This window comes from Delphinus delphis, chromosome 3 (genome assembly GCF_949987515.2).
Source record: "Delphinus delphis chromosome 3, mDelDel1.2, whole genome shotgun sequence".
NCBI lineage: Eukaryota > Metazoa > Chordata > Mammalia > Artiodactyla > Delphinidae > Delphinus > Delphinus delphis.
Genome location: NC_082685.1, coordinates 112,098,106 through 112,674,821, shown reverse-complemented (window position 1 = coordinate 112,674,821; position 576,716 = coordinate 112,098,106). Strand labels below are relative to the sequence as shown.

The 576,716-nt window shown below is 40.5% G+C and overlaps 4 protein-coding genes and 2 non-coding genes across 22 annotated transcripts; 2 read left to right on the top strand and 4 right to left on the bottom strand.

Moving 5' to 3' along the window:
- The first annotated feature begins 40,775 nt into the window (after nt 1–40,775).
- On the top strand, nt 40,776–96,670 carry AGGF1 (angiogenic factor with G-patch and FHA domains 1). 3 transcript variants are annotated; one of them, XM_060009280.1, is made up of 15 exons: nt 40,776–41,292; nt 43,812–43,914; nt 44,927–45,129; nt 45,974–46,138; nt 48,417–48,605; nt 62,563–62,893; nt 63,882–63,993; nt 64,813–64,864; nt 77,789–77,890; nt 79,177–79,342; nt 80,464–80,546; nt 83,664–83,791; nt 85,917–86,016; nt 87,265–87,467; nt 96,270–96,670. In XM_060009280.1, exons 1-14 carry the CDS (start codon nt 41,083–41,085, stop codon nt 87,463–87,465), a joined length of 2,145 nt encoding a protein of 714 aa, XP_059865263.1. In that variant the 5' UTR covers nt 40,776–41,082; the 3' UTR covers nt 87,466–87,467; nt 96,270–96,670. The 3 variants fall into 3 exon arrangements, with proteins under 3 accessions (XP_059865263.1, XP_059865262.1, XP_059865261.1); XM_060009279.1 differs by lacking the exon at nt 96,270–96,670 and adding an exon at nt 88,756–90,388; XM_060009278.1 differs by lacking the exon at nt 96,270–96,670 and having other exon boundaries at nt 87,265–90,389.
- A 5,781-nt stretch (nt 96,671–102,451) lies between these two features.
- PDE8B (phosphodiesterase 8B) lies at nt 102,452–482,305 on the top strand. 12 transcript variants are annotated; one of them, XM_060009272.2, is made up of 27 exons: nt 102,452–102,634; nt 111,088–111,154; nt 159,369–159,577; nt 159,692–159,824; nt 163,856–163,928; nt 185,415–185,581; nt 333,915–333,974; nt 347,581–347,771; nt 351,248–351,307; nt 353,371–353,428; nt 362,469–362,557; nt 369,304–369,382; nt 385,258–385,398; nt 386,947–387,035; nt 389,160–389,220; nt 449,727–449,769; nt 453,484–453,561; nt 455,034–455,110; nt 456,573–456,737; nt 459,209–459,254; nt 459,668–459,803; nt 460,706–460,904; nt 465,331–465,548; nt 472,996–473,116; nt 475,094–475,261; nt 477,652–477,781; nt 480,364–480,489. In XM_060009272.2, exons 7-27 carry the CDS (start codon nt 333,948–333,950, stop codon nt 480,471–480,473), a joined length of 2,286 nt encoding a protein of 761 aa, XP_059865255.1. In that variant the 5' UTR covers nt 102,452–102,634; nt 111,088–111,154; nt 159,369–159,577; nt 159,692–159,824; nt 163,856–163,928; nt 185,415–185,581; nt 333,915–333,947; the 3' UTR covers nt 480,474–480,489. The 12 variants fall into 12 exon arrangements, with proteins under 12 accessions (XP_059865255.1, XP_059865251.1, XP_059865256.1 ...); XM_060009268.2 differs by lacking the exons at nt 163,856–163,928; nt 185,415–185,581 and adding an exon at nt 220,789–220,869; XM_060009273.2 differs by lacking the exon at nt 163,856–163,928.
- On the bottom strand, nt 102,628–111,070 carry ZBED3 (zinc finger BED-type containing 3). 3 transcript variants are annotated; one of them, XM_060009284.1, is made up of 3 exons: nt 110,647–111,070; nt 104,065–104,180; nt 102,628–103,371 (listed from the first exon to the last, which is right to left on the bottom strand). In XM_060009284.1, exon 3 carries the CDS (start codon nt 103,355–103,357, stop codon nt 102,716–102,718), a length of 642 nt encoding a protein of 213 aa, XP_059865267.1. In that variant the 5' UTR covers nt 103,358–103,371; nt 104,065–104,180; nt 110,647–111,070; the 3' UTR covers nt 102,628–102,715. The 3 variants fall into 3 exon arrangements, with proteins under 3 accessions (XP_059865267.1, XP_059865266.1, XP_059865268.1); XM_060009283.1 differs by having other exon boundaries at nt 110,714–111,070; XM_060009285.1 differs by lacking the exon at nt 110,647–111,070 and having other exon boundaries at nt 104,065–105,645.
- LOC132423790 (small nucleolar RNA SNORA47) lies at nt 105,936–106,073 on the bottom strand. Its single transcript, XR_009519100.1, has one exon. It is a non-coding gene; the product is annotated as a small nucleolar RNA SNORA47 (small nucleolar RNA).
- On the bottom strand, nt 364,073–364,179 carry LOC132423708 (U6 spliceosomal RNA). Its single transcript, XR_009519032.1, has one exon. It is a non-coding gene; the product is annotated as a U6 spliceosomal RNA (small nuclear RNA).
- Nucleotides 482,306–485,734: 3,429 nt separating the features above from the next.
- WDR41 (WD repeat domain 41) lies at nt 485,735–528,731 on the bottom strand. 2 transcript variants are annotated; one of them, XM_060009281.1, is made up of 13 exons: nt 528,225–528,731; nt 525,718–525,833; nt 514,870–514,918; nt 513,504–513,635; nt 510,502–510,564; nt 505,071–505,182; nt 502,033–502,095; nt 498,349–498,459; nt 493,992–494,176; nt 490,753–490,874; nt 489,841–489,929; nt 488,746–488,879; nt 485,735–485,887 (listed from the first exon to the last, which is right to left on the bottom strand). In XM_060009281.1, exons 1-13 carry the CDS (start codon nt 528,273–528,275, stop codon nt 485,735–485,737), a joined length of 1,380 nt encoding a protein of 459 aa, XP_059865264.1. In that variant the 5' UTR covers nt 528,276–528,731. The 2 variants fall into 2 exon arrangements, with proteins under 2 accessions (XP_059865264.1, XP_059865265.1); XM_060009282.1 differs by lacking the exon at nt 488,746–488,879.
- Nucleotides 528,732–576,716: the final 47,985 nt, after the last annotated feature.

The following is a 576,716-nucleotide window of genomic DNA, read 5'->3' as shown; positions in this document are numbered from 1 at the left end:
AGAACATATTCTATTTTATGGAACTGTCACTTTAGTTTGTGCATCAGAAAATAAACCTTCATTTCTTTTAGATGGCATTCAGAATAATCTCTGATCCTGCGATTTACTTCTTCGTTCACCAGAGGATATTTGCAGCAAAGCGAACCTCAGAGATGGTTGTTTAGGATAATGTTATGACGTTAGAGGTGAAGTAGATAAGAGGCATTTGGAGGGAGTAAATGACAATGTGATAAACTCTTATAAATGATCCCTTCCTCACCTATTTTTTACAGGAATGTCATTAGATGCATTCAGCTATCTTGCTCAATAGACTTTATTGTTTAAACCCAACAGTGAGAACTGTTTCATAGTTGTCTTTACGTCCCTCAGAATTTTGTACCTGATTGCTTTGCATTTGATATGAGTTCCACAAAGTTGTTTAATTGAATCACTCAAGTGTATTGTGACACCCCATGTTTATATCCTCTAGATGAAGACCCCCCAGAAAACCTAAAGCAATAATGATAAACACTATACTGAATCCAGATTCTTTAAACTATCCTCAAATAGATTAAAATGGGGCATTATCAAACTGTAGATTTCACTTCTGCAAAGTCTGCCCTTAGAGTGAACACCATACATAACATCCCAGCACCATTTTTTCCCCTGGAACTTTCCCCATCCCTCCCCTCTTGGTCTAAGTAGAAAGACAATAAATTTGGACATGGTGAATGGGTCATGCACCACAGATCTGGATGTGTTTTATTCTGGAAATAAGTGACAAATGTAAGCAAAGTTTTACCTGAAGAGACCTGAAGAGAAAAAACAATCATTTCTATATACTGAGAACTTGTAGGTATAAGGTGCTGCCCTGAATTCTTTATATATAACGGGCTCTACTATCACTGCCTTCCATTTACAGATAAAGGAAACTGTGACATGGAACTACTGAGTAGCCCTCCCAAGCTAGTGAGTGGCAGGGCTGGGATTGGAACTCAGGCTATCTGACTCCAAAGTCATTACTCTCTGTGCTATGCTGCCTCTTCAAAATGATGGTTAACCTTTCCTTTTCTTATTCAATGAATTAAGACCTCCCGCCCCCCATTAGAACTAATTTGTCCTGCATCCCATTCCCACTTCGCTGGATAAACTTATTAATAAAACCTATCATTAAAGCCCCACCCTAAAGTTATCATGGGAAGCAAAGAGTTTAAGGGATTCCAGTACCAATTAGCTTTCCCAAATAGCATATTTTGTTTAGCTGTGACTCTGGAAGGCCAAAGATTGATGCTAATCACCATGACCTTGGTGGGCCAAGATGTTTCTGAACAAGTGGGATGCTCCGTGGGTGCCCAGGCAGATGGTTTCTCTTTTCTGGATCTCAGTGTCCCTGTCTGTATAACAAGGATTTTGGATTATGTGATGGGCAATGTTCCTTCCAGGCCTACACCACCTACTTCAGCTTATTACTGTTTCCTGGGCATGTGAGTGGGCACCTGACTGCCCAGGGCTCCATGATATTCATCTGCAATTCTGGGCAGCTCTTGAAGCAAGTATGAAGGATAAAAATGCCAGTAAAACAAAACATATATGTAGTGACAAAGCCTGAAACAACTGATGAAAAATAATGCAGAGAAACTTCATGAAACCCAAGCAAATAGATGAATGATGTAAGCATTTGTTGGTCCTCCTTAGTGGGACAAATGAAATGGGTATCAGTATGGTAGGACAAAGCCCATTGTAGCCCTTTGTCAATGACCTTGAGGACTGCTGGCTTCTACTCTTTACCAGGGTATCAATATTTTCTATACAATAAATACCTGTAGAGCATCTAATATGTGTCAGGGACTGTTCTAGACACTGAGGATCATGTATGTCTTAGTTCATTAGGGCTGCTAGAACAAAAATATCACAAACTTATATGTTTATAGCTTATAAATAATAGAAATCTATTTCTCACAGTTCTGGAGGCTGGAAGTCCAAGATCAAAACAGTGGCAGATTCCATGTCTGGTGAGGCCCCACTTCCTGGCTCTTAGATGGCCTTTTTTTCACTATAACCTCACATGGAAGAAGGAGTGAGCTAGGTCTCTGGGGTCTCTTTTCTAAGGGCACTCATCCCGGTCATGAGGACTTTGCCCTTATAAGCTACTTACCCCCCAAAGGCCTCACCTCCTACTACTATCACCTTGGGGGTTAGGATTTCAACATATGAATTGAGGGGTGGAGAACACAAACATTCAGTCCACAGCAGTCTAATAAAAAAAACTAAGATTATTATCCTCATGGAGTTTATGTTAATTTTAGAAGGAGCTACCCTTTGTCCTTTTTGTTCAGATGCTTTTTGTTTTTTCAGTCCTCTTAGGGGTAAAATGTGGGAAGCCACACAGAATGAGGCAACAAAAGTATTACCAAAAAGTGGCCCCAATTCCCTGACCATCTAACGGCACTGGAGAAACCCGAGGTGGGATGCGCCTGAGGTGAGGTCCTGAGACACATGTAACAGGTAAACTTCTGCAATGGTATGGCTCCGCGTTCAACTTGAAAGCCTTTTCCCCCCTACAATGAAGTGGCCTAGAAATATGAATTTTTAAAAAACAATGGTCTAAGATATCTTAAGTCCAAAACACACTCCCCTCAGAAGGTGCAGGCTGAGATTCCTCTTGGTTTTTCTCCTTCTGAAGTGATTGCACATCAGCTGCCTCCCTCCCCACCTGGGCTTCTAAGAGCCGTTACATTCTTGCCCTATCTTCCCCATCATGTCTTTTTTCCTCTCTGCTATTAAATGGAGCTGACTGTACTAGAATGTGCAGAGAATAAATAGGCCTCCAGACTTCCCAACTGCAGAGTGGTGGTCAGCAGTGCAATGAAAAGGAAACACTGAATGACAATTGCTGTCCAGAAACACTGGCTGATTTTAACAGTTGTGGACCCTTCTCCTGCTACAGTGATATTTTTGTGCCTATGTTTGTCAAGGACTACAGTGTAGTCCTTGGACCCTCTCTGGTCACATGCTCCAGACCGGCACTCTGGGGTCTGACTTCTTAAGTGTAGTTGAACTCGGGAGAAAACTGCTGGAGACTTTGATTATTCCAATTGTTCTTTAAATAATTACTGTCCTCCATGTTTCTGAATATGCTGTCTTCCAGCCATCTGGACTGGGTCGCCCCTGCCTCTGAGTTTGTGGCTGAGCTAACTCACTGCAACCACCAACTGGGATGAGTTTGACTCCCTGGGGCTTCATTATCCTCTCCCAGCTGCTTTCCTACACAAGTGTGAGCCCTTTGGGCTTTGCCAGGGAAAGAGCTTCAAAGTGTGGTGCCTACCCAGTTCTAGGATCTAGAAAATATGCATCCAACAACACTTTCCCTTGCCTGTCCCCACACCCTAGGGCAGGGGACGAAGGAGTTTGGGATGGAGGATTGGGCATAAGAAAGTTGTCTTCCTTTTAAAGCAACTGAGTGATACAACCACTCAACCACCTGCAGGATATGACTCAATGCAGGAAATTGTGACACTTGCCTTCCATGCTTCTCTCCTCAGAGCTGTCTGCCGTTATCCAGGGCAATAAGCTGCACCTTATTTTCAAATCCCTCCTTTACCTTTACGTAAATTCATTGTCTCAGTTCTCATTCCTTAGGACTCCGTCTGTGTGACAGCAGTGGGGAGCGGGTCTTAGGTGACCACCTATGAGTTTATCATGGGAGTGGGTGTCAGCAAAACAAACAAAGGATCTGTACTTCCTTATTCTGATTACTGTCAAATTAGGATTCTGAGATGTAGACGACCACGCAGCTGGGGGTCAGAGATGCCAAACGTGTCCCTGAAGAGACTGCTATTTATTAGATAGTCAAAGAATCTTGTTTGAGCTGTAAGGCCAGCGTCGATGTTTGCTTTTGAGAAAAAGAAACATCTGATATATTCAGGGAGTAAGGCGGATTTGTTATCCTAACATCATGCAGCTGGTAATAGGAATCATTGAAGCCAGTATCTCAGTCATCACTGGAAGTAGGTTCTGAGGCTTCTCCATGGAATATTTTGAGTCAGTGAGTCTGAGGTGGGCCTGGGAGTACGCATTTTTCACAAGCTTCCCACCTCCCTTCCCCCGACTCCAGGGAAGTGGAGAAAAATTTTTTTTGTTGTTTGTGTGTTTGTTTGTTTATTGAAGTATAGTTGATTTACAATGTTGTATTAATTTCTGCTGTACAGCAAAGTGATTCAGTTATACATATATATTCTTTTTCATGTTCTTTTCCTTTATGGTTTATTACAGGCTATTGAATATAGTTCCCTGTGCTGTATAGTAGGACCTTGTTGTTTATCCATTCTATATATAATAGTTAGCATCTGCTAATCCCAAACTCCCAGTCCGCTCCTCCCCCAACCCTCTCCCCCTTGGCAACCACAAGTCTGTTCTGTATGTCTGTGAGTCTGTTTCTGTTTCATAGATAAGTTCATTTGTATCATATTTTAGATTCCACATATAAGTGATAGCATATGGTGTTTGTCTTTTTCTTTCTGACTTACTCAGCTTGGTATGATCATCTCTAAGTCCAAGAGAAAATGTTGATTTAAACCAGTGGTTATCAAACTGTAGCCTGCACCAGAATGATCCAAAAGGCTTGTTAGAACACACCTACCCCCAGAGTTTCTGATTTGGGAGGTCCTGGTGCGGCTTGAGAATCTGCACTTCCAACAAGTTCCCAGGTGACGTTGATGCTGCTGGTCCAGGGACCACATTTTGAGAAGCACTGATTTAAACAACCCAGTTTCTCTGTGCGGATCCTTTGCTTTGAAAACCCTTTTACTGCTCTGGTAGGTCGGTAGATCAGTGGGAAGAGGCTCGGGTTGTGGGGTTTGGGTGTGGGTGTTGAACTCTTTGTGGTCCGGGAGGAGAGGAGTTGTACTGTATCCCAAAGATGCACTCTGCAGCAACTTCTGGACTTCATGGCCCTCTCGCCACAGCTCCCTCCCCTGAAGGCTTTGAACCAAGCAAAGCCTGCTGAAGTAGGAGCATAGCTGTTATAGTTTGAGCATTTTCTGCCTATTTCCTTTATTCCACTGACCTCCATGGGGGTCACTCTTTGCCACCTGTTACCAACATCATCATATTTGTGTTGCCTACAGTTGTCAGGTGCTCTCAACGGTATCTGATTTGCAATACAAGAAAAGATGGTTTAATGAAAGAGTTAGCTTTTAATGAGAGTCCTGACTTGCTGAAACCACGATTGTGTAATCCTGCTTGAAATCATAGCAGCGAATACATTTAAAAATTCTAAATATCCCAAAACTCCCATTATATTCAAGAACCTTTTAAACATTGGTTGCCTGAGGGAAGGGGAACTCTGTAGCTAAGGTGGGGAGGAAAGTTTTCACCAAAAATTCTTTCACGGTTTGAATTCTGAACTTGAATGAACTCTTAAAAAGATAAATCTCAAAAAACAACAAAACCAAAAACCCCCTCTAACATTGCACCGTAGCACTGACTGGAATAAACAACAGTAATCCAGCTCCATGTGTTTCTTTAAGTTTTTCGTTTATTTCTTTTTTTCATTTTTTTTTTTTATTTTTTTTTTTGCAGTACGCGGGCCTCTCACTGTGGTGGCCTCTCCTGTCGCGGAGCACAGGCTCCGGACGCGCAGGCTCAGCGGCCGTGGCTCACGGGCCCAGCCGCTCCGTGGCATGTGGGATCTTCCCGAACCGGGGCACGAACCCGTGTCCCCTGCATCGGCAGGCGGACTCTCAACCACTGCGCCACCAGGGAAGCCCCTATTTTTGAATATGGAGTCCATTCACATGGTTCAACATTTAAAAAATACATAAAAACAGATACAGTAAAAAAGTGTCCTCCCAATCTCACCACCCTTTTGACTGAATTCTTATCCTCCATCCTCATGGCTAACCACTTTTATTAGTTTCTAGTAGATTCCTTGTAAAATTGTTTTTTATGGAAATACAAATATGTTTTTGTTTTTCTCCTTTTCACATTTTAATAATATGTCCTCAGGCTCCTTCCATACCAGATTAGAAAACTTCCCATTATTTCTCTAGTCACAGAGCATCCGTATTTACTAGTATTCCATACTTTGTTTAGCCATAATAGTGGGCATTTGGGTTGTTTCCAAACTTTTGTAATTATCTGTTCCTTCTTGCAACATTAAAAAAAATTGTTTTAAGTTGTATCAGTCGTCTAATTCATTTGCTGATGAATGTGAATGAGGTCTTCCCATGCCAGCCACCGTCCTGGGTGTTCCTGGGGAGCCAGGTGAGAGAGGTCCCTGGAATACCCCACCCAACACACTGTACTCATTTATCTCCTTTAGTCCCCACAAACACCTTAGGTGGTAGGTACTTCTTGTGTCTCCATTTCACATGAGAAAACTGAGGCTTAGAAAAGTCAAATAACTTCTCTAAACTTCTCCATGCATCTGGAAGACGGCCAAATTTGTATTTAAATCTTGTTTATCTGACTCCAGAGTCAGATCCTGGGATTTAATTAATTTAATGTTAATTAAACTCTTACAGTACTTTTTTCCATTCGTATCTACACATTGTTTTTCCAGGAGAAAAGAAGCACTGATTCATTATGACTCTAATCTCTAAATGTTACTTAGGTTATAAATGTAACATTCTTCCCACGATCATTCAATTTTCTTAATTTCAAGAATAAGCAATGCGTTAATTCCATGGGGTAGGGACTGACTTACTCCTCTTTGCTTCTGCTTCTTCTCAGCCAGCACCTGGCAGGACAGGCACTTAGTGGGTTAAATGGTCTCTTTCTCTTTGATTACCCAAAAGTATTCATCTTCCTGCTGCCCCACAGTGGGAACTGTTTGTCCAGCACTTGGAGCACCTTAGAGGACAATGTTACGGGTACATCTAACCATTTTTACTTTCAGAGACTTTTTTGGAGAGTGGCAGTGTGATTTTTGCTGTCATTAACATTCTACTCACTCTGAATAGTGGTTGTATTTGGGTGGAGGAACAATGGTAGTGAGGTTTTCTCTGCATACCTGTTTTCCTCAAAAATCTGTATCCTTTTAAATAAAAGTTATTTTGCTAGTTTTTTTAATTTTAAAAGAATTGCATCGATATGGTCAGAACTCAATGAATATTGAAAAGCATAAAATAGGAAAAATTGAAGTTTCCTTTCTACCCACCCATCTAGTCAATCTGTGCCCATCCCCACTGTTGCATTCCATTTCTCAGCCCATTGACAGTTTCTTGGGTATCCTTTCAGAAATGTTTTATGTGTATTCAGAATATATATGAAAAGCTGCAAAAATTCCAGCAATGGAATTTTAACCAATCAATCAGGAATTGCCTAATCAGCACTAGTTAGGTCCTCAGCTTGATAGACCCCTGCTAACCCCTAAGAGAGTACCCGTGCAACAACCAACCTGATTTTTTTGCCTAGTATAACTTCCTTGTTCCTGCTGCCTTCTGCCTGTAAAGGTCTTTCATTTTTATAGCTCCTGGGAGCTCCTTTCTAGCTGTTAGATTGGATACTGCCCAATTCATGAATCATTGAATAAAGCCAATAAGATCTTTAAGATGTACTCAGTTGAATTTTGTTTTTTAACGGTCCTTTAAGAGGATCTATATGAAATTGGCACATGGGATGGATTGAAGTGGAGGAGAAATTCCTCCAAGGAGAGCAGTTAGCACGTTATTGCTGTAAACCCAAGTCAAGGGATAGGATAAATCTATGGGAATGCAAAGAAAGGGATTAGAGAAAAAAAAATGGTGCTTTACATGGAAAAACAGGCTTTGCAGATGTGATTAAGGTTAAGGACTTTGAGATGGGAGGGTATCTTGGGTCATCCAGGTGAGCCCAGTGTAATCAACGAGTCCTTAGAAACAGAGACGTTTTCCTGGCTGTGGAGCGAAGAAGATACAACTATGGCAGAATGGTCAGAGATGCAATCTTGCAATCTTGCAGGCTTTGAAGGTGGAGTAAGGGGGCTACAAGCCAAGGAATGTGGAACGCCTCTAGAAGCTGGAAAAGGCAAGGAAATAGATGACTTGTGGAGCTCTGGAAAGGAACAACCCTGTCGACACCTTTATTTTAGTCCAGTGAGACCCACGTTGGACTTCTAACCTACAGAACTGTAAGACAGTACAACTGTGTTTTTTTAATTGCGATATAATTGACAAACGACATTATATTCGTTTTAGGTGTACAACTTAATGACTCAATATTTGTATATACTGTGAAATGATCACCACAATAAGTCTAGTTAACATCCATCACCAAGTAAGTAGAATGGACAGGTTTATTGTTAGTGATTGAAAAGGACTCAGCGCTGTGGAATAAACCCTAGGTGTGCTGCATTCACAACTCTTACCTGCTCTTTTGTTCATACATCCATTCCATTTAGTTTCATTCCCTGGAACAGGAAAATTCAACCTTTAATAAATTGCTACAATTGCCATCCTACTCAGTATTATGCATATCAGAAAATGATGCCAGTCTTGATGTTTTACCACAAAATATGTATACATTTAGCATTGGCAAAATGATAAAGGGGATTACTGAACCTCTTAACTGAGGAGAGCAGGATGAGCCATAAAGCAAGCATAGGGTGAGACGAGCATGTGGTTACTGGATGTTCTTATAACATTGTTGATACTCTGACACACTCATCTGGCTAATCCCTCTAGCTATTTATTTGTAAAAGAACATTCATTATCACAATCCTTTGGACTCTGACGATTTTGGTAATCATCTATTCCATTTGTATCTTCTTTTTCACCATGCAATTGAGCTCTAGGACAGAGGAAAATTTGCAGCAGAGTCTGAAATTGAGCAGAAAAGTTTTGTCTCCATATGAAGCAATTGGATAAGCAGGGGAAAGAAAGCAGCATGTGTGCCACTAAGTAACAACTAGTCCACTGATGGAATGTCAGTGGTGTGATTTGGTGGCGAGATCTGTGCCTCACGAACAGTCACTGGTCTTTCGTTGTCACTTTCTGCCTCTTTCTCTCAGTCACTTCATCCCAGATGGAATCCCCAGAATGAAACAGTTCATCTTCCTTCTTCCCCAGAGTTGGTGGCCATGCTCTCTTGTCCCTGAATTAGTCTTCCATGCATCTTTGCAGCTCGTTTGCTAGCCATCTCCCCACTGTTTATGATAAGATGGACATTTTGGCTCACGTGATGAGAAATATATTTCATCCATTAAATAACAATACATCCATATATTTCCTGATGAATGCGTAATGTCAGACATCTACAATACAAGAGCTCTTCTGTGATAAATTTACACCTAAAACTGTTGAGGAGTGAGAGCATAAAGTTTGTAGTTGATTTAAGTAGAAGACAGGATTTAGCTCTGCTATTGGAGATCCTCAGCTTGGCCTGGTGTGGTGCCGCGGCCACACTCCAAAGCATCTCCTGACAGAGGAACCGGTCACCTTCTCATTCTGATCCTTTGTTGTTTTTTTTTTGTTATATCTTTATTGGAATATAATTGCTTTACAATGGTGTGTTAGTTTCTGCTTTATAACAAAGTGAGTCAGTTATACATATACATATAACCCCATATCTCTTCCCTCTTGCATCTCCCTCCCTCCCACCCTCCCTATCCCACCCCTCTAGGTGGTCACAAAGCACCGAGCTGATCTCCCTGTGCTATGCGGCTGCTTCCCACTAGCTAGCTACCTTACGTTTGTTAGTGTGTTTATGTCCATGCCTCTCTCTCGCCCTGTCACAGCTCACCCTTCCCCCTCCCCATATCCTCAAGTCCATTCTCTAGTAGGTCTGTGTCTTTATTGCTGTCTTACCCCTAAATTCTTCGTGACATTTTTTTTTTCTTAAATTCCATATATATGTGTTAGCATACGGTATTTGTCTTTCTCTTTCTGACTTACTTCACTCTGTATGACAGACTCTAGGTCTATCCACCTCATTACAAATAGCTCAATTTCGTTTCTTTTTATGGCTGAGTAATATTCCATTGTATATATGTGCCACATCTTCTTTATCCACTCCTCCGATGATGGACACTTAGGTTGTTTCCGTCTCCGGGCTATTTGATCCTCTGTTTTGTGGTCGTCAATGTCTCGCCAGCAGTCGCTGCCTCCTGCCCCTGTTTACCCACAGAACCTTGTTTGTTCTTTTCCTGCACCTTTCATTCTGCCTCTGAGTTAATTTTGGTTGCTTATATGTGTGCTCTACCACTACTAAAATTAAGTCTTTGACAGTAGAGAAGTAGCATACATATTTAAATCTCTCTCAGGTCATAGCAATGATCTGTGTACATAGTAGAAAGATAATAAACACTTGCTGAGTGTTTTTTGAGTGAGTAATGGTGACTGAATTAAGTGATAGTTTTCAGATTCCTAGAGTACCACCTACTTGTTCTTTTCATTTCTTTCTTTAAAGTTTTATTAACTAATATAAGCTAATTAAAAAACCTAGGAACTATACTCAAGTGAAAATAAAAAGGAAAATTACCCATTATCTCTCAACCATGTATAACACCCATACATATGATGCTGTTTATCTATCCAGGCTATTTTCTATACATATGTAAACATATATAGAAATGGGATCCTGCTACATAATTCTTTTTAACTAAAAAACTGAAGAGTGGTATTTTAAACTAAAAATATGTAATCTAAATGCACTTAAATACAATCACTATATCCCTGTATTATCATTTGACAGCTGCAGAGCATTTCATGGTATGGATGTACTTTGTAGTTCTACATTTGTATTACTTCCCAATTTTTGTCTTCACAAAGCCGCTAAAATCTTGTTTCTTGGCTTCCGCTGTCTTGTTAGCTTGGGGCCCACCCATCAAAGAGACCCACAATGTCTTTTTTTTTTTTTTTTTTTTGGCTGTGTTGGGTCTTCGCTGCTGTACGCGGGCTTTCTCTAGTTGCGGCGAGCGGGGGCTACTCTTCTTTGTGGTGTGTGGGCTTCTCACTGCAGTGGCTTCTCTTGTTGCGGAGCACGGGCTCTAGGCACATGGGCTTCAGTAGTTGCGGCACATGGGCTCAGTAGTTGTGGCTCATGGGCTCTAGAGCGCAGGCTCAGTAGTTGTGGCGCATGGGCTTAGTTGTTCCGTGGCACGTGGGATCTTCCCGGATCAGAGAACAAACCTGTGTCCCCTGCATTGGCAGGCAGATTCTTATCCACTGCGCCACCAGGGAAGACTCACAATGTCTTATGTGGTTGCAGCAACCCTTAACTCCATCATGACCTGGGAGTATTTCCTGGTGGCTGGCTGCACAGGACCTTTTTTGTACCCTTAACATAATTGTGTGGGATACAATAAAGAAAACTGTACTTATTAAATCTGCTTCATTCTTTTGCTCTATAGATGAAAATGTATCTGAGAATATATTTAAAACTTTAAAATGACCAAGCACTTCCTATATCATCTGGTATTTGACTAGAATTCATTGTCTATAGCAGTGTCTTCAAACTCCAGGTTAATTGTAAAAAACACTCAACAGTGAACACCAGTAAAGAAACACTGATGAAACTGAAATCAGTCCAAATGAGTAAGACAAAAAATGAAGATAACCTTGTTACATGGGAGTTCTGTAGAATGCTCAAAAATGTTAATGGCTCCATACTAGCTTTTCTTTCCTTCCCCCCACCCCGCTTTGAAAGAGATCATCAGTTAGCCTGTGTAGCATTTTACATAGAAAACCATAAAGCACATTCTCAACACCGTATTTTGAGTCATTGGTTGATGGAATCAAACTCCTCTGGTTTTCCTCACTGCAGGTCCACAGCCAGGCCAGGGTGGAGCTGGTGATGGTTACCATCAATAAGCCCTTACACACATCCCCCTCCCTGTTACAGAAAAACCTGCCCTGTAGAGACAGTTAAGGTCAAGAGTTGAGGATTATGGCAGTCATGTACTTGAAACATGGCTTGCCCCAGGCCTTCTGGATTTTGATATCCAATTATCAAGAGTCAAATAAGATCAGGTCACACTAAACCAAATAAAAGAAACAGCCAAAGGCAAAACGTAATTGAGAACATTTAGGAAATGACACAAAGTATTTAATAAAACTGTAGAGGTCATCGACTCATACTTTATGAATTTAATTCTATAGGCATATAATATATTAAAGAAAAGGACCAGGTCTATGATTACCTTGTGCTTCTGACATTTTACAGACCTTGAGATCAGATATGAGCACTCAATTTGATCCAGTGCTATGTGCTGCCACTGTAATTAAGACCTAACGAAGTGAAAAGGCTTCTAACAAGTGTGTCATAGAAAATGTTGTGATTCACCGACCAAGGATGAATTAGAATACTGGAAATATGTTGCCAATTCCTTTTCCATTAGAGCAGACTGAACTGTATAAAATAAATGCATTATCTGTTATTTATGACTCACATGTAAGATTTCTCTTGGTAAGTGAAGAAAATCTTTATATAACTGTTAATCTAGTATCTGGTGTTTTACAATAGTAAAAAAAAAAGTGTTGATATTTTACAATTTCTTGCTGAAAGAAGCCCATAAAATGGAATGGCATCATTTCATTGTTTCTTGGGGCAGACCCATCCCAATTCCTATACTAACTTATTTTTTTTTAAACATCTTTATTGGAGTATAATTGCTTTACAATGTTGCGTTTGTTTCTGCTGTATAACAAAGTGAATCAGCTATATGTATACATATATCCCCATATCCCCTCCCTCTTGCGTTTCCCTCCCACCCTCCCTATCCCACCCCTCTAGGTGGTCACAAAGCACTGAGCTGATCTCCCTGTGCTATCCAGCTGCTTCCCACTAGCTATCTATTTTACATTTGGTAGTGCATGTATGTCAGTGCTACTCTCTCACTTCATCCCAGTTTACCCTTCCCCCTCCCTGTGTCCTCAGGTCCATTCTCTATGTCTGTGTCTTTATTCCTGTCCTGCCCCTAGGTTCGTTGGAATATTTTTTCTTTTTTTTTTTTAGATTTAATATATATGTATTAGCATACGGTATTTGCTTATCTTTTTCTGACTTACTTCACTCTGTATGAAAGACCCTAGGTCCATCCACCTCATTACAAATAACTCAATTTTGTTTCTTTTTATGGCTGAGTAATATGCCATTGTATATATGTGCCACATCTTCTTTATCCATTCATCTCTCGATGGACAATTAGGTTGCTTCCATGTCCTGGCTATTGTAAACAGTGCTGCAGTGAACATTGTTGTACATGACTCTTTTTGAATTATGGTTTTCTCAGGGTATATGTCCTGTAGTGGAATTTCTGGGTCATATGGTAGTTCTATTTTTAGTTTTTTTAAGGAACCTCCATACAGTTCTCCATAGTGGCTGTATCAATTTACATTCCTACCAACAGTGCAAGAGGGTTCCCTTTTCTCCACACCCTCTCGAGCATTTATTGTTTGTAGATTTTTTGATGATGGCCATTCTGACCCGTGTGAGGTGATACCTCATGGCAGTTTTGATTTGCATTTCTCTAATGATTAGCGATGTTGAGCATCCGTTCATGTGTTTGTTGGCAATCTGTATGTCTTCTTTGGAGAAATGTCTATTTAGGACTTCTGACCATTTTTGGATTGGGTTGTTTGTTTTTTTGATATTGAGCTGCATGAGCTGCTTGTATATTTGGGAGATCAATCCTTTGTCAGTTGCTTTGTTTCCAAATATTTTCTCCCATTCTGAGGGTTGTCTTTTTGTCTTGTTTATGGTTTCCTTTGCTGTGCAAAACCTTTTAAGTTTCATTAGGTCCATTTTTTAATTTTTGTTTTTATTTCCATTTCTCTAGGAGGTGGTTCAAAAAGGATCTTGCTGTGATTTATGTCAAAGAGTGTTCTGCCTATGTTTTCCTCTAAGAGTTTGATACTGTCTGGCCTTACATTTAGGTCTTTAATCCATTTTGAGTTTATTTTTGTGTATGGTGTTGGGAAGTGTTCTAATTTCATTCTTTTACATGTAGTTGTCCAGTTTTCCCAGCACCACTTATTGAACAGGCTGTATTTTCTCTGTTGTATATTTGTGCCTCCTTTATCAAAGATAAGGTGACCATATGTGCGTGGGTTTATCTCTGGGCTTTCTATCCTGTTCCATTGATCTATCTTTCTGTTTTTGTGCCACTACCATACTGTCTTGATTACTCTAGCTTTGTAGTATGGTCTGAAGTCAGGGAGCCTGATTCCTCCAGCTCTGTTTTTCTTTCTCAAGATTGTTTTGGCTATTTGGGGTCCTTTGTGTTTCCATAAAAATTGTGAAATTTTTTGTTCTAATTCTGTGAAAAATACCATTGGTAATTTGATAGGGATTGCATTGAATCTGTAGATTGCTTTGGGTAGTATAGTCATTTACACAATATTGATTCTTCCAATCCAAGAACATGGTATATCTCTTCATCTGCTGGTATCATCTTTAATTTCTTTCATCAGTGTCTTACGGTTTTCTGCATATAGGTCTTTTATCTCCTTAGGTAGGTTTATTCCTAGGTATTTTATTCTTTTTGTTTCAATGGTAAATGAGAGTGTTTCCTTAATTTCTCTTTCAGATTTTTCATCATTAGTGCATAGGAATTCAGGAGATTTCTGTGCATTAATTTTGTATCCTGCTACTCTACCAAATTCATTGATTAGCTCTAGTCATTTTCTGGTAGCATTTTTAGGATTCTCTATGTATAGTATCATGTCATCTGCAAGCAATGACAGTTTTACTTCTTCTTTTCTGATTTGGATTCCTTTTATTTCTTTTTCTTCTCTGATTGCTGTGGCTAAAACTATGTTGAATAATAGTGGTGAGAGTGGGCAACCTTGTCTTGTTTCTGATCTTAGTGGAAATGGTTTCAGTTTTTCACCATTGGGAATGATGTTGGCTGTGGGTTTGGCATATATGGGCTTTATTATGTTGAGGTAAGTTCCCTCTATACCTACTTTCTGGAGGGTTTTTATCATAAATGCGTGTTGAATTTTGTCAAAAGCTTTTTCTGCATCTATTGAGAATATCATATGGTTTTTATCCTTCAGTTTGTTAATATGGTGTATCATGTTAATTGATTTGCATATATTGAGGAATCCTTGCACTCCTGGGATAAACCCTACTTGATCATGGTGTATGATCCTTTTAATGTGCTGTTGGATTCTGTTTGCCAGTATTTTGTTGAGGATTTTTGCCTCTATGTTCATCAGTGATATTGGCCTGTAGTTTTCCTTTTTTGTGACAAATTTGTCTGGTTTTGGTATCAGGGTGATGGTGGTCTTGTTGAATGAGTTTGGGAATATTCCTCCCTCTGCAGTATTTTGGAGGAGTTTGAGAAGGATGGGTGTTAGCTCTTCTCTAAATTTTTGATAGAAATCACCTATGAAGCCATCTGGTCCTGGGCTTTTGTTTGCTGGAAGATTTTTAATCACAGTTTCAATTTCAGTGCTTGTGATTGGTCTGTTTATATTTTCTGTTTCTTCCTGGTTCAGTCTCAGAAGGTTGTGCTTTTCTAAGAATTTGTCCATTTCTTTCAGGTTGTCCATTTTATTGGCATATAGTTGCCTGTAGTAATCGCTCCTAATCCTTTGTATTTCTGCAGTGTCAGTTGTTACTTCTCCTTTTTCATTTCTAATTATGTTGATTTGAGTCTTCTCAAATCAGTGGTTTGAGAAGAGTCTTGATTTGAGTCTTCTCCCTTTTTTTCTTGATGAGTCTGGCTAATGGTTTATCAATTTTGTTTATCTTCTCAAAGAACCAGCTTTTAGTTTTTTTGATCTTGCTATTGTTTCCTTCATTTCTTTTTCACTTATTTCTTTTTTCTTTACAACTTAAAAATATTTATTGATTCATTTATAATAACAGTAATCAACCTATTACGTGTCAGCATAAATCACGTTTTTAACAGAAAATATCTATATTTTCCAAAACAAGAGAAAATATGTGAGAAGAATGGCATTGTTTTACACTAAGTTCTTTTTAAATAAATTTACATCACATTTTTTTATTCAAACAGAAAGTCACAAAATTTATAATCATCCTCATCAGTTCACTCAGCCCCATGTAATTAATTTTTTTTTCATTTTGATCTTTTGTTAGCACTTTTATGAATTCATCAGTTTTCCATTAGAGTTCTGAAAATGCTTATTCATTCAGTTCAGCAGTATAGTCAGTTACTAGAAACCTGTACTTGTCAGAGTCTTTTCCATGAATTCCTTGAAGATGAAACCCTTTTATGGGAACATTTTTGCAAAAGCATCATAGTACACCCAGAACTGTCTGTAAATGACAAAAGGCATAAAAATGACCATGGTTAAAGATTTGATGAAAGTCCATAATAATGCAATTGATAAGGAAATTTAGTTATTTCTGAGATATACATTTTAAAGTAATAACTAGAATTATGACTTATAACATTATACCAGAACATATAAGATTTTTAGGAATTTCATGTAATGTCTGAAACGTTCATATTAACATATTTCCATACAAATAACCCAAAGAAAGTTTAGTTTTATTTTTAATTTTTGAATTTTATTTTTTATACAGCAGATTCTTATTAGTCATCAACTTTATACACATCAGTGTATACATGTCAATCCCAATCACCCAATTCAACACACCACCATCCCCACCCCCTGCAGCTTTCCCCCCTTGGTGTCCATAGGTTTGTTCTCTACATCTGTGTCTCAACTTCTGCCCTGCAAACCGGTTCATCTGTACCGTTTCTCTAGGTTCCACATACATGTGTTAATATACGATATTTGTTTTTCTCTTTCTGACTTACTTCACTCTGTATGACAGTCTCTAGATCCATCCACATCTCAAAAAATGACTCAGTTTCATTCCTTTATATGGCTGAGTAATATTCCATTGTATACATGTACCACAACTTCTTTATCCATTCGTCTGTCAATGGGCATTTAGGTTGCTTCCATGACCTGACTATTGTAAATAATGCTGCAATGAACATTGGGGTGCATGTGTCTTCTGAGATATGGTTTTCTCTGGGTATATGCCCAGCAGTGGGATTGCTGGATCATATGGTAATTCTATTTTTAGTTTTTTAAGGAACGCCCATACTGTTCTCTATAGTGGCTGTATCAATTTACATTCCCACCAACAGTGCAAGAGGGTTCCCTTTTCCCCACACCCTCTCCAGCATTTGTTGTTTGTAGATTTTCTGATGAAGCCCATTCTAACTGGTGTGAGGTGATACCTCATTGTAGTTTTGATTTGTATTTCTCTCATAATTAGTGATGTTGAGCAGCTTTTCATGTGCTTCTTAGCCATCTGTATGTCTTCTTTGGAGAAGTGTCTATTTAGGTCTTCTGCCCATTGTTGGATTGGGTTGTTTGTTTCTTTAATATTGAGCTGCATATATATTTTGGAGATTAATCCTTTGTCTGTTGATTCGTTTGCAAATATTTTCTCCCATTCTGAGGGTTGTCTTTTCGTCTTGTTTATGGTTTCCTTTGCTGTGCCAAAGGTTTGAAGTTTCATTAGGTCCCATTTGTTTATTTTTGTTTTTATTTCCATTACTCTAGGAGGTGGATCAAAAAAGATCTTGCTGTGATTTATGTCAGAGAGTGTTCTTCCTATGTTTTCCTCTAAGAGTTTTATAGTGTCCGGTCTTACATTTAGGTCTCGAATCCATTTTGAGTTTCTTTTTGTGTATGGTGTTAGGGAGTGTTCTAATTTCATTCTTTTACATGTAGCTGTCCAGTTTTCCCAGCACCACTTATTGAATAGACTGTCTTTTCTCCATTGTATATCTTTGCCTCCTTTTTCATAGATTAGTTGACCATAGGTGCATGGGTTTAGCTCTGGACTTTCTATCTTGTTCCATTGACCTATGTTTCTGTTTCTGTGCCAGTACCATATTGTCTTGATTACTGTAGCTTTGTAGTATAGTCTGAAGTCAGGGAGTCTGATTCCTCCAGCTCCGTTTTTTCCCCTCAAGACTACTTTGGCTATTCGGGGTCTTTTGTGTCTCCATACAAATTTTAAGATTTTTTGTTCTAGTTCCGTAAACAATGCCATTGGTAATTTGATAGGGATTGCATTGAATCTGTAGATTGCTTTGGGTAGTAGAGTCATTTTCACAATATTGATTCTTCCAATCCAAGAACATGGTATATTTCTCTCCATCTGTTGGTATCATCTTTAATTTCTTTCATCAGTGTCTTATAGTTTTCTGCATACAGGTCTTTTGTCTCCTAAGGTAGGTTTATTTCTAGGTATTTAATTCTTTTTGTTGCAATGGTAAATGGGAGTGTTTCTTTAATTTCTCGTTCAGATTTTTAATCATTAGTGTACAGGAATGCAAGAGATTTCTTTGCATTAATTTTGTATCCTGCAACTTTACCAAATTCATTGATTAGCTCTAGTAGTTTTTTGGTGGCATCGATAGGATTCTCTATGTATAGTATCATGTCATCAGCAAACAGTGACAGTTTTACTTCTTCTTTTCCAATTTGTATTCCTTTTATTTCTTTTTCTTCTCTGATTGCCGTGGCTGGGACTTCCAAAACTATGTTGAATAATAGTGGTGGGAATGGGCAACCTTGTGTTGTTCGTAATCTTAGAGGAAATGCTTTCAGTTTTTCACCATTAAAATGATGTTTGCTGTGGGTTTGTCGTATATGGCCTTTATTAAGTTGAGGTAGGTTCCCTGTATGCCCACTTTCTGGATAGTTTTTATCATAAATGAGTGTTGAATTTTGTGAAAAGCTTTTTCTGCATCTATTGAGATTATCATATGGTTTTTATTCTTCAGTTTGTCAATATGGTGTATCACATTGATTGATTTGTGTACATTGAAGAATCCTTGCATCCCTGGGATAAATCCCACTCGCTCATGGTGTATGATCCTTTTAATGTGCTGTTGGATTCTGTTTGCCAGTATTTTGTTGAGGACTTTTGCATCTATATTCATCAGTGATATTGGTCTGCAATTTTCTTTTTTTGTAGTATCTTTGTCTGGTTTGGGTATCACAGTGATGGTGGCCTCATAGAATGAGTTTGGGAATGCTTCGTCCTCTGCAATTTTTTGGAAGAGTTTGAGAAGGATGGGTGTTACCTCTTCTCTACTTGCTTGATAGAATCCACCTGTGAAGCCATCTGGTCCTGGGCTTTTGTTTGTTGGAAGATTTTTAATCACAGTTTCAATTTCATTACGTGTGATTAGTCTGTTCATATTTTCTATTTCTTCCTGCTTCAGTCTTCGAAGGTTATACCTTTCTAAGAATTTGTCCATTTCTTCCAGGTTGTCCATTTTGTTGGTATAGAGTTGCTTGTAGTAGTCTCTTAGGATGCTTTGTATTTCTGTGGTGTCTGTTGTAACTTCTCCTTTTTCATTTCTAATTTTATTTGAGTCCTCTCCCTCTTTTTCTTGAAGAGTCTGGCTAATGGTCTATCAATTTTTTTTATCTTCTCAGAGAACCAGCTTTTAGTTTTATTCATCTTTGCTATTGTTTTCTTTGTTTCTATTTCATTTATTTCTGCTCTGATCTTTATGATTTCTTTCCTTCTGGTAACTTTGGGTTTTGTTTGTTCTTCTTTCTCTAGTTCCTTTAGGTGTAAGGTTAGATTCTTCATTTGAGATTTTTTTTTGTTTCTTGAGGTAGGCTGGTATCGCTATAAACTTCCCTCTTAGAACTGCTTTTGCTGCATCCCATAGGTTTTGGATCATCGTGTTTTCATTGTCATTCGTCTCTAGGTAATTTTTGATTTCCTCTATGATTTCTTCAGTGATCTGTTGGTTATTTAGTAACGTATTGTTTAGGCTCCATGTGTTTCTGTTTTTTACGTATTTTCCCCTGTATTTAATTTCTAATCTCATAGCGTTGTGGTCAGAAAAGATGCTTGATATGATTTCAAGTTACTTAAATTTACTGAGGCTTGATTTGAGACCCAAGATGTAATCTATCCTAGAGAATGTTCTGTGCGCACTTGAGAAGAAAGTGTAATCTGCTGTTTTTGGATGGAATGTCCTATAAATATCAATTAAATCTACCTGGTCTATTGTGTCATTTAAAGGTTGTGTTTTCTTCTTTATTTTCATTTTGGATGATCTGTCCATTGGTGTAAGTGAGGTGTTAAATTCCCCCACTATTATCGTGTTGCTGTCAATTTCCTCCTTTATAGCTGTTAGCAGTTGCCTTATGTATTGAGGTGCTCCTCTGTTGGGTGCATATATATTTATATTTGTTATATCTGCTTCTTGCATTGATCCCTTGATCATTATGTAGTGTCCTTCCTTGTCTCTTGTAACATTCTTTATTTTAAAGTCTATTTTATCTGATATGAGTATAGCTACTCCAGCTTTCTTTTGATTTCCATTTGCATGAAATACCTTTTTCCATCCCCTCACTTTCTGTCTGTATGTGTCCTTAGGTCTGTAGTGGGTCTCTTGTAGACAGCATATAGGTGGGTCTTGTTTTTGTATCTATTCAGCAAGCCTGTGTTGTTTGGTTGGGGCATTTAATCCATTGATGTTTAAGGTAATTATCTATATGTATGTTCCTATGACCATTTTCCTATTTGTTTTGGGTTTGTTTTGTAGGTCCTTTTCTTCTCTAGTGTTTCCCACTTAGAGAATTTCCTTTAGCATTTGTTGTAGAGCTGGTTTGGTGGTGCTGAATTCTCTTAGCTTTTGCTTGTCTGGAAAGCTTTTGATTTCTCCATTGAATCTGAATGAGATCCTTTCTGGGTAGAGTAATCTTGATTGTAGGTTCTTCCCTTTCATCACTTTAAGTGCATCATGCCACTCACTTCTGGCTTGTAGATTTTCTGCTGAGAAATCAGCTGTTAACCTTATGGGAGTTCCCTTGTATATTATTTGTCATTTTTCCCTTGATGCTTTCAATAATTTTTCTTTGTCTTTAATTTTTGCCAATTTGATTACTATGTGTCTTGGCGTGTTTCTCCTTGGGTTTATCCTGTATGGGACTTGCTGCACTTCCTGAACTTGGATGGCTATTTCCATTCCCATGTTAGGGAATTTTTCGACTATAATCTCTTCAAATATTTTCTTGGGTCCTTTCTCTCTCTCTTCCCCTTCTGGGACCAGTATAATGTGAATGTTGTTGCGTTTAATGTTGTCCCAGAAGTCTCCTAGGCTGTCTTCATTTCTTTTCATCCTTTTTTCTTTATTCTGTTTTGCAGCAGTGAATTCCACCATCTGTCTTCCAAGTCACTTATCCGTTCTTCTGCCTCAGTTATTCTGCTATTGATTCCTTCTAGTGTATTTTTCATTTTAGTTACTGTATTGTTCATCTCTGTTTGTTTGTTCTTTAATTCTTCTAGGTTTTTGTTAAACATTTCTTGCATCTTCTCGATCTTTGCCTCCATTCTTTTTCCGAGGTCCTGGATCATCTTCACTACCATTATTCTGAATTCTTTTTCTGGAATGTTGCCTATCTCCACTTCATTTTGTTGTTTTTCTGGGGTTTTATCTTGTTCCTTAATCTGGTACATAGCTCTCTGCCTTTTCATCTTGTCTATCTTTCTGTGAATGTGGTTTTAGTTCCACAGGCTGTAGGATTATAGTTCTTCTTGGTTGTGCCCTCTGCTGGATGAGGCTCTTTTAGAGGCTTGTGTAAGTTTCCTGATGGGAAGGACTGGTGGTGGGTAGAGCAGACTGTTGCTCTGGTGGGCAGAGCTCAGTAAAAGTTTAATCCATTGACTGTTGATGGGTGGGGCTGGGTTCGCTCCTTGTTGGTTGTTTGGCATGAGGCAACCCAACACTGGAGCCTACCCGGGCTCTTTGGTGGGGCTAATGACAGACTCTGGGAGGGCTCTCACCAAGGAGTACTTCCCAGAACTTCTGCTTCCAGTGTCCTTGTCCCCACGGTGAGCCACAGCCACCCCCCACCTCTGCAGGAGACCCTCGAACACCAGCAGGTAGGTCTGGCTCAGTCTCCCCCCGGGGTCACTGCTCCTTCCCCTGGGTCCTAATGCACACACTACTTTGTGTGTGCCCTCCAAGAGTGGAGTCTCTTTTTCCCCCAGTCCTGTCGAAGTCCTGCAATCAAATCCCACTAGGGTTGAAAGTCTGATCCTCTATGAATTCCTCCTCCCGTTGCCAGACCCCCAGGTTGGGAAGCCTGACGTGGGGCTCAGAACCTTCACTCCAGTGGGTGGACTTCTGTGGTATAAGTGTTCTCCAGTTTGTTAGTCACCCACCCAGCAGTTATGGGATTTGATTTTACTGTGATTGCACCCCTCCTACCATCTCATTGTCGCTTCTCCTTTGTCTTTGTATGTAGGGTATCTTTTTTGGTGAGTTCCAGTGTCTTCCTATCAATGACTATCCAGCAGGTAGTTGTGATTCTGGTGTTCTCACAAGATGGAGTGAGAGCACGTCCTTCTACTCTGCCATCTTCTTTTTCATTTATTTCTGATTTGATCTTTATGATTTCTTTCTTCTGCTAACTTTGGGTTTTTTTCTTCCTCTTTCTCCAGTTGCTTTAGGCGTAAGCTTAGGTTGTTTATTTGAGATGTTTCTGGTTTCTTGAGGTAGTATTATATTGCTATAAACTTCCCTCCTAGCACTGCTCTTGCTACATCCCATAGGTTTTGGGTCATCGTATTTTCATTGTCATTTGTTTCTAGGTATTTTTAATTTCCTCTTTGATCTCTTCAGTGATCTCTTGGTTATTTAATGTGTATCATTTAGCCTCCATATGTTTGTATTTTTTACAGTTTTTTTCCTGTAATTGATATCTAGTCTCATAGCACTGTTGTTGGAAAAGATACTTGATACAATTTCAATTTTCTTAAATTTACCAGGGCTTGATTTTTGACCCAAGATATGATCCATCCTGGGGAATGTTACATGAGCTCTTGAGAAGAAAGTGTATTGTTGTTTTTGGATGGAATGTCCTATAAATATCAATTAAGTCCATCTTGTCTAATGTATGCTTTAAAGCTTGTGTTTCCTTATTTATTTTCATTTTGGATGATCTGTCCATTGGTGAAAGTGGGGTGTTAAAATCCCCTAGTATGATTGTGTTACTGTCGATTTCCCCTTTTATGGCTGTTAACATTGGCATTATGTATTGAGGTGCTCCTAAGTTGGGTACATAAATATTTACAATTGTTATATCTTCTTTTTAGATTGATCTCTTGATCACTATGTAGTGTCCTTCTTTGTCTCTTGTAGTAGACTTTAAAGTCTATTTTGTCTGATATGAGAATTGCTACTCCAGCTTTATTTTGATTTCCATTTGCATGGAATATCTTTTTCCATCCCCTTACTTTCAGTCTGTATGTGTCCCTAGGTCTGAAGTGGGTCTCTTGTAGACAGCATATATATGGGTCTTGCTTTTGTATCCTTTCAGCCAGTCTGTGTCTTTTGGTTGGAGCATTTAATCCATTTACATTTAAGGTAATTATATGTGTGTTCCTATTACCATTTTCTCAATTGTTTTGGGTTTGTTTTTGTAAGTCTTTTCCTTCTGTTGTGTTTTCTGCCTAGAGAAGTTCCTTTAGCATTTGTTGTAAAGCTGGTTGGGTGGTACTGAATTCTCTTAACTTTTTCTTGTCTGTAAAGGTTTTAATTTCTCCATCAAATCTGAATTAGATCCTTGCTGGGTAGAGTAATCTTGTTTGCAGATTTTCCCCTTTCATCAGTTTAAATATGTCCTGCCACTCCCATCTGGCTTGCAGAGTTTCTTCTGAAAGGTCAGCTGTTAACCTTATTGGGATTCCCTTGTATGTTATTTGTTGCTTTTCCCTTGCTGCTTTTAATATTTTTTCTTTGTATTTAATTTTTGATAGTTTGATTAATATGTGTTTTGCCATGTTTCTCTTTGGGATTATCCTGTATGGGGCTCTCTGTGCTTCCTGGACTTATTTCCTTTCCCATGTTAGGGAAGTTTTGACTATAATCTCTTCAAATATTTTCTCAGATCCTTTCTTTTTGTCTTCTTCTTTTGGGACCCCTATAGTTCGATTGTTCGTGTGCCTAATGTCCCAGAGGTCTCTGAGACTGTCCTCAATTCTTTTCATTCTTTTTTCTTTATTATGCTCTGCGGTAGTTATTTCTACTATTTTATCTTCCAGGTCACTTATCCATTCTACTGCCTCAGTTATTCTGCTATTGATTCCTTCTAGAGAATTTTTAATTTCATTTATTGTGTTGTTCATCATTGTTTGTTTCCTCTTTAGTTCTTCTAGGTCCTTGTTAAACGTTTCTTGTACTTCCTCCATTCTATTTCCAAGATTCTGGATCATCTTTACTATCATTATCTGAATTCTTTTTCAGGTAGACTGACTGTTTCCTCTTCATTTGTTTGTTCTGGTGGGTTTTTACCTTGCTACTTCATCTGCTGCATATTTCTCTGTCTTCTCATTTTGCTTATCTTACTGTGTTTGGGGTCTCCTTTTCACAGGCTGTAGGTTTGTAATTCCCATTGTTTTTGGTGTCTGCCCCAGTGGGTGAGGTTGGTACAGTGGCTTGTGTGGGCTTCCTGGTGGAGGGGAGTGGTGCCTGTGTTCTGGTGGATGAGGCTGGATCTTTTCTTTCTGCTGGGCAGGACTGCATCCCGTGGTGTGTTTTGGGGTATCTGTGAACTTAGTATGATATTAGGCAGCCTCTCTGCTAATGGGTGGGGTTGTGTTCCTGTCTTGCTAGTTGTTTGGCGTGGGGCATCCAGCACTGGAGCTCGCTGGCCTTTGGGTGGAGCTGGGTCTTAGCATTGAGACGGAGATCTCCAGGAGAGCTCTGGCCAATTGATATTACGTGGGGCCGGGAGGTCTCTGGTGGGCCATAGTCCTGAACTCGGCTCTCCCCTCTCAGAGGCTCAGGCCTGACACCAGGCCAGAGCACCAAGACCCTGTCAGCCACCCAGCAGACATCTGCCCTGGAGGATGCCACACAAGCTGCTCACAGGAGGTATCTCACCACAGGCACCGCCCCCCCCCGCCAACAAAACTGCCTTTAAAAGGGTGCTGGGGGAGCTGCTGGGTGCTACTGACTACTGTTTACTGCAGGAGCCAGGCACTGGAAAGGCTGCATGTGCTGCAGGAGGCTGCCTGTGTCTCCTGTACTAACTTCTAAGTGTGCTGCCATTTAACTCTCAAGCACTGCAGCGTAATTGGATTTATTTACATTTTTTCAGACCATATTGGGACCTAGAAAATTCTATGGATAAGAGGAATCACCATTTTTTCTAAAGATTATCTCTGTTGAAGGGAGGTTGATAGTGCATTGGCTGTGGGTCAGAATCACACATTTACTAACTGAATGACCTTAGAAAGGTTAATTAACCTCTCCAAGTCTCTGTTTCCTCATGTATAAAATGGACGTAATAGTAGTATTGGCCTCACAGGACGTGTAACATTTTAATTGAAATAATTGTAGGTTCACAAAAAGTTGCAAGAATAGTACTGTGAGGTCTCTTGTATATATCACCTAGCTTACCCCAGTGTTGACATCTTATTTAAATAGTGCATTATCATAACCAGGAAATTGATTGGCACAATACAATTAACTAGCCATTCTTACTCAAGTTTCACAAGTTTTCACATGCATTCTTTTTGTTGTTGTTGCTAGGGCTTTGTGTATAAATCTATGGTATTTTATCACATGTACAGATTTGTATAATTACCACTATAATCAATATACAAATGTGTGGATTAAATACAATTACACATTTAAAGTGCTTAGCACGAGACGTAGCATATAGAAGGAACTAATTAAATGTTATTATGATTATTAGAGGAAATCAGATGATCTTGCTGATCAATGCTTTCTCATTTGATGAGGTAATTGGGTAGTTGACATAAACGGTATTTTAGAAGCTAGAAGCAAGGCACTTTCCATTAATCATGCTTTAAATTTTTTTCTGTATTTTATAATGCTTTGACATCTTAGGGCCTTGAGGACCTAGGGATGTGGTGCTTTTCCCAGGATTAGCTAATTCCTAGAGATAGCAAACAACTTGCCTGTGAGGTTGTCTTTGAATAAAAGCCATCCACCCATCTGCCTCTTTTCACCAGACTTCTGGTGTAATTTTCCATCCATTCCCCCCACCCCCAACTCCAACACCTATTCCTTGGCTATAAATCCCTCCTTGTTCTTGTATTTGGAGTTGACTCCCATTTCTTGCCCCTACTGCAATAGTCTTGGCAGCTACACCTATAGCAATAGTCCTGAGTAAAGTCTTTCTTACAAGTGTCAGAATAATTTTTTCTTTAACAACCCCCAGGCTCAGACTATTCTAGACAACACTAATGTGCACTTTCCAGAATTAAGGGACCCTTGTCAGGGTCTACTTCATTGCCTGGGGTAAACAAAGAGGGGACCAAATTAAAGGGTATCCAATTTCTCCTAGTTTATCTTTGCTGTTCCTTACATGAAGAAGAGAAAAAAACACATTCTTAGAGGCAGTAATATTGGTACATGGAAAAACTTCATCAAAGAGTTAAAATAATGACCATAATACCCCAGTAATCATTTTCATGTATGCAATAAAGTTAACTTAAATGAGGATTCTAAGATGGGGTCATACTTTTCAGATAGATGACCTGCCCCCAGAGCCCTGTGCTTTTCCAATGGTAGCACTGAGCCTGGGATCCTCCAGGGCAGGGACGGGGTGGTGAGGAGTAGCCCATAGAATCTGGATGATCAGAACCTAAATATTTTGGCTCCTTGGATATACAACACCTACCAGAAGTTAGTTCTTGCTCCTGGAACCTTTTGAAAGTATCAATGCTTGATTGCCACCTTCTGGTCAAAATGTGTCTTATATTATTTCTGCAAGTCATTAGGTTTCAGTAAAAAGGATTTGACAGAAGTTAAGTCCCTGTCAGACCAGCAATCCCACGGTGGCAACCGATATGGACAGAATATCATATAACTGTTGAGAAACTTTCCAAGGATGTGCATGCATATATATGTTTATTTATATCACACACACAAATGAATACTATTCTGAATCTGTAAGGATATAAAGGCAAATAATTATAACTTAAATTTCTACAAGTGTTTTTTTGTTTGTTTGTTTGTTTAAGTTTACAAGGTGCTTTTGCATTTGGTCATTCTATTAACTTGAGAAGCAAGTAGGAATGGAATGATTTTTAAAGCAATCCCATAAGAAGATAGGGAATTATCAATGCGTCCTTAAATTTCCTTGCAAATGTTTGTCTTACTAATCTTTTTAACTTTTCTAGAATGATTCCATGTATACTTTTTTAATGTAATTTTTAAAAAATTAATTAATTAATTTTTGGCTGTGTTGGGTCTTCGTTGCTGCGCATGAGCTTTCTCTAGTTGCGGCAAGCGGGGGGGCTACTCTTTGTTGCGGTGCGCAGGCTTCTCACTGTGGTGGCTCCTCTTGTTGCGGAGCACGGGGTCTAGGCTCGTGAGCTTCAGTAGCTGTGGCACACAGGCTCAGTAGTTGTGGCTTGCAGGCTCTAGAGCGCAGGTTCAGTAGTTGTGGCGCACGGGCTTAGTTGCTCCACGGCATGTGGGATCTTCCTGGACCAGGGCTTGAACCTGTGTTCCCTGCATTGTCAGGTGGATTCTTAACCACTGATACACCAGGGAAGTCCCTCCATGTGTACTTTTTCATTACCAAGCTCATTTTTGCACTTAAAATATAATTCTGTTTTTTAAAGTGACATGAATTTTATGAAAACATCTGTTGGATAGAAAAGAACTTTAATAATCAACTAACAAATGTATATATGTTAATGTCTTATGTGTCACCTTCAATTGACGATGATGCAAACATGTGGAGAACAGATGGCATACGGTTAAGAGCACTGCCTCTAAAAGCAGATGGTCTGAATTTGAATCCTGGCTCTGACTGTTACTGGCTGTTATCTTTAAACAAGTTACTTAATCTCTGGCCTTTGATTTCCTTATCTGTAAAATGGAGGTGATGTCATCCATAATAGTACCTATCCCACAGGACTGTGATGACAATTAAACTAGTTAGTATCTGCACAGTGCTTAAAATAGTGCCTAGTACATAAACGAATTATTTTTGTAAAGCAATTAGAACAGTGTCTGGTACATAGCAAGCACTATGTAAGTATTAACTAAATAAAACAATAATAGAAAATGATTAATATTCACTCCAAATTTACCATGTGCCAGGTTCTAAATTTAGCACTTGGCACACATTATTGTTTTTCATCCTCCTACCATCCTATGTGAAGGATTCTATTATTTAGTTTCCGTTCTACATGGAAACTGAAACACAGAGTGCTTAAGAAACTTGCCGAAAGTCACCCAGCAAGTATGTAGCAGAGCTGAGATTTAGTTAACCTGTTTCCATCTAAACATTGTTATTTTACTACCCCATTTATGTCTCCATTGCATTTAAACCTTTTCACTAATTTATCAAGTTAATTCTGTACTATTTGTCCTCTGGAACCCAAATGAGCTCCTTAAGCACCCAATTTTGTCTTTCTCTTCTAGGTTTTTGGCATATATTCAAATGAGCCTTAATTAGTTCATAACTGTTTTATATCTAGATATAATTAATGCCAAACAGAATACCGTGGCTATGTTTAATAAAATCTGATGATAGTAACAAGATTGTTAGGCTCACAAACATTCTGTCCTTTCTCTTCAGGAGACTGTTTCAACAAATTAATACAATTACTTTGGTGATTAAATATTCATTCATTGTGGTCTCACATTAAATCCTCATGAACTAAAGCAAGGTGAGAAGTAGATATATTTCAATAAAACGATAGGATCGTGGACAGGCCCTTCTTTGAAACAGCAAGAGGGCAAATATGTATTCCTGTCATTCTAATGTTTCCTTCGGTTAATTTTAATTTCCTTTTTTATACTCTTAGATAGTTTTAATTATTACAAGAGAATTGTCAATAACTATTACTCTATCTTGGGGGAAAAAAGGCAGGGAGAGAAGGTGAAGTCTCCTCCAGCATCAAGATGGATTCATTCAAACCCCCACCCCAAGAATAAGTGTAAGATGTTCCCCATACTCACTCCACTGGGGGTCTAGTCCAGACCGCATCAGTCCTCTTCTTCTTCTTTGTGTTCATGAGTTCAATGGTGTCTCGGAGGTGTGGTATGCATTGGGCAGCAAATAGGGGAGAAGGGGTTGTTTGCAAGTCTTCCTAGGCAATCAGTAGGGGAGGTTGCTGGAGGAATGAAGTCCTCATGGACCCCAAAGGAGGACAGTTGTCAGAGTCCCCTAGTGCAAGTAGTAGAGACATTCCCTTGAATGAAAGCAAGGCAAACCACAGATGATGGCTCAGTTCCAAGCAGGTCCCGGGCTCTGAATCAACAGCCCTCACGGAGGACCTATCTCAGATGCATCGGCCCAGCTCTTCCAGGGTAATCCCCTCTCTTTCTCCTTGAGCAACTTCTCCTGGCTCCAACCCAGCCCCCAGCCCCCCGGTTCCTCTTTCCTCCATCCTCTTGTTTCCTTCTGGTCTTAGGAAAAACCTGTCCTCTCGTTAGCTCCTTGCCTTCTCTAAGGACACTTCTTTCTTTCCTTCCCCCAGCTCCAGTCTTGTGCTCCTTTATGATGGACTGATGTGCAGTAGACTCAGAACCCACTCCTTTCCCTTATCCTGGACTGATCTTCAGACTTTTCTAAGAATCTAGGGGAAAAATCATACTGTATTATTATATCACTTATAATTGTGACAACATTTTAACATTAAAAATATTAAAACATAAATTAATAAAAATAAGCAAATATAAACTATTAATTTTATATATTGCTATATAATGATGAGGATATTAAAATGGTCTGAACATTCCTATCTTTTCACACTTTTTATTCAATTTAATTTTTTTTAATGAAGTATAGTTGATTTACAATGCTGTGCCAATCTCGAGCGAACTTGCCTGCTCCAGGGAGAATGCCTGAGCGTGGAAGAATTGGGAGAAAGGTTTTGAGTATGTTTTGGTTCCCTAACAAGGAAAGAGTGTTTATTCTGTCCCAGTTGTCTGTTTTGATTCTCTAGAAGAGAATTTCCTTTGCTATTTTCTTAAATCTAATTAGTGGAACCAAAGACCTTGTTGCAAGACTTCCCTTACTCTACTTTCTTTGACAATCTTTAGTGCTTCTTTTAAATATAACTTCCATTACATTTTAAGACTTGTAGTTCTACAAAGTAATTTGCCTTCAGTGGATGATATGGTTCTATGCTGGCCATCTCATGTTATGAGAAACGTGTTAAACCATGCCTTCTGAAAGTTTTCAAGTCCATTCGCCTTAAGCACATTTAGTTAACCTAAACATCACATAGGAATTTAGAAATGCTAGAATTGCAAGTGATTTCTTGACTACTGCCTGTCTCCCCTACTAGACTGTAAATGACAATGAACTGAATCTATTTTCACTCACCATCGTATGCCCAGAGCCCACCACCGTGCCTGGCACGTAGCTGGTGTTCCATACATTTTGGTCGAGCAAATAGATGTTACCCTATTTTGCCTTTAAAGCCTCTCTTGAAGATTTTAGGCACATTTTAGAAATAAGGATGAAGAAGAATATTGGCAGAACCATATTAAAGACTGGAACAGTTGTGTTGAGGATTATGAAGGATAGGGAGAATAAGAAGAAAGTGAAGAGTTGGGGATTATGAGGTCAAGCTTGGGCTCAGTGGAAAGGGCCAAGTGCAGAGTGCTGTATCCTTGTATGCTGCATCAGCACACAGAGTGGCTGTATGCTGATCACATCTCACGCTGGGAGGCAGTGGCACCATGGAAAAAATCACATATCGCCAATGTTTCAAATAACTTTCTTCAGTTCGTAAACTCTGTAAGTTCCACAGTTCTGCACGACTCCAGCCCTTGGTATATAAATTACTTGCATTTTCTCATGCACTTAATGCTCTTACTGTTCAATTCAGCAAGCATGTACTGAACACTTGCTATCTTGGGGGTGTACTGGTGGTGCTCAGTACACAGGTATTTTGCTTACTACTCACTTTTAATAGATTTTATTATTTTAGAGAGTTTTACGTTCACAGAAAAATCTACTACTCATTTGTAAAAGCCTGAATCAAAGTTACCTACAAATGTAACAAATTCTAATTTCCAAATGAACCCAGGTAGCAAACAAATGCTACACACACACACACACACACACACACACACACACACACACACGCACACACAACCAGTCAGCCTCCTCTTTCCACCATGGATACAACTTTTATACACCACTTCTCGGTTAATATTTACCAAAGTGAAAGGAGAAAAGTCAGAAACTTCAAAACACACCAGGAACGTTTTTCTGTCACACTGGTTGGAAAAGAATCCACAATTTCTTTGCCAAATTCCTAGTAAGTTTTAAGATATTAATTGCTGGATACTTGTCAATTAATTAATCCTTGACTTCTGGAGAAAAGGTTGGAGGGTATAAAACTTTTATCTCTGAGCCAATTGAAATGTTTTAACTGGAAATTTTCCCAGGCCAGTCACAGAGAGGAAAAACAAAAGATGGTCAAGAAAAAAACTACATATCCTCAAATCTTCCATTGCTAACCAAAACAGCACCAAGAATTAATTTCTTAGCTTTAGTGTCATTTTATTATTAATCATTTCTTGAGTTGAAACTCTTACAAAGTATGTCTAGAAACTAGTGTAGTAAGTGTTTTACTCATTAAAAGTTAGGTTATTAAAACTTATTAAGACATCTAGCAAAGTAGACGAACTACTCTACATAAAAATAACTGTCATTTAGAAATTACATTTGGCTCAATGAACTAGAAATCCAACCATGGTGACTTAATCAAAAGGGGTTTATTTTTCTCCCCAAAGAGGAAGTCCAGAGATAGGCAATTCACAGTGTCAGTCGTTAACATCCCAGGATCCTCCTATCCTTCTGGTTTGTTTTCCTTCGAATGTGGTGTTCATTTTCATGATTGCCTCATGGTTACAATATGGCTGCTCCACGTCCAGCATAATACCAACTTTCGGAGTAGGGAGAATAAGAATAAAGAGAAAGGCAAAGGCAAAAGCCTGAATTTGTCCTTGTCTATTGGAAAGCAATGGCTTTCCCAGGAGACTTGCCTCTCCTCTAGACTTCTTACACTTCTTTGGCCATAACTGTGTCACATGGTCACCCAGCTATAAGGAAGGGTAAGAAATACAGACTTTTAGTTAGGTGTATTGATACCCTGAACAAAATTTGGGTTCCCTTGTAAGGAAGAAGGGAGAATGGCTGTTGGATTGACAACCAGCAGTGTCTGCCACAAAAACATTTTTAAAAATTGAAGGCAGAAAGGGTTTGAGTCCCAGGAACTTTGGAGGCAGTGAGAAAATGAATGTATTTAACATTGTGAATAAAAGTTTCTTAAAAGCTCAAGCTCAGGACAAGGATATTACCTATGTTTCCACCAATGGGCAGTTAGACATAGTTCAGCATAAGCTGGCTTGAGTGATGTTTTTAAAGAACTATCTAGTCACCTTCCCACTTACGCTGTAGGATGCCTGAAAGGCACCAACTAGCAATGAACACCCTCAAAAGAATTTAGCAATGATGCATAATTGCAAATTTTTGTATTTGTATCCAATTTTAATGCCAACAACCTAATGATGGTCAGTTGCATTCAAAGTACAATTCAAATAGCCAAGTAATTTTTTACACATCCAAACTTTAACTTGTATCTCTGAAGCTATTGAAGGGTAATCATTTCCTACTACCCAGAAACATCTTGCATCCCTTAATCTCTCCTCTTCCTATTCACCCACACACTTTGTTATATTTTACAAAAGTATCAATCCACAATAGCTTGGAACTTCTTTTAATGGTCCATCACCACTGAGTTTGATAAAGTACTGCCCTAGTCTAAAGGGTTGATTTTTGCATATTAAAGGTCTAGAATGGGTCTAGTGGAGAGAGACTCTCCTTGGAGAGTCAGAATTCTCCACATTAGGCATGTGTGATGGGTGGGGGCAGCATGGGGAAACTTACAATATAGTAATCTTTTTACTTATTACACAATTGTACAATGAAGGTGCAAATTGTAAGTATTTCAGTTGGGGGTGGAGAAGATGGGCTGCCTAGTTTCCTTTGGCTTCCTTCCTTTAATATCACTCCAGGGTTTTAGTGTTACACCCACCCATTCTTTCCTTGGGTCTCCAGGGGGAGGAAACAGTTAATGGGCAATTGACCAGAAGTAATACAGAGCAATAAATCAGAACTACTGAAAAGCTATGGCTCCCTAGATATTCTTGTGTGATATCAAATAGCAGGATCAGACAGGAGAGTGTTAGCTACCAGATTCAACATGAATTATGACAGGTGAGTGTTCATTAAATGTAGAATTGATGATACGCTAAAAGAAATTGGATATAAATCAGGTTTTAGTTCATTGATAGTATTCTTCGGTTGTGGAATACAGGTTTCCCTCACTATCCGAAAGTAGAGCAAGCCTACGTAAACTTTCGTAAGCCAAGACTGCGCAAAGCAAAGAAGCAATTACCGTTAATTTAAATGGAAAAATGTGTGAGTGTTCCCAGACCCAAAAATAACCTACCAAATCATACCAAATAATATATAAAACCTAAAATAACACGAACATAGGGTAAAAGCAGGAGTGATATGATAAATGCATAGGCTGGATAAAGTAGAAATAATGTATGGTACAGTGTAGTTTCGCTTATCAGAACCGGGAAGACAGTAAGCACACTGGAAGGCAGAGAGGTAGCGATGATGGTGTGTCAGGCTGAGGCATGGGAGGCTGGGGAGTTGGGAGGTAGAGGACAGGTAGGACGGAGAGGAAGACAGTCACCTATTAAGATCTCATCACCATCTAAATCCATCAGGGCAGACAAGTCACTAACATCTACACCTTCTGTGTCTGCCTGCCGTGATGTCTGCTCTGGCTGATGTGGAAGACCTGAAATATGACAATGTGCTTGACTGCTCAGCCTCGTGCAATATGCTGTCACAGAATTCTTTGTAGGTACTCAAAACATCCTGCAAAACTGCCCTAAACCTACGTGCCCTTTCAAAATTAAAGTCATGCTTTTCTGCAATCACTGCAGCTCTGCCAGTCAGGGTGAAAGCTCACACAAGTGCTTCATGGTCGGTTCCTGGATGACCCTCTTCACCTGTCAGCTGTGGGTCATGGAATGCCAAAACCTCTTCAACATCATCTTTGCCAACTTCCACAAACACAGTCGCTTTTGCTGTATTTATTGTTGCTGGTTCAAAGTCTTAAAATACTTCACTGCTTCAGGATAGTGTCCTCCAAATGCCATTTCTCATCGAGACGGTTAGCCTATCAAGAGCATCTCCAAGGTTGTTGATTACCAGTTTTATATTGTAGCCTTTCCAAATCTCTCATAAAGATGCTTCAGAGTTGCCCTTTCTGTCAATGGCACTTACAATAAAACACATCACATTTTATTCTTTTTTATTTGCAGTACGCGGGCCTCTCACTGTTGTGGCCTCTCCCATTGTGGAGCACAGGCTCCGGACGCGCAGGCTCAGCGGCCATGGCTCACGGGCCCAGATGCTCCGCGGCACGCGGGACCCTCCTGGTCCTGGGCACAAACCCATGTCCCCTGCATCGGCAGGCGGACTCTCAACCACTGCGCCACCAGGGAAGCTCAACATTTTGTATAGAGTAAGCCTTAATTGTGGCTATCAGGCCTGGGTCACACGGGTTGCAGCAATGACGTTGTATTCAGTGGTAAGAACACAACACAAATGTTACTGCCATACTCGGTAATGCCAGGTGGATAAGCAGCACAATTATTGACAATCAAAAGACACCTATTATCGTGGTTATTTTCTTTACAGTATTTTTCAACAAAAGGACTAACATATTCACTCATGTACTCAGAAAAAATCACTTGGGTATTCCAAACACTTGAATGTGAATGAAACACAACAGGAAGTGTATTCTTATCAATGCCTTTAAGTGCCCTCGGGTTTTCTGAATGGTACCCTAGTAGAGGCCTAAGGACAGCATCACCAGTGGTGTTAATAATAGGCATTAGCATTAACCTGTCCTTCAATGCTTTGTGTCCCTTAGCCTGCTTTTCTTGTATTGAAATTAATGATTTGCTTGGCAACTTTTTCCAATAAACTGCTGTTTCCTTGCAGTTAAACACTTGCTTACACAAATAACCACCTTCTGTAATTATTTCCTTCAGTTCTTCTGGGACCTTTTTAGGCAGCTTCAGTATCAGCTGAAGCACTCTCTCCAGTAAACTTTAAGCTATGAAACTCCCCTCGCCTCAAAAACTGATCAAATCACCCATGGCTACCTTTAAATTCCACTTTTGCAACATTTTCACCACCATCAACCAGTGCTTTCTGTTTCAGCTTATTGAAAAGACTGACTGATTACTCCTTAGGTGTAGGATAACTTAACTGAACGCTGCACTTTGTATACTTTGTACACTTTGCTCCTAGCAGAACCAATAGTGACTTCAGCAGCTTTGAAGAATCTCTCTTTCTGGGTGCAATTAGTACAAGTGGTGGACGCAGTCAAGTTCGATGCATGCACAGTGTCTATTTTCTTCACCACGATCAAAATAATTACATCCAGTTTTATGCTAAGCACAACATCCTACGAGCTCTCTTAGGCTTTTCTGATACCTTAGGACACATCTTTCTAATGGGTGCACAAAATAAATGGAGATAAAGAACAGATGTTCACAGACACGGTTCAAATCTGTGGAGGCTGATGCTGAGATGCTGAGGGTAGTTCTCAGGAAGGAGCTTGGTGGTGCCAAGCTCACTGCTCTGAGTGCTGCAAAACAAATGCTGAACACTATTTTCAGCTTTTGCCTTTTTAAATCAAAGTGGAAATCCTCTCCAGATTTCTTTTGTTAGCAAAAACAGGTATCCGTAGAAGCAAAGTGGTAAAACTCAAACTGTAGAAAAACGGGGGATACCTGTATCCTAATAACTCAGTGCTTGGGCTCCAGCCTGCTGAAACTCACAGGCTCCTGGAATGGCTTTAGATCAGGTTAATATCTGTTATTGCTGCATGCAAAATGTCCCCAGCTCAGTGGCTTCAAACAACCACCATTTATTATTCCTCACAAATCTGGGGTGGTGTGGGGCTGGCTGATCTCTGCTGGGATTGCAAAAGGTCTGCAGTTTTCCTGGGGCCTCTGTCGGGCTTAGCTAGAGTATCTTAGCTGGAACAGATCTGTTCTATGTGTTATTTATCCTCCTTCTGAGACCAGCATATATGCCTAGGTGTGTCCTTCTCATGGCAAGGCCAGGAATCCAAGAAAGCAAGCAGAAATACTAAGGCCTTCTGAGACATGGGCTGGGAACTGGTCCACTGTTCTGGCACATCCCCTCATTCAACCTGCCAAAGCAAGTTACACAGCCAAACCCAGATTCAAAAAAGGAAGGGAGGGCCTCTATAGTGAAGGAAACCACAAAGTCACATGGCAAAGGATGTGACTCCAGGATAGATAAAGAAGTGGGGCCATTAATGTGATTTCCACAGCATCTACTACAAGTGATAATCAAAGGGCTGAAGATTAAATTAGACTTGGGGTTTACTTGAATCACTGCATAGATAAGAACAGCTCTATTATTGATTAGTGATACATATATATAGAGAGAGTTAAACTTTTTCAAACAGAATCATAAAATCAAGGGGAAAGAGAAAGGAAAAGAAAGACAAATTAGAAAACAATGAAAGGGGAAGGAGAAGAGCAAAGATGGCAGTGGCAGTGATGGTAAAAATAGGACTCCAGAGCAGCACCTGAAGCACACATGTACAGTGAAGAGGATGTAATCATGAAACCATAGAAATGATTTTTCTAATCTGAACCATTGTTTTTAAACAGATGTCCCATAAGAATCCAAATTTCTGGCTTTCCTTGAAAAGTCAGAAGCTCTGTAACACTGGGTTCACATTCCCACGTGGGTTCACAGTTCTCCAGAACTGAGTAGTTGCTGCCCTATGCCCTGTGCATTTATTTGCTTTATCTCCTTAGCCCTTGGAGCCATCTGTGTTTGCTTTACACACTACTTCTACAGCCATATCTGTTTCTTAAGCTTCAGACGGGCTTCTAGAATGCTCATTACTTACTGAGCATCTGTACTGGATGTCCTGAAGGAACCTCAAACTCCATATGGTCAACAAAATCAAAACTAAAGCAACCCTCCCCTGTGTAATATACTCTTCTCCAATGGTCCCTACCTTCTTTCTCCAAGCTAGAAAATTATCCATCACTTTGACTTTTCTTTCTCTAAAATACTAGAAAAAAAATTTTCATTCGCAATAAAACACCAGAGTGCCTAGGAAATACCTTAGAAAGAATGCCCAAGACCTTTTACAGAAAAAGTATTAAAACTCTATTAAAGGACAAAAGAGAATGAATAATTTGAACAACAACAACAAAAAGAATGTATGTGGATGGGATATCTTAACAATGTAAAGTTTTATGCTATTTCTTCCCGAATAAATCTATATATTCAATGCAATCTTAATAAAAATTCCTTTGTATTTTTTGAGGATCTCAACAAACTCATTCTAAAATTTACATGGAAAAATAGAGGTTCATGAGTAGGTCAATTTTGAAAAATAAAAGCAGAGTGGGAACTTGCCCTAGCAGATATTAAGATATACTACAAAATCAAAGTGTTGAATGTAGAATAGTTCTGGCTAACAGACAAACATAAGAGAATAGAGAGCTCAGAAATGGACTCAGATATATATGGGAACTTGATAGATGATAAATGTGTGTGGAAAAAATACACCTGAATCCCTCCAGTTAAAGTAGAGAACTATAAGTGAAGGTTAAAATTATAAACTTACAGAAGAAAATATGACTCAGGGGTGGAGAAAGACTTCACGAATAAGATTCAAAAGCCCAAATCATAAAACATATGAAATAAAATGAAGTTGAATAAAGACTGATTTGACTCATAAAAGTTAAGGATTTCTGTCCAATAAAAGACACCATAGATGAATTTAACAGATATATGACAGACTGGGAAAAGATCTCTGCAATATCTAAAACTGTAAAGGATTAATATCTAGATTGTAGAAAGAACTGCAAAAGAACAGGAAAGAAATAGGCAAAAAAATTATGAATAGGCAGTTCACAGAGGGGAAAGTCCAAATAGCCATTTCAATAAATATACGAAATTCTCTGATAATCAGAGAATTGCAAATTAAAACAACAGTGAACTACCTCATTACACTCATAAAAATGGCAAAAAAATGTACAAGAGGGACTAATATTATGTATTGGAGAGAATGTGGAGGACAAAGAACTCCTTGTGCACTGTTGGTGCCATTCTGAAAAGCAATATAGTGGAACGTAGTGAAATTAAATGTTTGTCCTATGAGCCAGAGATCACACGCCTTGCTATATATCCCAAAGAAATGAATGCACAGGTCAATAAAGTGGCATGAACAAGGATTTTCATTGTGGCATCAATTGTATTAATAGAGAATTGGAAATAACTTAGATGTTGACAACTAGGGTAATAGGTAAATAAAATGTGGTATATGTAAACCTTGGAATACTATGCAGCACTTAGATGTACGATAGCAATATATATGAATTTTAAAAACATCTTTAGTGTGGAAAAAATAAGAAACAGCATAAGATCTAAAACCAAATACTACTTATGTAAAAGAAATGCACAGGAAATATAAGGATAGGATAGATTTATATTTAAGGTCATATATCAAGCATGCGAGGCTGGGTGCCCATATTGGCAGAAAGGAGGTAATGGGACTGGGGACTGGGGTTACAGAGAAATTTTAAAACAAAAACAAAAACCAAAATAACAAAAAGAAGCCCAAAAACAGAAAAAGAGAAGAGCCATCCATGGGCTAATGTTGATAATGTGTTGTAAACTAAGGGTATCATTACAGTCTGAGGTACCAAATATCAATAATAACTTAGGAAAAACACTATAAAAACAAAGTCAAACTATGAAGGGTGCCGAGTAGTATGTTTCTCTAGGGCACTGGCCCTGTCCACTCTACTAGGTACCTTTTGATTTGAAAACTAGGTGTGGCAGACTGCTATTTACCTACTCAACAAGTATTTTCTCTTTCTTCCATATTTATAGAACGCTTTATTGTTAGAGGGAATAATGTGTCCTGCTCAGAAAGACACACGCACACACAATTCCCAGCCCCACTTGCAGCAAGGGGTGAGATATAAACAGAAATCACTGGGTGGGGCCTTGGGAAAGTCCTTTTGTCCCTTGCCATATTGTAAAATGAATTGACCTGGAGGCTGGGAATATGCTCTACGAATAGAAGAGCAGAAAGACAGATGGAGCCTGAGTCTCTAAAGAGCTGGTAGAGCCACCTTACCAGCTCTGGACAGTCCATCTCCAGACTTCTTTAATGTAATAGAGTAACCTCCTAATTTGTTTAATAAGCCACTATAAACTAAGTTCTTTTACTAGAACCTTAATGCAATTCCCACCTCATACACAAAGCTTTTATTTTTGCTCAAAAATATATTGTGACTCTTTTCTTCCAGACTGATGGTCAGAGGTAAGTTATAAACTAGTGGCATGATAGGTCAGAATTTAGGATTGAATGGATTACCTTTAAGACAAATCATTGCTTCAAGTAGCAGCTAATAAGCTTATTTATTCCTTCTATGACAAATGGTTAAAACTTGAAATTTCTCATCTATAAAATGAGAAAGTGGAAGTCCCTTTACCTTAAAGTTACCTTACAGGTGGTGTTTATGGAATTCCTTACCCTCCCCTCCCAAAGGTGAAGAAAGTGGGAAATATAGCTTTTATTTTAAAAGATTTGGGTAAATTCTTGATTAGAGTCATAATGCATTAAGGTAAGTCAGATTTCAGGGGGCAGTACATCTCTATTTTACATCGGGGAGTACATAGTCTGTCTTCTCACTAAATATCCTTTGATGGCTAGAAGATCACTGTGGTGCCACTTTGGACTCTTAAAGCCTAAGGAATAATGTGTGCAGGACCTAGAGAGGGTAGGTCCCCGCTGGAGAACTCACCGCCTGTGACTTAACTAGTGGGCAGTGCACGGGACAAAAAGCACACAGAGCGGCCACTGAACTAGGACATCAAACAGGATTCTTATGTTCAGCAAATATTTAAGGATACCCGCTCTGTGACAGGCACTGAGCTGCGCCCTGGGAGACGACAGGCAAGACGTAGTCGCTGACCTCCATAGGTCTCAAGCCCGGCATTCCGAACTCAAGCTCTAATTCTAAACGACGCTGGTTAAGAAGGAAAAGTGTGTTCCAAGAAGCCCTCATCAGTTTAAAGGCTGCTGAACAAACGCCTGTTTCACATAGACGAAACACGAAATAGATGCACTGAAACAGAAAAAATTTCTCTCTTACTTCCGTAGAATCTTGCTGCTTACTTTCCCACTAGGGATGCTTCTCTCTGCAAGCCAGACCTATAGGAATTTGCTTTCTTTTCCTGGGGGGCCTAACCTCACGGAATCCGCAGAAGCACTAAGTAAGCAGAGCGTCAGAACACTACGTTCACAGTCCTGGTTTAGCATCAATTCTATGAACCCTGGCAAAACATTTCTTGGAGATTCACTGTTCTCATCTGTAAAACGAGGAGCTAGGAAGTGCACTCTGTACAAAAAGTTTGAAAACGTTTTTAAAGTGTGCAAGGGTAAAATCCCGCGACCAGAGGATGCGCGATCTTCTCTTTATCTCTCCCGGGCTACTGTAGCACCTTTTCCGCCAGCTCTCCACGCCCTCACGTCCCTCCCCGCCCCGCCCAGTCCCGTCCCGCCCCGCCCCGTCCCGTCCCGTGCACCCCGCAGCCGGCGGAAAGTGCGCCTGTGCGCTGTGAGGCCCTTCTCGCCTTCCGTCGCTTCCTTTTCCGTCTCGGCCCCGCCCACCGCCGGCGCCGTCGTTTCCGGTTCAGCCCAGAAACGGCCCAATCGCTTCTGGTCCCTGCTTCGCCGGCCAGCCCATTTCTCCAACGTTTCGGTGGCTTACTCGGTCTCCGGGCAGGTGGTTACCAATAAAGTTTTACTATTTCAAAGCCGGGAGGACTGGGCCCATTCTCGGTCCCCTTGCTCGCTGCCCGCAGTTCGCCTCGGCTACAGGTAACCAGCTTTAGGGCCTCATGGCCGCGGGCCGCCGCGGCCGGGCGGGGATGAGGCCGCCCGCGCTCCCGTGGCTTCTGGGTCTGTCGGCGTCCGTCTCAGCTTGAGCGCAGTCCCTCCGCTCCCGCGGGCCGCTTCGCGCCGGACCCCATGGCCTCTGAGGCGCCGCCGCCTTCGTTGTCGCCGTCGCCACCTCCCTCCCCCGAGCCTGAGCTGGCCCAGCTGAGGCGGAAGGTGGAAAAGTTGGAACGCGAGCTGCGGAGCTGCAAGCGGCAAGTGCGGGAGATCGAGAAGCTGCTACATCACACAGAGCGGCTGTACCAGAGCGCCGAGAGCAACAACCAGGAGCTCCGCACCCAGGTGCGCGGTCCGCCTCCAGCCCCACGCCCCATCCAGCCCGAGATGAGGCCTTCGAAGTCTAAGATAGCCTCAGAAGGTCTCCTTGGTAGGGCCCAGGACTGCTTTATAGAGTACCTGAAAGAGTTAAAAGTTCAGTGCGATGATAATACATTTGAAACAGACCTAAGCGTTGGGGTACTCGATTTAGATAAGTGCGTGAGCTGCAGTTGTGGCCAGCGTGGAGTGCACTTAAGTACTTCAGTCTTCATTCTCACTTGTGAAGTCCCATTGGCAGTAGGCACATTTTTAATATTTTGTTCTAGATCACTTTTGAGTTTGTTAAAGCGCCGGATTTCAATCAGAATCCCATTTATCATACCCTAGATGTGTGAACTGATATTGAGCCTCAGTGGCCCATAAAATGAGAATGCTAGGACCACACTGGTGGAGGTTAAATCAAAGTAAATGTCAACAGACTGTTTTACAGTTTTGTAAATTGCTGAACGCTAGCTATGTGTGAGGTTGTTCTGGGCATTCATCTTGAGTAGTCTGGTGGAAGTAGGGAAGATAGAACTGTCTTCGTTAGACACACTAAGCAGCTAACTTTGTTCTTATAACATGCAGTAAGGACAAATATTTAAACTCGCATTTTAAAAAAACTTTTAAACAGCATAATCTTTTCAGCTTGATTGTTTTGGGCAGTCGCGCTCTTTCCCAACAAGTTATTTCCGTGTAATTATTAATTTCAGTTAAACTGTTGTCTAGTCTTTTGGCATATATTGATACATTTCCTAAAACCATAAATGTAGGCTGAACGTTAAAGTATCATCAAACTTTGTTACTCTTTGCTATCAAATAATCTATGAAAATAACCGCTGAGTTGCAATGACTTTCTGTGCCCACTGTATAGAGTTGTTAACGTTATGACATTACCGAAAATTTGTATTTTGTTACTCAACAACTATTTATTGGACAACTACAATGCACAGCGACTGTGCTAGGAGACTACAGATATTGTTAAAATATTGTGGGGAAAGGGGAGTAAAATATGATGAGCTGTGAAAAAAACCCTTTTATAATTCTAAATTGTAAAAGTACCGCTTGCTATAGAGAACCTAAAAGAAAACGTTTTTGCTAATCTTTGAAGAGCCAGCGTTTTGGTTATTAGTGTTAATTTGCTGGCAGTCTAATATGAAAAATTGAAAAGCATAGAAAGCTGTAACTTTACTAGTGATAGTAATTATTCTTCTTTATTATCTTTCTAGTCAGCCTCCCCTGGTGGTGGGTGGAGTTTGTTAACTGTCATTCCTAATTACTAGATAGTGTTTTATCTGGAGCAGTAAAAATTTGGCTTGAGAATGGAGGGTGAACTAGCAGGAAAGTACAATATGTACAGGCTTTGGAGTCAAAGAAACCTTGTGCAAATTACTTTCTTTAGATTTCTCACATGTAAAATGGGGATTAGGACAACTAATTTGTAAGGTGGTTGTAAGAATGAATGAGATGTTACCCACAGTACCAAGTGCAGTGCCTAGCATGTAGCAGATTCTATATGAATGGTCTTGTTCATAGTAATAGTGGTAGTAGCCAGAGCCAGGATTAGAGCAAGGCAATCAGTAGCCTAGGGCGAAAAATTCAAGGGGGCACTCATTCTCAGGTATGACTCTATACTTGCATGAAGCTGAGAGTGAATGTCTCCTTAAATTTTGAGCCTTAGGTGCCTTGCTCGCTTCACTCTAGTTCCTGCCCTGGTGGTAGCAGCAGATCTGATAATCTGTGAAGTGCACAGATAATCAGTATATAATCAGTCTTATCACCTTTTTCTTTTTAAGCTTTATGTATCATTAAAGAAGCTTGTTTTTTGGTTTTGTGCTTATAATGGGTGTAATCTCACACTGAGTTCCTGTCTGACTGAGCTGTATTGATGAGGCTGCTCTTCATCTGCTTATGGGTATTTTTCACACTCAGTTGTTATGGCCTTGGTATTCAGTGAGACACAGGGAGGCAAGATGCATCTCTGAGGCAGTCACCTCTCTTTCCTTCTGCTCCAGTTACTTAATTATAAGATTACTATTTCAAGGAAAAAGTATGTTAAAGTATATGAGTGGCATTATTTAAGTGAATGGTTAATTCCAGGTGGAGAACACTGAATGATACTAGATAATTTAATTCAATGATTTAATTCTACTTAGGGAGAACTGCTGACTGATTAAAATAGTAGTATAAAAACGTTCTTATTTGTTAGAAATAAAGGATCCTGTTCACTAAGTCTTATTAATTTAGTCAGTCTGATTTTTGGAGGTAATAATTTGAGGTTAGATAGAGAATATAAGAATAAAAACATTTCCTTCTGCAGATGTAAAAGGTGAAAGCCAATTATATTGTAGTATTTTCAGTTTTTCTGAAAAGGAAACTAGCTGATATTGGTACTTCTCCAAACTTTTACCAGGAAAAATAATTATTGTAATTTCAGGAGAATAGTGTGTATATTATTAGATTGCTGTATGGTTTATTTTTCCTAAAGCCTTGCTTTCTTTCAGGTAGAAGAGCTCAGTAAAATACTCCGTTGTGGGAGAAACGAAGATAATAAAAAGTCTGATGTAGAAGTACAAACAGAGAACCACCCTCCTTGGTCAATCTCAGGTATTCTGCTTATAGTGAAGATATCCTAATACTACCACATTCAGATCATGCTAACATGGAGTTTTCTTTAAATTTAGAATCTGTATACATCTAGATAAATAGGAGAGCTGTTACAAAGTTGACTTTTCTCCATATGATTTGGTATTTTCAGATAATCTATTTGCTCTTTTGGTGGGAAAGTAGTAATTTATTGTTATTCCTGTAAATACGTAATATTGCTAATATGCTTTCAGTGGCACATTCACTGAGTAATATGTGCTATGCTGTAAGCCATCTCCTCTCATTTGACCTTACTTGTGACCAGGGGCATGTGTTTTCTTGTTGATGTGTTCCACCTAGCATCAATTCAGTGTCAGTCTCTAGGCCCTCCTGGGAATGGGGTGAGCCTACAACCCAGGCCTTGTTAGTGGCATTATGTTGTGAGGCAAAATAACTGAGAAACCAAGTTTTAATAAATAGGGATAACAAGAAATGATCTTTCCCATTAAATTTTGCCCTGTTTTATTCAGATGCAACTTAGCAAATTGCTAAACACAGCAATGATATGAACATTACATACCTGTATAATATTATGTTTTTTAAAAAGTCAGCACCATGAGCAAAATTTGACAGAAAAAGTCAGCCCTTGACATGTTGTCATTTGATGTTGAAGTATACTGTGGTATGTAGTTAGACGTTAAGAGTTGCTAATTTTTTTTTTTTTTTTGACAGAACACAACCTATCTACCTGTTTTCTCTTTTAACTCTTGCTATGAAAAATCCAAATCTGCTTACCTTTTTTTCCTTTTTAGCTTGACAGCTAGGGAACTGAAGGTGACATTAGAATCAAAGATATATATCTCTGCAGATTTATTTGGACCATTAATTTTAATCTGTTAAAATGTGTATAATTATAAAAATATGGTTTGTTTGCAACATGTGCTCTTTTGTGTTCAGTGCCAGTGTTTTGGAATTAAGTCCTTTTTATATACACTATTCTAATATGATATCACTTAATTTGTTTTTGCAATAGATTATTATTATCAGACATACTATAATGATGTTAATCTTCCAAATAAAGCATCTGAACTCCCAGTTCAGGAAGATCAGGATATCAAAGCTTCTACTTTTAATTCTAAAGACCAGTCACACATAGAAAATGATGCTTATGCTGGTACTGATATAACAGAAAATGTTAATTGTGGACAAGAGGACCATTTTGCCTCAAATTCACAGGTAATAAAACGCTTCACTTGAAACTGTTGATACTCAAGAACTTGTTCTTTGTTGTTATTGCGTAGAAAAATAGACTTCTTTGGTTTATTACAACATATACAAGGATTGTAAATGTTCTGCGTGTAATTATGCAGTGAATAATACAGTTTTTGAGAAACAAAAATTAGAACTTGTTCGTATGTGTAACTATTTTCCTACTCTGTTGTGTTGCAAAAATGTATGCTGTACATAAACTAAACAAAATTTGTCAGTACGTTTGACTCAACCAAAAAATTTTGAGCAACCACAATACCATGTTCACACCAAATTTTTTTTAATACTTCCTTTATGTCAAATATCTTGCCACTGTTCAAATATCCCAGAATGTTTTATAAATTTGTTTTTACCATTTGTTTGAATCAGGATCCCAGTAAGGTTCATACAGGGCAACTGCTTGATGTGTGATGTATAATTTATAACTTTCTTCTCTGTCTCTTTTCTAAAATTATTTTTCCCCTTGAGCCTGTAATTATTGAAGAAGCCAGATCATTTATCTTAAAGAATATTTCAGTCTGGATTTTGTGGATTGCTTCCGTATGGTATTAGGCATTTATTTTTGAGTAATGGTCACTCACTTACTTCTAGTGTCTTCAAAACTGGGTCAGAATTGAATTAACCGATACACTAATTCATATTTTTTAAAGTGGGTCAAATTGTAATTGATAGCCATCCCTTTCCATTGCAGAAATTGAGGTCTTATTATTCAGAATAGTTTTTAGGTCTGTTTATTGTTTCAAGTTCTGCTAACTTTTATATTGATATGAGGATGTTTTTGTCCTGTTTGACATGATTGTATCATACATAGGAGCCAGCATCTGTGTTAGCAACAGAAGATACATCCTTAGAAGGTTCATCACTAGCTGAAAGTTTGAGAGCTGCAGCAGAAGCTGCTGTATCACAGACTGGATTTAGTTATGATGAGAATACTGGATTGTATTTTGATCACAGCACTGGATTCTATTACGATTCTGTAAGTATCTCAGACCTTTTAATACTGTATAGTTGTGTTCTTAGCTGCTTGAATACCAAATATTAAACCCTAGGTTGAATTAAGATAAGCAGGGAGCTGCATGTAAAAATTTATTTAAAGCTATTTGGCAAGAGTAAAGATTTATAAAGTAGCTTATGATACTATATTTCTATGTTTATTTAATTAAATAAGTTAATTGTGTTATTATAGATTAATATTTTAGAGAGATCTAATAACCTTTTATATGTAAAGTAACATACAAAAATGTTAGCATATTTATTAATAAAAGGAGACAACAACATTTTGTAAAATGTTTAAGAACCTAAACTAAAAGGAAGTAATGTTGTTAATTCTAGGCTTGGGGTAAGATTTTCTAAAAATTGTTTCAAATACTTATATCTTTATGAATCCATTTTAGACCACAGAGGAGTCTTTTTCTTAAATTCTTTATAGCATGTTTATTATTAGTCATTGTTTTATATTTTGTGACTTTTAAGCATTTCACTTAAAAAAAATCAATTTGTTAACAGTGAGAACTAGGGAATTAGTATGGAATCAGAAATATAATGGACCATGGACTAGGACAAACCAGAAAAGAAAGTTCTTGATTTATAATATAGTGTTATGACTGTTGAAGGTCTGGTATTTAATTGGATTTTTTCAGGTTTGGTGACAATGATCCTGGAAGTTATATACCCACATACCTCAACCTCAGTGGTCTACACATATGATCTGGTCCTCAGGAATTACAGAATGTCATGCCCCAAAGTGGAGCAGATATTCACCATTCCAGTTATTGGAACTATTATTAACTACTCTAGGGAACGTAATGATAATAGTAAATATTTTAGTTAGATAAGGGATTTCATTAGCTTGTCAGTTTGTACTTGGTATAGTACTTTGTAAATACTTTGTAAAAGAGGGTTTTATTTCACAGGAGTATGCTAATTGACAGTGCTAATTAATACCTAGAAAATTAATGTTTAAACTCTTATTACCAAAGAAAATAGCTATTAATTACTTGGTTTCTAGAAAAATACGGAATTTCCAAGTATATGATGTTAGTCTTTGTCATTCTTCTACCTTCTTTTCTGTAACTTTCTTCCTGACATCTGTTCTGTAAATGCTTAATTACATTCTGCAGGTTGTGTCTCAGTGGAGTAGGGACTTCAGTGCTTTGCCATTTTTAATGTGCTAGTTTTCATTTTAATTAATTTTCTTACATATTTGAAAAATGTCTATATTTTGGACTGAAAGACATAGCAGATTAAAAAGATTTGAGTTGTAGAAGTTCTGTTATCACTGGAAATAAAGATCAGAAAGCTTCCATTCAGTTTTTAGCTGAAGGAAAGATAGTGAGAATTCTAAATATTTTTGTAAGAGATCTACAAAATGAATTAAAGACAATAAATTCAATAGTATCAACAGTTAGAAAAATAAATTATTCTTTTTCAGGAAGCTTTACTTGCTTAATCTCAGTATATATCTTTGCAAGATGTTTCCAAGTCTGATCTGCATGGATTTATGATGTAAATAAGATACAGATTGTTGAAGTAAATCTTGGTTATAGAGTACTGGCCAGTATCTAATAAATGCAGATGATTACATAATTTTATCTTTCTAGTTTTTATCCATAATTTATCAAAACTCTATATTGCATGGCTGCATTACTCTAAATCTTATGTAGTTACTTAGTGTAGAATTAATTGATTAGTGAAGACAATTGTTTATTGATTTCTTTGTACAGAATGTTATGTTGTAGTGTTCATGAGCTTAATTTTATTTTCAGGTTTTTCTCCAGGATTTTGAATCATGAACATTGAAAGGCAACTCATTGTTTTATGTCATTGAGAGGAGGGTTTAGGGGTTTATACTACCAAACCATTATCATGTAATTATATGGAGAATGAGTCTGCAATTGCTTTTATATGGTTGGCTTTTTCTGATGCATACCTTAGTTTTCATGACTTCTAAAAGGTTTCTGTTGAACCATATGAAGTTGCTGTTTCTATAAGTAAAAAAATGGTCAAATATTGGCAATTTCATGAGCTTTAATATAATATGTATTCATTTTCCACACCAGGAAAATTAGAGCAGATATTGAATGGTAAAGTACTTTGGAAAATTACAAGCATTTTTCATTCTGTTACCTTTATTCATTTTTTCCAAAGTTCTTAAAATTTACTGTATTTGAATATATTTGTCATTTCTATTGTCTATTTTTCTATTTTATTTCATCTTACTTGAATAGAACTTATTGTTTTCTTAACTTTGAAAGGAAAATCAACTATATTATGATCCTTCCACTGGAATTTATTACTACTGTGATGTGGAAAGTGGTCGATATCAATTTCATTCTCGAGTAGATTTGCAGCCTTATCAGACTTCTGGCACAAAACAAAGTAAAGATAAAAAATTGAAGAAGAAAAGAAAGGATCTTGATTCTTCTACAACAAATGAGGAAAAGGTAATGTCATAATTTTTAAAATTTACATAATTGTGATATCATAGTTAAGCCAAAATTTTTGATGCAACTGAAAATCATTTAGTAACTGTATTTTAAACATATTCATTACAATAACAAGATATCACAATCTATCAACCAAGAAGCTTTCACATGGAGCAAACATGGACTTTTCACAAATTCTCAATCACTAGAAGTAGAAAAAATTTCTTAAAGTTTGAAGCAGGTAGATTTAGGGCAGATAAAATACTCTTGTGTTACATAATTTGGAAGAAGAACATTCATACCAGCTATTGATAAGTTTATGTCAGTGCACAATTCACAATAAAAGAAAAACACAGTTTGTAAATAGGTGTAGGTAAAAGTTCAACATTCTTAGTTTTGTTGAGCAATTTCTTCTTATATTAGCAAACATTAAAAAAATCCATTGCTAGCAAATTTAGGATACGTATATATTCATTAGTTTCAATTGGTATCTTTTGGGAAAATGGATTATTTGTATCAATAACCATAAAAATGTTCATATGCTTTAACTGGAAAAGTCTCATTTCTAGTTTGTAATTTAAAAAAAAATTCCAAAGAAAGAAACATTCCTTTGTATAGCTATACAGCAGTATTTATAAGAACAAAAAAATAGATTTAAACGGCTGACAGTTATTGGTTAAGAAGATGATGGTACATTTAAACTTCCAGTTACAAAGTAAATGAGTCACAGGGATGAAATGTACAGTGTGGGGAATATAGTCAATAATAATGTAATATCTTTGTGTGGAAACATGGTAACTAGACTTGACATTGTGATCATTTTGTAATGTATAGAAATATTGAATTACTATATTGTGCACCAAGAACTGAGGTAGTGTTATAAGTCAGTTACATTTGAAAAACAAATAAATGTTCTCATAGAAGATGATACCAGATTTGTGGTTACCAGAAGCAGGGGGTGGGGAGAGGGGGATAGTTAGATGAAGGTAGTCAAAAGGTACAAACTTCCAGTTATAGGGTTAATAAGTACTAGGGCTGTAATGTACAACATGATAAATACAATTAACACTGCTGTAAGGTATATGGAAGTTGTTAAGAGAGTAAATTCTGAGAGTTCTTATCATAAGGAAAAAAATTTTTTTATTTTGTATGAAAATGAGATGATGGATGTTCATTAAACTTAGCCATGGTAGTCATTTATGATGTATGTAAGTCAGATTATTATGCTGTAAACCTTATACTTCTGCAGTGCTATATGCCAATTATATCTTAATAAAAATGGAAGAAAAAAGGAAGAAAATGGTAGTACATTTAATTGAAAAAACATTATTTAGTCATTCAGATGGTAATTTATACAGACTGAGGGGAATTTTTAAAATACTTATGATACAATGTTAAATTGAAAGAAGGGAAGTAAAAAAATGTTATCAGTGCTCTTATTTCTATTCCCTAAATAGAATTAGGTTGGTGGTTTACAGGCAGGAAAGGAGGCTTATTTGTTATATTGGTGTTTTGTAAATTGTGGCAACTATTCGATACTTTACTCTTGATTTCTTTTTTTTTTTTTGAAATACAGTTGAAGTACAATATTATGTTAGGTTCAGGTATACTAAATAGTGATTTGACATTTGCATACGTTATGAAGTGATCACAACCTTAAGTCTAGTAACCATCATCTTCCACATAAAAAGTTATTATATTATTATTGACCATATTCCTTATGCTGTAAATTGTATTCCCGTGGCTTATTTATTTTATAACTGGAAAGTTATACCTCTTAATCCCCTTCAATTCGTTTGCCCCCACTCCCAACTCCCTCCCCTCTGGCAACCATCCAATTGTTCTCTGTATCTGTGAATCTGTTTTCCTTTTGTTTGTTTGTTTTGTTTTTTAGATTCCACATGTAAGTGAGATCATAAGGTATTTGCCTTTCTCTGTCTGACTTATTTCACTTAGCATAATACCCTCTAGAGTCATTAATGTCTTTGCAAATGACAAGATTTCGTTTTTTAAATAGCTGAGTAATATTCCTGTGTGTGTGTGTGCGCGCGCGCATGTGCACGCCACATCTTTGTCTATTTATCTACCAATGGACACTTCGGTTGCTTTCATGTTGGCTGTTGTAAATAATCCTGTGAAGAACATTGGGGTGCATGTATATTTTTGAGTTCATGTTTTTGTTTTCTGGTAAATACGGAGAAGTGAAATTTCTGGATCATATGGCAGTTCTCTTTTGAATTTTTTGAGGAACCTTCATACTATTTTCCATAGCGACTGCACCAATTTACAATACCACAAACAGTGCAAAAGGGTTCTCTTTTCTCCACATCCTTGGCAACACTTGTTATTTGTTGTCTTTTTGATAATAGCCTCTAGAACAGGTGTGAGGTGATAATCTCATTGTGGTTTTGATTTGCATGTTCCTCATGATTAGCAGTGTTGAGCATCTTTTCGTGTGCCTGTTGGCCATCTACATTTCCTCTTTGCAAACATGTCTATTTGTTCTTCTGCGCATTTTTTAACCTGGTTTTTTTTTGATGCAAAGTTGTGTAAGCTGTTGATATATTTTGGATATTAACCCATTATTGGTCATATCATTTGCGAATACCTTCTCCCTTTCACTAGGCAGCCTTTTTGTTTTGTTTATAGTTTCCTTTGCTGTGCAAAAGCTTTTTAGTTTGATGTAGTCCCATTTGTTTATCTTTGCTTTTGTTTTCCTTGACTGAGGAGACATATCCAAAAAAATATTCCTAAGACTAATGTCAAAGAGCATACTGCCTATGTTTTCTTCTAGGAGGTTTGTGGTTTCAGGTCATACATGCCTTTTTTTTTTTTTGCGGTACATGGGCCTCTCACTGTTGTGGCCTCTCCCGTTGCGGAGCACAGGCTCCGGATGCGCAGGCTCAGCGGCCATGGCTCACGGGCTGAGCCGCTCCATGGCATGTGGGATCCTCCCAGACCAGGGCACAAACCCGGTGTCCCCTGCATCAGCAGGCGGACTCTCAACCACTGCGCCACCAGGGAAGCCCCATACATGTCTTTTTATACGTATATATTCATATTTTTTATTGAAGTATAGTTGATTTATAATGCGTTAGTTTCTGGTGTACAGCAAAGTGATTCAGTAATATGTATATATATTCTTTTTCATATTTTCCATTATGGTTTATTACAAGATACTGAATATAGTTCCCGGTGCTATACAGTAGGGCCTTGTTGATCATCTGTTTTATATATAGTAGTTTGTATCTGCTAATCTCAAGCTCCTAATTTATTCCCTCACCCCCACCTCTTTGGTAACCATAAGTTTGTTTTCTATGTCTGTGAGTCTGTTTCTGTTTTGTAAATAAGTTTGGGTCATGTTTTAGATTCCACATGTAAGTGATATATGATATTTGTCTTTCTCTTTCTGACTTACTTAGGATGACAATCTCTAGGTGCATCCATGTGCTGCAAATGGCATGATTTCATTCTTTTTTTTATAGCTGAGTAGTATTCCACTGTGTATATATATCACATCGTCTTTATCCATTCATCTGTCAATGGACATTTAGGTTGCTTCCATGTCTTGGCTGTTGTAAATATCGCTGCAAAGAACATTGGGGTGCATGTATCTTTTTGAATTATAGTTTTCTCCAGGTATGTGCCCAGGTGTGGGATTGATGGATCATATGGTAACTCTATTTTTAGCTTTTTAAGGAACTTCCATACTGTTTTCCATAGTGGCTGCATCAACTTATACTTCCATCAACACTGTAGGAGGGTTCCCTTTTCTCCACACCCTCTCCAGCATTTATTATTTGTAGACTTTTTAATGATGGCCATTCTGACCAGTGTGAGGGGTTACCTCATTGTAGTTTTGATTTGCATTTCTCTAATAATTAATGAAGTTGAGTATTCTTTCATGTGCTTCTTGGCCATCTGTATGTCTTCTTTGGAGAAATGTCTCTTTAGGTCTTCTGCCCATTTTTTGTTTTGGGTTGGTTGTTTTCTTGTTATTGAGTTGTATGACCTGTTTGTATATTTTGGAAATTAAGCCCTTGTCAGTTACATTGTATGCAAAGGTTTTCTCCCAGTCTGTGGGTTGTCTTTTTGTTTGTTTATAGTTTCCTTTGCTGTGCAGAAACTTTTAAGTTTGATTAGATCTTGTTTATTAATATTTCTGTTGCCTTGGGAGACTGACCTAAGAAAACATTGCTACAATTTATGTCAGAGAATGTTTCTCCCATGTTCTTCTCCAGGAGTTTTATGGTGTCATGTCTTGTATTTAAGTCTTTAAACCGTTTTGAGTTTATTTTTGTGTAGGGTGTGAGAGAGTGTTCTGACTCCATTGATTTTATATGTGGCTGTCAGCTTCCCCAACACCACTTGCTGAAAAGACTGTTGTTTCTCCATTGTATATTCTTTCCTCCTTTGTTACATTTAAGTCTTTAATCTATTTTGAGTTTATTTTTTGTGTATGGTGTGAGAAAATGGTCCAGTTTCATTCTTTTGCACATAGCCATCCAATTTTCCCATCACCATTTAGAGGTGATGGGAAAAGGCAATCTTTTCTCATTGTGTATCCTTGCCTCCTTTGTCATAGATTAACTTCCCATATAAGTGTGGGTTTATTTCTGGGCTCTCTATTCTGTTCCATTGATCTATGTGTCTTTTTTTGTGCCGGTGCCATACTGTTTTGATTACTATAGCTTTGTAGTATATTTTGAAATCAGGGAGCATGGTACCTCCAGCTTTGTTCTTCTTTCTTAAGATTGTTTTGTCTATTTGGGGTCTTTTGTGTTTCCTTACAAATTATAGAATTATTCTAGTTCTGCGAAAAGCACCATTTGTATTTTAATAGGGATTGCATTGAGTCTTTAGATTGTCTTGGATATAGTATGGCCATTTTAACAATATTAATTCTCCCAATCCATGAGCACAGTATATCTTTCCATTTGTTCCTCTTCTTTCCTCAATATTTTATAGTTTTTAGAGTATGAGTCGTTTTCCTCTTTGGCTAGATTTTTTTTTTTTTTTTAATTCATCAATCCCTGAGCCTTATTTATTTATTTATTTTTGGCTATGTTGGGTCTTTGTTACTGAGCGTGGGCAGTTGCGGCAAGCAGGGGCTACTCTTCGTTGCGGTGCATGGGCTTCTCGTTGCGGTGACTTCTCTTGTTGCAGAGCACATGCTCTAGGCACACAGTCTCAGTAGTTGTAGCACATGGGCTCAGTAGTTGTGGCGTGTGGGCTGTAGAGCGCAGGCTCAGTAGTTGTGGCGCCCAGGCTTAGTTGCTCTGCAGCATGTGGGATATTCCCGGACCAGGGCTCGAACCTGTGTCCCCTGCATTGGCCACTGAGCCACAAGGGGAGTCCCTCCTTGGTTAGATTTATTCCTAGGTATTTTATTCTTTTTGATGCAGTTGTAAATGGGATTGTTTTCTTTTTTTAAAAAAATATTTATTTGGTTGCACTGGGTCTTAGTTGTGACAGGCACGGTCCTTAGTTGCGGCTGGCAAGCTCCTTAGTTACGGCTCGCAGGCTTCTTCGTTACGGCTCGTGGGCTCCTTCGTTGTGGCACATGGGCTCCTTAGTTGTGGCAGGCGGGCTCCTTAGTTGCGGCTCAAGGGCTCCTTAGTCGTGGCATGCAGACTCTTAGCTGCGGCATGCATGTGGAATCTAGTTCCCTGACCAGGGATTGAACCTGGGCCCCCTGCATTGAAAGTGTGGAGTCTTAACGACTGTGCCACCAGGGAAGTCCCTGGGATTGTTCTCTTAATTTCTCATGTAGTTTGTTGTTAAATGTATAAAATACAACAGGTTTCTGTATATTAATTTTGTATCCTGCAGCTTTACTGAATTCATTTGTTAGTTCTCACAGTTTTTTTGGTGGTGTCTTTAGGATTTTCTATATGTTGTATAATGTCACCAGCAAACAGTGACAGTTTTACTTCTTCCTTTCTAGTTTGGATTCTTTTCTTTTTCTTGTCTGATTGCTGTGGTGAGGACTTCAATACTGAGTTGAATAAATGTGGCAAGAGTGAGCATCCTTGTCTTGTTCCTGATCTTAGAGGAAATGCTTTCAGCTTTTCACCATTGAGTATGATGTTGACTGTGGGTTTGTCATATATGGCCTTTATTATGTTGAAGTACATTTCCTTTGTACCCACTTTGTTTAGAGCTTATCATAAATGGATGTTGAATTTTGTCAAAAGCTTTTTCTGCATCTATTGAGATCATCATGGTTTTTACTCTTGAGTTTGTTAGTGTGGTGTATTGTATTGATTGATTTGTGGGTATTGAATCATCCTTGCATTCCTGGGATAAATCCCACTTGATCATGGTGTATGATCCTTTTAATGTATTATTGAATTTGGTTTGCTAATATTTTCTTGAGGATTTTTGCATCTGTGTTCATCAGTGATATTGGCCTGAAATTTTCTTTTTTGTCGTGTCTGTCTGGTTTTGGTATCAGGCTGATGCTGACCTTGTAGAGAGTTTGGAAGTGTTCCTTCCTCTCCAACTTTTTGGAATAGTTTGAGAAAGATAGATGTTAACTGTTCTCTAAATGTTTGGTGGAAATCACCTGTGAGGCCATCTGATCCCGGACTTTTATTTCTTTTGAGTTTTTTTGATTACTGAATCAATTTCATTTGCAGTAAATGGTTTGTTCATATTTTCTATTTTTTCCTGATTCAGTCTTGGGAGACTGTGTTTCTCAGGGTTTATCCATTTTTTTCTAGGTTGTCTGTTTTACTGGCATATAATTGTTCATAGTAATCTCTTATTTTTTGTATTTCTGCAATATCAATTGTAACTTCTCTTTCTGATTTTATTTATTTGGGCCCTCTCTCTTGGTGATAAGTCTTGCTAAAGGTTTAGCAATTTTGTTTATTTTTTCAAAGAACCAGTTCTTAGTTTCATTGATCTTTTTTCTTTTTTTAGTCTCTACCATTTCTTTCTTTCTTTCTTTTTTTGCCACTCTGTGCAGCTTGCAGAATCTTAGTTTCCTGACCAGTGATCGAACCCATGCCCTCTGCGGTGGAAGTGCAGAGTCCTAACCACTGGACCACCAGGGAATTCCCTGTATCATTTATTTCTGTTCTGACCTTTATTATTTCTTCTCTTAACTTTGGTTTTTTCCCTTCTTTTTCTAGTTCCTTCAGCTGTAAGTTTAGATAGTTTATTTAAGATTTTTCTTGTTTTCTGAGGTAAGCTTGTATTTCTGTAAACTTCTTAGAACTGCTTTTGCTGCATCCTATGGATTTGGGATCATTGTTTTTCCATTTTCATTTGTCTGCAGGTATTTTTCAGATTTCTTTTTTGAGTTCATTAGTGACCCATTGCTTGTATAGTAGCATATTGTTTAGACTCCATGTGTCTGTGGTTTTTGCAGTTTTTTTCTTGTAGTGGATTTCTAGTTTCATACTGTTGTGGTTGAAAATGCTGCTTAATATTTCAGTCTTAAATTTTTTTTAATTTTAATTGAAGTATAGTTGATTTACAGTGTTGTACTAATTTCTGCTTAGTTACACACATCTATACATTCTTTTTTTTTTCTTTTCCATTATGGTTTATCCCAGGAGACTGGATATAATTCCCTGTGCTATACAGTAGGACCTTGTTATTTATCCATTCTAATAGGTTGCATCTACTAACCCCAGACTCCCAGTCCATCCCTCTCCCTCCCTTCCTCCCCCTTGGCAATCACAGGTTTTTCTCTATGTCTGTGAGTCTGTTTTGTAGATAGGTTCATTTGTGTCATTATTTAGATTATACATGTAAGTGATATTATATGGTGTTTGTTTTTCTGACTTACTTCATGTTGTATGATAATCTCTAGTTGCATCTCAGTCTTAAATTTCTTGAGACTTGTTTTGTGGCCTAGCATGTCATCATCATACAAAATGTTCCATGTTCACTTGAAACAAATGTGTATCCTGCTGCTTTTGGATGAAATGTTCTCTATGTATCTGTTAGGTTCATTTAGTCACGTGTCATTTAAGACCAGTGTTTCCTTACTGTTTTTCTGTCTAGATGATATCCATTGATGTAAGTGGAGTGTTAAATTCCCCTACTATTATTGTGTTACTGTCAATTTCTCCCTTTATGTTTGTTAGTATTTTCTTTATGTATTTAGGTGCTCCTGTGTTGGGTACGTAGATATTTACAATTGTTATATCTTCTTATTGGCTTGATCCCTTTAGCATATAACGTTCTTGTTTGTCTCTTTTGACAGTCTTTGTTTTACAGTCTGTTTTGTCTGATATAAGTGTTGCTACCCCAGTTTTCTTTTTATTTCATTTGCATGGAATACCTTTTTCTGTCCATCACTTTCAGTCTGTGTGTGTCTTTAGATCTGAAGTGAGTCTCTTGTAGGCAGCATATATGTTTTTTTTTCAATCCATTCAGCCACTTTGTGTCTTTTAATTGGAGCTTTTAATCCATTTACATTTGAAGTAATTACTGATAGGTATGTACTTACTGCCATTTTGTTCATTGTTTTTTTGGGGGGTTCTGTAGTACTTTTTTGTTCCTTTTTTCTTTTGCTCTCTTCCCTTGTGATTTGATGACTACCTTTAAGTGTTATGTTTGGATTCCTTTCTGTTTTCTGTGTATGTGTTGTTGGTTTTTGGTAACCATGAGGTTCATATTTGACAACCTATATATATGTGATTATTTTAAGACAGTTTCTTAAGTTTGAATGCATTCTAACTGCTTTACATTTTTACTTTTGTTTCCCCCCACATCTGATGTTTTTGAGGTCATATTTTACGTTTTCGTTTTGTTTATCCCTTAACTGCTTATGTAAATATACATGATTTTACTACTTTCATCTTTTAGCCTTTCTACTAGCTTTATCAGTGGTTGATTTGCTACCTTTACTGTATGTTTACCTCTACCAATGAGATTTTTCCTTTCGTAAGTTCCATATTTCTAGTTGTGGCCCTTTCTTTTCTATTTAGAGATGTCCCTTTAACGTTTCTTGTAAAGCTGTTTTAATGGTGCTGAACTCTTTTAGCTTTTGCTTGTCTGTAAATCTCTTTATCTCTCCTTCCAATCTGAAGGATAGCCTTTCTGGGTAGAGTGTTCTTGGTTGTAGGTTTTTTCCTTTCATCACCTTGAATATATGGTGCCACTCCCTTCTGGCCTGCAAAGTTCTGCTGAAAAGTCAGTGATAGCCTTATGGTAGCTCCCTTGTGGATAACTAGTTGCCTGTCCCTTGTTGCTTTTAGAATTCTCTGTTTTTCTTTAATTTTTGCCATTTTAATTGTAATTAACCTCTTTAGATTCATCTTGTTTGGGACTCTGTGCTTCCTGGACCTGGATATCTGTTTCCTTCCCCAGGTTAGGGAAGTTTTCAGCTATGATTTCTTCAGATAAGCCTTCTGCCCCTTTCTCTTCTCCTCCTGGGACTCCTGTATTGTGACTGTTAATATGCTTGATAGTGTCCCAGAGGTCTCTTAAATTATACTCATTTTTTTAAATTCTGTTTTTTCTTCAGCTTGAGTGATTTCTGCTATTGTTTTCCAGGTTGCTGATGTATTCCTCCGTATCATCTAATTTGTTGTCCCTTCTATTTATATTTTTAATTTCAGTTATTGTATTCTTCAGCTCTGTTTGGTTCTTCTTCATATTTTCTAACTACTGAAATTTTATGTTCATTGATTCTTCTCCTGAGTTTGGTGAGCATCTTTATGATCATTATCTTGAACTCTTTATCTGTAGATTTCTTATCTCCACTTTGTTTGTTCTTTTTCTGAGGTTATGTCTTGTACCTTCATTTGGAACATATTCCTCTGTCTCCTCACTTTACCCAATTCTTTGTGTTTATTTCCATGTGTTAGGTAGGTTGTTTATGTTTCCCATCTTGGAGAAGTGGCCTTATTTAGGAGACCTCTTCTGGGGCCCCAGCAGCACACTCCTTTTTGGTCTCCAGAACCAGATGCTTTAGGGGTGTCCCCTATGTGGGCTGCATATACATCCTTCTGTTGTGGTGGGGCTGATTACTGTGGGAGCACTGGTAGGCAGGGCTGGCCCCTGGCCTGGTTGGCTGTGAGGCCATGCCTTGTATGGTGGCTGTAGGCCTACTAGAGGGTAGGGTAGTCTTCCTGTGAAGTTGGCTGCATGGTCTGGGGGCTCAGTGGTTCACTGGAGGGTGAAGCTGGGTCCCCACATCGCTGTCTTTCTGGCAGGCCAGGGGTGGGGTTTGGGGCTTGTGCCAGCCTGCTGGTGGGCAGGGCTGGGGCGCCAGCACTAACAGACTAGAGGAAAATTCCAAAGTGGTGTGTTCCAGTACCAGTGTTATTGGGGTAGAACAGACTCCCAAAAATAGCTGACCCAGGCTCCTTTCAAACTACTGCCTCAGTGTTGGGACTTAGAGCATGTGACATTTTGCATGTGCCCTTGAGAGCAGAATCTTATTCCTGTATCCCTCGAGTTCTCCTGAACATAAACTCTGCTGGTTTTTCAAAGCCAGACATTCTGGGGGCTCATCTTTCCAGTGCAGGACCCCTGGGCTGGTGACCCCATTTGGGGCTCAGACTCCTTGCTCCTTGTAGAGGACCTCTGTGCTTGTGATATTCCTTCCATTTGTGGGTTGCCAGCATGGGGTGTGGGTCACCACCTGTCCTACCCATCTCATGTGGTTATTTTTGTTTCTTTTAATTTTTTAAAAAAGTTTTTATTGGTGTATAGTTCCTTTACAATTTTGTGTTAGTTTCCACTGTACAGCGAAGTGAATCAGTAGTATGTATACATATATCCCCTCTTTTTTGGATTTCCTTCCCATTTAGGTCACCACAGAGCATTGAGTAGAGTTCCCCGTGCTATACAATAGGTTTTCATTAGTTATCTATTTTATACATAGTTTCAATAGTGTATGTATGTCAATCCCAATCTCCCAATTCATCCCACACCCCCCCGCTTTCTGCCATAGGTTTGTTTTCTACGTCTGTGTCTCTATTTCTGCTTTGTAAATAAGATCGCCTATACCAGTTTTTTCAGATTCCACATATATGCGATAATAAACGATATTTGTTTTTCTCTTTTTGACCTACTTCACTTTCTATGACAGTCTCTAGGTCCATCCATGTCTCTACAAATGACCCAATTTTCTTCCTTTTTATGGCTGAGTAATATTCCATTGTATATATGTATCGTGTGTTTACTTCTTTATGTCTTTAGTTGTGGAAAATCTTTTCTGCTAGTGTTCAGGTTATTCTCATAGATAGTTGCTCTGTAACTAGTTGTAATTTTGCTGTGTCTGTGGGAGGAGGTGAGTTCAGTGTCTTCCTACTTCACCACCTTGGCCACCTCCCCTACTCTTGAAATTTTATCTCAATTCTCTATTTGATTTGTCTTTATTTTTCTTTTATTTTCACTGGCAATACCTAGGAATTGAAGATTATGTAACTAAAATAGCAAAAATGATTTTTCTTTTTTTTTTAAGATCTATTTTTTAGTGACGTCTACCTATTACTAGTGGTTGAACTGTTTGAAAGGATGCATTATGAATACTTCTCCCTAGCAAAGCAAAGAACATGTAGGGGTCCTCAGATGACCTTTCCTGACAAACTAGAGAATGAAATTTGAAAGCATTCTGTGAGATTTTAGTCCAGCTTAGCTCCCATATCTGTTCATCTTTACCATCCTTCAAAAATATGTTAACTTCAGGACAGTGACTTAAGAAAAATCCTGATGAAATTCTGAGAATTCCCCAAGGATTCTAAAAGGTAATTGTGAAGCATGGGAGGAAAGCAGTTAGGACATCCTCATCTTTTTCTTGAGTTTTAAGATGTTCTTGAGCCTTACTTTTTGGAAGTGTAGAGTATACAGAAGGAAGGAAGTAGGGTGAAGAGATTGGAGTAATAACTTGAAATATGCATGTATGCTTAATGCCCACATGTAGGCACCGGGCCTTTCTTATATTTTAATGAATATTTATCTAACATTCTAGACTGACAAATAGTTTTTAAAAAGCAGTACCTCTTGCAATTTCACTCATTTTTCCTCTGCATGTATTGTCCTATAAGCAGTAGTAATAATAAAATATGTAAGATTGGAAACTTTTTTTTTAAAGCATATATAGATAGGGAAATTTTTTGGCCATAATTCACAGTGGCCTTTAAAGTTCCTCATAGTTTTTTTTTTTTTTTTTTTTCTGATTTTTTTTTTTTTTTTTTTTTTTTTTTGCGGTACGTGGGCCTCTCACTGTTGTGACCTCTCCCGCTGCGGAGCACAGGCTCCGGACATGCAGGCTCAGCGGCCATGGCTCACGGGCCCAGCCGCTCCGCGGCATGTGGGATCCTCCCGGACCGGGGCACGAACCCGTGTCCCCTGCATCTGCAGGTGGACTCTCAACCACTGCGCCACCAGGGAAGCCCCCTCATAGTTTTTCAGCTCCTTGCCCTTGTTCTTGTTCTTGGTGAGTTTATGTTGCCGGAAATATGTATAGTTTATCTATCACACTGTGAGTGTTTAGCCAGTCTTCAAACTGAATTTATGCTGCTATTAAAAATGCATGTTTAGGGACTTCCCTGGTGGTGCAGTGGTTAAGAGTCTGCCTGCCAGTGCAGGGGACACAGGTTCCATCCCTGGTCTGGGAAGATCCCAAATGCCACAGAGCAGCTAAGCTTGTGCATGACAACTACTGAGCCTGCGATCTAGAGCCCGTGAGCCACAAATACTGAGCCTACGTGCCACAGCTACTGAAGCCCGCACGCCTAGAGCCCATGCTCCGCAACAAGAGAAGCCACTGCAATGAGAAGCCCGCACACCACAACGAAGAGTAGCCCCCACCCACTGCAACTAGAGAAAGCTCACGCACAGCAACAAAGACCAACACAGCCAAAAATAAATAAATTAATTAATTTAAAAGACAAACAAAAGTGTGTTTAAGATGGTCTCATATTTTATAAAGTAACAGCGGACCATATGAATTCACTTCATCATGTTGCTCTAATATAGAAAGAAAATTCAGACTGTGTTACAAACCAAAGGAAAATAACTCTCTGTTTCTTCTAAAGTTAAAATAATAGATTTGTTCGTTTGTCCTAGGGTATGCCCAGTATGCATGTGTAATAAATAATAAAAGGCTTATGCCAGGTAAGTTGGAATTTTGGAACAAAAGAGATGCAACTGATTCATCTGTACTTTTTTTGTATTATCAAACCAACTCTCTAATATATTAAATTTTAGCAAAACTTCAGTTCTGCTACATTAGGTATATTTGGACCTTTAAATCCCTGCTGTAATTAAAGCTAATTCTTTATGTTATGTATGTTGACTTGATAATTGGCTCAACGTTCAGAAAGAAAATTTAGGTTTAGTTGTATTCTCTAGGCCTGCACAGTTCAGCCAGCTCCATCTGGCTACTGAATACTTGAAATGTAGCTAATCCTAATTAAGATGCTTTGTAAGTGTAAACTACACTCAGTTTTGAAGACTTAGTACAGAAAGTCCATGTAAAATATTTTGGTAATTTTTATAGTGATTAAATGTTAATTTTATATATAATTAGTAATATTTTGTAAGTACTGGGTTAGATAAAATGAATTTCACTGGTTTCTTTTTACCTTTTTAATGGCCCTACTAGATAATTTTAAAGTATAAAATATAACTTGCATTTTATTTTTGACAGCATTGTTCTAGGCTGTCACATGTCCAAGCAGTATGTGATGAGGGCCTGGACTGGGACAGTTAAGACACTGAAAATAGATAAGGAGAGAAAATTGGGATAAATTTCAAACATAGTCTATAGCACTTGGTAATTGATTTCAAGTGGTGGTTAAGGAGATGTCAAAGACTTATGATTTGGATAAGTGGATGGTCATATCATTAACCAGGAAAAGGAACATGAGAGGAAGAGGCACTAGAGATAATAGCTATTTCACTGTGTGTATATATCTTCACTAATTCATTGAAACATTTAGCATTAAATATAAGATGGTCATGTTTAAGAGTCTTCTCTCCTGTTTCCACCTCTTTCCAGAATTTGAATTCAGAAGATCAAAAAACATCAAGTATTGAACATATAAGCTGCAGTGAGGGAGAAGATTTTGCAAGTGTGAAAAAGAAGGCCAAAATAGATATTCATTACAAAAAGAGTCCCCCCAAATATACTGTTCCAGTTAGCGCAAAGACTGTAGAATCTCCTCTTGATGAAAACATTTATAATTCGGCTTCATTTAAAGATGAGAAAATCATAGACACTGATAGTGAGCCTGAAGAAGGTGAAATTACAGACTCTCAGACCGAGGACAGTTATGATGAAGACATTACCAGTGAAGACAATGTAACTGCAGAAGATTCTGAAGATGAAGGTGAGTAAATGGCCATTACTTAATTTTATATAAATAACCAAGTATGGTCATTGTAAAAGTGCAAAACGGTTAAAAGTGTTATTAACCCATGTAATATATCTGCCGAAAAGTGAGCTGATTGTTTTAAAGAGATTAATGACATTATTAAAAATTATAACTGCTTGGTTATTTTTCAACAGTAGGATGTGAATAAATGACTAGTACTTGGATCCTGAAGTTTCATTGCATTGAATGGCTTAGTCAGTAAAAACACAAAACCAAGTTACCTACTTTCTAATCCTAAAATAGGTACAAAGTCTATTTTAGTGGATTAGATATTTGTCCACTTTTGTAATTGGGAAAGCAGTTGCCTTTAGAAAGAGTAGTCCATGAATTCAGCTTACATAGGTATTATGGTAAATCTAATATTTATTTTACTTGAGGATATAAAGATATACTTTTAAAACTCAGGAATTCATATTGGTGTATATGAGCTTATTTTGTTCTTAATGGAATTTCCTCTCATTTTTTCTTAAAAAGGGCAGACTCAGTTTTTCTCACTTAATGTAAAAATGCTTTTTTGGGATACTTTCAAATTCCAAGACCTTAAAAAAGAGAGAGTTGATTATTTTATAATTGTGATAGGTGCTGAATATCTTTAGGTTGATCTTTTTATAAATTTATTTATTTTTGGCCGCATTGCACGGCATGTGGGATCTTAGTTCCCTGACTGGGGATCAAGCCTGTGCCCCCTGCAGTGGAAGTGTGGAGTCTTAACCACTGGACCTCCAGGGAAGTCCCACAGGTTGACCATTTTAAATTGGTAACATTGTTAAACCTTACTTACTGTGTATGTGATATAGCAGAATTTAAGAATGTTGTTTTAAACAGAATGAAGATTTTTATCAATATATTTGTACTTTATGTATGCCTCCTACTCATCCCTATGCATTTCTGATTTTTTCCCATAGCATTTGAATTAATATTTACACATTTCTTTCTTTGGCAGATGAAGAAAAAATTTGGCCCCCATGTATTAGAGTAATTGTAATTAGATCACCTGTGTTGCAGACAGGATCACTTTTTATCATTACAGCTGTAAATCCTGCTACAATTGGAAGGTAAAAATGTTTAGTGTTATTATATTTGTGTATTTGTCTTATTCCAGTGGACTGTACTTTTCCTGAGCAGTTAATCATTAAATATGCATGGTACTGGTTGAATAGGAAAAAAGTGACATCCATGTCCCTCCCTTTTCCACTCAAAAAATATTCTGACACCTACCTTTTGTCACCTGCTTTTGGAAGACAATTGGAGATATAACCTCATTATCCCTAAAGGGGACTGCCTATGTAAAGAGATAAAATCTTGGTGATATGATACCTTCCACAGAGGTTTTGTCATTTTCTTACCTTTTGTATTGCTTTTTTTAGGTTTAAATTACTTAAACCCACTGTTGACCTCCTCTGATTGTTTTCCTTTACTCCTTTATAATTCAGCCAGCTTGGTAGAGAGGTAGGTTTTAATCATGAGTAGGATAATTTCCTTTCTTCCCAACTGGAAAGGTAATGTATGGAACAGGTTCCATACGATATCTTAATTTTAAATTCTTAGAAATATTATACTTTTTTTACATTTAGTAATAGAAGTGGAAACAGTCAACAGGTCTGGAAAAAGTGATTGACATGAGTACAAAGGACATTTTGTCTCACTGGATGTTTACTAGCCTGTGACAGATGTACCAAAGAGTAAAAGTAATTCTGGAACCTTCTTTCAAAAAGGAAATTAGAGTAGCATTATAGAAACCAGATTTAGTGTGATAGACTTGCATTTTAACAGTATCTTTTAAAACAAAAAAACTTATCTTTAAAAAAATTCTTTAAGTGCTACATTTATGTATGCTTCAAAAATAATTAACGGCATTTTACTTAACTCTGCAGAGAAAAAGATATGGAGCATACTCTCCGAATCCCTGAAGTTGGTGTCAGTAAGGTAAGCTCTTTGATTTTTCGGTTACAACCCCCTAGATGTGATTTTGTAAATCATCCTTTTTTTTTAACATCTTTATTGGGGTATAATTGCTTTACAATGGTGTGTTAGTTTCTGCTTTATAACAAAGTGAATCAGTTATACATATGTTCCCATATCTCTTCCCTCTTGCGTCTCCCTCCTTCCCACCCTCCCTATCCCACCCCTCCAGGCGGTCACAAAGCACTGAGTCGATATCCCTGTGCCATGCGGCTGCTTCCCACTAGCTATCTACCTTACGTTTGTTAGTGTATATATGTCCATGCCTCTCTCTCGCTTTGTCACAGCTTCCCCTTCCCCTTCCCCATATCCTCAAGTCCATTCTCTAGTAGGTCTGTGTCTTTATTCCTGTCTTACCCCTAGGTGCTTCATGACATTTTTTTTTCTTAAATTCCATATATATGTGTTAGCATACGGTATTTGTCTTTCTCTTTCTGATGTAATTCACTCTGTATGACAGATTCTAGGTCTATCCACCTCATTACAAATAGCTCAATTTTGTTTCTTTTTATGGCTGAGTAATATTCCATTGTATATATGTGCCACATCTTCTTTATCCATTCATCTGATGATGGACATTTAGGTTGTTTCCATCTCTGGGCTATTGTAAATAGAGCTGCAATGAACATTTTGGTACATGATTCTTTTTGAGTTATGGTTTTCTTAGGGTATATGCCTGGGAGTGGGATTGCTGGGTCATATGGTAGTTCTATTTGTAGTTTTTTAAGGAACCTCCATACTGTTCTCAATAGTGGCTGTACCAATTCACATTCCCACCAGCAGTGCAGAGTGTTCCCTTTTCTCCACACCCTCTCCAGCATTTATTGTTTCTAGATTTTTTGATGATGGCCATTCTGACTGGTATGAGATGATATCTCATTGTAGTTTTGATTTGCATTTCTCTAATGATTAATAATGTTGAGCATTCTTTCATGTGTTTGTTGGCAGTCTGTATATCTTCTTTGGAGAAATGTCTATTTAGGTCTTCTGCCCATTTGTGACTTGGGTTGTTTGTTTTTTTGTTATTGAGCTGTATGAGCTGCTTGTAAATTTTGGAGATTAATCCTTTGTCAGTTGCTTCATTTGCAAATATTTTCTCCCATTCTGAGGGTTGTCTTTTGGTCTTTTTTATGGTTTCCTTTGCTGTGCAAAAGCTTTGAAGTTTCATTAGGTCCCATTTGTTTATTTTTGTTTTTATTTCCATTTCTCTAGGAGGTGGGTCAGAAAGGATCTTGCTGTGATTTATGTCATTGAGTGTTCTGCCTATGTTTTCCTCTAAGAGTTTGATAGTTTCTGGCCTTATATTTAGGTTTTAATCCATTTTGAGCTTATTTCTGTGTATGGTGTTAGGGAGTGATCTAATCTCATACTTTTACATGTAGCTGTCCAGTTTTCCCAGCACCACTTATTGAAGAGGCTGTCCTTTCTCCACTGTACATTCCTGCCACCTTTATCAAAGATAAGGTGTCCATATGTGCGTGGGTATATCTCTGGGCTTTCTATCCTGTTCCATTGATCTATCTTTCTGTTTTTGTGCCAGTACCATACTGACTTGACTACTGTAGCTTTGTAGTATAGTCTGAAGTCAGGGAGCCTGATTCCTCCAGTTCCGTTTTCCGTTCTCAAGATTGCTTTGGCTATTCGGGTTCTTTTGTGTTTCCATACAAATTGTGAAAGTTTTTGTTCTAGTTCTGTGAAAAATGCCAGTGGTAGTTTGATAGGGATTGCATTGAATCTATAGATTGCTTTGGGTAGTAGAGTCATTTTCACAATGTTGATTCTTCCAATCCATGAACACGGTATATCTCTCCATCTGTTTGTATCATCTTTAGTTTCTTTTATCGGTGTCTTATAATTTTCTTCATACAGGTCTTTTGTCTCCTTAGGTAGGTTTATTCCTAGATATTTTATTCTTTTTGTTGCAATGGTAAGTGGGAGTGTTTTCTTGATTTCACTTTCAGATTTTTCATCATTAGTACATAGTAATGCCAGAGATTTCTGTGCATTAATTTTGTATCCTGCTACTTTACTAAATTCATTGATTAGCTCTGGTAGTTTTCTGGTAGCATCTTTAGGATTCTCTATCTATAGTATGTCATCTGCAAACAGTGACAGCTTTACTTCTTCTTTTCTGATTTGGATTCCTTTTATTTCCTTTTCTTCTCTGATTGCTGTGGCTAAAACTTCCAAAACTATGTTGAATAAGAGTGGTGAGAGTGGGCAACCTTGTCTTGTTCCTGATATTTGTGGAAATGCTTTCAGTTTTTTACCATAGAGGATGATGTTGGTTGTGGGTTTGTTATATACGGCCTTTATTATGCTGAGGAAAGTTCCTTCTATGCCTACTTTCTGCAGGGTTTTTATCATAAATGGGTGTTGAATTTTGTCGAAAGCTTTTTCTGCATCTATTGAGATGATCGTATGGTTTTTCTCCTTCAGTTTGTTAATATGGTGTATCACGTTCATTGATTTGCGTATATTGAAGAATCCTTGCATTCCTGGAATAAACCCCACTTGATCATGGTGTATGATCCGTTTAATGTGCTGTTAGATTCTTCTGCTAGTTTGAGGATTTTTGCATCTATGTTCATCAGTGATATTGGCATATAGTTTTCTTTCTTTGTGACATCCTTGTCTGGTTTTGGTATCAGGGTGATGATGGCCTCGTAGAATGAGTTTGGGAGTGTTCCTCCCTCTGCTATATTTTGGAAGACTTTGAGAAGGATAGGTGTTAGCTCTTCTCTAAATGTTTGAAAGAATTCGCCTGTGAACCCATCTGGTCCTGGGCTTTTGTTTGTTGGAAGATTTTTAATCACAGTTTCAATTTCAGTGCTTGTGATTGGTCTGTTTATATTTTCTATTTCTTCCTGATTCAGTCTTGGCAGGTTGTGCATTTCTAAGAATTTGTCCATTTCTTCCAGGTTGTCCATTTTATTGGCATAGAGTTGCTTGTAGTAATCTCTCATGATCTTTTGTATTTCTGCAGTGTCAGTTGTTACTTCTCCTTTTTCATTTCTAATTCTATTGATTTGAGTCTTCTCCTTTTTTCTTGATGAGTCTGGCTAATGGTTTATCTATTTTGTTTATCTTCTCAAAGAACCAGCTTTTAATTTTATTGATCTTTGCTATCGTTTCCTTCATTTATTTTTGATTTATTTCTGATCTGATTTTCATGATTTCTTTCCTTCTGCTAACTTTGGGGCTATTTGTTCTTCTTTCTCTAATTGCTCTAGGTGTAAGATTAGGTTGTTTATTCGAGATGTTTCCTGTTTCTTAAGGCAGGATTGTATTGCTGTAAACTTACCTCTTAGAAGTGCTTTTGCTGCATCCCATAGATTTTCGGTCATCGTGTCTCCATTGTCATTTGTTTCTAGGTATTTTTTTATTTCCTCTTTGATTTTTTCAGTGATCACTTCGTTATTAAGTGTTGTATTGTTTAGCCTCCATGTGTTTTATTTTTTACAGATCTTTTCCTGTAATTGATATCGAGTCTCATGGCGTTGTGGTCGGAAAAGATACTTGATACAATTTCAAATTTCTTAAATTTACCAAGGCTTGTTTTGTGACCCAAGATATGATCTATCCTGGGGAGTGTTCCATGAGCACTTGAGAAAAATGTGTGTTCTGTTGTTTTCGGATGGAGTGTCCTATAAATATCGATTAAGTCCATCTTGTTTAATGTATCATTTAAAGCTTGTGTTTCCTTATTTATTTTCATTTTGGATGATCTGTCCATTGGTGAAAGTGGGGTGTTAAAGTCCCCTACTATGAATGTGTTACTGTCGATTTCCCTTTTTATGGCTGTTAGTATTTGCCTTATGTATTGAGGTGCTTCTATGTTGGGTGCATAATTATTTACAATTGTTATATCTTCTTCTTGGATCGATCCCTTGATCATTATGTAGTGTCCTTCTTTGTCTCTTCTAATAGTCTTTATTTTAAAGTCTATTTTGTCTGATATGAGAATTGCTACTCCAGCTTTCTTTTAGTTTCCATTTGCATGGAATATCTTTTTCCATCCGCTTACTTTCAGTCTGTATGTCTCTAGGTCTGAAGTGGGTCTCTTGTAGACATCATATATATGGGTCTTGATTTTGTATCCATTCAGCCAATCTGTGTCTTTTGGTGGGAGCATTTAGTCCATTTACATTTAAGGTAATTATCGATATGTATGTTCCTATTCCCATTTTCTTAATTGTTTTGGGTTCGTTATTGTAGGTCTTTTCCTTCTCTTGTGTTTCTTGCCTAGAGAAGTTCCTTTAGCAGTTGTTGTAAAGCTGGTTTGCTGGTGCTGAACTCTCTCAGCTTTTGCTTGTCTGTAAAGGTTTTAATTTCTCCATCAAATCTGAGTGAGATCCTTGCTGGGTAGAGTAATCTTGGTTGCAGGTTTTTCATCTTCATCACTTTAAATATGTCCTGCCAGTCCCTTCTGGCTTGCAGAGTTTCTGCTGAAAGATCAGCTGTTAACCTTATTGGGATTCCCTTGTGTGTTATTTGTTGTTTTTCCCTTGCTGCTTTTAATATGTTTTCTTTGTATTTAATTTTTTACAGTTTGCTTAATATGTGTCTTGGTGTGTTTCTCCTTGGATTTATCCTGTATGGGACTCTCTGTGCTTCCTGGACTTGATTAACTATTTCCTTTCCTATTTTAGGGAAGTTTTCAACTATGGTCTCTTCAAATATTTTCTCAGTCCCTTTCTTTTTCTCTTCTTCTTTGGGAACCCCTATAATTCGAATGTTGGTGCATTTAATGTTGTCCCAGAGGTCTCTGAGACTGTCCTCAGTTCTTTTCATTCTTTTTTCTTTATTCTGCTCTGCAGTAGTTATTTCCACTATTTTATCTTCCAGGTCACTTATCCGTTATTCTGCCTCAGTTATTCTGCTATTGATCCCATCTAGAGTATTTTTAATTTCTTTTATTGAATTGTTCATCGTTGATTGTTTCATCTTTAGTTCTTCTAGGTCCTTGTTAAATGTTTTTTGCAGTTTGTGTATTTCCAAGATTTTGGATCAACTTTACTATCATTATTCTGAATTCTTTTTCAGGTAGACTGCGTATTTCCTCTTCATTTGTTAGGCCTGGTGGGGTTTTATCTTGCTCCTTCATCTGTGGTGTGTTTTTCCGTCTTCTCATTTTGCTTATCTTACTGTGTTTGGGGTCTCCTTTTTGCAGGCTGTAGGTTCGTAGTTCCCATTGTTTTTGGTGTCTGTCCCCAGTGGCTAAGGTTGGTTCAGTGGGTTGTGTAGGCTTCCTGGTGGAGGGGACTAGGACCTGTGTTCTGGTGGATGAGGCTGGATCTTGTCTCTCTGGTGGGCAGGTCCACGTATGTTGGTGTGTTTTGGGGTGTCTGTGGACCTATTATGATTTTAGGCAGCCTCTCTGCTAATAGGTGGGGTTGTGTTCCTGTCTTGCTAGTTGTTTGGCATAGGATGTCCAACACTGTAGCTTGCTGGTTGTTGAGTGAAGCTGGGTGCTGGTGTTGAGATTGTGATACCTGGGAGATTTTTACCATTTGATATTATGTGGAGCTGGGATGTCTCTTGTTGACTAGTGTCCTGAAGTTGGCTCTCTCACCTCAGAGGCACAGCACTGACGCCTGGCTGCAGCACCAAGAGCCTTTCATCCACACGGCTCAGAATAAAAGGGAGAAAAAGTAGAAAGAAAGAATTAGTAGAAGAAAGAAAGAAAGAAACAAAGAAAGAGAGAAAGAAAGAAAGAAACAAACAAAAACAAAGAAAGAACGAAAGGAGGGAGGGAGGGAGGGAGGAAAAACAGAAAGAAAGAAGATAAAGTAAAGTAAGATAAAATATAATAAAGTTATTAAAATAAAAAATAATTATTAAGCGAAAAATAAAAGAAAAAAATTAAAAACAGAAAACAGAAGGATAGAACCCTAGGACAAATGGTGGAAGCAAAGCTATACAGAGAAAATCTCACACAGAAGCATACACATATACACTCACAAAAAGAGGAAAAGGGGAAAAAATCCTAAATCTTGCTCTCAAAGTCCATCTCCTTAATTTGGGATGATTCGTTGTCTATTCATGTATTCCACAGATGCAGGGTACATCCAGTTGATTGTGGAGCTTTAATCCGCTGCTTCTGAGGCTGCTGTGAGAGATTTCCCTTTTTCTTCTTTGTTCTCACAGCTCCTAGGGGCTCAGCTTTGGATTTGGCCCCTCCTCTGCGTGTAGGTCGCTGGAGGGCGTCTGTTCTTCGCTCAGACAGGACAGGGGTTAAAGGAGCCGCTGATTACGGGGCTCTGGCTCACTCATGCCGGGGGGAGGGAGGGGCACGGAGTGCGGGGCGAGCCTGCGGCGGCAGAGGCCAGCGTGACGTTGCAGCAACCTGAGGCGCTCCGTGCGTTCTTCCCAGGGGAGTTGTCCCTGGATCCCGGGAACCTGGCAGTGGCGGGCTGCACGGGCTCCGCGGAAGGGGGGTGTGGATAGTGACCTGTGCTTGCACATGGGCTTCTTGGTGGCAGCAGTAGCAGCCTTAGCATCTCATGCCTGTCTCTGTGGTCCGCGCTTGTAGCCACATCTGGCGCCCGTCTCTGGAGTTCCTTTAAGCAGCGCTCTTAATTCCCTCTCCTCGCGCACCAGGAAACAGAGGGAAGGAAAAGTTTCTTGCCTCTTCGGCAGGTCCAGACTTTTCCCTGGACTCCCTCCTGGCTAGCCGTGGCGCACTAACCCCCTCCAGGCTGTGTTCACGCCGCCAACCCCAGCCCTCTCCTGGTGCTCCGACCGAAGCCCGAGCCTCAGCTCCCAGCCCTGCCCGCCCCGGCGGGTGTGCAGACAAGCCTCTTGGGCTGGTGAGTGCCAGTTGGCCCTGATTCTTTGTGCGGGAATCTCTCCGCTTTGCTTTCCACACCCCTGTTGCTGTGCTCTCCTCCGCGGCTCCGAAGCTTCCCCCTCCGCCACCCACAGTCTCCGCCCACGAAGAGGCTTCCTAGTGTGTGGAAACCTTTCCTCCTTCACAGCTCCCTCCCACTGGTGCAGGTCCCATCCCTATTCTTTGTCTCCGTTTTCTGTTTTTTCTTTTGCCCTACCCAGGTACGTGGGGAGTTTCTTGCCTTTTGGGAGGTCTGAGGTCTTCTGCCAGTGTTCAGTAGGTGTTCTGTAGGAGTTGTTCCCCGTGTAGATGTATTTCTGGTGTATCTGTGGGGAGGAAGGTGATCTCCGCGTCTTACTCTTCCACCATCTTCCCCCAATCTGTCATATGGTTTTTATCATTCAGTTTGTTAATATGGTATATCAAACTGATTGATTTGCCTAAACTGAGGAATCCTTGCATTCCTGGAATAAACTCCACTTGATCATGGTCTATGATCCTTTTAATATGCTGTTGGATTCTGTTTGCTAGTATTTTGTTGAGTAATTTTTGCACCTATGTTCTTCAGTGATATTGGCCTGTAGTTTTCTTTTTTTGTGACATCTTTGGTTTTGGTATCAGGGTGATGGTGGCCTTGTCGAATGAGTTTGGGATTGTCCCTCCCTCTGCTATATTTTGGAAGAGTTTGAGAAGGATAGGTGTTAGCTGTTCTCTAAATGTTTGATAGAATTCGCCTGAGAAGCCGTCTAGTCCTGGGCTTTTGTTTGTTGATCACAGTTTCAATATCAGTGCTTGTGATTGATCTGTTTATATTTTATGTTTCTTCCGGTTCAGTCTCGGGAGATTGTGCTTTTCTAAGAATTTGGCCATTTCTTCCTTGTTGTCCACTTAATTGGCATATAGTTGTTTGTAGTAATCTCTCGTGATCCTTTGTATTTCTGCAGTGTCAGTTGTTACTTCTCCTTTTTCATTTCTAATTCTGTTGGTTTGAGTCTTCTCCCTTTTTTTCTTGATGAGTGTGGCTAATGGTTTATCAATTTTGCTTATCTTCTCAAAGAACCAACTTTTAGTTTTTTTGATCTCTGCTATCATTTCCTTCATTTCTTTTTCATTTATTTCTGATCTGATCTTTATGATTTCTTTCCTTCTGCTAACTTTGGGGATATTTTGTTCTTCTTTCTTTAATTGCTTTAGGTGTAAGGTTAGGTTGTTTATTTGAGATGTTTCTTGTTTCTTGAAGTAGGATTGTATTGCTATAAACTTCCCTCTTAGAACTGCTTTTGCTGCATCCTATAGGTTTTGGATCGTCATGTTTTCATTGTCATTTGTTTCTAGGTATTTTTCTATTTCCTCTTTGATTTCTTCAGTGATCTCTTGGTTATTTAGTAGCGTATTGTTTCGCCTCCATATGTCTGTATTTTTTACAGTATTTTTCCTGTTATTGATATCTAGTCTCATAGTGTTGTGGTCGGAACAGATACTTGATACGATTTCAATTTTCTTAAATTTACCAAGGGTTCATTTGTGACCCAAGATGTGGTCTGTCCTGGAGAATGTTCCATGAGCCCTTGAGAAGAAAGTGTATTCTGTTGTTTTTGGATGGAATGTCCTATAAATATCAATTAAGTCCATCTTGTCTAATGTGTCATTTAAAGCTTGTGTTTTATTATTTATTTTCATTTTGGATTATCTGTCCATTGGTGAAGGTGGGGTGGTAAAATCCCCTATTATTGTGTTACTCTCCATCTCCCCTTTTATGGCTGTTAGCATTTGCTTTATGTATTGAGGTGCTCTTGTGTTGGGGCATAAATATTTACAGTTGTTATATGTTCTTGGATTGGTATTTTGATCATTATGTAGTGTCCTCTTTTGTGTCTTGTAATAGTCTTTATTTTAGAGTCTATTTTGTCTGATATGAGAATTGCTACTCCATCTTTCTTTTGATTTCCATTTGCATGGAATATCTTCTTCCATCCCCTCACTTTCAGTCTGTATGTGTCCCTAGGTCTGAATTGGGTCTCTTGTAGACTGCATATGTCCGAGTCTTGTTTTTGTATCCATTCAGCCAGTCTATGTCTTTTGGTTGAAGCATTTAATCCATTTACATTTAAGGTAATTATTGATATGTATGTTCCTATTACCATTTTCTTAATTGTTTTCAGTTTGTTTTTGTAGGTCTTTTCCTTCTCTTGTGTTTCCTTCCTAGAGAAGTTCCTTTAGCATTTGTTGTAAAGCTGGTTTGGTGGTGCTGAATGCTGTTATCTTTTCCTTGTCTGTAAACATTTTAATTTCTGCATCAAATCTGAATGAGGTCCTTGCTGGGTAGAGTAATCTTGTTTGTAGATTTTTTCTTTTCATCACTTTAAATATGTCCTGCCACTCCCTTCAGGCTTGCAGAGTTTCTGCTGAAAGATCACCTGTTAACCTTATGGTGATTCTCTTGTATGTTATTTGTTGCTCTTCCCTTGCTGCTTTTAATACTTTTTCTTTGTATTTATTTTTTAATAGTTTGATTAATATGCGTCTCTATGTGTTTCTCTTTGGGTTTATCCTGTATGGGGCTCTCTGTGCTTTCTGGACTTGATTGACTATTTCCTTTCCCATGTTAGGGAAGTTTTCAACTATAATCTCTTCCAATATTTTTTCAGACCCTTTCTTTTTCTCTTCTTCTTCTGGGACCCCTGTAATTCGGATGTTGGTGCATTTAATGTTGTACCAGATGTCTCTGAGACTGTCCTCAATTCTTTTTTTTCTTTTTTCTGCTCCCTGGCAGTTTTTTCCACCATTTTATCTTCCAGCTCACATATCTGTAACTTTGTTATTGATTCCTTCTAGTGTATTTATAATTTCAGTAATTGTGTTCATCATTGTTTGTTTGCTCTTTAGTTTTTCTAGATCCGTGTTAAGTGTTTCTTGTCTTTTCTCCATTCTGTTTTTGAGATTTTGGATCATCTTTACTGTCATTACTCTGAATTCTTTTTCAGGTAGGTTAGCTATTTCATCTTCATTTATTTGGTCTTGTAGGTTTTTACCTGCTTCTTCGTCTGTAACATATTTTTTTGTCGTTTCTTTCTTTTTTTTGGATGGGTGGTGCTGTATTCCTGTCTTACTGGTTGTTTGCCCTGAGATGTCCAGTACTGGAGTTTGCAGGCAGTTGGATAAAGCTGGGTCTTGGTGCTGAGATGAGGACCTCTGGGAGGCCTCACTCCGATTGATAGTCCCTGGGGTCTGAGCTTCTCTGTTAGTGCAGCGGTTTGGACTCGGAGCTCCTACCACAGGAGCTCGGACCTGATCTGCAGCCTAGGAATCAAGATCCTGCAAGCTTTGTGGCATGGTAAAAAAAAGAAAGAAAGAAAGAAGAAAAGGAGCAGTACAGTATCAAAGAATAAAAAACAAAATTGAATTAGAAAGATAAAAATTATATTAGGAAAAACAAAACTATAATTGAAACAACTGCAACAAGGTAAAATAACACAACAGAAAAAAAGAAAAAAAGCGGGGGGAGGGCAGGGAACAAACCAAAAAGAGAGAACAATAACAAAGTATAAAGAATAAAATAAAATTAGAAAAATAAGAGGTTTATCAGGAAAAATAAAAATATAATAGAACAACAATGAATCAACAAGGTAAAACAGAACCCCAATCCAAAAGAGGAAAAAAGAAAAAAATGCACCTTGGCTATGGGGGCAGAGTGTAAGCTGGGGTGAAACAGGTAGGGGTGCGAGTTAGGGTGGGGCGGGACCTAGGCAGGTGGGGGGTGACATTTGAGCATGGGGTGGAGCGTAGGTGGTGATGTTCAGGCATTGGGCGGGGCCTCTGCTTAGGACCTGCGTGGAAGGGAAGAGGTAGCATGTCGAAAGAAGGGCCTCTGGAGTGTGGAGTTCTGGAGTTTGGAGGTAGGGCCCTGAGTGAGGGTGTGGGGGTGGGGTTTAGGCCAAGTGTTGGAGGGTGTCTCTGAGTGCAGAGCTGGGGCCCTGGGTGGGGGGGGGTGTGGGGATGGGGCTTGGTTTCTGCGAGGCAGGAGGGAGGCTCTGAGGGCAGAGGATTAAGCCTGGGAGCCCAACAAGCTCCCCGGTGCCTAAGTGGACAGGGAAAGCACTGGCCCCATTCCCTTCCATTCTTTTGTGCCTCTCCCCCACTGTCTTCCCCAGGGTCTCCCCCCGCCTGTGGACCCCTAACCGTGGGTGGGTCCACTGGGTGTAGGAACTCCTCCTCTCCCTAGCCACCCCTCAGGGGTGCTGTCCCTTAGGTCCGGCCTTTACTTTTGCTCCCCCTTCCCTCTCTCCCACTTCCTCAGGACCTGTGTGGCTGGAGGGGGCCTCGGTAGGTAGAGGATCAGGCCTGGGATCTGAACAGGTTCCTGGGGGCCCAAGTGGGCAGGGGAAACCTGGCCACGCTCCCTTTTGATCCTCTGCCCTCCCAGGTGTTCCCCAATTTCCCCCTTTGGACGTGGGATTCCTTCCCCTCCCCCACCTGCCCCTTAGGGGTACCAGTTCCGTCCCACCTCCACTTCTACCCCCCCCTTCACTCCCCCCACATCCCACATCCTACCCAGTTGCTGGGGGTTCCTGCCATCCCCTTAGGTGTCCGTTGTCCCCCACCGGTGCCTGCTAGGTGCCCTAGTTGTGCGGAGACGCGAATTCCCTGTCCTCCTAGTACGCTATCTTGACCCCACCCCTGTAACTAGCTTTTTTGCTTATTTAGCATGTCTTCAAGATTCATCCATGTTGTAACATATATCAGTACTTCATTTCTTTTTATTGCCAAATACTACTTCAATGTTCAGATACAGTGTTTTTTATCTGTTCATCAGCTGATGGACATTTGAATTGTTTACACTTTTTGGTTATTAAGAATAATGCTGCTGTGAACATTTCACGTACAGGTTTTCGTTTGGAGGTATGTTTTCATTCCTCTTGATGCCTACCTCAGAGTAGAATTGTTGAATCGTATGGTAACTCCCTGTTTAACATTTTGAGGAACTGTCAGACCCCCCCACAAAGCAGCTGCACCATTTTACATTCCCACCAGCAATGTATTGTTTATGAAATTTAAAGTTAAATATTTCTGCAGCTCTATATCCAGTTAAATAGGCATGTATTGAGTACATGCCCAATATATGTGAGGTACTGTATTATGTACTAAGTGGTAAGAAAATTGTAAACTAAATGTAAGCAATAGGGACTTCCTTGGTGGTCCAGTGGTAGAGAATCCACCTCCCAATGCATGGGATGTGGGTTCGATCCCTGGTCGGGGAACTAAGATCCCACGTGCTGTGGGGCAACTAAGCCCGAGCGCCTCAACGAGAGAGCGTGTGTGCTGCAAACTACGGAGCCCACAGTGCTCTGGAGCCCGTGCACCACAACTAGAGAGAAAACCCACACACCACAACTAGAGAGAAGCCCAAGCCCACACGCCACAACGAAAGATCTGCGTGCCTCAAGGAGGATCCTGCATGCTGCAGCTAAGACCTGACACAGCCAAATAAATAAATAAATGAATAAATAAGTAAATTAAATTAATTAAATAAAAATAAATGTAAGCGAAAATTGTAAGCAGTACAGTGACATTCACATATACGGAAACTTTGTATAATTTAATTGTTATATAAACAAAGTGCTGTGGAACAGAAGGGAGTGATTAGTTCTGAGTATTGAAAATTTGGAAAAAACTGAGAAGTCAGCCTTGAATGTTTCAAATCACCTTTTGTATTAAGAATTTTTAATAACATGAACAGACATATTAGGTGAAAAAATTATTTCAAATTATATATATAGTATAATCTCAACTATATTATAAAAGTAGAAAAGGTAGGACACATACTAAATTATTAATGGTAATTATAGGTGGAATTATAGATGAGTTTTTCTCCTGTAGCCTTCTCATTTCTACCAGAAGCATTATTATACTTTTGTATTCTGAAAAAAATGTATTAAAAATAATAAAAGCTAAATTATTAAGAGACTAAAGTTCATTGCATCTTATCATAGAGAAATTATCTATGGTTTAAAAAAAGGTATAATACTTTATAATTACCTGGTTTCTTTTTTTTTAAGTTTCATGCAGAAATTTATTTTGATCACGACTTACAAAGTTATGTCCTTGTGGATCAAGGCAGTCAAAATGGTACAATTGTAAATGGAAAACAGATTCTTCAAGTGAGTATATACTTATTAATTAAATACTTGCACATTATTTTAAAAAACTGAAATGAAACTTTTTATCCCTCAGGGCCATAGTTATTATACATATCATTTAGTTCAGATTGGTATTCATCCAAATGTGTTAACATGGAAGGGAATTCTTAGAAAGGGCTAAAAAATGTATACAGTAAGTGGATACTTAACTGTTGAGTTTTGACTTCTAATTATGTACCTGTGCCTTATTTTTGGAAATAAATGCATTTTAAAGCTATTCAGAGTAAATGTTCTTATAGCAACTTTAGGGGCCATCGTGTGTGTGTGTGTGTGTGTGTGTGTGTGTGTGTGTGTGTGTGTGTGTGTGTGTGTGTGTGTGTGTGTGTGTGTGTGTGTGTGTGTGTGTGTTTAAACTGTTAAAGGAAATGTTGTTAAACTGTAAACTCCTTGAAGGCAAGGGCTATGTCTATTTAGTTAACTCTTCTATCCCAACATGTAACAAAGTGCTTTAGCACATAATAAGATAATATATGGAAGGGAGGGAGGGAGGTCTTAGTCTAAAGAATCAAAAATGAGATAAAACTGAATTATCAAGAGAGGACGGAAAAAGGGAAATATGATGCACCTATCTCCTTAACACTTCATCTTTTTGATTGTGATTTTTCATTTTGGTAGTAGACTGTTTGAAGTTTGAGTTGGGTATTTCTGTGATAGGATTGGGCATGGAGATGGGGAGATCAGTGGATTTTGATAATATAAAAATTAGAGGGCTTCCCCGGTGGCGCAGTGGTTAAGAATCTGCCTGCCAATGCACGGCACATGGCTTCGAGCCCTGGTCCTGGAAGATCCCACATGCCGCGGAGCAACTAAACCTGCGAGCCACAACTACTGAGCCCATGTGCCACAACTAGTGAAGCCCATGTGCTTGGAGCTTGTGCTCTGCAATAAGAGAAGCCACTGCAGTGAGAAGCCCGCGCACCACAACGAAGAGTAGCCCCTGCTTGCTGCAACTAGAGAAAGCCCACGCCTGGCAACAAAGACCCAATGCAGCCAAAAATAAATAATAATAAATAAAATAAATATTAAAAAAAAATTAGAAGTTGCTCGGTTCAGCTGTCATCTTCTCAACTAGTAGAATATTATGCATCACCTTCAAGTTTTGTGGAAATGTGTGTGCATATGTCTATCTCATTGAGAACAATCTCAATTTTTATTTTTATAATCAGACATTACAGTAGACATAAAATAAATAAAATAACCATGTGTAACTCTCTTGGGTTTGGCTTTGTAATTTTTTTCTCCTTTAGCCCAAAACTAAATGTGACCCTTACATACTTGAGCATGGAGATGAAGTGAAAATTGGAGAGACTGTGTTGTCCTTTCACATTCACCCTGGCAGTGATACCTGTGATGGCTGTGAACCAGGGCAGGTTAGAGCTCACCTTCGTCTTGATAAGAAAGATGAACCTTTTGGTATGTGAAACATACTGTTTATGGGCATGGTAGCTTTCTAATTCACTGCATGTTCTGAAAAAGTATCAGTACCAGCTTCATATCTAATTGATATAATACTCTATTGAGATACATTTGTATTTAAGTGAATATTATCAAATGAGCCTGAGAAATGACATGTATTTGAAATTTGAGACCTAGACTAGTAGATTATGATTGTAGTTGGTTTTTCTGTGTAGTAATTTGTACTATTACAGCATTAGGTTACTTTATGACCAGGAATGATAATCATTAGCTCTGTTTTTGCTAATCCAGTCTATAGGCTTTTGAAGCAGCACTGCAGTGGTAGCTAAATGTACTTCAAAGGAGTAATTGTGACATAAATAGAGATTGGTTTCCCTTTAACATCTGTTTACTGATATAAAAAGTCATCCACAGTTAAACTCTGATGTAAAATAGTAACATAGAAAATAATAGGCCAAGGTATTAAGATTTATTTGTTGATATATTTGCTTTCCTACTTACAGTTTGTTTGATATATTATCTGTGTATATACCATTACTTTCTATAATAAATAATATTGTAAAATGTTACTATCTTGTTTAAAACCCACTCATCTAAGGCTTTAAAAATTGAAAGATCCTTTTAACTAGTAAGTAATTTTTTTAACATCGTTTGTTTCCTTTAAATACCAACTATACACGTCATTATGTATTTTTTGTTTTCTCATACTACCTTATGAAAATGAGTATGGCACGTTACATAGTAACGTGAATCTTGGGTTCTGTTATTTTTCTTTTGCACAAGCTTATGTTCCTTTGGAAAACTCACAATATTTCTGCATTTGGATTTCTATTACAGTAACCATATTGAAAAATTAAGATGTGCAGTGTTTCTTTCAGTATCTAAAACATTCCTATACTCTTTCGAGTTTTGGTTTACTTTCCAAGTAGATTTAATTACCAAAATGCTGAAGGGACATCATCACAACCTAAGATCCTTTTATATTAATTTATTTGAACTTTTTATTAATCTGCAGATGGGATACTAGTACTATTAGTTTTTCATTATTAAATAAACAGTATTATATCATATTTAGTGTTTTTTTTTTTCTTTAAACCAAACTCAATTTTTCCTTTTAGTTGGTCCAACTCTAAGTAAGGAGGAAAAAGAGCTGGAAAGGAGAAAAGAATTAAAGAAAATACGAGTAAAATATGGTTTGCAGGTAAGGGAGTTAAATATTGTTACATGTGTTAAACTGTGCGTCTGGTTTTGTATAAAACTGCCTGTAGATAAGCATAGTCCATTTTTATATATAAAAAGAGAGCTATTTAGAATGATTCTGAGATTTATGTAGTTCCTGTTAGTTTTTTACTGTTTACCTCAACAACTGTTGAGGTTGGAGTAGGAAAGTGATGATAATACCCTATATTGGAATAACCATTTCTGGTTTTTAAAAAACTTGCATTAAAATGATACCCTCGAAAAACACGGTTGGAGGACTAATACTGCCTGATTTCAAGACTTATTATAAACTACAGCAATAAAAACAGTATAGTACTGGCAAAAAGATAAATATGTTGATGGAACAGAATAATGAGTCCAGAAATAGACCCATATAGATACATAGATAAATGTGTATATGTGTGTGCGTGTGTGTGTGTGTATGATTTTCAACAAAGGCATGAAGGCAGTTTGGTGGAAAGAGGATGGTCTTTTTTCAACAGTCAGTGCTGGAACAATTAGATAGCCATATACAACAACAATAACCTTGATCCCCACCTCATAACATATAAAAATGAACTCAAAATGGACTATACATATAAATTTAAACTTCTAGAAGCAAACCTTAAAAAAAAAGTCAAAGATTTTTTAAGGTATCTAACACTAAAAGCACTATCCATAAAAGCACAAATTGTACTTCCTCCAAAACTTCTGTTCTTCCAAAGACACGATTAAGAGAATGAAAAGGTAAGCCACAGACTGGGAAAAATATTCGCAAATCATATATCTGATAAAAGTCATGTATCTTATACCTAGAGTATATAAAGAACTCTGAAAACTCAATAAGGGAAAACAACTTAATTTAAAAATAAGCAAAAGATTTGAATAGACACTTCACCAAAGCAGGTGGCAAATACACACATGAAAAGATGTTCAGTATTATTAGTCATTGGGGAATTGCAATTTAAAACCAATTAAAAAGACTGACCATACTAAGTGTTGGTGGGCATGTGGAGGAACAGGAACTCGCATACACTGCTGGTGAAAATATAAATGGTGTGATTGCTTTGGAGAAGAGTTTAGTACTTTGTCAAAAAGTTAAATGTACACCTACTGTATTATTCACCATTCTACTTCAAAGTATTTCATTTCTATCCAAGAGAAATGAAAGCATATGTTCATACAAAAACTAGTGAGCAAATGGTCACAGCAGCTTTTTTTCTAAAAGCCAAAAACTGGAAAAAACTCATCTGTCCATCATTAATGGATAAACAAACTATGTTAAATCTATATGGTCAAACACTCTAGCAATAAAAAAACATAAGCTATTGATACAGATTACAACATGGATGAATCTCAAAATGATTGTGCTGAGTGAAAGAGCCAGACAAAAAGAGTACAGTTGACCGTTGAAAAACCCGGGGATTAAGTGTGCTGACTCTCACCTTGGTTGAAAAATCTGCATATAGCTGGTACTCAGCCCTCTATGTCCACAGTTCCTGTATACCTGGGGTTCTGCATCCACAGATTCAACCAATTGCAGATCGTGTAATACTGTAGTATTTAGTGCTGAAAAAAAATCTATGTATAAGTGGATCCACGAAGTTCAAACCCATGTTGTTCAAAGATCAACTCAACATGCTATATACTTCGTTTCTATAAAATTCTAGGAAAGCAAACCTAATGTATCATGGCAGAAAGATCAGTGGTTGCCTGGCTACAGGAGAAGATGCACAGGGAGAGGGGCTGGAGGGATAGATTACAAAGAAGGACGAGGATACTTTTGTGGGAGATGAATATGTTTATTATCTTAATTGTGATGGTTTCATAAGTGTATACAAATCTCAAAAGTAACTGTACACTTTATGTGTAATTTATTGTATGTTAATTATACCTCAGTAAGGCAGTTTAAAAAAATTACCATTTAATCCTATAAGTAGACTAGAAAACTAATTAATATTGCCATTTTACATTAGAGAAACTAGAGCTGGTCACCTACCTACTAAACAACAGAGCTAGATATAGGATCTAGGTCTTAAGTGTATTTGTCCAGTGTTTTTTACACTTTATGAACAAGTCAGAAAAGATGCTGCCAAAATAACATTTTTATGCAGAATTGTATTTTTTGTTACTGTTGTACTAAGGGAGAGAAATCATAATAGAAAAAAATGTTAAGAGGTTAATTTGGGAGGAAAATAGAAGATATATAAGGAGAGATTAAAATGTTTTTTCAAAAATTTTAGCTTAATTTCTACATCATTTTCTGGGGGGAATACCCATTAGGGTTGGTGGTCTGTATTTTTCTGTTTTGAAAGCAAAATTAAGTAACAACTTCTGTGGTACTTTCCTTGCATTGCTCTAGCAGTCTGTAGCATCTTTTTGGATGAATGTTGTACTTTTTATGTAAAGATTAGCAAATAGTAACAAAGGGGAAGAGGAGCCTTTGAAACCCCAAGCTGAATTGCCTGTCTCTTTTGTGCCACTGCCATATCTTGTGTATACCTTAATTGTCGAACCAGTCATACTGTAACATGCTGAAGACTGTGTGTGTCTGCACTTTAGGATTATAAATTTCTTTGCATTCTGTCACCTAGCATAGGGCATAACTTACTCTTTACTTAGAAAATATTTGTGGAGTGACTGATTAATCATGTAATGAAGCTGTATTGAAGCAAAAAGCTATTATTATTGCCAGGGTAAAAGAGCATTTATTTCCTTTTATCTATTTTTTAAAGACTTTCTACATTTTTCCCTTCTAAGGAACAGTATCAAAATATTTTAGGTCCTTTGGAACTTTCAGTTCCTTAGAGAAAAGGAGAAGTAGATTTTTTTCCCCAGCCCCAGGGGTTCTCCATATTTTTTTGAATACTGGTAGTTCATATGAGAATATGAGTACACAGCATTGATTCAAAATATACTATATTTTCACTATATTAAAGGGGATAGAATAGATATATTCAATAATGTAATTGTCTTAATTTGTATATCTTAATTTATATCATGGCTTATTTAATGGAGACCACATTGAACCATATTTGCTAAGCAAGGCAAATATACAGACATTATATTTTTATTTATTAGTTTTGTTTTCCTCAATGAATATTTCATGTTTATGAAGAATACAGACTACGAAGATGAAAAGGCTTTGAAGAATCCAAAATATAAAGATAGAGCTGGAAAACGTAGGGAGCAGATTGGAAGTGAAGGAACTTTCCAAAGAGATGATGCTCCTGCATCTGTTCATTCGTAAGTATTAAATTTTAATTGCTTGAAACAATCTTTTTACCATAATCAGATTCATAGGGTGATGTGATTTATAGGGCTTTATAATCTGATTAGGTAGCCTTTTAAAGGAATAATATAGATCAAGATGGAAACTCTACATCTGTTTACATTTTCCTCTAATATTGGTATTGCGTTATTCCCTAGAAAATTACTGATCATATATGTAAGTATACATACAGATTTATCACATACAAACTTAAACACACATATATATGCATAGCTAACATTGTAGCCACACAATTGAGTGACCATACTTTTATATATTAGATATTTAGGAGGCTGGGCTAGTAAGAAATTGGTATGGACTGATACTTTTTTAATAGTTATTTCAGAACTCAACTGCTTCTGTTCTTGACCCTGAAATACTATTTTTCTTACTGTTTTTTTTTTGCGGGGGGGGGCTGCGTCGCGTCTTAGCTGTGGCACGCGGGATCTTAGTTGTGACACATGGGATCTTTCTTGCGGGGCGCGGGCTTCTTTCTAGTTGTGGCGCCTGGGCTTAGTTGCCCCGTAGCATGTGGGATCTTAGTTCCCCGACCAGGGATGGAACCCACATCCCCTGCATTGGAAGGTGGATTCTTAACCACTGGACCACCAGGGGAGTCCCTTACTTTTTTTTTTTTTTTTTTTTTTTTTTTTTTTACGGTACGCGGGCCTCTCGTTGTGGCCTCTCCCTTTGCGGAGCACAGGCTCCGGACACGCAGGCTCAGTGGCCATGGCTCATGGGCCCAGCCGCTCCTCAGCATGTGGGATCTTCCTGGACCGGGGCACGAACCCGTGTTCCCTGCATCGGCAGGTGGACTCTCAACCACTGCGCCACCAGGGAAGCCCCCTTACTTATTTTTGATTCAGTTCGTTTCTCTTGGTAAACTAGCATTGATAAACATGAAAAATGTAATTTTGAAGCCTACAAAATGATTATATTTCTGCATTTAATCATATATTAGCTACATTTTGTTTCTCAGAATATAAATTCTAGGTTTAGTTAACATTTAAATCTTTCATGTAGAACTAACAATTAGTTACTAAATTTTGACTTATTATCATTTTATTGATTCTAAGATATACTACTTGGATAGAATTTTACAGTTACATGTGACAGCAGTTTTTTCTTAATGGTACATAGACTAACAGTGCATCTTAGAGTTTATGGAGTCACATTTTATGAGGTATAGCATTTTAAATTAGATATGCTAAGCAACATGACAAATATATTTTAAGGTTTAATATTTTTGAAATAATTGCTGGAGAATATGAAGATTGCATTACAGTTAAATTAGAAGATAGAAATGAAAAATGAAATCCATTGGTCTGACATTGCTTGGGTTATTGTTATTGAAGAGCTAATTTACATATTCTGTAGAACTGAAAAGACAATGTGATAGAACGTAAAATTAAAATACCCTTAAATTAGCAGACCATAAAATCATAAAACAAAATGCAAATAGTTAATGAGAGGTTTAGTTTCGTTTTAACTTTTTTTATTGATGTTAAATTCACAAATGTAAGTATCAATATCAGTGATACATCATAAGATTAACACATTGCAGAATACATGTCCTGGTCAAGAAATAGAAAATTATCAGTAACCGCAGAAACCTACCCTCCTAGTGTCCCCTCTTAATCACTATTCCTCTCTCCTCCCCAAAGGTAACTATTCTACTGACTTCACCAGCATCAGATTAATTTCACGTATTTTTTAACTTTAAATAAATGGAATAATTTAGTATTTATTTTGTGTCTATATTCTTTTTGTTCAGCATTACTTTGTTATGTTCGGTACGTTTTATATTATATTGCCATATAATATTCTCTTGTATGAATATGCCACAGTTTACCCACTTTACCACTGATGGACATCTGGATTGTTTCTGATTTGTGGTTATTGTTAGATTTGACTGCAAAACATTCCCTTTTCTGTTAAATAGTATATGTAGGAGTAGAATTTGTGTATCTTCAACTTTATTAGGTAATGCCCAGTAGTTTCTAAAGGAGTCGTACCAGTTATTTTTAATTCATGAATTTATTATAAATGTGACTTAAATGGTCTTTTAGAAGTCAACTCTCATCTTACTTTTCTCTAAAGTGAAATTACTGATAGCAATAAAGGTCGGAAGATGTTGGAAAAGATGGGTTGGAAAAAAGGAGAGGGCCTAGGGAAGGACGGTGGAGGAATGAAAACTCCGGTAAGACTTGAGATTTCTTTCATTCTTTATTCTTGTAATGGATATATTTACTGTACTTACTATATGCCAGGTGTTGCCTTAAGTGCTAGGAGTATTGTAGCAAGCAAAAAGAGACATAATTACTACCTTTATGGCAATCACAGTTACCAAATATATGTGTTTATGATGTGTTTTGTTTTGTTTTTAAAGTTCTTAGGAAGGCTCTTAGAGTTTTTTCCTTCATCAGACTAGGATAATGAATGTTATTTCCTGAGCCAGAAGTTCTTCTGTGTCTTTCAGTTATTTTTAATGACTTCTTCACTGTGCCTTGTCCTAACATGCAAGAGCAATCACAGTGTTACTTTACGAACAGGCAGACTCTGTACTAGCTGGAGAATCTGTTTTAGGTTCAAGATTCAGAGCATGTAACAAGCAATAGAGAGAATCATGTCTGGAAAACAATACAGTGGTTTAATTCTATAGTCCCATGGTTCATCAGAGGTTCAGATCCTCTTTCACAAAAACCTTACAAAGTAGTAATATGATCAAAGAACTTTCTTGATAATTAGTTGGTACCTGAAGAAATAATGGGTGCATCAGTGTGAGTTTAATGTAAATTTTCTCATTTCATTGAGGTACAGTGGGATGAACATGGGTTTAGTAGTCAGGTTAGAATATGTGTTCTATTACTAGCTGTGTGACTTAGGGCAAGTTTGGATTTCAGTTTTCATATGTAAAAATGGGGATAATGAGAACTCTTTCAGGGATGTCTGAACATAAAGCCCCTAGGATGGTGCCTGAAATATATTAGGCACTCAGTAACTGGTGGCTTGTAATGGTTCTCAAAATAATGCGAAGTCCTCCCCTCCTTTTATGAAAATAAACAAGTTCTCTTTTTATGACTCTTAATGTTTAACTTACCTGTTCACTTACTTAGGTGAGGCTTGGACTGTAGGTTTAAATACATCCATTGCTTTTACTTCTCATTAGAGTAGATGACAGGTTGATTCTGCAGCATCTCAGTGAAATTTGGTGATTGCTGTTTAAGGAGCATTCTGTTTTCTGTAGAGTCATCTGTACTTATTGACAAGCAAGACAATGTATAATCATGTATTTATTCCTGTATGTATTTGATGCATTTGACAGTTTTTTTTAATGCATCAATCTTTTCTAATTCAAAGAATTATAGTTAAAGTACCAAATTGGATATAGCAGATTTCAGTGTGTTTAGATACTACAGTAAGTTCTCTTCTTAACTTTTGGTAACAGATCCAGCTTCAACTTCGGCGAACACATGCAGGCTTGGGGACAGGCAAGCCATCTTCAATTGAAGATGTTCACCTTCTCCAAAACAAGAGCAAAAAGAACTGGGAGAAAGCACGAGAGAGGTTTGCTGAAAACTTCCCGGAAACTAAATCTCAGAAAGATGCACCAGGGACTGTGCCTTGGGTCAAAGGGACTGTAGAGTGAAGGTCAGTCATAGAACACAAAAGCTTTTTTATAGAATTTGGAAACTCTTGTTTAATTGCAGAAATTTTCTCTCCAAAAGAGTCAGTGGCATGAGGGAACCGTGTCACAATTTACCCGCTCTTGATTCAGAAATGTGTAATAAAGTGTGGTTTGCAGTTTTGGTTTTTTTCCTTTTTTTTGGTATGTGGGCCTCTCACTGTTGTGGCCTCTCCCGTTGCGGAGCACAGGCTCCGGACGCGCAGGCTCAGCGGCCATGGTTCACGGGCCCAGCCGCTCCGCCGCATGTGGGACCCTCCCAGACCGGGGCACGAACCCGTGTCCCCTGCATTGGCAGGCAGACTCTTAACCACTGCGCCACCAGGGAAGCCCTGGTTTGCAGTTTTTAAAAAACATTTTTAAAAACTAATAAATAGTGACTGAATCAAGTTATGCTATGAGTGGACTAAAGTTCACAGGGCACAGATGAGCTTATCAAGCTTTGTTACTTTATTTTGTCATTTGCAAGACCCATATAAGCAACTAGCCATATAAGCAAAATTCATGTAACCACTAACTTAAATGTACATTTGTCCTTGTCTCCTTATATTCTCCATTATTGTACGATGCATAACAAAAGAAACATCGAAAGTTTATAAAAACAATTCTGACTATATACATCCTTGTTTATGCCCTTTAGGACCTAGGTAGAAAATGTTGAGAACACATGGGTAGTGGTGTATAAATGTTATTATATTTGAAATAACCCAAGTAATATTATTGAAGAACTAATGAACTGCTGACATGTTGTAGAAAATCAGTCTCATTGTTTTCTTCTGTGAAGAATCTGTTGATTTGTACTATATATTAAGCATTTACCTTTGGTTTGTTTCATAGCTGAAATATTTAGATATGAACAGTTGAGTACAGTATTGAAATATTCAGTGTGCTGGCATTTGTAGTTTTGATAAATCCCATTGCTGGCAATGGAGTTGTGCCAGAAAAATCTGATTTCTACTGCAGAAGGGTTACCTAGCCAAGGCCTCAAACTCAAGATACTGTTTGAAAACGTCTTCAAATGCAATAAAAAAACATTATAACATCAAAAAGAATGATTCATTGAACCAATAATTTAAACATACTGGTCTGCTTTGAACTCATGACCAGCCAGAATTTTCCTCTGTAAATTGGCAGCACAGTAATGAAAGGATGCCCTCAGATTTTCGGAGACTGCAGTGCAGCTTTCTGAGTGCAGGTGTCACCGCTCTGCCCGTTAACACTGTTCTTTTCCTTTCTGTTCAACTTTTCTCTCAGGTTTTTGCTGGGAAATCAATGCTGGAACTGATCTTTTCTCATAATGAATATAAGCTATATAGCTCCTTCATCTACTATAAAGAAATGTCTTCAAGATATAGAAATAGGAAAGGAAAATTCTGGAAAAAAGTATGCAGTGGGGAAGATAATTCAGAAAGAAAGCTACCTGTTGGAGTTTCTAGTCTTAATGTACAGGGTACTTAGGAAGAAAGGGCGGTGTGGAAAGAAAAATAAATATATTACTAAAGATGAGACATATGACCAAACAATTGTCAAGTTATTAAAGGCCTAAGATGGGAAAAACAGAGGTCCTATAATTCTAAAACTCTAGATTAAGTATTTTTCTGTATCCTTTTTGGCCACCTACATACCCTAACACATACACATATATGTACATTAGACTTGGAGGCACTAGGAGTGTCCTGCATTATTTTCTCTAAAGTAGAAAAATTACTCATCTAAATGTGGTTCTGGTGCCGGTGCCCTACATATAGGTAACAGTATAGGACCCTCAGAGTAAACTTGCTTCTGGTAGATCTCAACTCATTGGGTTAGTATACAACTGTCTATGTAATATTTCCCATTTTTATTACTAGATTGTGGAAAACTTTTTCATTGTTTTCTTTTGTTAAGAAAATGGAAACTTGAAAATGGTGATAAAAATTGAAATATATGTGATATTTGCTTTATTAAAACCCTTTGCAGATCTAAAGTCTCAGGGCTATACTATACTGGTTAAAGCACTGAATAATGAAAATGTCTGGTTCTATTTCTACCTGTGAAATGAGAATATTTAACTCACATGTTTGTCTTGAATAGAAAATGGGAAAATGTATGTAAAAGCACTTTGTAAATTGTAAAAGTAGTACAGATGTGAGCTTCTGTTTGTTTAGAAGCATAAATATGGATTATGTACAATTTGAATTACACATAAAGTTGTTTTGCGTCTAATATTTAAAACTATAGTTTATTCATGCAGTATAAATTTATTAACTTAATAGCCTTTAAGTGTTTAAGTGGAGCTACAAGTTGCTGAATTTTGAGAAATCTAACATATTTTGCCAGAACATGAGAAGCTGGCAAAATTGAGAACAGAAGAAACCATCACCATTACAGTAAAATAACAGAAATTGTTTTCTAGAATTAAATAGCCAGGAAGCACTTTTTCTCAGAAAGGGGGGGATTTTTTTCTGTCTGTTTTTAAAAGTTTTTACTTCTGATGTTTCACTTACTCTAGTTGTGAACTTATGAAAAGTTATGGTTCACCCAATTCAAACACCTTCCAACTTTTCATGTAAAAGATTATTTCTTAATTTGGCACATTTTAAAGGGGCAGGCAAAAGAAATAGAAATTTCCAACAAGGAGAAATTGTATACAAAGGCCTTCCTTAACGAGTTGCAGGAAAGAGGGGTGTGCTTGGCAGGGAGCCAGAAAGGCGTTTCTAGACCTAGCATCTAAAGGTGTTCTCAAGAACAGCTGAAAGTATTTCCCCATTGTGTTGTTCTAAGTGTGCTTCTTATTTTTGTAGGGCATCACTTATATCTCTGCCTTGAAGCTTTGATCTAAAACATTTCCTTTTACTTTTTCAGGCTTTAAAGTGGAAATACATTTGGATTCTTTAAAATGAGTCACTGTTTACGTGTGTGTCTGTGTATCAGGGCCCAGGCTTTCTCTTTGCCTTTCTGCTTTACTCTTCTTAGTGCTGGCTTATGGCATTGTGTTGCAAAATGACTTTTGGAACCCCAGTCATCATAGTCATGTCCAAAACAGAAGAAAGGGGAAAGAACAGTCAGTATTCCTGTTAGTTCTCTTTTATCAGGAAAGCAAAAGCTTACTCAGAAACTCTCACAACAGACTTCTACTTAGGGTTATTAGCCAGAGCCTGATAACATTACTGCCCATAGCTGCAAGGGAAGTTGAAAAGGTAGGCCAACAGGATGGTCTCACTTGCCTTAAGCCAATCATGAACTATCACCTAGGGCAGAACATGTTGCTTGTTGGAACAAAATCAGGTTCAGTGAGCAAGGCAGAGGGGGACAATGGCTACTGAATGGGCAGGTAACTGTCTGCCAGATAACCCAGCTATCCATTAGTGGTGACTTGGGGTGTTGGTTAAATTGTGATGCAGGCCTACTACGTAATACTTTGTAGCCATTCAGACGAGTAAGATAGAACTGTCTATACCATGATAGAGAAGAATATTCTTACTACATTGCTGATTTAAAAAAGCAGATTGGGGCTTCCCTGGTGGTGCAGTGGTTAAGAATCTGCCTGCCAATACAGGGGTCACGGGTTCCAGCCCTGGTCTGGGAAGATCCCACATGCCGCGGAGCAACTAAGCCCGTGTGCCACAACTACTGAGCCTGCGTGCCACATCTACTGAAGCCTGCGTGCCTAGAGCCCGTGCTCCGCAACAAGAGAAGCCACCGCAGTGAGAAGCCCAAGGAGTGAGCAGATTTTTGCTTTTTATCATTTCTATATTTGAACTTTAAAGCAGTAAAAGTGTGTAGTTAACTATGTGTATTCATAGACATTTATAATAAGTAGAAATACAACACCAGGAAGAGTGGAAAGGCATTCAGGGCTCAAGCCCAGGTATCTTCCTCACACTCATATGCCCAATTTCATTTACCAGCTATACTCCCATGGCTTCCAGGTTGTCTTAGCAGGACACATATCCAACTCAAAGTCACCTTAAATGTAGCTTATCTAAGACTGAACCCAGAGTCTTCTCCAAACCCTGTCTCTTCCAGTTTACTCTTAGCTAGCAGCACCATCTGCCCAGTTATGCAAGCCGAAACCTAGGAGTCGGTCTCTATTTCACTACCACACCCTCTCTCCTCTTTCCCCTGACTTCCAATATAGTGAATCAGTTCACTGTCACTACTCGCCTGGATTATTCTACTGGCTTCCTAACTGGTCTTCCTGCAGCCACTCCTTCCCTCTAGTCCGTCCTCCACACTGCAGACACAGCGTCTTCAAAACTCCTATTTCATCATCTCCTGTTTAAATTGTCCTCATGGCTTTCCATTACTCTGAGGACAGAAACAAAATCCTAGCCCATAAGTCCCCACCTGGTCTAACCACTGCCAGCCTTTCCCGTCCTGTCTCATATTACCCTCCCACTCGTTCTCTGGGCTCCAGCACTCTGGCCTTTTTTTCAGTTCCTCAGACATGCCATATCCTCTCTCATCCCAGGGCTGCCTATATTTTGTTATGTCTGGAATGCTCTTCCTCTACCCTTTTACCTAGTTAACTCTGACATATTCTTTAGATCTCTGCTAATTGATTCTTCTTCAGGGATGGCTCCCTTGTCTCTCTAATTGTCTTTGGTACATGTTCTTGAAAATCCATATTTGTTTCATTTAGACTACTTATTTGGGTTCACAGCTAAATAGTGTGATTTGTATATTTGTCCGTGTAAGCAAGATTTTGTTTTTTCTTGCAACTGCGTTCCTGGCGCCTAGCACCATACACTTACATGCATAGAAGAGGAAGGGCAAGATGGGTTTGGGGAACCACAAGTGGCTTGATATGGATGGAGTTTTATGTGACTGAGGAAATGGAAGGAACTGAAGCTACAAGAGGATGTAAAGCAATGGCTTTCGAGCCATTTTGACCGTGATCCACATTAAGAAATACAATTTATATCACAGCTCAGAATGTGAGGGTGTGTGTGTGCGTATATAACAGGTTTTATATACCAATACTTAGCCATTAGTTCATGTAATGAACTTTTATTTTTGTTTTCCAAATCAGATTCCAGCCAGTAAAGTGATTTCATAATTCACTAATGGGCTGTGCCCTACAGTTAGAAAAAGACTCATCTAAACTTGGTTTTCAAACTGTTTGACAGAACCTGTGGCATTGCCTTAGGAGCTACAGGCGTAGGGGTGTGTGTGTGTGTGTGTGTGTGCGCGCGCGCGCGCGCGTGTGTGTGTGTGTGTGTGTGTGTGTGTGTGTGTGTGAGTGATAGGGGTGGGAAGGGGTTGGGATGCCAAACTGGTGACTCCAGTTCTCATGCCATTAACAGAATAGGTCTACATTGATCTGGTTTACAATTCAAGATTCCAAATAGATTTCAAATGAAGAAAGAGTTTCACTGATTAAAGAAGAGGAGGTTGGGGTATGGAGGAGAACTGAGCCACTTATGTACAGTTGCTCTCACATAATGTGTTAAGAAATTTGGTTCTTATCTCTTTGCAAATGAGGAATTTCTGAAGCATTTTAAGCCCGGAAGGGTCCTCATTAGATTGCTTTATAGCAAAATAACTGGCTGATTGAAGAGAGGCAGAGTGGAGGCTAGCAGACCTCCTTGAGGGCTTGTTCTATCAAATATTTATTATTGAGCATGCAGCAGGGGCTGGGCAGACCTGTGAAGGCAGAGAACTTGTTTGTCTTAGTCACTGCTGGGTCTTCGGTACCTGCCACAGGATTGGATGCTTAGGAGGTGTTCATTAAGCATTTGTTAATAGGGTGGATGGAACACACATTTGTGGTATGTTAGGTACTGTTCTAAGTAAGCACTTAACATATATTATCTTCTTTGTTTCTGCCAGTATTTTATGAATTAGAAAGCTGAGACTTAGGTGTTTATTTTGCTCAAGGCCAAAAAGTCTGTGTGACAGAGTGGTAGAGCTGGGGTTTAAGTTTTTATTCTTTTCATCCCAGTGGGATGGTTAAGAGCACTGGCTGAAGAGTCTGACTGACCTGGGTTCAAATCACAGCTCCACCACTCCTCAGCCGAGTGACATTTAAAAATTTATTTAAACCTCTAGCTTAATGTCTTCATGGGGTTGTTGGGAGGTTTAAATGAGAGAAGGCCTGTGTGGCACTGAGCACCGTGCCCAGTGCATAATAAGCCCTCAGATATTAGTGACTGTTAGTGTTATTATGCTGTGCGATCAATACCAAGGGCGCGGGACTTCCCTGGTGGCGCAGTGGTTAAGAATCCGCCTGCCAGTGTAGAGGACGCAGGTTTGAGCCCTGGTCCGGGGAGATTCCACATGCCACGGAGCAACTAAGCCTGTGTGCCACAACTACTGAGCCTGAGCTCTAGAGCCCACGAGCCACAACTACTGAGCCCACGCACCACCGCTACTGAAGCCTGTGTGCCTAGAGCCTGTGCTCCGCAACAAGAGAAGCCACCACAATGAAGAGTAGCCCTCGCTCACCGCAACTAGAGAAAGCCTGTGCACAGCAACGAAGACCCAACGCAGCCAAAGATAAATAAATTTATTAAAAAGAAAAAATAAATACCAAGGGCACGGTTGGGAATAGACTCCTGGAGCAGAGATGGTGGTTATTAGTAGAAGTCAGGGAGGATGACGGTTGAGGCGCGTAAGTGGATGGGTCGACTTCATTCCCTGAGGTGATGATACGTGGACAAGACTGCATCAGGAGCTGGGTTTCTTAATGAATATTGGAGAATGAACAGGAGACCGGTAGATGATAGACGGTGAGAAAGGGTAGAAGGTATCATGGGTGACCCTTTGAGGTCATCCTCAAAGAAGGGGTGGATTTTGCATGACTTAGGAAATGAAGCCATTGGAGAAAATGATAGGGAGGTCTTGCAGGTCACCCTGGCTCTCAGTACCCTGTGGGAGCAGGGAAGCTACAGGGAGAACTCGAACAACTAGATTTCAGATACTTTTATATAAGAATAAAAGTTCAGCAGCAATGCATTCCTTCAGCAGGTGGCCTTAATATAGGCCAGGCACTATTCTCGGCACATGGGATACAGCAGTAAACAAATTGGGCAAGACTTGCTGCAGTCTTGGAGCTTACATTTATTTTTAGATACTATTTGGTAGAATGCAAAGGCCAAGTAGTCACATGAGGGTCTTGATAGTTTCAAAAAAAGTATTAATCCAAAATGGTTTCTGTTCACTTCAAAGTTTTTTCAAAAGCCGAAGTTCTTGGGGTGGAGGGGAAGGGGCAATTTGTTGTTGTTTTTAATGCCTTCAGATCTGTCTCTAAATCAGACCTTTTTAGGGAAATCTTATAAACTCTGCCTTCAAAATATTTTAGTCATGTTTTTAAGGGTTTTGGATACGTAGACAGCAGTAGAACCTTACTGAGGCTGCAGCCCCTCATTTGATTATGTATCTCCTCTAATTACCTGAAATAATAGTAACTCTGCCTGCTCAGACCGTGGGGTTTTGTGGTTCTAAGTCTGAACAATAGAGCACTGAAGTACCAAGAAAAAAAAGCAACATTTATCAGGTTGTTAGAAATTGGAGTTGATGGAAAACATTTAAATCAAAAAGTCCCTGGAGGATGAAGAGCAGACACACTTGGGGAAGCTAATGTGATGGAGGCAAACAATGTTCCGTGTCTGCTGAGTAAGAATGAATTTCAGAAATTTTTCCAGCTGAAAGCTAGCTTTCCTCATCTCTGTTAAAATGCCCAGAAATTTCCTCATCTACGTTTCATTGCCCAGAAAGCAAGACAGGGAAAAGTTGGTGGAATATTATTAAATATATTTAAACACGTGACAGTGTGTTACTTGGCTTCCAATTACTAACAGACTTCTGCCAGCTCATTCATCTGCTCATTACTTACCTTGACCAAAGGCCCAGGAGAATATATACTGAAATAATGACGCTTTCATTAGCATTTATTGCTTTTCCTTAAAGCCTTCATTTTAATACTATGAAATCAGATTTTAGAGAATGTCATAATTAAGATTTTCATAAAGAGAAACATCTAGTACTATTTAAATATGTAGTGACTCCCAGGGCTATCTGAATTCATTCACATCATAAACCCACTCAAATGGGCTTTAATTTCTACTACAACTGTGCTCTCTTTACTTAGCCTTAATGTACAACACCTTCAAGGCCAGTTTATGAACCACACACACACAGAATTATCAGTGCTTTATTATAATCACACCTTATTAACAAGAAATGTTAATCTGGTTATATTCACCAGACTGGGCTCTGAGTAACTGGCAGCTCTTTTCAAAAATCAACTTTTCCTGGTAAGATGAATATTTGCCAACCTTAGGGTGTTTTAAAGAATGTGCCAGAAATTCCAAGAGCTACTCTAAAAGAGGAGTTCCAGAAGTGTTTTAAGCATGGAAGCATTTTTGGAAGAACTGTATAGTCTTCAAAGGTGACAACTTTGAAGGCAGAAGTGCTTAAATGGGTAGGTTTTGGTATATTTACTTGTACGATTGGTCAGATTCCTTTGTAGTCACCAGTCACATTGAGTTTGACTGGATTAGCTTATTTGGCAAATCAGGTATGAAATTTATGTTTTGATAGAAAAATAGTTCCATCATGAGGGAAAATGACTTGGCAAACCTCTGTGGCTTATGTGCCTCTCCTCTCGGGAATCGTCCCAGGGTGCTCTTTCTGAAGTCCTTTGGATTGGTTTTGAGCTCCCATTCAGATAAGTAAGAGGAAAAAAAGAAGTCATGGTTATTGAGTTTAAACTATGTCAGAATTTGCCTAAATAGTAATCACTATAACAACTCTGTAAGGTATGTCTTCTCTCTATATTTTAGTGATGAAGAAACTGGATTTCAGAGAGATTGAGCTGGTTGCCAAGGTGACAGCTAACGTAGGTGGTTGGGAGCTTAGATGTTATTTTCCTTTTATTTTTTTATGTTTCAGCATTTTCACTAATCATAACATTTGAGTGCGCTTTTTTTTTTTTTTTGAAAGCTTAGAGTTTAATTCACATCTGACTCCAAAGGCTCTATCAACTCCTCGTGCACACACCCCCAGCCTTCCTAGTCAGCCAGATCCTACTCAGTGCCACAAATTTGTAAATGTTCTCAGAACTCTGGAGGCCTCTGATTTCCCCCCAGAGGGCATTCTTCATCGTCACCTTCTAGATATCTTTCTCAGAAAAGTCTATGAGGACTCCCTGCACTGGGCAGAGAGGCTGAGTAAAATATTAATACAAGAGGGAAAGATTAGGACCCCCAGTAAAGTGTTGATTCCTGAGGAATAGGGGGTCCCCATCAGGCATGTGCCTTTCTAAACCCCCACCCCCACCCCCCAGACCTGGGTCAGGCAGTATAATGCTGTGGTGGGTAGATAATGTCTGTCACCTCCCCGCCTTCCCCAAATGTCTATACCCTAATCCCTGGAAACGCAGTGTTACCTGGCAGGGGAGAATTAAGGTTGCAGATGATATTAGGCTGCTGACCAACTGAACTTAAGGAGAGGGTCCTTTAAATGTGGACAAGGGAGGCAGAGTGATGCCCCGTGAGAAAGACCGGTCCTTGCTGGCCTTGAAGAGGAAGGGGCCACAAGCCAAGGAATGTGGGCAGCCTCTAGAAGCTGGAAAAGGCAAAAAACCAGATTCTCTCCTAGAGCCTCTAGAAAAGAACACAGCCCTGCAAACACTTTGAGATGCATTTCAAGGCTTCTGACCTGCAGAACTATAAGATAATAAAATCTATGTTGTCTTTAGCCACTAAGTTTGTGGTAATTTGTTACAGCAGCAATAGGAAACTAATAAAGGCCAACCTTGCTTCCTCTGGGAAAGCTGCCTTGCTTACCCTCAGCACCAGAGCTCGTGGGTGGGAAGTAGCCAACGTTGACCCAAGTGTCAGCAAACACTCAAGCCATGATACAGAGGTCCTGGCACTGGTAAAGAGGTGAGCCAGAAGAGAGTTGTGGAAGGAGGTCCAACTCTTTGGTCCCAAGTCTGACTGGGAACCACGGATTGAGGTCCACCCTCCACTCTGCTACTTATTAAGCTGTGTGGCCTTTACAGGGCATTTCACCTTGTTGAAACGTGGAGCCTCACAGTAAAGCATGGATGATTATACCTGTCCTGCCAGCAGGCTGTTGTGAAGACAAAAAGTATGGTATAGGAGAGCACGCTTATTACCACTGCACACATTTTCAGTTCTAGGTGTGAATCCCGTAGAGTTAGTACCTCAGTTCTGTAGAAGTGTGATATACTATTATCATTTTTAATAAACACACATGTGACTTTCAACATTTTCTTCTAAATCTGCAATTAACAAGAAAATCTAAACAGAACAACTGATTCACTCAAAGATTGATGTTTCACAGTATTTTATGTAATCAGCATGTTAGAGCTAAAGGGGACCTTAAGGATCACCTCATCCATCTTCCAGACAAAGGAGCAGATTCAAGTTGTAGAAAGGTAAGAAGATCAAACCTTTAGAAATAGAATTCCCTAATGAGTCCATGGCAGCAAAACAAAACAGCAGCTCAGTTTTTATGAATCCCCTCTAAGACATTAAGACATGGACAGCCACTTAAAGTAGAAATTCAGCCCAGACCAAGCCAAGCCCTTCCCTTGTCCAGCCTCCAAGGATGAAAACTTAGGTGCATAAAGGGCCCTAGCTCTTTCAGCCTTGGTTGTCATTACGCTTCTTTGCCCACACCCCCTCCTCCCTGACAAATTTCAACCTAAAGAAGTGATTGATCACTTTACATCATGGCAGGAGTTCAGGAGTCAGGTTTAGGGCATTCTGCATCCCAATTCCAGCCATCCACCTCACCACTGCGTGCATTGCCCTCAAAGGCAGTGCTGGCTGGTGCTATTAGCAAGCCTAGTCACATAAATCAGGGAAGCTCTGCCAATATATGCAAGGCATGTCACCATCACCCACTAGCAATGACAACTCTAATTGTGAGCAGACTGTGCCACAGCCAGAGAGGCTGATGCAATCCCCGGAACCCACCTCTGCACTTTCAGATCCCAGCTCTTAGCTGACAGGATGCCAGCTTAGCCAGTTGGTCCTGATAGCCCTTGTGCTTTGCCAGGTGAGCCAGCAGAAGCCCTCAAGGCCAAAGAGGCAGAATATCTGATGAGGCTGGAGTCAGGTGAGCCATCATAGCCACTAAGAGTGGACGAGCCACTCAGGCTCATTTTTCTCCTCTGTCAAATGATGGAGTTGGACTGGACAAGGGCTGCATTTCCTTCTAGGCTTCTCTGGAATTGAAGATTATCTCGGTTCTTGTGTTGGAAGTTTTGTTTATCTTAAATAAGGAAGCTGAATGCTGGTAGTAAGGATTTTCCATTTGCAAGAGGTAAGTAACTTTATTTTTAATTATAAAGGTAATTTATGCTTGATATAGAAAAGTTATAGCAATGCAGAAGTGTAAAAAGTGTATAACTCCCACAACCAGTGGTAAGTCATCAGTCAGGCTAATTGCTTTCCCCATCCCCTGAACAGGCTACTGGTGCTCCCATTAGCCATCTATTTTGAAGGAGAGGTTAAGATTCTGAAAGTCAATCTTTGCTTATTTTAGTGGTTCTAACAATTGGTGAAACTGAAGAGTGACATTTGTAGAAGTTTTTTTTTTTCTTCCAAAAAGTCCAGATTCAAATCTTACAACCCAACTTATAAATCCACATGAAGAAGTTAAATTTCAATACTTAAAAGAAAAATCATACTATTATTAGAGTAATACAAAAATTGCAAGAGACAAAAGAATAAAATACATTAAAATGTTAATAGCAGTCTAAGGTGACAGGACTTCGGGGGATTGTTTTCAGCTTTTCTTCGTAGAGTGGGGCATTGCATTTTTATTAATTGTGTAGTAAAGAAAATAATTTTAAGAAAAGTGTTCCTGATAATGACATACTAGGTGATTGGATTCAAACCAAACAGCCCAATAACTGACACTTATTAAATATTTATTGACTAAACAGCTTTTTAAAATTTACTGCTGCTTCCTTTTAGGCTATTTTTTTGTTAGGAATTCTACTTAGAGGATTAAAGATAAATGAATAATTATATTAATAATTTGAGAAGACTTGTGAAAATCTTAAAGACATTGAGTTCAATGCCTCAAATACTTATTGAGCAGCTGTTACAGGCAAGTCACTGTGGGAGCAGAAGGATGAGTGAACTCCATCCTTACTCCCAAGGGCTCAGGCAAGGGAGGTAAGACAGGAACCCACAGAGCCACACGCTAGATGGCCTTTCTAAGGGTTTTGAGATACAAAATGCTGAGAGTCCAGAGAAGTAAAGAATCATCTCTGAATGATAAGGAATCCAGGAAAGCTTCATGTAGGCAGTCGAATTTGAGCTAGGTCTTAGAATGGGCAGGATTTTTCATACTTAGAAATTGAAGGGGCTTTTTTAAGTGGAGGAAAGGCAAACAGGCACAGAGGTGCCAAGCACCAGGGCATGTCAGAAGAACGAGGAGTCCAGTTTGGCCAAAGCACACAGCATGTGTAAGGGAAGGGACAGATAAGACTGGTACAGGGGTCGAGGAGACTTGAACGTCAAGCCACAAAGCTAGAGCTTGTAGATGATGGGTGATCTTGGGGGTCCTTTGAGCAGGCAATGTGATACAATCAATGTCAGCTTAGGACAGTTCCTTTGGCCAAGTAGGGGACAGTGTGGGAAGACAAGGATGGGAAGATGAATCCCAGATGAATGATAAATGGGGCCTGAGCTGAGCAGGTGGCATCAGAAGGAAGACAGCTGTGATACTTTGTAGATATAGACTCAATAGATCAGGGGCCTAGGATTCAGTGAGACTGGTGCTCAACTCCCACTCTGCCGCTTCATTACTTAGTTACCCTGAGCCTGTCTCTTCTCCTCTACAAAATGGGTGTAAGAGTAATTATATCATGGGGTTGCTGCATAGTAGGCAGAGGCAGTTATTCTTGTGAAGCATTTTAGCACAGCTCTGGCATGGTGAGTGCTCAGTACATGTTAATGTCACTGATGGTACTACCTGGAGTTGGAGTTAGGAAGGAAACAGATGTCAGCTCCGGTGACTGAGTAACAAGGCCGACAGTACAGCAGCTGGGAGCATGGCATCTGCAGGTAGAGACTATTTGGAACCCGACTCAACTACTTACCAGCTTTAATCTCATACAAGCCACTTAACCCCTCTCTGTTTCCTTAGCTGTAAAATGGGCATAGTATTAATACCCGCCCCCCAAGGAGCTGCTGTGGAAATAAAGTGAGATAATACATGTAAATGTACCTGATACATTTTAAGAGCCCAGTAGTTATTAGTTACTGGGTCAGGGGTGGAGATGCAGAGTTGAATAGAATTACCCCTACCATCTCCTGTGGCAAGATATGCAAGTAGAGGTGGAGACATCCTGCAGGGGACTGGCCATGAAGGACAGACCCGGAAGAACACTAAAGGCTGGAGGTAGTCAGGAGTCGCTGGCACAGAGGTGATTATTGTACCTCTACGGGTACATGAACCAAGATTGGGTACATAAATTGGCCTAAGGAAACAATCAGATAAATCCAGAATACAGGACGTCTATAAGACATACATAAGATGGCCGGGACTTTTTAAAAAGTAAATGTCATGGAAAAAAAATACTAAGGGGGCTGTTCTAGACTAAAAGAGACTAGGGTTATAATCAAAAGTAATGTGTGAATCTTAACTGGGCCCTGTTTTTTAGAAAAGAGAAAAAGACACTCTTGGGACAGTTAGGGAATTTCAATTAAGGAATCTGTCTTAGAGGCTATTGGGATAAACATGCTGAAATACCTTAGGGATGAAATGCCATGCATGTTTGGGGTGGAGGGAAGAAAAATAAATATGGCAAAAACGTTAACAACTGTTTAGGTGGAGGGTATATGTGGGTATTCATTGTACTAGCTTTTCAACTTTTTCTGGATGCTTGAACATTTTCAAATTCTCAGAAAAATGAGGAAAAAAGAGACCTGAAGAAAAACTGTTTGGAAATCAGTCTACATCAGGAAAAGGAATTCTCTGGAGGAAAAGCAAGTTCCATCTACCAAAGGAAAAATTTCAAGAAGGGAGAGATTAAGCAAAATGAAGGCTGAAAATAAATCATCATATTCAGCCATTGTGAGACTGTAGCGGCTTCTTAAGAGTCCAGTGTAGCCTGAAAAGCTGACCACGAGTGAAGGAGTAAGGAGTGGGGAGGAAATATAAGCAGCAAGGACTGCTCGACAGTCCTTGCTTAGGGGGTGCTCAGTTGGGAGCATCCAGGCTGGGGGAGTCTTTCTTTTCAGTCCAAGGAAGACTGGGGCATTGCTAAAGAGGAAGACTCTGAAGAAAGGGAGGGAATGAGACAGAGGAAAAGAGGTAACGTTGTGGAGGAAGGGCCCAGGAAAGGTGGAAGAGGAATGGATGAAAACATGAGAGGAGGAGGTGGCCTCAGATGGGAGGGTGCCTTCCCCTTGGCCCAGGAGTGAGGACTGTGAAGATGTGGGGGCAGAAGCTCCCTTCCTAATAACGAGGGATGGGGTCATGTCTTGCTACTAGGCGGCAGGTGTGAGGCAGTTAAGTGGGGAAACAGCACAGCTGCCACTGGCTCTGAAACGGAAAAAATGAGGGCGGAGGTAAGATAGGGTGATTGGTACTGCCGGGCAAGATGGGGAGGGGAGCAAAAAGAGGGCTTCTCCAGGACTGCCTTCCTAAGGCACTAGAAATGACAGGGTAATGAGCAGTCTTGGAAACTCTCCCGTTCAGAAATTGGCGCTGGGCAAAGACTACTCATCAATGATTTACTCATTAGGAAATGAGGAAAACTTTTTTTGGGTAAAAATGCTTTATCATTTCCATGCACCCTCTACCCTGGGTTGCCCTGGCTGGTGTACAGCCACCTGGTGTGATAGTCTTTGGTGTGTAAGGAAGCTCCTGTCCTTTCAAAGTCACCAGGCACAATATGGCCATGGCTCCAGGTGATCTAGGTTCACAGGGCTGTTGGAGCTCTCATTCCAAAGGCAGTCAGAGGAAAACCACCCCCTGCGCGGATGCCACTAAACGCCACCAGCATTGGAGGCCGCTGGAGCTTGCGCTCCCAGGCACCCCGGAGGACCACGGAGTGATTTTTGGTTCTGCCTGGCCTCCGAAGTGCTTCTCAAGACCCCACATTTGGCGATTTCGATTCGGCAGAGCGGCAACGGACCTGAGATCTCGCTCCCAGGTGAGGCTGAAGACGCCGGTCCGCGGGCCACACTTTTTGAGTAGGGCTGGCCGGGGGTGGGTGGGTGGGAGCGGCTAAAACCTACAGGAAGACCTTCGTGATGACGTAGCCGTCCCTGGGGTCCCCCTCGGGTTCCTCTTTGAGCGGAGCGTGCAGCAGGGCCGAGCCCAAGGCCAAGGCGCTCTCCCGGCGGCTCACTTCCCGCAGCCGCGCCTGCAGCGCCTCCCTCTCGGCCTGCAGCTCCCGGCGCGCCTGGGCCGCCGCGCGCTCCTCCTCCTGCAGCGCCCGCCGCCTGCGCTCCAGGGCGCGCTCGCCCTGCTCCACGGCCGCCTCGCGCCGCGCCAGCTCGCGCTCCCGCAGGCTGCCGCGCACTGCCAGCGCGCCCATCTGCTCCAGCAGGCGCGCCCAGTCGCCCTCGGCGGCCGCGGCGGGGCCGGGGGCAGCGGGCGGCGAGCGGCGGGCGGTGCTCTCCGCCAGCTCCCGCCGGTGCGCGCTCCTCAAGTGCTTCCACAGCGCAGCGGTGCCCGCGTGCCAGCCCGGGCCGCGGCCCACCTGCTCCCCGCACAGCCGGCAGGTGGCCCAGGGGCCCGACGCGTGGCCGGGGCGCGCCGGCGCCAGGTGGAAGTACCCCCAGGCCTCGGAGTACGGCGCCCCCAGGCGGCCTGCAGCCGCGTCCGGCCCGCCCGTCTCTTCCATGGTCACGGCCGGCTCGTCGCTCCTCATTCTCTAGGCAGCGCCTGCACCGAGGGACACAGGGTAAGACGACCACAAAATTACATGTGCACACGGACACACGCTCCAACACACAACTTCTAGGACGAGAGTTAGCCTGTCAAGAAACCATGCCTCCCTCTCACTACTGATAAAAATCCTGCGGTTAGTTTGGGTAGATGCTTGCGTTTCTTTTTCAGTAGGTATTAACCGTTGATTCTTCGTGGGGGGGAAAGGTAGAAAATGCCTAGCCCTTCTTTCCTTAACCAGGAATTTTCTTCGAAATTTATTGGATTCCCTGGCTCACAAGTACTAAGACTAAAATTGGGAAGCCAAGCTTCTCATAAGAATAAACTAAATAAGTGCTGTATGTATATGTTAGTTTTAACTAGTCTCCTTTACGCTCTTTAAAAAAAAAACGAGCAAGGCTCCCTTTTGAATTCTTCTCGCAGTGTTGCACAAGAAAGGAGTGGGGGAAAAAAGTTTCAGGAATGAAAATTTTGTTTCTTGGACTTTAAGGGTGACAGTGCTAGGACTGAGCAGCTTTTCAAAAAGCTTTCAAGGAGACAACTTTTTTCAAGGTAAAAATATCTTTGTTTTTGTGATTTTAAAAACGATGTGCTTATGAGAAACAAGAACTGCTAAGAATCATTAAAATGTTTAAAAAATACGCACATTTAGAAAACAGCAATATACAAAGCAGTTTTCTAAACTTTTACCTTCAAATCAGGCGGTGGGCTGTCTCTATCATTGCCTCAGGGTTTCTAGCCAGCCCAGGTTCTCAGGTGGAAACACTGCAGTGTGGCTTCTGAGTTCTCAAGAACCATCAGCAGTGCTAGGAGTAAATTCAGAGGACAGGCGGTGGAGTAAAAGAAATTCAATTAAACAGCCCTGAAAGTAGATACTAGAAATCCTGGATGGTGCCATGTCCCTCTGGTGTTCATTCTGCCGACCCTCTCATAGGTGCTCCAGTCATAAAAAAAATAAAATTAGTTTTCTATATTGCTTATCCCAACTAAATGGCCCGCAGTCTATATTTGCAAGACAAAAAGCTTGGTGGATTCTCTTAATTAAGGAAGAAAAATAGAAGTAATAGCTGTTTGCTTTGTCCAACAAATACCTGTAGTTAAAGGGATCCAAATACAACACAGTGCCTATCACTGCCAGGTCTTTTCTATTAAGAAAACATTTCCCACTGTTATAACCTATCAAATGAGGGGGGAGATAGAAAAGGTGAATTTTCTTCTTTAAAAAATAACTTCACTGGGCTTCCCTGGTGGCGCAGTGGTTGAGAGTCCGCCTGCCAATGCAGGGGACACGGGTTCATGCCCTGGTCCGGGAAGATCCCACATGCCGCGGAGCGGCTGGGCCCGTGAGCCATGGCCGCTGAGCCTGCGCGTCCGGAGCCTGTGCTCTGCCACGGGAGAGGCCACAACAGTGTGAGGCCCGCGTACCGCAAACAAAACAAAACAAAACAAAACTTCACAAAGGGTCAAATGTGTGATTCTAGACAAATTTGCTTTGAAAGTTTAAAAATAATAATAGAATATATGACAGACTTGGAGCTCTCCTGAGAACTTATTTCATCGGGAAAATTCAGGCCGAGGTGGGAGAATAATGGACAATGAGATAGCCAGTGCCCGCTCCTACTGTCAGGTTTTGAACCAGCAGCAGTGGAGATGATGAAGTTCCAGAATCTCTTTTATTAAAGGCAACTAGGGATGACTGAAGACAAAGATGAAAACAGGAAAAATATGTTGCTTTAATAATAGTATTTAGTGAACCTTTTAATTCAGTTGCTAATAGTCTTGTTACAGATGCGTTACACTTTTCTAAACCTCATTTGTTTTTTTCCCACCAAGCAAGTCTACTGAGATCAGGCAGGACATTTAACATATCTCTTGAATTAAAAAAAAAAAAGAATGAATTTACCAGAATCATCCAAAAAAATAATAAGTACCAGGCCTCTTCTAACAAAAGAAATAGCTATTTACGTATCTTCTGATATGAGGCATTGGTTTGAATATGGTTACCCATGATAATTAGTATAAAAGGTCATTAGAAATTAAAGGCTAGATTTCCCCCAAGAGATTTACTAAATCAATAAAGTCCCCAAAGCCAGAGTGGTGGGATGAGGAGGGAAGTTACAGACCCCCTTCAAGGATAACTTTTTTGCGGTTAGTAAACATTGTGTTTAGTAAACAGAACCAGATTTTAGTCTTAGAGATGTTTTTTGTTATCCAGCTTTACTTAAAATTTTTTTCTACATTTTTTTTCTTTTTTTTAGAATTCCATTCCTTCTAAATTAGAATCTTACCTTTCCAGAGTGTGCCCTTTTTTTAAATTACTAGACATACACAAAAGTGGAGAGAATAGTAGTATTATGAGTGCCTATATTTACTTTATAAATTAAAAGAGATTTAATTTCTTCAAAATCTGGGATGCCCAGAGGAGTGCCACATACAGGAATGGCATCTGTTCTAAGACTTAAGGTGGAAAACAGGGATGAGAAGCACTGATCACTGATTTTGATGTCTTAATCCTTTAGACTTAGTGGAGCCCTCATCTGAGCCAGGGACAAGCAGCACCACAAGTGTTGGCCAGCAGAGTGCTGCCCCTCTGAGGGCGGCAGAGGGACCTCCTATGCCCTGGCAAGCCTTCACTCTCGGAGGTCTTAACCGGTGGAAGACAGCATGGTTCAGAACTGCCTCACCTTCTCAGCCCTCCGACCACAGCTACATTCTGGCTCAAAAGAGTCTTCTGTTCAGACTCAGTCTCTGAAGAGTGACCAGCAGTAACTGTGGCCACAAGTCGTTCCTAGCAGAGCCTTCCTAGGTCTGCTAAGCAATCCCTGAGCTCATTTCAACCATCCCTACAGTGCAGAGGGAGAGAAGCTTGGCTTGGAAGTCAGCTTGGCTTGGGAGAGAAGTCTTAGAATCTTTAGCCACGACCCTAATATACAAAGAGCTCTTACAAACTGAGAAGAAAAAGACAAGCAAGCCAATTGAAAAATGGGCAAGAAATATGAGTAGGCAAATGACCCAAGAGCAAAATCAGATGGCCAGGAAATTTGTGAAAAGATGCATACCACTTATATTCAGGGAAGTGCTATTAAAGTAACAATAAGGTCTCATGTTAGATCCATCACACTAACAAAAATGAAGAGGTCTGTCAGCCAAAGTTGGAAGGGGGGGCAGAGAAAAGGGTATGCTCATGCATTCCTAGTGGAGATGTGAAGGTTCTTAGGAAAAGCAATCTGCAATTTCTGTTAATTAAAAATAGATATAATTGGGGATCCAACTCCTGGGAATCTGTTCTGTAGAAGTAAAATTACCAATATGTAAAGTAACATGTATTAGGATGTTTATCATAGTATTATTTAGAATGGCAAAAAACTGGAATCAAGAGAATGGCTACCAGCAGGAAAATGGCTGGGTAAATAATGTGTAGTCACCTCAGGGAATATTATGCTGCCATTAAAAAGGATGGATTGGAGCTCTGTCAGGGGGATGTCTGGAGGAACTGTTTAGGGAGAAAAGCAAGATGCATAAAGGTGTGTATAATATGATCTCACTCTTATTAAATAATTAGATCTGTATAGGATATACAGATTAATGATTTTTTATAAATATGAAGAAAAATGAGATACACTATGGGTTGAGGGGGTTGCAGCTGATGTGAAAGGAGAAGGGGAAGAGGTAAAGACAAAAGGAAAAGAAAAAGGGTGCTGAGAAAGCATGTACGTGATCATGTGTATACATTTAGGTAGAGTATATATATGGCAGGGTCTATACATAAATAAAAAGTAATTTTATAAAACAATCCTCAAGCATGTGAGCTCAGGCAGGCCTAGGCAGCCTTAACTCTTGAGACTGGAGGGAACAGTCCCATGGGGCATAGTGCACTGCCATCTGGCCCTGGAGGGATCCCAATGTGTGAGCTTGCTCAGTGTGGGTGGTTCCTGCCTGAGCAGGTCCCTGCCTGAGCAGAAGGAGATTCTATATCGACGTAAGATGGAGGATGCCATGGGAGGGCAGCACACCTCACTCATCTCCCCGGCATAGGGCCTGCATAGGGCAGGCACTCAGGGGACACTGCATTAAATGAAATGAGTCCAACTTTACGTTTCTTAGCCCCAGCTCACCGGAGTCTCTATCTCCCCATCTGTCAGGAGAAATGATAAGATTAGCTGCCCCTAATAGGTGGCTGAAATCAGATAACGCACGAGATGTCACTGTTGGACTCGCCAGTGCTATATCAATTCAAAGCATGAACAAAAGGAAGCTCCCAGTATTTACTATTCAAACATGCCTACACGAAGTTCTTAGTGGCTAAAAGGGAGTGCTGTTTTTCTCTTTAACATATTCTGTTATTCAATAGAGGAAGTAGTTTAAGTTGGAAGAATTCTCTTGGGGATTTTTAAATACAAAAAGCAAATTAAAAAGAATCATAGCTCCACTTCCCCACCCCCAACCAAATTTATTTTCACTTCCTCAGTTGATCTTCCTGCACAATAGGTGGCTCATCACTCAGGTAGAAGATGATAGGGAGGCCTAGTTAGCTGGGGTCCTGTGATACGCATTTCTTCCTTAACCAAGTACTGCCCCCAAACCGAACACCTATTAACTTGTATGGTTAGCTAACAAGAAGAAAACGAAAAGTAAAAGCTCTCTTAATTTTCCTTAAACAATTGAAAAACTACCAGAAAGTTGCCAATGAATGATTATGTCGTTTACGTCCGTTCACTTCATCCACTCTTTCATTCAAACTCTCCTTGTGTACCTGATCAGGGCCAGGCACGTGCTTGCTGCCCAGGATGCCAAGAGGAGCACCACATAGTCCCTGCCCTCAGGAAGCCTACCATCTGGTGGGGAGAGATGCTTCAAGATGCTGACACCCATGGTAAAGATCAGAGCAGTGTTCACTCATGAAGAGTGGGGAAGCGTGGGCTTGGGGACCCTAACACAAAGGTTCATGCAGATACACGTGCTTAAGCATTCTTTCCCTTCCCCACCTTGCTCAGGGTACAACATTCACTAAAACGCGTCACCATTAGTGCTGACTCTAATAAATAAAGTACCAGTTCTTTAGTTGTATAATTAGGCTTCCAAGCTTATATTTTAAATAAAATTTTTTGAGGCTAAATAAATGCACTGCTAGCATGAAATTAATTTAACAGTGGAAATTTTTGAGTCCAATTTCAGGGGGAAAAAAGCTGAAAAAAAAAAGTAGATTTTAGTTATTTCTTGGAAAGGGAGAGAGTAGTATTAATGGTATGATGCCTCTGAATTCTATGATGAGTTTCATTCCAGTATCCATTATCTGGAAGGGATGATACGAAGTCTAAGCTGCTGGAAGATAAGACATTCATATTAATTACCTCTGCACTTGATGTTCTCTGAAGAAGTTTTATTCTTCTAATAACTTATCAGATTAAAACCCATATTCCTCAATGTGATCTCCCTGAATACCAATATAGAGAATAAAGGAAGAGATCAGAACCTGGATGAATACTTTGTGTAAATATGGGTGTATACATACAATGTATGATTATAACATTGAGAATCATCCTATAAACCACCCACAAAAGTTAGTTTTATTATTTTACACTTGTGCTTGTACACATACAAAATATCAGGCAGGCTAAATGTCAAAGAACTAGGCAGTGTTCTCAGAAAATCACAGAAAGCTCTATTTGTCCTTCCATGGTCAAGTCTAATCGCTTTAGTTGGATTAATCTAGCAGAGTTACAAACAAATATGTGTAGATTGAGCCTGGCTGGATCTTAGGTGAGAAATTCACCCTAATGTCAAATCCACACAGACTTATGTGAAAACACTAAAAACATTTTTATCCACCAGTAACTTTAATCAAAGCAGAATATAATAATTAAAACAAATAATTAGCCTTGACAACTGAGGTATCAAGGAAACTACAGTTCATCTGTTACCTGTCCATCTCTGTTGAAATATTAATTTACTGCCATATATTAATCTATTTATAAACAAATCTAGACAGTTAGAAAAATTAGTCTATAGTCACCAGGCTGAAGGCTTAGTTGAAGTAAAAATGCTTCCAAACTGTAAAGGATGGATACCTCAGGGAATAAAGGGTTAAGTGTGAAAAAACTTGGAAAAATGTTACACATGGGCTGTAAAAAATGTACTGGACCCACAGCTAATGAACTGGTAAATCAGAGATGTTCTCTAAATGTCATAAGCCAAAATTTTAGATACTTCTTCCATTAGCTAAAAGGCTGAGAAACGCTCTCTATTAATGTATTTTTTTTAATGAAAATTGTGAAGCTTCCTCCCTAAGTGGACCTTTATTTCAGGCCTACATTATTTTATTTAATACATGTGTTCCTAAAAAGAAGGGTGTTGATCCATTTTCATCGTGTAAGATGCATTATTTAATGTGAATTAGTGGGATTTAAAGCTGCCCTACTTTGAAGAGCTCTGTAACAAAGATTTTTTAATTAAGAATTACGCGGTATTGGCTCTTGGTCTTTGCATACATTGTTGTATACTTTTCATTGTCAGCTGCCTCAAGCTATTTTTGGCTAAAAAATGTGTATAAATAATTACATTAATGAAAAGTACAGAAAATGATTACCCTAATTATGTCAATTTATTAAGCTATTTCGACAACAGTTTCTGGTAAACACCGCATCTTTGTAGTCTTAGCTAATTAGAAGTTTGGATGGTAGCAGGTACTTTTTTTTTTTTTTTCCTTTCAAGGAGGGAAAACTAACTTTGCTTGGTAAACTTCGGGCATTAAGTTAGTGTAAGTGATTATAGCAAACTGCTCCTGTATGTTCCTGAAGGATCAGAAAATTCCTTTGTTTGAGCACGGTGGGGATCGGGGTCTTTGTTTGAGCATCTGGCTTGCATTCGGTTTCTCCCCGAAGTGGGAAACATTCAGAAAGTCTCAATTAGAGAAAGGGCCGCCAACCACTTGCCCTGTTAAAGGACTGACTGCAATAAGGCAACTTTAATAAAGGGAGAGCACATGACTTTCGATATTCCTGAATAACTTTTTTGAAGGGAGACTGTAGAGCAGGAGCAAAAATGAGGTGCATAAAGAAACTGAACCGGGCGTTACGCAGAATCCCGGGTCCAAACGCATCTTTTACAATAACGGTAATCCCACCACCGCGGAGGGCACGCCCGGCACCCCATGCACTAGCAAGCCTGCGCGTCTGCGTCTGCGGGGCGCTGGCGCTCTGCGATCCCCCGCCAGGCCCCCGGCTGGTCCCAGCTCACTCCGCCGCCCCCAGGCAGCTTCCCGCGATCCCTCACCTGTCCCCCGGGACTCCCCAGTCTCCCGTGGGCACGCGCCGCCGTGAGTCCCGCAGCCCACACTCACCCCATCACCCCCGAAGCGGGAGGTGGGCTGGGTGTCTGGGATCGCCGATCCCCTCCAGGATCCTCGCAGACATTTTGTCCTGTGCGGAAATCTCAGCGCCGCGTCCCCCTTAAAGACACAGCGCTCCATTCATGCGCCTGGAGTGGAAAGGGGGGATGGAAACGTGTGACGCGGTGTTGAAAGGGCTGGAGAGTCACTCCCGAACCGTCCAGGTCCATGAGCAACAGACTTGTGTTTGCCCAGGTTTAAAAAAAAAATGATGCAGTAGTTTAGTGATTTTTAAAAATGGAATTACTGTTTTATATCTTTATAGTAACCTTCCAAGACCTGGATTCCTGGGCTTGAGTCTCTGAGTGTAATTTTCATCCTTTCAGGTTCAAGGTGTGCGATGGCACAAGTCGTTAGAAGAAATCCCCTGAACCAAGGTCTGGACAGATAAAGGTAGGGCTCATTGGTGTTCACTAAAACTTAATAACACTAGCATGGTGTATCAGTCAGCTTTTGGTGGATTATGCTTAGGTAACAAACAACCCCTACAACTCAGTAATTTACAAAAACAAAGATTCATTTCTCAAGCAAATTACATCTGCTGCAGGCAGCTTTGGCTCTACTCCACTGGTTTCCTGGCTTGCAGGCTCCAGGTTGAAAGACCAACTTTTTGGGGACACGCTCACTGTGTGCTGGACCCAAACTTGAGGGAGGAGAAATACTGATTTGTAGTGCTTGCTATTTCCATGATGTAAATACTCCCACCATGGCGGGTTTCAGGCTACAAACAGTTTAACAAGGGGCTTGCCAAGTTTCTGGAAATGTAATAATCAGCTCTTATAAACCACTGGCACATGCTGCTCTTAAAACTGAAAACAGCTCACATTCTGTATCTTTCAGTTCTGCTCACCTCAGTTTTGCTCACGTTCTATTGACCAAAGCAAGTAACATGACAGGGCCTATCAGTGGGGCCAGAAAGTATATTCCTCTTATAAGGAAGCCTTGCCAGTCACATGACAATGGGTAGAGATTGTATAATCCTTTTAAATGAAATTGAGTAAATAACTGGTTAGAATAATACAATCCACCTTACATACTTTGGTTTAAGTAATTTCTTTTTGAAAACCTCATTCTTTCTATAAACCAGAGTTTCACAGTCTATTAATGGGGTTTCTCCTTACCATTCCAAGAATGGTTTCAGAAGAAGAAACTGGTTGGATGTCTTCAAAGGGATAGTTTTGTAATGTGAAGGTTAACTATTAGGTTACTACTTTTCTCCCAAAAGATGTCTATACTTATAGCTGAGGACATCTGATTAAAAGTACGTAGTATAAATGGATCATATTAAAGCCATCTCTTATGGTTTAATTCAAAAACAAAATTTTAAAGTTTATTGTACCTGACAGTCCTTTTAACAAGAGGCTTTAACACTTTGAGTGCCTTAAAAATCCATTTAGCCTTAAACTGACCATGTAATGAGACACATGGTATTTTTTAATTCTAGTTAGTGCTATTTGTACCCAAAGCACTATCCTATACCTGAGTAAGAGTCTTAATTCAAGACACCATTCCTGCCCTCAAGAAGATTACACTCCAGTGAAACAGTAAGACAAATGCAACTCCAGGAAGAAAGTGAACAATGTAAGAGGAAACCTTCATGTGCCACACTAAGTGGAGAAGAGCTACATCTTCTTGAAAGTGGCAGCATTTAACTAAGACCTAAAAAAGGGTAGACTTTGGACTCCTGGAATTATGTTTATTATGCTCGCAAGATGTGTTTTGGATTTATTTTTAAAGTCCAGAGAAAAGGAGCCTGTCTTTTCTGTGTTTAAGTCAATGCTTAAACTTTCCTATAGTCTGAAATCTTTCTTGTAGTTTTAAATTAAATTTTAAATCAAATTATAAAATATATCTAAAATATCTAATAACTCTTCTCCTTTGCCCCACACTCTTTGTTCAAATTTCAGCAAGAAAAACACTCTTTAATTCTTATTTTGGTGGTAGCAGTTCCCTTAACTTTCATCATGCTGTTAACAATAAATAAATAAGAGGATCTCATTTCTGTCTTCTGCCCTGGAAGTTGGCAAAGCATTAGGACTTACATTTCATTGATAATGCAGAATATTTACTCTCCAGATTCTTGCCAGAGATTATAGCCTTGAAATCTGCTCTCTAATCCTTATCAAAAACCCAGGTTGAGAAAATTACTTATGGAGCTTGCCCCAAAGACATGAAATTATAGAGCTGTGTATGTGGACCACACTCTTTTGGTACAGTACATCCTTCCTATATGTGCTTTTGGTCTGTAGTTTTTTCTTGGGTGTTTTTGTCTGGTTTTGGTGTCAGAGTAATACAGCGTTATAAAATGAGAAATATTCCTTCCTCTTTTATTTTTTGGAAGATTTTGTGACTAATTTATATTAATTCTTCTTTAAATGTTTGTTGGGATTCAACAGAGAAGCCATCTGACCTGAGTTTTTCTTTATGGGTAGTGTTTTAGATTACTAATTTGATTTCTTCATTGGTTCTAGGTCTTTTAGATTTCAGTTCCTACTTGAGGCAGTTTTGGTAGTTTGCATCTTTCTAGGAATTTGTCCATTTCATCCAAGTTATCTAATATGTTGGTGTACAGTTGTGCATAGTATTCCTTTTTAATTTCTGTAAGGTTGGTAGTAATGTCTCCTCTTTCACTTCTGGTTCCTATATGTGCTTTTAATGAACTTTCCATTGGGGTCATGCCATCTGCCTTCAGTGAGGTAGTTTGTAGGACATAGCTACATAAAATTCATTATCATGATCAGTATCATAATGTCATCGACTACAGTTGTCCACTGTATCCCGCAGTGTTTCTTCTGTAGGACCCAGAGAGAAGACCATTCTCTGATCTCTCATGTCATGGAAAGCTCTGCATCCCATGAACAAATGGAACCTTTGAATCCTGTGGGCACTGTGGTTCATTTATTGGACTGTTTGCTTATTTCATCTGCTAGGAGGCTGAGTCAAATATGGGATCCCTACGCTATTAGTTTCCTAGGGCTGCTGTAACAGGGTACCACAAACTAAGTGGCTTAAAACAAGAGACATGTATTCTCTTACAGTTCTGGAGGTTAGAAGTCTGAAATCATGGTGCCAGCTGGGCCATCTTCCTCTGAAACCTGTAGGGGAGATTCCTTCCTTGCCTTTCCCTACCTTCTAGTGGTGGCCAGTAATCCCTGGTTTACAGTTTCATCACTCCAATCTCTGCCTTTGTTGTGGCATTCTCCGTGTGTGTGTGTGTCCAATCTTCCCTCTTACAAGGACACCAGGATGGAGCTTGGATCAAGCTCTATCCTAATGACCTCAACTTAACTTGATTATATCTGCCAAAACCCTATTTCCAAATAAGGTCACATTCAGAGGCACCCTGGGTTAGGACTTTAACATATTTTTTTTTTGCAGGGGGGACACAATTCAACTCATAACACTCACCTACCAGTTCCATATGGTAAACTTTTCTATGTGCTAACCTTTTATTTTCCTACCTTTATTTTCCTTTTGTCCCAATTCCCTGAATTACTTAGTTTTTCCTTAATTATATGCATCTTTGGCAGTGTCTGAAGGAAAGAAGGCAGAAAGGAAGTGCGAAAGGTGGGAAGAAAAGGGAAAAGAGAGAAAGGGAAGGAGGAAGAAAAGTTTGCCCCCCAAAATCAGACAGAGTTGCAGGAATGGGGACTAAGGGTGGGGAAGACTGGCCGGAAAAGTGTTTTTGCTGTATGGGCTTTGTCAGAGCCTCAGAATTATTCTTTTGGTGAGGATGAGAGTCGTGATTAGCAGCTGCCTGCAGCTTCGCTCACTTAGAGAAAAGTTAGGTAGTTTGAGGAGCTGAGGATTAGGAAGAGAAGGGTATGATGTAGCTACTTTTAATGCTGACATTAGTAGACACAATATGGATCCAGGTTTTGTGGTGCTTGAAAGCTTATACAGTGTTTTGTTGTTGTTTGTTTTTTTTTGGTTGTGCCGGGTCTTTGTTGTGGCTCGCCAGCTCCTTATTTGTGGCATGTGAACTCTTAGTTGCAGCATGTGGGATCTAGTTCCCTGACCAGGGATTGAACCCGGGCCCCCTGCATTGGGAGTGCGGAGTCTTAACTACTGCACCACCAGGGAAGTCCCCAGAAAGCTTATATGGTGTTGAGGACCCAGGTATTCTAGCTACCGGGGACATAGACCCATTAAATCATTTATTTAATGTATACAATTTACCCTGGACGACAGCATCCCATCCCTATAAGATACAAATGGCACCTTAGCTGAAACTTTAATAGGCTATTCTAGTGGTCTGTCAGGCTAGCTGCTTCTGGATGTGTATGTTTTACAGGGTCAGCCAAAGCTACTGAATAAACCATTTTCCCTTTCATCTGTTTGTCATCTTAATCCATCACAGGTGAGAATCCTAATCCTAACACCACGGCACACCAAGGGTTCTCATCGCTCCACCTACCACTAGAAATGAGATCCTTGTTACCATCTGATGGGTAAATAATCCAGTTCCAGAATCCCATCTTGAGGTTTGGAGGTTCACAGGTTTTAAGCTTCTGCTTTCTAGCACCACTCTGGTTTTTAGCTTGTGTTCCCTTCAATGCAATAACTAAGACAAAAACTATGACACAAGTAGCTTGAGAGGTAATCACAGGAGGTGGGATAGGGGAGCAGGGAGAGTAATGCACACCAAAATAAAGAGGCTTTATTTTTTTTTAACTCTAAATAATTGTGTGCCTTTCAGACAAAGTCTTCATTTTATATTTATAGTCATGATTGTAACAAAAGTTATCCCCACGTGATGAACTGTTTTCAACCCTCACCTTTAGGCTTTCTCAGACCCAACTTCTTCATTTTTGTAACTTTATCGTTTTCTGTCATTTCATGTGTTACTATAGACTTTGTTTATTTTGTTGGTTGGCTTTTGGCTTGGAGACTTAGGAAGTTTTTTAAACTTACCTTTGAAACTTGACATTTTCACTACAATTATATATAAGTGCAAGTCTCTTTTTGTTTGAAACATAGTGAGCTAAGCTTGGGGTTTATCCTGGAGGTAGTTTTAAGCAAGAGAGTTACACAGTAAGATTTCTATTTTAAGTATACCTCTTCGGGGAAGGCTATGGGGCGTGCAGGAAAAAAACAGACTAGAGACAGGTAGACCAATATTGCAATATTGTGGGCCAAAACCAAGATATTTTTAAGATTCAACCAATTCAATATGTAGCAGAAAATAATAAGCAAGAGAATGGGTGGATGACGGAATTGGTACATGTAACTGCAGTGTGGTTTGTGGTTCCATGTCTCCCTGCTGTCTTTTCCTGGCCTTGGTGTGCTTGAGGTGCCTGGGTTGCTGGTCAGAGGGCAGCATCCCTGTGGTACCCACCTCTAGAGAGTAGTGCTCCCCCGGTGACCTCTTCCAGGTCACTGGGATGAGAGGGAGACACTGGTAGCAGAAAAAAATGGCTCTCTTCCTATGGTAATTCTCAGATGGGCCTTAGAAATTGATTTCTATTTCTCAGAACTATTAGGAAGAAATAATAGAAGGACTTATCTCAGAATTTCCACCCCTTTTCAGAATCCATTAATCCACCCTCCTGTATTTTGTTGTGGTTTGCGTACATCCATTCACCATAAACTACTGCATGCCTCCGACTGTGGGTGGCTTGTAGGATCCGGGTAGGACCCGCTGGCTGCCATTTCACATTTTCCTTCTCCCAGGGCTGTAAAATGCCTTGTAAAGACCCACAGTGCACTTTCTGGCTGCTTCCCTTAGCCCCACATTTGCAATTTCTGTCAACATACAGTTGAATGGACACTCGGAATCAAACCTACATGCTGTGGGACATGCTAAAGAATGTTAATGTCTTAAAGTAGGGAATACTGTTTTTTTTTAACTGCCACATCTTAAAGGGAAGAAGGGCAGGGGGACAGAAAAGGCAAAGCAGTATGAGTGACAGAAGTGAAGGCCTTCTTGTTCTTACCCACCAGGGTCCCTAGCGGGGGCTTGTGCTTGGAAAGCAGACCTGGCAGGAGGAGCCATGGTAGGTGGGCGGCGCCCCTGCACAGACAGCCTTGTCTGGGTGCGGCTGCGTTGGACACTTGCTCAAAGTGCTGGCGGGGCTGGAGCGTCAGGGGTGGTGTCCATACTGCTTGTTTGAAGGCCTGGTGTGACTGTTAGGGTGAGCATCTGGAGGCTTATCTCCCCAGGGGTCCGTGTCCCCTGCCGTGGTCAAGGTTGATGTGACCTGACCCTGGTGGTCAGACATTCCGCACAAGTTTCAGAAGTTCTTACTAGCTTCTCCTGCCAAAGGAAAAAAGGCAAACTTGCACAAAAGAGCTGGCTTGGCTATTCTCTGAGATAATTAAAAAGAATAACAACAACAACAAAACGGTTTTGATTTTCTTTTGTGTCTTATTCTGCAATAGGAGAAAAGGAAACCATTGTATGTGTGGTTTGTGGATACAAACAGAAGTCTGATTCACAGATCTAGGGTTCCGCATCTTGTCCTCAGAGAAGCCAGGTCATTATGCTGTGGCCCTTCGGCTTTTCCTGGGTCGTCTTGGGATGATCCAGGCTGCCTGGATTTGTGAGTGATTTAATTAATTCAAAACCTCCCTCTCTTCCCAACCACATGTCATTCTCATTTCTCAAGTCACCACTTTTATGAAGACTTCTTAGACTATACCATGTGGAAGTGCATGATACAAACTTGGAGGACAGGGGACATTTAGATGAGAGAGATCCTAGAAGCTAGCCTTTCCTTCACAGGTCACCTGTAATGAACTCAGCGGCAGAAATCAGATCTAATATTTTATACATTCCCACCATACAGCTCAGCACAGTGCTGGGCAAATAGTAGGTCTCAGTATATACGCGGAGGGATTGAAAATGCAGAACATGTACTATGCCACTTATATGAGGTATTTAGAGTAGTCAGATTCATAAAGACAGAAAGTAGAAGGGTGGGTGCCATGGTCGGGGGGAAGGAGGGGAATGGGGAGTTAGTGTTTCATGGGTACAGAGTTCCAGTTTGGGAAGATGAAACGTTCTGGAGCTGGATGGTGGTGGCTGCACAGCAGTGTGAGTGTACTTACCGCCAGTGACCTGTCCACTTTAAAAGGGTTAAAATAGTAAATTTTATGTATATTTTACCACAATAGAAAGCATATTTTTTTAAAAGGCACATACCGTAGAAATCGGAGGTTCTTCCCTCATTCTACCTTCAGCTGCCGCACCTAGTGCGGGTGTGCAGAATCAACATCTGGGTGTGAATGAAACCTCCAGTTTGATGGGCATGCTGGGCGGGCTTCAGATACTGGGCTCAGCTTCCCACTTGCTAGCCCCATTGTTTTAAAAAAACCAGGATTGTTTGCATCAGGCTTTTAGTCTAGATTTGTCTTTGTAGTTTATGCCTTCACGAGAATGGTTAGGCAGGGGTCCAGATGCCGACCAATGTTACCAGTGTTAGTTTTGCCCTCAGAGTAATGGGAAAAGGCAAGTGACGGTTTGACTGTGGGCATGTTACCTAAGATCTAAAAAACTTGAACCGGTAAAATGGGGATAATAGTCTTAATTTTTCCACTGGGTTGTTATGAGGATTAAATGAGATGAGTTACATGAGATACCCAGGACCTGTCTATAAAGGGCATCAGGGAATTCTTTGATTTTGTGACTTCAGCGTGGCTTTGAGCAGAATCCAGGTGGACTACAGGTCCCCCATAGACCAACAGTGCCTCGTCTAGGACGTGCGATCCCTCTTGTAACAAATCCCTGGAAGGTACCGGCTTGCTGCCTGGAGGAGCAACCGGACCAGAGAGTTAGAGGCCTAAAGGCTCTTTCTTGAAGACTGACTTCCCCGCTCAGCCAGACACTGTGCTTGCAGCTCCTGGGCTCACGTGTCCCCAGTCTTGCTCTCTTTCTTTCGTTTAAATTTAAAAGATCTGGGGCTTCCCTGGTGGCGCAGTGGTTAAGAATCCGCCTGCCAATGCCGGGGACACGGGTTCGATCCCTGGTCCAGGAAGATCCCACGTGTCGTGGAGCAACTAAGCCCATGTGCCACAACTACTGAGCCTGCACTCTAGAGCCCGCAAGCCACAACTACTGAAGCCCATGCACCTAGAGCCCATGCTCTGCAACGAGAAGCCACCACAATGAGAAGCCCATGCACCACAATGAAGAGTAGCCCCCGCTCACCGCAACTAGAGAAAGCCCGTGCACAGCAACGAAGACCCAACGCAACCAAAAATAAATAAATAAAATAAGTAAATTTTAAAAAATAAATAAATTAATTAAAAAGATCTTGGGGGGGCTTCCCTGGTGGCACAGTGGTTGAGAATCCGCCTGCCAATGCAGGGGACACGGGTCCGAGCCCTGGTCTGGGAAGATCTCATATGCCGTGGAGCAACTGGGCCCGTGAGCCACAACTGCTGAGCCTGCACGTCTGGAGCCTGTGCTCTGCAAAAGGAGAGGCCGCGACAGTGAGAGGCCCATGCACCACGATGAAGAGTGGCCCCCGCTTGCCGCAACTAGAGAAAGACCTCACATAGAAACGAAGACCCAACACAGCCAAAAATAAATGAATAAATAAATAAATATTTAAAAAAAAAAAAGATCTTGGGAAAGGACTCAACGAGACCCAGCCTTGGCTGGCCGTCTCACCTGCTTGGTCAGGTGAGACCAGGTTTGGCCACTCTCACTTGACCAGAGGTTGGAGTAGGGAGGCAGTTTTCAGTGAAGAGAATTCCTGCCTCCTGGAAAAAAGGAATGTTGGGCAAAGAGAAACGAGGAGCCCACTGCACACAGTATTTCCTGCTCTGGACTAGCTGAAGAAAATCAGCCATGGGCTGATTTGGACCCTCAGGGGTCCTGTTCTATAGTAACTAATGACCTATATGTCACGGTGGCCTGTTTTCAAAGAACAGTTGCCTTCGGTTTCTTCCTAGGGAGTTGAACACATTGATTTTAAGGTTTTTCAAGTTGGCATCTGAACTTGTTTGACCTTGGTTTAATACGGGGGGAACTTCAGGTTGCAAAGATGAAATTGAAAAAATAAAAAATGCTTAATGAAAATACTTGAAATAAACTCAAGGCCACATTAACATTCAATCTGCGCTTCCAAACAGAAGCTATTTTTACATTCCTGTTTACTAGTATGATAGACTGTGGTTATTTTTCCCCATGACTCAATAGGATGGGATAATTTCCCCCTTTCTTCAAATAGTTCTCAGTTTGAATGTGACACAGAGTTCCCATTTTCCCCATAAATCGCATATTTATAGCACATGGGAATAGCCAGAATGCTATGTGTCTCTTAAAAGTACTTCTGTACTTGAATTACAGAGAAAATGACTGAACAGGATTCTGAACTTTGGGCACTCGATGGAGCTGGAGCAGAGAGGCGAACAGCACTGTGTGTTCTGGGCTGAGGTCCTGTTTGTTCTGAACACCATCCTTGAGCCTGCCCCTGACGGTGTGCGCTTCGGGCAGGGTGCTGGGGGGAGGCTGGCAGAGGGGTCAGGAACAGAGCTAGTTCACGAGCGGAGGCTGTGGACGTGAACACAGGCTTGACTTCGTGGCCTTGGCTTCAACTGTGTCCCGTACTAGCTCTGACAGCTCAGGGCAGTTTCTTAGCCTCTCTGCCGCTTTTGCTTTTTCCTCTCTGAACTGGCCTAACAGAAGGAGTGACACCTGGGGTTCTGGTAAGAAGTTGAATAACACATGTAAAACTCTTCCCATAGTGGTTGGCATGGAGTGAGCCATCAGTACATGATGGGTATTGTTCCTGAGGCAGGTCCAAAGCAGGGCAAAGGTGTCTCTGTCCCTTGCACTCTTCTTCCCCTTCCAGTGTACTCCTTTGGAAGCCTGATGGCCCCTCCTGAGACTAGATGAGCTCTCTACTTGGGTAGGGGTGCCTTTCATTCCCCTCAGAAAGCCAGGTGGGATCCGAGAGGGGGACAGGACACAGAATAGGCCCTTCCAAGCCCACCTCCGGTCCAGGCATCCCATTGGCCTTTGGGGCTGGTCCTCTCCATCACGTGAGAGACCACATCATGGCCTGGAGCCAAGTGCATATTTGGAGGGTCCTCAGTGTAGCAGATGCCTTTATAACCCTGCACTCTAGCTGACAATGGGCAGCTAGTTGAGCATTTAGGAACTTGTTTCTTATTGGGTTTTTGTGGTTTGTTTGTTTTTGGGGTTTTTTTTTTTGGCTGTATGCACGGCACATGAGATCTTAGTTCCCTGACCAGGGATTGAACCTGTGCCCCCTGCAGTGGAAGCGCCGAGTGTTAACCACTGGACTGCCAGGGAAGTCCCTACTGTTGTTTTTTAAAATGAGTTTTATTTATTTATTTATTTTGAAATTTATTTATTTTTGGCTGCGTTGGGTCTTCGTTGCTGTGTGAGGGCTTTCTCTAGTTGCCGCGAGCAGGGACTACTCTTCGTTGCGGTGCGCGGGCTTCTCATTGCAGTGGTTTCTCTTGGTGTAGAGCATGAGCTCTAGGTGCATGGGCTTCAGTAGTTGTGGCACGCAGGCTCAGTAGTTGTGGCTCGCGGGCTCTAGAGCACAGGCTCAGTAGTTGTGGTGCACAGACTTAGTTGCTTCACGGCATGTGGGATCTTCCTGGACCAGGGCTCGAACCCGTGTCCCCTGCATTGGCAGGTGGATTCTTAACCACTGTGCCACCAGGGAAGCCATAAAATGAGTTTTATAGTAGAATTTATGTACAACAAAATGCTTCCATTTTAAGTGTAAAGTTTGGTGGATTTTGAAAAATGCACACAGCCATGTAAGCACCACCTCAATCCACATACAGCATATTTCCATACCCGCCCCCATGTTCCCTTATATCCTGTTCAATTAGTCTCACCTTCTTCTCACCCCCAGGCAACTGCTGATCTGCTTTCTGTCACTGTAGAAAATTTGTATTTTCTAGAATTTCATATAAATGTGTTAGGCATCTTTCATTCATCACAGTGCTTTGGAGATTGATCCATGTTGTTGCAGTATATCCTTGGATTCTTCCTTTTTATTGATGAGTTTTATTCCATTATGTAGATATACCACAATTTGTTCATCCATTCCCCCTGGTGATGGACATTTGGTTGTTTCTGGTTTAGGGGTATTTTATATATTTTTGAAAGCTGCTCTGAGCATTTGTGTACAAGTCTTTGTGTGGATATATGTCTTAATTTCTTTTGGATAAATACCAGGAGTGGAATTACTGGGCAATATGGTAAGCATATGTTTAAATTTATGAGAAAGTGCTGAAATATTCTCCAACATAGCAGTGGTGTTTTACACTCCTATCAGCAATGTCACTGACACTTGGTATTGTCTGTCTCTTTTACTTTAGTCATTCTAGTGGCTGTGAAGTGATATCTTATTTTGGTTTTAATCTGCATTTTCCTAATGGTTAATGATGTTGAGGTCTTTCCCTGTGCTCATTTTCATTCATATATCTTCTTTTGTGGTGTCTTTTCAAATATTTTGCCTATATTTAGTTTGTTTCTGTCTACACGGTTGAATTATATTCATTCTTTATATATTCTGCATATAATTCCTTTGTGAGGTATATATATTGCAAATATTTCCTCCTATTCTGTGGCTTGATTTTCGTTTTCCTAATAGTGTTTTTCGATGAGCAAAAGTATTAATTTTGAGAAAGCCCCATTTTCCAATTATGTCTCTAATTGTTTGTGATTTTTATGCCCTAAGAAATATTGGTCTATACCAAAGTTACAAAGATTTTCTTTTAGGTTTTCTTCTAGGAGTTTATAGTTTTCAATTTCATATGTTGTCTGTTATACATTTTGAGTTAATTATTGAGTATGCTGTGAGGTAAGGGTCAATACTTGTAATTTTTGCAACATTCCTTTCCCCATTGGAATGCCGTGGCACCTTTGCTGAAAATCACTTGACTATACATTTGTGGGTCTCTTTCTGGACTCTCTGTTCCATCGGTCTATATGTTTCACTATCGTACTGTCTTGATTACTATATTTTATAGAAAGTCTTGAAATTGCTTAGGTTATTCTAGGTCGTTTTCATTTCCATAAAAAGTTTAGAATCAGCTCATCAAGTTCTAAAAAAAAATCTTCTGGAATTTTGATTGAGATTGTGTTCAATCCATGAATTAATTTGGGAGAGAATTGCCATCTTTTTTTAAAAAAAATAAATTTATTTATTTTTGTCTGCATTGGGTCTTCATTGCTGATTGCGGGCTTTCTTTAGCTGCGGGGCGCGGGCTTCTCACTGCAGTGGCTTCTCTTGTTGTGCAGCACGGGCTCTGGGCACGCAGGCTTCAGTAGTTGTGGCGCATGGGCTCAGTAGTCGTGGCTTGCGGGCTCTAGGGCACAGGCTCAGTAGTTGTGGTGCACAGGCTTAGTTGCTCCACAGCCTGTGGGATCTTCCCGGACCAGGGCTCGAACCCTTGTTCCCTGCATTGGCAGGAGGATTCTTAACCACTGTGCCACCAGGGAAGCCGGAGAATTTCCATCTTTTTTCTTTTTTAAAATTTATTTATTTTATTTATTTATTTTTGGCTGTGTTGGGTCTTTTTGCTGCACACAGGCTTTCTCTAGTTGTGGTGAGTGGGGGCTGCTTTTCATTGCGGTGCGTGGGCTTCTCATTGCGGTGGCTTCTCTTGTTGTGGAGCAGGGACGCTAGGCTCACGGGCTCAGTAGTTATGGCACACGGGCTTAGTTGCTTCACGGGCTGTGGGATCTTCCCCGACCAGGGCTCGAACATGTGTCGCCTGCATTGGCGGGTGGATTCTTAACCACTGTGCCACCTGGGAAGCCCCCAGGAATTTCCATCTGAATAGTACTGAATCTTCAGATCCATGAACATGATATATGTGTCTGTTAATTTAGGTCTTACTTAATTTTTTTAGCAATGTTTTATAATTTCAGTGTATAGGTTTTATACATATTTTGTTAAATTCATTCCAAAGTATATCAGCGGCCATGGCTCACGGGCCCAGCCGCTCCGCGGCATGTGGGATCTTCCCGGACCGGGGCACGAACACGCGTCCGCTGCATCGGCAGGCGGACTCTCAACCACTGCGCCACCAGGGAAGCCCTATCATTTTTTTTGATAGTGTTATAAATGTAAGTGTATTTTAAATTTCATTTTCCGAATGTTCATTGCTGGTATATAGAAATACAATCAAGTTTGTATATTGACCTTGTATCCTATGACCTTGGTAAGTTCAATTTACTAGTTTTAGTAGCTGTGTGTGTGTGTGTGTGTGTGTGTATGTGTAGATTCCTTAGGATTTTCTAACACAATAATGTTATCTGTGAAAAAAGATAGTTTTATTTTTTTCCTGTCCAATATTTATGCCTTTTCTTTCTCTTCTGAGCCTTTTTTTTTTGGCAATTGTTAGAACTTGCAGTTCAGTGTTGCATAGAAGTGATGAAAGAGGGCACCCTTACGTGTTCACTATCTTAGAGAGAAGTATTCCGTCTGTCACCAGGAAGCCATGATGTTAGCTGTAGGTTCTTTGTAGATGCCCTAAAATTTAGTCTGCTTTTAATTATTACCATGTTCTGGCAATTTTAAACATGTCAATGAAAAAACAGTGTCCCCAAAATATTATTTGTTAAAGTTCCAAACAATTGCTGAGTTACTGTTGGGTTTTATTAATATATATGTGTCTTAGAATTCACACATTTATATTGATTATCCATTAGTAGTTGCATTTTATGTGGAAGTGAAGAGAATCCCTAGTCATAAGTTGCCCTCCTGTTCTCCCTGCACACACTGTGACTCGACTGAATACATTGTTTGGAGAATACATTTGTAACAGATTGAAATCATTCCAGCTTGCCTCAGGTACAGTTTGTGCCTCCAGCCCCTGGGATGAACATATTCCTGCCTTTACACAGTAGAGTCCAAATAAACAGTTACAGCACAATGAATGCAAAGATGAAGAAACAGAACTTTACGTACCTCAATTCTGGGGTCTGTGTGACTACTAGAGTTTTTACTTATGCTTAAAATTTAAAACCATGAGGTGTAATATTGATATTTTTGTTTGGTTAGGGGCAAATTTTAATTCATACATGAACTTTTTCTGATTTGAGTAATATCCTTAAAAATTAAAGTTTATTCATCTTAATTGCTCTTGTTGTTTAACTGTAATATTTGTTTTTGTGACGGACCACTAGGTAGGTCTAAGTTTTTTTCCTTTTAAAAAATACATGAATGGAGTGGGGGAAAAAAAAGTCATCACGTTTGCATGTTTGTACTATGTTATCTTACTTTTTATTTTTTACTTTTTGTTTTGCTGGCAACATGACATGCACCAAGTTCAATAAAAGAGAACTTGTATTGTCAGCAATTTTTTTCTGGTCGTCACTATTGTTCATTTCGGTTCATGATTATTCAGGACAGGAAGTGTAGTACTGCAGAGGAGCGTGCTGGGTGGAGCCCGGGCAGGGCCAGCCCCAGGCAGTTGTCACCTCACACACTGCCCCACCAAGCAGACAGTGTGCTTCGGTTGCTCGGTTGCTTGTGATTTGTCCCCTGGGGAGTTTTGAGTTTTGCTCTGAGGCAGGGGCACAGATAAGACAGATAGATTAATGATTAAAAGACATGAGGTAATTTTGTAAAGTTCTAGCGGAAAACCCTGGCCTAAGAGTCAGGCCTCTCTGCCCTGTCACCGCGTCATCTGCTTTTCACCTCTCTGGGGTTGAATGAGGCAATCTCAGTGATTTCTTCTGGTTCTGAAATTCAGTGACTCTCTTGTCTCGTTATAAAATATAAGGGGTTATTATTACTGTTGTTGTTTGTATCAGTGGACAAAGAAGAGGCCCTGGAGACTTTGACCAATGGGGAGGGAAGGACAACAAGGCAGTTAAGTATTTAAACATTTTCTAAAGGCAAACTGAAGAGTCTTGTCCTCAGCCATTTCAGTGATGCTCACTCCTATCATGATGGTGACCTTGTACCTCATTCCCAGGGCTGTGGGGCCTTTATTAAGTTACATTGCAGAGGGTAGACAGGTAGTGGCTAACTCATGATACGTCTGCCCTTGGGGCTTCTGTTGGACGCTTAGCTGAAACCCACTTCTGCCTGGAAATTTTCTGTGGACTCAGACAGCAGAGGCAGAGACTGTTCCGTCCCTGACAGAGGCAGATCCAATACCAGAGGTCAGAGCCTCTCCAAAGGTGCTCATGGGTCACCGACATCCACATTACTTGGACTGCTTCCAGTCTTGCAGAATCAGGATCTAAGATCAGGGCCCAGGAATTTGCTCATAAACTGTTTGCCAGAATACATAAGGCATTCTGAGGATTGAGCATTGTTCGTGTAGAAGCGTGGCCAAGAGAGTGAAGATTTGAAAATGGTTTTCAAAGTTGATACAATAGAAATAAATTACTAAACATATTTTACTGCCTTTGTTGTTTCACAGTATCTTTTAATTATTAAATAACCAGTGTTTTGTCCTTCAAGCTCGTCATTCTGAAAAATCAAGAGAGGTCATTTTAAGTAGTATCAAGTACTGTAAGATAAAATGATATGACTGATAACGACAAATTGTAAGGTGACATTCATTACATGGAATCCTTAGCCTGAATGAAAGGTTAGGGAAACTATAGGTGTCTAATGAGAAAGTCAAGTTTAATTAATTGTACTCTGATGAATAGATTTGCATTGGGATTTGCCACCTGAACTCAATAGCTAATTACAAGGACTGCCAATGAATAGTAGGTAACCTGCACGCCCAGTTTCATGTTGGAGATGTCACAGTTGCTGTTTGTTGAAGGACGGCAAGCCAAGGGAATGGATAGCAACTGAAACTTTCTAGGGGCGTCCTGAGATGGTGCTCTTAGAGAATGATCCCAGTTGTTACCCACAGACTAAGATAGAATCAGTAGTTTCAAAGGCCGTGCTGTGTACCTGGTTGCCTTTGAATCGTGGAGGCAGCAGGAACTGCAAGATGGCCTCTAGTTGACCCCCTTCTACTAGCCGTAACACATCCAGTTATTTCAGACAATACCGTCTCCCCCTGCCCTTCCAATTCTATCTCCCATTCAGGCAGGGTTCCTGTTATTTACCACATCAAGAGCATTTGACAGGATTCAACACCCATTCATCTTAGAAGTTCTTAGTCATCTTGGAACAGAAGGGAACTCCCTTAACCTAAAAAAGGGGATCAACAACAAGAAAAAACTCAGCTAACATCGCACTGAATGGTGTAAGACTGAATGCTTTTCCCTTAATATTGAGAAAATCACTTTGGCTGCAGAGTAAAGAATGGATTGTAGAGAGGTGGACAAAAGTCAAGGATTTAATGGCATCTAGGAGGTTATTGCAGTAGTTCGGGCAAAGATAAAAGTTAGACTTGGGTGGCAGCAAGAGAAATGAAAGATGTTTGAGAGGTAAAATAGGGCTTATTCGCAGATTTGTCCAGTGAGGGAGTGTTCTAAGGGTAACTCAGCTGGGTGGATGGCGCTGCTACTCATTGAGCAGGCAAATCAGGAAGATAGGAAATGTCCATTTTCTTCTGCAGAGACCCCCACCCTCTATACCCCAAAGTCAATTAGAAGGGTCTGATATCTATAGAAGAGAGGTGTATGCAGAAGGGAAGCATTTGAAAATATATTAAAATACACAGGCCTCCCTGACTACACATAGGCATTGAAGGAGAAGCACAAGTCTTATGAAATAAACTGTTGAGAAGATGTGCTAACACAGAAATACTGGAGAAGAAGTGAGAATGATATATTTCCAGGTGCTCTATAACAGAGCTCTTTAGCATACTATCTAATTTAGGTATCACTAGAGTGAGATAGAATTTTTCTGATACCTGTTTTCGGATGAGAAATTAGAGTCTCAGATTTATTAAGTGATTTGTCCAACACTAATCAATAGTGAAAGGGTTTTTTTTTAATCTAAATCTTCAGATTCCAGTGTCCCTGATCTTTTTAATGCTGCGATGAGGTTAATTTCAGCTCTGAAGAGAGCCATCAGAAAGAATTCAGGTCTATACAGTCTGGAGCCTCTCTTATTGGCTGTTTCCCTTTTCTTCCACCAGCTCAATCCTACTTACCCTTCAAGGCTCAGTTCAGATTGTTCAGCTCCCATAAATCTTTCCTGCCCATTCCTGCCCACTGATATCTTCCATATTAAAACATTTAATTATATTTTATTTCATACAATATATCAAAAGTAGTATTTCAACAGGCAATCAATATAAAAATTGAGGTGTTTTACATTCTTTTTTTCTGTACTAAGTCTTTGAAGTCCAGTGGGCAGCTCATCTCTACTTGGACATGTCCATGTCTTCACCTGCTGGCTTCTTGCCTCCATTTCTTTCTCCCTCCTCCACCTACTCCACTTCCATCACCTCCCCTTCCACTGCTACTGGGAAAATGGTACATTTTCCAGTTGTCACTTCCTCAGCCTGCACCACTGCCACCAGCTGCCACCCTGACCCGTGTGCGCCACAGGTCTCTACAGCCTTCTGCACAGCAGGTCCTCGTGGCTCTCCACCCTGAGAGCCGTTTTCCAAGATGCTGTCAATTGCCACCCAGGCAGAGGCTACTTCCAGGCCCTCTGTGAGGGGGAAGCCTCTTCCTGCTCTGTTTTGGTGGATCTATGACCGTGACCCTTATGGACTTGCACCTGGGCAGTGTGGTCACAGCTCGAAGGGTCCCAGGGTGGACCCCCCTCCTCTGGAGCCTGGGGCCGTGAGAATGTGTTGGTCCCCAAGCTGCCACCACCTCTGTCCACCATCACCTGTGTCTCCTTGGCTTTCTCAGAGCCTCTGGCGCTAGTGCAGTTCTCCTGGACAGGTCAGAAGTAGTGAGGCTGTGGGTTTGGTTACTCCCAGACTAGCTGGGGGGCTGTAGGGATGTGTACTTTCCTCTTCCATCCTTGGACCTCCCCATGGAACTTGCACTTTGTATCATTCATTGTGCATGTGTGTGTGTGTGTGTGTGTGTGTGTATTTGCCACATTCTGTTTGAACTGTTATTTAAATATGCATCCATTCATCTGTACCCTTATTATTTTATTCAACCAAAACTATTGAATGCATAGCTACAGGCACTGTTCTAGGTGGTAGTTTTGTATCTAAGTCTAGAATCCTCAGTTAAGCTTGAAGTTTTTTTGTTGTTGCTGTTGTGATGGCAGGAAGACCCAGATCCTGGTGCAGAATATGAGCGTAGTGCTGGCGGAAGCGGGGAGTGGTGGGGACTTCTCTCTCAGCTCTGTTCTCTTGGGCCTGGATGCTGGAGAGTCAGGAGGCGCTTCAGAGTGCTCTGGGTGTTGAGGAAGGGTGGTGTCCACCATGTGGAGGCTGATCTGCGTCTTACGTGAAGTTCAGGTGATGAATGAAAGAAGAATTTTATTTTCTAAGCCATTTCTCTGCCTGTTTCTTAGACCAGTGTCCTTTGTGTTTGAACTTAGTGTGAATGGCCATCTTAGTGATTCTAACAGTGATAACAGAGTCAAAAGACAAAAGATTTGGGCTTCCCTGGTGGCGCAGTGGTTGAGAGTCTGCCTGCCGATACAGGGGACATGGGTTTGTGCCCCGGTCCGGGAAGATCCCACATGCGGCGGAGCGGCTGGGCCCGTGAGCCATGGCCACTGAGCCTGCGCACCCGGAGGCTGTGCTCTGCAACGGGAGAGGCCACAGCAGTGAGAGGCCCGAGTACCGCAAAAAAAAAAAAAAAAAAAAAAAGACAAAAAATTTCTTTAATTGTGAAGGATATAGAAATTTAACTGCATGTGGTCTTACAGAATACTCCTAATCAGAGGTGCATTTTTCACCCCCTCTCCCTCAGACATCACATGGAAGCACACCTGTTAACCTAGGAGAGGTGAGGCGTCACCAGAAGAGAGAAGCATCGCCCTTGCTCTTTTCATAGGAGCGGGGGAGGGAATGGCGTTGTACCTTCTCAGCTCTCCAGCTTTCTCTGCTGTCTTAGCCTGCATATCCCTAAGTAAAGCCAAGACAAAGGGTCACAGACAGGTAGTTTGAGAAATGATACTAGATACCAAGAGTGAGGAATGGGAGAGTGAAACAAGGAAGGCAGAAAAGCCAATACAAGGATGTCCTATTAATACACAAATGACCAAGAAGCACATGAAAAAGTGCTCAGTATCACTAGTTATCAGGGGAATTCAAATTCAAGTCACAATGAGACACCTTCTGGATACCTACTAAAATGGCTAAATTACAAAGACTGGCAGCAGCAAATGTTGTTGAGAATGTGGAATAATTGGAGTTCTCATAAATTATTGGTAGAAGCGTAAAACGGGACAACCACTTATGAAAAATCTGACAGTTTCTCATAAAACTAAACGTACATTTCTATGACCCAGCAATTCCATTCCTAAATACTTACTCAGTGAAAATATCTATATACAGCCAGATTTGGGTAAGAATGTTCACAGCGACATTATTCATAATAGTCAAATACTAGGAACAGCATATTCACAGAAGGATGGCTAAGGAAACTGGTGTGTTCATGCGGTGGAGTCCTGGTCGGCAATGAAAAGGAAAGCTGTGGATACAACAATACGGATAAATATTAAAACGTGCTGGGTGACAGAAGCCTTACACAAAAGAGTACTCTCTGGTTCCATTTATATGAAGTTCTAGAACAGGCAAAACTAATCTATGGTGAGGAAAAATCAAAACAGTGGTCTGTGTGGTTGTATGTGTATGGAAATGGAAATTGACAGAATGTGGACATGAGGGAGTGCTCATATCTTCAGAGGATTTGGGTCACACAGGTACATTTATTTTTGAATGGTACACTTGAGATTTCTGCATTTCACTGAATATAAGTTTTGCCTTAAAAGAAAAAAAATCGTAGATATTGACTTCTCGTTAAATATATGCATGCTGAAGTGCTTAGAGGTGAATTGTACTGTTGTCTGCAAATTACTTTGAAATGCATTTTAAAATGAGATATATTAGTAGATGGATAGAGGGACAGATGATAGACATGCAGTAAAGAGTTAAATGTTAGTTGCATAATCTAGGTGGTGGATATATGGATATTAACTGTAAAATTCTTTGAACTTTTTTTTTTTTTTAACCTAACACAGTGTAAAATCTAGTAGAGTCTCAATGAGTGATCACTTTGACATGAGAGAGAGGCATGTGTAACTTACACTGGACTTCAGAGTCAAGCAAGGACTGCATCTGAATCTCAGTGATGTCAGAAATCAGGCACATAAGTCAATATCACCATTATTATTATTTTTTTCATCCAAAATGACAATCTCTGACTTTTTTTTTTAACATCTTTATTGGGGTATAATTGCTTTACAATGGTGTGTTAGTTTCTGCTTTATAACAAAGTGAATCAGTTATACATATACATATGTTCCCATATCTCTTCCCTCTTGCGTCTCCCTCCCTCCCACCCTCCCTATCCCACCCCTCCAGGCGGTCACAAAGCACTGAGCCGATATCCCTGTGCCATGCGGCTGCTTCCCACTAGCTATCTACCTTACGTTTGTTAGTGTATATATGTCCATGCCTCTCTCTCGCTTTGTCACAGCTCACCCTTCCCCCTCCCCATATCCTCAAGTCCGTTCTCTAGTAGGTCTGTGTCTTTATTCCTGTCTTACCCCTAGGTTCTTCATGACATTTTTTTTCCTTAAATTCCATATATATGTGTTAGCATACAGTATTTGTCTTTCTCTTTCCGACTTACTTCACTCTGTATGACAGACTCTAGGTCTATCCACCTCAGTACAAATAGCTCAATTTCGTTTCTTTTTATGGCTGAGTAATATTCCTTTGTATATATGTGCCACATCTTCTTTATCCATTCATCCGATGATGGGCACTTAGGTTGTTTCCATCTCCGGGCTATTGTAAATAGTGCTGCAATGAACATTTTGGTACATGACTCTTTTTGAATTTTGGTTTTCTCAGGGTATATGCCCAGTAGTGGGATTGCTGGGTCATATGGTAGTTCTATTTGTAGTTTTTTAAGGAACCTCCATACTGTTCTCAATAGTGGCTGTACCAATTCACATTCCCACCAGCAGTGCAGAGTGTTCCCTTTTCTCCACACCCTCTCCAGCATTTATTGTTTCTAGATTTTTTGATGATGGCCATTCTGACTGGTATGAGATGATATCTCATTGTAGTTTTGATTTGCATTTCTCTAATGATTAGTGATGTTGAGCATTCTTTCATGTGTTTGTTGGCAGTTTGTATATCTTCTTTGGAGAAATGTCTATTTAGGTCCTCTGCCCATTTTTGGATTGGGTTGTTTGTTTTTTGTTATTGAGCTGCATGAGCTGCTTGTAAATTTTGGAGATTAATCCTTTGTCAGTTGCTTCATTTGCAAATGTTTTCTCCCATTCTGAGGGTTGTCTTTTGGTCTTGTTTATGGTTTCCTTTGCTGAGCAAAAGCTTTGAAGTTTCATTAGGTGCCATTTGTTTATTTTTGTTTTTATTTCCATTTGTCTAGGAGGTGGGTCAAAAAGGATCTTGCTGTGATTTATGTCATAGAGTGTTCTGCCTATGTTTTCCTCTAAGAGTTTGATAGTTTCTGGCCTTACATTTAGGTCTTTAATCCATTTTGAGCTTATTTTTGTGTATGGTGTTAGAGAGTGATCTAATCTCAAACTTTCACATGTACCTGTCCAGTTTTCCCAGCACCACTTATTGAAGAGGCTGTCCTTTCTCCACTGTACATTCCTGCCTCCTTTATCAAAGATAAGGTGACCATATGTGCATGGGTTTACCTCTGGGCTTTCTATCCTGTTCCATTGATCTATCTTTCTGTTTTTGTGCCAGTACCATACTGTCTTGATTACTGTAGCTTTGAAGTCAGGGAGCCTGATTCCTCCAGTTCCGTTTTTCGTTCTCAAGATTGCTTTGGCTATTCGGGGTCTTTTGTGTTTCCATACAAACTGTGAAATTTTTTGTTCTAGTTCTGTGAAAAATGCCAGTGGTAAGTTGATAGGGATTGCATTGAATCTGTAGATTGCTTTGGGTAGTAGAGTCATTTTTACAATGTTGATTCTTGCAATCCAAGAACATGGTATATCTCTCCATCTATTTGTATCATCTTTAATTTCTTTCATCAGTGTCTTATAGTTTTCTGCATAGAGGTCTTTTGTCTCCTTAGGTGGGTTTATTCCTAGGTATTTTATTCTTTTTGTTGCAATAGTAAATGGGAGTGTTTCCTTAGTTTCTCTTTCAGATTTTTATCATTAGTGTATAGGGATGCAAGAGATTTCTGTGCATTAATTTTGTATCCTGCTATTCTACCAAATTCATTGATTAGCTCTAGTAGTTTTTTGGTAGCATCTTCAGGATTCTCTATGTATAGTATCATGTCATCTGCAAACAGTGACAGCTTTACTTCTTTTCCGATTTGGATTCCTTTTATTTCCTTTTCTTCTCTGATCGCTGTGGCTAAAGCTTCCAAAACTATGTTGAATAAGAGTGGTGAGAGTGGGCAACCTTGTCTTGTTCCTGACCTTACTGGAAATGCTTTCAGTTTTTCACCATTGATGACGATGTTGGCTGTGGGTTTGTCATATACGGCCTTTATTATGTTGAGGAAAGTTCCCTCTATGCCTACTTTCTGCAGGGTTTTTATCATAAATGGGTGTTGAATTTTGTCGAGAGCTTTCTCTGCATCTCTTGAGATGATCATATGGTTTTTCTCCTTCAATTTGTTAATATGGTTTATCACATTGATTGATTTGTGTGTATTGAAGAATCCTTGCATTCCTGGAATAAACCCCACTTGATCATGGTGTATGATCCTTTTAATGTGCTGTTGGATTCTGTTTGCTAGTATTTTGTTGAGGATTTTTGCATTTATGTTCGTCAGTGATATTGGCCTGTAGTTTTCTTTCTTTGTGACATCCTTGTCTGGTTTTGGTATCAGGGTGATGGTGGCCTCGTAGAATGAGTTTGGGAGTGTTCCTCCCTCTGCTGTATTTTGGAAGAGTTTGAGAAGGATAGGTGTTAACTCTTCTCTAAATGTTTGATAGAATTCGCCTGTGAAGCCATCTGGTCCTGGGGTTTTGTTTGTTGGAAGATTTTTAATCACAGTTTCAATTTCAGTGCTTGTGATTGGTCTGTTCATATTTTCTATTTTTCCTGATTCAGTCTTGGCAGGTTGTGCATTTCTAAGAATTTGTCCATTTCTTCCAGGTTGTCCATTTTATTGGCATAGAGTTGCTTGTAGTAATCTCTCGTGATCTTTTGTATTTCTGCAGTGTCAGTTGTTACTTCTCCTTTTTCATTTCTAATTCTATTGATTTGAGTCTTCTCCTTTTTTCTTGATGAGTCTGGCTAATGGTTTATCTTTTTTTTTTTTTTTTTGCTGTATGTGGGCCTCTCACTGTTTTGGCCTCTCCCTTTGCGAAGCACAGGCTCCAGACACACAGGCCCAGCGGCCATGGCTCACGGGCCCAGCCATCCGCGGCATGTGGGATCCTCCCGGACCGGGGCACGAACCCGTGTCCCCTGCATCAGCAGGCGGACTCTCAACCACTGCGCCACCAGGGAAGCCCGTGTTTGTATTTTTTACAGATCTTTTCCTGTAATTGATATCTAGTCTCATAGTGTTGTGGTCGGAAAAGATACTTGATACAATTTCAGTTTTCTTAAATTTACCAAGGCTTGATTTGTGACCCAAGATATGCTCTATGCTGGAGAATGTTCCATGAGCACTTGAGAAAAATGTGTATTCTGTTGTTTTTGGATGGAGTGTCCTATAAATATCAATTAAGTCCATCTTGTTTAATGTATCATTTAAAGCTTGTGTTTCCGTATTCATTTTCATTTTGGATGATCTGTCCATTGGTGAAAGTGGGGTGTTAAAGTCCCCTACTATGAATGTGTTACTGTCGATTTCCCCTTTTATGGCTGTTAATATTTGCCTTATGTATTGAGGTGCTCCTATGTTGGGTGCATAAATATTTACAATTGTTATATCTTCTTCTTGGATCGATCCCTTGATCATTATGTAGTGTCCTTCTTTGTCTCTTCTAATAGTCTTTATTTTAAAGTCTATTTTGTCTGATATGAGAATTGCTACTCCACCTTTCTTTTGGCTTCCATTTGCATGGAATATCTTTTTCCATCCCCTTACTTTCAGTCTGTATGTGTCTCTAGGTCTGAAGTGGGTCTCTTGTAGACAGCAAATATATGGGTCTTCTTTTTGTATCCATTCAGCCAATCTGTGGCTTTTGGTGGGAGCATTTAGTCCATTTACATTTAAGGTAATTATCCATATGTATAGTCTATTCCCATTTTCTTAATTGTTTTGGGTTCGTTATTGTAGGTCTTTTCCTTCTCTTGTGTTTCTTGCCTAGAGAAGTTCCTTTAGCATTTGTTGTAAAGCTGGTTTGGTGGTGCTGAACTCTCTCAGCTTTTGCTTGTCTGTAAAGGTTTTAATTTCTCCATCAAATCTGAGTGAGATCCTTGCTGGGTAGAGTAATCTTGATTGCAGGTTTTTCTCCTTCATCACTTTAAATATGTCCTGCCAGTCCCTTCTGGCTTGCAGAGTTTCTGCTGAAAGATCAGCTGTTAACCTTACGGGGATTCCCTTGTGTGTTATTTTTGTTTTTCCCTTGCTGCTTTTAATATGCTTTCTTTGTATTTAATTTTTGACAGTTTGCTTAATATGTGTCTTGGTGTGTTTCTCCTTGGATTTATCCTGTATGGGACTCTCTGTTCTTCCTGGACTTGATTAACTATTTCCTTTCCTATATTTGGGAAATTTTCAACTATAATCTCTTGAAATATTTTCTCAGTCCCTTTCTTTTTCTCTTCTTCTTCTGGAACCCCTATAATTCGAATGTTGGTGCGTTTAATGTTGTTCCAGAGGTCTCTGAGACTGTCCTCAATTCGTTTCATTCTTTTTTCTTTATTCTGCTCTGCAGTAGTTATTTCCACTGTTTTATCTTCCAGGTCACTTATCCGTTCTTCTGCCTCAGTTATTCTGCTATTGATCTCATCTAGAGTATTTTTCATATCATTTATTGTGTTGTTCATCATTGTTTTTTCATATTTAGTTCTTCTAGGTCCTTGTTAAATGTTTCTTGCATTTTGTCTATTCTATTTCCAAGATTTTTGATCATCTTTACTATCATTATTCTGAATTCTTTTTCAGGTAGACTGCCTATTTCCTCTTCATTTGTTAGGTCTGGTGGGTTTTTATCTTGCTCCTTCATCTGCGGTGTGTTTTTCTGTCTTCTCATTTTGCTTATCTTACTGTGTTTGGGGTCTCCTTTTTTTTTTTTTGCAGGCTGAAGGTTCGTAGTTCCTGTTGTTTTTTGTGTCTGTCCTCAGTGGCTAAGGTTGGTTCAGTGGGTTGTGTAGGCCTCCTGGTGGAGGGTACTAGTGCCTGTGTTCTGGTGGATGAGGCTGGATCTTGTCTTTCTGGTGGGCAGGTCCACGTCTGGTGGTGTGTTTTGGGGTGTCTGTAGACTTATTATGATTTTGGGCAGCCTCTCTGCTAATGGGTGGGGTTGTGTTCCTGTCTTGCTAGTTGTTTGGCATAGGATGTCCAGCACTGTAGCTTGCTGGTCGTTGAGTGAAGCTGGGTGCTGGTGTTAAGATGGAGGTCTCTGGGAGATTTTCACCGTTTGATATTATGTGGAGCTGGGACGTCTCTTGTTGACCAGTGTCCTGAAGTTGTCTCTCCCACCTCAGAGGCACAGCACTGGCTCCTGCCTGCAGCACCAAGAGCCTTTCATCCTCACGGCTCAGAATAAAATGGAGAAAAAGTAGAGAGAAAGAATTAGTAGAAGTAGGAAGAAAGGAAAGAAGGAAGGAAGGAAGGAAGGCAGGAAGGGAGGAAGAAGGAAGGAAGGAAGGAAGGAAGGAAGGAAGGAAGAAAAGAAAGAAAGGAGGGAGGGAGGGAGGGAGGGACGGTGGAGGGAGGAAAAAAGAAAGAAAGAAAGAAGATAAAGTAAAATAAAATAAAATATAATAAAGTTATTAAAATAAAAAATAATTATTAAGAAAAAAGTTTTAAAAAAACGGACGGATAGAACCTTAGGACAAATGGTGGAAGCAAAGCTATACAGACAAAATCTCACACAGAAGCATACACATACACACTCACAAAAAGAGGAAAAGGGGAAAAAATCTTAAATCTTGCTCTCAAAGTCCACCTCCTCAATTTGGGATGATTCGTTGTCTATTCATGTATTCCACAGATACAGGGTACATCAAGTTGATTGTGGAGCTTTAATCCGCTGCTTCTGAGGCTGCTGGGGGAGATTTCCCTTTCTCTTCTTTGTTCTCACAGCTCCCAGATTTGGCCCCGCCTCTGCGTGTAGGTCGCCAAAGAGTGTCTGTTCTTCGCTCAGACAGGACGGGGTTAAAGTAGCAGCTGATTCGGGGGCTCTGGCTCACTCAGGCCGGGGGGAGGGAGGGGCACGGAGTGCAGGGCGAGCCTGTGGCGGCAGAGGCCAGCGTGACGTTGCACCAGCCTGAGGCGCACCATGCGTTCTCCCGGGGGAGTTGTCCCTGGATCCCAGGACCCTGGCAGTGGCGGGCTGCACAGGCTCCCCGGCAGGGGGGTGTGGATAGTGACCTGTGCTCGCACACAGGCTTCTTGGTGGTGGCAGCAGCAGCCTTAGCATCTCATGCCCGTCTATGGGGTCCGCGCTGATAGCCGCATCTCGCGCCCATCTCTGGAGCTCCTTTAAGCGGCGCTCTTAATCCCCTCTCCTCGTGCAACAGGAAACAAAGAGGGAAGAAAAAGTCTCTTGCCTCTTCGGCAGGTCCAGACCTTTTCCAGGACTCCCTCCCGGCTAGCCGTGGGGCACTAACCCCCTTCAGGCTGTGATCACGCTGCCAGCCCCAGTCCTTCCCCGGCGCTCTGACCGAAGCCCGAGCCTCAGCTCGCAGCCCCGCCCGCCCCGGCGGGTGAGCAGACAAGCGTCTCGGGCTGGTCAGTGCCGGTCGGCCCTGATCCTCTGTGCGGGAATCTCCCCGCTTTGCCCTCCACACCCCTGTTGCTGTGCTCTCTTCCGCGGCGCCGAAGCTCCCCCGCTCCGCTACCCTCAGTTTCCGCCCGCGAAGGGGCTTCCTAGTGTGTGGAAACCTTTCCTCCTTCACAGCTCCCTCCCACTGGTGCAGGTCCCGTCCCTATTCTTTTGTCTCTGTTTATTCTTTTTTCTTTTGCCCTACCCAGGTACGTGGGGAGTTTCTTGCCTTTTGGGAGGTTTGAGGTCTTCTGCCAGCGTTCAGTAGGTGTTCTGTAGGAGTTGTTCCCCGTGTAGATGTATTTCTGGTGTATCTGTGGGGAGAAAGGTGATCTCCGTGTCTTACTCTTCCGCCATCTTCACCTCGTCCCTGAACTTCTTTATGTTTGAAAATTTTCATAATAAAAAGTAGGGTAAGGCTTCCCTGGTGGCGCAGTGGTTGAGAGTCTGCCTGCCGATGCAGGGGACGCGGGTTCATGCCCCGGTCTGGGAGGATCCCATGTGCTACGGAACGGCTGGGCTCATGGTCCATGGCCGCTGGGCCTGCACGTCCGGAGCCTGTGCTTCGCAACGGGAGAGGCCAAAGCAGTGAGAGGTCCGTGTACCGCAAAAAAAAAAAAAAAAAGTAGGGTAAAAAGAAAACTACCTTGTCAAGTTAGAGACATTTGAGCAGCTGGTGCTCAAGCCTACCAACACCTTCTCAGAAGCTTTGTGAAAGCCACCTCAGAACTTAACATCTGAGTGGTGAAAGGGAAAGCATTTATCCTTTGGTTTCTTTCTCATTATTGTGAGTGCTAGGAGGCATCTTGCCAGTGTCCCACACCTAAGAGAATTCCCAGTGTAGGAAGCTAAAGGTCCCCAGCATGGGCTGAGGTCGTATGCTTCAGATTACACCTGGGGGCAGCAGGTCAAAGCCTATGCAGAAATGGTCACCTCCAGGAATGCTGCGGTTAAGAGTCAAACAAGAGGATGTAAGTGCTGTAGAGGAATCATTAAGTTAGTTACATGTCACTGCATAAGGAATGAGCCCCAAATTTAGTGTCTTACAACAAACAAGCAATTATTACCCACAGTTTCTATGGGTCAGTAATTCAGGAGCAACTTAACTGGTGGTTCTGGCTCAGGGTCTCTCATGATGTTACATCCAATATTTCAAGCCAGGGCTGCATTTATCTGAAAGCTTGATTAGGGCTGAAAGATCACTACATTAGTTCACCCACAACGTAGGGCTGTTTGAGTGTCCTTATGATATGGCAACTGGCTTCCTTTAATGAGTGATGAGAGAGAGAGGGGTCACAAGGCCTTTTATGACCTCGTCTCAGAAGTCATACACTGTCACTTGCACCACATTCTATTCCTTAGAAGTGAGTCACTAAGTACAGTCCACACTTAAGGGGAAGGGAATTAGGTGTCACCTTTTGAATGAAGGAGCAGCAAAGAATTTGTGGACTTATTTTGAAACCACAACATATTTCCAATAGGGTTCAACCTTTGTCCTCATACACTTTTCTGTTCTGCATTAAATCCAATCTGTCCAGAGTGGTCTTCAAACTTCGGCCAGCTGCAAACCCTACAAAGATTTAATACAAGAAGGTTAGTAGAAGAAGTTACATTCCCTGCTGCTGCAATATGTCCCTAGTCCATAATTAATATCTGTCATCTCCCTTTCCTACTGTCTGCTCTAGATTTCCCTTACCCTCAGCTGGTTCTTTGGCTGATCTTGGTTGCTTTCCTGAATGGATGACTCAGACCCTCATCTCGAAGGGGTCTGGCCCTTTAGTTGTCTTTGTAAGTCCATGACTGCTGCAACTGCCTGTTTCATCATCACTGATCAATCATCAGTTGATATCCTGGTGAATCTCCTGTGTTCCAGAATACTCCTCCCTGCACACATTATTTAAGAGCAGCCTTAGCTTTTCATGGTAATCAGAGTCAATTATTCTTGCCAGTATTAGAACACCTTTCTCTGCTTGCTCGTCTACTGCCTTGAGGAGGCCAAAGTTAACAGGTCGTAGCCTCAAGTGCAGTAGAAGGCCTACCATCTCCCCTAGGGAAATATTCTCCTACTTAAATGTAGGATGATTAATTCAACAGAAATTGATTACTACAACAGAATTGTAATTGTGGGAATGGGAAACACAAATTTTAACTAGATTATAAGGAGTGTTGGTGAGTGGGGGGCCAATGCTTCTTCTGCCTCGTGTTTCCTGGACCAGTGTTGCTAGACACAGGGGACATGGCACTATATACCAGCTCTTGTTTTAGCACGTATATACAATATCCTGGAAGACAGTGTCCTAACAGCAGGATATTCTCCCTGAGCTGACACTTAAGCTGAGTTACTTGAAGAACTTTCTGATAACTGCTTGCAGCCATGAGGGAGTAATCCAGTCTGGAATTACCTTTTGAACCTAAGCAAGTAGAAAACTAAGCAAAATATAGGAAATAATTGTTTTCAAACACTGGACAAGAGTCAAACAAGATTGTGATCCCTGGGAAGAGGGAAACGAATGGGACAAGACCTACCATGGCATAGGCTTTCTGCTTGTAGGTAGCTCCAAGGCTGTGCTTTAGGCAGAGGAAACTATATGGAAGGTGACAGTCTCACTGAATTGGGTAGATAGAGATTGTAGTTCAAGAAGACCAAGGTAACTATAGTTTTAGAGGCAGAGAACCTGAGAGGAGAGAGTTATACAAAAAGAACTCAAGAAGTCTTTGTAGGAATCCTCTTGAATCTTTGTCTGAATGCCAGTCTAATCAGGAACACAGCAAGTGTTCTGGAGGTGGGTAGTGGTGATGGTTGCACAACAGTGTGAATGTCCTTAATGCCACTGAGCAATAGGCTTAAAAGTTGTTAAAATGATAAGTTGTATGTATGTATATTTTACCACGCTAAAATTTTTTAAAATTGTCACCACTGTTCAAGTATAAACCATGCCTTATTGGCCAGTATAGGTCATTCAATGATGAGGACAAAAATCAAAGAGCTTGATGGAATTCAGTTATGTGAAATGGAATCTATGCGTATTTCCTACAAACTTTTTAAAAAAACTTAGATGCTTGTAGAAATTTAAATTACATTTTGCCTCTGTTAATTCCTAATGAACACTTTCTGTGATCTGTCATAAAAGAATAATCAAGAAAAAATAAGTCTACTCTAATATTTCTACTTGTCTTGAGCTTTCTCACTCCTTTCTCAGAGCTATGTCAGGAAAGTTCCAGCAACTGAACTTTATTTATTGTAGGCCCTTATTTTGTCCAAGCCTCAAGAAACTATCTTTGCCGTGGATAGTTTCCTTGCCAGGACAGTTTAAATCAAAGAAGAGGGCTGTCATGTCAATTAATTCTCTGCTTTCCATTCACCCTACCTGGTCCGACATCCTCGAGACCCAATCCCACTAGCATAACCAGGTTCCTGGCTGAATGCGTTAACCATGGCCTTCAATTCATTCAGTAAAACTATTTCCTACTGGAGCTGGGATATATTTCCCCTCCTGCTTGAGCCAAGCCCTGGCTCTAGTTATCCTGGAGGCAGAGAGTGGAGGTGGGAGAGGATCTTAAGGAGGACAAGCATCATTCTGCAAGGCAAGGTTCAGGTAAGTTCTTCGCAGGGTGTCCTGGCCAGGTGAGGCTGTTCTCTTCTAGCTGGGGGGTGAAAAAGGCTGGTTCTGCTCTCCTGGAGGATTAAAATATATCTAGTGACAATATTTTCAGACTTGTCTACCCTATCCCAGGTCTTAAGATCTTGGACCCTAACTGAAACAGGAGACCTGTTGAGGCTTTGTATTCTGTCGCCTTTTGACTTTGTCACCTTATGACTCAGTTATCGGTTTAATATTCAAGACAATATTCCCTGCACCTCTAGGAGATAAAGTGTTTTAAACATTGCCGTGGAGATCTTCTAGAGTTCACAGTATGCTTGAGTTGATTGTTGGTTAACCTGACTCTATCAATTTCCTCTTTTCAAGATTTCCAAAGCAGTTTGCAAAAGCCAATGAATTCCCCATTTCTTATCATTATCATTGCTTCCATATTGTTCAGGTGCACAGCAACTGCATAACCCAAAGCTTCTCCTTCTACCTGTAGCTTATCCCAGTCCCCCACAGGTGAGAGCCTTAACTGTGTTGCTACTGGATCTGCATTTCCACCACAATGGGGTCTTTATTTCTGTCTGCCTACAACATCCGATCCAAGGGGAGCCTCAAAAGTAGTGATTGCTGAACACCTCTGAGTTGTGCATGTGTGACTGCCAGGAAGCTTTCAACAGGCATCACAGATCCTGGTGTCAGAGAAACCCTGGAGCAAAATCTAGAGATCCATAGTGTGGGTGTGGGCTGAGGTGCTGTCACATGACCCCTGTGTGGAACTGGTTGCCCATATTAGTGACTGGGGTAAATGGCAGGGCCAGGATGAGAATGGTGCTCAGGACTCTGGTACACTGGAGGCTCTGCCTCTAGCCAAGTATTAGTATACAAAACATTGTCAGCCCATTCCAAGCATTTACTTGAGCCCAAGTAAATTGGAGGTCAGCTACATGCATTTGACCAGACCTAGGTCAAAGTCTATTCACCTTATCAATTTCCTGACTACTCTTTAATCTGTGTGGTTCTGATAGTGGGTTTGGTCTGAGTCTGAGTACCATGATCACAAATCCATTTCTCAGTGGATTAAAGGAGAAAGCAGGCTGGAGATTCCCAAAGTTACTGACATCCTTGCCTCCAGTCAGATATGAACCTGATGGCTATTTCATTCACCAACATAACTTTGAAGATAGTTTTCAGTATCAAAACTCTGTCTGAGGGACTTCCCTTGTGGCGCAGTGGTTATGAATCTGCCTGCCAATGCAGGGGACATGGGTTCGAGCCCTGGTCCAGGAAGATCCCACATGCCACGGAGCAGCTAAGCCCGTGTGCCATGAGCCTGCACTCTAGAGCCTGTGAGCCACAACTACTGAGCCCACGAGCCACAACTACTGAAGCCCACGCGCCTAACCCAAAGCTTCTCCTTCTACCTGTAGATTATCCCAGTCCACCACAGGTGAGAGCTGAAAATATTGTCACTAGATATATTTTAATCCTCTGGGAGAGCAGAACCAGCCTTTTTCCCCCCGCTAGAGTGTTTGACTCTTGCATTTCGATTGGCCTAGGCTGCTCACTGTTTTCTGTCTTAGTTCAGGGAAATCAGAAAATATTGTTTTGAAATTGAATTTTTTTTTTTTAGTATGTTTTTCTAACAAAACTCTTGATGACCTTGATTGTGTTTTTCCAAATCTCCTCCCATCTCGCTTCTGTTTTCACATTGAGATGCAGTTGTTTTTCACAATCTGGAGCACAGAAAAAATATGGCCTGTATTCTCTGCTGTTCTGAACCCATATGGACCTCTGGGTTTTATTTGGGGCACTGCATTTGAAAGGATATATTGGCAAACGAGTGTATCAAGGGGAGAGCTAAAAGGCTGGTTTGGGAGCAATATATGAAGAACAATTAACCATGGAGAAAAGAAGACCCAGGGGAGATGCAATAGCTATCTGCAAAAGCTGTATTGAAAGCTAACTATGACCAGTGGGGGGAAGTTAGAAGAAGGCAAATTTCAGCTTTATAAGATCTTTATAATCTTAGAAATTATAAGATTAGATTAGATTAGAAATATCCAGCACTTAAACAAGAGTGTCTCATAAGGAATTGTATTCTCCTTCCTAGGAGTCAGATAAATGCCAGATAACATGTCTTAGGAATATACGTATAGAGGGGGCTCCCAGTAGTAACAGAAAACCTGTCTAGAGCACTTATTTTGTGCCATGTACTATTCTGAGCACCTTTCCTATATTACTAATTTAATCCTCACAACAGCCTTATGAGATACGCACTTAAGATCCACAGGCTTTTATCCTAAAGACTTAAGACCAGATGTGTTTTAAAATTCTTTAGATTTTAGAAAGGTGCATGGCACATCTACCTCATGTTAGAAAACACTCCCAGGCACAGTCAAATACGTTAATATTTCTGCAGTGAGGCATATGAGTTTTACATTAAATGGAATACATACCTTTACATGAATTGGGTTAGATTTTGCTGCCAAATGAGGTCAGGTCAGCTCTTCCCATGACATAGGTTTTGAAATAATTTTATATTTATGGATTCTGAATTGTAGATGAGGGAATATGGACTCATTTTTCTATCTCTAGTTTGCAAATGAAGACACTGAAGCATAGAGATTAAATACCTTGCTCAAAGTCGTACTCTTAACCACCCCATGGGCTGCCTCTCACTGTGCTCTGCCTCTTCTTTTTTTTTTTTTTTTAATTTATTTATTTATTTTTGGCTGTGTTGGGTCTTCATTGCTGCGCACAGGCTTTCTCTAGTTGCGGCGAGCGGGGGCTACTCTTCGTTGCGGTGCGTGGGCTTCTCATTGCAGTGACTTCTCTTGTTGCGGAGCATGGGCTCTAGGCGCGCGGGCTTCAGTAGTTGTGGCGCACGGGCTTAGTTGCTCCGTGGCATGTGGGATCTTCCCGGACCAGGGCTCGAACCCATGTCCCCTGCATTGGCAGATAGGTTCTTAACCACTGCGCCACCAGGGAAGCCCTATCTGCCTCTTCTTATTGAGTTGAGCTAAATTCCCCCAAGTGTCTCTTCCAATTCTGCGCGTCTTTGATTTCCTAACCTCTGATTTCAACCTGCCTCAGGCTCTTCCCACCAGGTAGAGATGCATTATGGAGATACCAAGATCTGTTCCCAGAGGCCACGTTGAAATAAGAGATATTTGGAAGAAGGAGATCACCTCTTCCTACTCCAAGCGGATTGTGTCTCACAGGTGGCATTTTGGTGTAATTGCTCTGCAAGCACTCGGCTGAGCCGGCTGAAGAGAAAATGATGTGTCATCATGATTTGTCTTCAGTGAACTTCCCTTTTGTATCTTTCACCACCACCTGTTAACCCAGAACACCACCACATGAATCCCGATGGCTCAGATTTGCCCCCTTTCCATCCATGTTCCAGGACTGATTTTCCCAGTAAAGGAGCTGATGCCTCTTAACCTTTCTTTCACCATCTAGATATGCATTGTGGAGTAGTAGAAAGAAAATGGATTTGGACATTCAAATATCTGAATTTAGATGTGCAAACTTGGGCAAAGCCACTTAACCTCATTCAGCAATTTGTAAAATGGGATAGATAGTACTTACCCAGGGATGAATTCAGGTTTTATGGGCCTTGAAGTTTATACTCTTTGGGGGAACCCTTTTTAAACAAAAGAATACAAAATTGTGAATACAAATTGGGTGGGTACAAAATGTATATTTAGTTAGAAATAATGCCCATGGCCATATAAGGGGAAGTATGGTGCTTTGGAAGCTGGAGTATAAAGAAACCATCGCGTTAACAAAAGGCCCTTTTTGTGTGTATGAATATATTGCTAGGGCCCCTTCCTGGAGTTAGGAAGGGGTTTATTCATCAAAGGGTCTTGAAGCTTAAGATGCATTAGCATCATGGTAGATCTACTTCTGTGTCAACCTCATAGAGTTGTGAGAATTAAGTCACAAGACTAAATATATGCAAACCTGTTTTGTAACCACTAAACACTGTGCAGTGTTAATCTTTATTCTGATGCCTGAAACCAAGCATAAATGATTACTCAGTAAATGACAAAATGGATGAAATTTGCTCTCACCAAAGTTTTATATGGGCTTATTGTATTACTTTTCCCTAGGCCTTTAAAAAATTTATCAGAAAAATATATGCATACATTTTTACAAAAGAGTCAAATATTGATAGAAGACTTGCAACAAAAAAATAGCAATTCCATGTCTCGTGCTTCATATTTTCTAATTCCACTTTCCAGAGTCAGCATATTTCTTCAATACTGCTAAGTAATATGTATTATATTGCTTTCTCCAGATTTATCAATGTTGGATAATATCTAGTAACTTTCTATTATGGTAGGTAAGGATTTTACTTTCTTCTTCCCATACTCCCAATATAGTTATAGTATAATTTTTATGACTAAATTCATATGAAATATGGTTTACAGCTGAACCACAGTGAACTATGATTATATTTCTTTCCATATGCATCTGTTTTACTTTCCTAAAGTTGATAATATGTCATTTTTTCATTTCTTAGTTTTTTGTTTTATGTATATTTGAGTGTTCCCATTCTCCACAATAGCATTTTATATATTTTTCACACAATTGAATTCCACACACTGCACATGGAGGCCTCTGTCCTTCTGCTCCAGATTGCTCTTGTAGCTCTGTGTGCAACAGGATGGAACGTCCATGTACCATCATGCTGGACATTTCCTTCACCTCTCTCCTATGTTGGGTTTCCTATTTCCTATATTCCTCATCTTCCTCTTTCTTGGTTTAGTCCCTCTTTCTGGTGGATCTTATTCTCCAATAGTTTCCTGAGGAAAGCTATATGAGAGGTAGATTAACTGAGACTCTGAATGTCCCAGAATGTCTTTATTCTAGCCTTATAATTGACTGATAGTTTGGATGGATCCAGACTTATAGGTTGAAAATCATTTTACTCCGAATTTGGAAGGCATTCCATTATCTTCTAGCTTCTGGTGTTACTCTGAGAAGTTCTGGCATTCGAATTCCCAATCCTTTGTACCTGAAGATTTTCCTCTCTGGAGGTGGTCTAAAAATCCACAATAGCATATGTGGTAGATCAGATTATTGCTCAAAAATACTCACTGTTCTCCCTTCCCCTCCCACTGAGGTGAGTGGAGTGTGCTTCCCTCCTGTTGGATTCTAGGCTTGGCCATGTGGCTTACTTTGGCTAATGGGATATTAGCAGACATGTTGCAAGCAGAAGTTTGAAAAGCGCTTAAGTGGTTGAGCTTGCTCTCCCATGCTTTGTCATCAGAAGCAGCAGAACGTGCTGATGACTAGCCCACTGGTTCTAGGAGAAGGATGAGTAATACCTGGAACAAAGCCAATCAGTCCTGGCCAAGTTCAACCTAAATCAGCAGAGCTGCCTAGCTGAGCCTAGCTGAGATCTGCCAACCCTGAGCTGACTCACAGATCAATGATAATAAATTGCTGTTATTCTAAGCCACTGAGTTTTTGGATGTTTGTCATATAGCATTTTGTGGCAGTAGCTTTTGGTGTCAGAAATTAGTATCTAATTGGTATTAGGAATTGGTATCTGTAGTAAGATATAGACACAAGAAGAACAAAAAATAATTGGCATTGGTTTGGGGACTGGATGGTGGGCAAAAGAAGCCTAATAGGCTGGAAAGAAAATGTAGACCTGTGTTATGTAGGGATGAAATGTCTTATAAATCATTGGTAATTTGAAAATTGGAATATTCACCTAAAAATACTTGGATTTATGCTGAGAGATCTCCAGAGAAAATGATGAAAGCGTGAGCTAGTTGTATTTATTTGCCGATAATAGGACTACAAGAAAGAGATGAGTTCGTAAGTGAACAAGCCAGTTTTCAAGGAAAATGTAGATGGAACAGAGGGAGCCCAGGAATTGTTGAGTTGGAAAATAACTTTCTCATCTCCAACTGGCTACGTTGTAGCAAGTCAGCTACATTTGGCCCCCTCTGTCCTGGAAGGCTCAGCAGTTCATCCCACTGGGTTAGATACCTGTTCTGGCTGTTGGTTTGCCGTTGTTGCTCACAGAGCACTACCTGAGGACTTATGGAATGCTAGATCTTAGTCATGAAACTACATACAACATAGTGTCAACCACTGGATCCACTTCATACCAAAGGAGGTGTGAGAGTAAGCTCATGACCATGGGATCCACTGGCCATGTCACATATCGCATCATCTAGAAGGAGCAAGCTTCATAAAGCACTGGAATGGTTACTAAGGCACAGCTGTATCTCCAGCTTGGAGATAATTATACCTTGAAAGGATAGGATGCTGTCCTTCGGGAAGCACTGTATACATTAAATCAGGTCTTCCATGTGGTATGCTTCCTCAATAGGAAGACTGTGTGGGTCTGGGAACCAAGTGGTGGAAGCAGGAGTGGTACCCCGTATCATCAATCCCAGCGACCCACTGGGGAAATTTGTGTTTCTTGTCTCTGCAATTCTGGGCTCTGAGGGATTAGGGGTCCTGCTACCCAAATGTAGTGCACTCCTGACAGGAGACACAGCAAGAGTCCAACTGAACTCTATGCTACGGCTGCTACCAGGGCATTTTGGATGCCTTATAACCAACGACCAGAAGATGAAAAAGGGAGTCATCGTCTAGGCAGAGATAATTGACTTCGATCAGCAGGGGCAGGTGGAGCTGCTTTTACACAACGGGGACAAGGAGGAAATGTGTTTGGATCCCAAGTGATCCTCATGGGCATCTCTTCTCCACCCTTGCTCAATCTCCAAACATATATGGGCAGCAAATTCTGCTTGAAAAGAATGTGATTGCTAAGATGCCTGTAGAATGAAAGTTTGGGTCACCCCACCAAAAGCTGCAGAATTGATAGCTGATGGGGAGAGGAATTTAAATCGGACAGTGCAGGTGGGAGAGAATGAGTACTATTTGTGACCTCAAGACAAATGGCAGCATCAGGGGCTGCAGTTCTTCCCATAACTTCTCTCTTCTAAGTTTCTCCTCCAGAGGAGAGGCCTGTAGAAACCATGGAGAACGTGATCTGTATAGGGCAAGAAATGGACTGTAGTAGTCATAGAGGTGAACTGCTTAGATGTCCCTTAAAGATAATCTGCCATGTATATCATAGTTGACTGATAGCCCAGCTGCCACACCTCTGGATCCAATACCGTGGGAACAAAGAGGCCATACTTCCCTTAGACAGCTTCCAGCTAATAACTGAATAAGGTGAGGGTACTAGAGCTAGGTGATGCCTACCTGTTCCTCTCATGAACAGTCTGTGGCTCAGAGACTCCTCTTTGGCCTGGCTGACACCTTTTCAGAACTGTTCTGATGTCTGAAGCTTTTCCTACTCAAGTCTCTCTTTCCCCTCTCCTTTCACAGGTATCAGACCTGCGTTGTGATCTGAAGGTTCTTCCCATCTACTCTTGTTCTCTATCCCTTTATCCTTCACAGACATTTACCCCAGTAAATCTCTTGCACATCTACTCTCCTCTCGATAGCTGCTCAGAGGACCTGTCCCACAGTGTTTTTGGCAATAGCAATTGACGTACTATGACTCGGTGTAGTTTTTATTCACTGTGCTGAACACTTGGGGGACCCTCTCCATTGAGGGACTCAAGACTTTCAGTTAGAGGAAATTTTATGTCTTCTTTTCAAATCTTCTCTCCAAATTTCTCTTTCTGGAACTCCTATTAAGTTGGATATTGGACCTTCAGGATCAAGCTTCTAATTTTCCTCTTTTCTCTTCTATTGTCCATATCTTTTTTCTTTTTGTTCTGTTTTTTGGGAGACTTCCTCAACTTTATCATCAAACTTTTCTATCAATTTTCACAATTTCAGGTTTCTTATTCTTAATTTCCAAGAGTTCATTCTTATTTTCTAGTTATTTGTTTTCTTTAGTATCTTGTTTTTATTTCCTGAATGCACCTTCTCTTCTTATCTAAGGGTGTTATTTCTAGCTTTTTTGTCTTTGAAGTATTCATTTATTCCTAACATTGTTCTACTTCCTCTTACTTATTTAAGAATTAGGCACTAACCAGCTTAATGGACAGTCTGTGAGCTTGGGAGGGGCTTGTCACCCCTTGGCTCCACTGCAGTGTATATGGCATTAGGCTGGCTATTTCAGTGGCGGAAACTCAAATGTCAGTGTCTGTTGGACGTCTCTCTGGGACCATTAATGTCTGGAAAGAAGAATTTTCCAGTCTCATTATTAAAGGATCTAAGTCTAGCTGCTGGCATTTTTGAGTCTGAATGAGGAGGACATTTGTATCATTCAGTATTTTTACTCCGGAATCTAACTTCCACCATCCTAAAAGCTTTCTGGTTCAATTTTTTTCCCAAAAAAATACATAGGAAGGTTTTTTGTTTTTTTTTAATCTCTTTGTTTGGCTTGTGGGTGAGGACCAGATGCTCATTAAATGGATTCTGATCAAATCTCCCTATTTTCATCAGTTGCCTCACTCCAATTAGTGCCTCAGAGCCTCAGCTTTTCAGGGGGGTGTGCACTGCAAAATCAGTTTGCTTCTTGGTGAGTTCATGCTCTGCAGGTTCTTAAGTTCTACCTTTCTCTCCTCTGCTCAGGCCAGAGTCTTCCAGTCACTTTCTGTCTTCATGTATTGTGATTTGAGAAGAGAAGGGCCTACTGGTTTCATCAGTGCTGCATGTGTTTTTCTGTTTCTCATCTTACTTGTTGCTGAGAGGCAAAAGGAGAAACAAATCTCTTTTCTGTACTGCCTTAAAACTGAAATTCTTCCCCAGGCTTTTTTCATATTAAAAGAGTAAATGCCTAACTCCTAACTAGCTTGTGTAGGTTATGCCAGGAGAGCCTGGCCTAGGAGAACTTGGGGCACCAACACTGCAGGTGTACATAGATGCAGCTGGATCGAATGCCAAGAGCAGGAAGCATGATCCAGACGGGAAAGACCACTTTTCCAAATGGTTTGCTCAGAGATGGGATGGGAACTGTAACTGAGTTGAGGGTGGACTCAGTCAGATGTGGAAGAAGGAACAGATATGAGAAGCTCTAGTGCTCATGGGTTGGCCAAGGCAGAGTCAAGATGGAAGCAGCTTATTTGAATTTCTGTCCAAGCTCTTCTAGTGGCCATGTCAGACCTGTCTGGATGCCACTACCTTAGAGAAGACTGCTTCCTGGTCCTCAGTGTCTTAACACAAAGTAAGGAACACCAGTGGTCAAATTCCAGAGTCAGCAAGTGCCGTCTATAGAAAAGACCCCTTTACCAAAACCTCAGAACGTCACACTCCTGCTCTAGCTATGAGTCTATCTACTTCGCCCTCACATTTTGTACATCTTTTTCAACTTGGGCATTATTTTCCCCTGCAGGAGTAAAATAGAGTGGTGGATGTGGGGTGGTATGGCTAGAGATTGGTCATTGTTAAAGCAAAGGGGAGACTTCAAAGTCTGAGATGGCCAAGGGGGGGACACCAAATCCATAGACTAACCAGAGCAAAGGCACAGATGTGTTGCCCACCCGAGAATCATTACAAATAAGAATGGCCGCCCAGGGAACAGGAGAAGCTCCCTCCACTTCCCTGGCACCTTAGGCTGCCCATGTTGATAGTGACCAAAGTCTCAAAACCATCTATCTAAACATCTGTTATGACAAGTCCAAGGTCTGAATATCTGAAATAGGTACCATCCTTGGAAAGTTGGAGCCTAAGGATGCCATCTCCTCAGCCCCTCTCAGCCTGAAGCACCACAATGATGTCTTATCGTCACCCCTCCCTCACCCTTCACCCTCTGTCCCTGCTTTCAGGCCCTAAATGGATTAAGTTAGGAGTTTCCTAGGACAAGTGACACTTTTCCCACTTGCTGTCAGTTTTTTTTTTCTTTGCCCAATAGCATGTATATTTTGAGTAGAACAAATGGGTGACGATTATCTGCCTGAGAGCCCTTTCCAGAACAGGGTGTTTCCAGAACAGGTAAACGGAGTGCTGTCATTCTAGTCTATTGCGATGATTAACAAGATTTCCTTCTTTCCTATGAGTTTGTTTATCAAAGACTCTGGTGTGGAATTTATTTAGGAAAAACAAATTCTTTCTAGCGTCTACTTCTTGACTGAGAGGAATAAGGATTCATGGTTTAGGAAACCCTAAATAGGAAAGCCATCTTGTTTTTTCCTTTGAATTAATCAGTTATCAATTAATCAATTACTTGATTGATTTCCTACTATGGATCCCTTTCCTACTATGCCCAATCATCAAGCTACAGGACTGTGTAAATATAATTCTTGTTGATTCTTTTAAACATTAACCATAATCCACACCCCCCCCCAAAAAAGTCTTAGTCCTGCAGTCCTAGCAGAGCAAATTTTAACACTGACCCAAATGATTTCGTTTTTTATTTAGATACTTTGAACTGAATTCAGAGGGTGAAGTGGTCATAGGTAAAACTAACAATTAGTTACCCCAAGCTTGCAACAGAGGCAAAGAAATGTCAAGTCATTCATGAAAATGACTCCAAGTTCCCTCCTGAATCCAAGTTGTTCCCAGGAAGTCGACGTCTGTCACAATCTGTGTAAAAGGGCAGAACATGCTACACAACAGCCCATTTGAAAACCCAGCTGCAAAACATTAAATCAGAACACAGAGGCCTTTGGGCAGTGTGAGGCTGACTTGTCTGCAGCCCAGTAGTTGCTGAGGGAAACAGAATACGCTCTTTGCAGGGAGCCCTCAGGGGCTCAGCCAGTTCTCTTCCCCTTTATTTCTCATTCGGCTAAAGTGAGTGAGGCCACTTCCTGCTGACCACAGACGCGTGGGTAACCTCTCAGCAGAGCCAAGCCCAACTTGTTCATCCATAGAACTATGATGTAAATAAACAGTGGTGTTTTTAATCCACCAGGTTTGGGGTTGGTTTGTTACATAGCAATATATTCTGATGCAGTGTACTTCTCTGTACACCGTCTTTTGCCAATTTGGTAAAAATTCTCAGTCATTATCACTTCAGTTGTTGCTTCCTCCCCATTTCCTATTTCCCTCTTCTGTAACTCCTAATGGGTATATTTTCTGTTATTTATGATTCTGTCCTTGGTGATTCTTAAACTCTTTTTTTCCCCCCCTTTTTACCTCTGTGCTACATTCTGAGTCATGTCCTTAGTTCCAGTTTCCTTATTTTCTATGCAAGTATTAAATATATCTATTTAGTTTTGACTTTCAGTGGATATAGGTTTCATTTATAAAAGAACTATTTGGTCCTTTTCCAAATCTACCTTTTCTTTTTCTGTGATTTCCTGTTTTCCTTTGTACTCTCTATTCCTTCTTTCATCTAAAACATACTTATTTTATAGCCATCTATAGGTTGATCTGTTTTCTCTACTTCGTGGGGCATTATTTCTCCTGTTCATTTCATGATCTGGCCCTGGATGACTTCCTCCTATGATTTGTAATTTTTATTGTGAGCTTATTTTCAGCAGGGTTTTTTCCCTTGGGGAAGAACTGTGTGCCTGGGGTTGTTAGATTGTCCCTTCACTGTGGCTGCAAGTTTGCTTCTGCTAGACTCCTAGAGACATCACCAGTTCTCAACTTGCTTTTATGTTCCTTCTCAGCCTGGTATTTCTGTCTCACAGTGAAAATGCAGAACTCGTGCCAATGTATGACACAGGTATAGTTTCAAGTTTTTGTGGATGAATTTTTTTTTCACCTGTAGCCTGAGGATGCAGGAACTTATCTGATCCTGTTTTTGCCAGTAGCCTAGCGCGCAGCAATTCAGATTTTGCAGATTGCTCAATGCCCGCCCATTGCTTCCTTGCCTACACTAGAGACAACATCTTATTGGCCTGCAAGGGTGTTAAAATCCCTAGGTGGTCCAAACCCTGCACAGGCTACAGAGGCATTAGCCCCTACTTACTGCTCAGCCTCTAGGTTCCCTCTTTGTTTCTAGAATAGGGAGAGTTCCCTTTCTTTCTGTCAATGGCATATATATATACACGACTGTCCAGCGTTTCTCAGTAGTAGTAGCCGAAGGGGAACTCTTCTGCATCAACTCAGCCCACTGAAATGCTGGAGGTTCTCTTCACACTTTTGAGATATAATTTTATAATAATGAAAGGTAAAATTCACAAGAAAGACATAACATTTGGGAATCTGTATATGCTGAATCGCAGTGCATCAAAATATACAAAGCAAAATGTGTTAGAAATACAATCATAGTGGAGACTTTAACATGGTACGTTGAGACTTTACCAAATCAAGAAAGTAAAAATTAAACATAAAGAAGGATCCGAATAATACTACCAACAAGGCAGGTTTACTACATATACATCACACAGTAATCTAGAAGAGTGACTATACATTTTCTGATGCTCATTTAACATTAAAACCCTCAAGAATTTAAACAGCAGCGGATAGAGTTGAATTGCTCATGGCTTGTTGCTAAAGGCATTTGCTGTACCTGTGTCATGGAAGGTCCTCTGCTTTGGATCCCGTCTGTGTCCAACTCAGATTTAAACTCTGTGGGCCACTAAAGTCCTCTGAATCATCTCCAGCTCTGCAGGATGCATCACAGAGCCACTTTGTTCAGCTGCAATTTGGAGACAGGGTCATATCCGACTTTGGCTATTTCTGTACAGACCGCAGATCCTTGAAGCAGGACACTCCTCCTTACCAGCATCTGACTCAACAAACCCACCCGTCCACTTAATTGGTGGCCACTACCCAGTAACTCCTACTGCCAATACCATAAGGTTTGTTTTGAAAATTTTGCAGCTTATTGCAATATTGCTTGTAATTATGAAAATTGAGAACAACGGAAATGCCTATCAAAGGGGGAATGGATAAATAAAATATATTCGTATTATCCTGTGATATGATTTTAATCATAATATCCTAGTATATTGTGATGTGCATGATCATAATATTCTATTATATTATGATATGAATTGTTATAACAGCCATTAGAAGGAATGGGTTGTACCTATATGTAACATAATATATCTGTGTGTAAAAATCTTTGTAATGTCAACTCATGACAATGTAATAAAGAAGAAATTTTGTGGAATAAAATGTACATGTTGTCATTTACATGAATTTTAAAACACATAAATAATGTGTATTATTTAAGAATACATATATATGCATGTAAAATTACCACAGATGGTTGGGATATACACTAAATTCATCATAGTTGCTTCTGGGGTTTGGGGTGAAGAAATAGAACAGTGGTTAGGGACTTAACTATTATCTGTTTTATTTAATTTATATAAGCACTAATGAGGCAAATATGATAAACTATTAATAAGTGTCAATTCTGAGAAGAAAAATGTATGTGTGTGTATGTTAGTCTTTTTTCATTTCTCTTTTTTTACAACTTTATTGAGGTACAAATGATGTACAATAAATTACACATATTTAAAGTGTAATAAAGTGTGTTAAATTTTGACAGATGTATGCACCCATGAAACCTTTACCACATGAAGAGAGTGAACATTTCCATAACCTCCAACAGTTTCCTCAGGCCCTTTTGTAATTCATTTCTCCTTCCTGCCTTGAACTTGGGCAACCACTGATTTACTTTCTGTCACTATAGATTAGTTTGCTTTTTCTAGAATTTTATATAAATGGAATCCTACAGTATGTGCTTTTTTTTTTTTTTGGCATGGTTGCTTTCACTCAATTTCTTAAGAGAACAGCAATTTGTCAAAAACAATTTGAAAAACAATATGGAGCATATATCTGTGATTCAGAAATAGAGGAGGGAGGGAATCTGTGGAAAGGAGGTACCATTTGGGATACACTCCCATTAGGCAGAATGAACATATCTACTATAAGGCTTCCATATTCACCAAAATCTTCCCTCATATAATCTGTATTTTAAAATTTTCTGACACTGCCTGAAATTGCACAGATAAGAATCTTTTGACTATCTAAGATATCCATTTAAAAACAGAGGCATCATTGAGAATTCATCAATGGCAGTTGATTTGATGAGATACCTGTCATTCTAACCCCACCTGAACTTGGCTTTACTGAGGGGATGGATGATGGGTCATGGGCAAGGGGAGCTCAGGTGTATAGAAGCATGGAGAATTGCAGAATGTAGGGAGATCTGAGTGAGGCAGCACCCTAGGAGATTTCTGACAACACTAGAATATTGGGAACTAGGAGACTGGGATAAGGACCCGAAGAGGTGGGAGAGGGCCAGAAAAGAATGTGGGAAGATATTCAAAGTTAAGAGTCACCCATTTCAAAATGTCCCCAAAGAGCAGCCTCCGCTGAGAAATTGAGACAGAAATTCTCATTTCATCTTTCTGCATCTCTTAAGCTTAAGATCAGAGAATTCTTATTTCCTAAATTCAACCTGATATCATTATTGCTGTGTGATCTAAATTGGCTTTTTTTTTTTTTTTTTGGCTGGGCTGGGAACCACTGTTTCTGTGGGAAAATATGCCCAACTTTCAAATAACTGAAACATAACTTGTTATATGCCAGCCAGGAACTCCTTAGGTATATAAATCTTTGTACAATGAGCTATGTTATAATGGTAATATTTTCACAGATATAATTCTTAATCTATAGCCAATATCAGTCATTAAAACATACTGTTCAGTCCTTGGCCCCATAAGGGTAGGATGTTATGGAGAAGTTGGAAAGGAGCCAGGGGAGACAAAGTAAATGATGAAAGCTTTTGAAAAATAGCCCTTCAGGGAAAAGTCTACATTAGTTCAGAGAAGAGAGGTGTGAGTAGACTGAATATCAGTCTCTTCAAATTATAGAGGGATGTTCCATTATTGACACCAAGTCTTTCTTCTCTGTTTCCATAGAGGGAGATATGAGAGAAAATGAGCTTCAGCTACAGTGGAAGGGATGTAGTCTGGTCAGATGTCCGCAACATGAAGGTTAGAATCCAGTCTCAAGTTACTAAGCTTCATTCTCACAAGGGAAGAAGTCATTCTTGAGATTTCTCAAGAGCTCTCTGCTCAATGGCAGGCCAACTTCACCCAGACCTGGTCACCTGTCCAGGTGGTTTGCATACAGTATTATGTAGGAAACTGATAAGTTCTGTCCAAATACAGAAAATGCTTCAAGGCTACAAAGAGAGTAAAGCAAGGCTAGTGGGAAAGTCCAGATGAGGGAGATCGTAGCCTTCCATCCATCCATCATTTGACATTGTTGGACAAGGCTGATCCAGACAGCCCTTGGAGTTAGAGTGTGCACTGGGAGGGCGGCGACAGCCCCTCCGCACTGTGGGCAGATGGGCCACCTCTCAGGGTGGAGGCCATTTTTGCCATCGGTGTGTTTTCAGGGGCTGTTGAAATGCCTCCAGAAGAGAGCAACTGGGACAGAAACTGAAAGCTGGGTCAAATGAGGAACAGTAGAGGGAACCACGTGTGTTGGTCTGGAGAAGATAAGCTCGGGCTGAGGAGGACAAGAAGTCATTTTCAAATATTTGAGGTGCTGTCAGGTGCAAGAGAGATTGGAATTGTGCCGTGCAGCTCCAGAGGGAAACGCAGAGCCAGTGGTACAGGTCTCAGTGATGGAGTGTCAGCTGAGAAGAAGGAAGTGTTTTATAATAATTAGAGATAGTCAAAGAGCACTGAGGCGCCTAGTGATGCAGGAAGTGTTTGTGTAAAGACTGGTTGAGTATCTCACAAGAACGTTGACAGAAGAATTTCTGGATCTTTTTTTTTTCTTTTTTCCCTAAGTCTCGCTAATCAAGAGAAACTTCTTGGAGAGCGAGCTGACTTAGCAATAAGCATTTTTCTCCTGGTTCTCAGAAAAGGTGGGCTTCGCAGTCTGAACCACTAGAGGGCGTCAGGACAGCAGCATTCCAGAGCCGCCATCCCGGCACTTTAAATAGCAACTGATAGCAACTGAAACCTGGCTCTTGCCTCCCTAATTCTGTCTTCTGTGTCTCCGCCATGAATCTTTCAGGAACGCTTACATCTGATTAAATTCTTTAATGTCCGAGGGGTCTCTGTACGTCCAGAGGCACAATCACTGCTGTTGGTACTTTAACGCTGGATTTACTAATTGTATAAATAGATTAAACAATATTCCTCTGAAAATCTGAACGCTCCTTACACAACTAAAAAAAATTAAAACTTACGAATTTAACAAATATAACATTTTCCAGACATTTAAATATTAATTTATAAGCTAATTGAATTTCTTCTAAAATAATGAGTATCCTATATCGGAATCTTTTAAATGCTACAAATGCCTTTAAAAGCAGAAACATACATGTGAACATCACAATGATTGCAACACTTACTATTATATTTAAACTTAAACGTTATAAAGTACTTATATACTTAACTTTATTTCTCGTCTATCACTATACTTATGAGTATTCTTATACTCTCCTGAGGATAGAGTATGTTTAAAAATGCGTATGTCTTTACCTTCCTGGTGATATAGTAATTTTGTCAAACTCAAAAGCAAAAAAAAAAAAAAAAAAAAATCATCTCTGAGTAGCTCAGGTTGGAAGTGCTGGGTTTTGAAATTTCTTACAAACATACAAAATCTTCCCATGTACTTAAAATTCTAGCAGATCTAATCAATTAAACTTAAAAACACAAGGTTACATTTTGGTACCTGAAAGTGGAGTATTGCTATAACAAATACCTAAAACAAGTGGGATTGACTTTGAAACTGCTTAGAGGCTAGAAGAGTTTTGAGGAGCGTGATAGAGAAAACCTAATTTGCCCTGAAACTGCTTAGAGGCTAGAAGAATTTTGAGGAGCACGATAGAGAAAGCCTAATTTGCCTTGAACAGACTGTTAGTGAAAATTCAAACTTGGAGGATGCTGCCAGTGAGGGCTCAAAAGGAAGTAAGAAATGTGGAAACTGGAGGAAGAGATTTCCTTGTTAGGTAGTAACAGAAAGCTTAGCAAAATTGTCTCCTGAAATGACATGTAAAGCAGAACAGGTAAGTGATGAACTTGTTTATCTAGCTAAGATTTCCAAGCAAAATGTTGAAGGTGCCACCTGGTTTTTTCTTGCTACATACAGTAAAATGCAAGAGGAGAAAGAAAAAATGAGGGGAAGAACTGTTAAACAAAAAGGAACTGGGACTTGATGATTTTGAAAATTCTCAGTCTCTCCAAATGGCAAAAGATGTTAAAAGTAAGAAATGACTTTTAAGCATGTGGCATAGAGATAAACCCTGGCCTAGGAGAATGCCAAGTGGTTATTGTGGTAGGTTTTGTTAAAACCTCAGGAAGATCTAAGGATCAGAATAGTATCCAGTCACATGATGGACCCTCTCTAGAGATAAAAGGTGTGCCTCATACAACTTCTCAAATAATAAGGCCTGTCTGAGTTGTCCCTTAACCATCTCAACATCTTTACCCTAGCTAAAGGAGCGCCTGTCTCAAAAGAACTGTGGTTGTTACTCACATGTAAGGGAAATTGACAGGAGACCCACAAAGTATTTAAGAAATTAATTTTGGCAAAAGCACTGCCAACTTAAACGGAAAGGGACAGAAACAGTACAAAATAAAGGAGGCTGTTAGATCTCCAAACTACTGGCAGGAAGCAGGATGATAAAAGTACTCAGCTGCGGGGCTTCCCTGGTGGCCCAGTGGTTGAGAGTCCGCCTGCCAATGCAGCAGACGCGGGTCCGTGCTGCAGTCTGGGAAGGTCCCACATGCCGTGGAGCGGCTGGGCCCGTGAGCCATGGCCGCTGAGCCTGCACGTCCGGAGCCTGTGCTCCACAACAGGAGAGGCCACAACAGTGAGAGGCCCGCGTACCGGAAAAAAAAAAAAAAAAAGTACTCAGCTACAAATGTGCTACCTTTCGTGAAAAAGATAACATGACTCAGAGGGCAGAACCAAGAGTTACTGTGGATTATTTCCAGGCCCTAGAATCTAATTGAGGAACTCTGGTAAGAGTTTGCTAGGCTGAATTTCAAAATTTCTTTGGATTGGTAACTCCTTTTCACCTTTCATATATCCCGTCCCATTTTATTGTATTAGATGGAAGACTGGCTCATTGATTGCCAAAGTATCTTCCAGTTTTTTTGTTTGTTTGTTTGTTGTGTTTTTTTGTGTGTGATTCCTCTTGAACGGGACCTGTGAAATGCTTCTGATTGGTAGAATTTGGCAAAGGCAGTTGGATATGTGTGATTATGTGCACATGATTATATTACATAAAACTGCAATTCGTCTTGCTAGGAGACCTCCCCTCCTTTGCCGGCTTTGAAGGAGCAAACTGCCTTGTCCTGAGCTACCATATCAGCAAGGAGCTGAAGGCAGCCTCCAACTGATGTCAGCAAGAAAATAAGGTCCTCAGTCGACAACCTGCAAGAAACTGAATACTCCAACAGCTGTATGAGCTTGGAAGCGCATCTGACCCCAGTCAAACTTTTGAAGTCCACAGGCAGGTAAGCAGAAAGGGAAGGTCATGAGCAGGCTGGTATCCCATGAACATGAGCCAGAATTCCACAGACAGGTTGAAACTCATATTTGTTCTTGTTGTCTTTGAACTTGTTGACAAGGGTGTCCTACAGAAGCTGGAGTCCTTCGTCATGGGGCTAAACACATACACTTGGCCCAGGAGTCCGACAAACTGAAAGGGAATCCAGGGAAGGAGAGCAATTGCAAGCCCGGATGCTGCTTCACACCAATGAGGTGAGTAAGCAGATCAGAAACAAGGTGTGTCAGCTCCAAAATGACTTATACAGGTACCAAAATGTAACATCATATAAACTTATACAGGCTTAAATATTTCTAAACTGTTAACAATGTTGCAAAACTCTCTTTTACATTTAACCTTAAAATCCCAAGTCTAATTTGCACTTTCAAAAGTTCACCATGGTTGTTGAGTGGAGTATTCTCTTAATTGGTTGTATAACATTGTGTTTATACATTTATCAGGTAACAGATATTTGGGTTGTTTTCAGTTTTTGAATGTTATAAATAATGCTACTGTAAACATTTACGTACAAGTCTTCGTGCAGACATATGTTTCTTTTTGTTCTTTTGTTTTTTATTTAACATCTTTATTGGAGTATAATTGCTTTACAATGTTGTGTTCGTTTCTGCTGTATAACAAAGTGAATCAGCTATACGTATACATATATCCCCATATCTCCTCCCTCTTGCATCTCCCTCCCTCCCACCCTCCCTATTCCACCCCTCTAGGTGGTCACAAAACACCGAGCTGATCTCTCTGAGCTATGCAGCTGCTTCCCACTAGCTATATATTTTACGTTTGGTAGTGTATATATGTCCATGCCACTCTCTCACTTCATCCCAACTTCCCCTTCCCCCTCTCCGTGTCCTCAAGTCCATTCTCTATGCGTCTTTATTGCTGTCCTGCCCCTACATTCATCAGAACCATTTTTTTTGTTTTTTTTTTAGATTCCATATATATGTGTTAGCATACGGTATTTGTTTTTCTCTTTCTGACTTACTTCACTCTGTGTGACAGACTCTAGGTCCATCCACCTCACTACAAGTAGCTCAATTTCGTTTCTTTTTATGGCTAATATTCCACTGTATATATGTGCCACATCTTCTTTATCCATTCATCTAGACATATGTTTTTATTTCTCTTGGGTAGATTCCTAGGAGTGGAATCACTAGGTTGTATGGTAAATGTATGTCTAGCTTTTAAAGAAACCGTCAAACTGTCATCTACTGTGGTTGAACTATTTTACATTCTTATCAACAGTGTATGAAGATTCCAGTTCTTCCACATCCTCACAAACATTTGGTGTTGTCTCTCTTTTACATTCTAGCTGTTCCAGGAGGTATATAGTAGACTCTCATTGTACTTTTAATTTGCATTTCCCTAATGACTAATGATTGGGGCATCTTTCCACATGCTTTTTAGACATTTGTGTACCATCTTTAGTGAAATATCTATTTAAGTCTTTTGCCCGTTTTTAAATTGGGTGGTCTTATTAATGAGTTGTAAGAGTTTTTTTATTTCTTCTATATACAAGTCCTTTATAAGATCTATAATTCTGTATATTTTCTCCCAGTCTATAGCTTATTTTAAAAATTTTTTGCTTAGTGATCTTTTAGAGTGTAAAAGTTTAATTTTGATGAAGTCCAATTTATCATTTTTTCTTTTAAGTGTCATGGTTTTGTTGTCATATCTAAGGACTCTTTGTTCAACCCAAAGTTACCAAGATTTTCTCCTATTTTTTTTCCTAGAAGTTTTATTGTTTTAGCTCTTATATTTATGCCTGTGATACACTCAAGTTCTTTTCTTATATATGATGTGAGATAAGGGCCTAAGTTTATGTTTTTGTATGTAGGGGATATGCAATAGTCACCATTTGCTGAAAAAAGACTAATTCATTCCCCCGTTGAATTATTTTGGCACCTTTATCAAAAATCAGTTGACCATAATGCAAGTGTTTATATCTGGACTCTCAAACTTCATTCATTGATCTATATGTATTTCTTGCACCAATACCACACTGTATTGAGTCACGTGGCTTTATAGTAAATTTTGAAATCAGGTAATATAAGTCTTCTAACTTTGTTCTTCTACTGCAAAATTATTTTGATTATAATAATAAATTATTGTTTTGCATTTCCATATAATTTTTAGGATCAGTGTGTCAATTTCTATCAAAAAAAAGAAAGCCTGCTGGGATTTTGATGGGGATTGTGCTGAATATACAAATCAATTTGGGGAGAATTTGCATCTTGACGATATTGAGCCTTCCTATCCATAAATAGAGATTGTTTCTTTGTTTATTTGAATCTTCATTAGTTTCTCTTAGTAATATTTTATAATTTTTAGTGTATAAGTCTTGCACTTCTTTTATTAAATTTATTCCTAAATATTTTATTCTGTTTATGCTTTGTGAGTAGAATTAAAACATTTTTTATTTTCGGATTTGTCATTGCTAGTATAGAAATACAATTGATTTTTAACTATTGATCTTGTATCCTACAGTATTGCTAAACTCATTATTAGTTCTAGTCATCTTGTATGTGGATTCCTTGGGGTTTTCTGTGCACAAGGCGATATCATGTATGAATATAAGCAGTTCTACTTCTCTCTTTACCCTCAGTCTACTTTTTTTTTTTTTGCGGTACGTGGGCCTCTCACTGTTGTGGCCTCTCCCGTTGTGGAGCACAGGCTCCGGACGCGCAGGCTCAGCGGCCATGGCTCACGGGCCCAGCCACTCAGCGGCATGTGGGATCTTCCTGGACCGGGGCACGAACCCGCATCCCCTGCATCGGCAGGCGGACTCTCAGCCACTGCACCACCAGGGAAGCCCTCCCTCAGTCTACTTTTAATGAGCTATTATATTTTCTTTTCTACACTGGTCAGACCCTGCCTTGGCTCATAGTATTTATTCTTGGCCATCACGTGTTCCTTGGGGAAACAAACAAAACAAATTAAAAAGATAAAATAATGATCACTGTAATCCCTACACTCAGGCAACCTTTATGAACACGTGGGGTGGAGTCTTCCAGACATTTTTGTTAGAGGTATCATAGCAGAGCTTGTGATGTTCTGAGCCGCATCCTTCAGCCACCAGATTTCAGGGTAGCTGTGGTGAACATGGCCATGCACTTTGCCAGTGTCCATCCAGGCTCACGTCACAGTGTCTCTCCCCTGGGCTGTTTAGGAGTCTGCAAAGTCTGCTCAGCTATATATAGGCACAACCCATACTTTAAGGCAAGTAATACCCCTGGGTTGGGGGCAGCTCTAAACCAATGAGAGCAGGATTTCATAAGTAAATGCCCCAGCCTTCTCATCCCGCAGGACATAGAATGTGGACAGTTCTAAGGTGCCTTCTACATATTCCTCAGAGCCCCTATGGGATTGAACCCCAGTTGCCCAGAGCTGTAGCCCACTCATTTGTTGACTTTTCTCCCTTCCCCATTTGCCCGACTTCTGTTTCCTAAGATAACTCCCCCCCCACCCAAATTATCTGCACGCAAGTCCTATCTCAGGGTCTGTTTTCAGGGAAACCTAATTAAGGCAGGCAGCATATTTGGTCCCTTGACAAACTGAGGTATGTCTATGGAACAGCCATCCAGAGAGTGAAGGGGCTGGTAATGACACGACATAAAAACAATGAAAATAGCTGAGGAAACTGGGAGAAGAGAAAACTTACAGAAATAATTATAGTCATTTTAAAATTCCTGGAAAGCATTCATGTAGAAGAGGACCAGGGGAGATACGAGCATTAATTCTAGGTTGTGTATCAGATATTAGGCCGTGTGCCAACACATGTATTATCTTATTCCATCTTACAACAATCCAGGGAGGTAATTACTATCTTTATCTTTCAAATAAGTAAACTGAGATACAAAGAGGTGAAGCCATTTGCTCAAGGTCCAAAACTAGCAAGTATTTGAACTGAGATTCAAATCCACACCTACTTGTGCCCCAGCTTGTGTCTTCCTGCTGTCCTGTGCCTGTTGCACTGACGGGCAAGACTGGGACCAACAGGCAGACATTCTGAGTCTGCAGAATTGTCTTTATACGAATGCAGAGCATAACAGAGATTGTTTAGATGTTCACTGATGCTATTTTCTCTTCCTGGATGCAGAAGAACTTTTCATGTTCCAGCTTCCTTTACAATTAGATTGGGGCCGTGTGCCAGGGTTCTGGCAAATGGGAATGTGCAGATGTGATGCACCTGATGTTCTCTCTCTCTCTCTCTTTCTTTTTTTCCTCTTAGCTAGCTGAAAACAGAGAACTCAGTAGAGGATTCTGGGAAGGTCCTGGGAGATGGCAGAGCTACCAGATAGAAGGTATATGGATCCACAGGGCATGGGGTGGGATAGAGCACCGGATGTGTTCACACTAGACTGGGACATGAGCAATCAGTGAACATACGTTGGATTAAGCCACTGAGATTTGGGGGTTGTTATACAACTGGGATTCCCTAAGAAGCCCTGAGCTTCCTGTCTCAGAAAGCACACAAGCAGTGACCAGATGTTCAACTGCCAAGGCTGTTGTAAAAGGGATTTCTGGGAGAGTGGACCAGATGACCTGTAAAAATGATAGCTCATGTTTATTGATCTGTTGTAGATCAGGCATGTACACGCATTCTCTCATTTAAGTCTACAGTGTACTTCATCATGCTCATTTAATACATGAGGAAAGCAAGGCACAGAGAAGTTAGGTAACTTGCCCAAGGTCACACAGCAAGTAAGAGGTAGAACCAGACACCCTTCTTACCCCTTCCAGGTACTTGACTCTTAATCAGTACTCCCCACCATCTCTAAAGCCAAAGTTAGGGTTTAAAGGCTTGCAGACTGGATCATTTTTGTCCGTGCAGGAATGTTTTGTTTTTATTTTAAAATTTCAGACTATGCTTAAAAATAAAAAGATTTCACATAGAAATCCAGTTTTCCAGTTTCTCTTGAAAATCCAGAAATTCTGGCAAATCTGGCTCATAGGCCATGATAGCAACAGGCAGCTAGAGCTGAGGAGTCGCGCCCCCTTTAGGTGGGCCATCAGCTTGTCTCCTCATCAGGCTCCAGGAGCTTCTGATTTAGTGAACCCTGAAAGGTTCCATCTAAAGCTAAGTTCTCCCCAGGAACCGTGTTGGCCATATAACAGGAACTCAACAAGTGTGTAGGAAATGAATGAATAAAAGCAGAACTCAGATTCTGCCACCCCCTCCCTCTTCTTCTTCCAGCTCTCCTTCCTATGATTGGGAACCAGTGAATCTGAGTCCCTAGGTAGGAACACAAAAGGCTAATTTTGCTTCTGTTCCAATCAGCCAAGACCCAGGTTAATGTACGTACAAACACTGTGCCTGACCTGGGCTCATGGTGACATTTTCTACCAACTGAAAATGTTCGCTTCTTAGTGAGTAGTGTTTGTTCTGAAGAACCAGCCGAAGCTGGGGCTGAAAGGCCAGGCAGGTTGTTTGGTTCTGTCTTTGATTAGGCTGTGCACAAGGGACCCTTTGTGCAGTCTGTATAGCAGGGCGCACAGGCAGGCATGCCTGCTCCCAGCTTTGGAGACTCTCTCCTAACAGTGCTCAAGATGGACAGGCACAGTTTAATCCTCCTTGTTTAGAGCAGCCTCAGGCTGATGGACTTATGTGTGGGTGTGTAAGCCTTGCACAGGGGGAGCTTTTCTTCCAGGGTTGTTAGCAAAGCTCATTTGGAGAAGTACAGGTCTGGGGCACGGCTTGGATCAGCAGCGGTGACGCACACAGCGAAAGCTCCAGAAGCTCGCTGATCCCCTTAGCAATCACTGTCCATCCCTACCTCCACCCTGTCGCCCCAACCCAGACCCGGGACAGCACTGCCTTTCTCTGGAGGGCTGGTATCTTGACATCAGGGAGAAGGGGATTACAAGGGCTCCTCCAGGAGGTAAGCTCCTGCTTATTTGCCTGCAGGAAAAAGGGGGTCTCTCCGTAGGCTTTGACTTCTGAGGCCCCTATTGTGTAGCAAAGTGGATTGCTTAAAGCAGCCGTTCTGGATCTGAGGTGATTTTGCTCCCCCAGGGGCATTTGCTAAGCCTGGAGGCATTTTTGGTATTAACGACTGGAGATGGGGGAATGCTGGTGGCTTCTAGTGGATAGAGACCAGGGCTGCTGCTAAACATCTTACAGTGCACAGGACAGCCCCCTGCAACAAAGAATTACCCATCCCCAAATGTTGTATGTGCCGAGGCTGAGAAACTCTGCCTTGAAGGATGGTTTTATTCCTTTTTTTAAGTTTCAAAATTATAAAAAGCAATTTATTATTTTATAATCAGAAAAATAAGTTATTTTAAATATAGATAAATATGTTGGACTTCCCAAGTATCACCTTCTTTCATTATTTACAATAGTGTTGGCACATAGTAGGTACTCAGTACCTATTTGTGCAATGAATGAATGACGTACTGTACTAGTTTACCTTATTTAATTGGTTATAAGTGGGTACTTCTTTCACTGAGGCAATATAGAGCTCTTTCGGGGGAGGGAGGGAGGTATTAGGCAGTCCATTCATTCATTCATTCATTCATTTTTCTGCTTCCTGCTTTAGCACATGGGCCCCTGACTCCAGCTACACTTTGTTTAATAAAATGTCAGTTTGCTAATAAGGTTGGCCTCTCTCTTTCCTCAACCCTAACACTGTTATTTGAGTGGATTTGACTTGGTGAATTCCAATCCATCTGTATGAGAACAAGATTTGATATTGATATGGATTGTAGCCATAAAGCTGTTTTTCATTGAAAAAGAAGCATTTTATAATTGAAAAATTGAATTGTTACTTGTAACACTTGAGTCAAAAAGTCCCAAACTTGGGCTTCCCTGGTGGCTCAGTGGTTGAGAGGCCACCTGCCGATGCAGTGGACGCGGGTTCGTGCCCCGGTCCGGGAGGATCCCACATGCTGCGGAGCGGCTGGGCCCGTGAGCCATGGCCGCTGAGCCTGCACGTCTGGAGCCTGTGCTCCGCAACGGGAGAGGCCACAACAGTGAGAGGCCTGCGTACTGGAAAAAAAAAAAAAGTCCCAAAGTTAAGAATTTCATATTGTTCAAAACGGGAGGCCAGGTGGAACCTGGACTCACTTCTGGTACTGCTTGGCGCCTGTCAAAATTGCTGATGGCCCCTGTGGCTCTGTGAACGTTGCCTCTCCCATTTGGTCAATGGTTTCCTTATGGCATTGTCACCACCTGAAATTCTATCAGATATTGTGTACTTGTTTTTCTCTCTGTTTCTTCTTCTAGATGTGAGTTCTCTAAGGGCAAGGACCTTCTCACTTATTCACTGCTGTGCCTTGAACGGTGCCTGGCACATGGGGAGCACTTCATGAATATTTGTTTAATGAACAAATGGCAGAGCAGAGAGGCCCAGAGACTGAGTGACCCACCTAAAGTCATACTGAGCCCGGCCGTGTAACCAGGTCCAGGCCCTCTCATTTGGCCTACCCCAGCTCCCCCAACAAATACTCTGTCTGGGGGGATGCTAGGCACGCTCTACTAACACCGCAGAGCTGCCCAAGGAGACTCAGGGGCACGAGGGTGTAGTATGGTATCCTCATCTCCCAGATAGGAGAGGCTGCTGGAGGGGTGAGCTTAGGACATGACACATGGGGTAACCAACCTGGTTGGCCTGGGATCGAGGAATTTCTTCAGATGCAGGACTTTCAGCCTCAAAGGGGAAAGTTCCAGTTAAACTGGGATGAATTGGTCACCCTATGTGACAACAACATCCGTGAAAATCTATGGTGCCCTACAGTGGATACTTCCTCTGAGAAAGGCTTTCAAGTGTCAGGGAATCATGGACTCTTAGTGGTAGAAGGGAGAGACCTCAATGATCATTGAGTCCAGAAGTTGTAGACTCATCTGTCTGCATGAAACTGTGAGAAATGGGGATGGTGGCAAATTGGGGAATATCTGTCCCTTGTAAAAGGCGGTGGCCGCAGTCAACTTGAGGTGAATATTGACCTGTGGGAATGAGAGCCCATGTAGCCAGATGGGCTCATTTTCCAAGAAAACCCTGAAATGTGTGTTGGGGGTGTGGGTGTGGGTGTGAGAGAGAAAGAGAGACAAGTAAGGAAATCTACTGATTTTTAAACATTGGCAACTACTTTTTTAAAGTGTAAAGATTATGCAGTGTAACAAGGTGTAACTGCGGGCCAGGTCCAGCTCATAGGCTGCTGATTGGGGGCTGCCGACATAGTCTGCTGTTTCATTCTACACGGGGAAACTGAGGTACAGAGTACAATGAGTGCACAGCTAGGAGTGAAGGATCCAGGCCCCTTGAACAAAGAGCTTCATTAAAAAAATCATTTTCTGGGAACCCTCCTACACTGTTGGTGGGAATGTATATTGGTGCAGCCACTATGGAAAACAGTATGGAGGTTCCTCAAAAAACTAAAAATAAAGTTGCCATATGATCCAGCAATGCCACTCTTGGGTGTATGTCGGACAAAACTATAATTCAAAAGGACACATGCACCCCAATGTTCATAGCAGCACTATTCACAGTAGCCAAGACATGGAAGCAGCATAATGTCTATTGACAGATGAATAAAGAAGATGTGGTACATATATACAATGGAATACTACTCATCCATAAAAAAGATTGAAATAATGACATTTGCAGCAACATGGATGGACTTAGAGATTATTGTACTAAATGAAGTAAGTCAGACAGAGAAAGACAAATATCATATGATATCACTTATGTGTGGAATCTATATGACATAAATGAACTTATCTCCAAAACAGAAACAGACTCACAGACATAGAGAACAGATTTGTGGTTGCCAAGACAGGGGGTGTGGGTAGGGAAGGGATGGAGTAGGAGTTTGGGATTAGCATTCTATATATAATTAGTATTATATATAGAATGGATAATAACAAGGGCCTACTGTATAGCACAGGGAACTATATTCAATATCCTGTGATAAACCGTAATGGAAAAGAATATAAAAAAGAATGTGTATATATGTATAAGTGAATCACTTTGCTGTACAGCAGTAATTAACACAACATTGTAAATCAACTATACTTTAATTTAAAAAACCCAGTTTTTATAACGATTAGTTAATTTGGCAAGAGGGGAGGGGGACTGTAAAGGGAAAAATTAATTGAGCACCTACTGTGTTTCAGACAGTTAATGATTTCACTGTGAAAATCACACTCAATTTTTACAACCCTTTGAGCAAGTTACTTAATCTCTCTGTGCTTGTTTCCTTATGTGTAAAATGAAAATAATAGTAGGTAATTTATGAAGTTGTGGTAAAGATTAAAGATTCATATGAAATGCTTGAAACCAGATAGTAAGCGTGTGTTGGCTCTCGGCGCCATTGAGGTAGATGTTATCCTCACCCTCATTGTACACTCGAAGAAACTGATTTCTGAGAAGTTGCTTAAGTTGCCCATATTGTCCAGCAATAAATTAGAATCAAGAGTTGGACCCTGATTGTCTGAATATAATTACAGGGGTCTTTTCCTCTACTCTCCTTGTTATACAACTAGGCTGGTGTTATAAATTCAAGATAAGAAAAACAAAAACAGCCCGTTTTTCTCCTTGATAATCATTGTACAGACAGTCAAGGTCAGAACTTAAGTTCTGTGGTATTTCCCTACACTTTCAGCTGAGTATCATCTGCAATGATGGAAGAGAAAATGTTACACAGATAATAAAAATGGTGGATAATAAAATAATTTCTCTTTGGGCATTCATTATGCAGTTTTTGGGGGCAGCTAATTTATCTTCCTAATTATGTTTTGCTTAAGCTGATTTTAAAATTAGTTTGTTTACCCTGGGCACATACTGACTAACAGCAGGGAGAGGTGACCTAGAAACATCTTGGGTGGTAGAGGGAAGATATCTTGAGATTTGGGGGAATTTCCTTGGATAATGTTCATGTAGCTGTGGGAAGATAGAAGGTTGATATGTTGCTGGTGCTCTGAGAATAAATCATTATTGGGGTTTGTTGTTGGGAGTATTTAAATATAAGGCTATGGATTGCAGACCCAGAGAGTTGAATGGACCCCAGGCTCCTCCTTGTTTAGTCTTTAGTGCTGAGAGTTCAGACAGTCAACGCCAAGGAGATGGAAAAGGAGGGCTAACTGGAGGTAACTCCAGGAGTTTCCTCTCCATAGGTATCCAACAAAGATAAAATGCCTATTACGTACTGTGAGTTATGCCAGGAGCTCAGGCTAGCAAGATGAATACGGCCATTGTCTTACCCTGTGGGATTCCACTAAAGAAAACAGGCTTGTAAACAGAAATCACAGCCCAGTGGGATCAGGGTTATAAAAAAGATAGGATCAGAATGGAGAAGAGACAGTGACAATCTGCCTAGTCAGGAAGAGGAACCTTCCAACCCTCTCTCTTCCTCTGCCCTCTTTGTGTTGAGGGCGGGAGCGGGAACCCTTGCAGGCTCAGTGTCAGCTGGCTTCCGGCTGGTCCAGCCAATGGGAGGCAAAGGTGCCAGACTGGAGGGTAGCGGAGAGAGGCGGGTCGGGGTATCTCTCCTGTTCCTTCACAGCATCTGGGTCTCTGCCGTGACTCCACTTCCTACTAGACAGGCCCACTGGGGTACAGCTTCTGCAGGGTGATTATGGCCCCTGGACTCTGGTCACCTCCTCCGATTGCCCCTCCAGCCTAGGAGTGGTAGCAGCTTCTTGCTTGTGCTAATCTCACTGTCCCCTGGTTGGTGACTCAGTGTTTTCCATCACCTGCTTTGAAACCAATCCCCTACACTAAATTCACTCCATGTGAACACAGAAAGCCATTTCTGTATTTCTGGGTGAGCTCTGATGGATGTAGAGGGCTGCCAGGGGAGCAGATACTTGAACTGGTTTTTAAAGGGGAAGAAGCAATATGCTGGGTACAGATCCAGAGTATCCTAAATGCACTTGGACATGTGAGACTTTGAGGATGGAGATCCAGGAGGGACAGACCACCCCGGCAATGGGGAGCCGCTGAAGATTTTCAGAAAGGAGATAAAGTATGCAGGTCGTTTAGAAAACTCACCTGACTGACTCTGCTCGGTACAGACTGCTAAAGAAAGCAGCAGAGTGGGCACGAAGCCTAGCTAAGAGGCAGCCACAACAATTCAGGCCAGAAGTCATTGAGGCTTGAACTATAACAGCCTGATGGATAGATATAGAGAGGAAAGGACACACCCTAGATATTACACTCTTAATTAACTCCCAGAAAAGAAATTTCTTATTTTCCTAGGACGTAAGAGGTGCTCAATAAATATTTGTTGAATGAATTAATATACTAATAACTGCTTTTCTTTTCTTTGATATTATAAAGAATGCTGCTGTAAACATTTAGTACAAGTTATTGTGTGGACATGTATTCATTTCTTTTGGTTATATACCTAGGAGTGAAGTTTCTGGGTCATGTGCTAACTCTGTGTTTAACTGCTTGAGGAAGTGCCCGACTGCTTTCCAAAGCGGCTGCACCATCTTACATTCCCACCAGCAGTGCAGGAGGGTTCTGATTCCTCTATATCCTCACCAACATTTGCTTTATCTGAATTTTTTTTGCGTTATTGTCACCATAGGGCGTATGAAGCCGTAAGTCACTGTGATTTTTGAGTTGCGTTTCCCTGTGATTAATGATAGTGAGTGTATTTTCACGTGCTTACTGGCCATTTGTATGTCTTTGGAGAAATTTCTATTCAGTTCCTTTGCCCATTTACAAACCCTCAGTTGTGCCCTTCCTTCCCCACATTTCTCCCCCCTCCACCAGAACCCGAGGTGCTGTGATACTATTTGACCTGTCCTGCGGAGCCTGTTACACAGAGTCTCTGCTTCCCCTTTTCAGGACAGCATGGGGTTCACACCACGCTAGAGCAGCTCTGTGTTTACTGAATGTCCTTGCCCATTAAAGCCATTCAATTAGCAGGGATTTACTAAGCACTTATATAGTAATAGCTGATGTTTACTGAGCACTTATCAGGCACTGTGCTCAACACTTGCCAGGCATTTGTCTCAGCCCTCATTACAGCCCCGTGAAGTGGTGCCACTTCTGTCCTCATTTGTACAGATAAAGAAGACACACAGAGGCTGGCTAATTTGCTACAGTCATGCAGCTAGTAAGTGGCAGAGCTGGAATTCATACCCAGGTATCTGACTCTGGCACCTGGGTTCTGGGCCACTAGACTTTGCTGTCTAGCACTGTATGCTGTGTGCAGCTGGGGATATAATGAAATGTCAGGTGAATCTGTGGGGAGGAAAGATGTGAATACACAAAGAGTAAAACTTCATGCTAAAAATGTAAAGTAATTCAAGGCAACAAAAGAAAATCTGCCATAAACCAGAACGTGATTATTGCCTGGTAGGGATAATGAGAGAGATCATCCCGGACTAGGGTAATCAAGGGAGGCTTAAGGAAGGAGCTAAGATTCTGACTTGTGGTTTTCCTGCTAGTTAAGGAGACATGCTGAATTCCTTTGAAACAATGTAAGAACAACTTGGAGGTCACTAGTGGACTGATGCAAATTGCAGCAGGGAATTAAAGAAAGGAGCAATTAGTATGGACTGTAAAAAGGCATCTGGGTAATCCTCCAGCTCCTGTGGCTGGAGCTTCCAACAGATGGCCCATGGGCAGAATCCTTTTACTAACTTCTTCGCTGGACACCCATAGCAGACTCATTTCATACATATGCATATTTTTAGGTTGAAATAGGCCTTTTCTGGGACTCCAGCTTTTCCTTTAGGAGTGGCCTCTTCCTACTTTTTTTCACACATCACCTGTGATCACAGCGGGGAAGACAGAATCCCACTACAGCCAAGAAGGAGGCACCATCCCTCCTGGTCCATGCAGGGATGATGGAATGGCAAGCATCACATGAGACTTGAGTTGACTCACTTGATGGCTTATTCATTACCTAACGCAGGAAAGTGGCCCCAGCAGGATGAAGTTGGAGAGTCTGAGCATGGAGACAGGAGACTGCCTGCTTGTCCCCTGAAGTAAAATCTATATCTTTTCAGTCTGTCTTATTCCTTCTCTTGGGGAAGTCCTCCCCTACACTATTTGGTCTAAGAAATTGAGAAAACTCAATCAAATTTACTGTCCTCTACCACAGAGGAGAGAATATAACCTAGCTGGCAAGTCAGATGACTCAGCTGGGCCCCAGGCTGGTGACAGGGTCGCCCCTTGCTCTCCAGCCATCGTGGATCTGTGTTACCCATGTATAGTCCCTGTGTCTAGACATCCTGTGAAAGCAAAAGGACTTTGGATATACATTGGCAGTTTTTCTTCTGGGAAGAATAAATCTAAAAATGTCTTTTTCTCCCAGCCCTCACCAAACCTAAGTATTTAATTAAAAAAATCAATTTGATAAATGATATTGTTATTCTAATTTATATATCTTTGATTTATAAAGAGTTGGAGTCTTTTTTTTTTGGTCATTGTTTTTTTTGTCCACTTTAAAAAAAGTTTTTTAATTGAAGTATAGTTGATTTACCATATCATGTAAGTTTCAGGTGAATAGCACAGAGATTCAGTTATACATATATATGTATGTGTGTGTGTGCGTGTATGTGTGTATATATATATATATATATATATATATATATATACACGCACACACACACTTTTTCAGATTCTTTTCCCCAGGTTATTATAGAATATTGAGTATAGTTCCCTGTGCTATACAGTAGGTCCTTGTTGATTATCTATTTTATGCACAGTAGTATGTATATGTTAATCCCAACCTCCTAATTTATCTCTCCCCCTTACCCCCTTTCCCCTTTGGTAACCGTAAGTTTGTTTTCTGTGTCTGTGAGTCTCTTTCTGTTTTGGAAATAAGTTCATTTGTGTCTTTTTTTTTTTCTTTTTAGATTTCACATATCAGCAATATCATATGATATTTGTCTTTCTCTGTCTGACTTACTTCACTTAGTATGATAATCTCTAGGTCCATCCATGTTGCTGCAAATGACATTATTTCATTCTTTTTTATGGCTTAGTGATATTCCACTGTGTGTGTGTATGTATATATATATATATATACCACGTCTTCTTTATCCATTCCGTTGAGAGACATTTAGGTTGCTTCCATGTCTTGGTTATTGTAATAGTGCTGCTGTGACCATTGGGGTGCATGTACCTTTTCGAATTAGAGTTTTCGTCTTATATTTATTTGATTTATAAAGAGTTGGAGTCTTTTTCAGACTTACTGACCACTTATATTTCTTCTTTTATGAATTACTCTTTTGGATGCTTTTTCTAATTTTCTATTGCTATGTTCATTTTTTTCTCATTGATTTGTAAGAAATCAATTCTTTGTATGTTAGGACCTCACAGATTTGTCTGCCTTAGTGTTGCAAATATTCTCACAGTTTGTCATTTTCTTTGGTGATTATAATGAAATTTTTTCAGTGTAATTGCAATATAATTTATATACAGTAAAATGCATCCACTTTAAGTGTACAATTCAATGAGTTTTGATAAATGGATATACCCATGTAGCCATGACCAAAATCAAGATATATCAGTAGAACATTTCTGTCATCTCAAAAAAATTCCCTTGTGCCATTTTACATGGATCTAATTTCCATCATTTCAGATTAGTTTTTCCTATTCTAGAACTTGACATAAATGGAATCATACAATAGGTACTTTACTTCACAAAGCATGTTTTTGAGATTCATCTATGCTGTTGTATTCTCTAAATAACTAAGAAAATGAAAGGCAAGTCACAGATTGTGAGAAAATATTTAATATGTGTATCTGACAAAGGACTGGTGTCATGGATATTTTTAGTATACAAAATTTTTTTCTAGTTTTTACAAAGTCAAACATATCAGTCTTTTTCTTAATGCTGATGTTTTTGGTGTTATTCTTAGAAGGTCACTATTATCCCTCACATTAAACAACTATTTATTTATAATTTTTGGCATTTTTATAGTGTTAATTTTTTTTTTTTTTTTTTTTTTTTTTTGCGGTATGCGGGCGTCTCACTGTTGTGGCCTCTCCCGTTGCGGAGCACAGGCTCTGGACGCGCAGGCTCAGTGGCCGTGGCTCACGGGCTTAGCCACTCCACGGCATGTGGGATCTTCCCGGACCGGGGCACAAACCCGTGTCCCCTGCTTCGGCAGGCGGACTCTCAACCACTGCGCCACCAGGGAAGCCCTATAGTGTTAAAATTTTAATTGAAAATTGAAACAAAATTAAATCTAAAATGAGAACATTAAAATATTTAATCTACCTGAATTACCTTTCAAAAATGTTAGCAAATTATCTCAATACCGTTTATTGATATTCCATCCACCCCCTCCCCCAATTTAAAATGCTTTGTTTACTAAATATTAAAATAGTTTAGACACTTTGGTCAATTCTGGTCCTTTTATTCTGTTTTTCAGCCTTGGGAACAGCTGAACACTCCTAGCAGTGCTAATCTCTTTTCTGTTTTGTACCCTGTGAATACTGGCTCCTCTCTCTCTTTCTCTTTCTTTCTCTCTCCCCTCTTTCCCCCCTTTCTTTTTCTCTTTCTCATCCTTTTCCCCAATAGTATGTTGAAATACAATTAAGCCAACCACCTTTCCCGACCAAATCATCTTGATGTTATCTTTGGCTTTAGTGAAAACATATTTTTTCCCTCCCAACTTTATTGAGGAGTAATTGACAAATATAATTGTATGTATTTAAAATGTGTAATGTGATGATTTGATATACATATATCTTGTGGAATGATCACCAAGACCAAGATAATTAACACATTTATCACCTGTGAGAATATTCTTGATTTTAATAATGAGTTCATGTTTACTTGGTGAGAGTAAGACAGAAACAGGGGTATTAAAGCTAATAGGGGGACTTCCCTGGTGGCACAGTGGTTAAGAATCAGCCTGCCAATTCAGACCACACGGGTTCGAGCCCTGGTCCGGGAAGATCCCACATGCTGTGGAGCAACTAAGCCCGTGCACCACAACTACTGAGCCAGCATGCCACAACTACTGAAGCCCATGTGCCTAGAGCCCGGGCTCTGCAGTAAGAGAAGTCACCACAATGAGAAGCCTGCGCACTGCAGTGAAGAGTAGCCCCCGTTCACTGCAGCTAGAGAAAGCCCGTGTGCAGCAACAAAGACCCAACACAGCCAAAAATAAATAAATAAATTTATTAAAAAAAAAAAAATAGCTAATAGGAAGCCAGCCCATTACTAACCAATAATTCAGTGGCCCTGATCTTAACAATGAGTAGAGAGAAAATGAGCCAGTTTTTTTAAATCACAAAGATCTAATTTGTGCCTTTCCCAGGATCCAAGTCCATAGGTGAGCCCCAAAGAATTATTAACCATTCACAATAGTTCTTAGTAGTAATTGACTTATTTACACAAAGAATTGATTCCCATATTTGCTTTAACCAGACCTACAGACTAAATATACTTGACTTCAAATAAAGAAGACAGGTTAAAAGGGAGCATTAATCTTACTCATGGGAAAGTTACATTAAAATGATTTCTATGTTACTTTTCGAAGTAGCCATGTGCCATTGATTTTACCCATGAGGCAAGCATGTGAATAAATACCAAGAGAAGGAGCAAACAGAATGCCTTCTGAACTCAATTTTGTAATAGGAATGAGGGTCAGAGATAAAATTATGAGGACCCTAAACAGACACAGCAACTTAGGCAGAGAGGGAGATGGAGAAACGGCTTGCATGGCAATCCCTTCCCTGTTGGTGCAATGCCACTCGCTGCATTTGTCTTTGGGGAGATTATGGCTTAGTTTATTTAAGGATAGGATTCTTATATAGAGTGTTTACATGGCTTAGTTGAAGTAATGGATAAGAACACTTAATAAAGGCTTATTTATGCTTAATAAATTTAAGGGTGTCATTATTGTGCTTCTGAAAGTATAAGGAAGACTGAAGAAAGGTTGTTATCTACTGAAAACTGTTGTTAGTGGGACTTTTTAGAAAAATCTTCATTTCCCCTTGAATAACCACTACTAACAGTTTGGTACAAATTTTCCCAGTCACAGTTTACAAAACAAGAAGTCTCACTTACAAGGATATAATAAGGAGTTTCTTTTCCCCAGTCCTTTGGGTCTGGCCCAAGGACTGGGTAAGCAGCTGTTTTGCAAAAGCTGGCCTCTCTCCTTTCCCCCTTCACAGTCTCTGCCCAACTGGCCAGCAAATTAATGAGGCTTAATGTCATCCAGTTTTTGAGTCAGGAATTAATAAACCATAGTCTCATAAAAAAATTGTTTATATGTTTATGGTATGTGAATTCATACTTTAAGAACTCCATACTCTGTTTTACAAGCAGAGCTTCTGCACCAGCTCTAGCTTTCCCCATGGATCCTGTGGCCTTGTGGTCCCGTGGCCTTGTGGTCTTCTTCTTTGTACTCTGGTGTCATCTGTTAAGGACACTGAAGGTCAACTTCTAATCTCACTTTCTGGTAAATAAATGGTCTGCATGACCAGGATGAACCTCTAAATAGTTCAATGCCATGGAATCAGGTGGAAAGCTAACAGGAAAGTCCTTGGAGGAGGAAGAGAGAACGGATAGCCCATTTTTGACTCCCATGGTTGACTTCCATGGTTGACTTCCAGTTAAAGTAATTGGCATGTCATGCTTCCTACTTTTGTAAGGTATGAGATTTTCAAAACCAGCTGGCACTGTGGGACCTGATCCCAGTTCTTTTACAAACTAGCCAGGTGGGCATTGCTCATTCTGATAGTGTCTGTATCTTGACCCCTTTTGTTCGTAATGGCGACAGTAATGTGTGTGTTGTGCCTCTCACGGTGTCATTCAAAAGCTGTATGTAATAATAAATGTGATAGGGCTTTGTAAAATGCAGAACAATGTATATTCTTCTAAGGATGATGCCCTTTGACCCATTCACTCAGGGAGAAAAAAAAAAAAAAGCTAAGTGCCTTGAAATCCAGAGGTCAGAGTTATAGGTTTACCTGTACTTGCTCAGTCCTTCACCCAGCAATTCCAGTATGTATCTGCCCAAATGATGTGTAGAGTGGAAAACTGAGGAGAACCACTGAGCTCCCGGCATTGAAGTCAACTCATGGGACCAAATGAGAAGAGGCGGTATGTGTGTTATATCCAAAACACTCCACTGCTGCAGCTTCTCCCCTTCAGACCCCACTCCCCACCCGCAGGCCCACAGACTCGCATTCCCCAGAACTTAGTTGGAGTTAACAGAATCACCCCAAGCAGAATGTGTTGGCTATGAGAGTGGGTGTTGGGGACAGGCACAGATGTCTTTGTAGTTGGGGGAGGACAAAGCAGGAGTGACTGGAGAGCGTCAGAAGTTATCCCAGCAAAGTGGCTTTGGGAAGGCACAGACAGAGCTTTGGGGAGGTTCTGAAGACCTCTCCCCACATCCATGCGGTTGGGTATTAACACTTCTAGCTGACCACAGGTCTGGTCCCTGAGCCCAGTGAGGGCAAGATAGTGGGATGCCCATGAATGCTTAACAACCGGTTTGATGGAGGAAGAGGCAATAAATAAAGCCCTGATTTGTAGTGTGAACCAAATTCTCTGGTGTAAGTACTCCCACCCACCATGGCTGCGTTCAAGCTACCAGTGTGACGTCACTGGACACGGAATTGGGAAAATATGTGCAGTAACACACCAGATGTAGTATTTGCACCGTAGAGACCAAACAGACATAAATAACTTCAAGTGCGTAGATGAGCGTATCATGAAATAATGAGGAAGTGATGAGGTTGAAGTGTAGATTACCCTGTTTTTAATATGATTTATTTAATTGTATGCCTATGTAATATAACTTTTAATAATGGCAGTGTTTAACAACGATCTGGCAAAAATTCTTGAAATTTTGACACTCGGTGCCTATGAGCCAGGACAAGCTGGGTCCAAAGGAGAAGAACAAAACGCTGAGTGTTAGTGGAATATCCAGCCTCTAACTAGAGTACAAGGCTCCTGCCTCCTACTTCATCCCCTCCTCTGGCAGGACAAGAGCCCTAAAGTGGGTCTGAAACAAACAACTTGGCTTCCTTAACTATCATAACAACAAAGAATAAAACAAAACAACAACAAAAAAAACCCCAAACCTTTACCCAGCTGGTATAAAATCTCCATCTTCATGGTTAACCCATGTCTGTCTAGCAGGGAGCAGGTATGGGAGGGAAGGGTTACAGGAAGGGTGAACTTTGAGATGGAAGGCAGATGAGAGCTTGGGCGTGTCAAAACAGACAGGGACTATCATAGAAGGTTCTAGAAGCCAGGAGTGGTATTTGGATGCTGGATACTTAGACTGGAGAGAGGAAGCAGGAAGATGATGGGAGGAAGCCATTGCCTTCACAGTTCTGCCCTAGGTCAGTTCTGGTACACTTTTTGAAGAACCACATCCCTTCATGAGACTCTTACGGTAAAGGAAAAAAATCTTCTGTGATCTCAGAAACATGGCTCATAAGATAGTTCTCCCAGAATTCAGGCCACAGAGCTGTCCTCGGCAGCCATAATGAGACACAAAATGAGAAGTGCCTGAGGCCTGGGTCCAACTGAATCCTACCCCGCTGAGTGCACATGGAAAGGAAAATGACCAGATGCCATTTCAGCCCATTATCGGTCCAGTCTACTTCTTGAGTGGGAGCTGAGTTAAAAATCTAGTTCTAAAAATGACATTGTAATCTGTGTCCTGGAATAATCACACCTATCTGAAGCCAGCGTGCATGCGTGTGAGTGTGTGTGTGTGTGTGTGTGTGTGTGTGCGCGCGTGTAGGGTGGGGTGAGAGAATGAACACTGCCTTGCATGGATATGCAGCAGTGATTTTCTTTCCCACTTTATGTTTTCTTTCTACCCACACTGGAGCGTGGGGGAGGAGGGAGACAGGCACCAGCACTGCTGAGTCCCTTCAGGACCCGGCCCCTTCCATGTGTTATCCATGCAGTGCTCACCAGCCTCTGAGGCCGGCAAAGTCTAGCAGCCAGGAACAGGTAAAACTGTGTTTTAAACTTATTTATTGGACACCAAGGCCACTCTCTTTTCCCCATGCTCTGTGGCTGCTAATCACATCCTTCACAGATCAGACCAGAGATGTCCGGAGCTGGGTCATACTCATCTCAGTACACCCAGCCCCAGAATGGTCCCCATCACAGAGGAGAGTTCTACCAATTCATGTTGAAGGTATAGTGATTTCAGAGTAAAGACAACATCTCAGTGTTTGACTCACAGAAAGTTAATGGGGAAGAGACTCCACAGTCATCCTAGATTTAGTGATACCCCGTAAGAGTCAAGACCTAAAAACAGGATTTCCCTGCACCTGTATTAACAGGTATTGGCTTATTTGTAAATGTGGCACTGCTTGTCACCATTCCTCAGAGCACTTTCAAGTCAGATGCCCTTTGATGACAAAGTTGTATTAGATTGTACAGCAGACCATGTCTGTTTTTGCCTTTGGGGTACAGGGATGCTTAATACATTGAGAAAAACCTAATAGAGGCATAGCTAGATTGACAAAGATAGAACTTGGTGGGAAAGAATGTTTCTACTACAGAATTATTTACCATGGGCTTCCCTTAGATCTTCGTAGTCCAGAGTATGTTTAAAATATGAATCAGGGCTTCCCTGGTGGCGCAGTGGTTGAGAGTCCGCCTGCTGATGTAGGGGACACGGGTTCGTGCCCCGGTCCGGGAAGATCCCACATGCCGCGGTGCGGCTGGGCCCGTGAGCCATGGCCGCTGAGCCTGCGCATCTGGAGCCTGTGCTCCGCAATGGGAGACGCCACAACAGTGAGAGGCCTGCGTACCACACACACAAAAAAATATGAATCAATATCCCCAGGCTGAATTGCACACCACTCTTCAGTGGCACATCTGAGTTAAGGGAGCCACAGAGACCTCCATCAAATCTACACCAGCTCCGTCCCTGTGCAAGAGGGCACTCAGCTCTCCCCTCCTGCACTCACCTTTCTCTTCTCCAGGAAGAGACATGTCCTCTCAGTTGATTCCCAGGAAACCTGGGAACAAGCTGGCTGCCCCTGAAAAGGGAAATTTGAGTGGAAGAAAATAGACTAGGGGAATCTAAGGGGTTGAGTGGAAGGAATTGTGACATCTGCTAAGAATGCCACTGCGTCCCAGGAAACCCCCAGCACGGAAGTGAGGCCCGCTCTGTGGGCCTGGGGATTCTTGAGGGAGAAGAAACATGGTCCCCGTGACGTCAGAGCCCCCACCTGTTTACACCAACTGGTTTCCACCACCCAATGGGGTAAATTGAGCTGCATATTTGATGATGAGGAAGTGGAATGTGAGAATTCTCGTTATTGACGTCAAGCTTGCCTTTCATTTTATTTATACCCGTGACATTGTGACACGGGATCTAAGTTTCCATTGTATTTTTTTCCCCTGTTAGGACGCGAGTGATGATAAGTAAATTTGTGCCGGGGCCTGGAAAACAATATTTTCAATTAATTTGAAGCCAGGGTCCCTGCAAGATTCGGTGTCTCTGCCTTCCCACCTGCCCGCCCCTCCCTTGAACTGCTCAACTGACCACTGCAAAGGGCGGAGGGGACCATGCTCCTACAGAGGACGGCACCCCCGGGAAGTCAGATCTTGAGGCATCCAGCTGCCCACTCCTCACTGGTGACAGGCTGTTCCTTCCTGGCCCAGACGCTGGAGGGAGGCCAGGGAGCAGTGAGGCCGCTCGGCAGCCCCAGCGCAGAGCCCCGGCCACTGTCTGCACATGAATCTGGGCTCTGGCGCCAGGAGCGTGGCTCCGGGTCCCTGATCCAGAGCTGCCTGTGCAGAAACCACGTGTGCCCTGGTGGGCCCCACTCCTTCTGTCCCTTAGGGGCAAGGCTGGGTCAGGAGCAGAGATGGATCTGGAAGAAATGACAGGAGCAGTTAGGGCTCCTTGACTGGGGCAAGTGTGAGTTATGTCCCCATGTGCCAAAGCGGCCTTTGGAGGTGTGCCTAGGATGGAGGAGAGAGTGGCACATGTGTCCGGCAAGTGAACAGGGTGGGCGGTACCCCCAACTCCTTGCTGGAGGCCCAACCCTACGAACAGCCTCCCTCCACTACCTCCCCGGCCTCCGCTCCAGACGCAGTGTCTGTAGCATGGGGCCCTGTCCTGCCCTGAGATGAAAGCTCCACCTAGGTCCCTGCAGACCTGCCACTATTTCAGTAGGGCCTACTGCCACCAGCTTTTCAACAATGTTTTCCAGCCTCTGACCCCGGAGAAATCTCAGCTTCCTTGTACTCAGTTCAGAAGATGTTTGTTTTTCAGGATTGTGATGCAGACATCTGATAAGGGAGGCCTCAGGCCTTCCACGCTAGTAAACCAACAGAGTCTGAGGATCTAAAAACCGAGAAGCCCAAGGACAACCACGCCCTGAGAGGTGGCAGAGTGCCAACTCCTGTCACCTGGAATCTTCCAAGACTTTTAGAAATGGGTGTCAGTGAGTTTTCACTACCTTTACTTTCCATACCTTGTTCGTTTTGCTTTTGAAACGAAGGTTTCCAGTAGCACTAACAAAACTGGATCTGTGTTTTATTGAATCTACTGTAGATCGTAGCTTGACTTGGTGTTGCCTCCTACTTGTGTGTCACTTTTCTCTGTCAATTTAGGTAAAAATGGCACAGAGTAAACTGTTGTCTAGAAATACAGTGTGGGAAGCCAGAGAGAACATCTCCACAGCTCTCCTGGTATCTCACCCCTAACTGACCCACAGGGAAGGAGTTGCTTGGTGCGGAAGGGCCCGTCTTCACGTGCAGCAGCTTAGGGCCAGGTCTTTAGAATTCCATCTGCAACAGCTCACCCAAGACCCGCTTCTGAAAGCCTGTGTCTGTTAAAGCAGCCTGTCTCAAACGCTTCCCATGGGCGGTTATATCAAGCACTTCCGACTAGGTGCTGGGGTGGAGGTGAGGGCCAAGGGCAAGGAGTTATGAATGAGACACGGCCATTTCCATCAGCCAGAAATTACGGAAGTAACACAAGGTTGCAGGAAGTAAAAGTCTGGTGGTAAGGAAGGCCTAAGTGGACTCCATGGGCTCAGAATATAACTGGACAAGCTCTGAGTTTCATATTGGGATATTGGTGTCACTTAGACATCCCTTTCCCAAGGCTCATTGGAGGGTTGTTTGGAACAAGTGCATGAAATTTGTAGTCAGGCAGTCTGGGGTTCAAGTACTTCCTTATGAGTTCTGTGATCTTGGGAAGGTACTTAAACTCTCTAAGCCTCAGTTTCCACCTCTATAAAAGGAGAAACAGAGCTTGTCACTTAGGATTACTGTGGGGATTGAATGAGATTCGGAAGACAAGCATGTCCGCAGCATTGAGCGTGTAGTATGGGCTTCCTTGCCTTCCGCATTCGGACTGGGGATGGGAGAGCCCCACAGAGGGTCTGCTTTTTTTCTTTTTTAATTGAAGTCTAGTTGATTTACAATGTTGTGTTAGTTTCAAGTGTACAGCAAAGTGATTCAGTTATACCTATGTGTATTCTTTTTCAGATTCTTCTCCGTTATAGGTTATTACAAGATATTGAATATAGTTCCCTGTGCTATACTATAGGACTTTGTTGTTTATCTATTTTATACATAGTAGCATAGTAGTGTGTATATGTTAATCCCAAACTCCTAATTCATTCCTCCCCCTCCCTTTCCCCTTTGGTAACCATAAGTTTGTTTCCTTTGTCTATGAGTCTGTTTCTAAATAAGTTTATTTGTATCATTTTTTTAGATTCCACATAGAAGTGATATCATGTTATATTTGTCTTTCTCTGTCTGACTTACTTCACTTAGTACAATAATCTCTAGGTCCATCCATGTTGCTATAAATGGCATTATTTCATTCTTTTTTATGATTGAGTCCATTGTGTGTATGTATGTGTATATATGTATGTTTGTGTGTATGTATGTGTGTGTGTGTATATATATATATCTATATCTCACATCTTCTTTATCCATTCATCTGTTGATGGACATTTAGGTTGCTTCCATGTCTTGACTATTGTAAATAGTGCTGCTACAAACACAGGAGTGCATGTATCTTTTCGAATTAGAGTTTTCATCTTCCGGATTTATGCCCGGGAGTGGGATTGCTGGATCATATGGCAACTCTATTTTAAGTTTTTTTTTTTTTTTTTTGCGATATGCGGGCCTCTCACTGTTGTGGCCTCTCCAGTTGCGGAGCACAGGCTCCAGTTGCACAGGCTCAGCGGCCATGGCTCACGGGCCCAGCCGCTCCGCGGCATGTGGAATCTTCCCGGACCGGGGCACGAACCCATGTCCCTTGCATCGGCAGGCGGACTCTCAACCACTGCGCCACCAGGGAAGCCCCAGAGGGTCTGCTTTTAAGTCTTAGCCTAGCCAGGTGGTTCCACTTTTCTGAGTTCTCTTTGGGATGAGCTGTGAAGGTTGGGAATCTGTGTGTGGACAGAACGGATATGACTGTGCTGATTAAGATGTGGGATGAAGGGGCAGGTGATCCCCTGGATTCAGGGACACAGCGTGGGGAGAGGGATTGTCTTCATGAGTAGGTGTTGGAGGAGACGAGCTGAGGGACATGGAAACATACGCGGCTCACCTGATCCTCACCGAGCTCTCCCAGAGGAGCTGGGTTGGGGCAGGTGAGGTGGCCTCTGCCAGGACTCTTCTGCCTTGGAAGTTCATGTGAACCTGTTTTTGTCTTGGGGTCGTGGGTGGGAGGGAGGGAATACTGAGGGCCCGTAGTACACTCTACCTTGAGCCAGAGTCCCCAGGACAAGCCCTGAGGCCCTTCTCCTGTCCACCAACCCCTGTCGTGGCCCCCAGCAGCCAGCTACCCATAATCCCCTGGGAGTCGTTCTGGGTGTCCCTGCGTCATGTGAAGGCTCGGCCGGGATAAGCATCTAGTGACACTGCTGTCAGCAGGGATCTTTCATCAGCCAGGGGGAGAAAAAATGTAAAAGTTATTTTTGTGAGGAAATTGAAATCCAAACATCATACCTATCTAACCGAGCCAAGGTGGAAAGTGAACCTTGATTCCATATTATACGCGTTAGACCTGAAAGAGAAGAGTGAATTTTGGGGTTAACAGAGCCGCTGAGGCATCTGTGCTAGCTTCAGTGACTCGAAGCAAAAAGCAAGAGTGGTCAAAGTCTACCGAGACCCTGAAAATCTCACATAGTTAAAAATTTTGTTCTCTTCCCGAGCTACTGATAAACAACAACTACCTAAATCTCTGGATCCACCCCCACCCCCTCCACTGCCACACACACCCTCTTATCCATGTGGCTTCTCAGCAATGGAAAGAAAAGAGAGGCTGAGACACAGGGGGTCATGGGTCCTCTTCACTCTGTGTGGTGAGTAAGTGAAGCTTGGCTGTCTTTTATGCTGTGTCGTTCATGACTAGAGGCAAAAGCCCACGTGGTGGGCTCAAGAAGGACTCTGGAGCCTCACAGGCAGGTTGGCTCGTGGGCGCGCTATGGTTAGAAAAAACTGACAAATGAATAAGCATTGCTCGAGTACATGCTGTGTGGCACGCACAGTGTAAAGCTTTGGGTAGACATGGTCCCTGCCTTCATAGAGCTCAGAATCTGGTGAGGAAGATAGATTTTAAACAAAGAAAAATGCTAACAGTTATATAATTTGCAGATTGTGATAAATGAATAGCTCTCATGAGAGAGAACAACCGTGGGGATGTAATAGAGACTGGGGAGCTGGGGTCAAGGAAGGTCTCTCTGAGGAAGTGACAGTAAAGATAAAGCCTAGAACAGTGCTGCTCAGATTTTAATGTGCATCAGAATCACCTGGAGAGTTCGTTACAAAACAGGTTTCTGGGTCCCACCCCCAGAGTTTCTGATTCAGTAGGTCTGAGATGGGTCCCAAGAATTTGCCTTTCTAATAAGTTCCTAGGTGGTGCTGAGGCTGCTGGTTTGGAGACCAAGCTCTGAGAACCACTGGCCTGGAGGATCTATAGGAATTAACCAGGTGAAGAGCATGGAGGAGAAGACCAGTGAGTGGAGGGAGAAGCGTGTGCCAGCACCCTGATGTGGGAAAGATCTGGGAGCTTCAGGTAATGGAACGGTCAGTGCCCTCAAGGCAGTGTATTAATGGACCAGTGGCTTGAGGTGATGTTAGAGATGAACCTGACCCTCATCCCCATCCTGAAACTCACCCTAACAGAGCTACTGCCAGTGGTAGCATTTCTAAGGATGATGGTTCCATTGACCCTTGGAGATGTCCTGCTGCCACGTGGGGCTAGTGGAGCTGTGCTGGCCCTGAGATACTGTGAGACTAATGTGATAATGTATACAAAGGGCTGAGCACAGATCAAATGCCCAGTCCATTCTAGTATTCTTTCCTCCCGCTATTCCCTGGCTTGAAACATGGCCCTGTCTCAAGTTCCCTATTTTAGCTAGAGGGACATGTTGCTAAATTGATGCTGTCCTGGAGATGCAAGCAAAAAGAGTTCATGTGGAAGGAATCCATGGTACCTCAACTGGGATCTGGTTCAATAACTATAGATAAGGAATCTGGATACCACTTCCAAAGGGCAGGTGTATGTGTGTGTTTTCCTACATCTCATGCAATTTATAAATGTCGCAGGATTTTAAGCCAAGGAAAGCATGGGTTGGGTTTCTGGAGCCAAAGTGCACAGTTAGCATTAGGCCAATTCAATTCTGAGTACATCTTTTGAGTCCTCACTCTGTGCCAGGTGCCATGCTAGGTGCTGGGAAGACAGACGTAGGTGATCAAGGCTGGGTCCCTGCTCCTGAGGAGCTCCTAGTCTCACTGGGACATGGATACAAAAATAACGCAGAGCGGTGGGATAAAAGCCATAACAAAGTTCTGTACAAAGGGCAATAAAAACTCAGGAGAGAGAGCAGTTCTGCCTGGGGAAGACGGAGGTCACAGACAGTAAGTGACATCAGAGCCAAGCCTGGAAAGGAAATATCTAGAGAATGAGCAGAACTGAAGGATAAATGAACAAATCTTTAAGAACTTTTTTGTTATTGTGTTATGCTCTGACCTAAGTCGTCATTATGAGCTACTAAGATACATGGCCACATGATGTTGAGTTTGATTTAAAATATTGCATAAACCGTTATATATAGAAACACATATGGAAACAATCTGAAAATATTTCTCTTCAAATATAGTGCCATTTGCTTTTATGAATTTGCTATTTCTGGATGAAAATGTGAAATATGGTTTGGTCTTCTGAGACTCAGAAGAAATTATATCACTATTCCAAGTGAAAATAATTTTGGTGGTTAATTCATACATTTATTTAGTCAGTCGACAAACATTTAGTTAGAAATTTCAGTTTTTGGGTTTTTTTTGCGGTACGCGGTCCTCTCGCTGCTGTGGCCTCTCTCGTTGCAGAGCACAGGCTCCAGACGTGCAAGCCCAGCGGCCACGGCTCACGGGCCCAGCCACTCTGTGGCATGTGGGATCCTCCCGGACTGGGGCACAAACACATGTCCCCTGCATCAGCAGGCAGACTCTTAACCACTGTGCCACCAGGGAAGCCCCAGAAATTTCAGTTTTTGGAGCACTGCAGTGGAGGCAACAAAGATATGTAAGACATTGTCCTGCCCTCAGGACTCTTCAAGCCTTAGGAGTGAGAAAAACACCTGAGTAGTGTTTTTATTCTAACACAAGTGAGTAGTAAGTGGTACGAATGAGTACAGACAAAATGCTCCAAGTATCTAGAGGAAAAAAAGTTATTTTCTGATCAGGAAAATCATAGAAAGCTTGACCATTTATGGAGAAGCCATTTGCACTAGACCTAGTAGGGTGGGAAGGGATTGGACATACAGAACCGAGGCAGGGGGAGAGGTATTCCAGGCAGAGGCAGGTTTGTGATCAAAAGGAGAAGGAGGTCACTTGGAAGCGGCACTTTGTCCCATTTAGGGTGTGACGTGGGGAAAGAGCTAGAATTGGTAGATGTCAGCCTCACAACCAAAGTTTGAACTTGATTCCACTGGCTGTGACTTCTTGGAATTTGAAATGCCAAGCATTTGTCACTTGTTTCCTCGTGCGCTTGTTTTCGTTGGCATCTCAGGCCTAACCTTTGTCTTGGCATAATTTTGTCCAACCCATAGGGTATATTTTAAAAAATCAGTCTGTGGGGCTTCCCCGGTGGCGCAGTGGTTGAGAGTCCGCCTGCCGATGCAGGGGACACGGGTTTGTGCCCAGGTCCGGGAAGATCCCACATGCCGCAGAGCGGCTGGGCCCGTGAGCCATGGCCTCTGAGCCTGCGCGTCCGGAGCCTGTGCTCCGCAACGGGAGAGGCCACAGCAGTGAGAGGCCCGCGTACCGCAAAAAAAAAATCAGTCTGTGTAGGCTGATAGTAGTAAAATCTCAATGTGGCTCCAATAGCTGTAAAGGCCACAGGTTGAAAGTAGACCCTTTTCTTTAGGAATCTGTGACTCTACCTCTGGAGGTTGAAAGAAATGGGTTCTGTATTGGCGTCCCTTCAGGAAACTATGAAGGCTTGCCCTACAAAGGTGTGGATGGGTGTGGGCAGGCTTCCGGGAAGCCAACAAGGGATGGTGCAGTTTCCATGGGCTAGTGAGAGCCGAGAAGCTATTACCACCCAGAGGCCAATAGTAACACGCCACTAGGAGGATGGTGACGGGCACAGAGATACAGCAGATGCTGGGACTGAGAAAGCTCTGTGCTGCTATGGAGACCCACAGCTACTGCCCTGCTCCCGTCCTATGCTGGTACCTCCCATTGCTGAACCCAGCTCTCGCAAGCCAGAGACCAAGGGGCCCATGATGTATTCCTTACAGGTCAGCCTCCCAGGGCACAGGGTCGGGGAGGAAGGATGGAGAGCCCATCTGGAGGGGCAAACAGAGACTATCCAGCACAATCCTTTTTAGCTTTTGAATATTTTTAGCTTTAGTAATATGATTCCAAAACAACCCAAACTACGAAAAGCCTTCATTTAACAAATATGTTCCTAACACCCCTATGGTTCTCAGGAATTTAAAAGAATTAAGAAACACAGAAAATAGATTGGATGGATAGATGAATGCATGGTTGGCGAAGGAGTCTTTGGCTGGGACAATTCACTAAATAGTAACTCAGCTAGATTGCGAGGTTGGTGAATACAGGGATTGGGCTGGGTTTCTTCATCGTTGAATCCTCGATGCCCAGTACTATGCCTGGAGCTTAGTAGACCCCGATAACTGTTTATTGGAATAACGTGATGGATGAAACATCAAGAACACCAAGCAACATAAATGTGAGTCTGGGGTCTTAGGTCAGGGGAACCCAAAGTTAGGGTCAGGACCTAACATTCTCGGACCCAGGAGAAGCAGGTAATGACAGTGTTTATCTTTCTGCTTCTAGTACTTTTTAGGTCAAAGGACCTCCCAGGATCAAAGGCCATTTAATGGTGTTGGGGAGATAAAGGATAATCTTTCCTTTCAATCTTTCAATCTTTTTCAGCAGGTTAAAAGGGCAACATTATAACGCCTGCATTCCAATCTCAATTCATTCATTCATTTATTCATTTAGTGACTTAGCCCTCAAGGAGCTTAGTCTGGTAGGAGCCACAGACATGACACAGGAAACTGCAGTGCTACTGCTGGCTACACAGAATGCAGGCCGCTGTGGGAGCAATAGGGGGGCACCCTACACGGGCTGGAGGTTTCCCAGTAGGAAAGTTGGGTCCTGAAGGACTATCCCACCTGTTTATTGCTGGCATCCACCCATGCCTTCTCCCTCAACCGCAGAATAAGGAAGTAAGAAAGTATCAGTAAGTAGATAAGTAAGTAAGTAAGTAAATGTCTTGAGATGCAAATTACTGCCTAAGGTAACACTTGGACTCAGATGCATTCACACCAAAGTGCCATCAGCCAATCAGTGAACTCAGGTGGAGGGTTCATCCCTTCCTCACCCTAGAGAAGAGGAGCAAAAGGTCAGGAGGGCACAAAGCCGGTGTCTGGACAGGAGAGAGGAGAGAACAGGTGCAGCAAGGGAGGCTGGGGGATGTCTAGACAAACCTCATTGATTGCCTGATTTTTTTGGAGGATCAGTACTATTTACCTTTACTCTGCAAACAAATGGAAGGTGTGTGCAGAGGGTTCTTTGTTTAGCCATGCTCATTTGTTTGCTTTTTTTTTTTTTCTTAGCCCCTAGCAACTGAACATAGGGTCCAACGTCTCAGAAATGTTGTTATGGACCCACGCGATGTGTGTTAATGCGGATCCACCTGATTTATGAAGGTGGTTGGCTGGTTTTAAAACATGGGCAATTTTGGGGGCTTCCCTGGTGGCGCAGTGGTTGAGAGTCCGCCTGCCGATGCAGGCGACACGGGTTCGTGCCCCGGTCCGGGAAGATCCCACATGCCGCGGAGCGGCTGGGTCCGTGAGCCATGGCCGCTGAGCCTGCGCGTCTGGAGCCTGCGCTCCGCAACGGGAGAGGCCACAACGGTGAGAGGCCCGCGTACCGCAAAAACAAAAAACAAAAGCCAAAAAACATGGGCAATTTTGTTACAAATTTGCTTCATTCCCAGACGTTTTGTTAATCAGTACATTCTTGTCTTTCCCTTGAGTATTATGACTAGGAATGGGAGGAAAAAAATAAGTTGGGGACGAGGGGCAGAGGGGGAAAAAAGAAATAGAGTGTTGGTCAAAATCTAAGGGGTAAGGATTTGTTTTTAAAGATTTTTTTGATGTGAACCATTTTAAAGTCTTTATTGAATTTGTTACAATATTGTTTCTGTTCTATGTTTTGGTTTTTTGGCCAGAGGCATGTGGGATCTTAGCTCCCCATCCAGGGATCGAACCCGCACCCCTGCATTGGAAGGTGAAGTCTTAACACTGGACCACCAGGGAAGTCCCTGGATGTCTTAATTTATCTATATTGCCCTCATTTTTCAAGAAAGCCTGCTAGAGTTTGGGAATTTGATTAAAATGCATTCTAATTCTTAGATAAATTTGGAAAATAGAAGTGTTTTTTAAATTTACTTCCTCCTCCTTCCACTGATTTTTTAACGGAGGATAAAACATCTAGCCCCAGAAAGTTTTGTTGGTTTAAGAGGGTGTGTGTGTGTGTGTGTGTGTGTGTGTGTGTGTGTGTGTGTAAGGCTATATTTCATTTTCGATAAGAATACAAGTTCTGTTACTCTCTCCATTTGCAGTCTTTCAGGTGTGGAGAGTTTTGTTGTCCTTGGCCTGGAAGATGTTAGGCTGGGACGGACCTCTGGCCAGAGAGCAGATTACTTACCTTCTGGACTTCTACTGAAGTCTCCTTTGTCCAGCCCTCTCTGTTCACCTCTTGAAAGCCTTCGAGGCTAGGTCCTTAGCTCCCCTGCTCAGAGCTTCCTCTCGTATCTTTATGTTGATGATGCCCAACTTTTTAGCTCCAACCGAAACGTTTCCCATCACCTGCAGACCTGTTTCCTCTTACTGTCTAGACATCTCTCCTGTGTGTTCCCCAAGTACCTCAGACCTCATTGACTCAAAACTGCTCACCAGAGTGCTTGCTTTTGCCCAACCAGTGCCTGTCTTAGTGGGAAATACCAGCATCCAAGAGTTGCCCACTCACAGCCCATTGGTTTCCAAATCCTATTCTGTCCCTGGATTTCTTTCCCGTTTTTCCCCCCTCACCATTCCTGATGCCAGTGCTGTCTTTCAGGCTCTCCTCCACTCTTCTGGTTGATTATTAGTTGTCTCCCTGCCTCTGTTAGCCTTCTCCAACCCATGCTTGCCTCCACCACCAAATTTATCTTTATAATGTACAAATCTCCATGTTGTGTAGTCCTTGTGCAAAATCTTTCAGAAGTTCTTCATTTCCTAGCTCTTTATATCAGTGGACAAGTTGTTTAAATAGTTTCCTTCTCTTTATGCGGGTTTTCTTCCTATCATATGGGCCACAGCTCCTTCCTCGTTTTGCTGGTATCTCCTCTGCTGAACCTCGAAAGGTGGGCAGGCCCAGCACGCGGTTCACCGCCCTTTCTGATTACACACCCCGTGGCTTACAGAAGCATCTACACACTGATGACTCCCACATGTATGGCTCCAGTCCTGACCTTTCTACTGAGCTCCGGACACAGATCCAGCTGCTTCCTTGCCATCTTCTCTTGGATGTCTAATAGAGACTCAGACTGAACAAGGCCAAAGCAGGGCTCTTGATTTCCCACCCATTCTTCTCCTGCTCCTTCCTCACCCTTCCCCATCTCAGTAAATGGCATCGCCATCCACCCAGCTGCTCAGGCCAAAAACCTGGGGGTTTTTGCTGTTTCTTCTCTCTCCTCACTCCACTCGCCACATGCACTCCATCATGAGTCCTGTCAGCCTTACTTTCAAAACCACGCATCCCCAACCTGATCATTTCTACCGTCTCCGCCGCTTTCTCCCTAGTCATCACCGCCTCCCCCTGGATTGTGGCAACAGCCTCCTGCTGTCCTATGAATCCCTAGCACGGATCCTCCACACAGTGGCCAGAGTGATCTTTTCAAAAAGCCAATTGTATCATGTTTCTTCTCTGCCTAACACTGTCACCAGGCTTCTTGTTGCACCCGGCCATACCCACACTGGCCTCCTGTCTCTTCCTGGAACTTACCGAGTTTGTGCAGCCTTAAGGATTTTGCATTTGCCATTCCCCTCTCTGGGACCCTCTTCCCTCAGATCTTTGCATTTCCAGCTCCTTGGGACAATCCACGTGTCAGTACAAACATTCCCTCCCGGAGAAGCCCTCTCTGACCTTCCAAAGTCACCTCTCTCCGTCTCTTTCTATTGCAATCATTTGTTTTATTATCTTCAGCTCATGCTAAAATGATCTTCTTCTTTCTTTTATTTTTTCATGTTAATTGCCTCTCTTCCCTCCACTAGAATGTAAGCAGTACGGATTCATCTTGTTTCCAATCTGTTTTTTATATATATTGGGTATAAGTGTCAGTGAGTGGGGGAGGGGTTAGGCTCTCAAACACACTCGAAGGAGTACTTGGGCACAGTGGGCTCTCTTCAGATACAAGTGCAAGTTTATGCTTCTGGCCTCCTGCTGAGAAATAATGATGAGAGAGATTTTCTTGGTAATGCTAAACTTCCCAGGCCACAATTAATCTTTGCAGATCTGTAACTCCAAGCCACAGGGCTAATGTGTGACAAGACCGGTTTACTCAAAACTCTCTATACCTCTGTCTCTTTGACTTGAGCCCTCCTGAGGAGAGGGATCCAGGTTGGAGAATGTCTGATCTAGAATTCTGTAGGAGGTGTGTTGGGTTTCCTTAGGGTGGCTTTGCTAGTTGGACTGAGATTTCAATATGATTAGGGAAGACTGGGGCTAGGATCCTGAATGTACTCACATATTTAGAGTAAGGGAGGCCACAGGTGACACTAAGTGGCCTCTCAAAGTCTGTTGTCAGAAGGTCGGTAATGTTCCTGTGTATTCCTTTGGTTCGGGATAGGGATGGTGGTAATGGGATAATGCTATACCAAGTGGATGGAAGAATTACAAGAGGAGTTTAATGCACATATTGCCATAGAAGGTAAACCATGGACTTAATTTCTCCAGAAATTGCCACGTGCTGGTAGCACTTGAAGGTACTGGTCTTTCCTATTGCGGCAATCATGTAAGTACCAGCTTGTCAGCACTATCAACACCTTCAATCTTCAAAGAATGACCAGTGCTATGTTCAGAGGAGCCTAAATGGTGCACCCCATTTGTTTTAACCTCATCAGTGGAACCAAAGTCTTGTTATCGATACATAACTGCTGCTCTTCCAGCCCTGAGTGGTCAGGCTGCTTCTTTTTTTAAAAAAATTAATTAATTTATTTATTTATTTTTGGCTGCGTTGGGTCTTCATTGCTGCGTGTGGGCTTTCTCTAGTTGCGGCAAGTGGGGTCTGCTCTTTGCTGTGGTGCGCGGGCTTCTCATTGCGATGGCTTCTCTTGTTGCAGAGCTGGGGCTTCAGTAGTTGTGGCACACGGGCTAAGTAGTTGTGGCTCGCGGGCTTTAGAGCGCAGGCTCAGTAGTTGTGGCGCACGGGCTTAGTTGCTCCGCGGCATGTGGGATTTTCCTGGACCAGGGATGGAACCCGTGTCCCCTGCATTGGTAGGCGGATTCTTAACCACTGCACCACCAGGGAAGTCCTGGTCAGGCTTCTATTTATTTCCTATGAGAAAACAACTCCCCCCCGTGCCACCCCCTTACGTATCTCTTCTTGTTGGGTTATGGACCTGAAGCAGGTAGATGCCAGTACACGTCTGGTGCCACCAAAAGCCAACAGCCAACAACCGGCCATGAGCTGCTTTCCTCCCTCTCATATTCCAAACAGCTAGACACATAGGGCCATAGGCAAAGCTGTGGAATGGGTGAAGTTGGTTTTTGCTGCCCATTTCCTTTTACCCCAGAAATGTTTACTCTTCCTAAGTAAGCATGGTGTTGAGTTGCTCTTCAGAGAAGAGAGCACCAGATACACAGTACACAGTCTTATGAAGGTTTTAAAGGCACAAAGAGTTGCCACAGATAGAAATATTTACAGTTTGAAATTTTAGGATAGAGCAATGCTGAACCAATTAGGACCAAAACAACAACAACAACAACAAAACACTCCAAGGAAATTATAAGCCATGTAAAATCTGGGTGGAGGAGACATTATGGGCATGAGCAGGGGGTGGGCTGGACTCTAGCCCCTCTGAGTTAAATCATCCCGTGTTGGCTATTGCTACTTACCTGGCTTAGTCCAGGGAGAGACATGGGCGCTGTTTCACTCCTGGCAATAGGGGTGCAAAGGGAGGGACAGGCCAGTGACACTACACTGGAAGAGGTGGCTGGTTGGTTCAGAGAGCAACGGAGAAGGAGGGAAGCCAGATGGCTGTGGCTTGAATTGGGAGAGTTGTTAGTGGTATTAACCACCAGGAGTCAGATTTGGTAGGGAGGTGATGCTTCCTGGTTCAGAAACTTTCATTGTGAAATATTGGTGGGACTCTCGTAGAGATGTCCAGTAAGCAACAGGAAGTGTGAGAACACTGCTTCGTTATGTTGTTGTAGACTTTCCAGCCACTCCCCCACTAGACTGGGAACTCTGTGCTTTGGGTTCTTTTCCCTTTGTTCTCTCCCTTCTTGGTTTCCTTCCCTTTGCTTTAGTTCCCTTTCCTTCTTTCTTTCCTTTTCTCCTTCCCTCTCTTCCTCACTTTAAAAATCATGCATCCCTCCATAATCCCCTTCAAGGTACACAACAGGGTTAAGTGTTGGGCTTGATTTTGCTGTATTATAGCGGGGATGGAATAGAAAACTTTTAAACAGTAGGCATCCAAAGACGCTGAGAAGCTAACTAATACACTCAGACCCTCAGAACTCTGGCTAATAGTCTTGAGACACCGTCTGTTTTCATGCAGTATCTCGGGAACAGTAGACAACCTGCTGGTTGCCACAGGCCTGTACGGTGCACAGCTAGCCTCCTAGTACTTCTTGAGCAGCTCTTCTGGAACATCCCCGCACTTCCAGGAGTGAATAATATGGCTTTTGTTTTTCTTTTATAGATAATGAGAAAAGGGATTGAGAGGATTTGGTGTTATTATTGTTTTTCTCGTTTTCCTTTTCCTTTCCTTTCTGAAAATATTTGTACTTTTTCTTGGGTTGACTTACCCTGAGTTCTTCAAACTGTCCTTTTAGCTGCTGGGTTATTTTCAGACTTTCTTAAAGTTGTGTTGCTTCACCCCCCCAAGTCTCAACCTGAACTTGATCTTTCACCTTCTGATGTCTTTGCTGTTCTGCTTCTCCTTGTCTATACAGGGCCTTAAAAGGCTATTATTGTGAAATAATGATAGATTATGCTTCTGATTTCGATGACCTTAACCCTTATACCTAATCTTCTTTGCCTTACTTTTCCGTCTGTGGAAGGAGGAAGTGTATTAGTTTTGCTGTTGTACATAACACATTACCACAAATTTAGTGGCTTAAACACACACATAAATTATCTCACAGTTTCTGTGGGTCAGAAGTTGAGCATGGATATACAGGTCCTCTGTGGTAGCTGGGGCTACAGTCTCATCTCAAGGCTCACCTAGGGAAGGGTTCAGTTTTGGGCTCTCCTGGTTGTTGGCAGGACTTAGTTCTTTTCAGTTTGTTGGACTAAGGGCCTCAGTTTCTTATTGGCTCTAGGCCAGAGGCCCCCTCGGTTCCTTGCCACAAAGGGCCTCCCCAACATGGCTGTTTGCTTCATCAAAACCAGCAAGAGAGAGCGTTTCCTAGCGAGACTGTGCACTATAGTCACTGAAGTGACGTCCCCATCACCTTTACCATACTTTATGTATAGGAAGCAAGTCACAGGTTCCCTGACACTCAAGGGGAGGGGAGTCCACAAAGGCATGAACGCCCGGAGGTAGGGATAACCGGAGGCCATCTTAGAGTCTGTTCACACAGAGAGGAGTGCTGTTGAGGGAAAAGGCTTTGAGCTCCTTAGAAAAAGACAATAAAGGCTATATTCATACTGCCCTCATGCCTTATGGTTGGCCTTTATAGATTATGGCTAACACTAAAATAATAATGTTTTTCCATGTCTCTCTTCGTGTCCTATGCACTAGGTTTTACTTCTAAAAATGACTTGTTTCCCTTTTCTACCGTTAGAAATCGCATCAGCCTCTCTGGATGAGAAAGTCAGCCAGAAAAGATGGCTGTTGTTGAGCTTGGTTTTGGCTGGACTGACTCAGCCCTGTGGGTAGTTGAGAGAGGAAAGGCCTTTGTAAATGCTCCCTAGGTCTTTGTTAGAAATCCGTCCCCCTAGAGGAGGCACGTATGGGGCAGGTGTGATAATAACCACAGCTGGATGCCAGGCTTATTCACAGCTGAAGGATTTAATTGGGCCCGATTCATCACTTTTTCAAAGTGCCTGAAAGCTTAAGAGTATCTGCCCAGGCCTTTGATTCCAGCTCCCAAAATACATTGGGAGGGGCAGTAAGGGTAGCAGTAACTTGGGCTTGATCCACGTTTGACTCGCGTTGGTAAATTGTCCGCACAATTAAGGCTGAGGGACAACACCCCCTCACCAGCCTATCCCGCCCCGCAACAGGCACATAATCAGGTGTCCTTTACAAATTCATTTGAATACAAAAGTCCTCCTTTAACTTTGAGGAAGAACGATCTCTATCTATCTATCTATCTATCTATCTATCATTTATCTATCTATCTATGACTAATGTCTCTGACATTAGAGTCTCTTTAAAATGATAGTGTATACGAATTTGAGTTGAGGAATGAGGCAAATCTGATCCTTCAGTGTTTTCTTGGGGATAGAGGCGCACGGAGAAGAGAGTGGAAAGGATGGGCATGGTGAGGTGGAAGCTCCGCGTCCAGATTCCGAATCCCAAGAAACGCCAGACTGGGCAGAGCAGGCTAGACTCGATTTCCCTCGAGGGGCGGGAGGGGCGCTGCAGGGATCGGAATAGCTAAAGGCGGGGGGTAGGGGTGGGGGGGGCGCTAAGCGGGCTCAAAGTCGGGGCTCACACCCTGAGAGGGGCGCTAGGACCCAGGCACTCGCTGGCTCGGGACGCGCCTGGGGAGTGAAGGCGCAAAGAGGCTCAGGCTCGCGGCCAGAGTCCCGCGGAACGACCAGCCCCTCGGCGCGGGGTGCGGTAGCCCTGTGCCCTCTGTGCGGCGCTGCGGCGCGGGCCAAGGGCACCGCTGGGGCGCCCAGCAGCCGCCCGCCACCGGCATGGACCCGCCGAGTGCGCGCCAGGTGAGCCCGGCGCGTGGGGTCCGCATATCCTGCGCGCCGCCCCCTCCCACCCCCGCGTCCAGAGCTGTCCCCACACCCCTTTAGACACCCCGCAGCCAGGGAGAGGTTCCCCCCACCCCCGGTCTCTCCGTGTCCTGGTGCCCAACTTCTTTTTTCCTTCCCAGGAGGGGAGCACCTCGAGTGTCTGCTGTAACCTCCCGGTTTATAATTCCGAATAATACCAATCGCCCACCAACAGCGCGGTCGGCATATGTGTGGCGCTTTCCCTGGCACTAGCCGACCTGCTGCTACGTCGGGCCAGCTGCACTGACTCCTGTTGCGCCCCGAGTTTCCCACGCCGTCTCCGCGCGATCGCGGTGCCCCTGCCTTCCTCCGCGCTTGCCGTGGCTGCGAAGCTGCCTCCCCTCCCGGAGAGCGAACAGCCCACCGCCCCAGCCCTCTGGCGTGGGTGGAGGGCAGGGCACTTCGGTGCCCGGGACTCCGCGATCCGGGGGACCCACTCCCACCCGCGTGCGCAGCTCCCCAGACCGCGCTCGCTGGGCACCCAGACGGAGCATGTTTATACCACCCTCCTCCGGTGGGGGAGATGGAATGTGGGTGCAGAGAAGGGGCTCACGCTGTGGGGCGTAGGAAAGTGCGGGTGAGAAAGGGCTTCCGTGCAGGAGAGGCGTTTCGACCAAGGCGGAAGCTGCGCAGGAGAGCTGCCTCTCTGAACTTGGGGGTGACCTGCTGGGCGTCCGAGTGTCTCCTGAAGCGCACTCAGTTACCAGGATCAAGTAGACGCGGTCCCTGGACTGTTGCGGGAGGGGAGGCTTGCACCCGCATTTATAAACGCTTGCCGAGAGGTCTTCGCCTTCAGAAGGCGCTCTGTACCCCCAAGACTAGTCGTGCCCAACCATTCTGCTTCCGGCTCAATCTGATACCAGTTTACCGTCTCCAGGTTGCCAAAACCAGAGAAACGTCGCTGACGAGTCGCTATGGGCGAGCTTTGAGTTGCTAGGGCTGCAAGACCACCGCGGTTGGGTGGTGGCTATGGTCCCCGCAAACCTTTGCGGGCCGCCAGGTCGGGGCACTGGGGGGCGTGCCTGCTCTGATAATCACAGACGCGTGTGTCAGAACCTGAAGTTAAACGCATAGTGCTAACCTAGAAGAGAAACTTCCTCTAAACTGTGTGTTGGGAGACAATCAGCAAAAACATTTACACAGGGCCCGTGGGGGTAGATGAGGGGCAGAGGACCCGCCCTCTGGGATTTTATAATCTGCTGGTTAGCATCGCCGGTTCTACCTGACTGCCCCTCTGACACTGAATGCCCTGTTTTAACTTTGCTCGGTTTTCCAAGAAGCAAAAACGGAAGAATGATAATTTACCAGCAGTGGAAGGAGCATCTCTATTGGAAAGCTACTACCTGGGTTCCAGCCCTACCTGTACTACTGACCAGCTGTGAAACTTTGGGCAAGACACACAACCTGTCTGGGCCTCCGCTGGCACAAAAAGCTCGAAAAGACCCTTTCATTCTGGGAGCTTCTGTAACAGTAATTTGGCAAGCTTACATAGCCTTCCCATGCTCGGTGGTTCTTTGGAGTCTAAATTGCGCTTGCTTCCACAGAGCATCCATGGACCAAAGAAATACTAGATCAGAATCAGAATGTGGGTGAACTGTGTTTTAATTCCAGTCTGTTTATAGGGCTGCACAAATCTTTCAGGTTTAAGGTCTGTGGAAATAAGCCTGGCTGGCTCAGTTAATACTTAGAATGCCCCGGGAAGGACCTCAAATAGAAAGTCCTGTTTTAAGTTAGAGTATGGTTACATAAAAGGTTCTTTCTGTGCATTTGAAAGATCTGTGCCATAGCCACCCTGTTACCTAAATGAGTAGAGGAGAAGCCCCAAACTGATCCCTCCACAGAGGAGGGCTGGGTATACTGCGTACTTTGTGGAGGCATCTTGAGTTATACCTGATAAACAACTTATTTACCTGGGAATGACGCTGTTAATATTAACTTCTCAGAAAAGCAGTTTATCAGTTTAGTAATGAAATAATGAAATTGTCTTTAGAGGCTATATTAAGTATCAGAATGCCTAATATTGCTAGAGTTTATTGGGGTAAGCGCTGCTTTAAAAAGCACTGCCTTTTTATTTAATTTCAGGCAGGGAAATAAGCAGGATGATTTATTATGTTTTCTTACAAGATAATTTTTTAAAGGAGATAAAAAAAAAGCAGAGTAAATACAATACGAACTAAAGAAACCTTGTTTCTTCAGGTTCCAGAGATGAATAACATCATCATTACCGTAATGGTGCACATCTATTAAGCACTTATGTCTGCCAAGCATTGTTCTAAGCACTTTATGTGCCTAGTCTCACGAAATCCCATCATCAACTTCTGAAGGAAGTGCTATAATTTCTTTCAACCTTACAGGCGGGGGAACTGAAGCTTCTTGCCTGAGATCACCTAGCTGGTAGGCGGTAGAACGGACCAGCTCCTTGAGCTCATTGCGATCATTCAAACGATATGCAAGATGGAGGAGGTGGGGAGGGTCAAAAGTGCCTACTGAGTGTTGGGTACTTTATACCCCTCAGTGCATGGATATTAATACATCTTTTGTGAGTTGTATTTTTATTTTCTTTTTTCTAGGTATCCTTTCTTGCTTTTAATATGATTTGGGCATCTTTTAACATGAGCAAAGAGAGTGACCTCTTTCTTTTTAACTTTAGTACATAGATTTTTTTTTAATTACTACTCACTTTAATTAATTAATTTATTGGCTGCATTTGTGTCTTCGTTGCTGCACACGGGCTTTCTCTAGGTGAGGCAAGCGGGGGATACTCTTTGTTGCTGTGCGTGGGCTTCTCCTTGCAGTGGCTTCTCTTGTTGTGGAGCACAGGCTCTAGGTGCATGGGCTTCAGTAGTTGCGGCACGTGGGCTCAGTAGTTGCGGCACGCAGACCCTAGAGCACAGGCTCAGTAGTTGTGGTGCACGGGCTTAGCTGCTCTGCGGCATGTGGGATCTTCCTGGACCAGGGATCAGCCCGTGACCCCTGCACTGGCAGGCGGATTCTTAACCACTGCGCCACCAGGGAAGTCCCTGGTACATAGATTTGAGTGCAGCTGAATGAACCATCACAGATTTAACCAATTCCCCGTGAGTCGGCATTTGGATTCTTTCGAAATTTTCACACCATATATGGGGCTGGCATTCTTATCTATATATTTCTGCACACCTATTCAGATGTTTCTGGTAGATCAATTCCTAGGGGTGGAATTGTTATGTGAAAGAGCATGGTTCCTAGTTGATGTGTACTTTTTAATAGATACTACCAACTTGCCTTCACAAAAGGAAATGTAATTTCTGGTTTGGGGTCCAGTTCTTCTGCTAACACGTTTTTGGGCTTTTGATAAATCAGTGCATCTGAATGGGTCTCAGGTCTATCATTTATAAACTAGGGGTGGTAGGACTTGTTCGTTCCAAGGTCTTTTCTGCAAATATGTATAATTAGAAGATGAATAAAAAAAATTGTCCGTATTTGATCATTTTTTTACCTACACAAACAGAAGTTTAATATGGGTTCGCCTATGACACATGAACTCCTAAAATACCCATTTTTGGTACCCCAGGTTTCTGAGATTGATTTGTATGTGGCCTTAGCTCACATGCCAATCTGTGTCCTGCTCTCTTTTTATAAAGGTACCAGTTGTACTGGATTAGGACCTACCCTAATGACCTCATTTAATGTTAATTATCTTTTAAAAGGCCTTCTCCGCAAATACTGTTACACTCAGAGGCAGTAGGGGCTAGGACTTCAGCCTGTGAATTTGGGGGGACACACGTCAGCCCATAATACACTGTCTCTGTCAGATGGCACCTACTGAGGTGTGGGCACCCTGTTTTTATTTGAGGGCAATATGTTTCTGAAGCTACATCATGGAATCTTCTCTCTCTTCCTATTGCATGTCCCCCATTGCCTAAAAAAAAAGTGTTTTTTTTTTAAATTCCCTGGGTGTTCTTTAAAGGGGCTCAATATGACTACTTGTATCAAGTAACCTTTCATCAGTGACAGTGAATCTCATGTGAGACAGGGTGACTGTAGGTGAGAGGTGGTAGTAAGCATTGTGGTTAAGAGCCTGCATCTTGAAGCAGGCTGCCTGACTTCTAATCCCAGCTCCATCACTCACCAGCAGAATTTCTTCATCTGTAAAATGGGAAGAGTAATATTTACCTCACTGGGTTATTGTGCCAATTAAATGAGATGATGTATGTAAAGTGCTTGGCATATACTAGGGGAGTCAAAAATGGTTGACTATTATTATTTTGCAACTCAGAAGCTCACGGAACCTTTCAGGCTCAGTGTGCCCTGCCCCAGGCTGCACGCCAGAGGCACAGACAACCCAGAGGCTCTGTTCCTGGAGCTCCCAGGGCTTCCATGTGTGCCCTAGTATGATAGTCATTGCATGACCATTGTCAGAATCCAACAGCTCACACACATTAAAGTCATGGGCTCATAATTCGATTTGAAAGCTGAAAAGGAACACGAGAGATATTCCCTTAAATAACTCATTAAAATGATCATCCCCATTTCAGTTGTGGCAACTAGGGTTGGCAATTAAAATGATATGTAAAAGCAGCATTTCAGTTTTTCTAAGATGTACACTTGCCAATTTTAATGCCCTTGGAATCAGAGTGTGTTTTGCAGTCAATGGCACCTGAGAGTTAGGAACCTTTACCCTTTAACCTACCTGGGAAGATGACCGCAGACTTACCTTCTCACGGCAACTTTTCCTTGGAAACATAAGGGGTTAAGGTAAGTGTGGATTTCTCTATACCTGGGGTGGATTATTTGTCTTGATTATTGTGAAACTCTAGATTCCTGGAACTGCCCTGGGACTGGGAGAACGTGGAGCGGTCACGTGGCCTTAGGCCTGCAGGACTAGAGCGATATAGAGGCCAATAGGAAACCAAGGCTGTGGCTTCTTTGGGGCAGGGTGAACCATACACATCATCCCTAGCGACTGTGTTCATCCCTGCTGTGGTAGAGGGAGGCCAAGACTCTGCATCGGGTGTAGTTGCTGGCCTTCCTACGAGACAGCAGATACATACTGTATTTCCCATCCTTTTTCCTACTATGAAGCTAAGGAAGGGCAGTGCTGGATGAAAGTCAAGTGTGTGGTGAATTGATTACCTATCTGGATCTGTGACTGCTGCTGGTGGGGCAGCACCTTATCAATTGCTGTTGGCCTGACAGTGATTGTGATGTATTTGTCATTGCCTGTGAATTCATCTACTGAGTTTTAGCTTCTGATGTTTTCAACTTTTCAATGAGATAGGTACGTTGTTGGTAATACATGTCGAGTTTAATCGCTGATTAAGATGACTTCAAAAAGGTTACACTGTGATTTGGCACTGAAACAAAAAGTTATTGTTTACCTGGTTACAAAGAGAGTCAGGGAAGTAGAGCATGGGGTATAAATTTGATATTGATAAAGCAAATATTTGTCATTGGAGGAATGACGCAATTTCAGTTCTGTTTTCTTTGTGTGTGTTTTTTTTTTGCAAAGTAGCAGCCAAATGATTTTAATAAAGGAAATATACCCACAAGTACATAGAGCTAGATTTATGTTTTATTATTGAGATATGTGCAAAAGGATTACCTATCACGTCAAGTAACTAAACTGAAGGCAGGAGAAATTGTCTAATCCCTCAGTACAGATGAAAAAATTCAAGGCTATGAGAGGCTAGTGAGGCCAATTTTTGTATCTTACACAATTGTCATTATGCCATTATGTCATAGTTTAATGGGCAGCATTTTTTTTTTTCGTAATGGTACATCAAGTGATGGTGTTTGTACAATCAGTGGTATCTTAGATTTGATGGAATATGGCAAAAGTGGTAAAGAGGGGACTGGAACATAGGTCTCCTGCCCCCCCAAGCAGTTTAATTTCCCCTGCACACACATTCCCTGACCAAGGTATTGTCTGACGCCAGCTTCCAGATTGGTGACAGTCACTTGCATGACCCTGAGAGTGAGAAGCCTAGGCTGCAAAATTTAAGGAGGTCTTCAAGGGCAGGGCCAGCACCTGAGAGTGAGCGCCTCCTTAAAATTGCAGTCTAGGGCTTCCCTGGTGGCGCAGTGGTTGAGAGTCCGCCTGCCGATGCAGGGGACACGGGTTCGTGCCCCGGTCCGGGAGGATCCCATATGCCGTGGAGCGGCTGGGCCCATGAGCCATGGCCGCTGAGCCTGCGCGTCCGGAGCCTTTGCTCCGCAACGGGAGAGGCCACAGCAGTGAGAGCCCCGCGTACCACAAAAAAAAATTGCAGTCTAGCTGCCTTGTCCTAGTCCCAGCCCCGGTTCTGATCTTTGAAAGGGATTTCAAACTTTTCCCTAGATGATTAGGAAAATTAAATGGAAGTATAAATGGATGAAAAGGCAATCATCTAAAACACATGGCCAGCCAATATCCTGCATTGCAAATATGAGTGCTCCTGAGTGAGATCTATGGAGAGCATTACCAAGAGTGGTTGGGATGTTGCTAAGAAGGTGACCTCATAAATGCATTAACACTGCATGAGTTCCTTACCCTTGTACATGTGTTAGGAGGCCATGGCTGATTAAATAATAGGAAAACAAATGATTTTTCTAAGTTTTTAGGATCTTTTGTTCTAGTTCCATTTAGCATTTTTTGTTTGTTTGTTTTTTGCGGTATGTGGGCCTCTCACTGTTGTGACCTCTCCCATTGCAGAGCACGGGCTCCGGACGCACAGGCTCAGCGGCCATGGCTCACGGGCCCAGCCGCTCTGCGGCATGTGGGATCTTCCCGGACCGTGGCACGAACCCGTGTCCCCTGCATCGGCAGGCGGACTCTCAACCACTGCACCACCAGGGAAGCCCCCATTTAGCATTTTTAAAAGGAAAATTCAAGGCCATTTTTCTTGCAAAGGAATGGAATGTGAAGAGGAAAATTCAATTCCTCATCAAGTCTCCTCTATTTTGAAAACTGCACAAAGATCTTCTTAGTAACCCAAGAGTGCTTCAGAAGGCTGGGGAGTTCTAGATCCTGTCCTGGCTGGTGGTGGTGATATGAGGAAGACTAAGATAAATAATATCGACAAAGCATTTACTATGAGCCTCTTTGTCAAACAACCCATTGAATGGCATATGTGCTTAAAGAGCATCGTTTTGCAATACACATTTTTATGTTTCAAAGAGGAAAAGCACAGTTTTATCTCAGAATGGCATTTTCCGAGGGACAGTGGCCACTGAGGTATTGTCACCATCTTTTGTTGAGCAGGTTTTTCTGTTTAAGGAAGGGCATTTCAGATCTTTTAATGCAGCAGGCATGGAAGTTCTCAACATGCTGTCACTCACATTGTGGGAATCCATTCTATTGGAAGGGCCATAGCTCCCCCATTGATCTCTACAATAGCAGAAAATACGGCACAGCTGCAGGGATTGCACAAGAAAGGAAAACAAGCAGGAACATGGGAGAGGAGAGTGGAAGGAGGTGAGGGGAAGGCGTCTGGAGGAAGGGAAAAGCTCTATGTCCCAACCCTTTTGCATCACAGCACACAGAGGGCAATGATGATGTTGTCTGGGATGCTGGAGGTGGTGGACAAGGCTCTGTTTGCTCCAGGCCCTGCATGGGTGGCCTGAGGGCTGAGAGAACCAGTCTCTTGTCAGGCTATTCCAGTTCGGTCAGTCCATCTGAGAAAGCCCTGGTGGAAAGTGTAGCCCTCAGGAGGAGGGAAGGAGGGAGCCCAGGGGCCACTGGATTATCCTACCCACCTGCCTCAAACACCGGATGGCCTCTTGCCTCGGCCCGCATGTAGCTGACATTCTTTTTTTTTTTTTTTTTTGGCGGTACACGGGCCTGTCACTGTTGTGGCCTCTCCCGTTGTGGAGCACAGGCTCCGGACGCGCAGGCTCAGCGGCCATGGCTCACGGGCCCAGCCGCTCCGCGGCATGTGGGATCTTCCCGACCTGGGGCACGAACCCGCGTCCCCTGCCTCGGCAGGTGGGCTCCCAACCACTGCGCCACCAGGGAAGCCCGTAGCTGACCTTCTTATTTCATCCCGAAGCCCTGCCTCATATGCTCGTCTGCAGGACTTTTCTCAGTTTCTGTCTGAGCGAGATCTGGAGGCCAGGGAGAGCTGTGGGTGGCAGAGGAGGATGAAGGCAGCCGAGGATGGTAGCTTCTTTCCTCTGACTCCTATTCTATAAAAGGAGCAGGTTTCCACTGTCCACGTGACAAGTTATTACTGAGCCTCCCGCATGTGTCAGACAAAGTTTCTCTCCCTTGGTGCTTACCTTCTGGTGTGGGGAGTTGGTAAAGAATGAGAGAGCGAATCAAGAGAAAGCAAGCAAGTCAGAGGGCAGTATGTGCTAGGGAGAAAGAGCACCAGGGTGAAGGTAAAGCCAGAAAGGACTCCCTGAGGTGGGGTGGGGAATGTTGGTTTATTCACTAGGGAGGTCAGAGAAGGCCTCCCTGGAAAGGTAACATTTGAGCCGAGACCCGAAGGAAATGGGGAGTGAGCTGCGTGGATAGTGAGGAAATGCATTCCAAGCAGGAGAAATAGCAGGTGCAAAGGCCCTGAGGGAGCATCCACATGTTCAAGGTACAGCAAGGAGGCCAGTGTGGCAGGTAGAAGCTGAGGTCAGAGAGGTCACAGAGGGTCAGGCCTCTGAGGGCCTTGTCCTGTGCTGTAAAGGCTCTGAGCCAGGTGGGAGCGATGGAGCCTGACTTAAGCTGTAGGAGGATCATGCTGGCTGCTGTATTGAGAATAGGCTGAGGGGAGCCAGGGTGAAGCCTTGGTCCAAATAAAGGTCCACCTCCACTTGGAAGCCTTTCCTCATAACCAACCTTTGAGGGCCCCTAAGATAGTTTTAAAGGAGAAAGGTGGATCATAGTTTGTTAGCTGAAAAATATCACTCTAAATAAATGACCCTAATCCGTGGACAGATGAGAACTGATGGAATCATTGGTTGCAGAAATGTATCAGATAAATGGGATGGTAGAGAGAAAAAGAGAAGCCCACCACCCATGGATTTGGTGCCATGGCCAAGTGAGTCACAACCAAAAGCCAAGAGAAAGCAAGTCTTTCACTGATACATGACCTGACACACACCTGGGTGTGACAGAGGTGCTCTTGTGAGCTTCCTTTCACTTGGTCCCAACGATATCAGTTGTTTCAATGACTGCTTTCACAGGTCTGAAAATCCCACCATCACTTTGGGTCTAACATATGCATCAGCTGTCTGATCTGTTGGCCAAGGCCTTCTACAGAATTAAAACAACTGCTGGCCTCTCGATACATATTCCAGAAAAATTTCAATCAGCTAAAGGCAAAATAGGCTCAAGAATAACATGATTAGTAAGGATTGGTGAGTTTATTTTCTTGTGCTCGATACTCAGGTATATTTCTCATACCATAGGCTGAGTGGTTTAAACAACAGATGTTTATTTTCTCACAACTCTGAAGGCTAGAAGTCCAAGACCAACGTGCCATCAGGGTTAGTTTCTGGGAGGCTTCTCTGCATGGCTTGTAGATGGCTGCCTTCTTGCTGTATCTTTTTTTTTTTTTAATTTATTTATTTAACTTATTTTTTTATTTTTGTCTGCGTTGGGTCTTCGTTGCAGCACGCGGGCTTTCTCTAGTTACGGTGCTTCTCATTGCGGTGGTTTCTCTTGTTGTGGAGCACAGGCTCTAGGTGCACAGGCTTCAGCAGTTGTGGCTCTCAGGTTCTAGAGCACAGGCTCAGTAGTTGTGGCTCATGGGCTTAGTTGCTCCTCAGCATGTGGGATCTTCCTGGACCAGGGTTTGAACCTGTGTCCCCTGCATTGGCAGGCGGATTCTTAACCACTGCGCCACCAGGGAAGCCCTTGCTATGTCTTTATAGGGCCTTTTCTCTGTGTGCTCACGGAGAGCTCTATGGTGTCTCTTCTTCTTCTGAGGGCACCAGTCCTATCAGATTAGGGCCCCACCCTTATAACCTCATTAATCTTAATTACCTCCTTAAAAGCTCTATCTCCAAGTATAGTCATTGAGGGTTAAGACTTCAACCTTTGAATTTTGGGGGGCACACTTCAGTCTATAACATCAGGCAAATGTTGCAAGTTTTTTAAAAAAATAAATATATACCTTTGAAGTGTACAGCTTGCTGGTTTGGGCAAAGTATGCAATCACAGAATATGCCCATGAATCGTTACCACAGTCTAGATATAGAGCAGTTCTGTCATCCCATCCCTTGTGCTCCTGCCCAGTCAGTTCTCAACGCCACCATAGACCTCAAGTAGTCACTTGTCTTCTTTTTATTCCAGTAGACTAGATTTATCTTTTTTAGAGTTTAATATCAAGAAAATCATACATTAGCCTTTTGTGTCTGTCTTCTTTCACCCAGTGTAATGATTTTGAGATTTGTCCATATTACTGTGTATATCAATTAGTTTGTCACATTTTATCATTGAGTTGTATTCTGTTTTATGGATGTACTACAATTTATTTACTCACCTGGTAATGAACATTTGGGTTATTTCCAGTTTGGAGCTATTATTTTAAGCGCTGCTCTAGACAAGCCTCTGGGCGTATATTTTCATTTCTCTTGGGTGAGTGCCTAGAATTGAAATCTCATGGTTGTAAGGTAAGTGTATGTTTAATAAGAAACTGTCAGACTGTTTACCTTCCCAACAGCAATGTATGAGAGTTCCAATTGTTCCACATCCTTGTTGTCACTTGGTATTGTCAGCCTCTTCCATTTTTAGCTATTTCAGAGGATGTATCTCATTGTGGCTTTATTTGCATTCCACTAATGACTAATAATGATGCTGAGCATTTTTTTTCACGTGCTTACTGGCTATTTTAATGTCTTGTATTGTGAAGTGTCTGTTCCAAACTTTTTGCCCAATTTTTAATTGAGTTGTCTTTTGGTTATTGATTGTAAGAATTCTTTATATATTCTGGATACATCTTTGAATATATAGTTCTTCCAGTCTGTGGCTTGCCTTTTTATTTTCTTAAAATTATCTTCAAAGGAGCACACTTTTACACTTTTGTTGAATTCCAGTTTATCAAGTTTTTTTTCTTTTATGGGTTATGCATTTTACATTCTTTCTAAGTAATCTTTGCCTCCCTGAAGTTCATAAAGATTTTCTCCTGTGTTTAGGTTTAGCTTCTTTAGTTCTATGACCTATTTCTAGTTAATATTTGTGTTTGGTGTAAGGTAAGGGATGAGGGTTGCTTGTTTGTGTTTTGTTTTTGTATATGGATATCCAGTCATTCCACCACCATTTGTTGAAAAGGTTGTATTTTCTCCATTGAAGTGTCTTGACACTTCCATTGCAAATTAATTGACTCTCATAACCTGAGTCTGTATGTGGACACTATCCTTATGACAATACCACTCTGTCTTGATTACTATAGCTTTATATTAAATCTCAAAATCAAGTATTGTTTATCTTCCAACTTTGTTCTTTTTCAGAATTCATTTGGCTATTTTGGGTCTTTTGCATTTCTACATAAATTTTAGAATCACCTTGACAGTTTCTAACAACAACAACAACAACAACAACAAAACCTGCTGGGGTTTTGATTAGAATTGTATTGAATCTATTGATCAATTGAGAGAGAATTGACATCTCAGCAATATAAAGTCTTCTGATACAAGAATATTATACGTATCTGTTTATTAAGGACTTCTTAATTTCTCTCAGCAGTGTTTTATAGCTTTCAATGTGGAGATCTAGAGAGAAACTTTTATACTTTTTAATATCATTGTAAATAGTATTTTAAATTTCAATTTCCAATTGTTCATTGTTAGTATATAGAATACAATTGATTTTTGATTGTTGACCTGTATCTTGTAATTTTGCTAAATTCACTTGTTAGTTCTAGTAGCTTTTTCTGTAGAGTCTTTAGGATTTTTTATGTGCACAACTATGTTGTCTGTGAATAAATAAAGTTTTACTTCTTCCTTTCCAATCTGAGTATTTTTATTTCTTTTTTATCTCTTTATTGTGCTGGATAAGGCCTCCAGTATAGATTTGGTGATAGTGCACATCTGTGCCTTGTTCCTGATCCTCTGTTCCTCATTTCACTTTTAAGTAGGATGATTGCCGTCAGTTTTTCATAGATTTTTTTTTAATCAGATTGAAAAATTTCCTTTCTACACATGATTTATTGAGAGTTCTTATTCATGAATACGTAGCAAATTGTCAAATGCTTTTCCTACATCTATTGAGATGATGGTATGTTTTTTCTTTTATTCTATTAAAGTAGTGAATTATATTGATTGATTTTTTTTATTGTGGTAAATGCACATAACATAATATTCACCATTTAAACCATTTTAAAGTATACAATTCAGTGCTGTTAAGTATGTTTACAATGTTGTGCAACCACCTCTACTCTCTAGGTCCAGAACATTTTGCTCTCTCTAAAAGGAAAGCCCATGCCCATTAGGCAGTCACTCCCCATTCACATCTTCCTCCAGCCCCTGGCAACCACTAATCTGCTTTCTGTCTCTGGATATTTCATATAAATAGAAAAATAGTATGTGGTCCTTGTGTTTGACTTCTTTTACTTAGCATAATGTCGTCAGGGTTCATCCATGTTGTAGTATGTATCCGCACTTCATTTTTTTATGGCTGAATAATATTCGATTGTATAGATATACCACATTTTGTTTAATCATTCATCTGTTGATGAATATTTGGGTTGTTTCCACCTTTTGGCTATTGTGACTAGTGCTGCTATCAACATTCATGAAAAGGTTTTTGAACATCTGCTGTCAATTCTTTGGGATGTATACCTAGGAGTAGAATTTCTGAGTCATATGGTAACTCTGTTTAACTTTTTGAGGAATTGCCAAACTGTTTCCATAGCAGTTTCACCATTTTACATTCCCACCAGCAACAATGTATAAGGGTTCCAGTTTCTCCACATCATTACTAACACTTGTTATTTTTCTTTTTAAAAAAGTTTTAGCTATCCTAGTTCGTATGAAGTGACACCTTATTGTGGTTTTGAATTGCATTTCCCTAATACGCTTGTTGGCCATTTGTATGTCTTCTTTGGATAAATTTCTATTCAAGTCCTTTGCCCCCTTTTCCATTGCGTTGTTTGTCTTTATGTAGTTGAGTTGTAGAGTTCTTTATATATTCTGGATCGTTAACCCTAATTAGGTATATGATTTTCAAATAGTTTCTCCCATTCTGTGGAGTGTCTTTTCACTTCCTTGATAGTGTCCTTTGATGTACAAAAGTTTTTAATTTTGATGAAGTCCAATTTATCAGTTTTTCTTTTGTTGCTTGTACTTTTGGTATTGTATTTTAAAAACCTTTGCCAAATCCAAGATCATGAAGATTTGTCTCTATGCTTTCTTCTAAGATAATTTTAGCTTTTAAATTTGTCTGTGATGCATTTTCAGTTTTTATATATGGTGTGAGGAAAGAGTCCAACTTCATTCTTTTGCACACTGATTGACTTTTGAATGTGAAACTAACTTTGCATTCCTGGCATAAATACAACTTAGTCATGGTATACTAGTTTTTAAAATATATTGCTGGATTTAATTTGCTAAATTTTGTTAGGGTTTTTGCATCTATGTTCAGGGATATATTTGCAATCTTTTTTTCTTATAATGTCTATGTTTCTATTTTTTAATTTTTTTTGCTTTGGTATCTGGATAATTCAAGCCATATAATATGAATTATGAAGGGCTTCCTATTGCTCAATTTTATGAAACTGTTTGTGTAATGTTGGTATTATTTATTCCTTGTGAGTTTTATAGGCTTTACCAGAGAATGTTTCTGAGACTGGAGTTTTCTTTGTAAGCAAATTTTAAACACAAATTCAGTTCCTTTAGGGAAATTTAGATTTAAAAATAATTTTTCTTGAGTGAGTTTTGGTTCTTTGAGTATTTATAGGAATATGTCCATTTTATCTAAATTATTAATTTATTCACATAAATTTGTTTGCAATATTCTCTTCTTACCCTTTTAATGCCTATAAGGTGACTGATGTCAATAACTGGTGTTGTCTGTCTTTTTTTATTGGCCAATCTTGCTAGAAGTTTATTAATTTTGTTGATCTTTCTAAAAACCAGCTTTTTTATACATTGAGTTTGTCTATTGTTTGTCACCTACATGTTAATTTCTGCTTTTATATTTATTATGTCCTTCTTTCTTCTAAGTTTAGATCTAATTTGCTCTTTCTTTTTTCCTAGACTCTTAAGTGGAATCTTAGCTCACTGGATTTGGACCCTTCTTCTAACAAAAGCTTTTAAAGCATATATTTCCCTTTAAGTACCACTTTAGCTGCATCTACAAGGTTCAATTTCTTTTCATTTTTATTCAGTTCAAATATTTTCTAATTTCCCTTGTGCTTATTCGACTTATGGGTTACTTAGAAGTATGTTGTTTAATTTCCAAATATATCTGGATTTTTCAGATAATTTTGTTATTGAGTTCTACTTTAAATCCACTGTGATCAGAGAACATTCTGTGTATGAGTTCAATATTTTAAATATATTGAGACTTTTTTATGGATTAGCCTATAGTATATCTTGGTGAATGTTACATGTGTACCTTAAAAAAATGTGCATTCTGCTCTTACTGAGTAGTGAGATAAATATAAATTATGCCAAGTTGACTAATGGTATTTTTATATACTTACTGATTCTTTTTCTATTTGTTATATCAGTTTCTGCAAGAGGAAGTTTCCAAGTATAATTGTGGATTTGTTTATTCCTCTTTTCAGTTTTATCAGTTTTTGATTAATGTATATTGGAGCTCTGTTATTGAGTGCTTTCATATTTAGGATTGTTATGTCTTCTGGATGAACTGACCCCTTTATCATAATGAAATGCCCTTTGTATTCCTGAGTATAGCTTGTTCTGAAATCTACTTTATGTGATATCATTATAGACACTCCAGCTTTCTTATATTTAGTATTTGCATGGTATGTCTTATTCTATCCTATTACTTTTAACTAATCTGTGTCTTTATATTTAAAGTAGATTTTTTAAGATAATATATACTTGGTTTAATTATTGTGCTTGGATCATTTACATTTAATGTAATTAGTAATCACAATAATTTAATTAAAATATCTCTATGGTATGATATAAGGCTATCACATTAATATTTGTTTTCAATTTTTTCATCTGCTCTTTCTTTTCCCCTCTTTCTCTGCATTCTTTTGTGTTGAGTAATTTTAATGATTTTATTTCATATTAGTTACTTCTTTGTTTCTTTTCTTAGTAATTGCTCTTAGATTTATAGTATATACTTTTAAAGTTATCATAATGTACTTTCAAATAATATTATGCTCCTTAGTGTTTAATTCAAGAATCCTACAGTATACTTCCATGTACTCCCTCCCATTCTTTGTGCTAGTTTTGCATTTTACTCCTACATATTTTATAAATACCACAATGTATTGCTATTATTTTTGCTATAAAGTTAATTATCTTTTAAAAGCAATAAAAATTTTTAAAAAGTATTTTATATTTACCCTCATATTTACAGACATTCCTTGGAGATATTGTGGGTTTGGTTCCAGACCACTGCAATAAAGCGAATATTGCAATAACACGAATCACATGAATTGTTTTGTTTCCCAGTGCCTATAAAATTTCTGTTTACACTATACTGTAGTCTAGTAAGTGTGCAATAGCACTATGTCTGAAAACAATGTACATACATTAATTTAAAAATATTTTGTTGCTAAAAATTGCTAACCATCAGATGAGCCTACAGTGAGTTGTACACTGATCACAGATCAGCATAACAAATATAATAAGAATGAAAACATTTGAAATATTGCTAAAATTACTAAATTGTGACACAGAGACACAAAATGAGCAAACTGGAAAATTGGCACTGGTAGATTTGCTTGTTGCAGGGTAGCTAGAAACCTTCAATTTGTAAAAATTCACTATCTGCAAAGTGCAGTAAAGCAAAGCACAATAAAACAAAGGGTGCCTGTATCATTTTAATGATACTCATTTATTTGTGTGTATTCAACTTTCTAACTGGTCTCATTTTCCTTCTGCTTAAAGAACTTTAAAAACTTTTCTTGTAATGCATAATTGCTGGTGATGAATTCTCTCAATTGTTGTTTGTCTGAAAAAGTCTTCATTTACCTTCATTTTTTTGAATATTTTTTCTGCACAAATTGACAGTTTCTTCTTTTTTTTAAATATCTTTATTGGAGTATAATTGCTTTACAAGACTGTGTTAGTTTCTGCTTTATAACAAAGTGAATCAGTTATACATATACATATGTCCCCATATCTCTTCCCTCTTGCATCTCCCTCCCTCCCACCCTCCCAATCCCACCCCTCTAGGTGGTCACAAAGCACCAAGCTGATCTCCCTGTGCTATGCAGCTGCTTCCCACTAGCTATCTATTTTACATTTGGTAGTGTATATATGTCCATGCCACTCTCTCACTTTGTCCCAACTTACCTTCCCCCGCCCCATATCCTCAAGTTCATTCTCTAGTAGGTCTGTGTCTTTATTCACGTCTTGCCCCTAGGTTCTTCATGACCTTTTTTTTTTTTTAAGATTCCATATATATGTGTTAGCATACAGTATTTGTTTTTCTCTTTCTGACTTACTTCACTCTGTATGACAGACTCTAGGTCCATCCACCTCACTACAAGTAGCTCAATTTCGTTTCTTTTTATGGCTGAGTAATATTCCATTGTATATATGTGCCACATCTTCTTTATCCATTCATCTGTTGATGGACACTTAGGTTGCTTCTGTGTCCTGGCAATTGAAAATAGAGCTGCAATGAACATTTTGGTACATGACCCTTTTTGAATTATAGTTTTCTAAGGGTATATGTGCAGTAGTGGGATTGCTGGGTCGTATGGTAGTTCTATTTTTAGTTTTTTAAGGCACCTCCATACTGTTCTCCATAGTGGCTGTATCAATTTACATTCCCACCAACAATACAAGAGGGTTTCCTTTTCTCCACACCCTCTCCAGCATTTATTGTTTGTAGATTTTTTGATGATGGCCATTCTGACTGGTGTGAGGTGATACCTCATGGCAGTTTTGATTTGCATTTCTCTAATGATTAGTGATGTTGAGCACCCTCTCATGTGTTTGTTGGCAATCTGTATATCTTCTTTGGAGAAATGTCTATTTAGGTCTTCTGCCCATTTTTGGATTGGGTTGTTTGTTTTTTTGATATTGAGCTGCATGAGCTGCTTGTAAATTTTGGAGATTAATCCTTTGTCAGTTGCTTCATTTGCAAATATTTTCTTCCATTCTGAGGGTTGTCTTTTTGTCTTGTTTATAGTTTCCTTTGCTGTGCGAAAGCTTTTAAGTTTCATTAGGTCCTACTTGTTTATTTTTGTTTTTATTTCCATTTCTCTAAGAGGTGGGTCAAAAAGGATCTTTCTGTGATTTATGTCATAGAGTGTTCTGCCTATGTTTTCCTCTAAGAGTTTGATACTGTCTGGCCTTACATTTAGGTCTTTAATCCATTTTGAGTTTATTTTTGTGTATGGTGTTAGGAAGTGTTCTAATTTCATTCTTTTACATGTAGCTGTCCAGTTTTCCCAACACCACTTATTGAAGAGGTTGTCTTTTCTCCACTGTATATTCTTGCCTCTTTATTAAAGATAAGGTGACCATATGTGCGTGGGTTTATCTCTGGGCTTTCTATCCTTTTCCATTGATCTATATTTCTGTTTTTGTGCCCGTGCCATACTGTCTTGATTGCTGTAGCTTTGTAGTATAGTCTGAGTCCAGGAGGCTGATTCCTCCAGCTCCATTTATCTTTCTCAACATTGCTTTGGCTGTTTGGGGTCCTTTGTGTTTGCATACAAATTGTGAAATTTTTTGTTCTAGTTCTGTGAAAAATGCCAGTGGTAGTTTGATAGGGATTGCATTGAATCTGTAGATTGCTTTGAGTAGTATAGTCATTTTCACAATGTTGATTCTTCCAATCCAAGAACATGGTATATCTCTCCATCTATTTGTATCATCTTAATTTCTTTCATCAATGTCTTATAATTTTCTGTATACAGGTCTTTTGTCTCCTTAGGTAGGTTTATTCCTAGATATTTTATTCTTTTTGTTACAATGGTAAATGGGAGTGTTTTCTTAATTTCACTTTCAGATTTTTCATCATTAGTGTATAGGAATGCAAGAGATTTCTGTGCATTAATTTTGTATCCTGCTACTTTACCAAATTCATTGATTAGCTCTAGTAGTTTTCTGGTAGCATCTTTAGGATTCTCTATGTATAGTATCATGTCATCTGCAAACAGTGACAGCTTTACTTCTTCTTTTCTGATTTAGATTCCTTTTATTTCTTTTTCTTCTCTGATTGCTGTGGCTAAAAATTCCAAAGCTGTGTTGAATAATGGTGGTGAGAGTGGGCAACCTTATCTTGTTCCTGATCTTAGTGGAAATGGTTTCAGTTTTTCACCATTGAGGACGATGTTGGTTGTGGGCTTGTCATATATGGCCTTTATTATGTTGAGGAAAGTTCCCTCTATGCCTACTTTCTGGAGGATTTTTATCATAAATGGGTGTCGAATTTTGTTGAACGCTTTCTCTGCATGTATTGAGATGATCATATGGTTTTTATCCTTCAATTTGTTAATATGGTTTATCACATTGATCGATTTGCGTATATTGAAGGATTCTTGCAATCCTGGGATTAACCCCACTTGATTGTGGTGTATGATCCTTTTAATGTGCTATTGGATTCTGTTTGCTAGTATTTTGTTGAGGATTTTTGCATCTGTGTTCATCAGTGATATTGGCCTATAGTTTTCTTTTTGTGACATCCTTGTCTGGTTTTGGTATCAGGGTGATGGTGGCCTCGTAGAATGAGTTTGGGAATGTTCCTCCCTCTGCTATATTTTGGAAGAGTTTGAGAAGGATAGGTTTTGGCTCTTTTCATAGAATTCACCTGTGAAGCCATGTGGTCTGGGGCTTTTGTTCGTTGGAAGATTTTTAATCACAGTTTCAATTTCAGTGCTTGTGTTTGGTCTGTTCATATTTTCTCTTTCTTCCTGGTTCAATCTCGGAAGGTTGTGCATTTCTAAGAAGTTGTCCATTTCTTCCAGGTTGACAGTTTCTTCTTTCAGCACTTTGAAATATCCCTCCGTATTCTTCTGGATTTTTTAGTTTCTAATGAGAAGTCTTTCATTCTTATCTTTTTTCCTCTGTATTTATTATGCCCCTTTTCTCTGGCTTTTAAATTTTTTCTTTTTATCAGTTTTTCCAGAATTATATTATATTGTGTCTTGGTATAGTTTTCTTTTGGTTTATTCTGCTTGAGGTTTGTTGAATTTCTTATATTTGTTGAGCCACCAAGGCTCTTTTAGTTTTCTTTTAGCTTTCTCTCTCTCTTTGCTTTAATTTGAATAGTTTTGATTAGCATGTTTTCCTGTTCACCAGTCTTTTCTACTACAGTTTCTAATATGCTCTTAGTCCTATCTAGTGACTATTTGATATCATAACTTGTATTTTTCATTTTTAGAACTTGATTCCTTTTTAAAATCTCTTCTTTTAAAAAAATTATCTTCTTACAATGCTTATGTTTTCCTTTCAATAATTGGACAATAGTTATAGTGGCTCTTTTAATGTTCTTATCTGTAAATTCCAATATTTCTCTTATTTCTGTTTCCATTTGCTGGTCTTATGGTTATTGGCCATATTTCCTACTTAGCATACCTAGTAATTTCAATTGTGTGTTAGACATTTTGAATGTTACATTGTTGAGTGTTTAGATTTTGTTTTCTTTAAAGAATGTTGGATTTTGTTTTGGCAGACAATTAAGTTAATTTTGGTTCAGTTTGACCCTTTAAAGAATTGTTTTTAAAATTTTAAATGTATATCTGGAGTAGTCTTTTCCAAGCATTCTTTAAACTTATTCTTAAAGCACGCCTCACTGGATTTTCCAGTAAATTTTTGAGTGATCAGCAAGGACTTTCTATGCTGGCTGGTGAGAACTTGGATGGCTTCCAGTTCTTCGTGAGCTCTGAATTGTTCAGCTTACAGCTTTCCAGTCACTCTCTTCCTGGTCTGTGGAATTTTACCCTACTCATGCTTGTCTGAGTATTTAGTAAACTTTCAAGTATCCCTCAGTACTCTTTGTATATATAGTTTCCTTTTTCTGAAACTCTGTCTCATAAATTCCATCTGCAAAAGCCTCTCCAAACTCTGATTTCTGTTACCTCAAGTCAGTGACACCACTGGACTCTGGCTGGGACTCCTTCCCTGCCCCAAGGTATGGAATGTGTCTCCAGGATAAAAGGTAAGGTAATATTGTATACCTCATCTGTTTTCTTTCTCTCAGGAATGACAGTCCTGAGCTACCTATTGTCCAATATCTGAAAATAATTGTTTCGTATATGTTATCTGTTTTTTTAGTTGTTAATGGAAGAAGGGTAAATTTGGTCCCTGTATCTTCATCACAGCCAGAAGTAAGTCCATGCTACAAATATTTATTCATGATCCTACACAAAAGGTTGCCATCTTTTTTTTTTAAGGTTGCCATCTTGAATGCAATTCTATTTGAAGATATACTCTGATATTTTGTGTTCTTTTTTATTCATTCTTCTATAATTTAAAATATAAACAATGGATATTGCAAAGAAATTTGGAAGAACTGCACTACATTGTTTATAATTGTGAAATTGTCTGTCTCACAATGGCTTCTATGCCTATTTTCCTTTTCCCACACATCCACTCCGAATAGAGCTCATATGACTTTCTGATACAGTATTTAGGCTCTGAAATGACTCTCAGACCTTTCTCAGGGGAAATGTCTAAGCACCTGATAGCTGGAGTTCTAATAATGGCCATTCATGTCTTGCTTCCTACATTTCCTAGGAATAGAGGTTATTTGAAGTTGCGGCATCTCTAACTCATTATTATGTATGTTTTATACTTGTACATACAGGAGAACATATTAAAAGTACAATTACTGTGGAAATTTATGCCATCTGAATTATAATAAGCTATGAATTTCTTACAAAACTTTCTGCAGTTTAGTGCTTAAAATGTCTTATAAATGTATAGACACTGTGGCTGGGCTGTATGTCTCTCAAGTGTTAAGAAAGGGAAAATCTTAAATCCTGGCTTGATTCCTTAATTTAACAACACGAGACAATTCTCATACTATATTTCTCCTAATGCGTCGTTTTCATTTCTAAAATCTAGGATTGTTTTTTCCTTTTGAAGTTGATGTTTTTGTTGGTGATTTCAAAAAAATCCCCCATTAAGAAGGATCTGAATCTCATCTTTTAGATCTCAGTGAGAAATACAGTACATATTGCCTAAGCCATATATATACACACACACACACACACACACACACACACACACACACACACACATATATTTAAGGGCTATGTAAGATTTTTATAACTTATAAAATTTTATGACTCCGTGCTCAACAGAAAGCAAGTAATTATTTAGCCATGCTGGGTGGGACTTCAGGTTAATGGTAAACAGAAAGGAGATGTTGAAAGATTTCATATCCAAAGGTAGAAGAAGAGAAGTATACAGAGATACATCATACATGCAGAAATTGTGTACAGAGACAAAACATGTAAAGTACAACACTTACATAGTAAGCCACCTCCTAAGTAGTAGCCATTGGTATTATTGTTATTCAGCCAGTGTTCTGAAACTAATTTTATTTGCTTTGTGTAGTTACACTGGCTTGAATTCACACTATCTTCCTCCTCCTATTCCCTAGGACACTGCTTTCCAGAACTTTACTTATTGTTCCTAAAAGTTAGTGAACGCTTGTCTTCCTAGGCTTCAGCACTGTATATCAAGAAAAAGAAAACCAGGTATTCTACTGGAAATTTATATAGCTCTGCTGGTGTGCATTTAAACATAAAGTTTACTTCTGTAAGCTCCCCTGCCCCCCGCCCATGCCACAGCAAGCTGCCATGTCTTGAGAACCTGTCCTAAGAAGTCCCTGGCTTGGAGGGGCATCACTGAAACCCACAAATTTACAGTTGTTATAAATTGCCAGATGATAGTGCTTTGTTACATTGCTTTGTAAAATTAAACATTCGGGTTTATGCACAGGTTATTTTATGCTTCAGAAAATAAAACATCACAGGTAAAGGGTTTTTTTTTTGGTCGTTGTTTTTGTTTTGTAATATTGTTATTTTATGTATAGCTGTGGTTTTCAAAGTGTGACCTGGCATCAGGAGCATCTGCATCATCTGGGAACTAGTTACAAATAAAAATTCTCAGACCCTGCCCTCTGTTTCAGGCAATTTTGATGTATGCTAAAGTTTGACAGCCGCTGGTGTGGCGAACCCTGGAAAGGCTCCTATGGCAGACTTAATTTATTGTAAGCCACATCATATGAGGTATGAAGAAGTAATCAGTCATACCCCCAGCTACTGTTGCCTAGGAGATGTTTAATGGTGTAACACGGGAAGTGCCACGCTGCTGAGCAAATGTCAGACTCCGAGAAGGAAGAGCCTTTCTGCCAAAATCCCTTCTAGAACACCTCCTTTCACAGCCCTAGCAGCCTAAGGGAGAGGATTAAGACATCAGAATCACGGAAGGTGCTAACGTAGGGCCCTTGGGCTGATCTGCAGCCTTGAGGCACCTTTAGCTAGTTAAGAGGGAAAATCCCAGGGCTCAAAAGCTGTCCTCGAAGCAGAAGTATCAAAAGACTGAATTTAACAATCTGGACATGAAGCAAGAAACTCATATCCCTGTGTAGACCAGACTGTAGGGAAACCCAAGGACGTCTTGGCAAAGAGACTGTATTCTTAGCTGCACTGGGAAAGGAGGGCCATGACCTTGTTAGTGTGGAGGACCTAGAAGCTGACATGCCTTCTCACTGTGTGCTGATATGGCCTTTTCTCTGTGTGCGGGCCTGGAGAGAGAGAAAAAGCGCTCTGGTGTCGCTTCCTCTTCTTATAAGGATATGGGTTCTATTGGATTAGGGCCTCACCCTTATGACCTCATTTTACTGTAATTACCTCCCTAATGGCCCTATCTCCAAATCCAGAACAGTCCCTATTATCCCATGCCTGGATTATTATAGCGCCTTACTGATCCTCATTCCAGACTCCCTTCACCAGTCCTTCTTGTATATGCAACCAGATTCACCTCAGTAAATTCGCACTTTTAAGGTACAGTCTTACTGAAAAAACCTCAGTGATTCCCAATGACTAGAATTTTGCCAAACTCCTTACTCTGGCATTTGGTTCCCTGGTAGGTCCGAGCCTACCTTGTCAGCCAAAATAATGCTATACTCTTCGCCCACACCACACACCTTTTGAATAACCTACTTCATTGTTCTTCAAGCATTCAGTTTGTGTGCCCACCTCTGGGCCTTTGCTCACATTATTCTCTCTGGAATGGCCTCTTTTCCACTTATTCAAATACCGCCCTTTCTTCCAAGTGCCACACTCCTCAGTGACATCTTCTGCATCACTCCACCCACAGTGATCTTTCTCTCTGCGCTTGGGTTATTTTTCCAAAGCAAGTGTTAACACACTTCTCTGCGTGTGTGTCTGTGTTCCTGATAGAACTGTCTGAGAGTGGGTACTGAGGATGTTCCTTCTTTGCGTCCCTCTCAGGACCTGGCACAGTGGTGGGTGCTCAGTCTTCTTATTGCGTGGATTGGTGGATGGATAGATGACAAGACCGATACTCCTTTGGTAAGGTTTTTTGAGAATCTTAAATGTCATCTCCTCTGAGAAAACATCCATAACCTACCCCCTCTCTATCACATCAATGTACTTTGAATCCCTGTACAAGCTTCACCACTACCAGAGAATTGTAGTGTGTGTTTGTCCTTCCAATCCCCCCATCGTATTCTAACTCTATAGAAGAGACTGTTTCTGTCTTGTTTCCCAGTGCCTAGTTAGTGTCTGATACATGGTAGCCCCTCAGTTAATATTTGATGGAATGAATGAGTGAATGAATGACATTAGCGTCACATAGTGTAATGGAATCTTTTAGAGCTTAGCAAAGTGTGTGTACACATAGAGGAGGACCTGCTTAAAATCCTGAACCTTTTTTTATTTTATTAGCCATGAAGCATTGAGGAAATGTCACACTAATTTAGAAGCAAATGTGCTTTGCTTTATATATTATATAGCTTAAGTCAAATCAGAGTGAATTAATAATTTAAACCTTGACTGAATACCCCCCCCCAAATTATAGTGCTGTAGAAAAGTATTCATTGAAGCCATGCAGTCTACTATTTTTTTTAGAAAGCCAATGTTTAACCATTTGGCAAACACAAACTTATTTTGCAAGACAAGAATTTGTTTCTAAATCTAGATTTTTACATGGGGAGTTTCCTTAAGGGTGGTAGGACCTACATTGACTTCCACTACATACAGGAGAATTTTCAGTCTTCCATTTTCTGTCTTCTTTCTTCCCCTTCCAACCTTACCATCCCCACCTCAGGAGACACTGTCTCGTTATCTCATCTGCTCACTGTCTTCTGGATCCACCAAGGTAAATTCTGCCTCTGTGCCTTTGCTCATGCTCTTTCCCTTGCTTGAAAAGTCCTCAAACACTGGTTGAGGTCCAACTGACATGTCCCCTTCTCCAGCAAGCCTTCCCCAATTGTCATAACTACTAAAAAGAATTGCCGGTACTGCTCGGTTTTGCTCTTATGCCTTGAGTGTCAGCTCATGTATTATGCTCTGTCACTTCTTGTGTGTAAGTCTCATCTCCCTGATTGCTCTAGAAGCTCCTTTGGAGTAAGGCTGTACCTCGTGCTTCATTTGTATATTCTTTTATGCCTGATGCTCTTGTGAAATGTATTCACAAGATTTTTGGAAATGAATATTTCATTTTTCATAGCCTCTATGTGAGTCCAGGAGAATTCTGAAGATGAGTAACAAGAAGACTCTGGAGGCCCCTCTCCAGGGCTGATGCAGCCTGCCGCTGCGCCCCCCCAGGCCCCCCGCCATGGTGTTCTTGTTAATGGTCAGATCACTTTTGAGTACATGGATTCAGGGCCCAGTGTTCAGTGGATTCCATGTTTGGTGACGTTAACCTAAAAAAGTCAGATGTTGGCTGAATCACCTTCCTGCATCTCTTTTTGCACATTCTACAACTGGCTTGGGAAAACTATCCTGTGGGCCAAACCTTCTCCTAAATTTCACTTGGTCTGTGGTAAAAGGTCCAAAAAATGATACATTTACAGTTAAACATACAACTTACAACTTATTTTTATTTCCTTAAAAGAGCTGTAAATCCACTTGGTAGGAATATTTCACCATGAAAATGGTTCCCATGTCTTTTTTTGACTCTCACTTTCTTTTAGCCTCTGTACCTTTGTGTCTCTGTGCCTCTGGTTTTGTATTTCCTTTGTAAATGACAGAGAAATTTGTAAAAGACAGAAAAATTATTTCTGTCTCCATTTATGTCTGATCCTTTTCCTTCTTTAATTTTTTCCATCTTCTACCTTCTGTCTGAAAGAAAAAAAATCAGTGGGAGTCCATAAAAGAAAATATAGTTAGCTAGGGAGTTCCCTGGTGGTCCAGTCGTTGACTCCACGCTCCCAATGCAGGGGGCCCGGGTTCCATCCCTGGTCAGGGAACTAGATCCTGCATGCATGCCACAACTAAGAGCCCACATGACGTAACTAATTGTCCCCCACACAGCAACGAAGATCCTGTGTGCCGCAACTATGATCTGGTACAGCCAAATAAATAAATAATAAATATTTTAAAAAATACTTAGCTAAAATATTTTTGAGGAGAGAATTAAGAAACATGATGCTCATTCATGTACATTATTGGTGTATTTGGTGAAATAGTTTTTTTTTAATTAATTAATTAATCAATTTATTCATTTATTTATTTATTTATTTTTGGCTGTGTTGGGTCTTTGTTGCCGTGCGCGGGCTTTCTCTAGTTGCGGCGAGCAGGGGCTAGTCTTTGTTGTGGTGCGTGGGCTTCTCACTGCGGTGGCTTCTCTTCTTGCGGAGCACGGGCTCTAGGTGCGCGGGCTTCAGTAGTTGTGGCATGTGGGCTCAGTACTTGTGGTTCGCGGGCTCTAGAGCGCAGGTTCAGTAGCTGTGGTGCACGGGCTTAGTTGCTCCGCGACATGTGGGATCTCCCCACACCAGGCCTTGAACCCGTGTCCCCTGCATTGGCAGGCAGATTCTTAACCACTGCGCCACCAGGGAAGTCCCAGTAAAATAGTTTTTCACAAAAAGAAATTTGTCGTTCTTCAACTTCTTATCTATATCACTTTACATTCACTTATGAACCTCAACAGATAGACATGCATTTCCCATAGTTGTAATCAAGCTACATATACTATATATAAATATTTAATCCATACACATTTCAATAGCGGTATTCTGACTGCTAGTGTAATTTGTTGAGCTATTCCCTAAGTGTTTGGTTTAGATTATCTCCATTTTCATTATTGTAAATAGTGTTGCAACATCTTTGTATAAGTTATTGTTTTATTCTTTTGACTTTTTCTGATGTATATTGCCAAAAAGAGGATTATCAGGTCAAGGCAGTCACGGTTTTAAAAACCAAAAACATAGAACATAACCCTCTACTCAATAAAGAAAAAGCCCAAACCCCTTCCATTTTGAGGTATAACAGTTAAGAGAAGAGAAAGACAGAAAAGGAAGCAATGAGAAAAAATCATTCATTCATTCAACAAATATTTCAGCATGTACTGTATGCCAGGCACTAGGAATTTGGTCCATCAGTGAATAGGAAACCAAAAAATCCCTGCCGTAGTGAAGGCTACTCTCTAGTGGGGGAAGATAGAAAATGAACATAATAATAAATGAGCTAATTATATAATAAATTGGAAAGTGATAAGTGCTATGGAATAAGAAAAACAGAGCTGGGGGTGGAAATCAGGAGTGGTGGGGGGACAGTGGAGGGATAAATAAGAGTTACTCAGATGCTCAGAAGGCAGCATCTGAGTGAGGAAGGTAGCCCTGTCCTTTTTGACAGCATAATTGGCAGAGGGAAGGGTTCCTGGCTAATATTGTTAGGTGTCTTAGGGAAAGAGCAAAGAGGTCAATGTGGCTGGAGAAGAGAGAGTGCTGGTGAGAGGGGAGAGAGCTGAGAAAGGCCGGGCAGGGGCCATGTCAGGTAGGATTTTGTAGGCTCTTGTAAGGACTTCAGCTTCTATTCTAGTCCCCCAAAGGAGGCTGTGGAGAGGCTGCACTGGACTCACCTTCTTTGGACCTGCCCTTGACGCCGGCCTCCAAGTCTCTGGGATGGGATCAGGAAGCTGCTGTGTTTCTGGCCAATTCCTCAGGGTGATTCTGATGAGCAGTTAGGTTGAGGACTACTCTTTCAGGTCAAAAATTCCACTGTTCTAAATTTAAAATAATTTAATAAAAGAAAGGAAAAAATTCACAGCATCCCCAAATGTTGGTGATTTAGAGACGTTGAAGATGATGTAGGAAATTGAGGCCCAGAGGTTAAGTGACTTCCTGGAGGTTACACAGCTACAAGAAGCAGCACAAGGTTCAAGTTCGCCCTTCTCACAGAGTTCAGTGAACCTTCCACTGTGCCAGGCTACCTAATAAACTGTATCGTTTCACTTATCAGGTGGTTAGACTTCCAGTAAGCTCCACCATTAGGAATAAAGTTTGAATACAGAGTTCTGTAAGATTGATTGGTTGATTAAATGTTTGATTACCTAAAGATTAATCTGAAAGCTGCAATTGTTTTAACCTTTATGGTTAAGAATCACTCAAAATGGATTAGTCACATTTTATTCTTCTTTAGAGGAATTCTGAAAGGGTTATACCAATTTAGAATGGGAAGGGACCTTAATTGTTCAGGGTCTTGCAGTGCTTCTGGGTCATAATTCTGAAATCAGCTCTTGTTTGACATCAGTATAAAACATACAAGCCGTTCAGCTGACCCTGGACATTTCTGAGGTTTAGAAGAAATTTCTGATTTACTTTGCTGTTTGATTTCTTTCTTGGACATTGGCTGTAGCTAAATTTTCTTAACTCAAATTTTTTTATAATGTTGGTTTTTCTGGCCTTATTCTGTAACTTGAGCCTAAATTTTATCTGCAGTGTCTGAACTTGTAGACTTCGCGGTTATTGTGGAATGCACTGAAATTGTGACATGGGAATTGGTCCAGAAATCACTTACAGGAGCAAGAACTCAGGCCTCAGAGCTTAGCTAGGGAACGATTTCAGTTAAACCATTTTTCCTCCGCTTGCACGCTTCTGCATGTTTCAGTGACCAGATTTGTGCCAGCGATGGGGGCAGGTTACACATTCCCACTGAGAACACTTGGTGGAGATTATAGGGATACATTATTTTTTTCCTTTCACTAAGCCAGAATTGGCAGTGGAAGCTAGGTCTGAGAAAGATACTGAAGCTATTGGCTGCTCTGGGAATGGGAGGAAGAATTTATAGCTAGTGCATTTCCCCCATTCCCTCTTCTGCTCCTGCAAAAACTCATATTCAGTGAAAGGCTCCGGTCCCAACCCAATAAGTAATGGTCAGTTAACATACTAAAGCAGCTCAGTCCTGTTCAATAGCCACCTAGGGGTTATTTACTTCTCTCAAGTCTTAATCTTTTTTTTTTTTTAATTTTGCTTCTAATTTTTTTTTTTTTTTTCCTAAATTTGCTTCTGGGTGACTTGTCCCTTCATGACTCAGCTCCTAATGTTCTCCACCAGAAGATTGGTTGTAATTTCTGTTTTATCATAATCTTCTTGCCTTCAAAGCCTCAGTGAGTGACTGGCCCTTTTCTCTTCTCTGGGAGCTTTCGTCATAGTAACCACATTCCTAGAGAAAACTCTGAAGAAGTAGACATATGGTCTGAGAATTAGCATGGCTCTAGATGTCAAAAAAGGCTGACATTGACTGGTAGCTCTGTGAAGGATAATGACTGAAATGGGAGTATATGAGAGAATCATAGAGAAACTTTAGGAACCAGTAACTCCTGACCTAACATTGCATCAGGGAGACTAGTGCTTTTGTAATTTAACTAATGATGTTTGCCCAGATTCTGAATGGTCCCTTGGAAGTAGAGCAGATGTCAGCCATCAGGCTTAGGCCTATTTCAAATGGACGACTGTCCCTATATCTCAGTCTTGACCATTTAATGTGGTATTCTTACAGGCATGGATAGGGACAAGGGAGCATGGAAGGGAACTGTGGTGGAAGCCACGATGCCAGGAAAGAAGGACTTATTCCTTCAGCTGGAGGAGTGCTGCCAGCAGATCACCCTCTGCGCAGCTGTCAGTCTCATAAGGGAATCGCCTCGGCTGGAGAGAGCCACCTGGCCCAAGGCTACTGTGGTGGCCTGCAAGTAACTGCTGATCCACGTAAGAGTATAAAGGCCTATCCTGGACCCAATTCAGGACAGCTCTGATGCATCATCCCGTTTCAGAATTTTCCCTGCAGGGTTGCCTGAGGCTTTTAGTGAGGCTGTATTCTAGCTCAGTTTCTCCCTGCTCAATCTCCACTGCCCCCTCCTACTTCCCTCCCTCCCTCCTTTCCTTCCAGATGTTGATTAGGGTCCTAGAGTATTTACTCATAAACCTTATGCCTGCTAAACACCATTTCAGGGTCTGCTTCTTGGGAAACCCAACCTGCACAGAAATTTTATGAGCAATTTGCCTGTCCATTAGAAAATATAGACTTTCTCTGCATTAACTAGAGATACACTTTTTCATGTCATCAAATATATATATTTTTAAAGAGACCAAAAGTTGGAAAGTTCTAGGGTTAAACTGGGAAGAGAAACAGAAGTAGAAGACTTAGGTTAGCTTAGGTTAGTTAGACTAGGTTAGGTTAGTTCTTTCTCCTCTGTGTATCTGAATTTGAGATTTGCTTCTCTAGGAAGGTTAGAAGCTGTAAGATAAAGTCTTGATCCAGTCATTCCCAAATTTGATGTTAGGGGGAGAGAAAGGGAGGGAGGAACCAAAAAAATTATTTTAAATGGGATACTTCTTTGTGCTTTGCATCAGGACTCTGTTCTTGCCTTTAACCTTATAAGCAACTCTACTGTTGAGTCTTTCCTTGGACTATCCATGCGATGCTGTGGCAGCAGGCAGGATCCACTCAAAAAACCAATGAATAAATGAGCAGTGGTGCCTCGAAGCGCTAACCCAGATTGCACAGCGGAGACGATGATAAGCAGCCTTCTTCTGAAGGTATTCTTGCTCCCCTCGTGTGAAGCTGTGTAGCCTCACTCAGGGGAGTGAGGGGAGGCAGTTTTGACAGCCCAGCCTGGGGTGTCAGGCAGAGCAGTGGACAACGGGAGGCTGGATGGAGTAGAAGCCAGGGTGAAAATTTAGTGACACCCAAGGAAGGGGTGAAAACTCTGGAGGAGAAATCCAAGAACCACGCGAACAGCTTCTTTCTGTTCTTTCTTTGGATCTTAGAATTTGTGTGTTCAAGTGCTTGGTCCTCTGCAGGGCCTCTCGTCCCTTGGCTTGACCTCCAGATGATGAGTAGACATGGAATGGACTTCGTTTGAAGACTGGGTCGCCCGCCATCCAGCTCAGCCTTCAGAGTGCGTGGGGAAGCGGGGGACTATGGAGGCATGAATTCTCTCCTCAATGCTCTGAGTGTACTGGGAGGCGAGCAAGTCAGATGGGTGGGCATGGTCTGGAGGGTCCCTACAGGGCATCGTGGTGTTTTACTGGGATGTTGCAAGTGTTCGTGAAAGGCCAGAAGCTTGTTGCGGGGCTCCCCAGGCTACACCGCCTTTCGGGGCCGGCCCGGGGTGTGTGCCGTGAGGGGAAGAGGGGCTGGGGAACCGGGGGTCGGCCCCGGGACGGGTGCAGGAGGGATGAGGCCTCTGGACAGCGGAGGAGGGGAGGGCGCCGAGGCGTGGTGCACGCTGCCGCGCCCTGGGGCCCCGGGGGCCGAGCCGGGCGGCGGGCACTCTCTGCTCAGCCCTGGAGAGCGCGGGGAGCGGCGGGCGGGGCCGAGGGGCGCAGCGGGGCCCGAGTGGCGGCGGCTGCGGAGTGAGGGCGCCGCAGAGGAAGGCGGGCGGGAGGGAAGGAAGGAGGGAGGGAGACGCGCGCGCGGACCGAAAGTAGGGAAAGAGGTTCAGGCGGGCGGGCGGGCGGTGCTCTGGCCCAGGGGCCGCGGGAGCCCGGCGAGGTCGAGCTGGGCGGCGGCGCGGGCCGAGGGCGGAGGGGAGGGCGGAGGCGCAGCGAGCTCGTTTGGGGCGCCGCGGCGGGGAGGGTGGCGGCCACCCGTGCGCGCGGGGCGCTGTGTGTGCGCGCTCTCCCGCTCGGGGAGGAAGATGGCCCAGAAGGGAAAGTTGGGGTGACGCGCGCAGCCCCAGGAGGCTCGGCGAGGGGTGCCGCGGCGAGCCCGACGGAGCGGCGGCCAGACAGGCCGGGGGGCGAGCGGTCCGGGCGCCGCCGCCAAGGCGCCCGCCCCCTCACTGCAGGTGGCCGCCGCGGCGCTGGGGCCCGGCGGCCGGGGGAGCGGGCGGGCGCTCGAGGGACCCCGGCCGAGGGATGGGCTGCGCCCCCAGCATCCACGTCTCGCAGAGCGGCGTGATCTACTGCCGGGACTCGGACGAGTCCAACTCGCCCCGCCAGACCACCAGCGTGTCGCAGGGCCCCGCGGCCCCACTGCACGGCCTCTTCGTCCAGACCGACGCCGCCGACGCCATCCCCCCGAGCCGCGCGTCCTGGCCCCCCGGTGCCGCCCGCGGCCGCAGGGCCCGCGGTGAGCTGGGCAGCGGCAGCAGCGCGGGCTCCACGGCCCCCGCGGCGACCACCTGCAGGGGCCGGAGTCGCCACTGCTGCAGCAGCGCGGAGGCCGAGACCCAGACCAGCTACACCAGCGTCAAGGTAAACGCCGGGCTCCGGCCCGGGCTGGAAGGGGGCCGCCTGCCCCGTCCGGCGGGTAGGGGGCTCCGGCGGAGTTGAGTGGCCGTGACGTGGTTGGTTTGGGGAGGTTGTCACTAAGGAGGAGTTTACTTTTCATTTATGGGGGTGATGAGGGCCCAGGAAATATGAGCATTAAAGACCCCTGGAGGGGTCCAGGGCGCTGGTTCTGGGGCACCGGGTGGAGAAGGGAAGCAGGTGGGCTGGCCCGTTTCTCACTGAGGTGGAGAAGGCTGGGCTGGGTCAACTCAGGAGGAGGGGTGGGCATCATCGAGAGCGTTCGGTGGCGAGTCCCATTGAATGAAATTTGAGCTCCGGGTTGGATTTGCGTGGCTCGTAGGTGAATGGTGCAGACTCGGTGCAACGGTACTATAGTGCCCTCGTGTTCAGGTTTTTACCTGGAGACACCAGCCAGGTTGCATGAAGTCTCAGCCACAGGGACCGAGTGTGGGATTTGTGAATGAATGAGGGTGTTTCTGTTTTCCGGAGGGATGGAGGAAGAGGACCTGAGCGGAACCTGTTGTTTATCACTTCTTTGGGTTGGCTGCGTCTTGGACATAATTGAGAGAATCGGGTCGTGAGTGAGGAGGGTCGGCTGAGCTACAGTGAGGGGAAGTGGTTTCCGTGCAGTGTAGCTGTCTTAAGATGATTCATTCTGCACATACATCTCATCTTTCAGGAGAGTGGAATTTTGAGGAACTAGAAAAAATTAAGTGATTAAAGCAGTCACTACTTATTTCTTAATGCCAGAAGAAAAATGATTATTTTAATAGTGCCTTCCTGTGTGTTCTCAAAATACTATTAAATCCAAGAGGTTTTTCACTGTGTAAATATGGCCACTGGGCCTTTTATCCTTATATAGCAAACAGGACAATGGCACATCCCACAGTACAGAGGAAAAGAAGTATGTCTCTATGACTGTTAATGTGAGGTAGAATCACAGTTTTTACATGGTCAGTAAATTACCAGGAATCGTTCCATTGATTATTTGGTAAAGGCACGATTGTATAGTTAATACTTGAAAAGTTATTCAGCAACTGGAGGCGGCTAGTGTGAGGAGGCTCCTAGTCTTCATTGGATAAAGTCAGCTCTCAGTGGAGGGGTTAAGAGAAGGATGACATGTGCTTACCTCAGTCTGGAAGAGCAAAAGTTTCTTTTAGTGAGCTTACTTTAACAGCATCTGATTTTGTAACATGAAGCTTAACTGATGTTTACTTATAGTTGTAGAGTTTCTCTGGTAATAATCATGTAATATAATATGATAATGTACTCATTATAATACAAATACCATTTATTGAGCACCTACTATGTACCAGGTGTAAGCTTTCTCTTCTAGCTTTTGAATGTTAACTGTGTATTGATAGAATAACCAAGAACTAGAGACCTGGACTCATGACAGTACAACCTACTAATTGAACATTTGTTATAAAGGTATGTGCTGAACACTTTCTTTTGTTAAGCTTCCCCTCCCTCCCACCCCCACCAGTTCACATAAAGTTACCACTAGGAGTAATTTCAGGGGATTAAAATGTTATATTTGGTGAAATAATTAAATTGGAATTTTATCAATAAAGACTATCCTTTGCCTTCTTGTTGAAAAGGAAATTTGCAAACATGAAGCAGTAGTTCAGAATGGTGACAACTTATGAACTCTGTGATACTCTTTTTAGTTTGCTTAAGAGAAATTGTGTATTTTTGCCTTTCAGAGTAGCAAGAATCCCAATTTAGTACCTGGCACCTCTAGCTACTCCATGTTTGTTCAGTGAAAGAAAGAATAATGAATGAACTCATTCTCTATGTTTTAGTACTTCTCTCAAGAGGCTACTTAGAGACCAAATGAAATAAAAACTGGAGGGAAAATAAGTCCCAATTATTAGCAGCTAGTATGAAGTTGTATAAATATCATTGCTACTTGGCTGAAGTGTTAAAAGGCTTGACCTGGGTACGAATTTAACGTACTTTGCTTTATCAACCAGATTTCCAAATAAGAGCTTATTTCATTCCAACCCACTGCTGGAAATGTTGGACTAAAACTGCTGGTTCAGTTTATTCAACACTAATTTGCATGTGTAGAGCTCAGAAACTATAGATTTGAGACCAGAATTCTTATTTATACAAACCACACAGAATTATTATCACAGAATTATTTTAATACATTTAATAGTATCCTTTTAGGACGTGTGACTCAGTGTTATAGTATCTTTTTCGGTTTTCACATGTTCCATGTTCTTTTGTGGATAAGGTAATTTTATAAAGACATTACTTTCATTTCTTTTTAGAAGAATTCTTCTACCTTAAGAGTTTGAGATAGTTGCTAGTCATGCCCCGCCCCCCCCCCCACACCCTCCCTTTTCCAAAATGCTCAGGTGGAAAAGTAAAGTCTTTGCCATTTGGTCTTGTTTACAGTGGTGATGGGGTTGTAATAGATTTTTTAAAACTTTCTCTTTGTACATCAATTATAAACCATATCTTCATTATCTCCTTTGTCTCTGGTGTTCCCCAGAGTGCAGAAATGTGTACTTGGTTTCTCTCTCTGTTTTCTTGCAAGAATTCATCTCATTAGGCTTTTAGAATGATGAAGCATTATGATGTCAAACATGATGTCGACAGGAACCTTCCTGAATACCTAATTTACAAAAAAAAAGATAAACGTTAATAATTCATGTGCAGTACAGTGATATCATGTGGATTTCCATTTCTGGTAAGAAGTTAGATTTGTCTTCCAGTTGCTGTAAAAAATGCAGGTTCCTAGCAATTTGTCTTCCTCTTGTTTGCCTTTTTAAAAATAGTAACTCCAACAGGAGAATCCTGCAGAATGCTCACTCCTGATATTGTGCCAGTTTTGTAATTCTTGTTCAGAAATCCTCAGAGGAGATGGTTGAACCTCTCCCCGGGAAAATCTGGGGATTCTTACAAGTCTTCTTTTCTCATCCCAGCTGTTGTGGCTGGAGAGGCATCCGGGACTAGGCAGCCAGTTGTAGAAAAGAGTCTTTGTTGACAGTTCAGTCAACTTGCAGCCATCTCTGTGTAGTTTAACTATTTTGTGGATCAGACGCAGGATGTTCTCAGTTTGCAAGTGATTTTGTGCTGGTAGGCAGCCTCACCAGTTCCCCATCTCCTCCATTCATTGTGCTCATTTATTCACGCAGTCCGTATTTGTACCAGACTCTGTTGTACTAGGGGTTCAGGGAATATCCACGAAGTTTGGTAAGCAAAGCCTAATGAGGATGGTCAATCTATTGCAAAAGGGTGTGCCTAAGCCAGTGATTCATTACTTCTGTAGTATTCTTTCCATGGTTTTCTGAATCAGTGAGGATAATCTCAAATTGACTATATATAAAGGGAAAATAAATAGATAATTTTCTGACCTTATGGTAAATAATGAAGGAGATTTTATTTCGGGGAGGGGCAGAGGTATTTTGGAAAAAAAAATCATTTTTGTTCTCTAAATCAATATCCTCAAGCTTTAGTGTACAACAGAATTACCTGGAAGGCTTGTTAAAGTACAGATTGGTGGGTCCCACTCCCAGAGTTTCTAATTTAGTAGGTCTTGGGTGGGGCCTGAGAATTTGGATTTCTAACGGGCTTCTAGGAGACGCTAGTTTTGCTGATCTGGGGACCACAGTTTGAGAATCACTGCTTTTAAATTAATTAAATTGACTGTCTGTGGGCCAGATGAATTAGGTGTGGCCACCTCCAGCAGAGTATATGGTACCACATTGCATGTATTTGGACTACTAGTCACAGCCCTGCTATCATCTTAGTTTACTTTTGTAATGTGCCACCTGTCATCTCTATCCATGAAGTCTGCCTGGAAGGTTGGCTGGAAAGTCTGTAAGTGGAGAGAGGGCTGGACCACGTAGCCCACTCTTGTTTCTTGAGGTTCAAATTCTCCTCAGGATCTGTTGGGATTTGCAGGTCCCGATGTCTTCTTTTGTCATCACAATCCCTCACATGCCTCTACCCTGCTGGAGCTGTGTCCTGCATGCTGGGAAATTGCAAGCCAAGGGAGGAGCTTAAAACAGGGGCTGATGTGACACCACAGGCTTATTCAGTTCTCAGCTCTTGGAGTTCTTGCTAGTCGTTTTCACCATGTTTATTTGTTTTAATTTTAGTAAAGCCCTAGTTTATTTTCTGCCATAGCTCATTTCATCACAATTTAGTGCCCTCCCTTTCTTCCAACACATGAACTATAGTCATTGAGCAAATTTTCCTAATTTTCACTGCTTTCTTCAGTAGTCACAATAATTTTTAAGAACTATCAGGTAATTCTTCCTTTGGACTTCGGTAAATCAGTTCTCAAATCAGAAAGTAGCACAGCAAGCTGCTACTTTTCAGAGGTGATGCTTTTCTACTGAGTCCCACCCTGGTGGACACAAGGCAGGACTTGGGCTGCAGCAGGACAGGACATGCTGGTGAGGGCCAGACAGCTCCTGTGGTACCAGATTATGATGGGCGAAGGCCAGGAATCAGAATAGGAGGGAGGGAGTAAGCCCTGTAGCACCAGGTGTGAAGACAGAGTCCAGGGTCTGGGAAACCAGCAGGGTTGGAGAGGAGCACGTGAGTACTTAGGGGCCAAGTGGGCAAGTAAAATCGAGAATTCAGGGGCTCAGAAAGATGACAGCTGTTGAACTGGGTTGAGACTTCTGGTTGGGGAAAAAAAAGGGAGATGCTGATGACCAATCAAAGGGCTGTAAGTAAACCCTGCACCTAGGTGAGGCAAGACCAACCAACCAGGCCTTCCTGACACCCGATAAGATGGTATCTGGACAGGAAACAGATTGCATATCCACAAAAGTTTAAGAAAAGTAATCTAATGAAGGGATTGATTCAGATGTGTTGGCAAGATGAAAAGAAATCAGCAAATGATGATGAAGCACCCTAAGACTAGAAAAAGAGGGTGCTGTTACCACCTAAAAGAAGCCACAGGAGGGAATGGTTATGGGAACCTGAGAAACCAAGCCTATAGGACAGGGAAGCCCCCCTAAGCTGCGGTCTTAAGGAAGAATGCAGTGACTGGAGGCCTATGGCCTGGCAGGGGGGGCCAAGGGAGTAAATACCTCCATGCTACTGTTCTCCTTTTCAGGAGGTACCATCTTTGTCCAAACACACTTGGAAACCAGAGGGCAAGGGAGCCCATTGATCGAGGTTTCACAGAACAGGAGAGGATATCCTGACCATCCCCCAGAAGGCCCTCTGTAACCAGTGTTAAAAGATGGTCAACATCATTAGAGATATCCTGGGAAGCTCAAATTGAGATGAGTAATTTTGATCATTTTCTAAAATAATGGCATTTTTAAAATAGCCACTTAATTTATTGTTTATATTTCCTGTCTGATGACTAATGATGTTAAAGAATGCCTACTTGTCTTGTGTGGAGACCTCCAAGATATTGCTGAAAACATCTCCTCTTTTCAGTTCACTCTCCACCCTGACTCTGCTTAGACATTTTCTTTGTCAGCTTGGGGTGCTATAACAAAATACCATAAACAGGGCAACTTAAACTCCAGACATTTCCTTCTCCCTGTTCTGGAGGCTGGGAAGTCCGAGATTAAGGCGCTTTGTGAGAGCATTCTTCCTGGCTTCCAGATAGCTATCTCCTTGTTGTGTCCTCACATGGCAGAAAGCAAGCAAGCTCTGTTCTCTCTTCTTCCTCTTAGAAGGACACTAATCCCATCATGGGGACCCCACCCTCATGACCTCATCTAAACCTAATTACCTTCCAAAAGTCCTGCCTCCAAATATTGTCAGGGTTTAGGGCTGCAGCATAGGAATTTTGGAGGACACAAACATTCAGTGTGTAACAGACATGTTTCTATCATTTCCTCTGTTCTTTGCCCACTGACCCCTCTCCCCATGATCTCAGAGCCCAGAGATAGGGGTTGGGGGTGATAGCACTCTTTCTAGGTGAGAAGTTCCTTAAGTAGGAACCTAGCTTAGCCAATTTATTCTATTTTTGCTCAGTTTTTACTTTCTTGCTCTCTACACCTTCTCTCCACAGCCTCAAAACATTAATAAATGAGTTTTACTATGTGTTTATAAGCTGATATTTTCACTCAAGAATATGTATATTTAAAACATTTAAAAATATTCAAATGTGTTCAGGAGTTCATTTTTAAAAATAGATGTTACCTTACTATGTATAAAATAGATAATCAGCAAGGACCGGAACTCTACTCAATATTCTTTAATAACCTATGTGGGAAAAGAATCTGAAAAATAATGGATATATGTATATGTATAGCTGCATCACTTTGCTGTACAGCTGGAACTCACACAACATTGTAAATCAACTATATACCAATCTAAAGTAAAAATTAAATTAAAAATTAAAAAAAAATAGGTGTCACCATTATCTTACAGTGGAAGTCTGGATACTTATGTTTTAATGGAAAACACCACTTTTTTTTTTTGAAAACACCACTTTTTAATAAGTTGCAATATAGATTAGTTTAGATTTGGTTGCTAATAGCTTTTCCCCCATTTTCTCTCTTCTCCCACTGGCAGATAAAAGCCAGGCTTTATTCGGGATTTTGATGCTTTATTCTTTACCATCAACTTTTTTCAGCTTCTCCTTTCTGCTTTCTCAGGGACAGGTCACAGAAAAATAGTTTAGAAGCTTGTGATTGGTTTAATGAAAATCAAGAGATGATTTTGCTTTCAGATAATCCATCACTGACAGAAAACTTGTCGTGGTTGTCTCATACTTCCAAGGAGAGTCCAGTTTTCATGTGTGGTTTGTACATTTTGCAACAAGTTGTGTAGAGTAGATGTAGTAACATTAGCTATTAAAGTCTTGCTATTTGTGGAGTACTTTATATACGTGAGCCACAAATTATCATTCCCATTTTACAGAGGAGGAAAACAAGGCTGCAGAGGTACAATACATTGCTCAAGGTGGGGGCTGAAATTTGAATACAAGGTTGTCTGAATCCAACTCCCAAGTTCTTAACCACTGAGCTTTCTTGCCTTTTACACAGGCCTGAAGGCCCAAGCGTAGCTGGTACTGGAATCAGAGTTATTTAGAATAGAGTGGTGGGACGGGAGGTGGGGAGCAATCAGAGGGCCTTGCGGGTGAGGTTTTTCCTGTTATAGATTCACCGTCACCCTCTCTATTAGCTCACACTGGGGTGTTGTTTTGAGATGAGTGGAGAATGTAAAATGGAGAAAGCTTTGGTAGAACATATTGCCCAGGACTTGGCACTTTGTTAAGTACTGTATACATATTAGCTGCTATTAAGCTTGTGGTTGCTATGATTTCTGTTTTGGTAATTAAAATGAAAGTTTGCTTATTTAGATTTAGATATTTTTGAAACACAGAGTTGTTTTTTATTGGAAAATGTATCCCACTTTCAAGTAGATTGATTTGGCCAATGTAGGTGACTAACTGGATTTATATATAGACATGCTACCCTGAAGCTTTGGAAACCGCTGGGTGTGGTCTGAGTCAATTGGATTTCCAAAGGAGATGACACAGTAGCATCTAGCCAGTCAAAGGCCCAAGCTGGCGTTTGGGTTCCTTGACTGTTGGACCTGCATCAGGCTTCTGCCTTGAAAGCTCAGGGCCTTCGTGTTATCTTGGGGTGGTTCCATGTGGAATTCTTCTTTGGTGTAAACATGTAACCTGAAATCTTAGTGTATAATTGGACTTAAAGCCATTTTGGAAAAGCTCTGTTGGTTTTTACGTTGTGGCATTTCAGGTGCTGTCACATGTAGTATATTGTTGGAAAAATGATACACTGTAAATCTAACACCTTTTCCTCTTAGAGAAGGTATAATGATTAGCTACAGGGATCCAGTTGCCTGTGTGAGTCACAAAAAGGAGGGAAGACCCCAAATTTTGGAACTTTTTATAGGAAAACTTCTTAGTAACCTATCACACAGGTTAACATGGATAAAAAGAAAAGTGCCGTTTTCTGACATCAGATCCATAAATAACGTTAAAGCTCTGGACCTGGAAGGTGATGACTTCAGGGTTGATGGGGCTTTTGTCCTTTTCCGAGTTCCTGCTGAGGAAGCTTCAAAAGCAGTGGCCAGATGGAGAGGAAGGGACCAGTTTATGAAGGCCAATAATGACCCAACGGCCCAAACCCCTCACCCACAAGCGGTCTTTGGGTCATATGAGGCCTTTTCATTTTCAGCTTAAGAAGCTGATTGACAGTCTTGGCCTATAAGCTGGGTGACTGTGAGGAAAGCAAAAGTTGTTTCACTGGGTGATGTTTTAGAAGGATAAGTAGCACTTTGAACTGAGCGGTAGCTGGAGCTGAAAGTTTCTCTTTTCCCCACGACCTGATACAAACTCTGTCTACGATATCTCCTTTGCACAGTTCCCTCGAGAGAGTGGTTCTCAAGACAGTGATGGCCAAATAAAGAGAGAACAGAGCAAAGGATCAGCTTTGTCAGTGGCTGGGCAAGCACAGGTGAAAGTGCCTGGTGCGTGCTCTGGGAAGTGGTGGCTTCCCACCAGACAGACAGGGTTGCATGAGGCTTCCTGCCCTCTTCCACCCAAATCTATAAGGCAGGGTCTGCAAAGCCAATTCCGGGACTCCTTACACACTGGACCACCACAGGCCCTCTGTCCCTGTGGTCGGCCTCTCTGCCCATGTACTCCACCATACGCGGAACCCAGGTGAGCTGCCACCTGGGTGAAAGCCCAGCACTTTTGCCTGCAGTGATCTGGCCCACTAGGACAGTGACATGTCAGGACTGGCTGACTCTGATCGTGGAGGCTTCCTCTTCATCCCTTTGGGAGGAGCTGGTGAGGGGAAGGGAGCTTTGTCCACTCCCCTCACCTCCCGGGGGTGGCCATGGCTGGGAGGAGTATTGCAGGCACATTCCCCTCTCCCCTTTGTTGGTTGAGATTTTCAAGAAGGGAAACGGAGGAGGAGCCCAAGACTGGAACCAATTCTGTGTGTCAAAGGTGAGAAAGTTGAATCTGAAAAAAGAATCAGGAAATGCTTTGGATTAATGTAAAATGTAACGCTCACTCTTATATGCAGATTATATGACAAACATACTTTGTAGAGAATCCAGTTGGTATTGGGAAAGGGTTTTCATATAGAAACAGTGTTATACGTGGCATTTAGGTTTCTAGGTTAGCTCAAAAAAAGTAGTTAGCCCATTATGTGGCTGGAATATATTTACAGTGTTGTGAGAGAAACAAAATTGAATTAGAACTAGCGTTTCGTTTGTACGCATGTCCTTTGGGAGAAGTGGGTTTAATTAGAAGGTGATGAAGCAGATGAGGAAGAACCTGTGCAGTTCCCTCAGGGAGTCGTTATCCTAAGTGATCCTCGGTGTTCTGAGGAGGTGAGGGGCTCAGGTGGTGTTTTTGCCCCACATTGGTAGGGAGAGAGCTGGGGTGCCGGGGGCTGTAGTGACTTGACCAGGACCCCGCAGCTAGGGACTCAGAGCTACTGCCAGTACTCTTCATTGTGCTGTTTCACCTCCAAAGGCACTGAATTGTCTCATTTCTTTTAGGCACTTATTTTCTGTTTCATCTACAAATATTTCAGTCTGTATCTTTAAAATCTAAGAATTCTTTGTTTTAAAAAGTCATAAAACCACTCTACACCAAAAAATTTAATAGCTACTGTCTTAGTTCTGGCTGCTATAACAAAAATCCCATAGACTGTGTGGCTTATGGACTCAGAAATTTACATCTGGAGGCTGGGAAGTCCAAGGTCAAGGTGCCAGCAGATTCGGAGTCTGGTGAGGAACTGCTTCCTAGTTCACAGACAGCCGTCATCTCATTGTGTCCTCACATGGAGGAAGGGGTGAAGGAGCTCTCTGGGGTCACTTTTATAAGGGCATCTGCCCTCATGATCCAATCACCTCCCAAAGGTCCTACCTCCTAATATCACATTGCGGGTTAGGATTTCAACATATGAACTGGGGAGGGGCACAAACATTCAGTCTACGGCAGCTACTTAATATCAATCACAGTTTTCTAATTGTCTCTAATTGTCTTATTATTTTTTACAATTTGTTGGTATCCAAATAAGACTCATTCATCGCGATTGGTTGGTTTATTTCTTAAGTCTCTCTTAATCTATAGGTTCCCCATCGCTCTCTCTTTTTCCACTTGCGGTTACTTTGTTCAGGACCTTGGGTTGTTTGTCCTGTGGATATTCCCCCAGTCTGCAGTTTGCTTTTTGCATTCCTGTGGCATGTGTCTAACATGTTTCCCTGCCTTCTCTGTTTGTTAGAAACTTGCAGTTATTTTTAGAGTTTTGGTTCAATTATGCTCAATTTTGAGGGGTAGAAGTGGGGCGAGAATACGTTTTCAGTGATACCATGTTCTTACAGCAGGAAATATACAATGTTTGCTTTTTTGGTTTCTTGGGTTGTTTGTTTGTTTTGTTTGTTTTCACTGTGCCTGTCTTTTTGCTGTGATGCTAACCAGTATTAACGATCTTTGTTTACATCCATTTATCACTGGGGGTGTCAAATGGTGATATTCCTGTTGCATCCTTTCCTTCACTTATTAGCTGCAACATCTCTAAGAAGAAAAACTTCCCCTCATCAGTTAGTTGGTTTCCCTGGGATACAATTTATATGCGAAAGGCAGGTTAAATGCGTCAATCTTCCCTCTTATTTCCAGTTATCAAAATAATGAGTTGATTCTCTACCATTCTCCTAAGGTAACAAGGATGTTTCACTTGGTCCTCTGCTTGCTTAGTAACATTATGAATCAATTGGGCTCACACATATACTTTTTTTAAATTGAAGTATAGTTGATGTACTAATCATATACGTTACAGGTATACAATATAGTGATTCACAAGTTTTAAGGGTTATACTCCATTTATAGTTGTTATAAAATATTGGCCATATTCCCTGTGTTGTACAATACATCCTTGTAGCTTATTTTAACACATATAATTGATGTGTGTCAACCCATTGCAGTTCTTATACTTGGATGCTCAAGTTGTCCATTTTTGGCTGGAGGGAGCTTTTTCAAGTTGGTGAGGCCTTTTTCTTTTTTTATAAATTTATTTGATTGATTTATTTTTGGCTGCATTGGGTCTTCATTGCTGCTTGCACGCTTTCTCTAGTTGCGGCGAGCGGGGGCTACTCTTCGTTGCGGTGCACGGGCTTCTCATTGTGGTGGCTTCTCTTGTTGCGGAGCACGGGCTCTAGGCACGTGGGCTTCAGTAGTTGCAGCACATGGGCTCAGTACTTGTGGCTCGCAGGCTCTAGAGCACAGGCTCAGTAGTTGTGGCGCACAGGGTTAGTTGCTCCGCGGCATGTGGGATCTTCCCGGACCAGGGCTCGAACCCGTGTCCCTTGCATTGGTAGGCAGATTCTCAACCACTGCACCACCAGGGAACCCGAGGCATTTTTCTTGAAGAAATAGTTCCAGCCAAGTTGACTAAGTTATGTTCTTCTTTTATAAACATTCTTTGTAGATGAGGCTTGCTGACCACCTGGAGGTGGAGGCATGACTTGGTGTCTGCCTAGCCAGCCCTAGTCATACCAAGCCTCAAACATCATGGAGATTTTGAGGGGAGCCATTGCACAAGGCCTGGCTGCAGCTCCTTTCCGAGGCTCCAGCTCCTAATCTCGGTGGCTATAAAAAGGCAACCTGGTGTGATGGAAAGATACTCACTGACCCAGGCTTGAGTTCCAACTCTGCCCTACACAAGCTGTGTGGCCTTGGAGATGCTGCCTAACTGTTTGTATGCTGGGAATAATACACTGTCAAAAGGATTGGTACAGCTGTAACAGACGTACGGTCCCTGTAGACCTTCTAGGTTCTCATGAATATGTGTGTGTGAGTCTAAGTCTTTGAAATTCAGAATGTATTTTACACTTAACAGGGCATCTCAATATGGATCAGCACATTTCAAGTGCTTAATGGCCACGTGGCAGCTATTAAAATGGAAGAAGCAAGGAAGAAAGTAAAACTTCACATTAGAGTTCTTTCTTTTCCATTTTCTTTTTTTTTTTAATTGAAGTAGAGTTGGCATACAATATTGTATTAGTTTTAGGTGTACAACATAGTGATTCAATATTTATATACATTATGAATTGATCGCCACAATAAGTCTCATAACCATCTGTCACCATACAAAGTTATTACAATATTATTAACTGCATTCCCTGTGCTGTACATTACATCCCCATGACTTATTTTTTTTTACAACTGGAAGTCTGTACCTTTTAATTCCCTTCACCTATTTCACCCACACGTGAGTTCTAAATCAAAAAATTACAATTTGACATTGTAACTCGACAAGAAGTACAGCACAGTAGTTCACAAGAAGTACACAAGCAGTAGTTGTGCTGGTTATTTGTCTCTTGGGTCTCAGCTCCATTCCTGCTTTTCCATATTTTCCTTTGTACTATGGGGGGCTAGAAGCCTGCAAACTGCATCTTCCAGACTTCTTTGCCAGCTGGTCTACTCTTAGATTCTGCAAGTAGGAGGTACTGGTAGGAAATTGGGATGTGGGAGAAAGGAGGAGACAATAGCAGTGGCTACTTCTCAGTGGCAGTGGTACAAGTTTCACAGTGATGGTACCATCATCACTGATGAGTACAAGTATGGGCTTGTGGGTACCAGCCCAGGGTGTTAACAGTTTCTGGTCTCTGGATGTTACCCTTTCATCTTCTGTTTCTCCAGTTTTTATCTCCATCTCCTTTTTGCTCTTCTGTACCTTCCAGCACCTCGTAAACAATTCTCTACACCAATCTCCTTCTACATATGTAGAGGAATTTCCATTTCTCCCACTGGACACTTGGAGTCTCAGGTCAGAGAGAGCTAGGTTATAATCTCTGTGCCACTTACTTTGTTCTGTGGCTTAACTTCTTTAATTTTCAGTTTCTTCCTCTGTCTAAGGAGGATCGTAGAAGTAACTGCCTCACAGAGTTGTATGAATATATTATACACTCACACACACACACACAGACACATGTTGTTAGCTTTGAACATAACTCTCAATACGTGTCTGCAAGACACAGACCAATTTTTGAAGGCTCGTCATTTAACATTTTTTTATTATGGAAAAGTTCAAATATATACAAAAATAGAATAGTATAATGAAACTTCATGCAAACATTACCCAGTTTCAACAGTTATAAAATTAAGGCTATTCTTTTATATATACCACCCACTCTTCCCCCTACTCTGGGATTATTTTAAAGCAAATCTAAAACATCATCTTATTTCAGCCGTAACTATTTCAGCACGTAACTTTGAGTTAAGGACTGTTTGAAAAACAACCATGATACTATTAGCATATATAAAAATTAAGATAATTGCTTGATATCATCAGATACCAAGACAATGCTCAAATTTCCCTAATTAGCTCATAAATGTTTTTGTTTTTAAAAAATGTTGTTTGAATCATGGTTGAAATAAGACCCACCAATTGCAATTGGTTGATATGTTTCTTAAGTATCTTTTAATCTGTAGGTACCCCTTTCTCTTTTTTCCCCTTAAGATTTGTTTGTTGAAGAAATCGGGTCATTTGTCTGGCAGAGTTTCCCATAGTCTGGATTTTGCTGATTACAGTCCTGTGGTATCATGTACCCCATTCTTCTGGACCTATATTCTCTGTGTATTGTTAGTTAGATCCAGAGGTATATTGGTTGGTTGGATTCAGGCTTATTTATTCAGACTTCTTTATAGGTAGTGTTGTGTACGTCCGTTAGGAGGCATATAATGTCTGGTTTTCTGTTTTTGTGATGTTTCATGATTGATGCCTAGATCCATTAATTCATTAGCGTTGCAAAAGTCTGTGGTCCATTCTTTCTACAAAGCTTCTGGAATGCTTCTATAAAGAGAAACTCCCCTCATCAACGATTTGCCTATCCTGAGGTACAGTTCATATGGGAAAGATGGGGTAAATGCTTGACACTTCTCTTTTACCTAGCAATTTTCAGAATAGTGGTTTGATTCCCTAGCATCCTCCAAAGATAACCAGTGATGTTCTTAGTATTGTTATAAACTTATCAGTTTATAAATGTCAGCTGTGTCCCAGTCAGTTCCAGTTATTGTTCCTACTGATGCTCAACTCCTCTATCTTTGGCAACTGGAAATAGCCATGTTGTCTCCTAGTTATCTCTGATAGGTCGTTTGCCTGATGGTGTGACAGGATATTCCAGTTTCATCATGTTCATTCCCTGCTATGGAGTTAGTCATTTCTCTCAGGACCCTAATTCTTCTTATTGAAAGATGGTACTTAGAGACATGATCTGGGCAGTGGAGTGATCATTGCTAATGGACGGGTCATTGTCTTCTGGCATTTTAAGTGGACATAGACAGAAGATAAATGTTTTTAAAGATAAAATGCATCATGAGTTTATACTAACACTTCCAGTTCAGATTTAGGACCTTTTCTTTAACCTCATCAGTCTTAACATTATTTCGTCTTCCCATAACATAAATCCTGGTTCTTAACAACACCAAGATAATTCCTCATTTGTTGTATCCCACAACACACATGCAACAGTCTCAGAATCATTGCTGAAAACAGTTTAGTATTTTTTCCCAGTAATTTTTTACATTAGAGTATATCCTACTAGGGATGAACAGGCAAATTATTGTGTTTTAAGTCCTTTGAATGTTCCTTTTTATGTAGCAATCCTATTAACAGTGGAATGGTGATTAATTCAATACAGTTACATTCATTTGTTTCATTTTACTTTTGATTTGCTCTTTTTAAAAATTTGATTTTTTAATAATAATGTAAATGATTTACCTGTTACAAAGTAAAATCTTTATGATGTGGTATATTCAGAGAAGTTTAGATTTTATCCCTGTCTTCTACATAGTATGCCCTCCATCAAAAAGTAACTGTATTTAAAATGTTTGTGCTTTTTATAATATTGTTTTAATTACATACAACCATGTTTATATCCTCCATTTCTTAGATAAATGGTAGCATACTAACTCACTTTTCTGCATTTTGCTTCTTTCATTTAACAATATATCCTAGAGATCACTCCACCATAATTCATAAAGATGTTCCTCATTCCTTTTTATAGCTGTATAATATTCCATTGTATGGTTGTACAATAGCTTATTCATCCAGTCTGCTATTGATATTTTTTGAATTATTTTTTGCTATTATAACTGTTGCTGAAGAGAATGGTCCTATGCTGATATCTTTTCATATTGTGATATCTTATTTTTAGTGCAATAATGAAATAAATTTTTTTCCAGAAAGGGCTTTTTTATCTAATCTGGGACGTTAACTTCTGCCCATGATATAGAGAATTTCTTTGGGCCCTTTAGTTCTCTAGAAATTGTAAAATAGTAATGTAGTTTTTTTTTTTTTTTTTTTTTTTTTTTTGTGGTACACGGGCCTCTCACTGTTGTGGCCTCTCCCGTTGCGGAGCACAGGCTCTGGGCACGCAGGCTCAGCGGCCATGGCTCACGGGCCCAGCCGCTCCACAGCATGTGGGATCCTCCCGGACCGGGGCACGAACCCGTGTTCCCTGCATCGGCAGGCGGACTCCCAACCACTGCGCCACCAGGGAAGCCCGTAATGTAGTTTTTCTCAAGCGTAAAATCTCTAGCAGAGGGTTCTTTGTGAGTAAAACCTGCTATTTTCTGTTTTTACCCCAGCTATAGTTTCGCTTTCATGGAGGTGTGAGATCTTTGAGAAAAATTTAGAGGAGGTTGGTCCTCTCAATGGTAAATGTCTGTTGGATACTGTAATTCCCCTCACCTTTTCATGGCAGCAAAATGGTTTCGGAAGAGTCGCGACTGCCTTTTCACCTTCACTTCTGTCTCTCCACTTACCTTAAAGTTCAGCAGTTACATTATCATTAACCCTGTCAACACCCACAGAATACACCCACAGGAGGCTGAGCATCACTGATTGTTTTAAAGAATTCCCTTGCATCTTCATGAGGACTTAGAACATAATAAATACCTTATCCTAATTTTTAGTCATCAAGACCTAAAATCAAGTTTTTTTTTTCCATTTTAGAAATTGAATGCACAGATGTATATTCTTTCGTATGTTTAAAAATGTGATTCTCTTTTCTGTGCTAGAATCTCATATCTGATCTACAGATACTTTTACTGAAGTGCTTTCTTATGTTAATATCATTTGTAAATTGATCTTGTTTTTTTTCCTTATACAGATATATCAGCTTTATCAGTGAGCAATGCTTAGGGTGGCTCCTGAGTTGTATATGAGTGAATGAGAAAGTGTGATGAAGTTGGGGTGGCGCAGGGGAAGAAAGAGAGAAGCAGGGACACTATCAAGAGAGAGAGCAAACGTGTCAGAATGAGACAGATTTTGGGGGTGCAGATTAGAAACTGAAAGATGGAGAAAGTGATATAAAAAGTGGCTGTGTGACTGTGCATGTCCAGAAGAGATACTCTTGAAGGTAGAGTAACTTTATTGTGTGTCACGAAAGAAGGAAGACAGAGTTGTTTACCTGCCTCAATTTAGGAGAGAGAAGCAAGGTTGGGTCACGGTTCCTTCTGTGGACCATCAGGTGGTGCTGTCAAACTAGGGCAGCTTGGTGGTCAAACATGCAGAAGGGTTAGGGTAGATTGGTGCAATTCAACAACAGTTCATAAATATTTATTGAGAGTCTAACTGAGCATCAAGCCCCTGTGTTCGATTTAGGATACAAAGATGAATAAGATGATCCCTTCCTTAGGGGAGTTTATATTCTAGTTGGGATGGGGAATGACATACAAACAGGTACAGGCATACCTTGGAGATATCTCAAGTTCAGTTCCACACCACTGAAATAAAGTAACTATTGCAATAAAGCAAGTCACATGAATTTTTTTGTTTCCTAGTACATACAAAAGTTATGTTTACACTATACTGTAGTCCAGTAAGTGTGCAAGAGCATTATGTCTAAAAAACCAAAACACTTTATTGCTAAAAACATGCTAACCATCAGCTGAGCGTTCAAGTCATAATCATTTTGCGATTATAACATTGACGATCTCTGATCACAGATCACCATAACAAATACAATGTAAAGTTTGAAATAGTGCGAGGATTTACAAAGTGTGACAAGAGACATAAAGTGAACAAATGCACTGATAGACTTGCTCAGTGTAGGGTTGCCACAAACTTTCAATTTGTAAAGAACACAATATCTGCGAAGTACAGTAAAGTGAAGCACAATAAAATGAGGTATGCCTGTATTTATTGCTGTGTAAAAATACCACAGATTAAGTGGCTTAAGATACACAAATTTGTTATTAGTTTCTGTGGGTCAGGAATCCAGGCACAGCTCATCTGTGTCCTCTACTTCAGGGTCTCTTACAAGCCTGTAAGGTGTTGGCTAGGGCTAGGTCTCATCTGAAGGTTTGATTGGCTTACTGACATGGTTGTTGGCAGGATTCAGTTCTTCAATGCGTCTTACACTGAGAGACTCTGTTCCTTGCAGGCTGTTGGCCATAGGCTACCCTCAGTTCCTTGCCACGTGGACCAGTCAGATATGGCAGCATGCTTCATCAAAACCAGCAAGAGAGACCATCTTTTATTTTATTAAATTAATTAATTTATGTATTTGGCTGTACCAGTCTTAGTTGCAGCATGTGAGATCTCTGTTGCCACATGCAGGATCCATGAGCAGGATCTTCAGTTGCGTCATGTGAGATCTTCAGTTGTGTCGTGCAGGATCCTTAGTTGCAGCATGTGAACTCTTAGTTGCAGCACGCAAACTTTTAGTTGCGGCATGTGGGATCTAGTTCCCTGACCAGGGATTGAACCCGGGCCCCCTGCATTGGGAGCACGGAGTCTTAGCCACTGGACCATCAAGGAAGTCCCAAGAGAGACCGTCTTTTAGTAAGATGTCAGTCACAATCTTGTGTATCTTAATTACAGGTGTGATAGCCAGTCATCTCTGGTGTATTCTATTGATTAGAAGCAAGTCGCTAGGCCAGCCCACACTCAAGAGGATGGGATTCAGAGGGGTATGAATACTAGGAGGTGGGAATCGTTGCGGGAGATGTTAGAGTCTGCCTGCCATACAGGTGTTTACTATAGTTTGCTAATGTCTGAGAGAAGTAGGGTTCCGCAGAAGCAAGAGGAAGAGCATCTAACCCTGCCTGGCATGGAAATGGCCTCTCAGATAATGCAAACTTGAGTGTCACCTTGAACGACAAATAAGGATTAACTTGGTGTGTATATGGTAATAGGGAGAGGAGGAGGGAATTTTAAAACAGAAGGAACAGTGTGCACAGACATGGGAGCTGGGTGGGTGAAATAGGATGGTACGTCTGAGGGCTACCATCCAACAGTTTAGTGTAAACTGTGGGTGGAAGACATGCAAAAGAGTCAAATATAAGGCAAGGGCCAGTTTGGGGGTTTCTCCTTTGCCAGGCTAAAAAAATGAGGACTTTATCAAGGGGATCACAGGGAAGGTTCTAAGCAGGGTAGTGACATAGAGTTGTGGTTTCTTGATCTGGGAAGATTGTGGGAGATTGACTTTGATAGCTTTTACAATAATTCAGGCAAGAGATAAAAAGGGCCTGGATTAAAGTAGTGGCAATAGAGTGGAGGGAATACATTTTTATTTTTTAAATTAGGAAGTGATTTGATGTTTGGATAAGGCAAAGGTGGGAGATGGAATAATCTGGAGTGATGCCCAAGTTTTGGTGTAGTTTTGTCAGAACATGCTTGCTGGGGGCAGGGGAGAGAGAAATGGGAAGACAGAAAGGATGGGTGGAAGGAAGAGGTCTATAAAGTGTGTTTGTAAATTTATGTAGGTTTGTAGATTTAGTGACTGACTGCAGAGGAGCTTAACTCCAAATATTCTTTACAATGTTTATGTTCTCAATGTAATCAGTGTAACTATGTAAATTTACTTTCTAGTCAAACCATATGCCTCAGTGATAGGAGGTAGAATCAAATACAGAATTCATTTTCCTTGCAAACAGTTTGATAAAAGAAAAGTTGTTGTTAGAATTTTAGTAAGCCTAGACCGCAGGTGGGGCCCCCTTTCCAGTCCTGTCTAGTGCTTGGAACATTGTAAGTACTACTACTTAAAATACTACCACTCCAGAACACTTGGTACAAAGTGTCATGTCACTGACTTTTTCTTCAATTGAGTTACAATTCATATAACATAAAATTCACCACTATAAAGTGTATAATATAGTGTTTTTTTTTTTTTTTTTTTTGCGGTACGCGGGCCTCTCACTGTTGTGGCCTCTCCCGCTGCGGAGCACAGGCTCCGGACGCGCAGGCTCAGCAGCCATGGCTCACGGGCCCAGCCGCTCCGCGGCATGTGGGATCTTCCCAGACCGGGGCACGAACCCGTGTCCCCTGCATCGGCAGGCGGACTCTCAACCACTGCACCACCAGGGAAGCCCAATATAGTGGTTTTTAGTACATTCATTATGTTGTGCAACTATCACCAATGTCTAATTCTAAACTATTTCCATCCTACCCAAGAGGAACTCCATACCTATTAGCAGTCAGTCCCAATTCCTTATTTCCCCAACTCTTGGCAACCGTTAATCTATTTTATGTCTCTATGGATTTGCTGATTCTGGACATTTCATATAAATGGACTCATACGATATGTGGCCTTTTGTGTCTGGCTTCTTTCACTTAGCATAACGTTTTCATGGTTCTTCTGTGTTGTAGTGTGTATCAGTATTCTATCCCTCTTTATTGCCCAATAATATTCCATTGTATGGATATACCACATTGTGTTCATCCATTTATTCATTGATGGACATTTGGGATGTTTCCACTTTTTGGCTCTTTTGAATAATGCTGCTATGAACATCCTGTACAGGTTTTTGTATGAACATATACTTTCATATCTCTTGGGTATATAGTAGGAGTAGAATTGCTGGATCGTATGATAACTCTCTGTTTAACTTTTTGAGGAACCATCAAACTGTTTTCCAGTGCAGCCACATCATTTTACATTTCTACTACCAGGTATGGAGGGGGGTGTCTCTGTTTCTCCACATCCTCACCAACACTTGTTCCCTGTCTTTTTTATTAGAGACATTCAGGTGGATGTGAGGTAGATCTTATGGCGGTTTTGATTTGTATTCCCCTAGTGGCTAATTCAAGGTTGTTTTAAAGAATTAAACAAGATACCGTAGGTGAAATCTGATACGAATTTGGGTCTCAGTTCTATGCTAGATTCAGGGAACCCCCAGAATAACTGTGTTAGTGCTTCCTGTCATTTTTATTTGCTCTGTAGCCTTTTAGCTCAGGAAGGCAGAGCACAGGCCTAACACCCACACTGGGCTTTATGCTCATGTAATATATTCATATACCCAAGTATGCCAGAATGCCCTGTGGATTCTATCCCAGAGCTCTAGAATCACAATCCAACGGGCCGGGACTTCTCTGGTGGAGCAGTGGTTGGGAGTCTGCCTGCCAATGCAGGGAACGTGGGTTCGAGCCCTGGTCCGGGAAGATCCCACATGCCGTGGAGCAACTAAGCCTGTGAGCCACAACTACTGAGCCCGCATGCCACAACTGCTGAAGCCCGTGCGCCTAGAGCCCATGCTCTGCGACGGGAGAGACCTCCGCAGTGAAGAGTGGCCCCTGCTCGCCGCAACTAGAGAGGGCCCGCGTGCAGCAACGAAGACCCAACGCAGACAAAAAAAAAAAGTTTAAAAACCAGATAAAAAAAAAAAGTCTAACGGGCCCCAACCTGTGCATTAGAAAAAACCTACACATTTGAATCACTGCCCCAGTTCCCATCTAAGAGAAGTAGTTGGTAGGATTTTGAGGAAAGGCAAACAACTTGGGGTTAAGTGGCACTTTCTTTTGCTGCCACAGGAGGCGCCATTGAGTACATGCCATTCAGATCTCACAGTAACACCTGAGAGGGTTGGTCACCATTTTTACAAGTGCAGAAACTAAGGTTTGGATTTGGTTCAGGAGCTTAGTATCAGTATGAAATCTTTGGAACACTGGAATTAAATGTAGGGCCAGGTTTCCGGTTTGGGCACCATGAGCCACGCATTGTGTGTTGGTTCTTGATATTTGTTTTGCTAATTTAGAGGGAATGGAGGTAAAGATAATTCCCAAATGGTGGCTCATGCAAAATTCATGTGTAGATGTTTTGGAATGCGTATTCTACCTGCTCCTTTGAATGCAGATGCAGCTGCCGGCTGTGGAAATTCCCAATACAACAAGTTAAACAAGCCAGGCTGTGAAGACCCAGCTAAAAAAGACTTGGAGGCGGTCTGTGGAAAACTGCCCTTTCTACTTTTCCAGTTCTTATTTTGATTAAGTAGCATTGCTTTGTAGAAGGAAATAAAGTTCCTAAGGAAACATTCTGTCTTTCTTTAGGCTGCCTTTTCCCGGGTTATAGTGGAATGAATTGGATTTATGCTTAAAAGGAGGGAATTTAAAATCACCTTCTTTTCTAGCTTCTTTTGTATGATAATCAGAGAAGGTAGGAATGATAATGGTAATAATGTCAAAAGGGAACTGACAAAAGATTTTGCTGCATGTTAATTCAGAATTGATTGCAGTTGTCAAAGTTGCATCAGTCAGGGAAACAATTCAACTCAGATGGTTCTAATGAAAAGACTTAAATGGAGAAAAGGTGTGAGCAGAGATTAGTGAAGACAGGAAACAGTGAGGTGCCCCAACTAGCAACCATGTGTAGCCCTCACCAGATCTAGGACCGAAGGGGCCAAGAGAGGAGAGAGCATTGCGGGCCGTAGGGCCCCTGGCAGGAGCTGTGCTCATGATAGCACCAGCTATTTCCAGTCCAGGGCACTGAAGCAGGGAGGAGTGGGGAAGAAATGCCCCAACCTCAGTTTCCTCTTGTCCTCCACTGCCTTGCCAGTGTGAAGCCAGCTGGGAAAGGAGGCTGGGGGTGCAGGCTGCAGAGGTGAGCTTCCCCGGGTACGGAGCAGTGGACGGGGGTGGTGGGTTGCAATTGGAGACCAGTTTGCACAATAACCAACTATTTTACAGTGAGCACATTCTATTTTTTGTTAATTTTAGAAGGTGTTATTTTGGAGAACGTTGAGAAATAGTGCAAGTATAGAAAAACGTCTGTTTCTCATTTTTAAAAAATTCCACTCTATTTTACATTTACTCCAGCAGAAGCTTCTTATCTTCTAGGTCGTAACTTTGTTATGAAGTCTCTTAAACTTTGCACATTTTTCTTATTTTCCTAATACATTTGTGCATATCATTATACAGTGATAAGCCTAAAACAGAGGGTGCCATGCTTTCATAATTGGCAGGGGGTGATTTTTAAATTTCCCTTTTCAGATGAATGCATAGATATTAGTGAGTTATTCTAAGGTGTTCACTGGTCTTCAAGTCAAATGAGTCAAAGTGGAATTTAATTGAGCGTTTTTGTAACCCCTAGCTGAGGGGAAGATGCAGTGTGTTAAAGACATCCAGATAGCCGCATATGTCTCCCAGCAGACCCAGCTGGGAACTATTCTGCTTCATACATTGATGAGATATGCTGACTTGCAGTGTTGGTGGTAACCTAGTGACCTGCTTTCTCTGTCATCCTGTATGTAATTCTTCTAGGTCTAAGTAAAGGGCAGATGAAGGTCTGTGTCTCTGGGTGCCTATGAGGTTGCTAGGAAATGGGTTTCAAAGTGCTTCATGGTGATGCAGGAGGTTGAACTTTTTTGTGAAGGGTTGTCATGGAAACCAAGTACATCATTGCCTTGTCTGACTAATGTATCTTTTAATGATCAAAATTGTAATCCAGGGTTAAGGGATTAAAAATGATAAAAAAGTGAAATGTTAAAACCTGTAACTTGAGGGGGAATGCTGCTGCAAGTAGCACCTCTTTTGAATCGGAAGATTTCACTGGCAGTGTAATTCAACGTTGGTCGGGGCTTGGCTGTGTGAAGTGATGGGAGCTAATCAGTTTGTTTTCCTTCTTGTCTTCAGAGTAAGAAAACCATGATTTCACCCTGTGGCTTTTTGCTGTGGGGTTTTATTACCAACTCCAGCTCCTGAGCTTTTATGCGAGGTAGAAGGCAGCACACCCACACTGTGAGTGCCAGCGAGGTTGCCAGGGTCGGTTCTTTGGTTGGTTGATTGGTTTTACATCTCCCTTACCCTGCCCAGCCCCCTTCCCCCAAGAACAGGCCTGTGGGGTGACGGTGATAGCCCTACTTGCTCTTTGCTAAGCACTCAGGTACCCGCACATCCCTGGAGCAGATCCTGGAGCAGAGTCTGCCCTGACCTCTTGTGGTTGTTATAAGGGCCCTATAACGAAGCAAGATCCTCCTCTTCTGCAGACTGAGGACAGAACCTTCTAGTGTTGTAGGTATGATGAATGCTGCTTATATTTTGATCACTAGCTTCTTAGGATAAACTTTCAAATGAAAGTACTTAGGGTAGGAGAACTGAACTGAAAAGAGACTTTATACTGTGTTTAATGGTTCACCTGCCCCCATGGAGATTGAGCTCCTGGGATTTCATTTCCCACTCCCCAGCTGTGTGTGTGTGTAATAGACTTTTGTTGCATTGGAATAAATCTGCTTGTTTGTTTTCGACCTTTGCAAAATATCTTTTATTAATATTTCCAAATTTAATATATTTGAGTTTTTTGCATTTAAGGGGGAAAAGTTTGACATGAGTCCTTAGATTGACAATGGAAATAAGCCAATTTAAATAAGTATTTCACTGAGAGGCATTTAAGACCCAAATCTATTTTCATTCATTCCTTCCTTTGTTCATTCATTCATTCATTCATATAGCATATATATGTTTTTAATGAGTACCTACTTTGTTTTGGGTACTTCCGGTGCATCTATTGTTTTTACAAAACAGTTGTCAGGTGTCAGGAGGTGCCTTTGAGGAACTGAAGGCAGAGGCTAGCCAGAGCCCAAGGCCTGTCCAGAGTGGCCACAGCCAGGAGGATGCCATCTGGCAGCTGTACTGGGATCCCCTTGCTGAGGTCCCTGCATTCCCATGACTTGCTTCTTATAATTTTGGCTGTTTCTCCAGTTCCAGAGTCTTGGCTGCAGCCCTTGATGACAAGGTGGAACACATGCCCAGCATTTCTTTATGTCCTTCCAGTATTGACCTTCTGTAGGGAATGTCACCTTTACTGATAAAATGGCGCCCAGAACCTAGCACCCGAAGGACTGCATGGCTCTTGACTGCATCCCATGACGTTTTGTCTTCTGCTTTGATCCGCACTGCTTCCACCTCTGTGCGGGCCTCAGGGTGGGAGTGGGGCCCTCCTCCCCACTTTAAGAGTCTAGCCAACCCATACACTTAAGGCTCTGTCTGTGCTTCCCCAGAGTGGAGATGAGACAAGACTGTCATATTCAAGAGGACTTGGTTGAAGACTCAGGAATGACGAAAGAGAACAAGCGGAGTGGCCGCTCAGAGACCAGACCCTCTGGTTTGCTCTCGGGTCATGGCAGCTCTTGTTCAGTCTACCAGAGGCCTCAGGCTGGTCTTGCCTTCCCAGGGCCCCTCCGTATCAGCTTGACCTTTATCCTTTCTCCTCCAGAATCCTCCCCCAGATTCCTAGACCCCTGAAGTCCAGACCAGATGAGACTAAGACTTTCCTAGGATATGTGTCATCTTTGAGAATATATGATTCTTGCTTAGGCTGTTTTCTCATCTGCTTAACGCGGTAAGAGTGATACCTCTGTCCTTTGGGAGTAGTGAGGATTAAACGAGAGTATGCATGCAAAGTGTAGTGGAGTGCCTGACACTTGGTAAATGCTTGTGATCATCACATTGCTGCAAAAACCTCCCCTTCTAGTCATTTTCCACCATCACCCCAACCCCCATCTATAAGGACCATCCTTAGTGCTCCTGGCCTCAGCATGACTACGATAGTCATTGTCCTATGCCATGGCTGCCTCAGGGCCCCTCTTGTATCACAGAGTAAACCCATGGCCCTGCCTTCCTTCCAGTATTTATCTGTATGTTGTGATGTGATGTCTGTGTGTGTGTGCATGTATGAACTCCAAGTTGGGAAACATAAAAGTGGGGGTATAGACTAAAAATGGCTGTGTTTATCGATCTTTTAGTACATCATCCAATTGGTGAAGTAGTCAGAGTAACCTTTGCTGTAAAATGTTCAGCATTTTATCCCCATTTCCTGTGTGTACCTCAGCACTTGGCCTGTCAGCATGGGAATAAGATCCTCTGGGCTATGCTTGTGCTCTCCTCTTAGGGGCTCACTCTTGCCGATCAAGGACCAGGAGATTGCGTACAGGGCATTCATTCATTCATTCAGTTATGCAGCAAGTATTTGTTGAGTACCTACTGTGTCCTCAGTTCAGGGACTACAAACAAGGTCTTTACTCTGCTATAATTCAGTCACCATTTTCATTCATGCATTCAGCACATCTTGAAATTCTGTGTTCATCTTCTGATCAATGAGAAATATTTCTTTCATGTCCTTTTTTTTCACTTATACTTTCATTCCTCTATTCAGCAAATATTGATTGGGGGCCAATTATGTGTCAGGCAATGTCCAAGATACTGGGTTCTAGCAGCAAAAAAAAAAAAAAAAAAAAGGCAAAACTTTCTGTCTTCTTAGAGCTACATTCTAGTTGGGGGAGACTACCAATAGAAAAAACAAGTAAGTGAAATATAAATATTGTTATGGACTGAATGTTTGTGTCCTCCCTCCCAATTCATATGTTGAAATCCTAACCCCCAGTGTGATGGTATTAGGAGATAGGGCCTTTGCCTTTGGGAATTGATACGGTCATGAGGGTGGAGCCTTCATGAAAGGGATCTGTGCCCTTATAAAAGGGACCCCAGAGAACTCTCATACCCTCTTTTCTGCCATGTGAGGACACAATTAGGAGTTGACAGTCTGCAGCCCATAAGAGGGCTCTTACCAGAACTCGACTGTGCTTGGGACCTTGGTCTTGGACTTCCAGCCTCTAGAACTGTGAGAAATAAATTTCTTTTGTTTATAAGCCCCCCAGTCTATGGTACTTCGTTATAGCAGCCCAGATTGACTAAGACAAATACGTTAGTTAGAGATAAGTCTTAGGGAGGAAAACAATTCAGGGAAGAGGAAAGGAAATGACCTTCTGAAATAGCCAACACTTATATCACATTTCATATCACATTTCACTGATGTTAAGATGCACTTTTTCAAAAAACATTTTTGCAGCTCTAAAATTGGTATGCATCTTGTAATTGATAGCATTTACTAATTTAATTGACAGTATTTAATATATGTGCTGCCGAAGCGAGCACTAATTGACAGTATTTAAAATGGCAGATAAAATAATGGTGTGTTTTATAATGCATAGCTTCTTAGACTTAATAAATATGACCCGTACCATGTACCAGGTACCATTCTAAGCAATTTGTTAATTCGTTGAATCCTCCCAACAACCTTATTTAGGTTGGTATTATTATTATTCTCCATTTAAAGATGAGGAAACTGAAGGCCCAGAGATTAAGTAATTTACTGAAGGTAATTTACTGAAGAAAGTGGCAAAGTCAGGATTGGAACCCAGGCTGGTTGTGGAGTCCACGCTCTTAACTGCTGTGATGTATTGCCAGAGAGGGTCTTTGGGAAGGTGACTTTTGAGAAAAGACTTGAAAGAGGTGAAGGGGCAAGTCATGAGGATGTCTGGAGGAAGAGTGATGCAGACAGAGGGAGTCCCTCAGTCTGGAATGGGTTTGGCATTTTGAGAGAACCACAAGCAGGTCTGTATTTTTGGAGTGGAATAAGTGAGAGGGAGAGGTAGGGGAGGTGAGGTCAGAGAGATGACCAGTGGGCACATCATGTGTCAGTTTAATCTATCTTAAGGACTCTGGTGTTTACTTTGAGCCACCTTCTAACCAGAGGAGTGATTTATTTTACTAGGATCATTCTGCCTGATGCATTGAGAATAGTCTGAAAGAGACAAGTTAGGAGCTCACTGGAATAATTCAGGAGAGAAATGTCCATGGCTTGGATGAGAGTGGTAATGGCAAGAGATGGTAAGAAGTGGTCAGATTCCATATGTATTTGGAAGACACAGATGACATAATTTCTGATGGATTAAGTTTGATAGTATGACATGGTGATGATGATATGAAAAACAATAGCCAACATTTGTATATTCTCATTAAATAATTTATACATGTTAATTTAATTTATCCCTGTAACAGCCCTACGAGGAAGTAAGTATTATTATTATTCCTATCCTATAGATAAGGAAACTGAGGCACTGAAAGTTTAGGTAGTTTGTGTAGTATCACAGACTAGTTAGTGGTGAAAATAGGATTCTAACCCAGGTGGTCTGGATCCAGAGTATGTTTTCAACTACTACATTTTATTGCCACTAAGCTGAGAAAAAGAAAGGAGTCATATGTGAACTAAGATTTTTGCCCTGAGTAATTGAAAACCACTGAGGTGGTGATAAGTACTTTTTAAAAAAGAAATGATAGTAGCCAGATAAAGTTTGAATATGTTAAGTTAGAGTTGGCTTATAGATAGTTCTGTGGAGACGTTGCAAAGACAGTGATATACAGGTTTGGAGTTCAGGGGCAAGGTCCTATCCATTGACATAAGTTTGAGAGTCATCAGTACACAGATGACACCTAAAGCTATGAACCTGGATGGGATCACCAAGGGAATGAGTGTGGACAGAAAGAAGAAGAGATACAAGAACTAGACTAAGTCCTGAGGCACCCAGCATTTAGAGATTGGGTTGATGAGGAGGAATCCAGTTCCTGAGAATGAGTAGCCACTGGGTAGGAGGAAGAAAGTGCGGTTACCTGAAAGCCAAGTGAAAAATAGTGCTTCAAAGAGGAGGGAGTCACCAACTGTGTCAGGTGCTCCTAATAGATTAAGTAAGATGAGGACTGATATTAGACCATTGGATTTAGAAAAGTGAAAGTCATTGGTGAACTTGACCAGGACAGCTGCAGTACAGTGATGGAGGCAAAAATCTACTTAGAGCAGTTTAAAGAGAGAATAAGGGAGAGAAATTGGAGACAGCAAATTTAGAAAACTATTTTGAGAAGTTTTTCTGCAAAGCAAAGAAATGGGATGTCTTCTAGGGAAAGTGTTCTATAAATGTCTGTTGGGTTCAGCTCTTTGATGGTGTTGTTCAGTTCTTCTATATCCTTGCTGATTTTTTGTCTAGTACTTTTATTGATTACTGAAAGAGGAGTGTTGAAGCTCCCAACTATAATTGCAGATTTGTCTATTTCTCCTTTTAATTCTGTCAGTTTTTACTTTATGTACTTTGCAGCAGTGTCATTTATTGATTACAAGCTTAGTATTGTTATGTCTTCTTGGTGGATTGACCTTTTTATCATTATGTAATGTCCCCTTTTAATCCCTGGTAATTTTCTTTGATCTGAAGTTTACTTAGACAGATGTTAATGCAGCCACTCTTCATTTCTTTTGATTAGAATTCACATGGTATATCTTTTTTCCATCCATTTACTTTTAACCTACCTATATCTGAAGTGCATTTCTTGTAGACAGCATATGGTTGCATCATGTGTTTCTAATCCATTATAATAATCTCTGTCTTCTAATTGATTTGTCTAGACCATTTACATTTAATGTACTATTGATGTGTTTCAATTTAGATCTACAAATTTATTATTTGCTTCCTGTTTGTGTCCTCTGTTTTTTTATTTCTATATTTCTTCTTTCCTGCTTTCTTTGGGTTATTGAAAACTTGTTAGTATTCACTTTAAATTTATATGTTATGTTTTCGACAATATTTGTTTGCATGTGAAAAGTCCACTTAGAAACATTGTTCTACTTCAAGTGGTATGAAGACATCTTCATATAGGTCCTTTTATCCTACCCTCTTTCTGTTATAGTTATCTTATGGATTAGATCTGTGTACATTAAAAACTCCATCAGATGTTGTAAAATTATCTTTCAACTGCCAAACATATTTTAAAGAACTCAAGAGAAGAACAGTAGTCTACTATATTTACTTAGATATTTACAATTTCTGTTACTCTTTCTTTGTTCCTAATCTTCCAAGTTTCCATCTGGTATCATTTCCCTTAGGTCTGAAGGATTTCCTTTAGAATTTTTTTTTAGAGCAGGTCTGGTGGAAACTGATTCTTTTAGTTTTCCTTTGCTTGAGAAAGTCTTTATTTCACCTTAGCGCCTGATGGATATTTTCACTGAATATAGAATTCTGGATTGACAGTTCTTTTCTTTCAGCATTTTGAAAATGTTGCTTCACTTCCTTCTGTCCTTCATAGTTTCTGATGAGAAATCTTGTCATTTGAATCATTGTTCCCTTATAAAGAATGCATAATTTTCTCTGGATGCTTTTAAGAATTTTTCATAGTACGAATTTTTAAGAATTCTTTTAAGAATTCTTTTAAGAATTTTTGCAGTAGTTTAATTACAATGTTTCTGGACATGGATTTGTTTGGGTTTATCCTGTTTAGAGTTTGCTTAACTTCTTGAATATGTAGTTTTCACCAAAATTGGGAAGCTTTCAGGCATTATTTCTTCAAGACTTCTTCTGTCTTCTCTCAAACTCCCATGGCAGTATGTTTGACCTTTTGTTATTGTTCCACGGGTCTCAAATTCTGTTAATTTTTTTTTTAATTATTTATTTATTTTTGTCTGTGTTGTGCCTTCGTTGTGGTGTGCGGGCTTCTCACTGCGGTGGCTTCTCTTGTTGCAGAGCACGGGCTCTAGGCGCGCAGACTTCAGTAGTTGTAGCACACGGGCTTAGTTGCTCTGCGGCATGTGGGATCTTCCTGGATCAGGACTCGAACCTGTGCCCCCTGCATTGGCAGGCAGATTCTCAACCACTGCACCACCAGGGAAGCCCTGTTAATTTTTTATTCAGTCTTTTCTCTCTGTTGTTCAGATTGGATAATTTGTATTGATCTATCTTAAAATTCACTGATTCTTTCATTTACCTCCATTCTAATATTGAGCCTGTCTAATTAGTTTTTTACTTTGGCTATTTTATCTTTCAGTCCTAAAACTTCTATTTGGCTCTTCATTATATCTTCTATTCTTTGCTGAGACTTTCTACCTTTCTATTTATTTCAAGTGTTAACCTTTACCTATTGGACCATATTTATAATAGTTGCTTTAAAGTCTTTGTCAGATAATTCTAGCATCTTTGTCACTTGACATTAGCATCTTTTGATTCTGTTTTCCCACTCAAGTTGTGACTTTCTTGGTTCTTATGTCCAGGAATTTTGGATTGTATTATACTGTGAGACTTTGTATCTTGATTAAATCTTATGTCAGATTCTGGTATTTTTGTTTCAACAGGGAATCGACCCAATTGGGTTTAGGCTACAAGTTCTTATCAGCCTTAGATGGGTTGCAGTTTCACTGTAAGTTTCGTTTTCAAAGCCTTTACAGTGCTCTTTGCTTGTGTCTGGTGTTTATGCCACCCAGTGGCCAGCCTGTGACCTGGGAGGTGATCTATCTCATAGTTTAGTTCTCAAAGTCTATGGTATGCTGTTTAATGTGAGATCCATATGTGTGCAACTTGTAGGTGACCCCAGGAGTACATAAACAGCTTTATGGTTTTGCTTTTCCAAGCTCTTCCTTCTTTGCAGTCTCTTGGTATTTTCTATTTCCCAGGGCTTCCCTTTTTGGTCTTCTGGCCAGGAATCTGGGACTTTATTTACCTCATTCTGCTGTAAACTTCCTGTGACTGTGGCCACATTTGGAGCCAAGCGATGAGGGGATGGAGTTAGAAAAAAAGAGTAACAGGGATTTGATCACCTTCTCCAGACCACAGCTTCTCAGACTGAAGAGGAAAGTTCTCTTCCCGTAGAGTTTTACTCTTGAATGGATTGCTGCTGCTATGGTCACAAGATAGCTTGAAGGCTGCGATGAGAGAAAATGGAAAAAGATGGAAAAAATGGGGAATCCTCCCCCTCCAAGTGTTAGGAGACCCTTTTCCCATTCTTTGAGCCAGAACTAGGGCTTCTTCTGGAGTTTTCTTTGAGAGCACTGATGGTTTTCAGTCTGCATTGAATATGGGCCATGTGTACCAATGGGGGAAAAATGGTCAATTCACTACCAGTTCAAAGGTACTTTGAATTCTGGTTGTCTTCTCCAGTCCACCTGCTCCTATTTACTTTTCAAGGTTCTCAAATAACTGCTCCATGAATTCTCTCTGGTTTTATAATTGCATTAGGTTGGAGGGACAGAATGGAGTGTGCTTACTGTACCTTACCCAGAACCAGAACCTTTGGATATTTTACAGGAGGCCCATTGGCGTGGGCCATGCATAAGTTTGGTGTTGAAACAAGTTAAGGAGGGTTTTGAACCATAAGAGAGTGTTTTGTTGCTGCTTGTGGTGGTAGTGAGCGAGGTGATGTGTCCTTGCTGGTGCCTTTTTCAGAGACATTTTAGCAGCTATAGCAAATCTGTTTTTTAAACGATAACTTCAGAACTTTTAAATGCAAAATCTGAAATGCAAGTTGGCCAGACGCTTGTGATTTTTTAGCAAATCAATTTAGCTTTCCCATTTCCCCAGAGAAATCATCCAAGGGTACTGTGAACTTTCCTTTAACAACACATTATACTGTGAGAGAGTTAGGGAAGGTGGTTGGGAGCTGGCCTTGGACATCAAACAGACTTGAATTCCAGCCTCGGCCTTGTCACTTAGTAACTGTGTGACCCTGGTCAAGCTGCTGAACCTCTTTAACTTTCATTCCTTTATGGGTAAAATGGAGATAAATAATGATAGTGCTTACTTGATACAGTTGCTATCAATATGTGATTCAGTGAGGTAATGTAGGTAATGCTGTTCATATACTGTTGATAAATGTAAGCAATTATTCTTACTATGATTGTTTTTGTGTCATAAGTAAAATGTACCTATTTAGCTCCTCAAATTACTTTTAATCTCTTGAAGTATATGGCATCTAATCACTATTCTCTCAGTATTTCAATTCATGTTGAACATCATTTAAAGTTATTTCTTGAGATTCAAGAACAATACACTTTTTTTTAATAAATTTATTTTTATTTATTTATTTTTGGCTGCATTGGGTCTTATTTGCTGCGTGCGGGCTTTCTCTAGTTGCGGAGAGCGGGGTCTACTCTTCCTTGCGGTGCGCGGGCTTCTCATTGCAGTGGCTTCTCTTGTTGCGGAGCGTGGGCTCTAGGCTCGCGGGCTCAGTAGTTGTGGCGTATGAGCTCTAGAGCACAGGCTTGGTAGTTGTGGTTCACGGGCTTAGTTGCTCCACGGCATGTGAGATCGTCCCAGACCAGGGCTCGAACCTGTGTCCCCTGCATGGGCAGGCAGATTCTTAACCACCGCGCCACTAGGGAATCCCTCAAGAACAATACACTTTGAACTATGGTATTTCTGCTAGTGAAAGTATTTGAATAAATATTGTGAGTTACTTTCAGTACTTAACCAAAGACCAATGACATATATGGGTTGGAGTCATGGTAAGTATATCGCTCAGTATTCTGGATGTTTCATCCAAGAGCTGCTCCTCTGATGGTGCTGTACTAGTGACTGCTCTAGAAAAAGACCTCTTTTCAAGCGGCCACCATCTCCTTTGTTGATGGCAGTTCCTGTTTGCAATTGTCTTACTCTTTTCTGCTTCATTCTTTATTTTTATATTGAAAAAAAGTCAATGTGTTTACTGAAATGAGCAGCAATCTGGTCACTTCCTAGGAAGTTGTGTAAACAAAATTTATCAAAATGCTGCTTGGTTGTAACTACATATTATTCAAAAGGCTTCTTAAATATTTTATTCCTGCATATTTGGAAATCTTTATTTGGAAGGCAAAATATTTTTATTTTGTGGAAATGCAATCAAGGAGCTCTTGGATGTAAGAATTAATATTTTTCTTTACTTCCTTTCACACACTAGTGGTCTTTTGCATAAAATTTTACATAATTGTTTAATTAATTGGAACTCAAATGCTTTTGAATATTTTTTTAGTGTGGTTATAACATTTTATATTGACTCTTTTGCCAGAAATAAATTAATAACTAGCCCCTATTGATGGAGAAAATGTTGGCATAATATTATTTGACCAATTACAAGGCAGAAGTACACTGGGATTTTCTGTGGGTTATGCTTATTTTCTTTCCACATGAGTAGAATCTGGTGTACAAGCCTTCCTGTGAGCCCTGAGTTTTAATTAAAATTTAAATTGCCTTTCTGAAAAACTCTCAGTTGACTGACTAAAACAAAATGTAGAAAATGTCTTTATTTTGACTTCTGTGCTGTCATTGGAAAGCTTGTTGAAACAGAAGGATCACAGAAAAAGTATTGATGAAGGAAGCAAAACCACTTATATTTGGATGCACTTGGATAGACTGAAGTCCAAGTGCTGCTGTCGTGTTCCTCAGCTCGAGGACCCCCTACAAAACATCGTGTTCCCAGGGGATAATGGACCAGTAGCAGGGATAGATAAACATGCTTTAAAAGCCACCCAAATAGAAGAGCATTCTGGAAAGACAAGCCTGGGTTATTATAAGAATGAGATTTCCGAAGAGGAACGTGTTTAACCTCATCTGAGATCTTCACAATAGATCTGAAGCTGGAGGAGTCTGTGTCTGTTACAAAGACATGTGGAAAGTTTTAAAATTACACAGGGATAGGAGAAGATTGGCCTATTTTCTTTTTTTTTTTTTTCAGTACGCGGGGCTCTCACTGTTGTGGCCTCTCCCGTTGCGGAGCACAGGCTCCGGACGCGCAGGCTCAGCGGCCATGGCTCACGGGCCCAGCGGCTCCGCGGCATGTGGGATCTTCCGGGGCCGGGGCACGAACCCGTGTCCCCTGCATCGGCAGCAGACTCTCAACCACTGCGCCACCAGGGAAGCCCTGGGCTATTTTCATTGAAAGTGTGAATTTTAATTTCAGAAAGATTGGCTGTTATTTTCCACACTAAAATTATCCATTAAAGGAGAGAAAACATTGGTGCAGACCCCTTAATTACACAGAGAATTAGAGAAAAGAAAGGTGACCAGATATCATTAGCAAAGGTGCTGAAGGAGAAGATAACAAATAGTAACTAAACATATTTCATCCACATCAGCATGTTTTAAAGTGTATTTCAAAGAACACTAGTTGTGCAGGATATTAGACCAAAACAAACAAAACAGTGGGAGGTCTAGAGCTGTCTTGAATGAAGCCATTTGTAAGCCATTAAAAGAAGCTAGATACATTTTAAAAAATATTTATTTGTTTATTTATTTATTTTGGCTGTGCTGGGTCTTAGTTGCAGCACGTGGGATCTTCGTTGCGGCATGAGACTTCTTAGTTCAGCATGAGGACTTCTTAGTTGCAGCATGCAAACTGTTAGTTATGGTGTGCATGCGGGATCCAGTTCCCCAACCAGGGATCAAACAGGGGCGCCCTGCATTGGGAGGGTAGAGTCTTACCCACTGGACCACCAGGGAAGTCCCGCTAGATACCCTTTTGATTTGATAAAATAGTAAGTATGATTTGGACATCCAGTTTATCATGTTGAGATTTTATTAGTGAGACTTCAGGTAAGACATCAATGTGTTCTAAGTTTTCTATTAAGGTATCAGTCAAATTTCTTTTTGCTCATTAGCTTAACCATTCTAAAAAATGTCAAACAAGAAATTAATTGTACTTTATACTCACTATAACATGTTTATTTTATTTTTTTTAAGTGGTGCCTTTTAATCAAGATTGCAGTGAAGTTGGTGGGAGATGTTCATGGTGAACTTATAGTTACTAAGCTTGAGTCTAACTTTTTGTGGGGGTGTGGGTGGGGAGAGGTTCTCAGAAGATGCCTTCTATAGTATAGCCACAGAATAAAATGTAATACAGTGGGGTAGAGCCATCTGTACTACCCAAAAAAAAGATATTCTATATTTGGGACAAATTTTATGCCTTTTGGAGTTATCATTGCATTTTTTATGTTAAAAATATCTTCACTGAGGTATAATTTACATACTATATAGTTCATCCATTTTAAGTCTATAATTTCATGAATTTTAATTTATATACTTATGCAAACATCACCACAATCAAGTTTTAGAACATTTCTGTCACCCCTAAAAGATCCCTAGTATTTGTCCCACCCCCAGACCCAGGCCACCATTAACCTCTTTCTGTTGTTGTTTTTGCCTTTTCTAGAAATTCCATTTAAATGGAATCATACAATATGTAGTGTTTTCTGCATGGCTCCTTCCACTTCACATGTTTTCAGAGTTTATTTACATTATGCCAGGTGTTAGTCATTTGTTCCTTTCTATTGACAAGTAGTATTCCATGGTTAGGATATACCATATTTTATTTATCCATTTGTCAGCTGATGGACAGTTGAGTTGTTTTCAGTCTTCTGCTATTATAAATCATGCTGCTATGAACAGTTGCATACAACCTTTCATGTGGACATATGTTGTCATTATTTCTCTTGAGTAGATACATAAGAGTGCAGTCAGGATTGTATGATAAGAGTATATTGGACTGCCAATAAAATGGACAACCTGGAAGAAATGGACAAATTCCTAGAAATGTACAATCCTCCGACACTGAACCAGGAAGAAGTAGAAAATATGAACAGACCAATCACAAGCACTGAAATTGAAACTGTGATTAAAAATCCGTCAACAAACAAAAGCCCAGGACCAGATGGCTTCACAGGCGAATTCTATGAAAAGAGCCAACACCTATCCTTCTCAAACTCTTCCAAAATATAGCAGAGGGAGGAACACTCCCAAATTCATTCTACGAGGCTGCCATCACCCTGATACCAAAACCAGACAAAGATGTCACAAAGAAAACTGCAGACCAATATCACTGATGGACATAAATGCAAAAATCCTCAACAAAATACTAGCAAACAGAATCCAACAGCACATTAAAAGGATCATACACCATGATCAACTGGGGTTTATCCAGGAATGCAAGGATTCTTCAATATATGCATATCAATCAATGTGATACACCGTATTAACAAACTAAAGGAGAAAAACCATATGATCATCTCAATAGATGCAGAGAAAGCTTTTGACAAAATTCAATACCCATTTATGATAAAAACCCTCCAGAAAGTAGACATAGAGGGAACTTTCCTCAACATAATAAAGGCCATATATGACAAGCCCACAACCAACATCGTCCTCAATGGTGAAAAACTGAAACCATTTCCACTAAGATCAGGAACAAGACAAGGCTGCCCACTCTCACCACTCTTATTCAACATAGTTTTGGAAGTTTTAGCCACAGCAATCAGAAAAGAAAAAGAAATAAAAGGAATCCAAATTGGAAAAGAAGAAGTAAAGCTGTCACTGTTTGCAGATGACATGATACTATACATAGAAAATCCTAAAGATGCTACCAGAAAACTACTAGAGTTAATCAATGAGTTTGGTAAAGTAGCAGGATACAAAATTAATGCACAGAAATCTCTTGCATTCCTATACACTAATGATGAAAAATCTGAAAGTGAAATTAAGAAAACACTCCCATTTACTATTGTAGCAAAAAGAATAAAATACCTAGGAATAAACCTACCTAAGGAGACAAAAGACCTGAATGCAGGAAATTATAAGACACTGATGAAAGAAATTAAAGATGATACAAATAGATGGAGAGATATACCATGTTCTTGGATTGGAAGAATCAACATTGTGAAAATGACTACTACCCAAAGTAATCTACAGATTCAATGCATCCCTATCAAACTACCACTGGCTTTTCACAGAACTGAACAAAAATTTTCACAATTTATATGGAAACACAAAAGACCCCGAATAGCCAAAGCAATGTTGAGAAAGAAAATGGAGCTGGAGGAATCAGGCTCCCTGACTTCAGACTATACTACAAAGCTACAGTAATCCAGACAGTATGGTACTGGCACAAAATCAGAAATACAGATCAATGGAACAGGATAGAAAGCCCAGACATAAACCCACGCACATATGGTCACCTTATCTTTGATAAAGGAGGCAAGAATATACAGTGGAGAAAAGACAGCCTCTTCAATAAGTGGTGCTGGGAAAACTGGACAGCTACATGTAAAAGAATGAAATTAGAACACTCCCTAACATCATACAGAAAAATAAACTCAAAATGGATTAAAGAACTAAATGTAAGGCCAGACACCATCAAACTCTTAGAGGAAAATATAGGCAGAACACTCTATGACATAAATCACAGCAAGGCCCTTTTTGACCCACCTCATAGAGAAATGGAAATAAAAACAAAAATAATCAAATGGGACCTGATGAAACTTAAAAGCTTTGCACAGCAAAGGAAAACATAAACAAGACGGAAAGACAACCCTCAGAATGGGAGAAAGTATTTGCAAGGGAAGCAACTGACAAAGGATTAATCTCCAAAACATACAAGCAACTCATGCAGCTCAATATCAAAAAAACAAACAACCCAATCCAAAATTGTGCAGAAGACCTAAATAGACATTTCTCCAAAGAAGGTATACAGATTTCCAACAAACACATGAAAGGGTGCTCAACATCATTAATTATTAGAGAAATGCAAATCAAAACTACAGTGAGATATCACCTCATGCCAGTCAGAATGGCCATCATCAAAAAATCTACAAACAATAAATGCTGGAGAGGATGTGGAGAAAAGGGAACCCTCTTGCACTGTTGGTGGGAATGTAAATTGATACAGCCACTATGGAGAACAATATGGACGTTTCTTAAAAAACTAAAAATAGAACTACCATACGACCCTACAATCCCACTACTGGGCATATACCCTGAGAAAACCATCATTCAAAAAGAGTCATGTACCAAAATGTTCATTGCGGCTCTGTTTACGATAGCCAGGACATGGAAGCAACGCAAGTGTCCATCAACAGATGAATGGATAAAGAAGATGTGGCACATATATACAATGTAATATTACTCAGCCATAAAAGGAACAAAACTGAATTATTTGTAGTTAGGTGGATGGAACTAGAGTCTGTCATACGGAGTGAAGCAGCTGGTGGCCGCTGACATCTGACATGAGCTCCTGGGCACAGAAGCACTCTAGTTAAAGGCGTGGGCTACAGCATGAGGCTCCATAAGTCAGAAAGAGAAAAACAAATACCGTATGCTAACACATATATATGGAATCTAAAAAAAAAAAAGAAGAAAAAAAATGGTCAGAAGAACCTAAGGGCAAGACGGGAATAAAGATGCAGACCTACTAGAGAATGGACTTGAGGATACGGGGAGGGGAAAGGGTAATCTGGGACAAAGTGAGAGAGTGGCATGGACATATATACACTACCAAGCGTAAAATAGATAGCTAGTGGGAAGCAGCCACATAGCACAGGGAGATCAGCTCAGTGCTTTGTGACCACCTAGAGGGGTGGGATAGGGAGGGTGGGAGGGAGGGAGATGCAAGAGGGAAGAGATATGGGGACATATGTATATGTATAACTGATTCACTTTGTTATAAAGCAGCAACTAACACACTATTGTAAAGCAATTATATTCCAATAAAGATGTTAAAGAAAAAAAGATTAATAGGAAAATAGAAAAGAAATTGGGATAAATAAATATGACCCTAAACGATAAGATTCTAAAAAAAAAGAAAAGTATATTGGTCTTTTTAAGACACTGCCAAATTGTTTCCCAAAGTGCCTGTAACATGCTACATTCTCATCCCAACCACTGCATCAGTTTTTACTAGAATAAATGGTTAATGGTGAACTTATGAGCAGGAAGTATGGTGTGGAGGAGAGCTGAAGAAGACTCTCTACCACCAGCACCACTGTGATAACAAGGATGCTGGGGAGTCAGATTGGACCACACGAACAAAGGGGAGGGTCGGAGTAAGAATATCCACAGGGTCAGATACAGGGACGGAACCAGGTCGGGGAGGAAACATCAAAGTGCTGAACCTAGGAAACCTCACAGGCCCCAGGGACTGCCTTGGGTCAGCTTGCAGTGAAGATGCTGTAGAGACAAGCTTCTTACTGGTTTAAGTGACCCAGCAGGCCTTGGATAGAGAGCTGAGTCTTTGATATAATAATAGTACAGTGGTAACGGCAACCAAAATTTATATAGTACTTACTTTACACTAAGTACTGTTCTAAGCACTTTACATATAAATTTATTTAATTCTCACACCAACCCAGGAGATAGATGGGTCCTATTTTTGCTAACAAGACCCTAAAGCAGAGGTTAAGTGACTTGCCCAAGGTCACCCAACTAGTAAGTGGCGAAGCCAGGATTCAAATAGAGGCCATCCTCTTAACCACTAAGCTAACCTCCTCTCATTGTCATCCTTGTCACCTATGCCTGGGTCAGCTCAGGACATTACTGACCACAGTGAGGGGCTGGAAAGCTTGAGTCAGGAGAGACAAGACCCTTGTTGAAAACTTAACAGAAAAAAAATCCCAGAGGCATAGGCCACAGTTTCCCTCTCAGGATCCTACCCGAGAGTCAGTATAAGCATAGGGCAAGGAGGAAATGGTAAATGTAAAGGGAGCCCTATTGGGAATATTTCTTAAATTGCTTAAAACAAACCTCCAAAACTCATCTCTCAAGCTCTGTAACTACTACTTGAGTCGTGTCCAAGATAGTTCCAATAGTCATGCACTAGAGCCTTCCATGTAGGTTTTGCATGATTCTAACTACTCTGTTGGTTTCAGTAGGATATTCTCCTACCAGATTAGCAAGATGTTGTACAGACTAACAAAAGTTTAAAGAATGAATAGTATATAAAATAAAATAAAATTATCTTTTTGGTTTGGGGAATGTTAAAATGAAATAGAAAAGTATGTTGAAACCAAAGCATCTCCATCAACACTTGGTGACATTTCAATGACTTTATACACAAAATATTAGATTCCTTAAGGAGGCATGTGGGTAATCTCCTTCTCCTCCTTATCGACCTCATCAATAGTGACTATTTATTGAGCATCCATTGTCCATCTGATCATAAAGAAGATAATGCCCAGCCTTCAGGGACTCAAGAGGTCAGAGAATGGAGTGAGGGGATCATCCTTGGGCCTCCTCTGCCTACCTCATTTCCCTTTCTCTTTGGTCTTCATTTCCTAGGGAGGCCGTGTGTGTACTTACATGCTGTATCATTATCTCATTTGATCTTCATATCAGTCGTGGGAAATAGGCACATTATTATCCTCATTTCACAGGAAAGGAAACTGAGGTTTAAAGTTTACCTAACTTATCCAAGGTCGTTCTGAGTAGAATCTGTGTTTTTACCACTATGTATTTTTTCTCCCTCTTTCTCTCTCCCATCACCTTTTTTTCTTTAGTTTTGTTTTTGATTGAATAAAGATTCTTTAAATTCTATAGTGCTTTTTTTCTCCCTCTTTCTCTCTCCCATCACCTTTTTAAAATATTTTTTTACTGAATAAAGATTCTTTAAATTCTATAGTGCTTTACAAATTTCAGAAGTTTCACACACATGATTTTATATAATCCCATAATAACCTTTTGCCCCCTACCCCTGTAGTGCCCCCCCCCCACTGGTAACCTCCAGCTTGTTCTCTATATCTGTGAGTCTGCTTTTTTTTTTAAATAGGTCTCTATTGGAGTATAATTGCTTCACAATACTGTGTTAGTTTCTGTTGCACAACAAAGTGAATCAGCCATATGCATACATATGTCCCCATATCCCCTCCCTCTTGACCCTCCCTCCCACCCTCCCTATCGCACCCCTCTAGGTCGTCGCAAAGCACCGAGCCAGTCTCCCTGTGCTATGCTGCTGCTTCCCACCAGCCAACTATTTTACATTCGGTAGTGTATATATGTCGATACTACTCTCACTTCACCCCAGCTTCGCCCTCCCACCCCATGTCATCAAGTCCATTTTCTATGCCTACCTCTTTATTCCTGCCCTACAACTAGATTCATCAGTACCATTTTTTTTTTTTTTAGATTCCATATATATGTGTTAGCATACGGTATTTGTTTTTCTTTTTCTGACTTACTTCACTCTGTATGACAGACTCTAGGTCCATCCACCTCATTACAAATAACTCAGTTTTGTTTCTTTTTATGGCTGAGTAATATTCCATTGTATATATGTGCCACATCTTCTTTATCCATTCATCTGTTGATGGACATTTAGGTTGTTTCCATGTCCTGACTATTGTAAATAGTGCTGCAATGAATATTGTGGTGCATGTCTCTTTATGAATTATGGTTTTCTCAGGGTATATGCCCAGTAGTGGGATTGCTGGGTCGTATGGTAGTTCTGTTTTTAGTTTTTTATGGAATCTCCATACTGTTTTCCATAGTGGTTGTATCAATTTACATTCCCACCAATAGTGTAGGACGGTTCCCTTTTCTCCACACCCTTTCCAGCATTTATGGTTTCTAGCTGTTTTGATAATGGCCACTGTGACTGGCATAAGGCGATACCTCATTGTAATTTTGATTTGCATTTCTCTAATCACTAGTGATGATGAGCATCTTTTCATGTGCCTCTTGGCCATCTGTTATGTCTTCCTTGGTGAAATGTCTATTTAGGTCTTCCACCCATTTTTTAACTCGATTGTTTGTTTTTTTGATATTGAGCTCCATGAACTGCTTGTATATTTTGGAGATTAATCCTTTGTCTGTGGTTTCCTTTGCAAATATTTTCTCCCATTCGGAGGGTTGTCCTTTTGTCTTATTTATGGTTTCCTTTGCTGTGCAAGAGCTTTTTTTTTTTTTTCCTGTATGCAGGCCTCTCACTGTTGTGGCCTCTGCCGTTGCGGAGCACAGGCTCCGGACGCACAGGCTTAGCGGCCATGGCTCACAGGCCCAGCCGCTCCACGGCATGTGGGATCGTCCCGGACCGGGGCACGAACCCGTGTCCCCTGCATCAGCAGGCAGACTCTCAACCACTGCACCACTAGGGAAGCCCTGTGCAAAAGCTTTTAAGTTTAATTAAGTCCCATATGTTTATTTTTGTTTTTATTTCTGTTACTCTAGGAGGTAGGTCAAAAAAGATCTTGCTGTGGTTTATGTCAAAGAGTGTTTTTCCTATGTCTTCCTCTAAACGTTTTATAATGTCTGGTCTTACATTTAAGTCTTTAATCCATTTGGAGTTTATTTTGGTGTATGGTGTTAGGGAGTATTCTAATTTCATTCTTTTACATGTAGCTCTCCAGTTTTCCCAGCACCACTTATTGAAGAGGCTGTCTTTTCTCCATTGTATGTTCTTACCTCCTTCGTCATAAATTAGGTGCCTATATGTGCGTGGGTTTATCTCTGGGAATTCTATTCTGTACCATTGATCTATATTTCTGTTTTTGTGGCAGTAAAATACTATTTGACTACTGTAGCTTTGTGGTATAGTTTGAAGTCAGGGAGCCTGATTCCTCCAGCTCCGTTTTTCTTTCTCAAGATTGCTTTGGCTATTCGGGGTCTTTTGTGTTTCCATATGAATTGTGAGATTTTTTGTTCTAGTTCTGTGAAGAATGCCATTGGTAGTTTGATAGGGATTGCATTGAATCTGTAGATTGCTTTGGGTAGTGTAGTCATTTCCACAATATTGCTTCTTCCAATCCAAGAACATGGCATATTTCTCCAACTGTTTATGTCATCTTTGATTTCTTTCATCAGTGTTTTATAGTTTTCTGAGTACAAGTCTTTTGTCTCCTTAGGCAGGTTTATTCGTAGGTATTTTATTCTTATTGTTGCAGTGGTAAATGGGAATGTTTCCTTAATATCTCTTTCTGATTTTTCGTTGTTGGTATATAGGAATGCCAGAGATTTCTGTACATTAATTTTGTATCCTGCAACCTTACCAAATTCATTGATTAGCTCTAGTAGTTTTCTGGTGGCATCTTTAGGATTTTCTATGTATAGTATCATGTCATCAGCAAATAGTGACAGTTTTACTTCTTCTTTTCCAATTTGTATTCCTTTTATTCCTTTTTCTTCTCTGATTGCCATAGCTAGGACTTCCAAAACTATGCTGAATAAGAGTGGTGAGAGTGGACATCCTTGTCTTGTTCCTGATCCTAGTGGAAATACTTTCAGTTTTTCACCATTGAGTATGATGCTTGCTGTGGGTTTGTCATATATGGCCTTTATTATGTTGAGGTAGGTTCCCTCTGTGCCCATTTTCTGAAGAGTTTTTATCATAAATCAGTGTTGAATTTTGTCAAAAGCTTTTCCTGCATCTATTGAGATGATCATATGGTTTTTAATCCTTAATTTGTTAATGTGGGGTATCACATTGATTGATTTGTGTATATTGAAGAGTCCTTGCATCCCTGGGATAAATCCCACTTGATCATGGTGTAAGATCCTTTTAATGTGCTGTTGGATTCTGTTTGCTAGTATTTTGTTGAGGATTTTTGCATCTATGTTCATCAATGATATTGGTCTATAATTTTCTCTTTTTGTGATATCTTTTTCTGGTTTTGGTGTCAGGGTGATAGTGGCTTCGTAGAATGAATTTGGGAGTGATTCTCCCTCTGCAATATTTTGGAAGAGTTTGAGAAGTTTTGGTGTTAGCTCTTCTCTAAAAGTTTGATAGAATTTGCCTGTGAAGCCATCTGGTCCTGGGCTTTTGTTTGTTGGAAGGTTTTAAATTATGGTTTCAGTTTTATTACTTTTGATAGGTCGCTTTATATTTTCTAATTCTTCCTGGTTCAGTCTTGGAAAATTTTACCTTTCCAAGAATTTGTCCATTTCTTTGTGGTTTTCCATTTTATTGGCATATAATTATTTGTAGTAGTCTCTTATAACCCTTTGTATTTTTGCAGTGTCAGTTGTGATTTCTCCTTTTTCATTTATAATTTTATTGATTTGTGTTCTCTCCCTTATTTTGTTGATGAGTCTGGCTAAGGGTTTATCAATTTTGTTTATCTTCTCAAAGAACCAGCTTTTAGTTTTATTGATCTTTGCTATTGTTTTCTTCATTTCTATTTCATTTATTTCTTCTCTGATCGCTATGATTTCTTTCCTTCTACTGACTTTGGGGTTTCTTTGTTCTTCTTTCTCTAGTTGTTTTAAGTGTAGGGTTAGATTGTTTATTTGAGATTTTTCTTGTTTCTTGTGGTAAGATTGAATTGCTATAAACTTTCCTCTTAGAACTGCTTTTGCACATCCCATAGGTTTTGGACATTGTGTTTTTGTTGTCATTTGTTTCTACATATTTTTTTAGGTCTTCTTGATTTCTTCAGTGATCTCTTGGTTATGTAGTAGTGCACTGTTTAGCCTCCATGTATTTGTGTTTTTTACAGTTTTTTCCTGTAATTGATTTCCAGTCTCATAGCATTGTGGTCAGAAAAGATGCTTGATATGATTTCAGTTTTCTTAAAGTTTCCAAGGCTTGATCTGTGACCCAAGATGTGATCTATCCTGGAGAATGTTCCATGTGCACTTGAGAAAAAAGTGTATTCTGCCACTTTTGGGTGGAATGTTCTGTAAATATCAATTAGATCTATCTGGTTTATTGTGTCATTTAAAGCTTGTGTTTCCTTCTTTATTTTCTGTTTGGATGATCTATCCATTGGTGTAAGTGGTGTGTTAAAGTCCCCTACTATTATTGTGTTACTGTCAATTTTTCCTTTCATGGTTGTTAGCATTTGCCTTATGTATTGAGGTGCTCCTATGTTGGGTGCATAAACATTTATGATGTTATGTCTTCTTCTTGGATTGGTCCTTTGATCATTATATAGTGTCCCTCCTTATCTCCTGTAGCAGTCTTTATTTTAAAGTCTGTTTTATCTGATATGAGTATTGCTACTCCAGCTTTCTTTTGATTTCCATTTGCATGTAATATCTTTTTCCATCCCTTCACTTTCAGTCGGTATGTGTCCCTAGGTCTGAAATGGGTCTCTTGTAGACAGCATATATCTGGGTCTTATTTTTGTATTCATTCAGCCAGCCTGTGTCTTTTGGTTGGAGCATTTAATCCATTTACATTCAAGGTTATTGTTAATATGTATGTTCCTATTACCATTTTCTTAATTGTTTTGGGTTTGTTTTTGTGTGTCTTTTTCTTCTCTTGTGTTTCCCACTTGAAGAAGTTTCTTTAGCATTTGCTGTAAAGCTGGTTTGATGGTGCTGAATTTTCTTAGCTTTTGCTAGTCTGAAAAGCTTTTGACTTCTCCATCTAATCTGAATGAGATCCTTGCTGGGTAGAGTAATCTTGGTTGTAGGTTTTTCTCTTTCATCACTTTAAGTATATCCTGCCACTCCCTTCTGGCCTGCAGAGTTTCCACTGAAAAGTCAGCTGATAACCTTATGGGGATTCCTTTGTATATTATTTTTTGTTTTTCCCTTGCTGCTTTTAATATTTTTTCTTTGAATTTAATTTTTGTTAGTTTGTTTAATATGTGTCTTGGTGTGTTTTTCTAGAGTTTATCCTGTATGGGATTCTCTGTGCTTCCTGGATCTGGGTGACTATTTCCTTTCCAATGTTAGGGAAGTTTTCCACTATAATCTCTTCCAGTATTTTCTCAGACCCTTTCTTTTTCTTTTCTTCTTCTGGGACCCCTATAATTCGAATGTTGGTGCATTTAGTGTTGTCCCAGAGGTCTCTGAGATTGTCTTCAATTCTTTTCATTCTTTTTTCTTTATTCTGCTCCTTGGCAGTTATTTCCACCATTTTGTCTTCCAGCTCACTTATTCGTTCTTCTGCCTCCATTATTCTGTTATTGATTCCTTCTAGTGTATTTTTCTTTTTTTTTCCTTCTAGTGTATTTTTCATTTCAGTTATTGTGTTGTTCATCTCTGTTTGTTTGTTCTTTAGTTTTTCTAGATCTTTGTTAAACATTTCTTGTATTTTCTCAATCCGCTCTTCCATTCTATTTCCAAGGTTCTGGATCATCTTTACTATCATTACTCTGAATTCTTTTTCAGGTAGGTTGCCTATTTCCTCTTCATTTATTTGGTCTTGTAGGTTTTTGCCTCGCTCCTTCATCTGTGACATATTTTTTTGCCGTCTCATTTTTTTTTTTTTTTAATGAGTGGGATTGTGTTCCTGTTTTACTGGTTGTTTGGCCTGAGGCTTTCAACACTGTAGTTTGTAGGCCATTGGGTAGAGCTGGGTCTTGGTGCTGAGATGAGGAACTCTGTGAGACCTCACTGCCATGAATATTCCCTGGGGTCTGAGGCTCTCTGTTAGTCCAGTGGTTCAGATTCAGAGCTCCCACCACAGGAGCTTCCGCCCAACCTGGGCTCGCAAATCAAGATCCTGCAAGCTGTGTGGGGTGGCCAGAAAAAGAAAAAAGGAACAATAACAAAGTAAAAAGTAAAATTAGACTAGGAAACTAGCAGATATGTTAGAAAGAATGTAAAAATAAAAATGTAGATGAATCAACAACCAGAAGGTACATCAGTACCACAATAGTAAAAAAGCGGAGGAGGGAAAAGAAAAAAAGGGAGGGGGGAAGGCCTTGGCTGTGGAGAGCAGGGCCTAAGCAAGGGTGAGGTTTGGGCAGTGGGTGGGGCCAATGCTCAGGACCCACAGGGCTGGAAAAGGCCCTGGGGGCTGTGGGGGGTGGGGCTTAGGCTCAAGGAACAGAAGGGGCCCAGGTGTGCCCCCTACCCCTGGTCTCAGAGGGCAGGGGACCTCACCTGGGAGCCCAGCAGGCTTCCTGGGCTTGAAGGGGTGGTGCAAACACCCTCCTCTCCTCTCCTGCTCCTCTGATCTGGGGTCTGGGAGGGCCCCTCCTGCCTACCTCTCCTGATCTCCCTGGCCTCCCTCCTATGCCCCCAGGACTCATGCAGCCTGAAGGGGGCTTTGGAGTGGGGGAACCGGCTTGGGAGCTCAGCAGGCTCCCTGGCCCAAGTGGGCCAGGCGATCGCCCTCCACTCCTCTCCAGCTCCTCTTGGAGAGTCCCTCCCATCTGCCTCTACTGATCTCCCTGGCCTCAGCGGTGCCGATCTTGTCTGGCCTCCACTTCTCCTCCCACCTTGGTCCCCCGGCATCCTACCGGTTCACTCTGGGGTTCCTCCCATGTCTCCTTGGGGGTCAGAGCCCCTGCCAGCAGCTGGCAGGCACCCTGGTTGTGGGGAGACGCTAACTGTTCGTCTTCTCACACCGCCATCTTGACTCCTCCCCTGCTTTTTTTTTAATTCACTAGTTTGTTGTATTTTTTTATTTCACATATAAGTGATATCTTACGGTATTTGTCTTCCTCTGTTTGACTTATTTAGCATAATGCCCTCCAGGTCCATCCATGTTGTTGCAAATGGCAAAATTTTATTCTTTTTTTATGGCTGAGTAGTAGTCTACTGTTTATATATACCACATCTTTATCCATTCACCTGTTGATGGACACTTAGATTGCTTCCATACCTTGGCAATTTGTAAATAATGCTGCTGTGAATATCGGGGGTGCATGTATCTTTTCAAATTAGTGTTTTTGTTTTTTTAGGATACATACCTAGGAGTGAAATTACTGGGCCATATGGTAGTTCTCTATTTAGTTTTTTGAGAAACCTTCGTACATTCCCACCAACAGTATATGAGGGTCCCCTTTTCTCCACATCCTCGTCAACATTTGTTATTTGTTTTTTTTTTGGTGATAGCCATTCTGACAGGTGTGAGGTGATACCTCGTTGTGGTTTTGATTTGCATTTCCCTGCTGATTAGCGATGTCCCATCACCTTTTCTTTCCTCCTCAACTGGTCATAATATAAAAACAACAGTGTTTTTCAGGTCGTTTGATGGATTTTTTGCACTTCATGCTCGATCTACAGACCTACCTTGTTGATCCAAGATGGCTGAGCGTGTCACTCAGGGGACATGGCACAGACCATACTTAGATGCTTCTGTTGCAGGGATCTGCCAGCTGCAGCCGAGGACCAAATCTGGCTCGCTGCCAATTGTTTTACAGCTTATGACTTAAGAAAGACTTCTACGTTTCTTTTGAAAAAAAAAGAATAGAATGTTTTTGTGACAGGTGAAAATTATATGGAATTCAAGTTTCAGTGAACATGAATAATTTCAATGAAACAGCTACACTCATCCATTTGCATATTGTCTGTGGCTGATCTCACACTACAATGGCAGCGTGGAGTAGTTGTGACAGAGACCAAGTGGCCTGCAAAACCAAAAATAGTTACTATCTGGCCCTTTACAGAAAAAGTTTGCCTGCCTGTGGTCTACTGGAGGAGATTGGAGAACGATGAGCTTCTGGAGGAGAGGGACTGAGCTTTATAACAGAGAGTAAGGCAGCAGGCAGCATGAGGTACTCCCTGGTAAGATGCTTTGGGCTCTGGATTTGAGTTCCACTCCACCAGTGACAGCCTGTGTGACCTTGGCCAAGATACTTAGCCTGTCTGTGCTTCTGTTTCTGTATCTGTAAAATGGGGATAATAATAGTTCCCACCTCATAGGTTGTTATAAGGATTATATTTATATGCAAAATATTTAAACAATGCTTTGCATATAAATATAATGCACAAAAAAGATGATTAATGTGCATCCTTGTGTCATGGACATTTTTTCTAGGCAAAGTACAGCAGGCCCCTAGTAGTCCCCAAAACTTGGCCTCTTTGGTTAGCACCCCACACTCAGAATTATGAGACTCTCTGGCCCCCTGAGACCCTTTGTCCCCAGCACAGACTCTGGTGGCCCTTTCTCCTCTTTCTCCTGGGCCAGCAGCTCCCTACCCCAGCCCCTCCATAAGGCTCCTGGCTCTCTTCCAGGGCCCCACTGAGAGCCATGATGTTGGTACCTCAGTCATATGCTGGGGCCCAAACTTGGGCTATGTTGTTCTCACATGGACCTCCCTCCACGTCATATCGCAATGACTGCATCCCTTTTGGCCCTGTGGGGCCACAGCCATGACCCTTAGTCCTGTGGGCAGATAGAGCTTTGCTTTATGGCCCATGTCATGTGTGAGGGCTGCCCCACATATTCATCACTATCTCTTCTATGGACCACATACCACACGCCTGGTCTCAGGCTAGGTGTTCTACCCACAACATCATTAATCCTCATGAAATCCCTACAGAGTTGCACTATACTTATCTTGGGGAGGAGTGTCACAACACTTGGGATGAGTCCCTCTCTTGGATCTAGTCTAAAACATGGCCTCCCTGGAAGCCAGTGTTCTGCAGAGGTTTCGTTTCCCTCAGTTAAGGTAGAACTCATGTCCTCACTCTGACAACTGTGGTTCCTTTCTGCCCCTTACCCTTGGCTGCCTTATTCACCCATCCCTATAATATGCTGTCCAGGGACCCATGCAGGAAATTCTGAGGTTGCAAGTAAGCAAACAGAGAAAAACCCAAGGCATGTTACATGACATTGTTTGGGTTAACAGCACAGCTAGGCCATACCTGGCCCTTCCACATTGGAGAGCTGAAAAAACAGAGTTGCAGAGAGGTGAAGTGACACTCCCTGTTACAGCTGGCCTTCCAAACCCGGCTCTGACTCTGCAACTAAAGAAGGTTCCTGGCAGAGATGGAAAGTGAAGGGGTTATAAGTGTTCACTAGACCACCAGCTCCATGAGGTCAGGGATTGTTGCCTGTTTTATTCACGGTTGGATCCCAAGGACCTAGAGCAGTACTGGGTTTGTGATCAGCTCTCAACAAGTATTGGTTGGAGTCATAGTGATTGTTGTTTGGCCAAGGTGCAGAGAAACTCGAAGCTTCCTATTTGGACAGAGAGCATGGGAGAGAGCATAGCTGTACACTGAGTGGGATGCTTTATATCCTCAATAATTAAATTGAAACTGCAAATTAAATTAGCTTGTTTAATGAGCTGCAGTTTCTTCCCCATCCACAACACGATCACTGGCCTTGGGTGACAAAACCTTCCTCACCCCACTATATGTTGTCGAGGCAGGAAAAACTCTGTGTCTACTCTGTGATGAAGCAAAGGGTGTTATGTCCACCCAGGCAGCCCCTTAGATGCACTTGCAGAATCCTTTTGTCTGTGGGGAAAGGGATATCCAAATCTCTGGAAATTCACACATCAAACACAGTGCTATGGACTGAATTGTGTACCTGCCAAAATTCATGTGTTGAAGCCCCTGTCCCTCACCATGACTCTATTGGAGTTGGGGCCTTTAGGGAGGTGATTAAGGTTAAATGAGGTCGTAAAAGTGGACCCCTGATACAGTAGGATTAGTATCCATATAAGATGAGACACCAGAGTGTTCACTGGCTCTCTCTGCTGTGTGAGGACACAGTGAGAAGGTGGAAAGCCAGGGAGAGGATTTTCACCAGAAACCCAATCTGATGACACCTTAAAAATGGACTTCCCAGGGACTTCCCTGGTGGTCCAGTGGTAAAGAATCCTCCTTCCAATGCAGGAGACCCGAATTCGAACCCTGGTCAGGGAACTAAGATCCCACGTGCTGCGGGGCAGCAAAGCCCGCATGCCACAATGACAGAGCCCACCCGCCCTGCAGCCTGTGCGCCATGACTAGAGAAGAGAAAACCACGTGCTACAACTAGGGAGAAGCCCACGTGCCGCATGAAAAATCCTGCATGCCTCAACGAAGATCCCATGTGCCACAACTAAGACCCGATGCAGCCAAAAATAAATAAATAAATAGTAAATAAATAAATCTTAAAAAAAATATATGGACTTCCCAGAACTACAAGAAAGTAAACTTCTGTTGTTCGAACAACCTAGTGTGTGGCTTTTGTTACGGTATCCTGAGCTGACCGATACACATGGTTTCTCAGTATTCATCCATTGACATAACTAGGATCTGGCTGGAAAGGTCTTTACATCTTCAACAGCAGAAGCAGAATTCTCCAAATGATGCCACTAATACTTAATAAATTGTATCCAAATAAGTAGTAGGTATAGTGGTCCATATTTTTACAACTGGAAAAACTGCATTTAATTCTTTTCTGTATAAAATGTTTACCATACACTTTAATACTCATAGTTGTGCTGTGCTATTGTGCAAGTTAAGGAAATTTGGGCTCAGAGAGGTTGAATGAGTGTGTAAGACCACACAGCATATGAATGGCAAAGTTGAACCCCAGCACAGGCCTGTGACTCTTCGACAGGGCCGTTTACACTTAGGGACATCGTTCAGAATCTCTGACCTATCTTGGTCATATCTACCAAGTGGCAAAAAAGAGCTCAAAATAAAGTGCTGTACCTCAAGGAGAAATCAGGCACATTTAGAAGCAAGGTTTGTCTTTGTCCTTAATTCACCTGACAGCATTTTCTGGAGTCATGGATGTGTGGGATGCAACACATCCATTGTGTGGGATGGAACATGCCACATTTGCAGCAATTACGAGGCAGAATAAGAAGAGTTGGGGAAGGCGTTAGCAGCCTCTGGACCATCAGCTGTCAACGCCGCTTGCTCTCGGTCACCTGAAGCATGCCGCTTTAGAAACACTTCATTTTCCACTGATGAAAATGAGAAGAATTAAGTTTGGGGGGGGGCAAGCATTTCAGCACAAAAGAACTCATTTGGCTGAAGTGTCTGCAAGCGTGGATTGGATTCTTTGGAAAACATGAAGGTTTGTGAAAACAAAAACAGCAGTTACAAGCTGGTGCAGGCCTTGTATAAGAAGATGTGTACGGAGGTCCCTTCTGTTGGTCAGGCTGTGTGCACACATCCCCGTTATATAATTACTGCTTTTCTCAGTTGCCTCCATTTTAAAAAGAAATCAGCGTAAGCACAAGCAACACGATAAAACTAATATCTAAGTGGAAAAGCGTGCACCTGTGAGCTATTTCTCTCTCATCAGACTGGAAGGCAGTATAAGAAATTCACAGTTATTGCATGTCCGCTCGATGTCAGGCTCCATGCTGGGCTCTTTAGGTGGGTTTATTGTATTTTTGTCTTCATAGCAACCTTGTGATGTAGACACAAATTAATAAATAAGTAGTAAAATAACTTGTTCAAGGTTTTTCTCTTTTAAAGTTGGGAATTGAAACAAGGTCATATGAGTCAGAAATCCTTGCTCACTGTTGATGGGGCCCAATTACTCCCCTTTCCTTGTTCCCTCTCTGATGATTCAGGGAAGAGTCAAGGCCCTCCTGCTGCTAAGTGTATGAGGATGGGGGACCAGGGTAAAATGTCCATCTTTGCTGCTTAATGAACAAGTCCTCTTGAGGTTCTAGCGTGCCTTCCCCTCTTCAACTTGGCTCTCTCTCAGTGAAAGCAGAAGAGGTTTTTTGCTTTCCCATGTGGCAATAACCTGCATTCTTGCCTGCCCAAGACAGATAGCTTGAGCTATCCATCTTGATAGCTCCGTTTCCATGGTCCACAGTCTGGGTGGGGTGTGGGAGGTCTCAGCCTCTTTACAGCTTTGGATGGTTTATAATCATTTTTGCACTGACTTCTCAGGCTGGTTCACCAGTGGGCTCCGGCTTCCCTGACACCTCCAGAGAACAAGGCTGGTTTCCTGGGCCAACGAGTACCCTCTTCACAAGTGCAGGGAGAGGATGTGAAGGGCTACAGGAGTCACACCGTGATTCTGCAAATGCATTTTGACTGAACATCGTGAGATGTATTTTCTTTCTAGGTCAAGTTATAAAAATACATAATACAGGTACTCCTGATTAAATAGCCATCTATAGTACCATCGCTCAGCCACATTGTGGGTTCTTACAGACCGTTCTGAAAGCTGGGGAAGCTGTCTAGCAATAGTAGCTGAGAGCATGGATTTTGGAGTCAGACGACCCAGGTTCATATCCCATTTGTTTGCTGTTTAACCTTGAGCAAGTTCTTCTTAACTTTTCTGTGCCTCCATTTCCTTGTTTGTAAAATGGGAATAGTAATAGTACCTCCCTCACAGAGTTGTTAGGAGTATTAAATGACTCAATACGTGAAAAGTTCCTAGGAATATAGCCTTGCCCGTAAAGAGAGTGTAGACAGTCAGCTGGGATGGTGATAGCCATTGTGGTGGTCCTGTCCGGAGAAGATCGAGAATATTGGTATTAGCATTTTCAGGCCATTTTCAGCCCTAATTTACATACTTGCAAGTTAATGTAGGCCAATGAGAATCATTAGTTGGCCAGAGTCCCACATTAACATAGTTCACACATTCATTATCTGCTGAGCACTTGTTATGTGCCAGGCACTGTGTTTGGTATCAAGAATGGAAAAACGAATGAAACAGATGTGATTCTGCTCTTGTGAAATCGCACAATAGTTGCTTAATTATCCAGTAATAGGATATTTCAAATAACGTTTACCAAGATAATCTCAAAACATTCAGTGTCATTAAAGCTTTTCTCCTCTTTGAGATCTCAGTGAACGTTTAACAGCCCCTCAGATAGAATCTGTAGCTGCCCTGTCCTGTATGGTAGCCACAAGCCACATGTAGCCGTGGGAGCACCATGAGGGGTAAAGTTTGAGGCAGGAGAGGAGGGCAGCCCTTTACAAGGGGCTGGGCTGAGGAATTTAAATGTTATTCTAATAAAGGTGGGGTTAAACAGGAGAGTGAGGTGAACTTTGGAATTTAGAATAACTTTAAGGCCTCCATGAATTGTACCAACTTTCTTTTATTCTATTTATATTTTAATGTAATCAATGATATATTTGGGTCTAAATCTACCACTTGTTTTGTTTTCTGTTTGTCCCATCTGTTTTATGTTTCACTCCTTTCTTGCCTTCTTTTAGATGGATTACATTTAAAAAATCATTTGATCCCTCCCTCCCACTAGTGTGTTTCTTTTCTTTACTTGGTTACCAGAGAAATCAGAAGAGTCACCTGTAACGTTACAAAGTCTAAACTGTATCAGCATGGCTCCTGCCTCCAAGAGCGTAGAAGGGTTATCTCCCTTTTGACTTACCTGCTGCTGTTGTCCTGTATGTTATTTCCCTGTACATAGTAAACCCCATGAGATACTATAAATGCATTCTGAAGTCAGTATTATTTATGTTGACCCACATATGTTCCACTCTTGTTGTTCTTCTTCTATTGCTTCCATCTGGGATCATTTTTCTGCTGCTTGAAGAACACTCCTTAATTCCTTTGGTGCAGGTCTTCTTTGGCAAACTCTATTTTTGTTTAATAATATCTTCGTTACACCTTCATTTTTTTAAATTGAAGTATAGTTGATTTACAATATTGTGTTAGTTTCAGGTGTACACAAAGTGATTTGGTTATACATATGTATATATCACACACACACACACACACATACATCTATCTATATTCTTTTTTTTCAATTCTTTTCCATTATAGTTTGTTACAAGATATTGACTACAGTTCCCTGTGCTATACAGTAAGTCCTTTGTTGTTTATCTATTTTATATATGGTAGTGTGCATCTGTTAATCCCATACTCCCAATTTATTCCTCCCCCTGTTCCGTTTGGTAACCATATATAAGTTTGTTTTCTATGTCTGTGACTCTGTTTCTGTTTTGTAATTAAGTTCATTTATATCAATTTTTAGATCCCACATATAAGTGATATCATGTTGTTTGTCTTTCTCTGTCTGACTTACTTCACTTAGTATGATCATCTCTAGGTCCATCCATGTTGCTGCAAATGGCACTATTTCATTCTTTTCTATGGCTGAGCAATATTCCATTGTATATATGTACCACATCTTCTCTATCCATTCATCTGTTGATGGACACCTAGGTTGCTCACACCTTCACTCTTGAAGCATATTTTTGCGGCATATGAAATTCTAGTGTGGTGGTTATTTCAGCATACTGAACATATCATCACACTGTCTTCTGGCTTCCTTGTCGCTGCTGAGAAGTATCTACTCTGAGGATGATTTCTTTGAAGGTCATCCGTATTTTTCCCTCTGGCTGCTCTTAAGATTTTCTTTGTCTTTGATTTTATGCAGTTCCACGGTGGTATGTGTAGGTGTGGATTCCTTTTTATTTATACTGCTTGAGAATTGTAAGTCCTTCTGAGTCCATGGATTGATGTCTTTCATTGGTTCTAAAATAGTCTCTGGTGTGACTCCTTACGTGATGCTTCTCCCTCAGTTTCTCACTCCTTTCCCTGAACTCCAAGTAAATGTATGTTAGACTTTCTCACTGCCTCCGCCACACCTCTTTTACCTTTGTGTCTCTCTGTGATACATTCTGCATAGTTTTTCTGACATCTTGTGGTTTACCAGTTCTCTGTTTGCTTATATCTTATCAGCTGTTAAATCCTTCCACTGGGGCTTCCCTGGTGGCGCAGTAGTTGAGAGTCCGCCTGCCGATGCAGGGGACACGGGCTCGTGCCCCAGTCCGGGAAGATCCCACATGCCACGGAGCGGCTGGGCCTGTGAGCCATGGCTGCTGAGCCTGCGCGTCCGGAGCCTGTGCTCCGCAACGGGAGAGGCCACAACAGTGAGAGGCCTGCGTACCGCAAAAAAAAAAAAAAAAAAAAAATCCTTCTGCTGATTTATTGATTTTGATTATTACTTTCTTCTTTCATTCTAGAATTTTTAATCCTTCTGCTGATTTATTGATTTTGATTATTACTTTCTTCTTTCATTCTAGAATTTTTATTTGGTTCTTTTTCAAGTCTGCCAAATCATTTAAAGAAAATCATTTCCCATTCCCCTACTGAAAATTTAGGCTTTGTTTTTAATTTCTTTGAATGTTGTAAGTATAGTTGTGTTAGAGTCCATAACTGATAATTTCAATATTTGAAGGCTATAATTTTTTCTGTGGTTGCTATTGGGTGTCACTTATATTGTCACATGTGCCTCGTTATACTTCACAGAGCTTTTCTTTCACTTCTGCCGAGGGTGGGAGGTGGAGGTGGTAACTGGTTTAATCTGAGCTTGAGGCTTGAGACTCCCCGGATGACCTAGCTGATGAAAACTAGCTGCGAGTCTGCCCAAGGATGGCTTCCTTTGGGTTCATTCCTTACCCCAGTCATAGCCTGCTGGGGCTGCAGACGAGCCAAGAGCAGTTCACTATGTTTTCTACCTTTGGTGGGCCCTGGCTTTTACATTAGTCCCCATTTCCCCTTGAAGCTGTTAAAATAGGAAGCTCAGTTTCACGGCTCTTTATATTAAATTAGCAAATGCTCCTGGGTAGTACATGTACCCAACTGGGTTCTGAGGTTCTAGAATTGGGCCTGGTAATTCCTCACACTGTCGATACTTCTCCGAGGCTTTTAAGAGGATGTTTTCAGTATTCAGTACTTTTAGTTGTACTTGCGAAAGTGGGTCTTAGTTTCCTACTGTTTCCCACTATTAGAGTGTCTGACTTTGATCCAACAAGGTCGGTGGCCCTATTGTTTGTTGTTTGTTTGAGGAAAATACTTTTCGGAGCCATTTTTCTGCACATTTCCCTTTTGGGGAATGAGTGGAAAGGGGGTGGCACTATATTTATTTATTTGGAAGGGAGGTGTAGATGTAACCATCTCATGCTTCCTTCTGGCTGAAGTAGCCTTTGAGGAGTGAGAAGTTTTTGATGATTGAAAACTGGTGCTTTAGTAGAAAAGAAGACTATTTCTGATCAATATTTCCATTATTTTTTCTGTTACCATCTTCAAGGCATTAGAATTTGAGCAGATAATTCTCTATTTCAGCCATTCCACTGAGGTCACTCGTTACCAAGTCTAGTCTCTCCACTGATGAATCATATCCTATTACTGAGTAAAGCATCATATTTTTAGAGAGCAAATATCGTTTAAGTGATAGAAGTGATTTTTTTTCTATAAACACAGGCCCAGAAAAGGCAGCAAGCAGGTTACTCAGCGTGCAAGGAGCAGGCAGCAGGCGCCTGGCTCACTGGGTAAATATCTGGGTTAGAGAAACATCAGGGGCTCTTCTGAGGGCAATTTGTATTTTCGTATATGAATATGTTGGCTCAAGGTAATTATGAAGAAAACAATTCCAGCAGTTCCAAGTGTGTTGCAATCTTATCATAAATGGTATACACTTTAAAGGATAAGGCATTGCAGTAGTCAGGTACCAATGGCAAAGTATGTTTTTTACCTGGAGGCCCCTGATGAATTGTTAATACAAGTGAGCCTGGAGAGAAAAATAATTGACTGTGAGAGGTGCTGTTTGTTGTTATTTATATGTTTTTCTTAACAGTTTTTCCCCTTCACATCTTCAGATTCCAAATTCCTGTCTCCAAAGCATAAGTCTTCAAAATGATTAGCAAAAGCCACTCAAAATATTAACATTTTCATTCTGCTTCTTAGAGAAATCTTCCAACGATGAGAGAAAAAGAAATTGAAGATTGCCCCGTTTATATATTTATTTTAGTCGTTTGAAATTTCATTGGCATAAAGACAACTTACAGTGAACATAGTTATGTTTTAACATTCTTCATTTGACGTTATCCTCCAAAGATGGCCTGGAAGACTAGAGCAAAAATTTTGGAGGAAAATCTTGGGGACACCTGATGTTGTAATTGCACAGCCCTGATGTGAAACTTGGTATTGAACCTGACAGGAGGGCAATCTTGATATCATGATATCATTGGTCACACAATGCATAACAGGAAAAGAAAATATTTTTCTCTTATTTTAATTAACATATGCCTAACTCCTAAGTGAATGGATTTAATATGATTGTAGAATGGACTCTAATGAAGTTTGAGTATTCTATATTTTATGTGTTTTAGTTACCATCATATGAAGTATGCCATCATATTCTTTTCATTAATGTAGCCTAAAAGGTTACCAAAAAGAAATAAGGCATTGGAAATTTGTGTGGGATCAATAACTAGAATGATCTATACAATTGTATCTTTACTTGAAAAATTTTACAATGTACCTTTCAGATCCAGTCCTTATCTATTGTGATTACAGTTCTAAAACAATCCTGTTGCTTAGCAACCAGATTATATATGATTGAACTCCCTGAAAGAACTTTAAGTGTTAAGTCTTATCTCTCGAAATTGAGAGATACCTTGGATGTTGTGAATCTCTTAATTTTAAAAGTATGAATTTTGTTCAGAAAAGAATCACAGTGAGAAACTGTCTCAGAAGTAGATAGAAAAGACCTCAGAACTGTTTGAATAAATGCTTTCCAATTTAGAAAATTCAGTCATTAAAAGAACTGAAATAATTGCTCCAAAGAATGATAAGATTCCTGTCTCTAATGGGTTTTTGACTGCCTCTTTTCTCTAGTCATTGTATTGTTACAGCAAACCCCCAAAGCCAGGTGTGTAATGACGCACTTAGTTTCCTTCTGCCTTTCTCAGAAAGGAGCTGATCTTTTTATTATCTGAGTGGTTTTGTTTTGTTTTTCTTTTGTATCTAGTTGCTACTTCTGAAATAACAGTTAAATAATGGTTGGAACATTCATTGTAACTTGAAGTGAAAAGAATCGTAATCGGAATTAATTTCTTTTCATCACTATAAATTCTTCAGCATTGACTGATTTCACGTGTGCCTGCATTTTTCTGTTCATCTTGAAGTGTCTTATGTTTTCATGGCTGTGACCAGCAATAGCTGGTGATTCTGTGTAGGCAACGGTGAATGCCTGCTAGGTTTCTCAGTTTGTGTGTGTCTTCTTGGTACAGGGAAGAGTAGTTTCTTTAATAATTGGTGCCTTTTGGGAAGAGAGGGAAAGGTGGACGTGTCTTCTGATTTTGTGAGTCCCTTTTGTTTCCATAGGACCCTTAATTTCTATTGGCTTGCTTCTTTTTTTCTCTTCACCATCAAGCATCCAGGGGATGTGATCCTCCAACTCGCCTCCCTCCCTCCAGAAGTGATGTCTCCAAAAACCTCCATCTTCGGTCCCACTGACTTTCTGGCCCTTCCTTTCATTTACCTGGTGCCCAAGCAGCAGACTTGTTTTCAGTATTTCCATACTTAGGGTGGGAAGCTCTTTCTGGAGGTAATTTTCATCTGTTCTGCTGCCAGAACCAGGTGTGGCCACCTGACTCTCTTTTCTGAAAAGGTTTCTGCTACTTTCAGATGTTCATTTCCCTCCCTGTGTATTAATTGAAATTTCTAGTATACTCCATCTCCTAGTTATGCTATAGGCAAGGCAGGCCTCATGGGCATGCCACCATTGCATGGCTTTATAATATGGTTATACCTGGTGGAGAAAATCTCCCCTCACCATTCTTTATTTTGCAATTTTTTTGGCAGTTCTAATGTACTGTTCCGTAAGAACTTTAAAATAATCGTTTCCATTTCTCCTAAAAACTATGTTGGAATTTGGGTTGGAATTTTATGCATTAATTAAGGTTTAAATATTAATTTTAAAATGTATAATTTTCTTAATATGTATCAGTTTCCTTTCAGGGTTTTATAACTTGTTGCTATCATGTATGGAATTGGCTTTTTATTTTTTAAAGGTTAATGTTAGTATAGAGGAAGACTATTCATTTCTATATCTGGATCTATTTCTTTTTCATTTTTTTCTCCTGTGTTGTGATGGATTTTTTTATTTGACCTTCTAGACCAGGGATCTACAAACTTCAGATTGCTTGCCAAACCCATCCTGCTGCCTGTTTCTAGAAATAAAATTTTATTGGAACACAGCCAAACCCATTTATGTATGTATCATCTATGGCTGCTTTCATGCTACAATGGCAAAGTTGGGCAACTTCAACTGAGACTATATGGCCTACAAAGTCAAAAATATTTACTAACTTGACCTTTACAGGAGGTTTGCCAACTCCTGTTCCAGACTACTTATTTTGTTCCCGGGAGTGAATTTTCTCTTTCAGTTAGGTTATTGAACTTTAAAAGTTTTTTAAAATATCAATTAAATCTCAATAAAACTGGAAGAAAAAAAAATAAAATAAAGTGAATAAAAGTTATTAAAAATTTCTTTCAATTTTTACTTATTTTTTATTTTTGGCTGCATTGGGTCTTTGTTGCTGCGCGTGGGCTTTCTCTAGTTGCAGCGAGCGGGGGCTACTCTTTGTTGCGGTGCGTGAGCTTCTCATTGCAGTGGCTTCTCTTGTTGCGGAGCACGAGCTCTAGGCGTACTGGCTTCAGTAGTTGTGGCATGCAAGCTCTAGAGCGCAGGCTCAGTAGTTGTGGTGCACGGGCTTAGTTGCTCTGCGGCACGTGGGATCTTCCTGGGCCAGGGCTCGAACCTGTGTCCCCTGCATTGGCAGGAGGATTCTTAACCACTGCGTCACCAGGGAAGCCCCTATTTTAAAGTTTGAAAAAAGTTAAAAAAACTTTTTTAGTTTCAGTAAATATTTTTTGTTTTAATTACATCACTTTGAGGATTTGCATTCATCTGTTCTTTAATGTTTTCTTTCATCTCTTCTATTGGTGAGACCCATCCAATTTCAGTTTGGTCTTTTCCCCTTAGGGGCTGAGTCCCCTTTCAGGGATTGCAGGTTTTCTTTGCCTTTTCTAACACAGATGCCCTCAGCACCAGTACATTGAGGCTATGCAGGCTCTCAGGCAGTGCCAAACTTGAAGGGGCTGCAAGACCTGGTAATCCTTGCTAGGGGCCACCCTTGGTCAAAAAGGAGAAGAAACCATACCTGTTCCAGTGATGGTTGAGGAATGCCTTTATTCTCCAGCCTTGACATGAATGGGTGGGTGAACCAGCCTTTTCCAGTCTGTAAGTAGACTGGGGGATGCAGGCCCCCTCCCCAGAACACATGCACACATGCATATCCATGCATGTATAGATGTACATCATATGCCTTCTTGGCCCCCTCATGTCATATACCGCAGCTTACAAAGCCAGGACCAATTCTAGCCTCTTAAGAACTCCAGGCCTCAGCTGCCCCATGTTTTCTAGGCCTCAGGAAAAGGCTTACTCTTGTTCTCCTTATTTTAGAGTCATTTAGTGAGTTCAGAGATAGGAAGTTGGGGATCTCCTTGTTGATTTCTAATTTGAGTATTTACTTTCTCCTTTTGCCTGTCTGACTATGCTGGGAAGGAATAGGTGGTATAGGTGTAGATAATATAGATCAACTTGGGACCTGGCATGTGTTTGATTAGGAGTTTAGTGGTATCAGGAGGGGTTCTATATTCCTGTCAGTAAATGAAGGACTATACTTATGTTTATTTTCCTCTGTAGATCTATGTATGCATATGTACATATATCCCCCCCTCACACACACACACATACACACACAGGCTCAATGCTGATTGTAAAATACATATTACTGTACAAGTACTATATACAGTCACACCAGTAGAACCCAATCATGAGGGAGAAATAAGCCCTAAAGAGACCAATGCTCAAGGACTTTGTTTGATATCCCTTTATCCCATCTTCCAGAAGTTCCATGAGAATACCTACTGGCTAATGATGTTCATCATTGCTGTGGTTTACAGAGAAAATGCTAGTTCAGCTGATTACTTGAAATTTTTCAGTTTATAGAGGGTTCTCTTTGTACCAGGAGTTACAGATTTAGAAGGTGATCTGTATTTGTTATTAATCACTCTTTAAAAGCTTTAGTTCAGACAAGGTACGATTTAAATTCGTGAGTGTCCTTTACCTCTGCAGGAATGATTATTTATAATTATTTGCCTTCTATCATCATTTAATTATTAGTTACAATAATCAATTTATTTTCACATCGTCAGAATAGTTTTTGCTAGAGAATCGTAAACTGGAAATAATCCATGAAAGCAATGATGGGGTCCTGTTTTTATGTACCACAAAAGAAGTGTAGCCCTTGTGGGAGCTGTTCTAATGCATTGTTTGGTCTACTTTTCATGCCCTGACTGCCTTTAAGTGTGTGGGCAATTTCATTATGCCTTCAACATTTACTAGTGCGTTACTGCTCTTATTGTAATCTCACTTGAGTCAATTTCATTTCTAAAATTCTGTAGTGTCTTCTATAAGTCTGACACAGAAATGTTTTTGCCCTCTTACTCTATTTATCCATACAGTAAATATGCTCCTTTAGTCTTCCACAACTGAAAGAATTTTTTTCCTCTTTGTGTCAAGGACAAAGGCACATTACAGAGAAAGCATGCCCCATTAAGATTTTCTTCAAAAACAGAGAAACTAAATAAATAATTTCTGTGGTGTGTCCTGAGCTCAGTACAGGTTTATTCCATTCTGTACCTTCTCTGCCATTTCTGTGTTCAGACATCAACATCACAGGTGTTCAGAATGATGAAAATGAGGTAACAAAAAGTTATTTCTAGTACAAGAAATTTGTAAGACATGAAGAGCCAATTGTTACATTTTAGAAAATATCTCAAACCAAAAAAGCGTTGAAGCATATAGTTTTCTGAATAATCCTCATTTGATTAGAAATTCAGTTAACCAGAATATTCCATATTTAGAGCCCACAATTTGTATTTTTCTTAGCTCTGTTATCAACTTATTCAATAACAATTTATTGAACCTCAGCTAGGTTTGAGGCATTTTTCCAGATGCTAAGGTAATAGAAATGAATTGAACAATAGTGGACAAAGAATTTGATAAGTTAAATCAACCACCAAAAAAAGAGAGGGAGACCTAATAAAATAATATGAAGATATTTTTAGAATAGTAAATCCAGAAGAAGGCAAAAAAAGAGGGAAAATGGCAACCAAGAACAGAGGAGTCAAGTGGAAAACAAACAGCAAGTTGATAGTTTAAACCTAACCATATCAATAATTGCATTAAATGTCAGTGGTCTAAACACCTCAGTTAAAAGGCAGAGATGATCAGATTGGATAAAAGAAACTGTAAGACTCAACTATATGCTGTCAACAAGACACCCACCTTAAATATAAAGACACAAATAGGTTACAAGTAAAAGATACACCATACTAACACTAATCAGATGTGACTAATCAGATGTAACACTAATCAAATGCTGAAGTGGCTATATTAATATCAAAATGAATTTTGGAACTAAGAATACTACCAGTGATAAATATTATCATTCCATAATCAGAAAGGTGCCAATGAATCAAGAGAATATGACAGGGACTTCCCTGGTTGTCCAGTGGTAAAGAATCTGTCTTCCGATGCAGAAGACGTGGGTTCAATCCCTGGTTGGGGAACTAAGATCCCACATGCCGTGGGGCAACGAAGCCTGTGTGCCACAACTACTGAGCTCACCCTACTCAACGAGAGAGCCTGCGTGCCACAAACTACAGAGCCCACGTGCTCTGGAGCCCGCGCCACAGCTAGAGAGAGAAAACTCACACGCCACAACTAGAGAGAAGCCCGTGGACTGCAACAAAGAGCCCGTGCAGCCAAATAAATGAAAAAATATTTTAAAAAATAAAGAGAATATGACAATACTAAAAGATTACACATGTAATAATAGGACTTCAAAATATATTGTTGGAAATGAAAGGAGAAACGGATGAATCTACATTTATAGCCAGAGATTTCCACACCTTTTTCTCAGTAATAATTTAGAGAAGACTGTACCAGGAAGAAGAAAAGGTATATGCAAAGGTCCTGAGGTCAGGAAGAGTTTGCTTGTTGGAAGAACCCAAAGCAGTCCAGTGTGCTTAGAGCAGAGTGAGTTGAGGCATGGTCCATGGTAGGCCAGAGAGGCAGGCAGGGGCTTGATTGAATAAGACCTTGTGGACAATGGTAAGGGGTTTACAAAAACACAAAACAGGATTGGGGAGCAAAAATGTTTACTTCATACTGTAACTTTAATAGTTAATCCTTAGGTGGCTCTTAGGTTTCTCCATGGCGTAAAATTGAAAACAATAGATGACAAAGAGCCCCACACATTGAAGAACAGGCTGGACCTGATAGGATACCATCAGGGAAACAGATTTGTTTCTCTCCCATCACCTCTTTCACACCTGTTCTGTTAGCTGTTTCTTCTGCGTCTCTGGATTATATCTCAAGGATCTGTCATAGATTTTGAGTCTCGTTTTCTGTTATTAAAAAGCCAAATCCGATCTTAATCAAAACTCCCATCCCCCATCATCCAATTCAGTGTTTCTATGCTTCCTTCAGCTCAAGGCTGACCTTGTCTTGAAAACCTGCAGCTGAGAAAAGCTGTGTGGCCTTTATCTCTGCTCTCCTTGCCCCACCCCCTCCTGCACAGACTTCTGGTTCCTCAGGGTCTGGGCAGAGAGAATGAGAGGTAAAAAATGGGACATTGGGCCTTTTTGGGTTTTTTAACGTTCCCTTGGTTACTAAATACCTTCTCTCATGGAGTACCTTGGTTTCCCGCTGTCAAGTCTTCTGTAGATGAGCCTCTATAGTGTGGTGACTTTTATTTCAGCTTTCGGCTACTTAATATCCTGTTACACGTGCAAAAAAGTTCGAGTAGACGAATAAAGCTCTCATTTACACTTATTTATACAAATGAAATGTAAAAAAAAAGCTACTTTGTTTAAGAATCTTTTGAAAAGTTCTAATATGACTATAAAAATTTAAGAACTTGCTGAATTCAAAGTGTTTCTTGGAAATCAGCTCATCCGTTTACTATCTGGTTTGGAAAATAAGAGGCCTCTTTCTGTAAGGAGCATTTTTAAAAATGACATTTAAAAATTAGCCACCATTTATGTAAATGCTTCTGAAAAATTTTTATATACAATTTAATGATTTGGTAAATTAAGAAATATTAAGTACCTCTATAGATATCAGTTTCCTAGGATTTGATTATTAATTAATTTCATAATAAAAAATATATTCTCAGGCATTTTATTAATGATTTCCACTGAGGCTCACTTCTGAATCAGTTGTTGGTCCACTTTCCCAAAGTACTCTGTTTCTTCATCAGAAAAGTGGTAAAAAAAAAAAAAATGAAATTATGACTGTTCTAATATTGACTAAAGATGGAGAAACAAATTAGGAACAACTGATCAAGACTGTTCTTTAGTTCTGTGGGGTTGTGAAGAAACAACTGATTGTCTGTTTCAAAGATAGCTGTATTTGGTTGCTTTTAAATATCCAGAAATTAAAATGGCCTGACATCTTTAAAGAGTTTAGAAAAAGTCTAAGGGCTTAAAAAAGTCAGAAGCCATCCTGTTAGAATTCTCCCAGGAAAGTAATAAAACCAGCCTGCAGTCCTTATGAAAAGAACTGGCCGTACAATACATGTAGATGCAATGGGGAGAACGTTGTCTCCATGGAGAGGCGAAAAGATAGCTCTAATCCCTTCAGATCTGCATGTAAGCTCAAGGCCTTCTGAGAGGTTGTTAAATATTTCTCTTTAATACGTGTTGGAAACCAAAATGAAGTTAAGCATTGATCGATAATGGTTCGGCACGACTCTGGGAACCACATTTATTTTTCTACATTTTCCTCTCACCTATGCCATTTTGTTTCTAATTAATCACTAGCATTTAAATAAAATAGTGTAATTGATGGCTATCAACTAGACTCTCAGTCCTCTCTTCACATTAGAGGGTATCTATCTGTTCATTGCCGGATACCCTTTCTGTCTCATGGGAGCCACCCAGATTTTCGCCCAGTGGGTTTGCTCCATACACTAGACTTGTAATGTGCTGGGTGATGCCTGAGTCGATTCCAGTAAGGTCCCTTGCAAGGGTGTGCAAGAGGGAGAAAGATTGTCCTCTTGGCCTCTGAATCCAGATGTTTGGCTGGGCCCTATGCCTAATTTTTAGAAATTTACCCCAACTTTGCTTTCAGCAGCAAAGAGGATTTTTCCATGTGTGGATTCACAGACGTGTCTTATGTTCACAGTGAAATCGTTTTTATTCCTATGTAACATTTGTTGGTATTCCTCTGCAGGTTGCTGACAGCCTCCTGTTTTCCATTTTTCCTCTCCACATCTTTGTTTAAGATAAAATAAGTCGGGCTACAATTTTTTGTACACAAAAAACTTTTTTTTTTAAATGAGGCTACTGTGCCTTAAAAGTAGTAGCAGGAAATGCATGTCTTTTTTACTTTATACAGTATACATAATAACAATATACTCCATTTCTACACTGTGTCCAGTTAAGATGGAAAAATTCTGCCTGTGGGAATGGGGGTGGGGCTAGTGAAAGCATCTGGTGAGAAAAAAGATCAAAAAAGACAGAAAATGGAGAGAAACAGGAGGACAGATGAATAAAGAGCACACAGAGAAAAAGGGAGACACAGGAGACTCCATACGTTTTTTAACCTGTTTTTTAGTACTAAAATGGTCATTGATTAGCTTGTCCACAATCTCTCTATGTGGCTATTAAGCATAATCAGTATTATTTTGCAAAAATAGAACTGAGAGAGGAAAACAGGTGTCCGTCTCCTTTTGAACCCCTACTGAAATATTGCAGAACTAATCTCTGCTGGAGGCATCACGCTGGTGTTCATTTTCAAAACACATGATTATGGAGGAGTGGAAAGTAACAGGGTTGATTACATACCCCTTACACGAAAATTGATTTCCATACTTTATAGTTATACCTTACCACATGTGGACACTGTGTATCTGTAAGCAGTATTTGTGTGCAAAATAAACTTCGATTTTATTTCATTTGGCGCCTCGTATTACCTTTCTTATTCCATGTCCAGAATTAGTTGTGCCCTCTGGTTTTCTACTTCTGTCTTTACTATACTTGTTGTAACATACTGGGGTCGGTAACCCATGGCGACACATCCTACAGAGGAGGCCAGATGGACTGGAAGGAGACACATGATTTCTCTCCCCAGATCTGTTTGGCAAACCACAGGTGGAGGCTCTTCTCTGTTTAGGAGTGGGCGTCTGCTCCACCCACTTAGGCGCTTCCAACTGATTTCACAAGAATTAGTACTTGTCAGTTTTTCATTTCACTTGGCATGTGATATACTATCCTCAACAGAAGACTTCACTCTTTTTTTTTTTCTGATATAATGGTAATTTTTAAAGGCTCTCCTGGAGACTAATTGGAAAGGGCATGGGTGTCACTTCATAGAAATCGACCTAATTGACTCTAAGACATGTGCTGTAAACTTTCACCAAAATAGAAACAACATGGAGAAAACAAAGCAAAATGATTAGTGGATCATACAGACGCCATCAGGGAGAATTTTGGAGTGATTACTGGCAAGCAGAAAAGGGGGCAAAGACTCAGTGAGAGCTCAGTGGTGAGAGAAGAGGAAATGTTTGTCTTCAGTGAGTTAACATCAATGTGAAATTTTATTCAAATGCTGGTCTTGCAGTAGGTTAAATAATATATTCTAATGTCACAGTGTGCTTTCTTGCAACATAGCGAAGTAAATAAAAACCTTTGTTCCTTGGATCATATTTAAGTGAATAAAGGTTTTTACTCTTTAGTACTCAGAGCTTTATGTTTCTGAAATGCTGTTTTAGACTCTGGTAAGTAGTTTTTCGTGGAAACAAATTTGATTCTTCTGTACTGAAAGAATAAATTACAGTAACCCATGATCCTGCTTCCCTCCTCCACCTATTGAAATAGGATGATTTGAAAATACGGTAATTAGCTTATCACTACTTTATGTCATTGCTAAAGGTGTCCAAGCCCCCTCTTCCCCATTGGTGTCTGAGTACCTCGTATTTGGTGCTGTGTAGAGTGACCATATAGCTAATTTCCTTATTGGGGTGGTTATTATTGTTATATTACTATTTGATTTATTATTCCTTTTCTAACAGCTTTATTGAGATATAATTCACCTACCATACAATTCAATCATTTAAAGTGGTTTTTAGTATATTCCCAGAGTTGTATAGCCATCACCATAATCAATTTTAGAATACTTCTGTCACTTCAAAAAGAAACCCCCTGTGCATCAGTGGTCATTACCTCACTTCCACCCCACCTCTGGCCCTGGAAAAACACAAGTCTACTTTCTGTCTCTATGAATTTACCAATTTGGGACATTTCATACAAATGGACTCATATAATGTGTGGCCCTTTCTGTCCGGCTTCTTTCATTTAGCATAATGTTTTCAAGGTTCATTCATGTGGTAGCAGGTATCAGAACTTCATTCCTTTTTATTGCTGAAAAATATTTCATTGTATGGATATCACACATTTTATTTATCTCTTCATCATTTTATGGACATTTGGGATGTTTACACTTTTTGGCTACTCTGAGTAATGATGGTATTAACATTCATGTACAAGCTTTATATAGACATGGGTTTTAGTTTCTCTTGAGTATATACCTAGGAGTGGAATTGCTGGGCTATATGGTAACTCTATGTTTAACCTTTTGAGGAACTGCCAGACTGTTTTGCAAAGCAGCTGTACAAATTTCCATTCCCGTTAGCAGTGTATGAGGGTTCCAATATCTCTACAGTTTTGTCAACACTTGTTACTGTCTTTTTTTTTTTTTGTAGTGGGGACAATTTTAAGAATGGAAATGAGCACTTATTAATCACATCAGGTATGAACCAGGTGTGAATACTCTGACCACGAAGCTAGATTACCCTAGCACCCTGGGGAATGGGGCTGGGAGTGGGAACAGGGGTCTGCTAAGAGTAGCAGAAGAGGGGCATGTGGGGGACGTTTTGGGAAGTGTGGTGCCAAGTGCCAGAAAGTTAGATATATTCAACAAAGAGAACACGACCAGGTTTATCATGATGTCCTGTGCATAGTTGTTACTACTTTTAATCATCAAACCTACATTTATTTGGAAAAGAATCAAGGCCCTTAAAATCATTATTACAGGGTACAATTATGTTATCACTCTTAATAGTAAGATACAACAGTAGATCAGCTTTGCTCAATAGGTAAAACAACTCACCCAGGTGAACCGTAAGCTATTTTGTCCAAACTTGGTTCCCAGGAGCAAATATGTAATAAGAAAGAGAATCAGACCTTCAGCTTACTGTAGTTTGTTACCAGGGACATTCTTTTGGCGTTGAAATGCATCTTTGACGTTTGAAATGGGCCTCTCCTGGTTGCTTGCGCAGGTCACTAGATCTTCAAGTCTTACGGATTTTTGTCAACCGATTCTTTTTTTTTATACTGTTAGTGACCAGCTGGTAGTGTTTTTGTGAGATGTCTCATGAGGGGATCTCTAGCCCTCTACCTTATGTAGGAGTCACTGTGGCAATTGACTCATCCATCTAGCACTAGCTCCTGGTACACTTGTGGACTGACTAGGGTGATGCCATATAGAACATCAACTGACCCAGAAACCAAGACGTCATAAATAATGGTGATTTGGGCACAATAAGTACCTGCTGGACTCTAATACCCACAAAACGTATTCTTCTGGGTGAGATGGTCTGGTGTGTTGGCTTTTATCTATTGATGAAACTTATGTATCAAAATGTTTTCCTGGGCTTCCCTGGTGGCGCAGTGGTTGAGAGTCTGCCTGCCGACGCAGGGGACATGGGTTCATGCCCCGGTCCGGGAAGATCCCACATGCCGTGGAGTAGCTGGGCCCGTGAGCCATGGCCGCTGGGCCTGCGCGTCCGGAGCCTGTGGTCCGCAACGGGAGAGGCCACAACAGTGAGAGGCCCATGTACTGCAAAAAAAAAAAAAAAAAAAGTTTTCCTTTCTTATTTGCTGCTAGAAAGCTCAGAGCTGAGTTTTTTGGTTCAACCATAGTAACTGCTTCATTAATATCTTTAATATCACAGTTTCTGAGCCTCATCAGTGTTTCTTAAACTGTATATATATATTTTAATTAATTAATTAATTAATTTTTGGCTGCGTTGGGTCTTCATTGCTGCACGTGGGCTTTCTCTAGTTGCGGCCAGTGGGGGCTACTCTTTGTTGCGGTGTGCGGGCTTCTCTTGTAGCGGAGCACGGGCTCTAGGCGCGCAGGCTCAGTAGTTGTGGCTCACGGGGTCTAGAGCACAGGCTCAGTAGTGTGGCTCACGGGCTCTAGAGCACAGGCTCAGTAGTTGTGGCTCACAGGCTCTAGAGCGCAGGCTCAGTAGATGTGGTGCATGGGCTTAGTTGCTCTGCGGCATGTGGGATCTTCCTGGACCAGGGTTCAAACCCGTGTCCACTGCATTGGCAGGTGGATTCTTAACCACTGTGCCACCAGGGAAGTCCTGTATTTCTTATTGTCCTAAGCTTATGGGTTTTTTTTTTAACACTGTCAGCCACCTTTGAATTTTTAAAAACTTCCACTTGTAAAATATCACTGTCTTTTCTCTCCAAAATTGTAGGCCTCTTGAAAAATCTCATGATTTGATTTAGTTAAGTGGCCCTTCTAAGTGGTGCCTTCTCTCTCAGGGATGTCTTCCATCTGGTTCATCCCATGTTTGTTCATGCTCGGAAAGTATAAGGAGAGTAGCTCTTTGGGTGTTCTTCCAGAATTTAATGAGAAAAGGCAGAATGCTTGATAAAGAGGCACTCATCTCAAGATTAAATATCCTGCAGGGAAAGTGGGCTGAAGTTTACACTGCAAGCCCTTCTGAGATAATTCACATTGTCCTTGATTAAGATATATAGACATAGAATAGTCTCTCTACTTCCCCTTCTTTTCTGCGGAACAAAAGTACCTCCTCTGAAACTGGAGTGAGAACTGCTCCTCTCCCAAGGCCTTTCGGAGAGCCCACCTCAAACTCTGCCTGGACTGGGCTGCTCAGCGAATATGGGGACATCACCCCAGCATGGTGGGGGGCCTCAGAGGGGCCTTGTGCCTTTGAGTAGCTGCCACGTAGCAATAGTGTCCCTGAGGTGGAAGAGAGGTACAGTCAATCCTGACTACTTGTGCATTCTGTATTTGCCTACTCCCTAAAATATATTTGTAATCCCAAAGTCAATACTCGCACTGCTTTTGTGGTCATTTGTGGACATGGGCAGAGCAGTGAAAACTTTGGGTCCTCCAACGTGCATGTCCCCAGCTGAGGTTGAATGAGGGGCTCTCTGCCTTCTTGTTTCTGCTCGCAGAATGTAAGCAAGTGTCCGTGTCTCATAGTCTACTTAGTGTGATGTTTTCACATTTTGGTGCTTTTCATTAGTGATTTCACTTTTTAATCGGCGCCTAAACATCGTGCTGAAGTGCTGTCTAGTGTTCCTAAGTGCAAGAAAGCTGTGGTGTGCCTCATGAAGAAAATATGTGTGTTAGATAAGCTTCATTCAGACATAAGTTCCAGTGCTCTTGGCCGTGGGTCCAATGTTAATCAATCAACAACATATTAAACAAGATGTCTTTCATCAGAAACACACGTAAAACAAGGTTATGTATAGATGGGTTGACAAAAATGTTATGAGAAGAGGCTTGCAGGAACCTAACCCTGGCTTTCCCTTAGGAGCAGTGGTTCAGTATTTATTAATTCAGTGTTTGTGGTGACTTTATAGACCATAACTACTGTGAATGATGAAAATCAACTGCCTCTCTCTTCTTAACCTCATAATTCAAGTCTGTAGGACCCTGCCTTCAGCCCTCCAGTATGAAACATGGGCTTATTCTTTCTTTTTTTTTTTTCCTCCTTTTTGCTTATTATTTCTTGGATCTCTTTCCTCTGGAGAATTCTGCTTGACAAATTACAAATATTATGTAATGTTGAAATAAGGTTTTGAGCCTAGTCAAAGTCATCAGCAAGGTTTTTGAACCACACATTAAATCAGTCTTTAGTCAGATGGAGAACTCGGCCTTTCCTTAGGCTTCTCTCCTTAGTATTTTCGCAGGATATAGTAAATGTGAGGCTGTGTTTTTTTTTTTTTAACATCTTTATTGGAGTATAATTGCTTTACAGTGGTGTGTTAGTTTCTGCTTTATAACAAAGTGAATCAGTTACACATATACATATGTCCCCATATCTCTTCCCTCTTGCGTCTCCCTCCCTCCCTATCCCACCCCTCTAGGTGGCCACAAAGCACCGAGCTGATCTCCCTGTGCTATGTGGCTGCTTCCCACTAGCTATCTATTTTACACTTGGTAGTGCATATATGTCCACGCCACTCTCTCACTTTGTCCCAGATTACCCTTCCTCCTCCCCGTATCCTCAAGTCCATTCTCTAGTAGGTCTGTGTCTTTAATCCCGTCTTGCCCCTAGGTTCTTCATGACCATTTCTTTCTTTCTTTCTTTCTTTTTCTTAGATTCCATTTATATGTGTTAGCATACAGCATTTGTTTTTCTCTTTCTGACTTACTTCACTCTGTATGACAGTCTCTAGGTCCATCCACCTCACTACAGATAACTCAGTTTTGTTCCTTTTTATGGCTGAGTAATATTCCATTGTATACATGTGCCAAATCTTTATCCATTCATCTGTTGATGGACACATAGGTTGCTTCCATGTCCTGACTATAGTAAATAGAGCTGCAATGAAAATTTTGGTACATGACTCTTTTTGAATGATGGTTTTCTCAGGGTATATGCCCAGTAGTGGGATTGCTGGGTCATATAGTAGTTCTATTTTTAGTTTTTTAAAAACGTCCATACTGTTCTCCATAGTGGCTGTACCAATTTACATTCCCACAAAGAGTGCAAGAGGGTTCCCTTTGCTCCACACCCTCTCCAGCATTTATTGTTTGTAGATTTTTTGATGGTGGCCATTCTGACCGATGTGAGATGATGTCTCTTTGTAGTTTTGATTTGCATTTCTCTAATGATTAACGATGTTGAGCATCCTTTCATGTGTTTGTTGGCAATCTATATATCTTCTTTGGAGAAATGTCTATTTAGGTCTTCTGTCCATTTTTGGATTGGGTTATTTGTTTTTTTGATATTGAGCTGCATGAGCTGCTTGTAAATTTTGGAGATTAATCCTTTGTCAGTTGCTTCATTGGCAAATATTTTCTCCCACTGTGAAGGGTAGTCTTTTCGTCTTGTTTATTGTTTCCTTTGCTGTGCAAAAGCTTATAAGTTTCATTAGGTCCCATTTGTTTATTTTTGTTTTTATTTCCATTTCTCTAGGAGGTGGGACAAAAAGGATCTTTCTGTGATTTATGTCATAAAGTGTTCTGCCTATGTTTTCCTCTAAGAGTTTGATAGCGTCAGGCCTTACATTTAGGTCTTTAATCCATTTTGAGTTTATTTTTGTGTATGGCGTTAGGGAGTGTTCTAATTTCATTCTTTTACACGTAGCTGTCCAGTTTTCCCAGCACCACTTATTGAAGAGGCTGTCTTTTCTCCACTGTATATTCTTGCCTCCTTTATCAAAGATAAGGTGACCGTATTTGCGTGGGTTTATCTCTGGGCTTTTTATCCTGTTCCATTGATATATATTTCTGTTTTTGTGCCAGTACCATACTGTCTGGATTACTGTAGCTTTGTAGTATAGTCTGAAGTCAGGGAGCCTGATTCCTGTAGCTCCTTTTATCTTTCTCAAGATTGCTTTGGCTATTTGGGGTCTTTTGTGTTTCCATACAAATTGTGAAATTTTTTGCTCTAGTTCTGTGAAAAATGCCATTGGTAGTTTGATAGGGATTGCATTGAATCTGTAGATTGCTTTGGGTAGTAGAGTCATTTTCACAATGTTGATTCTTCCAATCCAAGAACATGGTATATCTCTCCATCTATTTGTATCATCTTTAATTTCTTTCATCAGTGTCTCATAATTTTCTGCATACAGGTCTTTTGTCTCTGTAGGTAGGTTTATTCCTAGATATTTTATTCTTTTTGTTGCAATGGTAAATTGGAGTGTTTTCTTGATTTCACTTTCAGATTTTTCATCATTAGTGTATAGGAATGCAAGAGATTTCTGTGCATTAATTTTGTACCTTGCTACATTACCAAATTCATTGATTAGCTCTAGTAGTTTTCTGGTAGCATCTTTAGGATTTTCTATGTATAGTATCATGTCATCTGCAAACAGTGACAGCTTTACTTCTTCTTTTCCAGTTTGGATTCCTTTTATTTCTTTTTCTTCTCTGATTGCTGTGGCTAACACTTCCAAAACTATGTTGAATAATAGTGGTGAGAATGGGCAACCTTGTCTTGCTCCTGATCTTAGTGGAAATGCTTTCAGTTTTTCATCATTGAGGACAGTGTTGGCTGTGGTTTGTCATACATGGTCTTTATTATGTTGAGGAAAGTTCCCTCTATGCCTACTTCCTGGGTGGTTTTTATCATAAATGGGTATCGAATTTTGTCGAAAGCTTTCTCTGCATCTATTGAGATGACCATATGGTTTTTCTCCTTCAATTTGTTAATGTGGTGTATCACATTGATTGATATGCATATATTGAAGAATCCTTGCAATCCTGGGATAAACCCCACTTGATCATAGTGTATGATCCTTTTAATGTGCTGTTGGATTCTGTTTGCTAGTATTTTGTTGAGGATTTTTGCATCTGTGTTCATCAGTGATATTGGCCTGTAGTTTTATTTCTGTGTGACATCTTTCTCTGGTTTTGGTATCAGGGTGATGGCGGCCTCATTGAATGAGTTTGGGAGTGTTCCTCCCTCTGCTATATTTTGGAAGAGTTTGAGAAGGATAGGTGTTAGCTCTTCTCTAAATGTTTCATAGAATTTGCCTGTGAAGCCATCTGGTCCTGGGCTTTTGTTTGCTGGAAGATTTTTAATCACAGTCTCAATTTCAGTGCTTGTGATTGGTCTGTTCATATTTTCTATTTCTTCCTGGTTCAGTCTCAAAACGTTGTGCATTTCTAAGAATTTGTGCTTTCTTCTAGGTTGTCTATTTTATTGGCGTATACTTGCTTCTAGTAATCTCTCATGATCCTTTGTATTTCTACAGCTTCATTTGTTATTTCTCCTTTTTCATTTCTAATTCTGTTGATTTGAGTCTTCTCCCTTTTTTTCTTGATGAGTCTGGCTAATGGTTTATCAATTTTTTTTTATTTTCTCAAGGAATCAGCTTTTAGTTTTATTGATCTTTGCTATCATTTCCTTCATTTCTTTTTCATTTATTTCTGATCTGATCTTTATGATTTCTTTCCTTTTGGTAACTTTGGGTTTTTTCATTCTCTAATTGCTTTAGGTGTAAAGTTAGGTTGTTTATTTGAGATGTTTCTTGTTTCTTAAGTTGGATTGTATTGTTATAAACTTCCATTTAGAACTGCTTTTGCTGCATTCCCATAGGTTCTGGGTCATCATGTTTTCGTTGTCATTTGTTTCTAGATATTTTTTGATTTCCTCTTTGATTTCTTCAGTGATCTCTTGGTTATTAAGTAGTGTATTGTTTAGCCTCCATGTGTTTGTATTTTTTACAAATTTTTCCTGTAATTGATATCTAGTCTCATAGTGTTGTGGTCAGAAAAGATACTTGATACGATTTCAATTTTCTTAAATGTACCAAGGCTTGATATGTGACCCAAGATATGATCTATCCAGGAGAATGTTCCATGAGCACTTGAAAAGAATGTGTATTCTGATGTTTTTCGATGGAATGTCCTATAAATATCAATTAAGTCCATCTTGTTTAATGTATCATTTAAACCTTGTGTTTCCTTATTTATTTTCATTTAGGATGATCTGTCCATTGATGAGAGTGGGGTGTTAAAGTCCCCTACTATGATTGTGTTACTGTTGATTTCCCCTTTTATGGCTGTTAGTATTTGCCTTATATATTGAGGTGCTCCTATGTTGGGTGCATAAATACTTACAATTGTTATATCTTCTTCTTGGATTGATCCCTTGATCATTAGGTAATGTCCTTCTTTGTCTCTTGTAATAGTCTTTGTTTTAAAGTCTATTTTGAGAATTGCTACTCCAGCTTTCTTTTGATTTCCATTTGCATGGAATATCTTTTTCCATCCCCTCACTTTCAGTCTGTATATGTCCCTAGGTCTGAAGTGGGTCTCTTGTAGACAACATATATACAGGGTTTCTTTTTGTATCCATTGGGCCAGTCTATGTCTTTTGGTTGGAGCATTTAATCCATTTATATTTAAGGTAATTATCAATACGTATGTTCCTATTACCATTTTCTTAATTGTTTTCAGTTTGTTTTTGTAGGTCTTTTCCTTCTTTTGTGTTTTCTGCCTAGAGAAGTTCCTGTAGCATTTGTTGTAAAGCTGGTTTGGTAGTGCTGAATTCTCTTAGCTTTTGTTTGTCTGTAAAGGTTTTAATTTCTCTGTCAAATCTGAATGAATTCCTTGCTGGGGAGAGTAATCTTGGTTGTAGTTTTTTCTCCTTCATCACTTTAAATATGTCCTGCCACTCCCTTCTGGCTTGCAGAGTTTCTGCTGAAAGATCAGCTGTTAACCTTATGGGGGTTCCCTTGTGTGTTATTTGTTGTCTTCCCCTTGCTGCTTTTAATTTTTTTTCTTTTTATTTAATTTTTGATAGTTTGATTAATATGTTTCTTGGCATGTTTCTCCTTGGCTTTATCCTGTATGGGACTCTTTGTGCTTCCTGGACTTGATTAACTATTTCCTTTCCAATATTAGGGAAGTTTTCATCTATAATCTCTTCAAATATTTTCTCCGACCCTTTCTTTTTCTCTTCTTCTTCTGGGACCCCTATAATTCGAATGTTGGTGCGTTTAATATTGTCCCAGAGGTCTGTGAGGCTGTCCTCAATTCTTTTCATTCTCTTTTCTTTATTCTGCTCTGCAGTAGTTGTTTCCATTATTTTCTCTTCCAAGTCACTTATCCGTTCTTCTGCCTCAGTTATTCTGCTATTGATCCCTTCTAGAGAATTTTTAATTTCATTTATTGTGTTGTTCATCACTCTTTGTTTGCTCTTTAGTTCTTCCTGGTCTTTGTTAAACGTTTCTTGTATTTTCTTCATTCTATTTCCAGGAGTTTAGATCATCTTTACTATCATTATTCTGAATTCTTTTTCAGGTAGACTGCCTATTTCCTCTTAATTTGTTAGGTCTGGTGGGTTCTTACTTTGCTCCTTCATCTGCTGTGTGTTTCTCTGTCTTCTCGTTTTGCTTAACTTACTGTATTTGGGGGTCTCCTTTTCACCTGCTGCAGGTTCATAGTTCCCATTGTTTTGGTGTCTGTCCCCAGTGGCTAAGGTTGGTTTAGTGGGTTGGGTAGGCTTCCTGGTGGAGGGGACTAGTGCCTGTGTTCTGGTGGATGAGGCTGGATATTGTCTTTCCGGTGGGCAGGCCCACGTCTGGTGGTGTGTTTTTGGGTGTCTGCGGACTTATTATGATTTTAGGCAGCCTCTCTGCTAATGGGTGGGGTTGTGTTCCTGTCTTGCTAGTTGTTTGGCATAGGGTGTCCAGCACTGTAGCTTGCTGGTCGTTGAGTGGAGCTGGGTCTTGGCATTGAGATGGAGATCTGTGGGAGATTTTCGCCGTTTGATATTACGTGGAGCTGGGAGGTGACTGGTGGAACAGTGTCCTGAACTTGGCTCTCCCACTTCAGAGGCACAGCCCTGATGCCTGGCTGGAACACCAAGCATGTCATCCACATGTCTCAGAAGAAAAGGGAGAAAAAAAAGAAAGTACAAAAGAAGAAGATAAAATATAGTAAAATAAAATAAAATTAAGTTATTAAATAAAAATTAAAAAATAATTATTAAAAAAATTTTAAGTAATAAAAAAAAGAAAGAGGAGAGCAACCAAACCAAAAAACAAATCCACCAATGATAACAAGTGCTAAAAAACAGTATACTAAAAAAACAAAATGGACAGACAGAACCCTAGGACAAATGGTAAAAGCAAAGCTATACAGACAAAATCACACACAGAAGCATACACATACACACTCACAAAAAGAGGAAAAGGGAAAAATATATATATATTGTTTCTCCCAAAGTCCACCTCCTCAATTTGGGATGGTTCGTTGTCTATTCAGGTATTCCACAGATGCAGGGTACATCCAGTTGATTGTGGAGATTTAATCCACTGCTCCTGAGGCTGCTGGGAGAGATTTCCCTTTCTCTTCTTTGTCGCACAGCTCCCGGGGTTCAGTTTTGTATTTGGCCCTGCCTCTGCATGTAGGTCGCCTGAGGGCGTCTGTTCTTCACTCAGACAGGATGGGGTTAAAGTAGCAGCTGATTAGGGGGCTCTGGGTCACTCAGGCCGCGGGGGGGTGGGGGTGGAGGAGGGGTACGGATGCGCAGCGCGCCTGTGGCGGCAGAGGCCAGTGTGACGTTGCAGCAGCCTGAGGCACGCCATGCGTTCTCCCGGGGAAGTTGTCCCTGGATCACGGGACCCTGGCAGTGGCGGGCTGCACATGCTCCCGGGAGGGGAGGTTGTGGATAGTGACCTGTGTTTGCTCACAGGCTTCTTGATGGCGGCAGCAGCAGCCTTAGCGTCTCATGCCCGTCTCTGGGGTCCGCGCTTTTAGCCTCGGCTCGCGCCTGTCTCTGGAGCTCCTTTAAGCAGTGCTCTTAATCCCCTCTCCTCGCGCACCAGGAAACAAAGAGGCAAGAAAAAGTCTCTTCCTCTTCGGCAGCTCCAGACCTTTAACCGTACTTCCTCCCGGCTAGCCGTGGCGCACTAGCCCCTTCAGGCGGTGTTCACGCCGCCAACCCCAGTCCTCTCCCTGTGCTCTGACCGAAGCCCGAGCCTCAGCTCCCAGCCCTGCCCGCCCCGGCAGGTGAGCAGACAAGCCTCTCGGGCTGGTGAGTTCTGGTCGGCGCCAATCCTCTGTGCTGGAATCTCTCCGCTTTGCCCACTGCACCCCAGTTGCTGCGCTCTCCTCCATGGCTCGGAAGCTTCCCGCCTCCGCCACCCGCAGTTTCCGCCCACAAAGGGTCTTCCTAGTGTGTGGAAACCTTTCCTCCTTCACATCTCCCTCCCACTGGTGCAGGTCCCGTCCCTATTCTTTTTCTCTGTTTATTCTTTTTTCTTTTGCCCTACCCAGGTACGTGGGGAGTTTCTTGCCTTTTGGGAAGTCTGAGGTCTTCTGCCAGCGTTCAGTAGGTGTTCTGTAGGAGTTGTTCCATATGTAGATGTATTTCTGATGTATTTGTGGGAAGGAAGGTGATCTCCGCGTCCAACTCTTCCGCCATCTTGAAGCTCCTCTCCTCTTTTTATTTACTAGGAATTCATAATGTGGAAAAATACATATTGCTGCAGAACTTATAGAATGGTTTATTGGGCATTGAATTACACAACATTATAAATCTAGAGAGAATTGTTAACAATAAAACTTTAAGAGATGAAGATCATATTTAGTGAACTAAGTTCATGCAACAAATCATTTCACAGTCTCCAATGCAGAAGCCTCTGAATGGGCTGAAAAAGAGAGTTCACTTACGAATTTCTGTAGAGCCGTTTATAGCCTTAGACCTTGTTTTCTTAGTTTTCTCTCTAAAGAGTCTTCCGGAGTAAGAAAGTTTGGTAGGAATTAAGTAATAATTATTGCAAAACATTGTTTAAAAATAAAACATCAAAATGTATATAGTCATCATGAGTTTTTAAAAGTTAACTATTTGGGCTTCCCCGGTGGTGCAGTGGTTAAGAATTCACCTGCCAATGCAGGGGACATGGGTTTGAGCCCTAGTCTGGGAAGATCCCACGTGCCATGGAGCAACTAAGCCCGTGTGCCACAACTACTGAGCCTGTTTGCCACAACTGCCAAAGCCTGCCCACCTAGAACCCATGCTCTGCAACAAGAAAAGCCACCACAATGAGAAGCCCACGCACCGCAATGAAGGGTAGCCCCCACTCACTGCAACTAGAGAAAAGCCCACACGCAGCAATGAAGACACAATGCAGCCAAAATTAAATAAGTAAAATACATAAATTTATTTTAAAAAAAAAGAATAGGTGGAAGGAAATGAAAGGAAAAGACACTAAGGCAGTGGCTGGACATCTCCAAAGGTACTCACTACTACTGGTAAGAACCACCATTTCCTTTTTTTTTTTTTTTGTAGTACGCGGGCCTCTCACTGCCGTGGCCTCTCCCGTTGCGGAGCACAGGCTCCAGAAGCACAGGCCCAGCGGCCACGGCTCACGGACCCAGCCACTCCGCGGCACGTGGGATCTTCCCGGACCAGGGCAGGAACCCGCATCCCCTGCATCGGCAGGCAGACTCTCAACCACTGTGCCACCAGGGAAGCCCTCCTTTTTTTTTTTTTAATTAATTTATTTGGCTGTGCCAGGTCTTATTTGCAGCACACAGGATCTTTGATCTTCGTTGCAGCACATGGGATCTTTAGTTGCGGCATGTGAACTCTTAGTTGCCGCATGCATGTGGGATCTAGTTCCCTGACCAGGGATCAAACCTGGGCCCCCTGCATTGGGAGCGCGGAGCCTTAGCCACTGGACCACCAGGGAAGTGCCAGAGCCACCATTTCTGGAAGGCTGACCAGGTACCACATGCTTCCTATACATTCTAACTGAATGTTCACAGCAGCCGCTTCACATTTTAAGATGAGAAAACTGGGGCTCAGAGCAGGTTATTCAGGTAGCATATGGGGGAGGGAGGTGTCACTCCAGTCAGTGTGACTTGCAGAATCTGCTCAACCGGAGTCTTGCTACTCAGAGTGTGGTCCTTGGAACGGCAGCACCTGGAAGCCTATTAGAAATGCAGACTCCTGGGCCCCATCCTTAGACCGAAGGAACCCGACCTGCATTTGAACAAGATCCCCCCATGGTGTGTATACAAGTTAAAATTTGAGAACCCTGGTCTGAACCTCGGCCCCCTGCTATCCATGAGTATGAGTTGTTGGCTCCCTGCTGAGGGGAGAGGTCAGGGGAGCATGGGACTAGTGGGGAGAGGCTGGAGGGAGGAGTGGAACAGTAGTCATAGGAATATGAAGGGCTGTATTAAGAGAAAACTTCTAAAATGTTATGATATGTATTAATTCACAGGTTAAGGCTAGACTGGGTAACGGCTTCAAATAAGTCCATGTAATTGTGCTTTCCAGAGAGAATACCCAAGTAACATCGGTTTACTCTGGTTGTTGTAATATTCTCAGCTATCCAGTCTCCTGGGAGTATCATAGCACAGCTGGCTGATTTATTACCAAAAGACATGCAGTGCCTTGAACGCGGCCTGTTTTTTCGTAGCTCAGTGCCCCAAGTACATGTGATTCCTTCTCTCTCTTCTTTGACTGACTTGTCCTTTAAAACCTCCTTCTGGAAAGACTTCCTTGCCCACCCGGGCCCCTGTGTGATTTGGGTTACCACTCTCTCTGGGCTCCCAATCACCATCTGCAAGGCCGTGGCTGGTACGTGATCTTTGAAGGACTTAGGATGGTGCAGTAAGTGCTCAGTAAGCACTACGGTCTATTATTAGCCCGGGAGTAGGAATAAAGGTAGTTGAGAGTAGGACATGTGGTTGAGAGGGAGTGGCACCATATAAAGGGGGCAAAAATAACCAGAGATCCCAGCACGCGCCGTACTGAAGTGGTGACTAAGGATTTTCTGTGCTGGGAAGGAAAGCGTGAGAAGGCAAGACAGAGGCAGTGGAGTGGTTTTGAATGGCCTGCTTGCTATAAGGGTCGTTATAAGGTGGGGGAGAAAGAAGGCCTCATTTTAAGGAAACTAGCTCATCCAAATCATTCTACTTATAAGAAAGCTTTGTATTTGTTATAGCTGGTTGTAGGAGTTGGAACACATGTATGATAGGGCAGAGTTTTCTTTTTGTTTACAGATATGTCTCTGTGCTATGCTGAAGCCTGTGTGATCAATGTACTGTATAGCTCCCATTTTAACATACATTTTATGGAACCTGAAGCCTAATTTTACCATTTGTATAGTTATTTTTTGATATTTTTTATTTTATTAATGTGTGGTTATTTTCGTAGTTATTGAATCTTCGTTTCTATCCTGTTAATTTTATCTGTAATTTATTTCAAATCAGTTTCTTGAACAGGTATGTAATAGCCAATTATATCATTCTTCCTGTGAGAAAATAGCATCAAGTTTCTTACTTTAATTTTAAAAAATTTCCTAAACATCTGTTACCTGGAAAGCACTACAAACATTGCTTTTTGAGGGATGCAGTCATGAACCAGAAATGATCCTTGTCCTTGAGGGAGCTGACAGCCTAGGAGGGGAGACATCACAGGTAGAAATGATTATAAACTCAACAATGTAAGTCATGCTGTACGAGTTTTGGCTGGGAGTGGGAGTAGGGGATAAAAGCTTTGAGGCAAAGACAGTGGTTCAGCTTGACCTTGAGGTTCGGTTTGATAGGAAGAAATAGGACAAAAGGCATTCTAGGTGGACAAAATATTATAAAATAATAAATTTTGATTTTCATAAACACATTGTTGTGCTAGATGGTTCCATCTCTAGATAACAGTTTAAGTATCCACAAAAAGGAGGAACTACCATTTAATGAATGCTAATGTTTAGGTACATGTGTATTATCTCAATCGATCCTCACAAAAACCTGATGAAGTAGGGAGGTATTGTTATCCCCATTAACAGGTAAAGAAACTGATGTTCAGAGAAGTTAATCATTTGCTCAAGGTCATGTACATGGCAGGGCTGGGATTCAGACATAGATCTATCTCATTCCAAAGCTCATGCTCTTTCCACCACTTCCTGCTGCCTTCCTGTAGACATGTTCACAGATTGCCAATCATTCATTCATTCATTCCACAAAGAGCAATTGAGTATTGAACATGTCCCAGGTGCCATGCTAGGCACTGGGTTTGCAGCTATGAGCTATGGTGGTAGTCCTCCCGGCAACACAGCCATGTTCCCTGCTAAATGTATGGGACACGTGGAGAAACAAATAGCACCTTGACATTTCTGGGACATTAAGGTTTCCAATTAAGTGTAAATTTAGAGGTTTAATTTGATTTTATCAAATATCTTAATTGATTACCCTCATCAAATAATTAGAAAAGGCACAGTGCTCACTGAGAAATAATAGATGGAAAAATAAAGAATATTTCGATGCCATAGTTGGAAGATCTACAACTTAAATATTTTATGAAAACATCAGTAGTTAGGATCTTAGCAGTTGATAGACCTGAGTGCCCCAAAGCATACCTTACCTAAGCCGTGCAGATTGTGATACCAATAAAAGTCCAATAAAAATGTTTCAGGGAAGGGTGGGGGAGAGCGAGAGAGGAAGGGATGGGGGGCGGAGAGAGGGAGATTTTGTTGAGGACCAAATGAAATTAGGTGTTCAGAAATTTCATCTGCTGGCCTACTTTTAAACAAAATGTTTTCAAAAAACTGAGAAATGCAAACAGTAAAGTAAAAGTCACTCATACTATCATCAGTGAAATAGTATACATATATATAAAATATATATATCCATATACATACTTGTTTCCCCTTTTGTCCCATACATGCATATATATGGAGCCTCTCTCCCTGATAACCTACTCCTGCAGCCCCACCCTAGAGGTAACCACCATTAGCAATTTGGAATTTGTCCTTCCTGAATAGTGACTCCTTACTTACTCCTTATCCATAGTGACAGATCCATTTTCGTTTCTACATACAATCCTCATTTTATTCTTTTTACAAAAACAGGACCATTCCTCTGTTTTTATTTTTCTGCCATTTGCCCTTTTTAAACTTAAGGTAACTTTGGGCCCAGTAATTAACTTATCTTTGACTTTTAAGAGAACATCTATAAGTTTCTCCCACGAGGGTGCAAACATTGAGTTAACAGCAAGTTGTACGAAAGGCTGGGAAGGTGGCCTTATGGTCAGTTTGGGGGCAACATTCTTCAGTATGTGAAGCTTGAGAGTAAAAGAGAAGTATCTTGACTCAACTGAAATACTACCAGTGACTCTAAAGAAAAAGTTATGGATTTGCTTTTCATTGCTTTCATTGCTACACAATTCTCCTTAGTTACTCTGTGGACTTGTAAGAATCCACCCACGGTAAAAGTTGGATTTGACACATTGTGAGAATTGTTATGAGGATTACAATTCTTTGTGTCCCAAATGCAAAGTGCTTCCGAGACATTTTATAAAACGTTGAGTTTCATTTAAGTATGTCAACAAGGAAAAAAAAAAAATCTAACCACACAAGACTGGAAATCTTAAAAGCAATCATTATCCTATGAAAACCCCAAAAGGTACTTAAAAACAATATAAAATGTAGTATAAGTATCTATACTATTATCTTTGGAACTGAAGCAAGTAGCATGTGCATGTTATCCTTTGTGCTGCATTAATTATGTAAAACAACGAAGTTCAAAATATGAGTATAGTTATTGTGTGATGAATTGCCCAAATTACTTAAGTGGTTAACTCAAGCCTCTACTTCATTTGTTTGTAGAGTTCTTCTGAAGAGCTTATTTCTTACGCAGACTATGCAGAACACACACCTGTCCTTATTGAGTCAAGGCCGGCCTGGTGAACCTCCATTACTGTCCAAGGCTGGAAAGCTATGGTTTAGAGGCTGCTGAGGTCACCAGAGCTGTTCGCCTGGGCACCAAATGCTCTTCTGTTTCTCTGTATCTCAGCTTACCACTCTAGCTGTCATCTCCTGGGACCATCACTGGGTCTTTGTGGCTTCTGAGTTTTTCCTCACTGTAAACACAATTGGCTGAGTTAAGGCCCAAGTCGACCGTCACCTCTTCTATAGAGGAAGTCCCCTGTGTGACCCTCTGTTTAAAACTTGGGCCCTTGTCTTGCACTTCTGTGCTCTGTTGCGGTTCTGGTAGGTAGGAAGCTGACCTCCCGACCTCCCTGACCCCGGGCTAAGAGGAAAGGGTGTTGTCATTCTAAGTTGTCATCCCACATCCCTTAGCCCTAGTGATGGTCTTGCTCAGGACTGTCCATTTTGGTTTTTCATCTCCTGTGTTCCCATGAGATGGAAATAATGGGGCCAAGTCTCTTTGAAAACTTCTACTTGAGATATAGCAAGACTTCATGTTATTTTAAAGAGAGAGAAGCTTTTCAAATATTTGAATAGATAGTTTGGCATATTAATACTGAAAACAGTGTAGGATCAATCTTCATCATTTTAATTTCTCTCTTTCCAATAAATACCTGTTTAATTTAAGTCGGTACTTCAAAAACTGCCCCATTCATACAGAGTATGAAATACGCACACCCTGAAATACATAATATGAAGATAAGAAGTGTGTGGCTTCTGTTACTCTTGACCGTGACAGTGCTTGGTTCTGTACTTTGATTACTGTAAACATCTGAAATCAAACAAATGTACTCCAGCTTGTGAAATCACTTTAATTGCTTTCTTAAATTGTTTTTGTTCCATCCGTAATTATATTTTAATGTCACATTTTGCTAAATACTGTTGATTGTGTGGAGCTCTGATGAGTGTGTATATGTAATAAAAATAAGAAGAGGGAATTTAGATTCAGGAGGGTCAAAAAAAAATAAACGAGCTTAAGTCTGAATTTCCAGCTCTTTGATGATTTGATTGTAAACAGGATAATTTTTTAAATTGCATTACAAAACGTGGTGCATGACTTGAGCCACAGTTGCTATTCTCATGTCAGTTACTTTTATTTTACTCTATATTTTTCCTTCTTGATGTTCTTGATGTTATGTTCTTTTAATCCCTGTCCTTAGAGCTTTTTCATGCCTTAGCTGTGGCTCCCGTCTCCCCTCCCCCCCCCCCTTTTTTAAAGTCAGTGTTTATTGGGAACTTTGGGCCAGGTAGGTGCTAAGTGTCAGGTGTTTTCCAGACATTGCTCTAACTACTTAATTATGAGAACCCTGTGATGAAGGTATTAGTATCCATATTTTACAAATATGCAAACTCAAGCCCAGAAAGTTAAGTAACTGCAAGGTTACCCTGCTGGTTAGTGATGAGAATTGAATACAGGTCTGACTTCCAAAGCCTGCGCTTGACTCATTACCCTGTACATGCCTCTCTGAGCCCACTTTGGGTTTTCGGTAAAGCAAGAGTGACAATCTTAGTCTCATGGGGTTTTCTGGAGGCACGAGTGAGAAAAAGAATGCAGAACAGCCTTCTGTACTGTCCATGAGCAGCGTGGGCACTGCTTGTACAGCATGGGTAGTAAACTTCCCCTTTCTGGGTTATGGGTAGCAGTATCTCCCACTGGGCACCCTTTACCCTGCCACCCAGCATGCATCCCGGCTCTGGGTTGTTATGCGCTGAGGAAGTGCAGATAAACTGGAAACGCCTAATTAAGCAGGAAAGCGGTGGTGAGGAAAGGCATGCCCTTGAGAGCCTTATACTTCATGCTTTTTATCATCTGATAGATGGGACCATCCCTAAGGCTGTGGCAGGGCAGGTGATCGGGTGTTAAGCAGGGTGCCGAAGCGCTCGCCATGGAGCCTGTGCATCATATTGCCCTCTAGGCACCTGGCCTTCGTGTTTCAGGCAGTCATATGCAATCCCTCTGCTGGAAAAGCTGGCAGATCACACCTGGGTGTCCAGAAGCCTCCTCCCTGCCACCTGCACTGTGGTCCTCCAGAGCCCTATTGGTGGTAAACGACCAATGTTATGAGTGTGTGTGTGTGTGTGTGTGTGTGTGTGTGTGTGTGTGTAATTTCCAATTTATTTCAAACAAGTAATCATAAAATACAATCAAAATGGATTACTAGAAAAATGACTTTTTAAAAAAGGCATATAAAACGCAAGCCAGAATATTTTATGAGAAGATTCAACAGTAATAAAACTACATTTCCAAAAATGTCAAGGCAATGCCAAATTGCTCTAAGTTTCTAAGCACTTATTCTCAATTTTCTGTCCTTATCTCATTGCTGTTGAGTAACAGTTTACAGACCAGTACCAGCCTGCAGAGGACACTTTGAGAAGCTGGCCCAGAGCTCACCCTGATTGAGGCTGGCAGTACATGTGTGGGTGCAGGTCCTCCTGCCAAGGTCTGGACTGGTGCCTGCTGCCGTCAGCCTGTGTGTGGAATGCTTGGGTGTGGAGGAGTGCCAGTCCCTTGCTGTCCTCCGTCACAGCTCTGCCCTTGAGGCTTGGTCCCTGCCTCAGCTCCCGGTTTCTTCCTGTTTTCTCTGGGTCCTAGAGCTCAGCCCTGAGCCCTGACTGATATGCTGTGGCACTGAGAGGGTCTTACCGGTATTCTCCCCCAAGGCCTCCATTCTGCTGTCTGGATGTACAGTCGTTGGCAGGATTCCAAGATAACTTACCAGTTTCTTATTGCTGCTGTAACAAATTACTACACATTTAGTGGGTTAAAACAACAGAACTTTATTCTCTTAGAGTTCTGGAAGCCAGAAGGTCCGAAATTAGTCTTGCAGAGTAAAATCTAGGCATTGGCAGAGCGGGTTCCTTCTGGATGCTCTAGGGGAGAATTCATTCTTGCCTTATCCAGCTTCTGTGACTGCCAGCATTCTTTAGCTTGTGGCCCCGTTAACCTCTGCTTTTCATTGTCATATTGCCTTTTCCTTTTCTGTGGTCAAATCTCCTTCTTAGGAAAACACTTGTGATTACATTCTGGCCAGCCCTGATATCCAAACTAATCTCTCTCATTGCTGTGGCCTCTCCCGTTGCGGAGCACAGGCTCCGGACGTGCAGGCTCAGCGGCCATGGCTCACGGGCCCAGCCGCTCCGCGGCATGTGGGATCTTCCCGGACCGGAGCACGAACCCGTGTCCCCTGCATCGGCAGGCGGACTCTCAACCACTGCGCCACCAGGGAAGCCCAAGATCTTTATCTTAATCACATCTGCAAAGACTCTTTTGCCATATAATAACATTCACAGGTTCCAGGGATGAGGACCTGGATTTCTTTGGAGGACGTTATTCACCATCTCCAGATTTGGGTATTCGTGTCATTGTCATCTGACCCACTGTATGTTTTCCTTCTGCTGTGTACCTCCTCCCCTCCCCCATACACACTGGGCCATCTACCGGGTAGAATCATTTCTAGGGTCTGAGGTTTTCAGAGTCTGGGGGCACTGGTGTGGCAGCTAATAATTATTGAGTAATTTGCGTTTTAGATATTCTGCTAAGGACTTTGTAGATTAGCCCATTTAATACTTGTGACAACCCAAGAGATTCTGTGGCATCCAACTTGGAGATGAAGAAATAGAACCTTAAGGAGGTTAGATAGTTAATTGCCCAAGGTCCCTCGGCGAGTAGATGGGGGAGCTGCACGCAGTCCCAGGCAGTGTGGCTCCACAGTTGGAGTTCTCACCCCTACGCCAGGCTGCCCTTGGCCAGCGGCAGACCCTGAGATGTGGGCTACAAGCATGTCTCCTCCCCGCAAGCACCAGCCATGTGGCAGAGCCAGCGCCCTAGCCTGGCCCTGTAGTCCCAGCTTCCTTCCTTTCCCCTCCGGGCTCTAGGATGTATCTTCCCAAGAAGGGACAGGCAGGAAGAACTCTTCCACTCTCTCCCAGAAGGACACCAGGAGCTCCAGGACCAAATGACTGACTGACTGTGAGAAGAGCCCCTACTCCTCCAGGTAGCCTGGCTGTCACCTGCCCTTTGGACAGGAATAGAGCTGGCAGTCAGCCACTGCTGGCTGAGTTTGAATTTGTTTGCAGGTCCTGTCATGATGTGTCGTTAAGCATTCCTGGCTAGAAGTCAGACAGGAGAGAGCCCTGGAGGGCATTCTCACACCCTGTGCTCCTGAGAGGCTGCCCTGCTTGCTGGCGGCCCTGGGACTCTCTGGGGCCTTTTGCTTCCATTTAGGAGGCAGTGCTGGCAACCCTCGCTGGTACAGCAGCAACTGGAGTTTGGGGAAAGGCTGTTAGGCTGTGAGTCATCTTCCCTGACAGCAAATTCTGAGTGCCGGTGGGGCAATGTCCAGCAGACTCAGGAAAGTTAGAAATCGAGAACTCTGCCTGGTAGCCAGAGGCAGGAGCCAGATGTGGCAGGAGAGCTACGCTTCCTCAGAAGGCTTCCTGGATCAGCCTGTTCTGAATCCCCAATTGGTGGAACCATAAAATGCCAAGCAAAGGGATGTGTCATGAGAATTAGGACCTAAACTGTAGACTGACCTTAGAAAATGCTCACTGTGGGTTCCTTTGCAGGACGTGCCTGCCGCAGAGCTATCCAAGCTGGGCCTGCAGCATCAGGAAGCCAGATAAACACTACATTCTCCCAGACTAGGAATTTATTAAATTCCATGTCATTTAAATGTGTTTTAATAATAAAAGTATGGATAGATTATTGATGAGAATACAAGTTTTTTGCATATCTTTTACATCATGTAAGTGGTTTATTTTTAAATAGAGTTTATTTTTTAAATAAATTTATTTATTTATTTTTGGCTGCATTGAGTCTTTGTTGCTGCACGCGGGCTTTCTCTAGTTGTGGTGAGCAGGGGCTACTCTTCGTTGCGGTGCGCGGGCTTCTCATCACGGTGGCTTCTCTTGTTGCGGAGCACGGGCTTCCATAGCTGTGGCTGGCAGCCTCTAGAGTGCAGGCTCAATAGTTGTGGCACACGGACTTAGTTGCTCCATGACTTGTGGGATCTTCCCGGACCAGGGCTCGAACCCATGTCCCCTGCATTGGCAGGCGGATTCTCAACCACTGCGCCACCAGGGAAGCCCCCTCCTATTATTTTTTATTATTACTCAAGGACCCATACCTCCATCTCAGCTTTAGCAAGACAGCTCAGTGGTCCAGAGGATCCTTCTTAGTTTATGGAAATTGTCCTTGATTTACCTAACCGTATACAAGGGTCACCTCTTACTCACTTTCCCCTACCCTCCTTCATTGCTTTAGTTTTTCCTCTAGATTTTTACATTGCCACTTATATCTTTTCTTTGACTAATAGGTAAGTCCACACTGAAAGACATATCTTCTGGTACAGTGGCTTCAGAGACTGCTTAATTAGTCTGCCTTCTTTCATGGCTGGATATATATATTATGTCAGATTCTGCAAAAGGCTTTGGAGAAGAAGATATAGAGGAAAATGATAAAATGGGGCATTTGAGGAAATTTTTAAACTCATGATTAGCCCCTTTATTTAAAAATAAGTCAGAATCTCTTTCAGAATTTCTAACAAAGGCTTTTAACTTTTGTGGTTTATCTGCCGTTCTCTGAAGCACATGGTATATATTTATAAGTCCTTACGTTAAATTATAAGCAGAATCATGAGGTAGGGAATTAGAGATAAAGCTGACCACAAGTTAATCTATTCCAACACTTTTTTTTTTTTTTTTGTGGTACGCGGGTCTCTCACTGTTGTGGCCTCTCCCGTTGTGGAGCACAGGCTCCGGACGCGCAGGCTCAGCAGCCATGGCTCACGGGCCCAGCCGCTCCGCGGCATGTGGGATCTTCCCCGACCGGGGCACGAACTCCTGTCCCCTGCATCGGCAGGTGGACTCTCAACCACTGCGCCACCAGGGAAGCCCCAACATCTTCTCTTTAAAAGGCCTGCAAATGTGGTGTTCTGTGCTTCTGTTTTTGAAGGGAAAGCATTTTGGTGACTACCAGGAAGCAGCAGTGGGGGCAGGGTGGAAGTATCATTGACTGGGCAGCTTGGAGACCTTGATTTTATCCCACTTTGACATCTGACTTGTGTACGACCTTGAACATAACAGTACCCTCTTAGGCCTTATTTGGCAGTCTGTAAAATGAAAGAGTTAAAGAAGATGACCCCTTGGAAGCCTTCCAATTCGCAAATTGTTGGAAATCATCCTTCAGGAGGTCAATATCTAGGAGACTGTTGTAATAATGAAAGTGAGAATGTAAAGCAGTTCTTGGTTTTCTGTGATATTGGGGGGACAGGGGTGGTAAAGTTAGCTAATATAGAAGTAGACATTTGTGTTTTCATGTAAGGAATTCACATGTGGGAATACATTTTGATGCAAGCTAAAGAAAGAGCTTATGTTATGATGATCCAGCTTATTAAGTTAGATTACAAATGTTTCGTTTCTGGCTTACTGTGGGGCTCCGTAAGGATTTTTCAAAAGAATGAATGAGAAATGATCTTAATGATGTGTATCGTTTACCACCTGCCTGATGTGCCAAGGACTGGAGGTATATCCATGAATAGCGCAGAGCCGACATCTGCCCTCTGCAAGAGGCATGTGTTATTACCCCTTAGTTACATACGGGGAAAAGGAATTCCAGATTTGGCGTTACACTGAAAAATGAACAGCAACACTGGCAGCTTTCGTTCTCCAGAAGCCCACATTTTGTGCCAAGGAGCAAAGTAATCTTCCATTTACCAAGGGCTTCTTCAGCTTTTTAATGACATATTAAACACCCAGTCACCAAATATCTGTGAGGTTTGGTTGTAGCAGATGGATTTGGGCGTTGGGTGCTGGAATGCATCCTGTCGCAGCTGATCATTTACTGGTTCTCTGACTGTGGTTGGATGGAGTTGGCATTTGTCTCCTAGGGTCCTCTTGCCCTCAACAGTTTGTAGTTATGGTGACAAAATTATAACATGATAAATACAGGCATACCTCTGATATATTGCAGATTCCTGTCCAGACCACTTCAATAAAGCGAATATCGCAATAGAGTCACTCAAACTTTTTTGTTTCCCAGTGCCTATTAAAGTTGTGTAAAAAGTTTAGACTAGGGCTTCCCTGGTGGCACAGTGGTTGAGAGTCTGCCTGCCGATGCAGGGGACACGGGTTCGTGCCCCGGTCCAGGAGGATCCCACATGCTGTGGAGCGGCTAGGCCCGTGAGCCATGGCCGCTGAGCCTGCGCGTCCGGAGCCTGTGCTCCGCAACGGGAGAGGCCACAGCAGTGAGAGGCCCGCGTACCGCAACAAAACAAAACAAAACAAAACAACAACAAAAAGAGTTTAGACTATACTGTAGTCTGTTAAGTGTGCAATAGCATTATGTCTTAAAAAACAAAGTGCATAGCTTAATCAAAATACTTTATTGCTAAAAAATACTAATCATTATCTGACAATGCAGGGCTGGCACAGACCTTCAATTTGTAAAAAACAAAACAAAACAAAACAATATCTGCGAAGCACAGTGAAGTGAAGTGCAGTAAAATGAGGTATGCCTGTATTATGGTAGATGTATAAACAGAGGAAAGAGGACAGCAATTTAAAGAGTCTCCAAAAATTTTAAGGTACCCAGATCCAGGAAGGCATTTGGTGTGTGTTATGGGATAAGAGTCACTGGGACAGTTTTTCTCTCCCTCCAGAAAGGAAAATACTGATTTCCCCAGACCTTTAACAGCAACTGGGGTTTATCATTGCAAAATCTTTGGAATTTGATGAGTAGAAATGGAATCTAGTTTTGAAATCAATCCAAAAAAATTGTTTTGGATTGCCAGAGAGGCTGAGCATTGTTGCATAATTTTTACAGCCTATTTTTGTGTGTTTGTTTTATGAATTGCCTGTCCTTTCTTTACTGTCACATTTTTAATTGGGATACTTGCCTTTTTTCTAATTGTCTTATTAGAGTTTTTACAAACTCTTATAAGGATGCCAACTCCTTTCCATCATATATTACTAATATTTTTTCTTTTTTTTGGTATTTTTATATTTATTATGCTTTTTATATATTTATTAGTAAAACTCTAACAATCATTCCTTCAGTGTTTATGTCTTTGATGTTATTCTTAGCAAGACCTTCCAGGCCCTTGAATGATATAAGTGTTCACTTACATATTTTGTCAATATTCTCATGGGTTTTTTTAATTTAAAATTTTAATCTGTCTGGAAGTAATTTGGATATATGTCATGATGCATGGAGCTAACTTGATTTTTTCCCACATGTTAACCAATTATACTATCGTTCTTGAAATTACTGAATTATCAACTTCTTCCCCACTAATATAAAATGACACTTTTACTATTTACTAAAATCATACTGCTAAAACGGCATGGTTGTAGCAGAGAGGTCAATGAAAGATAACAGAAAGCCTAGGAACTGAGAAAATATACATATATATTCATATATATATATATATATATATATATATATTCTTGTGTGTGTGTGTTCCTAAGCTTTCTGTTACCTTTCATTGACCTCTCTGCTAGAACCACACTGTTTTGGTAGTTGTATCTTTGGAGTCTATTGGTACATCTTGCAGAGCAAAATAACTCTTCCTTCATAATTTTGTTAGCCAGTTGCTGCCATTTATTCTTCTACATGGGTTTGAGAATTTTACAAATTAAAGTTGGTGTCAGGATATCTATAGTAATTAATATATTGATTTAGGGGAGACGACACTTTTTAAATACTGACTTCCCATCCGGGAAGGCACATATCATTGCATTTATTTCAGTCTTCTTTGATGACACTCAGGTAGTCTGGTGTATGATATCTTACGTGAAAGCACAGGCTCTGAAGTCAGGGAGTCTGAGTTCAAATCCAAATTGAGCTGTGTATTTACTTGTTTAGTAATGAGCAATTTTTTCCCCCAGTGACTGGAATATAGTGGGAAGTCAGCAAACATTTGTTCAAGAAATTTTTTTTTGACAACCAGGGAGAATTAAGCGAGAGGGAGAGAAAGAGGGAGAAGGAGAGACACAGAGAGAGAGAGAGAGAGAGAGAGAGAGAGAGAGAGATACTGAGAGAGAGAAAACAGCCTTTTGTCAGCATTCCTAGCAAAATCCTGTGCTAAAACTTTGATTGGACCAGCCTAAGTCACTTAACTACCTCTAACCAGTCACTGTAGCCAGGGAAGTCAAATGCTTAGCAATATTCATATAAATTCACATTTTTTCTTTAGAACCACATAGGTCCCCAAACAGGAGTCAGTCAGTGAACCCTGGGAAGAGAGAAGGAAGGAGTGGATGTTGGGGAGGCTATCAAGAAAGAAATTTTAAAAATGAATGTTGAGGGCTTCCCTGGTGGCGCAGTGGTTGGGAGTCAGCCTGCCGATGCAGGGGACTCGGGTTCATGCCCCGGTCCGGGAAGATCCCACATGCCGCGGAGCGGCTGGGCCCATGAACCATGGCCTCTGAGCCTGTGCGTCCGGAGCCTGTGCTCCGCAACGGGAGAGGCCACAGCAGTGAGAGGCCCGCGTACCGCAAAAAAAAAAAAAAAAAGTGAATGTTGAACTTTATCAAAGTGCCATCTAAGCATCTCTTGAGATGACCAAGTATTGGTTTACTCTTACTGATGATGGTGAGTTATATAAATAGATACCCTAATATTAAGGTAGGAGAACAAAACCTACTTAGCTGTGCCCTGTGGCAATACCAGAGGTTCTGGGAGAACCAGCTTGTTTTCCTTTTCCTTCTCTTTTTCCTTCTTCTGGGGCTTCTGTGGACTTTCCTGCCTCTCCTCAGCCCTCTGATACTGGTGTCTCCAGAGCTCTGTGTTTGGTTTTGTGCTCCGAGTGGTGGCATGGTTTTCACTGCCTCTCCTCTGAGCTTCCTACTCATATATCCCACAGCCTGACAAGTTGCATGGCCCAGAGGCATCTCAAACTCTGCACGTCCAGCACGTAACTCATCAGCCCTCATAAGCCTGCTTGGCCTCTTGTATTCTTGACAGCTCCAACCAGTCACTCAAACCAAAATCCTTGAACTTCCTCTCTTTATCCTCCGTTGCCCACACATCTCTCAGTTGATTTTATGCCCTGTGTTAGCCTTGAACTCGTCCTCTTCTACCCCCCACGCTGCTCCTAGCACAGGCGCCCATCAACTCTTGTCTTTACCAGTTGTTCTCAAATTTTAGCGAGCATTGCAGTCACCTGGAGAGCCGATCAGCTCACACATTGCTGCTCCCACCCCCCAGAGTTTCTGACTCAGCAGGTCTGGGATGGGCCTGAGGGTTTCCATTTCTGGTAAGTTCCAGTGCTGCTGCTGCTGCTGGTTCAGGGACCACACTTTGAGAACCACAGGCCCGGATCATGGCAGCGGCAGCTCCTTTCTGGTCTCTGGTCTTCCAGTCTATCCACACTTAATCTATCCACACTTCAGCCAGAATGATCCAGCTCAATACTGATCCAGCAGTGCTACGGTAAGCCTAAGCTTCTCACCAGGGCAAGGCTGCGAGCCGGCCCCTTCCTCCCTGGTCAGCCTCACCATCCCCATCCCCAGACCCACACTGCGCGGGGCTGTCCACAGGAACTCTGTTCTTTGCCTTTCCTTGTGGTATTCCGTAGGCCAGAAATGTCCCTTCCATGGTTTTCACCTGCCTCAGCCTCACTCCTCCTTCATCATTGAGCTTTCCTGTGATCTCCTGGAAATTTGCATGAGTTCCCAGAGGGAGCTTAATGCATCTTGCCTGAGTTCCCATAGCACCCTGCAGGTACCTCTGGCTTATTTCTTACCACCATTATTGAATTGTTTGCAGAGCGCTGTGTTCTCAAATGAAGGTATTTAATGCCTTGAGTACGTAGAGGTTCATCAGAAGACGCAAGTGGGCGGAGCTTTAGAGCAAGAACAAAAGGGAGCCTTTCGCTTCCATTCCACTGTCAGACAAGAGTGTGTTATTCAGCCTGTTCTCCAGCCAAGAGAAGAGGGACATGTACGGGAATCCAAGATAGGTTGTGAGTTGGAACCACCTTTTTAAAGAAATGTACTTTGATTGAATAGAAAATGGTCTTTGTGGACATAAGTAATCTTTTGCTGTGTTTGGGAGCTCTCTGGGTGTTTTCCTCCCCAGTGGACACATTCACTGGCTCCCCCTTTCTGACTCTCTGGGTTTCTGGGAGAAGGAGGAAGATGCTGCCCTAGGCGCCCTTCCTCAGCTCAGCCACACGCCCATAAACAGGCCACTTCCACCCTCACGGTGCTCCCCTGTCCTCCTCCCTAACTCTTAAAAAACACTTTTTTTTTTTTTTTGTGGTACGCGGGCCTCTCACTGTTGTGGCCTCTCCCGTTGCGGAGCACAGGCTCTGGATGCGCAGGCCCAGCAGCCATTGCTCACGGGCCCAGCCTCTCCGCGGCATGTGGGATCCTCCCGGACTGGGGCACGAACCCGTGTCCCCTGCATCGGCAGGCAGACTCCCAGCCACTGCGCCACCAGGGAAGCCCAAAAAAATACTATTTTTTAAAAAGAAGTAAGGTTGTGGGGTGTTGACACCTTGGCTTTTCACGGAAGCCACGGTGGACCCAGAGGGCCAAGCACAGAGACCCAGAGACCTGCCCCCCCATACGTGTGCACCTTCGTTAGATAAAGGGGAGGGGCACAGGGCTCGGGGGTGGGGAGTGGGGGGACCTTCAAGGTATGCCCTGCTGGTGTCGGGGGCGGCTGTCCATATGCTAAGCTTCTAAAAATGTTGAGGTTCTAATTGTATAGTGCTTCACTTAGGTTTTACGTCTTTAGGATGGGAACTGTGCATATGATGAATAACTGTTTGGAAATCATTGTTTTTGCCAGCTAAGTAAAATTCCTTTTCAAAAAAGTGGGCATTTGCATTTTGCGGGTTACTTCTCATGAGTTTGTTACTTTTACATGGGATTCGTTGAAATGGGATTAGCTTTTAAGTGGAGTCAACATTCCACGCGGATTCATCACCCCTGACGTCCACACGGTCCATGGACTCAGGGTCTGACGGTGACAGTTCACCCAGTGTGAGTGGCCTCGATATGCCAGAGTCAGGAAAGCGAGCGTGGTTCAGTTCTGGTGTGGTGCCAGCTGTGGCTAAAAATCCAGTGTTGCTTCAGGGTCACTCGGGCTCTAGTGTGAGATTCTCCTGGAGTCAAACAGGGAAGACATTTGGCTACTGGTTCTCTAAGGCGGTTCTAGCTTTTCAGTGATAAAACTGAGGACAGAGGCAGCATAGATAATTGAAATCCACAGGATATCTCTAAAACTCATTTTCAGCAGGTGGTTTCTGTTTTCTTGCCCATCAAATCTATTTACCAGAACTGCTGACCATGTAACAGAACTGACGGATTTGAATATCATCCTTCCCCACTTTGTCCCATCTTCATTTAATGTTAAAGGAGAAGGCATATAGCAGGGTGGAAGGGCATCAGAAATGCATGGGTTTTTCCACAGTCCGGGTAATTGCCTTCTGAATAATCAGAGATCGACATTCTTTGCTCATCCTCTGTTACACAATGTAATTTTGAGTGCTTGAAGTCATCTAGCTGTTTCTAGTATCAGCAATATTCCCAATAAAAGGAAGGAAGTTAGTTGAGGGATGTCACGTTTTCCAGTTGCCTTTAAATTCTTCTGTTCTCCAGGTCACGCCCTGGGTTTGACCTTTGGAATCTGGGAATGGTTATGTTGACACACATGCCTGGCCCAGTGACACTGCAGCTGAGTTGCTAGGTTAATGAAGCTTGATGTCTTGATTCTTGCATGGCATGTATGATGTAAAGCTTTTTGACATAATCATAATATTGAAGTGCAATTAGGGTTTCCCCCGCCCAAAGCTAATTCTCTCTAGGGCTTTCTTGTGCTAGCCTCCTTCAGGTGCACTCACCATTTCATGGATTGTATTCTAGACCTTCCCCCCGCCCCCATTTTAACACAGTCTGTTTCAGACAGTTCTTTTCTGATGGCTGTAGATGAAATGACTCCAGTGTTTAAATAATTTCTCTCTTTCATCTGATATTTATGGGGAGTGGGATGGTTTCTCCATTAGACTATGCTGGCCACATTTTCTGTGCATGGGTCTGTTGGCATCTTGGATGTCTTCTGCCTTTTATTTATTTTTTTAAAATAAATTTATTTATTTTTTGGCTGCTTTGGGTCTTCATTGCTGCATGCAGGCTTTCTTCTAGTTGTGACGAGCAGGGGCTACTCTTCATTGTGGTACGCAGGCCTCTCATTGTGGTGGCTTCTCTTGTTGTGGAGCACAGGCTCTAGGCGCATGGGCTTCAGTAGTTGTGGCATGCAGGCTCAGTAGTTGTGGCTCATGGGCTCAGTAGTTGTGGCTCATGGGCTTAGTTGCTCCACGGTATGTGGGATCTTCCCAGACCAGGGCTTGAACTCGTTTCCCCAGCATTAGCAGGTGGATTCTTAACCACTGCGCCACCAGGGAAGCCCTTTATTTTCAAGTTTATTTTTAATTACCATTTCAGCGCTAACCAGAGGGTGGATCTGTCCTTTGTCACTGTGGTGTTTTCCAGGCATGGTGGGATATATGATCCTCTTCTCCACTCGCCCAGTAAGAGTCACTGAGTGTAATGACAATACTTCTTAAGAAAGAACAGCCTTGTCCCCAACAGCGACAGTAGAGAATGGGAGAGGGCAGGGGGCATCATAAGACACCGTGCTGGAAAGCCCATCACGGCATCTGGTCCAGCGCCTCAGGGCGCCTCTGGGTCGCATCTTGCTTTCACTGGCTCTGACTGCGTCGCCTGTGACACACGTGGTATGTACTGATCTCCCTACTTGCTTCACCTTCCCCAAGCTCAGCCAGATCTTCCACATCTTATGTGTAAGTTTTTTACAACTTTTACTTAGAGTCTCTTTGTGTACCATCTTAAGACCTTTCTGGAACAAATCAAGATATAAGTTAATATGTAAATAAGAACATGGCCTTCCTTCCAAGAAAGGCAGGTCTAGGCTTAAATCTCAACTCCTGCCCTCAGGTGAGTTGAGTAACCTTTCTGGAGCTTTAACTTCTTTAACGTTAAGTTTGTGGGTTTGCTGTGCCTGTTACATGGGATGATGCACATGGGGGGGGGTCCTCAATCCCCTCTTGTCTTACTGGGGCACAGAGCAATTAGTTACCTTGAGCAAGGTCCCCCGAGTCCCAGCCCCATTTCCTAGGGTTTCATTTTACCAAGTTTCAGGGAAACTCCGTCTGTATTCTGAGGAATTTTAAATACAGCATCTTATTTTACCAAATAAAGATCTTACTGGGGGGAAAAAAAAAAGTATATGTAGAATATTTATATAGTGACTACTTGCTAATTAATGTGAACCCCAAAATAGGAAATAGGCTTTTCCCATAAAACTAAATATATCATAAATTTATTTTGTGATATTTAAGATATCAACAAACTGGAACGTATAATCCAGTAAACACCTATGGGCTCAGTATTCACTGCTTAAAAAAAAAAATCAACGATGAACAATACTTGAAGCCCTTGAATACATCTCCTTCTCCACCAGTAGGACCACTTGCCTCCATAGGGAATTTATACGCATTTCTTTGTACCGTTATAATATACTCTTACACTATATTCAATATTATTTTAAATACTTTAAAACCTCTAAGGTGTGTGTTCTTCTGAGACTTATTTTTTTTACTTGATGTTTGTGAGATTCGTCCATTTGGAATGGGTAGCTCGAGTTGTTTCATTTTCATTGTTGTATAATTTCCGTTGTATGGATATTCCTTGATATAAATTTTTTTGGTGATGGATGTTAATGGATTGTGGATAAGGCTGTTTCCAAATCTTGGTTCTAAATCTGCTGCAATTGTTCTTGTAAGTGCTTCCTCATCTACCCCAGGGGTCCATTCACCTAGGAGGTGGATTGTAGGTCGTACGGAAACTTCATCTTTACTAGAAATCCCCAGAATGTTTTCAAAGTGGCTGAGCCAATTTACGCTCCCAACAACAATGTACGAGTTCCTGTGGGCCTACTTCTTGCCCATGCTAGGTAGTGTTTGGCTTCTTAATTCTACTGTTCTGTTGATCAAAAAACAGCTGGTTGTGACATGGTATCTCATTGTAATTTGAAATTTTTATATTCCTGATGACTAAATATTGAGCGTCTCTTCATACGCATATTTCCTATTCTGTGAATTTCTTTTTCACATCTTTTGCCCAGCTTTCTTTCTGGTTGTCTTTTTATTGTTTTTAAGGATTTTGTTATGTTCTGGTTACCAATACTTGCTGGTCTCCTATACTGTAGATGTCATTTCTTGGGCTAGCACCTACCTTTTTTTCCCTTTTATTAGGGTGTTTTTTGCTTTTGCTTTTGGTGAATAGGAGTTTTAAAATTTAAAGTCAAAGTGATCTTTTCTTTTATGGTTGTATATTTTGATGAGTAGACATTTATATGTCTGTATTTTTGTGATAAAACCTCATGCTGCCAAATTAATATTCTAACCAGCAGAGCATAAAACACGGAGTTGGTAGATCTGTCGCCCACTGTGAGTATCTCATGACTATGAGTAATCTTCCATATATATAATGTGTGTGTATGTAACAAGAAAGACTATAAAAATTTTTATTTTGATCCTAGTTTAGGGATACTGTTTGGGGGGAATAACTCATCAAATGTGAAGGACTGTATCTTCCTCTTGCCTAAATGATCATCTTGGGTTTCTGGAGTGGCTTATCTGGAAAAAATCCTGTGGGTATCTGGGTTCGGGTATGATGGTTGAGTCTGGGTGGGTTTTGGTGACTTCCACCAGGTAAGTGCTCCGTTGATATCTGTTGCATAAATGAATATGTAATAGCGTCTGAAGTTGACAACAGACATGTCTGCTCAAAGAATAGACTAGTGGTTCTCAACCCCGGTTGCACCTTAGAGATACCAGTTCTCTTGCTTTGAAGTAGGACCCAAGCATTCATATAATTAAAAAGTCCTTCAGGTCATTCTAATAAGAAGCCCAGGTTGAGAACTTCTAGGTAAGATAATTGGAAGCAGGAAGGGGAGGGGAGGATTGGGACCACCTGTTGGGCTCTGAAAGGTCCAGGGGGCAGTGGAACATGGCGAGAATCAAAGTGAGGTGAAGGCTGGAGGCTGGTGTGAGGTCAGAGCTGACCACTGGGGCCTGTGGCTGATCAGACACAGGAGGAGGAAGGAAGCATTCTGGGTGCTCGGTGGACAGTGGGCCTGGGAGGTGAGGCAGGACGAGTCAGTGGTTCCCAGTCCGGAGCAGCGATGCCCAGCAGCCTCATGGTGGGGCACGTGGAGGCTGCACTGCTGGTGCCTTTCTGACCAGAAGCCAGGGGGCAGGCGTGGGCTCATTTAAAAGGGACGAGTCAAATACCACCTTTGCTTACGCAGAGCTCAGAGGAATAAAGAAAGTAGTTTGGCCTGGGAATGGAGGGTAGACAGGGGACCCCTTGAGAGATGTAACTACTGTTTTAAAATCAGAGCCAACAGGGCAGCAGTCAGGGTTGATTAAGGATATTTAAAAATAAGAATGATCTTTACAATGGGGCACCCCTTTTCATGAAGTGAAGTTGGCTTGGCCCTGAGCTGTGCGTGTGTATACACCTGGGTGTGAACACTCAGTACTGCAGGTCGTGGGGAGTAATGGATTCCCAAGGAATTGTTGAAGTGGGGAGGATCCAGTCTCTGAGCTTGTTTTTGGAAGGTAGAAGTTATGGCAACTCCCTACCCACCCCGACAGAGAGAGACACACACATACAGAACTTTTCCTTCTGGTGGCAGCCCCGTTAGCAGCAGCACAGACTACTAGGGTGTGAGCAGAGATTGCCAGGTGCTGAATCCCTCTGCAAAATTGGAATAGAGTCCAGAAACCCATAAGAGAAATATGGGGAGTGCAGTCAGAATTAATGCTTTAAAATTTGGAGCATAATGAAAGAGCAGTGCACTGGGAGTCGGGAAAAATGCAGTCTCAGTCCTGAGTCTGTTACTTAAAATCTGTGTGATCTTAGGCCGTTTCATTCAATTCCATTTCTTTATTGAGCACCAGCATGTACTGAGCACCTTCTAGAGCCTGCGGACAAAATAGTGAAAAAAGACGGTATCTGTGTCCCTCAGGACACTCACAACCTTGCCCAGGGGAAAGATATTTAAATGGGTAGTAAAGTAAATGCTAAGAAGCACACAGGAGGAGTACTGAGCAGAGAGAGTGGTGAGTCCTGTCTGGGTGCAACTGGACCTGGACAGCCTTCAGAGAGTGGGGGGCACTTGAGCGGCCCTCCAAGCCCGAGTCAGCTCTGCTGAGCAGATGCAGGAGGAAGGCCTTCCAGCTCAGTCACTTTGCCTGAATTCTCACCACCTTCATATTTGAGGGAAGCTCTAAAACCGGAGTCCAAGTTATTTAGCACAATTCCTGAAGCTACCGAGAGCTGTGGCCACCACCACCAGAGAGTATGCTGCAGTTACAGGTGGACCAGCTGCCTGAACTGCTGTGATTTCTCTCAAGACTTAGTCTCTTTCATCTGGTTCCCCTGCACCAGCTGGTTTTCATCTTGGAGTTCCCTCTCCTTGGATATGAAACCAAGCTGGCGGGTGGGGGGGGGGGTGTAATTTTTTTTTTTCCTTGATTGTTGTGGTGTATTTTACCCACTTGCTTTCACTGCTGTAGTTCCTACTCATAGCAGTGTCTTTGTTTTGTTTTTGCAAAATTTCTGTTCTTGACTATCCAGAAAGTAGGCAAACCAAATGGTTTTTCTCCCTGAGTCATAAATCTGATCTTGTTAATCCTCCGCTCAAAAACCTGCAATGTGGTTGGTACCTACAGAATCAAAAGGGATTTCCTTTCCAGAATCCTCTAAGGAACTGACCACAACCTAGTCTTCCCTTTCATGCTCTGTAATCTACCTTCCCTAGATTCCTGTCTTCTCCCCGACGAGCATCTTTGCATTCTTGCCTCTGTGCCTTTGCTTCTGTTTCCTATGCCTGGAATTTCCTCTCCCAGCCCAGTCTCTTCTTCTTCCCATCCATGACCCACTTGTCTTCATAAAGCCTTCCTTGATCTCCCCACCTTCAAAACCAGAAAGATGGTCTCCTTTCTCTCAGCCTCAAAGTCTGAGGGGAAATGTCTATCGATCAGAATTCTATATCTCACTGAATTCTCAAACAAAAGCAAGTGATAGAAATTTGCCTATCAAACAAGTCTGAATGAGGTTGCCTCTCATAGACCCTCTCAGAATGAAAAGATATACTCCCAGTTGCATGTTCAGGGACCTAGGTTGCTACCTTGAGATCAGCCAAGGTGAAAGTATTTACACCGTAGAATCAGTAAATGATACAAAATAGGACATTTCTTTTTTCCTGAAGAGCCAACTCATCTGAGTGTGAATTGGTGACCCTGCTATATGTATATATGTATGTGTGTGTGTGTAGGTGACCATGCACACACATGTGTGTACACATAAATATTCGACACACTATTAATGTTGGACAGTTAAAACTGCACTGTCAGCCAGCAGTGCTTCCTCATTTGGCTGCCGGAGAGAGCCATGAGGGTCGGAGTCACTAGGAAGCGTGTCTCTCTTCACACTCTCAACTTATCCTCCTCTCCTCTCCAGAGCTGGAATTGTAATACCTATGACCCCACCTCCTTCTCGCTTCTGTGTCCTTGGCAAATGTGGTCGCATCCTGGAATCAGAGCTAACACACTAATTGAGGATCTGTGTATCTGCAGTTGCTCAAAGTTCACTCTTTGTAGTAGAGAATCTTGGCTTGACTACACAGACATCAGTAAACGGTCTCCTGTTTCTGTTCATAATTTGTTCTCTTAGAAATGGGTGAAATGCAGGCAATAAGACTCCCATGTTAGAAGGAGAGCTCTGCAGGCCGCTGCTGCTGTCTGTGCCCATACCTGCTGCTGGTCAGGCCTTGGGCCATCCCTCATAGGCCAGGAGGAGAGGTTCCAGTTCTGCTGGGATAGTTGACCTCTGTTGGACACAGAAGCCAAAGTCTGATGACTGGAGCGCAGACCAAGAAGGAGAAGGCACACCAAGAGACAAGAAGTGACGTGTAGGTCAGGACTAGGGGAGCTGGGAAACCGAGGCTTCCAGGCTGGTGGTGAAGTTGACCTGTGCTCTCTGGGAGGCAGCACAGGGACGTGGGGCTGGGGGGGATGGGAGAGGATGGCAGAGGCTGGGGTCTTGGAGAGAGCTCAGCGACCTTGCAGTTCCTCTCCTGGGCTCTGCCTCAGGTGGCAGCTTCCTGCTGACGTGGGTCCGGAGGAGGTTAAAATGCTGGATGCGGGCAGGGAACTCTTGTGCTGCAGGGGAAAGTTGGAGGGTGTTTCCTGTCTGTCAGCAGGAGAAGGATCTTCTAGATTGAGGCTTGCTTCTAAAACTGCATGCCGTCACTCGGTGCCTGTTGCTTTTCTCCTGCCAAGGTCGCTCGTGTGAGAGTGCCTAGCACAGGGCTGGAGACAGGAGGGCCTCCGCAGTCATCAGCGGCTTTGCTGGCAGAGTTGAACATGGCCTGTTTAACAACGTCGTGCATACGTTCGTTCCTTCAAAGTACACAGGAATGCGTCGGTTAGGAGGGAATTATCACTTTGGGGGCAGTCTCTGCCCTTGCCCTAGTCCATTAGCCTTCCAAAGCGAGCCACTTTTTATTTGATTGCTTTTAAACTTTTATTGATTTCTTGTTTCATTTGTCTTCTGCCCCTGGGTGCCCCTGTGCAGGGCCAGTTTTGCTGGAGAAAGTGCAGGAGGCCCTGTCGCAGGGGCTTCTGTGGGTGGTGCAGGCACTCTGCCAGGAGAGACCAGAGAGCACAAAGATACCTCAGATTTTCAGTCACATTTCTCTTTCTGAACCAAACTGGTTTCACTTCTCAGTCGTTAACTTTGTAGCAGAATTCTGGCGGTTGCACTGGTTTTGAGGGAGGGTGTCTATTTCAGACTATAAAAACTGCTTTTAGGGTGAAGCTGTGTGGTGGCCAGAGTCCCAGTGATGCAGGAGACCTGGTGATGTTCTCCTTCCAGGGGAATTCTTGGGGCTGTGCACGTATCAGTACAGACCCCTCACAGGGCATTGTTTTGCTTAGAGAAAAGCAACTGGAGTGTGTCACTTAGGCCTGAGGACCGCAGTGCAACACTGAAGGGACTTGTCGCAGGTCCACAGGCTCAGGGACCCAAGGAGTCATTCCAGCCCTGCTGGAAGGACTCACCGTGGGGAGGCTGCTTCCCCAAGCAGGGCAGGAGAGCCCAGCTTTGCTCTCCTGAGAGCTCACCGCAGAGCGGGCTGGAGGAATCCGCCTGACAGAGGAAAAGGACATCGGCGACTCGTGGTTATGTTTCGGAGAAGCTTCACACCATGCCCACCTGCAGTTAAAGGGCAAGAAAGGAGAAAGGGAAATTAGTAGTCTTCGAGTCTAATGTAAAGAAAGTTCTGCCTTTCTTGTTTAACTGATAAAGCCTCCTCTGACCCTTGGGTCACTGAAATGTCTCTGGTCCTGTGAACTCCGATGCTTGCTGAAGCTGTCCTGTCTGACTCATGGGGGCCAACCTAGTGTGTTGAATGCAGGATAAGCTGCTAAGTAGAGGCAAAATGATTGCAGCCTTTTAGAGAAAAACAAACCTGGATCCATGGAGGTGAGGCCAAGACCTTCAATCCGATTGTCTAGAGAAAAGTTATTTTTAGAAATCCAAGTAAAGTAATTAAAAATAAAGAGAAAAATTTTCTCTCTGCTTGCAGCCAAAGGCAGTTAGATGGTGTTGGCCAGTGAACACCTAAGCTCATTCCTAGAGTTATGGGACAGAGTTCAGCTTCCTGTGGTCCTGGTGTGAGGTTACTCAGTTTATTTCAGGAGGTACAACTGAAATGAATAATTTAGTCATGGTCAACACGGGTAAAAGTAAGCTGTTTATTCCTCATACTAAAACATGAAGATAAAAAAGATCTAAATATGGGAACACTCTTAAACCATCAAAATGCTTTAGCTTCCACATATGAGAGGAATTTTTACTCTTTGGAAATTTCGGAATAATAACAGCCTGGCATCATGCCCAGAATAGTAGGTGCTCAGTAAATAATTATTGAGTTGTTTTCTCCCATAAAGAGAGAGTAAAGAATAATATGTGCTTATTATAAAAATCCATGCACTTAAGGTAAAAATAACCTGAAATCCTACCACTTAGCCTTGAGGATATATCCTCCCAGACATTTCAATGCACATAAATGTATATCTTCTTTTACAAAACCAGAATTGTACTGTATGTGATATTTTATAAACTGTCTCCATGTCAATAAATTGGATCTTTTATTTAGCTGCAAAGGGGCATGACATAATATCCAGTGTAAGGAAGAATTTGTCAATTCCTGTAGTTTATGACTTGACACATCTCATGTGCTGTTTTTGTTTGTTTGTTTTAGCAGGTCTCTTCTGCAGAGGTACGCATCGGGCCCATGAGACTGACGCAGGATCCTATCCAGGTACACCTCCGTTCGTCTGTAGGGACTTGGTTTGCAGAGCAAGTGGTTATAGAAGCACTACGCGAGGGGCTCTTTCATATATAGCAGATGGCCATCCTTGCCCTGACGTGCATGCCCACATATCCATACGTGGTGTGTGTGTATATGCCTGTGTGCAAAGGCTTGTTTTTATTAATGTCAAATGAGGAATCAGATTGCTTTCTTGAAGACAAATATTGCCCCATTTTGAGTATAAATAATATAATAGGTAGAGCGGTTGCATGGTAGGTTGTGAGGGAGAACAACTCTTCACCAAAAAACGCGTCTGTTCTACATGCTGCTTCCGCAGCTGGAAAGGGAAGAAGCCGTGTGTGGTAAAGGGCAGGGCTTTGCCACGAGCCACGGCTGGGTGGGAATCCTGGCTCTGCCTTTACCAGCTCTGTGTCCTTGCATGTATTGCTTCACTTCTCTACCCAGTGCCTTGTCTGTAAAGTGGAGACGGTAATGTCTCTCTCTTAGGAAATTATGAGCTCAAGGAAATAGAATCAGGTGCTTGGGACACTGCCTGGCAGTAGAAGGTGCTCAGTGATGGTAACTGTTGTCCTGTGTGACTAGAGGCAGGCAGCCTACTGGGCTCTGAAGCACCAAGGCTCCTAGTTCCAGGGAGAGAAGGGGCCAGTGCCTGCAGCCTTGACCACCCTCTAACATCAGCAGTACCCATGTGCTCCCCACCACCCCTCCAGCTTCCTGTGTGCCCTGTGAGGAAATAGGTATGAGAAGTGTTTGTTAAGTCCTCATCTGCATCTGCATCTTCCTGGTAGACCTAGATGAGCCACCTTCCTCCTTGTAAAACTGTAGCTTGTTAGCACCTGGAAACTTGTGCTGCACTTTGGACAAGTGAAGATGTAGAGAAGATGTAAATAAACCAATTAACATGTAGATGAAAGTGAAAAACCAACCAAAGAAATGTACTGTTTGATTTAAGAGCGGTTGGAAAAGAAAATAATTTACTGTTGCTCGGAAAAGGAAATGCAGATCTAGGGAAAGGAAAAAAACAAGAGATTTAAGCTTGGGAAAATTGGATGAAAACAAATTTAGGAGCAGAGAGAGAGAGGAAGAGAGAATTTATTAAAATAAACATAAGCCACAACTATTTATATAGAATACAAACAAGTGGAAAATTCCAGTATTCATTCTGGGGGCATGGACTTTGTAGTCCATTTTGAATAAAGGCAGTGACAAAGGTTCTGATATCAGTATTTATTCCCAAAGTAATTTCCAGAATTTTTCTTGGGATTAGTGTGGTTTTAGATCAGTTACTTTAATTTACCTTCATTTTTCACCCTGTGTTGTACTGGCAATGAATGCTCATGATAAGGGCATCTCATTCTTAAATCTTTTTTTTTTTTGAGATTTTTTTTTTTTTGATGTGGACCATTTTTAAAGTCTTTATTGAATTTGTTACAATACTGCTTCTGTTTTATGTTTTGGTTTTTTGGCTGTGAGGCATGTGGGATCTTAGCTCCCCGACCAGGGATTAAACCCACAACCCCTGCATTGGAAGGCAAAGTCTTAACCACTGGACCACCAGGGACGTCCCCAAGGATGTCTCATTTTTATAAAATATAATTTGTTAAATTGTAAAGTATTTTAAATACTCATAAAAGTACATGTGTATACCCATATCCACTTTTATGAAATATGCTAATTTTATTTTATCAAACATGATAAATTTATTTTGTCAAGGATGTCCTATTTGTCTCAGAGTTCTTTTTAGAAACAAGAGATTACAGATACTTTAAGCCCTATTTATCCCTTTGCCCTCCTCTCTCTTCCCTAAAAGTAACCACTGTTTGGAGATTGATTATGATAGGTATTTGTATATTTCTTCTACATATTTATGTATCCATTTTTAAAAATTATTTATTTATTTTTGGCTGCATTGGGTCTTTGTTGCGGCACACGGGATCTTTTGTTGCAGCACCTGGGATCTTTCGTTGCAGTACACGGGCTTCTCTCTAGTTGTGGTGCACAGGCTTCAGAGTGTGCGGGCTCAGTAGTCGTGGCGCACGGGCTCTCTAGTTGTGGTGCATGGGCTCTGTAGTTACGGCGTGTAGGCTCTGTAGTTGCGGCACGTGGGCTCTGTAGTTGTGGCACACAGGCTTAGTTGCCCTGCGGCATGTGGGATCTTAGTTCCCCGACCAGGGATTGAACCCGTGTCCCCTGCATTGGAAGGCAGATTCTTAACCACTGGACCACCAGGGAAGTCCCATGTATCCATTAATATTTACTTTGTCTTGAATATTTTAAACTTTATTTGAAAGGTGTCAGGCAGCAGGCATCATTCTGAAATTTTTCTTTATCATTTAGTGTCGTACCTAAGAATCTATCGCCTAATCTAAGGTCACAAAGTGTTACTCCTTTGTTTTCTTCTAAGAGTTTTATAGTTGTAGCTCTTATATTTAGCTCTATGATCCATTTTGATTTAACTTTTGTATGTGGTGTGAGGTAGGGCTTCATTCTTTTGTTATGTGGATATCTAGTTGTGCAGCAGCATTTGTTAAAAAGAATATTCTTTCCCCATTGAATTGTCTTGGCATGTTTTTCTAAAATCAGCTGACCATGATTGTGAGCGTTTATTTCTGGATTCTTATTTCTATTCCATTGATATATGTCTGTCCTATGCCAGTACCACACTGTCTTGATTTCTGTAGCTTTGAAGTGTGAGTCTCCCAACTTTCTTATCTTTCAAGGTTGTTTTTGCTGTCTGGGTCCCTTGAATCTTCATATGAATTTCAGGACCAGCTTGTTAATTTGGGGAGTGAGGGGGACCAGCTGGGATTTTGATAGTGATTGCATTAAACCTGTGGATCAATTTGGGAATATTACTGTGTTAACCATTTTGTCTTCCAATCCATTAACATAAGATGTCTTTCCATTTATTTAGATTTTCTTTAACTTCTTTCACCAATGTCTTGTAGTTTTTAGTGTAGTGTTTTATATTTTTGTTAAATTTATTCCTGAAATATTTTATTCTTTTTGATGCTATGACAAATGGAATTGTTTCCTTACTTTCAGTTTTGGGTTGTTCATTGCTAGTGTATAGAAATATATTTACTTTTGTATATTGATTGAACTCATTTATTAGCTTTTACATTTTTGTGTGAATTCTTTAGGATTTTCTATATACAGGATCATAACATTACTACTTTCTTCCCAATCTGAATGCCTTTTATTTCGTTAGCCTGATTGTCCTGCTAGAACCTTCAAAACAATAGTGTGTTTAGATACTATTTATAAGATATATCCAGATCTTTTCTCAAAGTGGTTGTACAATTTTACACTCCTACAAGCAATGTGAGTTCTTATTACTTCAAATCCTTGGTAATGTTTGTTTCAGTCTCTTAATTTTAGCTCATCTAGTAGGTGAGTAGTTCTATCTTACGGTAAGTTAAATTTGCATTTCTCCATGACTAATAATGTGAGCACTTTTTTGTTCGCTGATTGGCCATTTTTAAAATCTTCTGTGAATGTTTAGTTAAGTCTTCCGCCCATTTTTAGTTGGGTTGACTTTTAAAAAACTACTGAGTTGTGGGAATTCTGTATGTATTCTTGTCCCGAGTCCTTTATCAGATTTTGAAAATATTTTCTTCCAATGTGTGGCTCCTGTCTTCATTTTCACAAACTTGGATTTTGAGCAAAAATTTTAGTTTTGATATAGTCTAATTTATCACTCCTTTTATGGTTATTACTTTCTGTGGTCTATGAATCCTTAATCCCAGGTTGAAGATTATTTCTCGTTTTCTTCTAGAAACTTTATTGTTAAATTTTAATTTTAGATCTATAATCTATCTCAAGTTCATTTTTATGTATGGTGGAATAAAGAGGTCAAGGCTCTTTTTCCTTCCATGTTGAATGAGCAGCTCCATTTGTTGAAATGACTGTGTATTCCTTGCTCCATTGAATTACCTGATGCCTGATTCTTTCATACTTGTTGCAACTTGTTTGGTAGCCAATAATGTAGCCAGTTTTGAAATTTTCCACAAAAACTTTTAAAAAAGTGTATCTCTATTTCTGGAATACAGGTTTCTATATCTGTGAAATTAATTCAATTTTATTAATGATGCTATTCAAATCATCTCTATCTTAATTTTTTGTGTTCTGTTAGTTTCTATTGTAATGGATATGTCAGTATCCTCAATATTTCTTAATATTTTCTTATGTTTTGAGTCTGTCATGTTAATGTACATCCAAGTTCTAGATTGTTGTATGTTCTTGGTGACTGATCCTTTTATTATTATGTAGTGTCCCTCTTTAAACTTCTGCCTTAATTTCTATTTTATTTGTTGGTAATATGGCTGGACAAGCTTTCTTTGGTTAATATTTTCCTGGTATATCTTTTTCTATCTTTTCATTTTCGCTTTTATTTATAACTTTATGTTAAATATCCCTCTTATAAGGAGCACATAGTTTTATTTTTCTAAAACCTATTCTGATAATCTGACTTTAATAAGTGAGTGTAATCTTGTTACACTGAGTGTGATTACTGATACAATTAGTCTTGATTTTCTATTTGTTACCCTTTTTCTTTTTCTCATATTTCTACTTTTTGTTAAGTTGACATAGTTTTCAGAATTACCTTTTATTTTCTCTGTTTTAGAAACTGTAGGTTACGCTTCTATTTTAGTGGTTACCCTTAGCTTGTTTTTAATGTTTGTTTAGCAGTCAAATTTTATAACGAAGTCTCAAGTGTACTGTATTTCTATCCTCTCAAATACGATATAGTCCTTTGCAGTATTTAAATATCCCATAACGGACTCACTCCCTCATCACAAAAACAATTGTCTGTAATTTTGGACTTATTATATTTGGTATGTTAAAACATAACAAACATTTTAAATTCGTGCTCATAAGCTATGAAATATAATAGTAAAACTAATGCCGTGAACCCACCACCCAGCATAAGAGGTGGAGTGTTTCCACTGCTACCGTGTACCCTGCCTGGTTCCTGTCACATGAGTTTGGCCCCCATGACAGCAGATACAAGTGGTCAAGAGTCCCTCTCTGAATGAGGGACAGAATAATTAAGAGACTCTTTTTTAAAAAAATAATAAGCTCAACTTAGAACCAAGGATGTCTTTACTCCTGGATCTCATTCAAATGTAATTTCACTCACTGATCCATCCAGTTCGAGTCTGTGGAGTACCTATGTGCTCAAGGCTCTGCACCAGGTGCTGCAGGGGAAGGGGGCCGAACAATGACCCCTGACCACCCAGGGAGTCTGGCGGGTTGGTTTTCTTGTCTACTACATTCTAACTTGAAAGGCAGAGATATCTAGTCAAGTGTTCTTGTGCTTCTGATACTGCCATTGCAACTGTCTTCGAAATGGCCTAGAACCTTAGTTTTTAATTTTTTTTTTTTTTTTCTTGGAGCAAAGTTCTGTAATTTTCTTTTTCTTGGAGAAAAATATCTACTCTGTAACTTCACTGCCATGCCGAAAATGTTAACTACATCAACCGGAACGCTTAGGACTTGGGAGGAACTTACTTGACAAGCACATTCCAGGATGTGGTTGCTTTTGACGGTGCACTTCTGAGGTCACCAGGGGAAATTTGCTCCCGTGTAGAGACCAGGAGGTGTGATGTGGCCTGGTGGGAGTGGAGCGGGTGGACGTGCCTCGTCGTATTGTAGAGGACAGCTCTCCTGGGTGAGTGCCTGTGACTCACAGCAGGGCATGTTTTCCAGTCTTAGCAAAAAAAAAAAAAAAAAAAAAAAAAAGGGGGGAAATATTATGAGGCAATAGATTTTTATCAGCATGATACCATCTGAAAATCAAGAGGTCTTTTCTTCATCAGTGCCTGGAGCATATTTACTTCCCCGTGTGTGGAATTGTCTCTGCTTAGAGTGCTGTCGCCCCTGCCCCTCACAGAGCTTTCCGACTGGACTTGGAAACAGATCTTCACTGCTCTGGCCTAAGCGTTTTCCCAGCAAGACAGCACTTTCCTTTAAAACTTAAACTTCTATGTTGTGTGGACATGGATTTTTTTTCTGGAACCATTATATATTGGAGACTTTATGTTGGAGATCCTTTGGCCTTGTGGGAAGCTGTTCTTCACATAGTAAATGAAATGACCGAGTGATGGAGGTGTTCAGACTCAGTAACTTGCTGTGGTCAGCATCTCCCCTCCTGTCTGTCCTTACTGCTGGTACCAAGTCAGGTCCTGTACCTGGCCCAGCCAATTTCATGGAAACACAGAGTTGTTAGGGGTTTTGGGCCAATATTTTGGGGGTAAAATAGAGTACGTTACTTAATGATTGCCCAGGCTCAGGGGTCCAGCCAACCTCAGTTCAAATCTTGTTAGTTGTGTGGCTGTGGGCGTGTCTCTTAATCATCCCATATCTCAGTCTCCACGTCTGTAAGTGGGGATGATGCCCAACTCGAAAGAGTTGTGAAGGGTTATTAAATGAGATAGTATGTTTAAAGTCCTTTCAGTGTCATGGCTGGCCCTTAAATTCTCATTAAACTGTAGCTGCTCGACAAAGCCCTTACTTTGCATAGTTCCAGTGTGTGCAAATTTCAGAGTTTAGTTAACATCAGATCACCAAAAAGATGTATTAAACAAGACGTATTAGCATTACTTTCTTAGGGACATTTGAGGAAAGCTCCCAAACCATTTTTTTCCAACTGAATCGACCCCACCTATGATCAGATTGGCCAGCTGTTTAGTATGATGTAGATATATATGTGATCTACTCTAGAAGCTACTTGTTAACCTGGCTTTTGCTTAAAGCCAAACCAAGTATTCTGAAAGTTAGATGTTTAATAGTAGACGTTGATGATCCATTTGGAGACATGTAGACACACACTTTCTAGAAAGAACACTAATAATAACGAACACTTACATTGTCTTCAAGTTAAGGAAAAGCTAGGGTTTTATTTTTTCATCTTTTTCATAATTAGCCTTCACCAGAGAATATAGTTTCATACTCACTTAGCTATCAAAGACCGCTTATTGCTGTCCTCAAAAAGATAGTTTTCAGTACTTTCTTGAAAAAACATGTCAAAGGAATGGTTACAGTACTTGTAGCACAGCAAGAGGACATCAGGAAAGATTACTGAAGGAGGAGCTGGGAATTGTGGGTCCAGCTGTGCTGCTGCTCTGCTTAGGGAAGTTGCTGAACTCATCTGTTGATTGGGGGTTGATGGATCACCCCCAGAGTCCCTTCCTGCTCTGAGAACTCCTGAGAGTCATGGTCCCTGTCCTTGTCATGGCCACTAGAACCGCCCGCCCCAAGTCCCCCGGGATCTGAGTGCTACCCCCTGCAGCCTCTTACACTTCATTCTCTGGGTCATCCCTTACTTCATTATTCTGGCTTGGGTTGAAAGATGAATTAAACTTTGTGGTTCCGGACTTCCCTGGTGGCGCAGTGGTTAAGAATCCACCTGCCAATGCAGGGGATGCAGGTTCAAGCCCTAGTCCAGGAAGATCCCACATGCCACGGAGCAACTAAGCCGATGTGCCACAACTACTGCGCCTGGGCTCTAGAGCCTGCGAGCCACAGCTACTGAGCCCACGTGCCACAACTACTGAAGCCCGCGCGCCTAGGGCCTGTGCTCCACAACAAAGAGAAGCCATGACAATGAGAAGCCTGCGCACTGCAACAAAGAGTAGCCCCTGCTCACCGCAACTAGAGAAAGTCCTCGCACAGCAACAAAGACCCAACACAGCCAAAAATAAAAACAAATAAATAAATAAACTTTGTGGTTCTAAGAAGGTGTAGGTAGAAATAGAGGGAGACCCTGCATGGTAGTTTGAGGTATTCATAGCTACGTTTGAAAAGCTGTACAGGTAGCCCTGGCTTTGCACAGTTCCAGGACTAAATAACACCAGGCCCAAAGATTGCAGTCACATTGGTGTTTTAATTGTGATGATTGCATCAAGTGCAAACTTTGCTGCTAGTTCTTCAGTCCACAAGTCCTTACATAAATAACAAATGTGCAGCCTGTGCAGTGACGAACCACATCACTTTTTTTGAAGTCTCTACCTGTTCTAGCACAGACAGCAGAGTGTGCAGTTGTGTCACCCCTTTATCTCTCCGTGATAACTCACACGGCATTACAAAATATATATAAGTGTATCATTGAAAGAAGGAGCTAGCCCACAAAGACGACAGTGTAGCAAAGGAATGGAAAGCAATAATGCTGGAAGTGAAACAGCAATGTAAATGGAGTTAGAGAAGAAAGCGGACTGGCAATGTTGACACTGCTGCCTGTGAGAGAGGGTTGCCAGAGGAAGTTAATCAATGCAAGTTTATTGAGCTAAATGAAGAAAGCGGTTGTGACGAAAAAGACGAAGTGATGCCAACAAAAAACTGCACAGTAATTAAAGGAACTCTGGGGACATTTCATGACATTGAAAGTACAGAGGATAAAATGTTGGAAGCTGATCCAAACTTAAGAGTTTATAATTCACCAAGGCGTAGAAAAGAGGCTCATTCTGTATCATAATTTATACAACTGGAAGAAGGCAAGGGCTGTTCAAACTACTCAATCAGCTTAAAATTTTTTTTTAATTCACAGTTTCTAATGTTTTAAAGTAAGTGCACTGAATAAATATTAATTTTACATTTTTCATTTCGCTATACATTTATAACCAACAATAAAAGTTTTTTATGTTTTGACAAAATTTCGAAATGTCATGGAACCGCCGTTTTTACCATCCTTCATTAAGATTGTTTGCATGGTCATTTATATGGTCTGACACTGCCATGCAAAGTGAGCACTGCCTGTGTTTGTGCTCTGATCCTGGACAAAGCCCAAACTGGCCAAGATCTGCTCCAGAAGGAGATGTTTCCTCATTGCCCCAGGCTTCACCCCAGATCTGCTTTTAATCTTCTCTTTCGCTGTGTTTACAACAGTACAGTGAGGTTGATATAACAAAACCACTTCCTTCTTCCCGTTCTCCTGTGCCTAGATTCTTTCCCTGGATGCCATGTCCTTGCTCTGTCTTTGGTCACTGCTTATTAGAGCGTCTCTTGTACTTATCTGCTTACCTGAACCTCTCCCCTGCTTGCGTCCTAGGGGTAGAGACTGGACTATGGTTGTCTCTGTCAGCTTCTTACTCTCAGTTCTTAACATCGTGCATGATAGGTCATCAAAAAGTATTCTTTGAAGGAATGTTCCACATACTATTTAGAGCAAGTAAGAGTCAGTTTTTACTCTTTATAAATTAAGTTCAGCTATTTATTAATTATTTTTTAAAATATATTTTACAAAATCATTTTATGGGATTTGCCTCAGTGAATGGTCAATAAACATTTACAAACTGACATGTTTGACAAAGAAGCTAAATATTGATACATGGAATGATAAATCTGAAGAGGGACTATATCACAAAAGGCTTTTGAGGGGTTATGTTCTTTGGTTTTAAGTAACAGCTGTCTTACACAAAATAGTAAATGAGTAAGAAATAGATAGTGTGTTTTCTTTTTCAGAATCCAAGGAAGAGTTGAAAAGCCATGGCTTAGAAAGGGTGACAATGAGCCATCTCTGAGTATTTTGACAGAAGGGATTTAAGCTTCTTCCTTCAGTATCTCTACTATTAATGAGCCACGGGTCCTAATTCCCAGCCTCTGTGTCTCTCTGTTCACATTTCAAATTCCCGGAAACAACATTATTAGTCCAGCTGTGGCCTAGGAGATGGGGACAGAGAGTACAGCTTTGGTTACTTGGGTGGGTTCCTTTCCTAAAGAAGATAGAATTTTCCAGAGATAGGCAGACCTTAAAAAAACTGATTACTATAGTACTTTACTCTAAATATATATATATAGTTTTTTAATTCCCATAGATTTTCACTTTGCTTAGGAGTTGGATTACTGAAAAGTAGTCTTTCTGAATTATTTTTTTATAAATGGAAAAAATTTTGAATACTACCTAGAGAGATTTTCTAGTGAGTACTCTTGTAATATAAATACTCTTGTTTCAATATGTAGATTTTAATTTTTATTCAGGTAGGGGGAGGCCAACAGATTAGGAGAGACTGTCACTGAAAGATAGTTTGTTACAGTTTCTGAGAGGAAGGGCGGTCAGTGCAGGACCACAGAGGGAAGCACTAAGGTTGATTGGAGGCAGGGAGCCTAAAGGGGCAAATGTGGGCCAGAGCCTTGACTGTGGTTTCTGTGGGAAGCTGTGAGGCAGGGAAAGCAGGGTAGACAGGTTTAGCTAGTTTGAATCATTCCAGAAGAGTGTTGGGCAGAAGGGCTGTCCCTAGTTGTCTGGTGCCTGGCGCTGCAGTGATTAGAGCAGGTAGATAGTGGTCCAGAGGGTTAGCAAGTGATAGAGGTGGTAGGAGTACGGACTGGATTGGTTTGCATAGGAAAAGTGCGTTCCTAGGCAAGTCATTTGCTTTCTCTAGGGGTTGGAGAATTGATTATCCCTCTGGGGCATCCCTCCAGGGTCATCAAGGCTCCAGATGTCAAAGCATCAGAAATATCAAAATTAACGAGGCATAATTAATACAACTCCCCACTTTGAATTGGTTTTTAAGTTTCCAAGTGAAATCTGGTGTAAGTTCCTAAACCAGGCATTACCAAGATCGAGCCCTCTGCTGTGAGCTCCACTTCCTCTCCCACCAGCTCACACTCCTCTCTGTCACACTGGCTTCCTTGAGTTCCTTGAACACATCAGGCATGAGTCCCACTATAGGAACCAGTGGATCTGGTCCCTCTTTGTGGAATGCTTTTTCTTCAGTTATCAACTTGACTTTTTCATTTCCTTCAGGCATTTGCTCACATGTCACTTTCTCGGTGAGGCTTACCCTAACCACCTGACTTAATACTGGTCCCAGCACCCACTCTGGATCCCTCTTACGCAACCCTACTGTCTTTACCTAGCACTTACCACTTTTACCATTCCATATCATTTGCTTATTTCTCATGCCTGTTGTTTGTTTCTTTACCCCTACAATGCAAGAGGTCTTTATTTTGTTCATCAGCGTACTCCAAGCAATTAAAAACAGAGTAGGTACATAGTAGGTGCTCAGGAAATACTTGAATAATGACTTTATTTTTCCCAAAGTGGAGCACTCCCGTCTTTTAAGGACATCTAAGACATGAGATTAATAACTGTAGCAATGTCCAATATGGGAATACAGTTAGGTTCTTATTGCATTCGTCAAATGTTGAGGCATAAATGGTATAAAGGAAATATAAAGTGTTGAGGTTCTTGCTTAGCAATCATAGTTCAGCCAGACAGATGAGAGAAGTTCTGTCACCTTTTCTGACTTCTAGGCTTTGCTTATTGAGTTTCTCATGCTAATGCCACAGCTACATCAAGTAAAGGGCTAGTGACTTTTTGTACAAGCCAGTTTATTCTACCTGATTTTTTTCATTGTAGCTCCATTGTTAACAGTTCTGTTTGAAGGCTTTCTTTTCACTCTCAAGATCCACAAGGCTGAGCCCCTCACTTCTCTTGGAAGAGCCACGTCCTGTTTCTTCCTAGAAGTAGCTCTGTAGCTGAGGTTTTGGGGGATAGACTGACCTGAGGAGTGACAGACCCGTGCCCGGAGTGAGCCGTTAATAAGTGTGGCTGCCTCATGTGTTACTGGCATGTGATTTCAAGCCATGTGCTAAGAAGTAAATGTCAAAATCATACTGAAAAATATTATTTCTCTTCTGGAAACATGGCATTTGAGAAAACAGGAACTGATTCAAACAGTGTAGAACAAATGACATTTATCATACATTCAGATGTTTAACAGTAAGGAATTATTGGAGAGGTTTAGGTATGAAATGGTGGTGTGGTTTCTTTTTTTGTTTTTAGAAAAGAGTCTTTAATAGATGCATATGGATGAAATATGTGGGATTTACTGCAAGCTGATACAGGAGTCGGAAAGTGGCTAGGGAGAGAATTGAAGCTAGATTGGCCAGGAGTTGGTTATTGCTGAAGCCGGGTGATGGGTACATGAGGGTAATTATACTGTTGTTTCTGTTTTTCTATGTATTGTCAATTAATGAAGCATTTTTAAAATGTAGTGGTAATTATTGGACAGTTTGTCTTGTTTCTGACTTTAAATGAAAGACATTCAGAATTTCATCATGAAGAATGGCATTGGCTATGGACTTAAAGGACCAGAAACTTCCCTTCTGTTCCTGTTTAAACCAGAAGTGGTTGGTGAAGAATATTAAATGCCTTATCAATATCTTGAGATTATTATATGTATTTCTTATTAGACCTATTGCTGTGACGTAGTTTTATTCCAATTGACAGTAAAAACCCTCTTACATTTTGCAGAAACCCTCCTTTCACTCAGATAGTGAGTGCTGACCGGCAGGGGGTCACAGCAGGAACAAGACAGGCAGGTCCTTGCTGTCCTGGAGCTCAATTCTAGTGGGGAAGATAGACCACAAACAAATAAATGAACAAGTTCAGGTGGTGGTATCGCCATCTCTGGCTTTCTGGCCACCAGGGAATCTGGGTCCCAGAGCCCAGGGAATGAAGAGGGTAACATGGTGGGAAGTATGGCTACCTTCTTTCCAGGGAGCGGGGCTTCACTTTTCAATGAAGAAAAAAGAGGCACGTTTCCTCACCTTAGCTCCAATAGCTTCACATTTCACAATTGTTCTTTCTAGATTTGGCAAACGCTAGGTGTTGGAATTAGTTTTTGAGATTGTTTTGAGTTCCCGTCCCTTCTGTGTCTGGATAAGGATTTAAGTGCTAAGTTTAGAGAGGTGGCCAGGTACCTTGAGACGAACACCAGCTGCCCTGGCCCCAAATATGTGTGTATGTGAATCATAGTCTAACTTGTGTTGATTAGCCTATTTTCATAGTGCTCAGTCTATTTAAAAACAAAGCCAGTTAGGAAATTACAAATGGGTAACAACCACCAGCAGAGCGATGGACCATGTATTCTGTGCTCACTCAGGCCTCATAGCTAGCTTACAGGGCACTGTTCTTAGCACATCTGACATTGGAGAAGCTGTAGGCTGAAGAGATGAACTACCTTGTTCAAAGACACCCTAGAATCAGTGGACCAGCCGGGATTTGAACCCAGGTAGCTTCTCTCCAGAGGCTGCATTTTAAACCAGTATCTTGTAGGCCCGCTTTTTTTTTTTGGCTGTTTATTTATTTTTTTATTTTCTTTAATTTTTTTAAAAAAAATTATTTTCTATTTTTTTTTACATCTTTATTGGCGTGTAATTACTTTACAATGGTGTGTTAGTTTCTGCTTTATAACAAAGTGAATCAGTTATACATATACATATGTTCCCATATCTCTTCCGTCTTGCATCTCGCTCCCTCCCACCCTCCCTAACCCACCCCTCTAGGTGGTCACAAAGCACCGAGCTGATCTCCCTGTGGTATGCGGCTGCTTCCCACTAGCTATCTATTTTACGCTTGGTAGTGTACATATGTCCATGCCACTCTCTCGCTTTGTCACAACTCACCCTTCCCCCTCCCCATATCCTCAAGCCCATTCTCTAGTAGGTCTGTGTCTTTATTCCTGTCTTACCCCTAGGTTCCTCATGACATGTTTTTTTCTTAAATTCCAGATATATGTTTTAGCATACAGTACTACTCTCTAAGGATGATGATTACTGTCAAGATTCTCTTTTCTTTGTGTTCCAGGTTTTGCTGATCTTTGCAAAGGAAGACAGTCAGAGTGATGGATTCTGGTGGGCCTGTGACAGAGCCGGTTACAGATGTAATATTGCTCGGACTCCGGAGTCAGCCCTGGAATGCTTTCTAGATAAACATCATGAGATTATTGTGATCGACCACAGACAAACTCGAAACTTTGATGCAGAAGCAGTGTGCAGGTACCTTAGATATGTTAATATGTTAGTAAATGTCCACTTAACAGCTTAAAATGAAATTCATTTAAAGATGTCTTCAGTTCTAGCCCACATATTTCTAAAATATGTGTTGATGTTTCTAAGTAGTGTATACAGATTTCTGTGGTGAAGGCGGTAGCTCCTCCTATGGCCTTTTCTATTTCTCCACATTTGAGATCCGATGAATTTAGAGGTGTGAGCTAGTCTCCACTGAAAACTTCAGGGTGTTTTCTCCCCTTGAGTATGGCTCATGTCTCACCCAAAAGAAAAATTGAAATTCACACAGTTCTTGTTACAGAGATAGAGTTTGGATTTACACCAGATATTTTAATCTTAATTATTCTGTCCCAAAATGAACATCAGAAATGTGTGAAATAGACCATTTTTCTCTGCCTGACACAGATGGGTGGATTCTACAGCAGTCGTGGAGGGAAGGCAGCTACTTTGCAGCAGCAGCAAATCTTCCAGGGATCCAAACCCCCTGCTTGTTTACAGAAATGTGCTCTGGGGAGGAAATGCTTGCCTGTTCATAAACAAATGCAGTCATCAGAGTTCGCTCTGGATGAACTGATCCATTTAGCACAAGTGGAATGCTTTGAAGCTGGATGGGAAGAGGTCACTAATTAAATGCTAGACCAGGACAAACTCCAAATACGTATGGAGCTGGAATTGCCTTGAATATTAGCAAGTGAAATGAAAGGTAGGGAGATGGTTCCTTAGACCCTTTGGTACCCTGACAAGGAATTAGTGCGTTAAGAGAAGTTTCTTGTCACGGCACCACCTTGCTATTCTTGGACCATTTTCAGTTTTCCAAAGAAGAAACTTTCTTAAGGAACCTTTTTTAAAATGTCTTACTGGTCCCAAATAATCCTATCTTCCTGCATAGAAACGTTTGCCTATTTAAGTATATAATACTAAAATGTGTCACAAAATATTTGGGTATTTTTAGTGTTAAGAAATAGATACATGTGTATGTATATATATATATGTGCGTGTGTATGTGTGCATGTGTGATTTTCAGGCTAGAATGGGGTCTCTTATAATTAAGCAGGTCTGCTTTTTCTTGGTCTCCACTTACTCTTCTTACATGATTTTGTAGTAGAAATAGCACAATCCTTTGTGCATATATAGAATGATTTAAGACAGGCTTCAGATGTAAAAAGAAGAAATGAACAGGAAGAATTCTTTTAATTCAGGCAAAGGCCCCCGTTAGCAGGTAAGCTTCATAATCTTCCTTGAATATAAAGAAATGTAGTTTTGTTTCCTGATGAGTGAATGTTTGTCTTAGCTGCACAGAAAAACAGTGGGGCATCAGTGCAGTTCAGAAGCCAGGTTATGTGTCTGCTGGTGCGTTTACTGACTGTTACCAGTCACATTGAGGATGGTGAGATTCCTGAATGCTGGACTGCCAGCACACCTTCCCTAAGATGTGTGGGGACGCATTCCCAGCAGATGTGCCTTCTTCATTGTCATCTATGGCCCAAGATCTCTGGTTTTTGAGCTGGACTGGACCTTAGCTTAGCATGCTTCCTTGGACCCTGGCCTCACCTGTGCCCAGCTCCCCCTTAGTCCTCTCAACCAGGAAGAGGTCCAGGTCTCTCTGGCCACACCAGTTCCTTTGGAGGAATGAGAGAGAAGAGGTCAGCAGCAGGAAGGGACCTAGAACACAGAAGCCAATCTCAAAAGAAGCTAAGCAAGCGTGAGCTCCAGCCCAGTTATGTTCATAACGTGTTTTCTCTTGCCTAAGCCCCACCCCTTAGAATGCAGCCCAGCAGTGTACCCGTGACACCTCCTGGGGGTGGAAGAGGCTGAAGGAAGGTGAGAGGTGTTTAGCATCTCCCTAGAGATGAGAGCGCACCTCTGAAACTGTACATTTTTTTTCATTAGGTGCACCTGGTATTTCTGCTGAGATTTCAGTAGGCTCCTAAGTAGGAGATAAGTGTAGCTTCATGTTACCAGGACGTGGTAGGGGGTAGGGTGGCTGAGTGGGAAGTGGTCTGGGCTGGCATTACCCCTGCTGCCCATAGTGAGTTCAGGCGTCTCTCCAAAGGAGCTCGTTCAAATACCATTTATCCGCAAGGGGAACCTTCATTTCCCAGGAAGACAGCAGCTGGTCTTTTCTTGAGCCTTCTACTCACATAGAGTGAGGTCTCAAGGAATAGGACATGGGGAAGGTACATTTTTAGAGAAAGGTGAAGAAATTTAGTCAAAGAGGATGAAGCAGTATGAGCTGGCTGTCCCTGGGGGAGCAGTAATGCATACACCTTAAAATGGAGAGGGGGGCTTCCCTGGTGGCGCAGTGGTTGAGAGTCCACCTGCCAACGCAGGGGACACGGGTTTGTGCCCCAGTCTGGGAGGATCCCACATGCCACGGAGCGGCTGGGCCCGTGAGCCATGGCCGCTGAGCCTGCGCGTCCAGAGCCTGTGCTCCGCAACGGGAGAGGCCACAACGGTGAGAGGCCCGCGTACCGCCAAAAAAAAAAAAAAAAAAATGGGAGAGGGGCAGAAATGCCAGTAGCTAGAAAGAAACAAATACAGGTTGTTTCATGAATTCCTCAGCCTTCTGTTCTTAGAGGTGTTGGTTCCCTTCTGAAGGATCCCGAAATAAAGGGAGGTCAGACCAAGGAGATGGATGGAAACAAGCATGCTTATTTGTACTAAGACTCAAGCATGTGGCCCTTTATTAAGAGTTCATCCAACTCATGACCCCTGACCAAAATAATCCAGAATCTGAGCTGCAGCATAGCACATTTTCTGGCATCATGGACCTCAAAATTCTATATCCTTACATATTTTAACCCTGTTAAATTCCTAGGGAATAAACAAATTATAGACAGGCGGTCATGGTACAACAAATATCATTATAGTGACAGTTACTGTGTTGACCATTTCTCAGCCCTAGTTGATGACTCAGTTGTTTAAAGTATTTGAGCACAAATAACAGTACAACTGAAAAATTGAGATGGCTCTTTGTGAAATTTTTAAAAGACCTTAACCTGCACGTGTACAGCCATCTGCCAGCAGTCCTTCTAAGGGCAACTTTCTGAACTATCTACTATTTTAAAAGAAAAAAAGATCCATCCCAGTTAGCTCCCCAAGTACAAATTGATAACTAGAGAATTGTAGGACTGCCAATTTTCTTGCAGCGTGGAATTTCAATCAGAAAACATGGAAGTTAAGTGGAATTTGCCAGTTTTTGAAGTGGAAAATTGGCAGGTCTGACCTACTGGAGAATTGCCTGGGAGTTAAAAAATTTTTTTTTTTTTTTTTTTTTTTTTAGTAAAAGAAAGAGATTGTCCTAATCCACAAGGGCATCTTTTTTTGTTGTTTTCCATGTGTTTTCAGACTTCTTCTTTACAGGGACATTTGATTTTGTGCCATTTTCACTGTGAAGAAGTCCTGTATTCTGGTAACGGAACAAGGCGTAATCACTGGTTTGACTTGGAGCTTTCTCCTTGCAGGTCGATCCGGGCCACAAATCCCTCGGAGCACACGGTGATTCTTGCGGTGGTTTCACAAGCGTAAGCTCACCTCCCGTTCCCAGCTGGGAATACTACTCTTCCTCCTGAAACATTGGTCTGTTGTAATTCAGCCTTTGAGCTGGCAAAGCAAGGGGGAGGTCTTTGGCCTCACAGCAACAACCTTAGGTCTTACTTGGGATTTTCTTTGTTTTGCAAGTTTCTAGAAATATTTGGATTTTTCTCTTTACCCTCTCTAATTTCTGTCAGCACATACACACTTCAAGAAAAAGATGGTTACTCATCATATGCTGGAAATGAGTAGAGAATCTGGGGAGGAGGAGGTCTGGAGAGAACATCGTTCCAGCTTATCTTTTCTCTTTGAAGAAAAGAGATAGGAGAATGCTTATTTTTTTCACTTAAGAAGGAACAGATTATAGCATGAGAGCAGGCGCTAAAGCCACCGCAAGAAAAGGATGGTGCAGTTTATGTTGGGACTGTTACGTGGCTAGAAGCAGGACAGCAGGATGGCCCCACTATGGTGATTGGCACAGATTCTGCCCTGAAGGAGCTGACAGGCCAGCAACTCAGAGTTTCAGCCTCCCTCAGGCAGGCCCCGCCCAGGGGAGATTTGAAATATCCATTCCAAAGCCATATTGGAACAGTGGGAAATCCTGGCTTCCAAGTCTTGCCCTAACCAAAGACTTCTCCTCACCTGCTCCTCCTTGAGTCTCTTGATAGGAGCTGTGTCTCTTCACTTGGACACCTACCACAGGCTCTTGGCCCAGGAAAGTGAAGAAACTGTCCCATTGGTTTCTTACCATCTTGCCATCTTGGTGGGGGATGGGATCTCAGCAAGAAAGAGCGAGGGGAACCGAGATGTGAGACCAGCCTTCTTCAGCCCTCTTGCTTATATTTTATCTTCTGGGGATGTGAGCTCTTAACAGGGTCTTAGGGTCTTGACATGGGTACCAGAAGGGTACCAAGCCACACAGCATTTCCCCAAGCCTGGCTGATTCCATGGGCCCAAGACAAAACATTCATTTTTTTTCTTATTCATGTGTACGTGTCCTTGACAAGTAATGGCTTGCTGTGTCTTGTTATTATTTTTCATTTTTTTTTCCCCTATTTTTTAAGTATTTCATTTATAGAGGAAGTTAATAATAAAATTAATGCTGCGTGTGCCACCCAGCTTATGAAATAGAACATTATTAATACCCTTGGAGCCCTTTTGTGCCCCTACTGGTTATTGTTCAGAGAGGGTAGAACCTTGAGTTCCTAAGGAGGAAAGGGGGTAGGGAGGACAGCTTTTCCCTGCTGGGAAAATGCCACAGGTAATGCCACAAATAGGCACTGGGATTTCTCTTCCTGTTCTCATTCTGCTTCTCCACCCAGTCCCCATTGTCCCATTTTTCTTCCCTGTTTTCTAAGGTATGTACGCCATGCTACTTGCTCGCTGTCTTGGGGACACCGTTTCTCATAAAGGTGGCAGCAGAGCTACAGCATGACTTCATGACCAGCTGACCCCCACCCCGTCCTTGTATTCAAACTGAAGTTCTGAGACCCAACTGCAGGCTCAGTGTAGGAAACCTCCCCTGAGATGAGTGCCAGTAATCAATTTCTGTCTTCTTCCCTTCTCACTTGGCTTTCCTGATGACACTTCTTCCCCATTGGCCCTGGGGTGCTGCAGCCTCTAATGCCAGTTGTCTTCCTGAGAGTTGGACCCACCTAAGTCTTGGGGTGGGAGTCGTGTTTCCAGAAGGTTTGGGGATCTCAAAGAGGACAGTGGTCTCTGAGATGAGCGTTGCACCTTCCTTGTCCCTTTATGGGAACTGCTCCGGTACATTTGCTCCAACTCCCAAGGAGCCCAGAGTTGGAGAGGGCCTGTTGTGTGCACCTTTCATGCACACTGCTGGAGTTCCTTCTACTGTCTGTGTTTTTTCTGCACCTGAAGGCGGACGTGGGAGTCTGGGTTCTTACAAGGCAGGTGCACCCTGCGGGCATGTGCTGGGCAGGAAGTCACCCTCACAGCCATCTCCCTGCTTGCCTTGCGCTCTCCGAGTTTCAGTGTGAGGAATCCCGGTTTGTATATCTGCTGAGTGACCACATTTTCTGCTTTGCTACAGATCCGGCGACTATGAAGAGGCCTCGGTCCTCCCTCTTCTGCACGCAGGCTTCAACCGGGTATGTAAAAGATGAACTAGCACCTCTCTCACATACAGATACCTAACCTTAGCCAAACAGCTAAGCATACTGTTATAGGCATTCAGCCCCAGAACTGTGAGGGAAAGGAAGCAGTTGTTCTCATGGGATGGTGACGAGCACCTGCTGGTCAGGCTTTTTTCCTTTTTCTCTCATAACTTCATATATCTTAGCTACAGATATGTAATGATGTAAAAAAAACCTGTCTTCTTATATCAGGTCGAAATTCTCTAGTCCCAAAGTAATCTCATTTAAATCAGTCCGGTTAGTTAGCGTGTATGTGTGTGATTACATATAGTTAGTCCACCAGATCAGCACCCAGGGCTCTGTGTTCATCAAGGGCCCAGCCACAGCTTACACCCTGGGGACAGGCCCATGACAGCAATAGCATCTTGGGAACTCCTCATTGAAGCCATAAATGTCAGCAAAGAAAAATTCTGAGCGGCAACTACATGAATAACACTGATATTCAACTTGGGGATGAAGACTGATTACTCCAAGGAAACTTAACAAACTAAATACCTAGGCTTACCCAGTATCTCAGGGTAAGGGCAGTCTGAAGGTTTGGTTGGAGGTGAGGCCGTGTGCATGCAAACAGAAAACAACATGATGGATTTGAAAGAGAGAAGAAAAGGGGTGGAGAAAGATAATCAAAACATGACTGTTTAAAGGAAATGTATTTCATAATATTAAAATATTACAAACCCTTACGGAGAAATTGTGGAGGACCTCACTTTATATGCTTGAATTTTTTAAATAACAAGCGTATATTTCTTCTATTAAAAAAATAAAAGATTACCCTTTGGAAAAAATAAGGTAGAGGTCACAGTTGACTTGGGCAACTTTTGCGGGTAATTTAAACTCAAGCAAGTGACTTGTGGCATCTTGTGAACTCCTGGTTTAAACCAAAAACATCAGCAAAGAAAAGTTCTTTGACCCTGCTACTCAACTAGAAGATTGAGATTGATTAAGGAGACTTACCAACAACCTAAATAACTAGGTTTACCTGGTATCTCAAGGTCTTTTGATAGGAGTAATCTGAATCTCAAATAGATGGTGTGATGCGTCCTTTTCCTTCAAAACTAGGAGACTGCCAGTGCCTTGTGAATTATGAAAATTCCTTTGGGTGCTTTAAGCAATGGTGGTTGGCTACTCTGGATTCAAAAAGATCCCTTGTTTATTGTCAATCACAGAGAAGCAGAAATTGCCCACGGGATGCAGTTGTTTTGTGCTTTGGTGTGCTTCCGTGGAGAAGCAGCAGTGCTGTATAAAACGTTGAAGGCAGTGCTGCGGTTCACAAGTGTGATAGAAATGAATGTTTCCGGTCAGCAGTATCACTCACTCCCTTCACTCTTCCCTCCTGTCCGTCATCGCATCTCTCAGAGGCTGGCACTCGGTTCCAGACGCCGTTCTGGCGTGCTTGCCACAGCTTAACGAGACAATGCTTCTGAGTTTCGGAATGGAGAGTTGCAAAAGGAAAGTCATCCAAGAAGTCGTGTGGCTGGGACGTCTTTACTTACTCATTTTCTGAGGAATGACTTAAAATTACTCAGTTTTCATAAGTCTTCCATGTAACGTTGACCACCCATGCACCTCAGCCCAAGGCTGTCCTTCATATCTGAGGCAGGGCCTCTCAGAATGTGAGCATGGAGGTTCTCCACATGACCTGTGGAGGGGCTGGGGCAGGCAAGACACGCCGTGGGTTATGGCCATGAGCCCCCGTTGCCATAGGTGCTGTTGAGCGCCCTTTTGGAATTCAGCTTTTAGTTCACCAATCCTGCCTCTGACCAACTGGTGTGGAGATTGGTGTCATTAGGAGTGATAGCGTCTTATCTGGGGGGCTAAGATTGCACGTCTACTCACAGAAAAGCTTAGGAGAGACATCTGCCCTGTTTGGGTGCAAACGCTATTAAGTGAATTTAGGAGGGAAAATACCATTGTTCCTTTTTATTCTTTTTTGTAACCTGTCTGTGCTGCTCTGGAAGGTTTCGTTTCTCTGTCTTGATATGATGCTGCTTTTTGCAGGCAGCCATGGTGAGTAAAGCCCTTTGTGGAAGCATGAAAAACAGTACCTGTCAGGGGCCACCTGGTAGTCTTTAGTGCTGGGTCTGATCAAGGCCCTTTGCTAGCCAGGTCAGGTTGCCCCCAAGGAGTTGGGGCTCTTTCTGAGAGAAGCTGCCGCACCTAACAGGCTTTCCCTCCTGAGTTACAGTGGCACAGAATCGGCCGAGGCTGCTCTCCAGGTGGCTGGTCTCCTTTTTTGGGGGCAAAATCTTGTCTCTGGCAACTTTCTACCCAAACACCCTTCCAAATACGCCAGCTATTCTTCTTGCCTTCTGTGAAGTTGTTTCCCATCTCTGAGTTGTTGTGATTGTATTAAATCATCTGCTGAAACTCGGCTCTGTGTTACTAGCTAATTGACCAGTGCCTCAGTTGATGGGTCCCTGAGTGGGGATCCAGGAACACATCGTACCATCAAATATCCCAGAGCAGCTCCTCTTGAAGCCGCTAGAGCTGTGCGTGAGTGGCCGACTGCATGGTGCTCAGCCCACTCTGAGTTTTTAGAAAGAGCATCTTAGCAAAGGGCGATTGCAACTTGTTTTTGTGTGAGCCTTTGTGTACCCCTTTGCTATTTGGAATGATGTTTACAAGTTCATTCAGCAAGTCTTTATGGAGCACTTACTCTGTGCAAGGTGGTGTGCTAGGCGTGTCGGGGGTATGGCAGTCAGACACAGTTCCTCCCTGGAGAGACGTTGTGTGGAGGAAGAAGTGGAGAACCAAGGTTTATTATTTGTCGGGCTCCATTCTAGGGGACTGACTTGATCCTCATCTACGGATGAGAGGTTTGGTATTGTCTCCATTTTTGCAGAGGAGGAAACAGGCTCAAAATGACTACCTTGCAGAGCTCATACTCATAATAAGTCAAGATGCAAATACTTGGTGTTTAACTCCCAACTTCATGCCGGGTCCACCAAAGTCACGTTTCCCAAAGTGTTCCATGGAATGCTAGTGTCCCAAAGCTTTTAATAGGTGTCCATGACAAAAGGCTTCTGTGGTCGAGTAAGTGTGGAAAATCAGTGAAGACTCTGATTCTCCTCCTCTTGCCCCTGAGAAGGTACAGTGCATGTTAGCAGCATCGCACCCAAGCATATGGAGAAATCCTGTACTAAAGACACCTGCCTACGTTTCTGGAAGTGGGGCCCGGGAAGCTGCATTTTAAACCAAACACCCAGGTTATTCTTAGCATGTTGAAGTTTGAAGATCACTGTTCTTGGTTCACTCAATTTATTTCAGATTTCGGGGTTAATGATAGTCTAAAAACTTCCCAAAATATTTTCCCACTGCCCTTAGTCTACAAAACACTTACTGACTGCCACTTATGTGCAAACAAAGTGCTCCAATGTTTAGAAACCATCACCTAACAGAAGGCTGATCTTCACCACACTGGAAGTTCTTAGGAGACCTAAAGAAAAATAAGAATTATAAAAAATTACGGTAGGACCTTCAAGATGGCAGAGGAGTAAGACGTGGAGATCACCTTCCTCCCCACAAATACATCAAAAATACATCTACAGGGCTTCCCTGGTGGCGCAGTGGTTGAGAGTCCGCCTGCTGATGCAGGGGACATGGGTTCGTGCCCCGGTCCGGGAAGATCCCACATGCCGCGGAGCGGCTGGGCCTGTGAGCCTGCGCGTCCGGAGCCTGTGCTCCACAACGGGAGAGGCCACAACAGTGAGAGGCCCACGTATGCAAAAAACAAACAAACAAACAAAATACATCTACATGTGGAACAACAACATCTACAGTGTTCACCTACTGAACACTGGCAGAAGACCTCAGACTTCCCAAAAGGGTCTTGGTGCTCCGGCTGGCTGTCAGGCCTGAGCCTCTGAGGTGGGAGAGCCGAGTTCAGGACATTGGACCACGAGAGACCTCCCGGCACCACGTAATAGCAGTCGACGAGAGCTGTCCCAGAGATCTCCATCTCAACGCTAAGACCCAGCTCCATCCAACAACCAGCAAACTCCAGTGCTGAACACCCCATGCCGAACAACTAGCAAGACAGGAACACAACCCCACCCACTAGCAGAGATGCTGCCTAAAATCATAATATGTTCACAGACACCCCAAAACACACCACCAGACATGGTCCTGCCTACCAGAAAGCCAAGATCCAGCCTCATTCACCAGAACACAGGTACCAGTACCTTCCACCAGGAAGCCTACACGAGCCACTGAACCAACCTTACCCACTGGGGACAGACACCAAAAAAAATGGGAACTACGAACCTGCACCCTGTGAAAAGGAGACCCCAGACACAGTAAGCTAAGCAAAATGAGAAGACAGAGAAATATGCAGCAGATGAAGGAGCAAGGTAAAAACCCACCAGACCAAACAAATGGAGAGGAAATAGGCAGTCTACCTGAGAAAGAATTCAGAGCAATGATTGTAAAGATGATCCAAAATCTTGGAAATAGAATGGAGAAAATACAAGAAACATTTAACAAGACCTAGAAGAGCTAAACGACAAACAAACAGTGATGAACAACACAATAAATGAAATTAAAAATTCTCTAGAAGGAATCAATAGCAGAATAACCAAGGCAGAAGAACAGATAAGTGACCTGGAAGATAAAATAATGGAATCAACTACTGCAGAGCAGAATAAAGAAAAAAGAATGAAAAGAATTGAGGACAGTCTCAGAGACCACTGGGAAAACATTAAACGCACCAACATTCGAATTATAGGGGTCCCAGAAGACGAAGAGAAAAAGAAAGGGACTGAGAAAATATTTGAATAGATTATAGTTGAAAACTTGCCTAATATTGGTAAGGAAATAGTCAATCAAGTCCAGGAAGCTCAGAGAGTCCCATACAGGATAAATCCAAGGAGAAACATGCCAAGACACATATTAATCAAACTATCATAATTAAATACAAAGAAAAAATATTTAAAGCAGCAAGGGAAAAGCAACAATTAACATACATGGAATCCCCATAAGGTTAACAGCTGATCTTCAGCAGAAACTCTGCAAGCCAGAATGGAGTGGCAGGACATATTTAAAGTGATGAAAGGGAAAAACCTACAACCACGATTACTCTACCCAGCAAGGATCTCATTCAGATTTGATGGAGAAATTAAAAGGTTTACAGACAAGCAAAAGCTTAAGAATTCAGCACCACCAAACCAGCTTTACAACAAATGCTAAAGGAACTTCTCTAGGCAGGAAACAGGAGAAGGAAAGGACCTACAATAACAAACCCCAAACAATTAAGAAAAAGGTAATACGAACATACATATCGATAACTACCTTACATGTAAATGGATTAAATGCTCCAACCAAAAGACACACACTGGCTGAATGAATACAAAAACAAGTCGGGTATATATGCTGTTTACAAGAGACTCACTTCAGACTGAGGGACACATACAGACTGAAAGTGAGGGGATGGAAAAAGATAGTCCATGCAAATGGAAATCAAAAGAAAGCTGGAGTAGCAATTCTCATATCAGACAAAATAGACTTTAAAATAAAGACAATTACAAGAGACAAAGAAGGATACTACATAATGATTAAGGGATCAATCCAAGAAGAAAATATAACACTTGTAAATATTTATGCACCCAACATAGGAAAACCTCAATATATAAGGCAAATGCTAACAGCCAAAGGGGAAATCTCCAGTAACACAATAATAGTAGGGTACTTTAACACCCCACTTTCACCAATGGACAGATCATCCAAAATGAAAATAAATAAGGAAACACAAGCTTTAAATGACACATTAAACAAGATGGAATTAATTGATATTTATAGGACATTCCATCCAAAAACAACAGAATACACTTTCAAGTGCTCATGCAACATTCTCCAGGATAGATCATATCTTGGGTCACAAATCAAGCCTTGGTAAATATAAGAAAATTGAAATCGTATCAAGTATCTTTTCCAACCACAATTCTATGAGACTAGGTATCAATTACAGGTAAAAATCTGTAAAAAAAAATACAAACACGGAGGTGAAACAGTACACTACTAAATACCCAAGAGATCACTGAAGAAATCAAATAGGAAATCATAAATACCTAGAAAGAAATGAAAACACGACAACCCAACACCTACGAGATGCAGCAAAAGCAGTCCTAAGAGGGAAGTTTATAGCAATACAATCCTACCCTAAGAAACAAGAAACATCTCAAATAAACAATCTCACCTTACACCTAAAGCAATTGGAGAAAGAAGAACAAAAAAACTCCAAAGTTAGCAGAAGGAAAGAAATCATGAAGATGAGCTCAGAAATAAATGAAAAAGAAATGAAGGAAACAATAGCAAAGATCAATAAAAGTAAAAGCTGTTTCTTTGAGAAGATAAACAAAATTGATAAACCATTAACCAGACTCATCAAGAAAAAAAGGGAGAAGACTCAAATCAATAGAATTAGAAATGAAAAAGGAGAAGTAACAACTGACACTGCAGAAATACAAATGACCACAAGAGATTACTACAAGCAACTATATGCCAATAAAATGGACAACCTGGAAGCAATGGACAAATTCTTAGCACAACCTTCTGAGACTGAACCAGGAAGAAATTGAAAATATAAACAGACCAATCACAGGCACTGAAATTAAAAATCACAAGCACTGTGATTAAAAATCTTCCAATGAACAAAAGCCCAGGACCAGATGGCTTCACAGGCAAATTCTATCAAACATTTAGAGGAGAGCTAACACCAAAACTTCTCAAAGTCTTCCAAAATATAGCAGAGGGAGGAACACTCCCAAACTCATTCCATGAGGCCGCCATCATCCTGATACCCAAACCAGACAAAGGTGTTCACAAAAAAAGAAAACTATAGGCCAATATCACTGATGAACACAGATGCAAAAATCCTCAACAAAATACTAGCAAACAGAATCCAACAGCACATTAGAAGGATCATACACCATGATCAAGTGGGGTTTATCCCAGGAATGCAAGGATTCTTCAATATATGCAGATCAATCAACGTGATAAACAATATTAACAAACTGAAGGAGAAAAGCCATATGATCATCTCAATAGATGCAGAGAAAGCTGTTGACAAAATTCAACACAGTTTTGGAAGTTTTAGCCACAGCAATCAGAGAAGAAAAAGAAAGAAAAGGAATCCAAATAAAAAAAGAAGTAGGGCTTCCCTGGTGGCGCAGTGGTTGAGAGTCCGCCTGCTGATGCAGGGGACACGGGTTCGTGTCCTGGTCTGGGAAGATCCCACAGGCCGCTGAGCGGCTGGGCCCGTGAGCCATGGCCGCTGAGCCTGCGCATCCAGAGCCTGTGCTCCGCAATGGGAGAGGCCACAACAGTGAGAGGCCCGTGTCCTGCAAAAAAGAAAAAAAAAAGTCATGTACCACAGTGTTCATTGCATCTCTATTTACAACAGCCAGGTCATGGAATCAACCTAAGTGTCCATCGGCAGATGAATGGATGAAGAAGGTGTGGCACATATATGCAATGGAATATTACGCAGCCATAAAAAGAAACGAAATTGAGTCATTTGTAGTGAGGTGGATGGACCTAGAGTCTGTCATACAGAGTGAAGTAAGTCAGAAAGAGAAAAACAAATACCGTGTGCTAACACATATATATGGAATCTAAAAAAAAAAATTGGTTCTGACGAACCTAGGGGCCGGACAGGAATAAAGACGCAGATGTAGGGAATGGACTCGAGGACACGGGGAGGGGGAAGGATAAGCTGGGATGAAGTGAAAGAGTGGCATTGACATACATACACTACCAAATGTAAAATAGCTAGTGGGAAGCAGCCGCATAGCATAGGGAGATCAGCTCAGTGCTTTGTGACCACCTAGAGTGGTGGGATAGGGAGGGTGGGAGGGAGACACTACAGGAAGGGGTTACAGGGATATATGTATATGTATAGCTGATTCACTTTTTTATACAGCAGAAACTAACACAACATTGTAAAACAATTATAGTCCAATAAAGATGTTAAATAAACAAATAAATAAAAAGGAAAAAAGGAAAAACGTTACTACGTAAATATGAAAGTGAAAATATAGAATGATTTTATATATATATAAATATATACATATAAAATATATACCTAGACACAGAGGCATAATAAAAGCCTAAGGCAAATAAATTAGACTTAGTCAACAAAAGTTTACTTCTGAGGTTTTCATTTTAAAACAAAGGAAACTGTTTATCCCAACCTTTTCAAAGACTTATTTTATCACAGATCCTTTTTTGTACTTCATGAAGCATCAGCTAACACCACTCAGAGCTCAGTTACAGACTGACACATCATCTCCACCCGTCCAGAAGCTGAACCAGAAGCTCACCATGTTTAACTTTGCCTTGTAAATAGAAAGCATTTCCCTCTGTGTGTGTTCATGGTTCCCCCTCTGTCCTTAGCCCTTCCCAGCTTCCTCCTGGGCTGATGGGGACCAGAGGCACAGGGAAAGTCAGGGAGCTTCTCAGATATTCCACAGGGAGAAGCCATCCATGCTAGATGTGTGGAAGAGAGTGTGTGTGTGTGTATGTGAGAGAGACAGACAGACAGTCAGACAGACATGAGAAGAGGCAGGATGCGTTAGGCACTCAGAAGATGAGGAAGGAAGCAAAGACTGCCTCTCCCCACCAGAAGACATCACTCGTAGTGTGGTATGCCGTGAACACATCTAGGCTCAGGTTTTAGAAGACTTTCCTTAGTGCAACAGAAGCACAGGTGTTTCAGTAATTAGCAAGGCTGGGGGAGGTGTTCTATCCCTCGTGTGTTTATTTTCCTGTGAGTGTTAATAATGTTTTGTTATAAATAACTATGTAATGTTTCTGCTGTCTTGTTTGTTATACATTTAAACAAGCATTTCAAACACTTGACAACTGTTTTATTTAATCTCATCCTACCTACTAGTTGTCTTATATAACAGAGTTACCTGAGGTTGGAGAAACTGTTAAGCTTCTTTGACTATTTAAGAAGTAATTGTATATGTCTTATGTATTACCTTTGCTTTTTTTCCAGAGATTTATGGAGAATAGCAGCATAATTGCTTGCTATAATGAACTGATTCAAATAGAACATGGGGAAGTTCGCTCACAGTTCAAGTTAAGGTATGTAGCAAAATAGGATGAATACAAGGTTAACCATTCTGTAGCAAAGCTTGTCTGTCCTCAGGCTGAGGTTCACTGGTTCTTAGCGGAATCCCAGGGATTCTGAAGCTGTTGAACAAGTAACCGTAGCTGGTAAATGGCAGAGTCTAAACTGGGAGCCCATTGGTATAATGAAATAAATTGGAGGCGTTTCTTCTTTTGACAGTATTTTCCACTATTTACAGCAGTTTTAAAATTATACACTAGGAAAAGTACTGTTTAACTTCTGTACAATTAGATCGAGATTAAGAATAGCCTTTGAGGATGACTTTGTACTTGCAACATTTATACATTCCTACTTGGATTGTTATAGATAGGGGCAAACCCGTGGGAATATTTATTATGCTAACTATGGCAATTGCTACGTATCCATGATAGCAATTTCATGAGGCCTGCTTGTGGCCTCAATATGCATGAAGTATCTTCAAGAGACTGATTTTAAGTCTCTTTACGCATGCCTAGTGCTTTAAGAACTTCTCTCTGGTGCTTACTTCTGAGACACAGATTCTCTCACCGTCTCGGTGCTAGGATGCTCTGCTTCTGGGACGTCTTGGAGTATCAGAGTTGTAGCCCATGCCTGGTTTTGTTCAGGCTCTACTCCAGCACACTCTTAGGACCCTGATTTCTTCAACCTGCCCCGCTTCAGCAGAGAGAGCAGGGGAAAGAAGAGGCTCTTCATAGCCCGCGGCCTCTGGGAGACCAGTCCCAAGTGGCTCCAGGCTATGGGATGCCAGAAGGGCTCTGGCTTCTCTCTCTGGCCCACTGAGGGGTCACAAGGCTTTCAGGCTCGGTGAAAAATAAGGATAGCATCTCATTGAAATGGTTACACTTCTTACCTTGATTACTGAATTTGCATTCAAAGAGAACAGAACCCTTTCTAAACTTAACTTTTCAGAGCCCTCCTCTGTCCCTTGGAAGAAAATGGATTGGCATGAACCCCCAGAGGCAGGCCCTTCTGGGGTTCACCCTGCTCAGGGAAGTCAACTGTTTGGTGGATAGAGAGCTCTAAGAAATTAAGTGTGGGGATAAACAGTCCCTTTTGAGGTGGGAAAGTATTAAAAAAAGAATCTCAAACCAGTGGAAATTCGTTGGTAAGGAAGATTGCCAAAGATTTTTGAGTGTCAGTTAAATCCCTTGGTTTCTTTGTATCCATATATTTATTACCTGCAGAGAACTTCATAGAATTTCGTAAGAAAACCGCATTGCCTTTACTATAGCAATTTATGAGTTTTAATTGTACATTAATTGTTTTTATTCCTGGGGCTCTCTTCTGTTTTTATTTAGGGTAAAAAGACTTTGTACTTTTATTTTAGATGTTTTCACAGTAAATAGGATTAGGAAAAGAGAGATTTCATTTTGGTTTAATTCTTCAACTGTGCGTTTTCTACAACAAAAACGAACAGCAGACGCCTTATTGCTTTGATAGGTAATTCCCTCATTTTATTTACTTATTTATTTTAGTATCTCATTTTTTATAAAAATATGGAACGCTTCACGAATTTGCTTGTCATCCTGGCGCAGGGGCCATGCTAATCTCCTCTGTATCGTCCCAGTGTTAGTACATGTGCTGCCGAAGCAAGCACTCCTCATTTTATTTTAAATGACTGCTTGAGTTTTCTTAGGCAGCATTCAATGTGATGGCACATGTAAGAGGTCAGAAGGCGCCTTGCCCATGGGGGGCGTGGCAAAGGCAGGTCTGGCCGTTTGAAATAAACATCCCCAGGCAGCACCAGGGCTAAATGAAAGGGCTTCAAGTTATCGTGCTGATGAAATCTGCTTAGAGCCAGGGCACTGAAAACTTTTCAAGGACTTGTTAGGTTCAGAACTCGCAAGGTTCTAACTACACAACACTCTGTGAGTGCCATAACTTCTCACCCCCCAGTGATGAGCTGTTTGGGAGCGTTGGGCTCGTTGAGAAGGCTCAAGTTCTTAATACAAACCAACGTAAAGCTGATGAATGGACCTCGCCCAGGCAGCAGCGGTCCCAGGAAGGTGGGTTTGCCCAGAAGCCCAGTCCCCTCACCTTCCGCATCAGCTTCAGCTTGGCTGGTTGGAACGTCCCCAAGCAACGAGCACAAGAGCAACCCCTGCAGAGGGGGAGGGAAGGCAAGAGTTCTCCATAGGAGAAGACAGAGGAGGACTAAATGGTCAGTTTCTTTTGATGGCTTTTGGCTGGTTGTACCTCAACTGTCTCCAGCTTCTTTTCTGTCTTTTGGAGGAGTACGGTGTGTGTGTGTGGTTTGACTCTCCCTGGGTGTATGATATCTGGGCCCAGCGGATGGGGGTGGACAGTGACCCTCCGTGGCCTTCCCAGCTCCTTAGGGCATTCAAGGATGTCTAAAGCATCTACCTGCACCCCAGAGGCTGGCAGGCAACTTTGTCACTTGCTGCAGACGGGGAAAATGAGGCTCTTTGTTATACAATGCCAGAATAATTATAGTCTAATTATATCATACTTTTCCCTGCAATTCCACCCCCAGCTGCAGCTAAATATGTGACATTACTAGCATTCTGCAAGGACAGTCTGTACTGCAAGGATGATGTTGAATGTTGAAGGCAGACGCTTCTGTCCAGTCTTCATGTATGGTAACCGTATTTACTTAACCAAGAAAAAAAAGATCGTGTGATCAAACATAACATACCTGATTTAAAAATTCCATTATATAGGAATAACTTTTAAAGACAGAACAAAATCACATTTCTGTGTGCATGTGATGAATTACTTTATTGAACAGAACTCATGAAAGGGGGAATGTCTAGGGAAGTATGGGCTAACTGATGACCATTTATTGTTTATGTTCTTATGCTTCTTTATCATGAAAAGAACTACGTTAACCAAAATACAGATAGGATTTGGCTATTTATTGAGAGTGTAAGCTGATGAGTTTACACTAATCAAGTACGAGCTATTATTTCATCATTAGGCAGTCTGATATCTGTTACCTAGGGGTTACACCCAAATCATCATGTTTATTTTACTCCAAATCTTAAGACAGTAGCAGTCCTTCATTTTAGAATCAGTTTCTGATGGGCAAACCTTAGTATTCCGTGGAACACTACATCTCTCATTATTAACTGATATTTATAGAGCACTTTATCCTCACGTGGGCTCTGCGTGACAGCCCCGTTGTGTTACGGAAGTAGAAACTGATCTGTGATGGATTAAAGTAACCGGCCCCTGCTGCGTCACTGCCCAGGAGTGGTGCTGGTGGATAGCAAGTCCACAGCCCGCTCCCTGCTGCTCCCGAACCCCTGCTGGGATGTGGCTTTGTGTTCAGAGTCTTCTCCCTGCACGCTACCACCTTGCCCAGTCCTACCCTTGTATGTGTGTGTCTGTCTGCGGTGGGGTGTTTGTGTTTTGTTTGAGTAGATTCCGGGGTGCCTTTGTTAGGGACACAGGAGGTCATGTAACCCAACCGCCCCAGACAACTGACAGAGGAACGCTGAGAGCCGGGAAGACTCTGGGCACGATCACAGCTACTCAACATGTGGGTGGCAGCGCTGGAGTAGAATCCAGGCACCCTGCTTTAAGTCGGATGCACCCTGCACCCCATCAGAGCACTATGTTCTTTGTAGACTTTCTACCTGGGTCCCTGTAATATTTACTTTTTCCCTGCAGACCTTCACGGACTTTTAAGAAGATGAAGGGGAAATGGTTACATCACTAGTGCTACATGGGCTCTGGTTCCCTTGTGCTTTTTCCAATTTTCCAGCTTCTCAAACTGAAGGCTACTAAAATACAGTTGAGGTGCAGAGTTACGTGGTTTCCCAAGAACAGAAAATTAATAAAGCTAAGGTTCTTCTGCATGAAGAATATTAATAATTAATACAAGCAATTAAATTCCCAAACTTTAGGAACATGATTCAAATTGATTACCTCATTTTGTTGCAGGTTTATTTAAATAGAACCATCAACCAAATTGGCTTAAAGCCTAGATCTACACATGGCAGTCCAGTAGCGTTTGTCACCGAGGCAATAATCTACTTGTCCTGCCAATATACTTTCACTGTCAATAAGGATCTGCTTTGTCCCATTGGGCATTATACTCTCACAGGATAGTGTATAGCTTTGCAGTGAACATCTAATAGATACATTTTGGCAGTTGGAGCTAACATCTTGTAAGAGGCAGCCTGTTGAATTGACGAGAACAGTCATACTCTGAAGTAGCTGTTTACATACTTAATTGAGCCACATAGGTACTTTAAGAAAATACCTGGGCAAGAGGGGAATTTATCATTTGATCAAATGTTTTAACACTTAATTATCCAGCTCCCAAAGCTAAGGAACTAGCCCACACAGATTGTGCTTTTCCACATCAGACTTCTGGAGGACAGGGAACGCTTTCCCGTTGTGCCGAGTTGGGTTCTGGACCCAAGTGCCTGGAGCAGACTTGGGATAAGACTAGCTCTTGCTTCCCTCTTCATGAGAGGTGATGCAGTAGTGACTTTGGTAACAATTTTAAAGTCCTCTTTGAATTCTTTTTCACATTTTAAATGATCATGTTTACAAATGCAGCAATGCTAATAGGACGGTATACAGTTCACATTAGGTAGACTGGAACAATTTATTTTATTTTATTTTATTTACTTTTTTAATTGAAGTATAGTTTCTGTACAATATTATAGGTTACAATACAGTGATTTACAATTTTTAAAGGTTATGCTCCATTTATAGTTATTATAAAATATCGTTATACAATATATCCTTATAGCTTATTTTATACCTAATAGTTTGTACCTCTTAATCCCTTACCCCTTATTGCCCCTCCCTCCTTCCCTCTCCCCCCTGGTAACCACCAGTTTGTACTCTATATCTGTGAGTCTGCTTTTTGGTTATGTTCACTAGTTTGGGGGTTTTTTGTTTTTTTTTTTTTAGATTCCACATGTAAGTGATATCATACAGTATTTGTCTTTCTCTGTCTACTTATTTCACTTAGCATAATACCCTCCAAGTCCATCCATGTTGCTGCAAACGGCAAAATTTTGTTCTTTTTTATGGCTGAGTAGTATTCCATTGTATATATATATCACACCTTTATCCATTCATCTGTCGATGGACACCTGGTTTGCTTCCATATCTTGGCTATTGTGACCCATGCTGCTATGAATATTGGGGTATATATATGGTTTTGAATTAGTGTGTTTGTTTTTTTCGGATGTATACCCAGGAGTGAAATTGCTGGGTCATATGGTAGTTCTATTTTTAGTTTTTTGAGAACCCTAGACTGGAGCCATTTAAATAAGAAAACATCCCACACCCATCAGAAATATCAGTGGGGTTAGGGTTATGTTCTCCTCCACTCACCTGCATCATGATTACTTACTTTACTTACCCTCCCACACCTGTGTCTTCATCTCTGCAGCGACAGGAGCACTACCCGTCAATGGGCTAAAATCCTTCCCTTTCTGTGCAGGCTGCCTTGCTATTATTGAAAGCAGTTCTTGGTTTGATATTTCAGATACACTCATGAGAAAAGATAGGTTATAATTCACTTTTCTTCTCACCAACAGCCTTTGAAAGCTTTAGAGAACAAAAAATATTATTCTGAGATCTTACAAGTAACAAGTACTATGTCTTGAATTCTTATATCATCCCAAGTATTTTGAGACACGCCTCACATAAACTGTTTTGATTCTTACAACAACCTGTAAGATGTGTTATCTTCATTTTATAGATGAGGAAACTGAGGGCCAGCAGAGAGAAAACATTGCCCAAGGTCCCATAACTGGCCAAATACCGAACCAAGTTTCACCCAGTTTCTTCTGCCCTCTCCCTTGTAAACAGTTCAAAATAGAATGGCAAAGTTACATGCCTTCTGAGAGGGAAAAATGAATAACATTATAAGAGTTCGTTTTACAAGAAGAAACATCAATCCAGTAGATTAACATTTTTTCGGTAATGTATAAGAAAGCCTTCACTGGGATTCTTTAAACAGCCAGTACAAATAACAAAGCTCTAGAAACTAGCCACATACTTGCTGGGTTAGATAGTAAATAACTTACTGTATTTGGAGTTGCTCTAAATTTGGAAGGTAGTTAAAATGTTGCCCAAGAAATTGAGATATTGAAATGATTTCAAATATTCCAGATATACAAGGAAGGTCATCAAGAATAGTGCCCACCAGGAGAGCTGTAAAATGAACCAGGCAAGGGGAATTCAGCCATATTTGCCTTTCATCAGGCTGGTGGGTGTAGCAAGTACCGTAAAGGCTTGCTTATCTAGGTCATAAAAGTAAGAAAAGAAAAAAATATTTCTGTGTCTGTTGCAAAAGGCCAGAATACCTCAGATCTAATTTGGGCTTAATTAGATTTTTCTAATTGATGGGGATGGGACTTCTCCATGACTGCCGCCGTGAATGGAACAGAAGAATGTCATTGACATAGAACATAGGGGCCTACGAGACCATCTCCTGCATCTTTGTTCTCTTGTGTCAGTGTGAAGGTTTCATCCAGCACATACGGAGCTCATTCCACAATCCATGATGATTTTGCCAGATTACATTCTTCTCTCTGTATGATATGCATAGAAATGCATGCTGTTGTTTATTCATTTAGTTTGAAAGGCTAGGTTTCTTTTTTTTTCCCCAAAACATATCGGAAGGTATTTGGTTTTAATGAACCTGAGGAACTGTTTACTTTGATAAATGAACAGATGAAATGCTCATGGTTTTCCAGCAGAACTAACATCAATCTTTTGCAACTTTCAGGGCCTGTAATTCAGTGTTTACAGCATTAGACCACTGTCATGAAGCCATAGAAATCACAAGCGATGACCACGTGATTCAGGTATGGGGACACTTTTTATCTTTAGGTGTCAAAATAAAGCCTTTCTAGTTTGCGCCATCCTTTTTCAAGCACTTTGCTGTAATTCTTACATTTCAGCACATTTTCTTTGGAGAAAGGAACATCAAAGTATGCAAGGAAAACTGATATTCTTAAGCTAAGAATTAGATACTCAAGAAGAATAAAAATTAGTTCAGATTGGAGCCTGCGGTTTCTTTCACAGAGATGAGGTAAATTCTTTAGACTATGCAGGAAGGCACTGTTTATACAGAAGTATGTCAGAATTGCAGAGTAACTGCTTACACACGCCTTGGGAACAAAATGTTGTGAACAGTCCTCAGTTATCTGCCTACAGTTGGTATTCCAGTTATAAAGCACTCTTATATAATACTAAAGTCATCTTCCTAAGGAAATGTGTATAGCAGACAAACCTTTATTGAATTAAAGTTGTCTTATTATTTGTTGGAAGGTAAGACGTTTACACTTTAAAAATACTCTGAAATGTAGACCTTCCACTGATGGGCACTGACTTGACTGCCCTTGGTTTGCATAGTGGCACCGAGCGTGAGGACCATTTGCTACCATCGGAAGAGACCAAAGACAGTGTCCAACACAAAGTGGCCCCATAACAGGGCCTCACACATGCGCTCCTGTGAAACCCCCATTGCACACACAGACACCCTGCCCTCACACGGGGTCAATGACATCAGTAGCCCACCGTGCCCAGGCCCTGTCATCAGCACGCTCATGAGATTATCTCATTTGCATTCAGGAACGCTATGAAAGAGACATAGGGCCTGATAATACAGAGGCCCAGGAAGGCCAAGGAACTTATCCAAGGAAAGCCTCAATAATAAATACTGGAACCAAAACATCCAGCCATGTCTTTCTGACTCCAAAGCCTTCCTACCTGGTTCCGTGTTGGGCTATATTGTTAGAATTTGTTTTTCTGGCTGTCCCATGACCTGGGTCTGAAGGCTTCCTCATGTTGCTGCCTATTACTGGCCCACCTGCCCACAGATCTGCCCTGAACCACAGTGAAATCAGACATGTTTCTGTTACAGACTGAGCACAAACCCCACAGCTCTCCCACTTCTACCTGGACTTGAACAGTCAATTCTGTTCTTGAAACACGTTTGCTTTGCACTTCTCTCTCTCTCTTTTTTTTTTTAACAAGAAAAACCCAGAAATTTATTCATATGTACTTGTATACCAGGGAGATATCCAGGGAAAAGGAGATAAGTCGCACCTCCCTCTTTTCCGGGGAAGCCGGGTTGTGATTTTAGTGATGAGGAGAGGGGCGTCTCTGCTCTCTACCAGCCTTGTAATCTTGCCATACAGTCCTTTAACAGGCAACTGAGTCCTTCCTTCTACAGTTAGCTCCTGGTGGTTAGAAACCTGTATCTCTAGGAGACGTGATGTGGCGATGGTGTCACATGAATCACCTGCCAGCCTTTACCTTGAAGAGGAAGAAGCAGGGATTGAGGACAGTGGGTGCCTGGGAAGGGGAATCCCTGTATTAAAAGGGAAACTGACCTGACCGCAGGCTTTTCCTTGGGGCGCCCTCTCAGACCCCTTTAAAAACCTACCTGCATTCTGAATATAAAACTCAAGAACAAGGAGGAAGAACTTGAATAGAGGATATTATATGTAAGGGGGAAATTTAAAAGGCCTTTGTGCTATAGATTTTAAGATGGGTCATCATGAATGAGATACATCATGTACGTTCCTACTCAATACCAGAGTCCTTCTCGGGGCAGTGCCGCTTCACAGGGAACGTGCCCCTTAGTGCAGATGGTCAGAGGTCGGGCAGTAGCACTTAACATTTAGGAACAATAGCTACCTACCCATCCATCCATTGAAACTACCTATCTGTTTGCTTTAAAACACTTACATGGTGCTTACCATGTGCCAGAGGCAGTACTAAGCATTTTTTTTAATTTAAAAAAATTTTTAAATTTTGGCTGCCTTAGGTCTTCGTTGCTGCGCACAGGCTTTCTCCAGTTGCGGTTGAGCGGGGCTGCTCTTTGTTGCAGTGCGCGGGATTCTCATTGTGTTGGCATGTCTTTGTTGCAGAGCACGGGCTTTAGGTGCACAGACTCAGTAGTTGTGGTGCACAAGCTTAGTTGCTCCGCGGCATGTGGGATCTTCCTGGACTAGGGCTCGAACCCATGTCCTCTGCATTGGCAGGCGGATTCTTTTTTTTACTTTTCTATTTTTTAATTTATTTTTTTAACATCTTTATTGGAGTATAATTGCTTTACAATAGTGTGTTAGTTTCTGCTGTATAACAAAGTGAATCAGCTATACATATACATATATCCCCATACCTCTTCACTCTTGCATCTCCCTCCCTCCCACCCTCCCTTTCCCACCCCTCTAGGTGGTCACAAAGCACTGAGCTGACCTATATCCCTGTGCTATGTGGCTGCTTCCTACTAACTATTGATTTTACGTTTGGTAGTGTATATATGTCCATGCCACTCTCTCACTTTGTCCCAGCTTACCCTTCCCCCTCCCTGTGTCCTCAAGTCCATTCTCTAGTAGGTCTGCATATTTATTCTCGTCCTGCTCCTAGGGCCTTCACAACCATTTTTTTTTTCTGATTCCATATGTATGTGTTAGCATATGGTATTTGTTTTTCTCTTTCTGACTTACTTCACTCCGTATGACAGACTCAAAGTCCATCCACCTCACTATATATAACTCAATTCCGTTTCTTTTATGAATGAGTAATACTCCATTGTATATATGTGCCACAATTTCTTTATCCATTCATCTGTTGAAGGACACTTAGGTTGCTTCCATGTCCTGGCTATTATAAATAGTGCTGCAATGAACATTGTGCTACATGACTCTTTTAGAATTATGGTTTTCTCACGATATATGCCCAGTAGTGGGATTGCTGGGTCATATGGCAGTTCTATTTTTAGATTTTTAAGGAACCTCCATACTGTTCTCCATAGTGGCTGTATCAATTTACATTCCCACCAACAGTGCAAGAGGGTTCCCTTTTCTCCACACTCTCTCCAGCATTTATTGTTTGTAGATTTTTTGATGATGGCCATTCTGACTGGTGTGAGGTGATACCTCATTGTAGTTTTGATTTGCATTTCTCTAATGATTAATGATGTTGAGCGTTCTTTCATGTGTTTGTTGGCAATCTGTATATCTTCTTTGGAGAAATGTCTGTTTAGGTCTTCTGCCCATTTTTGGATTGGGTTGTTTGTGTTTTTGATACTGAGCTGCATGAGCTGCTTGTAAATTTTGGAGATTAATCCTTTGTCAGTTGCTTCATTTGCAAATATTTTCTCCCATCCTGAGGGTTGTCTTTTCATCTTGTTTATGGTTTTCTTTGCTCTAAAAAGCTTTTAAGTTTCATTAGGTCCATTTTTTAATTTTTGTTTTTATTTCCACTTCTCTAGGAGGTAGGTCAAAAAGGATTTTGCTGTGATTTATGTCATAGAGTGTTCTGCCTATGTTTTCCTCTAAGAGTTTGATGGTGTCTGGCCTTACATGTAGATCTTTAATCCATTTTGAGTTTATTTTTGTGTATGGTGTTAGGGAGTTCTAATTTCATTCTTTTACATGTAGCTGTCCAGTTTTCCCAGCACCACTTAGTGAAGAGGCTGTCTTTTCTCCATTGTATATTCTTCCCTCCTTTATCAAAAATAAGGTGACCATATGTGCATGGGTTTTTTCTCTGGGCTTTCTATCCTGTTCCATTGATCTGTATTTCTGTTTTTGTGGCAGTACCATACTGTCTTAATTACTGTAGCTCTGTAGTGTAGTCTGAAGTCCGGGAGCCTGATTCCTCCAGCTCCATTTTTCTTTCTCAAGATTGCTTTGGCTATTCGGAGTCTTTTGTGTTTCCATACAAATTGTGAAATTTTTTGTTCTAGTTCTGTGAAAAATGCCAGTGGTACTTTGATAGGAATTGCATTGAATCTGTAGATTGCTTTGGGTAGTATAGTCATTTTCACAATGTTGATTCTTCCAATCCAAGAACATGGCATATCTCTCCATCTGATTGTATCATCATTAATTTCTTTCATCAGTGTCTTATAGTTTTCTGCATACAGGGCTTTTGTCTCCTTTGGTAGGTTTTTTCCAAGATATTTTATTCTTTTAGTTGCAATGGTAAATGGGAGTGTTTCCTTAATTTCTCTTTTCAGATTTTTCATCATTAGTGTATAGGAATGCAAGAGATTTCCATGCATTAATTTTGTACCGTGCTACATTACCAAATTCATTGATTACCTCTAGTAGTTTTCTGGTAGCTTCTTTCGGATTCTCTATATATAGTATCATGTCATCTACAAGCAGTGATAACTTTACTTCTTCCTTTCTGATTTGGGTTCCTTTTATTTCTTTTTCTTCTCTGATTGCTGTTGCTAACACTTCCAAAACAATGTTGAATTATAGTGTTGAGAGTGGGCAACCTTGTCTTGTTCCTGATCTTAGTGGAAATGGTTTCAGTTTTTCACCATTGAGGACAACGTTGGCTGTGGGTTTGTCATATATGAGCTTTATGATGTTGAGGTAAGTTCCCTCTATGCCTACTTTCTGGATGGTTTTAAATCATAAATGGGTGTTGAATTTTCTCAAAAGCTTTCGCTGCATCTGTTGAGATGATCATATGGTTTTTCTCCTTCAATTTGTTAATATGGTGTATCACATTGATTGATTTGTGTATATTGAAGGATCCTTGCATTCCTGCGATAAACCCCACTTGATCATGGTGTCTGATCCCTTTAATGTGCTGTTGGATTCTGTTTGCTAGTATTTTGTTGAGGATTTTGCATCTGTGTTCATCAGTGATATTGGCCTATAGTTTTCTTTCTTTGTGACATCTTTGTCTGGTTTTGGTATCAGGGTGATGGCAGCCTTGTCGAATGAGTTTGGCAGTGTTCCTCCCTCTGCTATACTTTGGAAGAGTTTGAGAAGGATAGATGTTAGCTCTTCTCTAAACGTTTGATAGAATTTGCCTGTGAAGCCCTCTGGTCCTGGGCTTTTGTTTGTTGGAAGATTTTTAATCACAGTCTCAATTTCAGTGCTTGGTCTGCTTATATTTTCTATTTCTTCCTGGTTCAGTCACGGAAGGTTTTGCTTTCCTAAGTATTTGACAGTTTCTTCCATGTTGTCCATTTTATTGGCATATAGTTGCTTGTAGTAATCTCTTGTGGTCCTTTGTATTTCTGCAGTGTCAGTTGTTACTTCCTTTTTCATTTCTAATTCTATTGATTTGAGTCTTCTCCCTTTTTTTCTTGATGAGTCTGGTTAATGGTTTATCAATTTTGTTTATTTTCTCAAAGAACCAGCTTTTAGTTTCATTGATCTTTGCTATTGCTTCCTTCATTTCTTTTTCATTTATTTCTGATCCAATCTTTATGATTTCTTTCCCTCTGCTAACTTTGGGGTTTTTTTGTTCTTCTTTCTCCAGTTGCTTTTGGTGTAAGGTTAGATTGTTTATTTGAGATGTTTCTTGTTTCATAGGGTAGGAAGTATTGCTATAAATTTCCCTCTTAGAACTGCTTTTGCTGCATCCCATAGGTTTTGGGTCGTCGTGTTTGTGTTGTCATTTGTTTCTAGGTATTTTTTGATTTCCTCTTTGATTTCTTCAGTGACCTCTTGATTATTAAGTAGTGTATTGTTTAGCCTCGATGTGTTTGTATTTTTTACTGTAATTGATATCTAGTCTCATAGCGTTGTGGTTGGAAAAGATACTTGATATGTTTTCAATTTTCTTAAATTTACCAAGACTTGATTTGTGACCCAAGATATGATCTATCCTGGAGAATGTTCCATGAGCACTTGAGAAGAAAGTGTATTCTGTTCTTTTTAGATGGAATGTCCTATAAATGTCATTAAGTCCATCTTGTTTAATGTATCATTTAAAGCTTGTGTTTCCTTATTTATTTTCTTTTTGGGTGATCTGTCCATTGGTGAAAGTGGGGTATTAAAGTCCCCTACTATGATTGTGTTACTGTCGATTTCCCCTTTTATGGCTTTTAGCATTTGCCTTATGTACTGAGGTGCTCCTCTGTTGGGTGCATAAATATTTACAATTGTTACATCTTAATCTAAGATTGATCCCTCAATCATTATGTAATGTCCTTCTTTGTCTCTTGTAATAGTCTTTGTTTTAATTTCTATTTTGTCTGATATGAGAATTGCTACTCCAGCTTTCTTTTGATTTCCATTTGCATGGAATATCTTTTTCCATCCCCTCATTTTCAGTCTGTATGTGTCCGTATGTCTGAAGTGGGTCTCTTGTAGACAGCATATATATGGGTCTTGTTTTTGTATCCATTCAGCCAGTCTGTGTCTTTTGGTTGGAGCATCTAATCCATTTACATTTAAGGTAATTATTGATATCTATGTTCCTATTACCATTTTCTTAATTGTTTTTGTTTTTTTATGCGGTACGCAGGCCTCTCACTGCCGCGGCCTCTCCCATTGTGGAGCACAGGCTCCAGACATGCAGGTCCAGCGGCCACGGCTCACGGGCCCAGCCGCTCCCTGGAATGTGGGATCCTCCCAGATTGGGGCACGAACCCATGTCCCCTGCACTGGCAGGCAGACTCTCAACCACTGTGCCACCAGGGAAGTCCTGGGTTTGTTTTTGTAGGTCTTTTCCTTTCCTTGTGTTTCCTGACAGAGAATCTCCTTTAGCATTTGCTGTAAAGCTGGTTTGGTAGTGCTGAATTCTCTTAGCTTTTGCTTGTCTCTAAACATTTTAATTTCTTTCTCGAATCTGAATGAGATCCTTGCTGGGTAGAGTAATCTTGGTTGTAAGTATTTCCCTTTCATCACTTTAAATATGTCCTGCCACTCCCTTCTGGCTTGCAGAGTTTCTGCTGAAAGATCAGCTGATAACCTTATGGTGATTCCCTTGTATGTTATTTGTTGTTTTTCCCTTGCTGATTTTAATATTTTTTCTTTGTATTTAATTTTTGATCGTTTGATTAATGTGTGTATTGCTGTGTTTCTCCTTGGATTTATCCTGTATGGGACTCTCTGCACTTCCTGGACTTGATTAACTATTTCCTTTCCCATAATAGGGAAGTTTTCAACTATAATCTATTCAAATATTTTCTCAGTCCCTTTCTTTTTCTCTTCTTCTTCTGAGACCCCTATAATTCGAATGTTGGTGCATTTAATGTTGTCCCAGAGGTCTCTGAGACTGTCCTCAATTCTTTTCATTCTTTTTTCTTTATTCTGCTCTGTGGTAGTTATTTCCACTGTTTTATCCTCTAGGTCACTTATCCATTCTTCTGCCCTGGTTATTCTGCTATTTATTCCTTTTAGAGAATTTTAAATTTCATTTATTGTGTTGTTCATCATTGTTTGTTTGCTCTTTAGTTCTTCTAGGTCCTTGTTAAATGTTTCTTGTATTTTTCCATTCTATTTCCAAGATTTTGGATCATCTTTACAATTATTACTCTGAATTCTTTTTCAGGTAGACTGCCTATTTCTTCTTCTTTTGTTTTATCTGGTAGGTTTTTACCTTGCTCCTTTGTCTGCTGTGTTTTTCTCTGTCTTCTCATTTTGCTTAAATTACTGTGTTTGGGGTCTCCATTTTACAGGCTGTAGGTTTGTAGTTCCCGTTGTTTTTGGTGTCTGCCCCCAGTGGGTGACGTTTTTTCAGTGGGTTCTGTAGGCATCCTGGTGGAAGGAACTAGTGCCTGTGTTCTGATGGATGAGGGTGGATCTTGTCTTTCTGGTGGGCAGGTCCACGTCCAGTGGTGTGTTTTGGAGTTTCTGTGACCTTATTATGACTTTAGACAGCCTTTCTGCTAGTGGGTGGGGTAGTTTTCCTGTCCTGCTAATTGTTTGGCGTAGGGTGTCCAGCACTGTAGCTTGCTGGTTGTTGAGTGGATCTGGGTCTTAGCATTGACATGGAGATCTCTGGGAGATTTTCTCCATTTAATATTAAGTCGAGCTGGTAGGCCTCTGGTGGACCTGAACTCGGCTCTCCCACCTTCGAGGCACAGGCCTGACACCCGGCTGGAGCACCAAGACCTTGTCATCCAGACGGCTCAGAATAAAAGGGATAAATAAATAAATAAATAGATTAATTAATTAAATAAAGTTATTAAAATAATTATTAAAAATAGAAAAGAATTTAAAAGTAGTAAAAAAAAAAAAAAAAAAGAAGTAACGAAGAGTACAACCAAACCAAAAAAACAAATTCACCAATGATACCAAGCGCTAAAAATTATACTAAAAAAAAAAAGAAAAAACGGACAGAGAGAACCCTAGGACAAATGGTAAAAGCAAAGCTATACAGACAAAATCACACACAGAAACATACACATACACACTCATAAAAAGAGCAAAAGGAGAAAAACATATATATTGTTTCTTCCAAAGAGAGGAGGAACTCAAATAAACAGGCTAATCTTACACCTAAAGCAATTGGAGAAAGAGGAAGAAAAAACCCAAAGTTAGCAGAAGGAAAGAAATCATAAAGATCAAATCAGAAATAAATGAAAAAGAAGATGGCAGAGTAGAAGGACGTGCTCTCACTCCAACTTGTGAGAACACCAGAATCACAACTAGCTGCTGGTCAATCATCGACAGGAAGACACTGGAACTCACTAAAAAAATTACCCCACGTCGAAAGACAAAGGAGAAGCCACAATGAGAAGGTTGGAGGGTTGCAATCACAGCAAAATCAAATCCCATAACTGCTGGGTGGGTGACTCACAGACTGGAGAACACTTATACCACAGAAGTCCACCCACTGGAGTGAAGGTTCTGAGCCCCACGTCAGGCTTCCCAACCTGGGGGTCCGGCAACGGGAGGAGGAATTCCTAGAGAATCAGACTTTGAAGCCTAGTGGGAATTGATTGCAGGACTTCAACAGGACTGGGGGAAACAGAGACTCCACACTTGGAGGGCACACACAAAGTAGTGTGCACATCGGGACCCAGGGGAAGGAGCAGTGACACCAGGGGAGACCGAAGCAGACCTACCTGCTAGTGTTGGAGGGTCTCCTGAAGAGGCAGGGAAGGGGGGGCTGTGGCTCACTGTGGGGACAAGGACACTGGCAGCAGAAGTTCTGGGAAGTACTCCTTGGCGAGAGCCCTCCCAGAGTCTGTCATTAGCCCCACCAAAGAGCCCAGGTAGGCTCCAGTATTGGGTTGCCTCAGGCCAAACAACCAACAGGGAGAGAACCCAGCCCCACCCATCAACAGTCAAGCAGATTAAAGTTTTACTGAGCTCTGCCCACCAGAGCAACAGTCTGCTCTGCCCACCACCAGTCCCTCTGATCAGGAAACTTACACAAGCCTCTTAGATAGCTTCATCCACCAGAGGGGAGACAGCAGAAGCAAGAAGAACTACAATCCTGCAGCCTGTGGAACAAAAACCACATTCACAGAAAGACAGACAGGATGAAAAGGCAGAGGGCTATGTACCAGATGAAGGAACAAGATAAAACCCCAGGAAAACAACTAAATGAAGTGGAGATAGGCAACCTTCCAGAAAAAGAATTCAGAATAATGATAGTGAAGATGATCCAGGACCTCGAAAAAACAATGGAGGCAAAGATCGAGAAGATGCAAGAAATGTTTAAGAAAGACCTACAAGAATTAAAGAACAAACAAACAGAGATAAACAATACAATAACTGAAATGAAAAATACACTAGAAGGAATCAGTAGAATAACTGAGGCAGAAGAACGGATAAGTGACCTGGAAGACAGAATGGTGGAATTCACTGCTGCAGAACAGAATAAAGAAAAAAGAATGAAAAAAATGAAGACAGCCTAAGAGACCTCTGGGACAACATTAAACACAACAACATTCACGTTATAGGGGTCCCAGAAGGAGACAAGAGAGAGAAAGGACCCAAGAAAATATTTGGAGAGATTATAGTCAAAAACTTCCCTAACATGGGAAAGGAAATAGCCACCCAAGTCCATGAAGCGCAGAGAGTCCCATACAGGATAAACCCAAGGAGCAACACACCAAGACACATAGTAATCAAATTGGCAAAAATTAAAGACAGAGAAATATTATTGAAAGCAGCAAGGGAAAAATGACAAATAACATACAAGGGAACTCCCATAAGGTTAACAGCTGATTTCTCAGCAGAAACTCTACAAGCCAGAAGGGAGTGGCATGATATACTTAAAGTGATGAAAGGGAAGAACCTACAACCAAGATTACTCTACCAGGTAAGGATCTCATTCAGATTCGATGGAGAAATCAAAAGCTCTACAGATAAGCAAAAGCTAAGAGAATTCAGCACCACCAAACCAGCTCTACAGCAAATGCTAAAGGAACTTCTCTAAGTGGGAAACACAAGAGAAGAAAAGGACCTACAAAAACAAACCCAAAACAATTAAGAAAATGGTCATAGGAACATACATATCGATAATTACCTTAAACATGAATGGCTTAAATCCTCCAACGAAAAGACACATGCTTGCTGAATGGATACAAAAACAAGACCCATCTATATGCTGTCTACAAGAGACCCACTTCAGACCTAGGGACACATACAGACTGAAAGTGAGGGGATGGAAAAAGATATTCCATGCAAATGGAAACCAAAAGAAAGCTAGAGCAGCTATACTCATATCAGATAAAATAGACTTTAAAATAAAGAATGTTACAAGAGACAAGGAAGGACACTACATAATGATCAAGGGATCAATCCAAGAAGATATAACAATTATAACTATATATGCACCCAACATAGTAGCACCTCAATACATAAGGCAACTGCTAACAGTTATAAAGGAGGAAATCGACAGTGACACAATAATAGTGTGGGACTTTAACACCTCACTGACACCAATGGACTGATCTTCCAAAATGAAAATAAATAAGGAAACACAAGCTTTAAATGACAGAATAGATTTAATTGGTATTTATAGGACATTCCATCCAAAAACAGCAGATTGCACTTTCTTCTCAAGTGCGCAGAGAACAGATCACATCTTGGGTCACAAATCAAGCCTCAGTAAATTTAAGAAAATTGAAAACATATCAAGCATCTTTTCTCACCACAATGCTGTGAGATTAGAAATGAATTACAGGGGAAAAAAACGTAAAAAACAGAAACACATGGAGGCTAAACAATACGTTACTAAATAACCAAGAGATTACTGAGGAAATCAAAGAGGAAATCAAAAAATACCTAGAAACAAATGACAGTGAAAACACGACGATCCAAAACCTATGGAATGCAGCAAAAGCAGTTCTAAGAGGGAAGTTTATAGCTATATAAGCCTACCTCAAGAAACAAGAAAAATCTCATTAAACAATCTAACCTGACACCTAAAGGAACTAGAGAAAGAAGAACAAACAAAACCCAAAGTTAGCAGAAGGAAGGAAATCATAAAGATCAGAGCAGAAATAAATGAAATAGAAACAAAACAATAGCAAAGATCAATAAAACGAAAAGCTGGTTCTTTGAGAAGATAAACAAAATTGATAAACCATTAGCCAGACTCATCAAGAAAAAAGAAGACTCAAATCAATAGAATTAGAAATGAAAAAGGAGAAGTAACAACTGACACTGCAGAAATACAAAGCATCCTAAGAGAGTACTACAAGCAAATCTATGCCAATAAAATGGACAAGCTGTAATAAATGGACAAATTCTTAGAAAGGTGTAACCTTCCAAGACTGAACCAGGAAGAAATAGAAAATGTGAACAGAGCAATCACAAGTAATGAAATTGTAACTGTGATTAAAAATCTTCCAGCAAACAAAAGTCCAGGACCAGATGGCTTCACAGGAGGATTCTATCAAACAAGTAGAGAAGAGCTAACACCCATCCTTCTCAAACTTTTCCAAATAATTGCAGAGGAGGAAGCACTCCCAAACTGATTGTATGAGGACACCATCACCATGATACCCAAAGCAGACAAAGATACTATAAAAAAAGAAAATTGCAATCCAATATCACTGATGAATATAGATGCAATAATCCTCAACCAAATACTGGCAAACAGAATCCAACAGCACATTAAAAAGGATCATACACCATGATCAAGTGGGATTTATCCCAGGGATGCAAGGATTCTTCAATATACGCAAGTGAATCAATGTGATAAACCCTGTTAACAAATTGAACAACAACCAAATGATCATCTCAATAGACGCAGAAAAGCCTTTTGAGAAAATTCAACACCAATTTATGATAAAACCTCTCCAGAAAGTGGGCATAGAGGGAACCTACCTCAACATAATAAAGGCCATATACGACAAACCCACAGCAAACATCATTCTCAATGGTGAAAGACTGAAAGCATTTCCCCTAAGATCAGGAACAAGACAAAGATGTCCACTCTCACCACTATTATTCAACATAGTTTTGGAAGTCCTAGCCATGGCAGTCAGAGAAGAAAAAAAAATGAATACAAATCGGAAAAGAAGAAGTAAAACTGTCACTGTTTTCAGATGACATGATGCTCTACATAGAGAATCCTAAAAATGCCACCAGAAGACTACTAGAGCGAATCAATGAATTTGGCAAAGTTGCAGGATACAAAATTCATGCACAGAAATCTCTTGCAATCCTATACACTAATGATGAAAAATCTGAAAGAGAAATTAAGGAAACACTCCCATTTACCATTGCAACCAAAGGAATAAAATACCTAGGAATAAACCTACCTAGGGAGACAAAAGTCCTGTATGCAGAAAAGTATAAGACACTGATGAAAGAAATTAAAGATGATACCACAAGATGGAGAGATATACCACGTTCTTGGATTGGAAGAATCAATATTGTGAAAATGACTAAACTACACAAAGCAATCTACAGATTCAATGCAATCCCTATCAAATTACCAATGGCATTTTTTATGGAACTAGAACAAAAAGCCTTAAAATTTGTATGGAGACACAGAAGACCCCGAATAGCCAAAGCAGTCTTGAGGGAGAAAAACGGAGCTGGAAGAATCAGATTCCCTGACTTCAGACTATTACTACAGAGTAATCAAGACAGTATGGTACTGGCACAAAAACAGAAACATAGATGAATAGAGCAAGATAGAAATCCCAGAGATAAACCCACGCACCTATGGTCAACTATTGTATGAGAAAGGAGGCAAGGGTATACAATGGATAAAACATAGTCTCTTCCATAAGTGGTGCTGGGAAAACTGGACAGCTACATGTAAAAGAATGCAATTAGAACACTCCCTAACACCATACACAAAAATAAACTCAAAATGGATTCGAGACCTAAATGTAAGACTGGACACTATAAAACTCTTAAAGGAAAACATGGGCAGAACACTCTTTGACATGAATCACAGCAAGATCTTTTTTGATCCACCTCCTAGAGTAATGGAAATAAAAACAAAAATAAACAAATGGGATCTAATGAAACTTAAAAGCCTCAGCTCCCCGCCTCCGCCCTCCCCAGTGGCTGAGCAGACAAGCCTCTTGGGCTGGTGAGTGCTGGTCGGCACCGATCCTCTGTGTGGGAATCTCTCAGCTTTGCCCTCTGCACCCCTGTTGCTGTGCTCCCCTCTGTGGCTCCGAAGCTTCCCCCCCCCCGCCCGCCGCTCCCTGTCTCCACCAGTGAAGGGGCTTCCTAGTGTGTGGAAACCTTTCCTTCACAGCTTCCTCCCACTGGTGCAGGTCCCATCCCTATTCTTTTGCCTCTGTTTTTTCTTTTTTCTTTTGCCCTACCCAGGTACGTGGGGAGTTTCTTGCCTTTTGGGAGGTCTGAGGTCTTCTGCCAGCGTTCAGTAGGTGTTCTGTAGGAGTTGTTCCACATGTAGATATATCTGATGTATCTGTGGGGAGGAAGGTGATCTCCACGTCTTACTCTTCTGCCATCTTGATGGTCTCCCGGCAGGTGGATTCTTAACCACTGTGCCACCAGGGAAGTCCCAGTACTAAACATTTTATACATACTCATTTATTTGTTAAAACAATTCTATGAACCAGGTACCACTGTCGTAGTCATTTTACACATGAGGAAATTGAGGACCAGGGAAGGTAAGCAACCTGCCCACAAGTCATGTAGCTAGTAATGGGCAGAGCCAGGATTTGAACTTGGGTGCCTTGGCTCCATAATCCATGTCCTGGAGTATCTGCTGCATTGTGAGGTCACCTGGCATGAAAGTAGAGCTATGATTTCTACCCATATTTGCAACCTAGTAGCAAAAGCAGAATAAACACATGTGAAAATGTATGAGAATTTAGCCAACAAATAAGGAAAATAATACATTCTCAAGTTATCCATTCCTCAGATATTTACTAAACAGTTCTGAGTATCCAAAGAAAATCCAAAGTAGCCTTTGCCCTTGAGGATTTTCATGTCTCGTGGGGGAGAGAGAGAGAGAAAAATATAGATTCAGTGTAATAAGCCACCAGAAGCCTGCACAGGAGAGAGTGGGAGTTGTAGGAGTGGCACAAACTCAGACTGGGCAGGGGCTCAAGGACAGCTTGCTGGAGGAGGGGAGGGAAAAATTGGAGTTGACGTGACCAGCAGATGGGGAAGGGCTTTCTAAGCAGAGAGCAACTGGGCGGATGCCCACACGTGGGAGACAAGCACGCACTGCTCAGCTGCGTGCAGGGCTGGGCCGGGGCGCTGTGGGGCTGAACTGGTGAGCAGGGGTCCTGCTGCCCAGCCCAGGGAGGACAGTGACCACCACGTGAAGTGGTAGGAGATCAGTGAAGACAGTGTCACCGCCTCCTCCTCTTCAGCGACCTCCATAAGGCCTGGTGCCAAGGGCCCCAGAGCAACTTCCCGACTCGTCCACTTCCCAGGGGTAATTGTACTAGCAGCAGCTGTGTTCGCCAGAGAGTAGCTCCCCAGATGTCGCTGCATCACTCAGTTCCTCACTGCTGTCATCCCCGTGGAGGGCAAGAGTGATTACAGTTTGCAAGACCGTTTCTGAAACGGCAGATGGATATCAATTATGCCCAAAGAAATCTGTGACCTAGATACAGTGCGCTCATGTTTTCCCCATATTCATCGTCACTTGTCCCCTCCACTCAGCTGCTCATCTGGTGACTCTGTTCTTTGAGAAGAAATTGGAGGGTGGGGATAGCAGCCAGGAACCAGCCAAGGTGATAGCTCTAAATTCCAGGGCCCTGGGCAGAATTTTGGAAAGAAAACTCTGAGTCTGCTGGTCCCAGCATGTACCAAGCTGGGGGGCCGGGGCGGGGAGGTTTTTGCGGTACGCAGGCCTCTCACTGTTGTGGCCTCTCCCATTGCGGAGCACAGGCTCTGGACGCGCAGGCTCAGCGGCCATGGCTCACGGACCCAGCCGCTCCGCGGCATGTGGGATCTTCCCAGACTGGGGCACGAACCCGTGTCCCCTGCATCGGCAGGCGGACTCTCAACCACTGCACCACCAGGGAAGCCGCTGCCCAAGGCTTTTAACTTAATTTATTCTTCAGTTAGACTAGAAGCGGCCCCAAGCTAGAGCATTGGTTAATAGACAGTGGCAATTATCTATTAATAATATCTAGATGCGAGAGATCGAATTGCTTCTTTGTAGAGAGGTGACTAATAGAAGCCACAATCTGTTGAATGGAGTTCTAGTTAATTTTTATTCTTTTTTTCAGAGTTTTTTCTTATTTCATGGGTGGTAGGTGATGAATAAGGCCCACTGGAGGCTGGCACTAGCAGATAAAAGCTTCTTGCTCTTTTTCTGCTGAAGAATGTCTTCCGATTTCCCAGAGGGCCCGGGGTGCTGGGATGGCAGTTGAATGAACGCATTGCTGCTCAGGAGGGAAGCACCTATTCCGGGGGCATTTGGGGCTGGGGGGTCGGGTCAGCACCCCCATCGGAGAGCGCTCGCCCAGGGCACGTTTCCTCTGTGTCCCAACAAGCGTTCCTGCGAGGCACACAGCACCCTGCCCTGACCTTTAACCGCTTCCCGTTCACAGTATGTCAACCCAGCCTTCGAAAGGATGATGGGCTACCACAAAGGTGAGCTCCTGGGGAAAGAACTCGCCGAGCTGCCCAAAAGTGACAAGAACCGGGCGGACCTTCTTGACACCATCAACACCTGCATCAAGAAGGGCAAGGTAAAAAAAAAAAAAAAAAAAAAAATAGAGAAGGGCAAGGTGGGTGAAACCAAAGCAGTCCACAAACCCTTCCCCAATGCATTTTTTCTTCTGTGAGTTTTTATGTCACGTCTTTAACGTTGGCTTCTTTAATAACGTTGCAATTAAGTGAAAAATCCTTTATGTTTGCAAGATGAGTTAACTTTTGAGTTGATTTTGGATAGCAAGCGAACCTCGTGCTTATCCCGATGGTATAGAATCTGGTGATCTTGTGTAAGGAAAGTTCTTCCTTCACATGAATGAGTCTCACCTGTCATGGCTGGAATTTCATACCTATCTCTGAGGAGAGCTGTTCTATATTTTTTAGTTTATCCAGTGTTTGGGGGACCAAGAGCGTTTAGTATCAGTATTTACGTGTCTTACAGGCCCAGTTTTCGGTCAGTTTTCCTTTTTCTGCTCTCTTTACCCATCACAGTTCAGTTTGTCCAGCGACCTCCACTGCATCCCAGCAGATGAAGGCAGTGGTGCAGGTGCAGTGGGCATCTCTCCACAAGCCTTCCTTCCCAGAGGAGCATTGCTCTCATAGCTGGAACTGCCTTTCTTTTCATCATTCAGATGCTTTCTCTGATGTGAAGTAGTTAGATAAGCATTGTATTTATTTAATGGTGGACCATTTTATAGAAATAAAATGTTTGGCTTATATATCATGGCCAAAATTAGTCAAAGAAAAGAACATTCGGGCAGTGAGACTGAAAAGGAAACAGGACATTGTCAAGTCCTCCAAAAAATCTGCCTGGAGAGTACTGCCACACATCTAGTGACCCCAACATGCATACCAGTTAGCCATCCTGTGTGAGTGTGCAGGCAGAAATAGGCTGCAAAGAGTCTCAGGTCTAATTCAACCGCTTCCTCCCAGAAATAGTGGAGGTGCCACAGGCCGCCCCTTGAGGTCACCGGGCTCTTTATCCTAGCCGGTTCCTCAGGGTCGGGCCACAGCAAGTCTTCACACTCCCCTTCACACTCCCCATCCATGGAAACTGCCAGGAGCCAGATTAAGCCCAGAGAAGGCTTGGCTGGAGGCCCGATAGGATAGTAGAAGGATGATGGGCTTCAAGGAAAGTTAAGAGATAAATTTATAACCACATTTTTCACTTTCTCACGTGGGCACATTAGTCAGCATCTCTGAGCCTCTGTTTACCTATCTGCAAATGAAGGGTGATAATATCAAGCTCACAGGTTGCTGTAAAGATCTCGAGAAAGACCTCAGAAGAACCCCTTGACCTGGTGCCCCTACACCCACAGGGCTGAGAGCAGGAATAGCATCCACTGCTCAAGTGTCCCAGAACCAGGAGGGGCAGCCCCTGGTGGTGGGCTCATTGCTCTGGTGGGCTCCGTGCACTGTGACGATGAGCCTTACGTAGTCACTGTCGTGGTGGGTGCAACTCTGGAGCGGTATTTTGTGGAATGTAACAAAAGCATGTGGGAACTTCATGGCTGACCTTGATGAGACCCTCTGTAGGAGCCACCGAATGCCTGGACGGAAGGATTTTAAGAGCTCTCTTTATGTAGGAGTGGCAGGGGGTTTACTATGCCAGACGGAAATCCGGCGACAGCATCCAACAGCATGTGAAGATCACTCCGGTGATTGGCCAAGGAGGGTGAGCGCCAACTCTTAAACTCTATTGTTTTGAGGGGCCCCTGTGGGCGTTGGGTTTGTATATGGAAATGCAAGTGTGTTAGACCCACAAATAGTAGGATTGGGTCTGTACGTAGTACCTGCCGAGGACACCTCCGTGTGGCCGGCAGCAGCCCCAAAACAACACAGGCTCTTCTTATGCTTGTGGGCTTTATGAAGCATCGCCCCGACTGTCCACTTCCGCCTGATGGTCTGTGGGTCCACTGTCCCCACGCCGCAAGGAGCTCAGTTTCTAGGCCTTTCCCTGTCATCACAAAGACCACAGAACAGCAGGGCTCGCTGCCTCAGCCCCACCTGGGAGCCGAGCTTCTGTCCTTGAGGCACCGGCTCTGTGATGATTCTCTCCAGTCCTCGGGGCTTGTTCCACAAGGAAGACAGAACCCTGGGGGTCATGGTTAGGAGAAAAAGGTGTCTGACCAGAAGCTGAGACATCTGATTCCATGTGAATCTCAGGTTACCGGAGGAGCCTGTTCATTTGCAGAGAGATAAGGAAAATGCTCGATTCCATTTCCTTCTCCCAGTTACATTTTGTGAGAAGGTTTATGGAGCCAGACAGGACCCCCTAACAGTACATCACTGAGGAGCCTTCGTAAACAAGCCTGAAGGTCAACCAGCCAGCGTCATGGTACAGGTTCACAAGGGACACACGCTGTTGGGTGATGTTTTGGAAATAGAAAAGGAGCAGTTATGGTGCGAATAACCAGCAAAGACAGCCCTGTCTGTGACTCTTATTGTGTGGCTAGAAAACGTTCTGTAGTCAGCAAAGCGTAGGTTGTTTCTGCTCCAATTTTACTTATTTGTTAGTTTCAAAATTGTTCCCCCTCCGTTCAGAATCCACTGTCTCATGTTTCCTGCTACTTTGCTTCACTCCGCATGGTGGGGACGCTGGTAGCCCTGACCAGGGGTTTCGAGCGCACAGAGAGAGGCCCCCAGATCCCTCCTGAGCGCACAGGCTTCCGTGTGGCCATTTCCACCAGCGGTCAGAGCTCTGAGGCCACGATGGCCATCACATTATTGTTTCCAACCATCATCCTTAGACCGTCTTCTCAAGCTAAGATTCACTGTGTGTGTGTGTGACCAGAATTATTAGGTAACAAGGTGCAGGAGACCGAGTTATTGTTTGGTTATTTCTGTCAGAATGAGTTTTTCTGATTTTTCTGATGTGACAGATAAGAGCAAGAAGTTCTAGAGCCCAGAGACAGTGTTATTTTTTCCCCCAATATTTTCCCCCAGTGAGCTGTCAAAGGAAATTCTTAACTAAAAGTAGGAAAATTTTACCTCTTCCTATTTAGTGATGCTCACTACAGAATAACCAGGACTCTTCAGAGTCCTCCAGAGAAAACTGAACCAAAGAGGAAGACAGACAGAGACAGAGAGACAGAAGCAGAGACACAGAGAGAAGAGATTCATTACTATAAAATCTAACATAGTCCTCTGTAATTCTAGCTTCACTCAGTAGAAAATCTACCTTGAGCTGATCGTTGTGCAGGACTAAGGCACCTGTTGTCTTTCCCTGGTGTCCTTGTGGTAATGAGCAACACCACAGGCTGTTTGGGGATTCTGTCCATGATCTTAAAACAAGAGGGTTTTTCTGTGCCTGAAAAATGCCATCATTTATGATGAACGGGCTGTGAAAGAATGTGGAATATTAAATGTAAAAACAACAACCATGAACTTTGGTCATTGTCCAAATGAGTCTTTGCCTTCTATATAAGCTATAAAAGTATGAGTGTCGGCAGAATTAAATCCCATTTTAACTTAAAGTCTGGAGTAGCGTTTCATCCTGTTACTGATGCTATCTAGGAGCCAGGCCTCAGGAGCTGGTTAGAAAATGAAGTACCCATTCGGAAAGTGTTTCTGAGCCAGCTGTGATTAAAAGGGAAGCCCAGTTTCTGAAGGCATGTGTGGGCTGTGTGTGAAAAAAAAAATGCATCTTTTATAGACTGTGTTTTGTCAGAATTTAAAATCTGCCCTAGAATGGACCCTGGAGTTTTACTTGAAGAAGATTCTGTTGACGTTTTCATTTGCTAATTTGTTGAATCATCTCATATCTGACTCACTAATAACTGATTATTTATGTTATTAGGAAAATTAGGCATTTTGTCTCCCTCAAGAAACTGTGTTGTACCACTGACAAAAATAAGCAGGTATGGTATTGAGTTTGCTTCATTTACTCTGTCGGCTTGACCATGCATTCGTTACATTCTCACCACGGTTCTCTACTTGTCTTTCTCCGTATCTTACTGTAGTTGCCAATTAAGAAACTTTATGGCAAAATTAGGCCCTTAGACAAATAGTAAAAGAAAAAATTCCCCAGCGAGCCTATACACTTTATTAGTAACGCATGTCAGTTATGATTTAGCTTGTGACTGTGCAGCTCAGGACCAATATATTTTATGAGAGCATAAAATTTTTCCTCCAAATAAAAAATGTTCTAATTTGCTACCTTAATTTCTTAAGTGAAAATTATATGTGCATTTGAGCATTTCACCCCTATAAATTCATGTCAAAAACAAAAATCATTTATAATTAGTACTATGATTTTTTTAAACCATTATGTCATGTAGAACAATATATTTGAGTGTTTTCTGAAGTAACAGAATTTTAGTAAGTTGCCGTATTTAAGAACTTTTTTAGGTAGTTTTATCACAGAGAACAACGGTATTGATATTTTTCTTTTTTTTTTTTCACATCCTTATTGGAGTATAATTGCTTTACAATGTTGTTAGTTTCTGCTGTATAACAAAGTGAATCAGCTAAATGTATACATATATCTCCATATCCCCTCTCTCTTGCGTCTCCCTCCCACCCTCCCTATCCCACCCCTCTAGGTGGTCACAAAGCTGATCTCCCTGTGCTCTGCAGCAGCTTCCCACTAGCTATCTATTTTACATTTGGTAGTGTATATATGTCAATGCTACTCTCTCACTTCATCCCAGATTCCCCTTCCCCCTCCCCATGTCCTCAAGTCCATTATCTACGTCTGTGTCTTTATTCCAATCCTGCACCTAGGTTCATCAGAACCTTTTTTTTTTTAGATTCCATATATGTGTGTTAGCATACAGTATTTGTTTTTCTCTTTCTGACTTACTTCACTCTGTGTGACAGACTCTAGGTCCAACCACCTCACTACAAATAACTCAATTTCGTTTCTTTTTAAGGCTGAATAATATTTCATTGTATATATGTGCCACATCTCCTTTATCCATTCATCTGTCGATGGACACTTAGGTTGCTTCCATTTCCTGGCTATTGTAAATAGTGCCTCAGTTAACATTGTGGTACATGACTCTTTGAATTATGGTTTTCTCGGGATATATGCCCAGTAGTGGGATTGCTGGGTCACATGGTAGTTCTATTTTTAGTTTTTTAAGGAACCTCCATACTGTTCTCCATAGTGGCTGTATCAATTTACATTCCCACCAATAGTGCAAGAGGGTTCCCTTTTCTCCACACCTTCTCCAGCATTTATTATTTGTAGATTTTTTGATGATGGCCATTCTGACCAGTGTGAGGTGATACCTCATTGTAGTTATGATTTGCATTTCTCTAATGATTAGTGATGTTGAGCATCCTTTCATGTGTTTGTTGGCAATCTGTATATCTTCTTTGGAGAAATGTCTGTTTAGGTCTTCTGCCCATTTTTGGATTGGGTTGTTTGTCTTTTTGATATTGAGCTGCATGAGCTGCTTATATATTTTGGAGATTAATCCTTTGTCCGTTGATTCGTTTGCAAATGTTTTCTCCCATTCTGAGGGTTGTCTTTTCATCTTGTTTATGGTTTCCTTTGCTGTGCAAAAGCTTTTAAGTTTCATTAGGTCCCATTTGTTTATTTTTATTTCCATTTCTCTAGGAGGTGGGTCAAAAAGGATCTGTGATATTTTTTCTTTTTGGTTTATACTTTAGTACTGGATTGTGTGTATTGTCACTTCATGCTGTAAAGTTTGTTGATTAAAAAGTATTCAACAAACATAATTACCAATGATCTATTTTTAATACAAATCTATTTATTTTATTTAGGTATTATTGATGTGCTATATTATATGTTTCAGAAGTGCGACATAGTTATTCGCAATTTTTAAAGGTTATAGTCCATTTATAGTTATTATAAAATATTGTCTATATTCCCTGTGTTATACTATATATCTGTGTAGCTTATTCATTTTAGACATAGTAGTTTACACCTCTTAATTCCCTACCCAATTTTTCCTCTCCCCCTTTCCCTCTCCCCTCTGGTAACCACTAGTTCTCTATATCTGAATCTGTTTCTTTTTTGTTCATTCATTTGTTTTATTTTTTAGATTCCACATATAAGTGATATCATAGAGTCTTTCTCTGTCTGACTTATTTCACTGAGCATGATACCCTCCAAGTCCATCCATGTTGTTGCAAATGGCAAAATGTCATTCTTTCTTATGGCTGAGTAGTATTCCATTGTGTGTGTGTGTGTGTGTGTGTGTGTGTGTGTGTGTACCTCCAGTGATCTATTTTTGAATATCAAACATGGCCTTTGACTTAGATGAAGATTTTAAAAGAAGGGACAGTGTCTCTCAGGGACATGAAGGGCTTCAGGGCATAATCCATTTTAGTGTAACATGTCAGAGGCTTGGGAAGTGGTGTGGGATCAGGAGGAAGCCTGGCCAGGCAAGGAAGTAAGCTGGGGCATGGCAGACCCAAGATGCCTGGGCTCCTCCCAGTGAGAAGGCAGCTCCAGAGGGGAGGAGACTCAGTGCAGTGAGCTTCCAGCTGGTGCCTCAGCCCATCGAAGGTATCCATGTCCATCTGCTTTTTTAAAAAATAATGACTCAGTATTTGTATAGACTGTGAAATGATCACCACGGTAAGTCTAGTTAACATCCATCACCATATGTAGTTACAAATTTTTTTTCGAGAACTTTTAATATCTACTCTTAGCAAATTTCAAATATGCAGCATAGCATTATTGACTATAGTCCATGCTGTACAGTACATCCTCAGGACTTATTCATTATAACTGGAAGTTTGTACTTTTTGACCTCCTGCATCCCGTTTTTAAAATTAATTAATTAATTTATTTATTTATTTTTGGCTGCCTTGGGTCTTTGTTGCTGTGCGCGGGCTTTCTGTAGTCGTGGCGAGCGGGGGCTACTCTTTGTTGCGGTGCGTGGGTTTCTCATTGTGGTGGCTTCTCTTGTTGCAGAGCATGGGCTCTAAGCATGCGGGCTTCAGTAGTTGTGGCTCGCAGGCTCTAGAGCGCAGGCTTAGCAGTTGTGGCGCACGGGCTTAGTTGCTCCATGGCATGTGGGATCTTCCCGGACCAGGGCTCGAACCCGTGTCCCCTGCGTTGGCAAGCGGATTCTTAACCACTGCACCACCAGGGAAGTCTCCTGCATCCCTTTTGCCTAACCCCCCCACCCCCACCTCTGGCAACCACCGATCTGTTGTCTGTGTGTATGAGTTTGAGGGTTTTTTTAGATTCCACATATTAGTGATAACATATGGTATTTGCCTTTCTCTATCTGATTTATTTCACTTACCGTAATGTCCTCAAGGGCCATCCATGTTGTTGCAAATGGCAAGATTTCCTTCTTTCTTATGGCTAAATAATATTTCATTGTATGTGTATATACCACATTTTCTTTATCCATTCAACCATCCATGGTTGTTTCCATGTCTTGGCTATTGTAAATAATGCTGCAGTGAGTATGGGGTTGCATATATATTTTAGAGTTAGTGATTTTATTTCCTTTCGATAAATACCCCAAAGTGGAATTTCTGGATCATATGGTAGTTCCATTTTTAACTTTTTGAAGAACTTCCATGCTGTTTCCCATAGTGGCTGCACCAGTTTACATTCCCACCAACAGTGCACAAGGGTTCCCTTTTGTCTACATCCTTGACAACACTTGTTATTTTTTTTACTTTTTGGTAATAGCCATGTTAACAGGTGTGAGTTTATATCTCACTGTGGTTTTGATTTGTATTTCCCTGAAAACTAGTGATGTTGAACACCTATATGTATACCTGTTGGCCATCTGTTTGTCTTCTTTAGAAAACTATCTATTTAGATCCTCCACCCATTTTTTTATTGTGTTTGTTTTTTTGCTGTTGAGTTGTATGAGTTCTTTGTATTTTTTTAGATGCTAACTCCCTTATCAGACATATGATATGCAAATATTTTCTCCTATTTGGTAGGATATCCTTTCATTTTGTTGGTGGTTTTCTTTGCTATGCAAAGCATTTTAGTTTTATGTAGTCCCAGTTGTTTATATTTGGTTTCATTGCCTTTGCTTTTGGTGTCAGAAAATCACTGCAAGACCAACATCAAGGAGCTTATCCCCTATGGTTTCTTCTAGGAATTTCATGATTTCAGATTTTAAGTTCAAGACTTTAATCCATTTTGAGTAGATTTTTGTGTATAGTGTAAGATAGTGATCCAGTTTCATTCTTTTCCATGTGGCTATTTTTTTAAAATTTATTTATTTTTGGCTACATCAGGTCTTCGTTGCTGCACACGGGCTTTCTCTAGTTGCGGTAGTTGCGGCGAGTGGGGGCTACTCTTTGTTGTGGTGCGCGGGCTTCTCATTGCGGTGGCTTCTCTTGTTGTGGAGCACGGGCTCTAGGCGTGCAGGCTTCAGTAGTTGTGGCCCGTGGGCTCAGTAGTTGTGACTTGCAGGCTCTAGAGTGCAGGATCAGTAGTTGTGGCACACGGGCTTAGTTGCTCTGCGGCATGTGGGATCTTCCCGGACCAAGGATGGAACCTGTGTCCTCTGCATTGGTAGGTGGACTCCCAACCACTGCACCACCAGGGAAACCCTCCATGTAGCTATTTAATCCAACACCATTTACTGAAGAAACTATTCTTTCCACCTTACATATTCTTGGCTCCTTTGTCATAAATTAATTGACCATATATATGTGAGTTTATGTCTGGACTCTCTATTGATCTACATCATTAGATACATTGAACTATCTATGCAGATAAATATGTGTCTGTTTTTATGCCAATACCATACTGTCTTGATTACTATAGATTTGTAACATAGTTTGAAATTGGGGAGTGTGATACCTCCAGCTTTGTTCTTCTTTCTTAAGAATATTGGAAAAATATTCTACAATAGCAAAAGGAATCATGTACTTTTTTGTAAGATTTAGTTCAACATAAAACGCCTCCTTCAGCACTGAGTGTTTCGTCTGGAATCAGGAAATTTTCACTTAATAACATAAACTCATGCAGAGAGGCAAGTCCTTGGAGACCTCTGGGAAAGGAGGGGAACTGACTTTCACAGGAAAAAAATTCTCCCAACAGCAAAGTTTAGACATCACAGGAGGAAGAATGAAGTCCATGTGAGAGGTGGCATGGGTAGCGGGAGAATCACATGACATTCTGATGGCTTTTTAGAGACAAACTAGTGAACCCAAGCAGTGCAAACCAACTGCTATGAGCTGTGAAGCCACAATGCAGGACCCAGGCCCACTTGGGCTTGTTCACGCCCATCCAGAAATGAGTCGAGTATAGTCCACGTCCAAAACCAAGCAGAGCCTCCCCCACCAGCCTAGCCTTCCTCCTTCTCCTGCCCCGCTTTGCTGTTTAGTGAATGGACCCCGTCTCCTGTCACCATTTCCCTGCAGCTCCATGTGCCCAAATTCTAGCAGCCCTCCATGGTCCAGCCCAAGAAACATCAAGTTCCATCTCCCTCCTCGAGCCTCCAAAGTACCTTCTTTGCTGTGTATCACACCCACCATCGTGATGGCTACTTGTGGGCCTCACTGCCCTCTCCTCTCCAGCAGGGTCCCTGGGCTGTGCTTGTCTTTGTGTGCCCATGCTGCCTGGTGCGTAGTAGGCCCTCAAGCTGTTGGTGAGCTGGAGTGGACTTGAATGTCTCGGTCCTGGCCTCCTGCCACCTGTACACTCTTCCTGCTTCACAGGGAGAGCGGGCAAGTCCTTAGCACAGGACTCAGGGATGCAGAAGAAGAGGGGCCACCTCCTCTTTTCTGGGGCTCTAAATAGAAATGTCTTTATTGCCGTAAATTAGCTGCTGTTCTGAGAAGGGTGGAAATGCAGGGCTCAGATATCCTGAGCCATTGACGTCACCTAATCGTGCTGCACTGGCCTAGAGAGACACTTAGATTTTCCAATAACAAAGAATTTTTATATCTCTGGCCAGACACACTGTTTTTCCTTCTCATTAAAGGAGGCTGAAGTGAATGGTGATGGGTCTGTGATGGGAAGCGCTCCCTAGAGGGTGGGAGCAGCCCGTCTGCAGGTGGTTGTAGTGGCGCGGCTTTGGGGTTTAGCCCTGAAGTCAAAATCCACCCATGGGTTTGCATTTTAACAAGGAATGAAATTGGAAGCCAGGCTGCTGTCTGCTGGTGGTGCTTTTCATCAGCAAAGATCTTTTTTCCTATGTGAACCCTGTAGCTTTTTGCCAAAAGGCTGGAAATGCCCTGCGAGGTTAGTCTGCTGTAAACACTGTCACCCCCTGCAGCACTCACACATTTTCTCCCCAGATATGCATTAAACACCTGTTCTGTGCTGGCGCCAGGGACACGAAGTCTCTGCCCCAGAAGCTATGGGGCCACAGACAAATAAACAGGACACATTTCTAGAGCACAGTGTTGGGAGGTGTGAAACAGGTGCTGCAGAAGCACAGAAAGCAGGACTGAAGGAGGCTGGCGAGGATTTTTTTAGGTGTCATCTAGGACAAAGGGCAACAAGCTACAACCTACAGGCCAAATGTGGTCTGTTTTTGTAAATAAAGTTTTATTGGCTCACAGCCACATTCTTTTTTACGTAGCACCTGAGGCTGCTTTCATTCTACAACAGCAGGGTTGAGCAGGTACAACAGAGACCATGGGGCCAGCAAAGCCTAAAATATGTACTCTGGCCCTTTACAGAAAAAATTGCCAACCTCATTTCTAAAAGATAATTTTCTTTCTTGAATTTCCCACTTTCTTAGGTCAGAGACCAGCTGCCCCGCCCTCTGGAAGGCCTCCCCCGCCTCCATGCATGCACATACTTCTTTGAACACCCTTTGCCTTCCTGGCATCCCCCGCACCCTGGTTCAGAGCCTGTCACAACCCCTTTATACCAGTGTGAGAACTTAGTTCCCCTGAGGCTTTGCCTTTTCATGAGGTCCAGGTCGAAATCCAAATGCATGGCTGAAACTCGAATTTCAGACATCTGCAAGCACGGTCCAGGAGTTGGACTCACACAGGGGAAGGAGGCTTCCAGGATCCCAGCTTTAAACCAGCTCCTCCTAAGCTGGCCTGGTCCAAGGAGAGGGGATCTCCCCACTGCCACCCCCATAGTGCCCATCCCCAGCCCAGTTGCAGTACGGCCCCCATTCTCACTTCTCCAAGCCTTGGCCATTAGAATATGGGGAGCACAGCACTCTCAAAAGCCAGCAGCCAGTGGCAGGCTTGGAGCCCTGGAGCGAGTGTGGGGTTGCAGCTGGTGGTGTCCATCGTACTGTATCATCTGGTCTCTGTTCTCATGGTGGGGGGTGGGGGGTGACACACAGGCCACGGAGAAGCCTCAGGGAGATGCACATGTCTCGTGTCCAGTAAGAGGAAGTCGTTCTCTTGTGAAGTCAGGAAGCACAGCCCACCCAATGAGCAGCTCCCGAAAATATTCCCTTGGTCAATGGGGCTATAGCAGGAGAAGGTCATAGCCAGGCTCAGAGGAAGTGGTCTGCTTTCTGACTAATCAGCGTTCCAGGACAAAAGCTGGTTGAGAGCAGACTGAGACGAATCTGACCTGGATTTTGCACAGGGCTTTCCAGAGCTAGACAACAGGGGTTCCTGTCTTTGGAATTTCATTGACCACCACCTCACCCTCATGACAGGAAGGTTGTTTCAGCCCTGAGAAACAGGAAGGACATAATCTCTGAATGAAGAATAGCTATTTAACATGAATCAGTTTGCCTTAGTTGAAACCTTGTTTCTATCAGTGAAAACCTACGTAAGCGTCGTCACAGCCTGACATCAGTATGGGGACAGGCATTTGGAAGTCACTGCTTTAAAAGCAGTTTCACGCTTGTAACTTATTTGGGGATAGAAGAGGCAGAAATAGGGGCTGAGTTGGCCAAATTTGCAGTAATGAAACTTTGCTCTGAGATAAGCTTTTTAGGGTTCATACTACTATGCCATTTTGTACAAGGGACTTGGGTGCGTGGATTTTGATATCCATGAGAGCAGAGGACAACTAGGAGGGTGGTCCTAGAACCAATCCCCCATGAATAACAAGGAATGACTGTATTTTGTTTTATAGTAAACTATTTAATCTTGAAATTGTTGTAAAGATTAGGGGAAAATAGAACTTTACTGTAATAATAATGCTTAAGACAAAACCTGTCAGAAGTGCCTAAAACAAGATACAAGGACATAGAGTGTCAGGGAATAAGAAAGGGGAAGGAACAGGTCTTTAGTTTTGTGAAGGCTTCAAGTAGAGAAGGAGGGACTGGGTCCTGAAGGCAAAAGCAGTAGAAAGTTTTAAGGGATCCGATTAGGCTCAATATAGGAAAGAATTATTAGAATTGACCAAAGTTTGTAGCCTTATCAGGTAGTGAGTTCACCACCATGGGAGGTAATCAAATAGCAGTAGCGTGAGCTTTCAGTGGGAAAAGCTGTCTAGGGAGGTCACTCATTGGCCAGAGGTTAGACTAGATCAGTGGTTCTCCAAGTGTGGTTCCCTGGAGCAGCAGTGGCCCCAGGAATTTGTTAGAATTACAAAACCAGACTACAGAATCAGAAATTTGGGGGGTGGTCCTGGGCAGTCTGTTTAATAAGCCTTCCAGGTGCTTCTAATTCACTCTGAAGTTTACGAGATACTGGATAAGATGAATGACTTCAAGACCCTGATAATGTGAATTTGGAATATTGGTTCATGAGCAGAGGCTGTTCCTGGTTTAATATAGTCAGGAATGCTTGTTTTCACTTCTGGCCCTCCAGCTTTCCCCTCCTGAGCATGAGGCCCCTGACCCAGGCTGCTCAGAATGTTGTGTCGCAGAGGACCCCCAGCTCTGCCCCAGGCATGCCCAGCTTGTGCCCTAGACCTGCACGTCCCAGATGGAAATGTGGCTCAACAAATGGCGATGTGCTCCAAGCGTGAACCACGTGCTAGATCTCAGAGACTTAGTCTGAAAAAGAATGTAAATTAGCTTATTAAAAACATCTCAGTCTCATGTTGATAACATGTTGAAATGATAACATCTCGCACATATTGTACTTAAAATATTAATTTCACCTGTTTCTTGTCACCTTAATGCAGCTACTAGAATACTTAAAATTACGTATGTGGCTTGCATTTGTGGCTCTCACATTATTTCTGTTGGGGGTCTAGCCCTTGCCTTCCAGGCCAAATCTTACCCCGAATCCAGCTCTTTGCACCCTTTCGCAGGCAATAGAGGGGCTCAAAGAGCTACACACACAGTCTAGCTTCTGTCAGTGAGTCGGTTGCAGACTTACTGAGCCTCCCAGGAGAGGAGGCTGTAACCCAGGCCCGTAGGAGTGCTTTCCTCTTCCGTGATGGGTGCTTAAGCAGACGTTCAGGGACCATTTTTGTTCAGGGAGGTGTGGGGGGCGCCTTCCATTAGTTCTCCAGCTGACAGCAGAAAGTTAGCTGTCACTTTCTAGAGCTATCGGGTGGACAGTGGGAGCTCTGGGCACCACGCCCTCCCACCCACTGCCCCCGTGGCCCTTGCAGTCCCGCCCCAGACCGGCCTTCTCTTGTGTGAGTCTCGCCCCTCGCTGCCCCTAGGCCTCGACTCTCCCCACGTTTGCCAGGGTCAGCTCCCCCTCATCTTTTCCTTCCCAGCAGGTGGCTTGGCTGATAGCCCTCTTCATGATTTGGGGGCCTCCCCCCAGCGTGCACAGAATAGGGGCCTTAATGCTCAGAGAGCCTCATCCCACTGCATTCTCGGTAAAACAGGAAGAGCATGGCTGTTGCAGGCAACCAGGAGAGAAAGATGGGTAGAATCACTTGCTGGTTTCTTTTCATTGCTGATCCCTGGTGATAAAAACAAGTTTCAGTGTATCCTAAATTCCCAATATTTGAGATGTGTCCCATGGGGGTTTTGTTTCGTTTTGTTTTTTTATTTCTTGTGTTAACATATAAAAAGTATCCATAGAAACAAGGTGGGGAGAATTTTTTCTGTAGCCTCAATACATTTATTACTGATGCCACTTTGTATTTCTAACACCATTATAATTCTGCATCCTAAAAATACATTCTGCAGGTTTCTGGTCTATCTAGAACCTCAGCATCTAACTAATTCAACTTGGATTTTGTTAGCGTGTCAATTTTATCCTCACTTTTACTTAATATTGCATTACATGGAAAATATATCAAATGATCCAAATGTGCTCAAAGATGTGCTTCTCCTGCCCATAAGTACACATAATTACAGAGTCGTTGGGAAGATTGTCTAGCCCATTTCTCCCCCCAAAATACGTAATATATGTCATCTTAAAATGATTATTGTCTAGATTATCTATGTCGCATGTTTTTGAATAATGTAGACCCTTTGCAGCTTCCTCGTCCTTCAGGACTCAGTCCAGCTTCTTTTCCCTCCAAGAATCTCCCCAAGCCTGCCCGCCATCTCTCTCCCCACCAGTGAAGGTGACGGTGACACTGTTTTTCTGCATCGTCCATTCCACTGTTAATCTTATGCTGCTTTGGGTAAGTTCTCACTTCCGGCCACTGTGTGTACCCAGTAGATAACAGGAAAATATTTTGAAAGCTAATTTTTATTCCCTAATACAGTAACCTTTGGAAGGCATAAGAAATCAAAGATACAGCTCTGTCTAGTCCCAAATTATTATGACATGTAGAGTTTTCATCTGTATATAGCCAATATACATATCACATGCCATTGCAAAGAGTATTTGCTGTGTTCTCCCAGGGCGCATATCCAAGTGTGACTTCCTGAAGTGGGAGAAAAAGGACACTGCCACTGAAAACATGACTTCAGTTTGCACTGAAAGTGGCTGTTCATGTTTAGAGATGTATTTTATCTAATCAGTGTACTACCGCGGTACTGAGTTTGTACATATGTACCTTACTCACAGTAGGTGCCCCAAATATTTGTTGATAGATTTGGTGAAACCACTAAGTAAACAACATTTTTCCATTTAGCTTTAGTACATATTTACACGGAGCTATTTAAAGAAAGGGCTCCGATATTGCAAAACCACAGTTTTTCCTGAGAAACCATGTTTGAACAGCCAAACCCCGAGCAGATGGGAATGGAGTACCTGCGGGGTGTCTGAGCGTAAGACAACTAGGAGGTCCCAGCAGGGAACAGGCCCACACGCTGAGAATTCAGCGATGCGATTACATGTGTGAGAAAGTCTCGGCTCACAGGAGAGAGAGGCGACCGCAGGCCTGGCGCTGCTGGCAGCTGTTGTAGCTGGGCACGACAAACTTCATGAGACCCCACACGTCTGAAGCTGAGAGAGCCACCTAGCCGACAAGGGAGGGGACTGACTGAGAACATTCTGGGCGCGTGTACCTACCCTGAGCCCCGTGGGAAAGGAGGCTGCCTCGTTTCAGGTAGACACACGTGCTCTGCCGCTCGTGGCTAGTGGGGCAGCAGACCTGGGGTTGTCTGCCCTGCACGGGGGTGGGATTCCTCTGTCCCGGCTGGTCTCTTCTCCTGTTCTCTCCGCCACGGTGTAGGTATTTGTAAGGCACCTGACCTGTGGTGGGGACAGCTAGGAGGCAGAGAATGGGAAAAACAGAGGGGAAGGCACTCAAAGTCCTGAGCCGGAAATCACGTTTCCCTCTGTGTGAAACCTTTCCTGCCTGCTCACCTGTAACAGGCTGCCCCGATGGCGAGGCCCCACTCAGGTGAGCCTCAGGACGGGAGGCCTAAACGTGAAGAAAAATTCGTTTGACTTAAGAAAAGTAAAATAGGTTTGCTGATGAACGGTAAACAGACATAGCTGAGCTGTTTCTTAAAAATTAACGTTAGCTCTTTATCTCTGACACGTTTAAGACAACTAGGATTTAAGGAGGAGACTCTATGTTGGCCTTTGGGAAGGAGGAGTTCCCCACCCCCCAAATTTAACTAAAATTCCAAAGGTTATATTTTTGTATGATTTGTGTCATTCAGACTATTGAAAGATATTCTGTTCACCGTGGAGACTTAAAATAATTCAGCACAAGAAGATTTTATCTTACCTTAGAGCTGATTTAGGTTAAAGTTTTACTTATTTACCTATTTTTATGCAATTTATGGGAATTAGCAATTGATAGGAAAGTTTTCTTTTTCCAAAGCAGCAGTTGGTGTCTGTCTCCTCAGAAGGCATTAATTCAGTTCACATTGAGAACTTTTCAGGCTGGGACACGTGCTCAGCGTAAGCTGGGCATTCGTTCCTCTATTCATTAAGCAGCAATTCCCTTCCAGCACTTTGGCCCAGTGGAAGACACAAGGGTGGATGAGAATGAGGTCACCACGTTTTACCCCATATCGGCAGAAATCCGTGGCTTGGCTAATGGGACCACCCATTCCACTTAACCTCGCCCCGCGCCCCCCAAACCTGGGAACCACCTTCAGCAACCTTGCTTTCCTGATCCCCCTGCATCCTCAGAGCCACTTAGTTCTGAAGATTGTGTCTTCCTAACAACGCTTGACTTCATGGCCTTTTCTCCAGCCCCGTCCCACTTCATTTCATCCCATGGCGGCCTCTGGTTGTCCTGCACTAGCCTCCTAACTGCTGCAGGCTCTTGAGAGCTGACTGTTTAATTTTCTGGAGTTTTGTGAGGCATTATTAAAATTAAATTATAGAAGCACGCAATTATATAAATTTTTAAATAGGTAATAAGGACTCAAAATCTACAGCTTACCGTGTTACTACATTTTACTGTTAACTATGCTGTTGAGGTTACTTAACATTTGTTTTATCTGCATGGTGGAAATACGATATAAAGTTGTGCTGCACACGCATCTTCCCAACCCCGCATGTTCAGTGACATGTTGGTAGCTTCAAAGAGCCATGGTGGAAATCAGATCGAGGAAATCAGCAAATGCTACAAATTCGGACTTTTTTTTTTTTTTCCGGTACGCAGCCCTCTCACCGTTGTGGCCCCTCCCGTTGCGGAGCACAGGCTCCGGACGCGCAGGCTCAGCGGCCATGGCTCACGGGCCCAGCCGCTCTGCGGCATGTGGGATCCTCCCAGACCGGGGCACGAACCCGTGTCCCCTGCATCGGCAGGCGGACTCTCAACCACTGCACCACCAGGGAAGCCCTGAACTTTTTTTTTTTTTTTTTTTTAGTAAAACACAGTTTATTATTTTAAGCGCTCTTAATATTATTGTAGTGAAAACAGAGAACCCCCTCCCCCTCCAAACATTGTTTAATTTAATATTTACGTATCTGTTAGCTGCTCACATCTTAAAATTCTTTCTACAATATCATAAACCCATAGAAAATTCTGAACAGAGAAATTCATTGTAGGAAAAATGTTCAGGCAAGGCATGGTTTACATGGATAAAAATCAAAAAATTTAAATCCACATTTGTGACTTAGTCTAGATCACAATTTACCTGCGTTGGCTCAATTATTTTTGGCTCAGACTTTTTAAAACTGGGGAATTATTGACATAGAACACAGTATTCGTTTTAAATGTACAGCATAGTGATTTGATACATGTCCACTGCAAAGTGATCAACACAGTAAGTTTAGTTAACATCCATCTCGACACAGTTAGAAATATTTTTTTCTTTTGCTGAGAAAATTTAAGCTCTACAATCTTAGCACCTTTCAAATACACAATACAGTATTGTTAATTATAGTCACCATGCTGTAATACATCCCCAGGACTTATTTACCTCATAACTGAAAGCTTGTATCTTTTGATCACCTTTACCCATTTCATCCACCTCTCAATCCCCCACCTCTGGCAACCACCAATATGTTCTCTGTATCTATGAGCTCGGGTTTTTTGTTTTTAGATTCCACATATAAGTGATATCTTATAGTATTTGTCTTTCTCTGACTTATTTCACCTATCATGAAACACCATCAAGGTCCGTGTTATTGCAAATGGCAGGATTTCCTTTTTTATAGCTGAATAATAATCCATTGTATATATAAACCGCATTTTCTTTATCCATTCATTCATCAATGGACACATAGGTTGCTTCTATGTCTTGACTATTGTAAATAATGCTGCAGTGAACATGAGGGTGCATCTCTCTTTTCAAGATAGTGATTTCATTTCCTTTGGATAAATACCCAGAAGTGGAATTGCTGGATCATATGATAGTTCCATTTTTAATATTTTGAGGAGTCTCCATACTGTTTTCCACAGTGGTTGTACCAGTTTACACTCTCACCAGCAGTGCACAAGGGTTCCCTTTTCATCCTTGCCAACACTTGATGTTTCTTGTAGTTTTGATAATAGCCATTCTAATAGGTATGAGTTGATATCTTGTTGTGGTTTTGATTTGCATTTACCTGATGATTAGTGATGTTGAGCACCTCTTTGTGTACTGGTTGGCCATCTGTGAGTATTCTTTGGAAAAAATGTCTATTCATATCTTCCGCTCATTTTTTAATCAGGTTTTGTGGGGGGGATTTTTGCTATTGAGTTGTATGAGTTCTTTATGTATTTGTAGATATTAACTCCCTTATCAGAATCATGATTTGCAAATATTTTCTCCCATTCAATACGTTGCCTTTTCATTTTGTTGATGGTTTCCTTTGCTATGCAGAAGCTTTTTAGTTTGATGTAGTTCTACTTGTTTTTTTTTTTGCTTGTTGCTTTTGCTTTTGGTGTCAAATTCAAAACGTCATTCCTAGGATCAAGGAGCTTGTCCCCTATGTTTTCTTTTAGGAATTCTGTCATTTCAGATCTTACGTTCAAGTATTTAATCTATTTTGATTTGATTTTTATGTGTGGTGTAAGACAGTGGTCTAGTTTCATTCTTTTGTATGTGACTATCCAGTTTTCCAGTACCATTTATTGAAGAGACTATCTTTTCCCCATTGTGTGTTCTTGGATCCCTTGTTGTACATAAATTGCCCATATATGTATAGGTTTATTTCTGGGCTTTCTGCTCCATTTATCTATGTGTCTGTTTTTATGCCAATACCATACTGTTTTGAATACTCTAGCTTTGTAATACAGTTTGAAATCAGGAAGCATGATGCCTCCAGCATTGTTCTTCTTTCTCAAGGTTTCTCTGGCTACTCAGGGTCTTTTGTGGTTCAATACAAATTTTAGAATTGTTTGTTATATTTCTGTGAAAAATGCCGTTGGAATTTTATAGGGATCGCATTGAATCTGTAGATTGCTTTGGGTACAAAGGACATTTTAACAGTATTAAGTCTTCCAGTTCATGAGCATGGAATATCTTTCCACTTAATTGTGCCTTCCTCAATCTCTTTCATCAGTGTTTTATAGTTCTCAGGGTACAAGCCTTCTAACTCCTTGGTTTAATTTATTTCTTTGTATTTTAATGCAACAGTAAATGGGATTTTTAAATTTTTCTCTTTCTGATAGTTCATCATTAATGTACAGAAACACAACTGATTTTGTATATTGATTTTGTATCCTTCAACTTTACTGAATTTGTTTATTCTAACAAATTAGATTAGAAATCTTTTAGGCTTTTCTACATATAAGATCATGTCATCTGAAAATGGAGACCGTTTTACTTCTTTCTTTCCAATTTGATGACTTTTCTTTTTCTTTGCTAATTTGTCTGGCTTGAACTTCCAGTAGTGTGTTGAATAAAAGTGGCAAGTGTGGACATCCTTGTCTTGTTTCCAGTCATAGAGGAAAAGCTTTCAGTTTCTCGCCACTGAGTATGATGTTTGCTGTGGGCTTGTCATATATGGCCTATATTATGTTGAGGTACATTCCCTCTATACCCACTTTTTTAAGAGTTTTTCCGTGGTGAAAAATTTTATATTTAGAATTAGTCTGGATTCAGTTTAGATGATCCCAGTTTTGTTGGCAACAAAAGTTCGGAGCCAGTCAAACAAATGCCTTCTTCGCTTCATCAGGCCAGATCAGGGCGTTGATCTTGGCTATGTCAGTGTCATGGAATTTCTTCACAGCCTGTTTGATCTGGTGTTTTTCGGCCTTGAAAACTGCAATAAACACGAATGTGGTGTTGTCTTCTATCTTCCTCATGGCTCACTGGGTGGTCAGGGGGAAGTTGATAATGATATAGTAAAAGCTTGTTTCTCCTGGAGGTGTTCTTCCAAGGATATCTGAGCTGCTTTCAGAGCTACAGTGTTTTAGGCACTGGAAGCTGGGTGACGTATATTGTTCTTTTGTGGCTGGGAATGACTTTTAGCACTGCTTTCTTAGCCTTCAGAGTCTTGGCTTTGGCAGAGACCGGGTCTTCCTTCTTCACTTCTGGTGTCATCTTTCTGAAAAGTTATTGAGAGCTTTTATCATGAATGGATGTTGAATTTTGTCAGGCACTTTTTCTGCATCTATTGAGATGATCATATGATTTTTATCTTTTGTTTATGTGGTGTATCACATTCATTGATTTGCACATGTTGAACCATCCTTGCATCCCAGTGATAAATTTCACTTTATCATGGTATGTAATCCTTTAAATATACTGTGGAATTTGGTTTGATAATATTTTGAGAATTTTTGCATCTATGTTCATCACAGGTGTTGGCCTGTAGTTTTTTTGTTAGTGTCTTTGTCTGGCTTTGGTATCAGGGTAGTGATGGCCTCATAAAATGAGTTCGGGAGTGTTCCTTCCTCCTCGAATTTTTGGAAGTTTGAGAAGGGCTGGCACTAAATTTTATCTCTTTAAAAAGCAAACAGTTCTTAGTTTCATTGATCTTTTCTATTGTCATAGTTTCTCTTTCATTTATTTCTGCTCAGATCTTTATTTCCTTCCTTCTACTAACTTTGAGCTTAGTTTGTTCTATTTCCTTGAGGTATAAAGATAAGTTGTTTGAGATTTTTCTAGTTTCTTAATGTAGGTGTTTATCTCTATGAACTTCCCTCTTAGAAGTGCTTTTTCTGCATCCCATGAGTTTTGGTATGTTGTATTTCCACTTTTATTTGTCTCAAGATATTTTTAAATTCCCTTTTTTTCTTTGACCATTGGTTGTTCAGTAGATGGTATTTAATCTCCATATATTCGTGAATTTTCCAGTTTTCTTTTTTTTTTCTTTTTTTCTTTTGCGGTACGCGGGCCTCTCACTGTTGTGGCCTCTCCCGTTGTGAAGCACGGACGCGCAGGCTCAGCAGCCATGGCTCACGGGCCCAGCCGCTCCGCGGCACATGGGATCCTCCTGGACCGGGGCACGAACCCGTGTCTCCTGCATCGGCAGGCAGACTCTCAACCACTGCGCCACCAGGGAAGCCCTCAATTTTTTTTGTAATTAATTTCTAGTTTCATACAATTATGGTTGGAAAAGATGCTTGATTTGATTTCAGTCATCTTAAATGTATTAAGACTTGTTTTGTAGCCTAATATATGATATGTCCTGGAGAATGTTCTACGTGCACTTAAAAAGAATATGTATCCTGCTGCTTTTGGATGGAATGTTCTGTGAATATCTGAAGTCCATCTGGCCTAATGCATAGTTTAAGTCTATTGTTTCCTTATTGATTATCTGGGTGATCTATCCATTGATGAAAGTGTGGTATTCAAGTCCCCTACTATTCTTGTATTGCTGTCAATTTCTCCCTTTAGGTCTGTTAATATTTGCCTTATGTATTTACGTGCTCCTTCTTAGGTGCACAAATATTTACAAATGTTATATCCTCTTGTTGGATTGACCCCTTTATCATTATATAATGACCTTCTTTGTCTCCTATTACACTTTTTGTCTTAAAGTCTATTTTGTCAGATATAAGTATAGCTACCCCAGGTTTCTTTTGGTTTCCATTTGCATGGAATATCTTTTTCCATCCTTTCACTTTCAGTCTGTGTTCTTAAAACTGAAGTGAACCTTTTGTAGACAGTGTATAGTTGGGTCTTGTTTTTTATCCATTCAGCCACTTTGTCTTTTGATTGGAGAATTTAGTCCATTACATTTAAAGTGATTATTGATAAGTATGGACCTACCACTATTTTGTTCATTGTTTTTGGGCTGTTTTATTATTCCTTTGTTTCTTCTTCTTTTGGTCTCTTCCTTTGTGCATTGTTGCTTTTCATGGTGGTATAAGTAGATTCCTTTCTGTTTATCTTTTGTGTATCTACTGTTAGGTTAGCCTTGTGGTTACCATGAGGCTTGCATAAAGCATCTTATAACAGTCTGTTTTAAGTTGATACACTGAAGTTTAAATGCATTCTAAAGCCCTAAGTTTTTAATTTTATGTTTTTGATGTCACAGTTTGCATCTTTTAAAAATATTACTATCTTTATGTATTCTTTCTATCCCCCTCTACCCCTTTTTTGGGTCTCATCCAGTCTCCACTTTCCAAGTCAAATCTTTTACCTGTCCGCTTAATTCTATCCCATGACCAAATACCCCAACCACTCTTTCCCATATTTTTATTTTTAGTTCATAGTTTCTTCTGAAAGCCTACCAAACATGGTGTGGGTTCTCCATATGCCCCCAATATTTCATTGTTTAAATCTTGCAAAACTATCTCACCTCTGCCTTTCCTTGAAAAACTTCTTTGCTGCCTTTACCCCTGATATCCAACATCTCATCACTTGACTTCTGCCTCAGACTCTATGGACGATGCCCTCTCAGAGCTCACCAGTGACCTCCCAAAGATCAGGTCCAAAGACTTTTTCATTGTACTTCCTTACCTTGGTGAACCCCTGCTCTCTGTGAAACTCCTCCTTTGGTTTGCACAGCATGCTACTGCCCCAGTCATCCCTCCCAACCCTTTCCTTGTTTGCCTTCTTCTTCCTCCTTGTACATCCCCTAAATTCTTCTTCAGAGGTATCACCCATTCCTTCCATTTTGGCCAAGGAAGGGGAGTTTGGGAAGGCTGTTGGGACCTCAGCAAATGACAGGGTAGACAGCTGTTGCATACTCAAGCTTGATCCAGACTCGCAGAGACATTCTGGGGGAGATATGGTGGGTGGGGCAGGTCAGCCTATATTTGCAGATAGTAAAGATACTTAGAGTCAGGTGGCTGCTAACTTTGGGGCTCTGGGTGCCCCACCCATTTCTGAACAAGACCCAGCCGCTAGGTAGAAATTCTGGAGAGCAGGGTTTGGGTGCTTCAGTGGGTATAGGGGCCTGGCTACAGCTGGGAAGTGTTTCCAAGTTCTAGTCAAGCAGGCTGTGGGCTGAGCAGGTAAATAGAGGGGAAACAAGAATCCACTGTAGAATTATGCTCCTAGTATATGCATCATGGTCTTAATCAGGATTAGCTTAGAGACTGGGCAGGATGGCTTAGGCAGTTCCTGGACTCAGCAGCATCGCTTATACCATGAACTTCAGTGCTGTCAACTTCATATAGGTGATCCTAGCCCTGGTCTGCCTGCCTGTCTGTCTCTTTCTCTTTCCTTCCATCTCTCTTTCTCAAACTTGCAGAAAAGTTGTAAGAATGGTAAAAAGAACCTCTTTTTTTCCTTGACTATTTGAAAGTAAGTTGGTAACATGATGCACCATTGACTCTGAATACCTTTATTTGTATTTTCTACAAACAAAGACCCTTTTATACATAACCAGAAGACCGTCATCAGAACCGGGAAATTAACAGCCATACATTACTACCATTTAACTCTCAGACTCCATTTGAGTTTTACTTATTTCCCCACTAAAGTCTTTTGTAGAAAGAGAGTCTAGTTTAGAATCCGTCATGTCTCTTGATCTCCTTCGGACTGGAGTAGTTCCTCAGTCTCCTTAACTTTCACAATCTTGACCGTTTTGAGGATAACGAGTCCAACTATTTGTATAATATCCCTCAGTTTGGGTTTACTAATGTTTCCTCGTGATTAGATTTAAGTTATACATCTTTGCTAAGAATATTCCAGAAGTGATGTTGACTACTGAAAGGCATGAGATTTGAATTTGCTCCATTACTGATGATGTTAATTTTGATCACTAGATTCAGATAGTATCTCTCAGGCTTCTCCACGGTAAAGTTACTTTTCTCCTCTTTATAGTTAATGAATATTTTATGGGAAGTTACTTTGGGATTTTGTAAATATCACGTTAATCATCAGACTTTCAATTTATTTGTTAGTTTATGTGAGTATGGACTCATGGATTCCTATTTTATTCAATGGGTTTTAATATATTTTTTAATGATCTCATTGACTCTATTTTCTTTCCCATATTCTATAATCACCAATACATTATTATTATTATTATTATTACTTTAAGCAAAAAGTTATGTTTTGTTTTATTTTATTTATTTTTGTATTCCAAATGTCAGAGATAGAAAGGGCTTAAATAAAGTCCATGCTTTCCAACATCCTCATTTACAAGCAAACAACAATAAAACCCTGAAACCCAGAGATATTGGATGACTTCCAAGGTCATAGAATTAATGAGATAATCGAGGTTGGAATCCAAGGCTCTGATCCCAAACCAGTGCCTATCCTATTACACTGTGGTCACTTTGGCTCTACCACTCACTGTCTGGGCATCCATGAGTAACCTAATCACATTCTCTGTACCCCAATTTTCTCATCTGTTTAACAAGGACATAATGAGCCCCTCACTCTTTGGGCTTATATGAGGATCAAATGAGATAATTCATGGGAAGTGCCTAGTGCAGTGTCTGGCTCACAGTAAATGTTCAATAAATAAGAACTCTCATTATTATTGCAGATCTTCCTTGACTTACGGTGGGGTTACGTCCCAATAAATCCATCGTAAGTTGAAAAGACATTTAATACTCCTAGCCTACCAAACATTGTCGCTTACCCTAGCTTATCTTAAACATGCTCAGAACACTTATATTAGCCTACAGTTGGGCAAAATTATCCAACACAAAGCATAATTTATAATCAGGTATTGAATATCTCATGTAACTTCTTGAATACGTACTGAAACTGAAAAACAAAATGGTTTTATGGGTACAGAATGGTTCTCAGAGTATCGGTTGTTTACCATGGTGATTGTGAGGCTCACTGCTGCCTGCAGCGTCACAAGAGAGTATCATACCATGTATTGCTAGCCTGGGAAAAGATCAAACTTCAAAATTCGAACTACAGCTTCTACTGAAAGTGTATCACTTTTGCACCATTGTAAAGTTGAAAAATCATAAGTCAAACCATAATAAGTCAGGTACCATCTGTACTAACGTTATGATTAACATTTCTGTCTTACATGTGAAGAAACTAGGTATAGGACCCTCGAGTATACTTGACAAAGAGAACAAGATTTTTTTTCCTCTTTATTTTCTTTTTACTTTTTGACCCCCAACCCCCACCACTGGCTCTGTAGTATAAGCTTGTTTTGTTTTGTTTTTTAAATTCCACATAGAAGAGAGATCTTACAGTATTTCTCTTTCTCTGTCTGACTTATTTCACTTAGTATAATGCCCTCAAAGCCCATCCGTGTTGTTGAAAATGGCAAGATTTCATTCCTTTTTCTCGCTGAATAATATTCCATTGTGTATATATACCACAATTTTTTATCCATTCATCCATCGGTGGACACTTAGGTTGTTTCCATGTACTGCTATTGTAGCTAATGCTGCAATGGACGTGGAGATGCATATATATTTTCTAGTTAGTGATTTCATTTCCTTTGGGTAAATACCCAGAAGTGGAATTGTTAGATTATATGGTAGTTCTATTTTTAACTTTTTGAGAACTCTCCATACTGTTTTCCGTACTGGCTGTACCTATTTACATTCCCATCAACAGTACATAAGTGTTCCCTTTTCTCCATATTCTCACCAACACTTGTTGTTTCGTTACTTTTTGATAACAGCCATCCCTACAGATGTGAGATTATATCTCGTAGTGGTTTTGATTTGCATTTCCCTGATGATTAGTGATGTTGAGCACCTATTTGTGTACCTGTTGGCCATCTGTATATCTTCTTTGCAAAAATGTCTAGTCAGATCCTCTGCCCATTTTTTTTTTCTTTTGCGGTACGCGGGCCTCTCACTGTTGTGGCCTCTCCTGTTGTGGAGCACAGGCTCCGGACGCGCAGGCTCAGCGGCCATGGCTCACTGGCCCAGCCGCTCCACGGCATGTGGGATCCTCCCGGACCGGGGCACAAACCCGTGTCCCCTGCATCGGCAGGTGGACTCTCAACCACTGCGCCACCAGGGAAGCCCTCTGCCCATTTTTAAATTGGATTATTTGGGGTTTTGCTATTAAGTTATATGTGTTCTTTATCTATTTTGGATATTAGCCTTTTATCAGATATGACTTGCAAATATTTTCTCCCACACAGTAGGTTGTCATTTCATTTTGTTGGTGGTTTCCTTTGCTGTGCAGAAGCTTTTAGTTTGCTGCAGTCCATCTTGTTTACTTAATGCTTTTGTTGCTTTTGCTTTTGGTGTCAGATTTTTAAAAAATCATCACCAAGGCCAGTGTCAAGGCGCTTACTTCCTATGTTTTCTTCTAGGAGTTTTATGGTTTCAGGTCTGAAGTTCAAGTCCTCAGTCCATTTTGAGTTGACTTTTGTGTATGGTGTAAAATAGTGGTCAAGGTTTATCCTTTTGCATGTGGCTGTTTAGCGTCCTTTTATCTTGTGTATTTATTAATGAATTATTGTATTATAGTTATTTTTACTACTTTTGTCTTTTATAAGTGATTAATCTATCACCTTTACAACATTAGTTTTTTTGAGATTTATACTTTGTTTTCCTGTTACTAATTAGTGATTTTTTTGTTTCACCTTAAAGAAGTGTCTTTAACATTTATTCTAAGCCCAGTCTAGTGGTTATGAACTCCTTCAACTTTTGCTTGTGTGTAAAACTCTTTATGTCTCCTTCAATTCTGAAGGACAGCTTTGCCAGGTAGAGAATTCTCGATTGACACTTCTTTTCTTTCAGCACTTTGAATATATCATGCCTCTCCCTTTTGGCCTGCAAAGTTTCTGATGAAAAATTTGCTTTCAGTCTTATGGGAGTTCCCCTGTACCAAATGAGTTGTTTTTCTCTTGCTGCTTTTAAGATTGACCCCTTGTCTTTAACTTTTGACAATTTAATTATAATGGGTCTTGGTGTAGGTCTGTTTGGATTCATCTTCTTTGGAACTTTCGGGGCTTCATGGATCTGGATATCTGTTTCCTTCTCTAAGTTAGTGAAGTTTTCAGCCATTATTTCTTCAACTAAGATTTCTGCTCCTTTCTCTCTTCTCTTTCTGGGATTCCTATAATGCAAATATTGGTTGTGCCTTAAGTCCCTTAAACTATCTTCACTCCTTTTCATTCTTTTTTCTTTTTGCTGCTCTGAGTGGGTGAAGTCCACTGCCCTCTCTTTGAGTTCACTGATCCTTTCTTCTGCTCCATCTAGGCTGCTGTTGAAACTCCTCTTTTGGACTTTTCAGTGCAGTTATCTATTCTTCAGCTCTGTGATTTCTGTTTGGTACTTATTTATATTCTCTCTTTCTTGAAATTCTCACTGTGTTCAGACATTGTTCTCCTGATCTCAGTAAACACATTTATGACTGTTATTTTGAAATCTTTGTTAGGTAAATCACTTATCTCCACTAAATTAAGGTCTTTTTCTGAGGTTTTATCTTGTTCTTTCATTTGGAACATGTTCCTCTGTTTCTTCATTTTACTTGATCCTCTGTATTGGTTTCTGTGTGTTAGAAAAAAAAGTTTGATGAAACTTATTATTCTGCCCTGCCCTAGCTCTTGGTTGTCTCTCATACCTTTGTGCTTGTCCAGGCAGCCTACTTTGTTTTAGTGGCTCCTAGTAGTTGAAGGTGTGCCAAGACCTGTCAGTGTCCCAAAGGAGAGGATCCCGTCAGCACCTGGATGGAGGCTGACTGGAAGCGGGACCCTCAGGCAGCAGCTCTTAAAGTATGGAAATATAGCTCTTCAAGGGTAGGACTGGGTATTGCTCTGTGCTGCCTCTGTGCTGTGCCCTTGGGGGATAGCCTATTGAGAACTATCTTTCTGTTTGTTGCAGTCCTGTGGAATCTGGGAAAGAAGCCCTGCCGGCCACCAGAGCCAGGCAATCAAGGGGTGACTCCTAGCTGGCAGCCACAAAAATCAGGGTGCCATGTATGTGCACAAGCTCCTTTCAGGGAGCTACCAGCAGCATGAGGCAAAGGGAGAGTGCAGAAATGGCATCTGTGGCCTCGCAATATATGGATAGTATTGTAGTTTGTCCCTAGATGTGTGTTAAATTAGAAGCCTGCCCTTCAGGTCAAAGCTTTAAGGTAGGGCTTCCCTGGTGGTGCAGTGGTTGAGAGTCCGCCTGCCGATGCCGGGGACACGGGTTTGTGCCCTGGTCCGGGAAGATCCCACATGCCGCGGAGCGGCTGGGTCCGTGAGCCATGGCCGCTAAGCCTGCGCGTCCGGAGCCTGTGCTCCGCAACGGGAGAGGCCACAACAGTGAGAGGCCCGCGTACAGCAAAAAAAAAAAAAAAAAAAAAAAGCTTTAAGGTAAACAAATAGGCCTCTTTCACAGAAAGCCTGGGTGAATTTCAGTTTGCTGTCTCTGCACTGGGCCCTGGGGTTTAGCCATGGTGAGTCCACATGAGCCCTTTAAGAACCATTAGCTTCCTGTAGCCTTCAGCTCTCATGGACGCAAGCCGTGTTACCTTTCAAAGCTACATGTTTGGGGGTTCCATATCTCAGGTGGAAATCTTAAGAGTTGGGGTGCCAGATGTGTCCAAACCCTTCTTAAGAGAAGCTGGGAACTTCCACCTGATTGTGTGTTGCCATGCTGCGGTGGGGTTTATGACAAGATGGTTTCTCAGCCTCTCCTCCCCACTTCAGTGTGGGATTTTTCTCATTCACTGTTTGTGTAGGAGTTGCTCAGCTAGCTTCTGGATTTCTTTCAGAGGGAATTGTTTCCTATGTTGTTGTAGATTTGGTGTGTCTGTGATTTCAGGGCCCTCCTATGTCACCATCTTGAACCTAAAAATTTCCAGGATTTATTTTTTGGATGATTTTCTAGATTTAAGAAAGTAAGAGAGAAAATGTTAATAATACAGAGTAAATTTAAATATGCATCAAGTCTGTAGCAGTTTCATTGTGAATAGCTCAAAAAAAATTGAAGAAATATCCCTCCAGTATTCAAAAACTATTACATGCATCAACGAAGAAGTTACTCACATCACTGATGAGTAAGCGGGATTCCTATGCACCTGGTATTTTACTTTCATCTTCCTGCTCAATGTGAAAGTATCCACTCCCATTCGTGTCGAAACTCCACTCATTTATCCATTGCAACCATAGTTAGGCTACCCAGACAAGAATTCAGCAAAAAAGTCAACAGAAGTATTTTGTTAGGACTTCCCTGGTGGCGCAGTGGTTAATAACCCACCTGCCAATGCAGGGGACATGGGTTCGAGCCCTGGTCCGGGAAGATCCCACATGCCGCGGAGCAACTAAGCCCGTGCACCACAACTTCTGAGCCTGCGCTCTAGAGCCCACGAGCCACAACTACTGAACCCTCACACCTAGAGCCAGTGCTCCGCAGCAAGAGAAGCCACCGCAATGAGAAGCCTGTGCACCACAATGAAGAGTAGCCCCGCTCACAGCAACCAGAGAAAGCCCCGCTCAGCAACGAAGACCCAACGCAACCAAAGATAGATAGATAGATATATTAATTAATTAATTTTTAAAAAGTATTTTGTGAGAATCAACTGACTAAAAGAACTTATGGAGAAGAGTATTTCATATTTTAGTATTATTTAGAAACTGTGTGCTGCACATCCTTTATAGAAAGTTGGCAATTTTTTTCTTAAAGGGCCAGATGGTAAATATTTTAGACCCTACAGTCTCTGTTGCCACTACTCATTCTCAGCTCTGCCACTGGAAAACAGCCATAGTTGATATGTAAATGAATGGGCAAGGCTGTGCTATAAGATTATATTTACAAAACCAGATGACTAGCCCCTGGACCAGTTTACTTACCTCTGCTTTTTATCAGTAAAATTTATAATAAACGTAGGTATGGATAGGTATACATTTTTCAGCAAGCCAGTTGTCAAACCTTTACCACACGCCATGGTTATCATCCCAACCAGTCCACAGTCCTCATTCTAAACGGCTCCCTAGTGGCTTCTCATGGTCTAAAATACAATCATCAAGAATCTCTTAGGAGCAAACAAAGCCCTCTGTGCTCCTGCGTGCTCTCCACCTCTTTCACCGCCACTTTGTTCCCGCCACACCAGGCTCTCGTTAGTTCCCTAAGCACACCAGGCTTTTTCATGCCCCTGGGCGTGGCACTCACTGCTCTCTCTGTTTAGCCTGCTCTTCCTTTCTCCTGTCCTCCTGAAGGACTCTTGCTCACCTGGCCCAGGTCAAGTTTTTCCTCTGTGCTCTTCGCCCGGCCATTTTCTCCTTCTCTCACCTACTCAGTGCATTTAGCACTTCCCACGCTAGACCCCGCTCATCAAGGGCAGCTCCCGTCCCAGTATCCTGCCTTCCGATCTCCCGCTGATGCTACTGAACTCACTCATTAAATTCTTCATCAGTGGAGCTTGTCAAGGATCTTATGTTTTAAGAGTCATAATAAGGTATATCGTGTATGGAAGACTTTGTATCCCTTACTCTGCCAGTGTTTTTCATACATTAACTCCTGTAATCCTCACTGCAACTCATGAAGGTAGATATGATGATCCCCATTTTACAAACGAGGAAACTGAGACTTGGAGTGGTTGCACATAGGTGATATGTGACAGAACCAGGATGCACACCCTAGAGGAGTCAGCAATAAGGTTATAAAAGAAATACAAGTGCATAATATGGGCAGTCACACGAGAGAAAGGCTACTCTTACCTGGTAACCTGGGGGGACAGCTTCATGGAGGAGGTGTTGACTGCGACTGGATAGAATTTATCCTTGTGGGAGAAGCAGCCCATGCAGAAGCAAAAAGATAACCAGAGGCGAGAGAAGCGAGAATGGTCAGGTTTGGCCTGCCCCCTTGATGTGCTGTAGGCCAGGGCAGGTGGTGCTGAGGCAGCCTCTCAGCTGCCCACCTGCCTTTGTGTGGCTTCATCTGACAGTCCATACCCTCTTCTAGGTGCTTCAGGGTCTGGAGCCATCCTGATGGGTGTTTAGATCGAAGTAAATTATACCATGTGTTCTGTGCCGCAATCCACCTGCCGTGTACCGATGAAATCAAGTTTATGTGTGCATTTGATGTGTCATGAAAGGAAGTTACATCAGGGCAGTTTGGGGGTCCGTGTAGAATAAGAAGGTAAGGTAGCAAATTGTCCACGGAGGTGCCTTGGGACTCTCTTAGGAAAAGCTGGAACCTGGTATCTCCACTGCTTGTGAAGGTTATTGGAGCTCCAGGACTGGATACTTGTTAGGCATGTGGTAATGTTGTCAGTTCTAACTGCAGTGCTTCAGAATTCATTTTCCCATCATATTTTGGACGTATGCAGCCAATCAAAACTTAATACCCGGGACTTCCCTGGTGGTCCGGTGTCTAAGACTCCGTGTTCCCAGTGCAGGGGGCCTGGGTTCAATCCCTGGTCAGGGAACTGGATTCCGCGTGCCACAACTAAGAGTTGACATGCCACAACTAAAAGATCCCACATGGCAACAGTGATCCTGCATGCCGCAACTAAGACCAGCACAGCCAAATAAATTAAAAACAAAAACAAACTTAATACCTGACCATAATGCCATCAGCTCCTTTGCCTAAAAGATCATTTGTTTCAACTATAGTCAAAGCAGTTTTTCTCTGAGGATTTTATTCCAGCTTCTGGACCTTCACGGCTGTGGTGCCTCTTTTAAATAATTTCTAAGAAGAAGATTCCAGTGAGTATGCCCTCCTGTAGTGCCATTGCTGGAAAGAGAAGCAAGGAGGAGGAAGAATTTGGCCTGTTTTCCATTAGATTTGCTCTGCCCCATTTTGGAGAAATCTGGCTCTTGCAGAAATCGACTCTGGTTTGCTGAAGGCTGAGCTTCTGGTTGTGATTTCAGAGCCCAGCTCCAGGAGACTGAAGAAAGCATGCATTTACTCATCTTCTTCATGACCACCCCATCCCGAAACTTAGAATCACAATGTGAGGAGTGGGGTAAATAAAACTTTTCCTTATTACTTTCATCAAACAAGATGGCTGTGGACGGGGGACTGAACAGGTATGACATACGTACCCAGGGGCAAGAGAGGAGGAAGTGAACGGCCCCTCTCAGCCCGGTGCCATTTATATACCACAGGTGCTAGGTGAGTTCTTTCATTCTGAGCACGAACCAGAGCTACGGTACAATGCAGAAGAACCACGGGTGCAGCCTGCTCCCAGGCGGCTTTGAGTCTAGGAGAGGTTGGTCAGGTTTCTGATCATTAGAACTATCAAAGTGAATTTAAGTGCCTAAGCACAGAGCATTGGCAGGTTCAGAACAAGCAGAGGGTAATCCGTAAGGAACGCCGGACCATGGACATCCCTACAGGAGGAATGTTACAGCTACCCACCAGCACTGGAGAACGGCAGCACCTGTAAGCACTCATACTAAACGGTGAGGAACGTGGAAAAGTGAGATTAATGCAGTGGTTCTCAGCCTTGGCTGCATGTTGGAATTACCTGCAGAGTTAAAAAAACAAAATACAGTGATGCCTGAACCCCAGGGGCTCTGATGGAATGGGTCTGGGGTATAGACTGGGCATGAGGGTTTCTAAGAGCTCTGCAGGGAACTTTAACGTACTTGTCAAGGTCAAGAACCACCAGGCTACAGAGTGGTTTGGATCTGGTGTGACTGGTTAGGTGCATCTAGGGAAGTTTCCTGCTGGACGTTTTATAGGGGGATAGGAGTGTGGTTTGACCAGAGGATCATGGAAGGGCAGGCGAAGAGGATGGCCTCTGTGTAATTCACACAGGGAGGGCCAGGCCACAGTGGAACTGCCAGGGGTGGGACCAAGTCTTCATCATCTTTGTATGTCCCTCCTGGGCCTGGGCACACAGAAAATGTCTGTGGAATGGCTGTTTGCATCCTGTGGGAAGGAAGCCTTGGTGTCTGGGTTGCAGTGAGGTTCCTGCGTGGGCTCGTCCACAGGCTTCAGATGGACTAGGGAGCGCAGGGCACAGCACCGATGCTGAGTTCCAGCAAGTCAGCAGGAAGAGCTTCTCAGACAGGCATTGACCCTAGAGAAGGCTGATGGAGAAAATCACTGTCCCTGCTGGCTTGAGAGCACTATGGAGGTAGAGACCCTACCTGTCTTCACAGCAAGCACCTGTTCTAGAGCCTGGTACACGGAGCAGGGACAGGGGTCCTCCCAGAATGGACAGGTGATGTTCTGGGCAGTAGTCCCCCCACCTAGGGTTGGTCCCAGGCACAGGAGCTTCTCTTTCTGCAGGGCCTGCCCCAAAGGCACTTGACTTCCTTGTTATAGGCAGACTTGGGACATACGCAATAGAAATTAATTCCGCGGTCTATGTCCCAAGCCCTGTTATCTGTTTCAACTGATAGTATTCTTTTTTTCCCATTTCTCTTCCACATTAATGTTTCATGGCTAGGAGATCTGGTAGGGGAAGTAATGGTGTGTATGGGATTCATTTAGTTTTCTGTTTCAATGTAAATGTGAGAAATTCACCCAGTACCCTTTAGGCCATGACAATGACTATTGTTTTAAAAAGTCGTTTTCAGTAGCTCGTGGATCTTATGGCTCTACAGGGCTGAAACTCCAAGTCTTGTTTCCTGGTCACTGTGGGCCCCCTGCTGAGGCTGCCCCCGTTAGCCACAGAGCACAGGGCTCCACGTAAGCGTCCAAGTAAGGGGTACCGTGCAGATCACGTTCCAGGATCACACAGTGGTGCTGAAGGTCTCGTACTCCCCCGGGAGGAGCCTGAGACACGTGCTACAGGGTGGGTCTCAGCTCTCAGGAGCTGCTGCCCCAGGGAGGTGACCTGTGCCGATGGGCAAGGCTCAGGCGGGGAGCTTTCTGCTTCAGAGGAGGTCGTTACCCCTCACCGCGGTCCTGCCTCTCCTTCTGGGCCTGAGAACCTCAGCACCTGTGCTTGGGGACCGTATTGCTGCAGAAACACAGCCTTTCCAGGCCAGTTGGTGGGAAGTGGGGAGGCTGGGCCAGCACCTGTACACGTTGCCTTACCTTACCTTTAGATAAATCAGTTAATACTCAGAGGGAATTGTTTCAGTGATTGCTCCAGAGTTGTTTTCTGTATTAGGAATTTAAAGTGATGTTAAAACTATATCATCTTTCAAATATCTAATCAAGACTTGGGGGCTTCAGGGTTCTAGGCTTTGCTCGCGACTAGCAGTCTCCTGGTGGCCAGCAAGGGTCCTTCAGTGCAGGCGTGCAGCGTCAGGCCCAGAGCAGGCCGGAAGCTGCTGGGGACCAGGGGAATCCAGGCCCTCTGGGGCCTCCTGACTCATCAGCTTCTATTGGAGCAGGAGGGTAAACTGCTAGGAAAAAAAGACCTTTCAAAAGTGGTTTTTTAGACAATATTGACTGCTCTTTGTGAACTTACAAAGAAGAGGGGGTGTTGAAATTTGACTTCCCAAGAAAACACAAAACAAGTGTCTTTCCTAAAAAGGGAAGGGAAAGGAGGACAGGAAAAGAACTTGCCTCATTTTGTTCAGAATGAATCTCCTCCTTATGCAGCTGCTGAAGGTGAGCCAGAGTTCTGATGGACTTTCTGGGCTGAGGTCTGTGTTCCTCTTGGTTCAGTGGTGCAGAGACTGGGTGTCACCCCTTGTGGAGTGCACTGTGCAGAAGAGCTACCCTGTCTGTGGTTGATTTCATCTCTGGCCCAAAGCACACTTTCCAGCTAGTCTTGTTGGCAGCACCCTGACCTTTAATTCTGGAAGTACCAGTGGTAGCCTAGGGAGTTTTACGTTTTGCTAAGGTTGTAACAACACTGAGTCACAGACCTAAGTGGGTCATCCGTGTGTCTTTTCATTCATGAGCTGGCCCCCTTGGCTGTCCCTCTACAACGCGATTGTCACCTCCAACTCATCGGCAGAGGCCAGTGAAGCTGGTGTGGCCTTTGCGACTAATATTCCCCCACGGGAGGATAGGGTTCCTCACGTGTGAAAATAATTTGATTCCCTGAAGAAGTCTTGACCTTTAGCCTGCCATCTTCTGCAGCAGCCTTTAGAGAAGAAAGCACAATTTCAGGATGGTCTTTCAGGTCCAGCTCTCTTCTTCCTCCAAAAGGACATTCACTTTCTCCACTGAGTTGAAGCTACTCCTTCTCTCCCTAACCATCCTGCACCCCCTGCCAGATTCATCTTCCCAAGATGCCACTCGGATCATTCAATTCTACCTTAAAAACTTCCAGTGGCTCTCTGTTGCCTGTAAGGGCTGCCAAGGTGATACCGTTCCAGAACTTGGCCCCTTGTCACTCCTGTGACATGATTTCCCCCTAGAGCCTACACTCTAGAAGGCTCAGCTTCTTGGCACCCTTTTTTGTTCTGGTTCCAACGTGCCAGTTACATATTCAAAGGCAGATATAGGAATCTAGTTGTCCCCTTCATAGTGGCCTCTGGCCTTTCTGGGCCGTGGCTGTACTTCCTGATGCATCACACAGCCCAGCCCTGGTCAGGTTCTGTCCAGCTACACTTATCACCCCAAGCAGCTTTCAGTTTCTTCTCCATCCTGATTCCTCCTTCCTTGAAGGGCTTTATGCAGTGCAAGGTAGGTGACTGATACATTCAGATTAAATTAGGTTATCTGAAGTTATTCATACTTAAGTTACCAGCATCATATCTTAACAAGTTAATCACTGGAAAGGGACTTGATGAGATACCCAGAAGGAAAAAGACACCCTCTGTTCTATTCTAGTTTTATTAAGTCAAGTAAACAATACTCAGATATAGGAAAACAAAGAAAAGTAAAGGGGCATGGGTAGACTCCATCTTAAAGACGCATGGAGAAAAGATGGGCATAAGAGTTGTTTTGACCAAAGAATTATCCGTATTCTCTGACAAATGAGGTATTGTGGGGGGTGAGACAGAAAGGGGAGCAAAAGATGGCTCCAAATAGGTGGCCAGGGCTTTGGCCCGGGCATTCATGCACAATCACAAATTCAGAGGTGGGAAGGGAGGTCATGGGGCACCAGATGGAGGCCTCTGCTGGACAAGAGAAGCAAGGAGGATGGGGTGTGCTGGGCTGAGGATCTGGGGGCTGGTAGATATGCAGAGGAGAGAGGAATCCAGGGTGATTCCACAGTGACCCACTACACCTGAAAATGATGAAGCACAATACAGTAGTCCCCCCTTATCCATGGTTTCACTTTCCATGGTTACAGTTACCTGCAGTCAACCATAGTCCAAAAATATTAAATGGAAAATTTCAGAAATAAACAATTCGTAAATTTCTCTTTTTTTTTGCATTGAATTATAGTTGATTTACAATGTTTTATTAGTTTCTGGTATACAGCAAAGTGATACATATATATATGTATACATTTATATATTCAGTTATATATATATATATTCTTTTTCATCTTCTTTTCCATTATGGTTTATTACAGGATATTGAATAGAGTTCCCTGTGCTATACAGTAGGACTTCGTTGTTTATCTATTTTATATAAAGTAGTTTGTATCTCCTAATCCCAAACTCCTAATTTATCCCTCCCCCACCCCCTTTCCCCTTTGGTAAACAGAACTTTGTTTTCTATGTCTGTGAGTCTGTTTCTGTTTCATAAATGAGTTTATTTGTGTCATATTTTAGATTTCACATATAAGTGATATATACTATTTGTCTTTCTCTTTCTGACCTACATCACTTAGTATGATAATCTCTAGGCCTATCCATGTTGCTGCAGATGACATTATCTCATTCTTTTTAATGGCTGAGTAATATTCCTTTGTATATACGTACCACATCTTCTCTATCCATTCATCTCTTGATGGACGTTTAGGTTCCTTCCATGTCTTGGATACTGTGAATAGTGCTGCTGTGAACATAGGGGTGCATGTCTCTTTTCGAATTAGAGTTTTCTCTGGATATATGCCCAGGAGTAGGATTTGAAGAAACTCCATACTGTTTTCCATAGTGGCTGCACCAATTTACATTCCCATCAACAGTGTAGGAGGGTTCCCTTTTCTCTACACCCTCTTCGGCATTTGTTGTTTATAGACTTTTTAATGATGGCCATTCTGACCGGTGTGAGGTGGTACCTCATTGTAGTTTTGATTTTCATTTCTCTAATAACTAGAAATGTTGAGCACCTTTTCATGTCCCTGTTGGCCATCTGTATGTCTTCTTTGGAGAAATGTCTATCTAAGTCCTCTGTCCATTTTTTGATTGCGTTGTTTTTTTTTTTTTTTTTTGCGTTGTTTTTTTATTATTGAGTTGTATGAGTTGTTTGTGTATTTTGGAAATTAAGCCCTTGTTGGTTGTATCATTTGCAAATATTTTCTCCCAGTCTGTAGGTTGTTTTTTCATTTTGTTTACGGTTTCCTTTGCTGTGCAAAAGCTTTTATTGTGACTATATAGTATCCAGTCTTACATTTAGGTTTTTCATCCATTTTGAATTTATTTTTGTATATAGTGTTAGAGAATGTTCTAGTTTGATTCTTTTACATGTAGTAGTCCAGTTTTCCCAGAACCACTTATTGAAGACACTGTCTTTTCTCCATTGTATATTCTTGCATCCTTTGTCATAGATTGACCATAAGCGTGTGGATTTATTTCTGGGTTCTCTGTCCTATTGCATTGATCTATATGTCTGTTCTTGTGCCAGTACCATACTGTTTTGATGACTATAGCTTTGTAGTATAGTCTGAAGTCTGGAAGCAAGCTTTCTCCAGCTCTGTTCTTTTTTCTCAAAATTGTTTTGGCTTATTTGGGGTCTCTTGTGTTTCCATACAGATTTTTAAAATTTTGGTTCCAGTTCTGTGAAAAATCCCATTGTTAATTTGATAGGGATTGCATTGAATCTGTAGAATGCCTTGCATAGCATGGTCATTTTAATGATATTAATTCTTCCAATCCAAGAACCTGTTGTATCTTTCCATCTGTTTGTGTCACCTTCAATTTCTTTCAGCGGCATCTTATAGTTTTCAGAGTACAGGTCTTTTGCCTCCTTAGGTAGGTTTATTTCTAGGTATTTTATTCTTTTTGATGTGATGGTAAATGGGATTGTTTCCTTAATTTCTCTTTCTGTTAGTTCATTGTTAGTGTATAGAAATGCAACAGATTCCTGTATATTAATTTTGTATCCAGTGACTTTATCAAATTCGTTGATGAGCTCTAGTAGTTTTCTGGTAGCATCTTTAGGATTTTCTATGTAGAGCATCATGTCATCTGCAAACAGTGACAGTTTTATTTCTTTTCCAATTTGGATTCCCTTTATTTCCTTTTTTTTCTCCGATTGCTGTGGCTAGGACTTCCAAAACTATGTTGACTAAAAGTGATGAGAGTGGGCATCCTTGTCTTGTTCCTGATCATAGACAGAATATTTTCAGCTTTTCACCATTGAGTATGATGTTAACTGTGGATCTGTCATGTACGGCCTTTATTATGTTGAGGTATGATCCCTCTGTGCCTACTTTCTGGAGAGTTTTTATCATCAGTCGATGTTGGATTTTATCAAAAGCTTTTTCTGCATCTATTGAGATGATCACATGGTTTTTATTCTTCAGTTGGTTAATATGGTGTATCACATTGATTGCTTTGCGGATATTGAAGAATCCTTGCATCCCTGGGATAAATCCTGCTTGATCATGGTGTATGATCCTTTTAATGTATTGTTGGATTTGTTTTGCTACTATTTTGTTGAGGATTTTTGCATCTATGTTCATCAGGGATATTGGCTTGTACTTTTCTTTTTTGTGATATCTCTGTCTGTTTTTGGTATCAGGGTGATGGTGGCCTCATAGAATGAGTTTGGAAGTATTCCTCCCTCTGCAATTTTTTGGAATGGTTTTAGAAGGATAGATGTTAACTCTTCTCTAAATGTTTGGTAGAATTCACCTGTGAAGCCATCTGGTCCTGGACTTTTGTTTGCTGGGAGTTTTAAAATTATTAATTCAATTCCAGTATGGGTAATTGGTCTGTTCATATTTTCTATGTTTTCCTGATTTGGTCTTGGGAGATTATACCTTTCTAAGAATTTGTCCACTTCTTCTAGATTGTCCATTTTATTGGTGTATATTTGCTCATAGTAGTCTCTTATGATCCTTTGTATTTCTGTGGTGTCAGTTATAATTTCTTTTTTATTTCTGATTTTATTGATTTGGGCCCTTTGCCTTTTTTTCTTGATGGCTCTGGCTAGAGGTTTATCAGTTTTGTTTATCTTTTCAGAGAAACAGCTTTTAGTTTCATTGACCTTTTCTATTATTTCCTATTTTTTTTTAGTCTCTATTTCATTTATTTTTGCTCTGATCTTTATGATGTCTTTCCTTCTACTAACTTTGGGTTTTGTTTGTTCTTCTTTTTCTGGTTGCTTTAGGTGTGAGGTCAAATGGTTTATTTGAGACTTTTCTTGTTTCCTGAGGTAAGCTTGTATCACTATAAACTTCCCTCTTAGAACTGATTTTGCTGCATTCCATAGGTTTTGGATAGTTGTGTTTTCATTATCATTTGTCTCTAGGTATTTTTTTATTTCCTCTTTGACTTCTTCAGTGATCCATTAGTTGTTTAGTAGCATATTGTTTAGACTCCACATGTTTGTGTTTTTATGCAGTGTTTTTCTTGTAGTTCATTTCTAACCTCATAGTGTTGTGGGTGGAAAAGATGCTTGATGTGATTTCAGTTTTCTTAAATTTACTGAGGCTTGCTTTGTGGCCCAGGATGTGATCTATCCTGCAGAATGTCCCATGTGCACCTGAAAAGAATGTGTATTCTGCTGCTTTCGGATGGAAGCAATATCAATTAAGTCCATCTGGTCCAATGTGTCATTTAAGGCCTGTGTTTCCTTATTGATTTTCTGTCTGGATGACCCATTCATTGAGGTAAGTGGGGTGTTAAAAGTCCCCCACTATTATTGTGTTACTGTCAATTTCTCCTTTTTTAAAAAAAAATTTCTCCTTTTATATCTGTTAACAATTGCCTTGTATATTGAGGTGCTCCTTTGTTGGGTTGCATATATATTTACATTTGTATTATCTTCTTCTTGGATTGATCCTTTGATCATTATGTAGTGTCCTTCTTTGGCTCTTGTGACAGTCTTTATTTTCAAGTATATTTTGTCTGATATAAGTATTGCTACTCCAGCTTTCTTTTGATTTCCATTTGTGTGGAATACCTGAAACCCTCAGTTTCAGTCCATATGGGTCTCTAGATCTGAAGTGAATCTCTTGTAGGCAGCATATATACGGGTCCTGTTTTTGTATCCATTCAGGAAGTCTCTGTCTTTGGGTTGGAGCATTTAGTCTGTTTACATTTCAGGTAATTATCAATATGTATGTTTCTATTGCTATTTTATTGATTGTTTTGGATTTGTTTTTATAGAGTGTTTTTCCCCCTTTCTTCCTTTGTTCTCTTGTGATTTGATGACTATCTTTACTGTTATGTTTGGATTCCTTTTTCTCTTTTGTGTGTATGTCTATTATAGATTTTATTTTGCAGTTACCGTGAGGTTTTTATATAGCAGTATATATATGTATGCTTGTTTGAAGTTGCTGATCTCTTAGTTTCAAATGCATTTTAGATACCCTGTATTTGTACTCTCCTCCCCTCATGATTACTGTTTTTGATATCATATTTTACATCTAATTGTTAACTGCTTATTGTGGATACAAATGATTTTACTACTTTTGTCTTTTAACCTCCCTACTAACTTTGTATGTGGATGATTTCCTACCTTTATTGTATATTTGCCTTTACCAGTAAGCTTTCCCATTTTGTAATTTTCTTGTTTCTAGTTGTGGCCTTTTCTTTTCCACCTAGAGAAGTTCTTTAGCATTTGTTGTAAAGCTGGTTTGGTACTGTTGAATTCTTTTAGCTTTTGCTTGTCTGTAAAGCTTTTGATTTCTCCATCAAATCTGAATAAGAGCCTTGCTAGGTCGAGTATTCTTTTTTTTTTTAATGATAATATAGTTTTAATAATAATAACCCAAAATAGAAAGTCTATATGTGGCTTTTTACTCAAAATTTGTTTTCATGAAATTAGTTCTGTAACTAGAATGGTTTTATATACATACGGATTGGAATTTTACAAATGCAAGGATATATCATATTTGAAATCTGTAAGTTTTCTAGACTCTTGTTTATACACTTAGACAATATATGTTCACCATTACCTTGTGCAATATAATATTCATCCAAATTATAATTAAAAGATCATAAAATCACCTTTTATTGATTAAAAAGGGGTCTTAACACTGCAAATACCAATCAGAAAAGCTGAGTAAAAATGTTTGTTAGTCATGCCAGGGTTTCTACCACGGGTTGTGTTGTGCACATGGCAGTACAAGGATACCCCCTCTAAGAACAATGAGAGAAGCCAGATAAAACACAAAGTTCTAAGTTTGAAGTCATCACAGAGCTGCTGGGACAACCAGGAATTGAAAGGCCAAGAGGCTGGGGAGAAGGGAACTCAGGAGAGATGAGCCTACTTCTTTGACCTGTTTTTCGCCTTGGGGAATTTGCTGGTTTCTTTTTTTTTTTTTTTCACACACACACACACACACACACACTGTATTTTATTTTTACAAGAGATAAATAAACTGACACCAAGCATTGTAAATGGATGTAGGTCGAGTGTTCTTGTTTGTAGATTTTTCTCTTTCATCAGTTTAAGTGTATCATGCCACTCTCTTCTGGCCTGCAGAGTTTTTGCTGAAAAGTCAGCTGATAGCCTTATGGGAGTTCTCTTGTATGTTTTTTGTTGCTTTCCCCTTGTTGCTTTTATTTTTTTTTAATATTTATTTATTTAGGCTGCGCCAGGTCTTAGTTGGGGCATGCGGGATCTTTGTTGCGGCATGAGGGATCTTTAGTTGCAGCGTGTGGGCTCATAGTTGTGGCTAGGGATCAAACCTGGGCCCCCTGCATTGGGAGTGTGGAGTCTTACCCACTGGACCACCAGGGAAGTCCCTCCCTTGTTGCTTTTAATGTTCTCTCTTTGTCTTTGTCATTTTGATTACGGTGTGTCTTGGTGTGTTCCTCTGTGGGTTAGTCTTGTATGGGACTCTACACTTCCTGGACTTGGGTGACTGTTTCCTTTCACAGGTTAGGGAAGTTTTCAGCTATTATCTCTTAAAATATTTCCTCAGGCCCTTTCTCTCTCTCTTCTCCTTCTGGGGCCCCTATAATGTGGATGTTAGGGCACTTGATGTCATCCCAGAGGTCTCTTAAACTGTCCTCATTTCTTTTCATTCTTTTTTCCTTTTTCTGCTCTGTGGTAGTGATTTCTACTCTTCTGTCTTCCAGCTCACCGATTCGTTCTTCTGCTTCATTTAACCAACTATTGATTCCATCTTGTGTATTTTTCATTTCTGTTATTGTATTCTTCAATTCTGTTTGGTTGTTCTTTATGTTTTCTAATTCTTTGTTAAAAATTTCAGATTTCTCACTCTGTGTATCCATTCTTCTCCCAAGTTCTCTGATCATCTTTACTGTCATTACTCTGAACTCTTTCATGGAAAGATTGCCTCATCTTTACTGTCATTATTCTGAACTCTTTCTTGGATAGATTGCCTATCTCCATGTCACTTTCTTCTGGGGTTTTGTCTTGTTCCTTCATCTGAAACATATTCCTCTGTTGTCTCATTTTGTTTAAATTTTTATTTCTATTTTTGTGTATGTGGTAGGTTGGTTACATTTCTCGACCCCAGAGAAGCGTTCCTCTGTAGGAGACATCCTGTGCATCCCCGCAGTGCACTCTCCTCTCATCACCAAGGCCAGGGGCCAGCTGGTCCCAGGGTAGTGTCTGGCCTGCATTTGCAGATTCGTCTGCAGGCTGCAGGACCATAGTTTTATTGCTTCTGATGTCTGCCCCCTCGTGGGTGAGACTGGTCTAGAGGCTTGTGCAGGCTTCCTTGTGAGAGGGGCTGGTGCCTGCCCACTGGTGGCTGGAGCTGGTTCTTGGCCCTCTGGTGGGCAGGGCCATGTCTAGGGGCATGTCTAGAGGGCTCAGAAGTCTTTAGGCAGCCTGCCTGCTTATGGGTGGGGCTGTGTCCCCACCCAGTTAGTTGTTTGTCCCGAGGCATCCCAACACTGGAGGCTACATGCTGTTGGGTTGGGCCATGACTTGGTGCTAATGACACAAGCAAGATGAGTCTATGCAGATGAATACTCCCAATATACCTACCACCAGTATCTATGTCCCCTGGGTGAGCCACAGCTGTCCCCTGCCTCCCCAGGAGACCCTCCAAGACCAGCAGGTAGGTCTGGCCCAGGCCTCTATGAAATTACTGCTTTTGCCCTTGGTCCTGGTGCAACATGAGATTTTGTGTGCACTCTTTAAGAGTGGAGTCGCTATTTCCCCTGATCCTGTGTAGCTCCTGCAATCAAGCCCTGCTGGCCTTCAAGGCCAAATGCTCTGGGGGCTCCTCTTCCCAGTACCGGACTCCTGGGCTCGGGGGCATGACATGGGACTCAGAACTCTCACTTCTGTGGGAGAACCTGTCTAATATAATCATTCTCCAGTCTGTGGGTCACCACGCAGGGCGGGGGCAGGGGGAGGTGAGGTATGGGACTTGATTATCCCGAGTCCAGCCCTCCTATTGGTCTCACTGTGGTTCCTTCTCTTGTCTTTAGTTGTGGAAGATGTTTTCTGGTAGGTTTCAGACTTTTTCAATGATGGTTATTATGCAGATTGTTGTGATTTTGGTGTGCTTGTAGAGGAGGGGTGAGCTCAGGATCCTTCTATTCCACCATCTTGGCTGCTCTCTCTCTGTTTCTGTTTTGTTATATTCATTCGTTTTGCTTTTTAGATTCCGTGTATAAGTGATTACATACGGTATTTTTCTCTGACTTATTTCACTAAGCATAATACCCTCCAAATCCATCCATATTTTTGCAAATGGCAGAATTTCATTCTTTTTATGACTAATATTCCATAGTAGGTATGTGTATGTATGTATATATGTGTGTGTGTGTGTATATATATATATATATACCCCATTTTCTTTATCCATTCATCTGTTGATGGACATAGACTGCTTCCATATCTTGACTGTTATAAATAAAGCTGCTATGAACATTGGGGTGCATATATCTCTTCAAATTAGTGTTTTTGTTTTCTTCAGGTAAATACACAGGAGTGGAATTGCTGGATCATATGATAGTTCTATTTTTAATTTTTTGATGAATCTCCATACTGTTTTCCAAGTGGCTGCACTAATTTACGTTCCCACTGACAACCCTAGCATACTAGGGTTCATTCCATTTTCTCCACATCCTTACCAACATTTGTTGTTTGCAGGCTTTTTGATGATTAACCATTCTGACAGGTGTAAAGTGTTATCTCACTGTGGTTTTGATTTGCATTTCCTTGATGATTAGTGATGTTGAGCATCTTTTCATATGCCTGTTGGCCATCTGTGTATCTTCTTTGGAAAAATGTTTGTTCAGGTCTTTTGCCCGCTAAATTGGATTGTTTATATTTGTCATATTGAGTTGTCTGAGCTGTTTATATATTTTGGATATTAACCTCTTACCAGTCATATTATTTGCAATTATTTTCTCCCATTCAGTCTTTTCATTTTGTCAGTGGTTTCTTTTGCTGCACAAAAGCTTTTACGTTTAATTAGGTTCCATTTGTTTATTTTTCCTTTTGTTTTCTTTGCCCAAGGAGACAGGGATTAAAAAATATTGCTACAACTTACATCAGAGGGTGTTCTGGATACATTTCATTTCTTTTTCTTGCCTTATAGCAGTGAATCGAGCCCTCATCACAGTGTTGAATAGAAGTGATAAAGCAGACATTATTGCCTCATAGCTAATTCTGGGGGGAGAGCATCATTAAATATGATGTTAACTATAAGTTTTTTGTATCTAATACTTACTAGATCAAGGAAATTTCTTTCTATTATTAGTCTGCTGAGAGTTGTTTTTTTTTTAATCAGGAGTGGATATTGGGTTTTGTCAAGTGTTTTGCTTTTTTAATCTATTGAGATGCCTTTTTTTCCCATTTAGTCTGTTAATATGGTGAATTTTATTGACTTTCAAATGTTAAATCAACCTTCACTTCTTGGCATAAATGCCATTTGCTGTATTATCCTTTTTACACATTGTTAGATTTGATTTGCTAACATGTTAAGAATTTTTGCATCTATGTTCATGTGGGATATTAGTTTCTAGTTTTCTTTTCTTGTAATGTCTTTGTCTAGTTTTGGAACCAGTGTAATGTTGGCCTCATAGAATAAGTGGGGAAATATTTCCTCCTCTTTGTTTTTCTGGAAGAGGTTGAGAATTGGCGTTATTTATTCCCTAAATATTTCATAGAATTCCTCATCTGGGCCTGAAACTTTTGGTTTCACTGATTTTATCTATTTGTGTGTGTGTGTGTGTTCTATTCTATTGATTGCTGCTTTGATCTTTATTATTTCCTTTCTTCTGCTTACTTCAGGTTTACTTGCTGTTCTTTTTCTGATTTTTTAAGATAGAAGCTGAGGTTATTTTTTCTAACATAAATATTTACTGCTATAAATTTCCCTCTAAGTATTGCTTTAGTGCATCCCCAAATTTTGATATGTTGTTGTTTGGGAGGTCCCAAGACCACCCATATGTTTGGAGATTCACTAAAAAGACTCAGGGACACAGAGGCAGTTGTACTCATGGCTATAGTTTATTACAACAATCATAAAAGGGAAAAGATATCAGGCAGAGTCTGGAGGAAAACAGGCATATGCTTCCAGTGTTCTGCCCTTCCTTTCCCCAGATGATGTCACACAGAATAAGCTCCTTTCTGTAGCAGCAGAATGCAACAATGTGTGTGCAGTATTTTCACCCCTGTACTCAAAGTCCAAGGCTTTTACTGGGAGCTGGTCCCAGTAACATGAGAGCCAGCCACAAATATCAAAATTCCTATCTCCCAGAAGGAAAGCAGGTGTCATACCCCAAATGGGCTAAACAGTCTTATCATTGTAGGGAACATTCCAAAAGTCAAGTTCACAGACACCAGCCAACGGCCAACCCTGAAAACAGACTCCTCTGAAGATTACAACCTCAGACCTGCTCTCTAAACTCTTTCTTGCACTGCATATTTTCATTTTCATTTAGTTCAAAATGCTTTCCAATTTCCCTTTTGATTTCTACTTTGGTCCATGGGCTATCCAGAAGTATGATTTTTAGTTTCCAAATATTTGGGGATTTTACAGATACTTTTCTATTATTCGTTTTTAATTTAACTCTATGTGGTCAGAGAATATACTTTTTGTGATTTGAATCCATTTAAGTTGTTTAAAACTTGTTTTTATGGTCAGATAAATGTCCATCTTAGTCAACATTTCAAGTTCATTTGAAAACAATGTGTATTCTTTTGTTGGGTAGTGTTCTACAAATGCCAATTAGGTCAAAGAGGTTGATTGTTTTCTTCATATTTTATATATTTTTACTAATTTTGTCTAGTTCTATCAGGTTCTGAAAGAACAGTGTTAAGATCCTCAACTGTCATTATGGGCTCGTCTCTTTCTTTAATTCTATCAATTCTTATTTCATGTGTTTTGAAGCTCCATTGTTAAGTAATATACATTTATGATTATTATATCTTTCTGATGAATTGACCCTTTTATCATTATGAAAAGTTCCTCTTTATATCTTTTTTAATAAATTTATTTATTTATTTATTTCTGGCTGTGTTGGGTCTTCATTGCTGTGCTCAGGCTTTCTCTAGTTGGCATGAGCGGGGGCTACTCTTCGTTGTGGTGCACAGGCTTCTCGTTGCGGTGGCTTCTCTTGTTGCAGAGATTGGGCTCTAGGCGTGCAGGCTTCAGTAGTTGTGGTGCGAGGGCTCAGTAGTTGTGGCTTGTGGGCTCTAGAGCACAAGCTCAGTAGTTGTGGCACACGGGCTTAGTTGCTCTGCAGCATGTGGGATCTTCCCAGACCAGTGCTTGAACCCATGTCCCCTGCATTGGTAGGCGGATTCTTAACCACTGTGCCACCAGGGAAGTTCCTCCTCTTTATATCTGATAATACTCTTTATTTTCAAATCTATTATATTTTTATATTAATAGAGTCACTCCAGCCTTACGTTTATTAGTTTGAATGATGTATCTTTTCCCATCCATTTACTTTCAATGTGTATGTCTATTTAAGGTACATTTCTTATAGACAGCATATAGTTAGATTTTGACTTTTTATCAATTCTGACAATCTCTATTTTAATTGGAGTGTTTAATCCATTAACATTTGATGTAATTATTCATATGGTTGGATTCAGGTCTACCATTTTATCATTTTCTTTTTGTTTGTCCTTTTGTTTTTATTTCTCTGTTCCTTATACAGGTCTTCTTTTAGATTATTTGGATAATTTTTTAAGTGCTGTTTTATCTATTGGCTTTTTGTTAAATCTCTCTTCATTTTTTGATAGTTGCTCTAGGAATTATCATATATATCCTTAACTTTACACAAGCTACTTAAGCTAATATTGTACCATTCATGAGAAACATAGCAACCTAGCAACTATAAGTTCCACGTACCCCTCTCCTTCCTATTCTATATGCTGTAGTTTTCATATATATTACATCTATATACATTATAAACCCCATAAGACAATGGTATGATTTTGCCTTAAACACGCGTACTAAAGAAATTAAGAGAAACTTTTCTCTAGTATTTACCTAAGTATTTGCCATTTCTGAGTGCTGAAGATTGATGAGAAGGCAGCGTGCACAGTTGTTCTGTCCTTCACCCTATCTCTTTCCAGTTCTGTGCCCTTGGGTAAACCTCACCACTTGGCCTGAGTGCCTCCCTCTATGACATGTCAATAGCTGTTTTAACTGCCTACAGGCTGTGGACTGAACCAGACAGTCTCTCCCACATACACCTCAACTCTAGGTGTCTTATTCTTGAGAGGTTGCTCTCTTGATATGGATTTTTTGACACTGAAACTGTTCTCAGTGGACAAAGCTGTTTCCTTACTAGGAGCTTTCAAAATAGTTGCCACATACGTGACGTTTTAGATGCTGTGCTGTTGCCTCTGATGTAGTCACTAAGGAAGCTCCAGCTGTGTCTCTAGGCCCCTCTACTGACAGATTTCTTGATAGGGTGATGAACAGTCCCCTACACTTGGACTGCAGTGCCTTCTGTCCTGAAGCAGACCCACCTGCACAGTGAGTGTCACGGTGGGTAGTTTCATCTCTTGAGGAAGCCTGGGGACCCAAGGGTATGTGTACTGCTGTGAGAACCTTCTGGTGATGAAGGTTCCACATGAACAGCCCCAGGCACAGAGGGTCAGGTTAGACAGGTAGACCAGTCCGAATGATCCCAAATAATTTGTTACCTGGACAGGACCAAGACTGTAACAAAAAGTATTTAAAATTTAAATCTATGTGGGTGTCCAGCTGCTTTTCAGACAGGAATTTCAGATATGTTTTTCTTGTACATTTTAAGCATTAATAGTACTGGAGTCTGTAAAACTGAAAGCTAGGATAGAGGAAATAACACTCTGTTTAGAGTGAGAATGTATCTCATGACTCGATTTGATGCCATCTGTTCCTATCTCCCTTCCATCAGCGAGGCCACCCCAGAAAATGAAATCTCTCTGTAATATCCTCCTGCAGCTGGCCTGTCATCACAGAACTCCACTCACAGCCACTACTGACTCGAAGGAAAAGTTACAATTACAGCCTTCCAGTAATGTTGCTCCTGCTTGGATTTAATTGGCGTTTTTATTGTGTTTGGAAGGGAGAAGACTGTCCATGCCATATGGAAGTTGTATACTTTTTAAAAATTATAAACGCTGCTTGATTCATCCATCTGGTTACCCTTTATCAGGGTGGAGAGGTGGTGTTTAATACCCCTCTGTGCCTTCATTCCTAAAGAAGCATTTCCAGACCAAATTAAGTTAATGGTCTCACTTACTAGTATTTCTTAACAGGTGGCATCAGCCCCTAGACGTGCAGCTTAGGACCAGAAATGGCTGTAGTGTTCCATGCAGTGACACAGAAGTGGGAGACGTAGGCCGTGCAGAGCTGTGCAGAGAATTAGGAGACAGCAATGGCTGCTGGGAACTGTGTCACACACTGCTGAGCATAGGCCCACCCATCTGACACACGAGGAAACTACACTCAGAAGGGGACTGGCCTGCCAGATCCACTAGCTGCTCGCTGGTCAGTGTGACCCCTACAGCCTCTCCCGCTGGCGCAGTGCTGCCTACCCCCTTCCCCAGCACCATCGGCCTGAGTAGCAGATCACTCACCTCTAAAACCAGGGTTTTGTCTGGGTCTGCTTTCATTCTCTGTTAAAGGAAGTCCTCAGCTTCTTCAGCAGAAGAAAGGGGCCAGGTATGAGGAGCTCCAGACCTCTACCCACCCCCTGCTGTTCCACTGAAGTCACTCTGCTTTACCTGTTTTATATTTTGGGAGAGTTAATTCAAAGAAAGCCTTCTGCAGCTAAACCCTGGTGTGGCGCTACCCCTGTCCAGTGTGATCAGTGCCAGAGCCGGAAGTGATTGAGTCATTATCATTGTCAGTGTGTGCTACTTACCTGCCCTGTCCGCATCCACAAGCCCTACCCATGCTTCTCAATCTCCCCGACCAAACCTCATCCTCCAACCAGGCCTGATTCCTCCCTGCTGAAGCCAGGGCATTTCAGGGGCCGAGGATGGGCACATCACTTATGACTGTTTCCCCTACTTCACTCCTAGACTTTGATTATTTCCATATTCAGGCACCACCTGACCTATTCATATTTAATTTTTCTTGAGAAGGAGTCACTTTAAAAAAGATTTTTTTTTATTGAAGTCTAGTTGATTTACAGTGCTGTGCCAATCTCTGCTGTACAGCAAAGTGACTCAGTTATACACATAGAGACATTCTTTTTTATCTTCTTTTCCATTATGGTTTATCACAGGATATTGAATATAGTTCCCTGTGCTATCCAGTAGGACCTTGTTGTTTATCCATACTATATATAATAGCTTACATCTGCTAATCCCACACTCCCAATCCATCCCTCCCCGACCCCCACCTTGGCAACCACAGGTCTGTTCTCTATGTCTGTGAGTCTGTTTCTGTTTTGTAGATAGGTTCATCTGTACCATATTTTAGATTCCACATGTAAGTAATATCATATGGTATTTGTCTTTCTGACTTACTTCACTTAGTATGATAATCTCTAGTTGCATCCATGTTGCTGCAAATGGCATTATTTCATTCTTTTTTATGGCTGAGTAGTATTCCATTGTATATATGTGCCACATCTTCTTTATCCATTCATCTGTCGATGGACATTTAGGTTGTTTCCACGTTTCGGCTATCGTGAATAGTGCTTCTATTAAAATAGGGGTGCATGTATCTTTTTGAATTAAAGTTTTCTCTGGGTATATGCCCAGGAGCGGGATTGCTGGGTCATATGGTAATTCTATTTTTAGTTTTCTGAGGAACCTCCATACTGTTTTCCACAGTGGCTGCACCAACTTACATTCCCACCAACAGTGTAGGAGGGTTCCCTTTTCTCCACACCCTCTCCAGCGTTTGTTATTTGCAGACTTTTTAATGATGGCCATTCTGACCACTGTGAGGTGGTACCTCATTGTAGTTTTTGATTTTCATTTCTCTAATAATTAGTGATGTTGAGCATTTTTCATGTACCTACTGGCCATCTGTATGTCTTCTTGGGAGAAATGTCTATTAAGGTCTTCTGCCCATTTTTCAATTGGGTTGTTTGTTTTTTTGTTGTTGAGTTGTATGAGCTGTTTGTATATTTTGGAGTTAAGCCTTTGTCAGTCACATCATTTGCAAATATTTTCTTCCATTCCGTGGGTTGTCTTTTCTTTCTTTTCTTTCTTTCTTTTTTTTTTTAAGGTTTCCTTTGCTGTGTAAAAGCTTGTAAATTTGATTAGGTCCCATTTGATTATTTTTGTTTTTATTTCTGTTGCCTTAGGAGTTGACCTAAGAAAACATTGGTACAATTTATGTCAGAGAATATTTTGCCTATGCTCTCTTCTAGGAGTTTATGGTGTCATGTCTTATGTTTAAGTCTTTAAGCCATTTTGAGTTTATTTTTGTGCGTGGTGTGAGGGTGTGTTCTAACTTTACTGATTTACATGCATCTGTCCAACTTTCCCAGCACCACTTGCTGAAGAGACGATTTTTTCCCCCATTTTATATTCTTGCCTCCTTTTTCAAAGATTAATTGACCATAGGCGTGTGGGTGTATTTCTGAGCTTTGTATTCTGCTCCATTGATTCATATGTCTCTTTTTATACCAGTATCACACTGTTTTGATTACTGTAGCTTTGTAGTATTGTCTGAAGTCCAGGAGAGTTATGCCTCCTGCTTTGTTTTTTTCCTCAGGATTGCTTTGGCAATTCTGGGTCTTTTATGATTCCATATAAATTTTTGGATTATTTGTTCTAGTTCTGTGAAAAATGCCATGGGTAATTTGATAGGGATCATATTAAATCTGTAAGTTGCTTTGGGTAGTGTGGCCATTTTAACAATGTTAATTCTTCCAATCCAAGAGCATGGAATATCTTTCCATTTCTTTGAATTGTCTTTAATTTCCTTTATTAATGTTTTATGGTTCTCAGCATATAAGTGTTTCACCTCTTGGTTAGGTTTATTCCTAGGTATTTTATTTTTTGGTGCTATTTTAAAAGGTATTGTTTTTTTTACATTCCCTTTCTGACATTTCATTGTTAGTGTAAAGAAATGCAATTGATTTTTTCATGTTAATCTTGTATCCTGCTACTTTGCTGAATTCATTTATTAGATCTAGTAGTTTTTGTGTGGAGTCCTTAGGGTTTTCTATATATAGTATCGTGTCATCTGCATAGAGTGACAGTTTTACCTCTTCCAAGAAGGAGTCACTTCTAAAACTTTATATCACCACAGTAATTGCTACCATAAAATGGAATACCACAATAGTTAGCCATAATGAAAGGTTAACAGTAAAATAGATGTAGTAGAAAAAAACCCCACAGTGTTAGTAAATCTAGAAAGCTATGGCTGTTGGTTGAAAGTTTGGAGACTGAGCCCCCTCTCCTTGGAAAGTGGTAGGTGTTAAAGACCCACCAACCTGAGGCTTTCTCCTTGATAAACCCAGAAGGCTTGGAAAAACATTAAAGGACAAACGACTTGAATATATGATTCCAGGTTATTTAGCATCAAGTTTTGGAATGCCCTTAACTTACCTTTTAACCCCTCAGCATCATACCCTTTGTGAAATGCTATCTTGGCACTTTTGAACCAGCTTCCTGAAACTATCTGTTTTGTTTTCTGTCACATCCCCAGTGTCTGGAACATTACCTAGGCACATAGTACACGCTCAACACAGAGTGAATAAGTTCATTGTGACAGGACTTGTTTTTTGTCCCCTATTAGTAAATCCCTTGAGAGCAGGGACTAGGTCCTAACCACCTTTGTCTCACAGGCCCAATAAATATTTCTTGAATTGAATTAGAAGATGAGGTACCAATTAGAGATACCCTTTTTCTCCTGGGGGTGATTGTTCACAAAATGTAAGCAAAGATTCTAATGAACAGCATTTTCAGAACCTCAGGACACACAATGATAACGCTGTTTTACAATTCTGTCCTCTCATTGCTAATTTTTCCTTTGTGCTGTCCCACCTCTGGGTAGCTTTCAAAGGGCCTGATTTATTAAGCAAAGGTCCTGCTGATTGCTTCTATCTTATGCTAATCTCAGTGCAAGCAAAGTCTGGGTGTCATTAAGCAGTTTAATGAATCTCTGTTGAGTGCTGGGGTAACAGGAGTGAGAAAGTGTTAGATCATTGCAGTTCCCTCATTCTCTTGACCAAACCTGGCAGGCCTCTGAGTTTACACAATAGAATATTTAGCAAAAGTGCCATCAGTCATGGATAGTTCTTTGAGAGCAAGAAACGTTAAGCAAAATGAAATTTCTTTCATATAAGTTTATATATAAGTTTGATCTATGTTTTCCTTTGTCACTGAGCAGTGAGGGGACACAGGCTAGAGGCATGATGGCATAGAAGTGAGAAACACAAGTGTGCTGCTTATGTGTCTACCTTAAAGGAAATGATTTCTGTAAACTAAACTCCATCCTGAAATAGCAAGCGTGCTGCATTCATATTCTCAACAAACAGGATACATCTACGAAAGAGCAGGCCGAGGGGACCAGCACTATCTGGGCACCCACCATTGGCTAGGCCAGTGGTTCTCAAAGTACGGCCACTGGATCAGCAGCCTCTGCCTTACAGAACTTGTTAGAAATGCACCTTCTCAGGCCCTGACCTACACGTACTGAAACAGAAATTATGGGGGCCCAGCACGACAGATGTGTGGTTTTGTGTGTGTGTGTGTGTGTGTGTGTGTGTGTGTGTGTGTGTGTGTGTGTGTGTGATTTTTCTTCTTTTTTGGCTGCACCTCACGGCATGTGGGATTTTAGTTCTCCAACCAGGGATCAAACCCGTACCCCCTGCAGCGGAAGCACGGAGTCTTAACCACTGGACCGCCAGGGAAGTCCCAGCAGTGTGGTTTTAACCAGCCTTCTACGTGACTCTGACATAAAAGACCAGCCTGAGAGCTAGTAGGCTAGGCATTTTGTACACATTCATTTAATCCTCTTAGATCCTAAAAAGTAGGCATTGGTCCCCATTTACCCATAAGGAAACTGAGACTCAGTGAAGTTCATACGTTTACACAACTAAAAATGGAGATATCAGAAGATCTGTTGGCAATCCTATGATTTTTCAGCTTGAATCAGTGTTTCTCAAACTGTAATGTGTAATCAAATCACTTAGAGATTACATGTTAAAATGCAGATTCTGATTCAGAGTCTGGAGTGAGCCTGGGAGTGGGTGGAGTTAACAAGCTCCAGGTGTTGCCAGTGCTGCTGGTGCAGAGCATTCTGAGTGGGGAGGCATCAGGAATGGCAGCGTGGTCCCCAGACCTGCAGCCCTGGCCTCACCTGGGAAATTGTTAGAGATCCAATTCTAGGCAGAAGTTTGAGAATCACTATCATATTTCCATATTAGAAAACTCAGTATTTGCCAGGTATGAAGCAAAGTGGTGCTTACGTGGTAGGTATCTGAAAGCAATTAAAAGAGAAGTTGGACAAGGGATAAAAGATAAAACATCTAAGCCTGAATGGTCGCTTGCATTAAGTGTTTTCCCATGAGATAAGCATAGAAAAATGATTATCACTGGGCTACATCATGAGAGTCCTTCTCTGTGTAAAGGCTTTTGCAAGCGCATGTTGAATGTAGGGCCAGTGGACACTAGTGAGAGAAGTAAGAGAAGTTTTGACTAAGGGATACCAGCCATATCTGAACATGCTAGATCGGAGACTGCACAAAAGGTTGTTTAAGTTTTTCCAAGAAAATACCTAACAGCACAGGAGATATTTATTTTCAGCAAATTAACAAAAAAAAAAAAAAGCAGCTTGAGATCCTTCTTTTTAATCTTGTGTAATCTTAAATATTCATATGCATTTTCATTTATATCAAACCAATGCATGCTGCTTTGATATAAGTAACATTTTAAATTACCATCAAGATAAAAGAGCAGAGATGATGTTACTTTGAGTCTGTAAGGCTCATAAAATTAACCGAAGTGCGGAGATCTGACACGGAGCATCAATTGGTATCCAGGCAATTTCTCCTCTGTCTCGGTGCTATAGTATTTTGAGAAACCAGACTCAGAGTACGTGAGAACAACGACAACAACTTGTCCATGGCTTTGGGAGCTTATGTAAAGGTAACCATTGAGGACAGGGATCCAGAATGTTGCATGAGTCGTTTTCTTTCAGTGTTTAGAGAACACTGTTGGTGTTTGTTTGCTGTTTGGGAATTTTGAGAAGTGTATCTTCAAGTGGTTTTTGAAAATAGAGCAGATAGAAAGGATCTTTGATCTATGCATCAGATATTCATACCTTCTGAGGAAATACTCATCAGAGTATCTTCAGTAAAGAAAGATGATCAAAGAAATTCTGTATTAGACCACTCACACTATCATTTTCCTTGCATGTAAATGAAGGGAGGGTCTCGAATGACTCAGTTCCCATAATCAAGTTTCTCATCCAGCATTCAAACTCCACTGCATTACTGAAGTCATATCATTATACGTGAAAGCGTTGTTTTGTCATGAAGTTTTTGGTCAAGAATGTTCACCCTTAAAGATTTCTTACACTGATTATTTAAGAGAATAGTGCTTTTCTTCATCTTAACCAGGTTTTTACCCCTTTTCATCATATTTGGGGTGGGGAAGACGCAAAAAACAAGCAAACAACACAAAGCCAAAGGTTGAAAACTCTGATCAAAGCCAGCATTCTTCTGTATAATCAAGAAATACTTCAAAGTCACTTATCATTCCTTTACAAATGTATGTACAGATATGAACAATCATTTTGTTTTTTAAATAATATCTACTGGGTTTTATCACTGCATTGATTACGATGAGAAACTTAACAAAGAATCTCTCAGAGGCGCAGCAACTGGTTCAGGGACGAGGGTGCACTCAGGTGTTTGATAGCCTTGATTTCTCACCATCACACCAGCTCTTTTGCTTGTCATAGATTTGACGCTATCAGAGCACATGGATTTTTTTTAAATCACTACTGTATTTGCTTTTTTAAAAAAAAACACTCATTTTATGGAAAACTTCCTTATCAGTATTCTACCATGAAATGCTTTAGAGCCATCCGTATTAAGTATAATCAACAAAGACCAATATGATGGTCAAATCATTAACAACAGTGTTTTCACCACAAGCTATAAGGTAAAGAACCTGGTTAACCTCAGTTCTTATGGACTCATATTTACTGAACTTCTATGTGCAAGTAGTATGTTAGCACTCAGTATACAAAGGTAATCAAGTGAGACACAGCTCCTGCTAAAAGTAGGACTTACAGTTGGGAAGGATAACAAACAATCAAATAAGTACAAAGTTATGAACTGTAAAAAAAAAACGCAATAAAGGAAAAGTCCATTGAGAACATAGGACACTAGGACTTAACCTCGCGAGGGACTGGGATGGGCAGGAAATACCCGGGAAGGCTTCCCTGAGAAACCACCGTTCAGCTAAGATCTGCAGGATAAATAGGCAAAAGGAAGAGAATGGGTTGGGAAGCTTTCTGGGCAAGAGTCACATGTGCAAAGGCTCTGAGGTAGTAAAGAAAATGGAAAAATGAGAGGGATGGCAGTGTGGCCTGCAAGCTGAAAGCCCAGGACAGAGTAGCAGGGGTCAGTGGTGCATCTGGGGAGCTGGCAGGGGCCAGGGTGAGCACAGCCTCATAGCCAGGTTGTCAAATGGGGCTGACCCTGAGACCGATTGGGAAGTGTGAGTTTTAAGCAGGAGAATGACAGGATTAAATGTACAGTTTTGCAAGATTACACTCATTGAACAGTTGAGAATGGGTTAGGTTGCGAGGGTTATTGCTGAGGTTAGAGTTAGACGAGAGCTGATGGTAGCCTTGTACTCTGACAGAGGAGAGAAATGGGTAATCCTAGAGGTGTTTAGAAGTGAGATTTTACAGGATTTGATGAGGGACTAGTCATGAGGATGAGAGAAAAGAAAGCATCACGGATGACCCCCAGGCTCACATACTGGGAACCTGGTGATTTTAATTACGACTGATGCCTCGTATGACTGTCATTCCGTAATGACAAAAGCAGATTCAGATATTTCTACCAAATGCTTTTCACACTCTCCCAAGGTGATTCTGAAATGAATGTTGAAGGAGGTATCTAGTATTTATTTGCTTGTTAGCTTGTTATTGTTGTGATCCTTGCCTTGACTCATTATTTTTTTAACATCTTTACTGGAGTATAATTGCTTTACAATGGTGGTTAGTTTCTGCTTTATAACAAATTGAATCAGCTATACATATATCACCATATCTCCTCCCTCTTGCGTCTCCCTCCCACCCTCCCTATCCCACCCCTCTAGGTGGACACAAAGCACCGAGCTGATCTCCCTGTGCTATGTGGCTGCTTCCCACTAGCTACCTATTTTACATTTGGTAGTGTATATATAAGTCCATGCCACTCTCTCACTACATCCCAGCTACCCTTCCCCCTCCCTGTGTCCTCAAGTCCATTCGCAACGTCTGCGTCTTTATTCCTGTCCTGCCCCTAGGTTCTTCAGAACCAATTTTTTTTTTTTATTCCATATATATGTGTGAGCATACGGGATTTGTTTTTCTCTTTCTGACTTACTTCACTCTGTATAACAGACTCTAGGTCCATCTACCTCACTACAAATAACTCAATTTCATTTCTTTTTATAGCTGAGTAATATTCCATTGTATATATGTGCCACATCTTCTTTATCCATTCATCTGTCGATGGACACTTAGGTTGCTTCCATGTCCTGGCTATTGTAAATAGTGCTTCAGTGAACATTGTGGTACATGACTCTTTTTGAATTATGGTTTTCTCAGGGTATATGCCCAGTAGTGGGATTACTGGGTCGTATAGTAGTTCTATTTTTAGTTTTGTAAGGAACCACCATATGGTTCTCCATAGTGCCTGTATCAATTTACATTCCCACCAACAGAGCAAGAGGGTTCCCTTTTCTCCACACCCTCTCCAGAATTTATTATTTGTAGATTTTTTGATGATGGCCATTCTGACTGGTGTGAGGTGATACCTCATTATAGTTTTGATTTGCATTTCTCTAATGATTAGTGATGTTGAGCACCCTTTCATGTGTTTGTTGGCAATCTGTATATCTTATTTGGAGAAATGTCTATTTAGGTCTTCTGCCCATTTTTGGATTGGGCTGTTTTTTTGATATTGAGCTGCATGAACTGCTTGTATATTTTGGAGATTAATCCTTTGTCAGTTGCTTCACTTGCAAATATTTTCTCCCATTCTGAGGGTTGTCTCTTCATCTTGTTTATAGTTTCCTTTGCTGTGCAAAAGCTTTTAAGCTTCATTAGGTCCCATTTGTTTATTTTTGTTTTTATTTCCATTTCTCTAGCAGGTAGGTCAAAAAGGATCTTGCTGTGATTTATGTCAGAGTGTTCTGCCTATGTTTTCTTTTAAGAGTTTTATAGTGTGTGGCCTTACATTTAGGCCTTTAATCCATTTTGAGTTTATTTTTGTGTATGGTGTTAGGGAGTGTTCTAATTTCATTCTTTTACATGTAGCTGTCCAGTTTTCCCAGCACCACTTATTGAAGAGGCTGTCTTTTCTCTGTTGTATATTCTTGCCTCCTTTATCAAAGATGAGGTGAACATATATGCATAGGTTTCTCTCTGGGCTTTCTATCCTGTTCCATTGATCTATATTTCTGTTTTTGTGCCAGTACCATAATGTCTTGATTACTGTAGCTTTGTAGTATGGTCTGAAGTCCGGGAGCCTGATTCCAACAGCTCCATTTTTCTTTCTCATGATTGCTTTGGCTATTTGGGGTCTTTTGTGTTTCCATACAAATTGTGAAATTTTTTGTTCTAGTTCTGTGAAAAATGCCATTGTTTAGTTTGATGGGGATTGCATTGAATCTGTAGATTGCTTTGGGTACTGTAGTCATTTTCACAATGTTGATTCTTCCAATCCAAGAACATGGTGTATCTCTCCATCTGTATTTATCATCTTTAATATCTTTCATCAGTGTCTTATAGTTTTCTGCATAGAGGTCTTTTGTCTCCTTAGGTAGGTTTATTCCTAGGTATTTTATTCTTTTTGTTGCAATAGTAAATGGGAGTGTTTCCTTAATTTATCTTTCAGATTTTTCATCATTAGTGTAGAGGAATGCAAGAGATTTCTGTGCATTAATTTTGTATCCTGCTACTTTACCAAATTCATTGATGAGCTCTAGCAGTTTTCTGGTAACATCTTTAGGATTCTCTATGTATAGTATCAGGTCATCTGCAAACAGTGACAGCTTTACTTCTTCTTTTCCAATTTGGATTTCTTTTTTTTTTTTCTTCTCTGATTGCCATGGCTAAAACTTCCAAAACTATGTTGAATATTAGTGGTGAGAGTGGGCAACCTTGTCTTGTTCCTGGTCTTAGTGGAAATGGTTTCTGTTTTTCACCATTGAGAATGATGTTGGTTGTGGGTTTGTAAAATATGGCCTTTATTATGTTGAGGTAAGTTCCCTCTATGCCTACTTTCTCGAGGATTATCATAAATTGGTGTTGAATTTTGTTGAAAGCTTTTTCTGCATCTATTGAGATGATCATATGGGTTTTATCCTTCAGTTTGTTAGTATGGTGTATCACATTAATTGATTTGCATATATTGAAGAATCCTTGCATTCCTGGGATAAACCCCACTTGATCATGGTGTATGATCCTTTTAATGTGCTGTTGGATTCTGTTTGCTAGTATTTTGTTGAGGCTATTTGCATCTATGTTCATCAGTGATATTGGCCTGTAGTTCTCTTCTTTTGTGAACATCTTTCTCTGGTTTTGGTATCAGAGTGATGGTGGCCTCGTTGAATGAGTTTGGCAGTATTCCTCCCTCTGCTATATTTTGGAAGAGTTTGAGAAGGATAGGTGTTAGCTCTTCTCTAAATGTTTGATAGTATTCGCCTGTGGAGCCATCTGGTTCTGGGCTTTTGTTTGCTGGAAGATTTTTGATCACAGTCTCAATTTCAGTGCTTGTGATTGGTCTGTTTATATTTTCTATTTCTTCTTGGTTCAGTCTCGAAAGGTTGTACTTTTCTAAGAATTTGTCCATTTCTTCCAGGTTGTCCATTTTATTGGCATATAGTTGCTTGTAGTAATCTCTCGTGATCCTTTGTATTTCTGCAGTATCAGTTGTTACTTCTGCTTTTTCATCTAATTCTATTGATTTGAGTCTTCTCCATTTTTTTCTTGATGAGTCTGGCTAATGGTTTATCAATTTTGTTTATCTTCTCAAAGAACCAGCTTTTAGTTTTATTGATCTTTGCTATTGTTTCCTTCATTTCTTTTTCATTTATTTCTGATCTGATCTTTATGATTTCTTTCCTTCTGCTAACTTTAGGGGTTCTTTTGTTCTTGCTTCTCTAATTGCTTTAGGTGTAAGGTTAGGTTGTTTATTTGAGACATTTCTTGTTTCTTGAGGTAGGGTTGTATTGCTATAAACTTCCCTCTTAGAACTGCTTTTGCTACATCCCATAGGTTTGGGGTTGTTGTGTCTCCATTGTCATTTGTTTCTAGGTATTTTTTTATGTCCTCAGTGATCTCTTGCTTATTAAGTAGTGTATTGTTTAGCCTCCGTGTGTTTGTATTTTTTCCAGATTCTTTCCTGTAATTGATATCTAGTCTCATAGCATTGTGGTCAGAAAAGATACTTGATACGATTTCAATTTTCTTAAATTTACCAAGGCTTGATTTGTGACCCAGGATATGATCTATCCTGGAGAATGTTCCATGAGCACTTGAGAAGAAAGTGTATTCTGTTGTTTTTGGATGGAATGTCCCATAAATATCTATTAAGTCCATCTTGTTTAATGTATCATTTAAAGCTTGTGTTTCCTTATTTATTTTCATTTTGGATGATCTGTCCATTGGTGAAAGTGGGGTGTTAAAGTCTCATACTATGATTGTGTTACTCTTGATTTCCCCTTTTATGGCTGTTAGCATTCGCCTTATTTATCGTGTGCTATGTTGGGTGCATAAATATTTACAATTGTTATACCTTCTTCTTGGATTGATTCCCTTCATCATTATGTAGTGTCCTTCTTTGTCTCTTGTAATAGTCTTTGTTTTAAAGTCTATTTTGGCTGATATGAGAATTGCTACTCCAGCTTTCTTTTGATTTCCATTTGCATGGAATATCTTTTTCATCCCCTCACTTTCAGTCTGTATGTGTCCCTAGGTCTGAAGTGGGTCTCTTGTAGACAGCATATATACAGGTCTTGTTTTTGTATCCATTCAGCCAGTGTGTGTCTTTTGGTTGGAGCATTTAATCCATTTATGTTTAAGGTAGTTATTGATATGTGTCTTCCTATGTTACCATTTTCTTAATTGTTTGGGGTTTGTTATTGTAGGTCTTTTCCTTCTCTTGTGTTTCCTGCCTAGAGACGTTCCTTTAGCATTTGTTGTAAAGCTGGTTTGGTGCTGCTGAACTCTCTTAACTTTTGCTTGTCTGTAAAGGTTTTAATTTCTCCTCGAATCTGAATGAGATCCTTGCTCGGTAGAGTAATCTTGGTTGTAGGTTTTTCTCTTTCATCACTTTAAATATGTCCTGCCAGTCTCTTCTGCCTTGCAGAGTTTCTGCTGAAAGATCAGCTGTTAACCTTATGGGGATTCCCTTGTATGTTATTTGTTGGGTCATAGTGTAGGCATATGTTTAATTTTGTAAGAAACTACCAGACCTTTTTCGTAGTGTCTGTACCACTTTATACACCCTCCAACATGTGAGAGTTCTACTTTTTCCACATACTTGACAGAATTTCCTTTTTAGACATTCTGGTGGATGTGTAAAGAAAATATCATCTTAAAATGATTATTCTTTAAGAGGAAAACAATCAAATGACCCTGAAATCACACATACACGCACGTGTACACACACACACCCAGAATTCGTAGTGCTTTTGAGCCAAGCATAATCAGGTATCTGTACACAAAGCATTTAGCACAAGGACAGTAACACTTGTGGGAACCTATAGTATTTTAAGGAATTAAAAGATTGGAATTATGATTTTTTTTTCCCCAAAAACAGGCTATAAGCTTCCAAGGCCTTGCTAAGAAATTCCAGCTTTGAGCTCTGGCAAGAGTGGCACAGGCAAGGCCAGCAGTATTCACATTGCAGAACCTTAGTGCTGAAGCCTGGGGGACACATGATATCAGAATTCTTAGTCATTACTGTATGCATTTCCATTACAAAAGGGAAAACAAAAACACTACACTCTGGAGAGATTGGCTGACCTGTAACCATTGAATTACGATTTCTTTTCTTTGCTTTAGCATGCATGTGACAAAACCTATCGATAGCAGAGATTGAAACCCTCCCCAAAATTACACAGAAAATTGTATTCAGACACATGCCCTTCACTGAACCCAGGGATATTGTCCTCAGACCCCAGTTTAACAAGCTTGCGCCGGGGCTTCCCTTCTGGGGCCTGACTGTAGAGAGCAACGTGACAAAGAGAAGTGGTTTTAGATGGAGAGAGCTGGGTTTGAAATTGGGATCTGCTGCGTGCTAGCTGTGTGGTTCAGACAAGCCCCTCAACTTCTCGAAACCTCAGCTTCTGCATCTGTCAGAAGGAATGACCACCTTTCCTCCTTTCAAGGGTGCTGTAATGACTAGATTGTAAATGTAGAGCTGCTAGCACCGTGCAAACATGTAAGAGATGGCTGCTTTGGTCACAGGAGAAGTGGTTCCTCCTCTCTTCCTGCCCACAGGCCTCTCCTGGCTGCCCACCAGAGAGTGCCAAACTACAGGACCACTCGTTCTCTGTATTTCTTCAGTGAACCTGACTGAGAATTATGAGGAAATAATTTTGGGTTTTTTTGTTTTGTTTTTTTTTGCGGTAAAAAAACACTGCTGTGGCCTCTGCCATTGCGGATGGAGCGCAGGCTCCGGACGCGCAGGCTCAGCGGCCATGGCTCACGGGCCCAGCCGCTCCACGCCATGTGGGATCTTCCCGGACCGGGGCACGAACCCGTGTCCCCTGCATCGGCAGGCGGACTCTCAACCACTGCGCCACCAGGGAAGCCCTGAGGAAATAATTTTAATAAAAGCATTCATACCAAGTTATAAATGATGGGTGGGTTTAGCCTTCCAAGAAGAAAATTGTAATTCTAAAAGAATTGTTTTCATTCACATGAATCTTTGGTTGTAAAAGGAGGTATCTGGGAGAGGCAGGAAGATAACCTGAGTTGGAAGCTTCAGTAAAAACCTAGCACTGCTGGGGTGTGATGGGCAAACTGTCCTCAGGCACTGCTCTTACCACAGAGGATTGTGAAGGGAATTATGACCTGACACAGCCCTGCAGAACCTCTGCGTGCAAAGCAAGTGGTGATTGGTTGTTTGAGGAGTACTTCCAGTTTCTGCTGCTGTCCCTAACGAAGAGCCCATCAGAGACAGATGAGCCAATTGAGGGCCACAGGTTTATGGGGATGCAGCGTGCTCAGCTCAGAAATCGCTGAATGCAACATCCTGTGTGGAGAAAGTCCAGAGCCACCTCAGCAGACAGACCCGGTACCTCTCCTCTCCCCTCCTCCCTGTCCCCTCTTCTCCCTTCAGGGGCAGGTGCACATTTCCGACCCAAAGGCAGGGTTGGACTGTGCATCTGCTGGACCTTGGGCTTCATCTAGTTCCGTCGAGACTAGATGGAGCACAAAGCCTACACTGACCTCCTAGGAGGCCCACAGTTCAATCAGCTGGCCTGCAGAAGTCAACGAAAGACAAGAAAGTGGCCATGGGGCTTTGTTCCTAAAGGAGAGATGTATTGTGAGTCAAAGAGAAAAGCTAAGCATTTAAAGATCACTTGCTTTTGAGCTGAAGCTGACTGAGAAAAAGTTGTATTCATTTGGTTATCAGAAATTCATACTGCACTCAGTAGCTTTGTAGCAAATGATCTTTATTTGTAAAGAAAAAACATAAAACAGTTGTTCACAGAAGAAATAAAAAGTTCCCATAGTTACGGGATAAATAAGCCACAGCCCTTAGTCACATACAAGGCCAAGATCTCACACAGGCTGGCTGTGTAATTTTTTCTGTAATTATGTGGAATGAACTGTGCAGAATAATTCATACAAAACCCCTATTTTAACACTTCAGTTTTACATGATGATTTTTCAATGGTTCAGTCAAGCTGGAACATTTTACTGTATCTGAAATATATGGGACTTCTGGCTGTTACAGCTGATGCTGCTAAACATACTAATCTTCCCCCCATAAACAGTCCTACATACTCATCTGTCTTGTTTTTCAGGTTAATTTATTCCATTCATTCAGTGCTTACAAATGTGTGATGGTTTGAGAAACTGGAAGTAGGTGGATTTAGCAGCAAAGCAGCATGATTATAATCATGATAAAGCTAGGTGTGCCCCAGTAACAGTGTCTTAGTTATAAACACCAGAAATACAGAACCCCCAAAGAAAGCATATTTATTATTTCTAATGTTAATAACTGCACTAAACATTTGACAGATATGTACTGAGCATTAGCCCAAAAAAATTGATACCGAGAAAGAACTAGGTGCAAAATTGAATCTAAAGTTCAGACTTTATGAAGAAACATTTAGTAAATTGACTGTCTATAACTGAAGTGCATTTGAAGAGCTTTGGGGGAAAGTTTTTTAATATCCTAGGCTTAAATTTAGATTGCTTTTATATTACAGGAAAAATGTATAGCATGTCTGAAATATAAACAGAGTACATATAAAAATCTTAAATTTTGTTTTAAATTTTGGTTTTTTGTCTTTCTGCATTTCTGCAGACTGTCAAAATGAGAACAGCTGACTGGAGATCTAGACGTCTTGCTTAGAAAGTGTATCCCTTGGGTATCTCCCTGCTGTCAGGCTCAAGCATTCTATAAGTGTCTGGATGTAACAGAGAATTTGTAGTATTATCAGCTGGTGTCCATCTTTCATCTGTTCATATTATCTGTGCAACTTCTTGTTTTCTTGAATTTTTCAGAGTTTTTAATGAATTTGTTTGGCTGGAAATGTAACTAATACCATATTTTAAATCTCTTTTTCTTGCTTTACCAAACTTCTGAACAACTTTAGATTCACAAGGTTCATCGTGACTCAGGAGATAATTCTCAAACAGGTGAGAATACTTCAATTTCACTCATACATACTCAGGTGGAATTTGTGGGTTCAAGTCTATGAATCACTCTGAAGAAGTCTGGATTGACAGTCACCACCCCAGAACTTGGATTGCTGATATCTGAGTGCTGATACTGAAAGGTCTGAGAGCGAGGTTAAAAGCAGGATCCCTTAAAAAGCTTTGAATCTTCATTCACGGCAACCTTTTCTACTGAATGCCTTCTTCATCCTGGTTTCTTTTGCTGACTAGAAACCATGGAGAGCAAGATAAACTGAAAATAGAGAGTGGCCTGAAAGTCCAGGGGACACACATTATTATACCATAGTTAGTCTTCGCTTTCTTTGCAGCAGTCAGTGACTACATACAATTAGAAGATGTGAATGGGCCCTCGCCAGGCAGTCAGGAGCAGCAAATCACCATTTCAGCTGCCCACATCCTCACATCATACCTTGAGCAAGACTCTCACTGCCTGACTCCTGGTTTCCTCTGCCATAAAAAGAGGAGGCTGCTAATGACTTCTACATTTGAAAGGTCTAGAATTCTTTGATCATTAGAGGGGAAAATCAGTCTGCTACCAAAGATTTAAAATTCTCGTTCCTGCACACACACCACACATTCTCTCCCTTGTTGGTGGCTTTCCCAGCCACTGAGGCATAAAGTTGGACCCTGGGCTACTTACTTTAGTGCCTTTCCTGGATTCTAAAATGGACCATATTTTTACCTACTCAGAAAGATTTCATTTGCTCTTTCTGAGCTTCAGTTTCTTCATTTGTAAAATGAATTAACAATGCCTATGAGAATTAAAGGAGAAAATGTATATAATGTCTAGCAGTACCTGGCGTTTAACTGTTTGGTATCCTTCTCCTCTTCCCTCTACACTTTTTCTCTGTCTCTCTCTTTCACAGATGTTTTAGTTTATTTCTTTAACCTAGTGAGAGTATTATTTTAACTTACTTAAGAGCTTCTGAGTGTCAAAAACTGTTATAAGCATTTTCATATCCTTTACAGTGCCCAGTATTGCCTTGCACATAATAGACACTCAATAAATACAGAACATTGATTAACTGAAACCATCCCATCTTGGAAAGCATAAGTTCCACCATTTATTAACTCTTGGACCTTAAGCTACCCACATAATCTCTCCAAGTTTAAATTTCCTCATCAGTAAAATGGGGATTGCACTATGTAGCTTTCAGAATTGTAATGATTATGTAAGATAATTACTATATTTAAAATAAATAGTAAGGCACAATGTCTGGTGCATAGTAGATGCTCAGTAAGTGGTAGCTATTTTTTTTTTAATTGATGACACTGTATCCTTTTTTGCCATTGAGTATAGCTATTTGAATCTCTCTTATCCTTCTTTTCTCTGGTTTTAAAGTTCATTCCACAACATCTTTTGAGAGAATGAATAAATGAATTCTTTGATTTAAATGGCCTTTATTGAATAAATAATTTCTCCAAACTTTTAGTCTTTTCTATTGCTATAGATTTTCTTAATTTTAGCTGAGATAAAAGAAAGAATAAGCATTATCCATCTTTGAATAATTATTTCTAGTGAATGATTTAGAATTCAACCAGCCAGCCTGGGCTATAGCCTCCCTAGTTTAGTTTTATTTGGAAACTACATTTTGAGGAATTCTTGTGCTCTTTAATCCTGAATTTAATCTTAAATATTTAATAAGTTAGATTTAATTTGTTATCTGGTAAACAACTGTTAGGAATGTGTATGATTATTACATTCCTAAATGTAATAGGCTAAATCCAATGTCTTGCAAGTGACCACTATTATTTCCTCAGGGTTTGAAAGATGTAATATGATCTTAACAATATAATTTTATAGGTATCTTATAAAGAAGTACTGAAACTCAAATCCAAGGCTAGGAAAATTATTAAGGCAGGGTCTGAAAGAAAATTAGGCAAAGGGGTAGTAAAATAGTTTAAGTTAGGTATTTAAGACAAGGTCTTATGGCTGGCTATGTTGTTCAGATTAACTTTATAATAGTTCTGCCTTCCACTTTATGCTATATAAATATAATTCAAGTTTCATTACTGATTTAACCTTTTTAAAATTGAATCAGATGTTTAATGACATTAAAGTAAATGGTTAAAAAGGTGAGCTAAAGAAATATCTAAGACATACTATAAAGTGATAGCAAGTAGTAGAATAATATTATAACATGATCCCACATTTGCTTAAAAAGAGGTATACATGCAGATGAACAAATGTAATTAATAATAGGCAAACATGAACTTTATATTTACTATGTAGCAGGCACTGTTCTAAGTGCTATCTATGAATTAACTTGTTTACATCTCACAACAGCCTATGAATGCGGTGCTATAACTATCCCCACTTTGCAGGTGTGGATACTGAGACACAGAGAAGGAACGTTCCCAAAGTTGCACAGTATTAGATGGCATAGTGGAGATTGGAGTTTTGGCAATTTGGCTCTGGAACTGGTTATCTTAGTTACTATGCTCTCTTGCACTTTTTTTGGTGTCAGTAGACAGTTCTTTAAAAAGCATTGCATCTTCTTTTCTTTCTTGGAATATGATCATTTATCAGTGTCTAAGAAAAGCATCCCCCTGCTGAAACCTGCACATCTGCCTCCTTTCTGCACAGTGAGGAGAAATTCTGTGTTATGGCTGAGTTTCTCTCCTTGCTCATGGGTTACTCCTACAAGAAGCAAATGCCCTGAAAATGCAATTTTCTGAAGCCACCTCTGCTGCCCTGACATTTTTATCCTTTGGTCCTCACTGGTAGCATGCACCGTTTGATTAGATCTCACATTAATGTGACAGCACATTTTAAGCATTAAATTCAAAGTCTGCAAAGACTTACACAGATTTTTTTTCCCTCAGAAAACAAGGACAAAAGTGAGAGTTAAATTGTTGGAATTTGTTCGGATTAGAAAACTGCTTTTTCTTCTCTTCATTCCTGGGATCAACAGTCTGCATCATTTGATGAAATCATATCCTCAGGAGAACCTAGAAAACCATCAAGAGGTCTTTTACAGAGGGACCTAAACTTGGTCCAAATTAGTTTCTCAAACTCTACTCTCTGTGAACTTGACTAGTATTTTATTTCCTCAAATATCCCCATAGAAGCCTTCCCCACCCATGGAAATGTATTGTCCTTCATGTCAAAATGAATCCCTCAAAATTTCCCCCCGTTTGTTTTTTTGTTTTTTGTTTTTGTTTTTTTCCCGTACGCGGGCCTCTTCACTATTGTGGCCTCTCCCGCTGCGGAGCACAGGCTCCGGACGCGCAGGCTCAGCGGCCATGGCTCACGGGCCCAGCCGCTCCGCGGCATGTGGGATCTTCCCGGACCGGGGCACGAACCCGCGTCCCCTGCATCGGCAGGCGGACTCTCAACCACTGCGCCACCAGGGAAGCCTTCCCCCAAGTTTTAATGTTTATTTTCAAGAAGATATTTATTAATGGGACTAAGTAACCCTTAATAATAAGCTCCATTACAATGTAATGTGGTACCACAAGGAAAAGATGTCATTTTACAATTAATATGACTGATAATTCTGTGTGTGTTGATGATTTGAAGAGACAGTGGCTCACTATTTCTTAAAAATATTTTACAGTGCTTAAAAAGTAACCTCGTTTTCTTTGGAGAATGAGGGAAAAAATATGTCTAAACTTTGCCTGTGAATAAGCTTGAAAACTAATCACTCTCAATTACTACTCTGAAATCCTTAGAGTCTCATTCATTCAGACACAAGAACAGGAGGAAAGAGTCCATTGATGTGAAATCAATATCATCTCGAGGCAGTGATGGTAAGTTTTTCAGATTTCCTTGACTTTAAAGTGTAGAAAATGACACAGGAATATATTTAAGAATTCCTCAGCATATAAACAAAACCCCAAGGAATAGGATTACAACTAAACTGGCTTTTTTCCTGTAGATGGAAAAAATTTTAGGCCTTTTTATTCTTTTTTTACTTTTTATATAGTCTTTGCGTTTTCTGTGAAATGACTCCATGCTTGTTCCTATATGGCCTAACGTGTGTTAGGCCACATAACCACTAGAGCAGCTCAGTTTCAATAGCTAGGTCACTCTTAGCTGCTATCCTTCAGGTCCTTCAGGTCACAATGGGAAACCTGAGCCTGAGAGAAGTGGCTGAACTAGCAAGGACCAAAGACTCTAGGGATAAGATGTATAATTCATAGAGGAAGATGGATAGACCACAAGGCATGCAAGGGATTGGGACCAAGAACGTGAAGGAAGAAAATGGACTGAAATTTTTCCCGATGGGCTGAGGGTGTAGATAGATGAAGAGGGTATCCATTTTAGAGGATAATGGATGAGGGCATTTCAACTGGATTAGTTCAGTTTTCAGAATAGAGTTGGAGATGGGATCATCCATTCTCTCTCCAGAGCATGGGAGAAGTGAAGGCTGAAGAGTATAGAAGGGCAGCAATGGTGGCTGCTATGGCAGTGGAGATGGCTACAAAGATGGCTGACCGGCAGGCAGGCTCTGCTGACATCAGCTACATTAAGTTATCAGCTCTATAACATGCAAGTTCTATTCCCTCCTGCCTGCCTCTCAGGGAGGGGTAGGAAGATCTGAGGAGAACAATGCTTTTCAAATAAAGCTTCTACCTTTTGGATTTTGAACCACATGTAAAGATAGGACATTTTAGATGGAGAGGATAATGGGTGAAGGAATTTCAATGGGATTAGCTCAGTTTTTACAGATGAGAGCTAGACCCACCGTGGGCTCCTGGTGCTAAGAACCTAAAGTCTTAGGAGTGCCCGGCCCTAACTCAGAATAAGAGGGGCTCATTCTTCTGCCCACCCCACCCTGGCCACGGATCGTGCCTCCCCTCCTACACTACAGTCATCCAGTTACCCGGCCTGTGGCTGAGGACTGAAAGTGACGGAACTGCCCAAGTTGGGCTTTAGTGACTTACAGGAAAGTAACTCCTGGGGGATCATTAGGCTGTTGGGATGAGGCCTCCGGATCCCATCAACCTTCTCTGAAATCCCCCTGTGGACCTGAGACTCATAAAGCCTTCCTGTCATCAATGTTCCAGGCCAGACCACCCTTTCCAGTCCCTGGCAAGTAGTGGCTGAGCTCTCAGCCTTTTAGGACTAAGAGATGGGTGAATTCATTGCTTTATGGGGAGCAGTGGAGGACAGCAGTCCTGTGGGAATCAGGCCCCCAAGTCCGTGCAGGGTTCCTTTGCTGCACTTCAGCGCAGCTGAGCCACTAGAACCAGATACAACTTTCTTGACTTCTCTCCAGCACCAAGCCTACAGAATCGTCGCTACCCATCCATGGCAAGGATCCATTCCATGACCATCGAGGCTCCCATCACAAAGGTGAGTAGCAGCTGCTGCCCCGACTCTGCAATCAGGGCCACTGAACACTAGGCTATATTCTGGAGATAACGTGATGAATGGCGTACTAATACCTATATCATGGAGTTTACAGTCTAGTAAAGGAAACAGATATTAAACAAATAAACACATAATAAATACGTAGTTATAAATTGCAATAACTGCCGTAAAGGAAAACAACAGGTTTCTATGAGGGAAAATTAGGTTAGGGCCCTAGTTTGGTTGGGTGAGAGGGCTGGTCAGGGAGGGTCTCTCTGTAGAGGAAGTAATGTTTGAAGTAAGACCTGAAGGATACAAAGATGTTAGGAGAAGAGGATTCTAGGCAGCAGGCACAGCAAGGCATGAGCACGGAGGTGGGAAAAGGAGGGAATGGAGCAAACGAGGACCTGAAAGTAAGTCAGGTGTGACTGGAGCTTGGAGAGCAGAGGGGAGAAATGGTGACATGGAGTTGTGCCGGGCTCAGTTCATTCTGGCCAATAGAGCTGTAATAAGTTTACATTTTAGTTCATGTGCAACGGAAACCACTGAAGAGTTTAAAGTAGGGGAGTGACATGACCAGATACGTTTATTGAAAATAACACCAAGCTGCCATGCAGAGAATGGACTGGAGATGGCAAGAGTGAAAGAGAAGAGGACAGTTAGGGACCTTTTCCAGAATTCTAAGCAAGAAATTGTGTTAGCTGTACTAGAATTAGAGCAGTGGAGGTGGAGAGAAATGAGTAGATCAGGAAATATTTGGGGGTAAATTCAGTTCGTCTTGATGATGAATTATACTGTCAGGTAGGGAGAGAATTGAGGGAAAGTGATATGTCAACCAGGGCCTCCCAGGGTTTTGGTCTGAGCACAAGATTAATATCTTTTTTTCACGGCAATGTAGAAACCAGAGGAGTACAGCTCTTGTCTTTCATTTTCTGTTTGGTTTACTTGCTTTGCTTTGGGAAGAGGAGAGCAAGGTGTGAGTTTAGTTTTGGATATGTAAGTAAGATATTCCAATAGACATGTCAAGCAGGCAACTGAATATATAAATCTGAAAGTCAAAAAGGAGTTCAGGGCTGGGATATAAATTTGAGAGTCCTGGGCATGTGGATCGTATGTGTCCAAAGTCCTGGAAATGAAAGAGCTCATCTCTGAAAGGACTGTGGAGTGAGAGGAAGGCCCAGCACTAGTCTGAGGAACTGCAACCTGTAGAAGAGAGCTAAAGGAGAAGGATCAGCAAAGGAGCCTGAGAAAATGTAGTCCCTGAAGTAAGAGAAACACTGGGATAGGGTGGGATGAGAAGCATGCTTCAGTATAAAGAGGGTGGTGCCGTGAAAGCACTGGTCATTTTGAACAGTAAGATGTGTTATCATCTGATTTCTTTTGGATTCTAGGCACATGAGTGAGTTTTGAGAAGAAGAATCCTAATGTCCTCAAATTGATTCTTTCTCTCTCTTTACTTCCTTAGGTTATAAATATAATCAATGCAGCCCAAGAAAACAGTCCTGTCACAGTAGCAGAAGCCTTGGACAGAGTTTTAGAAATTTTACGGACCACAGAACTGTACTCCCCTCAGCTGGGTACCAAAGATGAAGATCCCCACACCAGTGATCTCGTGGGAGGCCTGATGACTGTGAGTGATGAGGAAAACCCAGAAATGCAGGACAATGTTAAGTGCACTCCAGAGAACATGTAACATGTAACATATAAACTGTTACCTTTAGGTGTAGAAATACGTGCTGTATGGGCTAACATCAGCATAACCAGAAGCAGTTGCAGGAGCACAAATGACTAATTTGTCCTCTGAATTTGTACTACAGTAAGGAGTAAATAGTTGATTGAAGGCTAAATATCACAATGGAGCCCTTTTGTACTTCTTTCCCTTGACCTGGTACAGTATTCCATTGAGGGTTATGGCTAGGATTCCTTGGACCTCAGGCTCTTTATATAATGAAAGCGTTGGTACTTAGATGACAGCACTAGTTTCCAAAATCTTAGCTGTAGAATTCTTTCTTTAAATAAAACCTTTATATAGAGTTCCCCTTACAATCAATAAAAGCAGAGTGGAGCTGCTGTGGCTCAGTATGGGGAGGGGAGGAGGAGCCGCCCCATGCTGGCACTCCAATACCACCATTTGTAACCACTAAAAGTAGCTTATTTCTAAGGAGTCATCCTGTTCTAGTGTTTTTGCTGTGATCTATTTGGCTGTAATCATAATCTATCAGCAAGTGAAGAAAAATGAGAAAATTCAAATTATTCATTTGTGCTCCCTATTGGAGACTGAAGCTGGAAGAATTCTTTGGGAGAAAAACAAAGTCCAAGATTCATCGAAGAGTTTTACTTTGAAGTTTTCTGTCTAGTCCTGCCACCAAATGCTGAGTGTTGACTGGCTTTCTGGTCCATCCTCCTTGTTCCTACTAAAGGCTTCTGGTAAGCCTGTAATTTGAGTGACCTCCTGATCCTTTTGAGCCCCTCGGCTGGCCTTGGTTGCCCGATCCCAATGCAGTGTAGACTTTAGTTCTAAAGAACACTGGCAAGGTGTGTGTGTGTTTGCCATCTGCAGCAACATGAATGGACTTAGAGATAACCATACTAAGTGAAGTTAAGTCAGACAGAGAAAGACAGATATATCAATTATATGTGGAATCTTAAAAAGTGATACAAATGAACTTATTTACAAAACAAAAATAGACTCACAGACATAGAAAACAAACTTATGGTTACCAAAGGGGAAATGTTGGGGGGAGGGTGGGTAAATTAGGAGTTTGGGATTAACAGATATACACTACTATATATAAAATAGATAAATAACAAGAACCTACTGTATAGCACAGGGAACTATATTCAATATCTTGTAATAATGGAAAAGAATCTGAAAAGGTATATATATATATCTCCAAATCACTTTGCTGTGTACCTGTAATTAACACAACATTGTAAATCAAAAATACTGCAATTAAAAAAAAAATAGAACACTGCCAAGGGTCTGTCAGGAGGCTGGCCACTGCAGAGCTGCAGAACCATTCTGGTTCCTAGAACAAGTTATCTGCCCTCCTTTCCCCTGCTGCCATACCATGTTGGGCTTCCTCTCCAGGAAATGGTGTGAGGAACCAGTACAAGATTCCCCCTTTTTTATGTAGCATTAGGGAAGAGAAGAAAGAAAGATTAAGAACAGAGGAGTTCCTTGTGATACCTGCCTTAGAGGCAGGAAGGTTATGGCCATTGTTACTTATCAATTTATCCAGTTTTGAAAATTAAGCTCTTGGCCTAAATATCCAGAGTGTGACTTCAGGAGAGCCCTTCATTAATACTTTAAACCTTAGCACATACTTTCTGAGGATGACAAATAAGCAATTACAAATGGCTTTTAAGCAGAGGTCTAAATAATTAGGTACTCGGGGGTAGAAGGTAGAGGGCAGGAAAATGAGATGCAAGAACAGCTGGGGACTAAAGTTCACGAGCCTACTAGATGGCAGAACATCGAAATTCTGTTCACTCCCTTATGCTGCCCTTCCAAAGACCTCAAATCCAGAAACTTCCTTTAAAGGCTAACAGTGAAGCTCATGTTATAAGACAGAAACTACAGCTGGAAAAGAGTTAATTTAGATGTTAGTCAAAAATTAGCCCAACCTTTTAAAGGCTTTACATTAAATCATCCCCCAGATGTGGCCCATAGCTTTGGCTCCCCAGGATGCAAATCTAAGAACACAAGAATAACACAGTCCTTGTGAGGGTAATTGGGGTCCTTTCAAATTAACAGGCACCCGAAGCAAGATCACTTCTGTGATTTCATTATGTGGCTTCAATATGCAACAAGAGAAAGATGGCATGAGAACAGAGCTAACTCACAGTTCAGGTGTGAGACTTGAATGCAGTCATAGCCACTTAATTCTCAATTCTCCATCTCCTGGGGCTAACAGCCTTGGAAAGGAGAGTATCCACTGTTTTGTAGCCATTGTTCTCACTTGATTTTGAGCTTCAACTTGGAGTTCCAGATTGACTGGGTTATTCAGGATTCAAATCTCTTTGGCTAATAAAAGAAATGAGAGAGTAATGATAATGGCATATAAAGCATGCTTCTCATAGCATCTTTCTTTATTCCAGGATGGCTTGAGAAGGTTGTCAGGAAACGAGTATGTGTTCACTAAGAGTAAGTTGTCCTCTATCCACTTGTCACTGATAACCTGTCTCTGGCCTTTTGTCTTCCTCAGTGTTGTGATTATTGTTTGGGAAGGGCCTTGGTGATACTTTCTATTCGTCTCATTGGAGTTTAAGCATCTCTATGGTCTACATTTGAAACCAGGTCTCCTAATATAAATTACTTCTCTGAGCGCTGTCAGAATAAGAATTGCAAATCTCTCTATATTTAAACAGTTAAACTGAATTATTTTTCTGTTGGGGGGTCCTGAAGTTTAATAATGTAAGAGAACCCTGAAGGGAAAATCTTCTTACCCCTGGAAGTTCAAGACTTTCTTTCTAGTAGCAACCATGAAGATGACAAATGCTTAGCAGCACTCAAGATTCCACAGTTACCCACCCTTCCTGCCCCATCTGTTTGCTCAGATGTGCCCCAGAGTCACAGTCACCTTGGGATGCCAGTAACCATCAACGATGTCCCCCCTTCTATCGCTCAATTACTTGATAATGAGGAAAGCTGGGAGTTCAACATATTTGAATTGGAAGCTGTGACACACAAAAGGTATGTGGCTTCTCTGGCTGTAGGCAGGGGGAGGATTGATGGACACACTCAAGACTTTCACATCTGGAAACTTTGAGGGAGATGTGAGTCCTTGCCACAAGTGACCTCCCAGGTTCTGCTTTTCATGCCATGCTGGAGGAGTGTCAAATGCGCAGAGAGTCTGTGGCCCCTTGAGTGAGCTCCTTTATGGAGAAGAGAGTATTGGAGGCTAAGATGTGGGATCAGCCTGGTGATACCCAGGATGAAGAAATACTGAGTGTCTTCTTCAGATCTACCCAGGTCATTCCTTTGCGCCAGTGAGCCAAGAGTTCTAAGTATTCCTAGCCCCAAACTTGTTCAAGTCCCACCTTACAAAATGAGTTTGAGAGCACTGTAGACTTTTCTTTTGATCCATCCTATAGGCAGGGGAAAGATTAGATAACACAGAAAGTCCTCTTCTATTACAGAAGTCCATTTTCTTCCAGGGGTGTTGGATATGAATGATAACTATAAATAAGTAACTTAATTCTAAATGACATGACTTTGCTGGACCCACACAAGCCATTCCTTTTGTCCTTAAGCTCAGTAACTTCCTCAGGGGACACAGGAAGTACAAAGGTTACGTGGAAGCAGAGACAGGGACTGTCAGGGACCTCTCGGTTGTTAGAGCCACTGAAGGGCAGATGACTTAAGACAGTCTAGAAGTCCTTTGGATTAACCACCGTGAGGCACCTAGTTTTAAAGAAGTGGCTAGTGAGGAGGAGATGCTCTATCACCTTCTAATTTGGAGACGACATATTTTTATACCCCTGTGCCTATGAAGCATCAGGAAAGAAATGACTCAATTTCCCAGTAGCTTCAAAGAAAGCAGCTTCTGGAGCGGTGAATACAATGAATCAGAGTTTTTTCCCCCTGTTTTCCAGGCCATTGGTTTACCTGGGCTTAAAAGTCTTTTCCCGGTTTGGAGTATGTGAATTTTTACACTGTTCTGAAACTACCCTTCGGGCCTGGCTCCAAGTGATTGAATCCAACTACCACTCCTCCAACGCTTACCACAACTCCACTCATGCCGCTGATGTCCTGCACGCCACTGCCTTCTTCCTCGGAAAAGAAAGAGTGAAGGTAGAATTTTGATATCACAATCTAGTTACCTGCATAGATTTTAGAGATCTAAGAACTCAATCTTAATAGATATGTTAGGCAAACAACTATTTTGGAACCAATTTTGACAGAGTTTTTGAGCTACCAAACTGGTCCTTTTGGTGTTGTAAAGACATGGCATTTCCTCCTAGCCCTCCCTTCCCACAAATGCTTAAAATAATAATTTATGCCACTGTAGAGACTCTTTTACATGTCTGGCTGATCCATGAACCCATTCTCCAAATGTTCACTAAGAGCCCTTTGGGTTAGAGGACAGAACTTAATTATTAGAGCAAATGGTTACTAGGTCTGGAGGTTAAATTTTAGGATCAGAATTTTGTCATTGGTATATTACAATCCAGACAGTAGTGAGCCGTTCAGCATCCTACTGATTTACATACATATACATGTGTGTTTTGTGTAGGTATGAATGTGTGTATCTGTATATTAATGACTTGTATAATTCTGCAAGAGTTCCAAGTTCCTTAGTCTTAGAAGTCAATACTGTCATTACAGGTGCTGATTTGTAGGGCAGTCCTATGTATACCCCACGGATAGCTGGCAAAAGATCCCCATCTCCCCTCTTCCCCAACTACCATCACTTTCACAGTGAAGCTTGTAATTCCTTGGCTACAATTAGAAGTGAAGCTTAGAATATAGATACCCTTGGGACAAGTGCTGTATAGAGACAGGTTCACATCAATCTGCAAATGCTTAACATTCAGTCATTTTCTGACTTAGTCTTAAGACCCTAGGTACTTAAGGAGACAAGTGGTAGTGGGATAGGTAGACAGAGCAGAAACGGCACCAAAATGGGGAGGGCGAATGTTCCCTTCTCAGTTTTGCCAAAGACTGATCCTGGCATTTACTTTCATCAGCAAGAAAGCAGAGTGTCATTCAAGAATGATGGTTTGGGCTTCCCTGGTGGCGCAGTGGTTGAGAGTCTGCCTGCCGATGCAGGGGACATGGGTTCATGCCCCGGTCTGGGAAGATCCCACATGCCGCGGAGCGGCTGGGCCAGTGAGCCATGGCCGCTGAGCCTGCGTGTGCAGAGCCTGTGCTCCGCAACGGGAGAGGCCACAACAGTGAGAGGCCCGTGTACCACAAAAAAAAAAAAAAAAAGAATGATGGTTTTGAAGATTTTTGTCTCCTACTTTTGAAAAAGGTGATCACAGGTGATAACAGCCTATGTTTCTATAGTGCTTTTCTTTGAGGGGCTAAGATACTTCCAGATTCCTACTCCAGGTTCACATTCCTCCATTTTACGTTACATGAGATATTATATACAGCTTAGGTTGCACACTGCCAAATGAGGACAGGACCTGGGCATTAACGCTGAGACCAAAGTGACCTATAGGCATTGCAGCCTTGAGTTAAAGATGAACCCCACTTAAGCAGAAGCACACTAGAAAAATATAGATTAAATGCTTGAAAAATTATGGAATGCTTAGTCACTTTATTATCTCCTTTCCTCTCCCTCCCCTAAAATAAGAAATTTTCTTTAAATTGTTTGTTCTGCTAGCACATTCAGAGTCTGATTGAATTCTCAAATAGCAGCAACACAAACAAGTCGAAGACTAGATACAATATGCTTATAATCCAAAAGACATTTTCTAAGAGGCCACAGAATCAGAAAATTTAGAGATGCAAAGAACCCTGGAGAATTGGGCTGGAAGGGACTCCTGAGGTCAGAGGCTTAGTAGCAGCCCAAGATCACTGGTTAGTCCACCACGAGGCGCTTCGAGTGGGATTTATTCCTGAGGTGTCTTTCACCAGACCTGCTGCCACTGACAAAGAGAGTCAGACAAATGTTTTTACCAAATATCCATGTCATCTGTCACCCCTAATTTCTTTATAAGGCTACAATTCTTAATGTCACTATGGCATAGCTCCACATCCTCCACCCAGCCATATAGATAACATGTCCAGAGCGACATTCCCCTTCAATTTGTTGCACACCCTATCCCCTTCCCACTCTTACCAGTTCCCAAGAACCACTGCAAGTGGAGAGATCAGGACAGCCAGAATTCTTTTGTTATTCTCTGAGTGACTATTTGTCCTAGAAAAGGAACTGTTTGAAAGGCTAATCTAGAATGGAGTCCATTCTGGCCAGTCTGCTTCAGTGTGATCCAAACCTATTCCTGCTGGTTAAAGGAGGAAAAAACTATACAGAAATGCCTGCACCTCCAAGGCTTTGGGGAACTTCTCCTGCCGTGGGTTTGGTGGGGAAGTTTTCTTCCACAGACAGTCCCTCCCTGCCATGGGAAGAGCCTTGCTTCTCCCATCTGCTAGGGAGCAGCCGGATCTGCTTTCCCTGCCTCCCTGCATTTCTTATCAGACATTGCATTATTAGACAGTGCCCACCAAAACTGGCCCTTTATTGGTATCTTTGTAAAAGCTCCAGGTCTAAATCAGTGTAAGTTGGAAGGAAAGACCTGTCTCGTCTAATGCTATTTGTTGTCTATTCCACTTACTTGAATCTATGTCATTGAAGAATTTAAAAATAAATTGGCCCCATACTCCAAACAAGAGTGAACATACTCCAAGAGCACTAGCTGGAGGCCCGAAATTTGGCCCTCATGGGTCCTCACTGCACAGGTAGAATCAGTGAGAGTGGAGGCCAAGTCAGGGCAGCTCTGGATTCTGACTGTACCTGTGGGTTACCATGGCCTCTCCTAACCAGCAGCAAAAGGGGGCTAGGCATGTTTGCTTGCCCTGGGCATTACAAAATCAGTCTCTGAGAAGAGCTGAAAAGAATGGCAACAACTGCTGTCCCCCCTCAGGAAACTGGTTCATGTGGACCAGAGGCAAGCCAGGATTGCCCGCCAGCTCCAGGAGGTCACGATTGGAAATGGAAATGGCTTCCTTCTGGTAGGGACAGCTTTCAGGAAAGTTTTCAGGGCTGAGCTTCAGATTCACTGTTCCTTACCTATTAGCATCTGAGAAGCAGCTTGCAATTTTTTCTCCCACAGCCTAGGAAAGCAACTCAGGAAAACCAAAAATCATGCCCACCCCTCCAGCCTCATCCTGGGGACCAGTTTCCCCCTCACTCACTACCCTTCAGCCACAATGATGCTCTTTAAGTTTCCTGAATAAGCCACTTCATTTGTTTCACATCAGGAGCATCATATAGGCTGATGTTTCTGCCTGGATTTCTCTCCCTTGCCATTTTTTGCCTGGCTAATTCCTGCTTATCCTTCAGGTTCCAGCATAAAAATCACTTACTTAGAGAACCCATTCTTGCCCACCCTCTGGACCTGCATTGTCCATAAGTAGCCATTTGCCACATGTGGCTACTTACATTTAATTAAAATTAAATAAAATGAAACATTCAGTTCCTCAATTGCACGCACATTTCAAGTGTCCAGGAGCTGTAAGTGACTAGGGATTACGATATTGGACAGCCCACGTACAGACATTTCCATCACCACAGAAAAGTTGAACGGACAGCACTGCCCTAAACTAGATCAAGCCTCATGGTTACACTCTCAAACCACCTGTACTTCCCTTCTTAACCCATCTCACAGTAAGTTAATTTTGTTTGTGTGTTTCCTTATTTGTGCCCTCTCCAGTAAACTACCAACTCCATTAGTGCAGGCTATGCCAGTATAATTCATCACTGTAACTCCAGCACTCTGCCTGACAACTGGCACCCAGTAAGCATCCAATAAATGATAACTAAAGGAATGAATTCATAAAGTACAGTGTCTCTTATGTAACAGTAGCCCATTTGACAACTTCCTCCTAAAGCTGTGAGCTGAAAAAACATTTGTATCCCCTGATGCTCTGGTTTGTGTTCTTTAACTACATAATGACAACGTTAGAAAGAGGGTCTCCCTTTTAGCCTTTCCCACCTGCTAGCCCAGAGCTGAATTGTGTTCTTCACTGTAACAGCCCCCTTACCCTCAGTTTTCCTGGGAAAATTCTTCTTGTCCTTGATCCTCTTGTGTTGCTTGGCTGTAATCCTTTTATCTTTGTGTGAAGAGTTTTGTTGTATCTGTGCCATTTACTGCCATGCTCTCAAAATCTTTTCAGAAGGAGGCAAATAAAGTAACACTTGTGATCCTAGGCCACTTTTTTCTCTATCCACTCACAGAAGAGAGTCATGGCAACATGCCACACAGCATACGTTTGAAAAGGCCTGTTTGGCATCCTCCTGCAGAAGAACTAGAGTGGATGAACTCTGGAGAAAGAATTTAGGTATCCATTATAACTGCTACTCAGGTTTCTGTTTCCCTCCAGATAATCCACAGTACGGCAAGGTGATGTGATATACCCTAGGTGGCCTCTTAACTTCTAGGAAGTCAGAGAAGGACCCCCTGGCTCATCCCCTCCAGAGAGACAGGGATGAGTGTGGGTCTCCTACATCCAGTGGGTAATGCTCAACCTTGCCTCCCCCTGACCCCAGGGAAGCCTCGATCAGCTAGATGAGGTGGCTGCCCTGATTGCTGCCACAGTCCATGACGTGGATCACCCAGGAAGGACCAACTCTTTCCTGTGCAACGCAGGCAGTGAACTCGCCGTGCTCTATAATGACACTGCTGTCTTGGAGAGTCACCACACAGCCCTGGCCTTCCAGCTCACGGTCAAGGACAGCAAATGCAACATTTTCAAGAATATTGACAGGTTTGTGTGCTCGGGCTCTTGTGCTCAGGTTTGTAAAATGTAAGTGGGAAACTCAGTTTTCCCTAACTTCTCCAAGTACTTAGCTTCCTCTTAGGGGGAAGGCTGTACTATTTTATCAACAGTAAAATAATAACCTTATAAACTGAACTGTACTTTTTAGACTGTTCATCTTTTTTTTTTTTAACATCTTTCTTGGAGTATAATTGCTTTACAATGTTGTGTTACTTTCTGCTATATAACAAAGTGAATCAGCTATATGTATACATGTATCCCCATATCCCCTCCCTCTTGCGACTCCCTTCCACCCTCCCTATCCCACCCCTCCAGGTGGTCACAAAGCACAGAACTGATCTCCCTGTGCTATGCGGCTGCTTGCCACTAGCTATCTATTTTACGTTTGGTAGTGTTTATATGTCCATGCCACTCTCTCACTTCATCCCAGCTTCCCCTTCCCCCTCCCAGTGTCCTCAAGTCCATTCTCTAGTAGGTCTGCATCTTTATTCCTGTCTTGCCACTAGGTTCTTCATGACCTTTTTTTAAATTTTATTTTAAATTCCATATGTATGTGTTACCATACGGTATTTGTTTTTCTCTTTCTGACTTACTTCACAGTATATGACAGACTCTAGGTCCATCCACCTCGCTACAAATAACTCAATTTCATTTCTTTTTATGGCTGAGTAATATTCCATTGTATATATGTGCCACATCTTCTTTATCCATTCGTCTGTCAATGGACACTTAAGTTGCTTCCATGTCCTGGCTATTGTAAATAGTGCTGCAATGAACACTGTGGTATGTCTCATTTTGAATTATGGTTTTCTCTGGGTATATGCCTGGTAGTGAGGTTGCTGGCTCATATGGTAGTTCTATTTTTAGTTTTTTAAGGAACATCCATACTGTTCTCCATAGTGGCCATATCAATTTACATTCCCACCAACAGTGCAAGAGGGTTCGCTTTTCTCCGCACCCTCTCCAGCATTTATTGTTTGTAGATTTTTTGATGATAGCCATTGTGACAAAACTACTTATTGTAGTTTTGATTTGCATTTCACTAATGATTAGTGATGTTGAGCATCCTCTCGTGTGTTTGTTGGCAATCTGTACATCTTTGGAGAAATGTCTATTTAGGTCTAATGCCCATTTTTGGATTGGGTTGTTTGTTTTTTGATATTGAGCTGCATGAGCTGCTTGTATATTTTGGAGATTAATCCTTTGTCAGTTGCTTTGCTTGCAAATATTTTCTTCCATTCTGAGGGTTGTCTTTTCATCTTGTTTATGGTTTCCTTTCCTGTGCAAAAGCTTTTAAGTTTCATTAGGTCCCATTTATTTTTATTTCCATTTCTCTAGGAGGTGGGTCAAAAAGGATCTTGCTGTGATTTATGTCATAGAGTGTTCTGCCTGTTTTCCTCTAAGAGTTTTATAGTGTCTGGCCTTACATTTAGGTCTTTAATTTATTTTGAGTTTATTTTTCTGTATGGTGTTAGGAAGTGTTCTAATTTCATTCTTTTACGTGTAGCTGTCCAGTTTTCCCAGCACCACTTCTTGAAGGGGCTGTCTTTTCTCCATTGTATATTCTTGCCTCCTTTATCAAAGATAAGGTGAACATATGTGCGCAGGTTTCTCTCTGGGCTTTCTATCCTGGTCCATTGATCTATATTTCTGTTTTTGTGCCAGTACCATACTGTCTTAATTACTGTAGCTTTGTAGTATAGTCTGAAGTCAGGGAGCCTGATTCTTCCAGCTCTGTTTTTCTTTCTCAAGATTGCTTTGGCTATTCGGGGTCTTTTGTGTTTCCATACAAATTGTGAAATTTTTTGTTCTAGTTCTGTGAAAAATGCCAGTGGTAGTTTGATAGGCATTGCATTGAATCTGTAGATTGCTTTGGGTACTATAGTCATTTTCACAATGTTGATTCTTCCAATCCAAGAACATGGTATATCTCTCCATCTATTTGTATCATCTTTAATTTCTTTCATCAGTGTCTTATAGTTTTCTTCATAAAGGTCTTTTGTCTCCTTAGGTGGGTTTATTCCTAAGTATTTTCTTTTTGTTGCAATGGTAAATGGGAGTGTTTCTTAACTTCTCTTTCAATTTCTCATCATTAATGTATAGGAATGCAAGAGATTTCTGTGCATAAATTTTGTATCCTGCTACTTTACCAAATCATTCATTACCTATAGTAGTTTTCTGGTAGCATCTTTAGGATTCTCTGTGTATGCTAGGTATCATGTCATCTGCTAACTGTGACAGTTTTACTACTTCTTTTCCGATTTGGATTCCTTTTCTTTCTTTTTATTCTCTGATAGCCATGGCTAAAACTTCCAAAACTATGTGGAATAATAGTGGTGAAGGTGGACAACCTTGTCTTGCTCCTGATCTTAGAGAAAATGGTTTCAGTTTTTCACCATTGAGAACGAATTTGGCTGTGGGCCTTTCATATATTGTCCTTTATTATGTTGAGGTAGGTTCCTTCTATGCCTACTTTCTGGAGCGTTTTTGTCATAAATCAGTGTTGAATTTTGTCAGAAGCTTTGCCTGCATCTATTGAGATGATCATATGATTTTTATCTTTCAATTTGTTAATATGGTGTACCACATTGATTGATTTGCATATACTGAAGAATCCTTGCATTCCTGGGATAAACCCCACTTGATCATGGTGTATGATCCTTTTAATGTGCTGTTGGATTCTGTTTGCTAGTATTTTGTTGAGGATATTTGCATCTATGTTCATCAGTGATATTGGCCTGTAGTTTTTTTTGTCACATCTTTGTCTAGTTTTGGTATCAGGGTGATGGTGGCCTCGTAGAATGAGTTTGGGAGTGTTCCTGTGCTATATTTTGGAAGAGTTTGAGAAGGACAGGTGTTAGCTCTTCTCTAAATGTTTGATAGAATTGGCCTGTGAAGCCATCTGGTTCTGGGCTATTGTTTGTTGGAAGATTTTTAATCATAGTTTCAGTGTCAGGGCTTCTGATTGGTCTGTTTATATATTCTATTTCTTCCTCGTTCAGTCTCGGAAGGTTGTGCTTTCCTAAGAATTTGTCCATTGGTTCCAGGTTGTCCATTTTATTAGCATATAGTTGCTTGTAGTAATCTCTCATGATCCTTTGTATTTCTGCAGTGTCAGTTGTTACTTCTTTTTCATTTCTAATTCTGTTGATTTGAGTCTTCTCCCTTTTTTTCTTGATGAGTCTGGCTAATGGCTTATCAATTTTGTTTATCTTCTCAATAAAACAGCCCTTAGTTTTATTGATCTTTGCTATCATCTCCTTCATTTCTTTTTCATTTATTTCTGATCCGATCTTTATGATTTCTTTCCTTCTGCTAACTTTGGGGGGTTTTTGTTCTTGTTCCTCTAATTGCTTTAGGTGTAAGGTTAGGTTGTTTATTTGAGATTTTGTTTCTTGATGTAGGATTGTATTGCTATAAACTTCCCTCTTAGAACTGCTTTTGCTGCATCCCATAGGTTTTGGGTCATTGTGTTTTCATTGTTATTTGTTTCTAGGTATTTTTTGATTTCCTCTTTGATTTCTTCAGTGATCTCTTGGTTATTTAGTAGCATATTGTTTATCCTCCAAGTGTTTGTATCTTTTACAGTTTTCCTATAATTGATATCTAGTCTCATAGCATTGCAGTCGGAAAAGATACTTGATTAGATTTCAATTTTCTTAAATTTACCAAGGCTTGATTTGTGACCCAAGATATGATCTATCCTGGGGAATGTTCATAAGCACTTGAGAAGAAAGTGTATTCTGTTGGTTTTGGATGGAATGTCCTATAAATATCAATTAAGTCCATCTTGTTTAATGTATCATTTAAAGCTTGTGTTTCCTTATTTACTTTCATTTTGGATGATCTGTCCATTGGTGAAAGTGGGGTGTTAAAGTCCCCTACTATGATTGTGTTACTCTCGATTTCCCCTTTTATGGCTGTAAGCATTTGCCTTACGTATTGAGGTGCTCCTATGTTGGGTGCATAAATATCTACAACTGTTATATTTTCTTCTTGGATTGATCCCTTCATCATTATGTAGTGGCCTTCTTTGCCTCTTGTAATAGTCTGTATTTTAAAGTCTATTTTTGTCTGATATGAGAATTGCTACTCCAACTTTCTTTTGACTTCCATTTGCATGGAATATCTTTTTCCGTCCCCTCACTTTCAGTCTTTATGTGTCCCTAAGTCTGAAGTGGGTCTCTTGTAGACAGCATATATATGAGTCTTGTTTTTGTAACCATTCAGCCAGTCTGTGTCCTTTGGTTGGAGCATTTAATCTATTTACATTTAAGGTAATTATCAATATGTATGTTCCTATTACCATTTTCTTAATTGTATTGGGTTAGTTTTTGTAGGCCTTTTCCTTCTCTTGTGTTTCCTGCCAAGAGACGTTCCTTTAGCATTTGTTGTAAAGCTGGTTTGGTGGTGCTGAATTATCTTAAATTTGCTTGTCTGTAGAGGTTTTAATTTCTCTATCGAATCTGAATGAGATCCTTGTTGGGTAAAGTAATCTTGGTTGTAGGTTTTTCCCTTTCATCACTTTTAAGTATATCCTGCCACTCCCTTCTGGCCTGCAGAGTTTCCACTGAAAAATCAGTGGATAACTTTATGGGAATTCCTTTGTATGTTATCTGTTGCTTTTCCCTTGCTGCTTGTAACATTTTTTCTTTGTATTTAATTTTTGATAGTTTAATATGTGTCTTGGCATATTTCTCCTTGGATTTATCCTGTATGGGACTCTCTGTGCTTCCTGGACTTGATTGACTATTTCCTTTCCCATGTTAGGGAAGTTTTCAACTATAATCTCTTCAAATATTTTCTCCGACCCTGTCTTTTTCTCTTCTTCTTCTGGGACCCCTATAATTCGAATGTTGGTGCGTTTAATGTTGTCCCAGAGGTCTCTGAGTCTGTCCTCAATTCTTTTCATTCTTTTTTTCTTTATTCTGCTCTGCGGTAGTTATTTCCGCTATTTTATCTTCCAGGTCACTTATCCGTTCTTCTGCCTCAGTTATTCTGCTATTGATTCTTTCTAGAGAATTTTTAATTTATTGTGTTGCTCATCATTGTTTGTTTGCTCTTTAGTTCTTCCAGGTCCTTGTTAAACATTTCTTATATTTTCTCCATTCTATTTCCAAGATTTTGGATCATCTTTACTATCATTACTCTGAATTCTTTTTCAGGTAGACTGCATATTTCCTCTTCATTTGTTTGGTCTGGTGGGTTTTACCTTGCTCCTTCATCTGCTGCATATTTCTGTCTGCTTATTTTGTGTACCTTACTGTGTTTGGGGTCTTCTTTGTGCAGGCTGAAGGTTCATAGTTCCTGTTGCTTTTGGTGTCTGCCCCCAGTGGGTGAGGCTTGTTCAGTGGCTTGTGTAGGCTTCCTGGTGGAGGGGACCAGTGCCTGTGTTCTGGTGGGTGGGGCTGGATCTTGTCTTTCTGTTGGGCAGGGCCGCATCCAATGGTGTGTTTTGGATTGTCTGTGAACTTAATATGATTTTAGGCAGCCTCTCTGCTAATGGGTGGGGTTGCATTCCTGTCTCACTAGTTGTTTGGCATGGGGCATCCAGCACTGGAGGTTGCTGGCTGTTGGGTGGAACTGGGTCATAGCATTGAGACACAGATCTCTGAGAGAACTCTCGCTGATTGATACTACGTGGGGCTGGGAGGTCCCTGGTGGTCCAGTTTCCTGAACTTGCCTCTCCCACTTCAGCGGCTCAGGCCTGACACCAGGCCGGAGCACCAAGACCCTGTCAGCCACATGGCTGGGGTAGATACCCCTAGATGAACACTTGTGGGAAGAGCTCAGAATTATCAAGATAGTGGTCTTGGCAAGTGAAACCACAAGAGAAGAGGCCCGTGCTATGCCTGGTCCTGCTGAGCAATTTTCACACTTCAGCTCATTTTGGCAACAGGGCGACTGGGTTGGCGACGTGAGGCAGGACGGGGTCCGTGAGGCGGGTGGCGCTCAGCTGCTGTGCAGCCTGCAGGGCCTGGTCGAAGCCCTCAGGGAAGGCCAACAGTGGCCAGGACTCTGGCCTCCTGCAGCTGCGGCCTCTTTGGGGTTTCCCTCCCGGTGTCACGTCGCTCTCACTCCTACTTTGGCGGCCGTGCCTTTACCCTGAGCTGCTTCACAAGGCGAGCACTGCCTGCTAAATGTTCACAGGTGCTGCAAGAACATCTTCATAAAGATGTACACAAACGATGACCACATAGGTTTCTTTGATGTGCAGCCAGCCCTCCTCCATTCTCTGCTTAGACTGTTCATCTTTTTAAACTCCATCTGGTCTTCAGTGAGTTCATGAAAATGTTTTATACACTGCAAAGCACTCTATAAATATTGATTATACTACTAACAAATATAGCAGATATTTTTATCCTCTCAAAAGGACATCCTGTCTTTGGTGTAACCTGAGGAAAATGTATCCTTACCCATCTTTCCCCAGCTCAATTTTCGGTCACTTAAAATCCTAACTCATGAGGAGACAGTGTTCCATGCTCCCAGCAGAGCTCCTGGAGTCCACAGGGTAGGGCAGGTTTCCCCCTCTGGTGAGTTGGCCAAATGTGAACAGATAGGAGCAATTCCTCTTGCCAGCCACCACCCTGCCATCAAGCTATGAGTATTTCCTACATAGCAACAGCCAGGCTGGAGTGCAGACCCCTGAGAAAAGGCAGTATACAGGGAGCTCAGAGCTTACTCAAGCCTCAAGGATGACTTGTCAACATGAACCTGAACCCATCTGTTTGGTCTCCAGAAACCTGAGAAAATATGGAGACCAGTTATTCCACCTTCAACTGAAGGCTTCATCAGTATCAAGTATTGTTTTTGAAACTTTCATAGGAAGAATTCTTGCCAATAGCCAATTTTATTCAGTTCCCCATTCTGGCTCTTGAAGTTAGAAAAAGATGATAGGAACTGGGTGATTTTGAGCAGGGTTATTGCTCCTTCCATTATAACTTCTATCTAATTGCAATCTAGAGAACAGCTCATTATTTGGAAAACTTTCTTCCAGTGCCATCATCAAAAGAAATAATGACACTTCTCTGTAACAGGAATCACTGTGTCTGCACTGAATGCCATGGGACAGCTCACCAGGTTGCTGTACTAGCCTTGTAGGGAAAGAACTTGTCATTTCCTTTCACTTCACTATTTTGATATTGCCAAGGGAAGGTAGAAGGGAATCACCTTGTGAAATAAGTACCCTTGGGACACTTTTTTTTTTATATACTCATAAATCATATGAAGGTCAGCTGTCACTGGGGAAAATGGAATAGTGTCACCAAGTCCTGGCTGAGTAGGAAGATGAGCAGGTAAACATTTTTGTGATCTTCACTCATTAACTCTGTGCCCCTAGCTTCCTCCTAGATTGTGGGAAGTGTGGTGAAATGGTAGAACAGTTCTAATTCGGGACATGATGTGAACAAGGCGCTTTGTCTTCTGGTTATTTTAGGAACCATTATCGAACACTGCGCCAGGCTATTATTGATATGGTTTTAGCAACAGAGATGACAAAACACTTTGAACATGTGAACAAATTTGTGAACAGTATCAACAAGCCAATGGCAGCTGAGGTAAGCATTTCCCATGTAATAAGATACACCAGAGCCTACTCTGGCCTCAAAGCATTTTCTCTCCATCTTGAATGCAAGATGGTTATTTGCTTGGAGTTGGTAAAGAAGGCTGAAAGTACTGGTCACTTGTTTTCCCTAAGGACAAGAATAGATTGAGAGTGTCCACAGTAACTCTGAGCTCCTTGAAAGAAAGGCCCTGACTGAGATAAAGCCAGCAGTGACAAAAGTAGGCCCAAAGTCTATGATGAAAGGAGCCTGCAGACAGCAGAGACTGGAATAAATGGTGTCATTTTAGGGGTTTCAGAGCCTTTCTAGTTCTCTGGTCTTTGAGCTCTTGGGAGACCTCAAAATTAGATGTTTTAAAGAACTATAATCCTGCTGATGTGCATTAAAAGCCTGTCAGTATCTAAAGACTACAGAAAGTTAAATTGGGAGTGACTAGTTGAAAACAAAAATACAAGTCTTTCTCCTTTTTAAAATTTACTGATGTGCCTTAGACCTGCCTTAAGGTCCCTACAAACTTGGGTTTTAAGAACATGGACATAAGTTCACATCTCTTACTGTTTAAAATGAGATCAACTGCCCTCTTATACTGTAAGGCTGTTCATAGCCCCATAAAGTTAGAAAAGCTTTTCATTCATTCCTGTATGAGGGTTGCATATGTGGATGAATGAGGAATGGTTGTCTTAGATGTAACTTGATGATCAGTAAGGAAACTATCTGTGTAGGACCCATCACATGACCAGCCTGGATGGAGGAACAGTGTCCACCTCACCTGTGTTCTGCTCCATCCCCCAGGGATTCCACAGCACAATGCCAGGACCCTCTCCTTCCACAGAGGACTTATGGGAGCAAGGATCTGGGGATTTAAGAGGGGGAAATTAAACAGAATCATAGAATTTAGAGTTGGGAAGGTCATCTATCCAAGTAAGCTCCCAACTCTGTTGAGATTTATGTACTGCAGTAACTATAGCAAGCAGTATCTTCCCAATGGTAAGTAATCAAAATACCAACCTTCAGAATATAATTCTGCCCATTGATGGTTTAATAGGTCCAGTCCCAAAACAAAAAAATCCTTAAATGTCATACAGTCCTTCAGCTTGGCAGAGCTCTGGAGAGCTAATTAGATGTTTACACAGTCAGTTCCATGGTATCTTTGAAATCAGGGAATCGTAGTCTTCTAGGTTTTGTATAATTGACCTGTTGTCGCATTTACATAAGCCTACTCACAGACCTGTCCACTTGGCTCTGGACCGCTGACATCCATCACTAGGTAGGTATTAGTGTACAACCAGTCTTTCTAACATGGCTGAATATACCTGCTCCTGCCCTGGCCCGCTTTCTGCTCCTAGTACCCCCAACACTTACATGTCTCACCCTCCCTACCACCCAGCCAGAAGAGCAGCCTGGAAAGCATGAGTGGACACATACCTGAAGAGAAAGAACAAAATGGGAGGAGGTGGGTAACTGGGGGTGGGATAGAAGGTCACAGGAGAGAGGGAGCTGTCAGGCATATTAAGTAGAAAGAAATCAAGAAATAATTGAAGGGTCACATGTATGTGGCATTTCCCCATCTTTAATGTATTAAGAAAGTGGAATTTGTGCTTTTACACATTTCCTGATAAAACTGGGAGAAAAGCTCTCCTTCCTTAAGATTACATAGCAAATCATTAAAAACAAAACAAAAACCTGCTTTGTAGCAGCTACCTCTGGGGAAGAGGATGAAAGTGAGGTTGTGGATGGGTGATGATAGGGACTTCGGCCTTTTAAGCTCTGTGTGTTTGTATTGTTTGACTGCTCCCCGTCCCCAAGAATATATCAATGTATCATATATGGAATTAAGGATGGGAAGGCCTCCTTCATCAAGTCTCATGCCTAAGTTTGCCTGGGTGACTGCCATCTAATATCTGGTCAGCTGGCCCTTGTGGGCTTCACCATCATATTGAAACCACCCTGATGTGACTATCTGTTTTCCAGATTGAAGGCAGTGACTGTGAATGCAACCCTACTGGGAAGAACTTTCCTGAAAATCAAATCCTGATTAAGCGCATGATGATTAAGTGTGCTGACGTGGCCAATCCATGCCGCCCCCTGGACCTATGTATCGAATGGGCCGGAAGGATCTCCGAGGAGTACTTTGCACAGGTGTGCTGCCTCTCTAGGGAAGCTCCACCTCCCTTCTGGGAATGGCCCCGGGTCACAGTAAATAAATGACTCCTCCCTGGAAAGCAATGGCTCACCCTTGCCTGGAACAGAAATCTGGTCCCTCAAGAGACTATGATGTGCCTGGGCACTAACTAAACTCTCTCTAGGGGAAGGGGGGTAAACTGAGCCTTTGGAAGTATCTTTTCATCCTCAAATTTTTAGATCCTGAATTTCCACAAAAACTTGGAAATCCTCCATTCATTCACTAGATTATCATCTCCATGGTGCAGTCTGGGGAACAGACTGCACCATGGGTAGCTCATAATACAGTAGGGGAGGGAGACAGACATAAACAGGTCCATACATTGGTAAATTAAAAATAAATGAAAGGGCTTCCCTGGTGGTGCAGTGGTTGAGAGTCCACCTGCCGATGCAGGGGACACAGGTTCGTGCCCCGGTCCGGGAAGATCCCACATGTCGCGAAGCGGCTGGGCCCATGAGCCATGGCCGCTGAGCCTGCGCGTCCGGAGCCTGTGCTCCACAACGGGAGAGGCCACAACAGTGAGAGGCCTGTGTACCGCAAAAAAAAAACAAACAAAAAAATGAAAACACTTTTAAAGGAGGTATATGTTAAGTCCTAGGAGTTCAGAAAGAGTTTTTTTTTCTAGATAAAAGGGCTTTGTGGAAAAGGTGTTAGAGCTGGTGTTTTTGTTTTTGTTTTTGAAGGATTTCAAAATTTAGAAATGGGAAAGGACATTCTGGGAGAGTTCTGGGAGAACAAAGGGTTATGAGCAAAATTAGTAGGGAGGAAAACCAGAATTTTTATATAAGGAAAACAGCAACTTTGGCAGTGTGAAGAGGAATTAAAGGAGAATAACGTAGTAGACCACAAGATGCCATTTAAAAGAGGCCTACTTTCAAAGAAGAGGCTCTAAGGACTAATGTTTATTATTTGTGATAGACAAACATGTCACAAGTAGCTACAAGTAATGCATTTGGGGACGGGGGGCGGGGGGGGAGGGTTGTGTGCCTATACGGCTGGAACATACCGCTGAGGCAGAATAAAAGAATAGCTGATAATGTCTAAAAGGGTTGGCAGGGGCAAAGGGCAGCCGAGGACCCAGTAAGTTAGGTGCAGCTTTCAAGGATGGGAAGAGACCCCATGAATAAAGAAAAATAGGACAAGCAGTTCTGAGCTTGCCAGAAAGAGAGGGGAAAAAACCCAAACTACTCCTTGAACAGCAGTGGCTATTTTAAGGCTGCCTAATCTACTGACCTGAAATGAGCAAGCTGAGCCAAAAACTGGTAGGAGGCCATTATCGGGGCTTCCCAGGACCCACAGAGAAGACTTAAAATCCTACTCCTAGTTATTCTCAAAGTATGTGAATGGGGAACGGGAAAGAACCACTTTTAAGTTCTTTAAGGTAATCTCCCTGTTTAGGTGTCCTTTTCCCAGAAAGGAAAGTACTAATGTTCACAAGACAATGTGACCTAAAAATCAGGTTACAAATGAGGTCTCTGATCAGCCAGCCTCCGGTTCAGCATACTACCAGTAAATGTGGATCTCAATTTCAGCCCAGTGAATTATGACCTTATGCATAAAACATACACTCTAATGTGCAAAATACTCAGATTTACACATATCTTGAGAATTGCATGACCAAATACCCCAATCTGAAAAATCTCAGTTTGTCATTCTTTTGAGTAAAACATAGTTATTTCATGAAAAAAAGAAGCTAGTTCAGCTCAACTGCCTAACTGCTTTTCATCCAAACTACCATAATACGTTGATGTGCAGCACAAGGGCTTTGTATGTACTTCCGATTTTGTCACACACAATATTAAAAAGACGTATTTTCAAAGGTCAAGTTTAAATAAGATTAATAATTCTTACTACTTTAATGAAGACATTCTTAAGTGAAACTGGCTTTCTTTTTAAAGTGCAAGCATATGACAGTGAATAATACAATGACTATTTGTACAGCTTGGTGCCAGTTCTTTGATTCACGCTAAGGCGTCAGCAGTTTTAAACACACCATCGCTCCTGTACCCTCAGTATAAACGCCACTTAGTATTATTAGTGTTACTTTGAAAATAGTCTTGACCTTGCGATCATGAAAACAGATCTCAGAAAAGGGGCTACAAATCCTGAGATAAGTGCTTCAGGAGGTGCTGTAAGATAGCATAACACATTTGAGAGTCAGAAGACCTGAATCCAGTCACTGGAGCTCATCAGGTGGTTGTCTTATATAAGCCTCAGGACCTTGCCAAGCCAATTTCTTCACAGATACAACTGGATTATGACCCATTTTCACAGAGTGGTTCTGAAAAACTAGATGTTACTGTGACAGCTCCTTATGTGCCCTACAGCCCTGTGTTATTTCTTACAGACTGATGAAGAGAAGAGACAGGGGCTACCTGTAGTGATGCCAGTATTCGACCGGAATACCTGTAGCATCCCCAAGTCCCAGATCTCCTTTATTGACTACTTCATAACAGACATGTTTGATGCTTGGGATGGTAAGACAGTTCCTGTTTTGTTACCCACAAACAGAATATTTTGCTATACATTATGATGGTTACCTTTAATGACAGAGGCTGGGCCTAAAGGTGTAAACGAAATGTAACTTAAAAGAAAAAGTCAGCTGCTTGTGGCCAGGTGTGGTGGGGGTGCATTAACACTTTGTGTGTCCTCAGCACAAACCATGTGTATGGAAGACTCAGTGGATGTTTGGTAACTGGATAAACAGGTGTTCAACTCTTCCAAGGACATGTTTCCAAAGCTTACAGGAGTTTTATTCTGTCATTGGAGGAAATTCTAGAGAGAACATAAAATATACTAAGTCTACTCTGAATCACAGATTCTTTTCATAATATCAGTTGATAAACAGCTTTTCATTTTTTTGAGATCCTTTTTAATTTTTTTGAATTTAATTTTTATTTTATATCCGAGTATAGTTGATTTACAATGTTGGGTTACTTTCAGGTGTATAGCTAAGTGATTCAGTTATACATATATCCATTCTTTTTCAGATCCTTTTCCCATATAGGTTATTACAGAACATTGAGTAGAGTTCCTTGTGCTATACAGTAGATTCTTGTTGATTATCTATTTAGTGTATATATGTTAACCCCAAACTCCTAATTTGTCCCTCCCCCCGTGTTTCCCCTTTGGTAACCATAAATTTGTTTTCAAAGTCTGTGAGTCTATTTCTGTTTTGTAAATAAGTTGAATTGTATCTTTTTTTTCAGATTCCACATATAAGTGATATCATATGATATTTGTCTTTCTCTTTCTGACGTACTTCACTTAGTATGATAATCTCTAGGTCCATCCATGTTGCTGAAAATGGCATTATCTCACTCTTTTTCATGGCTGAGTAATATTCCATTGTATATGTATGTATGTATGTGTGTGTGTGTGTATGTATATATATATATATATATATATATATATATATATATATATATATACACCACATCTTCTTCATCCATTCATCTGTCAAGGGACATTTAGGTTGCTTCCATGTCTTGGCTACTGTAAAGAGTGCTGCAGTGAACATTGGGGTGCATGTATCTTTTTGAATTACAGTCTTCTCTGGGTATACGCCTAAGAGTGGGATTGCTGGGTCATATGGTAGCTCTATTTTTAGTTTTTTAAGGAACCTCCATACCATTTTCCATAGTGGCTGCACCAATTTACATTCGCACCAACAGTGTAGGAGGGTTCCCTTTTCTCCACACCCTCTCCAGCATTTGTTATTTGTAGACTTTTTAATGATGGCCATTCTGACTGGTTTGAGGTGATACCTCATTGTGGTTTTGATTTGCATTTCTCATTGAGTGACGTTGAACATCTTTTCATGTGCTTTTGGCCATCCGTATGTCTTCTTTGGAGAAATGTCTATTTAGATCTTCTGCCTATTTTTTGATTTTTTTTTTTTTTGATACAGAGCTGCATGAACTGTTGGTGTATTTTGGAGATTAATCCCTTGTTGGTTGCTTCATTTGCAAATATTTTCTCCCATTCTGTGGGTTGTATTTTCGTTTTGTCTATGGTTTCCTTTGCTGTGCGAAAGCTTTTAAGTTTAATTAGGTCCCATTTGTTTATTTTTGTTTTTATTTTCATTACTCTAGGTACAAGGTGGATCCAAAAAGATACTGCTGTGATTTATGGTGAAGAGTGTCCTATGTTTTCCTCTAAGAGTTTTATAGTAGCCAGCCTTACATTTAGGTCTTCAATCCATTTCGAGTTTGTGTATGGTGTTACAGAATGTTCTAGTTTCATTCTTTTACATGTAGTTGTCCAGTTTCCCCAGCACCACTTATTGAAGAGACTATCTTTTCTCCATTGTATATTCTTGCTTCCTTTGTTGTAGATTAATTGACCATAGATGCATGGGTTTATTTCTGGGCTTTCTGTCCTGTTCCATTGATCTATACTTCTGTTTTTGTGCCAGTACCATACCACTTTGATTACTGTAGCTTTGAAGTATAGTCTGAAGCCAGGGAGCCTGATTTCTCCAGCTCTGATTTTCTTCCTCAGGATTGCTTTAGCTATTCAGTGTCTTTTGTGTTTCCTTACAAATTAAAAAAATTTTCATTCTAGTTCTGTGAAAAATGTCATCGGTATCTTGATAGGGATTGCACTGAATCTGTAGATTGCCTTGGGTAGTATAGTCATTTTCACAATATTTATTCTTCCAATCCAAGAACATGGTATCCTTCCATGTGTTTGTGTCATCCTTGATTTCTTTCATCAACATCTTATAGTTTTCAGGGTACAGGTTTTTTGCCTCCTTAGGTAGGTTTATTCCAAGGTATTTTATTCTTTTTGATGTGATGGTAAATGGGATTGTTTCTTTAATTTCTCTTTCTGATCTTTTGTTGTTATCAATTTTTAGTTAAAAGGACCTGTTCATATTTCAGAAACCAGTGTTTAGTAACTCATCCTTCTCATGCTTCTGTGTTCACCTTAGGCCTAACCTAGGGTACCTCTCCTCCAATTGTGATCCCAAATTTGTCCCACAGAGCCCCAACCTTATAAATGCTCCTGGAATCTAATTTAACAGGCTTCTTTTTATTCTCTTATATCCTTGCAGCCTTTGCACACCTGCCAACCCTGATGCAACATTTGGCCGATAACTACAAACACTGGAAGACGTTAGATGACCTAAAGTGCAAAAGTCTGAGGCTTCCATCTGACAGCTAAAGCCAAGACAGAGAAGGTGACCTCTTGATCTACAAAGGGCACTGTGAATCACAGTAGTGTAAACAAGAGGCTTTCCTTCATAATGAAAATGACAGGTGTAGGTTAAGGAGCTAATGTTTAATATCTGACTTTTAATCATTCAACTTCCCAAATTTCATTTTTAGAAAATTATGTTCCATGAAGAAAAATTTTGAACAATCACTTAGTGACAGAACAAACACATGGCAAAATCCTTTGCCCTGCTGTCATCCTGTCTGCCCTCATCAAACCCTGCAGCTGATTCACTGTAACTAGCAGGAGACATGCAGCAAAGACTTGGTGCCCACGAGCCCACCATCTCTGTGGATGATGGACCATGTAGCTTAGCTAGTGGTTTAGCTCATCTTTTACCATGAAAGTCACCATCACTGTTTAGCTTGACTATTTTCCTCAAGAGCAATCTAAAAGGCTCATAAGAATATCTAAGAAAAGAAACCCATATAAAGTGAGCAAAACAACTAGGACCAAACTGCTGATAAACTAGTTAGCTTCAGAGCCTCCATGGCTAGGTGGTTCTGATCAATGGTGTAACACCCAAGTTAGAACATAGTCTGTCTTGGCCTGGTGAGTGCCTTCTCTAGACTGGTATCAGCAGCCTGTGTAGTCCTCTCTCCTACAAAAGGGATTCATCTTAACAGAAAGTCAACCATGATGGGGAAGGAAGTGACATCTTGTCTGTGAGGAATCCAAGAGCTTTCTCCCTTTATTTCTGGTTTACAGAGGCAGTTACAAGGCACTACAGTAGGTATTATATACAAGCCATTAATCTGAATGCCCTTGGACAAGCTTTTTTTTAAAAAAAAAATTTATATACATTTGCTGTTTAAAATTTTTATTAAAGCAATCTAAATTTTCAGGGTTTAAGTCCATGGAGTACGTTGTGCCGAGTACTGAGGAGACAGAGGAAGTTTCAAGGTTCAGATGTTTTTAACCTATCTATATTTAAGATCATGCCATTTTGCTTTAATGATGAAAAAAAGATTGCAAGGTGTGTAAATATATCAGAAAATAGCATATGGGGAAGCAGTAAATACTATTTTAAGCTATTAATTGTATGCTAAAAGCTTCTAAAGCACAAGTGCATATTTTTATACAGCTCTTTTCACAACTTTCTGTGGTCTACATGAAGTCAGACTTGAGATTTTCTTTTCTCTTTTACCAGCCAACCCTTCTCTATGTATTATAAATTAGAGATTCTGTAAACAAAATCTTTGTTTTTCTTTCAAATTCTCTGTACTTCATGCTGCATTTCTAAGAGGTATAAACAGAGACTAAATTAACTGAACCAGTAGTTAGTTACTTTTTTCAAATGAAAATTGGAATGCAGAACACGTGGACCTAGTACATGGGGGCAAAAATTACTTATCACTACAAAACATGCCAATGTTTTTTTCTATGTTTTGTACCAACAAATGGAAACATATATGACAATTCCATGCAAAGAAATGTACCTAAATTATTTTTGTTAGATGGTAAGAGAACTTGCTTGGTCAGGACAGCAGCTAGCTTTGTATTGTAATGCTGCACTAAGTAAATGTGATGAAAATGTTTTTGTGAAGTACTTGTAACTAAATTCCTACAGCCATTTTTCATTCCTAACAGCTGTTTTTATTTTACCTCTTTGGCCTAAATTTTTCATAATTTCAATATTTCGGTTTAGTGTTATTTCATGAGTCACACGCTTTGTTTTCAGAACACATTAAATTCAGGATGTCAGAATCCCATTTTAAGGAGCTAAATAATTTGCCTAGGCTTCAGAAGCTTGCCTGAAGCAACGACAATCTTTTCTTGACCATCTCGCTTTTGGTTCCATTTGGTAAGTGACATTCATCAGATGTCTGACATTTTTCTATGTGAATGTTTGTTAAAACTGACTCAGTATAATTTCAAATTAATTTCATATTAACACTGCCAGGTACTAAAGCTTTAGCATAGCTCTGCTCTTTATCAGTGTAATCTACTATGGTGTAATCTTCTACTGAGTTGCTAACTAAATAGTGCATTCCTCCAAATAGTCTTTCAGATGGTATGTGTATCAGATGAGTGAGTATAAACTATTATAATTGTCTCTCATACTGAGCATAAGTCTGTGTTGAGGGGAACCCTATTAATTTAGGAAAATATAACATGATCTAAACTAGAGAGAAGTCACATTACTACTACTACTTAACCAGAAGTTAGTTATAAAACACTGTTACCGGGACCAGAATAACCCTATAATTTAATTAGGTTATTCTTTACTTCCAATTTAAGATTTTAAAATATGCTTACCTTCAGAGTTAGGACTGCTTAGTCTTGTGGACAAAGAACAAGCCTCATCTATTAATCAGAACGCACTCAACTTGAGAAAGATAAATACAATGTCCCTCAAGTTTAGGCTCTTGATTGTGTTATGTGAGTAAGCCAGAGAATGAGGTAATAAGGGTATTTTTAAATAAAAATGACAAGGCCCACTGCATAGTATTACTTCTGGTGTTGCAAATATAACAGCACTGAAAGCTAAGCTAGGGAAATGGAAAAAATGCACATAATATTTATCGACCTCAGTTATAGTTGTATTCTTATAGTTGTATTCTTCTAGTTTGAAAGTTCAACTTTTTGCAGCACTCTGCATACAACTAGTAAGCAGCCATCAAAGTCTGAGTCTCTGCTAGATTTTCCCATCTCACTGTTTTACTCCATCTCTGACCTTAGGGCATTCATGAAAGCAAAAACCATCAAGTTCCCATGAATGGGTTGGAGGTTTTCCTCTAGATTTTAATAACAGAGGGACTCACAGTGGTACTTTCATCAGTACTATTTGCTCCCCCAACTCACCTGTGGTTTGTATCATTCACGTGAATAGATTACTATTACATAATACTAATCCAGAACAAATTAGGGAAAAAAGCAGTTAAGAATCTATGAATTCCTTTTATAATTCATTGACTATCTTATACAATTCAAGAAAACTTTAAAACTCATGACCTAATAGTAGAATCTCCAAAGAAAAAGCTAGCTGGTAATAAGAGAAAGTCCATCTATGGAAGAAAATTAAAAGCCTAACAATGACTCCGATCAATAATCTGATGCACTCAGCCCAAAATGCATGTCTGCCTGGTTTAGGAATCCTACCCACGTTCCAATTTCAGGATAAAAGATTAGCAGTGCCTCAGTATGACTGCTCAGATACGTATGCCACGATAACAACAATCTGTCGGCTAAGAGGCAGTGCTAATTTTTCTATTCACATTCTTCTATTATGTAACGGTGGTTACATAAATTTTATTATATTTCTCCATAAAGGTATTTTCATTGTGAATTAAAACAGAAACAATGACTATGAACATTATCTGGTTTTGCTCAAAGGGTAATCATACAACCCTTCTCTCTCATTCCAGTCATGTTCAATTTCTGTTTTTAAATTCGTTTACTGATGCTAATGAGAATTGAGCTAACTAACTGGAAGGCCTTACCTGACTGGGCTTCAGCTTCCTTATTTATAACATTATGGCACTGGTCTGGCATAGATGACCATAGCTCTTCCAGACTTTCTAGGTAGTTGAGGAAACAACAACTGTCAAAGGTAAAACTAGTGACACTAGTGACAACAATTTACAAAGATTCCATTAGGGTGTGTGTGATGAAAAAATAAATCCAGAAAGTGTTCTTTGAGAAGGATTAGTCCTCTGACACATCAGCCACCTGGTGTTTACTTCAATACGATTCTTTCATCAGCAGTTTAATATTAACTCCACAATTAAACCCACCCATTTTTTAATGTATGGAACACTTTTTAATTTTTATTCTTTAGTACCAAAAGGGAGAAAGAGTGCTCTAAGGCTGATGGGGTGATGAAGATGATTAAATCTCAGTGGTCTGCAAGAAACTCATAAGTGATGCCTGTCTCAAGCATTTCATATTTGAGCCAATGGTAAGATGAATCAGGCACTTTGAAAACACTGTAACTTTACTGATCTAGCTCTCATCTCTGGCATATATGAGGGGCTGCTGCTGGTCTATTACCAAGAATCTAGTCAATAGCTGCTCAGGCTAGGGGGAAAAAAATACACTGTAATAAGATTCCTCCTGATTTGTGTTTATAGGGATTTCAGTAGCTAGAATTTTAAAAAAAAAAAGGATTTAAACAAATTAGTTGGCACCAAAAAAAAAAAGCTGTAGTTAAAACAGTGAGAGATTCAGGTTTGCTTCATATTTAGAATACTGAGAGTTACTAAAGACCAGGGGGATTTGTAGGAGAAAGGATATATTTAAATTTATCACAAGAATGCTTAATCAAACAGGCTCTAAAGAAAACCAAAGAATAAAAAAATACTGTTATTTCTATTTCTACCTCCTCCCAGGGTCTAGGTTCAAATTAAGAAGCTTAAAACACAGCACTCACCACTTCAATAGCAGCACAAAGTACAATTATTATGGAATCTTCATTTCCTACAGGGAGGCATCAGTTTTCCGGATATCTCAAGGTTTAAGTTCAAGATATGCTACATCCTACCTATTTACTCTTCACCGGATTTTTCATTTTTCTCCCAAAATATCGTCTATAATGATCATGTATATTTATTTCCATAAAAGTAGGTTCCTTGAATAAATCTTTAAAAGAATGACAGGTATAGTTAAAATACTAACAACTTTGGAGAACAAAGTCAGGTATTTCAAAATCCAAAAAGGCTAAATGAAAGAAATTACATGTAATATTTTAAAAATCTAATCCCTTTTGATGAATAAAAATTTAATTAGAGGCAATATAGTTACATTAGAGAGAGTGAGAGGTTCCAAGTACTCTTCTCCTCATTAAACATAAACTCATATAATTTCTGGTGTAGAGTTTTTTCAAAGCATAAAAAATTTATCTCTGTGAGGACACTGTGGTATAATTTAATTCTGCTTCAACAGGTATATGTGATGAACTCTGAAAACTTCACTTTCTGAAAATTCACTGCTGAAATTAGACCCATTCCTTCAATGGTTTCAGGTAACTGTTATGTGAAAAGTCAAATGAAAAACTTGTGCTATATTCTTTGGTGAAAGTACTAATACCTGAGAAGCAACTTGTTGCTGGTTTGCAGCCCCAGAAAAAAGAATTCAAACAATTGGAATTTTATGGAGTAACAAGAAAAAAAAATTACAAAATTTAAGTGATTAATATGGTAATGGTTTTCAGAGTATTACCCCTATATTTGCTGTTCAAGGTTCATGCACAGGTGTTCAAATTCCTTAAACTAGACAGCAAGATATAAGTCACCATTCTCCTCTAATTTTTGAAATAACTTTAAGCTGCGCAATCCAGATTCTCGTTCTCCATTTTTCCACAAAATAATGAGATGATCAGCAGAACATGTCACTAGTCCATGATCTTCAAAGTACAGAAACATCTGTAAAAAAAAATTTTAATTACTGATTATAGGAACTTCAAGGAGAAGAGGCTAATACTAACTAGATTAAGACAGGTGCTTGTTAAAATGTGTACCTTGGAGACTTCTTTGGATCTGACCGTAAAACTCCGTATCTTTCATGAGAAATGTTATTTTTAAGTGTGAGTGATAATCACATACAAATATACAAATGCTAGACTAGTAAATACTACTCAACTACAGAACTATAAATAACAGCTATTTTTGTAAAGTACATGAAGTCCCAAAGTATCGTCTAAATTTTACCATTATCTAATTCCTCAAGTATTGGTTTTAAGATTTTTGTCAGAAGTCCCAACAAACCTGCTTTACTTAATCATTTTTACTGGCCTTCTTATTTATGCAAAAATGGCCACCAATAAAATGTCTGAATTCCAAATTCTCCAAGAGAAACAATGGCTTTAGCTCTCTATAAAAAGAGACATAATCAATCCTTAAGCATTTACTGAGTGTCATCTATATGCTTATAGTCCCTACCCTTAAAAAGGTTCTAATTCAGTTGTGAAAACCAAATCATAGTTGAAACAATAAGGGTACCAATTAAAGATGATGTAATCAGGTACTAAATAGCATAGTTCAGGCTATGATTTGCCACAGAAATGCAGAAAAAGGAGGCATAGTTCAATAATGAATGAAGTTGTCAGAAAAAGCTTCAAAAACATAAAACTCTCCAAATAAAAGGAAGGTCATGCCCAGTGAAGGAACAGGCTGGAAGGTAAGAATACGAAAATGGAATGTTGATGAGAAGGCAGCATGCATCCTATGGAGTAGAGAGGAGATAAATGAAAAGGATGAGCTCTTTGAGGGAAAGAGTGAAATATAGGAGAGAAATAGGATGCAAGTTTTCTAAGACATAACTCATACATTTCTGAAGATAGCAGGAGAAGGGCTCAGCTGATGATGTAGGAGTGAGGGGTGGAGACCTAGCAGAGCAAAACTCCTCAGGAGATGGAAAAGTTAGAATTCAATAAATACAGGTAGATAGGACTAGGCTTAGAGAGTAAGGATCAAAAGAAAAAAGGAATGAGAAAATTCAAGAAAGAGCCAAGATTTTTTTAAAAAGTAATTAAATGTCAACACTTCCACTCAGGAAAATTTCTAAGAATTGAACACTTCCATACAATGACAAATGTGCCACACCATTTAAAAACCTTTAATAGGTTCCTACTATTTAAAACATAAAGTCCAGGGACTTCCCTGGTGGTGCAGTGGTTAAGAATCCACCTGCCAATGCAGGGGACACAGGCTCGAGCCCTGGTCCGAGAAGATACCACATGCCGTAGAGCAACTAAGCCTGTGCGCCACAACTACTGAAGCCCACACGCCTAGAGCCTGTGCTCCACAACGAGAAGCCACCGCAACGCACCGCATCGAAGAGTAGCCCCTGCTCGCCGCAACTAGAGAAAGTCCGTGTGCAAAGACCCAACACAGCCAAAATAAATACATAAACTTTTTGTGTATGTATGTATGAATTTTTTTAAAAAGTCCAAACTCCTTAGCCTTACATTCAGTAATCTGACCCCAAACTACTTTCCCAGCTTTATCTCCTACTGTGTCCATTCATCGGAACACAGTCCTCCAGCCTAGCCAACCTGCTCCTTGCCACCAAGTAGATTCTATCTTTGCCCTCCTGTCTACCACATTCCATCTGCACAACTCCCAAAGTTAAAAAACAAAATGAAAACAACTGGGCTACCTGGCAGAGGAAGGCAAAAATGAGTAAGATGTAAGTACCCAAAATCAGGGAGCTTATGGTCGTAAGACTATCTTAATCCTACCTAAGCATCAAGGTTCAGCTCATATCCAGGACCATAATATTTTTATATTATATCTCTTTGTAAACGCCAATGTCTAGTGTAGTGCCTGAAATACAGGAAATGCTAATAACAAGTGTTGTGCTGTTGCTTCTAAGTATAAATGCACTTTCAAATGAAAAACAATTTGTTCCTCCCTGGCTATGAAACAGGGAAGAACAATTTAAGAAACTCATGGGGCTTCCCTGGTGATCGAGTGGTTAGGACTCCATGCTCCCAGTGCAGGGGGCCTGCAGCACGCGGGAACTAGATCCCGCATACTGCAACTAGTAGCCCGTATGCCACAACAAAGATCCCGCATGCCGCAACTAAGACCAGCACAGAGGGAAGGAGGGAGGGAGGGAGGGGGGAAGGGAGGGGGACTTAGGGCTCTGCTTATACTGTTACCAGTTCCAATCGTTTCTTTACCTCGACTGGTCTTATTCCTTCTTCATTACAGGCAATAATGCCTATAGTAAATATTAAAGTATTTGAATATATTTATAACAAGTTAGAACTTTATGCATCCTATAATTCTCAACTATTATTTTTATATATGCACAATGACAGTCAAGACACTGGGTTTTACTAACGCTAACAAATTATTATCCTCCAAAGGGAGGTAAAAACAGTACTGTTCATGAATTTGATAAACTTCCCTGGAATTAGATTCTATAAGGCTTTACCTCTACATACATAAACACAACCCTCCATGTACCCTCTATTTACTACTGTTACATATTCAACATTATTCACACCATCCTTATTGTCAGCTATCTACATCTCATAAGTAATAGTAATTAAGCGATTTTTTAGAAGCAAGACATCCCTTCTTCAAATCATTTCTCTGTAAAGAGAGATCCTAATGGCACATACTATATAACCTATCCCATTCCATGTTTAGATTCCACAAAAACCTACAGATAAGAGAAAGTTTAGGTCTTTATGAGACCAAATGAAAGAAGAGCAGTGAGATGCAAAAAGCAGGAATTCCCTGGACATTTATATGCCTATTAAAAATAATACCTCCACAGATGATGAGTGTCCAATTAAATCGCCAATAAGCTCTAGTGAACATGAAGTGGCATTTTCTTGTTGTTTTTTAACAGGGTGGCTGGCTTGTTTATTTACTCTTCCAAATCCCCACATGTTAAAAAAACCTAGAAAAACACAGCCATTTCAGTCATTTTCGAAATTACTGTGCTCTTTTCTTATAATAATAATCTAAGATCAGAAAAACAAAACTTAAATGCAAAAAGTGTTCCCCACTTATTTTAGTCAAGGGCTTAGTGAGCAGATGGTACCAGGTACTATACTAGGGTTTTTTAAATATGTTACTTTGTTTCCTCTTAGCTACCCAGGTTTGTTGCTCATCTCTTTTTATTGTCCCTACTCACGCACTGGTGAAGGTGTGTTAACGTGAGGAAAAGGCAATGGGAATCAAAGAGGAGAGAAATGAAAGGCCTGAATGGCAATGAGGTGGGGCGGGGGTGGGGGAGGTCACAACTCAGATTTATCAATAAAGGGTAGGCAAAAAGCAACATAGGGATGTCCCAGAGCAATGCCCTATGACTTCAAATAACCAGAAGAAATTCCAGGGGTACCAGCATCTGATTTCTTATGCAAAGGCTGCTAACTAACAGGGATTTTGTTTTTCAAATCAAACACCTGAAAATCAAAGAGTTCATGAGATGATATAAATACAAAAATGTTTATAAATAAATTGAGTTCTGTGTTAATGATAATGCTTTAAGGCTGAAAGAACTTTGACACCTGATGATACAAATTCTGTCTGTATACCAGACATAATTACAGACAATATAAATGAGTAAATAGTTCATTAGGCCATTTAGTCAGTCAGATTACCAGGAATAATAGTTTCCCCTCAAAACAAAAAAATCCTAGTTGACTTGAACTGAAATAAACAGGTAGTTCTACAGTAAAGCAATATTTAAATGTGAATCCTAGATCCCAATTACCAAATGCTTCATGTAAACATCTGATGCTTATTTGGAGCACACTGTATATTATTTTGTGGTTACATACCACTGCCTTTCTTCTGTCTTGCATATGAGAAAAAAAAAAAAAAGCAAGACTACCTTTTTGAGAAAAGATACTCACCTGTTGGTACAGGTTCAGCTGCAAGCTGCTGTTTTTCTCGTAACTCCCAAATGCGTACACTTCCATCTTCTGAGCATGAGATTAACTGCCTGTCAGAAGAGAAAATCAGTGATAAAAAGAGCACCATGGAAGGCCTATGCTAAATTTGCAGTGAAAGAAATCAGTGGAGCCCGCAACTGCTTTTATTCAGCTCTTGGCAGGAGCCAATAAAAATCACAATTTATCAATATGGCTTTACAATGCAAAGTAAAAGCACTCCTCAAGAAAGGCACACATTATACTGTTACATTGGTTCAAATGTTATAAATATGTATCATTTCCATTTTTAAAAATGCATTCAGGAAACAGGTTACGAATTACAGTTTCACAATATCCTGAGAAGTCTCATTCCTTCCTCTCACGGTATCTCTTCTCAGGGCGCCTCTCACTCTAAAAGTATCCTGCATAGAAAATAATTCTATTTCCTTCATATAATTCATCCCTAGAAACTCAACAGCCAAATCTACCCTGAGGGGAAAGCCCTCAGTTGGCAGCCTTAGCCAACAGGAGACTACCATTTAATTGAAGCCGTAATCAAACACCACCACCAAAAAGGTGGGTTTGTGGAAAATATAAAAAGAAAAATTAGTACACAGTCAGTGCCCAAAAGTCTTTTATCTTTTAAAATAAATACCGAATTTTAAATTATCTCTTCTTATAATGAAATTCAATGTAATTCATTTGAACCTTGCTTCTTGTAAATTTCATAATATAATGCCACCAACTCTTCTGTTAAGATAGCCATGGGGTATTCTCCATTTCCAAAAGAACATAACAGGTCAAGCCACGGAGCCAGGTGACTTTGCCCCTTGAAAAATTACACTGGAACTATGCATTTCTTTCACCTGTTACAGAACTGACGGAAACTTGTACCTGTTTGGAAGTTTGGCAACGTGCAGGACATTGGAGTCATGTGCAGTTTTCTGGCAGGCAATCACACGCTTCATTTGAAGGTTATAGACGTATAAACCCCTTCCAACTGCAACAAATACATTCTGGCGGGGGGAGAGGGGGGGAAGTTCAGTAATGGGCATAAAACTAGTACTTACCACTACCTGGTGTAATAGATTTCCAGGCCTGGTGTGAGATCAGAAAGCCATTGTTACCTTCCCTATTCCTAGCCTTCAGCCCAAATTATTGTACTGCCCTCTGAAATCCAAAAATATCAAAGCACAAAGGAAAGCTCAGCATTTAGAAGGTGGAAGGACACAACTGCTAATACAGAGAAAGCGTTGTATATTATACCCCACAGCATCGCTTTCTTCCTCGTTGAAATGTGACAGAGAAAGGAGCTGTGGCTGACAGACTGGCCTGCAGTGGAGGTGGAGCTGCTGAGGTACAACCTAGGTTTTCATCCACATAATACTATATCCTTGGGAAAACTACTTAGCTTCTTTTGCCTGAAAAATGTGAGCAAAATTACTTGCACTCCACATCTTAAGCATCACAAGACCTATAAAGGATACAAAAAAGCATATGCTATAGTGGCATATATACAGTGGCTTCACAAAAACATTTTTCCAAATGTAGTATTAGAAACACCTTTTTACTAAAGCAGCTTTAATCTTTTGAAAGTACTTTCACCAATACTTACCTTACTTCAACCTCACAACATCTCATTAATGCAGGAAAAGCTATTTTCCAGAATAATAAGTCAAAATAAAAAAAGATTAATATCACACAAAAATTAAGACGTGAGAGTTTGATATTAGAATCCAGGTCATGTTACTCCAGTCCCTTACTCTTGCCTCATACCATACCACCTAGCTTCCAAAATTATTTTGCAAGTCACTAGACTTCTGGTAGCTCTTGTCTTAGAATCATTCATTCTTACTCAGTTGGTATGCCAGTAGAAAGACCTTTCAAAACTCCTTTTTTTTTTTGCCTACCTGTTCTCACCAAAGAATACTTCTCATGCAGCCTCAAAGGCTACAACGCCAACTCAGACCTACAGCATCTCGACCAAAACATGCCCCCCAAGGCTTACCAGAGTTTAAATCTGGAATGATCCCCTTGACCCTCAGGATTGGTATTCTGCATGTAGCAATGCAAGCTGAAGACCAGTGCCATGAGCATTAATGAGAACAGCTAGCCAACTTGCTAAAATCTAGTGTCCTGGGTGACATTCAATGCAGAGAAACCTCAGAAACTAGTTATATGGACCAGGAAATCTGTGCAGAGTTTAAATGATTTATCCAAAGTCACAAAGAAAATTATCAACACAACTAGAGAATTAATAAGCTTTGGGGCAGCCTTTACTCAACAGAATCACTCTATCAACCACTTGTCATCAACAATGAATGGCCCGCCTGCAGAAAGAAAAAAACTCCGATAAAACAAAGAAAATTAGGGAAAAGTGAGTGCTTTATTAATGCTTTATTAAGCATTTATAGCAGTTAATAACACCAATCGAAAATTTTAAGATTAAAGAGTACAAAATGCAAAACTTTAAACACTTTTACAAAAGTGAGAAAAAGGTATCAAATTAAAAATATATATGGGGCTTCCCTGGTGTCGCAGTGGTTGGGAGTCCGCCTGCCGATGCGGGGAACACGGGTTCGTGCCCCGGTCCGGGAAGATCCCACGTGCTGCGGAGCGGCTGGGCCCGTGAGGCATGGCCGCTGAGCCTGCGCATCCGGAGCCTGTGCTCCGCGACGGGAGAGGCCACAGCAGTGAGAGGCCCGCGTACCACAAAAAAAAAAAAAAAAAAAAAAAAAAAATATATATATATATATATATATATGGACTTCCCTGATGGCACAGTGGTTAAGAATCTGCCTGCCAATACAGGGGACACAGGTTCGATCCCTGGTCAGGGAAGATCCCACATGCCGCGGAGCAACTAAGCCCGTGCGCCACAACTGCTGAGCCTGCACTCCGGAGCAGGCTGAGCCACAGCAACTGAGCCCGCACGCCTGGAGCCCGTGCTCGGCAACAAGAGAAGCCACCGCGATGAGAAGCCCGCGCACCACAACTGAAGAGTAGCCCCTGCTCGCCGCAACTAGAGAAAAGCCTGCACGCAACAAGAAGACCCAAAACAGCCAAAACTAAATAAATAATTTTTTAAAAAAGAAAGATAAAAATATATATACATATAAAATTTTTAGGGCTACAACTCTTAGAGATAGTTTCCATCTTTTCTGAGACTACTGTCTTCTATCATATTTACTTTTTTTAAAAAAAATAAAATTGGGATATAAAGAAACTTAATCTTTAGGTATAACAGTGTTCTTTAACCTATTCTTACCCTACTCTGTTTTAGTTTTGTTTTGTTTTTAAGGTAAGAGAGGTGCAAAGAAAGCCAAAACAAAAACAAAAAAACAGACCATGCTCTCCCCATCCAGAACACTATTACTGAATTTTTAAATAAAAATAACAAAACACATACAATTAGAAGATTTAAACAGTACAGAAAGGCACAAAAAAAAATGAGGTAAAAGCCTCCTCTAACCCCTCTCCTCAACGTTTATAACTCAAACATTTCTTGTGATTATATTTAGAAAAGGAACCCCCATTTTAAACATATTTTCTGAGCCCCTGAAGCTAAAAGAAGAGATGTTCAGATCAGAGCCAAGATTCAGAAATCCATTGGTACTAATCTACTACTGCAAAAAAGGATGTAAAGTGCTTCAAGAGCATCACTGCCAAGGCCTAAAGGATTGAAGTCAATAATTCTCACACAATCATCTTGCCCCATGATGCCAGCAGACTAAAAGAAAGGCATTCCTGAAATTTTTAATTTCCTTTACTGCTCCAGGAAATGCACCAGAATCTTCAAAAGGATTCTTTCTCAAAGTGTTTCTTAGAACAATTTTAAGCATTATCCTCAAATCCTGTGGGAATATTTAATCCAACTCAAAATTTCAATAGGGTTTTTAAATCTGTGGCCATTTAATCACTTCCTTGCCTCAAAGATAAGAGCTAAGATTAAAATTCTTTTTTAAAGCAAGTGATGCAATCTTTGAAAAATATCAAAACATTTTAGAGCACAACGTGAACACACGGAATGATAACTTTCTATAGGATCATGAGATTAAATTTTTAAAATTAGAAACGGTTTATTAAAAGAGACAAGATTATAGATATTTTTCTCAATTTTGTTTTTTTTTTACCTCTTCATCCCATGTGAAATGATGAATAGAAACGTCATTTGGCTTTTGACAGAGTTTTATTTCTTGCTGAGTGTCCAGCTGTGGAGATGGGTCCCAGAAGTTGCGTTCACAGGCCTGCACAGTCCAGTCCAGGATATCCCAGATGATGAGCTCTCCAACATGGGAGCCAGTTACAAAACTCAAATCTAGGCAGAGTTCATAGATGTCTCATTATTGACCATTTACCTAAGCTAAACATAAAAATGAATGAACTGCCTAGTAGTATTGCTCTATAAAATCACAATGTTTAGAACAGTGAGGTAACTAGACAAGCCAAACAGGAAGATTATCAGAAATAGACTCAAGCTTACTTAGAAATTTAGTATGTGATAATGATTGCATTTCAATTCAGCGAAGAAAGAAATACCTCATGCTGGACTATTTGGTTAAGTATTTGGGGGAATAAAAACAAAAGAACCTTACCTTGGATCATACACAGTGAAGAGAAGCTACACTTCTGTTTCTCCTTTACTCCCACACTCACCACATGCCTGACACCAGATGCGTGGGGTTTTCCCACACCAGGCAATTCTGCGACACCAGCTGAGTGTCCCTACAATTCAACTCAACTTTGATACTGTCTACCTGGAGATAGTGTCAGATCCCCCAAGTTAAGGACTCAGTCCTGCAAGACTTCTCCCACTTCAGATACTAACTGCAAATCCAGGTTGTTACCTGTGTTTCTGACCAACTGGCTATAAATCGAAGAGTCCCACATCCCCTCATCAGGTTCATTTAATTTGCTAGAATGGCTCACAGAACTCAGAAAAAGTTTACTTACTTTATTATACAAGGATATGATAAAGGATACAGATGAACATCCAGATGGAGGAGATGCACAGGGCAAGGTATGTGGGAAGGATCGCAGAGCACGCATGCCCTCTCTGAGCATGCTGCTCTCCCAGCACCTCCACGTGTTTGGCAACTCAGAAGCTCTCTGAACCCCGTACAGTTGGGATTTTTATGGAAACTTCATCACATACGCATGATCGATGACTAACTTCACGTCCAGCCCCTCTCCCCTCTCTGGAGAATTGCCGCGGGGGTGCGTGGCCAGTGGCCAAAAATTCTAAGCTTCTAATAATGGCTTGGTCTTTCTGGTGACCAGCCCCCATCCAGGAGCCCATCAAGAAAGAGTAGCCTCATTAGAACAAAAGACACTCCTATCACCCAGGAAATTCCAAGGAGCTCTGTCAGGAAATATTAGACCAAATATTAGAACAAAAGATGTTCCTTGTGCTCTTATCTCTTGGGCAATTACAAGAGTTTTAAGGAACTCTGTGCCAGGAACTGGGGGCAACGACCAATATATATATTTTCTGTTATTTCACATATACCAAAATAAGTTTCAAACAGATTAAAACATTAAAGGTATTTAAAGAACTGAGGAAAATAAAGGTGAATGTTTTATGAATATGAATATGAATAAGTTCATTTCTCATCTGTGGAGAGAAACAGGCTCCTAGTTCTAATAGTGGGAACGTTAAGACAGTAGTAATCTTTCCATGACCTTCTTTTCCATCCCTTTCCCTCCTCTTTCCAATCTCACTCAAACTACAAAAGAACCAGAGACGGTAACAAGTGAAGATCCTTCTAGATTCCAATTCTGCATGCGTCATTATAATAGAGTTAACCTACTGAGACCACACAGCTGCCTGCTCTGATCTCCTCCAAGTGTCTGTAATTCATCTTTGTAATAGCAAAGTACCTGAGCCCAGTTAGAATTTTTCACTAAAAATAAAATGCTGGCACTGACCCGAGTCAGTATAGTTTGCTATGTAAATTATCCCAAACTAGTCATTCAAAATGTTTCACACCAAACAACCTCGATGTGTTTTATATATAGGGATGGATTTTCATCCTATGCAATTATCAAAAGTCACTTAGTATGAAAATCTCACCTGATACCTGTCTACCCATCCCTCAGAAGTACTAATACTTTGTGACTACCATACCATGCTGTCAGTACAAAACAAGAAAAGGAATAAAATAAAGAAGCAGCACCCAGAGCCTTTTGCCAGAAGAGATAAGCAAGGTTATCTTGTATGTCTGTCTTAGAAAATCTCTGCACAGGCATTCAGACCTCACTGGCAAACCTGGTATTCATTATCCACATTTGTAGGAGTTCTCTGTTGTACCATTCTAAGGTTGCCCTAGGGCCACCTCAATGAAAATGCACTTTTCCTGTGAGTTATAAACCCAGTAACTGGCCACATCTTTCATTGGTAATTGGTGGGGATAAAGAAGCAGGGCTGAAAGTGGAACTGGGACTTGTACAACATAATCATTTCAGGATTGCCAAAACCTGCAGCATGGCAGACGCGTCTATATACGAGGTAAGACTGTCACAATATCATTCTCAAATTTTACCAGACTACTTGTCCATATGTGATTCTTAAATATGCTTTTGGCTTACTTATAGTCTGTAGTGTAATTTTATAATCATGGAATTTATAAACTAAAAAGCACTAGGGGTTTTCTGTAATTTTTATTAACAATTTTTTTTTTTTGCTTTAGCTTTCCATTTTCCTTCCCTTAAAAAGCTAGCAAAGAAATACTTGAAGAAAGCTTTCTTGGTTAAACTGTTATAAGCTTCTCTGTACATCACACAGCAAGAGAAGTGCCATGAGGTTAAGGCTACCTCAGGAACATCCCATCACCTTCATTAAGGAAACATGCCAGGTCCTGGTACCAATGCTTCACTTCTAAAATGGGACAACTAGGCATGACCACTGTAATGGCCAAAACACTGCTGTGCTTTTCTCAACAGCTTTAGGGCCTTGGAGCTTCTCTGGCTCAGTGTCAGAGGGACTTCCAAATAAGAACCTGCCTTTTGTGCTGCCATCATGGCTAGAAGAAAAGGAGCCCCCAGAGAAAAATAAAGTGGTGCTCCTAATATTATTATTTCTAATAATATAGTCGTCAGAAAGACTTGCAGCTGGGTTGAACAAGCAAATGGCTATTGGAGAGGAAAATTTTGGAACTGGAAGGGACATTCTCACTGATGTATCTGAAAATGTGACTGAACAGCATACAAACGGAGACTACACTTAGTGCTGTCTGTTCCCCTTTCCCTCTGCCTCATGTTTCTACAAAGTATTGCTCAAAAACAGCCAACCCAGATCTCAGATCAGGGGGTGCAGTCCAGTCCCCTTACAACATCATATTCATGGCATCCTTACAGGACCCTCTTATAGTGTCCTCCAGACTATCAAACTGAAGCCACCCAGGAGTCCTCCCATCTGACCTCAGAACACAGATCACCCAGGAAAGCTCTGATGATATAAGGTGTCACTTTATTTGAAAGTGAAGTAGCTAAATCCCAGGATTTGTGGTTTGTGATCCTATCCTGTCATCTGATGTCAGGTTCGGCTCACAGGAGCTAACTCATTAAAATCATTATAAAGCCAAATAGAAAGTCTGGCAGGACTTCCCCGGCAGTCCAGCGGTTAGGACTGTGTGCTTCCACTGCAGGGGGGGGTGGTTCAATCCCTGGTCGGGGAACTAAGATCCCACGTGCCATGCGGCCAAAAAGTAAAAAAAAAAAAAAAAAAAAACAACCAACACACACATCCATGAGGAAGGGCAGATATGACCCATTTTCTGCAGACCTTTAGTTTGGTGTTATTCTCTGACTCTTCAATCATAATTACAACTGGCTTGAATCCAGCTCATTCTACTGTAAGTAGAGTGCTATATAATTTGTACTGTGTGATCTTCCAAAGAGAAACTAGCCAGGACCATTTGCCAAAAAAGTCAAAATGTTGGGCTTCCCTGGTGGCGCAGTGGTTGAGAGTCCGCCTGCCGATGCAGGGGACACGGGTTCATGCCCCGGTCCGGGAAGATCCCACATGCCGCGGGGCGGCTGGGCCTGTGAGCCATGGCCACTGAGCCTGTGTGTCCGGAGCCTGTGTTCCGCAATGGGAGAGGCCACAGCAGTGAGAGGCCCGCATACCACACACACACAAAAAAAAGTCAAAATGCTACCAAGCATTAATACTGATAGCCTACAACAATCATCCCACAGCTACCAAGCAGCACCTGAGCTAAGTATGCTCTCTCCTCTGTCATCCCTTTTCTCTGCCCAACTCTATTCTTCCCCTTGTGCCTAAATCTAAGACCTAACAATCTATGAAACTTGATGAATTCCACTGGTTTAAACCTCAGAAAATAAAAGACTGCCAATCCCTACTAATTAATAGCATTATTTTCATCATGGTAATTCCAGAATTCTAGAACAAAACAAGACTAAAGTTCAAAACAGGTTAAAAAGTTAAAAAATTTTTACATAATATCAACACGTACACAATGAGCTTACCATTGACATTAACCAGTGAGAGAATATTATCCTGGTGATCAAGGAGGCGCTTAACTTGAAGAATATCCCATCCTAGTGATCCCTCTGTGGGTGCTACCAGCCTGAAAATTACTAAATGAAAAGACAGATATAATTTTATTAAAATGGTCAAAGATTAAAGTTATATTTCTGCTCAAAAACTAGCATTTCATTAAGTGAGAAATACCTAAAATACTGAAAAACCCATCTCCAAAGACAGCCTTGTTCATACTACTTTAAAATATTTCTTTCAAATGCTTGAGATGTTTGAAATGATCTCCTAAAATCCCAAGTGAGTGTGTCCTCAGAGCTCTGTTCCTTTATTAAAACTCTTCTAAACCCACTACCAACCGTGAAGCCTCTGAACAAAAAAATGCAAAGTACAAAAGATAATGTGAAACTGCTCAGTGAGTCCATAAATATAGTCTCTATAGACAAGTATTCACAAGGGTCACATATGTAATAACTTTGAGGAAATAAAACAAATATGAATTAGATCAGAAGATAAAAGAGAAGCAATAGGGCTTCCCTGGTGGCGCAGTGGTTGAGAGTCCGCCTGCCGATGCAGGGGACGCGGGCTCGTGACCTGGTCCGGGAAGATCCCACATGCCGCGGAGCAGCTGGGCCCGTGAGCCATGGCCGCTGAGCCTGCGTGTCCGGAGCCTGTGCTCCGCAACAGGAGAGGCCACAACAGTGAGAGGCCCGCGTACCACCAAAAAAAAAAAAAAAAAAAGAGAAGCAATAGTCAATTCTAAAAAAGGATTAATAGAAAAATCCTGGACTTCTGAACCAGGATGAGTACTCAGAGCTGATAGCCTTGCTTAGCTATTGATAATAAAAGCCTCAAAGTCACTGCAGCTAGTGCACACAGAAATTCTATTTCCTGTTGAGGGGAACCCTCACATTAGAAAAAGAGAAATTGGTATGCAACATTTAAAACCAAGTACATGGGCACAAGCTTAGTCTTAGAAATAGAAAAGATCGTACATTTAAAGGAATAAAACTTATTTTTATAAGGAAAAATGGCACAACATATTTATTTTATAAGACTAAGTAAAATGCAGAACCTCGTTTTAAAGAATATTTGTATTTTTTATAAATTATTTTCAGAATAAAACCAACTTTCATTTCTTCCTTTTTTTTAGCTAATATTCTAACTTCCGTTGAGGCATTAGTGTTGCTTTTATTACTATTTCAATGAATTCACTAATTCATTCAATAAAAATCTCTTATTTTAGAAATTAGCCAGATCGAAGAGGACAATAAGTAGGAGGACAAGTCCAATACACGGTGACAACAGAAATGAAGGCATAGAGGTTGGGGAATCCCAAGCAATTCAGTGTTAACAAGCAAGTGATACAGGACTCAAAGGAAGCAGGAGGGAAATAATGGAGGGCATGATTTGATATGTTGAAAAATCTGGACTTGTAGGCTACTCGTGTCCTTACATGGGTCCCTAGGGCAAAGATTTCTTTCATCTGGAGCAAAAATGAGAAAAAATAAGGACTACATAAGTTTCTTTTATAAAACTAAATGTATTCAATTTAAAGTCCTATTCTTTTTTTCTGAGATCATGTTCTTCATATTTTGTTGTTTAAAACTTATTTTTATAAAATCAGGGTGGTAAATGGTAGTTTGGTTTCTGGTTTGGGATTTTTAATGTTTTCACTAAACAAAATAAAAACTGGCAACTCTATGTTGATCTCCACAAGTTTGACCTTTTGTACTAATCAGAAATTTGAGAGTTCAGAAACAACTGATGTAGGCAATCGGAAGCCACTGAAGCTTTGAAGCTTGCATTTTTTTTTAAATTAATTTTTACTGGAGTATAGTTGTTTTACAATGTTGTTTTAGTTTCTGCTATACAGCACAGTGAAACAACTATACGTATACATATATCCCCTCTTTTTTGGATTTCCTTCCCATTTAGGTCACCACAGAGCTGAGTAGAGTTCCCTGTGCTACACAGTAGGTTCTCATTAGTTATCTACTTTATACATAGCATCAATAGTGTATATATTTCAATCCCAATCTCCCAATTCATCCCCCGCCCCCTGCTCCGTATACATACATCCAGTCTCTACCTCTGTGTCTCTATTCCTGCTTTGCAAATAAGTGCATCTGTATCGTCTTGAAGCCTGTATTTTAGATAGATCCCTCTAGCATCTACTAGAAAATGTATCTGGGAAGCACTAAACTAGAGGAGAAGGCATTTGAGAAGCAGTAGAGGAAGGAAGACAAGTTAGGGGACTATCACAACAGAGCAGGCAAAAGAGGAGATGAGTACCTGAATAGAGCAACAGTACTGAGATGGAAAGAAGTGGATCAAAATATTTACAGCAGCCATCCTCAAAGTATGGTCCCACACCAGCAACCTCAGCACTACCAGAGCACCTGTTAGAACGCAGAAGCTCAGGCCCCACTCCAGAATTAGTGAATTAGGAACTCTGGGAGTAAGGCCCAGTAATCTGTGTTTTTAACAAGTCCTCAAGTCATTCTCACGCACACTAAAATGTAAGAACCACTGAGTTAGAGTAAAACCAGCAAAACACAAGTGATTGACACAGAGGAAAAAGGCAGGGAAAAGCTAGACGTCTTTCCAGGTCAATAAAGAACATGGGAAAACTGAATTTCTGCAAGGAAGGAAAAAGAAAAAAAAACTAAACACAGAATTGTATCTTTAGAAATTACTTTATGAAAAGAAAGAATAAGCATAGGGTCTAGAAAATTACTTCTCAGACATGATTACACACAGAAAGTTCAGTTGAAGAAAGAGAAATGTGACTGCAAAGCAGTAGAGCCTGCAGACAACAGTTTATAAATGGTGAACAATTAACTCATGGCTCACTGGTATCTGCAAACATGCCAACTGATGGTCATAGCAAATCTCAAGGCTGGTCTCTAGAAGCAGCAGCACAAGTAATAGCAAATGCCCTCTGGGCTACAAAAATTCTTCAAGAAAAAAGCAGCTTTTAAGAAGTGTGCTTACTCTATCACTTCTCAGCACCCAAATTTCATCCATAAGGTAATGAACATAGAAGGTTTTTTTTTACTGCAGGCTCCTGTCAGTAAATGAGTTAGCCAACAGTCAACAGCTAAGAAAGTGTCCTTGAAACTGCATGTTTATAATCAGTTAATACATTTACAAAATTCCTGTTGCTATCCCTCCTTCTGCTGTCCCACTAGTCTGAGGGAAATGGCATAAACTCCCCCACAAGAAAATGGGCCCCATTCTGGCTTCCTGAGGCAAAACCTCCACAGTTCCTATCTTAGTGAACTCCCCAAATAATCCTCCTCCAACACTCCCAACTCAAGCTTTTAGTTTCCAGAATGTTGATAGTTGTTTTATGTGGCTAAAGTTTTTGCTAAGTAAGTGTGTGAGTGTGGATCAGCAACAGAGAGGACTGTGGAATGTAAATGGCCTTCTCTAGCATCAGAGGAATAGGGTTACCTTGCCCACTTGGCTATGTTAGACCAAGTGTGGTAAAAAACTGACCTAAGATCTTGAAAACGTCTTGGGTTCCACATCACTTCGACAATCCCAGGAGGCCAAGACTGGGACGGGAAAGATGTCCCTTGAATTAGTCTTTCTGAAATGTGTATACAAGGCTAGTTTAAAATTTTTAAAAAGAAGAAGAAATAAAAGAAAAAAAGAGTCATACTCACTCAGTTCTTTGCCAACTGCTGCCACAACACAGTTCTTAGGTATTTCAATCAAAGCACTGATCCCTTCACAAAAACATATAAAACGAAGGTTAAATTATTTTCTTCATGGATTACATCAAAAACAAAAACATTCTCAGATTTATGTTGGTCATTCCTATAAAGGGGATGGTAACTATAAAGCACGCACAATTTGCTACATCACACTTCCGTGCTTGCTTACATATGGAAAATGATTTTGTGAAAAGTAGGTGAGACCTCTGGAAGACATTATTGATTTAAGAGTAGGAAATGCTCTTTGAATATTTTTACTATTGTGGTGAACTTATTTACCAGGGAACCCTTAAGATAATCATCATCACCATTTACAAGATGGCTCGCTCAAATGAGATATAAAATTGGCATGCTCCTCAATGTAAATTTAAGAAGCCTGGGTGGGCTCCCTGGCAGTAAATGAGTGAGCCAACCGTCAACAGCTAGGAAAGTGGCCTTCAAATAATATGTTTATAATCAATCAACCCATTTACAAAACTCCTTCTATTACTAGAATAATCAGATTCAACATTCCATCACATTTCATTTATTAAGCATACAATTCTAAGTATCTTTTTATAGCTGAATCATGAAATGATTTTAGGGTAACCATAACTTCTATAAGATATGTTACGTTACTTTCTATAAAATATGTTACATTACTTCTGTCAGCAAAAAATATTCATGTATTAGATTTAGAACCACCACATGTGTTGGCAAAAAACCCTGTTTATTAAAAGTTCACTTCTCCATTATAAAATATATGTAATTTTATATATATGTAATTTATAACATATACACAAATTTGGAAAGTATTCTACTCATTTACTTTACCTTCCCACTTGGGGAGTATTTCTGGCCAAAATCTTTTCTCCACATACTGTTTTAACAGTATGTTTCTATTTTCCCATGTTTAAGACGGGGGGATGATGGTGTGGTGGAGGAGAAAGGGGAGGAGGAGTGGTACAAGAAGTAGAAGAGATAGGAGAGCAGGGGAAGGGGTAGCAGAGGAGAATTCCAGATGCAGAAAACAGCTTGTTTAAAAAAATGTTTATTAAATTATTTATGAAATAAAAATACTAGAAACTCATTAATCCAGAAGTAGCAACTTAATACACAGAATCACAGAACATATTGCTGGAAAGGGCATGGATGTCCTGTTTTCTAGTCCAAGCCTCCTTCCATTGCATCAGACTGACTAAGATTATCTTTGCTTATTTCCAAATACGTAATAACTGTTCTAAAAGCCCTGCCAGTCCATAAATCAAGCAAGGCTTACTGAAAGGAGCTTTATAAGATAAGGGTCTAAGAGTACTGCTAAATCCAAATCATGAAAAGCTCACCAATGGCAACCTAAGGCCTTTTCAAAGCTTTCTAACTGATTTCCTCAAAGATTTCTGCTATATCTTGAAACACTGATAAACAGGGCAAACTGTGACTACTTAATGTACAGTACTCAAAGATAACTCGTAACAGGAATGGGGACTGCAATAATAGGTGGTTATTTCCATTAACATACAAAAGGTGTTTTTAGCCCTGATTTCAATATTTCACAACATAATTACTAATAATTCATGAAATAAAAATTCACAGATACCCACAGGCTAGTATAAGAAATAGGAAGGAAAATGTATATGTAAATAAAGAGATATAACTCATGATAATAGTAAACACGAAAATACACTCTAGATTCAAACAAGATTACTAGTGATTGAACACTGAATTGAGAAGTTAAACTGTAAATCCTAGTAAGGTATGGATTTAGTTTTGCTAAGACATCATATTAGTTTTCTGGTATTTTATAATACCCATGTGGAGATAAACTAGTTCCAATAATGAAGTGTAAATGAAGTTTAATAACAAAGGCATACCTTGGAGATATTTCAGGTTTGGTTCCTGACCACCAAAATCAAGCAATTCTCACAATAAAGCAAGTCACACAAATTTTTTGGTTTCCCAGTGCACATAAAAGTTATGTTTACACTATACTGTCATCTATTAAATGTGCAAAAGTATTATGTCTAGAAGACAATGTACATATTAGTACCTTAATTTAAAAATACTTCATTGCTAAAACAATACTAACCACTGTCTGAGCCTTCAGCCAATCATAATCTTTTTGCTGGTGGAGGGTTTGAAATATTTCAAGAATTACCAAAATGTGACAGAAACACAAAGTGAACAAATGCTGTTGGAAAAATGGTGCCAATAGACTTGCATGACTCAGAGCTGTCACAAACATTCAATTTGTAAAAAATGCAGTATCTACAAAGCCCAATAAAGCGAAGTGCAATAAAACAGGGTATGCCTGTATTCTTTCTAGGATGTCCATGGGTTCATTTCACTACTTTTAGAAACAAAAATAATAGTGTATCACATGACTTCAAGGTTACTGTCATTTAAATTTACTCATTTATACTTAAATATTTTTACTCTGAATAAATTTTTATTTTTTAAGTTCCTTGATATCAATATAAGTCAAAACTGATTTTTCTTCTATTAAAACCAAAAGTATATGTCAACAGAATTCTGAGAAAATAGAATTTTATTAGTAAGTTTGCACGTGAGTGAAGTTTCTTTAGTAAAACCAACGGTAAAATGAGGTCATCCTTACGAATCTATTCAAAGTCTGATGACCCTACAAATAAAGAAAGAAAATGCTATTGTAAAGTCATAAAGATCTGCTTCCAGGTGTCAACATGCTCATCAAACTCAGTTTAAGACATGGCCCAGAAGCATATATGAAAGGGTTTTTCTTGATCACTTTTGAGAAATTCTGTTAGAAAGGAAGGGGAAGCCAAAGGAAGGGGGATCTTTTCCTTTCAACTTGAGATGGAAATATATTTTACACAACCCTTAACCTGAATTGGAGAAATACGGCTACATCTTATATTCAGAATTAAAAAGAAAATGTATATTTCCTTTGTATTCATGGAAAGTCTCTTTGAAGATTCACTGTGTCTTTTTAGAGTCTATCATGGTTCACAATTACCTTGATTTGTTTTTACCTGTATCAGAAAGGTGACTAGTCTTACACAGGAGATCTAATTTTCGGTTCCACACACAGAGGTCATTCCCACCAGAAAGCCAAACATCTAGTCTCTGAAGAAGAGCTAAACACTGCAAAATTCATGTGAAATAGTTATCAGTTTAGAAATTCAAGCATTCATCGGTGGTTTTAAAATATGTCCACAAGTTGATACCCTTTCCCTTCAAGAGGTGGAGCTTGATTCTCTTCCCCTTGAATGTGGGCTCTGCTAAGTCACTGGCTTCCAATGAACAGAATGAGGCAGAAGGAATGGTGTGTGACTTAAAGGACTAAGTCATAAAAGACATGGTGGCTACCTCCTAGCTCTCTCAGATCACTCACTCTACAGTTCTGAAAACACACAAGCAGCCGCATGGAGAAGGATCCATCTTTTTTTTTTTTTTTTTAATTGTGGCTGGCATCTTTTTTTTACCCTCAAGGAAGTGAGGCAAGGAAGTGAGGCCTCTGGACACCAACCAACACTAACTCACCTAGCATCTGACCCCCTAACACCTCCAACCCCAGTCACCTGAAGGTGACAGCAACCTCAGGAGAGACACTGAGACAGAACCATCCAGCTAAACTGCTTTCTATTCCTGACCACCAACACTGAGATATTGTTTTAAACAACTAACTTTTGAGGTAATTTGTTACTCAGTAATAGACAACTAATACACAAGCTTAACGTAAACTGCTTTTTAAATAAAACTGAAAATATGACCTTAGTTTTTATGTATCTTTCAAATTCAAACCTCCTAATTCTTGACTCAGGAAATTATTTCAAGGTTGGTAGAAGTCCTTTACCTTTAACAGTACTTTAAAGTCCACACCTTTCATAGTTCTCTCCCCACCCATTAACTCTGAGTGAACACAAGGGCAAGAGAGAATATGTATTAAAAAATAAAAAGGAAAAGGTTCTGGTAATCTTCCCTGGGCTGAGGATGGGGTTGCTTTTTAAACTGCTGGAATAAAAAGGGTTAAAAATAATCAGTGCAGTTTGTACTTCAAGACGTCCTACTGTGTCTAATCTCTGATTTTTTAGTATCAGTACTATATTCCTTTTCATTGCCAAATAATATTCCACTGTATGGTTATACACATTTTATCCATTCATCAGTTCATTGACATTTAAGTTGTTTCCACCATTAGGCTAGTATGAGTAATGTTGTTATGAACATTCATGTACATGTTTTTGTGTGGACATTTTTATTTCTCTTGGGAATACCTAGGAGTGAGATTGCTGGGTCAAATGACTCTATTTAACATTTTGATGAACTATCAAACTATTTACCAAGGTGGCTGTACCATTTTACAGTCCCTCCAACAATGTAAGAGGGTTCTAATTTCTCCACATCTTTACCAGTATTTGTTATTATCTGTCTTTTAGATATTAACCACCTAGTGCATGTGAAATAGTGTCACATTATGTTTTGAACTGCATTTCTCTAATGACTAATATGTTGAGCTTCTTTTCATGTGCTTATTGGCCATTTGCTCACCTTCTTCAGAGAAATGTCTTTCAAATTCTTTGTTTTTAATTGGGTTGTCTTTTTTATTGTTAATTTGTAAAAGCTCTTTTTATATAATCAAGATACAAGTTCCTTATCAGATATATGATTTGCAAGTATTTTCTCCCATCCTATTGGTTGTCTTTTCACTTTCTTCATGGTATCCTTTGAGGTATAAAAGCTTTTCATTTTGATGAAGTCCAATTTATCATTTTTTTCTTTTGTTGCTATCACATCTAGGACACAAAGGCGACACTTTGTATCACCCGAGGACACAAAGATTTACTCATATTCCTTCTAAGAGTTTTATAGTTTCAGCTCTTATATCTTGGTCTTTGACCCATTTTGAACTAATTTTTGGTTACAGCATGAGGTAGGGATCCAATTTCATTATTTTGTATGTAGATATCTAGATCCAGTATTAGTTGCTGAAGAGACTATTCTTTCTCTTATTGGAGGGTCTTGACACCCTTGTCAAAAATCTATTGACCACATATGTGAGGTTTTATTTCTGGACTCTCAGTTCTATTCCACTGATCTGTACATCTACCTTTATGCCAGTACCACTGTCTTGATTACTATAGCTTTGTAGTAAATTTTGAAATTTGTAAGTTTCAATCTTGAAACTTTGTTCTTTCTTTTCACAACCGTTTTAGCTATTATGGGGTCCCTTTACTTCTACATGAATTTTAGGATCAGCTTGTCAATTTCTGAGGGGAAAAAAGCCTGCTGAGATTCTGTCCAGTGTTGATCATTTGGGTAACGTTGCAATCTTAACAACATTAAATCTGATCCATGAATTTCTTTCCATTTATTCATATTTTCATTAGTGTCTTTCAACAATGTTTTGTAGTTTTTGGTATACAAGTCTCATAGCTCTTCTTTAAATTTATTTCTATTTTATTTTTTGGATGCTATTGCAAATAAATTTTCTTTATTTCTGGAATGCTCATTGCTAGTTTAAAGAAATACAGTTAATTTTTTGTATATTGAGATTGTATCCTGAAATCTTGCTATATCCGTTTATTAGTTCTAATAGTTTTGTTATGGATTTAGGATTATCTATATAGAAGAGCATGTCACTTGTGAATAGAAACAGTTTTATTTCTTCATTTCTAATATGGATGCTTTTTTAAAATTAAATTTATTTATTTATTTATATCTATTTTTGGCTGCGTTGGGTCTTCGGGGCTGCGCGCAGGCTTTCTCTAGTTGTGGCAAGTGGGGGCTACTCTGTTGCCGTGCACGGGCTTCTCCTTGCAGTGGCTTCTCTTGTTGTGGAGCACAGGCTCTAAGCACGCGGGCTTCAGTAACTGTGGCACTTGGGCTCAGTAGTTGTGGCTTGCAGGCTCTAGAGCACGGGCTCAGTAGTTGTGGCCCACGGGCTTAGTTGCTCTGCGGCATGTGGGATCTTCCCGGACTAGGGATCGAACCCATGTCCCCTACATTGGCAGGCAGATTCTTAACCACTGCACCACCAGGGAAGCCCCTATGGATGATTTTTATTTCATTTTTATTGTCTAACTGCCCTGGGTCAGAACCTTCAGTGCAATGTTGAAGAGAAATGCCAAATGCAGACATCCTTGTCTTGTTCCTGAACTCAGGAGGAAAGTATTCAGTCAGTCTTTCACCATTAATATGATGTTAGGTGCTGTGTTTCCCTAGATACCCTTTATCAGGTTGAGGAGGCTCTCGTCTACTGCTAGTCTGTTGAGTATTTTATCATGAGAGGATGTTGGAGTCTGTCAAATGCTTTCTCTGCATCTATTGAGATGATCATGTTTTCCATCCTTTATTCTTACCATGTATGGTATATTACATTGATTGATTTTTCAGATGTTAAACTGAACTCATATTCCTAGGATAAATCTCACTTGATGATGGTACATAATCCTTATTATATATTGTTGGATTTGGTTTGCTAGTGTTTTGTTGAGGATACTATACTGCTTTTGTTACTTAACATCTTATCATTAGCATTTTCCAAAAGCTATGTGTTCTTCTGAAACCATTTTTAGCATATATGTCTACCATAATTTAACTATTTTCCTATAAGACATTTAGGATACTGTCAATCATCCGTTTATAAAATACATTTGTAATATATATTTCTGTTCATAAATCGCTGCCCAAGTTTTTATCATTTCTTTAAAGAGTTTTCTAGGAGTAGAATCACTGGGTCAATTCATATAATAATTTTTTAAGATTCATTCATAAAGCCAACTGCCTTCCAGGAAGATCATTTTGATTATACTCTCAATGACAATAAAAATGCCAATTTCAGCACCTCCTTGCTAATATCATCTCTTATAAAGAAACTTTACTAGTTCAAAAAATAAATAATAGTATTTCGTATATTTATTAAGGATCTGAAATTCTCTGATAAACTATCAGTTCAAGAACAATTGAACCACTGAACTAAAATGAATGAAATGCTGTATTTAACGATTTTTTTTAATGCGAAACAGGATCACAGTGGGAATAAACACAACTATCTAGCTGATTAACAGTACAGTAAAACCCCTTTAAGAAGTACTTTCAAGGGAAAGGAGGCTGCTCATTAAAAAAGAAAGAGGAAGTCCTTTCACCATACCGAAATAAGATACTTTTTTTTTTTTTTTTTTTTGCGGTACGCGGGCCTCTCACTGCTGTGGCCTCTCCCGTTACGGAGCACAGGCTTCCCGAACCGGGGCGCGAACCCGCGACCCCTGCATCGGCAGGCGGACTCTCAACCACTGTGCCACCAGGGAAGCCCCGAAATAAGATACTTTTTATTGACCAGTTCATGAAACAGCTCACCAAAGGAATTTCCCCCAAATACACTAAATTTTTTCTCCTTCCCTGTTCCTTCAATGCATATATTTTCATCTGAATCCTAATTACCTCAGTCAAATAAGCAAGACTATTTTTTGAGGGATTTAATAGGAGCATCTTTTCACATAAAGCGTAGAGATTTTGATCAGGTCAATATTTTATTGACTTCAAAGATAGTCCATTGTAAAACTGGATACCAGTATATAGTAAATGGCACTTTCTTTCCCAGAAACTTTTCTAAATTGATAATCAGAATAGCATAGTAGCATAAGATGGCTACCAGAGATGCTGCCTTTTAGGGAAAAAAATGAAATACTTTGACTATTGGCACACTGATTTTTTTTTTACATTGAAAGTGTTAGCTCCAATACAGAGATCAGTAATCTTCAAAGCAAATGAGGAAACACTATTTCAGTTTACTAGTATCTTTCCCCAAACTTGTTGATATTATTGAAAAACAGTGTACTTTCTGAGAACATTTAAGGTAATTTCTTCTACAGAAATCAATGTAGCCAAGTCTTATCCAAGTTTGTTTCTCCAGCATGTAGCAGAGTTCCTATCAAGTAATAAGCTCCGATTAATATTTGTTTATAAAATGAATGAACCTAACAGTAGCAGCCAATTAGCCACAAAAGATTTTGTTCTGGAACTAAGTAATTGCTATATCTTACCCTTATCATTTTATGGAAGATAGATGGTGAGGGACAAATAACTCCATGTTTTAGTTCAAAGCTAAAACAAACAAACAAAAAAGAGACTAGCTATTGCTGTAGTCACTTTGAAAGTAATATCTCTTCCTAGAATTACCTACTAAAAACATACTAGGTACTACTACCTTTTTCCTTATCTTACTATAGAGATTCACCTCTTGCTCTAATTTAAAATTCGAAATTCTAGCATTTAATATATATACTCCCCAAAATCTAGTGTTAGAAGAATCAAATGACTGTGTATGTGTGGAAGAAGTAATTTTTGAAACCTACAAAAGTAATTTCAGCTAAATCATTAAACAATTTTTTCTGAAACAAAAAGATTATTACCGTAAAGTATCTGATTAAGATTTTACCTTAAAAAAAAAAAAAATTTTACCTTTACAGTAGACTGGAAGCATGACACTTTCTGAACTTGTCTGCCAGTATCACAGTCCCATACCTAAATTTATGTTAAGAAATAATTTCTCAGCAGAATTTTTAAACCTTAATTATAATTTTTCTAATAAATCACAAATATTACACATTTACATAGAAAATATATAAAGCATGAAATATTTCATGTTTATACTACCACAAAAATCAATTCATCAACTTAGCATAGCAGACTTATAATGTAAAATAAGTCTGAGGTAATTTTACTATCAAACCATTTGAAAATACCAACAGAATGAATGGTCTGAATACTGAATGTTTACAGGCATTAAATATTGCAACTATATAAAATTTAAGTTTTATTCTCCAAAACAATCTACCGTAATCTAATAAACATTGAACATAAAATATTTATACTAAAAACTATCACATCCATTAATTAACATTTACTGAAAGCTCCTTCAATGTGCCTGGCATCATTTACTACTGTTATCTTGATTGAAAGAAGACAGTAACAGTGTATTCCTATTAACTATATACATATTTAAAATAATTACAGGACCTCTCATAAAATGTCCAAGGTTAGTTTGACTTAAGGAGCATAATGATTTTCAAATTTTTCATACCATTTCCTATGGTAAGATATACATTTTATATCATATCTGAGAACACATTTACATACAAATAAATATGTACATATATATGGATTCTTAAGACCATCACTTGACAAAGAAATAAAGTCTACCCTCAGCATTTAATTAATGAAGTTAGTTAACAGCAGAGACCCAAGCAGGGTAAATTTAGAATTCATATGAATAAAAGAAACTGCCAACAAAACAACCTGAAATTATTTTTAACAAAAACGTCATTCAGCGAAGGAAATAACTCTATACTATCATTTACAGTTAAAGTTTATACTGATATTGTCCCAGCTACTCACGTCTGCACTGTAATAGTAATTTTAATAATTGGCTCTAAATAGTATCATAGTACCTTAGGAACAGTCTAATAAAAAGTATTTGATATTCTATTTTTGCAGAGATTATACTGATGCTGAAAACAAACCCCAAAAAGAGACCTTTAGTCCATAAAATAACACTTGCCTCAACAGAGCAACAGTAGTAAAGCTACTCTGACCTAAACATATGAGTGCATATTATGCCCCTGTTTATGCAATATTGTAATCACCATAAAATACCATTTATCTCCACTTAAACCTTTTCTTCAAATTCTTTCACCTATTGGCACTCTGTCTAGAAATCACTTCAGCTGATGAGCTCATTTAAAGTGTGTCATAAACTATGTCTTGGTTCTACAGAAGCCTAAGAAACACCTATACCTTTGGACTTACTCCAAAACTTACTTCAGTAATGCTTGAAGCTATTTAAAGAGAATTCTCAGATAAGCATAGACTTTTTAAAGCTAATCTATGATACCTTAAAAAAAAAAGTAATGAAAGATTAGCTATCCATAGCATTTAGCTATGGCTTTCACAGACCCAATTCCACAAACAAATATAAAAGGGCTAAATTTATTTAAGAAAAATTTATTTATTTAAGAAAAATATTTTATGAAAGCAGTATTACGTAGTGATTCAGAGCTCTGACTCTGCAGTCAGTCTGTTGCCTTCTGCCCTATACTGGCTGCATGACCTTGGGCAAGTTACTTAACCTCTCTGTGCCTTTCTTTTCTTATTTATAAATGAAAATAATAGAAATACTTATTATAAGGATTAAATGGGTTAATAAATGTAAAATAGAACAATGCCTGGCACATATAAGCAATTTATAACACTTTACTATGGCTACTACATCTTAAATTTTCAATTGAAAGTATGGGGAGGAATGATCATTTACATTTTTTAATTGTTTGAAAATACTAAATATGGGGCTTCCTGGTGGTGCAGTGGTTAAGAATCCGCCTGCCAATGCAGGAGACACGGATTCAATCACTGGTCCAGGAAGATTCCACATGCCGTGGAGCAACTAAGCCCGTGTGCCACTACTGAGCCTGCGCTCTAGAGCCCATGAGCCACAACTACTGAAGCCCACGCGCCTAGAGCCCATGCTCCGCAACAAGAGAAGCCACAGCAATGAGAAGTCCGCGCACCGCAACAAAGAGTAGCCCCCGCTCACCGCAACTAGAGAAAGCCCGCGCGCAGCAACAAAGACCCAATGCAACCAAAAATAAATTAAATAATTTTTTTAAAAAAAGGCAAAGGAAACATAAATATTAAAAACAAAGGATCTGCCTGCCAATGCAGGGGACATGCGTTTGATCCCTGGTCTGGGAAAATCTCACATGCCGCAGAGCAGCTAAGCCTGTGTGCCACAACTACTGAGCCTGTGTGCTGCAACTACTGAAGCCCATGCACCTACAGCCCGTCCTCCACAGCAAGAGAAGCCACCGCAATGAGAAGCCCATGCACCACAACAAAGAGTAGCCCCTGCTCACCACAACTAGAGAAAGCCTGCATGTGGCAACGAAGACCCAACTCAGCCAAAAATAAAAATAAAATAAAATACTACATATATTAAACGCTGAGCAGATGGTAATTCGCTTTTCTGCCAGACTCATATCCTCAAAAAGTTCTTATGGGTTGGGGCCATTAAGTTTCTTTTGCTGTACAATGAACAGAAAAAAAAATGTGAATTATTCTCCAGTTCAACTCATCTTTGTTTCTCTAAATTGAAAAGCAATCTGAGATGAAAAATATTTTTAAGCCCACATTCTCCCATTTCCTGTTTTATGTAATTTGATATAATAGTAACTCTGAGAAAAACAGCTTTAGTTATGAAGTTTCCAACAACAATAAGCCTTAACTTGCAATTTCCAGTCTAATACTTTTCAGACGCCTAATACTTTTAAGTGTCTTATGAAGGCTAGAACAAAATCATTTTTGCTAAAACAGAATGTACAGACAGACCCCAAGAGGATAAAGACTAATAACATATGTACTGGTCCCTTGGATCACCATAGCTATGCCACTTGGTTCTATAAGGATATAATAACTGTTCTGTCAGCAGAAGCTGTCAAGATCAGTTGATTTTTTTCTTCACAAGCTTCCAAAGAAGGAAATGTAATAATAGCTGTTATCTTTTGAGTGTGTCCATTGAGTTCCAAAAGTTTTTCTCCTGTCTGAAATATCAATAAAATGTTAATAGTACTTCATATTTCATAACTTAAATAATCTTAAATGACAACATTAAGAAAAATCACCAGGTAGAAAATATATACATTCCATCTGAAATTACTTAGATTTTATAATTTAACTTTAAACAATCAAACAGTATCTAAACATTAGGTGCTAAGAGAGTAGCTATAACTAATTTTAATTATTTTCTAATAGAAAATACTAATTTTTAGCAGATTGTTACAGGAAGTTTAAAAGAGTATTCTTTCCATATGGTTTTAAGATTATAACTGTAAATTAAGCATAAAAATATCTGTAACTTAATCAGCAGGAAAAAAATAAGGAGTCTTCATTATGCAAGCATCTGTTATCTAAGTCTTCACAGTTATAACGCTGTGGAAGAAAATAAAAGTCAGCATAACAGTAACAACAATTGGATATATATATCCAGTAATGTATCAACCACTCATAAAGTCAGTATGGACTCTACTTCTCTCTAACATCAACAGCTATTCCCATCCATCCAATATCTTCATCTATCAGTTTCTCACTGATTTCCCAAGTAGTAAACATACAGAAATGCAATGTAAGTATAAGATAAATTGCAAATCTCTCCAAGGTTGCAGGATTTCATGATGCACGTGATGAACATAATGTTAAAAAAACTGCTTTAATCACAGGCAAAGCCACCGAAAAATGAGGATCTTGACTGAGTCAGACCAGATAACAATCCAAACAAGGGCAAGAAGATAAATGCTTCAAAAGAGAATAATTTGAGAATCCAAGGATAAGAAGAGAAGTCCTAGAGAAATCTGGTAAAGCCTTAAATATTTTTGAAAAAATAAACCTTTTATTATATTACTAGTATAGTCAAACATGATAAGAATGCTATATTATGCTATCAAACGATTCTGACAGAAAAACTGTCTTCCACAAAAGTCAACATCTGATTCATTTTCAGAATCAGTGCATAGTTGCTGATAAATTTTGTTTAATTAAGATTAAAACTTTTATTTTCATAACCTAGCATTTGTTTATCGGAAAAAATATTAAATAAAAAAACTCTATTATGGAACATTGGTCCTCATTTTAAATGCATTCATCCTAAGCAGCCCTTTCGAGCATTAACTAGTCTCAACCTACTGATATGCAGGTGTATCTCCAGATAATGTTTATGAATGCATACTCAACTATACAGTCATGTCTTTAATACACAATCCACATAGCAACAATACACACCTGGGCATTCCACACAACTACAATTCCATCATCACCAGCAGATGCAAATCTGGTTAGAGAAAAAAGGTCAAGAAAAAAAAAAATCACTGATGACATTTAAGTGCTAAGATTACAAAGATACCATCAGACCTTATTAATAGTATTTTGACTTACTAATATCAATACAGATTAAGTTCCTTAAACTAATTTAACAAATATTTACAGAATACCTTCTAAGTTTTGTGCCAGGTACTGAGAATCCAAAGATAAGTAAGACCATTCAGAAAGTTAAAATGAATAAACTGCTAGACTAAGAATAAGGGAGATCAATGATCTTTAAAGTCCTTCCTTGCTTTAAAATCATGATTAAACCCTGACTTAAGTGACATGAAACCAAGCTGAGGAAAAGCTACAGTGACAGGAAATGATATTCTAGGAGTGGAACAAAGGAATCATGTCCTTAGATTCCTTACTTTCTAGGTAAAGATATTTAGATATTTTAACTCTACTATTTAAAGCCAGTTTCTCTCCTTTGCTCCCCTCAGCTCTGTGGTCTTTCCACATAAATACTGTGTTCTTTGGTTTGGAAGGTTTGGTTTTTGTTTTGTTTTGTTTTTTTCAGCGAAAATTCTTGAAATGAAAAGAGGTAAAGGTAAGTTTGCTTCATGGCAAGAGAAAAGAGCTGTGATGAACTAAATTATAGCTTCTCTCCCCTCTTTACCACCCATTCACTACATGTCAAGGAACAATCATCTATATTTTGTAGAGTAGAAGATAACCATGACACAAACACTATCAAGAAAAATCACTTGTACAGGATTATTCATCCATAGTGCCTGCATTATAACAAAATCAAACACTACTCTCAAGCAGTGTCCCAACACAGTGGTGTACAGCAATCACATTGTAAGCATGTCAAGTAATTTGTTATTAATAATGTAGTACACAAGTTTGTAAATGATTTTTTTAATTGGAGTATATAGTTGCTTTACAATGTTTATTAGCTTCTGCAGTACAGCAAAGTGAATCAGTTAAACATATATCCACTCTTCTTTACATTCCCTTCCCATTTAGGTCACTGCAGAGCTGTAAATCATTCTTTAAGGAATCAAAATCAATTCAGTTGTTCCCATAATATCACTTGAATTCAAGGTTTGCTTTTCTGAATAGGAGAGAAAGAAGTGGTATTGTAGAGAGCCAGCTATGAACTGCATGCAGTTATGGTTAACAACCACTAATAAATGGTACTCTGTTAGCAGCTATGGCATTTAGAAAACGTGTTACTTCCTTGCAAGACTGTTAGTGTGTTTTCACAAAAATCTGGGCATGCCTTGAACAGCTTCATTAAAGTTATCATTGTAAGCCTTATGTGTGTCATTAGGAGAAAAGCAGAGAAGTGATACATTAGGATACAAGAATTACTTTGTTCCTTAGAGTATGTGTTCTATTGAATTTTACCCTATAGATATCCATATAATCTCACTACTTCAGTCATGTAACACTTTCCTTAACACTCCAAACTGAGCTTCAAGTTCAAATTTCTCATGCTCAGTTTCAAAGCCTCACACATAGCTATTGTCTTCACTGGCTCTGACAATTCCCATACCCAGCACTCGTTTCAAAATCCTTTGCTTACATTTTCTACTGCATGAGCTAAGAGATTATCCAGGAGATGGGAAACTGGCCTAATACAGTCTGACAAAGTCCGTTAGTAATTTTTTAATAAAGAGCTACGTATCTTTTTAACAGAAAGGACCTTTAAAACGTCTTAGTTAACTAGACAGAAATCATATAAAGAATTATTTTAAAATCCATACCTAACATTTATTTTCAAAATGAAATATAAAAGATATAGAGACTAAAAAGAAAACAATCATTTTATATTTTAAAATGTAATTTCTTATGCTTAATTACATAGATTTTCTGAATCAAAACACTAAACAATGCCTTGAGTATCAAAAATAGTCACTGGATGTAAATCTTTAATAGCTTATGTTTCTAGGCCTATTGATTTCTTTTTATTTGTATCATGATGGTGGGCAGGGCAGAACTCAAGGTCTTAAGATTTCTTTGGTATAAAACATCAATTTCTATTGATTCTTGAAACTCTTATAATTGCTTTTCTCCCTTTTAGAAGAGTGCAGGTTTAAAATACATACTTTTTTCTAACCCTGATTGTTAACTTCTCATTATTGTTTTATCATGTCTGAATCTCATGACTTCACAATGAGAGATGACTGAACGGTTGAGAGTTTAGAAATGAGATACAGAGCATTTCACCTCAAACTTTAATTCAATCAGTGGTGAACAAAAGTTAAATCTAAACAACGCTCAATAGTAATGCATGAAATCACAGCCCTTTTTGTTTTTAATTGTTCAGAGGTCAATTACCCAGTGTGTATATTATTCAAGCTTTTCAATTCTCATATATTCTATTGTTTGGGTTTTTTTTTTTTTTTTTTTTTTTTGCCATTCCAGTATTTCTTATTACCTGCTCTAAAGAGGAAACATGAAGCTTTAAAATGTAAACCAGTATGACTTTGCTACATATTAGTACCAATCATAAACTAACTAATAAAAGGGTGGGAGATCATTTGCAAATTATCCATTCTCCTAGGATGAATAACTGAAAACTAGCAGCACTATATCAGTTTATCTTAATCAGTTTATCCTCATCAGTCAAGCACACACTCCAACCATCTCCAAATTTTTAGAAATGAAAATTCAACTCAAGAATCCCTAACAGTAAGATATACTGTAATTGATTAAAAGAAGTAATGAACCATAAAAAAGAAGGAATTAAGATATTAATAAGGTTTAATCTAGTCAATGGAAGGAAGAATAGTGGCTATACTGTCATATAATAATATACAAAAAAAACTTTTAAACACTCTAAATTAATAGAATCCAAAGATTCAAATCTAAAGATAAGATTTTAAGAGAAATCCTTCTTTACTGATTAACACAAAATGTAGTGAGATTTCATGTCATGTGTCAGGGAACTGCCAAGATCAATTACATGTTGTTCTTGCTTCAAGATCTTAAAACTTAGTGATTGTTTAGAAATGTACTATATTTCATCAAATATAAGACATACTATTATTTTATGTACTATTAAGGAAAAAATGATGTCAATTATTAATGAAAGACACCACCAATTATATGATGTATCCAAATTTTAAGATGTTACAATAGGAAAATATAAGCTTTTTATAATCAATGAATTTTAGTAATTGTATTTATTGATCTTTCTAATATGGCACTTTCTAGTCCAACAAATTTCTGATTATGTCTAGCAGGTTTAAAGGACTGAAGAAATGCTTTTTCAGTAAATAAATGAATAAGCAAACACTTAAGTGTTAGAAGGGCTCTGTAGGACTTCCCTGGTGGTGCAGTGGTTGACAGTCCGCCTGCTGATGCACGGGACACGGGTTTGTGCCCCGGTCCAGGAAGATCGCACAATGTGGCGGAGCAGCTAGGCCCGTGAGCCATGGCCGCTGAGCCTGCGCATCTGGAGCCTGTGCTCCGCAACGGGAGAGGCCACAACAGTGAGAGGCCCGCGTACCGCCAAAAAAAAAAAAAAAAAAAGGGCTCTGTAAAATAGATTAATAGTATTAATGTAACCTCACTTTCCCCTTTAATCATGACTAATATACCAACATACTGTCAAAACAAAACTAGAAATTCAAAATATGTGAAGCCCAGAATCTCACCACATACAAAAATAAATTCCTTTTATTTTTTCATTTTCCTGTCCCATTCTTTTTTTTTATAAATTTATTTTATTTTATTTATTTTTGGCTATGTTGGGTCTCTGTTGCTGTGCACAGGCTTTCTCTAGTTGTGGTGAGCGGGGGCCACTCTTCGTTACGGTGCGTGGGCTTCTCATTGCAGTGGCTTCTCTTGTTGCGGAGCACGGGCTCTGGGCATGTGGGCTTCAGCAGTTGCGGCACACAGGCTCAGTAGTTATGGCTCGTGGGCTCTAGAGTGCAGGCTCAGTAGTTGTGGCGCACGGGCTTACTTGCTCCACAGCATGTGGGATCTTCCCAGACCAGGGCTCGAACCCGTCTCCCCTGCATTGGCAGGTGGATTCTTAATCACTGCACCACCAGGGAAGCCCCTCCTATCCCACTCTTATGCATAACCTTCAAGTTTTCTCAACTTGAAACCAACTCTTTAAAAATACTCATTGAGACTGTACATTTAATTTAGTGACATTTAATTAAATGACTAAGCAAAAACTATACGCATGAAAAAAGTTTAAAAACATGAAGTGTGATTTAATGAAGACCTATAGCAGAGCTTCTAGAATGTTCCATCCTCTCTTCCCCTCATTATGAGAATTGTGAGAGTCAATGATCCACTCATTCAAGAAATATTAAGCATTAACTATATATTAAGCATTAACTTTATATATCTATATGCTTGATCCTGAGGGTAAAGATCAATGAGATAGTTCTTGCCCTTGAAAAGCTCACAGTCTACATTACTATGGAATGCTACAGGGTCCAAATTATGAATCCATTGAGAATTCTCAGTTATACTCATTTCAGTTTATAGAAATCATTTCCTTTAAACACCTTCCTTTGGACAGCTCAGAGAAAGCACTCCCATTCTTGCCAACTGTGGGCTTAAAGTACAGCAAAGGTTCACAAAGATTTGTATAAAATAAAATATTTCCACATGTAATTCCTATGTCCATTACCTACATGCTTATTTAATAGTCCTTATTCAAAAGAATTTATTTCAATTAAGTCAAAGGTGCTACAGATTCAAACATAACCTTAAAGGACATAAAAAATATAATCCATAAACCTGAACATAAACTTTCCTGTATTCAATATTTACATAACCATAAAGCACTGGAAAAATAATAGAGTACTATCATGGCAATACAGAAGTCCCCATGGTTAACTAACTTCCCACCAAATCGACAAGTACTTTCTAATCATGATGCAACTAAAACAGTATACAGTTTTTACAATGTAGTAAAGTTGAAAAACTTCTACTAGAGAAAGTTCCTTGGCCTCTCTCTGTCCCACTGATGTAATAAATGAGTTTAAGAGAATGAATTGAGTATGCTCAGTTCAGACCCTTCTGGGTTTTCTCTGAGATTTGACTGTTCATAAAGAGGCAACATTCTGGTCTGCTCTTATTTTTGAGGTAAACTTACATCCAAGTGGGAGGCTTGCAGATGTCCAGCAGTACCCGTGATTCAGTGACGTCTACGTAACTCAGGGTGAAAATCAGGAAACCCACTGTGGTTGTATATCAAAGCTACAACCTTTAGTCCAGCTTTTTGCTAGTTATTACTTTATTAAGCTGATGGGTTCATGTCCATCTGTGTGATTCCTGCATCTAATAATACATCAAAGCTACATCCTTTAATCCAGCTTTTTGATAGTTATTACTTTATTAAGCTGATGGGTTCATGTCCATCTGTTTGATTCCTGCATCTAATAATATCTAAGAAAAAATTTTATTTTACACTGAAACAAAAATACCTTTTAAATTGGTGTTTTTTTCCTCTATATCAAATATATATCATTTTTAAACTTTTCATTATGAAGAATTTAAGTATATATAAAAGTAAAAACAGTATAAGAAAAATCTCCAGGTAACATGTCTTCAATAATTATCAACTCATGACCAATACTGTTTCATCTGTACCACAGCCAATCCCCCCTTTGCAGATTATTCTGAAGCAAATCCCAGTCACTGTATTTCATTTCATCAATAAATATTTCAATATATATTTACATCACAACTAAAGTTAACATTTAATTTCTTAATGTCACCACAGTGTAATCAAATTTCCCTGTCTCACAATGTTTTTTAAGTGTATTAGAAGCAGGATCTAAATAAGGTTCATACGCTGCAACTGATCTCTAAAGTCTCTCTTGTTCTATTGATTCTTTCTTCATGTATGTTTTTCCTTGCAATTAAACATTTGTCTTACAGAGTTCTGGATTTTGCTAGCTACCTTCTTATGTTGTCATTTGATATACACCTCTGTCCCCTGCGTTTCTAGTAAATTGAGAGATCTAAAGACTTAATCATATTTGAATTTGACTTTTTGGTAAGACCACTTCATAAGCAGTTTATGTACCCCAACAAGAAATACAATTTCCAGCAATCTTTTTGTGTGTGTGTGATGTTAACAGCTATCAATAACCATTGCCTAAATTTGTTATTATATTAGAGGTTGCGAAATTATAATATTCCAATTCCATGATTCTTCCTAACTTGAATTCTTCTATAAAGACAATGTCCTCTCATCCAACATTACTGATCTCAAGATAGAGTTTGTATAGAAAGGCAGTATAGATCTTGACTTGCAGATACCCCTTCAAGAGAGGACTTGCTGCCCAGCTATGAGGAATATGGTTATCTGCCTCCAGCTGTTGACTTCAGGGTCCATTTCAGCTTTCAAGTTGAAGTCAAACTATCTCAGTTGGCCCCCAGCCCCTGGGATATAAGCAAGTTGGTGGAAGCCAGGGCACGTTCTTGGATGGCCCTCAGCCAATGTCTAAGCATTGCAGGCAAACACTCCTAGTTATTTCCCTAATGCAGGACTCATCTAACGAGCATTCTTTCCTCCAGAGCTCCACATTGGGCTTACAGAGACTTTGTCAAATCTGCATCACAGTTTGAGACAGCTCCCCTTGTCCAATCCTGCTTCTTCCCTTTTCCCTTCAATGGTATTTCTCTCTAATAAACCTTTTGCATGCTTAATTCCATTTTACTGTCTACTTCCCAGGGAAACCAGGTATTAGGAGGATCTAAATGATCTTGATTACTGATTTCTATTCTCTAAGTGTTAGTGAAAAAGATATTCTTAGCTTTAGAACATTGTCTTAAAGATGTAACATACTGTTTGCTGTTAGTGAATTATCAAACTGTACTGAGTTTGTCTAGATTCTTGTGAATGTACAGCTTCACCAGTCAACCTAAAGTACATTTTTTTTCTTCAGTCTGGCATTTCATGGGTCATCTGATTCTTTTCCAGTCATGATCACCATCCTACATAACCTTGTCTGTTTCCTGGAGGAGCAAGGGATGGTCAAATGAGCAACAGAGAAAACTATTCTTAAAATGTGTTATGAACTCAGTTTAGTTTAATATGTCAAATGCTAAAGTATTACATGCAATTTTTAGCACAGTCCACTTTTTGGATGACTCTTGCTGAGGCTTAGCCTTCTTTAGTGATCTCCCAATCAATATGACCCTCACTTTATGTTCAAAAAATACTAAAGAAGATAAGAAAAGGCTGCTGTCTGTTAGGTTATACAGGATTTATTTGGTATCTTCAAAAACCAACCTGAGAAAATTTTCCACTCACTGCTTTTAGCTGAGCCACTGAGAAAACAAGAAAATCCTTCAGCAAAATTCTCAATAAAATGATATTATCTAAAGACCTGAAGCGTGAAACCTGGATTACAACAGCTGACCAAAAACCCAGAATGTGATGTCTATAAAAACTAAATAAAAACATAAAAAGTATAACAATATTTATTTAAAAACTGGAAAGATATTTCTATAATTTGACAATGCATATATAATATACATATGTAACAGTAAAAAGATATCTGAATTATCTAAACTATTAAATCAAGAATGAAAACACTGAGCTCTACTATTTATAATAGTTACATCATTTGTATATTTTTAAATGTATTTCTTACCAATAATGACTCTTTCAGTTTTGTTTTGTTTTTCTAGTACACTACAGAATTAAATCTTTTAAAACAAAACAGATTGAAAGTTCTTCAGGTCTGCAACTGAGTAAAAAACTTCATACCTAATTATATGTAACTTTTGACAAAGTCATGACTTCAGTACAAAGAATTAAATGTGGTTCATGTAGTAATATGTTCACTTGACAGCAAAAGCCAAAAAGTAGGCTTTTTAAAAAAATCTATTCTAGACATTTAGATTCACTGTGGTATACAGCAAACGTGGCCACCAATCTCCCTATTTCCACCACCACTTGCAGTAGGATTTAGTTGCTTCTCCCATCAAGACGTAGAGTTTATTTATCAACTTACTGAATTCACTCCAGCTCCTGACTTGCTTTAGCCCATGAGACAACATCAAACATGATGAAAACAGACTTGAAAAGAGTTTTACACTGGGGCTTGCCCTTTTGCTGGTATTTGAACTCCATCCCTATGGGAACTAGCACTTGAGTAACCACATGGAGAGAGACCCCAGTCATCCCAGCTGAGACCACTGTAAACCTGCCAACCCCATCTACCTGGTGACCACAAAAGCATAAGCGAACCTAACCAAGATCCGCTGATCCCAGCAGAGACAAAAGAACCCACCCAGCTGAGCCTAACCCAAATGCCATCCCACAGAATAGTGAAATAAATAAATAGTGTTTGTTTTAAACTACTAAATTTGGGCTGATATTTGACAAGGACAACAGATTACTGATATACTCACCTACAGCTTTTTACTGTTTACGTAACATTTACTATATCATTGAATAACTGCAGTATACACAAGCACTACTTTGGGAAAATGTAATCAAATATCAGTACCTGTACAATGATCATTACTCTACAAGATGGCCTTTTCTGCAGATTCTTCTAACTATGTAGTAAGAATAATCAAGAAGATATTTTAAAGGACAGATAGCAATCAACATGGAATCTTAACAGTTAATCTATTAAAAAAAAATTTAAAGACCACATCCTGAAAGTATACTGTATATTTTGTATTTAGCTTTCTTAGACAAAACTATTTGAGGACTCCTTAAAGCCCAAATATTAGGGATTATGGTCTAAGAAATCATTTTGGTTTTTTTTTTTAACTTACGTTTTAGCATCTTACAATGGTAAAAGACGGTACCAGAAAACTTTAGTTGTCCAAATGTCCTATCTTTCCAAAAATGTTTAGTTTCAAAGATGACTGACTAAATAAATAAGTAAATGTCTCTTAGGACATGGCAACAGTAAGTATTACCAAAAAGGGTGAAGATTATTATACTGTGGCTGACATGCTATAATTTGGTTGGCTCACATCACAACATGAAAATTGTGTTAATAGGCTAGTAATACCAAAAAAAGGCAAATCCTTTCAAGCAAAAGTTGAGGAGCATATTTTCATAATAATTTGGCTGGACTTGTCCCTGGTTTCTAAAAGAGAGCTGGGCCCCTCAGAGCTCACCTGAGTTTATGCTAATGAGATGACTCATGGTGGACCCCTAGACAATTTAAGGATGGGGACTGGCCATATGGGGAATATGAACCATGCAATTAGAGGGTTGGGGCTTTGAGCCATGGGGTATCATCCTGACCTCCCAACCTGGGGGAGCAAGGAGGGGATGGCAGGGAGAGAAGGGCTGGAAATTGAGTTCAATCATGAGGCAAATAAGTGAAACAATCATTCCCATGTAATGAAACCCCAATAAAAACTCTTGACACCCAGAGCTTGAGTGAGCTTCCTCACTGGTGATATGCATTGATGTGCTGAAAGGGTGATGTGTCCTGAGGACACAGAAGCCTTACATTTGGGACCCTCCTAGACCTTGCCCTATGCATCTCTACATTTGGCTAATCCCGATCATATCATTTATAATAAAACTGTAATCATAAGTATAGTGCTTTCCTGAATTCTGTTAGTCATTCTAGAGGATTATCAAACCTGAGGGGGTAGTAGGAATTTGTAGTTAATTGGTCAGAAGTGCAGGTGGCCTGGGAACCCTGGAGATTGCAGCTGTGACTGAGGTGAAGGGACTGTTGTACATGACTGTGCCCTTAACCTTTAAAATTCAACCTAACTCCAGGTAGTGCCAGAATTGCACTGCACATGGGAAAAGCAACTAAATACCAAAAACATAAAAAGAGCAAAGAGAAGACAAGGTTAAAAAACATCAGCAGTGATAGTGAGAATTAGAAATAATCACAGTAGCAGTCACCCATGGAGTCAAAAATGGAAGGAAAAGAAGACAGTATCAAAGGCAAAAGAGAAAATTAAGAGATGATAGGGGAATAACTGATAAGGACAAGAGAAGTGGAGTTAGAGAGTTAGGATGGCATGCAACATGTACACTTAATAGTTGAGGGAATCATTCATTCATTTAACAACTATTAATAACCTGCTACATGTAAGGCACTGTACCAGGTACTAAAGATACTGTGGTGAATAAAAAAAAAACATGGCCCTCACTCTCATCTAGAGAGGAAGATAAATATTATACAGTTACACAATTAATTGTGTAATTGTTATTAAGGCTACAAAGGATAACTGTATAATTGAACAAAGTCTTAATAAAACAGATATACAGATCAATAATAAGCTAAATGTACAGTTCTAAGACCTACACACCTTCATCTCTATTTGCAAATATATTAAACACAACATTATACATGTTAGCAAGGAAGTACAGAATAATGTACATTTTAAAGGGTTTCACAAATAACAAAAAATTCAGATTAAATCCTTACCTTACCTTCCACTAAAAACAGTACATTCCTGGAAGGTACCTGATATTTAAACATTTCCCATATTGGTTCTCAAATTTAGCTTCACCTTAACATAGTTAAAACTCCCATCAACATTTTAAAGTCATACACTTCCTTTAAACTAATGAAAATATTTGTGAGTATTCAAAAAGACCAAAAAAAAAAAAAAACAAACAAACAAAAATAAGATCACCAGAAATGATATCCCGACTTTTGGGCAAAAAGACTTCAGACACATATTTCATCAAGAGGCAGAGGTCAATTTCTACTAAATGTTATTAATGATCAGTTTTGAAATTTTTAGAAAAGCTGGATTAATTTTGAAGTTGTTTTTAACATACAATTCCCTAAAAACTCTTTCCAAACAGTAGTCAATTGGAAAACTAGAGTTTCTTACCTGTAATCATCTAACTGTACCAGAAACCGTACAATATCATGATGAGCTTTCAGTACAAGCAGTTCAGTGTAGGGGTTCTGGGTTTGTTCTTCACCTATTGTCTGTAAAGGAGATTGCTTGTAATGGGGAGAAAAAAAAGAGAGAAAAAAAGAGATAAAATGATTTATGATAAAAGACCACATTCGAATAAAACACATGGTATGCATCTAAGAACACAAGTTTTAAAAAACTGTAAGATATTATGTTCTAATACTATATATTATTTCCCCTAATATCAAGTAACTGCCAATTTAACATAAAACATTTCTCTTACCACAAATCCACATCATAAATTTTAAATTTTGAACTCAAAATAAATTTTTAAAGGGTGTATTTTGTTTCATGGAAATTACACCTCAATAAACCTGACCTAAAAAATCAATGGGCCAGGGGCTTCCCTGGTGGTGCAGTGATTGAGAGTCCGCCTGCAGATGCAGGGGACACGGGTTCGTGCCCCAGTCTGGGAGGACCCCACATGCTGCGGAGCGGCTGGGCCCGTGAGCCATGGCCGCTGAGTCTGCACGTCCAGAGCCTGTGTTCCGCGACAGGAGAGGCCACAACACTGAGAGGCCCGCGTACCACAAAAAAAAAAAAAAAAAAAAATCAATGGGCCAAACCAACACAATATTTTAGGATGGGTGTTTGCCAATTAAAACTTGGCAGAAACAAAACTGAAGGTCAAAGGGGTAAAATATAGACTAAAACAGTGCCTACGCCATTACAGGCACTCAACACATGTTTACTGAATAAATAAAGGAAGAAATGAAATAATTCAGTCAATGAATTCAATAAATTCAACTTCAGACAGTAGCATTGATAAAGATAACTGGTAACATTTACAGAGTATTAAGCTCAGTCCTAAACCTACACACCTTCATCCCTATTTGCAAACAGGTGGGCGGCAGTCCATATGCCACACACTGGGTAAAGCACATATGGCTTATAACTCACCCAATAATTCTGTAAGGTAGATCTTATCAACCCCATTTCTATAGTCAAACCCAGTACTATTTCAGATTAAAAAAACCTGTGTTCTTAACCTCTGAACTGCAGTTTCTCAAACTTGACACTACTGACATTTTGGACTAGGTAATTTTTTTGTTGAGGGCTTTCCTGTGCATTGAAGGATGCTCAACATCATCCCTGGCTTCTACACACTAGATGCCAATAGAAATCCAACCTCTCCCCCCACCCCCAAATCGTGACAATCAAAAATATCTCTGGACATTGCCAAATGTCCTCTAAGGGGCAAAATCATCCCAGCAGACAAACACTGCTTAAAATTAGGGGAAAATCTTTGGTTCTGATAATGTACAGATTCACAGCAGTTCTAAAACTGAAGTACTTTTACATGAAGAAATGTACAATTTAACACACATGAATTTTTTTTAATTCACCTTCAAAGCAGTAATTTTTTATTTATCCCATCTCCCTTCTAGCAGTGGTTCTGATGAGAAAAGTAAAGGCAAGAAATCTGAAAACTGTATACCACTTCCCCCAAATGAAAGCTTGCCAAGCACGGCAGAATTAGTTAATCAAATTCTACAACTTATCAAATAATCGGGTTAACACATAATTGTCATATATATCACAAATGGACTAATCACTTTTCCACAATTCTTTCATAATCTTTAGAATTCAAGCCTATCTGAAATAAGCCTAATTTTAAATAAGAAATACTTCTTAAAAATTAGACAATAAGCCTCAACTGCAAAAATATGAGGAAGTTAAAACGGAGAAATAACGTTGCTTAGCTTACAACCACCCAAGTTTTTTTTTAACAATCAAAACAACTATTTTCTATTAAAAATAAAAGGGAATTCAACATAAATTCTATTCTTCAGTGGCATATGAAATAAATTCCAGACCTCGACACTTTTCAGCTTCCAAAATTATTTTATTCGCAACATTTCAAATGTAAATCTCATTAGTCTGGTCAGTTATTCAGGCCCATGAAGAAAGTGTGACTATGGAACCCAAAATAGCAGCTAAAACATAATTTATTTTACTTTTAAGCAAATTATTTTTAAAATAATTATATCTTTTTTGGTTTTATATAAATAATCAAATTAATTTCATATTCCATGAGCAAGCATCAGTTGATGTTGGGAAGCGACACCATATCAAACAAACCAGAAGTGTAAATCTGCAGTCACCGTTTCTTAGTCTCTACCAAACCGGATACTTTTTCTGTTGAAGTGAGACTGGTTTACGTGGGGAGACCAGTTAAGGGTCCTTGAGCCTGTTGCTGAACTACGTCAGTTTCAGTTTCCACACCTAGTGGAACATGGATTTACCTCTCAGGGAAAGAGCCCCCGAAACCCGACCCCGCCGACCCCGCCCTCGCAACCCGCAGGCCCCGCCTCCGCCGGGTCTTCCTCATCCTGTCAGCTCTCCGGCTCACACAAGCCGCAGCTATGGCAAGCAAAGCCTCTGCGTTGGCAGGCAGGGTCCACCCCGGGGTTTACCTCGGCCAGTCCCTGAGGTTCTCGGCCTCCCCCGATCAGCCATCGCAACATCCGGGCAGCGACGGCGTTTCGCGGGCCTAGGCCCCAGTCAGCCCGCACTCCGCGCCAGGCTCAGCCTTTCTCCTACCTCTCTGGTAGCAGCTCAATGGAGGCGCTAATACCTGCCTTCTCAGATTTGCCCAAAATACGAAGTACGAAGCAGAACGCAACGAAGAGGGAAGACTTTTGTCCCCAAAGAGCTGCCGTACCCACCCGCAAGAGGTTTGGTTAAGGGGAGCCGCCAGGGGAGCAGCAGCAGCCGAAAGCTAGGGTGTCCGCGGAGGTTCAGAGGCCCGCGCGGCACCAAGTGAGCACGCGCGGGGCGTCGCCTGATTTGCGCACAGAGCCTGGGTAGTTCGAGCGGCCCCTTGTGGACACGCGGAACGCAGCAACTGGAGCCCGTCGTTGCGCAAGTGCTGCCAAGAATAAATAGTCCCCTCCCTTTTTAGATGGCTTTTGCATCTTTCACTTGGCAAGCTTGGGGACCAGGAAGCCTTTCCATCTTCCGGCGGTTTCCTAAAGAGCTACCTGGAGAAAGTGAACTTCAGTAGGCTTTTTCATCCGGGCTAATATCAGTGGCACGTGTGTACACCAGAATAAATCTGGCCAGTATTTATTGTGTGCTGTAGTACAGGTACTGTGCTAAGACTTTACATAAATCCTAACTGTAACCCTATACTGCCTATACTCCCTATTTTATAAAGAAACTGACCTCTGAAAGACTGGGTAGTTTGTCTACGGATAACAGCTAGAAGGTGGCTACACACGCTGAAACCAAATATCCTAGCTCCAAAATTAGTGCTCTTAACTGTATGCTATACTGTTTCACATAATCTCCCTAAAGAATAGAAGGCACTACACATCCTCTTTTTTTGACTTTTTTTGTTGAAGTATAGTTTATTTACAATGTTTCAGGTGTACAGCAAAGTGACTCAGTTATACATATATATTCCTTCTCAGATTTTTTTCCTTTATATAAGATATTGAACATAGTTACCTGTGCTGTTCAGGTTTTTGTTGTTTATTCAATATTTTATATATAATGGTGTATATCTGTTAATCCAAAACTCCTAATTTATCCCTCCCTCCCCCTTTCCCCTTTGGCAACTGTTAGTTTTCTATGTCTGTGAGTCTATTTCTCTTTTGTAAATAAGTTTGTATCATTTTTTAGATTCCACATATAAGTGATATATTTGTCTTTCTCTGACTTACTTAGTATGATAATCTCTAGGTCCATCCATGTTGCTGGAAATGGCATTATTTCATTTTTTATGGCTAAGTAGTATTTCATTGTGTATACATACCATATCTTCTTTATCCACCCATCTGTCCATGGACATTTAGATTGCTTCCATGTTGTGGCTGTTGTAAATAGTGCTGCTATGAACATTGGGGTGCATGTGTTCAAGTTAAGAGTTTTCTCTGGATATATGCCCAGGAGTGGGGTTGCTGGATCATATGGTAGCTCTATTTTTAGTTTTTTAAGGAACCTCCATACTGTATCCATAGTGGCCGCACCAATTTACATTCTCACCAACAGTGTAGGAGGGTTCCCTTTTCTCCCCATCCTCTCCAGCATTTATTATTTGTAGACTTGGATGATGGCCATTCTAACTGCTATGAGGGAATACCTCATTGTAGTTCTGATTTGCATTTCTCTAATCATTAGCAATGTTGAGCATCTTTTCATGTGCCTCTTGGCCATCAGTATGTCTTCTCTATAGAAATGTCTATTTAGGTTTTGATTGGGTTGTTTGAGTTTTGTGATAATGAGCTGTATGAGCTGTTTCTATATTTTGGAAATTAATCCCTTCTCGGTCACATCATTTGCAAATATTTCTCCCATTCCGTAGGTTGCATTTTCATTTTGTTTATAGTTTCCTTTGCTGTACAAAGGCTTTTAAGTTTAATTAGGTCCGGTTTATTATTGCTTTTGTTTCCATTACTCTAGGAAACAGATCCCAAAAAATACTGCTATGATTTATGTCAAAGAGTGTTCTGCCTGTGTTTTCCTCTAAGAGTTTTATAGTATCCAGTCTTACATTTAAGTTTGTAATCCATTTTTATTTTTGTATATGGTGTTAGAGAATGTTCTAATTTCATTCTTTTACATGTAGCTGTCCAGTTTTCCCAGCACCACTTATTGAAGAGACAGTCTTTTCTCCACTGTATATTCTTGCCTCCTTTGTTGTAGATTAATTGACCATAAGTGCATGGGTTTATTTCTGGGCTTTCTACCCTATTCCATTGATCTATGTGTCTATTTTTGTGTCTGTACCATACTGTTCTGATGACTGCAGCTTGTAGTATAATCTGAAGTCAGGAAGGGTAATTTCTCCAGCTCCATTCTTCTTTTTTAAGATTGTTTTGGCTATTTGCAGTCTTTTGTGTTCCCATACAAATTTTAAAATTTTTTGTTCCAGTTCTGTGAAAAATGCCATTAGTAATTTGATAGGGATTGCATTCAGTCTGTAGATTGACTTGGAAAGTAGGCTCATTTTAATAATATTCATTCTTCCAATCCAAGAACATGGTATATCTTTCCATCTGTGTGTGCTGTCTTCAAGTTCTTTCATCAGCATCTTATAGTTTTCAGAATACAGGTCTTTTGCCTCCTTAGATAGGTTTATTTCTAGGTATTTTATTCTTTATGATGTGATGGTAAATGGGATTATTTCCTTAATTTCTCTTCCTGATAGTTCATTGTTAGTTTATAGAAATGCAACATATTTCTGTATATTAATTTTGTATCAGGCAACTTCACCAAATTCACTGATGAGCTCTCGTAGTTTTCTGGTGGCATCTTTAGGATTTTCTATGTATAGTATCATGTCCTCTGCAAACAGGCACAGTTTTACTTCTTCCTTTCCCATCTGGACTCCTTTTCTTTCTTTTTCTTCTCTGATTGCTGTGGCTAGGACTTACAAAACTATTTTGACTAAAAGTGGCAAGAGTGGGCATCCTTGTCTTGTTCCTGATCTTAGGGGGAATACTTTCAGCTTTTCATGGTTGAGTATGATGTTAGCTGTGGGTTTGTCATATATGGCCTTTATTATGTTGAGGTATGTTCCCTCTAGGCCCATGTTTAGGAGAATTTTTATCATAAATGGACGTTGAATTTTAGCAAAAGCTTTTTCTGCATCTATTGAGATGATCATATGGCTTTTACTCTATTTGTTAATGTGGTGTATCACATTGATTGACTTGTGGATACTGAAAAATACTTGCATCCCTGGGATAAATACCACTTGATCATGGTGTATGATCATTTTAATGTGCTGTTGCACTCAGTTTGCTAACATTTGGTTGAGTATTTTTGTGTCTATTTTCATCAGTGATATTAGCCTGTAATTTTCTCCTTTTGTGATATCTTTGGTTTTGGTATGAGGGTGATGGTGGCCTCATAGAATGAGTTTGGAAGTGTTCCTTACACTGCAATTTTTTTGAATAGTTTCAAAACCTATTCTTTAAATGTTTGGTAGAATTCACCTGTGAAGCCATCTGGTCCTGGACTTTTCTTTGTTGGGAGTTTACTGAATCAATTTCAGTACTGGTAATGGTTCTGTTCATATCTTCTATTTCTTCCTGGTTCAGTCCAGGGAGATTGTACCTTTCTAAGAACGTGTCCATTTCTTCTACATTGTCCATTTTATTGTTGTATAAATTGGTGCTCATAGTAGTCTCCTATGATGCTTTGTATTTCTGTGGTGTTGGTTATAACCTCTTATTCATTTTTTTATTTTATTGAGGTATAGTTGATTTACAATGTTGTGGTAATTTTTACTGTACACCAGAGTGATTCAGTTTTATACACACACACACACTTTTTCATATTCTTTTCCATTATGGTTTATCACAGGATATTGAATATAATTCCCTATGCTATACAGTCAAACCTTGTTGTTTATCCATTCTACACATAATAGTTTGCATCTACTAATCCCAAGCTCCCAATCCATCCCTCCCCAACCCCTCTCCCCCTTGGCAACCACAAGTCTGTTCTCTATATCTGTAAGTCTCTTTCTATTTTATAGATAAGTTCATTTGTGTCATATTTTAGATTCCACGTGTAAGTGATATCATATGGTATTTGTTTTTCTGACTTACTTCACTTAGTATGATAATCTCTAGATCCATCCATGTTGCTGCACATGGCATTATCCATTTTCATTTCCGATTTTACTGATTTGGGCCTTCTCCCTTTTTTTCTTGTAAGTCTAGCTAAAGGTTTATCAATTTTGTTTATCTTTCAAATGACCAGCTTTTAGTTTCATTAGTATTTTCTATTCCTTTTTAGTCTTCATTTCATTTATTTTTTTCTCTGATCTCTTTCATTTCTTTCCTTCTACTAACTTTGGTTTTGTTTGTTCTTCTTTCTATATTTGCTCATATTCTCTATTTTGACTACTAGATTTCCACAGGTACTCAAAGGGCTGTGGTTCTCTACTCTGGTTGCATATCAGAATTACTGGGTAGCTTCTGAAAAATATATATTCCTGGTTTCCACCCCAGATTTATTAAAATAATGTCTATGGTTAGAACATAGAAATCAGGGTTTGGGGAAAGTTCCTCAGGTTATTCTCAAGAGTAGCAAGGGTTGAGAATCACTGGTCTAGGGACTACATATGTCGGTAAAAGTTCATATATATATTTCCGTATGTGATTGTTAGGTTCAAATAAAGGTGTAGCAATAAATTCTTATAGAGAACCTACCACAAGTATCCCGACCAATGCATGAACTCAATAAACATTACTGGTCACAGATTCACTAGAGATGCAAAAAGAAATCATATAAAATTGCTGCCCTTTAAGATCAAGGCAGAATGTACTACACACCAATAAGAGAAGGCCATACACTCTAAGGTATGTTAGTTATGCGCAGCTACCCAACCTAACTGACAGTTCTTAGAGAACTAGGATCTCCCATGATTCTCTGTATTCATTTTGAGTGCACTTGATGAAGGAACACTCCCAAGGGTCAGAAGAAGGTTGCCTTCAGTGTGCTATTCCCAAATTGGAGTCTGCACGCATTTGAAGACAAGACCAAAACAGACTAGCCCTAGGAAAAGGGGGGTATAAGATAAGTTAAACAACAACCCAAGAACACCAAAATTTTAGTCCTGGATGGACAATCTTCAAGTGAGGCAACATGGCTTCCCTGGTAGCCTAAATTTTATTCTTCTGATTTACCACATTCTTTGAGGGTTTGTCCACTGCCTCATTACTGTGATCTAAGGAACATTCTTCTGATCATTAAAGCACTAGTCCAGGGAAGAACAATTCCTCCCTTGCTTCCTTTTAGAACAGCTGAGAAAAACTTTATAAAAGAGTATATCAGAGTAACCTTAGAAAGCTGAAAGAGTGGGAAGCACTAAGAATCCATCTCTCCACCTAGACAACTATACTGGTAGAAACTGTGTGAACTATTTTGGAACTCTGAAATCTATTAAAAAGCCTGCAGCGACAGGGCAGACAGCAGAAGCAAGAAGAACTACAAACCTGCAGCCTGTGGAACAAAAACCACATTCACAGAAAGACAGAAAGGATGAAAAAGGAGAGGGCTATGTACCAGAAGAAGGAACAAGATAAAAGCCCAGAAAAACGACTAAATGAAGTGGAGATAGGCAACCTTCCAGAAAAAGAATTCAGAATAATGAGAGTGAAAATGATACAGGACCTCAGAAAAACAATGGAGGCAAAGATAGAGAAGATGCAAGAAATGTTTAACAAAGACTTACAAAAATTAAACAACAAACACCTAAAAGAATTAAAGAACAAACAAACACAGGTGAACAATACAATAACTTAAATGAAAACTACACTAGAAGGAATCAATAGCAGAATAACTGAGGCAGAAGAACGGATAAGTGACCTGGAAGACAGAATGGTGGAATTCACTGCTGTAGAACAGAATAAAGAAAAAAGAATAAAAAGAAATGAAGACAGCCTAAGAGACCTCTGGGACAACATTAAACACAACAATGTCCCAGAAGGGGACAGAAGGAGAGGGTCCCAGAAGGAGAAGAGAGAGAGAAAATGTTTGAAGAGATTATAGTGAAAAACTTCCCTAACATGGAAAAGGAAATGGCCACCCAAGTCCAGGAAGCGCAGAGAGTCCCAGGCTGGTTAACCAAAGGAGAAACGCCAAAACACACATAATCAATTGACAAAAATTAAAGACAAAAAAAAATTATTGAAAGCAGCAAGGGAAAAATGACAAATAACATATAAGGGAACTCCCATAAGGTTAACAGCTGATTTCTCAGCAGAAACTCTACAAGCCAAAAAGCGAGTGGCATGACGTATTTAAAGTGATAAAATGGAAGAAGCTACAACCAAGATTACTCTACCTGGCAGGGATCTCAGTCAAATTCGATGGAGAAATAAAAAGCTTTACAGACAAGCATAAGCTAAGAGAATTCAGCACCACCAAACCAGCTGTACAACAAATGCTACAGGAACTTCTATAAGTGGGAAACACAAGACAAAAAAAGAACCTACAAAAACAAACCCGTAACAATTAAGAAAATGGTAATAAAAAGATACATACAGATAATTACCTTAAACGTGAATGGATTAAATGCTCCAACCAAAAGACACAGGCTCGCTGAATGTATACAAAAAAAAGATCCATATACATGCTGTCTACAAGAGACCCACTTCACACCTAGGGACAGAGACCGAAAGTGAGGGAATGGAAAAAGATATTCCATGCAAAAGTAAATCAAAAGAAAGCTGGAGTAGCAATACTCATATCAGATAAAATAGACATTAAAATAAAGAATGTTACAAGAGACAAGGAAGGACACTACATAATGATCAAGGGATCAATCCAAGAAGAAGACATAACAATTATAAATATATTTGCACCCAACACAGGAGCACCTCAATACATAGGGCACCTGCTAACAGCTATAAAAGAGGAAATCGACAGTAACACAATAAGAGTGGGGGATTTTAACACCTCACTTACACTAATGGACAGATCATCCAAACAGAAACTTAATTAGGAAACACAAGCTTTAAAGGACACAATAGACCAAAAAGATTTAATTGGTATTTATAGGACACATCCAAAAACAGAAGATTACACTTTCTTCTCAAGTGCGCACAGAACATTCTCCAGGATAGATCACATCTTGGGTCACAAATTAAGCTGCAGTAAATTTAAGAAAACTGAAACCATATCAAGCACCTTTTCTTACTACAACACTCTGAGATGAGAAATCAATTACAGGGAAAAAAATGTAAAAAACACAGACACGTGGAGGCTAAACAATACGTTACTAAATAACCAAGGGATCACTGAGGAAATCAAACAATACCTACAGACAAATGACAATGAAAACACAACAATCCAAAACCTATGGGATGCAGCAAAAGCAGTTCTAACAGGGAAATTCATAGCAATACAAGCCTACCTCAAGAAACAAGACAAATCTCAAATAAAAAAATCTAACCTTACACCTAAAGGAACTAGAGAAAGAAGAACAAACAAACCCAAAGTTAGTAGAAATCATAAAGATCAGAGCAGAAATAAATGAAATAGAAACAAAGAAAACAATAGCCAATATCAATAAAACTAAAAGTTGGTTCTTTGAGAAGATAAACAAAATTGATAGCCCTTTAGCCAGACTCATCAAGAAAGAGGACTCAAATCAATAAAATTAGAAATGAAAAAGGAGAAGTTACAATAGATACTGTAGAAACAGAAAGCATCCTAAGAGACTACAACAAGCAACTCTATGCCAACAAAATGGACAACCTGGAAGAAATGGACAAATTCTTTAAAAGGTATAACCTTCCTAGACTGAACCAGGAAGAAACAGAAAACATGAATAGACCAATCACAACTAATGAAATTGAAACTGTGATTAATAATCTTCCAACAAACAAAAGTCCAGGACCAGATGGCTTCACAGGTAAATTATATCAAACATTTAGAGAAGAGCTAACACCCATTCTTCTCAAACTCTTCCAAAAAACTGCAGAGGAAAAAACACTCCCAAACTCATTCTATGAGGCCACCAACACCCCCATACAAAAACCAGACAAAAATACTACAGAAAAAGAAAATTACAGACCAATATCACTGATGAATATAGATGCAAAAATCCTCAACAAAATACTAGCAAACAGAATCCAACAACACATTAACAGGATCACACACCATGATCAAGTGGGATTTATCCCTGGGATGCAAGGATTCTTCAATATACGCAAATCAATCAATGTGATACACCATATTAACAAATTGAAGGATAAAAATCATATGATCATCTCAACAGATGCAGAAAAAGCTTTTGACAAAATTCAACACCCATGTATGATAAAAACTCTCCAGAAAGTGGGCACAGAGGGAACCTACCTCAACACAGTAAAGGCCATATAAGAGAAACCCACAGCAACCATCATTCTCAATGGTGAAAAACTGAAAGCATTTCCTCTAAGATCAGGACAAGACAAGGATGTCCACTCTCACCACTATTATTCAACATAGTTTTGGAAGTGTTAGCCACGGCAATCAGAGAAAAAAAAACATACACAAGTAATACAAATTGGAAAAGAAGAAGTAAAGCTGTCGCTGTTTGCAGATGACATGATACTATATATAGAGAATCCTAAAGATGTTACCAGAAAACTACTAGAGCTAATCAATGAATTTGGTAAAGCAGCGGGATACAAAATTAATTCACAGAAATCTCCTGCATTGCTATACACTAATGAAAAATCTGAAAGAGAAATTAAGGAAACACTCCCATTTACCACTGCAACAAAAAGAATAAAATTCCTAGGAATAAACCTACCTAAGGAAACAAAAGACCTGTATGCAGAAAACTATAAGACACTGATGAAAGAAATTAAAGGTGATACAACCAGATGGAGAGATATACCATGTTCTTGGATTGGAAGAATCAACACTGTAAAAATGACTATATTACCCAAAGCAATCTATAGATTCAATGCAATGCCTATCAAACTACCACTGGCAGTTTTTACGGAACTAGAACAGAAAATCTTAAAATTTGTATAGAGACACAAAAGACCCCGAATAGCCAAAGCAGTCTTGAGGGGAAAAAAAACGGAGCTGAAGGAATCAGGCTCCCTGACTTCAGACTATACTACAAAGCTACAGTAATCAAGACAATATGGTACTGGCACAAAAACAGAAACATAGATCAATGGAACAAGATAGAGAGCCCAGAGATAAACCCACGCACTTATGGTCACCTTATTTTTGATAAAGGAGGCAAGGATATACAATGAAAAAAAGACAATCTCTTCAGTAAGTGGTGCTGGGAAAACTGGAAAGCTACATGTAAAAGAATGCGATTAGAACACTCCCTAACACCATACACAAAAATAAACTCAAAATGGGCTTCCCTGGTGGCACAGTGGTTGAGAGTCCACCTGCCGATACAGGGGACACGGGTTCGTGCCCCGGTCTGGGAAGATCCCACATGCCACAGACCGGCTGGGCCCATAAGCCATGGCCGCTGGGCCTGCACGTCTGGAGCCTGTGCTCCGCAACGGGAGAGGCCACAACAGTAAGAGGCCCGCGTACTGCATGCATGAATGAATGAATGAATAAATAAATAAATAACGCAAAATGGATTCAAAACCTAAATATAAGACCAGACACTATAAAATTCTTAGAGAAAAACAAAGGAAGAACACTCTTTGACATAAATCACGGCAAGCTCTTTTTTGATCCACCTCCTAGAGTAATGGAAATTAAAAGAAAAATAAATGGGACCTAATGAAACTTCAAAGCTTTTGCACAGCAAAGGAAACCATAAACAGGACAAAAAGACAAACCTCAGCATGGGAGAAAATATTTGCAAACGGACAAAGGGCTTATCTTCCAAATATATAAGCAGCTCATGTAGCTCAATATTAAAAAAACAAACCCAATCAAAAAGTGGACAGAAGACTTAAATAGACATTTCTCCAAAGAAGACATACAGATGGCAAAGAAGCACATGAAAAGATGCTCAACATCATTCATCATTAGAGAAATGCAAATCAAAACTACAATGAGGTATCACCTCACACCAGTTAGAATGGGCATCATCAGAAAATCTACAAACAACAAATGCTGGAGAGGGTGTGGAGAAAAGGGAACCCTCTTGCACCGTTGGTGGGAATGTAAACTGATACAGTCACTACAGAGAACAGTGTGGAGATTCCTTAAAACACTGAAAATAGAATTACCATATTACCCAGCAATCCCACTACCGGGCATATACCCAGAGAAAACCATAAATCAAAAAGACACATGCACCCCAACGTTCATTGCAGCACTATTTACAATAGCCAGGTCATGGAAGCAACCTAAACATCCATCGACAGACAAATGGATAAAAAAAATGTGGTACATATATAAAATGGAATATTTACTCAGCCCTAAAAAGAAACGAAATTGGGTCATTTGTAGAGACGTGGATGGATCTAGAGACTGTCATACAGAGTGAAATAGGTCAGAAAGAGAAAATTAAATATCGTATATTAACACATATATGTGAAACTAGAAAAATGATACAGAAGAACCAGTTTGCAGGGCAGAAATTGAGACACAAATGTAGAGAACAAATGTATGGACACCAAGGGGGGAAAGTGGCGGGGGGGTGAGGGTGTGATGAATTGGGAGATTGGGATTGACATGCATACACTGATGTGTATACAATGGATGACTAATAAGAACCTGCTGTATAAAAAATAAATAAAATTCAAAAGTTTGTAGCTTCCATGGGAAATTTTGGCTAGCACAGAGTCTGGCCACCACTGTTTCAACCCACCTTGACAGAAACTGCCTCCAGGAGATTTAAAGGAACAGCACACATTTGAGTTTTTTTCACCTGACCTTTTCCCCCTTTTGAGACATTTCCCCATTTGAGAGGAGTTTAGTAAACTACCACACATGCCCAGGGAAAGACAGAGGCTCAAGAAAGACCTGAAGAGACCTTGAAGCTTTCATCTCAAGCTAATCCCCACCACAGAAACACCTTTGAAGAATTAAAAAAGACAAAAAATTCCCGGTAAGAGGGAAAATCTGATTTCCAGAGTTAACATATTGAAAAATTCAAATGTGCAGTTTAGAAAACAATCACAGGCATACAAAATATCAGGAAACTATGGCTCATTCCAAGGAACAAAATTAACTGACAGAAACTGACCCTGAGGAAGCCCAGACATTTGACTTACTAGACAAAGACTTTTTAAAAACTGTCTTAAAAAAAACAACAAAACTGTTTTACAGAGGCTCAAAGAGCAAAAGGAAGACACGGTCAAAAACAGGAAAACAATATATGAACAAAATGAGAATATCAATAAAAACAAGAGACATAAAAAGGAATCAAAAGAAATTCTGAGGCTGAAAAATACAACTGAAGTGGAAAATTCACTGGAGAGGTTCAAAAGCAGATTTTACCAGACAGAAGAAAGAAGCAGTGAAGATAGGACAATTGAAATTAGTAACTTTGAGGAACAGAAAGAAAAAAGGATAAAGAAAAGTAAACAGAGCCTAAGGGACCTGCAGAACACTGTCAAGTGGATCAACATACAAACTGTAACAGTCCCAGAAGGTAAAGAAAAAGAGAAAAGCGTAGAATGAATATTTGAAGAAATAATGGCTGAAAATGTCCCAATTTTGATGAAAGACATAAATCTACAAATCCAAGAAGCTCATTGACCTCTAAGTATAGGCATGCAATGGAATAGTACTCAGCCATAAGAAGGAATGAAATGTTTGTATTTCTACAACATGATGTACTTTGAAAACATTACATTGATATAAGCCAGACACAGAAGGACAAATATTGTATGATTCTATTTATATGAAGTACTTAGAATAGACACATTCATATAGAGAAAAAGTGGAATAAAAGTTACCAGCGGCTGGTATCAGGGGCTGGTACCAGGGGCTGGGAAGGGAGAATTGAGAGTTATTGTTTAATGGATACAGAATTTATGTTGAGAATGGTAAAAAAAATTTTTAAAAGCTTGAGGTATAGATAACGGTGATCATTATACTACATTGTGAATGTATTTAATGCCACTGAATTGTACACTTACAAATGGCTAAAATGATAAATAGTATGTAATGTTTATTTTACCAGGGGGAAAAAACAAACAGTACAATGTAACAGAATTTGGAATCCAGAAATAGAACTATACACACACACACACACACACACACACACACACACACACGGAAACCAATTTTTTACAAAGGTATAAAGCCAGTCAATGGAGAAAAGATTTCTTTTCAATAAGTGGTGTTAAAATTTTGACATACATACCCAAATAAATAAACTTCAATCTGCATCTCACTCCATATACAAAATTCAACATGTATCACAGACATAAATGTAAAACCTAAAACTATAAAAGTTCTAGAATAAAACATAGAAAAAAATTTTGTGACCCTGAATTAGGCAATGATTTCTTAGTTATGGCTTCAAAAGCATGACACTGTACTTCATCAAAATTAACATTTCTGCTCTTCAGAAAACACTGTTAAGAGAATTAAAAGATAAGCCATAAACTGAAGGAAATACTTATAAATCAGTATCTGATGAAGAGTATATACCCAGAACATAAATTCTCAGAAAACATAATAGGGGTCCAATTTTGGGTAAGATGGATTAAACACACAATACCCTTTCTCTCCAAGTGAACACTATAAAACTTGGATACTGCAGCTATTTGAGGATCAGAGAAAAAGTAGGGGGGAAAAGAAAATTCAAAACACTACCAACTCAGCATTTCTTTTTCCTCCAGTAACTCCCACCCCCAGCCTAAATCCAATGCAGCTTCAAATCTAGAAATGAGCACAGTCAGGGAGACAGAGAAAGATGCAGGAAAAGCTCTCAATTTCTGGCTAGAAGAGTCAGAAAAGGAACCCTTAAAGTTCAGAGAAAATGGAAGCATCCCTGGGGTGTAGAAGGGTTTGCTCCTTTTTCTCCATTCTCTCATACCATAGACTCCAAGATAGCCAATAGCAATGGTGGCAGCAGCAACAGAGGCTAACAACAGGAGACTGCAGGAGCCAAAACTCTAAAGGAAAACAAACACTTCCTCTTCATTTGATGGAGTTAAGGCAGCAAGATAGTAGATCCAAAGCCTGTATCTTTTTTTCTCCCTCTGTGTACCTCCCATCAATTGGCACCAGAGGTGGAACAACTGTGGAAATACGTGGTTTCTAATCAGAGATCCAAAAGGAGGAGACCCAAAGAACCAGAAAGCACTGAAAAACATAGTGGAAAGGGGAAAAGAGCCACATAAAATTTTATATTAACTCCTGAGCTCACTCCTCTCACCTGAATATGCATGGATCTTATCCTAATTAGCATACTAAAGACACTGAGAACTAAGCTAACATAAAATTTCACTCAGGTCCAAGGCTAACTACTCAGTGGCACACAGGGTACAAATTCAAATACTACAGCTAAGGCTTTAAAACTGAACCAACATTGGAACCACAGTCACAGGAGAAAGGCTGGAACATGCCAGGTTAACTGCTTACTAAAATAAAAATACCAACATTCCCTAGAGGACTTTTAACACAGCTTCTTAGTGTCATACAACAAAGGTGCAGAAATTCAATCTGAAATTACTTGGCATATGAAAAAATACAAAAACCTCAACCCATGTGGGAAAACATATTCAAAGATGACAATGACAAGATGATACAAACACTGGAATTATCTGACAACGACTCTGAAGAACTATTATAAAACTGCTCAAATGGCAACTCTGAACACTCCTGAAACAAATGTTAAAATGGAAAGTATCACAAAGAAACACAATATATAAAATGGAAGAACCAAATGGAAATTTTAGAATTAAAAATACAGTAATCAAAATTTAAAACTCACTGGATGAACTCAAAAGCAGAATAAAGATGACAGAGAAAAAAGTGAATTTGAATGGAGAAAATCAATAAAACCAAAATCTGGAGTTTTTTAAAAGATCAATAAAATTGATAAACCTCTAGCAAAACTGACCAAAAAAAAAAAAAAAGAAGAAAAACCCCACAAATTAGCAATAAAGGAATGAAAAAGGGGATATCACTATAAACCCTATAAACATTAAAAGGATAGACATTAAAAAAATAAAAGAATATTATAAACAATTCTACAAACATAAATTTAACAACTTCAACGCAGTAGACTAATTTCTCAAATATCACAAACTACCCAAACTCACTCTAGCTCAAATAAATAACATAAGTAGTCCTGTAAACATTAATAATGCTGAATTCATAGTTTAAAATGTTCTGAAAAAAACCTTCCAGGCCCAGGTGGCAAATACTAATGAAAATCCCAGGAATATTTCCTACAGATGGGCAAGCTGCTTCTAAAATTTATAAGGAAGGACAAAGGAAATAGAATACATTGTGAGACACTGTTAGGAACTGAGAAGGATACTCACAATTTTTTAAATTGAACATTATAGTACCTGATCTCAAGGAAGTTATAGTAGACTTTAGATTAGCACTGAGGAGATTCCTGCATGTTAGTAAGAAGTAAATGAAGGGTAACAGACGATGACATACAAATTAGTACTGAGTAAACTCAAGGAGTAAGTTTTAATGGAATCTTATTTTAAAATCATCAGAGTTCTCGAGATTGGTTACACAACAATGTGAAGGAACTTAACACTACTGCACTGTACATTTCAAAATGGCTCAGATAGTTAAGTATTATATTATGTGTACTTTACCACAATAAAAAATAAAAATAGGCAATGACATCATCAGCATGGCAGAATAAAGAGTTTTCTAACATCTTTCCCCCAAAGAACAGTGACTCAGACAATCACCCATGGAGTAGAGTACCTTTGTGGAAGTCTGGGAGTCCAGCAGAGAAGCTCCAGTATACTGCTGAAGCAAAAAAAAAAATCCAAGATTGAATACATACAAGAGGGTAAAATACTGACGTGTGCTGTGCAACTAGGGGCTGGGGAGTGGCTGGGAGGACAGCACCAGGAACATGGATCCTATTAACTGCTCCACAAACTTGATCAGGAAGCCTGCCAAGGAGCCGCTGGGGAGGCCTCACCTGTAGATCCCCCAACTGGCCGAAAGGCCCTCCCAATGCTCCACACACCTCACTCACACCTCATGACTGGCTATCTACATATGTCCCTGATGGTGGTGGGAGCCTTTTTAGTGATAATGTACAGAAAGCCAGCCTGACTGCAGGATTGGGAGAAAGCACACAAACTTGAACAATCAGCATTGCCTAGAGAAAGTAAACAGAACACTGATAGCACACAGCCTGGCTTTGCAGGATAGAGCATGGCATACAATCTGAAAAATCCCCCCAACCCAAGAGGAAACAAGTGTGAAGCACAAGTATACAGAGCAAGGGTCTGGGAAAGCTGTCCTCCAGAAATGAAGGAAAAATAAAGACTTTCCCATTCATGCAAAGTCTGAGGGAGTTCATCACCACTATATCTGCCTTACCAAAAATGCTGAAAGGAGTTCTTCAAGTTGAAATGAAACAGGAAATTAGTTTTCGTAATTTCACTAATTAGTAACAGAAAAACAGAGAAAAGTATAAAACACACTGGTAAAGATAAATATATAGTCAAATTCAGCACACTACTGTAATATGGTAGTGTGTTAATCACTTGACTCTAAACAAAAGACAAAAGTACTAAAAACAACTATAGCTATTATAATTTGTTAATGGAAGCATAATATAAAATGATGTAAATTGTGACACCAGAAACAAAATGTGGGGGTAGTAAAAGGGTAAAGTTCTGTGTGCTGTTGAAGTTAAGTTATTATCAGTTTAAAAAAGACTGTTATACCTATAGGATGTTTTATGTAAGCCTCATGGTAACCACAAAACAAAAACCTACAGTAGATACACAATGATAAAGAGAAGGAAATCAAAGAAAAAGATGTACGGAAAATCACAAAGACAGCAAAAAGGAAGAAAGGAAAAGGCATTTGTAAGTTCTTCCCTATCAATAATTACTTTAAATGTAAATGGACTAAGTTCTCCACTCGAAAGGCATAGAGTGGCTAAACAGATTTTTAGGAAACAAACAAACGCAAGTATATTCAGCCAACAAAAGACTCACTTCAGCTTTAAAGACACACAGACTCAAAGTGAAGACAGAAAAAGATAGTCAATGCAACAGGAAACCAAAAGAGAGCAAGAGTAGCCATACTTATATCAGATGAAACAGGTTTTAAGTCAAAAACTAACAAGAGACAAAGAAGGTCATTATATAATAATAAAGGGATCAATTCATCAAGAGGATATAACAATTATGAATATGTATGCACACAAATTGGAGAACTTAAATATATTAAGCAAATACTAACAGATCTTAAGGGAGAAATTATACAACTATACATACAATAACAGTAAGGGATTTCAATACCCCACTTTCAACACGTCATCCAGTTAACAAATCAACAAGGAAACACTGGACCTGAATTATAGTTTATCAATAGGCATAACAGACATATACAGAACATTCCATCCAACAGCAGTTGAATACACATTCTTCTCAAGTGTACACAAAACATTCTCCAGGATAGATCATACGTTAGGTCACAAAACAAGTCTTGGCAAATTTAACACTGAAATTGCAAATATGATTAAAATCATACCAAGTGGGTTTCCCAGGTGGCACAGTGGTTAAGAATCCGCCTGCAAACTCAGGGGACATGGGTTCGAGCCCTGGTCCGGGAAAATCCCACATGCCATGGATCAACTAAGTCCACGCGTCACTACTGAGCCTGCACTATAGAGCCCACGAGCCACAACTACTGAGCCCGCGTAGCACGCACCTAGAGCCCAGGCTCTGCAACAAGCTACCGCATTGAGAAGCCTGTGCACCACAACGAAGAGTATCCCCCACTCAATGCAACTAGAGAAAGCCTGTGCACAGCAACAAAGACCCAATGCAGCCATAAATAAATTAAATAAATAAATAAGTAAATAGATTTATATTAAAAATAGAATCTGCCTGCCAATGAAGGGGACACGGGTTTGAGCACTGGTCTGGGAAGATCCCACATGCCGTGGAGCAAGTAAGCCTGTGCGCCACAACTACTGAACCTGCACTCTAGAGCCCCCGAGCCACAATTACTGAGCCCATGTGCCGCAATTACTGAAGTCTGCGTACCTAGAGCCCATGCTCCATAAGACAAGCCACCACAATGAGAAGCCCATGCACCACAACAAAGAGTAGCACCCGCTCACCGCAAGTAGAGAAAGTCACGCACAGCAATGAAGAACCAAAGCAGCCAAAAATAAATAATTTTTTTTTTTTAAAAAATCATACCTGGTTTCCCTGGTGGCGCAGTGGTTGAGAGTCCGCCTGCTGATGCAGGGGACACGGGTTCGTGCCCCTGTCCAGGAAGATCCCACATGCCGCAGAGTGGCTGGGCCCGTGAACCATGGCCGCTGAGCCTGCGCATCCAGAGCCTATGCTCCGCAATGGGGGAGGCCACAATAGTGAGAGGCCCGCGTACTGAAAAAAAAAAAAAATCATACTAAGTATCTTTTCTGACCACGATACTATGAAACTAGAAACAAGAACAGGATATAAACTGCAAACTTCACAAATACGTGGAAATTAAACAACACACACCTGAATAAAAAATAGGTCAACAAAGAAAGCAAAAATGAAATTTAAAAATATCTGGAAGCAAATGAAAAAACAAGCATCAAACCAAAACTTATGAAATGGAGCAAAAGCTGTTCTAAAAGGGAACTTTATAGTAGTAAACACAAATATTTAAAAAAGAAAGATGATGATACTATAAAGCTACAGTAATCAAAACAGTATGGTACTGGTGCAAAGGCAGACTTATAGATCAATGGAACAGGATAGAAAGCCCAGAAATAAACCCATGCACCTACAATTAATCTACGACAAACAAGGCGAGAATATACAATGGAGAAAAAGACAGGCTCTTCAATAAGTGGTGCTAGGAAAACTAGACAGCTACATGTAAAAGAATGAAATTAGAATATTCTCTAACACCATACACAAAAAATAAACTCAAAATGGATTAAAGACCTAAATGTAAGACCAGAAACTATAAAACTCTTAGAAGAAAACAGAACACTCTTTGACATAAATCGCAGCAATATATTTTTGGATCCACCTCCTCGATCAATGAAAATAAAAACAAAAATAAACAAATGGGACTGAATTAAACTTAAAAGCTTTTGCACAGCAAAGGAAACCATAAACAAAACAAAAAAAAACCCTACAAATTGGGAGAAAATAGTTGCAAATGATGCAATAAACAAGGGATTAACCTCCAAAATATACAAGCAGCTCATACAGCTCAATATCAAAACAAACAAACAAACAACCACAAACACTGCAATTAAAAAATGGGCAGAAGATCTAAACAGACATTTATCCAGGAAGACATACAGATGGCCAAAAAGCACGTGAAAAGATGCTCAACATTGCTAACGATTACAGAAATGTAAATCAAAACTACAATGAGGTATCACCTCACAACTGTCAGAACAGCCACATAAAAAGTCTACAGGCACAGTGGTTAAGAATCTGCCTGCCAATGCAGGGGACTCGGGTTCGAGCCCTGGTCTAGGAAGATCCCACATGCCACGGAACAACTAAGCCCGTGAGCCACAACTACTGAGCCTGTGCTCTAGAGTCCGCGAGCCACAACTACTGAGCCCACGTGCCACAACTACTGAAGCCCATGCACCTAGAGCCCGTGCTCTGCAATGAGAAGCCACTTCAATGAGAAGCCTGCACACCTCAACAAACAGTAACCCCTGCTCGCTACAATTAAAGAAAGCCCACACGCAGCAAAGAAGACCCAACACAGCCAAAAATAATTTAATTAATTTTAAAAAATTATTTTTAAAAGTCTACAAACAATAAATGCTGGAGAGGCTGTGGAGAAAAGGGAACACTCTTACACTGTTGGTGGGAATGTAAACTGGTACAGCCACTATGTTAAACAGTATGGAGGTTCCTTAAAAAACAAAAAATACAGTTACCATATGATCCAGCAATCCCACTCCTGGGCACATATCAGGAGAAAATTCTAACTCGAAAAGACACATGCACCCCAATGTTCAGAGCAGCACTATTTACAACAGCCAAGACATGGAAGCAACCTAAATATCCATCGACAGATGAATGGATAAAGAAGATGTGGTACATATTATACAATGGAATATTACTCAGCCATAAAAAAAGAATGAGACAGTGCCATTTGCAGCTACATGGATGCAACTAGAGATTATCATATTAAACGAATTAAGTCAGAGAAAGACAAATATCATATGATATCACTTATACGTGGAATCTACAAAAAGGATACAAATGAACTTATTTACAAAACAGAAACAAACTCACAGACTTAGAAAACAAACTTATAGTTAGCAAAGAGGAAAGGTGGTGGGGGAAGGACAAATTAGGAGGTTGGGATTAACATATATACACTATGGTACATAAAACAGATAATTAACAAGGACCTACTGTATAGCACAGGGAACTCTACTCAGTACTCTGTAATAACCTGTACGGGAAAAGAATCTGTAAAAAGAATAGATATAAGTATATATATAACTAAATCACTTTGCTGTACACCTGAAACTTAACAACAACACTGTAAATCAACTACACCCCAATATAAAATAAAAATTTTAAAAAAAGAAAAAAAGATCTCAAATAAACAGCCTAACTTTATACCTCAAAGAACTAGACAAAAAAAGAATAAACTAAGCCCAAATTTAGTAAAAGGAAGGAAATAACAAAGATAGAACAGAGATTAATGAAACAGAGACCAGAAAAACAATAGAAAAGATCTATGTAACTAAGAGTTGGTTTTTGGAAAAGAAACAAAATTAACAACCTTTATCTAGACTAATAAAAAAATAGGAGTCACAGAAAATCAGAAGTAAAAGAGAAACTATTAAAATTGATACCACATTAATACAAAGGATCACAAGAGACTGCTATGAACAATTATATGCCAACGAATTGGATAATCTAGAATAAATAGGAAAAGTCCTAGAAACCTCCCAACAAAGAAAAGCCCAGGACCAAATGGTTTCACTGGTGAATTCTATCTAAGAGTTGAAGAAAAATTGATAGCAATCTTTCTCAAACTCTTCCAAAAAACTGAAGAGGAGGGAACATTCGCAAACTCATTTTATAAGGTCGGCATCACCCTGACACCAAAGCCAGATAAAGTCACTGCAAGAAAACTACAGACCAGCATCCCTGATTGCCACAGATGCAAAAATTCTCATCAAAATATTAACAAACCAAATTCAACAGCACAATAAAAGGAACACACACCATGATCAAGTGGGAATTCTTCCAAGGATGCAAGGATGGTTCAACGTTCACAAATCAATAAATGTGATATGCCACATTAATAGAATGAGTGATAAAACTCATACAATCATCTCAATAAATGTAGAAAAGCACTTGACACAATTCAACATTCTTTCATGATAAAAACTCTCAACAGTATTAGAAGTCCTAGCCAGAGCAATTAGGCAAGAAAAAAAAATAAACAAAAGGCATCCAAATTGGAAAGAAAATAATAGAACTGTCAATACCCACAGAAAACATGATTTCATATATAGTAAAGACTCCACCAAAAACTATTAGAAATAATAAATGAATAAGGAAAGCTGCAAGAAACCAATACACAAAAATCTGTTGTTTCTATATACTAACAATGAGTTATTAGAAAGAGAAATTAAGAAACAATCCCATTTATAATTATAACAAAAAGAATAAAACACCTAGTAATACATTTAACCAAGGAGGTGAAAGACTTGTACACTGAAAACTATGAGACTTTGTTGAAAGAAACAGAAGACAAAAATAAATGGAAAGATATTCTGTGCTCATGGATCGGAAGAATTAACACTGTTAAAGTGTCCATATTGCCTAAAGCAATCTAGAGATTCAATGCAATTCCTATAAAAATCCTAAAGACATTTTTCACAGAAATGGAACAAAAAATTATAAAATGTATATGGAACCACAGAAGACCCTGAAGAACAAAAGCAACCTGAAAAAAAGAGCAAAGCTGAAAGTATCACACACCTTGATCTCAAACTATATGGCAAAACCATAGTAATCAAAATATAATGGTTTTATATATAGATCAATGGAACAGAACTGAGAGCCCAGAAATAAACTCATGCCTACATGGATGATTCATTTACAACAAAGAACATACAATGGAGAAGAAACAGTCTCTTCAATAAGTGGTGTTGGGGGGACTTCCGTGGCACTCCAGTGGTTAAGACACTGCACTTCCATTTCAGGGAGCACAGGTTCAATCCCTGGTCAAGGAACTAAGATCTCGCATGCTGTGTGGTGCGCCAAAAAAGAAAAGAAAGAAAGAAAAAATGGTGTTGGGAAAACTGGAAAGCTTCATGCAAAAAAAAAAAAGATAGACCACTATCTCAGAACATATACACAAAAATTAACTCAAAATGGGTTAAAGACATGAAGTAAGACCTGAAACTATAAAGCTCCTAGAAGAAAACATAGACAGTATGCTCTTTGACATCACTCTTAGTAATATCTTTCTAGATATGTGTGATGTTGGAAAAGCTGGACAGCCGCATGTAAATCAATGAAGTTAGAACACTCCCTCACAACATACACAAAAATAAATTAAAAGTGTCTTAAAGGCTTAAATATAAGACAGGACACCATAAAAACTCCTAGAAGAGAACATAGGCAAAACATTCTCTGACATAAATCGTACCAATGTTTTCTTAGGTCAGTCTCCCAAGGCAATAGAAATAAAAGCAAAAATAAACAAATGGGACCTAATCAAACTTTCAAGCTTTTGCACAGCAAAGGAAACTATCAACAAGATGAAAAGAAAACCTATGGAATGGGAGAAAGTATTTGCCAACGATGCAACTGACAAGGTATTAATATCCAAAATACACAAACAGCTCTTACAGCTCAATATCAAAAAAAAAAAAATCAAAAAATAGGCATAAGACCTAAATAGACATTTCTCCAAAGAAGATATAGAGATAGCCAACAGGCACATGAAAAGATGCTTAACATCTCTAATGATAAGAGCAATGCAAATCAAAACTATAATAAGGTACCACATCACACTGGTCAGAATGGTTATCATCAAACGAATAAACAAAATATGGTATATCCATTAAAATAGAATATTGCTCAGACATAAAAGGAAATTAAGTACTGATACATGCTACAACACGGATGAACCTTGAAAACATTATGCTAAGTTGAAAGAAGTCAGTCACAAAAAAACTACATACATACCACATAATTCCATTCATATGAAAGTCCACAATAGAGAAATTTATAGAGACAGAAAGTAGGTTAGCGATTGCTTAGGGCTGGGGGACGGGGGTCAGAGCAACGGTAACTAAAAGATACAAAGTTTATTCTCGAGGTGATAAAAACATTCTAAAATTGACTGTGGTAACAGTTGCATGTATCTGTAAAGATATTAAAAAGCATTGAATTGTACACTTTAAATGGGTTAATACATGTGATTTGTATCTCAATAAAGCTATTTTTAAAATTCAAGTCATTAAGATATCTATTGGCTACCTGAAGTTGTCACTGAATCTTGCTACTCTGCCAACATAAGAAAGTGAGTCTCTAATAGAACCTCCTGAGAAACTTCCCCTTCATATCTCACTGATCAGGACTGGGTCTGTTTCCCCTTTCTAACCCTATCACTAGTATGGGACTGGCATCACCAGACTGGATCACGATTTACCCCATGGGAGATGGGTCAATTCCTAAATAAAATTAAGGTTCTGCCAAAAACAGTGAAGAAAATGGCTGGGGCATAAGACATCAGTAATGTTTGCCATGCACTTACTTAGCATTTTCAGGTTTCAATCTCTTTCCACTACCCTAATTTTTCCTCATAACCACCTGTGAAGTTGGCAGGAAAAATAGCTTCATTTAACAGATAATGAAACTAAGTCTCAAAGATGTGAAGTAACTTAATCATGGTTACACTGCCTGTTAAGCGATGGAGCTAGGATTCAAACCCAGGTTTTTCTGACTCAAGACTTTAAATTAAAATTTTAAAAACCAAACCCCTACTAATTAGGATTTACACTAAACAAAGCATCACTTATAACTTTTAGAACTTCCCACTGAAAGATCCTTTAGGTCACAATTCTTATTTAAAGCTCTTACTTTCCCCTCCAACAAACACAACCAGTTAGTTCATTTTCTCCAGCTGACCTCTTTTCAACACGCTCCATTGCATCAATATATCCTGTGCTCTCATTCAAACAAGGAATTGTTCAGCTAAGGGTGTTGCATTCCCACTAAAGAGTCCATTGTATATTTTATGGAATTAAGCAGAATGCAGCAGAATTTTAAATTGAGTTCTCAGTCTCTATCTCTAATGGCTTTTCATTCATAATTACAGTGTTTGTAATGAGTGTATTGGTGATGACAGAAATCCACCATAAGGTATTCCACTGTCTGCATTAGTTTCAGACTCTTATTTAATGACTTATTAATCAACCATAGTCAGTCAATAGTATATCATATTAATTCTCTGAACAACACAAGCAAAGAATTTTTATTTTCTCTCCATGTAACCCATGGAGCAATCTTTAACAATATGAATCTGTTCAAACATCCATCCACAGTTCCATTACAACTGCAGTTCTATTAGTAAAGGTCAGCTTAGGTTAGTTCACTGTCAGCAGCTAGAAAGTGCAAGAAGAGATGAGCTTAATTGCTTTATTGTTACTATCACTGTAATTGTTTAGAATTCTGGTACATAAAACTTCTGAGATACTAAATCTCCATTTAGGTTACCAACAAGCATTACTTAAGTTTGGATTCTTACCCAGAAGCCATCCTAATTATTAATACTACAGATAAGCACATTTAAGACACTTCATAAATCAGTAATACATAATGTATATTATACTTACTTTACCACCTATTCCACTTTTACCATCCTTAGGGATTTAAGCAGTTAATCAATCAATGAATACAATATTCCATTGCACATACACAGCCAGTAACTATTGATACAGAACAACAGTATTATGCCTTTAGCAAGACTGAAGGGGGAAAAACTAAAATGAATTTATAATTTTGCTAGTTTAGTTGTTTATCTAGAACAGTGATTCCCAACTTTGCTGCACACTAGAATTACCTGAAAAGTTTTTAAAATATATTGATGCTTGTATCCCACCCAGAATCTGATGTAACTGGCATAGGGAGCAGCTTGGGCATCAGATTTTTTGATATTCCCCAAATGACTACAATATGAACCTAAAGTTAAGAAAAGCGAAGGTTTGTAATTGTGTGTATGTCTGTGTATCTGTGTGTGTGAGTGTGCATGTTGGGAGCTGTTAAGATGAGAGGGAGAACAAGTAGAAGTCTTTAGGACATAAAACTGGGGTGGAGACCTCAACTTCCCTAGTAGCAGAATGGGTTTTTAAATTCTGAAAATAGAAATCAGTAATTAATATATAAATACATTATCATATTGAACGCTCACATATAATATTCTTACTAGATGCCAAGCCCTGTTTCTAGCCCTCAGGGAATCTTAAGTAGCAGTGGATACTTTATGATTAAGACAGAATAAAAAGGCTTATGCTTTTTCGTACTTGACTGCAGCCTGAAGGCCAAATTTAAATAATTATGAGGGCTTCCCTGGTGGCGCAGTGGTTGAGAGCCCGGCTGCCGATGCAGGGGACACAGGTTCGTGCCCCGGTCCGGGAAGATCCCACATGCCACGGAGCGGCTGGGCCCATGAGCCATGGCCGCTGAGCCTGTGCGTCCGGAGCCTGTGCTCCACAACAGGAGAGGCCACAACAGTGAGAGGCCCGCGTACCGCAAAAAAATAAATAAATAATAATTATGCTTTTATTCCAAAGATGCTAGCTAAAACACTCTTAAGTCTCTGTCATATTTTCAGTATACATGGATTTGTTCCACCTCTATATTCTTGGAGTGAGCAACTACATGTGAACTACATGGCATATGTACTTCTCTACATTTTCTTCTGCTGTCCCCTGTTTAAGGAAATCTTATAAAGATTCCTGAGCTTAATTCATAGATTCCAGTGTCTTATTACTGCTTGGCACTCTACAGATCTGTGCATCTGCCAGTGATAACCTGAATTCTTCACTGGCATTGCCTTTCTTATGTTGCTAGTGGTCAGCATTCACCATATAACTAAATTAGCTCTCAAAATCTGTAATGCAACCTCCTTCTTTCAAGATTAGAAAATAACAGCAGAAAAATTCATAGCTGTCTAGACACACTGCCATAGCCACAGATCCTGATCCTGCCCCTTTTTCCAATTAACAAAACGTTTCCCTGGGAACTAAATTACTATTCCCCATTCATCCCTCTGCTTCCTTCCTCTTTGCATTCAGTGAAGGTATAAAAAGTATTTTGCAAACGATAACAGAGATGACATAAAGAAGTTGCCCAGTTTTTCCAAACTAGTCCTTTAAAAGGGCTACTTATGCTTTTTTCCTTCATAAAAACTTAAACATACTTTAACAGAACAATTTCCAAACACTGTTAATCATTTCCACATAGTATTTGCCAGATTTTACATATGGTTTTTAAATGTTCACGAGCCTAATTCATTTTTCTAGCTCCTTTGATTAGGAAAGACCCTCTGAATGATAGAAAACCTTCCCCTCTCCACTATTAAACTCCTTTGCACACGCCCACAGAAACCTTTCTTCATCAAGGATTGCTTAATCAAACATTTTTCTTTATTTTGTTCTACAAAAGCTTTTTTTTCTTTCTTGTACTGTAAGAGTCAAAGCTTCCCGACATGTGTTATGCTATTAGTTTTATATGTTAATATAATGGAAAAATAGCTTTTTTTAAAAAAAAATCATAAAAGTAATTATAGCACCATGTAGAAAATTGAGAAAATTTATGAGGGGGAAAAAAATCACATAATCCTACCATCATTTAAATCATTCTTAGCATTTTGATGTACTCCTTCCAGTCTTTTTTTCTGTACACTACTGCCCATAATCACACTGTAGATTCATTTTTGTGCCCTGTGTTTTCCAGTTACTACAACCTAAACATTTTCCATGTTATTACTACATAATGTTTCTATCCATTCTCCTGGTTAACATCTTCCCATTCTGCAGATCTCAATTCAAAGGTCACATCTTTAATGATGCCTATCCTCTTTTTTATAATAAATTTATTTATTTTATTTATTTTATTTTTGGCTGCATTTGGTCTTCGTTGCTGTGTGCAGGCTTTTCTCTAGTTGTGGCAAGCGGAAGCTACTCTTCGTTGCAGTGCATGGGCTTCTCAATGTGGTGGTTTCTCTTGTTGTGGAGCATGGGCTCTAGATGTGTGGGCTTCAGTAGTTGTGGCACATGGGCTCAGTAATTGTGGCTCATGGGCTCTAGAGCACAGGCTCATTAGTTGTGGTGCACAGGCTTAGCTGCTCCAAAGCATGTGGGATCTTCCCAGACCAGGGCTCAAACCCGTGTCCCCTGCATTGGCAGGCAGATTCTTAACCACTGCGCCAGCACAGAAGCCCTAATGATGCCTATCTTAACACCTCAGTCTACTACGTCACGTTATGTTATTTGCTTTCATAGAACCATGTTCCTTTCCTACATAGCACTAACCATAATGTAACTATTTCTTTTTTTTATTTTATTTTAATTTTTTGGTCACGCCACATGAGGCATGCGGGATGCGGGATCTTAGTTCCCCAGCCAGAGATCAAAACCATGCTCCCTGCAGTGGAAGTGTGGAGTCTTAACCACTGGACCACAAGGGAAGTCCCCATAGTGTAATTATTTCATCATCTGTCTTTCCCACAAGACTGTAAGCTCCAAGAGAACCAAGACCATGTCTGTCTATTTTGCCCATCATTGTACAACGTGAACAAACCCTGTAATGTAGCAGACATTCACATTCAACAAATATTTATTGACATGGCACTGTGTGCCAACAAATATAACCTGTTGAATAAGTAATCCTCATTTTCAATGGTTATTTGACAATTTGTCGGATATATACTATCATATATCATTTAACCAATCCCTATTGTTGGGCATTTAGATCATCTACAATCTGTCACCATTATTAATAATGCCTCAATGAGTATCTTTGTGTGCATAACATTTTCAGTGTTTACAATTATTTCCCTAGAACACTTTCCCAGGAACAGTTGGATCAAAAGGCAAACACATTCTTATGGCACCTAACACATATTTACAAAATGTTTTCCAATTTATGTTGCCACAAGCAATAACTTGGTGTACCAATTGCCTTTTTTAAAAAGGTTTTTGTTAAGTTACTAATAGATACAGGATATTTTATTGTTTTAATCTGCATTTTTAGTTTTAGGTTGAATATTTTTCTTATGTGTATTATTTGTAGTATTTACCATACTATCATGATGATGGTATTACAAGAATGGACTAAACTAATGCAGTAGATAAATACATGGATGTGCTATACAAAAATCAATTTGAAAACATGAATACACTTTCAGTTACTGCAATCATCAAGTGAATCTGTACTTTCCATGACAATTTTGTTACTTGGTATTAAATTCAGCTACAAGTTGTAGAAATCCCAAAGTAACTGTACCATAATAGAAGTTGATTTCTCTCCCAGGTAAGTGGTCTAGAGCTGTTATGGCACTCCACAGACCCTGGCTCCTTCCGTATAGATGTACTCTGTGTGGCATCTACCTTGCAGCCCAAGACAGCAGCATCTTTGCTCCAGGCAGCAGGAAAGATAAAGGGATGAAGAAGAGGAGGCAAATGGTGTGTGCCACCTGTCTCTTAAGAATGTTTACCAAGGAGGAGCTTCAAGATGGCGGAAGAGTAGACATGGAGATCACCTTCCTCCCCACAAATACATCATAACTACATCTACACGTGTAACAATCCCTACAAAACACCTACTGAACGTTGGCAGAAGAATGCAGACCACCCAAAAAGGTCTTGGTGCTCCAACCGGGTGTCAGACCTGTGCCTCTGAGGTGGGAGAGCCGAGTTCAGAACACTGGTCCACCAGTGACCTCCCAGCTCCATGTAATATCAAAAAGCGAAAATCTACCTGAGATCTCCATCTCAACACCAAGATCCAGCTCCACTCAACAACCAGCAAGCTCCAGTGCTGGACACCCCATGCCAAACAACTACCAAGACTCGGAACACAACCCCACTCATTAGCAAAGAGGCTGCCTAAAATCATAAAAAGGTCACAGACACCCCAAAACACCACCAGACACAGACCTGCCCACCAGAAAGACAAGATCCAGCCTCATCCACCAGAACACAGGCACTAGTCCCCTCCAACAGGAAGCGTACACAGCCCACTTGAACCAACCTTAGCCACTGGAGGCAGGCACCAAAAACAACGGGAACTACAAACCTGTAGACTGTGAAAAGGAGACCCCAAACACAGTAAGATAAGCAAAATGAGAAGACAGAGAACACACAGCAGATGAAGGAGCAAGGTAAAAACCCACCAGACCAAGCAAATGAAGATGAAATAGGCAGACTACCTGAAAAAGAATTCAGAATAATGAGAGTAAAGATGATCCAAAATCTTGGAAACAGAACGGAGAAAATACAAGAAACGTTTAACAAGGACCTGGAAGAACTAAAGAGCAAACAATGATGAACAACACAATAAATGAAATTAAAAATTCTCTAGAAGGAATCAATAGCAGAATAACTGAGGTAGAAGAACAGATAAGTGACCTGGAAGATAAAATAGTGGAAATAACTACTGCAGAACAAAATACAGAAAAAGAATGAAAAGAACTGAGGACGGTCTCAGAGACCTCTGGGAAACATCAAACACACCAACATTCAAATAATAGGGGTTCCAGAAGAAGAAGAGAAAAAGAAAGGGACTGAGAAAATATTTGAAGAGATTATAGTTGAAAACGTCCCTAATATGGGAAAGGAAATAGTTAATCAAGTTCAGGAAGGGCAGAGAGTCCCATACCGGATAAAGCCAAGGAGAAACATGCCAAAACACATATTAATCAAACTATCAAAAATTAAATACAAAGAAAATATATTAAAAGCAGCAAGGGAAAAACAACAAATAACATACAAGAGAATCCCCATAAGGTTAACAGCTGACCTTTCGGCAGAAACTCTGCAAGCCAGAATGGAGTGGCAGGACATATTTAAAGTGATGAAAGGGAAAAACCTACGATCAAGATTACTCTACCCAGCAAGGATCTCATTCAAATTCAACGGAGAAATTAAAACCTGTACCGTAAAAGCAAAAGCTAAGAGAGTTCAGCACCACCAAACCAGCTTTACAACAAATGCTAAAGGAACTTCTCTAGGCTCTAGGAAACACAGGAGAAGGAAAAGACCTACAATAACAAACCCCAAACAATTAAGAAAATGGTTAAGAGGACCATACACATCGATAATTACCTTAAATGTAAATGTTAAATGCTCCAACCAAAAAACATAGACTAGCTAAATGGATACAAAAACAAGACCCGCATATATGCTGTCTACAAGAGACCCACTTTAGACTTAGGGACACATACAGCCAGGAAGTGAGGAGATGGAAAAAGATATTCCATGCAAATGGAAATCAAAAGAAAGCTGGAGGGCTTCCCTGGTGGCGCAGTGGTTGAGAGTCTGCCTGCCAATGCAGGGAAACACGGGTTCGTGCCCCAGTCCGGGAAGATCCCACATGCCGCGGAGCGGCTGGGCCTGTGAGCCATGGCCGCTGAGCCTGCGCGTCAAGAGCCTGTGCTCCGCAACAGGAGAGGCCAGAACAGTGAGAGGCCCGCACACCACAAAAAAAAAAAAAAAAAAAGCTGGAGTAGCAATTCTCATATCAGACAAAACAGACTTTAAAACAAAAACTAATACAAGAGACAAAGAAAGACACTACATAATGATCAAGGGATCAATCCAAGAAAAAGATATAACTATTGTAAATATTTATGCACCCAACTTAGGAGCACCTCAATACATAAGCTGCTGTATATGCTAACAGACATAAAAGGGGAAATCAACAGTAACACAGTAATAGTAGGGAACTTCAACATCCCACTTTCACCAATGGACAGATCATCCAAAATGAAAATAAATAAGGAAACACAAGCTTTAAATGATACATTAAACAAGATGGACTTAATTAATATTTATAGGACATTCCATCCAAAACCAACAGAATACACTTTCTTCTCAAGTGCTCGTGTAACATTCTCCAGGACAGATCATATCTTGGGTCACAAATCAAGCCTTGGTACACTTAAGAAAACTGAAATCGTATCAAGTATCTTTTCCAACCACAACGCTATAAGACCAGATATCAATTACAGGAAAAAATCTATAAAAAATACAAACATGGATGCTAAACAATACACTACTTAATAAACAAGAGATCAATGAAGAAATCAAAGAGGAAATCAAAAAATACCTAGAAACAACTGAAAATGGAAACACGATGACCCAAAACCTATGGGATGCAGCAAAAGCAGTTCTAAAAGGGAAGTTTATAGCAATACAATCCTACCTTAAGAAACAAAAAACATCTCAAACAACCTTACAACTAAAGCAATTACAGAAAGAAGAACAAAAAAAAACCAAATTTAGCAGAAGGAAAGAAACCATAAAGATCAGAGCAGAAATAAATGAAAAAGAAATGTAGGAAACAGTAGCAAAGATCAATAAAACTAAAAGCTGATTCTTTGAGAAGATAAACAAAATTGATAAACCATTAGCCAGACTGATCAAGAAAAAAAGGGAGAAGACTCAAATCAACAGAATTAGAAATGAAAAAGAAGTCACAACTGACACTGCAGAAATACAAAGGATCATGAGAGATTACGACAGGCAACTATATGCCAATAAAACAAACAACCTGGAAGAAATGGACAAATTCTTAGAAAAGCACAACCTTCCAAGACTGAACCAGGAAGAAATAGAAAATATAAACAGACCAATCATAAGCACTGAAATTGAAACTGTGATTAAAAATCTTCCAACAAACAAAAGCCCAGAACCAAATGACTGCAGGGGGCAATTCTATCAAACATTTAGAGAAGAGCTAACACCTATCCTTCTCAAACTCTTCCAAAACATAGCACAGGGAGGGACACTCCCAAACTCATTCGACGAGGCCACCATCACGCTGATACTAAAACCATACAAAGATGTCACAAAGAAGAAAACTGCAGGCAATATCACTGATGAACATAGATGCAAATATCCTCAACAAAATACTAGCAAACAGAATTCAACAGCACAAAAGGATCATACACCATGATCAAGTGGGGTTTATCCGAAGGAATGCAATGCAAGGACTCTTCAATACACACAAATCAATCAATGTGATACACTGTATTAACAAACTGAAGGATAAAAACCACATGATAATCTCAATAGATGCAGAAAAAGCTTTTGACAAAATTCCACACCCGTTTATGATAAAAACCCTACAGAAAGTAGGCATAGAGGGAACTTACCTCAACATAATAAAGGACACATATGACAAACCCACAGCCAACATCGTCCTCAATGGTGAAAAACTGAAACCATTTCCACCAAGATCAGGAACAAGACAGGGTTGCCCACTCTCACCATTATTATTCAACATTGCTTTGGAAGTTTTAGCCACAGCAATCAGAGAAGAAAAAGAAATAAAAGGAATCCAAATTGGAAAAGAAGAAGTAAAGCTGTCGCTGTTTGCAGATGACATGATACTATATATATAGAGAATCCTAAAGATGTTACCAGAAAACTACTAATCAATGAATTTGGTAAAGCAGCGGGATACAAAATTAATTCACAGAAATCTCCTGCATTCCTATACACTAATGATGAAAAATCTGAAAGAGAAATTAAGGAAACACTCCCATTTACCACTGCAACAAAAAGAATAAAATTCCTAGGAATAAACCTACCTAAGGAAACAAAAGACCCGTATGCAGAAAACTATAAGACACTGATGAAAGAAATTAAAGGTGATACAACCAGATGGAGAGATATACCATGTTCTTGGATTGGAAGAATCAACACTGTAAAAATGACTATACTACTGAAAGCAATCTATAGATTCAATGCAATGCCTATCAAACTACCACTGGCATTTTTCACAGAACTAGAACAAAAAATTTCTCAATTTTTATGGAAACACAGAAGACCCCGAATAGCGAAAGCAATCTTGAGAAAGAAAAATGGAGCTGGAGGAATCAGGCTCCCTGACTTCAGACTATACTACAAAGCTACAGTAATCAAGACAGTATGGTACTAGCACAAAAACAGAAATATAGATCAATGGAACAGGATAGAAAGCCCAGACATAAACCCACACACATATGGTCACCTTATTTTTGATAAAGGAGGCAAGAATATACAATGGAGAAAAGACAGCCTCTTCAATAAGTGGTGCTGGGAAAGCTGTACAGCTACATGTAAAAGAATGAAATTAGAACACTCCCTAACAGCACACACAAAAATAAACTCAAAATGGATTAAACACCTAAATGTAAGGCGAGACACTATCAAACTCTTAGAAGAAAACATAGGCAGAACACTCTACAACATAAATCACAGCAAGATCCCTTTTGACCCATCTCCTAGAGAAATGGAAATAAAAACAAAACTAAACAAATGGGACCTAATGAAACTTCAAAGCTTTTGCACAGCAAAGGAAACCATAAACAAGACAAAAAGAAAACCCTCAGAATGGGAGAAAATATTTGCAAATGAAGTAACTGACAGAGGATTAATCTCCAAAATATACAAGCAGCTCATGCAGCTCAATATTAAAAAAACAAACAACCCAATCCAAAAATGGGCAAAACACCTAAACAGACATTTCTCCAAAGAAGATATACAGATTTCCAACAAACACATGAAAGAATGCTCATCATTAATCATTAGAGAAATGCAGATCAAAACTACAATGAGATATCATCTCACACCAGTCAGAACGGCCATCATCAAATAATCTACAAACAATAAATGCTGGAAAGGGTGTGGAGAAAAGGGAACCCTCTTGCACTGTTGGTGGGAATGTAGATTGATACAGCCACTATGGAGAACAGTATGGAGGTTCCTTAAAAAACTAAAAATAGAAACTACCATATGACCCAGCAATCCCACTACTGGGCATATACCCTGAGAAAACCATAATTCAAAAAGAGTCATGTAGCACAATGTTCACTGCAGCTCTATTTACGATAGCCAGAACATGGAAGCATCCTAAGTGTCCATCAACAGATGAATGGATAAAGAATTGTGGCACATATATACAATGGAATATTACTCAGCCATAAAAAGAAACGAAATTGAGTGAGTTATTTGTAGTGAGGTGGATGGACCTAGACTCTGTCATACAGAGAGAAGTCAGAAAGAGAAAAACAAATACCGTTTGTTTAGATATGGAATCTAAAAAACAAATACCGTTTGTTTAGATATGGAATCTAAAAAAAAAAATAAAAAGGTCATGAAGAACCTAGGGGCAGGACAGGAATAAAGACGCAGACCTACTAGAGAATGGACTTGAGGACACGGGGAGGGGGAAGGGTAAGCTGGGACAAAGTGAGAGAGTGGCATGGACATATATACACTACCAAATGTAAAACGGATAGCTAGTGGGAAGCAGCCACATAGCACAGGGAGATCAGCTCGGTGCTTTGTGACCACCTAGAGGGGTGGGATAGGGAGGGTGGGAGGGAGGGAGGTGCAAGAGGGAAGAGATATGGGGATATATGTATATGTACAGCTGATTCACTTTGTTATAAAGCAAAAACTAACACACCATTGTAAAGCAATTATACTCCAATAAAGATGTGGAAAAAAAATTTTTTTAATGTTTTCCAGAAGTTGCCACAAGGTATTTCTATTGACAATCCATAGGCTAGAACTTAGTCACAGGAATACAGGCAGCTGCAAGGGAAGCTAAGGAATACAGCCTCTATTTGGGGTAGTCAAATGCCCAATTAAAATTCTATTTCTACTGGTGGTTATCAAGGGGGAGGAAGGTGGGAGAGGGTTGGATTGGGAGTTTGGGATTAGCAGATGCAAACTGGTACATACAGAATGGATAAACAACAAGGTCCTACTGTATAGCACAGGGAACTATATTCAATATCCTGTGATGAACGATAATGGAAAAGAATATGAAAAAGAATGTTTATATGTATAACTGAGTCACTTTGCTGTACAGCAGAAATTAACACATTATAATTCAACTATACTTCAATAAAAATAAATTTTTAAAAATTCTATTTCTGATGACAAAGATGAATACTGAGGAACTACTACTAGCCTCTGCCACAGTAATGTAATACAGTTCAAATACTCTACAAATAACTTACAGATGTTCATTTTTAAATATTACAAATCTCATCAACTCTAACCAGAGCTTCTGCAGATGCAATCATAACCAGTTGACTAAAACATGGATCACATTTCATCACAAATTTATTCTCCTTGTTTTAAATGCCCCTGCAACAACCAGACTTCTTTGAGTCCTCTGAACATGTGCATAAAATAGCCACAGAGTCAGGCTGCAAACAATGGACCAAATCCATCATCCCACAAATCTAGCCACTGTCTATTTCAACTTTTTTCTTTTCCTTTATAATACATATTTTCTGTTGGGACAATTAGAAAAACTCCAAAATTGACATCTATTCTCATTTATTGAACATCTACTATATATCAGGCTAATAGGTAATTAGCAGAAACAAGAAAAGATGTGAATAAGTTGACAAATAGAATAATGAGATTCAAATTAAATTTGATACTGTTTACAGCAACAGGGATTTAAAAACCACCCAAATGGGAAAGACATAGTTAAAGCATCAGATAGCAAAAATCACTCATGGAATTGTAAAAACATAAACATTTATTAATAAACAAACAAAAATTCTATAAATAAAGACAATGGCAGGTCTTACGTGTTTTTACCTCATGTGTATTATATATACTACCTCCTGACAGCAAAATCTTTCTTTTTTCTTAACAATATTCAGCAAAAAATTGGCATTCAGTTAGGACTACTAATTGATCGATGCGAATGAACTTCCTCAAAAATGGGTTTTGCTGGGACTTCCCTGGTGGCACAGTGGTTAAGAATCCGCCTGCCAATGCAGGGGACATGGATTCAATCCCTGGTCCAGGAAGATCCCACATGCTGCGGAGCAACTAAGCCCGTGTGCCACAATTACTGAGCCTGCACTTCAGAGCCCGTGAGCCACAACTACCCAGCCTGTACACCTAGAGCTTGTGTTCTGCGACAAGAGAAGCCACAGCAATGAGAAGCCCACGGACCACAATGAAGAGTAGCCCCCACTCACGGCAACTAGAGAAAGCCCACACGCAGCAACGAAGACCCAATGTAGCCAAAAATAAATTTTTAAAAAAAATGGGTATTGCATTGCAATCACTTCTCCAATGCTACCTTTACTCTAAGGTCGCTCTGTCAGTGTGACTAACCCTTCTATGGGTTTTTAAGGTTAACCCAAAAAGGACATATTTTCACTGCCATAGATGCATATTACTATATGCCTTTTTGTTAAGTTTGTTCTTATTTGCTTTCACCCTATAATCCTATTGCACATCATAATGTAATGTAAAATTTTAGACATTTTATGTTGTACATATCCTGCCTCTTGAGAAGAAAAAAATATTGCCTGGCTACATACAGGAGAGAAACATCTTGGTAAGGTAGATTATAGAAAATAAGATATTTTGAGCCATTATTCTGTGTAATTACTACAAAAATCAAGGAAAAGGGAAAAATAAATGATAATTATGCTTCTGAAAGACAAATGGAGGTAACTGTAAATTACCCTGTAGGATTCTTAGTTCTAGTGAACTGTGATGTCCCTAAAAGCCCCCAGATGGCATTATAGCTTTGATTTTCCTAAGTCATTTTTTTTCATATGGCACAGATCAGAATCTACTTTAACAAGAAATTCCCTTTACTCCAATGATAAATATGGATATGAAAAATACTATTTTCTTAATCTGTTTATTCTTCACTTTGAGTAGGTTCTCAATTCTGAAGTACTTATGAATTTGTGTTTTGATTAAGAGAAAGCATTTTTCAAAATAAAATAGTTCATAAACCAAAACTTCCTGAAAGAACAAATGTAAATTTTTTTTTCAGGGATACTACTTCATCTGTAAGAATCCAATAACATAAGTTTAAATAAATATGTATGCACAATATAAATTCAATCCCAAATGAATAATCTCAGTGAGAAAGAGAACTTTATTAGCAACTGTCACTAATTCTCTGTAACCTCTGAAATATTATTAATTTTCTTAGACTCAGTTTCTCTGAATTCAAAGCAAGAACACTACTTTTCTTAAACTGAAAAACACCTTTGAAATCTTTAGCTAAATGCTAGGAGTAGGTGTGAACAGGCATGCTTTTCAGCTAATATTAAATAATGGAATTTGTGTATTCAATAAATATAATGTCAGGCATGGGATCAATGTAATTTAACAGTAAATTACTGTAATGAATACTAAAATGAAAATAATTTTTATTAAAATGTGCTTCCCAGTTATTTACATTCAGCAAAATAAACTTGTTTTAATTGCAGCTCTATATACCTGCATATATAAGTTTTTAACACCACAACCTTCCATAAAAGTTATTTTGAAAGTACGTGATACGAAATTTATCAAACTATAATTGAGTAGCAGACATCATAATCAATTCTACGGTATCACTTTCTAAGGATATGAAATTTTTATATATACTTTATTTACTAAATAATCAACATAATTAAGTTGAAGGTTCAGGCTGCAATTTAACTCCAAGACTTAGTCTTTGTTCTTTCCAAATTTAATCTACCCACTGCTGTATCAAATTATCTCTAACTTCAGGGCTTCCCTGGTGGCACAGTGGTTGAGAGTCCGCCTGCTGATGCAGGGGACACGGGTTTGTGCCCCTGTCCGGGAAGATCCCACATGCCGCGGAGCAGCTAGGCCCGTGAGCCATGGCCGCTGAGCCTGCGCGTCCGGAGCCTGTGCTCCGCAACGGGAGAGGCCACAACAGTGAGAGGCCCGCATACCACAAAAAAGTTCAATATCTTGGAATAACCTATAATGGAAAGGACTCTGAAAAAGAATATATATACACGCACACACACACATATATGTAAAATAATCACTCTGCTGTACGCCTGAAACACTGTAAATCAACTATACTTCAATTAAAAAAAAGAAAAAATTATCTCTAACTTAATGTACTAAGCAATTCAAACAAAATTATATTTATTGAGAATTAAGATTCAACTTGAAAATAGATTCTTGTGAAGACATGCCAGATTTAAAAATTTTTTCTAAAACAATATTGATACAAACAGCCTAGTTTGCATCTAGATTAGATAATTTAAAAGACTTTTTAACCTATAATTTTCATCTTTATTAAATGAATTTGCATTTTTATGTTAAATGTAAAGCCCATGCCAAAATTTTTCCAATTCTAGGTATGCAATTAAATTTTTTTCATGAGTTTACATATAACTTTAATGGTAACAAAAACCATGAAATCTTTTCTGCTATCTAACACACACAGATACACAAAAGAAAGTGTTTATATTCAAAATTCCAGAAGATTAATTCATCTAAGACCCTGATTACTCACTGAAAATATTAAAGAACATTATTTTTTCAATGTAATATATTACTTCAATACACTCTTCCAGTACATTAAAATTTTGTATTTTTTTAGTAAAATAAAAACAACTTTAAAACTTTAGGCCTCTACATGACTTTCCTTTAAATCACTTACAGTGTTGTTTTCAGAGGGCCCATGCATAGGCTCACTGGGAAAAACTGCATAGAGAACTAACAGTCACATGAGAAAACATGGATAATTATCTATCTCGCCCTTTTGGTGTATGATCACTCTCTGACTGGGTTCCAGGCCCATTTAGAATGGACTGACTAAATAAAATTAGCTTTGTTAAATTAGGAACCACAGATACAACGTGAAAAAACATCTACTCTAATAAATGTGCATTGACAATATCTTAGTAATCTCTTTAGATGCATTATTCTAGAGTCCAAATGATTCTATGCTAGAATTGGTAACAGCACTTTTGTCTAAAGATCTTTAAGTGCTCTTCCAGCATTAACCCATTAATTTTCACACTTTCTCTGTGAGGCAGTCAGAGGTAAATATGGTTAGTTTAATTTTCCACATGAGAAAAACAAATCACCAAGAAATAAATTTGCTAAAAATCACACATGCAATGCCAACAGATGAAACTGAGCTCAAAGCCCAGAAACTCAACTGAATAAGCAGCAGGTGTTTTACACACTAGTGCACACAGAATGACCATCTCTATCACTATATTTACTATACATATTCCCATATAATCGAGACTTTCCTCACGTTCGCCCCTCCTGCTCCTCCTCTGCTGCTGATCCACCTTGGAAATGAACTTCCTTTCACACCTGAAACCCACCTGTTCCCAATCATTATGAAGTATACTATATCTGTTCAAAAGAACTGCTTGTGGGTAGGTGGGTTCAGACTATGCTTGGTACTATTTAACATAGCAAGACCCAACCAGTCTTTATTTACTTTTTTTTTTTAAAGGCAGACAACTTGGTTTGATAATGAATGGAGTTCAGAGTCTGACAAACTTGGGTATTAATCCAGCTCTGACACTCACTGTGAATTGAAACACATTACTTAACTCTTTGTACTCTTTGAGATTACTCTTTGAATCTCAGCTTCCTCATCTGTAATATGGCAACAGTTCTATTTCTTCATAAGTTTGTTAATATAATTATGTAAGATTATATAAAGCATGGGGATTATATAAAGTACCTGACACACTGCTGTAATTTCATTAAAAATCCAGCAGTTCTCAGGAGAATTGAACAAATAGAATTATTTCAACAAAAATCTTTCTTTGGACTTATATGCTAAGAACTATAAAACATTAATAAAGGAAATTAAAGAGGATTCAAAGAATGGAAAGATGTCCCATGCTCTTGGACTGGAAGAATATTGCTAACATGGCAATACTACCCAAAGCCACCTACAGATTTAATGTGATCCCTATCAAATTACCCATGGCATTTTTCACAGAACTAGAACAAATAACCCAAAAATGTATATGGAACCATAAAAGACCCAGAATTGCCAAAGCAATTCTGAGGGGGAAAAAACAAAACAAAGCAGGAGGCATAACTCTCCCAGACTTCAGACAATACTGCAAAGCTACAGTAATCAAAACAATGTGGTACTGGTATAAAAACAGACATACGAATCAATGGAGCAGAATACAGAGCTCAGAAATACACCCACACACCTATGGTCAATTAATCTTTGACAAAGGAGGCAAGAATATAAAATGAGGAAAAAAATCATCTCTTCAGCAAGTGGTGCTGGGAAAGTTGGAGAGCTACATGTAAATCAGTAAAGTTAGAACACACCCTCACACCATACACAAAAATAAACTCAAAATGGCTTAACGACTTAAACAGAAGACATGACACCATAAACTCCCAGAAGAGAGCATAGGCAAAACATTCTCTGACATAAATCATACCAATGTTTTCTTAGGTCAGTCTTCCAAGGCAATAGAAATAAAAACAAAAATAAACAAATGGGACCTAATCAAACTCAAAAGCTTTTGCACAGCAAAGGAAACTATATAGACAAAACGAAAAGTCCACCTATGGAATGGGAGAAAATATTTGCAAGAAATGCGACTGACAAGGGCTTAATTTCCAAAATACACAAACAGCTCATGTGGCTCAATACCAAAAAAACAAACAAATCAATCAAAAAATGAGCAGAAGACCTAAATAGACATTTCTCCAGGGAAGATACACAGATGGCCAGTAGACACATGAAAAGATGCTCAACGTCGCTAATTATTAAAGAAAGGCAAATCAAAACCACACTGAAGTATCAACTCACACCAGTCAGAATGGCCATCATCAAAGTCTACCAACAATAAATGCTGGAGAGGGTGTGGAGAAAAGGGAACCCTCCTACACTGTTCATGGGAATGTAAACTGGTGCAGCCACTATGGAAAACGGTATGGAGGTTCCTTAAAAAACTAAAAACAGAGCTACCATATGACCCAGCAATCCCACTCCGGGGCATATATCCAGAGAAAAACATGGTTCAAAAAGATACATGCATCCCAATGTTCATTGCAGCGCTGTTTACAATAGCCAAGACATGGAAGCAACCTAAATGTCCATTGACAGATGAATGGATAAAGAAGATATGGTACATGTATACAGAGGAGTATTACTCAGCCATTAAAAAGAATGAAATAATGCCATTTACAGCAATATGGATGGACCTGGAGATTATCATATTTTTAAAAATGATACAGGTGAACTTATCTACAAAACAGAAACAGACTCACAGACTTAAGAGTTTGAACTTACTGTTACCAGGGGGGAAGGGTGGGGGGAGAGGGACAGATTGGGAGTTTGGGATTGACATGTACACACTACTGTATTTTAAACAGATAACCAACAAGGACCTCTGTATAGCAAAGGGAATTCTGCTCAATATTCTATAATAACCTAAATGAGAAAAGAATTTGAAAAAGAACAGATACATGTGTATGTATAACTGAATCACTTTGCTGTACGTATGAAATTAACACATTGTTAATTAACTATGCTCCAATATAAAATAAATATTTTAAAAAGCCCAAGCTTTTGCATAGCAGAGGAAACCATTAAAACAAAAACAAAAATACAACCTATGGAATAGGAGAAAATATTTGCAAATGATGTGACCGACATGGGAATAACCTCCAAGATATACAAACAGCTCATACAAATCAACAAAAAAAAAAAACCAAACAAGGGACTCCCCTGGTGGTCCAGTGGGTAGGACTCCGCACTCCCAATGCAGGGGGCCCGGGTTCGATCCCTGGTCAGGGAACTAAGATCCCATATGCCACAACTAAGCCCATGTACCGCCAACTACTGAGCCTATTCGCTCTAGAGCCCACACACCACAACTAGACAAGCCTGTGCAAAAGAAAAATGAAAAACAAAAAAAAACCCAATCAAAAACTGGGCAGAAGACCTAAAGAGACATTTCTCCAAAGAAGACATAAGGATGGGCAGTAGGCACATGAGATGCTCAATGACACCAATTATTAGAGAAATGCAAATCAAAACTACAATGATGTACCACCTCACGAGGGTCAGAATGGCCATCAGTAAAAAGTCTACAAATAACAAATGCTAGAGAGGGTGTGGAGAAAGGGGAACTCACGTACACTGTTGGTGGGAATGTAAGTTGCTGCACCCACTATGGAAAAGAATATGTAGGTTCCTCAGAAAACTAATAATACAATTACCATATGATCCAGCAATTCCACTCCTGGGCATATATCCAGACAAAACTATAATTCAAAAAGATACATGCACCCCTATGTTCGCAGCAGCACTATTCATAATAGCCAAGACATGGAAACAACCTAAATGTCCAACAAAAGATGAATGGATAAAAAAGATGTGGTACATATATACAATGGAATACGACTCAGCCATAAAAAAGAACAAAATAATATTTGCAGCAATATGGATGCAACTAGAGATTATCATACTAAATGAAGTATGTCAGATAGAGAAAGACGAACACCATATGATGTCACTTATATGTGGAATCTAAAATATGGCACAAATGAACCTATCTACAAAACAGAAACAGACTCACAGACATAGAGAACAGACTTGTGGCTGCCAAGGGAGAGGGATTGGGGGAGGGATGGACTGGGAGTTTGGGATTAGTAGGTGCAAACTATTTAGAATGGATAAACAACAAGGTTCTACTGTATAGCACAGGGAACTATATCCAATCTCCTTAAACGATAATGGAAAAGAATATTAAAAAGAATGTATACATGAGTATAAACTGAGTCACTTCGCTCTATAGCAGAAATTAACATTGTAAATCAACTATACTTCAAAAAAAAAAAAAACGAAAGGAAAAAATCCTTCTCTGGGTCATGATATTTTGCTAACTTATATTGTCCCAAATAATTAGATAATTACTTAGTTTTCCATTTTATATTCTTAATGTAGAACTTACTATATATAAGTCTATATACTTATCACTGTCATAACTTATTTCTGCTCATCTATCTATATAGAAGAAAAATGATTAGTTGTTATAACCATTCTGTACTGAGAAAAAATGCACAAGGCTGTCCTCTCCTCATCAGCTCAAACCCTTCCTGTTTCTATATGCCCTTATTTCACTGCTCCCACCTAACTAAATTCTCAGCCTGGTATAACCTACCAAAATTTAGGAATTTGAGGTAAGGATTCTGGTAAGGCATATGGGCTGACTATGAGGAAAAATTTATGGATGGAATGACAAGACATAGTCACAGCATTTGAGAAGTGAAAGACACCTTTGCAATAATTCACTGAATCTCCTTTTTCACCGGAGACTAAATTATGCGCAAACCTAGAACTGAGGCTGTAATCCATTACCTATTCAATTTCATCACTTGATATCTTTTCTTACTTCCTCACTACAAAGGCACATTAAAGACCTCTAGTATGCAAACATGATAAAGCGAAGTGAGGTGAGGTGGACAGAGGTGAAGAGGGGGGAGGAGAGCTTAAAAAGAACACATGGCCTGGGCAACTCTCCATTTGAGTCCTGATAACTACCTGAAAACATACATCCTTCATTCTTATAAGTTCCCATGACTCCAGGACATTTTACTGGCTGGAACTCATTAAACCAACTAAGTTTCTAGTCCTCAGTCCCCAACCTGTGGGAGTTTTACATGCCAGGAGACTCCAGCTACCTTATGAGTCTAGCCCAAACAAACTAGTATTGCCCCTAGACTCCCCTCTGTCTCCTAAAGTTCCCTTTAGGGTACAAAATAACTGTTCCCCAGACAATTAAGGGAGAAACTGCCCATCTGCCCAATGAAAATGATATATCAAAAATGGAAACATTAATTCCAAGTCATTAATCTTCCAGGTCCATAATCCCTTATCCATAATTCCAAAATCCAAAAAGCTCTCAAAAAAGAAAAATATGTATAACTCATTTGGTGGCAAAACTTCATTTGACCATATTTTGTGGCAAAACCTAACCTAAGTTGATGTGAGGCTTTTTTAGTCTTGTTTTAGCACATTCCATGTGAATATTCACACATTTCACTGCAGAAACACTAATGTTTTTGACCATGTCTACTGTGCTGCCCCCAAAGAGTATTATAAATAGCATATGTACATTACTATTTTATAAACTCTAAAAAATTCTAAATTCTGAAATTCATCTGGTACCAAAGATTTCAGATTAGGCACCGTGGGCCTTATAAGAAATAGGCTTCTGGTCCTTCAGATTTTAAGACTTCAGCTTGATTCCTGGCCCCACCTTCTAGCTCAGTAACTGTGGATAAGTCATCTGGTTCTTACTAAGTTTGAGATACTTACAAGAGTTATTTTTGCAGAAGAATCAACAGAACTTCATGACCTACAGGTGACTAAAACATTAAAGGTGAGAAGTCAGGAGGAGAAGTAGGCCTGAGATGCAGTTACACATCTTTTGGCATTTGAGGCAATGTATGAAGATGCCCTCTAGCAGATGTACAGACAGACTGTAGTTCTAGTGGATGGATGCTGGAGTAAGAGCTACAGAGTTGAGGAAAACAGAACTAAAAACTGGACCTTTGAGACAGCAGCTAATTCCAGAGAACAAGTCCCAAGAAAAGTCCTAGAGAATGCCAGAGGGAAAGAAATCAGTCTTTAAAAGAAACAGAAAGAACCATCCAAGAGACAGAAGGCCAAGGAACACAGCACCATAAAAGCCAAAGTAAAACAGAGTTTCCCAAAGGGGTTGATCAGAAAAATTAAACGCTGGGAAAAGATTATGGATTATGAGGTGTCTGAGCAAAGGGTAATCGTTTCGACTAGAAGGAAGCCACTAGAGATTTTGAAAGTGTGGTTTCAGTAAAGACTATAAGGGAATGTGTGATGCATGGTGAGGAAATGAAGGTAACAGATCAGGGCACTCATTTGAGAAAAAATATAAACAACTGTAGTAGTCAGCTAAGAAAAGGAAAATCAGAAAAGTAAATAATGGTAAACAACTCACGCATCTGAAAAATAAAATGGAATATTTTCTACTTTTTAGAATAATCTAAATAACATTTATCTCTTTAAAGCACAAACTTTATATTTATCAAGTGCTTGGAAAGTATCTAATTTATTACTCTGCTTTATAACTTTTATGAAGAGAAACAACTATATTTTGCAGATGGAGTAAAGGCAGGTTTAAGTACTTTCTTCATTATTATTACTATTCCTAGTTAGTAAGCTTTCATTGATTACCTACCATATTCAGAAAGCTATACCAGTGCCATGCTTATTATAGTGCCTGGCATTATTCAGTGCTTAGTAACTTTTTTTAAAACTGTGTTGAATTAGGAATATTTAAATTTAGTGTCACTATAAGCCCTCTGGAGTACCAGGTTCTTTCTTAGTTCAACCGTCTTGCAAATGGTAAGAAACAGATTTGAATATACCCACATATATACCAGAAAAAAAAAACTGAATATAAAGAATAAAGATCAAAGGACTTCCCTGGTGGTCCAGTGGTAAAGAATCCACCTTTGGGACTTCCCTGGTGGCACAGTGGTTAAGAATGTGCCTGCCAATGCAGGGGACATGGGTTCGATCCCTGGTCCGGGAAGATCCCACACGCCGTCGAGCAGCTAAGCCCATGCGCTACAACTACTGAGCCTGCGCTCTAGAGCCCACAAGCCACAACTACTGAGCCTGCGTGCCTAGAGCCCATGCTCCACAATGAGAAGCCACCACAGTGAGAAGCCCGTGCACTGCAATGAAGAGTAGCCCCCACTTACCGCAACCAGAGAAAGCCCATGCGCAGCAACGAAGACCCAACGCATAAATAAATAGATAAATAAATAAATAAATAAATAAAATTTATAAAAAGAATCCGCCTTCCAATGCAGGGGATGCGAATTCGATCTCTGGTCGGGGAACTAAGATCCCACGTGCCATGGGGCAACTAAGCCCACACACACAACTACTGAGCTCGCACACCTCAACAAGAGAGCCTGCGTGCCACAAACTACAGAGCTCACGCGCTCTGGAACCCGCTCACCACTACAGAGCCCACACACCCTGGAGCCCGTGTGCCACAACTAGAGAGAGAAAACCCACATGCCACAAGAAAAGATCCCACGTGCCTCAACAAAGAGATCCCGTGTGCCGCAACTAAGACCCAATGCTGCCCAAAAAAATGAAGGAAGGGAGGGAGGGAGAATAAAGATCAAATTACAGTTCAGTAAGAATTACGAACATTAAATATTGACTCCACTGACTCACTAAATGCCCATTCATTTGAAACCTAAGAAAACAGGAGGAAAAAAAAGACCTGAAAGAACTAAGAATTTGAATATGCAATCCTTTTATTAAAGAGCAATGGGGCATCTAATTATCTGAGGAATTGACAATTGTTTCAACTCATTTGCTATTTCAAAAAAATATATGCTAAGATTTTAATAAACTTGTTTTCTTACACTTTTTATAAGTTACATCTCATAGTTTAAAACAGCAGGGTACCTGTACTCATACACAAGGACAAAACAATCAGGTTATTTCTAAAGAAAATATGGCCATTTAAAAATAGAATAAATAACTTGTTTTCTCTTATTATTACTCTAGGGTTTTTATATAGGGTTTTTTAGGTTAGTGCAACTGAGGCATTTTCTACCAAAGTACCATAAAAAGAATAAAACACTTACCCAGGAATTGGGGTAGGAAGGACATTAATAGCCGAAAAGGCTCTCCACAAGCTCAAGATGTATCTTAGAATTTTGTGTTAACTGAACATTCTACCCCACAATACAGTCATGTTTTTTAATATAAAATATTGCTCCAGATTATTTACCACTTACATTACATTTCTCTTAATATTTGAGTAAAATCAACCCTCAAGGAAGATGCACCACAAATCCAATGGCTTCCCAACTTACTGGCCTCTCAGCCTCAGTTTTAGAACTATAGCTATAGGAGTTTAGGTAATGAGGGGAGGACACAATGTTTTCTGATCAAATGAATCTTTCAAGAGACAACATAGGGCTTCCCTGGTGGTGCAGTGGTTGAAAATCTACCTGCCAATGCAGGGGACAAGGGTTCGAGCCCTGGTATGGGAAGATCCCTCATGCCGCGGAGCGACTGGGCCCGTGAGCCACAACTACTGAGCCTGCGTGTCTGCAGCCTGTGCTCCGCAGCAGGAGAAGCCACAATAGTGAGAGGCCCGCACACCGTGATGAAGAGTGGCCCCCGCTCACCGCAACTAGAGAAAGCCTTCGCACAGAAACGAAGACCCAACACAGCCAAAAATAAATAAATAAATTTATAAAAAAAAAAAAAGAGACAACATACTACTGAGGATTGTTGAGGAGGGTGGAGTAAGGAGGCAACATAGATAGTGAGTGGGCAATGTAAATGTACTCCACTGAAGAGCCAAAACTTTCTAAACTTAATAGTAAAGAAGGATTCATATTCTTTTCATTATGTCCCATGAAATTAAATGCCACAAAATTATTTCAGTTTGCTTTCCTTCATTCACCTATTCCTTCATTCATCCATTCATTCCTTCAACAAATATGTATTATGTCCCTTTCCATGCCAGATTGTGTCCTAGATACTAAAGATACGAAAATGAAACAGAAAATCCCTACCTTGAGGATCTCACAGTCTTGGGGGAAGGGATATGCAGTACAACAGAGTAAGAGCTATAAAAATAATTCTACACAGTGAGCACAGAGAGACCAACTCTTCCTAGGAGAGTTGCCAAAAAAAAGGAAACATCAAATTTTTAAGAAGAGGCAGAAATGTAGTACATTGAGAACCACAGATGAAATGAACTGAAAAAGACTTTGAGCTCATTTAGGCCAATGTCTCATCTTAAAAACAAAAAAATCCTGAGGCCCAGATTGGTAAATGATCCTGCCAAATGGGGTGGAGCTCGTTAGAGGTGGTCTGAAGCCAGTGCTCATTGCACTTTAACAACTGCCAGCTCCGTCTTCAGCATTCTCTGGTTCATTTTCTAGCCTCTAGTCACTTTTTAAATCTTATATATAAAAATTTTATCCATCACAAAAACACTTAAATTTTTAACTTTAAGGTGATACCGTGCTTTTCCAGGAATATGTTTTTTCTTTAAAAAATTGTATTACAATTTTTTAATTTCACTGTCATGTAACCTATCGATCAAACTGAATAGCTTTTAACATTTTGGCACATGTACTTTACCTCTCCTTTTCTTCTTTCTTTGTTACCAAAAATTCTAAAGTAAATCCCTGACATGTCTATGTCATTTCAACCCCCAATACTTCTATGTTTATATCTGAAAAACAAGGACAATTTCTTACATCACTACAATATGGTCATACCTACAAAATTAACAATGATTCCTTAATAACATCTAATAGCCAATCAATATTTAAATTTCCTTATTTATCTCAAAAATGTCTTTTTATAGTTATTCCATTTAAAATATTTATTTTAAATATTTATTTCTACTTCACTACAAAACATTATTCAACAATCCTATTTTTCTTGCTTTTTACAAACTTCTATTCTGAACTTGTACTTTACTTACAAGGGTCTTACACATAAGTCATTAACTTCAGGCACACCTCCCCAACCCTTATCCCAGTATCTCCCCATATATATATATATATATATATATAATTTTATTTTTTTGGCTGTGTTGGGTCTTTGTTGCTGCACGCAGGCTTTCTCTAGTTGTGGCGAGTGGGGGCTACTCTTCATTGTGGTGCACGGGTTTCTCATCATGGTGGCTTCTCTTGTTGTGGAGCACAGGCTCTAGGCATGCAGGCTTCAGTAGTTGTGACACGCAGGCTCAGTAGTTGTGGCTCACAGGCTTAGTTGCTCTACAGCATGTGGGATCATCCTGGACCAGGGCTTGAACCCGTGTCCCCTGCATTGGCAGGCGGATTCTTAACCACTGTGCCACCACAGAAGTCGCTCAATATATTTTTAAAACTTGAATAATTACTTCAGATATCCTTCCTGCTTTTTCATCCCAACTTACATAAGCTATGGCTCTCTTATTATTTTCTCTAGTCTAATCAAATTACAGTAAAACCCCATTAAAAAGGTCCCTTTTATATCACAGATAAAATCACGTTTCAGATTCAGATACACACACACATATACACACACACACATACACACACACACACACACACACACACACATATGGCACTGTGTGATTCATGTAACTGCAATCATAATCCAATAAACCTAGATTTTCCTTCCCTGTCAATGCAAAAGTGAAAATTGAGTTTGCTTGTATCTGTATCCCTGATATGGCTCCTTTCTTGGCCATATTTTCAAAAGCATAAATAACAGTTTCAAAAATGTCTG

Coding starts and splice junctions, on each gene's coding strand:
- WDR41 (XM_060009281.1), bottom strand. CDS start 528,275: ATGTTGCGATGGCTGATCGGGGGAGGCCGAGAACCTCAGGGACTGGCC. Junction 510,565..513,503: donor CTGCTGACAGAACAGTTATT/ATATCCTTATAG, acceptor ACATAAATTTAG/GTATGGGACTGTGATACTGG. Junction 490,875..493,991: donor ATTTCACATGGGATGAAGAG/GTAAAAAAAAAA, acceptor TCCCCCCGCCAG/AATGTATTTGTTGCAGTTGG.
- ZBED3 (XM_060009284.1), bottom strand. CDS start 103,357: ATGAGGAGCGACGAGCCGGCCGTGACCATGGAAGAGACGGGCGGGCCG.
- PDE8B (XM_060009266.1), top strand. CDS start 228,663: ATGGGCTGCGCCCCCAGCATCCACGTCTCGCAGAGCGGCGTGATCTAC. Junction 465,549..472,995: donor ATTTTCAAGAATATTGACAG/GTTTGTGTGCTC, acceptor TGGTTATTTTAG/GAACCATTATCGAACACTGC. Junction 477,782..480,363: donor CATGTTTGATGCTTGGGATG/GTAAGACAGTTC, acceptor ATATCCTTGCAG/CCTTTGCACACCTGCCAACC.
- AGGF1 (XM_060009280.1), top strand. CDS start 41,083: ATGGCCTCTGAGGCGCCGCCGCCTTCGTTGTCGCCGTCGCCACCTCCC. Junction 48,606..62,562: donor CTACAACAAATGAGGAAAAG/GTAATGTCATAA, acceptor ACCTCTTTCCAG/AATTTGAATTCAGAAGATCA. Junction 86,017..87,264: donor GTGGAGGAATGAAAACTCCG/GTAAGACTTGAG, acceptor TTTTGGTAACAG/ATCCAGCTTCAACTTCGGCG.